We start from the raw sequence: 576,716 nt of genomic DNA, 5'->3' as shown, positions 1-576,716 counted from the left end.
AGCCGATACCCCAGGAGCAACAGTGTCCCTAATTTGCTGGGAAGTGGCGGTGCGGTCCCCTACGGCACTGCGTAGGATCCTACGGTCTTGGCGTGCATCCGTGCGTCGCTGCGGTCCGGTCCCAGGTCGACGGGCACGTGCACCTTCCGCCGACGACTGGCGACAACATCGATGTACCGTGGAGACCTCACGCCCCACGTGTTGAGCAATTCGGTGGTACGTCCACCCGGCCTCCCGCATGCCCACTATACGCCCTTGCTCAAAGTCCGTCAACTGCACATACGGTTCACGTCCACGCTGTCGCGGCATGCTACCAGTGTTAAAGACTGCGATGGAGCTCCGTATGCCACGGCAAACTGGCTGACACTGACGGCGGCGGTGCACAAATACTGCGCAGCTAGCGCCATTCGACGGCCAACACCGCGGTTCCTGGTGTGTCCGCTGTGCCGTGCGTGTGATCATTGCTTGTACAGCCCTCTCGCAGTGTCCGGAGCAAGTATAGTGGGTCTGACACACCGGTGTCAATGTGTTCTTTTTTCCATTTCCTGAAGTGTACATTAAAATCTTCGTTATTCCCCGATGAGTAGCCTTCCGAGAACGCAGTTCTTTGGGAAGTGAGTCTCAGATAGAGATCTCTGTGCCCCGTGAGATGAAACGCAGCTGCATTCTGTTCAAGAATTCTTTTGTTTCTTTGTAAAGGCGATCGGCCGACATTCCACTCGACTCGGCGTGGGGTGAACACCCCCCCCCCCCCCCCTTCGTTCCCCCCGTCCCGTCCGAACTCTTGTAAACGCCTCATTGGTTAACAGCGAGAAAGTAGCAAAAGAGAAGAAGTCAAACAGTCAGTTTCCAATAATTTCAGACGTGCAGACGAGCAGTTCTGTTCACACGCCAACCGAAACTACTGCGCAAACGTCAACACTATCAACAGGTAACACTACATAAACGCCCAATACGTTTCGGAGAGAAAGTCAGATATCTCGGTGTTTGGCTGGACCGGAAACGTACATCGGAGGACCATACGGAATACGATTCCCACAGAGCGCATTCGCGGCTCAAACAACTCTACCCAATGCTCAGCAGGGAAATTACACTGCCTAGGAGGGTGTCGAGGTCCATACACATGACACTGATTAGACCTCTGATAACGTACACAGCTCGTTCCTGGGGATACGCAGCTACTACTCGCCTGCGCCGATTGTAAATCATACAGAACAAAGTGCTACGCATCATTAACAACGATCCATGCTACACATGCTCCATGGATCTTCACGATGAATAGCACCTTGGAACCCTCAAGGAAGTATTCAAAAAACACGCCACACGACTATAGAGGAACTTAAGACACTCCAACAGTCCTTTCATCCTTACTCTGGGAAACTATGATCACAACCATGGGTGGAAGCATAAGCGGCCAAAGACGCTACTAGTTAGGGTATAACGACCTATGGTAAGCTAACACAAACCCACAAAGGACAACGTCGGCAAGCCCCTGACTATCAGCAGCGTTGACTGGATATGCCAGCTGCTATTAAACCCGGCCCATAGGCTGCAGCAGGGAAAGCGACAAGCTCGGACACTGACGCACTAACAAACCGGCAACATTACCTACACTGTGAATCTGATATATGACCTATCGGACACAAAACGATGATGAACCTAACTGTTACAGGTTATCTGACGCTGACCGAGAAATCAACACCGGCATCCAGCGGCAGCCGCCGAGTAACACCACTGCATAACGACAAAGGTATCGACCTGAAATGATACTACTAACAAAGCTTACCCTTGCATGAGCTGTAGCAGGCACCAAGAAAACCGCTACTGCTCTTAACAACCCGACCCAACTATCGCAGAGGTCTTTTTCTCTTGGCTCTTACCTTGGTACTTATTCTCTCTGCCCTTCAATCCGCTATCCTTCGTTCGACCCAGTCTATCTCACACGAGCGCTGTAGTGTTTCCTTTACTCGGGATTCTGCCGCGAAAATATAAAATAGAAAATCTGGTTAGGTTTTGAATTTTGGTGGTTTCAGTTACGGATAAGGCGGACTTCGTATTATTGATTGAGATACTGCTGTAATTTGACCGTGCATGGCAGACCGGGTCGGTAACACTACAAAAAGCGACTGTACGGAAATAGCATGAGAAACTAGTGGAAATTTACCTTATAATCTTGTTAGAAACGCAGTACTAATTACAATATAGTCTTCATGGCTGTCCTCCTAATTCCCTTGTAGGACGACCCGTCTTTCACTTTTCTCCGTCTGTTGAAAACTTCTTCAAGTTGTCACTGCCATGATCAGTTCACAAATTTGGCGATAACCACCTCGAATCACTATTGAAACAACCTCGCTTTGTAATATAATTTTAATTTCCACCCAAAAGCACATTCAACACAGCGCGGAAAAATACACGTCTTTCCAATCAAGACAAGAGAGAGAGAGTAATCAATTAGCTGTTAAAAAGAAAACCTACGCAAAAGTAAAAAAAAATGATCAAAATTATTCATAAAAATCGGTCGTTGGCGCAGCGCTCTTCTGCGTGCGCGATCGTGAATTATATCTTTGTATCGGTGGAGGCGCGGTAGTCAAAGTACAATTACAATGCCTCCTCTACTGACACGCTCCGCAAGCGAGCGTGGCAGTGTAGAAAATTTACATACATACATATATATGAGAAAATAAGAAATTTACATAGTACAAAATATTTCTGAGCACAATTCTCTTTGCATATCAGTCTCTGTATACAGTCTTTTTGGTGTTTATTTTCCTTAGAAGTCGTAACATTAATGTCTTTGAATTGCGGCGTATTATCGTTGCTTAGCACAGCGTTTGAATTCAGTTCACATGATTCGTGTTTACAATGGAATTATTTCGAACAATGAATGTTTCTATTATATTGCTCCAATGTCTTTAAACGTAGTATCGGCTTCTGAGTGTGTGTGTACTGCCTGGCTCTCTTGCGTGTGACTTGAAGAAAATCCAAAGTTTGTTCATTGTGTCAACAGGAAATTGTGATCTCCAGCAGTCGAATTTTGGTGGCGTCCACCGGGGTATAAATGGTCAATGAGGGCGCAGGAAACACCTCACTGCCTACGACAGGTGATGAGCTTGTCCTTTACACCAACCTGAAGACCTGCCGGCTTCCACTACACCATACACTTCAAGGCATATTGACAGTACGTAAATATTTCTTGACCCGTGTTCCATCACGTTGGTTTCTTCTTTGCATTTTCAGTTCCATTTACATGAATCATGTGGTACATGCACAAGTCCTTTGCAGTTTATTAACATCTCCTTAAGATACATTTCTTGATATAATAAGTGCACAAATATATAAATATTTACAATTAATCATTACATGAGATATTTACATTGTTGTCATATAGTACATATGCAGAATTAAATGAAAAATATAGTAAATTTTTACGTTACATTCAATATTATTGTGCTGAAATGTGAATTACATTATATTCAGATTGAAATATACATTTTATTTATTTTGTTAGCTCATTCTTTTTCCTTTCTTTCCATTTTTTTGTTCCTTTCCTTTTCATTACACTTGCAACGTTTTAAGATAATTGTGGCAACTCGCTAGAATATTCAACTTAAAATTCTTCTTGCTTCCTGGAATAAAATTTACACATATTTCAAGCTTCAAGACACCCCTCTGTAGGAGGATAGGTTTATGGGATATTTGCTAACTACTTCATAAATACTAGTAAAGTTATCTCCTACAGTGGATCACACAAAATATAATATGATAGACAAAATACATGTTTACTTAATATAATGTAAAATTTCCTATACCTAATACCATTTCTGAGTGTGGTGTCCCCACTATTGCTGTTTCTAAGAGTGGTACCCCTCTATTACCGTTTCTAAGAGTGGTGCCCCTCTAAATATCTTAGGATCCTACAAGTATGTACATCAGTGTGGTAAGTGTATGTATATATATCTAGTTCAAGTCAATCATGTTCCTATAAAGTTTGTGTAGTTCCTCTCCTTCCTTTCATGAGTATCAAGCAACATAAATAAATGTTTTGCTTAATAAATAAATAAATCTTCTTAGATAATTGCTGCTGCATTGCATGCTGTATATCCATTCTGTATTTACCTTGTGGTACCTATAAAATTCTATTCATAAATAAATATGTGTGTATGTCTCTCCATACTGTCAGATAATCACAAATTATATAAAATCAAATACTTCATCAACATGTATAATTTTTTTTTTTAAAGGTAGGGATGAGAGTGTGAGCCGCAACAGAGGACTGACGTTTTGTTTTCTCCTTATTCTCCATTCTATTTAATGGTGCATTTGTTCAGTACAGTAGATGAGCTTTAATTATGCCATTAGATGACTGCCAAATATGTTCTCTTAAATAAGGCTTCCAATCTGAAGTGTCAAGCCTACATAACTCCAAAAATTTCATTACAAGTTCCCATTAGATTAGGGTTAAAGTGTTATCGATTTAAATCTTCTGGTATATTTTCAACAGTGGCTGCTGTAAATAATTCTTTTCACATAAATCTATACTTTCACCTTTAGTTATAAGAATATATAAGACATCACATAAGTTATTATCTCAGGCATACCAATCTTTCAATAAATAATATTCTTTCACTACTTTCATTCTGTATTCCAAGAGTACATGTGATATAGCGTTCAAATCTAGTTTCTTCCCTCTCAACATATTCTCAATTACTCATAACATTCTCACCTATCCAATATTCATTCTTCACAAAATAACATATACTTAATCCTCAGCATTATATATATTTTTTCCTCTTATTCATCATCACTTACTTTTTACTGCAATAATAATAATAATAATAATAATAATACCCTTTTCTCATCTTATATTCCTTTTGCCTCTCTCCATATTACTATTTGTCCTCTTATTAAACTAAAATTACATTCACTCATCTCATTCAGTCACTCACATCACTCATGTCAACATTACTATTATCACATGCCTCCTAAAGAAAATAATTCTGTTCAGTTCTCTGCCTCCTCTAATGTGTATATGCCTCCTCTAATGTGTATATGCCTCAATAGCAACTCCTCTTATAACCAAATATCTTAGTAGCTATTGGATGGTTCACATTGCTTTTTAGACTTACCTGCATTCATTAGATTGTAAGTATCTGTATAGCTTCAATGTAGGCTCATCATTACTGTATATCATATTAATTATCTTCTTCTCATTAGCTAACATTTTACTGTATATATTTTTTCAAATGTCTGTGTGGATGTAGACCTCTGGGTTTATGTGTTAATGGATATACTAATGAATAACAGCCAGGGTGTGGAATATTTGCAATTCGGTATGGTCCAGAGTATAAGACCTGCCATTTCCTGTTTAAATGTTTCAGTTTTGTGGGTTTAGGATGTGTTCTTAGTAAAACTAACTCATCAGCTTGAAATGTTTGTGCTTTCCTGACACCTCTGTCGTATTTCTGCTTTCTTTCCTTAGCTTTGTCACATAACGCTGTGTAAGCGTGTCTTACCTTTTCTTCTAAACTAACATGATTTGTTGTTGCTGTAAATTTAGGTAGAGGGTCCGTCCATTCATTTCTTTCTGTTTTATCCATAATTAATTCGGTTGGTGTGTATCCAGTAGAAATGTGAGTTAAATTGTTCGCTATTTGTTCAATGGTGCTAAGTATTCTACCCATTTTGTGTGCTTCTATGGTGTGTGTGTTCTCATAAACTGTCCAAATTCTCGAAATGTTCATTCCACCGGGTTTCCTGCCGCGAGAAATCTTGAAATTAAAATATGTTTAACATTCTGTTCTTAAATAAAAGTCTTCCATTTTAAACTAGTAAAATATGCTGCGTTATCCATGATCATAACTTCAGGTTTTCCTATTCTTACAAAATAATCTGTTAATAGACGTCTGGTAATAGCAGTGGTAGAAACTGAACGTAAAGCATATAATTTTAAATACTTTGTGAAAACATCTAACACAGCAAGGATGTATTTCATTCCTCCACGTGCTTGTGGATAGGGTCCTGCAATATCTAGAGAAATTAGCTGTAATGGCCTCTTAGGTATGATTGGATGTAATTCATTCATGCTTGTGTGATTAGAATATTTGGCTTTCTGACATATGATGCATTTCCCAATATTCCTCAATACTCTTCGCCTTAAATTTGGAAAATAGCAATATTGTATAATTTTATCTGTACATTTGGTTACGCCATAGTGTCCCCACGTTCTGTGTGTAAATAAAATAAAATCATCAACATGAGCGTCTGGTAAGCAAACACACCAATGCTGTGATTCAGGGTTTCGTCGGTGAAATAGTACTTCTTTGTGTAATGTGTAGTATTTTTCAAGATGTGGGTCTGTTCCTGCACGTAATTTATTCTTTATCTGGATCCACCTGGGATCATTGTCCTGCAATATGGCAAACTTCTTGCACATGAGTAAAATTTTGAAATCTGATGTTTGTTCTGTCACATCCGAAAATTCTTGTAGGCCTTGTGGCGAACGAGATAGAGCATCGTCTATAATGTTGTATTCTCCTTTTATCTATATAATATCAAAATCATATTCTTGTAGTGATGCACACCAGCCTGCAAGAAGTGAATGTAATAACTTGCATGATAGCAGGAAAGAAAGAGCTTGATCATCAGTATAAAGCTTAGTACGTTTTCCCCATAGAAAGTAGCGAAACTTGCGAAATGCCCATACTATGGCAAGTGTTTCGCGCTCGGTCACTGAATATGACTTTTCGCATTCAGTGAGCGTGCGGCTAGCAAAACTGATAGGTTTGATGGCTGTTCGTTCATTTTCTACATGAATTTGGAATTAAAATGCTCCGAGCCCATATGAACTTGCATCTGTTACTAGGCAAAAGTCTGACGTCATGTCAGGATGACATAACAACGGTGCATTTACTAAAGCATTCTTAATCGCTTCAAAATCTGTCTGACAGAACTCTGTCCATTTCCAAATATTATTTCTTCTGAGTAAAGATAGAAGATGTGGACTGTTAAGGAGATGGTAGGGTACAAATTTCCTGAAGAATGAAGATAGACCAAGAAAGGCTTTGAGTTGTTTACGATTCTGAGGGGATGGAAAATTCTTAATTGTATCAATTTTTCTTGAGTCTGGATAAATGCCTTCAGTTGATATGATGTGACCATGGAATTTGATTTCTCTCCACCCTAAATTAGTCTTTGATAAATTGATAGTGACACCTGCGTCAGAAAATTTAGTCAGAAGTTGCTTCAAAAGATTAACATGTTCTTCCCAAGTAGTGGTGGCAATGACAATGTCATCAACATAAACTGTGATTTGCGATAGCAATTGTGGTCCAAGAACGGCATCTAAGGCTTCAATAAATACTCCAGCACTCACTCGTAGACCAAAGGGTAGAACACAAAATTGATAACTACGTCCCTCACATAGAAATGCAGTGTATTTACGGCTGTTTTTATGGAGGCTCACTTGCCGAAACGAAGAGCGGCGATCGATATTGGTTAAATACTGTACATTATGAAATTTTAAAAGTTGTTCTTCCCAATTTATAGGTCGTGTGTTGATTGGAATTATGACTTTGTTAATTTCTCGTGCGTCCAGCACTAACCTTACACTACCATCCTCTTTATTAACTGCTAGGATCGGACTGCAATATGGTGAATGTGACATTTTAATGATACCCCAAGCTTGCATTCTTTCAATCTCTTTCAAAACTGCGGGTTTCTTTGACCAAGGAATATTATAATATGTTCTACAGTATGTTTTGTGTGTTTTAACATCTATCTCATAAGTATAGCCTCTAATAATTCCAGGTTTCTCCACAAATACCTGAGCAAATTGCTGCAAAACTTCAAGTAATTCAAGTTGTTGTTCCTCCGTCAGATATTCAGATTCTGTGCATTTCTCATATTAATCATTAGGTTTAATTCCCTGAGATACAGCTTCATTAAAAGTTAAATCACATATGTTTGTTGCTGGTGAATACACAAAATGTAACTGTTCAAACTTACCTTGTTTACTGTTTAAGTTTTTACCCTGTGTTAACTCTATTGTCAGTTGTTGTTGGTTTACGGTTAAATGACATTTCCCTTTTCCTAAATCTATGATTGCTTGATATTCATTCAAAAAGTCAATTCCTACTATGCAATGCATAACTAATTTATCTAAAACCAGAAAACTGTAAATGAGTGGTATATTTGAAAATGTGAAGTTAATGAGAGCTTGAAATTTCACGTTCTTTGATTTGTTACCGGTGGCACTTATAATGTGACAATTCTGTACTGGCAATGTTTGTATGTTCATTATTTGTTTGAGTTCATTATATAAAGATATTGAAATGACACTTTCTGCTGCTCCTGTATCTAACATTACTTCCACTTCACAACTACCAATCATAACTCGTGTTATAGCCTGAATAATCTTCTTTATTTTACTGGTACTATTAAAATCTACATCCTGATATAATTCTTTTTCTATTTTCTTACTGTCATCATATCGGAGAAAACAAATCGTCGATTCCGTTGCGCTCTGCTCCCTATCGACCGTAACTCGAGCGTTTAGCTCGGTCGTCGTTCGTTTTCCGGCAAATTCGGTTGTTGCTGCGGGTTGGGGTCATTGTCCAACTCAATAATATTTACATTTCTGTCGCGTGTCACCCAAGTATCAGCTGTTTGGTTGTTGATATTAACTCGCGTCGCATTGGGAGTTCCGTTAGGTAGGAATTGAGAGTTGCTGTATTGCATGTGTCGTGGCGGTGGTCCATTGTGATTTCCCCATACATTATTTCGCCCATGACTGTAACTGGTATTGTCATTACTGTTATTCCTGCAATACATCTTTGGATGTTGTTGTATGTTGTTTCTCTGAAAATATCCTGGATGTTACCTGTTATCCTCTCTTCTTTGATCTCTATGACTTCGGTTCCTTCTTCTGTTGTTGTTATTTTGAATATAACTGTTATTGTTCTGATTGTAATTACTGTTCGGATAACCATTATAGTAATAATTACCGTTTCCCTGCCAATGCTGCGAGTTGTTTCTCCTAATATTGAATGGATTTGTCCCAGTGTAGTGCGAATTGTTTCTTTGGGTGTTTTGTTGTGGTGTCGGAGGCGGATTCCAATAGCCTCTGTCATTTCTGTTGTTGTGCATACGCGAATTTCTTGGATGGATCGGATACAATTGATTGAAATTCCTGATCTCATCTCTGTAAACAACATCTATCTCATCAACATAACTGAAAAAATTCTTTATGTTGTCCTCTGACACTCCTATTAATTTATCACGGTAAGGAAATGGTAAGTGGCTTTTAAGTTTTTCTAATTACGTATGGTAAATCTGCTGGTTTTGTCCAATATAATGTTTTGTCTAGGTAGCGTTAAAAGTGTTGACGTAAAGTCTCTTTCTTCGGGTTGTAAATTTCTGGATTGTATACTTCTCGTTTTAAACTTTGCTGTTCTGTGATGGACCAGAATTCCTCAAGAAATGCTTGTTCAAACTGTTCAAATGTTGAACATCGTCTTTTCATTGCTGCTCCCCACTGAGCTGCTCTTCCACGTAACAAATTTTTAACATATCGAATTCTATCAGCTTCTAGCCAATGTCTCGTGAAAATACCGTTAAAAGAGCGGATGAAAACAATCGGATGCACTTTGTCTTTCTCATCACATGAAAATGTCTGAAAGTATCCATGTCGTACTAATGTTTCATCAGCTACTCCCGATGGTATTATGGGTCCTGCGTTTTGTGTCAAACTGTGCATAGTATGTGGTGATGTCTGATAGTAATTTTGATCTTGTGGTAGCATTGAAAATGGTTCATTGGGATTTGTATCACTCATTGGTAATCCTATTTTTGGCTGTGTGCTGGGTCTAGCATTATTCGGATTCTCATTTGTGTTTTGGTTGCCTGTTATGGGTTTTGGTATCACTGACAAACTTGGTATTACATTTTCTTTAAGTTTACGTACCTCTTTCTGAATATTATCTGTTTCTCTCTTTACTTGTTCCTTTGTCTTATCTAAAATGATCTGTGTCATTGTCTCAAACTTCTCATCTAAATAATCATCATATAATTTGCATTTATGTACAAGTTTCTCTGCTAGAGTTGTGTCATTCTTTAAAGATGCTACATCTGCTCTGTCTTCAAGTGTTTCTAACTTTTCCTGTAAGGATTTCTGCTCCAATGTTACATCATCTCGTCTGTCTGAAAGGTCTGTAATCGTCAGGTCTAAGTGTTCTTGGTTTGTTTTTCGGGAATTGTGTGACTGTCGTAATTCGTCAACTTGGGTATTGGTTTTCTGTTGTTCAGAAACTACTGTTAACAATTTCTCATCACATCGTTGTAAGTCAGTTTTTGTCTGGTCACTGAATTCCATAAATACCTTTTCTTGTCTCGTAACCTTGTCTGATAAGTCAGTAAATTTCCTTCCAAGACTACTGATGGTTTCTGTCAAGTCGGCAATTTGTCTTGATTGTTTTTCAAAATTTTGTTTTATGTCCCGTGTCAGTTCATCGAATTTAGTGTCAAATTTCCTAATGTCACGTTTTAAATTGTCGTCTAAGGCGTCAAATTTTCTGTTTTGGTCACCAAGTAATTTCAGCATCTGGTTGAGCATGTCAGAGAACCTGTGTCTGGAGGTTTGGTCATTTTTTTGTGTCTGATTGATGTCTGGTTCTGTAGTTGACGTAGTCAATGTCGCGTTTTGTCGCGTAGTGCTCACTCTCCATTCGCCTGTATATCTGTTTAAATATAGGGGTTGTTGTCTTAATGGATCCGGTAATATTGTGTCTTGAACATCCTCATTATTAAGTTCAGTATTCATTTGACTGTCAGACATGTTTTGCAATGTGTCACTTTCGCTAAGCTCGTCCGCGGAAACAATTTCTACGCGTCTAGCGTCCATCTTGCGATTTTCGTAATTAACTACAAATAAAATTTTCCAATGGCAAAAATTTTTTTAAATATGATATGTTGAAATCTGAAATTTCCCTTATGGAAATGGATATTTCTATATGATTTTTAATTAGAAATTGATTTATTAAACTGGTACTGAAGTTACCCTCTCACAAATAAATGACTGTGAATATGCTCTTCACTTATCATTTGCAATAATAGTAAATCAATTTTACTACAATTAGGAAAAATAATTTTGAAATAAATGGATCGGAATAAATGAAGTGCAGATGGCTGCTTGAAACTGAAAAAAATGTAAATTTCTGTACTCACCAATTTTTTTTTGTTCTTCAGTCTTATGTTGCAAATGTAGCGTCAGGTATACAGCTTTGAATCCAAAATTTTTGTTTCGCGTCCGTCCAAATTATTTTATGGAACGTTATCCTTTTCCTTTTTTTTAACAAATTAATTTCCTCAGCATGAAAATGAAAATTAACACGAGTTAATAACAGGGAAAACAATATTGTTGTAAATTTCATGCACGTAACGTTACAATTTAAATGAGTGAGACTTAGTCCAAATTCATTTTCTGATGCTATTAAGTGATTAAAATTAGATAAAATGTCCAAAATTTATAATAATTGCACTTGTATTAAATCCGGATATTGTAAGTCCTGTCACCAGGACGCCAATTGTAGTGTTTCCTTTACTTGGGATTCTGCCGTGAAAATATAAAATAGAAAATCTGATTAGGTTTTGAATTTTGGTGGTTTCAGTTACGGATAAGGCGGACTTCGTATTATTGATTGAGATAATGCTGTAATTTGACCGTGCATGGCAGACCGGGTCGGCAACACTACAAAAAGCGACTGTACGGAAATAACATTAGAAACTAGTGGAAATTTACCTTATAATCTTGTTAGAAACGCAGTACTAATTACAATATAGTCTTCATGGCTGTCCTCCTAATTCCCTCGTAAGATGACCCGTCTTTTACTTTTCTCCATCTGTTGAAAACTTCTTCAAGTTGTCACTGTCATGATCAATCCACAAATTTGGCGATAACCACCTCGAATCACTATTGACAAACCTCGCTTTGTAATATAATTTTAATTTCCACCCAAAAGCACATTCAACACAGCGCGGAAAAATACACGTCTTTCGTATCAAGAGAAGAGAGAGAGAGTAATCAATTAGCTGTTAAAAACAAAACCTACGGAAAAGTAAAAAAAAAAAAAACTTAAAAATTATTTATAAAAATCGGTCGTTGGCGCAGCGCTCTTCTGCGTGCGCGATTGTGAATTATATCTTTGTATTGGCGGAGGCGCGGTAGTCAAAGTACCATTACGGCGCGTATTAATCGTTTACCTTAACCAGATGTACACAAACATCGCACTATTCACATCCGGCGAGCCCTCACTTTAGAGAATGCTAACATATGCAGAGATGGCAGCAGACCGTTCGTGTTGGCCATCGAAGCGTATTGGCTCAAGTCAAGTAAACCTAACTGAAAACTGGGAGTTGTAACCGCTCTTTAGAGAGTCGGTATTCAGAAACGAATATTAGATTAAATTCTGTACTATGAAATGACCAAAGAGCCAAAACAAGGTAGTTGTATTTCGAAGTAATAGTCAGTTAAAATTTTACAAAGAGTAGATATTTGAAAAAGGGTAGCTCAAAGTAGTACATAGGGAATCCAAGGAAGACATAACAGAACTGCGTGTTGTTTTGAATATATTGTATAAACCAATGCGCGGCATTGTTAGTTCTCTTGAGTCTTTGTTTTCAATGGTGCAAGTTCGTAGTCTTCCGTGGTAGTCGGAAGTTAGGGATTATAAGTCCAATTAAATATCGTTCGGATAACTGGATGAGACACTGGAGTGGTGGATAACAAATTATTTTGAGATACTGGGACAGAAAGTAGTTGAACCTTATCTTTGCCGATCGTTGTCATGGCGATTCTGTTACTAAACGAGACGTGAGATATAGTGCCTGTGAGAAGACTAAATTTGTGCTGAACAGACATTTAAAGAATTCGAACTTATAATTAATATCGTGTCGTGAGAATTAAGAAGCTTAGACATTGTAAAGCCAGAGCTATATTTATGATTTATCAGATATTAATGGTAAAGGACAGTTTCATGGGAAATCTTTGGTGACAGGAACGCGAAGGAATGTAGTACCGACTGATTATACCGAAACGACACACACTAATATCAACTCCTTCATTGATTCCCCAGTGCCATCTATCATTAATTTAAGAAAGGAAATGTGTCAATGAAACAGAATATATACGAGACCTTCTTCGTGTTTTCTAACTCCCAAAAATCAGCTAGTAGACAGACAATTCTATCAGTGAATATTCAAGGGTTACTGAGAAAAGCTGATCAATCTTTTACAAACAGATAATAGGATTTAACGAAGGCGTATTGAGTACGAAGGTAACTAAATCAAATTATTTGGGGAAAAAAATTAGAGAAAAATAGACTGGAGCCCGATTGCTATGTTATTCCCGAGTAATAAATAAAATCATAGTCTTTGGATCCGTCGTGGTTGTAAGTGTATGACATATCTCTGGAAATAGAAAACGAGATCAATTTTCAACTGCTAGTTCACACAATTAAATTCACAACATGATTCAGAAATGTTTTATGCCCGACCCACACGGTAGGGAATGGTTCTTAACTAGTCGGGACAATATGTACACAAACTTTTGAGATCAGCTCTGCTGCCGGGGGAAAATGGCGAAGCGATATTTGTGCAGTTGCGACGACGGTGGGAGTGTAGCGCAGAACTGTTGAAGAACAACTGCGTACTTCGGAGATGGACGATTGGTTAACACGGCAAAAACTTTTGCCAGGTAGGGAGTTACTCATTTTGTTAAAAAGATTATCGTCGGCCAGCATTTTGCAGAGCTTTTTCTCTGGCGCATGGCAGTTGCGTAGGTTTTGCGGAGACGAAAGAGAACACTTTTCAATGTCAAATATTTTGTCTAGCGATTGTGAGTGAAGCCCTACGCCTGCAGATTTTCAAAGAGGTTAAGAAGAACACTTTGCTTGCAGATGGAGATAACGGACGCTGCCGCAGTCAGCAGCTGATGTGCTGCAGAAATCAGATCATGGCAGTCGCAGCTTTCCGTCCGCCAGTGTGAAGAATAAGGTGAGATATTGCGGTCGTCGTTAAGATCATATGGGTTCCGGGATTCTTACATTTCTCTTCAGTTACTGAAGGACCCTTCATAGCCTGACTGATGATGTTCTGCGCATCTAGAAATTTTTTGTTCTTCTGGCTCAGTCATGCAGTTCCTCTGTGTCCACACAGAATTTATCATTCCATAACTTACTTGTAAGATACCAGTCTTTCCAAAGCACCTAACCTATCCATTCTTCGCCACGTCATTAAGTGTTAGGTGAGAACTATTTCATGTTAGTAATTGTCAGTTTTTGTGTACACTGTATTTTTCAACGTCGGAAAGACTCCCAGATTAATTTTGTTCATATATGTCTTATCAGAGAACTTTAAAATCATTTGGCGTTAATTTGGACTACTATTTCATTTCATCATTCCAAAGCTGCACGATCCGCATTTAATTGTGTCTCATGTTTGCCTGGGATATCCTTTTCCTATAAATCAGTTGTGCTGCAGTTATATTAAAGCAACTGAGCCCATTGGGAACCAACTGACCATCGGGCAGACCCACCGATGCAGGAAATTCAGACACCACCGGGGTTATTTCAAAGGACCAGTTAATACTTCACGTAGAACTGGCGACCCCCGCGCAGGTTTTCAGTCACTCTGGAGATTTTGATCTTCAGTTGTACCTCAAGTATAAAATTGAAAATCCTGTACTTATTCTCTGCCCAAAATTTTTCGGAAATGGTTGAGCTCTTAGTGTCTCTGGTAACAATTCAGTTGGTTAAAATTTTAATAAATCTTTAATTATAACTTCCATAAATACTAGAAATTCGGAAAATCCTAAGTTGTTTGCTCATTTAATTATACCATATATTTGTCTTGCAGCATTTTTCTGGTTTTGTGTTAGTTTGTATTAGGTCCACTTTGGCGTTATGAATGGGATTGTTACCGGTATTGAAAATATTTAGGAGGGTTAATAGATTTAGTTAATTATAGTGGTTACTGAAATGATTTCATGGGTAAGGTAACGGAATTTTTTTGCTTTTGAATTCTTGCTGATCATATGTCAGGTGTGTTTTGCATATCTAAATTTCTAACGATGCTGGGCAATGCCTAAGTTAACACGACTGAGAGTAAAGAACGTACTTAGGATGAGTGTAGTGGAGAAGTAACATTATATTGATCAGCAGGAAAATATTTACAACACGCAGGACGATATTTTGCAGAGCTCAAACCTTGAGGAGAATGCTATGTCGGCTGCGCGAAGCGTGTAGGATAGATTTGGGTCTGATATGCAACTAGAACCGTGAGGAGGTATTCTCAAGAATCTAAGGACCCATACCCACGATATATTAGCGAAAATACGTTTAAATCCGGAGGTACGCACAAAACATTATCCGAAATTGTGCTAAACGAATTTTATGAAAATTATTTCAAGCAGTTAGTTCGTGAGCCCAATCTAAAAGTAAACGGTTGTAAAAGCACCCATGACCTCTTAGCACCAAATTTTCCTGAGGTGATGACTAGCAACAAAACGGATACGGGTATTACTGGACACAGGGTTGCCGTAGTGAGAGTGAGTACTGTAACTCCCAAATTCACCAAAAAAATAAACGAGAAATATATCTGCTAAAAAACAAAAACAGACAATAATTCGCTTGACGCTTTTCTGAGAGACAATCTCTATTTCTTCCAAGTTAACAACGTAACTGTAAACCAAATGCGGCTTGAATTAAAAGAAATAGTATCGGCAGCATTTGAGAGATTTATACCCAATAAATAATTAGACGACAGAGGTGATCCACATCGTACACTAAACAGATCAGAACACTGTTGCAGAAACAACGAAGAAAGCATACCAGATTTAAACGAACGCAAAACCCAAAAGACCTAACTGCATGGTGCGAAAATTGGCAGTCGACCCTAAATAATGGAAAGTCTGAGGTCACCTACGTGGGTGAAGGAATCCCCTAATATTCGGGTACACGATAAATAAGTCAATACTAAAGACCGTGAATTCAACTAAAATCCTAGGAATTACAGTTACGACCAATTACAGATGTAAATAATATATATAAAATGTTGCGGGAAAGGCGGACCAAAGAGTACGTTTAATTAGGTGAACACTTAGAAGATACCACAGATCTATTAAAGAGACTGCCTATATCATGCTCGTCCGCCCTCATTTATGATACTGCTGCGCTGTGTTGGATACTTAACAGGCACATTTAGCGGCGTATAAGGAAAAAGCCGAGAGACATTAAACCAAGTAAGGCAGCAGGTGACGCATGTACCAGGTTGTTATAATTAAAGTGCAGCTACTCGTGGATGTCCAGTATAGCCTCTATTATCGTATATCAGTGAAACTTGGTAGAAATGCTTATGCGTCATGAGAAACCAATTTACGATGGAAAAAATTAACTCCATTTCTGGCCACGGGATAGAAACCTGGCGCTATACACTGTTTGGGACATACGCACTGCCGTTTGACAAGCCGTAACGTGAGTGATCAGCATGGCTATAGAGAAGAGAGACCGTGCGCTGTTATTGAAACTGTTTTATGAGAATGACAGTAATTATAGTACAGAACTGAGAGTAATGCCCACCGAAAGGTCTGAGGAGAGACCTTAGGTCAGTAAATGTTTCAAAGTAGACAAAAATGAAATTCGAAAACACAGTTGACCTCGATGTGGCATATGGAAGAGGAAGGCGTCCCATCCCGGTGAAAGCTATTGACGAGGTGGTTGTTGCTGTAACTGACAATGCAACGCTTGCCGCGTGTAGTGCTAGTATTTCTGCAGTTTCACAAGGACTGTCCATCCAATGGTATACAGTACGGAAAGTTTTGAGGTCTAGTTTACTCTGGTTCCCTTGCAAGATTCAGACGCTGCAGAAACTCAAACCTCATGATTCGTAGCAACGTTCCGAATATGCTCTCCAGTTTCTGGCACGGACAAGAGTTGGTGACATGTGGCCGGACAATATGCTATGAAGTGACGAGGCACATTTTACATCACAGGTTGCTGTGAATAACAGAAATGGCAAATTTGGGGTACTGCTAAACCGCACGAAGAGCCACTGCACGCGCCGTATGCGGCTTTGTGGCATGGATTCCTCTTTCAAAAGCCTACACATAAGCAACCTTACATCGTACCGTGACGTCTTCACGTTTTCAGGGTCTCCTGGTACAGCATGTGATTCGTGCCTTGGAAGAGCGCGACTGTGTGGAAACGACTATTTTCATTCAAGCTGGGGCAACATCTCATGTCGCTCTCACAGGGAAAGATCTGCTTAATGCAACCTTCCACGATCGTATTTTTTCCAGAGGTTTCTCCGATGCATGGCCTGCAATATCACCTCATCGGAATCGATGTGACTTTTGGCTCTTGGGATATTTAAAAGAACGCGTTTACCAGTAACAAACTCCGTTTCTACCTGATCTGAAAGCGAGTATTTAGGAACACTGCTGCGAGAAATTGTTGGTGCCTTCGTTTTACAGATGTAGCATCTCATCACTTCTTTGGTGATCATATCGAATAAATTGTGTAAGCGGTAGTTAATAATAAAGTCAAAAGTATGACTTTCTCTCTTGTTTGACCTTTTCTGCCCATTTCGGTTTTCTAATCCATTACAAATGGAAATATATGTACTTTCCCGTCTAGTTACTCAGAAACATGCGGCGAGTGCTGTTGGCTGCATTCTACAACAGAAGTCCCGCTACCTGGACCAACGCTGACAAACTACGAGTTGCCGATGGGAATCTGTCCCCGGAACAGGCGCTGGGATTATCCGCCAGCGGTCTTTGGAAATCCGCCTATCATCTTGTCCGCTGGGATGCAAACATTAATAATCACGTGCCAAAGACTTTCGTACACATTTGCTGTCATTGTGACGTCTACGTTGGTTCTTCATGAGGAAAATTGTTACTTTCTCTACCCATGAGATGTGATGAACTGTAGCGCTTATTCCCTTTTGAAAGTTTTATGCTGGGCAAGTGTAGAAGCGCCCGCTACCTAAGGAAAGGTTTCTGAGGAAACAAAAATTACTCAAGTGAGGGAGACGTTGATAACTGAGATAGCTGCAATGTAGGAACTTAGCTGTCACCACCTATCATGTGAGGCGACAATTCCTATTACATCTCAGTACGGAGAATGTGCTCTAAGGTACACTTTCGAGCTGAGTGACTGGACTATGTAGAGCTTGAGTTGTTCATGACCATAGGAACATTGTTTGAACGTGTATGTTCTTGGTGGACCAGCTGATAGTATTGATGCTATCAGCGAGTGAAGAGTGTGAACATGCAAATCCAAGATTGATTTTCTTGACTATGGTCTGCTATTGTGGTAGTCTGTAGAGCGCAGACAACGTATTGAAATACTAGATGGTAGTCTCCAATGGAAGTGCACTTGAAAAATTTTTAACTGGACTAAATCTTGTCAAAACTAGTTCTGCCCCACAACGTCCTTCAGATACTGTTGGTAAAATCCACCCCATATCCAAAATCGTAACTGTGTTTCACTTCCTCTTACAAACAAACTGGCGTGCGTGAAACAAGTCTTATGTGACAAGCTACAACTTCGAACTGGTAATTTCTTGTGTGGGATGTTGTGTGTCTTTCACGGACCGACTTTTAATTTAGGAGATTTGTCACTGACGCTTGTAAATGTAGATTTATTATCTTGTCTGTCGAAATTGATGGAAAAATTATCAGGAAGCGACATATTTTTGCCAACTCGACCACTGATATAATTTCAAATTCAACATATTTTTATTGTGTGTAATTTGTGGATTAGATGTACCATTTTCTACTTTATGATACACTCTTTGACATAAAACTTGACCGGCGGCCGGCCGCTGTAGAGGCTAAGTCCGCGCCGATCGCGACAAGGGACAAATAAACTGACCAACGCGCTAATTCTCTAAGTCCGGCTATCTGCACAATCTGGCAACGCTGTAATCTGCGACACTTCTTGGAGGAAGTCTTGTTCCATGTTAGAGACAGGATAGACTGTATATGCCAGTGGTCTAACGGTAACATGCATTGTTACCATGTACAACGTCTCTGGATCGAGACGAGCTAATGCAGAATATTTTTATAGCCTCTTCTGTCGGAATGCTGAGTATATGACTTTAATGGTAGTGCAGATTCAATCTATTTCACTTTCTGACACACCAATAACAAAATTTTATCCAGTTACCATTTTGCGGCAAATTTCTCGCAGACTGTCCTCCTCTGGACGCCGTATGCGGCAAAGCTCCGGGATCCACTTGCTGGCTACCGGCAGTGGCCATGGCGAAAGCAGCGGCGCAGCACTCCCCCGTTCTTTATCGAAAATGCCCGCTGCCGCTCATCGCTTTTGATAATTTAAAACGCTTTATGTTGCTCCACAGAAAATTTCTACGATTTCCATTCACGCTCGAATGCAACGGAGATTACTATATTACATTAATCGCCAAGAGCTGACTATGGCCCGAAATTAGTCTTATAGATTGGGACGAAATTAAACCCCCTCACTACATTCGATAAATTTATAAATGCTTCATACTTCGTTTCTTTTTCTTTCAAAGTCAATTATTTGTGCTACTTTTGGCCAATATTCGGATATTTTCGTCAATGCAGAGTGAGCGTCTGTGGTGTAAAGTGTGTTATAGTTTTTGTTTCATTCCTCACGGTGAGTCTATGCGATGAACTGTGTGAATACCTTGGAATGCATGAGTTCCATGTATGAATTCATCAGGTATTTAACGTTGATCGGAAGTGATAGTTAAAGTCATCAGATTTAAAGCAGAAACAGTTATCGTTTTTGAGGTTTCAGAGAACGGAAAGGAATTGCTAACGCCGGTGTCAGAACACCTATACAGTTAAATGCTATTGCAAAAATTTAGAGGAGAGGAACTATATTAATCAACATATTCACTTCATAAACAACCACCTGACATGTTAGACCTATATGACGAACAAAGCTCAAATTCGTATCGTTGACAGTCGGTTTGAATCTTTTCAGAAACTAGTTTACGGTGAAGCACCTTGGCGTTTGCAAAGCAGACACCTGTGATATTAACATAATTTACTACGTCGAAATTGCCGGAAGATTTGTGTGTAAAGGCATTCTTCCGATTTCGTATAAAGAATTTTTACTAGCAGTTGGCATCTCCATTAATTAAAATGGAAAATAAAACGTATTCAGCGGCTTTCACCGAGATTGGAACCACCATCTCATGTAGCACTAGCATCGCAATGCAAAAGGGAACCGCTGAGCTAACGACACAAAGGCGGCACCAAGAGGACTACAGTTAATGCGATAGTGCCTGATCCCAAAAACGCAACATTAAACACACAAACCGGTGTTATTTATGTGAAGAACGTCGTTCTGGGAGTCCAGAAATTAAATATACTTTCTGTCTCATCTTACAGTGCATTATATCGTATGAGTCTTCGATGTGAAAAACGAATGCCAAGTGAATTTAGCGAGGTAGTGCCGGGCCACACCCGGAAATAGATGCACTATCACAGTGTTGACAAATACTTGCTACGACGCTGCCAATTCTTAGCTTTCTTACCAGACAGCTCTTACGCGAAATGTTTGTCGTCATTGTTCGATACGGTTCTTCAGAGGGGAGACGCGCGCCCACGTTTGGTTTTTATGCGGCGTTCTCTCCTGATAGTTTCTGACGGCGCCTTGTGGGCTGTGTATACATTTGACGCATTCAACTATCATTAATCCAGAATGATACAAGTTTCAGCTTCCGGCGTGGAAGAAGGCTTTTTACGCTGACATTATATCATTTCAACATAGTGAAATCAAAACGGATGATTCACTGTTTCTCATTCACCATAAAGCATGTGAGACAATTTTCCGTAGCGTTCATAATCATCTCCCGAGCAACCGCTACTGTCGCAGGTTCGAATCCTACCTCTGGGATGGATGTGTGTGATGTCCTTAGGTCAGTTAGGCTTAAGTAGTTCTAAGTTCTATGGGACTGATGACCTCAGAAGTTAAGTCGGATAATGCTCAGAGCCATTTGAACCATAATCATCTCAAAGTACAAACGAAGTAAAAATACATCAAAAGCTTATTTGAATTGAATATAATGTGAGATATCAAACGCTTTGTACCCCGATGTTGCATGTGTCCACGTGCAATCTTTTGCAGCAAATATATAGAATGTCATGATTAGCACGAGAATGAAGAAATATGTCGGTAGAGATGGAAGCAAGAAGAGACGCAGTCAGCAAATATTCGATTCCTCATGGCATTCATTTCATTCGAGATTTAAGAAGAGGTAAAGCGGGACATTACTTTCGTTAACTCGAAAGACGCTCCGCACGTAACTATAACGAGGAAGGCTGCGTCTTCACACGTTTCCTCCTTGAAATCTGTATTTTATATCATATACTATGTACCTTGCTCATTGTTTCTGTAATGTTAGCCTCTTATTTGGGCCCTAAATGATGAATAGATTAAAAATGAATGTCTCTGAATGAAAATAGTTGTCCGAACCCTTCCTGCGCTTCTTTTTTTTTTTTTTTTTTTGCACGGAATTCATGAAGCAGACCGCTGTGCCCCCCTCCCCCCCCCCAATCGAGGGTTAGGTAACAAAACTAAACCGTTTTTTATCCACTGGCATAATTTATTCAGACAGAATCAGCACAAGACTATCAAACATAGCGTTCCATTTACAGTTGCAGCACTTTAACCAACAGCTGACCCAAGGGTATTTCACAGTCACGGTCCGAAATTAGCAGCTCTCTGCTACTGTGGCAAACTCCGTACTACATTTTCGATCCCACAGCACCAGTTTATCTGGTAACACTGTGTTAAATCAACAAGAGTAATTGCACAGTTGTGGCAGCGTATCAGTCCTCCCATTGTCAACTTTATGTATCTCATTTCTCCTATAGCGTTGATCACGAGGTGCCGAAGTTAATGGTGTATTCTGCATCACGTAACATTCCGTATTCCCTTCTTTCACAGCCACTCTTCATGTGCATCGACACCAAATAGGGATGTGAAAGCTCTTGCGAATAAGAGAATGATAATAGTAATAGGAACAAGAACAAGCAAATAATGAGTGAAATTTATTGCAATGTAGAACAAGAATGGCTGTGAAAATAAAAACCTATAAAAGTAGGTTGATCATTGAGTTGGCACACTGCAAATATCTTCTTAGCATTTTGTTGCTGAATTTAGTTCTGAATGTCCGCAGAGAAAAAAAGAAATTCGGTACTTCTTTTAGAGTAATATAATGTGTACCAGCAACTACCCTTTCCTTAGTACACGACTCAAGCAGTTTCCCAATTAGCTTCCAAGGCATTGCTGCATTCTGTTGCCTGACATTGCTCTGCTGACGGTTAATGCAGATAGTTCCGATTATGAAAAATACAGAACGTATTGCAGGTTAGTTCCCAGGAACGTAATATTAAATTTGCGATGTGACGACTATCCAGATTACTCGTTTATATAAGAAGATAACATTATTGGAATTGGGCGTGGTCCCACGGCCACTTCCTCTTTTCCACCCTATATAGCCCCTTTCCTGGTACTCTTTCCATCAACGTCTAGCTGTTCTTGCCAGTACTCCACAATTTTCTCCAGCTTCTGATGCCAAGTAGTTGCCATACACAATCAGTGCAACCACACGCACCCTACTCCCTCGATTCCACTGTGACTGAATTGGGACTGTTGCCCTTGTGACGTTACCACGCGTTTTATAAACAGAACCATTTACTTCTCAGTGGAGAAACGAAGACCCACAAAATAAAAGAATATCTTTTTTCAGTTATCTGATCACAAAAATATAAGTTTCGTTAAAATGCTTTGTTAAGAATCATTATTAAGAAAGACATGACAATAACTAGGCAATTTATTAAACGATGCTGTTGTTCATTTTAGTCAGACCACAGATAAGCAATAAAAGTTAAATTAAGGTTTCTGTCCCACTTATAATATTCATATAATCCATTTGACTTGTTACTTGAGTAACATGTTGAAAAAACACTGCGCCCTCTTGACGCGGTCACTCGCAGCATGCGACCTGGTGAGCAGTGTGCCCAGTCGAGTGGTGTTTGTGTTGACGAAACTGGAATGCTGCGGCAGCCAGCGTGTTGTAGAAATAGCAGTCGGTCTTGACCGTAATCACATCACTCGACTACCCAGAAATTGACTCCCATTCTCAAATCCAACGAAACTAGTGAGATCTGTCTTACCCAACTTTTTATCATCAAAGAAACACCCTTCCGATACGCTACCGGACTCGAAGGCATTCATGAAATGACTTTTTCTAAAAGCATATAAATCACTTCTGCATCTTGTGCCGTAAAACATGGGCATTGTTACTGCTCAAAAAAAATGTTAAAATGTGTGTGAAATCTTATGGGACTTAACTGCTAAGGTCATCAGTCCCTAAGCTTACACACTACTTAACCTAAATTATCATAAGGACAAACACACACACCCATGCCCGAGGGAGGACTCGAACCTCCGCCGGGATCAGTCGCACAGTCCATCACTGCAGCGCCTAGACCGCTCAGCTAATCCTACGCAACTGCCCACAGTGTTGTATTCCAGGACTTGCTGTCAGCAGGCCCTTCTTCAGAAGTGGTCTTTTGTATTTTCGAATCGCTGCTCAAATGAGTTGATGCTCTACATGAAGTCAGAGCTTTATGGTTTTCCAACTTACGGTGTGACTAACACACGATATAACGCTTTAGGAAATCTCTGAGGTAGGAATCAATGAGAAAAGTTCGAAAACGTTTCAGTGCGTCATCAAAGAATTTGCTGAAATTAAAATTAGTGATGGCCGCAAGCGAAACGCTACCTAACGTGAGCAGGTATTCTATCAATTACACGTTGGAAGTAGTTCCCATGTGAGTAAACTGATGCGTTTGTATCAAGATCACATTTTGATCTATCAGGAACTAAATTCGACGGAAATTGGTCGAACTTCACGGCACTACATCAAACACTCCCCACGCTCGCTATGGTCAACTTGCACCTCTTCATATTATTTTCTATCATTCGGTCTGGAGTGTGCTGCAAATTGAAAGGCTCGTTCAGCTCTTCTGACCGCTTTTATAAGCACAATTTCCTGATTGAATCACGGTAAACATTACATGTAGATGTTATTTCTCTTTCCTTGGTGTATAGCCTCTAATAAAAGGGTAATGAGCAGTAGTAAGATTAAGTAAGGCTATGCAGAGGGTATTAGGAAATGAAACGATGGTAGTCGTAGGCGGGGTTTCCCATGTGGACAGCAAAATAACTGCTGCGGCAGAAGTAAGAAGGATATGAAATGTTGTCTGGAAATCGAAACAATAGCTTTATTGAAAAAGGAAACCTGCTACATCCGAAAATTAATTCAAATATCAAGGCGTCTACTACTAAAGTATTTCTCTCCTTTCCTTCTGTTATTTGATGATGTAGGTAACGGTCGGTAAGCATGAACAGGGGTAATACATGGGCTTTATCCGTGATACGAGTCACAGACGTGGGAATATTACTCAATGGGTTAACGATTAGGTTTTCTGCTCTTTTTAGACATGTAGGCATACAGCCATATCTGTCATTCGGATTGCATTGTATCCCCATCAGTTCGTGAAGAATTCCTGCTAAGGAAATGCAATCTTCTTGCCACTAACGTAGTCAAGGACTCACAACGTCGTACGCATTATTTGGCAGCTGTGTTGTTATGAGAATGATTTGCGGCTGCGGGATTTTGTTTCATCTGTTACAGCCATTTAATATTTTCTTGTCATCTCGATAAAATACTGTGAATAATTTCCACAGAAGGAGTAGTTTTGAGTTAGGAAACGTATTTCAGTTCAAAATAGTCGCTTCAGGCCAGAGGTGGCCGTACTCTCACGTTTCACGTTGCGAGCTGTATACGTCAGCAACGATTATGGTAAGGGCAGTATTTACTACTGTGCAAACAGAGCACTGCTGCAGTAAAGTGCTCAATTTATGTAACTATAGCTGTTTTTCTTTCACTAGTTCCAGTTCTTCTGCAAAAGCTTTATCTTATCAATTCCTTCCGCTACTGCTCTTTTTTGAGCTCTAATGCCTAAGGGACCACACTGCTAGGGTTATCAGTCCCTAGACGTAGAAACTACTTACACTAACTAACTTATTCTAAGGATAACACACACATCCATGCCCGGGGGAGGACTAGAACCTCCTGCGGAAGCGGCCGCGAAATCAGTGACAGGGCCCCAGACCGCGGGGCCACACAACGCGGCAACTGCTGTTCTAAAGGTCACAACTAAGAGACTATTCTTAAACATCCGTTTCATATGTGTTATGGAAACCTCTCAGGGTTTGCGACAGTAGTAATCTTCGTGAATACCAATTTACATCAACAACATTACAAGACTAAGCCCCTGAAGAGACTAGAATTAACTGTTAGTGACACGAATTTGTGTTGTTTACATCATCTCGGTATCAACAGTTACTGAAGCAATAAACGAGGTTATTATTGATGTATTAACTATGGCAGCTATAAAGATAAACACGTATAAAAATCCACATCAGTCCATTTTCCCATCGTTTCCTTTCTTCTTCAGTAGTCTCACATTACATTTTTCTTTGTGAATCCACCAAATGAGTTCCATAATAACACCTGATATATATAACAAATGTCATATATGACAAATTTCTCTGAGGCTGATCATTATAAGTACACAATTCATTCGTAGGTTTCAGTGGTGTAATGTGCTATAGGGTTGGATTCTGGAAGCTCAGCTCCATTAGGGCTGACACAAACAGGCTGTGGATAGCAGCAAGGCCTTTCTGATCTGTCCAATGCTTTCTTCATATTGCTACTGTCTTTGGTACTTGGCAGACCTTTTGAAAGTGTTTAGCACGTCTGTGGTCATTCACTCTATTTGAGCACTGGTGCCGTGGGACAATGCTCAATTCCCATAAAATTGTCTTTTTATATTGACGAGTAATCTGGATAGTCGTCACGTTCATGTGCCATCTACATCGCAAATTTAATATTACGACCCTAGGAACTAACCTGCAATACGTTTTGTATTTCATAATCGGAACTATCTGCATTAACCTTCATCAGAACAATATCAGGGAACAGATGCAGCAGCGACTTGGTAGCTACTTGGGGACCTGCTTGAGTCGTGTTCTAAGGAAAGGGTAGTTGCTGGTACACATTATATTACACTAAAGGAAGTACCGAATTTTCTTTTTTCTCTGCAAATATCTAGAAGTATATTCAGTAACAAAATGCTAAGAAGATATTTGCATCGTGCCAACTCAATGATCAACCTATTTTTAGAGATTTTTATTTTCACAGCCATTCTAGTTTTGCATTGTAATAAACTTCAGTCATTATTTGCTTGTTCTTGTTACGATTATTAGTGTCATTCTCTCATTCGCAAGAGTTTTCACATCCCTATTTGGTATCGATGCACATGAAGAGTGGCTATGAAAGAAGGGAATACTGAATGATACGTTATGCAGAATACACCATTTACTTCGGCACCTCGTGATCAACGCTACAGAAGAAGTGAGATACATAAAGTTGACAATGGGAAGACAGATACGCTGGCACAACTGTGCAACTACTCCTGTTGATTTAACACAGTGTTACCAGGTAAACTGGTGCTGTGGGATGGAAAATGTAGTACGGAGTTTGCCACAGTACCAGAGAGCTGCTAATTTCGGACCGAGACCGTGAAATACCCTTGGGTCAGCTGTTGGTTAGAGTGTTGCAACTGTAAATGGAACGCCTTGTTTGATAGTCTTGTGCTGATTCTGTCCGAATAAATTATGCCAGTGGATAAAAAACGGTTTAGTTTTGTTACCTAACCCTCGATTGGGGGGAGAGAAGGGGGGGGGGAGACACTACAGTCTGCTTCATGAATCCAAGCAAATAAAAAACACAAAAACAACGCAGGAAGGGTTCGGACAACTACTTTCATTATTAGGCATGCATTTGGAATCTATTCATCGTTTAGGAGCCAATCAAGAGGGTAACATTATGGAAACAATGATCAGGTCACTTTGTATATCATAGAACATACCGATTTCAAGGAGGAAACTTATGAAGACGCAGACTTCCTCGGTATAGTTATGTGCGGCGTTAGAGAGCTGAGAATTGGCAGCGTCTACACTGTGATAGTGCATTTACTTCCGGGTGTAGCCCGGCACTACCTCGCTAAATTCACTTGGCATTGGTTTTTCACATCGAAGGTGAGACAGAAAGTGTATTTAATTTCTGGACACCAAGATCGACGTTCTTCACATAAATAACACCGGTTTGTGTGTTTAATGCTGCGTTTTGAGGATCAGGCACTATCGCATTGACTATAGTCCGCATGGTACCGCCAGTGTGTCGTTAGCTCAGCGGTTCCCTGTTGCATTGCGATGCTAGTGCTATCTGAGATGGCAGTACCAATCTCGGTGAAAGCCACTGAGCCGGCCAGTGTGGCCGAACGGTTCTAGGCGCTTCAGTTTGGAACCGCGCGACCGCTACGGTCGCAGGTTCGAATCCTGCCTTGGGCATGGATGTGTGTGATGTCCTTAGGTTAGTTAGGTTTAATTAGTTCTAAGTTCTAGGGGATTGATGACCTCAGAAGTTAAGTCCCATAGTGCTCTGAGCCATTTGAACCATTTGAAACCCGCTGAAAACAGCGTTTTATTTTCTATTTTAATTAATGGAGTTGCCAACTGCTAGAAAAAATTCCTGATACGAAATCGGAAGAATGCCTTTACACATAGATCTTCGTGCAATTTCGACTTAGTAAATTATGTTAATATCACGGATGTCTGCTTTGTAAATGCCTAGGTGCTCCACTGTAAACTAGTTTCTGAAAACATTCAAACCGACCGTCAACGAAACGAATTTGAGCTTTGTTCGTCATATAGATCTAACGTGTCAGGTGGTTGTTTATGAAGTGAACATGTTGATTAATATAGTTCCTCTCCACTAAATTTTTTTAACTGAATAGGTTTTCTGACACCGGCGTTAGCAATTCCTTTCCGTTCTCTGAAACCTCAAAAACGATAACTTCTTCTGCTTTATATCTGATGACTTTAACTATTACTTACGATCAACGTTAAATACTTCATGAATCCATACATGGAACTCGAAATGGGCAGTGTTCCTGCACTGCTACAGAGCATGCATTGCAAGGTATTCACGCAGTTTGTCGCGTAGACTTACCATAAGGAATGAAACAAAAATTGTAACACACTTTACACCACAGAAGCTCACTCTGCCTTGACGAAAACATCAGAATATTGGCCAAAAGTTGCACAAATAATTGACTTTGAAAGAAAAAGAAACGAAGTAAGAGGCATTTGTAAATTCACCGAATGTAGTGAGGGGGTTTAATTTCGTTCCAATCTATAAAATTAATTTCGGGCTGTAGTCAGCTCTTGGCGATTAATGTAATACAGTAATCTCCGTTGCATTCGAGCGTGAATGGAAATCGTAGAAATTTTCTGTGGAGCAACATAAAGCGTTTTAAATAGTCAAAAGCGATGAGCGGTAGCAGGCGTTTTCGATAAAGAACGGGGGAGTGCAGCGCCGCCTTTGTCGCTACGGCTGCTGCTGGTAGCCAGCAAGTGGATCCCGGAGCTTTGGCGCATACGGAGTCCAGAGGAGGACAGTCTGCGATAAATATGCCGCAAAATGGTTACTGAATAAAATTTTGTTATTGGTGTGTCAAAGTGAAATAGATTGATTCTGCACTACCATTAAAGTCATATCTTCAGCATTCCGACAGAAGAGGCTATAAAAATATTTTGCATTAGCTGGTCTCAATCCAGAGACGTTGTACATGGAAGCAACTCAAGTTACCGCTAGACCACTGGCATACACAATCTATGCTGTTTCTAACATGGGACAAGACTTCCTACAGGAAGTGTCGCAGATTGCAGCGTTGCCAGATTGTGCAGATAGCCGGACTTAGAGAATTAGGGCGTTCGTCAGTTTATTTGTCCCATGTCGCGGACTTAGCCTCTACAGCGGCCGGCCGCCGGTCAAGTTTTATGTCAGAGAATGTACGTCTTGCCTACTTTTGGAGGTCATTTTTTAATTGTTTACAAACTTTCAATTTAGTATCTCTACTTCATTGTTTGCCACTGGGACTTAATTTACATCACATTTTTGTGCACATCAACACATGGCCAATAGTCTTGAACTCAAAAAACACTCTTCTACATTTCTTGGTTAACTTTTAACTAAATCTGTATTTCTGTATGATGATATTTCATTATATTCCTTAGTGGTATTGTGTATGTGTAATTTTATCACGTATATTATGTATTAATATGGAATAAATGAGGTTAAAAGCATATGTTCTCATTTTTATGTAAGGATGATTATTAATTATTCTTCTCTCTTGATTAAAATTCTAGTATTCTGTGTTTCAATAGATGTCTGTTTTATTTGCATTGCCTTGTACAGTCGGAATGTGTGTGAATTATGATAAGAATAGCTGACTAATCAAGTAAATTGTGCTCATGTGAACTGCTATCAATTGCTAGGGCAAAGTGTGAATGTGATTATACCATTGAGCCATCATTAGGATGAAAGAGAATGAGAGTCAGGAAAAATCCAAAATTTGTAAAAACCTCAGTATGGATGAGATACCTATTTAAGGAGTAACTACTATAACCTTTTCCTAAGGAAAATGAATGTGATACGTAAGCTGGTTTTCCCATTATTATATTTTGTGCCCTGAAATTAAGTTTGAAACATGCACGCCATCAGTAGAGAGGCATGGATGTCATGGCTTTAGGAATAAATGATGTGTTAATGGAAATGAAAATGTTTCACTGAAAGAACCGTTTTCTTTTTCCATTCCAAACAAACACTTCAATCAAGATCTGGACCTAACAATAAAAATTGGCTTGATTGCGTTACTCTATTTTTCCTGAGGGCATGCAACTTTACTGTATGGTTAAATGATGATGGCATCCTCTTGGGTAAAATATTCCGGAGGTAAAATAGTCCCTCATTCGGATCTCCGGGCGGGGACTACTCAAGAGGATGTCGTTATCAAGAGAAAGAAACCTGGCATTTTACGGACCGGAGCGTGGAATGTCAGATCCCTTAATCGGGCAGGTAGGTTAGAAAATTTAAAAAGAGAAATGGATAGGTTAAAGTTATATATAGTGGGAATTAGAGAAGTTCGGTGGCAGGAGGAAATAGACTTCTGGTCAGGTGAATACAAAAGTTCTAAATACAAAATCAAATAGGGGTAATGCAGGAGTAGGTTTAATAATGAATAGGAAAATAGGAATGCGGGTAAGCTACTACAAACAGCGTAGTGAACGCATTATTGTGGCAAAGATAGATACGAAGCCCACACCTACTACAGTAGTACAAGTTTATATGCTAACTAGCTCTGCAGATGACGAAGAAATTGAAGAAATGTATGATGAAATAAAAGAAATTATTCAGATAGTAAAGGGAGACGAAAATGTAATAGTCATGGGTGACTGGAATTCGAGTGTAGGAAAAGGGAGAGAAGGAAACACAGTAGGTGAATATGGATTGGGGCTAAGAAATGAAAGAGGAAGCCGCCTGGTAGAATTTTGCACAGAGCACAACATAATCATAACTAACACTTGGTTTAAGAATCATGAAAGAAGATTGTATACATGGAAGAACCCTGGAGATACTAAAAGGTACCAGATAGATTATAAATGGTAAGACAGAGATTTAGGAACCAGGTTTTACATTGTAAGACATTTCCAGGGGCGGATGTGGACTCTGACCACAATCTATTGGTTATGACCTGTAGATTAAAACTGAAGAAACTGCAAAAAGGTGGGAATTTAAGGAGATGGGACCTGGATAAACTGAAAGAACCAGAGGTTGTACAGAGTTTCAGGGAGAGCATAAGGGAACAATTGACAGGAATGGGGGAAAGAAATACAGTAGAAGAAGAATGGGTAGCTTTGAGGGACGAAGTAGCGAAGGCAGCAGAGGATCAAGTAGGTAAAAAGACGAGGGCTAGTAGAAATCCTTGGGTAACAGAAGAAATATTGAATTTAATTGATGAAAGGAGAACATACAAAAACGCAGTAAATGAAGCAGGCAAAAAGGAATACAAACGTCTCAAAAATGAGATCGACAGGAAGTGCAAAATGGCTAAGCAGGGATGGCTAGAGGACAAATGTAAGGATGTAGAGGCCTATCTCACTAGGGGTAAGATAGATACTGCCTACAGGAAAATTAAAGAGACCTTTGGAGATAAGAGAACGACTTGTATGAATATCAAGAGGTCAGATGGAAACCCAGTTCTAAGCAAAGAAGGGAAAGCAGAAAGGTGGAAGGAGTATATAGAGGGTCTATACAAGGGCGATGTACTTGAGGACAATATTATGGAAATGGATGAGGATGTAGATGAAGATGAAATGGAAGATATGATACTGCGTGAAGAGTTAGACAGAGCACTGCAAGACCTGAGTCGAAACAAGGCCCCCGGAGTAGACAACTTTCCATTGGAACTACTGACGGCCTTGGGAGAGCCAGTCCTGACAAAACTCTACCATCTGGTGAGCAAGATGTATGAGACAGGCGAAATACCCTCAGACATCAAGAAGAATATAATAATTCCAATCCCAAAGAAAGCAGGTGTTGACAGATGTGAAAATTACCGAACTATCAGTTTAATAAGTCACAGCTGCAAAATGCTAACACAAATTCTTTACAGAATGGAAAAACTAGTAGAAGCCAACCTCGGGGAAGAGCAGTTTGGATTCCGTAGAAACACTGGAACACGTGAGGCAATACTGACCTTACGACTTATCTTAGAAGAAAGATTAAGGAAAGGCAAACCTACGTTTCTAGCATTTGTAGACTTACAGAAAGCTTTTGACAATGTTGACTGGAATACTCTCTTTCAAATTCTAAAGGTGACAGGTGTAAAATACAGGGAGCGGAAGGCTATTTACAATTTGTACAGAAACCAGATGGCAGTTATAAGAGTCGAGGGACATGAAAGGGAAGCAGTGGTTGGGGAGTAAGACAGGGTTGTAGCCTCTCCCCGATGTTGTTCAATCTGTATATTGAGCAAGCAGTAAAGGAAACAAAAGAAAAATTCGGAGTAGGTATTAAAATTCATGGAGAAGAAATAAAAACTTTGAGGTTCGCCGATGACATTGTAATTCTGTCAGAGACAGCAAAGGACTTGGAAGAGCAGTTGAATGGAATGGACAGTGTCTTGAAAGGAGGTTGTAAGATGAACATCAACAAAAGCAAAACAAGGATAATGGAATGTAGTCTAATTAAGTCGGGTGATGCTGAGGGAATTAGGTTAGGAAATGAGGCACTTAAAGTAGTAAAGGAGTTTTGCTATTTGGGGAGCAAAATAACTGATGATGGTCGAAGTAGAGAGGGTATAAAATGTAGGCTGGCAATGGCAAGGAAAGCGTTTCTGAAGAAGAGAAATTTGTTAACATCCAGTATTGATTTAAATGTCAGGAAGTCATTTCTGAAAGTATTCGTATGGAATGTAGCCATGTATGGAAGTGAAACATGGACGATAAATAGTTTGGACAAGAAGAGAATAGAAGCTTTCGAAATGTGGTGTTACAGGAGAATGCTGAAGATTAGATGGGTAGATCACATAACTAATGAGGAAGTATTGAATAGGATTGGGGAGAAGAGAAGTTTGTGGCACAACTTGACCAGAAGAAGTGATCGGTTGGTTGGACATGTTCTGAGGCATCAAGGGATCACCAATTTAGTATTGGAGGGCAGCGTGGAGGGTAAAAATCGTAGAGGGAGACCAAGAGATGAATACACTAAGCAGATTCAGAAGGATGTAGGTTGCAGTAGGTACTGGGAGATGAAAAAGCTTGCACAGGATAGAGTAGCATGGAGAGCTGCATCAAACCAGTCTCAGGACTGAAGACCACAGCAACAACAATATGACAAGTCTGAGGGAAAGCAACATTTTTCCAGATATTTCGACGTGTTTATGTGTGATGATGCACGTCATTCAGATGCTGGAGCGACACTTCTCATTTCATTTATAACTGATTTAAATCCATCACAATCTAAGTTTTGTACCTGTCAGTTAAAAAATATTTAATGCTGGTAATAAGTATCCTCATTGATTGCAAGTATTAACGTGTCTAGTAGATGCAGATCCCTGTGTGCTGTGACACCACGCAGCTGCATCTTCTTGAGAAATTCTTTTCTGTTTGTAAAAGCGGTGGGCCGCCAGTCTCGCGCTGCTCCGCACCCGAACACTCTTATTTTGCAAAATGTTGTAAGAATGTACCTCAGTGGTTAAACGTAGCAAAAAACGCTGAAGAGAGGAAGGCAAACCGCCAGACTGTGATAAATACAGACGTGGAAATGAGGGTACTGTCTGAGTGAAGAAACTTAATGGCAGAGCAGGAGTGTAACACCGAATTTCTTAAAAACTGCGTACCTGGAAGATAGATCACAGGTTAGCACTGTAAAATAAGTTGCCAGATTTGAAGTTATTAATTTTGTTAACACCGATATCGTTGACCAGAATTTCCCAGTGCCTTTTCATTGAGGCACAGAATTTGTGCAGGCTTCACAGAGGGGAAAAAACACTTGCGAAAAGAACACTTCCTTCTTCCCCCCCCCCCCCCCCCAGATGTAGAGAATGAACGTTGCCGCAATGATCAACAGATGTGTTACAGATAGCAGCAGATTACAGCACTCAAGGCTTTGTTCAAATTTTCAAATGCGTGTGGATTCCTGAGGGACCAAACTGCCGAGGTCATCGGTCCCTAGACGTACACACTACTTAAACTAACTTGTACTAAGAACAACGCACACACCCATGCCCCAAGGAGGACTGGAACCTCTGGCGGGAGCGGCCACCTCAAACCGCGCAGCCACTCCCCGCGTCTTCTCAAAGCTTTCTACTCTCCACTACGCAGAGTATTCGTATGGTGCGAAACTGTAGCAAAGGCAAACGGGATACGAGACTTATCGACCGTTTGTGAGCTGATTGTTGGTATAAAATAGATTCCGGGAATCTTTTACTTTTTTACAGTTGACTGGTGATGATGTTTGCACATAGTAATTTTCCGTTCTTCTGGCAGAATCAATCGGACAATCGTTCCGTGTCTACCGTGAATTCACCTTTCCACACCTGATTTACAAGACACCAGTCTTTCCAATTTACCTAGCCTATTCGGTCTTTCCCAAGTCATTTAAGTGCTAGTTTAGAACTACTTCATATTAGTAATTATCAGCTTTTGTGTTCTCTGTATTTTTCAGTTTCGAACTGATTATAGGATTGTTTCTTGTTCACGTCTGTCTTAGCAGAGAAGTTTATATTCAGTTAAGGTTAATTAGGACCGTTATTTCATTTCAGAGTTACATTAACCGCTTTGTATAACGTATTGCGAGATGCAGCACTCATGTCTCATGTCTGCTGGGACCATCCACTTCCTATCATTAATCCGTTTTAGTACAATTTTATTGAAGCATATGAGCCGTGGGGACAGATAAAGATCATTCTGCCACACACATACACACACACACACACACACACACACACACACACACACACACACACACACACACACACACACGCAAACAAAGACACACACACACGGCTCTGTCAAACGCTCTGCTGATGCCTTACTCAGCAGAGACGTTAGATCAGATAGGGTGGTGTAGTTGGTGGACCAGCACTCCTAGAAGAGAACTGTGGCGAATAAATGGCTTAAACACATCATATGGGTTGTTTTTATAATTATTGTATCACTCTGTACCTGAGTAAGTAATTTGGAAACTTCCAAATAAACAAAACCACGTGTCCGACTGATACTCGAACCTTTCTCGTGCGACACACTTAGCGACTGAACTAAACTTTCTTCCATGAGCCGACGTATGGCAGAGTTTGCAGAAGAGCTGCTGGTAGGTTCAAATGGTTCAAATGGCTGTGAGCACTATGGGACTTAACATCTGAGGTCATCAGTCCCATAGAACTTAGAACTACTCAAACCTAACTAACCTAAGGACATCACACACATCCATGCCCGAGGCAGGATTCAAACCTGCGACCGTAGCTGTCACGCGGTTCCAGACTGAAGTGCCTAGAATCGCACGGCCACAACTGCATCTGCTGGTAGGTCATGTTGTTCGTACCCAAAGATATTGCCATGTTATAATGGGGTCACAGTGTGTCAGATGAAAAAAAAGCGATAAACTCGATATAATGTAAGTTGCGAAGTAATTGTGTGGGAAATTTAGCTCGCTGTTCCTGGGTCCACGGACAATTAGTATAACACCTCTACACTTTTACAATGTGACTTTACACAATGGGAATGCAAATGAAGGCCATATAAAGTGATGAGGGTGTATGAATAATGCCTTGGTACGGCCAAGTGGCAACACTGTAGCACATAGTAACAGGAAGGGATAATATAACACACGTATAAAAGTGTGATTTGATGAAGTGATCTGTCTTCTATCATAACTTCTCTGCTAGTGCGAAACATCATAAATTGATAGTGATTCCTTGTCTGTCGTTTAAATTGGATATCTAAACAGAACAGTTATTTTAAGAAGTAATAAAAATAATTTTAATGTACTGTTCCGTTTGGAATATAATGTATTATTCAGAAATACGCACTACGAAATTTTCCGCTTTTGTGAGGAAGAGAGCAATGTTGGCTTCAAATTAATTACAAACAGCAACGGAAATTAACAGCAGAGGATGAGTAAGAAGAATTATTTCCGTAACTAATAGTATGATGGGAGATGAATTTGAATGCAAATTAATATACAGTCCGCGTAATGGCTGTTCGTTAACTACAGGATCAATTTAAATTCAGCTTATCGGATACGGTGAATGTAGCGAATGTACAATACTCTTCCTACACACAGTTTCTAAAACTCAATTTGTCTTTTCTGAAGTGTTGTTACCCTGAAAATGTAGTGTGGGAAAAATAAGCAAATTGGGACCATATTGAAACAAATATTGGAACACGTGAGGCAATATTGACCCTACGACTTATCTTAGAAGCTAGATTAAGAAAAGGCAAAACCTACATCTAGCATTTGTACACTTAGAGAAAGCTTTTGACAATGTTGACCGGAACCCTCTCTTTCAAATTCTGAAAGTGGCAGGGGTAAAATACAGGGAGCGAAAGGCTATTTACAATTTGTACAGAAACCAGATGGCAGTTATGAGTCGAGGGACAAGAAAGGGAAGCAGTGGTTGGGAATGGAGTGTGACAGGGTTATAGCCTCTCCCCGATGTTATTCAATCTGTATATCGAGCAAGCAATAAAGGAAACAAAAGAAAAACTCGGGGTAGGTATTAAAATGCATGGAGAGAAAATAAAAACTTTAACGTTCGCCGATGACACTGTAATTCTGTTAGAGACAGCAAAGGACTAGGAAGAGCAGTTGAACGGAATGGACAGTGTCTTGAAAGGAGGATATAAGATGAACATCAACAAAAGCAAAACGAGGATAATGGAATGCAGTCTAGTTAACTCGGGTGATGCTGAGGGAATTAGATTAGGGAATGAGACACTTAAAGTAATAAAGGACTTTTGCTATTTGGGGAGCAAAATAACTGATGATGGTCGAAGTAGAGAGGATATAAAATGTAGATTGGCAATGGCAAGGAAAGCATTTCTGAAGAAGAGAAATTTGTTAACATCGAGTATAGATTTAAGTGTCAGGAAGTCCTTTTTGAAAGTATTTGTTTGGAGTGTAGCCATGTATGGAAGTGAAATGTGGACGATAAATAGTTTAGACAAGAAGAGAATAGAAGCTTTCAAAATGTGGTGCTACAGAAGAATGCTGAAGATTAGATGGTTGGATCACACAACTAATGAGGAGGTATTGAATAGAATTGGGGAGAAGTGGAGTTTGTGGCACAACTTGACTAGAAGAAGGTACCGGTTGGTAGGACATGTTCTGAGGCATCAAGGGATCACCAATTTAGTATGGGAGGGTAGCGTGTAGGGTAAAAATGGTAGAGGGAGGCCAAGAGATGAATACACTAAGCAGATTCAGAAGGATGTAGGTTGCAGTAGGTACTGGGAGATAAAGAAGCTTGCACAGGATAGAGTAGCATGGAGAGCTGCATCAAACCAGTCTCAGAACTGAAGACCACAACAACAACAGCAAGTAAATGACTTATTGCCACACTACGTCTCAAGGAGGAACGGATCACTCTATTTATTGTCATGTATATTCAAATGGATCAACACAACTTGTGGAATGAGTTACCGACCTGTGTTATTTGTGCAGAGTACTTTTAGACATCTGCAACGAAAACTAGGGGACGTAGGGAGTGGAGGGGAAGGTGAGAGGAGGTGATAAAAATAAATCAACAAGGTACTCTGAATGCATGTAGCACAGGACGTTGTCACGGAGTTAGGTGAAATGGTGACAAGTAGTCACGTTTCTGGATATGTTCAAAGTATCTCCATGGACACCATAAAGTACGTGTTAACATAGAATTCGAACTTGTCGTCACACTTACAGGGAGTAGAGCAGGCATGGTAATACGTTACGTGTTGTGCTGGAGGGGGTAGCACAGTTCTTGTAAGAGTTGACTACAGACAGAGTCAAATATGTATATTTTGACAATAATTCACGTTGTTGTTGTCTTCAGTCCTGAGACTGGTTTGATGCAGCTCTCCATGCTACTCTATCCTGTGCAAGCTTCTTCATCTCCCAGTACTTACTGCAACCTACATCCTTCTGAATCTGCTTAGTGTATTCATCTCTTGGTCTCCCTCTACGATTTTTACCCTCCACGCTGCCCTCCAATGCTAAATTTGTGATCCCTTGATGCCTCAGAACATGTCCTACCAATCGGTCCCTTCTTCTTGTCAAGTTGTGCCACAAACTCCTCTTCTCCCCAATACTATGCCATACCTCCTCATTAGTTATGTGATCTACCCATCTAATCTTCAGCATTCTTCTGTAGCACCATATTTCGAAAGCCTCTATTCTCTTCTTGTCCAAACTATTTATGGTCCATGTTTCACTTCCATACATGGCTACACTCCATACAAATAATTTCAGAAATGACTTCCTAACACTTAAATCTATACCCGATGTTAACAAATTTCTCTTCTTCAGAAACGCTTTCCTTGAAATTGTCAGTCTACATTTTATATCTTCTCTGCTTCGACCATCATCGGTTATTTTGCTCCACAAATAGCAAAACTCCTTTACTACTTTAATTGTCTCATTTCCTAATCTAATTCCCTCAGCATCACCAGACTGAATTAGACTACATTCCATTATCCTCGTTTTGCTTTTGTTGATGTTCATCTTATATCCTCCTTTCAAGACACTGTCCGTTCCGTTCAACTGCTCTTCCAAGTCCTTTGCTGTCTCTGACAGAATTACTATGTCATCGGCGAACCTCAAAGTTTTTAATTCTTCTCCATGGACTTTAATACCTACTTTGAATTTTTCTTTCGTTTCCTTTACTGCTTGGTCAACATACAGTACCACTGCTTCCCTTTCATGTCCCTCGACTCTTATAACTGCCATCTGGTTTCTGTACGAATTGTAAATAGCCTTTCGCTCCCTGTATTTTACCCCTGCCACCTTTAGAATTTGAAAGAGAGTATTCCAGTCAACATTGTCAAAAGCTTTCTCTAAGTCTACAAATGCTAGAAATGTAGGTTTGCCTTTCCTTAATCTATTTTCTAAGATAAGTCGTAGGGTCAGTATTGCCTCACGTGTTCCAATATTTCTGCGGAATCCAAGCTGATCTTCGCCGAGGTCAGCTTCTACCAGTTTTTCATTCGTCTGTAAAGAATTTGCGTTAGTATTTTGCAACTGTGACTTATTAAACTGATAGTTCGGTAATTTTCACATCTGTCAACAAATGCTTTCTTTGGGATTGGAATTATTACATTCATCTCGAAGTCTGAGGGTATTTCGCCTGTCTCATACATCTTGCTCACCAGATGGTAGAGTTTTGTCAGGACTGGCTCTCCCTAGGCCGTCAGTACTTCCAATGGAATGGTGTCTACTCCTGGGGCCTTGTTTCGACTCAGGTCTTTCAGTGCTCTGTCAAACTCTTCACGCAGTGTCGTATCTCCCAATACATCTTCATCTACATTGTCTTCCATTTCCATAATATTGTCCTCAAGAACATCGCCCTTGTATAGACCCTCTAAATACTCCTTCCACCTTTCTGCTTTCCCTTCTTTGCTTAGAACTGGGTTTCTATCTGAGTTCTTGATATTCATACAAGTGGCTCTCTTTCCTCCAAAGGTCTCTTTAATTGTCCTGCAGGCCGAGTGAGATAATCCTCTACATCCTTACATTTGTCCTCTAGCCATCCCTGCTTAGCCATTTTGCACATCCTGTCGATTCATTTTTTAGACGTTTGTATTCCCTTTTGCCTGCTTCATTTACTGCATTTTTATATTTTCTCGTTTCATCAATTAAATTAAATATTTGTTCTGTTACCCAAGGATTTCTACTAGCCCTCGTCTTTTTACCTATTTGATCCTCTGCTGCCTTCACTACTTCATCCCTCAGAGCTACCCATTCGTCTTCTACTGTATTTCTTTCCCCCATTCCTGTCAATTGTTCCCTTATGCTCTCCCTGAAACTCTCTACAACCTCTGGTTTATTCAGTTTATCCAGGTCGCATCTCCTTAAATTCCCACCTTTTTGCAGTTTCTTCAGTTTTAATCTACAGTTCATAGCCAATAGATTGTGCTCACAGTCCACATGTGCCCCTGGAAATGTCTTACAATTTAAGACCTGGTTCCTAAATCTCTGTCTCACCATTATATAATCTATCTGATTCCTTCTAGTATCTCCAGGATTCTTCCATGTATACAACCTTCATTTATGATTCTTGAACCAAGTGTTAGCTATGATTAAGTTATACTCTGTGCAAAATTCTACCACAAGGCTTCCTCTTTCATTTCTCTCCCCCTATCCATATTCACACACTATATTTCCTTCTCTCCCTTTTCCTACTCTAGAATTCCAGTCACCCATGACTATTAAATTTTCGTCTCCCTTCACTACCGGAATAATTTCTTTTATATCATCATACATTTCATCAATTTCTTCATCATCTGCAGAGCTAGTTGGCATATAAACTTGTGCTACTGTAGTATGCATGGGCTTCGTGTCTATCTTGGCCACAATAAAGCGTTCACTATGCTGTTGGTAGTAGCTTACCCGCACTCCTATTTTTTTATTCATTATTAAACCTACTCCTGCATTACCCCCTATTTGATTTTGTATTTATAACTTTGTATTCACCTGACCAGAAGTCTTTTTCTTCCTACCACCGAACTTCACTAATTCCCACTATATCTAACTTTAACCTATCCATTTCTCTTTTTAAATTTTCTAACCTACCTGCCCGATTAAGCGATCTGACATTCCACGCTCCGATCCGTAAAATGCCAGGTTTCTTTCTCTTGATAACGACGTCCTCTTGAGTAGTCCCCGCCCGGAGGTCCGAATGGGGGACTATTTTACCTCCGGAATATTTTACCCAAGAAGACGCCATCATCATTTAACGATACAGTAGAGCTGTATGCCCTCGGGAAAAATTACGGCTGTAGTTTCCCCTTGCTTTTAGCCGTTCGCATTACCAGCACAGTAAGGCCGTTTTGGTTAGTGTTGCACGGCCAGATCAGTCTATCATCCAGACTGTTGCCCCTGCAACTACTGAAAAGGCTGCTGCCGCTCTTCAGGAGCCACACGTAATAATTCACAGTTACATGAATAATGAAGCTCAGACGATTGAAACACTTCAAAGGCCACTAAAAAAGATTTCAAAAGTGCCTGGATACGAGACAGTTTCTATGGCACTGGGACAGCACGTTCATTCAGTGAAGAACAAGCACACACATAAGTAATCAGAGGACATGTACAAAATGAAGCTGGGATACGACAGTGCTAGTACGGAGTCCCAGGTTTGCTGTTCGTAGCTTCAGATCAGACTTAGTCTTTAAGTGGAATCGCCTATAGCCTTTGCATAGAGAAAAGTGCTTACTACAGTGATTGACAGCGTGGTGCCCAGAACGGACATAGTCTTCGTGACGTATTTAGAATGCACGTCTTGACCGGCTGATTTTTTATTGCATCTGTATGCAAGTACATCCAAAGTGTAGTTGTGCAACGTAAGTATCGCTGCCCAGTAAGGACTGTATTTGTGTGTGGCTAATTTGTTTCTACTGTTACAGTTCCTCTGTCCACCTCGGAGGACCTAAACCTAATACGAAATATGCGAGCCTTTCTAACCAGACGACCGTGGACGCCAATATGATAGTCGCAGCAAGCGGGCAATAAGGTCAGTAACTGTTTTACGACTGACCAGAAATTTCTTATTTATATTTTGATGCTTGTAGTACTTAGTTAAAATGGATCATCATGGCGCCTGAACGAAATGGCCATATAATTAGCAGATTGTATCAAAAAAAGGTCTTAACGGCTAAAGAACTCGTCTCGTAGTGAGGCAGAATTCTCGCTGTGAAGGGTACTAGAAACTTCGAATATCTATAAAGAAGAAGAAAAAAAAACTGGCTGCTGAAAATGATCTGCTGTTCTGTTCCTAGCCAATGTAACTACGTACATGTGCAGTTTTGGACAGACTGGTTAGTTCCGTTAGGACAGCAAATACTTAATAGTTCTAACGCTCTGGGCCGGTTCTCGGTTGCTACTCCAGTTTACTCATGGCGCAAATCACCATCAAACTTAGAACAAAGCGCATCCTTTGAAAGGAAAACGTCTTTGTGAAAGTTACTAATTTCTTAATTAATTACTATTACGACCGGAAAAATAGTGGAAAGACCTTTATATTGGAGCGTCACTAGCGTATATTTGATATAGTTCGTACGCCCTAGGAACACACACAAAATCACGAATCAAATTATAGTCCAAGTTTTTTGGCGTAGTAATAATATTGCTAGTCTCAGAGGTTTATTAATATCTGATTAACCCAATTATGAAGTGGCGATAATAGTTTCTCTTGGCTGTAGAGAGCGGCAGCACGCAAGCCCAACTGTTCTTCGCACAAGCTAAGGAAAAGCACGTCCCACATTTGACAAGGTGCGACCACACGGTGCAGAATAGAGCGGGCACATCTAGATGCTGTGCCATGGTGCCAGACGCCAAATTAGGTGTTCCTGCGTCTTGCGGCCCACACTGGCGCCTTTTATTCCGCATCAAGGCTTTCAAAGCAACTACCCCATATCTTCTGTCTAAACTAATGTTAACTGAAAGACATGTGTAGTGTCACGTTTAATAGGGTCAGAGCAGAAGCAGGGCCCAATTTAGTTAACTGAGTAGCTGTTCTAGCAATGTTTAATAACCAACGTTAATTGACCAATTAATGTTTGGCAGTCGAAGAATAAGTACGTTTATTTAATTCCTGCTCGTGAAGGTGTTACAGTAACGATTCCTTCCTCAATGTAGCAATTTCATAGTAATTTTAATATTTTATTTACATGTTTTTAAAGAGGGGATGACAGCTGCAGCCAAATACGCAAATTTTGGGAGCGAAGTGATAATTTATGTTAGTATTTCCCTTCATTAGCGAATTAACTATTCCTTTATGTCCCTTATGTTAATCATGTTCAGCCATAAATTACTGTTGTTTCCGGTTCCATTCAGTATTTCCCTATTAATTATCACCAAATTTCATCTACTCTCCTCCAGCCTGTACTGCTCATAGTCCAGGCTTCTATTCCATGTTCGGACAGACTCTAAGATCTGCATGTTTAGCATTCACTTGCTATTAGGTAAATTTTGTTTTTAATAAATATGTAACAGTGCCTGCTGTTATCAAACGAGCCAGATAAAAAAATGTTAACTAAACTTGGCTATTCAATTACAGACACACAAGGCTAGTGACCTCTTCTCGCTAAAGGAAGTGACCAAGCCAACACTTCCTTGGATTTGCGTACGACGTATGTTCATAGTTCAACTAGAGAAAACCTATCTCACTGGTTGATATTAAATTATCTTTGCAAAAAGTGATTCTATAGCTATGCATTTAGCACGTTCTTTACATGATGGAATTCATGGTAATGGATTCTACAAACGGCAGTTCAACGTCGCAGGGTCAACTACTGAAAAAGTTAATCACAAAACTGTGTCCATTTGGCATTTTGCTCTTTCATAGTAACTGCGACATCACAACAAATTCAGATAAATTGGAATGTATTGCTCATCGCTGTATGTCTGGTAACAAATGTACAATGTGATCCAAGCAGTTGTAACGGAACTATACCACGTCGAAGTGATCTATAAATAAAAGTGTCTACCACTTTTTGAGAACATCAGATCTTTGTCGATCCTAAATTTTACTGCATGTGAGAACACTCATACGCAATATAGTTCATTTCAGGTTTCTTTTACGGAGGCGTACTCAAAACTAGTGCCTCCGTATTGTTTTTATGTGAAACCGCACTCAGCCCTGTCGGCTTGTTCTATGTTTTTACATCTTCGCCTACTGGGGCGATCCGTGTCTGTCTAGTCGCCGGGTGGCGCTTCCGTCGCCTGTTAGTTTGAAACAGTACAGTATTACACGACATAGAAAAGATTTGCCTCATTGGGTACAGTAATACCCGTTGTATGACAACATACTTCGTTGTCCTTCTCAGAACAGCGGTTTTATGGTAACACAATTTTATTCAGTACACTTGAACCGGATACTGATGTAGAAAATAAGGAAAATTTGTATATTTAATTATTCATAAGTGCCCTTCCTTCAAAAACAGATCCCTATATCCAGTTTTGTGATGTTTGAGAAATGAGTGAATGGTTTGTGGTCTGCTGACCGCAGATAGTGGATGTAGAATATGTAATTATCTTTGAAACAGTCCCCTGGTCACCTTTGGCAGCACCAAAGAAAGGAAGTATTCCAGAGAACTAAAAGGCATAAAAGGCATAGAATGTGGAGCAGCAATATGGCAACAGGATCCTCCCCCACTTCTGAGGAAGCGGGGGATGGCCTGGTGAACGGCCATGGTCCGACAATCTGTTGCTGATTCCTGAAGTTGAAACACCTATTTTCAGTGTGCCCCGTAAAACTAAAGAATATGGGAATCGTATGCATGTGGAATATTTAAGAGTAGCTAGAAGTAATGATTTCCCTTTTCATAATATCGACGAGAACAAAACTTTTTGGTGGAGATTCATGCAAAGGTAGACAGGTAAAACTCATGGGGCACTTAGGACTCTTTGTCAGTGACCAACGGTCACAGTGAAACCATGTGTGGTAATTTTAAGCTGAAATACTTGCGTGCGGTAATTTTAAGCTGAGATACTTGCACTTGTAATTTTAAGCTGACAATATTTAAGAATTGCGTGTGCGGGATTTGAATTAGGGACAAGCACTTCCACATGGTGAGTACTGACTTTGTTTCAATCTGCTTTGCTTGTGCAAACTTCAGTTGGGGATCCGTGTGTAAGATAATTAAGTCATCATGATACCAAAATTACCATTATTAATTACATTCGTGTGAAGCAAGTTAGAAATGTTGATAGTCTGACAGAGAAAAAGGTGAATTAGCTATCTGCCCAGCAACACAATGAGACTTACATTGCAGTGGGAGATGGGCATAAATCCTTAAAAGTATGTGGTAGATCCTTAGGAAAGGTTACGTCTGAAATTTAATCAAAAGGTCTATGACTTGTGAATCTGGGTAGAAATTTTGTTGTACGGAAGCTTTGATACTTTCTGGCTAAAGTAAGTTGTTCTGTTTTATTTTACATGTTTAATCTGTGTAATTCGAATGTTGAAGTGGGACTTTGAATGTCGCCGCGCTGCACTCGTTCCCTCAGACATGAATTAAGCCGTCGCAGCGTTATGAGCGCTCCACGGCAGAGAAAATACTAAAATTGTAACTCTTTTTTGTTTTTCTATGCGTTTCAATTGTCTCTCGACAGCGGAAGCTTAATGCAGACGTGATCTTATTAAGACGAAAAAACTTATTAATGTGTAGACATTGTGGAAGTTGTTATGAAATTCGGAGGATGGAGAGAAGCAACTAAAATAAATTGCATTTAATATCAAGACGGTTTTTGTGTACACTAGAAATTCCTGGACAATGAAACTTATTGCAAGATATCGGAGCAGACTTTTCACGCAGAAATGAAGTAGGAGATTTTTGAAGACCTGGACGCCGCACGAAAGAAGACATGTTAACCTGGTAAAGGATGAAATCTTATCTGCGCCATTTCCCCCTGTCAGTTACGTTTTGTTATTCTCTGTTCTTTTTCAATAATTTTTGTAGTGGAAATTGGTTTAACGTTTCCTCAAAACCGCCACAAGGACCAACCCAACAATAGCTTTTCCGAATCACGAAGTCCGATAGCTTTTCTGTAACATGAAGTCCGATTTGCTTTTCATTCTTTCCCTTTTTCACGGTCACTTACGGTTTCAAAACCCCTTTTTTATTCACCATTCCTTCCCACCATTTTCACCCTTTTATTTTATTTTCTTCTCTTTATCTTTTTCTTTTTTATTAACCAGTACAACTGGCGACCGTGACAGAACGCAATTTTCGGATGTGTCCTTTTTGAGCAAATTTGAAACTTTAATTTGTATTTTTTCCCAACAGAGAATAACCAAAAATCCTGAAGTTTAAATAGTAACTAAAAGACCAACTTTATTGTACCTAAGCGTATGATTATACAACAATATTGTAAAGAATTTTTGTAACTAACTCAATCTGTTTTTCTTTGCATGGCATGTATTGATGCAAAACTGTTATTTTGAGACCTTTTGGTGATTATCCGATGGAGATGTATTAAGAAAATCCATATTTTGACGATTACGATTTACACAGAAGTGATTGACCAGCCGCTGCAGGAAAGAAAATTTAATGGTGAGTCACACAATAATGTTTCATTCAAGCATTCAATAACCAACTGCAGAATCCATTTTTCCCTTTATACACATCCTGTAGTTTTCTTCTAGATTTTTCCAAAATTATGTATCTCTATTGTAGTTTGTGGTAATTATAGTATTGTTGTAGCTGCATATGAAGATCGTGAATTTGACCGGCGAACAGTCATTTGTTACGAAAAATTTTGTCCGCCCTGCTGCATCTTTCTCAATCATTTACATTGACGAGAAAATATTTCAACCTAAATTTGAGTCAAATCTTTATTAATCAGACTTATATTATTCCCTTTTTGACTTACGATTATACATCTTATTACAATGGAACGCGATAAGGTAGAGATAGTTTCGGCAGATGAGTTAAGTGACATAGATTCATCGTTCAACCAACAAGAAAGTCCGCGTTTCCCTTCATGGACGAGTTCAGAGATCAATGCAATAATTTTGCCTCAAACTCGCAACATTTGTGATAATACACAGATGGCGACTTTAAATGACGAAATTTGGAATGGACGCGAGACTAGACCGTCAGCGCCATTGTCAACATCAACGTCAGAACCGAATACGAGACAAATTCAGCAATGTGACACAAATCGGACACAGGATACTGACAAACTGGACCGACTATTAGAGTTATTTGCAGACATGAAACGAGACGTTAGTCAGAAAATTGACGCAAAACTGGACGCACTTGGTCAGGACTTTAAACGAAGGCTAGATAAAAGCGGCAAAAAATTTGACGCATTAAACCGTACTATGACCGATAATTTTGAACGAACGACAAAACAGATGACAGAATTAAATAACACCACTCAAAAGCTCAGCCAGAGATTTGAGGCATTGTCCTACCGAGTCACTAAACAGGAAGAAACTTTGGTTACATTCACACATGAAACAAAAAACAATATCACCCGATGTGAGAATCAGTTAACTCAAATAGTTAATGTGCAGCAGGAAGTGAACACCCGTGTAGAAGAGTTAGCTCAGGCCCACACTTCAGCTAGCTCCACCCAAGAAAAGCTGACTGAAGAAGTGGGAAATATTACCCAACAGCTCACAATGGTAGTTCTTGAACAAACCCACCTCTAAGAAAAGATAGAAAAATTTGAAGATCGATCGGACCTCGCGTCACTAAACAAAGACACCAACATGGCCGAGAGAATTGTACACGAATGTAAATTGTGTGACGACTATCTGGACAAAAAACTTGAAACAATTACACAGGATATACTTTCTAAAGCAAAGACACATGTTAAAGACGAGACAAAACACGTAGAAGACGAAGTGACAAAATTACGAGACAATGTTGTGCCGTGTTTGGTGATTGGCGCAAACGCATCGTCAGGGAACGACAAAACAGCTAAAACAGTGGCTAATGACACAGACAGAAAACCTATTGTGGAATCACCTACTTCCAATCAAAATTACAATGTGCCGCTTTCTTTTCTACCAAACGAGCAATATTACGATACAACACCTAGAATAGCAAGTGACACAAACCACGTCAATACAGTTATGCCAACCGGCATGGCCGATGACACGTTTGTAAGACATGGGTATTTCCAGACATTTTCCAGTGAGAGGAAGCACAAACTCCACCCTATTGTGTTTATTAGATCATTTGACGGTGTTTTTACACGTAGTTGGTCAGAAGTCGATAAAATCGGATACGTCACCAATCTCATGAGAGGACGAGCAGTTAAGTGGGGTACCGCTATGAAATGGCGGTGTCTTACGTTTGAACAGTTCGAACAAGCCTTCTTGGACGAATTCTGGTCCGAGAATGAGCAACAGAGTCTTAGGAGAGAAGTGTGCAACCCCGAGACCTATGACCCTAAAAAAGAGACGTTAAGACAATACTTTGAGAGGTACCTAGACAAGACACTGTACTGGTCCAAACCAGACAACTTGCCAGCGATAATTGACACTTTAAAGAGCCGCTTACCTTCTCCATACCGAGACAGAAAAATAGGAGTACCAGAGAATGATGTTAAGACTTTCTTCAACTTCTTAGATCAAATGGACGTAGTTTACAGGGGCGATTCACGCCATTCAAATTTTACTCATATTAGTAACCGAAATCAGCACCCACCCCAAAGGAACCGCTGTAACGGTGGTTGATGGAACCATCTATCCGCGCCGCGACACAATACGATGCCGCCGTGCGAAACATATTCAATTGTAAACGTGTATGACAGTAGGAACAACCGCAGAAATTCGTGGAATAATAATAACAACAATAATTGTCACCCATATCAAAATGGTAACTACAAGCAAAATAAAAATCACAGACAGTACAACAACAACAACAACAAGAATAGGAGACGTGAGAATAACCGGTACAACCCAGCCTACTTTGACAGGAACATGACATATAACAGACATAATTACCACCAAAACAATAACAATCCCAACAATCACCGACAGAATATGTGGAACACACAAAATTCATGCATGACAAATCATAACCCTCCACGGAATCCACCGCCGTTCCCCAGTACAGTTATGCACTCCCCGCCACGAAGTACCAATAACAATTGCGGCGCGCCATCCGCTGACGCGTGGGCGCCAACCGGCCGGAATGTAAACATAGTGGAGCTGGTCAATGAACCCGGCCAAACACAGCAGACGACGGAAAACAGTCGACGACCGAGCCAAGCGCTCGTGCTTCGGTCGTGAGGTGTTGTAAGAGCGCAACGGCTAAGACGGTTTCTTTCCTCAGATACGATGACAAAATGACAGCAGAACAGGAATTAACCGACGAGATAAACATTAAATCAGACAGTTGTGTTAAAGAATTCATACAAGCTACGGCATGGGTTAAGTTTAACGATTATGATGTACAAATTTTATTCGATACAGGTACTGCTGCAAGTGTGATGTCAACCGCATTCTATAATGAATTGAAACAAATTATAAACATACCTACATTACCTGTACAGAATTGCCACGTGGTTAGTGCCACAGGTACTAAATCTAAGAACATAGGCATGCAAGCCCTTGTTAACTTCACATTTTACAATACACAGTTCAAGTGTAATTTTCTGATTGTAGACAAGCTTATAGTACACTGCATCCTAGGGATTGATTTATTGAATGAACACAAAGCGATCATAGATTTAAGTAATGGCATATGTCAATTAACCGTAAGAGAACAACTAATTAATGTTGAACTTAACAAGACGATTGAACCACGACAAAAACATTACGAAGTAAGTCTATTTCAATTGGAATATCCTACCATAGTTAGTGTATGTAATTTAACACCTGAAGATTGAGACTATCAGGAGACTGAGCAGGATTTATTGTATCAGAAATGTGTCGAATCTGACTATTTAACGAAACAACAGCAAGAAGAATTGTACAAATTATTATGTGATTATGTACAAGTTTTCAGTGAGAGGCCTGGTGTAATCAGAGGTTATAGCTACAAAATGGATGTTAAGCCACATAAGACTTATTGTAGGACACATTATAATATTCCATGGGCGAGAAAACTTGCAGCTTTACGTGAAATCGAGCGTATGTTGACCTGGGGTGTCATAGAAAAATCACATTCCCCTTATTGCAGTTCTATCCTGGAGGTAGGCAAGCAAGATGGCAATGTCAGATTGGTGCTAGACGCACGTGAAATCAACAAAATTATTATACCAGTTAACACAAGACACGTCAACTTGGATGAACAGTTGCTAAAATTTTATAATGTGCAATACCTAACTAATATTGACCTCCGCTTATCGTACTGGCAGGTGTCCCTTCACAATGACAGTCGTAAATACACTGCTTTCCTTTGTGAAGGACGCAGTTATCAGTTTTGTGTGTTGCCTTTTGGTTTGCGCGTAAGCGCGAGCGTGTTCATCGAGGCGCTTGACGCCGTTCTCGGCCCGTGCTTGTTGTCACGCGTCACAGCGTACGTCGATGATATTGTCCCGGCAACAAATACGTGGGAGGAACATATTGATCTGTTACAGCAAATTTTATTTAAATTTTCACAAGCTGGAGTCACAGTAAGTCTTTCAAAGTCCAAAGTAGGAAGGCGTGAAATCAAGTTTTTAGGCCTTATTATCTCGCCGGAAGGCATTCGTCCCGATTCTAAGAAGATTGATGCTATTCGTAATTTCCCTCCTCCACAAAACCGCAAACAGTTGAAAGCATTCTTAGGTTTATCTTCTTTCTTTCGGAAGTTTGTTTCAAAACAGCTTCTGAACAGCTCTCACCTGCTAACTTTACTGAAAAAGAACGCAATTTGGAGATGGACAGAGTTTTGCCAAGCTGAATTTCAGGCTATTAAAGATGCATTGGTGAACGCACCCCTCCTCTGCCACCCTGACATGACGTCCGATTTTTGCCTAGCCACGGATTGGTCATTATACGGCCTTGGAGCTTTTCTATTTCAAATTCAATCCGAATCAAGACAATCTGTCATCAAACCGATAAGTTTTGCGAGCCGCACGCTCACTGAGTGCGAGAGGTCGTACTCGGTGACGGAACGGGAGGCTCTTGCCATTATTTGGGCATTCCGTAAGTTTCGCTACTTTCTTTGGGGTAAACATACTCGCATATACACAGACCACCAAGCCCTTTCTTTCTTGCTATCATGCAAATTACTTCATTCACGGCTCACCCGGTGGTGCCTTTCACTCCAAGAATACAGCTTCTAAATTATTTACATTAAAGGTGGATCAAACGTAGTAGCCGATGCCCTGTCCCGTTTGCCCCAAGGCATACAGGATTTTTCGGAACTTCCCGAGCAAACATCAGACTTTAACATCTTACTTATGTATGATGGTACATACGCCCCATACTACCGCAATATGTGCAAGAACTTTGCTTCACTTCAGGACAGCGACCCTAGGTGGTCAAATATCAAAAAGAAATTACTTACAGATACTTCTTCACATTTACAAAAATATTACACAATACACAAAAATGTACTTTTTCATAGGCGTACCCCAGACTTGCACCATTGGTGTGTTTGTCTACCCGACGCGCATGTTGACGATTTTATTCTGTTCACACACAAAACTTGGGGACACTACGGAGTTACCAAATGCACTGATAAAATAGTGCAGTACTGTTATTTTCCCAATCTGCGTCGGGGAGTGTTGCAAATTGTTCGTAAATGTATCATCTGCCAAAAAGCAAAATTTTTCAACCGATCATCTTTGAATGAATTACATCCTATTGCACCAACCCGACCTTTGGAGTTAGTATCGTTGGATATCGCAGGACCTTATCCCAGAGCTAGTGGAGGTGTGAAATACATCGTTGCTGTACTTGATGTCTTCTCAAAATACTTAAAATTGTATGCTATCCGCACTGTCAACGCATCTGCTATTGCTAGACGTTTGACTAACAGCTACTTTACAAGGTTTGGTAAGCCCCACAGCATTATCACGGATAACGCACCCTATTTTACGGGAAGAAAATGGAAATCTTTTGTTGCCACACATAACATCAAACATATTCTTACATCAGCATTTCACCCAGAAGGGAACCCCGTAGAAAGGATTTTTAGAGAATTTGGTCAATTCATGAGAATACATTCACCTCGCAAACACACCAAGTGGATCGAATTTTTAGCACCCTTTGAGCAGATGGTAAACAACTTGCCTCATGCCTCAACAGGATACCCACCACAGGAAGTATTATTAAACAAATCTGTACAGAACAAGTGGGCTATGCCCATTCCAAAGCTAACCCAATCCACAACACATATACCTTTGGAAGAGAAAGTAAGACAGGCATACACTACGTTGTGCAATATCAGGAAAGAGAAGTATGACAAACGTGTTACAAATACACAAATCTATCAGATTGATGACCTTGTTCTGTTGCGTTCACATCCCAAGTCTACAAAATTAAAACAACTGAACAGAAAATGGCAGCTATTATATTCAGGTCCTTTCAGAGTAACAAGCATACCTCACCCAGGTTGTTACTCCCTAGAATACCCGTTATCTCACAAGCCGAGGGGGCTGCATCCTCACAGACATTTGAAACCCTTTGTGCACTAAAACAACATAATATAATGATAACTAAGTTGAACATGAGCAAGTTGCTGTGAAAACGAGATCATAAATATTTGTATTGAAGACACGAACATTAAGCTGTACAGCCTAAGAACACAAACATTCATTTATGGAAATTATATACTGCAGTTACACATGTACACATAATTATGAAGAGAAGGTAAACCCAGGTGAGTACACTTACTAAATGAGAAAAGATATTCATATAGGAATGAGATCTACACAGGTTACATTTGTTGTTAATTGTAAATTATAAGGTGAATCAACAATTAGTTAGTTATTTCAAGGCACTCTAATGACAGGAGATAATAGCTGTTGAAATCAGTAATGACATAGGTATGTAGCAGAATGAATGAGGATGTAAGAATGAATGATCAGTATGAATGAGTTAATATTTAAGTTAATATAAGAATGTAAGTTACTGTGAAGTAGTTGATGGAGACAGATTATTTGCGGAAAATATTATTGAAGTTTTATGAGAATGGAAGTGCCAAATGGCCTCACGTATGTGATATATTAACGTTTGATGAGGAATATGTTTAATGTATACAGATACATATATTATGATGAATATGTGAGTAAGGAATGAGTGAGAATGTTTTGGTAATATTGTGCTACATAGAGAAGTGAGTAAATAGTCTACATCTTTAAGATTACATAAGAATTTCAGTTTGAAAGAAAACATTTGTGATGAGTTAGAACATGTGAGTACAAGACGTTAATTGTGAATCTATTCACAGTGCCCTTGAAAATGAACGAATGCAAGAAAAGCAGAGTTAACGTAATGATGATTACAGCTGTTGAAAGAAGTGTAATAAGAATGTAACTTGGAAACAAATTAGGTTTAACTCATTTCAGAAGTGTAACTTAGTAACCTTTCGTTAAGTTTTGTTAAGTCATTGTGTGGAAGAAAACATTTATAGTTCATGTTCAGAGAGGAGAATGATATTTTAAGGAATATAGTTTTTACACAGCCCTCATGTGAATACATTTGTATAAAAAAAATTACGAAAGTGAAATGTAGTGTCTTGTTAGCCTTTATTATACTTACACACGACGGAAAATCCTGAGAAAGCAAAAGATAGGAGAGTTATTAAGGCCGTTTTGCGACTCGTACAACACCTCCACTTAAGCAAACAGATGACAATATTATATCTACTTTGAAGACAACATTTGACTTTTCAGGTAATGCAAGGTAAGTGCAAAGGAGCACCACCCGTGCAGCCGACGTTGAGCAACGGACACTGAGAAAGAGACATTTTACTGTCAATTATAATACTATGTTCTTTATTTATGTTTTATAGAAAGAAATGATATATATATATATATATATATATATATATATATATATATATATATATATACACACACAACATACATGATGTTTAACCTTCACTAAAGTAGAAGAAAGTTCATGGTTGAACTCTTGAGAGAAAATTTGATATATTATTATATAATACACATTATTAGAGAGACAATCTCTGTGAGATATATTTTCCATTTGTATAGACGGTATCCACAAGAAGTGGAGATATCGAGGAAGTACTGAGCAGCTATGTGATTTACTCATGCAAGGATTTGTTAATGTATAATCCACTTAGTCATATGAACAGTGAAAACACAAACAGAGAATCTGTCATGAGGTTACACTACACAGACTTGACGTAAGGACACTTACATTTACACATGATTTGGTAAATGGTAAGCACCTCCTTTCACACACCCCTTGAAGGTGACGCAAACGTTATAAGGTATTATGTTCTCTTTTATGTAGTAGCTTTAGGATTTGGTAGTTTATAGGTAGTGAATAGTTTCTTCCATTCTATCTTTTTTTTCTTTCGCCTTTATCCTACCACCTCCTGCAGCTGGGTATTGTTTGTTTATGGAATGTAAGAATATATTGTGTGACAGTAAACTTTCAGGTATGAATAAAAAGACATGAATATTGATGGCATTACAAGCCTGGTCAACCACTAGCCAGGATATGGAATCAAAAGAAAGAAACAAATAATAAATGAAGGGAAGCCCGTGCTTTAAATAATAAGTTTGATATCCCTTGGCACGCCCAAACCTTAATAAAAAAAATCAAAATGACCATAAACCCCAATAAGAGAAAGCCAATTTTCTTGTAAATTTATATGTATTTGTATATGAGTTAAAACTTTCCATATTGTCAACATATTTTGAAATGTGACCACTAAGAATAAGCTTTCATAATTAACGATGTAAACATGCTGGGACACAGTGAACTTTGTTAAAATGTAAATATGGCAAAAAAGTGTTGCAAACAGTGTTAAACTGTGAACGTTATAAACGACGAATTTTGTGTTATTTGTGAAACTTATGGTGCATAAACCAAATAACTGCTTGTAAATCGATATAAACTAAGATTTACTTCGACGATAATGAGGATTTTCACACTGAAAATGAACGTTTGTTGGCAAGTGTAAACAACGTGGTGAAAGACATACCTTTGCGAACATCGACGCCGTTGTTCCTGGCCGGCCTTCAGATGCTTTGGAGACAATAAACTCAGCACCTGTCGTAGGCGATGGGGAGGCTAAAAACTACATCGACCATATATGCCCCGGGAACAACAGTCATGAAAACGCACAAGAACATGGAGTGTTGTGTCGTAACAGAAGACACGGACGTTGCTTCAGATCACGCACACGTTCAATCTTATGGTGTCACCGGACTTAGCATGCCATTTATGCTGGAATAATAACTTGTAATGAAGACTATGTGAAAGTGAATACTGTGCAAGGCTGTCATAACACAGCAATTTTGAAACTGCCGCACGCGAAATTCACTGATGCTATTGCGCATGCGCAAAGACTACATGCTGCCAGAGATGCATTGGGAAACCAACGCTGGAAGCGCACAACATTAACTGCGCTGGCGAGCAGCTTGCTCAAACACACACTATGTAAATATATGTATATTAATTTTGTAAAAGGGATCCAAACTGTAATAATTGTATTTAGTATATAGGTTTAGAAAGTAAGTGTTGGCAAAGATTATCCCCTATGGATGCACGTGGCCTTTCCAATGAAAATATGCATATATTGACTTTTAGGTTTGCTAGGCTGCCACGCTAAATGTTTTAGCGTGACAGTCGAGGGGGCGATGTAGCGGGACTTTGAATTTCGCTGCGCTGCACTCGTTCCCTCAGACATGAATTGTGCCGTCGCAGCGGTATGAGCGCTCGACGGCAGAGAGAATACTAAAATTGTAACTCTTTTTTGCTTTTCTATCCGTTTCAATTGTCTCTCGACAGCGGAAGCTTAATGCAGACGTGATCTTATTAAGACGAAAAAACTTATTAATGTGTAGACATTGTGGAAGTTGTTATGAAATTCGGAGGATGGAGAGAAGCAACTAAAATAAATTGCATTTAACATCAAGACGGTTTTTGTGTACATTAGAAATTCCTGGACAATGAAACTTATTGCAAGATTTCGGAGCAGACTTTTCACGCAGAAATGAAGTAGGAGATTTTTGAAGACCTGGACGCCGCACGAAAGAAGACATGTTAACCTGGTAAAGAATGAAATCTTATCTGCGCCATTTCCCCCTGTCAGTTATTCTCTGTTCTTTTTCAATAATTTTTGTAGTGGAAATTGGTTTAACTTTTGCTCAAAAACGCCACAAGGACCAACCCAACAATAGCTTTTCCGAATTACGAAGTCCGATAGCTTTTCTGCAACACGAAGTCCGATTTGCTTTTCATTCTTTCCCTTTTTCATGGTCATTAACGATTTTAAAAAACCCATTTTCACTTACGATTGTTTCCCACATTTTCAGTCTTTTTCTTTTCTTCTCTCTTATTTTATTTTTTTATTAAACACTACAATGTGATGACTTAATTACAAGTACAGTACCAAAAAGCAAGAATTTTATTTTTAATAGCCTGGCCGCTACTAAATTCTCTAGGTTATTAATTAATGAGCTTAGGAAACTGAAAGATAGAGAGAAGTATTGGACATCCGTACCAAGCCAGAAAGTGCACTATAGTGATAAGGAAAATATTAAGGGACCATACGATATCGGTATGTGTACGTACTATCATGACCACTGGGCAGAGAATTCCTTGTTTTCTTTTATATTTAAATGTATTGGAGGAAATTTTGTTTCAGTGCTGTGGTAGAATCTCAGAAAATAAAAGAGGAGATATGAAAAGAAATGGTGGTCATGCTCATTCAGTAGAGGATACCCATTTTGTTCAGTCATTTTTTGCCATAAGCTCCCTATTAATAGAATTGTCAAGCTCCGATAACAAGAAATGCAATAGAATGGGAATGTGGTCTTGCCAAGGTGGAGTGAGTCGATCGGAAATGTTTACAGACAGTGGCATTTTTAAAATGTATTAGTCTGATGCGTTTAAATCACTTTGCGTTTGGATAATTAAAAAAATTATAGCAAAACAGTTGGGTATAGGGCTTTGCTACCAATGTACAGTGGTTACGATAAGTCAAATCAACATTGCCAGTGCACAAATATTAAAAGCACTAGCTTGGCATGCAACATATCTAGTTGGCCTGACTGCTAGAGGCAACAGGTGGAAGAGTTGCCACCGGAAAAGATAACGATAGTAGCCTCTCAAGTTGAGACTTTGTTTGTAGTTTCTTGTAGCGGTTTGTTGGCCACATGGGCAGGCAGTCGGTCATAATCAGGGAGCTTTCATGGAGCATACGAGAGCACGATTGTCTAAGGGGCCGGTGGTCGGTAGAGTTGTGTTGGTCGGCAGTACTTGGGCCTAATGTGGACGCAGACGGTTTATCCTGTATTGAGCAGGCATACTTGCTGGAGTGCTGTTCATTTTCTGGTGCCGTCTGTTCTGCCATTTGGGGGTAAGGTGATTGTTACTTGGTTGACACGTGTGCTGCCGTGTTAAAGCTCCTCCCACTGCGCTGGGTTGCTTATGGTTCTCCATCACCGTGTCTCAAGTATTAAATTTACCTTTTTATGCCTCTGTTTGGAATTATCCGAGTGCATTATTTGATGTGGTGCAAAATTTCTTTTAATTGTAACTTGTGCACTGTCTGTTTACCTTGTCATTAGGACCTGAAATTGTGTCGTATGTTCTAGGCCACCACGTGTATTAGCGACCACTGAGACAGAAATCGTGTCTTACGAGTCTTAGTACTTCTATCGGACGTTGTTGCTTCCCCGATTGATGTAACGGCAACAAAATTGCCTATGGCCGTGATAAAGCAAAGGCTAGCTGCTCAATGAATCTTGGCTCGTTAGGTAATTAATTTCCGTAACTCTGGCGAAATTTTGACCCTCTGAAAAAATTTAATGTTTATTGTCCTAAATATAATTACTATTGTAGTTGTTTGATTGTTAGCCCTCACGATATGCCTGTTATCTTTTAAAAGTTAATCTCTTTGGGTAGCCCTGTGATTTTTTGGTTATTACATTAACATTTTTGTTATATTTTGTTGTAAGGTTAACCGGTTAATCCTCTAAGTAATTCTTTTCGTAATATTCTTACTGCAATACGTAAGGTTTGGTTGGAGCTTGCGGCCACGCCCACACTGTGTTTCTTGTCTTGATCTGAGAATTTTTAATATGTTTTAAAATAATTATGTACGGATTATATGTCTGCTTGTTTACTCTCGGCTTTCCGAGCTGTTCGTAGCGTCTGAAGGCCCTGTTACTTGCCGGATCATCGGGCGTAGCCGGTCCACGTCGGCTGTGTATGTGGGCGCGTTCGGCGAGCCACTTCCCTTCTCATCGCAGCCTCTGAGACGTTACGGCCTCCTGCCTTTGCTGCGGCATCCCTCTTAAGTCGAGTTTCTATCTCGTAGCAATAAGGCGTTAATTTTACCAGGAGTGTCCGCTATTGTAAACCATCTCACTCAGACCTGGCTGGCCGTCCCTGCCCCTTCCACCTTTACTCCGTTTGAAGTTTGGTTTCAACGTAATAGTTTAAATATTGGTGTAACGCTCAATTTGTTAAATGCTTTTTTATTATTTTTCCACGTCAGTACCCTGATTGTGCCCAAGGGGCTTCTCATATTGATCAAATGTTGGCATATTGGTGTTGAGAATCCTTCCTGTACCCAGTATATAAAATATCAGTACTTAAAGGGCCTCAGCTCGTCACATACCAGACTTGTGTAATTTTATGTTACTACACTTCTTGTAAGTGACATTCGTGTATGTCAAGCACATCTTTGGCCACCAGATGCTGGAATTGTAATCTTTAGCGTCATTGCTGTCATTGTTCGCCCAGCGCTAAGCTTGTGTTTGAGTTATATCTGACTGTACTACTTGCTTGTTAGTCCATCCAAAATTAGTGCATTTTATCGGTATAGATTAAGTAATTTATCATCATTTTGTTTTACTGAAGAAATTTTGGAGAAACATCCTGATTCACTTTTATTTTGTTAGTGTTTTTGGTATCTGTGCAATAAAAGATTGTTGGACTCTTGTGAAGTAACGAATGAGCTGTGATAAATGACCAGCATCTTTCCCTTTGGCCGGTTGACTCTTTCCTTATCTAGGGCGTCCACTGACAATTTCACGAACAAAGATTTTTAATCAAATGTTACTAATGTTCTACATTTTTATTTTTCATTTCTACATATTTATTTGTCAACATACTCCCCCTGTCGAGTAACACATGTCTCCCAACGAGAGACCTGTTCGTTGATACCGTCACTGTACAATGTTAGACATCGTTCACGAGGTCATAGCCTCACCTCTGCTTTGACTGATTCATCACCGTCAAAGTGAAGTCCTCGAAGGTGTTCCTTGCAGATAACAATGATGGGGCAAAATTGGGACTTTAAGGAGGATTATCGATGACAGTGAATCCAAGGGCGTCTGATGGTTGCAGTGTCGCAGCGTTCGCGTGCGGTCCGACACTGTCGTGCTTAAGGATGAGTTCTGCGCCGGCCGCGGTGGCCATGCAGTTCTAGGCACTTCAGTCCGGAACCGCGTGACTGCTACGGTCGCAGGTTCCAATCCTGCCTTGGGCATGGATGTGTGTGATGTCCTTAGGGTACTTAGGTTTAAGTTGTTCTAAATTGTAGGGGACTGATGACCTCAGATGTTGAGTCCCATAGTGCTCGGAGCCATTTGATGAGGTCTGCGAGTTTGAAAGTCGGTTACATCACTGTGTTTCTCACTCACCGACGTAGTTACGCTACACAAGGTCGTATTACGCGCTACAGTTCGGAGCCCTATAGCTGCAGAGGGCTGCAATGTAAGTATGTTGACATGAAGAATAAAATGTAGAACGTTAAGTTTTAGTTTAGTTTTAGTTATGTCATGTTCCGTAGATAATTTTCCCAATAATGTTATCGATATGATGCAAGTCAGATTACAAGATATGTATACACACATGAATACTGCTAATATTAATATTACTGAAATTTATAGTTCTACACATGCAACCACATTTAAAGGTACAATTTTTTTTTACCATTTCTCAAAGAGAACCTTGACCAAGGAGTAGAAGAAGTTGTCCAAAAGAAATGATTTTAAGCTAGATTTCAAATTTGATCTGATACCTGCCAGATATTTTATGTTGTTGGGCAAATGATCAAAGATTTTTGTTGCTGAATAATGTACTCCTTTTTGAGCAGCTGACAACTTCAATAACGGGTAGGAAAGGTAATTTTTCCCTCTAGTGATGTACGTGTGAACATCACTGTTCTTCGCGAACTGAGAAGGATTATTTGCAACGAATTTCATTGGCGAATATATGTACTCTGGTTGTGCAGTTAAAATACCTAACTCCTTGAAAAGGTGCCTACATGACGTCCTTGGTTGAACACCACTAATTATTCTCACTGCTCTCTTTTGTGCAACCAATACTTAATGTCTAAGTGGTTAGTCGCTCCAGAAAACTACTCCATAAGACATTATTGAGTGGAAATATGCAAAGTACGTTAGGAGGCTGATTTGTTTATTACCAAGACTAGCGATTATACGGAGAGCGAGAGAAGTTGAACATAGCTGTTTGAGAAGCTCAGTAATATGCTTCTTCCAGTTCAAGTTGTCATCAATGTAAACACCCAAAAATCTGGAGAAATGTCCCCTGTTAACTGAGCCCTGTTAATATGCTACATCAGTTGCTGGTACGACTCTATTCGGTGTACAGAACTGTATATAGTAAGTTTTTTCAAAATTAAGGGAGAGTTCATTTTCTGAAAACACTTAATAATTCTTTGAAAGACATCCTTATCAATATCTTCAGCTGCTTTTTCTGGAATGGGATTTATTATAACACTCGTGTCATCTGCTTAAAGTACTAGTTGCACTTGCTGAACGTTAAGTGGGAAGTCATCCACATGAATAAGGAACAGTAGAGGTCCTAAAATTGAACCCTGTGGGACCCCCTTTGTGATAACTCCCCATTCACTAAAATTTACCACCCTCCCAACATTACTTATGCTATTCAGCACAACTTCTTGCTTTCTGTTCAAACGAGCTGTGTGTATAGCCTTAAATTCGATAAAACCTTAGTTTTTCTAAAAATGTGACGTGATCCACACAGTCAAATGGATTGGAGAGATCACAAAAATACCAACTGGCGATAATTTGCTATCTAGGGCTTGTACTGTTTGATGGGTAATGTGTAGTTAGCATTCTCAGTAGAGTAACCCTTCCAGAATCCGAACTGTGACATGCTTAGTAAATTAATTTCACTTAAATGTGAGACTACCTTTGAATTCATAACTTTTTTGAATATTTTAGAAAATGAAGTCAGCAATGAGATTGGTCTATAATTATTTAAGTCACTCTTGTCCCTTTTTTTATGAAGATGTTTGACAACTTCGTATTTCGATCTGTCTGGAAAAATTCCCTGTGCCAGTGAAGCATTACATGTATCACTAAGGACGCCACTTATTAAATTAGAACAACTCTTCAAAAATCTGTTAGAGACTCCATTCACACAACATGAGCTCTTGTTTTTCAGAATATTTATAATTCCCTTAATTTCAGTGGAGGATGTTGGTGCTATTTCTAAAGGCCTAATGTCCTGGGTAATGACATGTTTAACATATTTATTTGCTTCTTCAACTGAACCCCTTAAAACTATTTTTGCTGTTACATTCAGAAACTGATTGTTAAAAATACTTGTAACTTGAGAATTATCACTCACAGCATCATCATTTAGCTTTATTGCTATGGTATGCTGTGCGCTGTGAGGCTGCCTCATCTCTTGTTTGACAATATTCCATATAGTTTTAATCTTATTATCAGCACTATTAATTTCTGTCAGAACTCATAAGCTTCTCGACTTCTTAATGACTTTCCTTGAAATATTACAGGATCTCCTGTAGTAAGCAAGTAACGTCGAATCCTGACTTATTCTGCCCTGTCCATATATTTCCCTCTTCCTCTTACACGATATCTTAATTCCTTAGTACTCCATGGCTTGCTTGACTTTTCAATGGCTTTTTTGGATAGCGTTTCAGGAAAGCAACTCTCAGATATTGAGACATATTTACGGTGAAGTAAACTGAATTTGTCATCAGTATCATTTTCTGTGTGTACTTCATCCTATTCTACCTCTTCTAGGCTGCAGTTAAAGCTCTGTATCCTGTTCACATTAAGAAGCCTCCCTGCCTTGTATGGACCTGCCTAAATCCTGTAAGGTGATATATGTGTTATTTACGTATTTCCATTAACTGTGCATCATGATCAAATAGCCCATTAACAACTGGGTACACATTAATTGTTACTACCTGTTATCGATAATTGACCTACTATCCTGCTGCACACGAGTTGTAAAATCTGCTACAGATACTAGATTGAAATAAGCAAACAATGATTCTAGCTCAAATTTTCTATCCGTATCTTTTAATAAATCTACATTAAAATCACTACAAACCATTAACTGCTTCTTTTTGTCTGACAGGTAGGTCAATAATGCCTAAAAATTTTTCATGAGTAGCTGAAAGTTACCTTGAGGGGATCTGTAGATTGTTACAATTACTATAGAAATATATTGCAGTAGCAACTCACAAGCACATGCTTCAAGGATCTGATCTACACAAAAACTGTTTGCTTCAATATGTTTGACTTTGTGTCCAGTTTTTATATAAGTAGCAACTCCTCCTTTTTCCATGTTGATTCTGCATCAATAAGATGCTAATCTGTAATCACTTAAATTTAACTTCTGCATCCCTGCGGTTACATGGTGTTCAGAGAGACACGAAACATCCATACCTTCAGATGCTAATCTGTAATCACTTAAATTTAACTTCTGCATCCCTGCGGTTACATGGTGTTCAGAGAGACACGAAACATCCATACCTTCAGAATTTAACCCATTTTCTAGGCATACAAGAAGCTCATCTAACTTACTTTTGAGTCCTCTAATGTTTTGATGAAACACACAAATTTTATTTCTTTGGATACTGCTATAGACATTATGGCATTGTCCTGTTTTAATCTCTTTCAGTACTCTCTGTCTGTAACCAGACTCTAACCTAAAAAATGTGTCCCTCTGACTCCAGTAATCACAGGTATTTTGTCGTGTGTGTATGTGGCTCCCCTTACATTTTCTGCAAGAATATCAACTAATCTATCTTTCCCACTTCTATTCAGGTGCAGGCCATCACTAGTGTAGCCCCACCTCTCAATTTCATTAACAGGCAGAGCATAGATATGAGATTTAGTTTCTGCCAATAGTACCCCCTCCCCCCCCCCCACTCTCTGTTAACACGGTTGACAGCCGTATTAACCCAGGGCTGGCGGTGTCATGGTGCTACAAAACATCCACAAACCACACACGAGTGTGAGCTGTTACAGCACCTATTACATGCAGGTCACACCTAATACTATAGTTCGAATTGATAGCCAGGCTGTTTCCTATTCCTCCTGCTATTAGAACATGATCCTTGCCATCAAAACCTTTGCACAAGGCCCCTAGGTTTTCTGTAACCAGGCTAAGCTTAGCAATAGGTTTCACAATGCTTGTGACCTGGTACTCGACTCCTAGCCTCTCCTGTAGCAACTGGCCTACACCTCTCCCGTGCCTGCTACCTAACAGCAGGACTCTTTTCTTTCTGCTTGACTTTACTCTAGACCTAGCATTACAATTGTTACTCCAAGTCTGCTGCACCCTACTTTGCTCAAAAACTGTTTGAGAATCTAGTACTTCAGATAATAAATCAAACAGATTGCTCACTGGAATCTGAAAAGTGATTTATGAGGTTTTCTCCTCCTGACTACGACTTCGTACCTGTTCCCAGCTCCCGTTGTCTCTTTCCCTGTTCAACGTGTCTAATTCAAAGTACACCATTTCTAGTTCAGCTTGAAGGGCAGAAATCTTTTTTCCCTGTTCCACGATTTTCTTGTCACGGCTACATAATCTACAACACCACTGGCGAGCCTCATCTGGCACTACAACAGCTTCTCCACTACAATTTCCCCAGTGAAACACCAACGCACAATCCTGATATTTCACTCCCGTGCACACTGAACTACGACAACATCCACATTTGTCGCACATGACGGCAGATTAAACAACACAAATTACGCAACAAAGAAACAACAAAAATACAAACAATACAAATTACACTACAAGCAATTCCTCTGCACCAATTAATAATTAGAAGAGAGTAAATTAGCTTCTAGTGAAATGAGAAGAGAATTTCTGGACGTCAGGCGAATGTAGCAGCAGGAGAATGTAAACAGTGAGAAGTTAATTGCTGGCGTAGGTTATAGTGGTGGAAATCACGAAACGAGTAAGAAACTGAAGAGACTCGATATTTACTAACGACAAATTTGAACAGGTGCTATCACCGAATTATGTATAAATACTTTAATGGAAACATAAACACCACTTGATGATTTCACTGCACAATATGGAAAATTAACTGTAAGGAAGTACAGAAACACAGAAAACACGAACCGAATGCAAACTATACACGTACGATACTTGTGGTGTCACCGCCAGACATCACACTTACCAAGTGTTAGCCTTTAAATCGGCCGCGGTCCGTTAGTATACGTCGGACCCGCGTGTCGCCACTATCAGTGGTTGCAGACCGAGCGGCGCCACATGGCAGGTCTAGTCTAGAGAGACTCCCTAGCACTCGCCCCCAGTTGTTCAGCCGACTTTGCTAGCGAGGGTTCACTGTCTACATACGATCTCATTTGCCGAGACGACAGTTTAGCATAGCCTTCAGCTACGTCATTTGTTACGACCTAGCAAGGCGCCATATTCAATTACTATTCTGAACAGATAATATTGTGAACCATGTACCGTCAAGAGTGACGTTCATCATTAATGGATTAAAGTTAAGTATCAAACTAATTACGTCCGCTTTCTGAATTCCAATTCCTTGTCATGTTCCAGATCTCACGTCAGTATAGTTCTTCCCTCCTCACGCCAGCCTGCGTGAGCTAAAACGCGTGCATTTCGGCCCCGTCTAGTAAAACGGTGTTGGCTCTTCTGCCAACACAACATTGGCGACGAGTGTAAAAACGGTGTTCTTATCTATACTGCCCTGATTTAATTGTGTCATGGCTTCGCCACAATCTCCAGATGAACTGTCTGAATTTTATCGCTTACAGACTCAGCAGACACAGGCCTTACTTGATGCCCTTGGACAGCTCGTCCAGGGTCAACGTGCGATTCAAAACGATGCGGCAGCCGCCACTCCACCGTTAACGCAGCCACAACACGCAGTTGCACCGACATTCAGACCTTTTGATGCTGCACGGGAAAGCTGGATGGAGTGGTCACGCCAATGTGGAATTCATCTCGCCGCCTACAGAATTCAAGGTAACGAGCGCAGCCTTTTCTTTTGTCGTCCGTCGGTGTGCAAACCTACTGTGTGATAGCCAAATTATTTCCCTGACGCGACGTAGCTACTCTGTTTTACGACGAAATTTTGTCTGCATTAGATGCATCTTTCAAACAATCAGTCAATGTAGTTGCGAAACGGTATACCTTCTTTCATAAAAACGTACGGCGGGTCAGACTAATCGGGAGTGGGCGTCAACCTTGGAAGGCCTACTAGGGATTGTGCTTTTGAGTGTCAATGTAAACTCCCATATTCAGATACTATGGTACGTGATGCAATTGCACAGAACGTTTCTGATGTTCGTATATGGGAACAGATTTTGAAACTAGCCAACCCCTCCCTTCAACAAGTGATGGACATATTGGATCTGCAGGACACACTTGACTTTGCTCAGGAATCATTTGAAACTTCGCCAGTGGTGTGTCAGGTTAACCGGCCAGCCGGGCGAGCTGCACGGCACAGTAAACAACCCTTGTGGCCGGTCGCGCCGCTGCCGCCACGCTCTCAGCCACGTGTGCTGCGCCGGCAAGAAAATGCAGTGCTTCAATCATGCCCACGGTGTGCTACTAAACATTCGAGTGAGAATTGCCCGTCACGCTAAGCTATTTGCTTTTACTGTAATAAAAAAGGACATGTTCAGAGATTTTGCCAGAAAAAGCTCAGATCGGAAACTCAACACCATTCCAGGCCCTTTGCTTCGCGCCAGAATCGGAATCGAACCAAGGATACTCAGGCTCGCGAAACTTCGCCCATGGAAATTCATGTTGTTCATTCTACTCCGCCCAGTGCCACTCTCTCTAACAGTGACTGTGATCGTCCCATAAATAGTGTGCGTCGACATCGCCGGAACTCCGGTCAAGTCGCAAGTGATTTTGTACCAGTGTTAGTTCACATTGCACATGACAGTCGCTCTTGTCGTTTGCAGGACAATAAACTTTTTGTGGACTTGGACATTAACGGCAAATTGATATCATTCCAGCTCGATACCGGAGCCGCAATTTCACTGATCAATCACGACACTTACAAACAGCGGGGCACACCTCCGTTGCGTGCCGCAAATGTTACGTTAACTAACTATTCAGGTCAAGAGATCCCTGGGTTAGGACAGTGCAGCCTTCTTACAACATACAGAGGACAAACAAAACTTGTGTCATTTTACGTCCTTCGTTCTTCTTCTACAGTGAACTTGTTTGGTTTCGATTTATTTCAGTTGTTTAACTTATCTATAGTAAATCAGGTCCTATCAGTGAACCAGACTGTGACTTCAGACAGTGTTTCTCGTCTATGTGAAGAATTTGCCGACATTTTTGCACCGGACCTCAGTTGCGCTAAGAACTACAAAGCACATTTGGAAGTGAAAGTAAAAGTGCAACCAAAATTTTTCAGAGCGCGCAACGTTCCCCACGCATTGCGTGAGGAGGTTGCAAAAACATTACACGATTTGGAATCACAAGGTGCAATTGAAAGTGTGCAGGCTTCCCTCTGGGCATCACCCTTAGTAATTTTGCCAAAACCTTCGGGAAAATTGAGACTTCGTGTGGACTTCAAGGCAACAGTGAATCCACAACTAGTGATTGCAACTTTTCCTTTACCACGCCCGGAAGATCTTTTTGACAAACTGTGCCCGGGTAAATATTTTTGGAAGTTGGACCTAGCAGATGCGTACTTGCAAATACTGGTGGACGAAGAATCTCAGCGCGTTTTGATGGTTAACACGCATCTTGGTTTGTATCAACGTGTGCCATTCGGGTCTGCATCCACCCCTGCATTGTTTCAGCAATATCTACAAACTGTTTGTGCGTCGGTCCCTACTGCAGCAAACTATCTAGACGATATTGTGATCTCCGGAAAGACGGAAGAAGAACATTTAGCCAATCTCAGAACATTATGTCAAGTCTTGCGACAAAATGGTCTTCGGAAGGACAAATGTGTGTTTTTTGCTAGTGACTTGCCATTCCTGGGACATGTACTCAAGGCCCAAGGCATACATCCCAGTCCCACGCACCTCCGAGACATACAAGACTTGCCTTCGCCACAGAATTTGAAACAGCTACAGAGTGTGCTGGGAAAAATCAATTATTATTACAGATATGTGCCGCATGCCTCTTCCATTTCAGCTCCGCTTCATCGCTTACGCCGTAAAGATGTTCCTTTCGTCTGGACGACGGAATGCGAAGGCTCCTTTCGCCGGTTGAAATCGGCGTTGCTTTCCAATACTTGCCTTACGCCATTTGATCCCCAGAAGCCCCTTTTGTTGATGGTGGATGCATCGGATTTCGGGATCGGTGCTGTGCTTGCGCACAAAGATGTCTCGCACGACCGCCCTATTGCCTTTGCGTCTAAATTGCTCTCGTCTGCGCAAAGAAATTATTCACAGATCGAGAAAGAAGCATTGGCTCTCGTATTTGGTGTTACAAGGTTTCATGACTTCTTGATGGTCGTCACTTTATCATAATCACAGACCACAAACCTTTGACATCGCTTTTTCATCCGAACAAGCCTGTACCTCCACGTACAGCGCAGAAATTCATTCGCTGGTCTATTTTCCTCTCGCAGTACCGCTACGATATGTTGTATCGATCCACTGCTAAGCACGGAAACGCCGATGCGTTGTCCCGTTTGCCTGTTGCTGAGGATAGGGCATTCGGTTCCTCCGAACTGGCTTCCATGTTCATTGATTCGGAAACCGATGACGTGGTCGAATCGTTTCCGATTGATTTTCGTCGTGTAGCTACAGCTAGAACTGCCGACCCTGTCCTTGCTACCGTTCTGCTTTTTGTTGCTACGCAATGGCCTTTCTCAAAGTCACGGCTCGGGGACCCGTTAGTTCACCAATTTTTTGCTCACAAGGAGAGACTCCTTGGTCGACGTGGTGTTTTGCTGTCGCGTTCTGATAATGATCAGTCCATGGTCGTGGTCCCACTTTCGTTACAGTCCTCTGTCTTAAACCTTTTCCACCAACGACATTGGGGTATTGTGAGAACGAAACAACTTGTTCGTCAGCACTGTACTTGGTTCGGAATCGATGCCGCGATTACGAAAACGTGCTCTTCAAAAAATGGTTCAAATGGCTCTGAGCACTATGGGACTCAACATCTATGGTCATCAGTCCCCTAGAACTTAGAACTACTTAAACCTGACTAACCTAAGGACATCAAACAACACCCAGTCACCACGAGGCAGAGAAAATCCCTGACCCCACCGGGAATCGAACCCGGGCGCGGGAAGCGAGAACGCTACCGCACGACCACGAGCTGCGGACTGTGCTCTTCTTGCATGGTGTGTGCCGAACACCAGCCTGCACCACCGCGTAAATTCTTTGCATGGCCAAAAGCCACATTCCCTTGGCAACGCTTACACATCGATTTTGCTGGTCCATTCTGGAATGCTCGGTGGTTGGTTGTGATAGATTCATTCAGTAATTTTCCTTTGTTGTCCGGATGTCTTCCACGACATCATCTGCCACTATCCAAGCGTTATGTGCTATCTTTTGCATTGAAGGTCTTCCACAGACAATTGTTTCCGACAATGGCCCACAATTCATGTCCGCAGAATTTGTCATTCTGCAAGGGCAATGGTATTCAACATATGACGTCGGCGCCGTTTTCGCCCCAGTCAAACGGTGCCGCTGAACGATTGGTCAGGACTTTCAAGTCACAGATGTTGAAGTTGAAAGAGTCGCATTCTCGGGAGGACGCGTTATTCTCCTCGTATCGCTCTCAGCCCAGAGATGGTCGATCGCCGGCTGAGTTGCTCTAAGGTCGCCATCATCGAACCTTCATGTCTTTGCTACATCCGCCGCATCAGGTTCCTGTGCAGCGGCAGACACCTGCTTTTGCCCCCGGCGACGTTGTCTACTACCGCCACAATCGAGGTTCACGGCGGCGTTGGCTCGAAGGGCGCATTCTTCGCTGCCTCGGACGCGCTATGTATCTGGTTTTGGGGTGCGCCGGAATCTCAATCAGCTGCGCCTCTGTCGTCGCACGGGATCTGCCGCTCGCCGTCTGCTTTCAGCGACGGTGCCGTCCGGTCAGCGCCCCGGGGACCCATCTACTGGCTCGCCTCAGCTCCAGGTGTTACCGACGCTGCCTTCCATTTTGCCCCATGGCGACGCGCCGCCGCCGCCGCCTGTTCTCCCGCCGGTGACGCCCGCAGTGGACGCGTCGCTGCAGCCGCCGGGCGCCCCCCAGGGTCACTCGCCGCCGATCGCTCCCCGGGACCGGCTGTCTTCCGGACCTGCCCGCATCTCGTGGTCGTGCGGTAGCGTTCTCGCTTCCCACGCCCGGGTTCCCGGGTTCGATTCCCGGCGGGGTCAGGGATTTTCTCTGCCTCGTGACGGCTGAGTGTTGTGTGCCGTCCTTAGGTTAGTTAGGTTTAAGTAGTTCTAAGTTCTAGGGGACTGATGACCATAGATGTTTAGTCCTATAGTGCTCAGAGCCATTTTTTTTGTCTTCCGGACCATATGTCGTCTTCGCCTGTCGGATGCCCCGGCCCGATGGAGGTCGACTCTTCCGCCCCTCCACTCTCTTAGGGCGCATACACCCCACGTTGGCGTGCACTCTGGAGTAGGTTTTCAGGCGTTCCCTAGCTCCCCGCGGTCCGAATGGCAGGGTGCGGGTGGCACAGCCTCGCCTGTTGTAGGGTCCTCCCCACGGCGGGCGGAGGCCTTATACCACGACCGTACGCCGATTTGCGGGGGAGGAATGTGGTGTCACCGCCAGACACCACAATTGCTAGGTGGTAGCCTTTAAATCGGCCGCGGTCCGTTAGTATACGTCGGACCCGCTTGTCGCCACTATCAGTGATTGCAGACCGAGCGGCGCCACACGGCAGGTGTAGTCTAGAGAGACTCCCTAGCACTCGCCCCAGTTGTACAGCCGACTTTGCTAGCGAGGGTTCACTGTCTACATACGATCTCATTTGCAGAGACGACAGTTTAGCATAGCCTTCAGCTACCTCATTTGCTACGACCTAGCAAGGTGCCATATTCAGTTACTATTCTGAACAGATAGTATTGTGAATCATGTACCGTCAAGAGCGACGTTCATCATTAATGGATTAAAGTTAAGTATCAAACTAATTACGTCCGCTTTCTGAATTCTAATTCCTTGTCATGTTCCAGACCTCACGTCAGTATAGTTTTTCCCTCCTCGCGCCAGCCTGCGTGAAGTAAAACGCGTGCATTTCGGCCCCGTCTAGTAACACGGTGTTGCCTCATCTGCCAACACAACAATATTCTTCACAATAAAGCTACACAGACATTACCCGGAAATTATTGAATAATCACATAACTTACTGCGGTCAATAACGAAAACAAACCCACACCAAAGGCTTGCACTTTAGAGTAGTTATCTTTCCACGTAAACTATACAATTAAAAGCGAAACCTTCCATATATAGATCACAATAGATACTAATTGACTTATTTAAGCTACAATATTGCCTTAATAAATTGTTTTCTACGAGTAAACACCTATATTTACATTCGCAGTGAGTAACACACACGCCAACGGCTCACCCTTTAGAACAGTTTACTTTTCACGAGAGAGGTTTGTGTTTGAAAAGCTTTTGAGGGTTTTCACATGATAATCGAAGGGATTACTTTTCAGCACATCTTCGTATGCTTAATAAAACAAAATTGTATTGTTTCCTTTGCTGTAAAACCACCAAACATTTATTATTTCATAATTCTTGAAATAAATCTGTTATTCTCATCTGAACAAAACAAAATAGAAATTACATATATTTCAGACGCAGATCAAACTGTTTCCCCACATTCAGAATTACTGTATCTTTAACTTCTGCTGTGATTTTAAGTAGTATTCCTCTTTTTGTCCACATCTAATATTTTATGCTCTCTCATGCGTCTATCTCTGATATAAGTTCAAATGTAAGTTATTCAAATTACAACAGCAATAACAGCCTAATAATTGCGAACAGCTGTTGCACAGCACATTGTCATGTACTGTCTACAATGTTACGTTTTTGTTTTGAGCGAAAAATTATTCATAGTAGTCCCCCTCCACAATCGGAATGGACACTTGATACCCAGATGGCTGCTCACTGTAGTCTAGCTGCTGATCGGTTTTCCAGTGTTAACAAGCACAATTCCATGAGATGGTATAACGTTTCAACGACTCGCAGCAATGATCAAAGAATCCAACTAAAAAGAAATTTCGGTTTCTTTAAATATTTTCTTATTCATATTTTAAACTAATTGACTACGTTCTCCCTACAGTATTCCATTTGTGATATTTTTGTACGTAGCCGGCCGGGGCGGCCGAGCGGTTCTAGGCGCTACGGTCTGGAATCGCGCGACCGCTACGGTCGCAGGTTCGAATCCTGCCTCGAGCATGGATGTGTGTGATGTCCTTCAGATAGTTAAGTTTAATTAGTTCTAAGTTCTAGGGGACTGATGACGTCAGTAGTTAGGTCCCTTAGTTCTCAGAGCCATTTGAACCAATTTTTTTTACGTACTCTCTCTCTCTCTCTCTGTCTGTCTGTCTCTGTTTGTCTCTCTTTGTCTATCTTCCTGTCAAACAGAGTACGTTGTTTTTCATGATCTGGAAAATTTACTTTATTTTAATATTATTGTCAGATGCTCTTCCTGTGTCCTGAAATCAAAACTGGGGACTGGCCCAGCATTTGTCTAAACGAACGTGCAAAACCACCTGTAAAACAGATGCAGAATGTCAATTGTACCACAGCAGTGGTTGTTAGTGGACCGTGCGTATTCTATCTGGACTTGCTCAGCCCCGTACCCCGCAAGGTAGCGTCCATGTAGTCAGCCTATAGGATAAGAGATCTGTTTCGGAAGGTACACCCGCAACTTATTTCCGCAAGAGCAGTGGTAAATTACTACAGATTATACGGGAAAAATCTTGTAAGAGGCATGACAGCGTGTTCCCTGACACAGTAATTCGTCCTTTATCACACCTGAAGAGGTTACCTGGTTTTCATTACAACCGTCACGTCTTTACACGTCACTGACGTAAGACAAAGACTGGGCTTGAAATTAAAAGTGGAAATGGTTCAAAGCTCGTGTGCTTCGTGCCCTCAGAGGACTTCTATCAAACATGTGCGGCCGTGGACGATAAGATATAAAATAGCGGAAGCGGTCGACACAGGATGGGACGCTATCCACACAAGCAGAGAAATACCACCAACTTGACCACATCTTAAGGGGAAAGAAGAACATTAGCTGGCTATCAGTCATAGAAATCGACAGCGGGCGAAGTTTTGGGCTACAGGTTTGATAGTTCGCAGTAATGCGCTTCTGAATGTACAGCCTTTAAACAGTCGCACGTACCGGTTGTTCGTTACTCGCCCCTCTCAACTGCAGCCACCTTTAGCCCGAGCGCAAAGTGCTGTCCAGGGGAGTGGCAACCAGAGCCCTCCTCTTCGCTGGTTCATGTACACTCGTAACCCATAACATTATGACCACTGTGTCCGGTCCCGTTAGCTGAGTGGTCAGTGCGGTGGAACGCTATGCCAAGGGGCCAGGGTTCAATTCCCAGCTGGGGCAAGAGATTTTCTCTGCTCAGGGCCCGGGTGTTGTCCTCTTCATCATTTCATCCCCATCTCCGACGCGCAAGTCACCCATTGTGGCATCGAATGCAGTAAGTACTTGCCCTCGGCGGCCGAACTTTCCCGAATGGAAGACTCCCTGCCCGCAATGCCGCACGCTTATTTCCATGACCACTGTGCACTGCGACGTCGGATGCAGCCTGATGGCGTTGCTGGCATGTGTCGCGGAAACAAGAGTATGTTAGCGGAGCGGAAACGGACGGTGGATCGCAATAGCTAAGATATAGAGTGCAAATGGGGAAATCCATTGAGATGAGCGCCTTTGACAAGGGCCAGATTATTATTACCCGGAACCTTTGAACGAGTAAAGCGAAACCGGCGAAGCTGGTCGAACATTCACGTGCTACTGCCCTAAGCAGTAGGACACTGAAACTACCACTAGGTGCTAAATGATGGGCCGACCACGACTCTTCACAGAACGTGGGGTTCGCAGGCTTGTATGCTCAGTATAGCAGGAGAGATGGTGAACCGTGGCATCTCTATCGAAAGAGCACAATGCTAGTGCACACGCAAGTGATCCGTAGCACATCGTTAATCTAAGTTGTAGAAAATGGAGCATCGCAGCAGACCACCCTAAGTGATCACATGTTGACCCAACGACATTGTCAATTACGGTTTCAGTGTGTACGGGAATATCGGGCTGCAACCGATTTCAACCGAAACGTGTAGGCTCTTCGGGTGATTCACATTTTTGATACACTAGGTCGACGGTCGTCTCAACAAATGCCATCATCGAGGTGAACGGCGGATAGAAACGTGCAGTGCGCCACGGACGCAGGCAGGTGGGAGCACTATTATGCTGTGAGAGACATTCTCACGTGACTGAATGGGACCTTTGATAGTAATCGAATACGCGCTGACAGATTCGAACTATCTGCATCCCTTCATGCTTGATGTCTTCCCGGACGGCGACGTTATCTTTCAGCAGTATAATGGTTCACATGTCGAAGTCACAACCTTACTGCAGTGGTTTGAGTAGCATTACGTTGAACTCAGTCTGATGTCTCGGCGACCAAACGTAAATCTTATAGAACCCCTCTGGGTCGTTATCGGGCACCATCACGCAGTCATCCCGTAAGCAAATCAGCGGCCTGTATTTACCGGAATTACATGACCTACGCATGGACGTTTAACGCCACATACCTCCACAAACCTGTCAAGAAACTGTCGGTTCCCTGATCCGCAGAATTAGTGATGTATTTCTTTCCTAAGACGGACAAGTAAGCTATTATGCAGTTGGTCATAATGGTTTGGCTCATCTATGTACTTCACTTTAACAGTGTCAACTTTTTACGCCTAAGAAAATAAAGCACAAGAGCAGTGTTAACAGCGAAATACTGCTACAGTACCTCTTTGACACTCTCCTTACCTTCATTAATTTACACTGCATTCGCGAATCACAACATGAAAGTGTTCAAAGCAAAGAAATATCTGGCACCAGTTGGAGGAATGAAACCGCGTACATTTTACACAATGAACAAAGCACCGCCGATAATATCAACGTAAGTCTCTCACCACAGCTATGTACACTATTTAGTGTTCAGTCATTAGGGCTCTACAGTAACCCGGAGTGAGAGAGAACCTGTGCACGCAAATGTTTAAAACCGGTATATTTAGAATGAGGTAAATGAGTACTATAAGAATTAAGGCCCGAATTTCTTCGTCCGATAGATTTCTTGTTAGTGTGTTTTTTCTCCTTAATATATGAGTTCAAGTCTGTGATGTTTTTGATATGACAGTTTCTGGTCACTGCCACTATGGACAAAGCAAGAAAGGGAATGCTTTCCGGCCAGACCGAAGATGGGTTGTTTCGTGGCATTCTTTTGTGGGATGATGGGCAGTCTGCTTGATTTGTCGTACACGCACAGCCACAGTTGTTTTGGCGAGATCGCTCCAATATGGCATGTTTTGAGCCACAGAGCAATTTGACTTTTCACCTTTTGCATTTAGGAATGTTCTGTGCTGTGATTTATTGTTTTCACTTTTGCTTCTGAAAACTACGCGGCTTTAAACTGAGTTAATAGTTAAACTCCCATTATTCAGACTATTCATAGATATTCCGTACTGTAAAGCCTCTCCTTAATCTGTCATATGTTATTTAATGGTCCGTGAATTTGCGATCGTGTTTAACATTTGAGTTCTTGTCGAGTTACTTTGCCGGATTCGGGTGGTCTTAGTCTCGAATCCATGGTATCTGCATTACATATACTTACTAGTGACATATTCGTATTATGTTTCTAATACCTGCTCTAAACAATTAGGAAAGGGGAGGGGGCAGACTCTGGAAAGCAGATTTTGTGTGTCCGTGTTTTTTTTTTTTTTCTTCATGTATAATTTGTGAGTGTCTTTCAACCTTGTGGGAAATGATTTCTCACTTACAGTGGATGCGCTTTCTAAGCAAGCATTGTTTGTTTTCACTGTAGGAAGTTGATGGTTCAGTAATTTTGGTGGCTTTGCCAAAATGCAGGTGAACGGGATCTCACGTGCCTTAGTGGCGTTACGATTTCGTAATCAGTGTTTGTTACAACTGTTAATGATTGTTCTTCAATCGAGAAAATTATTTTCTGAGATAACTTGTATAGAAGCTCTGGCACTACTATTGAATGTATTGATGTTATATAAAGTCTGTCGGTGTCAGCAACAGCACTTCCTTTTGACAATCATGATTATCATTCAGCCAAATAGCCTAATCCTTTGTAAGCATTTCAGCTGGTTGAATCCTTGCTTTTTCATTTAACTATCAAGGTTTGAAACTGAATGCTTTTCGAGGCCCTAGTGTTTGTGTTGTTGATACGTAGAACTAATGTGTTCACTGCACATCGCTGAACGAAAACATTTTCACGCCACCGCTCTATCGCTGGGAGAGTGTTGCAGTTGCAATGGTTGCAGGTGACTCGAGTACCTAGAACATATTAAAAATACACAGAAGGCATGTCAGTAGACATGTTTCAGTTATGTAATGCGCTACGTTCATGGAATGAAACATCAATTTTTGTAGGAGTCAGTAATTTCTTCATCATCGTATATAGACGTGTTCTTTCATTTCTTCTATAGACGTGTTCATAATTATCAGATGCGTTCTTCTTTATTACTCTGGATAGTCAAATAGCAACAAGATTTATTTCTTTTGGTCTTAACTATTTTACAAGTGCGATTCGTGATGTAAATGGACTTGAGAGAAGGTTCATCTCAGTAGGCAAATTTCTAGTATTCCGTTGCGTAACATTCATATTGAGATACGTTGTAAGAGTACAGATTTCGATATCAGTTACCACATATCGATTTTTCCCTTACTCATCTCTGCAGACCGCAGCTCACTTGAGGCGGGAGAGCGGCCCGTTATCCGAGATAGTTGAGGTTTATCATACCTGCCAATCTGAGTCACTGTGGTATGGAGGATTTCTCCTGAGCAGGCCGCAGGCGAGCACAAAGTACGAAATCCCATACTGAAGCATGGAAATTAATAATCATTGATTACCGTGTGCTTTCGTATGACCGTACCGAAACTTGAGTCGATGCGTAATTCTAACCTATTTGTGAAATCGTGTTGTACAGTGTCTCCATTAACAATGTGCATAGTGACAGCTTCCAGGTTTTATTAATTAATAACAAAGACTTGACATATTTAATATTTTTTGAAACGAAGGTTATCTGATAAAGAACCCACCGAAATTTTGCTGCTAAAACCATGCACTTAGTGAGATGATTTTAAGTAACCAAGCTCATCGGTTCAAGGAAAGCAGTATAGAATTTGTACAATTATCACACTACAACAAACTGCACTCAAAGCGACTTAATGAAATGCTTCCACAAGATATAAGGTTAAATGTTTAATTTCTGTACGGGTCATTATAACAGATTACATAAGGCAAAAACTCTTGTGATCTGAAAAATAACAAATATTAGCATTCATCAGGCAACGATTACAATTATTATTATAAGAACTTGCATCTGCCTCATTCTGCCAACGGCCTTGTCAAAGAGGGCAGAGAAGCGGACAGAGGTTCAGGGCAATCTATTGTCCTTGGGGAGGGAAACTGCCCCTAAAGGCGGGATAATCAACAATGACCAACGGTATGATGCAGAAGGCAATGGAAACCACTGCATTAGAGACAGGACACGTGGCCTGTAACTGAAAAGTGTCAGGATGATTTCTCCATTACCAAAAGTTTCCGGAATAGCCCTCCATTCGGATATCCGGGAAGGGCTGCCGAGGGGGGGTTACCATGACAAAAAGACTGAATAATCAACGAAAAGATAACGTTCTAAGAGTCGGAGCATGGAATGTCAGAAGCTTGAATGTGGTAGGGAAGCTAGAAAATCTGAAAATGGAAATACAAGGCTCAATCTATATATAGTAGTGTTCAGTGAAGTGAAATGGAAAGAAGACAAGGATTTCTGGTCAGGTGAGTGTGTGGTAATATCAGCAGCAGCAGAAAATAATATAACAGGATTCGTTTTGAATAGAAAGGTAGGGCAAAGGGTGTGTTACAGTGAATAGTTCAGTGATAGGTTTGTTCTTATCACAATCGACGGCAAACCAACACTGACAACGATAGTTTAGGTAGACATGCTGACGTCGCAAGCTGAAGATGAAGAGAGAGAGCAAGTATATGAGGATATTGAAAGGAATACATGAAGGAAGATGAAAATCTCATAGGTATAGGGGACTGTAGTGCAGTTGTAGGGGAAGGAGTAGAAGAAAAGGTTACAGGACAATATGGGCTTGGGACACGGAATGAGAGAGGGGAAAGACTAATTGAATTCTGTAATAAATTTCCGTTAGTAATAGCGAATATTCTGTTCAAGAATCACAAGAGGAAGCGGTATACTTCTAAAGACGGGGTGATATGGGAAGATTTCAGTTAGACAACATCATAGGTAGATAGAGATTCCGTAATCAGATACTGGCTTGAAAGGCGTACCCAGCAGCAGATACAAACTCATATCGCAATGTCGTTGTGATGAAAAGTAGGCTGAAGTTCAACAAATTAGTCAAGAAGAATCACTACACAAAGAAGTGGGATACGCAAGTGCTAAGGGATGACGAGACACGCATGAAGTTCTCTAAGGCTATCGATACAGCACTAAAGAATAGCTCAGTACGGTTGAAGAGGAATGGACATTTCTAAAAATGGCAATCACACAAGTTGGAACGAAAATCATAGGTACTAAGAAGGTAACTGCGAAGAAACCATGGGTAACAGAAGTAGTATTTCAGTTGATCAGTGGAATAAGGAAGTACAAAAAAGTTCAGGAAAATACAGGAATACAGAAATACAAGTCGCTGAGGAATGAAATAAATAGGAAGTGCAGGGAAGCTAAGACGAAATGGCTGCATGAAAAATGCGAGGAAATCGAAAAAGAAATGATTGTCGGAAGGACTGAGTCAGCATACAGGAAAGTCGAAACAGCCTTTGGTGACATTAAGAGCAAGGGTAGTAGCATTAAGAGTGCAACGGGAATTCCATTATTCAATGCAGAGGAGAGAGTGGGTAGGTGGAAAGAGTACATTGAAAGTCTCTGTGAGGGGGAGATTTGTATGACGTGATAGAACAAGTAGCAGGAGTCGATTTAGAAGAGATAGGGGATCCAGTATTTGAATCAGAGTTTAGGAGGATTTAAGGTGAAATAAGGCAGAAGGGATAGATAACATTACATCAGAATTTCTAATATCAATGGAGGAATGGGCAAAAAAACGACTATTCACATTTGTGTGTACAATGTATGAGTCCGGCGATGTACCATCTGACCTCCGGAAAAATATCATCCACACGACCCCGAAGACTGCAGGAGCTGACAAGTGCGAGAATTATCGCACAATCAGCTTAACAGCTCATGCAAGAATGACAAGAATAATGTACAGAAGAATGGAAAAGAAAATTGTGGATGTGCTAGATCACAAGTTCCGCTTTAGAAAAGGTAAAGGCACTCGAAGAGGCAATTCTGACGTTGCGGCTAATAATGGAAGCGAGAATAATGAAAAATCAAGACGCGTTCATTGCTTTTGTCGAGCTGGAAAAAACGTTCGACAATGTAAAATGGAGCAAGATGTTAGAAATTCTGAGAAAAATCGTGGTAAGCTGTAGGGAGGGACGGATAATATCGAATATGTACAAGAGCTAAGAGGGAATAATAAGAATGGACCACCTAGAAACGAAGTGCTAGAATTAAAAAGGTTGCAAGACAGGGATGTAGTCATTCCCCTCTACTGTTCAATCTTAACATGGAAGAAGCAATGATGGAAATAAAAGAAAGATTCAAGAGCGGAATTAAAATTCAAGGAGAAGAGATATCAATGATACGATTTGCTGATGACATGGAACTTAACATCAGGATTGATGGTTACGAAATAGATGAAGTTAAGGAATTCTGCTACCTCGGCAGCAAAATAACCAATGACGGACGGAGGAAGGAGGACATCAAAAGCAGCCTAGCACTGGCAAAAGGGGCTTTCCTGGCCAAGAGAAGTCTAATAGTATCAAAAATAGGCCTTAGTCTGTGTAATAAATTTCTGAGAATGTACGCCTGGAAAACAGATTGTATGGTAGTGAAACATGGACTGTGTGGGAAAACCGGAAGAGAAGAGAATCTAAGCATTTGGGATGTGGTGGTACAGGAGAATATTGAAATTTAGGTCGAGTGATAAGGAGAGGAATGGGGAGGTTCTGTGCACAGTCGGAGAGGAAAGGAATGTTTGGAAAACACTGACAGGAAGAAGGGACAGGATGATAGGACATCTGGTAAGACATCAGATAATGTCTCCCCTGGTGCTAGAGGGGGCTGTATAGGGCAAAAGCTGCAGAGGAAGACAGAGATTCGAATACATCCGACAAATAACTGAGGACGTAGTTTGCAGGTGCTACCTCGGAAATGAAGAGTCTGGCACAGACAGGAATACGTGGCGGGTCTCATCAAACTATTCAGAAGACCGATGACCCAAAAAAAAGTCTATCGTTGTTATATTCCGTCTGACCACGCTACGATACTAGCTATAACAACCCAGTGCCACATTACAGTAAGAAATTGCTAGGAAGTTCCTTAGAACTATTATTACACAGTTTAAGATATGTACCAACTCACACTTGCCAAGTTAAAACTTTATATAATGGAAGATTATATCTCCTGAAGTTACAAATTAAAGGAGTTCCACTTATCTTCTAAAATGTCTCGGGAAAACGATCAATGTAAAACACCTTACAATGTTCAAGATACTAACTATGACAAAAGATTTCTTAAAATACATCACACTAAACATCAAAGCTAAAATTGACGGCTTTTATATTAATGCCAGCTATACATTGTGACAAGATGTTCTTAAATACAAACCTGTATATCTAAACAATTAAATGAGTACAGTAACTCCCAATGTCAAAGCAGAGGCACCGCCTGTGAGCTCTGTATCACTGGCTTGTTTAATCGAACGGTAGATTCGGCAAGCGATTGCTGATACAATTACTGGAATCACGAACTCTGGGAGACAGCACTCGAGTACAGTTAAGCAAATCAAGCACTTCAACTCACAAAGGAATCGTGCCAATAAATTTAATGCTCCGCCTACTGCGAAAGCCTATAAAGAAACAACTTCCCTCCTGGAGGTTGTGTGTGCCGATGTAATCCACAACGGTATCATAGTTAAATCCAATTCAGCCCACACAGGCCAGCAATAAAGTTTAATATAGTACAAATGTTGCTCAACCACCAAGTGCAGCGAACATGTGCAGAGCACAACCGTAGCTCACTTCCTATATCTGTACCTACTAACCTAGACAGCCGTTATGAATTGCTTGGAAACCGTGCTGTTCCTCGGGTCACAACATACTGCCCACTCCTCCCCACTCTGCGAAGACGCCCTCGCACAACCATCTACATAAGATGCCACAGCCGCTATCCAAAGATACCCGTCGCAACCAGAGAGGACGACAATCAGCAGAGTCTGTACATCACTGTCGTGTCAACTTTAGACATCGTTAGCAGTTTTTCTCGAAGCACAAACACGAGGTGTGTTCAGTAAGTAATGCAACACATTTTTTCTGAAACAGAGATATTTTTATTCAGGTTTACAATACACCAGTTATTCCCCAATCTTTTAGCTACAAAACCATAGTTTTCCGTATAATCTCCGTTCAACGCGACGGCCTTAGGCCATCTTGCTGGGACTGCCTCTATACCCACATGCTACCAGTCTACCGGCCGACCTAAGAAGCAATGTCTTGCTACATCAATAACATCCCCGTCACCCACATAGTGCTTCCCATGGAGGGCATCCTTCAGCGAGCCAGACAGATGAAAGTCGGTAGAGGTGAGATCCAGCCTGTAGTGTGGATGTAGGAGAAGAATCAAATGAAGTTTTTTGAGTACCTGTTGATTGCGCAGAGTTGCGTGAGACCTTGCGTTGTAGTTGAGAAGGAGGAGGAGTTTGTTTGCAATTTTGTGGCGACAAACACGCTGAAGTCGTTTCTTCAATTTCTGATGGCTGCACAATACAAACCTCTGAATACCCAAATTTCGGGACGGTGTGTCATCAGTACCGTCAGACTTTCAGTTGAGCAGCGAGGTGTTTGTGAGCCTTCGACCAGTCGAATGAGAGTGTCCACACGTTCGATCATTGCAGAAGTCACATCTCTGTGCAGCCGGCTGGCACGCGGCAGGTCGAACAGGTTCGTGCGATGATGTTGTGATGACAAAACGGCTCACCCAAACACTCGCTGTGCTATTTCAGTGCCAGGTCTCAGTAGACATCCTGCAGGCCCCTGTGAATATCTGCGATGTTCTGCTTTACCGCCAAAAGAAACTCAATGACGGTTCTCTGATTGGAACCCATGTCCGTTACGGATGCCATTTTGAAGGCTTCCTATAATGGCGCCATCTATTGGAACTTCATGAAACCGTCGGTGGGGGGAGTGGAGGGGGAAAAGGGGGAGAGCAGTAATTTTCCACGATGTCCACAACAAATTATGCATTTTTTCAACCTAAATTGGCCGAGAAAAAATGTGTAGCATTACTTATTGCACGCCCCTAGTGCTCGGTGGGGCATTTATAAATGGCCACACGGGGGTATACAATTGGATGTGAATGTATGCCTATAATCTTACATCCAACAGGATGGAGCAACTACCCACACAGCCGGCCGAATCTTGGAGCATGTTTACACACTCTTTACGCCTGAGAGAATTGTTAGCAGAAGTCAGTCTGGTCGTGGTCCCAGCTGGCCACCGAGGTCGCCTGATCTACAATGTCAGATTACTCCTTGTGGGGAGCCCTCAGGTCTGAGATGTATCGCAACAACCCTCATACTGTTCAAGAACTGCAGCAGAGCATTTCGGATGAGACTGCAGTAATTCCAACAGTCCAGCTTCGATCCGGCTTCAGCTACTTGGTGACATGGGCCCAAAAGAGACAAGAGATAAAGGTGGTCACTTTCAACATGTGCTATACTCAGGTTAGTGTAGTATTTCTTTTCCTGTGCTATATTTCTTTGTATCCTTGAATTCTGTTTTCCGGGCCACCATGTATAATAAGTTGTTTGTGATTTAGAGAAACCTTTCTCATCATTTTTATGGATTTACTGACTAGAGACGTGAAAAGGAAGCTAGAAGATCGAAAGAGGACGTATCGCCTAGTCACACATATACGAGGGTGAGTCAGATGAAAACTTTAAATATTTTTTAAATATTATTTGTTGTGTAGAAGTGGTACAAAGCTGTATCACTTTTCAGCATAATCTCCCCCACGCTCAATACAAGTCCTCCAGCGCTTACAAAGTGCATAAATTCCTTTAGAAAGAAATTATTTTGGTAGTCCGCGCAACCAGTCATGCACCGCGTGGCGTACCTCTTCATCAGAACGGAGCTTCTTTCCTCCCATTGCGTCTCTGAGTGGTCCAAACATATGGAAATCACTTGGGGCAAGGTCTGGTGAATACGGTGGATGGGGAAGACCCTCAAAATGCAGGTCTGTGATTGTTGCAACTGTTGTACGGGCAGTGTGGAGCCTTGCATTGTGATGTTGCAAAAGGACACCTGCTGACAGCAGTCCACGTCGCTCTGATTTGATTGCAGGCCGCAGATGATTTTTTAGGAGATCTGTGTGTGATGCACTGGTGGCAGTGGTCCCTCTCGGCATGTCATGCTCCAAAATGACTCCTTTTTCGCCCCAAAAGAGAGTCAGCATAACCTTCCCTGCTGATGGTTCTGTTCGAAACTTCTTTGGTTTTGGTGATGAGGAATGGCGCCATTCCTTGCTGGCTCTCTTCGTTTCTGGTTGGTGGAAGTGAACCTAGGTTTCGTCCCCAGTAACGATTATTTCAAGGAAGCCATCACCTTCTAATTCAAAGCGCCGAAGAAGTTCCCCACAAGCATCAACACCTCGTTCTCTCATTTCAGGAGTCAGCTGTCGTGGCACCCATTTCGCAGACACTTTGTGAAGCTGGAGTACATCATACACAATGTGGTGTGCTGACCCATGGCTAATCTGTAAACATGCTGCAATGTCAGTCAGTGTCAGTCGGCGGTTTTCCTTCACTATGGTTTCAACTGCTGCAATGTTCTGTGGAGTCACAACTCGTTGTGCCTGACCTGGACGAGGAGCATCTTCCACTGAAGCCACACCATTTGCGAACTTCCTACTCCATTCGTAGACGTGGTGCTCTGACAAACATGCATCACCGTACTGAACCTTCATTAGGTTTCACACCTTCACTACGCAAAAGCCGAATAACAGAACGCTGTTCTTCCCTGGTGCTAGTCCCAAGTGGGGCGGCCATCTATATACTAATACTGCAACGGTATGTGTGCATACCGTCGCAGTAGTAGGGGAAGACGGAGCAAGATGGGGAAGCTAACTTTAAACCCTTACAAACAAATTGAAGTAGGTTTTGTTTACTTAACCATTGCATTACAATAGCATGCAAAGAAACCTGCAAGCTTGTTACATTCAGTTAGAAATATCTCGATTTTAAACGTAAACTACCAATTCCCCATCTTGCCCCATGTGCGGGGTAAGATGGGGAACTAGCATAAATTCATCTCTAAAGCTTAAGTAAGGACTGGAATAACGAAATCATGTGACGATAAGGTTTCGAAACATGGTTCTGCGAATTGTAGAATCAGGTATTACGTTTTCTCTAGGCCTCTTACTTTCACATAGTACACACGTGTGGACAGCCTCGTCATCATCACTTTCTGTCCCTGCACAAGTGTCGTGGGCACCCCGACGCTGATACACAGATTTCTGTGGCACGTTGAACTGTCGAGCTGCCCTGAAAGAACCCATATGACCTTCCATAACAGCATTTACAGCACCTTTCATTGACTCCAATGACCAATCTTGCCTAGACGTTTGTCGCCGATACTTGCGAACCATCTGCAATAAAACACATGGAACGTACTATAGAGTCAGATCATTCCTGGTAATCTATATTATACAGTAAATACCATATTTCCAATAGTCAGTCGTTAAAGCGTGGCAAGAATACTGACTTTGCACGTTTTGTGTATTTTTATTCACCATATAGCCTAAGGCATACATTGTAATTAATTACGAAAGTGTTGGAATAACGAATACCATTCTATTTACAAGTGTATTCAACGTATAATGTACGTGTTCAAAACCCGCAGCGAGGTAAACACATGAGACGATAAGAACGTAATGGTTGCCCAAGACGGAGAAGCTCCCCATCTTGCCCCACTCCGTCTTGCCCCCTACCATTCTCTCAGGTTATGTTACGCCTACATGAACACTATGTAGTGAACATTGATTACTGACACAGCAGTTTACTGTTAATAAGACGTACTATTCAGTGCTATATATACAGTCTGGACAAATGTTCACGAAACACATGTTTTAGGACCTCGAAAGGTGTAAAACATTGCAAATCAGTATAACAATTTTACGTATCTTGAAAAGCTCACAGAAACCTCCGCGAAACTAAGGTTCAGCAATGTCAACACACTGGGACCTATGTATTGACGATGTTGACGTAGCTATCCACAGATGGCAATATTCTAACTGTAGCTTATAGCCCTTCCCCGTCTTACCCCACCTTCCCGTCTTGCCCCGCCTACCCTTAAGTTCCCATAGAAAAATATAGCACCCATAAAAATTCAGTATTCAAAACCAACAGTTAATTGAAAATAACAGCTAGGGTGACTCACTCAAATACATTTCAATCTTATGTTTATATATAATGATTTTAAGTAACGAGCCAAGGTTTGGCAAGTTTCAACCTTCCTAGCCATTTTCCATCGATGTTGCCCTTCGGGAATTTGAATTACTGAAGCGTACCTCGCTGGGCAGGAGAGGAAAGGCCATCGGAAAATTGCTCCCGGAGGGACAGAGAAGTGGGAAGAAAGCGACAGGGGCGTGACGCGGCGCGGACAGGCAGCTGCGCGGCTTGGCGCCGACTGCGGACGAATTGCGCGCTACCGTGACAGCAAGACGGATGGCTCCGGCGCCGCCCTGCACCGCCACCGCAGGCGGCGGCACCGGAACTACTGTGCAGGCCGCAGACCGGGGTCGTGTCCCCAGCGCCGGCGAAACTTTGCCCCTCGCAGGTCTCCGTGGACAGCGTCGTTTCACATACAGTGACTTAAGTATACACGGACGGAAACAAAATGGATACACTACAAAATAATTTATTTAGAGCAATGAAATCTCAGTAAGACATTTGTATAGTCAATATATTCAAGTAGAGGGACACTAAAGGGAAGCAGTGGTTGGGAAGGGAGTGAGACAGGGTTGTAGCCTCTCCCCGATGTTATTCAATCTGTATATTCAGCAAGCAGTGCAGGAAACAAAAGAAAAATTCGGAGTAGGTGTTAGAATCCATGGAGAAGAAATAAAACTTTGAGGTTCGCCGATGACATAGTAATTCTGTCAGCGGCAGCAAAGGATTTGGAAGAGCAGTTGAACGGAATGGACAGTGTCTTGGAAGGAGGATATAAGATGAACATCAACAAAAGCAAAACGAGGATAATGGAATGTAGTCGAATTAAGTCGGGTGATGCTGAGGGAATTAGATTAGGAAATGAGCCACTCAAAGTACTAAAGGAGTTTTGCTATTTGGGGAGCAAAATAACTGATGATGGTGAAAGTAGAGGTGACATAAAATGTAGAATGGCAATAGCAAGGAAAGCGTTTCTGAAGAAGAGAAATTAACATCGAGTGTAGATTTAAGTGTCAGGAAGTCGTTTCTGAAAGTAATTGTATGGAGTGTAGCCATGTATGGAAGAGAAACATGGACGGTCAATAGTTTGGACAAGAAGAGAATAAATACTTTCGAAATGTGGTGCTACAGAAGAATGCTGAAGATTAGATGGGTAGATCGCATAACTAATGAGGAGGTATTCAATACTGCTGGGGAGAAGTTTGTGGCACAACTTCACTAGAAGAAGGGATCGGTTGGTAGGACATGTTCTGAGGCATCAAGGGATCACCACTTTAGTATTGGAGGGCAGAGTGGAGGGTAAAAATCGTACAGGGAGACCAAGAGATGAATACACTAAGCAGATTCAGAAGGATGTAGGTTCCGGTAAGTGCTGGGAGATGAAGCTTGCACAGCATAGAGTAGCATGGTGAGCTGCATCAAACCAGTCTCAGGACTGAGGACCACAACAACAATGCATTCCAACATCAGAAGTCAGTGTGAGCGCAAAAGAAGCCATTGCAATTGTGAAAGGCTGGTACACCAGTAACCGTTGTAGCTGCTACAATATGGAATTCAAGCGTACACATGTGCATGCATTGTGTTGTACAGGAGCCGAGTGTCAGTTTGTAGGACGAGTTCCATGCGTGTGCCACGTGGCCGGTCAATACAGGTAAGGTTAATACTGTTTGCGCATGATGCTGTAGTGGTCGATCGATGATCTCCCTCACTTGCTCGACTCGACACAGATCTGCTGGTCTACATCTACATGGTTACTCCGCAAATCACACTTCAGTGCCTGGCAGTGGATTCATCGAACGACGTTCACACTAATTTTCTATTATTCCGATCTCCAACAGCGCACATAAAAAATGAACAACTATATCTTTCCATGCCAACTGTCATTTCCGTTATTTTATGGCGATGATCGTTGCTTCGTGTGTTGATCGACGTCAATCAAATATTTTCGCGTTCAGGAACAAAGCTGGTGATTTAAATTTGGTGAGAAGGTCCTTATACAATGAAAAAGGCGTTTCTTTTAATGATTTCCACTCGAAATCGTGTATCAAATACGCGACCGTCTCTCCGCTATTCCTCCAAGATACGAAACTTGTTGCCCTTCTTTTAACTTTCTCGATGTACTCCGTAAATTCTAACTGTTGAGGAAAGCACATCGTGCAGCAGTACTCCAAAAGACTAGCAAGCGTAGTTTAAGCCGTCTGTTTTTGTATCTTCTAAGTGTTCCGCCAATAAAACGCAGTCCTTGGTTCTTCTTTGCACCAACATTTTCTATTCCAATTTAAGTTGTTCGTAATTGTAATTCCTTGGTATTTAATTGAATTTATGGCTTTTAGTCGCGCGGGGTAGGTACGCGGGGTAGGTAGGCGCCTTGTAACGGTCCGGGTGGCTCCCCCCGTCGGAGGTTCGAGTCGTCCCTCGGGCATGGGTGTGTGTGTTGTCCATAGCGTAAGTTAGTTACAGTTGGTTTAAGTAGTGTGTAGGCTTAGGGACCGATGACCTCAGTAGTTTGGTCCCATATAACATTACCACAATTTAAAAAAAAAAGTACTGCTTTTAGATTTGATTGGTTTATCATGTATGGTGACATATTGATCCTCCGGGTAGCATGTTATGTTACAATAGATGTATGGGCGCGAGCGTTATCCTGTTGGTAAACACCCATTGGAATTCTGTTCGTCAATGGCAGCACAAGAAGTCGAATCACCAGACTGACTGACAAATTCGTACTCAGGGTGCGCCGGATAGCCACGAGAGCGCTCCTGCTGTCATACAAAATCGCACCCCTAAACACACTCCTGTTGTAGGTCCAATGTGTGTGGCACATACAAAGGTTGGTTGCTGGCGCTCAACTTACCTAACCAACATGCTGCCATCACTGGCACCTTCTTTTGCCTAAATAAACAGACCTCCAACCTGCCCTTTAATGAGCTCACACTTGAAACCACTAAAATCGCAAAAGGTTTGGGGTCAATGGAATGCACACTAAAGGGCTTTTTGCTCGGATCTGTCCTTGAAGTAACCGAGTTGTAGCAGTTCGTTGTGTTACTTTCATGCCAGCTGCTGCTCAAGGTGCAGCTGCAGGTGCATGAGATGCTCCAGAGCCATACCTGGTCTTCCCTTTCAGTAGTGCCCCGTGCGTGCCTGGGGGCCGACCTTCTTGCGACCGTACTTTCTCGTTACCACTGCTGCCAACTGCGTTGTACAGTGTCTGTATTCCTGCCAAAACTTTCTACAGTATCACCAAAGGAATATCCAACTTCCCCTAACCCTATTACACGACCTCGAACAAATTCAGTGAGATGTTGATGACGTCTTTGTCGCCTTAAAAGCATTCTTGAGTAACATAAACTAACCGCGATCTGAAAGGTAACGAGCGATCATAGCCGATACTGAGTGTATTTAAAGCAAAGCTGATTCGATTTCTCATAGTGGATCTAATACCGCCAGTCCTGTGGGACTGGCGCGACATTTCAATAGATATCTTCCAGATGTAGAAACACACCTGCCAACTTTCGGTTATCTCGCACAACTACTTCTTGGTGTTGCGAGTTTTGTCCGTCAGTGTATATTTTATTTAGCCCTTATTTACATTGTCTCTACTGGCAGCATGCTGACACTAACCAAATAGCTGCTGTTCCCCCTTCCAGCACACATTTTTAAAGCTTAACCCAAGACAATGTAAGACGTTAAAAGAGGTGATAATATTTCTGACAACATGATGATTATGTGATGCACAGTGTTTTTGTTATGAGGTTGAAGTGAGCCAAACTCTCATTAACTCTCGATAAGGACTGTGATATGGTTGGTATTGGACAGGATGTTATGTAAAAAAGGAAGTAGGACACCTACGTGGACAGGGAATATGACGTACGTTTTAGGAGATGAGTGGGATGCCATATGGACAAGGAACGAGTGGGATGGAGCCTTTGCAGCGTCCGCTGTCTTTATTATACCATGGTTGTGAAGATGAGCTGGTTGTAACAGTGAGATATTTAACATACAGCTGGAATACAAAATGAAGGCGTTCGATACAGTTCCGCACTGTCGCCTGACAAACAAAGTAAGAGCCTACGGAATATCAGACCAGCTGTTGTGGCTGGATTGAAGAGTTTTTAGCAAACAGAACACAGCATGTTGTTCTCAATGGAGAGACGTCTACAAACGTTAAAGGAACCTCTGGCGTACCACAGGGGAGTGTTATGGGACCATTGCTTTTCACAATATATATAAATGACGTAGTACATAGTGTCGGAAGTTCCATGCGGCTTTTCGCGGATGATGCTGTAGTATACAGGGAAGTTGCAGCGTTAGAAAATTGCAGTGAAATGCAGGAAGATCTGCAACGGATAGGCACTTGGTGCAGGGAGTGGCATCTGACACTTAACATAGACAAATGTAATTTATTGCGAATACATAGAAAGAAGGATCCTTTATTCTATGATTATATGATAGCGGAACAAACCCTGGTAGCTGTTACTTCTGTAAAATATCTTGGAGTATGCGTACGGAACGATTTGAAGTGGAATGATCAAAGTTAATTGTTGGTAAGGCGGGTACCAGGTTGAGATTCATTGGGAGAGTCCTTAGAAAATGTAGTTCATCAACAAAGGAGGTGGCTTACAAAACACTCGTTCGACCTATACTTGAGTATTGCTCATCAGTGTGGGATCCGTACCAGGTCGGGTTGGCGGAGGAGATAGAGAAGATCCTAAGAATAGCGGCGCGTTTCGCCACAGGGTTATTTGGTAAGTGTGATAGTGTTACGCAGATGTTTCGCAAACTCAAGTGGCAGACTCTGCAAGAGAGGCGTTCTGCATCGCGGTGTTGCTTGCTGTCCAGGTTTCGAGAGGGTGCGTTTCTGGACGAGGTATCGAATATATTGCTTCCCCCTACTTATACCTCCCGAGGAGATCTCGAATGTTAAATTAGAGAGATTCGAGCGTGCACGGAGGCTTTCCGGCAGTCGTTCTTCCCGCGAACCATACGCGACTAGAACAGGAAAGGGAGGTAATGACAGTGGCACGTATAGTGCCCTCCGCCACACACCGTTGGGTGGCTTGCGGAGTATAAATGTAGATGCAGATGTAGAAATCAGCAGGAGAAAGTGTTGTACCTAGAGGAGAGTGTGCCTAGAAATACACAGGTTTTTGGTTGGTACTTGAGTCTAATGATTGATGTTAGAATCACATGAAGGAATGCAATTTAGAGACCACAACAAACAGCTTCCGATAGTTTCTGCGCTTTTAGTTGTTAGACATTAGATTTGTTTTGCGCAGCAATTGTAATAATACCGCGCTCTATACGTTTAAGGCTGTATAACATATCACAGCTATTTTTAATATATCGTTGAGTCTTCTAGTACAGAATTTTATGGTGGGTGAAGTGCTGTATATTTTTAGAAGTCGTTATGTGCTGTATATTTTTAAGACTATTTATAAAATATTTGGACAGTTAAGCTATACTTCGTCTATCTTTTATCACCTCCACGTTGAACCAATCGACGCTCTTTTAGCATGGAACATGTTACACTTGCAAATGAACTGTGATTCTTTAAAGACTTAATGTTACCTATCTTGAAAAAGGATATTTATATTAACTTCCAATAGCTTCTATTTAAAAACTTATTTAGTAACTGATTTTAATGATAGTTCCACTTACACTGATTTCGCTTACTTATTATTCATCTTTAGTTGAGGTATATCACAGTAGGCTGAATACAATACCTCGATTGTAACACTTAAATTTCAATCTAATATTTGTTCCGAGACAAATCACCATGTTGCACCTTGGAACATACTTTTCCAGAGGAACTTTTGTAAGTTCAAAGAAAATTATTGACTGTAAGAACTGTATGCTACAATTTCTACACAAAATAGGAAAATGTATTAAACATTTGTGAAGTTTAACATTTCCTTGGCGCTGTAAACGTTCGAAAATATTTCGAGGATGCAGTCGGTCGCTGAAATCTTCACACCACGATGTTTCAGCTGGGCATCTGCCAGTCATCTTCAGGTGAGCCAAACGAAGACTGACGAAGACATGAAAACTTCATGGCAGATTAACGCTGTGTGCTGGACCGAGACTCGAACTCGGGACCTTTGCCTTTCACAGGCATACTGATGAAGATTTTTTTCTTTATTTTACTTCAATTCCCACCCAGAGGGGGAGGGGGGAGGGGCAGGCTGGCTGCATCGTAATACGCCGCTCTGCAGCCTGCAGATAAAGTTAAAAAAAACATAATGGAGAGACAACAATAAAAAGATGTGATAAAAGGGTGACTGTTTAAAACTGGTACATGGCGAAAAAGTTGTGAAGAAAACATAAGAAACATGGAGGTCAGTGATGCTGATTAAAACACTAAGGAAATAAGACAGGCACAATTAAAAAAAACAAGGTGACAGTCTGGTTTTTGTTCGCAGCACTTTAAAAAGGGACACTGAACACTCATGGAAAACACTGCACTATAGAGTACAAAGGCATATGGGTATGGGGGGTGGGGAGTACCCGAACGGTTGAGGGGGGGGGGTAATAGGGGGGGATCCGATAGAGGGAGAGGGCACAGAAAAAAGGGGGAACAGGGTGGACCCGACAAAGGAGTGGGAAATACAGTGGAGGGGAAGGAAAATGGACTCGGGGGGAGTAAATGGAGTTAAGGAGTGGGTAGGTGGAGAAAAAACAGGATGGAAGGTGGGAAAGGGAGCCCAGGAAAAGGACAGATGGAGGGAGGGGGAGGTGAGGATCATAGTTGATAGGAGGTATAAATGCAGGGAGAGAGGGCATCATCCGGGAGGAGGAGTTGATGGAAGCCACCTTGGGAAAGGAGATGAAGGGTGTAGAGGTGGAGGGTAGGGGGGACAACGGTGAACGCGCAGCAGTGGGCGGGGGTTGGAGACGAGAGGAGCAACCTGGGGATGAGGGGGATCAAGTGGGCGGGAGGTGTAGAGAACGCAGAAATATTCGAGTAGAAGGAGCAGATGGGGGAAAGAAATCAGGTCGTACAGGATCAACATGCAGGACAGGAGGCATATATGGAATGCGAGGTGGAGTTCATGGCGCTCGAGAACCTGGAGGGATTTAAAGAATTTTTTTGGGGGGGAAATCCAGGCGGGACTGGCATGACAGAGGATGGGACGGATTAAGGATATTTAGGTGGAGAGGATGGTAGAGGGCTGCAGCCCCAATGTCCGGCTAGAGAGGAATTTAAGGAGACAGAGGCAGTTGTGGGCTTTGGATTAGACAGAGCGGAGATGCCAAAGATGTTCTCCGCTTCACCCTATATGGCCCACAGAGTATTGCCGTGCATGCGTCAGAGTCACGGTGACAGATGGACCACATCACTGTACAGCAGTACTGTGGAACTGAAGATCAGCTGTTTTCGAGGTTCGCGCTCGCCACAGCCATTCGTCTGCAGCAAATGTCAGAGGTGCTGGGATTCCACGCATTATCCACCTGGTGGCCACTGTCAAGGTTGATTAGATTTTCCGCGATGCGTATTTCAGAGGATTTTTTATAATGGAGTCCAAAAAGATGTTACAATGGCCCAAATTAATGTTTTACCGTGCTCTATTGAATGTGCGTTGGAGTTAAATTGTTCCGCAATTGCAGACTTGCTGGGATGCAAAAGGCGAGTGCAACATTTACGTTCTGTGCAGCGTTCTTCCACTGTGAATGCCATACCGCACTGGCTAGGTACTTTGTTAATTCTCGCCATCCGCAATAGCAAATTATCGTTCATTTATTCTAGAGGGTCAGAAATCTTGGATGGTGAGCGGAAATTCACTTTCATCAGATAATTACCAACGATTCTAGCTATTCTGAAGGAAATATTTTCAACGAAGGGAAGAAAAGCTAGGGACTATGCTGGTGCGTTCTCTTCTTTATCCACATCGCGGTTCTTATTTTTAGCTGAGAATGCCCTGTTAATATCCCGGGTAGAGTATCCAATGCCTCTGAACTGTGTCTTTAAATGTGCAAGCTCGATAGCAAACTATCTGCATCCGATACCGTATGGGCTCTGTGTACAAGGGTTTTAAGCACACTCAGAGTTTTTGATGGGTGACAGCAACTGGAAGATTATAGCTAAAACTCTGTCAGTGGGATTACCACAAACAGGATGTCCCAGAGAGCCGTCACTCTCCATCTAAGAGTGGAGACAACCATCATTCTCTAACTCCATAGTACATCGAATGTTCACATGGATGGAGTTAAGATTACGTAAAAACTCCATTAACTCATCTTCTCCGTGGGACCATACTATGAAGGTATCACCCACGAATCACCAAAAACCGTTGGTTTAAGAACCGCTGATTCAAGTGCTCTCTCCTCAAAATCTTACATAAAAAAATTTTGCCATCAGGAAAGACAAGGGGGTGCTCATGGCGACGCATTCAATTTGTTCAAAATATTCTTGCTTGAACATAAAATAGGTAGCGGAAAGAGCATGTCGAAACAAAGCAGTAATGGCCGCCTGAAACTGTTTGCCAATTAGTGCCAAGGAGCCAGCAAGAGGTACCCATGCAAATGAGATACTGTATCAAGACTCACTAAAAGTTAAAAACAAATTAGGTGGATAGGTCGCAGTCTGTTGATGAAATCGGCTGAATTCCCTACATGATGTGGTCATTTGCCAACAAATGGTCTCAGGAAGAAAGCAAGACGTTTGGCTAAATCTTGTGGGGACGGGGCGTGTCAGTATTACTCACTACATGTAGTAAATAAAAACCATCTTCGTGCACCTTAGGAAGATCATACAGTACTGGTGGTATGCTGCCATGTGGTCATAACCGTTTTATGGTCTCTGGAGGTAACGAGGAAGAATTCGGGAGTGCACACGTCTTCCGTTGCACGCTTGGTGTAGGTTTGCGATCAATTTCCCTTTACATAGTGTCACTAAGAAGGCCATACATCTTCTCCAAATACTCGACTAATTATAATGACTGGAATGCTTCATTTCCACATTCACGTTATATATTCATCGTTAAAATATGACTACATGTTGATCATTTACAACCTTTCGAACTGGTGTAAGTTAATAATTTATTTCCTTTAGTTCAAAATGGTTCAAATGTCTCTGAGCACTATGGGACTTAACTTCTAAGGTCATCAGTGCCCTAGAACTTAGAACTAGTTAAACCTAACTAACCTAAGGACAGCACACACATCCATGCCCGAGGCAGGATTCGAACCTGCGACCGTAGTGGTCGCGCGGTTCCAGACTGTAGGGCCTAGAACCGCTCGGCCACCCCGGCCGGCTTACTGCATTCAGTAGTGCTCTGTTATTACTAATCGAGTAGTTGTCTATACAGGGTGTTACAAAAAGGTACGGCCAAACTTTCAGGAAACATATCTCACACACAAATAAAGAAAAGATGTTATGTGGACATGTGTCCGGAAACGTTTAATTTCCATGTTAGGGCTCATTTTAGTTTCGTCAGTATGTACTGTACTTGGAGCACGTTATCATGATTTCATACGGGATACTCTAGAACATGTGCCTTAACAAGTACGACACAACATGAGGTTCATGCACGATGGAGCTCCTGCACATTTCAGTCGAAGTGTTCGTACGCTTCTCAACAACAGATTCGGTGACCGATGGATTGGTAGAGGCGGACCAATTCCATGGCCTACACGCTCTCTCGACCTCAACTCTCTTGACTTTCATTTATGGGGGCATTTGAAAGCTCTTGTCTACGCAACCCCGGTACCAAACGTAGAGACTCTTCGTGCTCGTATTGTGGACGGGTGTGATACAATACGCCATTTTCCAGGTCTGCATCAGCGCATCACGGATTCCATGCGACGGAGGGTGGATGCATGTATCCTTGCTAACGCAGGACATTTTGAACATTTCCTGTAACAAAGTGTTTGAAGTCACGCTGGTACGTTCTGTTGCTGTGTGTTTCCATTCCATGATTAATGTGATTTGAAGAGAAGTAATAAAATGAGCTCTAACATGGAAAGTAAGCGTTTCCGGACACATGTCTACATAAAATATTTTCTTTCTTTGTGTGTGAGGAAAGTTTCCTGAAAGTTTGGCCGTACCTTTTTGTAACACCCTGTATATGTTGTTTTTATGATCTGACTAAGTAGTTCTGTATGTGGGAATGTTCTCAGAATTAGTAAGTGGTCTAAATGATTACTAAATATTGCTTCTTTTTTGCGTTTTTGAGTAGGAGAGAAGTTACGTTTCAAATCTTCTTAAGCTCCATCTGAAACGTCTTTGACGTATCCTTGGCGATTAAAAAACACCGTTTCCAGCGAAACAATCTACTGTCTTCTCAGTATAGTGTTATGCAGGTACTACTACTATTGTTGTTTCCATTTTCCATCTTGGTGGTGATTGCATTCTCGATAACGAGCTTTTGGTCCACTGAAATAACTGCATCTCTATCGTTGTTTGTATTACAGATATTATTCGAACGTTTCTCATTTTCTGCTTCGATTACCTTCACAATTGTGTATCCTACATGCCCTGTATCTTTCGTAATTACCTCTTATACGTCTGTTTTCATTTTCGTCGCTGAAATTACTATCTTTTAACGCTGTCCAAATCATACTCTGTTCTCTATTACATTTGACGACCTTTATGAAGCACGGACATTACTGGTTATTAAAATCAATGACTATTTTAGTATGCTTTCATTGAAAGTGAATAATAAAAACTATCGCCCTTCGTTATTCTTCCTTGTTAACCTAATCAGCTTCTTATCCTCATTAGCCCTTATTTCAATTCCTCAGCGAGTGTTTAATGAATGTTAGTTTGGTGGTGTCGCAAGCTACTCTATGTAACACTGCCTTCATACACATGGGCTCTAAAGAATTTTTTTAGTTCTTTTATAGGAGTGTAATGTACGTAATTATCCAAGTTTCTTGCACTTTTCCGAAAACTTCTATGCTCAAATTTAAGACACAAAGCTATAATTTAATATAATCTGGCCTACAGTTAGCCTTTTTTAGTATTTTATGTTTCAGATTCTTGCAAATGCAAATTTAACTAAGTGCTTCGCTTTGCAAATGAACCTGTTTTATCCAAACCTCGATCGCAGCGTGATTGTCATCGCAATTCGGCTCAAACTCACTTGTAGTCTTATTAATTTTAAATTCTGATCACATTAAAACCAACGTGCTTCAGAAGATGAAGCTTCCACACTCAGACACAAACGATCACAAAAATCAATTACGACACTACCTATAAGAGAGAGGAACCACTGTGGTAAAAAAAGGTGGGTAAAAAATCCGATGAACCAAATGTGAAGTGAATATTACACGAGGCTAGTTTATACAACGACGCTAGATTGCGCAACTAGTTTCGTGAAACGAGTTGGACGCAGGTGGTTCCTGTAAATACAGCGACACCTGTGCACCCTTTAGTTTCGACGTTCTGTGATTGCTGAAGTCGTGTCTGAAACGGAAGTTTCGACAACTGCACGAGTTGTTGGAGTGGTAATAATTGTATGCATGAAATCGCTGCGTAAGAAAATAAATGAGAGGCATGTTTGGGTTCCTGATTGGATAGAGAGAAGACATCAGCTAGGTTGTTCAGAAACCTTTTTGAAAGAAATTGTGAAAGAACCGAGATGTTATTTCGGTCATCTGAGACTGTCACTCGAACAGTTCGCATTTCTTCAAAACAAGGAAGGGGGATACTGTAATGCTTGACGCAACGTCGCCACAGATGAAAGGGCAAATCACATTGTGCTTCATGGAGAGTGGGTATTCATATTCATCTCTAAAGTGCATATATGGTGTACGAAAATAAACAATTACGAAATTTTTCTTGTGGACGTGCGCTGTTCCACAGCCACACGATTTATTTTCTTGCATTTTCCGTAATTAACTTTTGCAAATACTCATACCTGAATGAACTCTGCTCTGGATCTCGGATATTGTCAGCCCATTCATGTCCTGCTCGCGTAGCTTGGCCTCAAGCAATAGCTCTCTGACTATTGTTGTAGTCAACATCACTGAAATCCCACAGCCGGCCGAAGTGGCCGAGCGGTTCTAGGTGCTTCAGTCTGGAATCGCGCGGCCGCTACGGTCGCAGGTTCGAATCCTGCCTCGGGCATGGATGACGTGTGTGTTGTCTTTAGGTTAGTTAGGTTTAAGTAGTTCTAAGTTCTAGGGGACTGATGACCTCCGCTGTTAAGTCCCATAGTGCTCAGAGCCAATTTAACCTTTTTTTTTTTTTAAATCCCCTCAAACATCTGCTCCTATCAGATATCTAAGAAGTGAATAATTTTTTTCTGATGCCTACTACATGTTTCATTTTCTTTACGCCTATGGACACATCTGGCCGCAAAACACGTGAAAATAATGTCGCTGAAGCTGGGACAAGCCGAACTTATGAGTATCACCAATGAGTTGCGCAAACGCTAGCCGCGCACGGAAAGTGGCTGACAACGCAGTTGCGGGCAACCTAGTGTTATCGCGTAAACTGGGGGTACGATACAACGAGCATACAGACGTGCTTATACTGAGTAACTTCGCGACATCAGCAGTCGCCACATAACAGGGCAACCACTTGTACGAATTGCTGAAGATTTCGAACTGTTACAGTAAGAGTAATCTATTACACCTGCAGGAAGGACTGGAAATGTTAGTGGACAATATTAAACACGAGCACGTTTGGAAGGAATAGGTAACAAGTGAATCAAGTCATTTTTTTAAAAGCAGTAAACCTTAACGCTGGCAACGGTGTGAGTCAAGATTAACGCCACAGCGGTAGTCACGATCGCTAAATGCAACATTCCTTCAGATTATGGTCTGGTAACAGACAAAGTGGCTAACATCGATATAAAAGGTTACAGTTACCTATGATAAAGTTACTGTGAGAAGGAGAAAAATTCATCAGGTTAGTGTCAGTTGTGTGGAAGGAGGAGGAGAGGAGACAAACTTTTTACAACAGCAAAATTGGCTGAAGTAAGGCAATACACCATCTCCTCTTCTTTTCATTACTGTCGTAGATGAGATAATGGCAGGAGTGGTAGAGCGCGAATAGGAGATAATATGTAAACAATGGGGTTTATAGATAATTTAATACTGTGGGGGAAGTGGAGAAAGAGAGCTTCTAGAAATCCCAGATGTATAGGACGAAGCTATGAGACCGTATGGGTTGAAATTTAATGCAAAGAAGAGTGAAGTGATGGTGAGAACGAGACGTACATGTGATTACGAACGATTATAAAACGATTTAAATGTTAGAGGTCAAGTATTAAAGAAAGTCGTGGGGGAGGGGTCACGTAAATGGGGAAATAACTGAAGACATCGTGGGAAATTATTGGCAGGTTAGTGAAACGAGAAGGCAAGCATATGGATTATTGCAGAGTGCACGAAACCTAGCTTAAAACAAGTATACACCACCAAAAACCAAAAGACTATTAAATCGAGGATATTATGCACTACTACTGCAGCTGAGCAGGAAACAGGCTTGCGAGATAAAAACTGAAAGAAGCAAGATGGAATTAATACTCAGTAATGAACCGTGAGACAAATACTGAAAGAGAAAGCCACGTAATAAACCATAGAAGAGATCAAATTAGGATGTTATCGACATTTCAAAAGGATGGAAGTTGGCAGAGTACCAACAGCTGCTAATGAGATGATGGTAGAAAGTAAGAGATCTAGAGAAAGAAGGAAAGTATGACGAAGAGAGGAAAAGACAGAGAAAGAAGGAATGTGTGATGAAGAGAGGAAAAGACAGGAACTCGGAGGGAAAACGAGGGAAGTTGCAGAGATGTTTCAAGCAGGGCTGGAGAGTGTAGAATATGAAGATGAGGACGATGATGGGAGGTAACTCTTAAGTGTTATCAAATTTATGTCTTTAAAAAGTAGATGCTTCACTGCTTATTTTAAATATTGGTGGCTCAGTTGAACTGCAGATCTGCGTGTGCAGCGTACGCATTAGTCCCAGTATATAAAACGAGCAGTAAACAAGCTGCTGAAAGTGCTGTTAGTGGATGTCGCTGTGTAGTTCAACATTCTGTGCATTCACAAAGGAGGTGGTTCGCGACAAAGTGATTGTCAAGGAAAGTGAACGACGACAGCTGAGATGAAAAATGTTACCATTTCGTACCAACTCATTTGCGCTTTTATACGGTGAAATATGAAGTGAATTTGAAGGTTTAAAAGTGTTCTTCAGATTTAATGTGATCATATTTTCAGGTAGTTAAAATTTTAAATATGATTAAGCTGAATTAGTGCCTTCGATTGTTAGACATAGTTTTTGTTTATAGTTATGTTGTTATAACACTTCTAACATTCACAAACGTAATAGACTTTAAATGGTATGGGATCATGATCAGTGTAGTTAACTAGATATAGACTCACTTCTTCATGATTATTGTAAATTTTTTTTCAAGAAATGATATATTTCTAAAAATAAAGATGTGGCAATATAGTTGGCAATTTTTTGCTTGACAACCATCCATGAAGACGAATATAAACTGCAAAGGTGAGTAGGATTTACAATAGAAACATATCCATAGAAGAGATAAAAATGGCTAGAATAATGAAAGAACTAGTCCAGTGCAAAGTAGTAGTTAGTAAATTGTCAGATCCGTGAAAAAATTTCACGTATCCAGTATCCAGGATGTGTTATAAACAAGTAGCGTAAATATAATAAGCCACTAACGTTATAAATGGCACAAAGCATCGAAATTACAAAACAAAAGTAAACAAAGACGCTGCAATTAAATTTTTCAAGACAGTGACTTAATTTCTTAGTCAAAGACAGTAAAACATTGACTATCTCCAAATGATCAATCAAGGAGATCATCCGAGATGAGACTTTCGTGAAATGTTCCCGTAGTTTCTGGCTTGGATAATGTCTGAAACAAACAAGGTCCTGACTGGTTGTTCCAAAGTGAGATCTATAGACCTAAGCACAGGAAAAACTGGAAATTATACTGACATGAAGGAAAATGATAATATACCTCAAGCGAATACAACTATTGAGGTGTGCCAGGAAGAAAGGTCAGGAACGCCAGTGGAATAGATGGAGTTATCAGTAGCTGAAATAAGACGACGAAGAAGGAAGTTTTCCTTTCCCAGATGAGGAGAATGATAAGAAGAAAGTATCGTCACTTCGGGAATGAGCACACTGAATTTCTGTTGAAGATAAAATTCATTTTAATTGTTATTTTGAATAAACAAGTCAACTGTTGAATTTAGTCACTGTTCAGTGTTTTCATAACAACTCTGATCTGAACTACAGAGAACGTACTTTTCTCACAAATTGGTCCGTTGAAACCGTTACACCAAGATCCCCATTGGAATGAGGCAATAAGCGGCTGGAATGTAGTCCGTCCTATTCTCACAGTGCTACACTTACAATTTATTCCCATTCATACGTTTCAGCAGCTTCTGTAAACTTAAATTTCGTGGCCAATGGATTCCTTCGTCCTCATCGTTTAAGGATTCGAATGACATCTTTGTGTCTGAGGTTATCCCTGACCCTAAAGTAGTAACAGAGTGTTACTTCAAATTATTTCTCATAACTCATAAAGAAAAGCCACTTTCTTTCGTATAGCTTTTTGCAGGTTGGGTTGAATATCTAAGTGTTATACTAAGTGTGGTCCTATTATAGACCGTTTAAGATCTGTTAGGAGACTAGGCAAAGTTTTATCTGCGTGAGCTCATAGTTTCTACGTTTCATTTTGCCCAAGAACCGCTAAAAAGTTACACTGCCGGAAAAAAAATTCACGTGGAAAGAAGACGTCGATCTTCATCCAATGATTGAATATACCACCTGGAGAAAAGGGTTTCAACTTCGTCCGCCAACAAATAGAAGAGTGTCATGGCAACCAAAGCACCATCGGCGTCTACTCCTTAATAGACAATACTCAGTTAGCTGCAAACGTGTGAAGCACGCAGGCCATCATGCCACAGAGAAGCACTCTTGTTTTCTACAGCCAAATGAGCGAGTTTGATAGAGGTCAAATTATGGTCTTCTGAGTGACAGGATGGTCTTGTCGGAGAACTGCCAGACAAGTAGGACGTGCTGCTTCAATTGTGCAAATATGCTGGTATCAGTGCTCGGGTGAACATTCTTATGTCCGTAGACGTGGTTGTGGACATTAACGCAGCACAACTTCCTGCCAGGACTGTTGCACTGTAAAGTCAGCAGTGGCAGATCTTACAGCTACCATAACACTAATAAGAGGGATTTTGAGCACCAACGTATCAGTACGAAACTGTTAACGGACCAATTATCCGCAGTGGGACTACCGGCATGCACAACTCTATCCCGTCATCCACTCACGCCACAGTATCGATGTGCGCTGCTCGTCTGGTGCCGTTTGAGGATCGCTTTGAAGATGGAATGGCGCGACGTGGTCTTCAGGGATGAAAGCAGATTCTGCCTACATGCAAGTTATTGCTGTTCGCCCTTATGACGTAGACTTGATGAGCGCTGTCTCGCAGAGTGCATTCTCCCAAGACACACTGACTCTACGTCACGCCTTATAGTACGGGTGCGATAAGTTGCTACATATAGGGTGTTTCAGCATAGGTCGGTACCTGGTACTCAGAGCTGTTTAACGATATTGATGTGAAAATGTGATCATTTCATGTACTCTATATGCACTGTGGCAACGGCCCTGCCGCAGTGGATACACCGGTTCCCGTGAGATCACCGAAGTTAAGCGCTGTCGGGCATGGCCGGCACTTGGATGGGTCACCATCCAGCCGCTATGCGCTGTTGACATTTTTCGGGGTGCACTCAGCTTCGTGATGCCAATAGGAGTAACTCGACCGAATACTAGAGGCTCCGGCCAAAGAAAACCATCATAACGACCGGGAGTGCGGTGTGCTGACCACACGCCCCTCCTATCCGCATCCTCCACTGAGGATGACACGGCGGTCGGATGGTCCCGATGGGCCACTTGTGGCCTGAAGACGGAGTGCTTATTTGCACTGTGGCAACAATAAATCTTGAGCGAATTTGAAACCTCTAAAGGTGTGTACAGATTTTTTCCGTCAGTGTATATGTTTTGATTGTATTAAAGTTTACTGTGTGCAGAAGTCGATTAACTGCATTCAGTATTCACATTACTTGAAAGTGGAGGAAAAATAAGGAGGAAAAAGAAAGCCTGACTCGGCCTAAAAAGAGTATGGTTGTTTGAATTTGGATACTTGGACCTGTGTGTAAACGGGTAATATCAATAACAAAAGTTACTAGCGGCCATCAGAAACATACCATAGTAATGTTATTGGCGCTGGAAGAAAATCTTACACATCAGTTCGGTGCAAAAGTAATTTAATTTTTGGATAAAACTTTTTGTTAAGGAGCACTTGGAGTTATAACAAAAATAACAATATGTAATATTTGTTCCTATTTCTAGAGAATTTCTAACTGCATATACTTGGTCAACACAGCAGTCTTATTTTGTTTGCGTGAACAATATTTCGAAGTAATGACGCAGCTTGACATACTTAATACATACAAATAATTATAAGCGTTGGAAGAAGCTCTATGTCGCGTAAACGAATCGCTGCACCGACTGAAGATGAGACACGGATCCTTTCAATTTATTTTCTGACACTTAAGTCACCTACGGAGCTGGTATGCGTTCACGTTCCAAATTCTCAAACAATTTTGGCATTGACGCTGACTTGCCCTTTTTAAGTGATTACGACAATGTATAATATAAAAAGATTTAAATTGGAAGCCACGCGGGAGGATCCACATTTGATTGCTTAGAAGGATTTTACTTTGATTATTTGACGCCCTAGGAAGTTTCATCGTTGTACAGAAGGACTACAGGGGACAGTATTCGCAAGAACTGTCTTCCTTTCGACGTATCCAACAATTATGGCGAGGCCCAGGAACTTTTAGTCTCCAGTGAGGAATAAAATTTTATTTGAAAATAATAGAGAATTGCCTCGCTCTATGTGCATTTTTCTGTGGAAGTACTGTTCGATGCAGGCGACGCTCATTTCCCGTACTTCATGTGTGTACTTGTGTATCGTGTACCGTGTACCGTGTATCGTGTATCTTGTATCGTATTGTGTATAGATACTGTACCGAGGGAACGTGTATGCTACATCAGATTTTCGGCATTCTCCAATGTCGAGCAGTATTTCCATACCGTGCTACCCTATAGAAAGGTTGCGTCAGAAAAGGATCGGCTGTCGACGCCGGTCAATGACGTATATCTCTATTCCCAGAACAGACCGAAATAGAGTTTCTGAATTTACATGCACAGGAATTCACAGAAAATGAATGCAGAGAGAAAGCTTCTGATATGTGTGTGCTCCCGTTGAAAACCACGAACAGTAGACGCCCGTGGACATAATGCACTAAGAGCTCGGGACGTATTAGTACTGAACTAAATCTACGAAACGCTCTCCCGGCCATGACTGACCTTGAATATTCAGCCACATTTGATACTCATCATTTCGGAGTAATTCAGTAACACTGAATATTAAAATTCATCCGACTAATATTCAAGACTGCGTCTGACTAAGGTTGAAGTTTTCTAAGCGTAACGGAAATCATCCTTGCCTACTAAATGATTAATCACTAAGGCCCATAAAACTGCGCAGTAGACAGAATCATGGCTTGTGACAGAATCCTTCTGCTAAAACACACATCAAATTACGATTTTGACAACAAACTCTGCTAACCAAACTATCTGTTCTAATATTCTGTGCCTCAACTCATTTAAAACATCCTAACAAATAATTCTGTGGGGTTAGACGAAAATTTTCGACCTCCCTGTAATCTTTCTCTATACTGCCTTACACTGGAACACAAAGAGCAAAGAAAAGTTATGTTATGCTATGTATATCCAAGTTCTCGAGCAATGCATTAGATTATTCCTGAACAACGTGGATTCTAACATTTAGTATCCTTCAGATCGGATAGCCTATGTAGAAATCAGTTTTACGTCATGTTCGGTAAGATTTACGTTTGTCGTGCAAAAATAGTGACACTTTTTATGTAACTGGTGGAGTGCCCCTTGCTCCTCAGAACGCTTTGCAGGTGTTGCATTTCGCGTCTGAGGCGCTGCGGCTCACATATTCGTCTTGTTCGTGTTGCGAACGTATTAATCATGCCTCTTCCCTGGGGAGTGATTTGACAGGCTGTGCAAGTATCGATCCATGTGTGTAGGTTTTCGATACACGCTGTGTCCCAGGTTATCACCCTCTCTTGTGACCAGTAGATATAGAATGAGTAGTTGTTTGTCATTTTCTATCTCCATGGTACATTTTATTTTAGTATGGAGGTTATTAAAGTGTCGTAGCAAGACAACGAGTTGTTCCACACCATCGCTCCACACAACGAAGGTATCATAGACGTCTCAGTACCACGACTTAGGTTTACTAGGTGCCAAGTCCAATGCCTGTGCTTCGAATTGTTCATAGTTCTCCAAAAATGTGTGTGATTTCCTAATGGAGCAAACTGCGGAGGTCATCGGTCCCTAGACTTACATAATACTTAACCTAACTTTAACTTCTGCTAAGAAAAACACACACACCCATGCCGGAGGGAGGACTCGAACGTCCGGCGGGAGGGGCCGCGCAATCTGCGACATGGCACCTCAAACTACGCGGCCACTTCGCGCGGCTGTTCCATAGAGAATTTTGCCACCACTGTACTAAGGGGACTACCCTTGGCGACGCCTTCCAACTTTTCATAGAAGTTGCCATTTCACATGAAATAGCTCGTGGTGAGACATACGTTATAGTGCTTGGTGATATCCTGCGGGAAAATGTAACCGATATGCTCCAGACAGTCACTGAGTGGCACTTTGAACAAAGGTACAACATCAAAGCTGACTAGGATATAGTTTCGTCCTAGTTTTAGTTTGTTCAGCTTCTTAATGTAATGTCCTGAGTACTTTATGCAGTGTCAGTCTTTCCCATATGCGGCTGCTGGCTAAGTGTTCCGGCAGGTTATACGTCGGTGAGACATGAGCGCTAACAGTCAGTCTTAAGGGGACACGCTCGTGAAAATGACCAAAAACTTGAAAAAAAGTTCTTGATCTATAGAAAACAGCATTTCATGCTGATTTAAAAAGTGTATAGTTTATGAGCATTATCTTGCTCCGTTCGTTCTAAAATTGAGGTTGAACACGTGATGTTGCACGGGGGCCATGTGTCAGTTTGAAGTGCGTCAGAATACGTGATGCATTATTTTGTTCTTCCGTTTTTCCCGTCGTTAGTGAACTAGACGTAAACTTTCGGTTTCTGAATGTAACAAGAATATGCCTAGTAGTACTGTGAGCAGCAGTAACGACAGAAATGTTATTGTGAACCTAAATATGCTGTCAAGACTTCTGAAAGAGTGTTGTGGAAATGGAAATAGAGCGTTTGGCGTCATTGGTCGGGAGGCCCCTTGCGGGGCAGGTCCGGCCGCCTTGGTGCAGGTCTTATTACATTCGACGTTACATTGGGCGACCTGCGCTCCGGATGCGGATGAAATGATGATGAAGACAACACAACATCCAGTCCCTGAGCGAAGAAAATCCCCGACCCAGCAGAGAATCGAACCCGGCCCCGTAGGACGGCAATTCGTCACGCTGACCATTCAGCAATCGGGACGGACAAAGAGTGCTGTGAAACGTAACTACTGCAGTTGTGAAGACATTTTTGACATTTCTGAGGATATTTCAGCAGGGAAGGGTCTCTAAAGTCGATTTGTGATTGTCTGTAACTCGTGTAAGATGCACAGTGATATTATGACGTCGCCAGTAACTTAAAGTGAACATTACCGTGGAAATATTGAGTTTGCTTATGCAATGCGATGTATTGGAAGGGGAAGGAGAGCTACCCAGACTTTTTGTGCAGTGTTGGGTTTGGCTGCACATCCAATGAGGTTTAACAGACACAATAAATTAATACATAATGCTTTATGTGGTGTAAGTGAACATTCAATGAAAAGATCAGCAGAAGAAGCAGTAGCCTTGTCTGAGAATACACATGTCGCAGCAGCATTTAATGGATCTCAGCAGAAGAGAGTTCATACTTCTCAGAATGGGGTTGTAACTGCCACATTTATTGAAACTAGTAAGCTACTAGATTATGAACATCTGACAAAGCACTGCCAGGGTTTTTCAAGTAAATTTATTCACACCCATGTTTGTATAAAGAATTTTGATGGCCCAAGTGGAAACATGGAAACGAAAGGAATTCAAAACGGTTTTAGAAGCTCAGAGGTCAGTCGTGGTGTGAGGTATGTAGGCTACCTTGGGGATGGAGACAGTAAAGGACACACTACTGCTGTTAGTGACACACCATATGGTGACACTCTGATAGAAAAGCTTGAATGTGTTGGTCATGTACAAAAAAGAATGGGAGCTCGGCTGAGAAAATTATGTAAAGACTTCAGTGGAAAAAAAACTGTCAGACGGAAAACACATAGGTGGTCCATGTCGTCTTACAAAAAGTGAAACTGATTATTTGATTCAATATTATGGACTAGCAATAAGGAGCAATGTAGGAGATTTGGAGAACATGAGACGAGCTGCTTGGGCAACATGGTTTCACAGTTTGTCAACAGATGAAACCCCACGGCATGGTTTGCGTCCAAAAGCGAAAGATTCGTGGTGGAAGTACTGCTCGAGCAGTGCTACAGCCATACAATATACCCACAAGCAAATCTTACCATTTGCTGTAATGGAGTCAATTAGGCCGATATATACTGATCTGGCAAATAGAAATCTTATTAGGAAATGTATGCATGGTCTCTCTCAGAACGCAGATGAAAGCTTCAACAGCTGTATATGGGAGAGGATACCCAAAACTGTATTTGTTGGGCTGACAGTGCTGAAGATTGGTGTAATGGATGCAATAACAACATTCAATGATGGTGCAATTTCAAGGATCAATGTTATGAAGAAATTTAACATCCAGTCTGGAAGGAATATGACTTAAGTTCTAACTGCTATTGAGAAGCGGCGGGTAGCCGAGGCAGAGACATCTGCGGAAGCTGCTACCAAGGAGTAAAGGGTAAAGAAAAGAATGAAGAGAAAGAGTCCAAAGGATAAGGATACCGGAGGACAGCTGGAATATGCAGCTGGAATGTTCTAAACGAGCATAGTGATAAGTTAATAAATCTGTAAATCTTCTTCTGCGATTTACCGAAAACTTGAATTTTCATCACTCAGGTACACTTTTCTCGTAATGACTGAAGTTAGCCGGCCGAAGTGGCCGTGCGGTTAAAGGCGCTGCAGTCTGGAACCGCAAGACCGCTGCGGTCGCAGGTTCGAATCCTGCCTCGGGCATGGATGTTTGTGATGTCCTTAGGTTAGTTAGGTTTAACTAGTTCTAAGTTCTAGGGGACTAATGACCTTAGCAGTTGAGTCCCATAGTGCTCAGAGCCATTTGACTGAAGTTAAACTCATAAAAATTGGTACATGTATTTAGAATGACCTCCTCTACTTCCCTTGTGTACTATTTTCTCGGCCGGCCGTTGTGGCTGAGCGGTTCTAGGCGCTTCAGTCTGGAACCGCGTGACCGCTACGGTCCCAGGTTGGAATCCTGCCTTGGGCATGGATGTGTGTGATGTCATTAGGTTAGTTAGGTTTAAGTAGTTCTAAGTTCTAGGGGACTGATGACCTCAGAAGTTAAGTCCCATAGTGCTCAGAGCCATTTGAACCTTAATGAAACATTATTCTTATGGACATTTGGTAATACATACAGCCAAGGTTGTAGCGATTGTGTGTTGCGCCGTTTTCTCTGTATGTCTGCCGACAGAGAAGACGCCTTGACTAACTGATTCGTATTCTGTGTGATCCTGTGCATCGTTGGATCTAATAGGTCCCGGATCTTCTGCTTATAGTCTTCGGTCTTGCATTACGACAATCGCATTTCTCTCTTGTCGGCGTTAAGACCCTTGCTAGGTTGTAATTCTTCTTTCTTCAGACTAAGCGAAAGAAATGTCGGGTACGACTTTTCTGCCAAATATTTCCAGAGTAATGGACAGAATCGGCGATATATTAGGCAAACACGGCGTAGAGACGGCCTAAAGACTATTTGCAAACCGACAAAGAAGATCAAAGAGTGTTTCAGATAGTCAGAGGAGAGAAGACGCCCACTTGCAATGTCGGGAATATACTGCATACCATGTATATGCGAAAAAGTCTATGCTCGAAAGCTTGGACGATCAATCAGCACCAGCATACTGAACCTAAGCGGCACTGCAGGTTGGGGTAGGTGGCGAAATCGGCAGTGGCAGAGGAGGTTCTGTGTGAGACCGATCTCATAGTGAAGTTCTCCGACGCTCAAGTATAGAAGAGCTGTCACACACGCTTGTTCAGGAAGGTACAGAAGCGAACATGACAATAGCTTCAGCAAGAAAGAAGAAAGCCGAAAGATGAATGGATGATGGATTCACGAGTTGCAGCGAACGACCGTTGCAGATAGCAGTGGTAAACCACACCCTAAGTGACACGGAAAAGCCTTCGGACGTTGGCGCGCCATGTACATTTAATCTGCGGCCGGGAGATCGACTCCAGTCCACCATCAGCAATGTGGGGAAAAGTTATGACGATACCAGCCACTCTTGCTGACGAAAAGTCAGAAAAATAAGTAAAGAAACGTCGCCCGAAGAATCCTAGGGAAAAGTCAACAGGCAGTTTGTCAAGATGGATATCGCTTTCAAGCTCCGGGTATAGGTTCAAATTACGTTTAGAAAAGTGCACACATATTCGTCACACATCACATGTAACAGGCGTCATGACAAAACCATTCAAAGACAAATGAATTTCATACTATTAACAAAAGTCACAAGAAAACTATTTTCGTTTGAAGAACAATACGTATTCACAAACGGTACTAATAACACTAGAAACAACACGTATGAGGTACATACAGATAATTAATTCAATGAAGTTCTAACAGCCCCAGTCAAGTTGTATGTATATGAGTTCCAAATGATACGAGGTGAAACAGATGAAAAATTGAGCCAGACACAGTCAAGTAGATATACTTACGCAGTGTGACAGAGCAATCTTTTTCCGTAAAATACAGACGTATTCGGGCCTAATTTACAGCCTTGTAAGACAGAAGTGCTCAGAAGCTCTAACACCCAAATGGTAAACCGGCTCTGGAATATATATAGACATATTTCTCTCGAAGATGTTATGGGCGTGTCACAGAATACAAGGCGACCGGTTTATGATATGTAGCAGTGATGCAATGCAAGAGAGAAAAACCCTCCTATTGTAGGTTTAGCGTACTAGTTTACAAAGTATTATGCATACAGAAATCATCAACAATGAAATATCCCAGAGCTAGTATTAATATGATGAATAAGCAAAATAATATAACTAACCAGTCGGCTGAAGGCCGTAAGAGCAAGGATCAAACATCACTAAAAAAATTACTCTAGTTACTAATTTCACGAATCAGTTGGCAAAATGTAATTCAAATGGTTATACTGTGAGAAGATCAATAATAGTAGAAGTGGTGAAAAATTAGTTCTCTTTCTCACAAACGTAGCGTGATATGGCGGATATCTCGCGACTGTTGTTGAATAGCGGAAGCATGACTGCATCCAGTGGCGTCTGCTCCAAGAGTGTGTCACAGCTGGGTGATACTTCGTTCACTGTTTTCGGCGAAAGTCCTTATACATGTGGGACTGAGATGAAACGCTTCTCCCTGGTCATGGAATTCGCTCAGTTTGACTTTCTTATGTCTTACAGGATGACAGAGGCCCCTACAAAAGTACCAATTAATCGGCCGAGGGACCAACCAGTTTCGTGGCAGACTATAGTTCAATTCTTTTATCTTGGCCGTTCGCGCATGCCCGCTCAGACGTGGGAGATTGCTGCGTTGCCACTTGCAAACGACGCACGCGCCAAGAGAAGCAGCGCCATAGTATAGTAAGTTGGCAAACTTATGTTTAGGGGGGAGCGCGCAGTTAATGAAGTAAAGCCACCACGGCTGCATTAACCCTTCCACTGCTACAGAGACGTGGTCCCCGCATTCCGCGCTGTGCCCGATTTTGTCATCACTGCACTGCTCGCCTGTGCGGACACATGGTGTTCCGACTGCTTTGACACACTTATCGTTCGACTATTTGGCTCAAAAATTTGATTTTTACACATCTTCTTGACTGATACCTCCTCCCCGTAAATGACTTAATTTTGTTTCGATGTTCAACGAAGTTATTTTGTAGCATTAAATGTAGCAAACCATTGCACGAAATTTTGAAAAGTTTGCAGAGGTAAAAGTCCATAACGTATACTTTCCATATGGTCGATTTTAGTTGCCACAATGTTGAGAACGAAATGTGGACAATATACCTAAATTTCATATAAAATTTACTGTATAACAATATCTCATTCGAGTACCAGGTAGGTGTCGTATGTAATATTGAGAAATATTCCATCTTTCGCGACTGTAATAAAAGTTGTATTCATACCAGAGTCATTTCGCTTTTTTCTAAAAAGTTCTGATTAAAACAAAGTTGGCGAAGTACACAAAACTGAATTGTGGACGTAATAAAACATAGAAACTAAAATATATTGTCAGTGAGGCGCATGGCGCAAACAATTTGTGTTTGTCACAACGGACGGCAAATTCTTGCCAAAACATAGATCAGTCGACGAAAACACTGAATATGGTGTTGTTGTCAAAACAGCGAAGCAAAGAATTGCGTCAGACAATCAAGTAGTTCGGCAACGTAAGAGCCGAAATTCTGCTCTAAATAATACTTTTAATACTGTCTCAAAAGAATATATCTCAATATGAATAGTAAAACAGCGACTGTGGAAGAGAAGATATACAAACAAATCAGATAACATGAATATTGTATGTGTGCCTTGTCATTGTTTTTAATTGCTGTGAAAAGAAATATTGCGGGACAAAATGAGAAAAACCGAGAACTTATTATGATTATAATGAAGAGACAAAGCACTAGAAATTAAAAAAAAATTACATTCAAAAGAATAAAATTCATGAAGACACTTCGTTATTGTTTTTAAATAAAGAAAATATTTAGCACCAAACAAGGTTTGAATTCAGAACCTTCCACTTACCAGCCAAACACCTTCACCATTACGCTGTCAGGGTTTATTGTTCAAAAGAACTCCTGGAAGACTCTACCATATCACGCAAAATATCGACAAACACTGTTGGTATCACTATGAAATACTCACGTTTCGTCGAAGTACAATGGGAAATAAACAATTACCACTGTTCTTTATTGCGGAAAAACAGTTTGTGAGAATGAAACAAACACCTTCCCTTGCTATCGCCTGAATTAGGAAGCTTATTGCTAGTTTGGTTTCATTAATTAATAGATTATGAAGCAATTGGTATAAAGAATTCTTTTCCAATCTTTCTACAAAAGAAAGTCTGCTATCAAGACATTGCTTTTGTTCAATTACTTTATTTATGACTGAACGTTTCTAAAACTGAAGACAGTCGTCTCTGCTCTGCACTGAAGTCGAGCTCTGGGAACGTCGCTCTCTGTTCATTGGCTGACTGTGTTTTGTGAGATCAAATGCGCAGAACGAACCTAAACTCGCCCGCCGTCGTAAATGACGCGCACTTTAACTATGTCGTTTGGTTTCACACAGAAAAAAAGGCGCTTTGCCTTGGCTGTTTCCTTTTCCCTTTTTATTTTAAAGGAAAAGGAAGCTGACAGAAAACTGTGGGCAAGTAAGTGGCCAATGAGCCCACGTTCTTTTACTTACGCAGCTGGAAGACGATTATTTTCGTAATTATGAAGAATGAATGAACCTTGCATTTCGGAGATTCTGAAGATCATCAAACCATTCTTAGAAAAAAAAGAATAAAGTCATAGCAGAGACTGTAAGCTTTAAGGAGGGACTGCTAGTTTAATTAAGATTGCTAGCCACGAGGACCTTAGATTCACTGCTGTTGTATCCCTACAGTTATTAAATAAACGATTCCTGACATCTGCATCATGGTTTATAGTTGGCTGAAGAAATTCTTCATGGTAAAGCAAAATAAATAAATCAAAAAAGGTTCATGAAAACATTATTAACTTCTGTATGGATGTATCATAAAAGATGACCTCGGCGTTTAGGAAACTCATTTCAGATTCGACGAAGGAAGACCAGACATAGTGATATCATCTAACACATGCAACAACAGATACTTAAGAGATGAATCATTTAGGAACTATTACAATTGTAAAAAAATCCCACACTTCGCTCTTCATAGCAGAGAGCTTGGGTATAGATTAGACTTTTTCAACACTTATAATAATGAAGCAAGTACAGTTTATGAACATGCAGTGAATAGTGATATGGTGACATCTCGGATTTTAGATTTCATTTCCAATTAGTATTGGAAATAAAACCTAAAAACAGAAATACAGAAACTGACGAACTTTTATTATCTCTGTGTGACACACGAAATCATTATGGATTCGTTAAAAAAGTGAAGCGTGTGCTTTATTTCTCGCATCTCTGTGGCTGTACTACTCGCACGACGGGGCCCACAAATATCTGCAGTTTTTAAAGTTCTCCAGTAACTCTGTCTCGAAGTCTTATCAGCCTCGCACCCTGTCAAGCAAATTAGAACAGTATATAAGCCCCCAGGCAATGAGAAAAGGCTGTTGTCGGGCGTTTGCACGAGAGCGCTACACACGGCAAAATTTGTTGGGGGAGTGGGGGTGAAGGTGCGGGGGAGGGGGGCGGGGCTGATCGGCTATTGGGTGGCACTACCCGCCCGACATCCCGACAAAGAAAGTTCACTGGTCAGTCGATCAAAACGTTAACACACTTCCAATTTGTCGGTCAATCGATCGGTTGGTCGTTTGGTGCGTGTGTAGGGTCCTTCAAAGCGACGTCTTCGACCAACACGATAAATAGAATGTCCGCGTGGAATGAATAATTCTTTTCGAGATAGGGAAGGTTTTTTCTCTGATCGTGATGCCGAATGCACGTGCACCACAATATGACTAATTACGGGAGTTGTCAAGCATATTAACACGAATCATAAAAATCTTTCGTTGGATGCGATTTTAAGCGACTCTATTACTATAGAAACCTTCCACTGGATTGGCTACAGTGTATTTTAACGTAGCGGGAGAGGCAGACATTGAATGTATCTGTATATACAAGTTAACAGAATATACTTTCAATCTTTAACCGAGGATAGGCCGCAATAAATATTTGTGAAAAGTAAAATCATTATTCTGCACTTGGACTTTAAACTGGACACGTGTCTTTCGCTATAAGTTCCTCCCTAGTCCTTCAACAATCACGCAGCATCATGAAGTCTGAAGAACTAACTTAAAGATTCACACAGCAAGTACGCCCATGGTGAGAGAAGGTGTAATGAAAATTGTCTGTAGACAGTACGAATGTTTGATGGGTTCAGAAACGATGATGTTCGTTAATATTCCTGGATGCATTACCTGTTCTCAGCTCTCGCCGTATGATAGTACGTCCCGCATAGTCGAACTTGATCGTTTTGTGGTCCAGGTATTTAGTTGTTGGGAAGCATAATGTAGCATGGGCGCGTTGACTTCCAAATCTTTAAACACAGTATAGTCACCAGTCAACGTTATTGCTACGCTGTAATCGTTCCCCATCTGCGGTTTTTCAATAGTGCATTAAATCCTGACTTTATTTTTAGTGTTCCGTACCACGGTCGGTACAATCGAATCACTTTTTTGTCTGTTTGCCTGCCTGTCTTTCTGTTCCCTCTTCTCACGAACGGTTGAAGGGTATCCAGTTGAAATTAATGTCACCTACTGAAGTATAAGGTCATTTGGCTGTGTAAGAATATTAAACTTCTAAGCCAATGTAATCAAAAGGTATTGCAATTAATGTCGCATGTTTTGATACTCTCAAACTGACTAATCAAAACCCACTTGGTACTTTCTGTTGACCTAGAATCACAAAATGTACCAAGAAGCCAAGTTTCATAGTACAAGTAAAGTAAAAAGTGGAAAATTGTTAATTTGAAATTATTTCAGATAAAATAACATTTTTTGCCATGCCTGTGTCTGCTCGTCGGTTAATACCCATTTTGCTCAGGACTGGGTAAAGGTATCAAGTCTAAGTTTGTCATAAATACTAACGTCTACAGTACCCTGACTGTGCAAGAATTTGAGCTTGTAAGTGAAAGCAATCTAAAGATACCGCTGTCTGTAAAAACCAGTCTTTCTGAGAAACGTCCTGATGTATCAGGTTGAAATACTAAGGTCTGCCGTTCACTTGCGGTGTAAATAACTTACGCTTTCAAGTCAACGCAGACGAGAGATACAGCCATGTATGTCACATATTTCGTTCCTCACAAACTCGCTCATCAAAACCTGTAGGTTACTTCCTGTTTGCCTCAAATCATAAAATTTGGTAAGATGAAAGATTTTGCAGTACAAGGAAAGAAAAAGGCCGAAAATTGTAACTTTGTAGATATGTCAGATAAAACAATATTTTATTCGCTTGTTTTCTGTCTCTTCATCCGCCTTCATCATGACCCATTTTTCTTAGGAACGGTTAGAGGCGAAACTGAAATTTCCGTAAAAAACTGACATCTACGGCTCATTGGCGGTGTAAATAATTTAAGATTCTAAGTGACTCCAGTCAAAAGTACGGCCAGATATGTCTCATTCTGATACTCGCAAACTCAGTCATTGAAACCTGTAGCTGTACTATCTATGTACACGTCGTGCTTGATAGTATAGTGGTAAAGCGATTCTTTATATTATCTCGGTCGTACCACTGATTTTCAGCCTTAGTTTTAACCTAGTCTTCAGCTCTGAACAGTGTGACGAGTTGCCATAAGTAACATGTTGTTCAGGTTCCACGTTAAACTGCAAGTCCCAATGGAATGTTTATTGGTGGCTGATGACTGCTGTATTGAGCTAGTGTGGCGATATTTTGACTGCTTGAGCAACGTCTGTTCTATACCTGTTAATGCATGGAGCTACACATAACAACGCCGCGTTAACAATTCCTTATTAGACTGGTGCAGATATTCAGCCTTGTAAGTCTTGTGATTGACCTCACGGTCCAGCTAAGCTGTGTCCTTTTCTTCCTCGACATTGAACTTCTTTATCCCGTGCAGACGTCTGTAAGTGAAGTTCCTATAGAAAATACCACTGCTTCTCTACTTAAATAAAGTGCGGATTGATTTCAATTAACGCTGTATATCATCACTAACATTCTCAAAATGTTTCATGGGAACCGACTCATATTAATGTCTCAAATAGTTCTCTTTAACATTCTATGAATAGTGTATAGTAACAATCGCTTAAATAAATCATATTCGTCTTTCTTGGTGCTGGAGATCTTTTATGGTGCCAGAACTCCTTTATTTCTGCTTGCTTCATGGAGCTTACAAATGCTCTCTAGCAGGTAGACTCGACATCTGCTGAGTAATACCTTCCCACAGTATGTGGCCCGGTGTTTAGAACCTAACTGCGACAAGCCCATCTTCACTCTGAGCTCAATATTTGACGTACGTGATACATGCTCTCCCATGAATGGCATGGATCACTCCATCTTTACCCCAGTTGGATAACTGAGCTAGGTTAGGGAAACGCAAGTCAGTAAGTGGTGTGTAATAGACGCCATTGAGCCATATGAAACTATTATTATAATCATCATCATCATCTGATGATCCTCCATGGTACACAAAACGGGTTACAACACTGTTGCAGAAACAACGAAACAAACATGCCAAATCTAAAAAAAAACGCAAAAATCCCCAAGATTGGCGATATTTTACAGTAGCTCGAAATTAAGCGTGGACTTCACTGCGACTTACGTATAACGGTTTCCACAAAGAAACTTTGTCTCGAAACCTGGCAGAAAATCCAAAGAGATTCTGGTCATAGTTAAGTATGTTGGCGGCAAGAAACAATCAATGCCTTCTCTGCGCGATAGCAATGGAGATTCTATCGAAGACAGTGCTGCCAAAGCTGAGTTACTAAACACAGCCTTCCGAAATGCCTTCATAAAAGAAGACGAAGTAAAAATTCCGGAAATCTAATCGAAAACAGCTGGCAACATGAGTAACGTAGAAGTAAATATCCTCTGAGTAGTGAAGCAACTTAAATCACTTAATAAAATTAAGTCTTTTGGTCCAGACTGTATACCAATTACGTTTCTTTCGGAGTATGCAGGTGCATTAGCTCCATACTTAACAATCAATACAACCGTCCGCTCGACCAAAGATCCGTACCCAAAGACTGGGAAGTTACACAGGTTACACTAATATTCAAGAAAGGTAATAGGAGTAATCCACTAACTTACAGGCCGATATCGTTAACGTCGATATGCAGCAGGATTTTAGAACATACACTCCTGGAAATGGAAAAAAGAACACATTGACACCGGTGTGTCAGACCCACCATACTTGCTCCGGACACTGCGAGAGGGCTGTACAAGCAATGATCACACGCACGGCACAGCGGACACACAAGGAACCGCGGTGTTGGCCGTCGAATGGCGCTAGCTGCGCAGCATTTGTGCACCGCCGCCGTCAGTGTCAGCCAGTTTGCCGTGGCATACGGAGCTCCATCGCAGTCTTTAACACTGGTAGCATGCCGCGACAGCGTGGACGTGAACTGTATGTGCAGTTGACGGACTTTGAGCGAGGGCGTATAGTGGGCATGCGGGAGGCCGGGTGGACGTACCGCCGAATTGCTCAACACGTGGGGCGTGAGGTCTCCACAGTACATCGATGTTGTCGCCAGTGGTCGGCGGAAGGTGCACGTGCCCGTCGACCTGGGACCGGACCGTAGCGACGCACGGATGCACGCCAAGACCGTAGGATCCTACGCAGTGCCGTAGGGGACCGCACCGCCACTTCCCAGCAAATTAGGGACACTGTTACTCCTGGGGTATCGGCGAGGACCATTCGCAACCGTCTCCATGAAGCTGGGCTACGGTCGCGCACACCGTTAGGCCGTCTTCTGCTCACGCCCCAACATCGTGCAGCCCGCCTCCAGTGGTGTCGCGACAGGCGTGAATGGAGGGACGAATGGAGACGTGTCGTCTTCAGCGATGAGAGTCGCTTCTGCCTTGGTGCCAATGATGGTCGTATGCGTGTTTGGCGCCGTGCAGGTGAGCGCCACAATCAGGACTGCATACGACCGAGGCACACAGGGCCAACACCCGGCATCATGGTGTGGGGAGCGATCTCCTACACTGGCCGTACACCACTTGTGATCGTCGAGGGGACACTGAATAGTGCACGGTACATCCAAACCGTCATCGAACCCATCGTTCTACCATTCCTAGACCGGATAGGGAACTTGCTGTTCCAACAGGACAATGCACGTCCGCATGTATCCCGTGCCACCCAACGTGCTCTAGAAGGGGTAAGTCAACTACCCTGGCCAGCAAGATCTCCGGATCTGTCCCCCATTGAGCATGTTTGGGACTGGATGAAGCGTCGTCTCACGCGGTCTGCACGTCCAGCACGAACGCTGGTCCAACTGAGGCGCCAGGTGGAAATGGCATGGCAAGCCGTTCCACAGGACTACATCCAGCATCTCTACGATCGTCTCCATGGGAGAATAGCAGCCTGCATTGCTGCGAAAGGTGGATATACACTGTACTAGTGCCGACATTGTGCATGCTCTGTTGCCTGTGTCTATGTGCCTGTGGTTCTGTCAGTGTGATCATGTGATGTATCTGACCCCAGGAATGTGTCAATAAAGTTTCCCCTTCCTGGGACAATGAATTCACGGTGTTCTTATTTCAATTTCCAGGAGTGTATATTGTGTTCGAACATTATGAATTACCTCGAAGAAAACGGTCTATTGACACACAGTCAACATGGGTTTAGAAAACATAGTTCTTGTGAAACACAACTAGCTCTTTATTTACATGAAGTGTTGAGTGCCATTGACAAGGGATTTCAGATCGATTCCATATATCTGGATTTCCGGAAGGCTTTTGACACTGTACCACACAAGCGGTTCGTAGTGAAATTGCGTGCTTATAGAATATCGTCTCAGTTATGTGACTGGATTTGTGATTTCCTGTCACAGAGGTCACAGTTCGTAGTAATTGACGGAAAGTCACCGAGTAAAATAGAATTGATTTCTGCCGTTCTACAAGGCAGTGTCATAGGCCCTTCGCTGTTCCTTATCTACATAATCGATATTGGTGACAATCTGATCAGCTGTCTTCGGTTCTTTTGCAGATGACACTGTCATTACTCTACAAGTAAAGTCATCAGAAGATCAAAACAAACTCCAAAACGATTTAGAAAAGATATCTGATTGGTGCGTAAAGTGGCTGTTGACCCTAAATAACGAAAAGTGTGGTCATCCACATGAATGCTAAAAGAAACTCGTTAAACTTCGGTTTCAAGATAAATCAGTCTAATCTAAAAGCCGTAAATTCAGCTAAATACCAAGGTATTACAATTACAAACAACTTAAATTGGAAGGAACACATAGAAAATGTTGTGGGGAAGGCTAATCAAAGACTGCGTTTTATTTGCAAGACACTTAGAAAATGTAACAGACCTACTAAGGAGACTGCTTACATTACACTTGACCGTCCTCTTTTAGAATACTGCTGCGCGTTGTAGGGTCCTTACCAGATAGGACTGACCGAGTACATCGGAAAAGTTCAAAGAAAGGTAGCACGTTTTGTATTATCGCGAAATATGCGAGAGAGTGTCACAGAAATGATACAGGATCTGAGACGGAATCTTCTCACGACATTCCAATCACCAACTTTCTCCTCCGAATGCGAAAATATTTTGTTGACACCGACCTGCATTGGGAGGAACGATCACCATGATAAAATAAGGGAAATCAGAGCTCGTACGGAAAGATATCAGTGTTCATTCTTTCCGCAAACTATATGAGATTGGAATAATAGAGAATTGTGAAGGTTGTTCGATGAACCCTCTGCCAGGCCCTTGAATGTGATTTGCCGAGTGTCCATGTAGATGTACACGTGCTTTTGTTTATACGGAACAACGAGAGCACAAGTCGTGCTCGCACTTGTCCGGTTTTTATGGATGACAATATGCTACCGCATGGAACTGTGCTACAAGAAGATATTCAGCGAATGGACTGGTCTGCCTTTCCACGACGCACGTCCCATCAGCACGTGTGGGATGTGTTGCTAAGACGTACTGCAGCACGTCCACATGTACCAACGTCCTTCCATCTCAGTTTATAAACCTCCCACAGAAGCCTTCATTTTTCAAGAAACACCTAATTTCCATAGCCAGGCAGCTAAGTGAGTAATAGCAGACTTTAACAACCGTAGAACCAGTTGGGATTGTAGTGAAGATGACGACAATAAGGATGCAGTACTAAACTGGGCGTATTCTGGGTCTGTGACACTTACTCACGATAGTAAGCTGCCACCATCTTTCAACTGTGCCTGATGGAAGCGAGTATACAATCCTGACCTCATATTTGCCAGCGACATCATCACATAGCTTTGCAGAAAGACAGTAAGCTCGCCGATCCCTAAATCTTAACACAGACCAATCATGTTTCAGATCTTGCCTGCAATGCATCCACAGTCTGTTCCATTTCACCACAGGTATAATTTAAAAAAGCAAACTGGAAGAAGTTTACAACTCATCTTGATCAAGAGGTAACGCGTATCAGCCCATACCCTGAGCAATACGATCGTTTAGTAAGAGCTGTGAATAACTGTTCTAGAATGTCCATCCCTCGGGGTGTCGAACTAAATACGTGCAAGGACTGTTCCCTGAGATAGCATCTGATCTTGATCGCTACTACACAGCATTTAAGGAAGACCCTTTTGGCGAAGAAACAGTATCTCGTGGATTGCAATTACTTCAATCAATATCAGCAAGCCAAGTTGGATCAGTGGAGCAAACTTATGGAGGAAACTGACTTCAGCAAGAATAGCCACAAAGCCTGGAAACTTCTCAGACGCCTTTATAATGACCCTGCTAGCACTACCCTCCATGCAAACATAACAGCCAACGATATTGCCCATCAGCTATTATTAAATGGGAAATCGGATAACCGAAACATCAAGCCAAAGTCTAATAACTTGCTTACTTCTGTTACCGACCTGTCTAGACCTATCTGCTCGGAAGAGCTGCAGAGGGCGATTAGTAAGTGTAAAACAGGAAAGCTGCTGTGCTGGATAATCTTGGGAATGAGCAAATAAAACGTTTTGGTCCTGCAACAGTATAATGGATTCTAGATCTTTTTAACAACTGCTTATGTTCTGGTAGGTTCCCCAAAGTGTGGTGGATAGCTCATGTCATCGCTATCCTTAAACCCGGTAAAGAGAACAATGACCCTTGGAACAACCGTCCCATATACCTTCTTTGCCATTTATATAAAATCTTGGAGAGAATGATTCTCAACCGCTTGACGTAAGCAACAGACTCTGCGCTCATACCTCAATAGGCTGGCTTTAGACCGGATAAAAGCTGCTCATCACAGATTCTCAGACTCACCCAGTACACCGAAGACTGCTTTGAATCACATATGATAACGGGTGTGGCCTTTGTTGACATGTCTGCGAACGACATTGTGAACCATAAACTATTCCTGAAAAAAATTTTATGATATCACTAATGACTCTACTTGAACCACCTTAATAGCCAACTTCCTTAGTAACAGGAGACTTTTTGTATAATTTCATGGACAGCGCAGTAGATGGAGACTACAGAGGATAGGGCTACCCCATAGCAGTGTTCTGTCCCCTGTACTGTTCAATATATGTAGAAATGATCAACCACGCCCGCTCTACACCAGGAGTTTTCTGTATGTGGATGATCTCGCATTGGCCACCCAGGGAAAGGATTTCCATGACGTTGAAAATAAGCTGTCTCAAACACTGGAATAACTAGGACGGTTTTACAGAAATAATAACTTAAGGCCTAACGCTGCGAAATCGCAAGTCTGCGCTTTCCACATAAAAAACAGTCAGGCCAACCAACAACTAAATATTTCATGGAATGGCACTCAACTTGAACATTAATTTTGCCCACAGTATCTTGGGGTGACCTTAGATCGTACCCTAACGTTAAAAATTCATTGTCAAAACACAAGAATGAAAGTTTCCGCAAGGAATATTTTCATACGAAAACTAAGGTGACTTCGGACTTCGACTTTGGTGTTGTGCTACTCTGTGGGCGAATATGCAGAGCCTGTCTGGCATAACTCCTGCCATGCTAGGCACGTGGACACCGCTCTGAATGAGACGCGCCGCATAATCACTGAGTGTGAGGCCAACTAAAGTGGAGATGCTGTACCATCTAACAGGTACAGCTCCGCCCGACACCAGGAATGAAGCAGCTGCTCAAGCAGAAGGACGTAGAGCCTTGACATCTGACACTCACCCATTATTTGGCCATTCGCCAGCACCGTCTCGCTTGAAGTGCAGAAAAAGTTTTGCATGAGTCTATGTAAACAACAACAACGTAAACGAAAGCCTAGACATGTGGAGAAAAAGAGTAGAGACTGCTCCTCTAGGCTGGAGACAACCTAAACAAGAATTACCTCCCGGTGATAATAACAGCTGGTGTACCTGGAGATCCCTCAACAGACTACGAAGTGGTTTTGGAGGGTGTAAAGAAACTCTGGAAAAATGGGTATATGTTAGAGGACCCTCAACTTGTGAGTGTGGAGAGGAGCAGACAATATATCACCTGCGCAGCTGCCGTCTGTGTAACAGACCGATCAATCTGGAAGGCAATCGTGCTTGCTCAATCGGCTGCAGCCAACGGCTTTGCGGCAGTGGTAGCTTCGGCTCCCGTCGGGTCACCGAAGTTAAGCTCTGTCGGGCTTGGCTAGCTCGTGGATGGGTTACCCCCGGATCCACCGAGGGCTATTGACAAGCGGGGTGCACTCCGTCCTTGTGAGACCAATTGAGGAGATACTTCACTGAGATATAGCGGCTCTGATCACGAAAACTGCCAACTTCCGAGAGAGTGGTGTGCTGACCACTTGCCTCTCTGTATCAGCATCCGGTGACGCCTGAGGGCTGAGAATGACACGGCGGCCGGTCGGTACCGTTGGGCATACAAGGCCTCCTCTGACGCTGTCATTTTTCAGTGGCTGAAAGGCCCGGTCAACCCAGACACACGGCCGACCAATTTTACCAAATAGAGACAGAAGTACAAATATCATATGCCCACTGAGGCACTCAGTGGCCAATGTGCAAATTTTGATTAGGCAGAACCAGCGAAATGAAACGCGACGAATGCAAATACAGGTTTTACAGCTACCATCGACAGTGGCACTGGAACGACATTTCGTGCATAATTCTTACGGCCGAGCTAACAAGGATGTGGAACAAATCGGCGAAAGTTCAAGTGTGTCGTCAATTTAAGGGGATTTGTATGTCCTATGCCGCCAATGTGAAATTATCAAATTTTGTGATCCATTATCTTAGAAATTTATTTAAGACACCAACATACAATTTTCCATAGTTATTGAATGCACCTTTCTAGACACACTGAACTAGAATTGTTAATAAAATTGCATTGTGGGGCATGTTATCTTTTCTTTTTCAAACACTCAAATTTTTGACAGAAGTTGGTAAATAAATAAACGTAAAAACAAAGCAACTAAGGATATTTTAATTATTCTAGTTCCATATGTGTTGAATCTCACACTTGGCATGCTGTGAAAGTTTAATGACTTTACCATCAGTGCTTTTTTAGAAAACGGGTCATTTATTGCAAAAGATATAGTTCAGAGATATTGAGGTTTAAAACAATTTTTATTACAAATTCTTATACAGAGTTACATTTCTGCATCTTTTATGCACTAGAATTGCTCTGGCTCATAGTCTCTGTCTTCTTGAGTGTCACAACAGCCCAGTGCTTGCCTCCTCATTTCCTTTCTTGCTTCTTTTGTCATTTGCTAAGCAGCTAACTCTGCTTCACGTACACGAAGCTCATCCTTTAGCTGTATTCTGTCCAAATCTTACCATTGACTTATCCAGAACCTTAAATCTTTCATAGTTCCCACCATTAAAAGGTACTACACTGTAAACTTTAGAGAGATAAGGCCAACAAATAAATTTTTAGGCACACGACACAACACAACGTTATTGAAGGACTCATTTACATTCTGGGTGTTCCCATGTAAACACTTCTTTAGTAGCTCAGGATTTTCCAAATCTCTGTAAATATGTTTAATTGCCTCCATTACTGCCAAAGGAAGAGAATGTTTATGCGTAAATTCATGCAGGGTGTCAGAAAATTCAGTTTGCCTATATTTTCACGAGGTGTTTGGCGGAAATGGACACAAAGCAAGTCATTGTTTGATATTCGATGGAAGAAAGTGCTCCACACAGCTCTTTTCATCTTCTCTAAATTGTCGCAGTATCTCTAAAGACCTTCACATAACATTCCTGTAATTCATTAATTACTTTGGCCGTTAGTCTTCCAGCACATTTTATTGTCTTGCCCATCAGACAGTTCTGCGTTATTTTGAAAAAAAACGACGTTTTGTTAATGGAGTGAGTGATTGAATCTTTTGTAAAAATTATTTCTTTATTTATAGACGCAATCACATTCTCATGACACAGTCATAACCGGTTTCGGCCATACAATGACCATCTTCAAATTCTAAAGGCGACATACACTGAACACAGGTTCAGAGTTTGACAACGCATGAACCTGTTTTCGGTGTATGTCGCCTGTAGAATTTGAAGATGGTCATTGTATGGCCAAAACCTGTTATGACTGTGTCATAAGAATGTGATTGCGTCTATAAATATACAAAAAAATTTACATTTCTGCTTTACCCACCCAACTTGGTTTCTAGGTTACACAGACTACGCAGTCTAGAAGGCTGTTAGCTGTCGAGATGGACTTCTGGAGATGGATTTGTGGATTTTCCAAACTTGATATTACTGCTCAACTGTGGCAATATATGCGTAGCCGCGAAATTTGACAATCATACGTCAACATTCAAAATATTATTTGAAGGTCTCACAGTTGTCTGATTTTAATGTATTATATGAAATTGTTCAGGAAAGTCCTAAGTAAATTAAGGAGTAGGAAACAGAAAATGTCAAGTTTCAACGAATTTCACGCACAACGTTCCCTTAAGAACTGTAGTTGGATTTTCCTATTAATCAACAGAAAACAACAGTATATCTTAAACATTTTTCGCACGTAGTGCACAGAAGAGCATAATTGACAGCTGCAAATAAGTACTTTCTTAGCAATTAGGAATTAAAAGCAGGTTCATAAAGGCTTAGAACTACAAACAGCTCAGAGTGCTGGGGGGGGGGGGGCTTACATAACAGATTTAAATGCAAATGGTTCAAATGGCTCTGAGCACTATGGGACTTAACTTCTGGGGTCATCAGTCTCCTAGAACTTAGAACTACCTAAACCTAACTAACCTAAGGACATCACACACATCCATGCCCGAGGCAGGATTCGAACCTGCGACAGTAGCGGTCACGCGGTTCCAAACTGAAGCGCTTAGAACCGCACGGCCACACCGGCCGGCCAGATTTAAATTTATTAACTTTTAAATACTCTGAGGAGTAGCAAACGTGCCTCTAGCTTACAGTTTGCCCAGCTTCCGCCGGCACACAGATAGGCAAAATAGCACTGCCAGAACATCAACCAACACAACCGCACCATGACGCAGTACACACTTAGTCTTACCTGAGCTCCGTAATCAACACTAAATCACTCTGAAATGCAACATTAGGCAGGCGAGACCGTGTAATTTACATTCAGTATGACAAGAAGAGGTTCCTTAAGTAGATCAAAATTCCTTTTAGATGTCGATCAAGCTGCTCACATGCGAGCCTTAAGAAGCAACAATAAAAAAGCTGATATTTACAAATTCATCGTGGCGCAAGCCCCTCACAGCAGTTCAGAGGTCACTCTCTCATACAACCCGAAAATCACTATTCATGCAGAAGCGACCACAATGGATGGAGTCAGAGCATGACAACGTATACTTTTCCGGCATACAAATAGTAAAAATCTTCATCTTCAAGTCTGCCCAGAAACCACCTTCGGGGAAGCTGAAAAGAAACCAAGGGATATGCGTGTGAGGCGACGTTCGACAAAACCACTACAGCAGGATAAATCCCAATCCACTGCCAGCCCCGCAGCGCAGCACGGCTGAAATCGCTGAGCCGCCTTTTCCGGGCTTGACTCCACTCCGCCGACTGCCGCCTACTTCCTTCTGCGTTACCCAGCTCACCCCGCTTCGGCCGAGCGCCACATAGGTTCCGAGTCCGGCACACCACCAAAGATTATCCTTTACGCGGAAATCGACTCGGAGCGAGCTGCTTAGCTGCAATTCAGTAAAATAATAGCTCGAGATAGAGAATGTTACAAATTCTTTTCTTTTTAGTGATGTCCTTGTTTATGAATTTAACAATTATCATTGATGAGTGATGTGTCTTCCTGCTGTCATGTTTTCTAATCATTTTCTTCACCTACTTCTCGTTGTACGAGACGTTGATGAACCAGCTTGTGTGTTAAGTTTCTGCAATTTTGGGTGACTAAAGTAATTCTGCAGGGCGTTTAGTTGGTTTCTCAAAAAAATCTGTTTTTCTTTTCTGTTTGTTGTATTGTATTAGGAAGGTTGTCCAATAAGTAATGCCCTACAGCTTTTTTCTCAGAATATATTTAATGTGAAGAGTCAGAATTTAGTGACAGTTTACATCAACACGTCTTGTCCTGTTTTTCTACGTAGTCTCCATCACGTCCTATGGCCCTATGCCAACGTTGTGGAAGAGCATGTAATCCCTGTTGGTAAAAGTTCTGGTCTTGTAGTGGTAGCCATGTTTACACTGCATCTACATCTACATCTAGATCTACATTTATACTCCGCAAGCCACCCAACGGTGTGTGGTGGAGGGCACTTTACGTGCCACTGTTATTACCTCCCTTTCCTGTTCCAGTCGCGTATGGTTCGCGGGAAGAACGACTGCCGGAAAGCCTACGTGCGCTCTCGAATATCTGTAATTTTACATTCGTGATCTCCTCGGGAGGTATAAGTAGGGGGAAGCAATATATTCGATACCTCATCCAGAAACGCACCCTCTCGAAATCTGGACAGCAAGCTGCACCGCGATGCACAGCGCCTATCTTGCAGAGTCGGCCACCTGTGTTTGCTAAACATCTCCGTAACGCTATCACGCTTACCAAATAACCCTGTAACGAAACGCGCCGCTCTTCTTTGGATCTTTTCTATCTTCTCTGTCAACCCGACCGGGTACGGATCCCACACTGATGAGCAATACTCAAGTATAGGTCGAACGAGTGTTTTGTAAGCCACCTCCTTTGTTGATGAACCACATTCTCTACAGACTATCTCAATGAATCTCAACCTGGCACCCGCCTTACCAACAATTAATTTTATATGATCATTTCAATTCAAATCGTTCCGTACGCATACTCCCAGATATTTTACAGAAGTAACTGCTACCAGTGTTTGTTCTGCTTCATATAATCATAGAATAAAGGATCCTTCTTTCTATGTATTCGCAATACATTACATTTGTCTATGTTAAGGGTCAGTTGCCACTCACTGCACCAAGTGCCTATCCGCTGCAGATCATCCTGCATTTCGCTGCAATTTTCTAATGCTGAAACTTCTCTTTATATTACAGCATCATCCGCGAAAAGCCGCATGGAACTTCCAACACTATCTACTACGTCATTTATATATATTGTGAAAAGCAATGATCCCACAACACTCCCCTGTTGCACGCCAGAGGTTACTTTAACGTCTGTAGACGTCTCTCTATTGAGAACAACATGCCGTGTTCTGTTTGCTAAAAACTCTGCAATCCAGCCACACAGCTGGTCTGATATTCCGTAGGCTCTTACTCTGTTTATCAGGCGACAGTGCGGAACTGTATCGAATGCCTTCCGGAAGTCAAGGAAAATAGCATCTACCTTTGAGGCTGTATCTAATATTTTCTGGGTCTCATGAACAAATAAAGCGAGTTGCGTCTCACACGATCGCTGATTCCGGAATGAATGTTAATTCCTGCATAGTAGATTCTGGGTTTCCAGAAATGACATGAAACGCGAGCAAAAAACATGTTCTAAAATTCTACAACAGATCGATGTCAGAGATATAAGCCTATAATTTTGCGCATCTGCTCGACGACACTTCTTGAAAACTGGAATTACCTGAGCTCTTTTCCAATCATTCGGAACCTTCCGTTGCTCTAAAGACTTGCTGTACACGGCTGTTAGAAGGGGGGAAAGTTCTATCGCGTAGTTTGTGTAGAATCGAATTCACTCTCTCTTCATTTCAAAGTTTGTTCCCTGTACAGAATCTTGAAGCTTCTCTCTCGTGATTTGCTGTCCTCAAACGAAAATCACGCACGAATGTTAAACAAATGCAGTCCTGTAACCTGATAACGACAGTAAAAAAATATTTTATTCAAGCATAATTGTTTCGAAAATGAGAGAATTTCTATAATTGTGTACGGAACTGGAAAAAACTTCGAGATACAAATAATATTCCTTAAGCTTTCATCCAGATGAGGCAAATTGGGCACTGAAAGATCACAGTCACAAAGCGTCTATAGCTGGAATAGGGAAAACGGAATCGTTAAACGTTATATTTTGTTACAGATTTTCTTAAAGCGTTCTCTTTACCTTCATCGAAATATTAGCTGCAGTGAAACTGGCAACGTAGCGCTTGGAGAAGCGGAGGCTTCAAAGCGTCTTCCATAGTCACCTGTTTCTACCGGGACAAGCAATTAAAAGGTGCTAGTTCAAAGGCCCTTCCGTTACGCCGCGTCGTAATTGGAGGAGAGGACAAAAGACGTCCCAAGGCGGAATTCTTCGCTTAAAAGTTATTACGCTTTCCTCCACGTTTACCACTCACGAAAGCTCTACGTAATTCGAATGTTTGTCGCAGAAGGACACAGGCGTATCAAATCATCTCGCAATAAGGATGGAGTTGTGTGCAGGTGCATATACCAGGAAGCTTCCATAATGAAATTCTCTCCGCTCAGAAACTTACTCTCGTACAATGGATGTCAGTTAGACGTTTGCTGAAATCTTAGAATCTGTTATCTATGCCGTAAAAGAGTTATGGAATATTTCCTACGGCTTAAATAGAGGTAATAGTACTGCCTATTCGTAGAGTAAGCAGTACTTGGCCAAGCCGGTTGGCCGTGCGGTCTAACGCACGGCTTTGCGGGCGGGAAGTAGCGCCTGGTCCCCGGCACGAATCCGCCCGCCGGATTTGTGTCGAGGTCCGGTGAACCGGTCAGTCTGTGGATGGTTTTTAGGCAGTTTTCCATCTGCCTCGGCGATTGCGGGCTGTTTCCCCTTATTCCGCCTCAGTTACACTATGTCGGCGATTGTTGCGCAAACAAGTTCTCCGCGTACGCGTACACCACCATTACTCTACCACGCAAACATAGGGGTTACACTCGTCTGGTGTGAGACGTTCCCTGGGGGGGTCCACTGGAGGCCGAGCCGCACAGTAACCCTGGGTTCGGTGTGGCGTGGCGAACGGGTGAAGTGGACTGCGGTAGTCGTCGTGGGGTTGTGGACCACTGCGGCTGCGGCAGGGACGGAGCATGTCCGTCGTTTCTATGTCCACGATTAACATACAATACATACAAGTAGTACTTGAGGTATACAGGCTGGTCAGAAACAGTTTGAAAAGTTTGCGAGAGACTCTTAGGGTATGTAGTACTGAAAAATAATACTGGAGAAAAAATTTGACGCATTGTGCCTTCTCCAAGTTCATTTAACCTTGGTGTTAGTCAATCAGGCCCTTGTGCAAGCAATTTAAGCTGTCCACCAGAGACAGTGTCGCCAAACGTGTTCTTCATTTGATTTCCTAAAACCCAGCAAAAGAGCCATGGACATGGGACCGTAGTAAGGGGCATACCATACTAACTGTATGTCGCGAGCCGCTTGGATTTACGTACACAACAGTCTGACTGGCTTACTGGAATGTTAATTAAATGGGAAACGACACGAAGTATCGATTTTTTCCTTAACAATTATTTCGCTACGCATCCTGCGTTACAACACCACTACAAACTCTTAGACTAATTATAACCACACTGTAGTGTAGAGGTGAGATTTGCTCTGTAACGGTATTACATGAACGATGTAATTATATGTATTTCTGCGAACTCACATTACAGGCTCTACGAGTAAGGTGCAACGCTATGAGCACCAGCATAAATTTTGCATTTGCTACACCTAATGTTCTGCAACACACCGTTCATAGAAGCAGAGGACCATCAGCATGTTTTGCTTGACTGGATGAACTGAAAACGGTTGATGTCTTGCAAACCCTATTGTGTAACTGAAAACGGTAGGGAGATGGGTATGCGAGTTGCCTACGAAATCCTGCTTACTCTCGTACTGCTGGCACATAGCAGTGAAAGAATTTAGTTCGGCAGAGTGGTGGACTGAATTTCCACATGCCATGGAAGAACACCGCACTGCCATGATCACCTACGTTTATCCGAAGTGAGGCATTTCCACGGCACAGGTGGGTAACGTGGGACTTTCAACTGCACGCTGACGCTGTCTCCATGCCAGCCGACGGTCCTGTTGTGGGTCAAGCAGCTTCTACCTCATCCAGAAGCATCAGCTAGCCAATGGCTCATAGTCGCCGCCAGACCTACTGGTCATGACTGCTGCCAAGGGAAGACATCCTCTAGAGGTCTTTAGTCTGCGTATCGAAAGGTTGGCACCAAATATACGCCCTCCGAGTTGCTGCTCACGGCCATTGTGGTTATAATGAAATATTAAACAAATTAAGTAATAACATTTTAAATTTTTTTCTGTGCAGCTGTAGATCGATTAATATCGTTTGTTTGAAATGTACACTACTGGCCATTAAAATTACTACACCACGACGATAACTTGCTACAGACGAGAAATTTAACCGAAAGGTGATATGCAAATGATTAGCTTTTCAGAGAATTCACACAAGGTTGGCGCCGGTGGTGACACCTACAACGTGCTGACATGAGGAAAGTTTCCAACCGATTTCTCATACACAAACAGTAGTTGACCGGCGTCGCCTGGTGAAACGTTGTTGTGATGCCTTGTGTAAGGAGGAGAAATGCGTACCATCACGTTTCCAACTTTGATAAAAGTCGGACTGTAGCCTATCGCGATTGCGGTTTATCGTATCGCGACATTGCTACTCGCGTTGGTCGAGATCCAATTACTGTTAGCAGAGTATGGAATCGGTGGGTTCAGGAGGGAAATACAGAACGCCGTGTTGGATACCAACGGCCTCGTGTCACCAGCAGTCGAGATGACAGGCATCTCATCCGCATGGCTGTAACGGATCGTGCAGCCACGTCTCGATCCCTGAGTCAACAGATGGGGACGTTTGCAAGACAACAACCTTCTGCACGAACAGTTCGGCGACGTTTGCAGCAACATGGACTATCAGCTTGGAGACCATGCCTGCGGTTACCCTTGACGCTGCATCACAGACAGGAGCGCCTGCGATGGTGTACTCAACGACGAACCTGGGTGCACGAATGGCAAAACCTCATTTTTTCGGATTAATCCTGGTTCTGTTTACAGGATCATGATGGTCGCATCCGTGTTTGGCGACATAGCGGTGAACGCACATTGGAAGCGTATATTCGTCATCGCCATACTGGCGTATCATCCGGCGTGATGGTATGGGGTGCCATTGGTTACACGTCTCGGTCACCTCTTGTTCGCAATGGCGACACTTTGAACAGTAGACGTTACATTTCAGATGTGTTACGACCCGTGGCTCTACCCTTCATTTGATCCCTGGGAAACCCTACATTGCAGCAGGATAACGCACGACCGCATGTTGCAGGTCTTGTATGGACCTTTCTGGATACAGAAAATGTTCGACCTCTGCCCTTGCCAGCACATTCCCCAGATCTCTCACTGATTGGAAACGTCTGGTCAGTGGTGACCGAGCAACTTGTTCGTCACTATACGTCGGGCACTATTCTTGACGAACTGTGGTATCGTGTTGAAGCTGCATGGGCTGCTGTATCTGTACACACCATCCAAGCTCTGTTTGACTCAATGCCCAGGTGTATCAAGGCCGTTATTACGGCCAGAGGTGGTTGTTCTGGGTACTGATTTCTCAGGATCTATGCACCTGAATTGCGTGAAAATTTAATCACATGTCAGTTCTAGTATTATATATTTGTCCAATGAATACCCGTTTATCATCTGCATTTGTTCTTGGTGTAGCAATATTAATGGCCAGTAGTGTATGTGTTTTTGTACATACGTTGCCACGAGAGTCAAGGATCCTGATTTGACGGTTGCCCTCGCCACTTTTGATGGTAGCGTGCCAACACTAGCGAGAAGAAGAGGGTAGCAGGATTCTGAAGTGCGCGTAAGCGTAGTCAGCCGCTGTAGACATAAAAATCAGTACTGCAGTTATTTGCACGTCGGAGCATTTATTAAGTGGTGTGGCGCTTATTTGTGGACTATCAAGTCATCTCCGAAATTCTGAAGTGGCGGAAGTTTTCGGGATTTTCAGGCGATAAAGTTGTTTGAGCCATATATGGCAGTGGTACAATGGCTCTGGAAAGCGTCACGTTGAAATATTTCGTGAGAGACGTGAGGAAGCAGTGTAAGATTGTTGGCTACTACTTTTCCGATCGTGCAAATAAGACACGACAAGTGTGTTATACTGTTAGTAGAAGTAATAACGTAGCGGAATTACCGTCCTAACAGTAAAAATGTTAAACTGGATATAGTCTGAACGTTACAGGTCATTATTCAATTTAACTTGAATTTAATTTAACCTACATACAATTAGGGGCGTAATTCCCGTGTCATGTATTGTGATTAATTTTTTTTAAATGTTGTTTTATGAATTAATGAAATCCTACTTATTTAAAATGTGGAAATTCATTATCGGTTCCTTTGATTAAAATGGATATCCGAAGTACAGGCATTGGTCGGTGGATCCATATCTTCAGTACACGTTCTGGCAAACTTTCAAGTAGATGAATTTTAATAAATTTTAAGTAAACGATCAGTTCTGAGCTTGTGTAATAGGGAATGTGCTGGCACAAGAAATGTTTAACTACTTTTTAAAAATAACTTATTTATTATATTAAACACCAATGACCATGGGTTTTAGAGTTATAACTTCCTACAGCCTCTTGTAATTTAGGCAATTCTTTCTCTAACATTCACTAAAAAAACATTGACAGTTTAATTAACCTTTTTAAATTTACGTAAAACTTCGCAGTGAATCAAAATATCGAGAGTTTTCCTAACTTTAAAATTCTTTAAGTAAAACCTTACCATAAATTTAAAAAAAAGGAACACCAAGACATTACAAAATTGGAAAGAATAAATTATTTAAAAGATAAGCCATGAAATTTAAAAACCAGGCTAACCACTTTGACAGTCAGTGAAAGGAATGTGCCTCTTATCCCAGATCAAGCCATTTACTTTGAAGCATTAACACCAGATTGAGCCCCTGCTCACTTCACTCATACATGCCACCTCTACAGTTGCCATTTTGGTCTTAGGTCAGTTTAATAGTAGAAAGTCCAGCCAATAGCAATAGCTTCTGCAACAAAAAAGGTGTTAACCACTTACAATAACAAAGAAACCTCAATGAGCTCGTAAATTTGCGTTTTGCACCCTGCACCACGCAAGTAACGAGCAGCCCTTAGTGGCTCGCCATCACAGTTTTCTTTACCTTAAATATCTTTGTGACTAATGCTCTTTTGACATATTTACTATTTTATAAATGAGTTATAAGTACGATAATTCCGTACGTATACTCTATCATAAGTTTGTAGTCATAATTAGGTGACCCTGTTACAGAATATAGACCATACTTTGATTTAAATTGTGAGGAAGACACTCCTAGCAGTGTTGAAACCCGGTTAATTCGTTTAAATATAGTGACTGAGGGCTGTTTTTCTTTCAATTGCAAAATCTCGACATTAGAAATGGATGTTCCTATGCTTCATTTACACCAATTACCAGCTCGTGCTCCGAATGTTTTATGTGAAAACTGTTAGAGCTTTTTAAATAAAACGTACTCTGTTAACATTCTACAACTTCATTGTTCATGTAATGTTGGTAACGGCACTGCAGAATGTTTGACCTAATTGACGGGGCCACAAACTCACCTCTGCTTGCACACCTTGATCATTGTCAATGTGAGGTCCTCGAAGGTGTTCTTTAAGTATTCGAAAGAGCTGGAAATCGGATGGGGCCAAGTCGGGACTGTGTAGAGGACGGCCACACACAGCGAACCCAAGGCGTCGGATTGTCGCAGATTTCGCAGCGCTCGTGTGTGGTCTGGCATGTTCATGCTAAAGGAGAGGGTGCTCCATGTGTGGAAGAACTCATCAAATTCGAAACTCGATTACAGCATGCAGTGTCTCACACGCCCACTTTGTTACGTTACACACCAACGTATTACACGCTAAAATTCGGAGACCTGTAGCGGCGGAAGACTGATAATTTGTAGGAATGAAGAATAAAGTTGTAGAATGTCAATAGCGTTTGTTTTATTTAAAAATCTTCGAGAGTTTTCACATAAGAAATTCGGAGGCATTACTTTTCAGCATATCTTGGCGTTTCTTTTCCACACTCATAATAAACAAGTTCCTTCTGAAGACAAATGTGAACTACTTAATTCCTCAGTAATGCTGATTTCATCGTTAACTCACTGAAAAACGTTTTATGGAGAGGTCAAAAAGTTGTCATATACTCCTTGTAAACAAAACACACCAATTTCCTGTCAGTTTCCTTCCTACCGGCAATTCCCATGCAAGTAATTCACTTGCGAAAGCGAGTAAGTACTTTCCCAGTAACTTAGCCAGCAAATGGATTTCAGTGGTAGAGTGTCTATAACATATTGAAAATTAAACAACTCTCTAAAATGGTCCATATGTCACTTAGGAATGGGAAATCATAACGTAAATTTATTATTGTAAATACTTGTTTTCTTAGAAATCATTCTCCAAACTAATAATCATCTTTCTGTAAAAAAAAGTATCACTATGTACTGTTAAAGATGAGTGGCGTTAAATGAACTGTTAACTCCATAACCAGTTTGGATTTCTTACTCGGCACGCACACGGCTCGAAGAGAGCAGTAAGTCGAAGGGTACACTGTATTACAGAAATCTGTCGTATACTTCACCATGAGCGATAATTCCGATTGTGTCCCCCCTTTGCTTTTCAGACGGTTTCAGATCTGCTGGGGACACTTTTCAGTGAGTTGTCTGAATGACTGTGGAGGAATGGTAACCCATTCTTCGTCGAGTGGAAACCAGGGAATATAGTGATGTTGGATGCTGGGGTATGGACTGAAGTCGGCGTTCTAACGCACGCCATAGGTGGTACACTGGGCTTAGGTCGGGAACCTGGGAGTCACGAATGACGATTTACGAGAAGGGTCATTCTACATCTACATCTACATCCATACTCCGCAAGCCACCTGACGGTGTGTGGCAGAGGGTACCTTGAGCACTATTCCAGTCTCGTATTGTTCGTGGAAAGAAAGATTGCCGGTATGCCTCTGTGTGGGCTCTAATCTCTCTCATTTTTTCCTCATGGTCTCCTCGCGAGATGTACGTAGGAGGGAGCAATATACTGCTTGATTCCTCGCTGAACGTATGTTCTCGAAACATCAGCAAAAGCCCGTACCGAGCTACTGAGCGTCTCTCTTGCAGAGTCTTCCACTGGAGTTTATCTGTTATCTCCGTAACGATTTCGCGATTACTAAATTATCCTGTAACGAAGCGCGCTGCTATCCGTTGGATCTTCTCTATCTCTTCTATCAACCCTATCTGGTACGGATCGCTTACCGGTGAGCAGTATTCAAGCAGTGGGCGAACAAATGTACTGTAACCTACTTCCTTTGTTTTCGGACTGCATGTCCTTAGGATTCTTCCAATGAATCTCAGTCTGGAATCTGCTTTACCGACGATTAATTTTATACGGTCATTCCATTTTAAATCTCTCCTAATGCCTACTCCTAGATAATTTATGGAATTAACTGCTTCCAGTTGCTGACCTGCTATATTGTAGCAAAATGATAGAGGATCTTTCTTTCTATGTACTCGCAGGACGTTACAGTTGTCGAAATTGAGATTCAACTGCCATTCCCTGCAGCATGCATCAATTCGTTGCAGATCCTCCTTCATTTCAGTACAGTTTTCCATTGTTACAACCTCTCGAAATACTACAGCATCATCGGCAAAAAGCCTCAGTGAACTTCCGATGTTATCGACAAGGTCATTTATATATTCTGTAAATAGCAACGGTGCTACGGCACTCCCCTGTGGCACACCTGAAATCACTCTTACTTCGGAAGACTTCTCTCCATTGAGAATGACATGCTGCCTTCTGTTATCTAAGAACTCTTCAATCCAATGACACAATTGGTATCATGCTGATACAAACAATCTCATCTCTGTGATTCATCACTCTCATTCACTCACCCACTGATCAATCGTGTCACTCCTTACGCCACCTCAGGCGTCGCTTATATTGTACCCCACTGCTTGGCATTCCACTGGCGCCACTAACTACTGAAGCTGCCGATATCTGTTCGTGTATCGCGAGCTGTGGTCTTTGGTCGAGGTGTGTGTTGTTGGTTTGACGGGGCCTGGAGCGTCAGGTAGCTGGAGGGCACTTGGATGACAAGTTGTTGCTTTGGGGGCTCCGGCTGGCCGGTACGGGTCTCGAAAAGACACGATAGGTTAAATTGGTCGGAGGCAAGCCTTGTCGGCTCGTTTAAGGATTGGTAGCGGCGGGCTGTGGGAAGTCCTACGGACGTTGCGTGCAACCTGGTCGGCACGTTTCCAGCCTACAGCGCAAGCTCAAAATTTTACGGCACTTCGACGGCCGCCTGTAACGATTGGAGGCAATAGCATCCAGGTTGGAGTCCTGAAAGTCACGACTTCTTCTCACCTGAGTGGAGTTAAATGTTGTTTTTTATTTTTTTGAGTGCATGATACTGTAAGACAATGTATGTCTTATATAAAATTGGACCTGTTATATTAAGACATTAGTGCATTATCATCGGTCAGTGTTACTAATCGCAATTTGTGTTGCAGACCGTATGTCGTACAAGAGTACGAGTATCCCCTGTTATAAGTTGCATGAAGGAAATTAAACCGTGTGGGAGGTAAAGCAGTCTGGGTACATGTGTACTTGAGTTATTGCATCATCAGGCACTAATATTTTCGCTGAATAATAGTGATTTTAAGGCATCGGCCACGTTGATTTGGAGGAGGACATGGTCCCCACAGTTTTCGAGCGATCTCCTGAAGCTGTACTTTAAGGTGCTGGGCTCACCAACATCTCATCCAGAGTGCTGTCTTCGTGCTGCGCGTCCTTCAGAGTCTTCTGGCGTATGACGAAACAGCGCCCGATGCCCAGGGTCGGTGTTGGGTAGAGTGCTAGTCTTCTGTCCCTAACTCCTCCGGATTATCACAGAAGCAATACCGGTCTTTATTCCAGTGTCTTTTATTTCTTTATTGTAATTTTATTTTTTATTTATTTATTCTGAGTTTTTCTAGAATATTTGATGTGTGTCGCCCCATGTAAACTCCCACTGCTGTGGGGGGTACTGAAAAAGTAGGGTGGTCGATTAATAGTGACCGGGCCAAATATCTCACGAAATAAGCATCAAATGAAAAAAACTACAAAGAACGAAACTCGTCTAGCTTGAAGGGGAAAACCAGATGGTTGGTCCGCTAGATGGTGCTGCATAGGTCAAAGGGATATCAAGTGCGATTATTTTCTTTTTAATAGGAACCCCCTAACCTCCATTTTTTGTTACATATTCGTGTAGTACGTGAAAAAATATGAATGTTTTAGTTGGACCACTTTTTTCGCTTTGTGATAGATGGCGCTGTAATAGTCACTGATGTGTCGGCAGCTGGGCCAACACCTTGTAGATCGAGATGGCTGAAAATACACGCTAGACTAACGCAGACGGGCGTGAAGTACTGGAACAGGCTACGTAATTAATGCTATGAAGAAAAGTACGTAGCTGGATTAATACTTATATTTAATCAATCATTGTGGTACATCTCTCTTGACTATACACAGGAGACTTTAATTACAATCACTGTAAGGCTAATGGCGCCTTGCTAGTTCGTAGCCATTAACTTAGCTGAAGGCTATTCTGTCTCTCGGCTAATGAGAGGGAAAGGCTTCGTACATCTAGTCGCTAGCTAGGTCGTCCGTACAACTGGGGCGAGTGCTTGTTCGTATCACGAGACCTGCCTTGTGGTGGCGCTAGGTCTGCGATCACACAGTGGCGACACGCGGGTCCGACATGTACTAAATGGACCGCGGCCGATTTAATCTACCACCTAGAAAGTGTGGTGTCTGGCGGTGACACCACATTCCTCCCCCGCAAATCGGCGAACGGACGTAAGATAAGGCTTCCGCCCGCCGTGGGGAGGACCCCATGTTGACGTATGCGATGAGATGGGGAGCCTAACAACAGGCGAGGCTGTGCCACCCGCACCCGGCCATTCGGTCCGAGGGGAGCTAGGAAACGCCTGAAAACCTAGTCCAGGGTGCACGTCAACATGCGGTGTATGCGCCCGTAAAGAAACAGGAGGGGCCGAAGGGTCGACCTCCATTGCGTCGGGGTAGCCGACGCGCGATGACGTCATGTGGTCCGGAGCGGGCGGGAGTTCCATGGCGGAGGACAGCTGGTCACGGGAAGCGATCGGCGGCGCGTGACCCTGGGAGGCGCTTGGCGGCTGCAGCGAAGCGCCGAATGCGGGCTGCGCCGGCCGGAGGACCGGCGGCTGCGGCGGCGGCGGCGGCGGCGGCGGCGGCTGCCGCGGCCCGTCGCCATGGGGCAAAATGGAAGGCATCGTCGGTAACACCTGGGGATGAGGCGAGCCAGTAGATGGGTCCCCAGGGCGCTGACCGGACGGCACCGTCGCTGAAAGCAGACGGGGAGCGGCAGAACCCGTGCGACGACAGAGGCGCAGCTGATTGAGATGCCGACGCACCTCACCAGAGGCCCCCAAAACCAAATACATCGCGCGGCCGAGGCAGCGAAGAATGCGCCCTGCGAGCCAACGCCGTGAACCTCGATAGTTGCGATAAAATACAACGTCGCCTGGAGCAAAAGCAGGAGTCCGCCGCTGCACAGGAACCTGATGCGGCGGATGCAGCAAAGACATCAAGGTGCGATGAGGACGACCATGGAGCAACTCAGCCGGCGAGCGACCATCTCGGGGCTGAGAGCGATACGAGGACAAAAAGAGCAACAATGCGTCCTCCCGAGAATGCGACTCTTTCAACTTTAACATCTGTGACTTGAAAGTCCGGACCAATCGTTCAGCGGCACCGTTTGACTGAGGCGAAAACGGCGCGGATGTCAGATGTTGAATACCATTGGCCTGGCAGAATGACTGAAATTCTGCGGACATGCATTGTGGGCCATTGTCGGAAACAATAGTCTGCGCAAGACCTTCAATGCAAAAGATAGCAGACAACGCTTGGATGGTGGCGGAGGACGTCATGGAAGACATCCGGACAACAAAAGGAAAATTACTGAAGGCGTCGACCAGAACCAACCATCGAGCATTCCAGAATGGACCAGCAAAATCAATGTGCAAGCGTTGCCAAGGGGAAGTGGCTTTCGGCCATGCAAAGACTTTCCGCGGCGGTGCGGATTGTTGTTCGGCACACGCCATGCAAGAAGAACACATAGTCGTAATTGCAGCATCGATTCCGAACCAAGTACAGTGCTGACGAGCAAGTTGTTTCGTTCGCACTATACCCCAATGTCCTTGGTGAAGAAGCCGTAAAACAGAGGACTGTAACGAACGTGGGACCACGACTCTGGACTGATCATTATCAGAACGCAACAACAAAACACCACGTCGAACAAAAAGTCTCTCCCTGTGAGCAAAAAATCGGCGAACCAACGGATCCTCGATCCGAGACTTCGACAAAGGCCATTGCGTAGCAACAAAACGTAAAACAGTAGCAAGGACAGGATCAGCAGCTGTGGCTGTAGCTACACGACGAAAATCGATCGGAAACGATTCGACCACTTCATCTGTTTCCGAATCAATGAACATGCAAGCTAGTTCGGAAGAATCGAATGCTTTATCCTCAGCAACAGGCAAACGGGACAACGCATCAGCGTTGCCGTGCTTAGCAGTGGACCGATACAAGATATCGTAGCGGTACTGCGAGAGGAAAATAGACCAGCGAATGAATTTCTGCGCTGTACGCGGAGGTACAGGCTTGTTCGGATGAAAAAGCGACGTCAAAGGTTTGTGGTCTGTGATGATGGTAAATTGACCACCATACACGAAATCATGGAACTTAGTAACACCAAACACGAGAGCCAAAGCTTCTTTCTCTATCTGGGAATAATTTCTTTGCGCAGACGAGAGCAATTTGGACGCAAAGCCAATAGGGCGATCATGCGAGCCAACTTTGTGCGCAAGCACAGCACCGATCCCGAAATCCGATGCATCTACCATCAACAAAATGGGTTTCTGGGGATCGAAAGGCGTGAGGCTGGTATTAGAAAGCAACGCCGTTTTCAACTGGCGAAAGGCGCGTTCGCATTCCGTCGTCCAGACGAACGGAACACCTTTACGGCGTAAGCGATGAAGCGGAGCGGAAATGGAAGAGGCATTGCGCACATTCACTCACACCTTGTGATTCTACATTGTTCAATGTTCTTGCGACCTCATGACGCAATGCGTGAGGAACATTGCGCGCTCTGAAAAATTTCGGTTGCACGTTGACCTTCAATTCCAAATGTGCTTCATAGTTTTGAGCGCAACCTAAGCCCGATGCAATAATGTCTGCAAATTCTTCACATACACTAGAAACACTGTCCGTAGGCACAATTTGATTCACTGATAAGACCTGATTTACAATATACATGTTAAACAACTAAAATAAATCTAAACCAAACAAGTTCACTGCAGAAGAAGAACGAAGAACGTAAAATGACACAAGTTTTGTATGTCCCTTGTATGTGGCAAGAAGGCTGCACTGTCCTAACATAGGAATTTTCTGTCCGGAATATGTGGTTAGCTTAACATTTGCGGCACGCAACGGAGGGGCGCCCAGTTGTTTGTACGTGTCGTGATTGAGCAATGAAACTGTAGCTCCGGTATCGAGCTGGAATGGTATCACTTTGCCGTCAAAGTCTAAGTCCACAAAAAGTTTATTGTCCTGCTGACGACAAGAGCGACTGTTTCGTGCAATTTGAATAGACACTGGTACAGAATCACTTGCTAATTGACGTGATTTCCGGCGACGTCGACGCACAGTTTTTGTGGGACGAACACAGTCACTGTTAGAGAAAGTGTCACTGGACGAAGTGGAATTAACGACACGAATGTCCATGGGCGAAGGTCCACGATCCTGAGTGTCCTTGGTTCGATTCCGGCGCGAAGCAAAGGGCCTGGAATTATTATGATTGTCTGATCTGAGCTTTTTCTGGCAAACACTTTGAACATGTCCTTTCCTATTACAGAAAAAGCAAATAGCTTGGCGTGACGGGCAATGTTCACGCGAATGTCTAGTAGCACACCGCGGGCATGATTTCACTGCATTTGTGTGCTGGCGCGGCACACCTGGTTTACAGCGCGGCGGCAGCTGAGTCGAATTGCGCGAGGCCCGGTTACCGGGCCGCGCAGCGCGTCCAGCGGGCCGGTTAATGTTACACACGGCTGGCGAAGTTTCAAAAGATTCCTGAGCACAGTCAAGTGTGTCTTGTCTATCCAATATGTCTATCACTTGTGGAAGGGAGGGATTAACTAGTTTCAATATTTGCTCCCGTATGCGAACATCAGAAACGTTCTGTGCAATTGCATCACGCACCATTGTATCTGAATAAGAAAGGTCACAGTCACAGTCAAAGGCACAGTCCCTAGTAAGTCCTTGCAATGTTGCTACCCACTCCCTATTAGTTTGACGGCTGTACGTTTTGTACGAAAAAACGTATACCGTTTTGCTACCACATTAACTGTTTCTTTGAAATAGGCATCTAAAGCAGACAAAATTTCCTCGTAGGACAGAGTTGCTACGTCGCGTCGGGGAAACAATTTCACTATCACACGGTAGGTGGACACACCAACACAAGAAAGCAAAAACGGCTGCCGCTCATTACCTTGAATTCTGTAGGCGGCGAGGTGAAACGCAAACTGGCGGGACCATTCCCGCCAAGTCTCGCGGGTGTCATCAAAGGGTCGGAATTGAGGTGCAACAGCATGTTGTGGCTGCGGTAGCGATGAAGCGGCGGCGGCCGCATCGGTTTGAATGGCACATTAACCCTGGACGAGCTGTCCAAGGGCATCCAATAACGCCTGCGTCTGCTGATTCTGCAAGCGATAAAATTCGGACAGTACATCTGGAGAAGCCATGACACAAGTAAATGTAAGCAAACAGAAAAAACCTCTTTAAATCGTCGCCATGTGATGTGTCGGCAGCTGGGCCAACACCTTGTAGATCGAGATGGCTGAAAATGCACGCTAGACTAACGCAGACGGGCGTGAAGTACTGGAACAGGCTACGTAATTAATGCTATGAAGAAAAGTACGTAGCTGGATTAATACTTATATTTAATCAATCATTGTGGTACATCTCTCTTGACTATACACAGGAGACTTTAATTACAATCACTGTAAGGCTAATGGCGCCTTGCTAGTTCGTAGCCATTAACTTAGCTGAAGGCTATTCTGTCTCTCGGCTAATGAGAGGGAAAGGCTTCGTACATCTAGTCGCTAGCTAGGTCGTCCGTACAACTGGGGCGAGTGCTTGTTCGTATCACGAGACCTGCCTTGTGGTGGCGCTAGGTCTGCGATCACACAGTGGCGACACGCGGGTCCGACATGTACTAAATGGACCGTGGCCGATTTAATCTACCACCTAGCAAATGTGGTGTCTGGCGGTGACACCACAGTCACAAACGTATAATTACTTGGTATCACGTAACATTCCACCAGTGCGGACGGTATTTGCTTCGTGATACATTACCCGTGTTAAAATGGACCGTTTACCAATTGTGGAAAAGGTCGATATGGTGTTGATGTTGTGGTGTCACCGCCAGACACCGTAATTGCTAGGTGATTAGTGGGCATCAGGTTCCTGTGCAGCGGCAGACGCCTGCTTTTGCTCCAGGCGACGTTGTCTACTATCTTAACTATCGAGGTACACGGCGTTGGCTCGAAGGGCACATTCTTCGCTGCCTCGGCCGCGCTATGTATCTGGTTTTGGGGGCCTCTGGTGAGGTGCGTCGGCATCTCAATCAGCTGCGCCTCTGTCGTCGCACGGGTTTTGCCGCTCCCCGTCTGCTTTCAGCGACGGTGCCGTCCGGTCAGCGCCCTGGGGACCCATCTACAGGCTCGGCTCAGCCCCAGGTGTTACCGACGCTGCCTTCCATTTTGCCCCATGGCGACGCGCCGTCGCCGCCGCCTGTTCTCCCGCCGGTGACGCCCGCAGTGGACGCTTCGCTGCAGCCGCCGGGCGCCTCCCTGGGTCACGCGCCGCCGATCGCTTCCCGTGACCAGTTGTCCTCCGACATGGACCTCTTGCCCGCTCCGAACCACATGTCGTCTTCGCCCGTCGGGTGCCCCTGCCCGATGGAGGTCGATCCTTTGGCCCCTCCTGTCTCACTACGGACGCATACACCGCATGTTGGCGTGCACCCTGGAGTAGATTCTCAGGCGTTTCCTAGCTCCCCTCGGACCGAATGGCAGGGTGCGGGTGGGACAGCCTCTCCTGTTGTTAGGCTCCCCACCTCGTCGCATACGTCGCATACGTCCCCACGGCGGGCGGAAGCCTTATAACACAACCGTGCGCCGATTTGGGGGGGAGGAATGTGGTGTCACTGCCAGACACCACACTTGCTAGGTGGTAGCCGCGGTCCGGTAGTATACGTCGGACCCGCGTGTCGCCACTATCAGTGATTGCAGACCGAGCGCCGCCACACGGCAGTTCTAGAGAGACTTCCTAGCACTCGCCCCAGTTGTACAGCCGACTTTGCTAGCGATGGTTCACTGACACATTACGCTCTCATTTGCCGAGACGATAGTTAGCATAGCCTTCAGCTACGTCATTTGCTACGACCTAGCAAGGCGCCTTTATCATTTGCTGTTTATCTTGTGATGCATGTACCGTCAAGAGCGATGTTCACCAATTATGGATTAAAGTTAAGTATTCCAGAAGCTACGTACCGTATTTGCTAGTCTCAAGACATTGTCCTGTTCCAGACCTCACGCCAGCCTGCGTGAGCTTAACGCGTGCCTTTCGGCTACCGATCATAGTGGATTGGCTGTCTGGCCAGTCCACAACAGATTTATGGCTATTGTGATCAAAATGCCCAACGGGCGTGTGCTATGTATGCTGCTCGGTATCCTGAACGACATCATCCAAGTGACCGGACCGTTCGCCGGATAGTTACGTTATTTAAGGGAACAGGAAGTGTTCAGCCACATGTGAAACGTTAACCACGACCTGCAACAAATGGTGATGCCCAAGTAGGCGTTTTAGCTGCTGTCGTGGGTAATCTGCACATCAGTAGCAGGCAAATTGGCCGAGAATCGGGAATCTCAAAAACGTCGGTGTTGAGAGTACATCGATTGTACCCATACCATATTTCTATGCACCAGAAATTACATGGCGACGACTTTGAACGTCGTGTACAGTTCTGCCACTGGGCACAAGAGAAATTACGGGACGATGACAGATTCTTTGCATGCGTTCTGTTTAGCGACGAAGCGTCATTCACCAACAGCGGTATCGTAAACCGGCATAATATGCACTGTTGGGCAACGGAAAATCCACAATGGCTGCGACAAGTGGAACATCAGCGACTCCGACTGATTGGCCCCAATTTTATCGATGGCAATCTAAATGGTGCAATGTATGCTGATTTCCTACTCAATGTTCTACCGATGGTACTACAAGGTGTTTTAATGCATGATAGAATGGCGATGTACTTCCAACATGTTGGATGTCCGGCACATAGCTCGAGTGCGGTTGAAGCGGTATTGAATAACATATTTCATGACAGGTGGATTTGTCGTCGAAGCACCGAACAATGGCCCGCACGTTCAACGGATCTGACGTCCCCGGATTTCTTTCGGTAGGGAAAGTTGAAGGATATTTGCTATCGTGATCCACCGACAACGCCTGACAATATTCGTCAGCGCATTGTCAATGCATGTGCGAACATTACGGAAGACGAACTACTCGCTGTTGAGAGGAATGTTGTTACACGTACTGCCAAATTCACTGAGGTTGACGGAGATAATTTTGAGCATTTATTGCATTAATGTGGTTTTTACAGGTAATCACGCTGTAACAGCATGCTTCTCAGAAATGATAAGTACACAAAGGTACATGTATCACATTGGAACAACCGAAATAAGATGTTCAAACGTACCTGAGTTCTGTATTTTACTTTAAAAAACCTACCTGTTACCAACTGTTCGTCTAAAATTGTGAGCCATATGATTGTGACTATTACAGCGCCGTCTATCTCAAAGCGGAAAAAAGTGGTCCAACTAAAACATTCGTATTTCTTTACGCACTACACGAATATGTAATAAAAAATGCGGGTTCCTATTTAAAAAACACAGTTGATATGCGTTTGACCTATGGCAGTGCCATCTAATGGTCCAACCGTAGCACCAACTGGTTTCCCCCTTCAAGCTAGACAAGTTTTGTTCTTTGTAGTTTTTTCGTTTGACGCTTATTTCGTGAGATATTTGGCCCGGTCATGATCAGTGGACCACCCTGTATACGAGGTTGAATCAAATGAAATCCTTAAATTTGTAATAACAAATCGAAATTTCTCGCCGTTACCCTGTAAGTTGGTAAGCGTGCTACAAATAGCGTGCAAATGGCCTGTAGGTGGCAGCATAGTGATGATGCGCACATACTGTCGCAGTATCAGTATAAAGATGGCCGCCCAACTTGCGACTTGCACCAGGAAAGAACAGCGTTCTGTTATTCGGTTTCTGCGTAGTGAAGGTGTAAAACCTCATTCATCGACGACTGAAGGTTCAGTACAGTGATGCAAGTTTGTCACAGCATCAAGTCTATGAATGGAGTAGGAAGTTCGCAAAATGGTGTGACTTCAGTGGAAGATGCTCCTCGTCCAGGTCAGGCAAAACGCCTCCACAGAAAATTGCAGCAGTTGAAGCCATAGTGAAGGAAAACCGCCGAGTGACACTGAATGACATTGCAGCATGTTTACAGATTAGTCATGGGTTAGCACACCACATTGTGCATGATGTACTCAAGTTTCACAAAGTGTCTGCAAGATGGGTGCCACGGCAGCTGACACCTGAAATGAGAGAACGACGTGTTGATGCTCGTGAAGAACGAGAAGGTGATGGCTTTCTTACAATAATCGTTACTGGGGACGAAGCCTGGGTTCACTTCCACCAACCGGAAACGAAGAGAGCGAGCAAGGAATGGCGCCATTCCTCATCACCAAAACCAGAGAAATTTCGAACAGAACCACCAGCAGGGAAGGTTATGCTAACTCTCTTTTGGGACGGAAAAGGGGTGATTCTGGAGCATTACATGCCTAGAGGGACCATTGTCACAAGTGCATCATACACAGATCTCCTAAAAAATTATCTGCGGCCTGCAATCAATCAAATCGACGTGGATTGCTGTCAGCATGTGTCCTTTTGCAACATGACAATGCAAGGCCCCGCACTGCCCTTACAACAGCTGCAACAATCGCAGACCTGCATTTTGAGTGTCTTCCTCATCCACCATACTCACCAGACCTTGTCCCAAGTGATTTCCATATATTTGGACCACTCAAAGACTCAATGGGGAGAAAGACGTTCCGTTCTGATGAAGAGGTACGCCACGACGTGCATGAGTGATTGCGCGGACTACCAAAAGAATTTTTTTCTATAGGAATTTATGCACTTTGTAAGCGCTGGAGGACTTGCATTGAGCGTGGGGGAGATTATGTTTAAAAAGTGATACAGCCTTGCAACAATAAATAATATTTTTAAAAAATTTAAGGTTTTCATTTGACTTACCCTCGTATATATAGACGTATCTCATGTGTGTATGTGCTTGAGTTATTGTATCATCAAGCGTTGATATTTTCGCTGATGAATAATACTAATTTTAAGGAGTGCTAAACTTGTAATCTGTATCGGTAGCCGCTTGTTCCATTAGTTCACATTTTCTACTCCTTAGTCTTTCTTGTGTGTAGCCTTATTCGCGCAGATTACTATTCACTTTGATGTGTTCTGGTAGGATAGCTTTGGCAGGTGTTTCTGTTCCCTCGCCCCAGAGGAGAGGTGCGTTTACTTTATGCCGTGGCTGGACTTCCGATGTCACGGGGCGTGTGGCTTGGGCGGAAATCTAGTGCCCCTACCAGTCTCGTAGTGGTGTCTCAAGTTAAGTAAAGTTGATAGTTTCATGCGAGGCATGGCATAGTATCGCTGAGTAAGCAGGAACTAGTACTTTGCTGTATTTGGGGAATTTAATATGTTCAGGAGGTTTAAGGTCTGTTTGCATTGTCCAAGGTTTCTCCACATTATACCTGTTTAAGTACTCGTTAAACCTTGCACTCTTATTACTACTTCTCAGTGCTGAAGACTTGTTACTTATCGGTATTAACTGTCTAACCTTACCTTGCTCCACAGTCATTGGCTAACCCAACTTATTGGCTTATTCGTTGTTGGCTGTGATGGCTGTCTGCTGTAGCTCTCAGCTGATTTAAATTTTGGACAACTGTATAAAAATTAAAGGTTATTGTCAATGTTTCTGATAGTTTGTACCATTTCAATTGCACGGACTCCCAACTTATTTTGAATGTTTGAAAATTCTATATCTATTAATGGTAATTACCTATGTTTGGTTGGGATTTATATTTAAATGTAATACCTTCTCAGTTTGTCTGTGTTGAGGGATTGTATATTTTATCGCTTAAGGGATATTTTATTAAGGCTTATATACATTCTACATTTACATCTACAAACATACTCCGCAATCCACCATACGGTGCGTGGCGGAGGGTACCTCATACCACAACTAGCATCTTCTCTCCCTTTTCCACTCCCAAACAGAACGAGGGAAAAATGACTGCCTATATGCCTCTGTACGAGCCCTAATCTCTCTTATCTTATCTTTGTGGTCTTTCTGCGAAATGTAAGTTGGCGGCAGTAAAATTGTACTGCAGTCAGCCTCAAATGCTGGTTCTCTAAATTTCCTCAGTAGCGATTCACGAAAAGAACGTCTCCTTTCCTCTAGAGACTCCCACCCGAGTTCCTGAAGCATTTCCGTAACACTCGCGTGATGATCAAACCTACCAGTAACAAATCTAGCAGCCCGCTTCAGAATTGCTTCTATGTCCTGCCTCAATCCGACCTGACAGGGATCCCAAACGCTCGAGCAGTACTCAAGAATAGGTCGTATTAGTGTTTTATAAGCGGTCTCCTTTACAGATGAACCACATCTTCCCAAAATTCTACCAATGAACGGAAGACGATTATCCGCCTCCCACACAACTGCCATTACATGCTTGTCCCACTTCATATCGCTCTGCAATGTTACGCCCAAATATTTAATCGATGTGACTGTGTCAAGCGCTACACTACTAATGGAGTATTCAAATATTACAGAATTCTTTTTCCTATTCATCTGCATTAATTTACATTTATCTATATTTATAGTTAGCTGCCATTCTTTACACCAATCACAAATCCTGTCCAACTGATCTTTATCTTCCTACAGTCACTCAACAACGACACCTTCCCGTACACCACAGCATCATCAGCAAATAGCTGCACATTGCTATCCACCCTATCCAAAAGATCATTTATGTAGATAGAAAACAACAGCGGACCTACCACACTACCCTGGGGCACTCCAGATGATACCCTCACCTCCGATGAACACTAACCATCGAGGACAACGTACTGGGCTCTGTTACATAAGAAGTCTTCGAGCCACTCACATACTTGGGAACCAATCCCATATGCTCTTACCTTAGTTAGGAGTCTGCAGTGGGGCACCGAGTCAAACGCTCTCCGGAAGTCGAGGATTATGGCATCGGTCTGATACCTTTCATCCATGGTTCGCAAGATATCATGTGAAAAAAGGGCGAGTTGCGTTTCGCAGGAGCGATGCTTTCTAAAGCCGTGCTGATACATGGACAGAAACTACTCTGTCACAAGGAAATTCATTACATTCGAACTGAGAATATGTTCGAGAAACCTGTAACAAACCGATGTTAAGGATATTGGTCTGTAGCTTTGAGGATCCGTCCTTCTACCATTCTTATATACAGGCGTCACCTGGTAGGCAACCTTCCAACAAATGCCATCAATGGCGTGACTTGTGATCATTCCTGTATTTGGATGAATGCTAGCCAACTGTGTAACGGTTATTTAAGCTGGGAAATTGTTAGAACATTTAATGGCTGCCGTTGTAATTCATTTGGTTGATAAAATCGTTTGTTGAACCTGCTTGCAGCCACGCTCAGTTGGTGTGACCTTTTCTTGTTTTGGCAACTGTATACTTCCGGTTCCAAGCCTTGTTCTTAATGGTGTAATTGTTAAAATTTGTATTTAATGAATTGTGCTAGTTCAAGTTTCGATTGTGACAATTCTGTTTCATTAAATAAGTCTTTTTAAATTGTAATGACACTATTGTTGTTAAGTAATGAAAAGTATTAGATGAAACAACAAATGACGAAACATGTCAGTCCACCTCCCACGCGCTTTCCTTAAAGATATCCGAACCCTAGTTTTGAGATACATCTGAAATTTAAGAGTTATTTGAGTCGCTGACCTCATTCGATCCTTACAGACGTCCTCTGCCCTCGACGGTCCCTGTCAGTTCTGCCTGGTCTTGGTTTGTCTATGGTTATTCCTTCGCACTTCCTCTTCACAATCACGTCACCAACTGTCGACTTATGCAGCTTTAGAAGGTCTTAAATTTCACAAATGTTTTACTCAGGTACGATCCAATGACCAGTACACGTTCCACTCACTGAACTGCCCTGACCGACCCATTCTGCTGTTAATGCTTCCGCACTGACAACACAGTACTCAAAAGTGGTTGAAATGGCTCTGTGCACTATCGGACTTAACTGCTGAGGTCATCAGCCCATAGAACTTAGAACTACTTAAACCTAACTAACCTAAGGACATCACACACAGCCATGTCCGAGGCACGATTTGAAGCTGGGACCGTAGCGGTCGCGCCATTCCAGACTGTAGCGCATAGAACCACTCGGCCACTCCGGTCGGTAACACAGTACTCCCCGACACCTCTTACACCAGTTGGTCCGCCTCCTGTGACTAATCGTGGTCAATTCCACGTTACATAGGGGTTTCCGCATAGTTTTGATCAGGTAGCGCATATCTCTGCGAGAGGCTGGCCGAATATGTACGCTGCGATCGATAATCACTACATGTAAGGGAAAAAAACCGATCAGTGCTGGAAGAAAGGGCTGCGTGTAAACGACTGCTGAAATCCTTTGCAGGGCAGCTATGAATTCAAAGGCTCGGTCGAAAATGGAGAAAAAAAAAGCTCAGTGTACTCATTTTTGCTGACACTTCACACCGCAACTGACATTCAAGGTGACAGTTAGCGATTCTCCACCGTAAGAGAGAAGAGTGTGGCAGTGTGTGGAATGTGCATGTCTCGGTTCGAATAGAACTTGCAATACCCCGCGGTGTGTGAGACCGCGAAACATATAACAGTAATGGACCTACTCAGCCTCTATCACACTCCTCTTACGACACCATCTTAACCGTAAACTGTGCAGCGGAATCGTTGTCTCGAACTGCCCTAACAAAGAATCATGAAGTTGGAAATTGCAATAATCCTATTGTTTAACTATCCGTTCAGTCAATAGAATGAATTAATAAATAAACTATGTGCTCCTTCGAATAAAAACGGCAAATAAAACGTTAACTGATTATTTATTATATTAACCAATTACAAACTACTGGCATCAACATTCTACGAAAAAACAAAATGAACTGCTGATGATAGCTAACAAGGCTATTGTATCCTAGCTACATATTAAATCATTAATCCAGTACAACCCAACGCTTAAGTTAGAAACTCCACTGTTCGATTGAATACCACATCAAACGATACTATGGCACGAAATTGGTTGAGCGGAGCAGTGGCTACAGTACGCTTCCTACCTATCATTAACCCCGATTTAGTGACCTGTGCTGCTGTATGCTCTCACCAATCTGGTAAGTTGGTGAACCATGGTCGTAGCGGGAAATCAGAGTCTCCCTCGTCAGGACTCGAACAGCTCCAAGCGCCATGACGTCTCGAAACAGGGACCTGTCTCTATCCACCATCAAACCAAAAGTATCCCTTCCTTTTCCGCCAGTTCGCGACTCTGCAGTTCGCGCCAACCTGGTCGCAAACGCCAATCATGGAAAATGTTGTTCTTTTCTACCAGTAGCGTGTCAGTGCCACGTTTCACAAGTCCCCACCGCGGAATATCGTCAGTCACGGTTCGTTAAGAGCACATCTTCGCTAGTTTGTCCTAGAAATTCCCGTCTGACCTCAGCCGGCGATGGGCGAATCAGAGCATAGTTTATCACTTCTGAATTTTCTGGAGGCCAAAGCACATTCTCACACTTGTACTTTTCCGTCATAAATTGCGAGTCGTGCCTCAGGCCGCTAACCCCAACTTAGTGAAAAGGACCGGCACGTTCCGTGATCTATCGTCTATGGCCAGCACAAAGCTTTGAGTGTCCACGACACACGTGCTGTATTCAGAGCAGTGTGCGGTCTGTGCATATCTCACGTCTTCACAGACTGAAACTATTAGCTCCTTTACCGACGGACACTGAAATTTTATAAATTACATTTCCTGGTAATAAACCAACGAAATGCGACTTAGAGTAGATGCAACTAAATTGTACTGTCTATCGCCAGTCCTGAAAAGGAGAAGATAAATTTAGTGCAAGTGGAATAAGGCAAGCCAGACGTCTTCTAACCTACCAAACTCGAATTGGTTTCTATTATTGCATGAAGGTCTTTCCTCTTTGGTATAGGTGTATGATTTAATGACTACAAAGCCTCTCATAATTGATATACAGGGTGGTCAGAAAATGTGTAAAATGCTTGTAGGGATGTTACAGGGCAGGTTGTACTGAGACATAAATGTAAAGAAAGAAATTCGATACGTAGCGCATAGAAGTTAGCCAATCGGGGCGACGCGCGCTCGCATTCAAGCGGCCTGCCAGGGGCGGTGTTGCCCAGCGAGTGCTTTGACTCGTTAGCTGAAACTTGAATTTACGCGCGCGACGATCTGATTGGCTAACTTCAATGCTAAATAACTCGGAAACGGTGCAACGTATCGAATTTTTTTTTGTAACATTCATATCTCAGTACAACCAGCCCTGCAACACCCCTACAAGCATTTCAGACATTTTCTGACCACACTGTATATTCACACTTATTAAAACATATCGGCTGATTTGCCGAGCTCGAACTCAAAGTTTAGTGCCGGTTTTCTGGAGAACGTCTTCAAATTGGCTTGTATTTCTATGAAGGTCCGATTGACTCCTTGGTCTGCTACTGACGATAGCTGGAGTATGAATCGGATGTTTACAGAAGCTGCCATCCAAACTGATGATGTTCTTCGCTGATGGTAACTAAACGATGCGTTTCTCTAACAGTGAGAAATTGATCTGACGTCCACAATATTGCCCGAAATGGCTTAACGACTTTGAAATTCCCGATAGTTTATTTATTTATTTATTTATATATTGTTCGTGGGACCAAATTAAGGAGAAGTCTCCATGGTCATGGAACGAGTCAATACATGAAATTATAACACGATATTAGAAACAGATAAAATGAAATATAAAAAAACATTTTCAGGTGACAAGTCGTAAGTTTAAATAAAGAAAATCAACAATGTAACACTGGAATTTGCTTAATTTTTTAGCTCTTCCAGGAGCTCCTCGACAGAATTGAATTAGTGAGCCATGAGGAAACTCTTCAGTTTAGACTTAAAAGTGTTTGGGCTACTGCTAAGATTTTTGAGTTCCTGTGGTAGCTTATTGAAACTGGATGCAGCAGAATACTGCACTCCTTTCTGCACAAGAGTCAAGGAAGTGCGTTCTACATGCAGACTTGATTTCTGCCTAGTATTAACTGAGTGAAAGCTGCTAACTCTTGGGAATAGGCTAATATTGCTAACAACAAACGACATTAGAGAAAATATATACTGTGAGGGCAATCTCAGAATTCCCAGATTTTTGAATAGGGGTCGACAAGAGGTTCTCGTACTTACACCACATATAGCTCGAACAGCCCGTTTTTGAGCCAAAAATACCCTTTTTGAATCAGAAGAATTACCCCAAAAAATAATACCATACGACATAAGCGTAAGATAATATGCGAAGTAGACTACTTTTCGTGTTGAAGTGTCACTTATTTCAGATACTGTTTTAATGGTAAATAAAGCAGCATTTAGCTTTTGAACAAGATCCTGGACATGGGCTTTCCACAACAGCGTACTATTTATCCGAACGCCTAGGAACTTGATCTGTTTTGTCTCGCTTATAATATGCCTATTCTGTCTGATCAAAATATCAGTTCTTGTTGAATTGTGAGTTAGAAACTGGAAAAACTGAGTCTTACTGTGATTTAGCATCAAATTATTTCCCACAAGCCACGAACTTATTTCATGAACTACATTATTTGTTACTGTTTTAATATTACACACAAGATCCTTCACTATCAAGCTGGTGTCACCAGCAAACAGAAATATTTTTGAATCACCTGTAATACTAGAAAGCATATCATTTATATAAATAAGAAACAGCAGTAGCCCCAGCACCGACCCTTGGGGAACGCCCCACTTAACAGTGCCCCATTGGGACTGAACATCACTACCACTCTCAATATTGCGGAGAATTACCCTCTGCTTTCTGTTCTTAAAGTAAGAGGCGAACCAGTTGTAAGCTACTCCCCTTACTCCATAATGGTCCAACTTCTGCAGTAATATTTTGTGGTTAACACAGTCAAAAGCCTTCGTTAAATCAAAGAAAACACTTAGCGTTCGCAACCTTTTATTTAATCCGTCCAAAACCTCACAGAGAAAAGAGAATATAGCATTTTCCGTTGTTAAACCATTTCTAAAACCAAACTGAACATTTGACAGCAAATTATGTGAATTTAAATGCTCCAGTAACATTGTATATACAACCTTCTCGATAACCTTAGCAAACACCGATGGCATAGAAATAGGTCTAAAATTGTCAACATTATCAATGTCTCCCTTTTTATAAAGTGGCTTCACTACCGAGTACTTTAATTGGTCAGGAAACTGACCACTCCTAAAGGAAAAGTTACAGATATGGCTGAGAACTGGGCTAACATACATAGAACGATACTTCAGTATTCTGCTAGATACCCCGTCATATCCACGAAAGTTCTTGGTCTTTCGTGATTTAATTATTACCTCAATCTCCCTCTTGTCAGTATCATGGAGGAGCATTTCAGGTAACAGTCCCAGAACACTTTTTTCTAAGAGCGCTATATGATTCCCTGTTGGGACTAGGTTTCTATTTAGTTCACCTGCTATATTCAGAAAGTGATTATTAAATAGTGTACATATATGCGACTTATCAGTAACACGAACATTCCCACTACGCACTGATTCTATATCCTCGACCTGTCTCTGCAGACCAGCAACTTCCTTTACGACTGACCATATGGTTTTAATTTTATCCTGAGACTTAGCTATTCTATCTTCATACCACATACTTTTTGCCTTCCTAATAACATTTTAAACACCTTACAATACTGTTTGTAATGGGCTGCTGACTTTAGATTTTGACTGTTTCTAACGTTTTGATATAATTGCCACTTTGTTCCACAAGATATTCTTATCCCTCTAGTCAGCCACCCAGGCTGCCTGTTTGTGCTAGTACCCTGTTTTAAACGTTCTAACGGAAAGCAACTTTCAAAGAGCACGAGAAAAGTCTTGAGAAAAGCATTATATTTATCGTCTAGTGTATCAGTGCTATAAACATCTTGCCACTCTTGTTCCTTTATAAGGTTTACAAAGGTCTCTACAGCAACTGGATCAGCTTTCCTGAACAGCTGATGACTATATTTAACACGTGTTGCAGCACAAAAATCTTTTAAAGTTAAAATTTGTGCATCATGATCTGAAAGGCCATTCACCTTTTTGCTAACAGAATGCCCTTCTAGTAATGAGGAATGAACAAAAATGTTGTCTATGGTTGTTCCCTTGCACTCTCGTTGGAAAGAACACGGTTTGCATAAGATTATATGAATGAAAGAGGTCTACCAGCATCCTCTTCCTTGCACAATCACTTTTACAATTAATATTGAATTCACCACATATAACTAAGTTTTTGTATTTCCTATAAAGTGAACCAAGAACCTCCTCTAGCTTTAGCAAAAATGTTGTGAAATCGGAGTCTGGGGATCTATAAATAACAACAGTTAGAAGTTTAGCTCCGTTAAATTTAACCACACCTGCACAACATTCAAACACCTTTTCAGTGCAGTTCTTTGAAATATCAATTGACTCAAATGGGATGCCGTTTTCACATACATGGCTACTCCCCCACACCGCAAAGAGCTCCTCGAAAAGCTGCCAGCCAACCTGTATCCTGATAAAGGAAGCCACTGAATTATTTCCTTATTTAAGAAGTGTTCAGATATACCAATAATTTCAGAGTCAACATCTATAAGCAGTTCACTAACTTTATCTCTAATACCTTGTACATTTTGATGAAATATACTAATTCCCTCATTACTCGGATACCTAAGCTTTGTCAAAAGTGATTCCCTTGTTAGAGAGACTTCCCTTAAGCAGGAATACCTATCAGCTGACTTCAATCTAAAAAAAAGTTTACATTTTGCAATCTGTTGTAGGTTTAGAGTGTTAAGTATGGGTCCTCACCTGCTCATAACTATTGCACCCCACACCCTTTTTAACCTGTGTACTGTATTCCTGCCTTGCTCTGATACTATAATTTTTACTTCCACCCTACCCGTCTAGTTCTTACATTCGATGATCTATGAGTTGCCGTCTGTCAGCCGGTGGTGTCACTTTGGCATCACCACTGATCCTGCCTTCTAGGGAACAAGCTGTGTATTATTTAACCTCTCTCAGAGGCTTGAACGACCTCTTGTCGGCCCTCTTGCCTTGAGGAGGTCGATTTAGCTATGTTGCGTATCGGGCACTGTCCTTTAACCATCGCCATTTGTTAAGTGGTGCTTCCCCACCACCTTGTGGTCATTGCCTTCAACCTTTGACGGTCGGCCAATTCCAGGCGGAATGTCCTTTTTCTACTCACTTAAATTCTCATTTGTGTTTGCCGTCTGAGTTATCGGCCGTTTTAGCGAACGACGCGTGGGCTGTTGACCGCGTTTTACGTTTTATCTCTCTTAACAATATAGTGAAGGACATTTCATCTTTAGTTCAGGACCTCCGTTTCTCTATGGCGTATTTTATAGATCTTTCTCCACGTCCCTGTTTTTAGGTGTCTTCTCTTCCGTCGATTGAGATCAACATGTAGTCCTTTTCAACTCGTCTCTTTGTCTTCCTGATCTACAGTTTGACATGGGCGCGTATAACACTAGTTGTTTTTGTGCCCTAAAACCAAAACAAACATAACCTACCCGTCTAAACTTCAAAATTATTCTGCAGCATTACATTAAAAAATATTCTTCTGGATAGATAGTTTCAAAAAATGCATCCTAACACTTGCATCAATATTAGATATAAACGTATCTACAATTTTCACAGAAGTTTACCTGTACATACATCCGAATATTTCATTCTCGCCGCTTCTCGAATCTTACAGTAATTTTGCTAACCAAATAGCAAAATTGTTCTGCTACCCTGGATGGCTCTTTCCCCAAATCCCTAGGCTTCACCTGACTGAACTTGACTACATTTCATTACCTTTATTCACGTTTCCTTGCTATCTTATCAAGATACTATCAGTTCTGTTCAACTGACCTTCCATGTCTTTTGCCGTATGTGTTAGAATTGCATTGTCTTCGGCAAAATAATTTATCTCTTCTCCATAAACCTTCAATCCCTTTCAAAATTTCTCCTTGGTCTCTTTCGCTGTTTTTTCAACGTGCAGAATAAATAGGTTGGTGAATAGGCTCCATTTTCAGTTCCTGCCACCCTTGCATGTCCTTCAGGTGTTATAACTGCAGGCTGGTTACTGGACAAGTTGCAAAATTTACACTCACTGTATTTTATCCCAGTTACCTTCAGATTTTTTAAAAGTATATCTAGTCAATATTGTAAAATAGCTTTTCTTAATCTACTAATGCTGTAAATTTAAGTTTACCCTCATTAAATCTATTTTCGATCATAAATCTTAGGATAAGTTCTGACATTTCCACAGTTCGGCATCTAACAGATGTTTCATCCTTCTGCAGATAATTTGTGTATTATTTTGCAAGCATGCCTTACGAGTAGTAAACTGATTGTTCGTGACACTCGTAATTGGCAGCGCTTGCTTTCTTTGGAATTGCAGCTGTTACATACAGTTTGAAGTTCGCAGAATAGTTTTATCATGGGTGCTTCGCCGCCCCCCCCCCTCCCCCTGCCCCTCAAGCCTCCCAGCACGAAGGTCTTAACTTTTCTGAGGGAATGTCCTTTAACTCAGCAGCCTTCTTGGGAGGTTTTTATTTCAGTGCTACGTCAAAAACTTCTCGCAGTATCTAATTTCTCTTCTCATTCTTTTTTTATTATCTCTTCCTTTTTCACAATATTATCTCAAATTAATTTCGTGTATCTAACCCTTATGTACATTTCCTTCATAGCCCAGCCTTCCCCTCTATGCGTAGTACTGGTTTTTCATATGAGCTGTAAGTATTATGCAGCTAGATTTCTTGTCTAGCATCATTTACCCTGCCCTCTCTTGCTTTTCTTTCTGAATGTCAATCTCAATTTTTAGTCGTCTCCACAAAGTTTTATATCTTCATCAACTGCTTCATTATTATGTTCCATCCTTTTGTCGATTAAATTCAATATATCTTGTTCTATGCATAGATTTCTATTGGACCTTGTCACTTTGCTATTAAATCTTCTGCTACCTCCTTCACTATTTTATCTCTCGTAGTTACCCTTTCGTCATTTGTTGTGTTCCGTTTCTTCTGTGTCAGTCAATCGTTGCCGCACGCTCCCGTTGAAACTGTGGGTCTTTCAGTCTATCTCGGTCCAACCTTCTTAATTTCCTGCCCTTTTGCAATTCCTTCAGTTTTGACCTGCAGTTCATTTAGCTCAGAGTACATATCTACTGCTGGATAAGTTTTACAGTTTAAAATCTGATTTATGAATAATTACTTTACTACCGTATAATTAGTCTGGACTTTTCCAATATTTCCAGGTATACAACCTGTGACAGTCCCCGAACCACGGGTGTGCAGGGTTCAAATGTTGGTTCGTGCAAAATTCTAACAGTCCTACTCTTACTATTCCTCCTACTGAATGACTGTCCTCCAAATCAATAACCTATTTGTCTCTTTATCTGATGACACACTTTTTCTTCAATATGCTCAGTACGTTCAGATATAGTAAGCATGCACTGCTGAGTCAAGCCGGAAAGTAAAAAGAAAACCAAGAGATGAATGGCAACTGGTGAAAAAGTTACGGCACGAAACGACACCTAAACAACCACTGCTCTCACCACAGAGCCAGTCAGTGGATCCTCTGTGCAAATCAGAGTCCTTTGCGACGTCATTTGAGGAAGAATCGTCACTAGACCAGGGACAGCTGTCCAGCTGGAAAGGGAATGTGAACACACGACAAATGAAATAACGGAACGTATTCGCTACGAGGCAATGCTTAGACCTTCACGTCTTGTGAGCGGAAGATTGTAAAAGTACCTTTTATATTGACATTAAAGATTTAATATATTTGTCTTAGATTTTCTCCACATTTCTTGTGTTTTCCCTGGTCCCTATGCCGACCAGAAGTACACGTTGTCTTTGGGAAGCTCTGGGGCGTATAATTAAGTAAATCGTTCAGAATTCGTACAAAAAGTCAGTGCTCTAATATTTTATACGCATTTCGAGGAATGATTGAATAAATTGTAATAAGATCTATAGTCAATGCGTAAGCTTTTTATGATACATCGCTGATCGGGCAAATAGCTAAGAGTTTCTCAACAACCAAAGGTGGTCAGTAACGACGAGCACTTGACTTTACATAAAAGTTTAGTCTCTGCGTTAAATTGTCGAAAACTTCAAAAAATGCGGAAAGTAACTCGAAACAGCACTTTACTTAACAGATTAGAACCAATTTATACTTTCAACCAGGTCCGTTTCGTGTCTCCTGTCTCGCAATAATTTGTCTCAGTTTCTCTCACTTCACACGTAGTTTTAGATAACTAGAGATTACTTTCTGTTTAGATAATCTTTCAGAAATTTATCTTGAAATTGATTCTTTATCCTGCAGTCATGCTCCAATCACAGAAAAGCCGATGTTGGAATAGATTTCACTTTTTTGATTCTTACGATAAATATCAGTAGCAACTACCATGTTACTTGCAGTACATTTGTACAGTTTTGTTCTTCACAGATGGGATAAATCTTCAAGCACTTCGTAAATCATATGCAGATTTCTGATTAAACACAACTTTAGTCGACAATAACTAGAACAGTCCAATAAATCTGTGTTTACATATCAGATCTCAGCATGGACTCATAGACTGAATTTCCTTTTTTGTAACGTACAATACGGTACATCACATTTTATTCTCACATTTACTCCTTGATTTTTAAAAAATCTATTGACTCAGCAAGTAAAATACAATTTTTCGGTATCTTTTCTTTTCAACGGCTTTCGGCTGTTAGGCTAATGTTATCGGCGACGCCGCGTAATTCCAGTACTGCCGCGACGGCGAAGGCATACCGTTTGGAAGAAGGACCTGTTCGGGAAAGTTCAGGGTATCACCAATGTTTAGGACTGTTATAATCATTTAGTTGGCTACTTCCCCCACGACTGATGTTTTCCTGTGCCCGACAAAGAGAAACGTTCCGAAGTCAAAACTCGAAGTTCCGGCCTACCCCATGAACCAATGTTGTCCCCTGTTTTAGTCAGAATATGTATGAAGGACATTATCAGCATCCCACAGGAGCTAATCACTGAATTGCCGAAAGATACGGCATATTGCATCACCTAGTGGAGACACTGACAAACTTCGCAGTCTCGAACGCCTATTAGATCATTCCAGCGAATGCTACCGAAAGTACAATGTCAAACCGAACGCTGAGAAGTCAACTACAGTCTACTTCAGCAAGAAAAGGCCTGCATTATGTGACACGGTACCGCTGGTAAACGGGAGCATCATCCGGTATCTGGAGTTAAAACTAGACACGCATTTGTTCTACCACAAGAGTTCTAAAGTGCGTATTATGTTCCCATTTAAGATTGAGAAAAGCTGAGTTTTCATTATTTTTATTTTACAAACCTAATGAGAACAGTAAGAAACGTTAAATATGAGACTCCATTAAAACTGGTGCAAAACTCTGTATTCATTATTTCGTGAAGCGGCAAGACCCAGGTCTTAAGTGTTCCAAAGGTACGAGTTACCAAAGTATGACGTGGTTGAACAAGTGATCTGCTTCGTGCAAATCTAAATGAGGAGAGAAGCTTTCCACACGACAGAAAATATTCGCAAGCCGATTTTTAGTTTGGACATGGAAGAGACGCACACAGGTATGTACTATGGCACTGACGTCATTCTTTTGTAGAACATAAGGAACCAGTTCCTGATCGTGCTATGATGTCTCTGGGGATCGCACATTGCCTCTGTAATGAAGCAGTACGAATTTCACAACTACGGTTTTGTGAATTTCCCCTCTCTCTGCTCGTCCATGCATGAAGTATACACGAGATGTCAGGTTAATGGCGTCATCCTCAACTTCCGGAAGGCGTTCAATATAACTCCGCACTATCGTCTAATGAAAAAATACAAGCGTACAGAATTTTAGACCAGCATTTCGAGAAGACCGAAAAGTTATTAGAAAACAGAACACAATCTGTTATTCTTATCATACAAAAGACCTTCAGACGCAAAAATATCTTTGGTTGTACGCCAACTGAGTGTTGTAGGACCATTATGTTCGCAAAACGTATGACTTACTAAATGCTTAACGACGAAAACTCCATGAGGCTGTTTGCGGATGATGCTGTTGTGTATAGAGAAGCCAAACTGCTAGATAATTGTGACGAAATGTAGAAGTACTTGAAGGGGCTCGTAGTTTCGTGCAAGGACTGACGGTAGACCCTCAACATAAACAAATGCAACGTACTGCAGATAAATAGGCGGAAAGACCCGTTATTTATTGAATACAGTGCTAATAAATAATTCATTGAAAACATTCATATCCATAAATTAACAGGGCCGGCAGTGAGGTCGATACAGTGCTTGAAATTTAATGTGCCCAATCCCTGAAAATGACATAATGAAGGTGGCCGCCATCTTCCTTCACGCACATTTCGCGTCATTTAACTTCCACTTGACTTTGATCCTTCAGTTCCTGGGTAGTATGTGGTGGATCCTCAAAGGAAGAAATCAAACACTGGAAGTTCAGGGAATCTTGGAGGCCAGGAAATGTCGCCTTTGTTCACCAGTCCATCGCGCTAACTCTATTGAAAATCGGTATCAGGTTTATCGTCCATAGGCCGCGCGGAGTGGCCGCGCGGTTTGAGGCGTCATGTCACGGACTGCACGGCCCCTCCCAACGGAGTGCCGGCCGGAGTGGCCGTGCGGCTCTAGGCGCTTCAGTCTGGAACCGCGTGACCGCTGCGGTCGCAGGTTCGAATCCTGCCTCGGGCATGGATGCGTGTGATGTCCTTAGGTTAGTTAGGTTTAAGTAGTTCTAAGTTCTAGGGGACTGATGGCCACATATGTTAAGTTCCATAGTGCTCAGAGTCATTTGAACCAACCTCCTAACGGAGATTCGAGTCCTCCCTCGGGCATGGGTGTGTGTGTTGTTCTTAGTATAGGTTAGTTTAAGTAGTGCGAAAGTTTAGGGACCGATGACCTAAGCACTTTGGTTCCTCAGGAATTCATACATTTGAACATTCTTGTCCATATCACACCACTCCCGTTTTCTGATTCCTAACGTAGCGTGCTATTTCGAGTTGCCAAATCGCCCGTTTCACTGCCGCATGCTATGTGGGAGTAATGGAAACCAATAATGGATTTAGAAAATGAATTGGAGTTCAGGGATGAGAAATAAATTTGCATATTATTTTGGTTAGTTATCAATAGGAACTCATTTTGTTTCTTCTCTAACCATACCCTAGGTGAGAAATTACATTCTAAAAAGGACGTGGGATTTTATAATATCTGATGGCTTTCAACAGAAGCTAGACTATTTCCAATATGCCACACAGCTATAGCGTCTGTGTTAATAAGCGACTCTGTCTCGCTTAAATAGACAAATTTGCGTTCGTTGCTAACAACGTCAGCGCAACAACAGAGGCTAGCAATTGTTAGTAGCTTATCTTCACCGGCTCTCAGAATCAAAGTGCGACAGTACAGTAATGAGACTGATTTTCTTTGCAAGATGTGCAACCCTGCAGGCTTGCGAAGGCACTATATCTTTGACCATGGTCTATAAGCTTATTCTAGTCCAAGCGGCACATCAATGCAACTGCTCAGTCGTGAGTTGTGCTGTAATAAGTTAACACGTGTTTGTGTCTCTCGTCACGGAAATGGAACCGCATAATAATGCGCAAGGGTATGCTATTTATTTTTGCGTTAAATCGGGTGAATACGCGACGACAACTTACTGTAGGCTTCAGAGTGATTTTGGAGAGGAGGTTATGTCAAGAGCTTAAGTTTTTCGTTGGCATAAAATGTTTAGTGAAGGCAGAACGAATGTTGAAGATGAAGACCGCAGTGGAGGACCAGCAACCTCACGAGCGGATGTCAACTTGGCCAGAGTGCGTGAACTCGTACGATCTGATCGAAGATTATCCATGAAAATGATAGCAGAAGTACTGAACATCAATCGAGAAACGGTTCGTCTAATAATAACTGAAGATCTTGGTATGAGAAAGATTTGTGCAAAAATGGTCCTAAAAAATCTCACACCGCAAGAGCGAGAAACACGGAAAAATGTGGCAGCCGATCTGTTTGAACAAACTGAAATAAATCCAGAATTGTTGAGCCGTTTTATCACTGGTGATAAAAGTTTGTTTTTTCAGTACTATCCAGAGACATAATGCCAAAATTCGCAATGGTGCTCAAAGGGATCACCCAGAGAGAAAACAAAAAAAAAAAAAAACAAAAAACGCATGTCAAAGTCAAAAGTGAAATGCATGGTTGTGTGATTCATAAAGAGTGGGTGTCTCCTGGACAAACAGTTAAACAATATTACTACAAAGAAATTTAGAAACACTTCGTAAAAAAGTTCTTCATGTCCGTGCCAACATTGCTGATAATTGGATTCTTCTTCACGACAATTTTTAACCTCAAATCAAATTTCAGTACTACCACCGCCACGTTATTTACCAGATATCCCTCCGTGCGACTTTTTCCTATTTCGAAGAGTCAAAACGGCGGTGAAGTTACACCATTTTTAAACAACACAAGATGTCCAAAAAATGTGACGAGGGTCTTAGAAGAAATTACAGAAGATGAGTTCCAGAAATGTTACCATCAATGGCAGAAGCGCTGGAAAAGTGTGTGCAATCAGAAGTGAACTACTTTGAAGGAGGCATAGTAAACTTGACTAAAATGGTAAGCAAATTTTTTTTCAGACCAGTCTCATTACTTTATTGTCGCACCTCCTTGTTCATGGCGTGCCCCACAAAGAGATAACTACCACGATTATAATGTATCACATGCATTAATCATTAATAGCCCTCTCATGCACAAATTATCAACCCGACATTGAAAAAAAATTCTAATACATTATTTGGTTCCTTAAGACCTATCTTTCACGGAATTCATCATAAGATATCTAAAAAAATAGTTTCATAGACCAATAGAGAGATTTCCTCGTATGACGACAAAGAGCACGAAAACTATTATATTTTACAAAGAAGATTTATTAGTAACATCAAAGAATACAAAAAGAATGTACACTGTTAGTACATTTATCGGTAATATCAAAGAATACATGAAGAGTGTGCACTATTTTGTATTTAGTCTACAATGAAATTGTTTCATACACTCAGGGCAAACAGAAATTTCACACTTTTCACAAATGTAATGGGTTTTCCGACGACAGTCCCGATCGTGACACCTGTTGGCATTGGAACCACCTGACTTGGCTGGACCGTATGATCCGCCACCGAAACGTCATTCGTTGGGTACCGCATGACAGGCTCTCTTTTTTGATTGTACAGACAGCAATGGGCTTTCGTCTGAAGGCTTGCCTCTACTCTTTCTTGTAATCTCTTCTTTTACTTTGTATATTAGCCTAGTGGCGACTCTACTTTTGAATGGTAACAAATCGATATTTTCTTTTTCACTCATCCTCCAGAGTATCCATGCATTTACTACAGTCACATTTAGCATATGGTAGAACATCCTCATGTACCACCTAAGATTTCTGGTGTCATTTCTATAGAAGGCCACCAAAGAATCCATTAGGTCTGCTACTCCAATTTTCTTATTATAAATTCCAATACAGTGGGGTCTTTTGATCTCTATAAACTTCTTTTCCTTTCGACAAAATCTGGTAGCAACATCTTCAGGTTCTCTTCCAGTATATGAAGATACAACGGTTACAGGTGAATTGTGAATCCATCTCGTGACAGTAACGCCTTCTGGTGATGTCACTACTGAAGAACTGCCACCTCCCTTCTTCTGTAATTCTTTTGCCGACTTCAGTTTTTTATGCCAATGTAACCAACATACTATATGTTCAGCTCTTTCAGTTTTAGCACCAAGGGAATGCTACTGAAGAGATTGTCAGCATAGACTTTGTAGTTCTTTCCATGAATGTCGTGACACAGATGGAGCACATCATCTCCTGCTGCCCCACATTCAAACATATTACTGCGTCCTCCACCAGCGTCTTGAACCAGTTCGAAGCAATACACATAACCAAACACACCTGCACGCACCCTTATTTTGTAGCCCAATTTCTTGGGGTTTTTGGGAAGGTACTGCTTCAATAATGATCTCCCTTTGAACGGAATCACCATCTGATCAACACTGTGAAATTCTTCAGGTTCGAGAGCCTTGTGATAGTTATCATGAAGGGCTTCCTAAATTGGTCGTAATCTGATAGTTTTGTCAGTATTGTCCGGAGGAATTGTAGAAACATCTTTGAAATTTAGCAAACGGAGCAGTTCTTCATATCTCTTGCACGACGTAGCATCAGCAATCAAGTTCATGCGCAAGCCTGTTTCCTCAGACCATGTTCTCGTATTCTCGGATATCTCAAGTAAGACATTACGAGTGTTATTCCATAATATATCACATTACAGAAACAGAAGAAGAGAAATATTCATTTTTTTCTGATGCGCATGTAAATTGGTCTGCTCAACCATTTCATCTATGAGTTTCTCTGGAAACAGCACCATAAAGAACTCAAGGTGACTTTCTCCAGTAATGCACACTTTTGCTTTTCCCGTAAATTGTGGCACAATAACTGAGTTGTCCAATACACTCAACCGAATCACATTCCTTTTAGGACATTTTGTTGATATTCCTGGTTCATGAGGATCTCTTAGAATTTCACTTTCAACCTCAGTATGATCTGTTGCAATTTTCTCATTGTTGGGAACATTTTCATTGTCAGTGTAACTTGTTTCTGAAGATATATTACAAGTATCAGTGATGAGGTCTACTTCAAATTATGGGTCGTTGTCAGAGTCATCACTCCAACCCAAACCATTTTCTGAATCAGCTTCCAAAATTTGTAGAATTTCTCACCACTTACAATCTGGCTAAAGTTCTTACTTCGTTCTTTATTTGAACAAATTCTATCGTCTTCGAATATCTTGGCTCATGAATTCGGCCTGTCTGTTATAAAGGAATAATATAGATTTACTCAATTTTTCGAAAATAACTATAAATTCGTGTGTGCAAATCGAACTAATTTTCTGATGTTTGGCTACAGTTAATATCTACGTTAGTATATATCAAACTAATTTTCTGATGCTTGGCTACAGCCAATATCTACGTTGGTATATATCAAAACTGACCAAATGACCGAGTGCTACATACAGTAAAGTATGGTACTATAAAACAACAGAGGAGAAGAAAGTCAATTTTCTATATGTGCTGAAGACAGTAGTGTAAAGTCATCTTGACGAATAAAGTCCTCAAATGAGGACAGAGGTAATTTTTATGAAAATAAACATTTATACCATTCAGATATATGCAGAAAGTATCAAATAATCTGTAATAAATATTAACAAACTTATTATAACACATACCTCTCCAGAGACAGCAGTACTTTCCTCACAGAACATGTCAAACATTCGCAATACAGCTCCGTGGCTATATCAAGATTGGAGTGACGAATCTAAGGTTCTAGCGCGCCAAACACCAACACTGTCATCTAGGAGATAATCTTGTATCAATTATTATTCCTCATATGAGTTACCTGAGCTTTTACGGTCACCTCAGACTCCAAAGTGGTCAGAAATGAGCCAAAATTTAAGTGTCCTAATTTGAGGACACCAATCATGAGAGGGGTAGCTTCAGGACGTTCTGTATGTCGTAAGTTATATACACTGAAAACAGATTTTTGTATATATTTGTCGTCAGGATACGAGGAGAAATAGTTTCTTGATAAATGTTCGACACTGTAAGAAGTGTATTTCCCATTCGCAGTCACTAAACAAACATTTATCCCTGTACACTTCTGGGTTTATAGGAACCTCTGTTCCACATCAGTCCGTTCGATAACGTTATACGCCTTTCACATAAACAACTGCAAAATTTGTAGTTGAAACAATGTCCTCAACGAAAGATTATGCTCCATAAATAAATAAGTAACTTTCCAATCCCCCGTTTCAATCAAGGTTTTTCGGAGGTGTCCTTCAGTCCATTCTGAAAACCGACCTCCACACACGCACATACAAATATACGCAAACACTAGATTTTAAAATTTGTCTCGAAAAAATGTTAAGCCTGTTTCTGACATAAAATAAAAATAATTTCATTTCAAGATTTCGACCAAGGTTTTCAGGAGGTTTCCCTTGCTAACCAGGCGAGTGCAGCAACTGGATATCCCCTTCCAGGTATTCCAGTTTGGGATCCGCTCTGCCCCAGCACCACCTCGCCAGATACTTGGTTGTGGGGTTCCTGACTCTCCGTTGTTTGATTATTCGGGTAGTCCGAGCCACCTTGAGGGGAGGGAAAGAAAGCTATTAAAAACCAAAGTCAGGCACTTGTAATCAGAGTTGGTACAAAAAAGAGTGGCATGGAATCATTTCGACTAGCAGCTGGATTTATGGCGTCTACATAAGGATTATTTTATTACTTGCATGACCATCATTCATAAGTCTCAGCCGATCCAAATCTAAATGATCTGGAATATGTTGCCTGACTCAAAAACTGAAGCATTCTGAAGATGTAGTAGGAAGTCAACGTAACTTCGTAAATGTGCACACTAACGCCAGGTAGGTAAATAACTAGAGTTAAAACTACACTATGTGATCAAAAGTATCCGGACACCTCCCAAAACATACGTTTGTAATATTAGGTGCATTGTGCTGCCACTTACTGCCAGTTACTCCTTATCAGCGACTTCAGTAGTCATTAGACATCGTGAGAGAGCAGAATGGGGCGCTCCGCGGAACCTACAGACTTCGAATGTTGTCAGGTGATTGAGTGTTATTTATGTCATAAGTCTGTAGGCGAGATTTCCACATTTCTAAAAATCCATAGGTCCTCTGTTTCCGATGTGATAGTGTAGTGGAAACGTGAAGGAACACGTACAGCACAGAAGCGTACAGGCATAACTCGTCTGTGGATCGACAGAGATCGCCGACCGTTGAATAGGGTAGTAATTGTTGTGGTTGGCAGGAGAGCCAACACCGTGTTACTAGAGGAGGCCGAAATGCACGCGTTTTAGTTCACGCAGGCTGGCGTGAGGTCTGGAACAGGACAAGGGAATCAGAATTTATAAAAACGCACGTACCTTCTGGAATACTTAACTTTAATCCATTAATGATGAACGTCGTTCTTGATGGTACATGATTCACAATATCAATAGTAACTGATAATGGCGCCTTGCTACGTCGTAGCAAATGACGTAGCTAAAGGCTATGCTAAACTATCGTCTCGGCAAATGAGAACGTAAGTAGGCAGTGAACCATCGCTAGCAAGGTCGGCTGTACAACTGGGGCGAGTGCTAGGAAGTCTCTCTAAACCTGCCGTGTGGCGGCGCTCGGTCTGCAATCACTGATAGTGGCGACACGCGGGTCCGACGTATTCTAACGGACCGCGGCCGATTTAAAGGCTACCAACTAGCAAGTGTGGTGTCTGACGGTGACACCACAGCATTGTGTAACAGACAGGCATCTATCCAGACCATCACACAGGAATTCCATACTGCATAAGGATCAACTGGAAGTACTATGATAATTAGGTGGGAGGTGAGGAAACTTGTATTTCATGGTCGAGTGGTTGCTCATAAACCACACGTCACACCGGTAAATGCCAAACTACGCCCCGCTTGGTGTAAGGAGCGTAAACATTGAATGATTGGACAGTGGAAAAACCTTGTGCGGAGTGACGAATCACGGTACACAATGTGGCGATCCGATGGCAGGGTGTGGGTATGGCGAATGCCCCGTGAACGTTATCTGCCAACGTGTGTAGTGCCAACAGAAAAATTCGGAGGCGGTGGTGTTATGGTGTGGTCGTGTTTTCCATGAATGGGGCTTGCACCCCTTGTTGTTTTGCGTGACACTATCATAGCACGGGCCTACATTGATGTTTTAAGCACCTTGTTGCTTCCTATTGTTGAAGAGCAATTCGAGGATGGCGATTGCGTCTTTCAACACGATCGAGCACCTGTTCATAATGCACGGCCTGTGGCGGAGTGGGTTCAGGACATTAGCATCCCTGTAATGGACTGGCCTGCGTAGAGTCCTGATCTGAATCCTATAGAACACCCTTGGGATGTTTTGGAACGCCGACTTCGTGCCAGGCCTCACCGAGCGACATCGAAATCTCTCCTCAGTGCAGCATTCCCTGAAGAATGGGCTACTATTATCCAAGAAACCTTCCAGCACCTCATTGAACGTATGCTTGAGAGAGTGGAAGCTGTCATCAAGGTTAAGGGTTGGCCAACACCATATTGAATTCCAGCATTGCCGGGGGGGGGGGGGGGGGAGGGGGGTTGCCATGAACTTATAAGTCATCTTGAGCCTGGTGTCCGGATGTTTTTGATCAGATAGTGTATATGTGACAAGAGGAACGGCTAGCAGAGTGCATTAGTGGTCGTGTGTTTATTGTTGTTACAATGCCTGGTAGAATATATATGTAGGATTGCGAAAAACGTCAGATGTTGAGTGATCACTGTGAAGGATACTGACATAGTGTGTACTCATCTGAGACATCGTTATCAGCATCTGACAGAGTTTAAAAGTTTCCTCATATTGATCGGGCTGATCGAATCGTGCAATATCTACACACATCATAAAAAAGTTTTGCATCACCTCGGTTCCGAGGGTTGCGTAACTAGTACAGAAAATGGGAATAGAGTTCAGTAGAAACCTCATTTCCGCCCTTTTTATTGCTCATGCAATCCACACATTGCATGTTGTACCAGCATACAGCGAGACCTTCAGTATTGGTGGTCAGATTTCTGTACACGCCAGTACCTCTCATACCCAGTAACATGTCCTCTTGTATTGATGTATGCCTGTATTCGTCGCGACATATTATCCAAAAGTTCATCAAGGCACTGTTGGTCCAGATTGTCCCACTCATCAACGGCGATTTGGCGTAGATCCGTCAGAGTGGTTGGTGGGGCACGTCGTCCAAAGACAGTCCTTTTGAATCTATACGAGGCATGTTCGATAGAGTCCATGTCTGGAGAACATGCTGGGCACTCTAGTCGAGCGATGTCGCTATTCTGAAGGAAGTCATTCACAAGCTGTACACGATGCGGGCGCGAATTGTCGTCCATGAAGACGATTTCTTCGCCAAGTTGCTGCCGATATGGTTGCGCTATCGGTCCAAGGATGGCATTCATGTATCGTACAGCCGTTACTGCGCCTTCCATAACCACCAATGGCGTATGTCGGCCCCACATAGTGCCACTCCAAAACAGCAGGGACGTTCAGCCTGACAGGATTGCCTCCAAACACTTCTCCGACGATAGTCTGGTTGAAGGCATATGCGACACTCATCGGTGAAGAGACCGTGATGCCAATCCTGAGCGGTCCATTCGCCATGTTGTTTGGTCCATCTATACCGCGCTGCATGCTGTCGTGGTTGCAAAGGTGGACCTTGCCAGGGACGTCGGGAGTGAAGTTGTGCATCATGCAGCCTATTGCGCACAGTTTGAGTCGTAACACGACGTTCTGTGGGTGCACGAAAAGCATCATTCAACAAGGTGGCGTTGCTGTCAGGCTTCATCCTAGTCATAACCCGTAGGTAGCGGTTATCCACTGCAGTAGTAGCACTTTGGCGGCCTGAGCGAGGCATGTCATCGACAGGTCCTGTCTCTCTGTAACTCCTCCATGTCCGAACAACATGGCTTTGGTTCATCTGAGACTCCTGGTCACTTCCCTTGTTAAGAGCCCTTCCTGGCACAAAGTAATAACGTGGACGCCATCGAACTGCGGTAGAGACCGTCTAGGCATGGTTGAACTATAGACAACACGAGCCGTGTATCTCCTTCCTGGTGGAATGACTGGAACTAATCGGCTGTCGGACCCCCTCCGTGTAATAGGCGCTGTTCATGCATGTCTGTTTACATCATTGGGTGGGTTTGACGAACAGTTAAAGGGACTGTGTCTGCGGTACAACATCCACAGTCAACGTCTCTCTTCAGGAGTTCTGGGAACCGAGGTGATATGTACATATTTCAGAGTTTCTCGCCTGAAAGCGCCCCTGTATTGGATTACACGGGAGCGTGGTAGCAGTTATACTCCTCGCCAATATATTTACACATCTGAACACCACAAGGTAGGCTCTTTCCCAATTTTGCACTAAGCCTTTCACATCATTACCTACAGTCCATGAACCTGTAGTAGTCTTCTTACAATATTTTCTATTGTGCGGCAACATATCTCGGAGAATAGCAACAGCTGGACGGTTGAAGTACCGTCCCATGACGTTTGGGGTAGTGGTATTACCGGGAGCCATGACCGCTGTTGAATGGAATCTCACTCTATTAAGCGATGAATCGCTAATGATAATCGTCAGCGAGTGTGGTGGCGAACTGATGAGAGAACTCTATTTTCCTAAATTTTTGGCAATGTACAGCGGTGTTATTCACGGTACCGTGCTGTGGGGAGAAATCGAATATGGCTTCAGGTAACGGCTGGTACTGTTGAGGGAACTCTGATAATACATCAGACTGTCACAGTCCTAACGTGTAAACATGAGACAGCATTGTGTTTTCATTGCTCAACAGGCCAATGGTCGCCAGCACATGACATGCCTCTCTATGAATTGAGTGAATGATGTTGGCATAGTCTTGCGTGCAACTACATCCCCAGATCTGTCCCAAACAGAACATTTGTGAAAGCAGCTTGGACGTGAGCTGCGTTCCAGAGCGAATACCCAGAATATGAAAGAACAATTACAACAGTAAAGTGCCATCTTTTCTCAGGAGAGAATACAACATCTATACGAGGCCCTTCCAAACTGAATCAGTGCATGCATCCAGGTGAGAGCGGGTGCGACGTCACACTGTACAGCGGGCTAATTGACAAGTTTCTTTTTTTTTATAAATTTGACTCGATTTTGTAATCATTGAAACAACATTAGGTGCTTTGTCGTATGCACAGTCGATTTTATCCGCGTCCAGAGATTACGATCGTCATGTCACGCGGACAAGGTGGGTCATTTGGTGGACGTAATCGCCCCTGTGGTCGAGCTGGGGAAATGAGTAGAAGGCGACGGACAGGCGGCTGCAGCGACTGCAACTAACAACCTATCTTGAAAGACATCGCCGTGTACATGGTCGGTGCCCGAGCTCATCGGCAGTCGACACGGATGGCTGTGGCGTAACCAAGTGGGTAGCAGCTCGGGCTGTGCTAGGAGATGGACAGCGAAGGAAGTCTCAGGCTGTACAGCGTGCGAGCTGGAAGAGCCAGTGTCGTGGTCAGTTGCTGCAGTGGCATGCAGCAGCGAGTCGTAGGCCATCAAGAGCGAGGTCCCTGAAGAAGAGAGGTGTGCAGGATGGTTACTGAGGGATGCGGCGGACTGCACGGATAGGAGTGCCGTGTGAACATCGAGCTGGAGGGAGCGTTTGTGTCTACACCTGGCACAATGCACAGTAACGCCAGAGTAGGCAATGGAACGGTTTCTGCTAGTCTTAAGAAGCACTAACGGAGTACTCATGCTGTTTTGTGACTGGAGTTGTGGATCGTGTTTTGTGTTTTGAGTGTTGCCTGTTGTAAAACCATTTCCTGAACGGAAGTCTGTGAATGGTGTGTAACGGCTTGTATGTATTTACGGCACCCGCGGTTTGTGGTAGAACGTGTTCTAACACATAGTGGGCACAAATTTTTAGTACACGCAATGTACGTGATTAACCAAACTACACCGAAGTTAATTTTGTTCGCCACGAGTGTGAATCACATGTTTAATCATTGGGTTTTAAGAATTCATTTCGTATTGAATTATTGGTATGCAAACTGTTATTCACTCCTATGTATTAATATTTTATTTTATTATTGATTATGTGAATTAATTGTTGTATACGTATTGTACAAGAAAATGTTATGTGTAATGAAACCGTTCAGTTTGTACAGAGATTCCGATTGCCGACATTTGTGAATACATGCTATGTATGTTCCTGGACGCAAAGCTTTTACGTGGCATATGTTGTATTTTGTGGCAGAAATAAATCAGCTTTAATCTGTTCTGCCGATAAAATGTATTACTGGTGTTTGGAAACGTTGAACATAGCATTCAGAGGCTTTATTTTCATTTGTGCTGTCATGAGTATTAAAATGGATATTGATCATTTAGAAACAAAAAAGTGGTTGGAAAAGTGAATTTTACGGAATGTGCTGACTACTAATATCTGTGATAGCCCGCCTGGTTATCAGTGTGGTCTAACGCACGGCTTTCCGGATTGGGAAGGAGCGCCTGGTCCGCGGCACGAATGCGCCCGGCGCACTTGTGTCGAGGTCCGGTGAACCGGCCAGTCTGTTGATGGTTTTTAGGGGGTTTTCCATCTGCCTCGGCGAATGCAGGCTGGTTCGACTTATTCCGCCTCAGCTATACTATGTCGGCGACTGCTGCGCAACAAGTTCTCCACGTACGCGTTCACCACCATTACTCTACCACGCAAACTTAGGGATTACACTCGACTGGTGTGAGACGTTCGCTGGGGTGGAGGTCCACCGGGGGCCGAACCGCACATACCTCCAAGTCATTAAATACGTTACTGTTCCGAAATAGAAGGTAGTACCACTCGTAAAAAATGATGAGATTGAATTTGCCGATATTTCAGCTTATTATCTTGTTCTTTTATAGAATATTTTCCGCTCGGTTACTTTAGCCCTAGTGATGTTCCATCGAGCTATTGAAAATTATATTTATCTTATAGTTAGTGAACCGAATTTTTGATGCTATATACAACAACTGGAAGACTGAGCCCAAAGACTGCATAGCCCCAACCACTTTACATAAACCCAACGCTGCAATCCACGAAGTTTCGGTTTCTCCTTCCGAGTGTTTTTTATTAGGTGGTGTATGTCTAGCGTAGGAAGTCTATGTCTACTGTATCTGTGTAGTAGCTGTGTATACGACGGATTATCCCGAACGATGCAGCTGCTAACTGTTTACGTATGATGAGTAACTATAGTTATCACGCTAGTGAAAACGGCATTAACCCCACCGCAATTTTTAGAGTAGTTGTACCTTCTTACCGGTGTTGTTACTTTTCCAACTGGAATCAGATGTCAGTCACTGCCTTCTCCTTTCCATTGAGTAAAACAACTCGCACAGTGTTAATGCATTCATTTCGGGATACCACCCAAGTAAAACAGAAATATGAATAACAGCGTAGGGGAGAGGTTCTTAGTTGTTACATTTTTCCAGAAGATATCAGCTGAATATACTTTTCCATGTCTGGCAGCATACCGTTACGTTCCTTCTCTGCCATTGCCGAAAAATTGAACACGAAAACCAGTTTAATGGGCTGATAGCTTGTGGCGGAAGATGACAAGTAAGAGACTCGCCGATTCGACGCAACACATCTACCAGTTTAATCGGCTGATATCCCAAGAAGAATTCATCAATATTTGTCTAGAAAATCGACATTTAAATTTACAGCACATTTTCAGAGCTTTGAGTGGTATTATTTGGCTTCTGAGACGAAAAAATGGTCAGCTGAAATGGCTGTGTTCTTTAAGGTTCTTCTGCTATTTAGTAATTATTTTTGCCAACTCCGTCTTCATCGACCCTCTGTGATATTAATCGTGCCACAACAAGTTTCCAGTCTTTCATTAATAATTTGGAGTGAGTACCTTCCTGTCAAATATCTTTTGAACTGTTAGAGCCGTTGATTATATATTTAACATTGATAGTTACTAGGATTTCGTAGAATAACGTATTCAAGACACACCGTAATTTGAAAAGTTACTGAGGTGTAGAAAGATCGTTGAAGTAATATTCCTTTGTTGTGTAGAAGAAAGCATCCCACGGTATCTAGACGAAATACGTTAGTGAAATTACTGAAAACTTAAATTGGAACAGTTTTCGGAGAAATGTGCTCCATTACTACCAACAGCGACGTGGGGGTTTTAATAAAGGGCGTCGGGCCGTTTGGTTCCGAGGAGACGGGATTTTGAGGATTCCAGTCAATCAACTATCTGCAGTGGATAAGAATGGTGTAGTGAGTAGCCTCCATCAGACTCGTAATGGCATGAACGTCAGTTGTATGGACTGCCTTATCACCTAGATGCATGATGTCTCCCAGAATTTGATAGGTAACACAGCAGTTGCCTCAGAACTGGTCCATAGCTTAGGCCTACTGTTTCATGGTAATGACGCTTGTAGCATAGGCCTATTGTTTCATGATAATGACGCTTGTCCCAAAAAATTGACTTTTTCATCTTGAAGAATTTCTGTGTATCTGCCAGTTTAGTACCAGCAACTCAAGTTCACGGTGCACCTTAATGGTACGGCTGAATGAGTCGTGGCTACAGATGGGAAGTGAATGAGAGTATCTGATATCGGTTTTTCGAGTGCAAGTATGACTAAGAAGACAATAACCGAAACATATTTTGTTTAACAGGAAGTACTCTTCAAAAATTTCACAAAATCGAGCTTTTTGGCTACAAGTAGCCCTTTGGAAGCCTACTTTATTGTACAATTCATTCCAAGTTCGCCAGAAAATCCATTATCAAGTAACAAGGCGACTTGTGAAAAAGAGTCTCCGAAAGCCATTCACAGCGGAAAGAAAATAGTTGACATCGCGGCAAGGTGTGCCTAACAGTTATTAGGGAAATCATGAACACACTCGAACGTCAGCTCGGACCAGCATACTAAAACTTGGGCACAAAAGCGGATGGAAAGCTTATCTAGGGAGCAGCACAGCGGATGACCGAAGCTCCCCAAGACGCTCGCAGAACCACCATTGCCTCAAAGAATGTGGAGGAGGACTTCCTTTTGGATCTGGAAGGATTACTGTATGGTCCAGTGATCACTTAATACAATGACAAAGCAGCAAGAAAAAAATGTAGCACAAAACTTTAAAGGCGCTTTTATCGAAACCGTACTTGATCGGTGGGAAATGTAACTTGAGAACAGCACATATTATCTTGATCGGAAATGGATACCGGCATTCTAAAGTGAATTATCTATCAGCGTAATAATTAGTTTAGCGATATCTTCAATTGCGATTTCTTCAATTGTTCTATCTTTGCTAATAGAAAATGTGTAGAAAACTATGCATAAAAAATTGTTTTCCTAGAAATCCAGTAGGAAGGTTTCGGGAATTCCCGCCGAAGACCAAAGTTCCGGCTGCTAGGTGTCCTCCAACCCAGTGCGGCTCTTACTGGAATTGTCCGATGTAGACAAAAATGATTTCTGAAAGACAAAAGTATAAGGAATAGTACGAAATCATCAAATTTCGTAGTAATTATTATTTTACTTGGAAAAAATCGCGAAATTCACGAATGTTTCATGTATTCAAAAAAGGCTACCCCTTTAAGAAAAAGTTAAAGCACATAATTAAGTATCTTGAAAGACATCATGTTTTACCATCATGTCTATTTTCCGACGTCCGATAGCTAACCTTGCCTCTCGCAGATATTCTCAAAATATCTTTGGCATCCATCGCTGGACAGGCATTCCCTCTAAGAAGCGCAAAAATGTTTTATTATTTTGTCATCAGCGAACAACATAAGCTAGACATTTCGTAGGAGCATAAAGTAAATGAAGACAAAAACCACAAAACCACAAAAAGAGAGGTTTATTTATTTTATTTATTACTTATGTAGTCTGACCAGATTAGAGCCTTAAGGCTCTTCTTGCGTCTGAGCAGGAACAACAGTACAAAAAAATTACATAAGAATCACAAAAATAGTGATTTGAATTAATAATAAAAATAATAACAACAAAAACAATAGTAGTAATAATAATGGAAAATGATATAATAATAAACGAATTAAGGATATTAACTAGTTATTACATAATAAACTCAATAATAATAACTGGATTGTTAATAAAAGGTAATGATTTGCAATAATAATAGTAGGCCAATAATAATAAATTAATGGAGGCATTAAGAATGATATTGATTCCTTTAACATATTTGACGGCTTGTTTGGTATTGGAAGAAGTGAAAATGATGGTGAAAGAGGACATGTTTAAAATAAAAGTGACAATGGCTGACAGGAAAATAAAAAATTTCAAAAGAGAAATGTGTAGACAAGGAGAGGGAAAGTGGTGGGGCCAATAACTGACAAGAGTGAGCTGCAAGAAAAGATAGCTGTTGTGATGCCAGGTGGGCCATTAGCTGTCTTTTGAAGTTTGAAGGGATTTTAATTTACAAAATTGTTAAGGCTTTCGTGGCCACTTGTTGACAAACTGCCGGCGGACCTACAGAGAAACCTGCGCAACACAGAAGCCCTACCACCTCGGCTGTGTGGATTACCCAAGATCCATAAGAACAACGTTCCACTGAGACCGATCGTTAGCGCTCCTGGATCACCGACATATAAACTGGCAAAACACTTGGCCTCTCTGCTCCAGCCACACGTGGGGAAGACCGACACATACATTAAGGACTCAGGACATTTCATTGAGAAGCTGAAGAAACTGAAACTTGCACCAAACGACATCTTGGTCAGCTTTGATGTTGTTTCGTTATTTACGAAAGTGCCACTCAGTGACGCTCTGGAGCACATCGGTTCCATTTTTCCGCAGGACATCAGAAAGCTCTTCCATGCATGTCTCACCACGAGCTATTTCACGTGGAATGGAGATTTCTACGAACAGCTGGAAGGTGTGGCCATGGGTAGTCCTCTCAGTCCAGTGGTGGCCAACTTCTTCATGGAACAATTCGAAGCACAGGCACTGGACTCGGCGACTTGCAAACCTAAGGTGTGGTACAGGTACGTCGATCATACTTTCGTGGTGTGGAGCCATGGTGAAGAACAGCTCGGTGACTTCCTAAGGCACTTGAACAGCCTCCATGCCAACATAACATTTACCATGGAAGTAGAAAAGGACAAGAAACTGCCATTTCTAGATGTGCTGGTCACAAGGGACGGCGAAAAACCTGGGACACAGAGTGTATCGAAAACCGACACAAACGGACCGATACCTGCGCAAACTGTCAAACCACCACCCGAGCCAGAAAAGAGGCATGATTAGTACGCTCGTAACGAGAGCAGGACGAATATGCGAGCCGCAACACCTCAAACGAGAAATGCAACACCTGGAAACTGTCCTGAGGAGCAATGGGTACTCCAAAAATTATATTAGAAGTGGAACAGAGCCAAACACTCGGCGAAGTAAGGAACCAGAAAAAGAAATGTCGGGTACGGCCTTTCTGCCATACGTTCCCAGAGTGACGGACAGGATCGGCCGTATATTGCGCAAACATGGCGTAAAGACGATTTTCAAACTGACAAGGAAGATCAAAGAGTGTCTTAGATCGGCGAAGGAGAAAAGAGGCCCACTTGCAATGTCGGGAATATACCGTATACCATGCACATGCGGAAAAGTTTATGTCGGAATGACTGGACGATCCATCAACACCAGGATCAACGAGCATAAGCGACATTGTAGGTTGGAGCAGGTGGAGAAATCGGCCGTGGCAGAGCACGCACTCAATGAGACCGACCACGTAATAAAATTCGCCGACACGGAAGTTCTGGCTGTAGAGAAGCACTATCACTCGCGCTTGTTCAGAGAAGCTGTAGAAATACAAAAACACGCGAACAGTTTGAACAAGAAAGAGGAAAGCTTTAAGGTCAACGGATCCTGGCTTCCCGTACTGCAGCGAACGACCGTCGCAGGTGGCAAGAGGAGAACCGCACCGGAAACGACCGCGGAGAAGCCCTCGGACGTTGGCGCGCCAGGTACATATAGTCTGCGCCCGCGGGCTCGGCTCCAGTTCACCACCGGCAATGGAGGGTGAAGCTTTGACAATGCCAACCACTCGTGCTGGCGAAACGTCAGAAAAATCATTAGATGAACGTCAGCCGAAGAACCCGAGACATAAGCCAATAGGCAGTTTGTCGGATTTTAATTTCTCTGATATTTTGAGAAAGGTTTTTACAAAGTCAGGTTCCTGGTACAAAAAAAGATTTAGAGAACATTGCAATGTTATGTAGTGGTACAGAGGGGATTTTACTTTGTTGATGAACAGTGCCGGCTTTCCTCCTACAGATTCTCCTCCAGAGATCGTACCTTTCGGCGCTCGTGCTGCGATCGCGAGGTGGCGCGCACGAGAGACGATCGGCCGAGGAAACGTGCGGAGTGAGAGGCAATGGGTTAGTGTGTGTTTTGGTATTGGACACTTTGGATGCTTTGGCGGCGAAGACTGAAGCCATGGAAACGTCTATTCGGGTCGGCACCGGCTGTATTGGGCGCGTTTTGGGATGAACTGCATAGCGAAGTAGTCTGGTGATCGTTAGCCGATTATATGTTGTTTGGGGTCCTGACTCGTGGCCTGCGTTTCCGATGCCGTTGGACACGTACTTCAACTGACTTAATAAGGTGATATCATTGCATATACACTCCTGGAAATGGAAAAAAGAACACATTGACACCGGTGTGTCAGACCCACCATACTTGCTCCGGACACTGCGAGAGGGCTGTACAAGCAATGATCACACGCACGGCACAGCGGACACACCAGGAACCGCGGTGTTGGCCGTCGAATGGCGCTAGCTGCGCAGCATTTGTGCACCGCCGCCGTCAGTGTCAGCCAGTTTGCCGTGGCATACGGAGCTCCATCGCAGTCTTTAACACTGGTAGCATGCCGCGACAGCGTGGACGTGAACCGTATGTGCAGTTGACGGACTTTGAGCGAGGGCGTATAGTGGGCATGCGGGAGGCCGGGTGGACGTACCGCCGAATTGCTCAACACGTGGGGCGTGAGGTCTCCACAGTACATCGATGTTGTCGGCAGTGGTCGGCGGAAGGTGCACGTGCCCGTCGACCTGGGACCGGACCGCAGCGACGCACGGATGCACGCCAAGACCGTAGGATCCTACGCAGTGCCGTAGGGGACCGCACCGCCACTTCCCAGCAAATTAGGGACACTGTTGCTCCTGGGGAATCGGCGAGGACCATTCGCAAACGTCTCCATGAAGCTGGGCTACGGTCCCGCACACCGTTAGGCCGTCTTCCGCTCACGCCCCAACATCGTGCAGCCCGCCTCCAGTGGTGTCGCGACAGACGTGAATGGAGGGACGAATGGAGACGTGTCGTCTTCAGCGATGAGAGTCGCTTCTGCCTTGGTGCCAATGATGGTCGTATGCGTGTTTGGCGCCGTGCAGGTGAGCGCCACAATCAGGACTGCATACGACCGAGGCACACAGGGCCAACACCCGGCATCGTGGTGTGGGGAGCGATCTCCTACACTGGCCGTACACCACTGGTGGTCGTCGAGGGGACACTGAATAGTGCACGGTACATCCAAACCGTCATCGAACCCATCGTTCTACCATTCCTAGACCGGCAAGGGAACTTGCTGTTCCAACAGGACAATGCACGTCCGCATGTATCCCGTGCCACCCAACGTGCTCTAGAAGGTGTAAGTCAACTACCCTGGCCAGCAAGATCTCCGGATCTGTCCCCCATTGAGCATGATTGGGACTGGATGAAGCGTCGTCTCACGCGGTCTGCACGTCCAGCACGAACGCTGGTCCAACTGAGGCGCCAGGTGGAAATGGCATGGCAAGCCGTTCCACAGGACTACATCCAGCATCTCTACGATCGTCTCCATGGGAGAATAGCAGCCTGCATTGCTGCGAAAGGTGGATATACACTGTACTAGTGCCGACATTGTGCATGCTCTGTTGCCTGTGTCTATGTGCCTGTGGTTCTGTCAGTGTGATCATGTGATGTATCTGACCCCAGGAATGTGTCAATAAAGTTTCCCCTTCCTGTGACAATGAATTCACGGTGTTCTTATTTCAATTTCCAGGAGTGTACGTCATTCGTTGGTGACACATTTTCTGCCCTCCGTGTTGCTAGTGTCATGAACCTGAAACAGATTACTGGTTGATTCTCAATCACGAAACTTTGTGCACGGTTATCTGATGGTTCGGCCCTACGAAACTTGTGGCCGTATTCCGTTTTATCATTTAAAACTTGGGGCTTCCGTTTATTATTTCTTAATCTTAGTCTTTAGTTTGTATCATCGAGCAGACCGATGCAACAATGTATGTTCATTCCACCAGATCTTTCTGCGGAGTCATGAATGTTTAGATCCATCAAGGACATATAATTCTTGTAAGGCTAATTTATCATTTTATACCGTTCTTTGAGGTAACCTTATATTAGTGTGATCTGAGGTGCTTGTTTAAAGTACCTGGGGTTTGAGTGTAATTTGGTTACTTCTTGGAGTTCATGACAATTCGTTTAACGTGCTTTGGTACTTTTTTTGATGTTGTGTTATGTAATCTTGTTCTAATTGCTGTGCGTTGGGTTTATTAGGATGGGCTTATTTATTTAAGGAGTTTAAGTTGTAGCGTGTTAGTTATCGCATTGGGACACTCGATTTGTTAGATCATAATTTCTTACGATCTGTTGTAGATTCTAACTTTAAGTTTAACACTGTAACGGCTGCTTGTTTTGAAGTTAACACTGTTTGAGGGAGTATATGTCAGATAAAGTTCGCCTGAGACTTGTATATCTCACACGACTGGTCGGGACGACGATTGGTGGTCGAGCGGGAGAACTGGCCGTTGTCCATGCTGACAGCTGTGTACGTCGTTCGCGTCTGTACCTGGTTGGTGCCTGGAGCTCAGATATATTCATGTGTCGTTGACTGGTTCAAGGTTCACAAACTCAAAAAAATATCTGTGTATGTAACTAATGCCTGTGCTCTCCAGGCAGTAGCTAAGTTGTGTTATAGTTGCTTATTCTAATTATTTAGTTACGAATGCATTTGCCAAGCCTGTCGTTATTGTCTGTAAGTCAGTTATGTCACTGTTCAGTTCGTCTTCAATCTAGTACGGGAGATGCTTAACATCGGAAGCATTTCATTTTAATCACATTTCTACAATCCCATGAAATTTGTGTAATGTAAATTAGCTTCTGCCGTTTGATCTGAAACGATTGATCCCTATTATTCTACTTTTAATCGTGGTACAATAATCCCACAAATTTTGCATTAGGGTAAAATGGCTGCTCCCGTCTGATGTATAACAAGTTATCACTGTAAAGACAAGTTGTTCAGAGCATTATTTAATACTAGTTTGTATGCTTTACTGATTGTATCTATATCAGAATTATTGTCTCAAGGGCAAACTTTTGCCCGTTTAGCTATCTGGTAACCACTCATTTGGCAAAGTTTTTCATTATGATTGGTATTTGAATTAATTGTTTACGTGAATAAAACCTTATGTGCAATAAAAGGTGTGGTGTCACCGCCAGACACCACACTTGCTAGGTGGTAGCCTTTAAAGCGGCCGCGGTCAGTTAGTATATGTCGGACCCGCGTGGCGCCACTATCAGTGATTGCAGACCGAGCGCCGCCACACGGCAGGTCTAGTCTAGAGAGACTTCCTAGCACTCGCCCCAGTTGTACAGCCGACTTTGCTAGCGATGGTTCACTGACTACTTTCGCTCTCATTTGCAGAGACGACAGTTTAGCATAGCCTTCAGCTACGTCATTTGCTACGACCTAGCAAGGCGCCATATTCAGTTACTATGTATCCTGGACAGATAATATTGTGAATCACGTACCGTCAAGAGCGACGTTCATCATTAATGGATTAAAGTTAAGTATCAAAGTAATTACGTCCGCTTTCTGAATTCTCATTCCTTGTCATGTTCCAGACCTCACGTCAGTATAGTTCTTCCCTCTTTACGCCAGCCTCCGTCAGCTAAAACGCGTGCATTTCGGCCTCCATTCGTAACACGGTGTTGGCTCTTCTGCCAACACAACAAAAGGTGAATGAAGTTCTCCCTCCCCCAAGATCCAGTCCGTTGACTCAGTCTTTTATGGGTGTTTTATCAGGTGCCGATGTATCGTCTTACCAAATTGTCTCAGAGCATTGTTGCTCTGGTTTAGCAGGTGGGGGCAGGTATTCCTTTACCAGCTAGTTACCTTGAGTCACCCTCTATTGTTTTATGAGTGGTCTTTGGCTATTTTATATGAATTTACTAATATTTTTAGAGTTTCAGGTCCATAACTTGCAATAATGGAGGCCAGGCTGTGTCCGGGAACATCCTTTCTGAGCCGAGAACATTTGCTGCGTGAACTGAGGATACGTCAGCAGTAGAGTGAATTAAGCATGGCTGACGTGGCAGATCAGCTACATCTTGTTCTTCATCAAGCACTCTGTCTCACATCGGACAGCATAGGTGAGGTACGTCCAAATATCAGTTTAATTCTTTCAGTATTCTTGAGTTTAGTCAGACGTGGATGCCCTTCAAAATAATTAGCCCACCCGCAAACAGTTACACCATGTGCAGGCTCAGCTTACGCAGTGGAGTAATCGTCTTAAGGACTTGAGGCAATTGCAATTAACGAACATACTGGTGTGATGGGCCGTTAAACCTATCAGGTCAATGAGTTATAGGTGAGCGTAGCTATTCTCGGATTAGATCAGGACGAGGGAAGAAGTGAAGTATCAGTCGCGTCTGTTAGTTAACGCAGGGCGCAAATTCTATAGCAGAAAAGAGAGAGAGATGTGTGCTAGTTGAAAACTTTGCCAGATTGTCTAATCCCATAGTTCATTTATTGAAAGAAATTACTGTACTTGAAAACTTTGCTCAAGTTGAAAATTTCCGGTGGTCTACAGTCCGTTTCCAACATCACGCTGACCCATAAGGTGTTTCACAGCAGGCTACTATTCAATTACTATACCCTTTAACTGAGGAACTGAGTAGAGATTTTTCCAAGTTGGCCGGCCGAAGTGGCCGTGCGGTTAAAGGCGCTGCAGTCTGGAACCACAAGACCGCTACGGTCGCAGGTTCGAATCCTGCCTCGGGCATGGATGTTTGTGATGTCCTTAGGTTAGTTAGGTTTAATTAGTTCTAAGTTGTAGGGGACTAATGACCTCAGAAGTTGAGTCCCATAGTGCTGAGAGCCATTTGAGCCATTTTTTTCGAAGTTGCACGATTTGAGGAACCGAGTGATCCAACTTAAATTGCCACCGCATGTTAAAAGGGAGCTAGAACAGAAGCACTTTTGACGTGTGCAGTCGTCCCAGGAAAGTTTAGCTGATCACATCGAAAGAGTCCGCGAAGCTACTGTTGTCTTGGAACTTCGGGTCACTGAAAATGATATCGTGGAGAATATCTTGGAGTATCTGAAACCTGAGGACCGCTCCCGGGTGATGTTTTGTATTAGACGTACGTCTTTTGCGGAAGTAGATGATTCGGTGGCTGCCACTGAGGGGTTGCGGTTCGCTGACGAGAGTCGTAGTAAACTTAGTGAGCCAGGTTCTCGCGCTAGTGCAAGCTCCGAAGGGTGTGGTAACCTTTGGCCCGTTCAGTCCAAAGCCAGACCGCATTACCGATGCAGTAATGTTATGCATTTAGTGCGGGACTGTCCAGTTAAGCGGAGGCTCGTCCGAACAGCTGACGCAAGGGGAACCGGGTGGTACCCAGCCGGCCAAGGCCGCCCAAGCTTTGTGACCATATAAGTTCAGTTATAGGATAGAACCTACCTTATGTTTGTGCGAAAGTGAACCAGGGGCCCGTGTGTGCCTTGCTCCAATCAGGTAAGGTATGGTACACTGAATTTAGAGCGATTTGTCGAATACCTCCCTTGCGTGCATCATCTCAGAGATGGACAGAAGTTGCCTCTTGTAGGGAAAATGCGGGATAAATTAAGCATTCTGGGGTCCTCGTGGGCCATTAAACTTATCAATCGGTTAATTTATTGTTAGGTTGTGATTTCAGACCAGAAACAGGGCTTGTTATGAATTTCGCGTGACATCGTTCTCTTTAAATTTGGTTATAGTGTCAGGATCGCGTTATGTTCTTTCCAAAGGTTTCCCAGAGTTAATGTCGTTCAGACCAAACGATCCGATTTTGACTTCCTTCATATCAGGATGCTGCCCAGTGCAGAAAATTGTTATGAGCGTTTTCTTGATGTCTTAACTAATAAACTGCGTGTCGCCAACAAAATAAAGTTCTTTTGGGAGAGGTTGTACTTGTGATGCAATCACCATATAAGCTCACGCCCACCAAAATGAAATTCTTAAGGGGGTTGATTAATGACACGATATGAGGTGGGGTAATTAGCCCCTCTACGTCTCCTTAAGCCTCTCCAATTCTGCCGGCTCCTAAGAAGCAGGGGGAAGATACCGTCCTGTCGTTGAATATAAAAGAGTGTTGAATGGGAGGGTTATCTTGGAGTCCGTCCCTTTGCCAGATCTTCACAGCTATTTTATGTGGTTTTCTGGTGCGCGTTTCTTTACGGTTCTGGATTTAAATGAAGCACGTTACCAGATCCCCTTAACTACACTGTTGGAATTAAGATAAATTTAATAGTCATTTTCAGGCTAACGACTGGAGCCACTGTGTCTGTTCTTTCGGACACGTGGCATTCATATAATCTGATAAGCCTAGCTGGGCATTGGATTCACAATCTTTATTGCGGATGCAGAAACACTTCCGACCTCTTGCGGGAATCTCAGAGAGCGCACATGGAGGAAATGGGCAGGGACTGCGAATAGGTGGCGCACAATGGAAATGTGAATCGGCTGTGAGACGTCCCGAGATAGACCACGCACATGCGATAATTCTGTGTCCCGGATGGTGTCATGCCAGGAGATACTGGGTTTGAATCCCGTATTTTGACACTTTGCTGCGCTATACCGCGTAATGGCCCAATGCAGCTGACAGCAATGATCCCATCGATCCCCTCCCTTTCCTTTTCTTTCTTCCCCTCTCCACCTTCACATTGCATATAAAGTATAGTGAAAGTAGTGTATGCAGAAACCTGATGCCTTCCTAAATGGCAACAAGGGTAGGTAAGGCACACGAATGGGAAGTGTTGATCATTCTGTGCAGCTAGCTTGAGGTCACTTATCGAGAAAAAAATCTCTTCAGACGATTATGTATATAGCACCCGCCGTCCTGATCAGACAGGCCAGTTGGGACTGAGTGAATGACATGTACCCTCTGCCAATGGCGTCATTTGGATGAAGTGTGGAGGAGCGGGGGTCAGGACCCCACACTCTTGATCGTTCTTGGTGCAGCACGCTTGGGTTGCCGCTATTATTTGGTCAAGCAGCTCTGAAATTGGCATCAGGAGGCTAATTGCGCACCGCTCCACTCGTCTCACCAAGGAAAAATCCTTGGTAGTAACGGGGATCATACCCAGCTCTCCCTTATAACAGCCACGCTAACAACTCAGTTACGGAATCGAGCTGAGGAGGCTTAATAAAGTGGCTAGTAGGTTACACATGCAGCAAGTGCAAGAATACGAGCGAGATGAAAATATTCCTCATCACTTCGATCTGGGTATTTATGACGAAACGCACTGGTGCTAGCATAGAATGCTATTTCCTTATGGAGGTATGTGTCCTGGAGACACTGTTCGGAAGCTAAAACGATCCATCAGTTGTGCCCGTCCATGTACTATGTAAAGTATATGCACCTGGTTTCGATTGAATTATTATTATTTATCACTCGATTTCCCTTAAAATCACGTTTCCACGATTCTACACACGGAGTGGAAGATCCTGGTAGCATCTGTGTTGCTGCAATTCAGCCTAATATAATTTGAAACTGAAGTAAATTTGTGCAATTTAAAATGAAGAAAGTATTAAAAAGGAGAGATAATTTTCTATTGATGATTCTATACCTAAATATGACGATGATTATACACAAATTAATGCCGAAAGTAACTTTCGCATGATGTCACTGCCAAATAAAACAGCTCGATGAAACCTGGACCATACAAAGAAAGAATTTCTCCAGAATGGTACAGAAAGTTTCTGAAATCTTCAATGAGATGAACATCACGAGATTTTTATCCAAAGACAAAATTTCACTGATGTTACCGCATATGATGATGGTGCCCCGGACATAACAGGACCTGACATGGAGGTGTCATGAGAGAGGACGGCAATGCGCACTTTACAATTGCTCTCAAGCTGGCCCCAAGATTAGTACTAATTTACTGTGGTACGGTTTCCCATTTCTCCAGCAGCGCAGTTGACAACTTCTTGATGGTCATTAGTGCATCTAGACGTACTACAATACATCTCTCCAATGGAACACACGAGTGCTCCATTAGGTCTAAGTCACGGGAACGGGCAGGCCAGTCCATTCACGGATTAACCTCTCGTTCCAAAGAGCTCCTTCACCTGTGAACTTGCAGCTACTATTTGGCGATGTGTGATAGTGTGGCATTATGATATGGATTCCATCCCCATCTATTTATGGTCTGACTTGTTGTTGTTCTGGTCTTCAGTCCTGAGACTGGTTTGATGCTGCTGTTGATGCTACTCAATCCTGTGCAAGCTTCTTCATCTCCTAGTACCTACTGCAACAAAAAAAAATGGTTCAAATGGCTCTGAGCACTATGGGACTTAACATCTATGGTCATCAGTCCCCTAGAACTTAGAACTAATTAAACCTAACTAACCTAAGGACATCACACAACACCCAGCCATCACGAGGCAGAGAAAATCCCTGACCCTACTGCAACATACATCCTTCTGAAACTGTTTAGTGTATTCATCTCTTGATCTCCCTCTACGATTTTTACCCTCCACCCTGCCCTCCAGTACTAAATTGGTGATCCCTTGATGTCTCAGAACATGTCCTACCAACCGATCCCTTCTTCTAGTCAAGTTGTGCCACAAACTCCTCCCCAGTTCCACTCAATACCTCCTCATTCGTTATGTGATCTACCCATCTAATCTTCTGCATTCTTCTGTAGAACCATATTTCGAAAGCTTCAATTCTTTTCTTATCCAAACTATTTATCGTCCATGTTTCACTTCCATACATGGCTACACTCCATACAAATACTTTCATAAAATACCTCCTTACACTTAAATCTGTACTCGAAGTTCTCTTCTTCAGAATCACTTTCCTTGCCATTGCCAGTCTACATTTTATATCCTCTCTACTTAGAGTATCATCAGTTATTTTGCTCCCCAAATAGCAAAACTCCTTTATTACTTTAAGTGTCTCATTTCCTAATCTAATACCCTCAGCGTCACCCGATTTAATTCGACTACATTCCATTATCCTCGTTTTGCTTTTGTTGATGTTATCTTATATCCTCCTTTCAAGACACTGTCCATTCAGTTCAACTGCTCTTCCAAGTCCGTTGCCGTCTCTGACAGAATTACAATCTCATCGGTGAACTTCAAGCTTTTATTTCTTCTCCATGGATTTTAACAACTACTCCGAATTTTTCTTTTGTTTCCATCACTGCTTGCTCAATATACAGATTGAATAACATCGGGGAGAGGCTACAACACTGTCTCACTCCCTTCCCAACCACTGCTGCCCTTTCATGCCCCTAGACTCTTATAACTGCCATCTGGTTTCTGTACAAATTGCAAATAGCCTTTCGCTCCCTATATTTTACCCATGGCACCTTAAGATGACTTATAGCTCTCTATGTGTTCGCTTATAGCTTTATATATGTTACATGTATCCAACATTTACACAGTTTAAGACGCAATGTACATAAGTTGATGCTACTCATGTGCTTGAAAATGATACAATGTTCAAACGAGCTAATCATACAAATTAAATAAATATCATTAGTATACAGCATACAGTGGACTGTGCTTTCATTTGCAACGTACTGTGAAATTTCCGCTTCAACAAAAAAATTGAATTAGCATGCGGACGAACTGCAAGAGGAAATTCTCGCTATGGACATCACTGCATTCATCCCAAATATCGTCGAAAGTATCTAGCTACCACTAGACTGCAGAGTGCTCTAAGTACGGTATTATCTCTCGCATTGACGGCTCTTATCCCTAATAACTTCGACACCCTGTAGAATTAACTTATTTAGTAAACATGCTCGTGACCGCATTTGAGTTGTTAATGTTCCAGATATGCTGTAGGACTGTCAGGTGATGTTCCTGCAGATAGGTTCTCACCCTAAGTTTGTTCTTCACGGCACTCCTTAATAGCCATCTGACTAACTCAATATCAGCTATACGAATGTCTGGTGACTGTTCTCTTCGACATGTCCGAAAGAACCGACACCACACTGAAACCGCAGCTGTAGTACATACTACGTAAATTGAAAGTAAAGAAAGGAAAGTAAATGGAATGAACTTTCGCTGCCGCATCGGAACTTTACATGGAAACAGCGACGACGATTGAAAATGAGTGCCGGACAGGATCACCAGCATACAGGGCAGTTGCATTAACTACTGCACCACCTGGGCATAGTGTTCACCACAAATGCACAGGTTATGTTGGCATGCTTTTCGGCCCATTCACATTCCCACCTGGCGCCACCACATATCCACATGTCCTCCATGCTCACTGATCTTAGATTCGTACTGCAGGTCGAACGTAATTGTCCATTTGCACTGATCGTTGTGCATTGATAACCCATTGAGGTGTACAAATTACATGAATGCGAGGTGGCTTTAGTCTGAAAGAGCAGATACCACGCGTTCACATAACTGATACGCCTTGATGGGCTATGAATCCACAATCATCAGTTCAGATGCACAGTTATGTTCGACGTCCAGTGGCAATCAAAGATAGCGAACATGGAGGACGTGGAAAGCAACTGTTGATAAACGGTCGCGCTAGGTGGGAATGTGAGTTGGTCAGTGAACGTACCATTACTATTATTTCCGAGTGGTGCAGTGGGTAATGCGACAGCCTAGTAAGCAGGAGATCTCGGGTTCGAGTCTCTGTCTTGTACACATTTTCTCTCGTCGCTTGTGATTCCGCATATAGTCCCTCCCTTTCGCTCCTCTCGACCTTCGATTTATATAATTACTGAGTATCGCTTGGAGACATCTTGTATATCAGCACAAGTACACGCAATAGGAGACAATATTCAGTTTGGAACCGTGTGACCGCTACGGACGCAGGTTCGAATCCTGCCTCGCTCGGGCATGGATGTGTGTGATGTCCTTAGGTTAGTTAGGTTTAAGTAGTTCTAAGTTCTAGAGGACTGATGACCTCAGTAGTTAAGTCCCATAGTGCTCAGAGCCATTTGAACCATTTTGAGACAATAAGGTCTGTGATCTTTGATGTCAGGAATTGTTTAGGACATATGATGCTTCAGAATTTAAGGACAGAATACAGTTAATCCGATGGCATAATATTTGAACTGGAGAAGAGACCCTTATAGCGACGACGAAATATAATGCACAGTATTCTAGTCATAGAAGCTCTCGATATAGAAACAAGTTAATGCGGATGAGTAGGAAAAATAAACCCGTACTGTTTGGATACTGCATTAGTACGATCCTGATTGACACTGTCACATCGTTTAAGTATCTGGGCAGAACACTGTAAAGCGATATGAAATGGAGCGAGCATATGAGGATTGTGACAGGTGAGGCAAATGGTCGACTTCGGTTTATTGGGAGAATTCTAAGGGAGTGTGCTTCATCCGTAAAGGATACCGCACATAGGAGGCTAGTGCAACATATTGTTGAGCACTGCATGATTATTTGGGATACGTACCAGATCGGATTAAAGGAAGACGTTAAAGCAATCCAGAGGCTGGCTGCTAGATTTGTTACCGATAGGTTCGAAAAACACGCAAGCTGCCGGAACTCAAATGGGAATCGCTGAAGGGAAGGCGACATTCTTTTCGAGGAACACGATAAAATTCAGAGAACGGGAATCGGAAGCCTTCTTCACAACGATTCTGCTGTCTCAAGGATACATTACACGTAAGCACCATGAAGATAAAGTACGAGAAATTATAGCTCATACAGAGGCATATAGACGATAGCTTTTCGCTCGCTCTATTTACGAGTAGAACAAGAAAAGAAATGTCTGTGGTGTCACCGCCAGACACCACACTTGCTAGGTGGTAGCCTTTAAATCGGCCGCAGTCCGTTAGTGTAAGTCGGACCCGCGTGTCGCCACTATCAGTGATTGCAGACCGAGTGCCGTCCGTAGCACTCGCCCCAGTTGTACAGCCGACTTTGCTAGCGATGGTTCACTGTCTACAGACGCTCTCATTTGCAGAGACGACAGTTTAGCATAGCCTTCAGCTACGTCATTTACTACGACCTAGAAAGGCACCATATTCAGTTACTATAATTACTATCTTCAAGAATGTATGCTGAACAGATAATATTGTGAATCATGTACCGTCAAGAGCGACGTTCATCATTAATGGATTAAAGTTAAGTATCAAACTAATTACGTCCGCTTTCTAAATTCTCACTCCTCGTCGTGTTCCAGACCTCAAGTCAGTATAGTTCATCCCTCCCCACGCCAGCCTCCGTCAGCTAAAACGCGTGCATTTCGGCCTCCAGTTGTAACATAATGTTGGCTCTTCTGCTAACACAAAAATGTCTGTTAGTGGTACGGGGTACCGTCCGCCACACACCAGTGGACTGCTGAGTATGCTGAGAATCTGTGCAGATGTAGAACGTGTAAGGATTTCAGACTAGACCTAGTGCTACTACCAAAAGTATTACTTTTCTTTTGAGGACACGGTGATGGACGTGCATGTGGCCAGCAAAAGGGCTCTTTGGTATTGTGTTTCTATTGCTCTCTCATTTTTAGGCACGAGCTATGAGGGAAGGGCCGCATTGTTGAGCCCGGCAGAGCGGTTTCGGGCCAGCAGGGCTAAAATCGCGTGCACGGCCGCCGGGATTGGGGCGCAGTGACAGCACCGACGCTGACGCGGCACGCGGTCCGCACCCGTAAAGCGCCGAACCCGCACAATGCGCCTCTGCCGCTCAATACCTGTCGACTCTTTGTCCACTAATGCACAGTGCGGCCGTCGGCCGGCATTAACAACGCGCCGGCAAAACCATCAAAGGGAATACAGTAGCCAGTGGTGGCGCGCCGCGCCGCCAGGCGGCAGCACGCGCGCGCTCCCCGCCCCCTCTCGTTAAATTATTTATTCCTCCTCGCTCCCTCTGCCCCGATTCGTTAGTGGAAACCACATCGCTTCACAACATCATTTATCAAAATATTTAGCCGTCAGCTCGGCAGAGGTTAATTGTGTTCTCCATCTGTCTGACGTAGCTGTGGCGTTAAGCAAAAGCAGTCCGCGTTTAAACAGAAACCAGGGCAGTGCACAGGAAGGAATATGGACATCGTCATGACAGTCTGCCATTGGCACTGGTATAAAAGCAACACGTCAAATGTACTTCATTTTGTGACATTTAACTGAAGAAAATTTTTACAGTTGGTGTGAAAAATAGGAGCACACACGGAGCTTGCTACACTAGCAGCCATGGGCGTACCCAGCGAGGGCAGGGGTCGGGGGGGGGGGGGGCAGCTGCTTCTCCCCCCCCCCCCCCTCCTATAAGATATTGGGACTCGTTCTCGCAGATCCGGGAGTAATTTTTTCGTATTCGGCAAGTTACTGTCGGCAAATCCTAGAAGATTATTACTGAATTAAAAAGTTATATTTTTAAACAAGTGCATTCTTATATTTAAAATGTTTATTGAAAGCAGTTTTTCACTAGTTTGCTGTTTTATTTAATAAGAAGTGCTGTATGTTGTCTCGAGTCCTTGTTTCCTGAGACTAGTATGACCTGCCCCCCCGCCCCCCTTAGTTCAGATCCTGGGTACGCCCATGCTAGCAGCCAAGTAGAGAAAAGGTTATGCACACAGTCTTAATCCGCGTTGAAGCCCTTTGGAAACAGTGCACTTTCCCTCACCATGAAATTGCATATTCGGTAAATGAGGTCATTTTTATTTTTGGAGAAGAGCAAACAAAACTAAATACCACAAACGGACTAGGCCTTATTCGAGTAGCCTGCCTATGCCTATAAGGCAGTACGAAGAGAGGTCTATGTTCCTGGAGCATGTGGTGAGAACATCGCCAATCCCTCCAAACTTTGGGGTCAGCAGGTAATGCCGTCGCCAGCCAGCTGGCTACTGGGGGTGGGAGCAGGGGGGGTAGGGGGGGTGGGGGAATGGTAGGACGAGAAATGGAATGAGTGTAGCAAGGCATGCTGGTATAATGACTAAAGTAGGAAAATAATTAAATGACAAGAAAATTTATAAATAATTGAAATTAATTTTACAAAGTCAAATTTAACGAACTTTAGCTAAATCACAACTATGTAAGAGTACCAAAGTATAGAAAAGTTTAAATGCTTAAGGTCGATAATAACTGAAGATATTACTACTGCAGCAGAAATTCAAGAAACGATAACAAGACGAAATCGATATCATTATTCCTTGCAGAATGTATTCAAGTCCAGAAATGTTAGTAGAGAACACAAAAATTCTAAGATGAATAGCAATGCATACATCGGAAGGCTGGGGGATGACCACAAAGAAGGAAGGCTGCTCATTGAAATGGGAAAGGAGGATTTTTGAGAAAGATATTTGGGATGGTGGGAGGCAGGAGGCTGGAAGATGAGGACAAATATGGAACAACAAGCGCTTTTTGGTGGGATGAATACTGTAGTCAAAATCAAGAAGGGAAGAATGAGATGGGCTGGACACGTGTAGGAAATGCCAGAAACTCGAAGTGTTAAGAAAGTGTTTATAAGGAAGCGCAAAGGAGGAGATGGGAAAGACCTAGGAAAAGGTGGCTTCAAAACACGGGGCGGGATCTCAGAGCAATGGGGGTCAAGAATTGGAGAAGGATAGCTATGGACAGAGAAGAATGGAGGCAGGTGACAAAGAAGTTCAAGGCTTTACAAGGAATGTAGCACCCATCAGTAAGTAGGTATACTCTCTTCGGATGTTTTGCAAATTCTACAACAATTTACTAAGAAAATCCTCTTTCTTGTCAAGAATACGTTTCCTGCGAATACTCATCATTGCTAAATCACCGAAGAGGCTTTCTGACATTGTGCTCCTGGACCAGCATTTTATTCTTCTTTAACTGCTTAAAGATCATTCCGCAGAACATGTTGTACATGGGATAGAAATCAAAGTTTTTAGTACTTTTTTACGTTGCTGCGAATAAGTTCTCCGTTTCTTCCAGGGTATCAAGAATGGTTATTTCCTTTTGGTTCTGCGTGTACTGCTACGCTTTTCGCGGAAGTTCAGTCTCACTTTTTACGTCCGATATATCATAAAATTTGGCGAAGGTTTTACAAGATTCCATTAAATGATCTTTCGATCGGTTATTATTTGTACAGGATGTAACTGAGATAAAGCAAATACTGGGGCGGTTTCTTCAGGAAAATCTACTTCAAGAGAGTTAATAATGTATTCTAAATACGGTATTATTAATGGCCGCCTCCAGAATTCTGTCACTTTCTTCTGAGATTTTGCCTCAATGTTGCTATCTCCGAAAATGGTTTTTATATCCTCCAAACATTGTTCTTAGCAATGACAGTGGCATTCTTTTTAATTTCGTACGAGTTTTTCATGATTATCATTATGAGATTTTAACAGTTGAAAAATTTATGTATTGTGCTGTGAGGCGTTGATTGCCTCCAATTTAATTGACTGCAGAATATTTATTCCGTCGAAGCTAAATCTGGATGTTAACATTAAGCTAAGAACAAGTGGATAGCCAGAAGCAGCCGCGTGAATTTGGAAAAAAAAGAAATCTTGTCGAATCGTTTCTTTTGTGTGATAAGGTTTCTAAGGCTTCCAGTATAGCGGGAAAATTATCATTAAAAATTTTGACGTTTTTGTATATCTCACTTCACCTTGTTTTACACAGTTTCGAAATGTTAGGATCAACTTCCATTTCAATATTGATTCTAGGAAAAATTAATTGATGTACCCACAGTGTACCGAATCCCAGGAAGACTGCCAATTTCATAGATGACAAAATTTAATATGTGCGAAGATCAGAGAAACAATAGTCATTCTGTACTTTTTGTGCGATATTGCCTGAACACCAGTGTCTTTTCTGGCCATCGCCGAAAAACCATCAATCCTAAAACAACGCATTTCCTGGGTCAAGATTTTCTTTCTCACAAAAATCATGGATGGTTTTTGCTATCGATTTAGCGTTTGGAGCCTTCGGCTCGATATGTCCAACAAACGTTTCTTCGACTCTGTTGGACTCCTGACGGAAGTATTGAAGCCCAATCGATAATTGTTCACATCCACGAATATCAGCTGTTTCATTTGGTAATACAGGATTAGATTCTGTCTTTTTCACTTATATTTAAGTATCCGCTTTAAGCACATATCCAAAAATATTGATAACGTCACTTTGGTTATAGACAGATCTTTAGCTTACATTCTTTTTCTCATGCTCTATCCTTCTTCATACCTATGCCTCCTGCTTCAATTCGTTGCTCTTGTAACCCCTGCACATTTCCTCTCAGAGATAAAGCTAAGCCGTAATCTTTCCAAAACTCAATACAAGAAATAATGGCTTTAACAATTTCCCCGTACCATTCTTATTTTTTGAATATTTATAAACTTGTGCATCCACTGTAAGATTCGCGAGAAATGCCCTAGCAGCTTCCACTGCCGCTGCATGGAATTGGGTCTCTTCTTGCACAGCTCGTAAACGTCTTTGAACTTGCGGAATGGCCTTACTATCAAAGATCCCAGTAGGCCCTCAACGGAATTGAGCTTCGGTGGAAACAATGTACAGCATAGACAAAAAGCCTTCTTCTTCTTTTGTGTTTTTTTAGAAAGAAGTCTTTCGCGCCGGCACTGTTGTATAAAACAACTTCTTGTTGTGTCAATTCAGGCTAAAACCTCGAGCTTTCGACAGTTACCTCCATATTCCTCGTTAGAAGCAAATGACTGTCAAAACTGCTGCTGTGGCAGCCATACATAGCCCAAAGACGGCTTATGATTGGTCGGTAGTTACGTCATCATGTTGCAGATGGTGCCAACGTCTGCGCTGGTGGCGCTGCCGCTTCTGTCGCAACTAAAACATTGCGAAAAGTTTCTGGCTCTTCTATGCATCTAGAACTCCCTTCCATGCACTCCTAAGATTATATCCACTGTCACGCTTGAAGATTTTCTCACGCTTTGTTATATATACTGCCTCTTTAATTTCAGAATACCTATGTAGGAGTCTGGGACAAAACGTTTCTTTCGTCAAACAATGTTTTATGTTTGTTGGTGTGCCTGTGCTCAGCAACTGAAAATTTCTCCAGTTCCCGATTTGTAATATGCCGTTGATACTCGGCACAATGGTCGGACACGGTGCGGATAGACTGACCGATGTAATTGCCTTCGCGCTCAAAAGGGGTACTGTAAATCCCAGGCCGGCCGAAGTGGCCGTCCGGTCAAAGGCGCTGCAGTCTGGAACCGCAAGACCGCTACGGTCGCAGGTTCGAATCCTGCCTCGGGCATGGATGTTTGTGATGTCCTTAGGTTAGTTAGGTTTAACTAGTTCTAAGTTCTAGGGGACTAATGACCTCAGCAGTTGAGTCCCATAGTGCTCAGAGCCATTTGAACCATTTTTGTAAATCCCAGGGATCCTGAGGCACAGACTGTCCTTAATACGCCGCAGCATCTACTTTATCTTCTTAGGAGATCGGATAATAGATCTGATACCTCGCCTTCTCAGGACTCTGCCTCTTTTGCTGGATGTAGCGCCGCAGAAAGGGAAGAATACAATAGGTTGTAACCTCCCCACAAAATTCCTTCTGATTTAGTGTAACCTCAAAACAGAAAAATTTCTAAACTTCTCAACAGTAAAAAATATAATTATGTCGTTCACATTCAGTGTAACGTCCCAACAAAATAAATTCAGTGACCTGGTAATAATAGAATGTAATTATCCTCTCAATTAAATTGTCGCTCACTTATATCTTTTCAATAATTGACTGTGAATTTAATCTGGTAAATTTTGGACGTCAGCAGTGCTGCGTCATGGCCCTGAAAGATCATTCTGAATAAAAAAGAAAGATTCTTACCTCAATGAAGTCGCCGGATAACGCATATATATCTGCTCATACAATAAATTTTTCTGGCACAGCCGTGTGCAATGCTGATTTTTCTTTTGCAATAATCGGGATGATCATGGATTGGAGAAGTTAGTAAATTCTTTAAATTGAAATAAATGGTTGTTAAAAGTTATTTTTTATGAGAAAGATTATTATTAGGACATTTTTAAAACATTTACATGGGACTTGAGATAACAATACTACATATGCGCGAGGCTGCTTTTTACCTCCGGCTCCGGCATCGCTGCACCACGACCGGCCCAGCCAACACGATACACCAGACCAGACTGCTCGCTAGCAACAACTAACTGCTACAGCTACACAGTTCCTACTGGAGTCAACACTGCTCTCTGGTCTGAGATTCTCTTGTACCTTACATATCGCAGGCAGCGCGTGAGCAATACATCAAATTACATCTGCTCGGACCTCTTACAAGGTGGCTTGTCACATGAATGTTTAACATCTTCACGTTTCCTTTTTCTTGGACAATGCTGACCATATTACATGACTCGTAGCCGTTTCTTCGCATCACATATTTTAGGTAATTTATTTCGGTATCCAAGTGGTTCTCGTCAGAAACTGTTTTTGCTCTGTGTACCAGCGTATTTAAGGCTGCTCTCTTCTGGACTGGATGATGAAAACTGTAGACATCAAGATATAAATCAGTGTGCGTCGGCTTGCGGTACACTGAATGGCCGAGCCACCCAGCCTACTTCCGCTGTACCAAAACATTTAAAAATGGCAGCCTTCCCTCTTTCTCTGTCTCGACACTGAAGTGGTCGTTTCGATGCATGCTGTTTATTCGTTCATTGGAGTGCTGAAGAGCCTCTACGCCGTGTAGTCACACTATAAACGTGTCGTCAGCATAACAATAAAATGAAGGGGGACGAAGGAGAGCCAAATTTAATGCACGTTCATCAAAATGTTCCATAAATTAGTTCACTATTGATGGAGACAACGGAGAACCCATAGCCATTCCCTCCGTCTTTCACAAAGTGTACTGTCGTACAAGAATTAGGTGGTCGTCATAACATTTAGTAACAATTTTATAGTTTCAGAAGGAAAATTCCTTCCAACAGTTTCAGTGTGTCCTCCACATGAACTTTTGTAAATAGTGAGACGACATCCAGGCTGACTAAAAAATCTTTTGCGCAAGTTCTAATCTATTTAATTTTCTTAATGAACATACGAGTTTTTGATGTGATGTTCACAGCGACCAACTGTCGGAGTCATCAACTTAGTTAAATATTTCGCCAGCCTGTGACTAGAAGAACCAGTAGCGCTAACAATTGGTCTCAACGGAATACATTCCATGTGGACTTCAGGTAATACGTACAGCCTAGGAGGTCTAGGAGCTCTTGCTCTAAGATTTTTGATGACATCCTTTGGTAGACCAGAATTCTTCAGGTGCTCCACCGTTTTTCTGTTGCATGGCAGAGTTAGGCCCCGTTGTAGGCCTTTGTACTTGCCATCTTCTGACAACGATGCCACTTTGCTGTGATGTTCGGTGACATTTCCCTTTTCAGCCGAAGTACCACAAATCTTTATCTCCGCAAGGCATGACGCCTGTTTTTCTTTTCTCTGCTGATGTTAAATCTTGGCGTTTTGCCTGAGGCTAAAATGTGACTTGCGTTAAGTGCTACGCTGTCAGCGTGGTCTTGTGAGAGATGCCGCATCGCCAGTTCCACTCCACTAATGAACACGATACGCACAGTGCGTGGTGTAGAAGCGAAATTCACTCCTTTGTTAAGGGCTGAGATGGCTTCTTCGTCCGCATTCCTGTTAGACAGGTTTATGTCAGTGCTTGCCGTTCCATGACGTGACACCTATCGTTGTGCGGTTTCAAGTCGCCTCAGATTTCATTATTAAACCGTTGTATTGCTATGATGAGCTCTTTGAAGAACTGCCGTCGACATATCGACCCACTCCCAGTCGAGAGATGAGAGAACTGTAGAGAACAACAGATGGCAGTTATATAAATGGCGTGCATTAGAGTCGAGTTCGTACCTTGTGTGTCGTATCCTTTCTTTGAGAATGGTCAGGCATTAGTTTGTCGCTCTAAATGCATTCTTTCACAAAGTTATTAGACATTGGAGGGGTCCAGCAACTTCCCAGCAACTCTTGGTCCAGTTCGGTTGATAAAACTGGCTTTCAATCAACATATCGACCAATATCATTTTCGTATCTAAACCTACATGGATACTCTGCAAATCACATTTAAGTGCCTGACAGAGAGTTCATCGAGCCAACTTTACAAATCTCTATTATTCCAACCTCGTATAGCGCGTGGAATGAACGAACACATATACCTTTCCGTACCAGCTCTGATTTCGCTTCTTTTATCGTGGCAATCGTTTCTCCATTTGTAGGTTGGTGTCAACAAATTATTTTGGCATTCGGAGGAGAAAGTCTGGAATTTCATGAGAAGATTCCGCCTTTCTTTTAATGGCGTGCAGCCCAACTTCTGTATCATTTCAGTGAGACTGTCTCCCATATTTCGCGGTAATACAAAACCTGCTGCCATTCATTGAACTTTTTCCATGTACTCAGTCAGTCCTATCTAGTAAGGATCCCACACTGTGCAGCAGTATTCTAAAATAAGGTGGACAAGCGTAGTGTAGGCAGTTTCCTTAGTAGATCTGTCACATTTTCTAAGCGTCCTGCCAATAAAACGCAGTCTATGGTTAGCCTTGCCCATAACGTTTTCTATGAACTCCTTCCAATTTAAGTTGTTCGAAATTGCAATTCCTAGGTATTTGGTTGAATTTACGATCTTTATATTCGACTGATTTATCGTGTAACCAAAGTTTAACGAATTCCTTTTAGCACTCATGTAGATGACCTCACAATTTTTGTTATTTAGGGTCAACCGCCAATCTTTTCTAAATCTTTTCGCAATGATGATTTTGTTAGTCGATAAACGACAGCTTCGTCTGCAATCAACCTCTGACGGCTGCTCAAATTGTCTCCCAAATCGTTTATATAGATAAGGAACAGCAAAGGTCCTATAACACTACCTTGGGGAACGCCTGTAATCACTTCCGTTTTACTGGATGACTTCGCGTCAGTTATTACGAACTGTGACCTCTCGGACAGGAAGTGACAAATCCAGTCACATAACTCAGACGATATTCCGTAAGCACGCAATTTCACTACAAGCCTCTTATGTGGTACAGCGTCAAAAGCCTTCCGGAAATCCAGAAATAAGGAATCCATCTGAAATCCCTTGTCAGTAGCACTCAGCACTTCACGCGAATGAAGAGCTAGTTGTGTTTCACAAGAACGATGTTTTCTAAGCCCATGTTGGTTGTGTGTCAATAGACAGTCGAGGAATCTGCAGCCTACACGTTCGCAGAACCGTCTGAGCCTCTGACTCAGATCCACCACTCAGCTCTGTACCAGAGGTCCACAATCGGTCCTGTCGACTATGCCGCAAATGGTCAGTTATACAGTCAAGATTGGCAGTCCTTACCACTTCTGTTAGCAGCTCGAAAGCAGAGAGAATCTCTTCTGATACAAAGGGACACACATCATTGGTACCGACGTGAGCAACCACCTGCAGTTGGCTGCACCCTGTGCTCTTCATGGCATCCGGTAGGATCCGTTCCACATCTGGAATGACTCCACCCCGTATGCACACGGAGTGCACATTGGTTTTCTTCCTTTCTTGGCAGCCATGTTCCTAAGGGGCCTCAGAACGCGCCTAACGTTGGCTCCCAACCATCAACATTCTCACCCTCTGTGATTGTCCAGATCTTGCAAGCTGAGCAGTAGTCTCCCAGTGTAGAAAACATATCTCGGTCCAGTTCTAACTCTGTAAAATAATAGCTACATTACGGATCGCTATGGCTGGAACAGGAATGGTACTAACGGCTAATTCTTAAAAAATAGCAATGAAGGCTAATTCTGACATGAACATCAGAAACCCTGTTTAACAGAAACTCGCTATCAGATCATGCGAAAATTGGGAGTCAGTGACTGCCATGTTTTCTCCCAAAACCTATCACAAACACACCTTCTGAAGTACTAGATTGTGAAGGTCCAATCACATAATCTTTAAGAGATCGAGAGCCAGCACTAGTGTTTTCAGTTGATTTTCGAGATAGAGAAACCCCTGTAGTGAAATCCATGTCTTTCCCGTTCTCTGCATCTTCATTCTCCTTCTCGCTTTCAGTTATTCCTTTTTCTGTTTTAATTTTCATTAAATGTACTGAAAAATACTTATTAAAGAATTGATATGTTACTGTATTGACTTCAAGTTAAATTCTTTATCCACATCACCAACCGGTCTGCTTCCTACCATTTTAACACGTGCTCGTAACTATTTCTTCCTTTTTCTGCAGCACTTACTAAAACCATTAATTATAAATTTTAATATTTACTAATCTTACCAAAATGAATTAATTGTCCGATTAGATATTATGATAACTTCCTAGTAGCGATTTAAAAACATAGCAGCAGCTCAGTGTGTACGGGTGTGGATGGCGATTCACATGGTCGTGATCTTCACTTAGATTGAGGGGATTTACGTTTTAGATTAAAAAGTACCACAGGGGTATAGAAACAATTCTATCTTATCCCTAAGATCTCACCCTTTCGCTCTTACTGTGCTACGAACAACTGCACCAGATACCAGTCAGCTACTGTGGTAGAAATGTAAAAATGTTATACGTATATAATGACTTTTCGTGAAAGTGCGCTTTAGGAACATTCATGTTCAAATTTGTTAGTCTATTTATTAGTAGTAATGAATAGGAAATTAAGCTTGCCGTGATACAATTGAATGAGTTAGACTGGCAACGCAACAATTTTTTAAGAGCTCACCTCGAACGGAGTTGAGGGGGAAGGGGCAATAGAGTTTACATCATTTCGAGAGGTGCTGACAACATAGATACGTGAAGACCTCCCGTACTGCAGTGGAGTGTCTATTCTGTGACAAACATTCTTGTATCACAAGCGGTAGCAGGAATGAGAAAAGGCAGGAGAAGAAATTTGGAGGGGTAAGTTCATATTGAATATGTTTGAGAGGCAGCTATGATCACGGAACTGCTAGCTCATTAATTTTTAACAGCATTGAAAATAAATGTCACAGTTATGAAGCATACTGAACCGAAGTGTACAGAATACAGATGTAACTCGATCAGCAATAGAGGGAAAACTCCTGCTCTAAGCGCATAGCCTATATTTGTGCGTTTTTTTCCTCGTAGTCCTTGCTTAAAACTCTTTAACTTAAATTCTCCCATGAATTATTGTTGTTGCTACGTTTAAGAATACAAATACAATTGTATAAATCCAGCAGTATTTCTTTCTTTAAAAATACATGTGAGAAATTATTACTTTATGTCTCAAAACCGCCAGAATCAGTCATCTTTCAGAACATAGCGTAGTACGGGATACAGAAAATGGTTTCATCTCGTTTAATATTCAATTGGCGTGGCAGTAGATGTATGACAATTCGGCTTAATAATCGTAAAATAAATCTATACAAAAGTCGAATGCTGTGACTTACCAAACAAAGCTTTCTAAAAACTTTTATGATATCCTGGCCGTACAGTTGGAGATTTGTTTGTATTGATGAAACTTGTAAACTGATCACTTAACCCACCACATGCGTAAACAAGAATTACGTAATTGATCTGAATTCTTTGTTAGCCACAGTAATAACTGCTTCACTGCACTATTATTGAATCATTTTCATTACAGCTTTTTCATAAACTCATGTACGATTTTTTACCTTTCATTGCAGGAAACTGACTCTTTAGCCGCACGTGAAGAAAGATTGTCATGTGTAACATGTATTTTTTCACTATCCCGTGTGGTGCTTGTGGCGTGCTGATCACGGTGCACCAGCGGACTGCAGTGGATTTGCCGGGGGGTCTGCAATCTATTTTATGCAATGATCAAACGAATGTGATACGCTTTTTAAAGTTTTGTGAATTGTCCCACGTTTTAACAAGGTTTTGGGGAGATGTTTTTAATGTGTCAACAAGGGCGGTTGGCTCACCAAAGTTTTTCGGAAGTGGTCAGCCAGTCACATTTCCCTGTGCTGTTCCTTTAGTTCTTCTGTGTTTTGTTTTCCCCCTGTTTTAATTTCTTGATTAACTATATTGCCTCCTCATTGGTTTTAGTGCATGTGGGAGTGCCTGTGCGATAGAGTAATTGTGTGCTCATTTCGTGTGCATGCGTGTTCGACACATTCGTTTATTTTGATCATTGTTAAGGCGCAGATAACCTCGCCGTTGGGCGCCCATAAGATCCCCAAATCACACATACATACAGCTACCGAATTAAACGGGGTTTTTAAATTGTAATTATTTGCTGCACTCCGAAAACTGATGATTGTCTACAACTAAGATTTATTTTAAACAGTGACGCTCAGGTTCATAGTATTTGATGGTATGCCGTACGCTATGAAATCCGGCATCTAGTTTTCATGTCCATCTGAGCAATAGATCGCCGTCCACAAAGAACTCTCAACGGAGGAGATTAGTGCGCTGGCACTTAATTAGGAAGCTTCAATACATTTAGTGGGTGTGTACCAAATAACTTGAGGTAACTGATCTTGAAAATCAAAATTATACATTTAAATGTGCCATACCTTAATCTTTCAGCCAGGAATCAGATGACACTGTGATGACGTCATGTCATCAATGTCCCTATTAGATATTTTACGAAGTAAATTGGCATGTCTGCACACTGTCAAAGTACATTACTTGGAAAGTTACTTGCAAGGCAGTTTCAATGAATGAGACACGTGAATTGCACGTCTTGGTATGTGTAGGTTCAGTTAGCGAAATCAATTCTATTATGTAAAGCCAGTTCTCTTTTGCTGGCATTGGTTGAGCAATGAAGCAGAAGAAGCCGTCCCACAATGCTGGCCACTCAAGGGATTGCCGCTCCGTACTGCTACGGAGTTTTAAATCGCACACTTTGACAATATTTGCAAGTGCTACGAAAATCTTCGAATTCTGAACGATAGGCGCAGAGAAAAATATGCTTATAGCTCCATTTTCGAATTACCGTTGGTATGGCTGAGAGAGTGCTAGAACTCGGACTCCAGAACTGCAGCGAATATATCGACTTTCTTTATATTTTCCCCTCTTATTTTCTTTTTCCTTCCTTCTATTTTATTTTTATAGGGGCTTCTACAGTTTCCGTTGCTATATTTTAGGAAGTATTCAACAAAGGTGAAAAGTATTTTTTCTGGTAGTAATAAAACATGTGTGCAATAATAAACAGAAATTGAAATTAATTCAAAATGTTCTCTGTTACGGTATCTTGGTTATTAAACAGAATCTAAAATAAAATAGTTTAAACAGTGTGATTGCTTAGTTCCTCCCGATGAATTTGTTGGCCAAGAGGCTATGGGTGTACAGCCGGTTCTTAGTCCAGCGGGCCCGTTCCGCGCTTATGAACCATCAGTTCGATTAACTTAAGTTGAGGTTCGTGCTATTCAAATCCACTTTCTTGTGCGTTGAATAAAATGTTTTCAAACTAAATACAATTCTTGTGGACGTTGCACGTATGTGTAGCAGGTAAAATATCTTTTTGCTTATTCGAGGCATGCTGCCACAAGATGAGAGGTCCGCAGCTGTTCAGTACTGAGGAAACTCGATAATTGTTTATTTCGTCCTTATCAGTTGCATTGATGTAAAATTCAAGTGCAGGGGTTACCGATTTCGGCCCGACACATCCATTCTCAAACCCCACCCATCGTTATCAACCGTAACTATTCATATAATAAAGAGCCGAAATTTTTCATTATGTCACCTATTAATACGCCTACATTAACCAAAAGAAGTCTTTTTGTTCTTTAGTGAAAAGCGTAAAAATACACAAGAGAAACGCGAAAATAACATTCTTAGGCTTGAAATACCTGTACCTTGATACGGTTGACTATTACTATTAATTGTACCACTCGGCTATGCAGGCGGCTCATCTGCATGGGATCGAACCGCGTGAAACCTTAACGACTCTCCACCTCGCATTCAGATGCGTGACAGGTAGCGCTGGTCTGTTGTTGATGTAACAATAGCCGGCCGCTGTGGCCGAGTGGTTCTAGGCGCTGCAGTCCGGAACCGCGCTGCTGCTACGGTCGCAGGCTCGAATCCTGCCTCGGGCATGATGTGTATGATGTGCATAGGTTAGTTAGGTTTAAGTAGTTGTAAGTCTAGGGCACTGATGACCTCAGATGTTAAGTCCCATAGCGCTTAGAGCCATTTGAACCATTTGTAATAATAAAACAGTGCCTACGTCGGACGAAATGTGTCTCTCCTCCGAAGGTGTCTGAAAAGCAGCTATGCTAAAAGGTTGCTTTACTCCTTCACACCAGTATAGGTGGTAATACGTTTTACAGTTTATAGAATGCTTATGATTCATAAGAGAGAACTGCCTGTCACGTCGACAGTATTGCTGCCTGATCTTTTATTAATCAGTGAACGGATAGATGCCATCTTTACGCACGCTCTGTGACCATAATGGCATCGAAACGGAGGATGACACACCGATGGACAAAATACTAAACGCCATTTTCCAAATCTTTTTCTCTGACGAAGCTCGCACCGTATTTTCTCCTTTAATCCGCCGGTGAACGTAATAATGAGATACATCAACATGAACGACCATGAGACAGAAGATCAAGTGAAATATCTCAACAGAGGAAAGACCACTGCACCGTGACAGAATACCAATACGATTCTACACACAATATACAAAAGAACTTCCTAACATTCAAACGTACCTACATTCTGTATTTTAATTTAAAAAACCTACCTGTTGCCAATTGTTCGTCTAAAATTGTGAGCCATATATTTGTGACTATTGCAGCGCCATCTATCACAAAGCGAAAAAAGTGGTCCAACTAAAACATTCATAAGCTCAAAGACACCTCTCTGTTCGGAACGGACCTCCGTTATACAGGGTGGTCCATTGATAGTGACAGAGCCAAATATCTCATGATATAAGCATCAAACGAAAAAACTACAAAGAACGAAACTCGTCTTTCTTGAAGGAGGAAACCAGATGGTGCTATGGTTGGCCCGCTAGATGGCGCTGCCATAGATCAAACGGATATCGACTCCGTTCTTTTTTAAATAGCAACCCCCATTTTTTAGTAGATATTCATTAGTACGTAAATAAATATGAATATTTCACGTAAAATTCCGGTAGTGCGGACGGTATTTGCTTCTTGATACATTACCCGTGTTAAAATGTACCATTTACCAATTGCGGAAAAGGTCGATGTCGTGTTGATGAATGGCTATTGTGATCAAAATGCCCAACGGGCATGTGCTATGTTTGCTGCCTGGTATCCTGGACGACATCATCCAAGTGTCCGGACCGTTTGCCGGATAGTTACGTTATTTAAGGAAACAGGAAGTGTTCAGCCACAAGTGAAACGTGAACCACCACCTGCAACAAATGATGGTGCCTACGTAGGTGTTCTAGCTGCTGTCGCGGCTAATCCGCACCTCAGAAGCAGAAAAATTGCCGAAGACTCGGGAATCTCAAAAACGTCGGTGTTGAGAATGCTACATCAACATCGATTGGACCCGTACCATATTTCTATGCTCCAGGAATCGCATGGTGACGACTTTGGACGTCGTGTACAGTTCTGCCACTGGGCACAAGTGAAATTATGGGACGATGACAAATTTTTTGCACGCGTTCTATTTAGCGACGAAGCGTCATTCACCAACAACGGTAACGTAAATCGGCAAAATATGCACTATTGGGCTACGGAAAATCCACAATGGCCGCGACAAGTGGAACATCAGCGACCTTGGCGGGTTAATGTATGGTGCGGCATTATGGGAGGAAGGATAATTGGTCCCCATTTTATCGATGACAATCTAAATGGTGCAATGTATGCTGATTTCCTACGTAATGTTCTACCGATGTTACTAGAAGATGTTTCACTGCATGACAGAATGGCGATGTACTTTCCAACATGATGGATGTACGGTACATAACTCGCGTGCGGCTGAAGCGGTTTTGAATAGCATATTTCATGACAGGTGGATTGGTGTCGAAGCACCATACCAAGGTTACCAAGGTCCGCACGTTCACCGGATCTGACGTCCCCGGATTTGTTTCTGTGAGGAAATTTGAAGAATATTTGCTATCGTGATCCACCGACAACGGCTGACAACATGAGTCAGCGCATTGTCAATGCATGTGCGAACATTACGGAAGACGAACTACTCGCTGTTGAGAGGAGTTTTGTTACACGTACTGCCAAATGCACTGAGGATGACGGACATCATTTGGAGTATTTATTGCATTAATGTGGTATTTATAGGTAATCACGCTGTAACAGCATGTGTTTTTAGAAATGATAAGTTCACAAAGGTACATGTACCACATTGGAACAACCGAAATAAAATGTTCAAACGTACCTGCGTTCTGTATTTTAATTTAAAAAACTTACCTGTTTTCAACTGTTCGTCTAAAATTGTGAGCCATATGTTTGTGACTATTACAGCGCCATCTATCACAAAGCGAAAAAAGTGGTCATACTAAAACATTCATATTTCTTTACGTTCTGTACGAATATGTAATAAAAATGGGGGTTCCTATTTGAAAAAAGCGCAGTTGATATCCGTTTGACATATGGCACCGCCATCTAGCGAGCCAACCTTCAAGCTAGACGAGCTTCATTCTTTGTAGTTTTTTCGTTTGACGCTTATTTCGTGAGATATTTGGCCCGGTCACGATCAGTGGACCACCCTCTGGACACCGTTGGAGGCTACGTATAGCGCCGTCATCTATTAGAATGATAGAACCTTTAGATGCTAAAGCAAGAATATTGTACGATGTTTGACAGCAAATTCCGAATTTTTTCAAGCGAAATAGCCCGAGAAAAAAATTTATTGCATTGGTTATTGAGGCCCCTCATATTTGCTCAAATGAACTTCGCACGAACTCGTGACATGTTACCGGTGTTATTGGCTCATGTATGAAAGGAACCTTAAGGTGAGCGTCCCGGGTGCGACAGACACGGCGATCGATCGATCGGAGAAATGTAAACGTCGGCAGGACGCAGCGAGACAGGCAGACAGTAATTAGCTCTGGGCAGCCCGGGTGGCGAAGTCGGCAGGCGGCGACTCGCTGAAGGCAGGAAGGTCTACTCTCCGTGAGTGACGCAGGGGCTTCATTATTGGGCTACGGGTGCCAGGGTGGGAGCCGGAGGCAAAGGGGGGATGGGGTGTCGAGGGGACGTTGGCACGGCGGATCAGAGCGGCCGCTGCCTTCTAACGAGGGGGACGCATCACGGCGGGGGAGTGAGAGCACTACCGGCACTTGTTACACACCAGTGCTCACACACCAAACGTTTCAGAGTGGATCGATACCGCCTATGCAGTGAAACGAAAAATCAATGCCTGATGTGTGGACTCTGTGCCAAAATTTATATCAGCACGTGTATTTGTGTTCCGTTCGCCACCTTTAGGAACTGACGGAGTATACAGACTGTGCCACCCTAGATATATCCAAAATGAGGTGATAAGTAGAAGTGTGGTTTCCGCATATTTATAGCGGATAATGTGACGAATTTTTTAAAAGCAGCATGTAATTTTTAACGTCTATAGCTGGCAAATTAAATGGAAAAAAATACTGTTCTTGTGGTACTGAATAGAGATCCGAAAGATATCTTTAACGACATACCAGGAGTGGAACTTGGCCACATAGTATCAAGATGACAGTACTGCAAACCAATGTCCCACCGTGAGGAGAAGAGAGCCCACAAAGTTCTACAGTGGTGTACGAAATGTATGGAAACATTTAACTGACGTATGGTTGGTATGTTTGGAATTCTTATTCTTCTTCTTATTATTATTCTCATCATCATTTTTACTTTTATTGTTATTATTACTAGTTATACTCTCGTGTTTCGCAACAGATGATGAAGTTGGGCCTTTGCGTATCGTCACTTTTTAAAGTTCCATACCTCAGCCAGTTAAAATGGAACCTCTATGGGATTACTTTATCAGTAAAATCCTTTATCCTAGCCAAGAAGTCAAATGCAAACGAAATTTACCGAAAGAAACAAAAGAGTTTTGTTAAGTTTATAATACACAAAGCAAGATCAATAACTCCGTATACCTAGCCAAGTAAATTCAATGTTTGTTAGTTTTTGTAAAGATAAGACCCTGGCGCTTAATTGTGTCACCGACGTAAATTGGCGAAAATTCTACTGCCACTCAAGTTAAAAATTTAACAGTGCCATCTGTTGGTTTTTTGGTACACAACGCCGTCACTCAAGTAAATATCCGAACTACTAAGCCGAGGACACTCCCGAAGTTTTAAATCACGATTTTTTTCGTAGTACAATTTCAATGAAATAAAGCCTTTATGTAGTTCCAAACTATGCTTAGGTTACCAAAACTGTATGAATGTATGTTCTGTAGATTTAGAAATCAGCAGCGTGTTCAAACAGCCAGGCAGACAGTCACGAACATTTTAGATAAAACTTTAAATACTGATACTTTTTTTCCTTTCTTCTTTTTCTTTCGTGGTCCGATTTTTATAGAATGAAGCCGGTAGTTACCACACGCTACGCTATAGGTCCATGTGAAAAACTCATGAAAACTCTTCTAGCACATTTGGAGATAAGCGTGTTCCAAGAGAGACAGACACGATGGTTACAGATAAATTTTAATCACCATATGTTTTTCTTTCCTGGTGCAATTTTGATGAAATGAAGTCTGTATGTTGCCCCAAGCTATGTTCAAGTTACCTATGAAACCCCAGGATAGTCCTGTAGTAGTTTCGGAGACCAAGCAGCCAAACAGACAAAGGTGACAGTTATATAATTCTATTATCACTGTGTATTACTGCCCTATCTGGTGCTCGAAACGTGGGACTTGAGTACGGATACATGCTATAAAGCGATTACGGACAAGCAATACTGCATGTTGAAATCATATGGACTCACCATCTGTGTCTACATTCGTGTGTATCGTATTGCGTACCATTTATTTCTATTAGTCTTCTCATATTTCTGTTTATGAATTTGTGTGTACTGTAGTGTCTGTATTGGTCGTGAAGTTCTGTTGTGCTAGGTAGCAGCAGCAGCAGTAGTAGTACTAGCAATACTAGTTTTATTCATTTAAAATTCAGTTTTACAACGATAACGGACATGTCTTTGTATTACATCGTGAGAAGAGCAGGAACAGGGAAATTTATATATTCAAACATTTCCATACTGAAGGATCTAGTTTGTCAAGGATTGGTCGTGATCTTACACTAGAAAACATCCCAGTATTTGCCTGATCTTTTTCAGAGAATCCTAAATCAGGATCGCTGGATGGAAACTAAAGCTGCAACCCTCCCAAATACCGGGATTGTCAGTTTTATACAATATACCTCTGACTTAGCTCTGATGTACTAACCAGTTTTACAAAAAAGATATTTAATAATGTAAGAGGCTAGTGGTACAATGGTCTTTCATTTCTCTCTCTGTCAATGCACACACTACAGAACCAATACACCATGAATTGTAGACGAATACAAACATTATGTCCCTCGCTAGTTTTCATTTATTTTAGCTGTGTTTTGATTTTATTATTGATTCTGTGTATTATGAGGGTGTTACATCTATGACTATGATTATGATCTGTATTGTTTCAAAATCTTTTTTATAGTCTACTCTGCAGAGTGCGATGTCATACAGATTAGGTATCGTCTATAGAGCTGATAGTTTTTGAATGTGTGGGTGATTTTCTGTGGCATATATTTTTCTGCTGTTGCTGTTGGTTTGTATAAATATCAAACATGTCGGTATTATTCTTTCTTTAATGTTTTGTCCAAGAATTGTATTGGTATTAAGTTTATTTTTTCATAGTGAATTCAATATTTCATATATGCTGTTTATGTCTGCGTGAATTTTATTTATTTCCCCTATTTATACAACTGACATATATATAATAACATCCACAAACCTGTAGCACGTATCATTATATACCCTTTTCTTAAGATTATCATACCAATGAATGCCTTTTATATGTACTTAATGTATTTATTTGCCAATGTTCCCGATATTTTTGGTGCTTCACCATTTTGTAAGTAGCATATCTTCGAAAATGGGGAGTACTTTTGAGATATGATTAGACTAAGGTTTACTTCATTTCTCTAATGCTACCTGTAGACAGATAAGTAAGCTCACATGCACCATCTGAAGATGAGCCTGAAAAGACTCGAACATCGCTTTATAAAATAAAAAGCTACTTCAAAAATGTGATTCATTGCAGTTTTCTGTGTTTATATTCAGTCACTGGTTCTTAAATATTCGTAATGGATAAACTTAATCTGCTGCTTCATATGAATTTCCAAAATAGAAACTTAAACTAATGAAAACCATCTTTAGAAAATATTTATCGGAAAGTGTCTGCCAGAAAACTTGATTTCACAATATCTATGAATAAAAATAACAAGTCGTAGCATGTAAGCCCAGATAAGAAAAACAGAAAGTGAAATTATTGGTTAAAAACTGAAATCAAATCTCTGTGAAAAGAAAGACCTCCATTCACAGCTGTAAGATATGCAAGAGAGCTAAGTCATAATCTCACTGCAGATGTATTCATGCTTTCCAAGACCTTGACGATACATATTAACAAAGAATGCAATATGATCTCACTTACACATGTGGAAAAGATAAGTGCCATGATCACAAAGAATGCAGGAAAGTCCCTCAACAGCGCACAACAGCATGAAAAGTGAGATCACAACCGAAGATCCATGAACCAGAGTATCTGATACATCCCCTTGTGAACGCCATTAATAGGCCAAACTCTACAGGTAACTTAATGACGTTATCTGCAAGGCATATGTATTTGAAAATAACTTCTTCATCAAAACCAGTAATGAGTTCATCAGAAGCATACCACACATCAGCATCCCACCAGTTGCTAGATTTGTATCTCTTGACATAGTCAACTTATATAGAAACACATATGTTAAGGAAACAGTCAGTAAAATATGAAATAACTTACTCAGACTTCGAACAATGGATAAAGCTGAAATCCATACCTATGGAGATCCTGAAGCTTATGACACAACTACCTACTGTCCAACAACCAGTTCCACACTCATGAAGATGGTTGGCAAAGGGTAGTAGTCTTGCAGGATTCCTAGCAGACATATATATTGAAAACAACTCTTTTAGAAAATAGTTCAATCTGAAAGGTAAGCTACTTTATAATAAACACTATACTGATGACGCTCTCATTCTGTTCAATGGAGCAACAAATAAAATAGATAATCTAGCCAAAAAACGTAATAAACAACACAACAAAATTCAGTTCACTGTAACATGGGATACACCAGAAGCTATTAACTATTTTGATTCAAAAATCTCAAATAAAAATCAAAAGTATAACATCCAAAATTGCAGGAAGTCAGCAATCAGAAATATAGTCATAGATAACTCTTATCGCTATTCGTACCAACACAAAAACCGTTCTACAGTATAATCGTTAACTGCATGCCTAAAATTCCAATAGACGCAAGGGAGAGGAAAAAAGGAATAGAAATTATTAAATAAGTTGTCTCCAGCAGTGGGTACAATCCTGCTACAATTGATAGACTAAACTTTACAACAAAATTAAACTCATCAATTGCTGAACAACCACATCACGATTAAGAAGACCACGTCTGCAAGCCTGCATCTGCTGGGGAAGATTTCTCACCAAATTACCAACGCATTTGAGACATACAACATCAAATAAGCTTCTCCACCAACAATAAAATACAGAATAAAATCTTACACAGTGCTAAACCGCTATACAGCACCATCAAAAGTCAGATGTATACAGACTGATTTGTAATTCATGTCCATGCTTCAACATGGGAAAAACTGGTAAAAGTATCACAAGAAAGAGCGCATGAGTGGACTCAATCTTAACAACTTGAACATATCCAGCCCTGCACCTCATCTTCCCAGTCACAAGCATTCCGCAAATAGTGTAGAACAGAACCTCCAAATATTTCTGCCTTCCAACAAAGGCATGGTAGTTCACTATCTTCAAGAAATCGAAATTCTCATATGTACAAATACAGCACCTGACTACCTACTCAATAACTAGACTGAACTGAGAAATAAATTTTTCCTTTAGAATTTCGAAGACCTACTGGCTCAAAACAGGTATTCAGCCAATTAACTCTGCTCTTGATAACCACCCCTCCCCCCTCCCTCTATCCCTCTGCTTATATCCCAACTACAATAATGTCAGCATAAACATCCTACTAGAGAATTAAGCCTGTGATACATTTTTTAATGGTAAGGTCCTTTAGTGGTAGAAGAGATACTTTTACACATATTTCCTTCAGCTGAAATAAACAGAATCTGCCTTCATTAATATTCCAAAACATGTTAATACAAGATCAGAAATAAATCAGCTGTTTATTGGAAGTTTTGTTCTTGTTGTTTCTTGAATATAAAGATCGTGGTCATACAGATAACTGCAATTCCTTGCAAATGTTATATTTGAGTGCATCCCTGTTAATGCCAGTTTTGATTAAAGTATTTGCCCGTAAACTGACTGTATTGTATGTCAGCATAAGATACCAACTCAGTTGAAATTTATTCTTGTAGTATTTCTTCCTTTATTTATTTTTGGACATTCGTGTTAACATGAGTTTCAATTAAAGTGTTTGTCCATACATGGTTTTTAATGCATTCATACAGAAAAGTAATATCTCTGAGCCAAGTAGGCCTATGTTATATCTTCATATGAAGAGCTCTGAAACAAGCAACAGTTGCACAACATATGCTGCATACTACAAAGTTTCGTTACTATCTACATCTACACCTACAGGGATATTCTGTAAATCACATTTAAGTGCCTGGCAGACGGTTCATCGAACCACTTTTGAACGAACACCTATATGTTCCCGTCCGAGCTTTGATTTCCCTTATTTTATCATGGTGATTGTTTTTCCCTATGTGGGTTGACGTCAAAAAAATATTTTCGCATGCGGAGGAGAAAGTTGGTGATTGGAATTTGGTGAGAAGATTCCTCCGCAACGGAAAACGCCTTTGTCTTAATGATGTCCATCGCAAATCCCGTATCATTTCAGTGACACTCTCCCCCTTATTTTGCAATAACACAAAACGTGCTGCGCTTCTCTGAACCTTTTCGATATACTCCTTCAATCCTATCTGCTAAGGATCCCACACTACGCAGCACTACTCTAGGAGAGGACAGACAGGTGTATAGTAGACGGTCTCATTAGTAGATCTGTTACATTTTGTAAGTGTCCTGCCAATAGAACGCAGTCTTTAGTTAATTTTCCCCACAGCATTTTCTGTGTGCCCTTCGAATTTAAGTTGTTCATAATTGTGATTCCTAGGTATTTAGTTGAATTTGCGGCCTTTATATTTGAATGATTTCTGCGTAACCGAAGTTTAACGGATTCCTTTTGGCACTCATGTGGATGGCTCACACTTTTCGTTATTTAGGGTTAATTGTCAATTTTCGCACCATTCAGATATGTTTTCTAAATAATATTGAATTTGTTTTGATGTTATGATGACTTTACTAGTCGATAAACGACAGCGTCATCTGCAAAGAACCTAAGATGGCTCCTCAGATGCTCTCCCAAATCGTTTATGCAGATAAGGAACAGTAAACGTCCTATAACACTACCTTGGGGAACGCCAAAAATCACTTCTGTTTTACTCGATGACCTTCCATCAATTGCAACTAACTGTAACCTCTGACAGGAAACCACGAATCCAGTCTTATAACTGAGACGATATTCCATAAGCACGCAGTTTATCTACAAGCCGCTTGTGCGGTACAGTGTCAAAAGCCTTCCGGACATCCAGAAACACGGAATCAATTTGAAATTCCTTGTCAAAAGCACTCAACAATGTTGTATATACATAAATTTTCTCTAAAGGTGAATGATGTGTAGCCAACCGTTCATCGCAATGGAAGCATACAGATGGATATTAACAAAAAAGCCGCATTTACTGTCACAGAAAGTACAAAATTCAATTTTGGATACAAATCAGCAAGTAGACAATACTCATGGGTGTATATTAAAGCATGTTCCCTCTTTTTGTCACGGTCAGCAATACGCTTTTAAACAGCTATGTAACCTCCTGTGCACCAGCTGAGAATGAGCTTGGAAAGATTTGAAAACCGGTTCATGGGGTAAATAAATATTTCAAAAAGATACTGATCGCAGTTTTTTGTGTTCATGTCTATAGATAGTTTGTTTCACGCCAATAACTTCTTTTCAATCAGTTTTAGTATGTCAGCAGTTGGTACTGTAGTGTACAGTGATGTTCTGTATATTGAAGTAAATAAATGAAGCTGTTTGTGGAATGCGTATGCTTTTTCAGTTATGTCATAAGTTCGTTTTTGTTTTGCACTGTTGTGCTGGTTCTCCCATAATAGTTTATATGAAGCTAGTGTTGTTGCAATGTGAGTACCATTTGTTGTTGCAAATAACGCTTAGTGAATTGTGAATAGTAAAAAGAAAACTATTATTTCCTGTCCTTTCTTATTGAAAATATAAAAGTAATGATACCATTCATCAACGACAATTTTATATTGTATTGTGTCCTGCTAAATATAGGATTCTGTTGCACGTTCCTTTATTCGAACTCTAGACTTCTTTGAGGTTATGCTACTGTGTGGCTGATCCCGGCGGAAGTTCGAGTACTCCCTCGGTCATGGGTGTGTGTGTGTGTTTGTCCTTAGGATAATTTAGGTTATGTAGTGTGTAAGCTTAGGGACTGATAACCTTAGCAGTTAAGTCCCGTAAGATTTCACACACATTTGAACATTTTTGAGGGTATGTTCCACAAGCGTCCGACACAGCACATGCCACAACAAATCACTGACAAAGCCACAAACCTATTAGATTTCCAGTACATGATACACTAACTGAATGGAACTAAACTCAGGAGGGAAAACTATGAAATTGATTTAGAAACTATACCGCTCACAGTAAAAAAGAACGGACATAGTTTTAATAGTACATAACCTCAATAACAAGGTCGAAACACAGAGAATGAAAAAAGGAAACGAGAGGATGACGATGTACGACAAAACTTGACAGTGTAACGCTAAGCGCAAATTGAGAGGCGTATAGCGCGTGTGAAGCTGCGCGCTTTTTTGTAACTTCAAACGTTCAAATGGGACCGCGCAGATTGCTACGCGACGCGACTGGGACGCGACAAGCGCCTGCGTCACGTCTCGCGGCGCTTTGGTTGTGGCACAGTTTCTCGCGCCACACGCCACGCGAGCACTGCAGAAGGGGTGAGGTGGGGAGCGGAAAGACAGTCCTGCCACATGTACAGTTCGACATGACGCATATGGGCAGCGGAAGTATTGTCCATCCGAAAAGTACAGCCTTGCAGTGCACAGAATTATATTGTCATGAGTATTGTTTCGTTTTTCGCCGTTTAAGCGCTCCATCTCTTGTCGTTAGTACATAATAATTCCCAGTTACCCATAGCTGTACACTTTTTCGTTTTGTTTAGTCTTTCGTCAAGAACAATGCAGAGTTCAGTAACTGGTGATCCATTAGCCACTGGGATCATATCTTCTGCCTCCACAATGTTTTCGGATCGCAAGAAGGGACAGGCAACTCGTCGTGAGGGTATTGAATAATGAAGTGAGGAATATTATGAAATCATGTGATGTAGAAGCAAGGCAGGATAGTTAGATAATGTTATCTACACTACTAGCCATTAAAATAGCTACACCACGAAGATGACGTGCCACAGACGCGAAATTTAACCGGCGCGAAGAAGATGCTGTGATATGCAAATGATTGGCTTTTCAGAGCATTCACACAACGTTGGCGCCGGTGGCGACACCTACAACGCGCTGACATGAGGAAAGTTTGCAACCGATTTCTCATACACAAACAACAGTTGACCGGCGTTGCCTGGTGAAACGTAGTTTATCGCGATTGCGGTTTATCGTATCGTGACATTACTGCTTGCGTTGTTCGAGATCCAATGACTGTTAGCAGAAAATGGAATCGATGGGTTCAGGAGGCTAATACGGAACGCCGTGCTGGATCCCAACGTCCTCGTATCACTAGCAGTCGAGATGACAGGCATCTTATCCGCATGGCTATAACGGATCGTACAGCCAAGTCTCGATCCCTGAGTGAACAGATGGGGACGTTTGCAAGACAACAACTATCTGCACGAACAGTTCGACGACGTTTGCAGCAGCATGGACTATCAGCTCGGAGCCCATGGCTGCGGTTACCCTTGACGCTGCATCACAGACAGGAGCGCGTGCGATGATGTACTCAACGACGAACCTGGGTGCTCGAATGGCAAAACGACGTTTTTTCGGATGAATCCAGATTCTGTTTACAGCATCATGATGGTCGCATCCGTGTTTGGCGACATCGTAGTGAACGCACATTGGAAGCGCGTATTCGTCATCACCATACTGGCGTATCACGCAGCGTGATGGTATGGGGTGCCATTGATTACACGTCTCGGCCACCTCTTGTTCGCATTGACGTTACATTTGAGATGCGTTACGACCCGTGGATCTACCCTTCATTCGATCCCAGGGAATCCCTACATTTCAGCAGGATAATACACGATCGCATCTTGCAGGTCCGGTACGGGCCTTTCTGGATACAGAAATTGTTCGACTGCTGCCCTGGCCAGCGCATTCTCCAGATCTCTCACCAACTGAAAACGTCTGGTGAATGGCCGAGCAACTGGCCGAGCAACTGGCTCGTCACAGTACGCCAGTCACTACTCTTGATGAACTGTGGTATCGTGTTGAAGCTGCATGGGCAGCTGTACCTGAACACGGCATCCAACCTTTGTTTGACTCAATGCCCAGGCGCATCAAGGCCGTTATTACGGCCAGAGGTGGTTGTTCTGGGTACTGATTTCTCAGGACCTATGCCCCAAAATGCGTGAAAACGTAATCACATGTCAGTTCTAGTATAATATATTTGTCTAATGAATAACCGTTTATCGTCTGCATTTCTCCTTGGTGTTGCAATTTTAATGGCCAGTAGTGTACTTGCTGCCTATTATGCAGACTTATCTGTATGATGTGTTACAAAAGGCTTAATTTCCACAGGTATTACACCTTTGTGCTCCTGGCAAAAAGCTTCCAAGATTCACTGTCATTGCTTGGACATGGATGTAATAAGAGACGTTATACTACGCACATGTGGCCATCACATTTCCACACCAAGCTAGAAACAGTCGAGAAGCCCTCACGAGTAACAATGTTTTAATCGGCTCGTAGCGTCGAGAAAAAGCATTTCATTGGTTGCTTACACATTATCTGCATTAATAAACTAATCATACAACAGGCCACAAAAATGAAGTACTGGTCGGTATTATTACGAATGTATGAGTATCATGGAAGAGTGTGGTGATTTCATATACTTAATTTCTTGAAATGTAGTCCACACAAACGCAGATCTATTTTCATGAGAATGTTTCTTGAACGACGTGAACTCTTCCTCTCACAAAGCACATTCCTGTCGTAATCTCAATGTGTCTGTTTGCGGTAACATAAGAGAAGAAGTTTAATGTTTATTTTCATACTAGGAAACTCCTGCTTCACACGCTGTCGATAACTCTTGAAAAATTGCAGTTACTGGAGTGCAAGTACAACTTATGATATATCGCCATAGATAAGGAAGTTCAACTTGTTTCCGAACTGGCAAAATACTCTCCTTCTTGTGTGTCATCATCCGCCAAAATCTCGTTCCGATGTCTCGAGCCTTTTAGGAGATATGTGGGATGTTGTGAATGTTTTGTGTTTTGTTCTCGCGGGCGTGAGACCGGCAGTGAACGCGCTACATAGGATCTATTTTCTCGAGATCGGAGACAGATATACCTCCTCCCTAGCCTAAGAAAAAATCAGCACATTAGTTAAATTTCATACGGAGCAACATATGGTGTAATACGCAGCAAACGCAAAGTCATAGCGACCCCAATTTTTCATTGCAAACCTCTCGAAGTTTTAACAGCGTCTTAATAAAATGTGTATATAACAAATTGTATGACCATTAGCGAGATATTGGGCACGCCGCCATGAAGCTGACATATAACGCTACACGGAAGGCAAAAATCTAATATTTTTTAGTGAATAGTTTCTGTAAAATCGTTTGAGAAAGAATACAGGATGCGCAGAGCGTCGCCAATCGGAGCAGGCGAAGTATACCTACGCGTCTCAATATTCGCTGGACCCGTACGGTATGTGCGAAACGTGCGCGTTGCGCTGTGGTATCGTGTCATCTCACACGTGCTATACCTGTTTCAATTTGCGCTTAGCCTAGGCGCAACAGCACAAACATACACACAGACAGGAAACACTCTTGACGTGACTCACAAAAGCATAAGGTCAACATAACATACACACATAAATAAACTGAGACAGTAGCTAGTATAGTGGAGAAACAAGGGTTACACAGAGCGTACAGAACAAGAAAATCACTGCAGTCACATTTACACACACTAATACTAGAACCAGAGAAATCCATAGGGCCAGTATATATCAGTAGAAAGCCAAGATTTAAAATCAATATAACTGGGGACAACACAGAGACATTTAAAAATTACCTACAAGGAACATGTAACGAGCTGCAAATATGACAATAGCCATTATACCTTTGCTGAATTTCTAATAACACATAGGAATGACCAACGTAACATGGAACAGGCTAGGGAAATTGTTAGTGTGCAGAACACTTCAGAAAACTAGGAAATGTTTCACAAATAAACAGCCACTGCAATGTACCAGAAAGTCATAGCTAACCAAATTAATAAGAACAACAGTTTAATCATCATGGTAGCCACAAAAACAGCAACAAGCAGAGACGTAGGATGTAACCAACATAAACAGTAGCTTGCTCGTCTACCCATCACTTACATTTCCATTAAAAATAACACACACCCACACCGAAATATCAAACAAATTAATACTAAATTCAGACACCAGAATGAAAAGAAAACCCAACCGAAAAACACACAACCACAGTTAGTAGTACTATAAACAATAAATGCACACAGTGAACACCCTATAAATATAAATCGTTTTGGTGAAATGTATTCGGAAACGTCGAAAATCAGATATCCTGGTATATGCAGGATAGTGTGGTAGTCTAAAAAACTAATTTAACTAACCATATAACAATAACGAAGTACCTGCTGCATATCAGTAAACACAATTATTATATGCGTAGGTGAGAGATTGTTAAAAATTTCTGATAGTCTCTAAGGATTCGTTACATGATGAAAATTCATCCTTTGTACCCATCGTTCATTGAACATTATTTACTAAAACACTTACTGATCCAAACCACAGAAAACACTCCCATGATAGTTTAGGACATTTTATTTGAAGTAGTTAGTAGACAGCGCAAATATGCAACAAATACTGAATAAAGAACTGTTTTACATTTCCTATAAAACACCGGAACCTCACGTTCAAATACAGTGACACTTTCAACAATCAAAATTATATTCTACCTATTTAGCATGGCAAGTGACGGTAACTTCAAATATTTTTTCTCAAAACCGTCAAAAAATGAAATAAACCCAACTAGAGCATTATTCTACAACCAGTCGCAGAAACCCATAAGATCAGTACCTATATTTAGGGAGACAATGCTCACAATAGCGATAACTGAAACATATTAGCTAGCAAATTACGCCAGGTACGTCCTCTCGAAACCGCTCATAGCCTGATGATTGACATTTTTATGGTTCAAAATCCAAACCAACAAATGGGGAATAATAACCAGTATTTTTGCCCTTAACAATTGATATTACAGGCTTTTAGTTGTAGAACACTACAATAGTAACTTCCTCCTTAAAGTAGTTGTTGGTGAAATGAATCATTACTGACAAACTTCTAAACGGCGAAGAAAGTTTGATTTTTGTACCACCAGTGGAATGTAGTCTCAAGCAATCCGAAGACCTGAAGTAATGAAAGTAGAATAAGAACCTAATTAGAAGGATTCCATACAAATCGTTCATTTCTGTTGTAAGTAATAATAATATTACGTACATACATACATACACACTAAAGAGCCAAATAAACTGCTACACCTGCGTAATATCGTGTAGGGCCCCTACGAGAATTGACACCATGAATCCTGCAGCGCTGTCTATAAATCCGTAAGAGACGAGGGGGTGGAGATCTCTTCTGAACAGCGCGTTGCAAGGCATCCTAAATATGCTAAGTAATGTTCATGTATTGGAAGTTTGGTGGGTAGCGGAAGTGTTCGAACTCAGAAGAGTGTTCCTAGAGCAACTTTGTAGCCATTCTGGACGTGGAGTGTCACATTGTCCTGTTGGTAATGCCTAAGTCCGTCGGAATGCACAATGGACATGAATGGATGCAGGTGACCAGACAGGTTTCTTACGAACGTGTCACCTGTCAGAGGCGCATCTAGACGTGTCAGGGGTCCCATATCACTCCAACTGCACACGTCCCCCACCAGTACAAGCCTCCATCACCTTCAACAGTCCCTTGCTGACGTGCTGGGTCCATGAATTCATGAAATTTTCTCCATATCCGTACACGGCCATCTGATCGATACAATCTGAAATGAGACTCGTCCATCCAGGCGACAAGTTTCCACTCAACAACAGTCGAGTGTCGCTGTTGACGGGAACAGGCAAGGCGTAGAGCATTGTGTCGTGCAATCATGAAGAGTACACGAGTGCACCGTTGGCTCCGAAAGACCATGTCGATGATGTTTCGTTGAATGGTTCGCACACTGGCTCTTGTTGAAGGCCCAGCATTGAAATCTGCATCAATATGTGGAGGAATTGCACTTCTGTCACGTTGAACGATTCTCTTCAGTCGTCGTTGGTCTCGCTGTTGCAGGATCGTTTTCGGCCTCAGCGATGCCCGAGATGTGATGTTTTACCGGATACCTGATATTCACGCTACACTCGTGAAATGGTCGCATGGGAAAATCCCTACATTATTGATACCTCGGAGATTCTGTGTCCCATAGTACGTGCGCCGACTATAATACCACGTTCAAACTCGCTTAAATCTTGATAACCTGTCATTGTAGCAGCAGTAGCCGATCCAACAACTGCGACAGATACTTGTTGTCTTACATAGGCTTTGCCGACCGCAGCGCCGTATTCTGCCTGTTTACATAGCTCTGTATTTGAATACACTTGCTTATACCAGTTTCCTTGGCGCTTCAGTGTTTGTTGGTACTTACTAGCTAGATCAGCAGAGACTATTGGTGTTTCTCTTGTTTAAGGTTGTTACCAGGCTTGGTAACAGGCTTAGATACTTTGGGAACACGGAAAGTCACGGAGATGCCACATATTAGTGTAAAATGGCGTTACAGCACTTGAGTTTCAATGGAATGTCATAGTTTATCTCCATTTGGCTGGCTGTTCGAATCCGCAATATCTTGATTTGTGGGGCATCCAGATGTGAGAGTGGGAAAGTGAGGGCAGGTATACTCGTCCTGAGGATTTCAGCCGACCATGATGGACCACCACAACTAAGGATTGCAGTACTGTGCACAAGGCAGATTGTAACCTTTCCACATCTACACCTGCTATTCAAGAGCAAGTAGAGGATTCCTTGCAACGTCCTCAGCTCGTCGTCTAGTGGCTAGCGTTGCTGTCTCTGGATTATGGTGTCCTGGGTTCGATCCCCAGACTGGTCGGGATTTTTTTTTCGGCAGGGAACAGGGTTTTTATGTTGTCCTCATCATCTCATCATCATTCGGGAAGTACCGTGACCGGAAATGGATTGATTTGGAACTTGTACGTGCGCTTATGACCACGATGTTGAGCACCCCACAAACCAACATCACCATCATCTCCTTGCAACATTTGCACTATCGGTAGGAGACTAAGAACAACAGCACTAGGGAATTATCGTCACCTCTGTAGGCTGCCGATAACTCCACGATACAAACTTCTGCGTGTTTTTCAGTAGTGAAGCAATCTGGGAAACGTGGATTGCTGATGAGTGACGTCATATTGTGTTTATTGAGGTAGCGTGGTTCTGAACTACCCGGGATGACGATTATCGCGCAGAGATGGTGGCGACTTGGACTAGGATTCCATTCTTCTAGTGTTTTGAAGTGTTACCTGTCGCCGTGATGGGGTAAGCTATCGATTACGATGCCACGTAACGAGGGAACTCTGGTAGTGCACCGGTACGTTATGGACATCTTGCATCCTCATGCGCTGTGCTCATGTGACAGAATCACGGTGGTATGTGTTTAAATGAACTGACTGCATTATGTTGAAGTATTACTGTGCCATGCAAGATCCACAGATCTGTCCCTGATAGAACTTGTGTGGGACTAGCACAGAGGTAAACTCTGACACAGTGCCAATATCCAGGATATCAAAACCAGTTAAAACACCTGTGAGTCATTATCCTTTACGAGAAAATACAATGGCTTTAAGAAATTCTTCCCAAATAAATAATAATATCCATTCAGCCAAATGTGGTGCATCTTACTGAAAACTGGGCTCATACTACCAAGTTCAGCTTAAATTTGACTTGATTTTGCAATCACTGCAATAACTTCATGTACCCCATCTCTCTGTAAACTGTAATTTTGTTTCTTCCACACCTCTACTGGTGCTTCACATTTTTCCTCAGGCGGTTAGTTATGGAAAGTTGAGTTTCCATATTATGTCATAACTAAATACTGAGCAGTGTAAGCCAGCCGGTGTGGCCGTGCGGTTAAAGGCGCTTCAGTCCGGAACCGCGTGACCGCTACGGTCGCAGGTTCGAATCCTGCCTCGGGCATGGATGTGTGTGAAGTCCTTAGGTTAGTTAGGTTTAATTAGTTCTATGTTCTAGGCGACTGATGACCTCAGAAGTTAAGTCGCATAGTGCTCAGAGCCATTTCAACCATTTGAGCAGTGTAATTACTTAAGGTAAAGCCACTGTTTTCGTTCTCTTCGACTGACCTATTTCTAAGACATTGAATATAAATAGGAGACGGGAAGGTGAAGAGAAGCGGTGTGAATTATGAAGCGGGTGTGGCTTAAGAATCCAAATTAGTTTAGGAGAGCGGTCGACCATAACGACGTAACGCATTTGGTGCTGCTCTGCCGTAGAATGTAGGTAAATAGAAGGTCAAGGAGACATTTCATCGAAAGAGCACATTTATTTCCTGCCAAAAATTATTGCAGTGTAGTTGTGAGCCCTCACTTAATGGTTGCTACTAGCATGTACTGAAATAAAATATTTATGTGGTGACTGTTTAGGTCGTAAAAAATTCTAGTTGAAACTTAACTGTAAGATTCTTTTTAAAGTTTATGTGTTTTTATTTGCCAATGAATGTGCAGTGCATAACGTTTGTCTTACCTAAATTTACTGTGTGACGTATTGTTGAGCAAAACACTTAATTTGCAAAACCAATACGCAATTTTCACAATGAGATCAATTCCTCTGAAATTTACTCAGTCTCGTGAGCACTGAGTTCTATGGCCCTGTGCAATAAACTGATAACATTCCCTATGCAAATAAACAATGAAATAAATTTTCTTTAGCTCTAGAGTGGCAACGGATGTAATCTCGGAATTCTGTACTCTCCACACTAGACATAGAAAATATACAACCTTGGCACGGTGAAATGCAATGCCGGTCGTAAAATAACTTCATACAAATAATGTCAGTAGATTGCCTGAGAAATGAAGAACCTTGCAAATGTTCTGTGAATGTACTCGATATCGGCTCAGCACTGTGCAATGCTGCCCGCAGTGAAACTATTAGAAACATTAATACTTACCTGGTTCTGGCACGTTAATGGTTGGTGTGTAATACACATTCCAACTATATTTTAATGAAGTTATGCCATTAATATTCTGCAGTCAAACTTATAAACAAAAAGATGCATCCAAGCTACCTATACCAGTTGACAGATGTCCTGGGCCAAAGACATATGCATGTAGATCATACATTCACTCCATATCTTCAATAGTATGCAACAGTTTCACTGGGGGTGGAAGATTTTATTCACCCGAATATACATATGTTAACGCTGTGATATAATAAAATTGTTCAGAGATAAGTAATCGCTATGGGAGCGGTTAATGAACACCAGCCGGCCGGAGTAGCCGAGCGGTTCTAGGCGCTACAGTCTGGAGCCGCGCGACCGCTACGGTCGCAGGTTCGAATCCTACCTCGGGCATGGATGTGTGTGTTGTCCTTAGGTTAGTTAGATTTAAGTAGTTCTAAGTTCTTGGGGACTGATGACCTCAGCAGTTAAGTCCCATAGTGCTCAGAGCCATTTGAACCAACCATATTAACACCATTCAGGCTTACATAACATCAGGTGATGGTCCACTCAAGAGCTAAGTCACCATCACCACCCACACATCTAGAACAGCTGGGTGTGATATATTCGTCAGCATGTCACAAGTATGCCCGCACCACCTCTTAGGCAATCGTGAGACATAAAAATCAGGGTCGCTCTCACACACACCAGTCTACTTCACCCTTTTGTTACTACCCAATTTGTCTGAGCCTCATCAGTTGTTTGCTGTTCGCCACAGTGAAAGGATCCCTACCAGCAAGGTTATACTCCTTGAAAATGGTAGTAAATATTACTATAATGAAAACAGAGAGAGACTTGGAAATTACTGTGCAAGACTGGGGTACGGCAAAACAGCTATAATTTAATGACATCATGGCACATTCTGCAAAATGGTGGGATTTATTAACGTGATTTTAGATGCAAGATAACCTGACATTACAATGTGAGCCTTTGGTGTGGCTTATTTATTGTCAATTATTAATGGCATATGACTTTTCTTTAAGCACTCCAACCTCTAAGCACTTCCACTGACATTTATTACTTTTGAACGATTTTCTACAAATACATTTCAAACATGTATGTAAATGAGTGATTCTAAAATTCTGACAGTTAGTGCAGTAACATACTCAAAACAAATACATTGCGATACAAGGTTAAATAACTAGCACACTGAAATATTTAAACAAATACATCGATAGTCTAGATTAAATAATCTTCAAAATTCGATGTTTAAACAAGTACACCGATATCACACATTAAATAAACAGCACCCAATAACAAATTCATGCTAACTGTATGAGCAACTCACCTGCTTCCTGAATGTGTCAAGAATGGTGTTGGTAAAATATGTTTTCCATCTTTAGTTGGAATCTACATTAACAATTTCAACATTGTTTACAACTATCGGCAGATTCAAATATTGAAATGTGTGTGAATTCCTAAGCGACCAAACTGCTGAGGTCATCGGTACCTAGACATACACACTACTTACACTAACTTTAACTAACTTATGCTAAGAACAGCACACACACACACTCACACACACACACACACACACACACACACACACACACACACACACATGTCCGAGGGAGGACTTGAAATTCCGGTGGGAGAAGCCGCGCAAACCGTGACATGGCGCCTTAAACTGTTCGGCCATTCCGTGCGGCTTATCGGTAGATTGTTCATGATTTATAACCTCTGGTCATGATGGTCTACAACACCTGTGTACTTCTGAGTGTTCTCATTACTGAAAACTGACAGCTCTCAAATGCATGTGCTTTATACTCGAAACCTTTAATATGTTTAATAAATCTGCTTGACACATTAGTTCATTTACGTATTATTCGTCTGAGTGTAGCATTTTGATGCATGATCTATCTCTTGGAAAGAGTCCTGGATTGAGAACCTAATATGTTTCGTCAGTTTTAATTTAATTCCTTTGTCATCTCTGTTGGAGTCTGTATTATGAGTGACATAGACTACTCTACTCTTGTCAGCTCTCTTTTTTTAGTACAGTATCCAAGTTGCATTTTACACTACTGCCAGTCCCATTCTTTAGGCGGAGTGTTTCTGTGTTTGGCAGTGCGTCCATCCATTAACAAATATTCCATTAACACCAGAATTTTACACAGTACATTTAGCCCGTCGTGATTTTGAAATGCAGTTTTATAGAGAGTAGCCAATTCTTCGGTGGCACAAAGGACTCGGATGCATAGATTTCCACCAAGATGCCTGGCAGTCTATTTTCGCAGTGGAGTATTCCTTTGTGGTTCTGTCTCTCGCCATTACCGAATGTTACACGAAAAATACAGCTGTTTGCGGCTTATAAGAGCACTCCAGGTTTTCATATTGTATTTACGTAGAAAGAACAGCCATTAGTCCAACAGATCAATACAATCAGATGTCTGGAATCGACTTTCACTAAGTTAGCAGGCAAATAATTAAAACTGCAGGTGGGCACAGCTTAATTTATAGCCTTCTCTTTCGGTTCTGATTGCCTGGAAGTTGTACTTCTACGCCAGCCAAAATTTGAGTGTACGTACTACTGCAGTAGACAAATGCCATAATGCCAAAATTGCTACTTATATGTTTCTTATACACGAAAGTATAAAGTGAAACCGAAAAAAAATTGTCTAAAACAATGATAACTGAACAATAGTATTAGTGGTTCAAAATGGCTCTGAGCACTATGGGACTCAACATCTGTGGTCATAAGTCCCCTAGAACTTAGAACTACTTAAACCTAACTAACTTAAGGACATCACACACATCCATGCCCGAGGCAGGATTCGATCCTGCGACCGTAGCAGTCGCGCGGTTCCTGACTGAGCGCCTAGAACCGCTAGACCACCGCGGCCGGCCATTAGCTAAATAAAGTCATTGGAATGAATTTAGACAAAAAATGTACTGTTACTAGAACTCAGCCATGTAGGAGATGGTAACCTAAATTTTTGTACGAATTAATTTGAATCTGATGCCATCAGTTGCGGTATTGTAATGTAGGTAACATATATTTTGCTTTATAGTCTAGCGCCCTACCAGCTGAGCTATAACTACAGCAAATCAGTATTTTTTATGTTTATATTTCATCCATCCATAGATTGTTAGTGGCTTAAAAGAGAAGTGATTATAATGTTATTAGCATGAAGTTTCTTTGTTCATTCATCAACCATATTTCCCACATTTCCTGTTTTTTTAAACTTTTTCCAAATTTTATATATTTTCCGTATTTTCTATGTATTTTGCACTTTCTGTGTGTAAATGCAAAAGAATATTGGTGCTCTTAATGCTTTTCTCTAGCAGTCTCCACTTATTTGGAATGCTCCATCAAACCAGAGAGATCTACAGTCTGGAACATCATGTGTTCCTCTTCATCCACATGACAGCTCAAAGAAAAGTCTGCCAACCTACCATGCTTACTGCCAAAACCACATTTTCGTCTGGTACACCAATGTGAGACAACTATGCATTAGTATTAGTAGTTAATGCAAATATTTTGTTTCCTGACCCATCTTTCATATCTAACATTCCCAAAGTATCATGAAAACTAGAGTGCGTATGACTGTATGTCGGTGTTATATCCTGATTTAATACTAGAATTTTCCTAGTTCCAACACCAGCGACCACAGGTCTGCTTTCCCGTAGTGGTTGGGACTTGATAGTGGCTGCGTCCCATATAACCAGTGTTCTTTGAGGTGGAGATACAGGACTTTCAGGATTCAGCTCCCGAGTTGGCACCCAGCCTCTCACCCCAGATCCACCTTCACATCTGACACGAGTCTGGCATGAAGTGTGGTGATTCCATCCCAGTGCGTCATCTGCATGCAGGAGGGATGCACTAACAGACTCTGACAGCAATATGGAACTACCACAATGTCGGAGATCGATCTCTATCTCCAGCATACACCACCAGTAGCGCTGCAGTCTACAAGCTGTCTCCACAAGTTGCACTCTCGCAAGAGGCCATGCCCTGGAGCACATGTCTCCTTACCTGGTGGGATATTGTGACTGGCAACCAGGTATAACTGTGTGCCAGCTACATAGAGCAGGCGTTCTATTTTTTGGTTTGTTGATGGAACTTACACTTCACTTGACACTGTCTGATGACGACATTTGCTTTGATTCCAGACTACACGTGGACTTTAATATGGTTAGCTATCTTCTATGTGTGCAATAACAAACTCACAAGTTATTACATTAACCGTATGCCTCTACCTTGTCAGTGTATTTTAACCAAATGGTTCAAATGGCTCTGAGCACTATGGGACTTAACATCTATGGTCATCAGTCCCCTAGAACTTAGAACTACTTAAACCTAACTAACCTAAGGACATCACACAACACCCAGTCATGAAGAGGCAGAGAAAACCCCTGACCCCGCCGGGAATCGAACCCGGGCGTGAGAAGCGAGAACGCTACCGCACGACCACGAGCTGCGGACGTATTTTAACCAATTAACTATGCTCACAACTGCACACTTAGAGGAAAATGACCACACACATAATGACCATAGTCATCTTCACAACAGGGATTACAGACCAATACTATTATCCAGCGCTTATTTAATTTTAAGTCAGTTATCATAATATTTTGTTATTTATTTTGATTGTACAATATGTACATTAATTTACGTGCCACTTCATATATATGGGGCATGGAAGATGGGCTGGTTCTGGATATCCTGCATAGTTTACATTGCATTGGAGATTCAGATTTGCAGTTCGTCGGAGATAGCCATACCGTGCCAATAATAACTTCACCTGGGAGAATGGTCAGAGCTTCTACTACATCGATCACGTCACTCACACCAGGATGGCAAGGATAACTGACAGCCTTTCTACTTCCCAGTATTCAACATTAGTGCAGTGTGTAAAGGGTCCACGATACATAACCCAGGGATTGACGCAGTTTTGCCTCACACAGCTCGATGGCAGGCAAAATCGATTGTAAGGAGACGCTAGCGTTATGTGAGTAAAGTGATAGTTGAGTTCGAGTTTGGAGCCTGTTGACTACAGTCGGAGGCATGAGCTATGTATTGTGTCGCACCAGCTCAATGAGAGCCTACCACCGTGGGTTGACTTTCAGCAAAACATTACCGATTGATGAGATATGATATTCCTGACAAATGTTTTACAGAGGTTTTCCATGTGCTGTGTATTAGCGTTCCCGTCGACTGTGCTTGCCAGTTCTTGTATTACAATGAGCATTGTGTATGCTGACCATTGTTACTGAATGTGATGCCATACTAAAATTTCTGGCCTATGGTGAGATTGACATTAATTAGAAATGTGAGAAGAAAGTGGCATCAGCCTGATATTGTGTCTAAACAGAAAATATAAGACAAACATTGTAAATAGTTTGGCTTTACTTATTTGAAAAACGTTTATTACTGCGTGAACATTATTGAACAGGCGCATGCTGATTAGAAACGATTAGCATTTATCTATTACGCCACGGTCTCATCCAAATTAAAATTAGGCTACTATTTCTGAAAATAAACATCAACATCACATAGATTAGTGGTATTTCAAGTTCATTATGTAACCGAAAAATAAAGTTCTGTTACAAATTGTAAAAAGCTGACATTAATGAAATGAGTATTTTAATGGATCGATTGCTTGGACCAGCAACGCAAGGGCTGCTTTGTGTATAAAAAACATACATATACAGCACCACTGTCATTCTGTAGTTTGCCTACTACAGTAATAAGGACATTCGAATTGTTGCGTGATGTGGAAGTACAGCTTTCTGAAAATTAAAAAAAAACAAGAGAGATTATAAACTATGCTCTGTCCATATGCATATTTAATCATTTGTCTGGAAACATAGTTAAAATCTATGTTACGCATCCAGTTCCATTCATCTAAGGGTTGTGTATAGCTCAAAAGACTCTATTTTTCATGTGACATTCAGTAACAGCATGAGACAGCACCACAAAACAATAGTACACTCACAAAAAGAAGGCTGAAAAGGTTGTTTTGGACTATCTCTTGGTGGTAATCTATCTGATGCATCCGATTCCTTTGCACTGCGAGAGTGCTAGTTGTTCGTCATAAGCAAATAGCATTTCAAAATTAGGATGGGATAGAGGGTAGTTTTTTATTAATAGGCTAAAAAAGTAGTTCTCGAGGGATATGTACTTCGACCAGCGATTCTCCAGCTTCTTCATGCCACTGGAAAAGTGGGCTCTGTTAAAATCTGCACAGTATCTGTTGACTGCAACTATCACTTTCTCAACTCACGAAAATTTCTTCGTGGCATGCCAGAGTTTTAAGTTAGGAAGAAGTCACTTGGTGCTATGTTTGGTGAACAGCATGGATGAAGATAGGATTTAAAGCCCAGTTCATGCGCTTTCGCCATTGTTATCTCTGATGTGTGAGATGGTGCATTGTCTTGGTGAAAGAGCAAATTTTTACATACCGGCCTTGGTCTTTTTTCAGCCAACGTAAGTTTCAAACTATCAAATAAAAAATTATAATAGGGTCCAGTTTCCGAAGTAATCTAAGAGGCTTATTTCTTGAGAACCACAAATAACAGTGACCATCATCTTATAGCTGACAAGATGGCCTTTGTCTTCTTTGATGCACTTTCATTAGCCTATGTCCATCGTTTTGGATGTCGTTTTGGCTCCTGTATTTATTGATGTATTCAGGTTCCATCAACAGTTACATATCGGAGCAAAAAGTCGGCAGACATTGTATTAAAACTTTGCGCCGTATATGCTTTTGGCCGACGTTGAGCAACTGCGACACCCACACACAGCTTCTTCATAGCCAATTCTCCGTCCGGAACATCATCCATTCACTCAGTTGAGATGCGCACTGTCTCAGCTACTCACGAATTTCGTTTCGGTGGTCCTGCATTACCTAATCACGGATTTTGTCAATGGTTTCCTTTGTGACAGTTTCAATTGGACAGCCAGGACGCGTTTTGCCTGTGGTGTTTTTACAATAATGCTCAGATTCATTAATCAAAAAGTAAATTGTCTTCATTGTTGGTGCAGAGTCCGCGTGAACTTAACCGAGTTCTGCTTTCATTTCTGCAGCAGTCCTACCCTTCAAATGTAAATGTTTAATAACATCACGAAGCTAGGTTTTCTCCATTTTCAATCGCAGTCGACACACTGGCCAAATCGGACAATGTCAATAATGAACTGTACAATGTACATTGTTGAATTCCTGTCTGTGATCCTTGGAGCAATCAAGCCTACCAACCATGAAGGCGTACGGAAATTTAGTGGACTTATCATCAAACCACCCTTGCATACCGTGAAAGATTCTAGTTTTTAATGGAACATTCGTTAAAGGCTGGTGGCAGTGCCACACACATCAATACCCAATTAAAAATAAAAGCTGACCGACAGCTGGATATAATTAAAGATGGTTCAAATGGCTCTGAGAAGTATGGGACTTAACTTCTGACGTCATCAGTCCCCTAGAACTTAGAACTACTTAAACCTAACTAACCTAAGGACATCACACACATCCATGCCCGAGGTAGAATGTAGCGCCTAGAACCAACCGGGCACTCCGGCCGGCGGATATAGTTAAACTTGTTGGATGCACAACTGTACTACGGCTTTTGTTGATACGAGCTCTAACAATGACGACATAGGTATTTTAGTACAGATGGGGAAACATATTCTTTTCTCAAACCAGGATCTTTTTAAAATGACTTACCACGAATTGAAATTCCATACTGAGATGGGTTTAAAATGAAATGTCGTGTGGCTAGGGCCTTCCGTCGGGCAGTTCGGTCGCCTGGTGCAATTCCTTTTTAATTGACGTCACTGAGGCGACTTGCGTGTCGATATATTTACATAAATAATACCTCAACGAACCAATGTGTCAAGAGACTTAAACAATTCGTTATTAGACAGTTCGAGGATAAACCACGTATGTGGTACAACTGTCATTCTGCAGTTACGAAAATACTCAAAATCTGGCTGGTGCTGAAGCACACTCTCCGACCAATCATAACCACGGAAACATTATAAACTACTATCTCCGTGCCAACATTTGCATGTAAACAATGTGGAGATTTTTATTGCTCAGTCCAACGAAAACGATATACACTGAAGCACGAAAGAAACTTGTATCGGCATGCGTATTCAAATAGAGAGATATGTAAACAGGCAAAATGCGGCCGTGCGGTCGGCAACGTCTACATAAGACAAGTATCGGGAGCAGTTCTTAGATCGGTTTCTGCAGCTACAATGGCAGGTTATCAAGACTTAAGTGATTCTGAACGTGGTGTTATAGTCGGCGCAAGAGCGCTGGGACACAGCGTCTCTGAAGTAGCGATGAAGTGGAGATTTTCCAGTACGACAACTTCATGAGTCTACCGTGAATATCAGAAATCCGGTAAAACATCAAATCTCCAACATCAATGCGGCCAGAAGAAGATCCTGCAAGAACGGGACCAACACCGGCTGAAGAGAATAGTTCGAAGTGACAGAAGTCCAATACTTCCACAAATTGCTGCAGATTTCCATGGTGGGCCATCGGCAAGAGTCAGAGTGCGAAATATTAAACGCTACATCATCGATATGGGCTTTCGGAGCCGAATGCCCACTCATGCACCCTTGATGACTGCACGACACACAGCTTTATGCCTCACCAGGGCTCTTCAACAGCGATATAGGACGATTGATTACTGGGAACATGTTTCCTGGTCGGACGAGTCTCGTTTCAAATTGTATCGAATGGGTGGACGTGTATGGGTATGGAGACAACCTCATAAAAGGAAGGACCCTGCAGGGGGCTGTTCAGGCTGGTGGAGGCTCTGTAATGGTGTGGGTGTGTGTGTATGAGGGAGGGGGGGGGGGGGGACAGATGGAGAGGTATGGAACCCTGATATGTCTAGATACGACTCTGAGAGATGACACGTACGTAAGCGTCCTGTCTGGTCACCTGCATCCATTCATGTCCATTGTGCATTCCGACGGACTTGGGCAATTCCAGCAGAACAATGCGAGCCCCTTTACACGTCCAGAACTGGTACAGTGTGTCTCCAGGAACACTCTTCTGAGTTTAAACACTTCCACTGGCCACCAACCTCTCCAGATGTGATTATTGAACACAGCTAGGATGCCTTCCGTCATGCTGTTCAGAAGGGATCTCCACCCCTCGTACTCTTACGGATTTATGGACAGCCCTGCAGGATTCATGGCGTTAGTTCCCTCCAGTACTGCTTCAGCTATTATTCGAGTCCATGCCACGTCGTTTTGTGGAACTTCTGTGTGCTCGCAGGTGCCCTACGCGATATTAGGCAGAGCTATCAGTTTCTTTGGCTCTTAGGTGCAGATTTTATGCATATGCGTTATATTAAAGATGGAGAAAAATATTTTTTCAGTCAGGGACATTCTTCTTCACAGTACAGCCAAATACGTACTCAAGGTTTGTTTCTCATTTTAGGCGACACAATTAAGCTGTAGGTAAATTCAGTACAGCTCGATTCACCAGCATAAAATACTGCAACAGGAAATTACTTTAGGAAAGCATGGGGATGCCAATACCTGCTGGCACGTTGTGACTGTGTCGTAGAATCACTGGAGGAGAACTATGTCTTGGAACTATGTCTTGAATACACCACGATATTTTATACACAGAACTATTGTAAGTGTACAGTATATAGAGGGTGATAGCTTGGTTCCCACTAGTATGGGTAATTTCCATGATGATGGGATAGATTTGGTTAAGGGATTCCTAGGCGCTACTTCAGCCAACATAGACAGGCGAAGTATGGACTATAGACTGAATCAAAATCGTCTGTACAGATTCAACACGTTACCCCCTCTCACATATATTTTGTCACATAGCCACAATGGGAAAATCTGGAAAACTGGAGGTAATTTGTAGGTTTTCTGGAGTTCACTCTTTATTTTCGCTGCTGGTATTTTATCCCTATGTGCAGGAACTAATCGGTATTTGTGGAGATTTTTTTGTGTAAACATTGTATAAACAGGTACATGATGTCACGTAAGGGAGTGCACGCGTGGATTACACGGGTTTACGTTTCTCTAAGCAGCTATCTTAATGCTTCACCAATTAGTCAATAACTGCTGTGGCGGATAATAATGGTAAAAACTTTATTGATAAATTGGGGATTTGTGGTATGCATCCCTTTACTGCGTGACAATGCAATACACGTGTCAAACTACGATACAAATGTCCCTTTAATACATTACAAATGTCTAAATTTCCTCATTAAGTTTTGGATGGTATACCCCGGAGAGGTTCACTGTTGTAAAAATAGAGGCAATATGTTGCAGGTAAAATAATTATTCCTACCACATCTGTCTTACGAAACGACCACAATGAGAAATTAAAGATTTCTCCCAGTAGACATTCCTTCCACATAAATGGAGCAGGATGGGAGTTAATGTACTTTCCACCACACACCGTAAGTTGACGTATGGGTTTTCTGAGCCTGATTTCTCAGTACAGTCCCCAAACAGACTATAGGATCGTCGCAAAAAGCAGCTGTATCTCGAACGGAGTTTAAGATTCTAAAACACGTGTAGATCACACAGTGTACTATCAAGCAACCGAACAGTATGAGTTTTCACCATGGCTGTATGGAAGGAGGAGGGTATACTGTCATATAGTCGAAACTTGTTATCAAGCAGATACTCAACTATCACAGTGTAAATAAAGATGTAGTAGCCAGGTTTCTCTGGAGAACTTTAAATCTACCTCTGCCTAAATTCTCACAATTTGTGTTCAAGACATAAAGAAAATTGCTTCTTCCTTATGTTAAATGCAGTTACTTTATTGTGATCAGCAGTTCTATTTTTACAACCGTCGAAACACTATTCAGCAATCACACAATAGGACCAGGATTTTCCGTCGGTAATACACTCCTGGAAATTGAAATAAGAACACCGTGAATTCATTGTACCAGGAAGGGGAAACTTTATTGACACATTCCTGGGGTCAGATACATCACATGATCACACTGACAGAACCACAGGCACATAGACACAGGCAACAGAGCATGCACAATGTCGGCACTAGTACAGTGTATATCCACCTTTCGCAGCAATGCAGGCTGCTATTCTCCCATGGAGACGATCGTAGAGATGCTGGATGTAGTCCTGTGGAACGGCTTGCCATGCCATTTCCACCTGCCGCCTCAGTTGGACCAGCGTTCGTGCTGGACGTGCAGACCGCGTGAGACGACGCTTTATCCAGTCCCAAACATGCTCAATGGGGGACAGATCCGGAGATCTTGCTGGCCAGGGTAGTTGACTTACACCTTCTAGAGCACGTTGGGTGGCACGGGATACATGCGGACGTGCATTGTCCTGTTGGAACAGCACGTTCCCTTGCCGGTCTAGGAATGGTAGAACGATGGGTTCGATGACGGTTTGGATGTACCGTGCACTATTCAGTGTCCCCTCGACGATCACCAGTGGTGTACGGCCAGTGTAGGAGATCGCTCCCCACACCATGATGCCGGGTGTTGGCCCTGTGTGCCTTGGTCGTATGCAGTCCTGATTGTGGCGCTCACCTGCACGGCGCCAAACACGCATACGACCATCATTGGCACCAAGGCAGAAGCGACTCTCATCGCTGAAGACGACACGTCTCCATTCGTCCCTCCATTCACGCCTGTCGCGACACCACTGGAGGCGGGCTGCACGATGTTGGGGCGTGAGCGGAAGACGGCCTAACGGTGTGCGGGACCGTAGCCCAGCTTCGTGGAGACGGTTGCGAATGGTCCTCGCCGATACCCCAGGAGCAACAGTGTCCCTAATTTGCTGGGAAGTGGCGGTGCGGTCCCCTACAGCACTGCGTAGGATCCTACGGTCTTGGCGTGCATCCGTGCGTCGCTGCGGTCCGGTCCCAGGTCGACGGGCACGTGCACCTTCCGCCGACCACTGGCGACAACATCGATGTACTGTGGAGACCTCACGCCCCACGTGTTGAGCAATTCGGCGGTACGTCCACCCGGCCTCCCGCATGCCCACTATACGCCCTCGCTCAAAGTCCGTCAACTGCACATACGGTTCACGTCCACGCTGTCGCGGCATGCTACCAGTGTTAAAGACTGCGATGGAGCTCCGTATGCCACGGCAAACTGGCTGACACTGACGGCGGCGGTGCACAAATGCTGCGCAGCTAGCGCCATTCGACGGCCAACACCGCGGTTCCTGGTGTGTCCGCTGTGCCGTGCGTGTGATCATTGCTTGTACAGCCCTCTCGCAGTGTCCGGAGCAAGTATGGTGGGTCTGACACACCGGTGTCAATGTGTTCTTTTTTTCATTTCCAGGAGTGTATTATGGAACACCCACTTGAATACTCTTAAAGAGGATAGTAGCATCGTATCTAAATGTGCATCTTATTATTGCATTGGCGTTATCTGTAGCGATGTATCGAATGGCCTTTGTCCTACCACTATTAAAGCGATTACTTTGAGGCTATTGCAACAGGTGGAAGAGATGTAACCTACTCCACTGTAACCCCAATACCATAGTCATTTCACTCTCGAATAGCATATGGGAAAAAATAAAAATTCCGCTTAATCTTTAGATTTCCCAGGTAATATTGTTAAGCGATGCAGACTTCGAAACGGATTTCCATATCTTAATTTCACTCCACCTGTGTCGCCTATCACATTCCTATTGCTTCTTTGGGTGATATGAGGAGGCCGGTTTAGAATTGTTATGCAGCCTATCTCTAATGTATATTTCCTAAAATCAACCAACAGTCTTTCACAAGAATTTTGTTTTCACTACTGCATGGGCCCCCATAAATCCTGCACTTATGTCCCCAGCATTATCAGTCATGATTTCCTTTTTTTTAATACAGATTGTGTGTCGATTGGAATACATTTTCAATAGTATTGTCCAATGTTAGGTGTTCAGATATTAATGATGGTCATTATGATATGTTATACCAAGAATTTTGAGCCTACATATGAAGAATGCGTGTATGGGGGTGCTGTATAAGGAGGATAAAGTCGAGGTGCTGATATCTGAAAATTAGAGCATTTCTATGTGATGGGTCTGGCTAGTCCTTAAGTTTTTGAATGTCCCTATTAATGAACAGCATTTAAACAAGTAATGAACTAGAATAATTTGGGACTGCTGTATCAAAATACCAAATAAAATTCCACTTTAAAATAATTTTGTCCATTTTTTATTTATTTGTTTTTTTATAGAGAACTATTTTAGGTAATGTGATCTTCCAATACATCATAAGAAGCAACGTTAGACACATGTTGCACACTAGCATGTAATACATGAGCAGTAGGTTATGACTGAACAGCACATTGGATACACCGATAATAGTACACTAGTGCATATATAAATAAACTAAGACTCTATCATGATTCCATAGCTGTGGAATGTAATTTAGAACAATAATGAAGCAATACTACACTGACACACAATTAACCACCTGTGACATAAAGAATTTAATATTGACTTATCGCAGGAAATATTATCAGTGGTTAGAGACATGCAGTTAAAGCTTTAATCGTTTTTCTAAGAATGGCTGTATTCTTCATTGCTGCTGACTGGTTTTGATAGTATGCTGATCTTCATAAGAGTACGTAAGATGCTTTTCTGTTGTGGCCCATGAGATAGACAAAAAGACTGTTCTTCATCTTCCTGTCATTTATCACTCCAGTTGCTAACAGTTAAGGCTCGTTGTGTCATTTAAGTTGCAAATACCTACGTGGGCTGTGACTGGCGTGTGTGGTGGTATTTACCCAGCCTACAGACTGTGGTATGACAATTGGCTGCACCTGGCAGCATTTGGCCATGATACCAGCAGTAACCCCTGAGATATCACACTCAGATGTGCTGTGGTAAGATTCATGTGGAGATGGTTACAGTGGGTCTTCTCCTAATAATTTTTTTTAGTTTGGATTTTAAATATAGTTCTTGTCTATTCTACTCCCCTGGGATGATGGGAGTGAATGTAATGATTTAACAATTAATTTAGTGATGTGATCTGTGTGGATTTCTTATGTGATAATTTAAAAGTATGTTATAAGCGTAGAGTGTTATAGTCTGCAAAGGCATACTTAACGCCAATGAAGCAGGGGCGAATTCCTCATACACTTGTTACAAATGTGTAGTAGTGTGCTATTTGTTTAATATGGGATAAGGTTGTATATGTTAAAATATGACAATGATCTAATTGTTTAATATGTATTTCCAGTGTATTTGTTTAAATATGATACATGGCTAATTGATTAATGTAGGTTATCGTTATATTTGTTTAAATCTTGCACTGTGCTAGTTATTTAACATGGGATATCGATGTATTTGTTTCCAGTATCACATTATGGTAATTAATAAAAATTTAAACTCACTTACTTTCATTTATGTTAGAACAGAAACGTTAAAATTTGTAGAAAATCGCTCAGAACTAGTATATATCACTGCTAGATGTTCATATGCAGGAGTTCCTACATAAAATGTAATTAATTTAAAGTTAATTCACCCACACTTCAGTCACACACTATGCTGTCAAGGTATCTTACATCACAAATTTTGTTAATACTTCGTCCTGATTCGTAGAATACACCAAGACGACATTATTGTAAATCATCCAACGCAATGACTCAGTGTAACATTAAAACATCCGTCATAAATTGCTTTAATGTTTCCCACGATTGATCATGACTTGATAATAGCTTAGAAATCAAGTCTCCTGAGAACAGATCTAAATTTTGTTTCCTAAATAAACGTTCTAAATACGTACTCAAGATGCATAGCAGTGATTTGAAGAATCCCTGATAGTCATCTAAATTTCCATGACATGGAAGCTACTGACCTATCGCTCAATCTACAAAAATTCTTTTTGTAAAATACTGATTTATAACGAGTCGGTTGTGAGCTCTGCAACATCCATGTACTAATTTATATTTACGTGAAAAACCCTATTCTTAGGGCTATATTTTAATTTTGACAAATGGATAAATGTCGACATTTGTAAAAACGGCGATGATACATCCGCCCATAATAATGTAAAATCGCCACCTTCTGAAGAAGACAAATTTAAATTTGTTGAAACCTAGGTAAATAATTCTTTATCCATTGCAACTGGTCGGCTGTTTATAATTTTATTCTATATTAAATGATATTTAACGAAGAGTTTATCCGCTTTTCGCCACAGGGCGCACACTCTCGAATCTTCACCACGCTGATGACTATAGAAAGCAGTTACAGTTATCTTTGAAAAATGAAAATACAGGTGACGTTCATTGTGAAAGGACTAAGACTTCTAGTCAACAGCAGTGTGGTAAAAGATTTTCAGCAATTTCTAAACGAACAAACATTGTAGGAAAAAGTTTACTGAATATAGTGAAATTGTAGTTTTCTTACACTCATTGTAATTTTTGGCTATAAAATTTATATTATAATGATTTGATATTCAATATTTAACTGTCGTAACACAGAAAATTACATTTTAAGTCGAAAGGTTACAAAATGTAAGATATACTCCTAAATTTAAAGTATTTATTTCGATGAACACCAAGAGATTGCAATTACTTATCCAGCAGTATATCCCGTTGTTTTACTTTTCATGACCTCCATTGCCTTCTGACCGTCGATGATGTATTAGCTGCCCGACGTAGTTCAATTTCTTGTTACAATTTCGACAGAATGGTCAGCTCCATTAAAGCCTCTATATTTAAGGCTAATGGGTCTTTGGGCGTATGGTGCGTAAGTGTTACTACTGGTCTAGTCTGGTCTCTGTAAAACGCTAAAATACATTCCATCCGAAAAGTCAATGTAAAGTGAAAGTAGAAATCAAATCTGATTCGTTTTAAATGCAGTTCCTCATCAGCTTATTAAACACACAATCGATAGAGAAAATACGAAATATTTTTTTAAAAAAGAAGAAAACAGGCAAAACAAAAAGATTTAAAGAAAGAAAGACAGAACCGTTTAGTGAGATATGTCATGAGCCTTTCAACAGCGTAATCCAGAAACTGAGGGGATCACCTGTAACGTCAGTCAACGTTTTGAACACGTGAAATAGTGTGATAAAGTAAGCCTGAACGGCTATTGCATAAGAATGTCGTGAGAAATTATTGGGAATGCTGAAAGAATGCACGGATATCTGCAGAATGCTATCGTGTTCCTCTGCCATTCCGGAAACAATGGCATGCAAAGAACGCTCATCCAGAGAATACGAAGCGTCTCGAGTTAAGCTTCTGCGAAATTCACTATTCGCTGGCGCACCACCGAAGATCGTCAGGTCTTTGGAGCTGAATATTAAATACACATTTTATCCTTATATACGGCTCATAGCATTTTGCTGCTTACTGAAAAGGACAGTCCACGTCTGACAGTCAGTTCAAACGCACAGTAACTTAATACATGGTTCAATTGTTTTCGTCTTTATTGCACCAAAAGCTTCAAAGTATTTATAAAAACTCACGATTTCCACTTGACGACAGTTCTGATGGTATTCTTACTGAAATTTTGTAATCGATTTTGACGTAACAGTGATCGCTCGTGCGGAACTCGAGCGAAAATCAGCTTGCCCTTTCCTCATAAGATATAATGACAACTATGGATGAAGGGCAACAGGCAAATTCGATCTTTCCAGATTTCCGGAAAGCATTTGACACGGTGCCCCATTGCAGCCTGTTAACGAAGGTACAGACATATGAATAGGCTCGCAAGTATGTGAGTGGTTCGAAGACTTCTTAAAGAACCCAGTACGTTGCCCTCGATAGCGAGTGTTCATCAAAGACAATGGTATCGTCAGGAGTGCCCCAGTGGATTGTGACAGGACCGCTGTTATTTTCTACATACATAAATGATGTGTCTGAATGGATGGGCAGTAATCTGCTGTTGTTTGCTGATGATGCCATGGTGTACTGGAAGGTGTTGAAGATGCGTGACTGTACGAATATACAAGACAACTGAGACAAACTTTTCGGTTGGTGTGATGAATGACAGCTAGTCATAGATACGGGGAAACGTAAGTTAATGCTGATGAGTAAGAAGATTACCAGCGTCGTGCCTGACACAGTGAAGTCGTTTAAATATCCCGGCATAACGTTGCAAGGTGATACGATGTGGAACGAGCATCTGAGAACTGTAATAAGGAAGACGAATGGTCTACTTTCGTTTATTGTGAGAATTTTAGGAAAGAATGGTTCATCTGTAAAGGAGACCGCATATAGGACTCTGGTGCGACCTATTCTTTAGTACTGCTCGGGTGTTTGGGATCTGCACATAGTCGGATTGAAGGAAGACATCAATTCAGAGATGGACTGTAAGATATGTTCCCATTAGGTACGAACAACATGTAAGTGTTATGGAGATGCTTCAGGAACTCAAATGGGAATCTCTGGATGGAAGGCGACGTTCTTTACGAGAAAGACTAATGCGAAATTTAGAGAACCTTCATTTTAAGCTGTCTGACGAACGAGTATAGTACCGCCAACTTACATTGCGCATACGGATGAAGATACGATACGAGAATTTAGAGCTCATATGGAGGCATATAGGCTATCGTCTTTCCCTCGCTATATCTGCGAATAGAACAGGAAAGGAAATGACAAGAAGTGGGCAGGGTAACCTTTTCTCCACACTGTATGGTGGCTTTCAGAGTATCTATGTAGATGTAGATGTGGATTTTACGTTGTTTTGAAGTGCTTGAGCACCTGACGTGATCTTACCTTGGATGGGGAGGAGGAGATCAGTGTTAACATCCCGTCTACAACGAGATCATTAGAGACGGAGCACAAACTCGGATTATAGAAGGACTGGGATGGAAATTGACCGTGCCCTGTCAAAGAAACCATTCCGTTACCTGACTGAAGCCATGAAGGGAAATTAAGGAAAACCTAAATTAGTATGTACAGGCTTTGATTTGAACCGTCTTCTTCCAGAAAGGGAGTCCATTGAGCTAACCACTGGGTCACTTCACTCAGCCTTGACTTGCTTCTGATGTGGTTGTACTTAAAACAAAGACATGAGATAATTTAAAACGGCGAAAACATTGTCATTTCAAATGTGGTCAGCATATGCAATAAGGACATCCAGGCAAATCTGCCACGTCTATGCAGTACATTAATACGATACGTGATAGAGGAAGTGAGGACTACGTCTTTACCGTCGTCATTAATATCGAGCACGTTCCCATTCGCAAAGACTTTCTGTGGTCAATGTTACCGCATTCTCGGAATGTGAGGGATTTTGCACGTAACGCTAGACTTTAGATGATATTGAAATCAATGGATTACAGTTTGTGCTCAATATTGCACAACTTTAAAACTAAAACCGATCAATATGTCCGAAAATTTTGGACACGATCGAGATTCCGGAAAGCAAAGCCCAGTACAACCTAAGGGCCGTGTATTTAAAGTCTTCCAAATGATCTATTTTTATGTTGCTGGCCAGTTGTAGCGGCAGTCTTGGCTCTTACTCTCATCGCCTGAAGAATGCTTTTGTCTTTGACTACCTGGTGAAGCCATGTCTAAGCGGTATGCTTTGAAGGGATAGCTGACTGAACAATCGGGCGTCAGTGCGTGAGAGTTTCTCGGAACTGTGCCAATGCGGACAGCTGGGACAAAGGTATACTCTTGCTTTATTCGGTAGTTGGACGCTCTGCATTTTCATTGTTTTGCTGTAGGTATTCAGACTGGTCTGCTCTCGCCCTATTCAGTGATTCCATGTTCTGTATTGTTCGATTCTACATGCTGTTATATGGGTATCTTCAATCTGGAATCAGTCGGACAGCACCTATCGCGAGGACACTGCCTGTCCTCATAAGACGAATGTACGATTTAACTGTTCGATGGCCCTTTGTACGGTGCGACATTTCTGAGTTTACGGTGACACCACAACTTGCAAGCGCAGCTTAGCGTCATATTACGTTGCAGAGTTTTTAACTTCGTCCTTGTACCTTGCTTTGGACACAGAGAATTAGACTTTGTTCCGCGTTCAAGGCTCAACAACAGTATTTCACTTATTCATCCGTGTGTGAAAGCCATGTCGGAAGCTACACTTCCACTTATTTAACATTATTGCGAGAAATGCTCATTGTGTGGGGTTCACTTTATGCACTGATTTTGAATGACATTGCTATGCGACCGGACGAAGTCACAAGTAGGGGATTTACCCGTAGCTAATTCATTTTAAAAAATGTTGTAGCAAATGATAATTGTAACGACACCACGCAGTATCCAGAAGAGCTAGGAAACGGAGTACCTGGCCAGCACTGCGTGTGAAGCGACAGTGGAGCTATAATGCTCTGCCATCCATGGAGGGTCATCAGGCTACTCTGCTCCTGCTAGCGACATATTAATAGAAAATGATGTACCAGTCAGCGGTTTTTCTGTATATGTGAATAATTGACGTAACGTTATATGTTGCACCAGTTTCATTACACCGAATACTGAATACAAATGCAGGTCCAGGTGGGCAATGCCGTCCACCCCTCAATGGCAGCTTCAGCGAGGTCCTGAAGAATGTTAGGTCGGTTCGGACTCTGTGCAATGGCCATATTTAACAGGTTCCATGCATGCTAATATGTATTCAGGTCTGGTAACTGTTCCGGCCAAAGCATTTGGTTGATGTTACATCTTTAAAGATACCGAGACACTGCTATAGTACGGTACAATTTGCATTGTCATCGAGTCCTCACCGACTTTACGACTGTAGGGCCTTCCAGTCTTCTGTAGGACGTCTTGAAGAAATCAGGACCAGTCAAATTGCCGTAGATGGGATTTAGAGGGATCCACCGTCCCATCATTATTGCCGTCCAGGACGTTACACTTCCACTTGCAAACGGATGGACTTCCTCAACGTATCGGCGTTCCTGGTGTCATCTATCACTTCATTAGACTCTTATAGGTGTAGTGTTCGATCGCAAACTAATACTGGTCTCCCCAGCAAACTTGATATTACTCCATACTAGAACCGTAATATGTTGATGTACAAGAGCCCAGATCCTTCGATTGGGTCCGTTCCGTCGGTTAAGTGCAGAATCTTTCATTGGACTTCGTGAATGAAGACCACTCTGATGAAATCTTCTTCGCCATGTTTGGTCTGAGATACGAATCCCTGTTGCCGCAGAGAAGTCATTTCCAATATTTCTGGCAGGTTCTGTTGGGAGCCTGCGAGCCGACAGTTGGAGGAAACGATTCCTGCATTGGAGTTGTCATACGAGGACGACCATAGCGAGATCTATCGTTGAGAGATCCCATCTCTCCGTATTTTCTCCGCACCTACGACACACCACTTTGTTGACTTGTAACCTAATGGCAACATGTTTCTGTTTATGACCTACTGAAAGTAAAGCCGCTATTCCCTCTCTAGCAAAGTGTTGTATGCCTCTACGTGTCATGTTACTGCAGTGCTGAAAGTTAACTGAAGGAAGCTGTTGTTGATAATGGACTGCTCGCGTTGTGCCGCTGGGAGGCGGCATGTTTACATGATTGGGAAACGACCACAAAGCGTATATGAACCCTAAATGGGTAATGCATGAATTGCTTAGTTCAATGAGACCTCTAGTACCGTAGACTTCATTTTACAACAGTATTCCAAACTTTCGTTGAACAGTGTATGAACGGTAGCATAGGTTGATGTTGGTTAATCGCTATGTTCCAGTTAATGCAGTAATCCTTCATCTGAACAAAGAGTATCTCATACTCAGTCTCTCCATGACGCAAAGGCTTCACTGACGTCGAACGGAAGTATCTAAATAGGTCAGTAGACACATGTCACTAATGTCGATCAGAAGTACCTGAATAGGTCAGTCGGCACATTAACGATTCCTTATAATGGTTTAGTATGAGTCTGTCCACAGTTCTGCGAACATTTGGTAACCACACAACAATCCGAAGTGCCAAACTCCTTAACGAGGTTCTCGCATTCTTTTCAGACCACTATTAACTGCTATTAGGCTACCATACTAAAGAATCAAGTAGACTACATACAGAGGCGTCCAGAAAATTGTACACACCCTGATTGTTAAAAATCTTTGGAAGAAACTGACATATCGTTGCAATTTTGCGCGGTAGCGTAGTCCATTGTTTTCTCATCACATCTTGGCGCGCGTTTTCCGACAGGTGACACTGCAGCAATGGATGAAATAAGATCGTCGTTTGAGCAAAGCAAGGTCATATTGAAGTGATACTGGACGTACGAATAAATGATGGAGATACAACGGTAATGGCGTAACGTGTACGGAACTCAGACACCAATACGTACAACGATTTATCGTATTCGGGGATGAATTTGAAGTCGTCGGTACTGTTCAGCGTGAGCATGAGGAAAGGTCTGGTTGATCAAACGCATCAAGAATTCCAGCTCTGCAAATGGTTGCATCATTTTACTAGGTCATTTCAAAAATCCATGAAGCAGGGTGGAAGTGAAAGCGGGGTAAACCGACCAAGCGTACGACGAACTCTGAAGACTGCAAAATGGAAAGTGTACATTCCAAGATCGCTACACGCTATAAATGAGGACGACCAGGATCGAAGAATGGAGTACCGGAAATGGTTTGACGGCAAGTTTCCAGAGGATGAGCGGTCCGCAGGGATGATTATCTGATCTGACGAGGCACCTTTTAAACTGAATGGTATTGTAAACCGCCACAACTACGTGTACTGATCCACTGATAATTCTCACGTTTACGTGGACAAACATGTTGATCTACCGGGTATTGAGGTATGGAGTGATCTGTCATCGCGCGATGGACTGATTCAATCTTGCCGGCACGGTAGCTCAGTGCGTTCGGTCAGAGGGTTAGCTGTCCTCTGTAAAAAAAAAAAAAAAAAAAAAAAAAAAAAAAAAAAAAAAAAAAAAAAAAAAAACTCAGTTAATGCATCAACGTTAAACTTAAACGAATGTCTTACGACGTCCGCCCCGAGCAGATGAAGCGAACAAACTGAGATAAAAAAAAAACTTCTCTGAAGGTACCGTGAATGGTGATTTGTATCTTCATAGGCAGCGAAATCGATTTACCCTCCATCCGAGAGGTGTTTGGAAATGAAACATTTTACCCTAGCCTTACTACCACAGAAGTGTCAGATCCTACATTGATGAAAATCTACCTGAACGCTGGAGAGGTGGAGGTGGAGCTGTTGAGTACCCATCACGGTCTCCAGACCATACACCTCTTGACTTTTGCCTATCAATAAAAGTCAGCTACACTGAACTAGCGCCGGCCTCTGTCACCGAGCGGTTTTAGGCGCTTCAGTCTGGAGCCGCGCTGCTGCTCCTGTCGCAGGTTCGAATCATATCTCGGGCATGGATGTGTGTGATGTCCTTAGATGAGTTAGGTTTGTTCTAAGTCTAGGGGACTCATGACCTCAGATGTTAAGTCCCATAGTCCTTACAGCCACTGAAAGAGCTTTGAGAAACTATAGAGGCGTCCTGTGTGGCTGTCACACCAGCAGCAGTGACAGCCGTAGTTCGCTGAACAGTTCAGAGGCGTCGACGTTGTTTCGCTGCTAATGGGCGTCACTTTGAACACGTAAAACAACCTTCTCCCGAGCAAGAATTGTAACGGTATGAAATTTTGTTCCATTAATGTTGTGAAAGAGTGTCTACTTTTTCTGGACCCATCTGCATTAGATTAAATGTTTTTATCCCTTGTAACATTTCGCACTTGATGATAGCAGTCTTCCTTGAATGTTGCGATAAGTTAGGAGACACCTGAACGACGGATTTACAGAAACTTTCGTCATCTGTATGCATTTCCATACCCCCTCTAGTCTTCCAAAAGTTATAAATTATGTGATAACAGATAAGGCTTCTCAATTTTACCATCAATGTGGATAATTAATCCGGATTTACACTATCTGACAAAAAGGGGAGGTACCCAGAAGAGATGGAGGAAACGAAATGAAACTTTATTGTGCGAGACAGTATGTATTATTTCAGTGATTACACAATCGAATTAATTTTACAAAGAATATAACAATATCAGCCCACTTACCAGTAGGTAGCATGACGTGGCGTCCGTCGAGGTCTGGAAGCATGTAATCATTCGGTTGGGAAAGATGTCATAAAGTTATCAAATCACCATCTGAAGCAAGCTGGCCCACAGCTGTGATAACTGGTCCTCGATGTCCTGGATACTGCCACTGAGGCGTAGATGACGTCTGAAATGTTCCCACTCACGTTTTATCTGTGACTGATCTAGGTATCTCGCTAACCACGTGAGCACTTCAACGGCACGCAGACAAACCATAGAGATACGTGTCACGTGCGAACGAGAATTACCCTGTTGAAAAATGACGTCATGCTACTGGTGCATGTGAGGTAACGCGTGAAGGCGCAGCATGTCCGTGACGCTTCACTGTGCCATTGAGTTCCATCAGTCACTATCCGTCGTGACCTGAATTTACATCCGATGGCTCTCCACACCATGAAGCCAGTCGTAAGAATGCTGCACCTCTCCAAAATGTTGGAAGAATAAGACCTCTCCCCAGGTCGCCACCTTAGTCACTGACAGTCATCTGGAGAAGAGAACAGCAATGATTCATGAGTGAACACGACGTCACGCCGTTCATTAGCAGTACATGCACAACAGCAAACGCAGACGTTTATGTTGATGTCTTAACCGCAGCCTCCACATGGGGCGATAAATGCACTGAAGAGCTAAAGAAACCGGTACACTCGCCTAATATCGTGTAGGGTTCCCACGAACACGCAGAAGTGCCGCAACACGACGTGGTATGGACTCCACTAACGTATGATGTGGTGCTGGAGGGAAATTACACCAAGAATCCGGCCGGGATGTCCGTAAATAGGAAAGCGTACGAGGGGGCAGAGATCTCTTCTGAACATTACGTTGCAAGGCATCCCAAGTATGCTCCATAATGTTCATGTCTGGGGAGTTTGATGAGCAGTGGAAGTGTTTAAACTCAGAAGAGTGTATTCGGAGCCACTCTGTAGCACGTCTGGACGTGTGAGGTGTTCCATTGTCCTGATGGAATTGGCCAAGTCCATCGGAGTGCGTAATGGACTTGAATTGATGCAGGTGATATGGCAGGATGCTTACGTAGGTGTCATCTGTCCGAGTCGTATCTAGACGCATCAGGGGTCCCATATCACTCCATCTGCACACGCCGCACACCCTTACAGAGCTCCACCGCTTGAACATTCCAATGCTGACATGCAGCGCCCACGGATTCACGAGGCTGTCTCCATACCAGTACACGTCCATCCGCCCGATACTGTTTGAAACGAGACTGATCCGACCAGGAAATATGTTTCCAGTCATCAACGGTCCTATGTCAGTATTGATGGGCCCAGGCGAGGAGTAAAGCCTTGTGCCGTGCAGTCATCAAGAGTACACGAGTGGGCCTTCGGCTCCGAAAGCCCATATCGATGACGTTTTGTTGAATGGTTTGCACGCTGACAACTGTTGACGGCCCAGCATTGAAATCTGCAGCAATTTGCGGAAGGGCTGCATTCACTTCAGTCGTCGTTGATCCCGTTCGTGCAGGATCTTTCCCTGGCCACAGCGATGTCGGAGATTTGATGTTTCACCGGATTCCTGATATTCTCTTTACACTCGTGAAATCGGGAAAATGGGGACATCATCGCTACCTCGGAGATATTGTGTCCCACCGCTCGTACGCCGACTGTAACACCACGTTCAAACTCACTTAAATCTTGATAATCTGCCATTATAGCAACAGGACCCATCTGACAACTGCTCCAGACACTTGCTGTCTTGTATAGGCGTTGCCGACCGCAGCGCCGAATTCTGCTTGCTTATATCTCTACCTGAATACGCATGCGTATACCAGTTTCTTTGGCGCTTCAGTGTAACTTGCTGTTATGTGTGCCACTGGATCCATCCAATGGTTAGGATGGCGCACAGTGTAGCAGGGAGTCCATTACCTGTTCTCTGGTGGCAGAAACAGCTGTGAAGGGGTTAAGGTGTGGAGAAAATGTCGTAACTCCCCCCGGCCTCTGTCTTACAATCACGGCTGCTACTAGATTAGTGAAGACGTTGCACAAGTTTTAATCACGAAAATTAGAGCCATAATCCAGTAAACTTTTTGGTGTAATTATTTAACGTTGATGAAGTCGGTACACTATACTGATAGCAATACTATGATCACTGTGTGGCACTTTAATGCACAATGTATCCATTTCCTCTTATGACTGAGTGATTTACATATCTTATAAATATTTAATACTGATACATACATACATGGCAACGGTCTTGCCGTAGTGATAACAGCGGTTCCCGTCAGATAATCGAAGTTCAGCGCTCTCGGGCTTGGTTAGCACTTGGATGGGTCACCGTCCTGGTCTACCGAGGGCTGTTGGCAAGTGGACTGCCCTCAGCCCTAAAGAGGCCAATTAAGGAGCTATTTGAGTGAGAAGTAGTAGTACTAGTCACGAAAACTGACAACAGCCGCGAGAGCAGTGTGTTGACCATATGTCCCTTCGGCATCTGGTGATGCCTATTGGTTGAGAATGACACGGCGGCCAGTCGGTATCGTTGGGCCCTTAAGGCCTGTTCGGACGGTGTTGGTTTGCATATACATAGATATAAATATACGTACACCAGAAGGTCTGTTGTAATGATGATTACTGAGAAGCTAGGTGTTAATTATTGAAAAATACTAAGTTGTGGAGTACATCAGCTACGACTGTGTAGTATTATGCAAGGAGCAAGTGAACATTTATGCGCTTGTATTAGCTGTTCGGTGTTGCGTAAGACATTCAGATCGATTCGTAGTAACAACATGTTCACTGCTGTAAGTGTCAGTTATGCGAAGCTTAATAAGAAATTGATTCTAGGGGAATACAGTGTCACTTAATGCTTTTAATAATGAACACTTACGAACAAAATCTAAGTCTAGACTTGCTGTCAATTTAATGTTGTAGCCGCTTAAGGCCTGTCTTTAATCTCATATGTTTAGCAAAATTACTGTCGCACCGTTTCTTTTACGAATCTCTCGAATATATGTATTACAATTAATACAACAGCTTAAATATTTTACTTTTACTCTTCTGAGGTGCGTGCTGTGCGAAATCTGACCATTAAAGAGTCGCAGTTCTACTTAACCAATTGTCACGCAAGGTGATACTGGGACAAATGAGGAACCTCATTTGGTAAATAATTGAGTGAACTTACCATTCCTGGTAATAGGAGAACGTCCTGCTTTGGTAACATAATCCTACTACAATATGAAAGTAGTGTATGTGTAATGCACGTATATGTTGCATGAGTGCACATGTGAAACTGATTAAACGGAATTGAGCCTCCAGAGTTACGCAGTTACAGATATATCGTACGATTTCCAAATCTTAATTGTACGAGAGAGTACCGTGCTGCTAATGTGGTAGACAGAATATAAGGCTCTGTTAATAATTTGTCATAAGGATTGTCAACATTACTCTTCCGGTGTAGTCTGTTCACATCTACATCTATATAACTTTCCGCAAGCCAATGGTGTGCGGTGGAGGGTTACTTCGGTACCACTATCTGATCCCTCCAACCCTGTTCCACTCGCGAATAGTGAGTGGGAAGAATGATTGTCGGTAAGCCTCTGTATTGGCTCCAATTTCTCGAATTTTCTCCACGTGACCAATACTCAAGATGTATGTGGGGTGGGAGGGAATATATTGTCCGACTCCTCCTGAAAAGCACAGTCCCGAAATTTCAATAGTAAATCTCTCCGTGATTCACAACGTCTCTCTTGTAACGTCCACCAGTGGAGTTTGTTTAACATCTCCGTAACGCTCTCTCTCGGCAGCTAAACGATCCCGTGACGAAACGTGCAGCTCTTCGCTGGATCTTCTCTATCTCAAATGGTTCAAATGGCTCTGAGCACTATGGGACTTAACATCTGTGGTCATCAGTCCCCTAGAACTTAGAACTACTTAAACATAACTAACCTAAGGACATCACACACATCCATGCCCGAGGCAGGATTCGAACCTGCGACCGTAGCAGTCCCGCGGTTCCGGACTGAGCGCCTAGAACCGCTCGACCACCGCGGCCGGCTTCTCTATCGCCTCTATCGGTCCTACCTGATACTGATCCCAGATGGGTGAACGATACTCAAGAATCGGGGAACAAGCGCCTTATAAGCCACTTCTTTCGTGGACGAGTTACATTTCCTTAAGATTCTTCCCATCCAATCTGAGTCGTTTGTCTGCTTTTCCAAGTATCTGTTTCATTGGTCGTTCGACTTAAGGTCAAGTTACGCCTGGATTTTTTACGACAGAGGCTGTCTCCGGCCGTTTGTCATCAGTATTGTAACTGTATGGTAATGGATTTCTTTTTCTATGTATCCGCAATATGTTACTTTTATTTACGTTCAGGCTCCACTGCCAGTGCCTGCACCATTCATCAATCCTCTTTAGGTAGTTCTGCAAATTCTTATTATTTTATGGCGTTGCTACTGTGGTAGAGACAACTGCATCGTCTGTTTGTATTATAGAGAGGCTGCTCGACTGAGAATTCTGTTTATAGCCGGCCGTTGTGGCCGAGCGGTTCTAGGCGCTTCAGTCTGGAACCGCGCTGTTGCTACGGTCGCATGTTCGAATCCTGCCTCGGGCATGGATGTATGTGATGTCCTTAGGTTAGTTAGGTTTAAGTAGTTCTAAGTCTAGGGGACTGATGACCTCAGATGTTAAGTCCCATAGTGCTCAGAGCCATTTGAACCAATTCTGTTTATACATTCGCTCATCAAATAGTACAAGCCTTAAATATTAATATACACTCCTGGAAATTGAAATAAGAACACCGTGAATTCATTGTCCCAGGAAGGGGAAACTTTATTGACACATTCCTGGGGTCAGATACATCACATGATCACACTGACAGGACCACAGGCACATAGACACAGGCAACAGAGCATGCACAATGTCGGCACTAGTACAGTGTATATCCACCTTTCGCAGCAATGCAGGCTGCTATTCTCCCATGGAGACGATCGTAGAGATGCTGGATGTAGTCCTGTGGAACGGCTTGCCATGCCATTTCCACCTGGCGCCTCAGTTGGACCAGCGTTCGTGCTAGACGTGCAGACCGCGTGAGACGACGCTTCATCCAGTCCCAAAGATGCTCAATGGGGGACAGATCCGGAGATCTTGCTGGCCAGGGTAGTTGACTTACACCTTCTAGAGCACGTTGGGTGGCACGGGATACATGCGGACGTGCATTGTCCTGTTGGAACAGCAAGTTCCCTTGCCGGTCTAGGAATGGTAGAACGATGGGTTCGATGACGGTTTGGATGTACCGTGCACTATTCAGTGTCCCCTCGACGATCACCAGTGGTGTACGGCCAGTGTAGGAGATCGCTCCCCACACCATGATGCCGGGTGTTGGCCCTGTGTGCCTCGGTCGTATGCAGTCCTGATTGTGGCGCTCACCTGCACGGCGCCAAACACGCATACGACCATCATTGGCACCAAGGCAGAAGCGACTCTCATCGCTGAAGACGACACGTCTCCATTCGTCCCTCCATTCACGCCTGTCGCGACACCACTGGAGGCGGGCTGCACGATGTTGGGGCGTGAGCGGAAGACGGCCTAACGGTGTGCGGGACCGTAGCCCAGCTTCATGGAGACGGTTGCGAATGGTCCTCGCCGATACCCCAGGAGCAACAGTGTCCTTAATTTGCTGGGAAGTGGCGGTGCGGTCCCCTACGGCACTGCGTAGGATCCTACGGTCTTGGCGTGCATCCGTGCGTCGCTGCGGTCCGGTCCCAGGTCGACGGGCACGTGCACCTTCCGCCGACCACTGGCGACAACATCGATGTACTGTGGAGACCTCACGCCCCACGTGTTGAGCAATTCGGCGGTACGTCCACCCGACCTCCCGCATGCCCACTATACGCCCTCGCTCAAAGTCCGTCAACTGCACATACGGTTCACGTCCACGCTGTCGCGGCATGCTACCAGTGTTAAAGACTGCGATGGAGCTCCGTATGCCATGGCAAACTGGCTGACACTGACGGCGGCGGTGCACAAATGCTGCGCAGCTAGCGCCATTCGACGGCCAACACCGCGGTTCCTGGTGTGTCCGCTGTGCCGTGCGTGTGGTCATTGCTTGTACAGCCCTCTCGCAGTGTCCGGAGCAAGTATGGTAGGTCTGACACACCGGTGTCAATGTGTTCTTTTTTCCATTTCCAGGAGTGTAGTACCGCTCTATATTTTTTGTGATCAGTCCAAAGCCTTCAGATCATGTGTAGATCATGTTACTCGCTTAGAAAAACCAAGTCTTCACACAGCTGGTTTGAGTCATACTTGACAAACTGAATGCAAACGTCTGTGCTGATTAATTCAAACAATGTCGCAAAGGTAGAAAAATTCAGTGACTGTTGTAAAAATCACAAAGGGAGTCCAACAGGATTCAAACACTACATTTAGTTCTGTACAAGAAATGGGATCATATCAACAACTGATACAGATCCTGAGCAGGAGTCAGTAAGTAAGGCAGAACAAATTTTTTGGTATACATATTGATGAAAACTTGACCAGGAAAATCATATGTCTGAACTTCTCTGACAATTAAATTCAATTACTTCTGCTCCTGACATTTTTTGCATAGTTTCACTCAGTAATGACATACGGAATAATTTTCTGTGGTACCTCATCACGTAAGAAGAAAGTGTTGATTGTACAAAACGAGCAGTAGGAATAATATGTGGTGTTTACCCACGTTCTTCACGTAGATACCTATTCAAGTAGCTATGCATTTAACTACGCAGACAAAATGCCTATCTTCGCTAGTGAAATTCGTCATAAATAATTCATCACAATTTGAGAAGAACTGTGATGTACATACGTACAGCACTAGAGCGAGAAAGGACCTTTATTACAGTAGGTCGAAGAGGTGTTCAGTATGCAGCAATAAAGATTTTTAACTATTTTCCAAATACCATAAAATGTCTAACAAGCAGTGAAACAAGTTTTAAACCAAATAATTTATCCTGGGTGACGAATTTCTACTTAAGAAGTGGTAGTCAGAAAAAATGGTTTTCAATTTAGTTTCAAGAGTAGGAATAAAATGGCAATGTGTTCATTGATGTAAACGCTAATCATGTACACATGTACACATATCCTGCAAACTGACACGTTCCAGGTCATTTCCATAAAAGAATCGTTCAAATGATTAATGAAACATGTAACTAACTAATTAACTGAATGGATTCAATGCTGTATAAAGAGGGAATTGAAGCCGTTTTTCATGTGGTAGTGTTTAAATTGGGGATCAGAAATTAGAACTCTGCTGGTGCCTAGATACGGCGATTTCATCACGTAATGCGTTGCGCACCGCAAGGATTCTGTAACTGTGCTCTATACTGAAGAGCCAAAGAAACTGATACACCTGTCTAATATAGTGTAGGGTCCCCGCGAGCATACAGAAGTCCGGAACAAAACGTGGCATGGACTCGACTAATGTCTGAAGTAGTGCTGGACGGAATTGACACCATGAATCCCGCAGGGTTGTCCACAAATCCGTAAAAGTACGTGGCGGTGGAGATCTCTTCTGAGCTGCACGTTCCAAGGCATCCCAGATACGCTCAATAATGTTCATAACTTGGGAATTTGTTGGCCAGTGGAAGGGTTTAAGACCCGAAGAGTGGACTCACACTGTACCAGTTCTGGACGCGTGGAGTGTCGCAATGTCCTGCTGGAATTGCCCAAGTCCGTCGGAATGCACAATGGACGTGAATGGTTGCAGGTGACCAGACAGGACGCTTACGTACGTATCCAAATGTACGTATCCAAACGAATCAGGGGTCCCATATCACTCCAACTACACACGCCCCACACCATTACAGAGCCCATACCAGCTTGAGTAGCACCCTGCTAAGATGCGTGGTCCATGGATTCATGAGGCTGTCTCCATTCCTGTACACGTCCATCTGTTCGATGTGATTTGAAACGAGACTCGTCCGACCAGGGAGCATGTTTCCAGTCATCAACCGTCCAGTGTCGGTGTTGGCGGGCCAAGGCGACGTGTAAGGCTTTATGTCGTGCAGTCACCAAGTGTACGTGAGAGGGCCTTCGGCTCCGAAAGCCCATATCGATGACGTTTCGTTGAATGGTTCGCACGCTGACACCTGTTGAAGGCCCGACATTGAAATCTGTTGCAATTTGCGCAAGGGTTTCTCTTCAGTCATGTTGAACGATTCTCTTCCGTCGTCGTTGGTTCCATTCTTGCAGGATCTTTTTCCGGCCGCAGTTATGTCGGAGATTTGATGTTTTAACGGATTCGTGACACCGTAAAATGGCTGTACGTGAGAAACCCCACTTATCGCTATCTCGAGGTGCTATATCCCACGTTCTCGCTTCCCGCGCCCGGGTTCCCGGGTTCGATTCCCGGCGGGGTCAGGGATTTTCTCTGCCTCGTGATGACTGGGTGTTGTGTGATGTCCTTAGTTTAGTCAGGTTTAAGTAGTTCTAAGTTCTAGGGGACTGAAGACCGTAGATATTAAGTCCCATAGTGCTCAGAGCCATTTGAACCATTTTTTTGATATATCCCACCGCTCGTGAGCCTACTATGACACCCTGTTCAAACTCATATAAATCTTCATAACCCACCATTGTAGTAGGAGTAACCGATCTACCAACTGTGTCAGACTCTTGTCTTACGTAGGCGTTGACGACGGCAGCGCCGTATTCTGCATGTCTACATATCTCTGTATTTGAATACGCATGCCTGTACCACTTCCTTTGGCGCTTCAGTGTATCTACACTGCGCAACACAATGAAAGAGTCACTTTTTCGAAACCCCGTAATTGTGTCCCACTGCGACGCAGTAGTTCGAAACTTGGCTCCAACCGTCATCTTTAATGATGCAGAAGCGTGGAGCCCTGAGACGTCAACCCCCGGCTCGGAAACGCTTCAAACAGCAACGAATCGATACATGCGAAAAAAGGGCCCGAACTCAGTAGTTCACTTGAGGTATAAGGTAGTTCAATGACGTCACATTCCCACCAACTGTCATCAGAAATCTCCCCAACAGCATCGTAGACGTGTCATACTACGGGACGGACGCCACAAGCACACTAATTCGTATTTCATCCCTTTTTAAAAGCCTCTGCGATGGAAATCACACAGTTTTCTTACGGGTGGTTGAAAAAAATATATATAGACACACTCCCGCTCGATATGAAAACAGCTGAGAGAGTGACTTGTAGGGCATCAATGAAACTATCACTTTCCCTTGGGGCGTTGATTCCCACAAATTTTGCTGTCGAGAACAACAGTTCACAGTGCAGTGAGCAACAGTAGAAAGTCTTTTACAACCTTTGACACTACTGACACCCCCCGGACGGTTCAGCCATTTTCCAAGTAAATTATGGTCCTGTAACCGGAAACAACGTAATAGCTACGCTTTGGAGTGCAGTGCTCTGGTATACGGGATGGATACACTACGGACCCTTCAAAACCATTCGCCGAAGTTCGAACACGGTCCGAAGAATTAGAGTGTGGTTATGCTTTTTCAGTGTTATCAAGGAGGGAGGGGGAGGGGGTGGCACTGACACAAACGTGAAACAAAACCAAAGCGTCCTTCTAAAATCGCCCAGTTTGGCAAAACCCTCGATGCCACCAGCATTTTAAAAATTTACCTGTACAGTGACAGTCATTGAGTACGACGCACCAGTGTGACACGCATCGCTTGCGACACCTTTTATGTTTCGCAAAGAGCCAGGCAGCGCTAGTTCAGCGTCAAAGCGCCATTTAGCTCAGGCTTGTTAAAAAGGCTGCCTTCAACACCGGCTGTAGGCTGGCAATTCAGAAATGATCTCTGAACAACCAGCCACAATGACAAGGCTGAATCCTACCTAAGACTAGGTCGAACTACGGGAATTAACGCAATATGAACGCGGAATAGTAAATTGAGTTAAACGCATGCCACATTACAATTTGGAAATCGTTAGGAAGTTCAATATTTCGAGACCCAAAGAATGAAGAGGGTGCCGTGAATACCTCCCACCAGGACAACGCAGTTACCAACTGTTTTTACTTAACGACCTAGAGCAGCGACATCTGCGCAGAGTTGTCAGCGCTAACAGACAAGCAAGACTGCGTAAAACAGCCGTTTGGACAGTGCGGCGAAATGTGGCGTTAATGGGTTATGGTAACAGACGATCGACACGTTCGCTAACAGTACGATACCGCCTGCATCCCTCTCCTGGCCTTGTGACCATATCGTTTGGATCTTGGACTACTGGAAAACCGTGGGCTGGTAAGATGAGTCCTCATTTTGTCGGTAAGAGCTGATGGTAGCGTTCCAGTGTGGCGCAGACCTCACGAAGCCACGGACCCAAAGTTGTCAAGAACGCACTGTGTAAGCTAGCGGTGGCTCCACAACGGTGTGGTCTTTATTTAAATGGAAGTGAGTGAGTCCTCTGGTTTAGCTGAACCGATCATTCACTAGAAATGGTTACGTCCGGCAGCTTGGAGACCATATTTAGCCATTCATAGACTTCATGTTCCCAAAAAATGATCGAATTTTTATGGATGACAATGCCTTGTGTCACTGGGCCACAATTTTTCATCATTGGTTTTAAGAGGTAACCAAAATCCTACACCGGAACACTTTCGCATTTAGGGACAGCTAGAGAAGCACTATTTCTCAATATTTCTGTAGGTGACTTCCTAAGACTTACCGAGTCCGTTCCACGCCGAGGTACTGAATTAAGCCGGGGAAGAGGGGAGAGAGAAGGTCCGACACGATATTATGACGAATCCCATGACATTTTTCACCTCAGTCTAAATGACACTGGCGGTGTCGGTTTGTTCTAGAGCTTTTATTGGGATTTCCATCTGGGCCTCCGGCACGGGTGGTAGTTACCTGAGTGGTACAGCTTTGCTGGTTTTTGAGTATGCATTTCTTCAGATGGTTTATCTACGCTACCAGAGATGACGGCAGTCCTGCAAGAGGCTCTACATAGATCTGGCCTAGAATTTTTTGGCAGTGCATCAAGATATGTAGCCGCTTCGGCGCTTAGGACGTAAACGTCTTCGGCTATTACTGTGACACTATCCAAATAGTGTCATAAACAGCATTTCGCGAATGCTAAGGAAGGGGGCATGGAAGGAACACACTCGCGCTTCCACTTGTTGGGCTAGTGTATTGTGGGGTTAATGGTTACATTACAAAGTATAGGCATGCACCCGCACCGTTAACCCTTGGATACGTAACGACCACAGGATATCTTCAATTTTATCAATAAATTGTCTTTTAAATGTCTAATTTGCAAATCTGCGTAGTCCTTGGAGATACAGGCGATTTTCTATAGTAAAAACATAACTTGGCGCGAGTAAGATTAATTACTTTTCGTTTTTAATTTTATAATCTTACTCATTGAATGCATTGAAGGCAGCCATTTTTCAAATCGTTTTGTTTATCTGTGGTCTGAATGGTACATTATTTTGGGAAGATTACTGATAACATTTATAGTTTTGTACCTCTACAAAAAGGCGGAAGAACTACAAAACCGGCGTGAGAGAGTTCTTTCTGAAAATAAGTATATTGCTTTAGCCAAAATAGTTTCAGTAAGCATAAGTTTAGTTTCGAGTGCAGAATAATTATATAAGGTACTTCTACGATTAACTTACTGCGAGGGTTTTATATTAACGTTTAGCAGCGAAATAACTTTAGATGGTAATAGCACAAGAGTTTGCAATTTTGAATCAACAATTCCTGAATGGCTGGAAGATGACACTCCCAGTAAGGTGACAGTTATTCAGGTACTGACGGTACCCAGGATTACAGGTGATGACGGATTACAGAAGTGCTGATTTCTTTATTTGTTGTTAAGGAACTCAGTAAATTTATACGCTGGAGCCAACAGCTAGCGTAACTGTCTCTCTAAGAATATATGAGACTATTTTATCTCGAAAGGATGTTAAAGGGGTTTGGGTGTCGTATTAATTTAAAAAGTTCGCTCATTGCTTGTAATGAAAAGAAAACTTCAGAATTTTACTTCTGAAGAAATGAAGACAAAACAAGGTGGCGTTATTTCTACTACAGTAGAGACATCAGCAAACACATTGAGACGAACCTCAAAAAATTACAATGAACACTTTATTCTCAAGAGCTCTGTTAGTTGAAGAGCTGCTCCCGGAAAAGGTTATGGCAATGAGAACTTTGAGCCAAAAGAACGTACCTCGACCAGATATGAAGACGTCCAATCCAAAGAAGTTTTACCTTCTTCGTAAGGTTTTGAAGTCAATTTTAAGACAGTCGGCTACAGCCCAAAAAGGAAAAACAAAGTTTTATACTGCTCAGTTTTCTCCACCATGGTGTTGCAGTAGATAAAGAACGTAAAAGATAAAACAAATATTTTTATTCAACAACAAAGCTAAATCAGGATTTGATCCTCTTGACCACAAGGCAGGTAATGCAAACGCAAGAGACAGTCAAGAAACATGTACAACTGTAACTTATGCTGCAGTAATAAACACTCTGTGTTTATTCTTCACAGCAACATGCCAGCTACTAGGAAAGCAGATTTGATAAATGTGGTATTTCTTCAGGGAATTACGGAAAGAAACGAAACATCTTCATGTTGAATACACTATCTCCAAAACAACGTTCTTCCATAGCCATGTCATGTTCTTACTAGCGAACAGTCGAGGTTAGCACGAACTGGGAGATCACCAAAAAGAAAACGTTCATTGTGTCCACACAGGTAATACAGACATAGTGATCAAACGCGTAGCAAATGAAGAAAAAATATTTGCAAAAATATACTGTAATAATTTGTAAAGTGGGCATTTGTCACTAGCAGTAGTGAAATCGAATGTTTTTCAGGCCCAGAAAAATTATAATGAAAATTATGACACCGTATTTCATGTGTTAAAACATTAACCCTTTCGGTCATGGCGTCCTCATATAAGGACATTCGAAATAAATGCTTATTATATTAAAATTCTTTAAAAGTGACCATTTGTGATTGCTGTACTCATATTGTCACAAGCAGAGAGTTTATTTCAGAACACTGTCTACATCTCCTGTCAATCTGTGGTACCACAAAACAAAACTGAATGCGCACAGGCACATGAGCGCTCCCCAGTAATCTTTGTACCTTCCATCAGCCAGTTATTATCTTCTGCGTTTAGGTAAAACTATTTATTTGTGCGTAGAAAGGTGCATTCTTGAAGGTGAAAACTAAAGGTGTCTTTCAGAAAGAAAGGTAAGTGACATATTTATAGCTCTCAAAATAAGGACACTGTGATTGAAAGGTTGTAGTAAAATAGAAATTTAGGACATTCTTTCGCTGTCGTTTTAGTCACCTTACGGTGATTTCACAGCGCTCCCAGCCTAAGATAGATGAAGGCCACTTCAGAAGAAGAAGTTATAGAACTCATTAATTCATCTGAAACTGGCGGTCTATCCGATAATCCTGGCGATAATTTTGAACTAGAAGACAATGACGGAGGTAATGCTGGGCGTTTTATACCATACTGTATATTGTGAACTGAGTAGCCTGGACGCAACGCCCGCTAATTGCATAAGTGACGCTGAGGTAGCCACGGAACACTGGTCCCATCCAAACGACAATGCACTGGCAGCGAGAATGTTTTTGTTGCGTACGAATTTGTTACAGCGCAGCCACCCTAAAGCTGAATAAATAAGATACCCATTCTAATCGTAAAGGACTGAAAAGTAGCTTTGAATGTCCAGATTGGTAAGTCTGATGTCTGTTCACGTGCTTTGCGACCGGTCATGGCAAGGTGACAGCCACGTCTATTGGGCATTTAGCGGGCTTTGCACCCAAGGCAACATGCAGTTAGCTGCTTTTGAAACCGAACACGCATTTCGACAGCCATATTTGTTCATGCAATTGATACTGCATGTCTAAATGCATAGACTGAGTTCAAGAAATGAGCATCAGAATTAGGTGTTCCTAAATATAAGATACTCGATTTGCTTCACTTTAGGACAACTATGGTCAAAGTACTGACAAAAATAGATAAGTCAGCCGCCAGGAAAATGGGGCGTCCCACTAGTGAGAGTCCAATGCAATCTTCAAGTACTTCAAAACGAGTCAATGCGGGAGTTCGTCCAGAAGCTGATGTTCGTTTGGACAACGTTGGGCATCTTCCAGTGGTCAGTGACAAAAAAAAAATCGTTTGAATGGTGCAAGAAACCGGCTTGCAAAGACAAAACAAAATTTATTATGTAAAATGTAACATACATTTATGTCTGAATAGAAAAAAAATTGTTTATTTGATTATCATTCTGCACAAGTGTAAAACCATAGTTTATTAATGTAATCATTAAGTAAGCTTTGTGTAATTATGTATTTTGATGAAATAAAATCAAATAGAATACTTAGAGTTTTCGACTTACACTGCACGCACCTAAACACAATGTCCTCACTTGGGGACACGTTGTATCCCCCCTTTTGGGGAACTTCAGAATATTTCGTACATCTGAAAAATCATCATTTAATTCGAAGAACTGTATAGAAATGCCATGATTTTTTTTTCGGGAAAAAAATAATTCGTTACCGAAATGGTTAAATTTTAGAATATTCCGTCTTACATCTTTTGTTTAATCCACTTGCCTCATTTCACTAGTTATTTTACCAGTCATATTAATTTGTTAGCTCCATAAACTTGTTCATGTCTATATTATTATATTTTTATCTAAAATCAAGCCAAAAGCGTCTCAGAACCACACATTCTCATTTTTCGTTTTCAACTATTTTAAAATTTAGCTTGTATCGTGTTTTAATTTGTTACATTTCTTCACTGTAACAACTTATACACTTTATGAGTGCACTATAGGTTTTACCTACTATATTCTTCAGTTTATTGGAGTTCGTAAAATAATAAAAATAACCTACTGAATAAGCCTATTGTAGCAACGTCTAACGTGCCTGTGACCCATACATATTTCCTAGATTCTGTACTTAAGTTTATTTTGAATAGTGGCACTGTTAACACAATGACTGCTGGGACTGTGACCTAATTTAGATTATATTTTAAATACATGCGACAAAGTTAAGCTGATTTTGTGTGATTTCTTGACGATCCACTGTGGCTTCACTATACTAGGACGTGTTGTAAAACAAGTATGCTTCGACTTATATTAAGCGCATGATTCGACGTATATGAATACCTTTCAGTAGAGATATTTTATTATTTTAAGATGTGAGCTATCTACTAGTTGTTTTTTTTTTCATGTTTTTCTGCTGAACATGGAAATCTGAACGAAAATGGCAGTCTAAAGACCAAAAACTTGACGGAAATAAAAGAAATATATTCTTCACGTCTGGCTCACTGTTTTAATGCAGGACAATCTATCTATCGCTTGCGCCTTTGTCCCGCACTGTACGCGGGGTTGGCGTGGTTAATCCGGATTTCGCATGTTAATTTGAAGGGGTGGTCGGATGCCCTTCCTGCCGCCACCCCATATCCCCAGGGACAGAATCAGAGTACCCCATCTGCCTGCGTCAAGTGTAAATCATGGATAAGTGAGGATGTGTTTCAAATGTCTGTGAGGCATGAAACTGAGGCGGGACGTGGGGACCAGCCCGGTATACACGTAGGGGGATGTAGAAAACCGCCTAAAAATAACATCCAGGCTGGCCAGCACACAGGCCTTTGTCGTTAATCCGGTGGGCGGATTCGATACGGGGCCGGCGCGCCTACCCGAGTCGACTATGCCGAAATTAAAGCAACCAGAAATAAATGTTCCTATTTATTGAAGAAAAACTGAGCAGCTATGAGTAGGACTGTTGCCTACGTCAAGCCCCGAAATATGCGCGAGCATCTGGCTTTAAGAAAGAGGTTCTCCTTGTGCCCCTTCCTTGTCTTAAAACGTGACGTAAGCGACCTCCTTCCACGTGCCACGGGCCGGTAGCTCAGACGGCGCTGGGGAGCTCAGCTGCGGCGGGGATGAACAGTGTTTAATTCCGGCGAGTTGCCTAACGACGCCGCGCGCCGCCCCTTCTCCCCTTCTCCCACCACCGCCTGCCGCTGTCAAGTTCGTTCCAATTTTCCGCCGCCCACGTAGCGCCCCTCGAGAGTAGGCAGCCCCGCAGCGCGACGTCCCAGTGTCAATCTGGCAGGCGGGTGGAATTCTACTCGGGCAGATTTTGTTCCTGAGGAGGGCGGATTCAGAGGCGGCAGAAACGACGACCGCGCAGTTGTCAGAACTGCGCCTCGGGAGACCGCTGGCGTTAATTCGCGTTTTCGAAAAGACTTCCGGGAATATCGTGGCGGACCACTCTGTGCAGATTCGCTTCCACCCACCTTGTTCTTCGTCAGTGACTCACTTTCCTCATTTTCAGCTTTGTTAGTAGAAGTGGGGAGGTGAATGACTCGCTGGGATAAGATAGGGATGAGCATCTGTGTCTCACTACACCTGTTGGATGAATTAGACTTTCGTCTGAGAGTTAATGAAACACACAGAAGAAGCCTCTTGTGATAGTTTGTGACGTTCCATTATCACTCTCACGATGAAATTTTTGCGTCATTTTAATTACAACACACAATTTAGGATTAATATTTGTGTCTTCTGTAGAGATGGGCGCTACGGTATTACTTCTTACTTTTATATCAACTCATCATCACACACGAAGGATAACGCCTTGTAGATGCAGCAACTCTTCTCTGTCCTACACCTTGCCACTCGGTATCAGCTCATTTCAGTGGTAACGTATTGGAATAAGATTTTTCTGGATTGCCTCTTGATTTGTATCTGTTGATTTTTCTATCCAAAATTCCATTAAGAATTATCTGTATAGACAATTTAGATTTTCCTCTTTTTAACATGGATAACAATGTCCTTTCCGCTTTAAAATCTTTCTGTATTTGTTGATAAGATTCTCTTTCAGTCCAGGATATTACTGAAGCTCTCTTCCAAATACACATTTCTTTAGTTTCCAATATTTTCTATTTACAGAATGTGTCGAATTATCAGTAGCAAGATGTAATACAATATTAGCACATGTATTTGGCGTGGTACGGTAACCATAAAAAACAAAGCAACTCTCTTCCTCCAACGTCAGTTCACAGATCCTAACCATTGTCAGCTTGTAAAAAGACGCACTTGTAGTATTTAGTACTGATCTGTTGTAACAAGTAGAAAAGTTTCCAACCTAGCATATACCCAACTAGGAAATTAGTGCATAGGTCTAGGATTGTCTCAAGCATTCAATTTCATTAACAATGGCAACCTTTATTTGCAAATAATATTACCAGAAATTCCTCTGCACGATATGTGGGAACATAAGCAATGGTGGAAGAGCTGGAACATTTCAAAGAGGTCATTATTGATCTTTATAGACGCTTTAGTATCTTATGTGTTGAACGTAGAATGATTCGTTTCACATAAAATGGGAAAATATATCAGTTTTCTCATATAGTTCTAAATATGAAGCTTACGGCCGATGATTGAATGGAAATAAACGTAACGTCAGTGACCTAGCCCATGAAGTGCAAAAATCTGAGGAAGAAAGTAGACCATGTCCTTCTCGCTGCGACAATCTCGTCATTCACCATAACATCTACAGTTCGTGGAAAGCTTAACTCTTAATTTCTGAACTGAAGTTTGAACTTACATAGGGAATCCAGTGTTCTTACCACTCCACCAACTTTCTAGGTTAACAAAAAGATATGGAGAACTACTCTAGTTGTTTATCACAGTTTATATTCAACCAACATGCATAAACAATCCTATTTTCCGAATAGAACAGTTTTATTCCTTGACGGCATTGAAGAAGACTTAGAAGTACCGAAGAAATGTGCTAAATATATGACTGAAAGCAGAGTACACAAATTAGGTTCACCTGATCAAAGCGTCACATCAACACTTTACAGAAATAAAATTTGAGACTTATTCTTTTGCGAAATCTTACACTTACATTGTATTAATTGTTGTATTGCAGTACTCTCATTCAAACAGCTCTCGAATGTTCTTAGTAAAAGTATCACTTGAAAACTTATCGAAGTCATCAATAGGAATGGTATGAAGTAGCCAGTATTTTTTACACAATGTGTCGGCGAATTGATAAATTTTAAAAGACAAACTTGAAAAATGAATGGGAAGTGTTCGATTAAGTAAGAGCTTATGCTGTATCATCAGTTGTAATATCATTAATCTAACATATAACAAATACACACATGATCTTAATAAATATTAACATTGATCTTATAGAAGTTAATTGGAGAGTTATTATACTTCAGCACCAAGAATTAAAGTTATTAAGTGATGCACTTACTTCACCAGACAAGGTTCTGGCCTTCAGTCCCTCGCTCACTTGAAAATAGTGGTAATAATAACAATAAAACGTGACAGCATTACGAAAAGAAAGAATTTGACACGATATTATTGAATGGACAGAGGACGAGCTAGAAATAATAGGGTAAGATGAGCAGGTTAGATGGGAGGAAGAAATCACAATTAGAAAGGGATAAAAAAAACGTGGATAGTTTAGAGTGTGACACTGGTTCCCTGCTGGAAAGAATCAAAACAGTGGGCGTTTGCCGAGAGGGACACTACGCCGGTCATAACGTATGAAGCTTTAATCTCCTCTTGAATCCAGAACAATTTAGGCTAAGACACTGGAAACAGAGATATTTGTTCCACAGTTGTATGGCTGAAATTTGGAAGGAATTGAAAAAAGCTTTATTGTTATGCAGTTGTATACCAGGATCTGCGGCGTATCCAATCTGGTACTGCAGCTATGTAATAATGACAGGTGTCTTATATACACTGGTGTCCAAAATTGAAGCAATAAACCGTCATTTCCCCGTCATGTGTCTAACTCACGATATAATCATACAAACTTTCAACCAGATATTCGTACAGTCTTGCTCTGCATGGAAGATGGCATTCTGGTAAACTTACAATCATGCCAACCACGAAGTCAGGGCACCTCTGAAACGAGGTAGTGTTGGCCTGGCAGTCCCACATCACTATCGCTGTGTATATAGTCACAGACGGTGCAGTATGCCACAGAGAAGATGCGTACCAGACTCGCTGCGGTGGCGGTCCATAGAAAGAACAAAAGCAGGAGAGACGCAAAGTGATGTGGGCTGATGGCATGGTGTGAATCGTTCTCTTGTTTGTCGGATGTGGTGACAGTTTATATAGACTGAAACTGTGTCCCAAAGAATAGGGCAAGGCCGACCACGTGTGACTTCAGAAGGGAGTACCGCCATTTGGCTGTATGGACACGACATTACCGCCTTGTTACTGCACGGCAGCTGGCATGTGAGCTCCCAGCATCCACTGGACGTGTTGTGTCGAGGGAAACGGTGTACAGAAGGCTTCGGCAGAATGCGCTTTATTGTTGGAGATCTGCTGTATGTCTACGTCTTACACGTCTTCACAAAAGCGAATGTCTAAGGTGCAGTCGTCCAAATGCCATTTGGATGGTCGAATAGTGAGCCAATGTTCTTTTCACAGATGAGTCCCGATTTAGTCTGGAGAGAGATTCTCGATGGATTCGCATCTGGAGGGAACGTGGGACACGATTTCGGGACCCAAACACTGTGGAAAGAGACCCGATATCGAGGAGGATCCCTAATGGTGTGGGCAGGGATTATTTTTACCACTCGAACCACTCTTCACGAAATTTTACAAGATAATCGGCAAGTTTCAACTGCTGTCAGGGAATTCGTTTTCGGCTTTTGTGATGTGGTATGGGCCCAGACTTCTATGTTGACGGACGATAATGCTCGACCTCATGAGCACGGGCGGTTGATGTTTCCTTGGGAACGGAAGATATTGCACACATGAAAGGGTCTGCTCGCTCTCCCGATTTGAATCCCATAGAGCATGTCTGGGATGCACTACGGAGATGGCTGGCATCATTTCAGCATTCACTAACCACACTCCAAGACTACGAGCAGGTCTGCAGAAAGAATGGTCGTTATGCCTCAACATGAGATTGATGTCATCATACACAGCATGCCCCATAGTTGTTGGGCTTGTATTGTTGTCAGAGGGGTTCACACCCCATACTGAGCACATCAACAATTATCGGAATGTGTGTGCAAATCCGTTAAGTTGGAGTTAACGAAGAAGATTTTTCTCTGCCGTTACGCATGTTGCAGTTGTTAACGTTCTGAATTCTTTGCATTGTTTCTACTTAACTATGACCTTTTTGTACTGTTTTAGACAAAATAAAAGCAACCTTGCAAAATTTCTGTTTTGGACACTAGTGTACAAGTGGGTAATAGGGGACAACAGTTAATTGGAAACTGATAATGTAAACAGACATCCATCAGTTCGAATATTGCCTAACTGGATAAAGGAACGACTAGAGTGATCAAGCGGAAGAATGTTACACATATATTACGAAAACATCGTAGATAGCTCCTGTCGTAAGGAGTTTTCTCTTTTTTGGCCTGTATGTACTGCGTTACAGTAGTGAAAATCTGCCAAGACTGAATGACGGACTCACTTTAGTTTAATCTGAGGTGGAGAGATTTTTCCAAATTTTTAGATTGCGTATTGACAGTACAGAGATTTCCTGTATACCGTAAAAATATGTTCTTCTCAACGTAGAAACTCATCCCAGACTAAGTCTAAGGCTTTTGTTGTATGTCGACACGATAACTGAATACTGTTAAATAGTATTTGAGGAAATGTTTCACGAAAAAGGGCGCTCATCAACGTTCGATGTGATATGAGTATCACTTGTGACTTTTTATAGATTACTCTGAGATCTAGGTTTTTTGCCCATCGTGATACTGAACGGGGATCACAATTCGTACCTAATATGGCAGCAGTAATCGACTTGGTGGTCAGCTTTAGGGGTGGATGGAAATATAAAACGGCCCTGCAACGTTTTCAGTAACTTAGCAAGACTTTTGTGTGCAACTAGTTTCCGCTTGTCGTGGTAAATGGGCTGTCAATAAGAAAAACAATTAAAAATTGAAAAATCAAAACTGCGGTCAGCAACAGAAATATGCATCCAGTCAGAGGAAGAAAAAGTGAAACAATTGCTTCAAGGAACAACTAGGAGAGTTTCCCTGGACGTGGTGTAGCCTTTGCTACGTTTCGTCCCGTCTTTACAAACAAAGATGTCCGAATTATTTAATTGATTTAAAATATATACAAAGAGCGTAAAAAGGAGGAGTTACGACTGCAGTGGCAGTGATTACAGGTAGATTACGTGCATATTAAATGAGTTGAAAAAACTAATATTAAATTTTTGTCATATAGAATTAACTTTGTCCATAAATTGGTATGCAGGATAAGTTACTGAAGTTTACAACCATCGGTTGATAAAGTCAGAATAATTTCGATACTAGCCAAGCGTGTTGTAAAAAAAAATTCTATGGTGACGGCAGTTGAAGGAAAAACAGCAGTTTAATTGAAATTGGCTTTGTGGCCAGCCTGTTACTAAGGACTACTGGGTAATGTGGACTCATGCAATAACAATACGTAAAAATTGCCTGACTTTCGTTTCATTGTTATGGATTATTTAACACAAATATCATTTGATTTTCTACCTCTCTGTTATTTCCTTCTGGCCTTTTCACGACTGAAACACTTGTTGTAGATTCCGGTCTCCGATGCCGCCGTGATCCAGGAGTGAGAAAGATCTATCAAGTGAACTATTATTTGTCTGGAGAAAGGAGGAAGATGTTACAGTTCTGGCAGCAGGTCCTATAGACACCATCAACTGTATTCTACCATTTCATTTTGGTACCTCTTTGACATGATTTTATTAACACTAACGAACGTACACTTCGCTTGATTCTCGCCTTTCAAATTGCAAAATCAGTGGCGAACCACTTACAAACTGCCCAAGGTTAAACAGATATCTAAAAACAAATCAGCCACAAGATGAATACGAACATACGACGGTAATTATGAGGAAATGACGGTGTGGTGGACATGCATCCAGGTCAATGTATGGTAAATGAGCCAAAGAAGTACTGTGCTCCATTTCGTCAGGAACTAAGACATAAATTTATTATTTGCTAGCTACACTCTGTTACTCCCAGATGCCAACGTGTTAAATATATGTAAATGTCCTAGCAGATGACTTCGGAAGTTACGTGAGGTCTTGCGTTGATGATGCGGTTGAATAGGGACAAGTCGCAACACTAGAGAACTACAACGAAGTGCAGCATAGAGTGCAGAGGATCAACGTTTGTTGCAGAGAGTAGCAGTTGACCCTCAACATAAACAAAAGTATCGTGTAACGAATACACAGAGAGGAAACCCCTTTATTGTATGATTATGAGATTATAGAACAATCACTGCAAGCATTTACTTCCATAAAATACCTCAGGTGATGCGTGCGGATGAATTTAAATTGGAGCGAGTCAATAAATTAATTTCAGGTGAAGTTGGTGCCAAACAGATTCCTTGCAACAACACTCAACAAAGGAGATAGCCTACAAAATTGTCGTTGGACCAGTACTTGAATGTTACTCCGTAGCTTGGAATTGGTACTAAGTAGGATCGACAGAGAAAACAGAGAAGATCTAAAGAAGAGCAGAACGGTTCGCTACAGGTTCATTTAATAAGTGCGAAAGTGTTACGGAGGTGCTCAGCCTACTGTTGAGCAATCAATGAAAGAGAGGCGTTCTGCATCACGATATGGAATACTATTAAAATTGCGAGATCGTGTGTTTCGTGAAGATTCAGCCAATATATTGATTCCTGCTACGTAGATCTTGTGAACAAGCACACGGAGAGGCACACTTGCAATTCTTCTTCCCGCGAACTATTCGGGATTGGAAGTTAGGAAGTGACACTGGTGATTAAAATACCCTCTGCCACGAACAGTAACGTGGCTTCCGGAGTAGAAACGCGGAAACAGATGTTGGCGTGAACGGTGTAGGTGACTCCGGGATGCGACAGGATGATTCAGCTGCCAGTATCAATGTTGTTATATGCAACCTGCAATTCCATATGTGGCCTTCAAAAACCACGTGATTTTCCACATTTACTCGCTCGCCACGCTCAAACTTTGAGTCCTACAGAAAAACTAATAGGACCTTTCAGCTAATTCTCAGCATAAAATAAATAATTACATCATTCTATTAGAGCACTTGCCAGCGAAAGGCAAAGCTCCCGAGCTCGAGTCTCCGCCCGGCAGACAGTTTTAATCTGCCAGGATGTTTCATATCAGCACACTCTCCGCTGCTGGGTGAAAATCTCATTCTGGAATTAGTCTTTTAGTTAAGGTTTTGAATATGAAACTACTACTGTGCTTGTAAGTGTTAAGTTTGGATCAAATTGTCAACCTAATTAGTTTTAGAGTAACATTTTAAAAAGTCGTTTTTCTGTCATTAATTAACAAAAACGTTTAAATTAGTAACGTTCACGAAATAGCCAAATATGCTGGTGGCTTAATAGTCCAATCAATAGAGACCAATAAAGGTCAAATATCGGGAATAGTTCATGTAGTTCAGAAATTTTTGTACAATGGTAATAGGGAGGTCCACGAACAATATATTAGAACTCCTGGCTGCTTAAGGGCGAATGTGGGGATTAAGACGCGTTTGAAAGACTCTTCTGTTCATTTTTCTTGAGAAACTCACCCCAAAACCGTGTCTTCCAGTGAAAACATGTGTCAATGCAAAATTTCACTACATTAAAATTCCTATAAAAAGGTCCTGTTCACTTTTCCTGTAGCGAGTAGCGAGTGACAGAATATAAAAATCTTGCACCTTGTTTAAGAGACCCAGATATACGCTTCTGGCCATTAAAATTGCTACACCACTAAGATGACGTGCTACAGACGCGAAATTTTAACCGACCGGAAGAAGATGCTGTGATATGCAAATGATTACTTTTCAGAGCATTCACACAGGATTGGCGCCGGTGGTGACTCCTACAACTTGCTGACATGAGGAAAGTTTCCAAGCGATTTCTCATACACAAACAACAGTTGTTGTGATGCCTCGTGTAAGGAGGAGAAATGCGTACCATCACGTTTCCGACTTTGATAAAGGTCAGATTGTAGACTATGGCAATTGCGGTTTATCGTATCGCAACATTGCTGCTCGCGCTGGTCGAGATACAATGACTGTTAGCAGAATATGGAATCGGTGGGTTCAGGAGGACATCGCGGTGAACGCACATTAGAAGCGTGTATTCGTCATCACCATACTGGTGCATCACCCGGAGTGATGGTACGGGGTGCCATTAGTAACACATCTCGGTCCCCTCTTGTTCGCATTGACAGCACTTTGAACAGTGGACGTTACATTTCAGATGTGTTACTACACGTGGCTCTACCCTTCATTCTGTCCCTGAGAAACCCTGCATTTCAGCAGGAAAATGCACGACCGCATGTTGCAGGTCCTGTTCGGGCCTTTCTCGATACAGAAAATGTTCGACTGGTGCCCTGGCCAGCACATTCTCCATATCTCTCAACAACGGAAATCGTCTGATCAATGGTGGCCGAGTAACTGGCTCGTCACAATACGCCAGTGACTACTCTTGATGAACTGTGGTATCGTGTTGAAGCTGCATGGGCAGCTGTACCTGTACACGCCATCCAACTTCTGTTTGACTCAACGCCCAGGCGTATCAAGGCCGTTATTACGGCCAGAGGTGGTTGCTCTGGGTACTGATTCATCAGGATCTATGCACCCAAATTGCGTGAAAATGTAATCACATGTCATTTCTGGTATAATATATTTGTCCAAGGAATACCCGTTTATCATCTGCATTTTCTCTTGGTGTAGGAATTTTAACGGCCAGTAGTGTAAATTTGCGGGTTGCTTAAACGACGTCCGTAGGAGCAACTGAATCACCCTGAGTGTAGCCAGTAATATGTCATGGCATGGATGAAGACTTCCTGAAAGCTTTCCTCGAGACAGCTGATGAAGGTCGTAGAAACATTGTTTAGGAATCCAGAAGTGAGCTGAGATTTCGCGCTGGTTCAGTATGAAGGACTAACTTTCAAAATGAATACCCTTCTAATTGTGACCTATTGCAATAACTTCTCTGCCACCGATGTCAGAGTGGTTTACCGCCTTTGCTTTGTGGGAACTGTTGCCTGTGGCCGAGGGTGAAGTGGAACAGCATCAGGTAGTGCAGAGTCTCACTCTTAGTCTGCAACACACTGTAGGCCGGACTGCACTGGGGGGAAGCGATCCTATCAACGGAATCACTGAGGTGCGACCACTGGGCCAAGTCGACATTGCCGAGCCTATAGCAGCTGCTGCAGGCCTTCTCTCTGTTGTCTAATCGCTGCTGCGTATGGGGTATAGCGTCCGGATGGATGGTGCACAGATACAGACAGCAAATGCAGGCTGTATGTCTGCCTTTGTTCACAGCCGCGTACTGAATATGGTGCCTGAAAAATGCTACGCAATTACAGGCAATGAGTGCAGGCTCTCTGCCTGTTTTCTCCTCGCTGTTAGATACGAAATATGGAGCTCCGGCTCATCCGTTGCTTGTCACGCTGGCATGCCTGCGAAAGTGATGGGAGCCATTGGTATGTTTGGCCACTGTGCTTGCGAAAGGACAAGCAGTCACCACGACATTGATCAGTGGGATGCACTCATTTCATGGTCCGTCTGTTGTCGTTCATCGAGCATCTGGTGTGATACTCTGTTTTCAACCTTACTGCTGCTTGCTGGTAGAGCAGTGTGATGCTCATCTAGAGCGTGGGCTAACAGTGTTTAAGCGATGTTGTGTTCAGTCAACTTATCTTGTTTTGAGCGTTACTTGGGAAGCATTGTGATTCGTCGGTGTGTGAGTGACGATTTTTCCATTTGTCTTATCATCTGTTACGGCGTTGTTCTTGTCAGTGGTGCTCTTATGGGCTTCTTGTTTCTTGTACTGCGTTGCGTTAATGTTTTACTATGAATCTGTCGTTTCTTCAAGTTATATATGAAGGGCTTATTTCAATAGTGGTACAAACCTATTACCTCCACTTTTCTGTCTGTTCTGCTTCTGAAATTAATGGTCGAAACAAACAGAAAGAAAGCTTCATCTCTAGCAAGAAGCGATATGCCTGAATATTTCAGGTATCTGAACTGCAGATTATTTCAGCGCTCATTTAACTTTAGGACCCTGTATCTCAGAATGAACAAAAATGGACTTGTACCACTATTGAAATAAGCCCTTCATATGTAGGTGTAACAATTTTTACTGCAAGTAAGAGTTTGTTTACGATGACAATATACACTGATGAGCAAAAAAATTTTGACCACTTGCTGGATAGCCAGCCGGAGTGGCCGTGCGGTTCTAGGCGCTACACTGTGGAACCGCGCGACAGCTACGGTCGCAGGTTCGAATCCTGCCCCGGGCATGGATATGTGAGATGTCCTTAGGTTAGTTAGGTTTAAGTAGTTCTAAGTTCTAGGGGACTGACGACCTCAGATGTTAAGTCCCGTAGTGCTCAGAGCCATTTTAACGTGCTTCATTGCTTGTTTTTCGTCTTGGGAACAAAATATATCACTGACGTTTGCGCGTCAGGGACCTGACAGCTAGTTGGTATGTTTGTGGAAGTATGTGACATTAGATGTCTACGCACAGATCATGTACTTCGCGTAAATAATGTTCCACTCTTTTGTGTACGCGATGATACCTCCCGATAGCGACTCAGACGGGGTCCACAGTATTTACATCAGGTGAAATTTATAGCCGAGACATCAACCTGAATTCTCTATAATGCTCCTCAAAACAATATAGCTCGGTTCTGGCTCCGAGACACGGACATTTATACTGCTGAAAGATGAGACAGTGGTCGGGAAGCCTTTGTGCGTGAAGGGATGCAGGTGGTTCACAACTCTCAGGGTGTCTTCGATTATTACCACAGGTCCCATGCAAGCGCAGGAGAATATCTCCTACAGCATAATACTGTTCCCACCAGCCCGTTTCCGTGGCGAGCTGCACGTTTCGAGCCGTCTTTTGCCTCGATGACGGCGTCTGTGGAGACGACCAGCAGTCTAGTGGGAAAAAAATGTGGTTTACCCGATGAGTTGAAACGTTTCTATTGATTGACAGCCGAATCCCGATGGTTCCTTGCACACTGTCCACATAACTGGCGAAGTCATTGGGTCAGCATATGAACATATCGGGGTGGTCTGCTACGGTACTCCATGTTCAACAATGTACGATGAACGGAGTGCCCCAAAACACTTGTGCGTGCACCAGCATTGTGCCCTTCCGACAGAGATGCCACAGATTACTTTCTGTCCTACTTTACAGAGCAGACAACCCCCCGAACCCCACGTCCTGTGAAGAGTCGTGGACGTCTAACCATTTAGCGCCTAGTGATAGTTTGACTGTCCTTCTTCTTCTTTCCGTAGATGCTCACGACAGTAGAATGTAGACATATTACTAGTGAGCCGTGTCACGGCTCAGCTCATTTCATTAACCAGCGAGATTATTTCACTTGTTTTCGCCGCAGCGATTGGAGACGTGATCGCTGAGCGCTGTTGGCGCTGGTGCGCGAAGTAAGAGTTTTGGAGGACGGCCCGGTCGGTATGGGGCGACAGGACGGAAGCGGCGGGGAGTCAGCTGGTGCCTGCCGATTAAGGACTGCGATGAGTATGGCTGTTTGCGAGCATGTGGGGACGACCGAATGCTCGCTTGCTTAGCGTGGTTCTCCATGACCAACCAGCTGTTGTTTGTTGGGCCTAGCACTCGAGTGTAACAGGAAACTGCATTGGTGTGGTTCTCGTCACCTGGCTAAGGCCGAAATTTTCATATACTTTTGATATATCTAATGATCATTACGTTATTATGTGGTTCGTATTTGTAGCCAACATTTTGTGATTTGAAATACTTCAGATGTGCCAGGTGTCTACTGTGAATAATTCTTAATTTGTTTCATAGCGTATGGCACGGTATCCACTATCATCGATCATTTTATGAAAGTTCTGTCCAAATTATTATTACATTAGACTTTGTTAAAATTGTTGCGTTTAAATCTGCAAATCTACTAAAATTTCTTGGTGTAGACCCATCTATTTCTTGATATTGCCATATTTGTGTATTAAGTTATGTTTCTTCTCGAGACTGACTGAATTGATTTTGGAACACGTGGGGCGAGTATTTAAATGAAAATTTGCTAGATAACGCAACCGTCGTGAAATTGAAAACTTGACAGTGTTTACTAATGTCACCCGTCGTTAATGTTATTTCTGTCTTGTAGGTTACTTAACTGATATAAAATAATTTAGAAATTTGGTGTATTTTTCACAAAAGGTGAACTGGTGTCACATGAGAGAAAAATAAGTGACATTTGTGTAGGGTTTCCATAAGCTTAAGTGAAATCAGGAGGGAAAAAAAAGATTATCATTGCCACATTTTTTTTTAGCAGCCAGTAGGGAATTTGTTGCACTCTTGCCAAATTGGATTTTTTTAAGGTTTGATTTACATGTAGTACAAATCACAAGTTCAATATTTTCTGGTGTAATTGTTAATATTTGTACATGTTGCACTATTGTAGGATGTAATATACCCTCTACTAACATTACCTTTATGTAATGTTTCAGAGTGGGGCTGCATGTTCTTCTAGAGTGTGTTTTTTTTTTAAAAAATTATTTCTAAAATTTCCTTTTAAACTTTTAATTGTATTAACTTGGATGTACAACCAATTATTGTTAAATAATAAATTTTTGTCAACAAGGCTTGGACCAAATAAATGTGCCTACACCCTCCCCATCCTGGCTCTGCTACCGTCTGTACATCACAACTATCTTCGCCGATTTCGAGATACTCGTTCATAGCTCTGCGTAATAGCAATCTATCCTCTGTCAAAATCGCTTTTCTCAATGAATTTCCCCATCTGCAGCCCTTGTCATCTCTAGGATGATCCCCTTTCCGTGTCTGCTCCGCTTACATAATTCTGGTATCGCGTCACGTGCCCGTAACTCGATCAGGTGGCATCCAACGTCGAGATAGGCAGTGCTCTTAATGTTTTGGCAGTTCAGTGTACTTCCTCGTCCTCCCCATTTTAATTAATATTGAATTGCCTTCACTCTTGCACATTATGTATGTTTTAAGTGATGATGTTTCGTTAGTTATGGAAGGAACTCCCGTTTGTTTCACTAAAAACGTCTTTTGCGCTATTAGAGCCGAGAGCGTGTACAGGTGGTGCCATGCATATTAGTGACGTATCACGATTAAAAGTATAATTTGATGGCCACCAGGTGATCGTTTTCGTAACCGTTCGACTGTGTTAAAGTTTAGAGTTCTTGATACGCAAGGGCTATGTGATGCATTTGAGTTAGTTATGTATGTTTCAATATGCTGTCGAAGAGTTTTTAAGACATGGAGAACATAGTTGTAATTTTTTTGTGATTGGCCAGGTCAAAGATTTATTTACCCTATTGTTCATTGGGCCCAATATAAATGACTATTAAGTTGGGTCGTGACTGATGTTTATAAAACACTTCTTGCAGCTAAGTATAAATGGTGATACTATGTTTTTCACTAAATGATAATCTGGAACCATATTCAGTAAAACTCAATGTGCCTTCTACTCCTTACTGCCCACTCTCCTACCTTTCTCACTGATAGGTTCACCTCCTTTGCTATTTCGGGTTCTGTTCTGTCTTTGCTGCACCGTCTACCCCAATCCCATAGTTCTCTAACGCCAGATATACTTAATACTGTTCTACCGGTAAGTCAGTGTTTCATATACAACCATTTGCTACTTGAATGAAATGTTCTGTCTGCTGCTGAGTGTGCGCTCCTATGAAACGTCCTGGCAGGTTAAAACTGTGTGCCGGACCGAGACTCGAACTCGGGACATTTGCCTTTCGGGGGCAAGTGCTCTACCAACTGAGCTACCCAAGCATTACTCACGCCCCGTTCTCACAGCTTTACTTCTGCCAGTATCTCGTCTCCCACCTTCAAAACTTTACAGAAGCTCCCTGCGAACATTTCAGAACTAGCACTCCTGAAAGAAAGGATATTGCGGAGACATGGCTTAGCAACAGTCTTGGAAACATCCCCCAAGGCTGTGGCTAAGCCATGTCTCCGCAATATCCTTTCTTTCAGGAGTGCTAGTTCTGCAAGGTTCACAGGAGTTCGAGTCTCGATCTGGCACACAGTTTTAATCTGTCAGGAAGTTTCAAGGAGATTTTTATTTGCCCTGGTCTAATCTGAATGCTGTTTCCGTTCCTCTGTTTTTTTTTCAGCTGCATTATCAATTTTTGGTTTAGATCCTCACCTAGGTACTTGAACGTCTGTGTTCTTGTGGTATCCCCATAGAGTGTCCTTACTGCTCAACTCAGTTCTTTTCTTTTTCTGTTGGTGTACTATGTCCCTTGTAAATAAGTTCAGAGTCCTGCCCTTCTACTGTTACATTCAGGCTGTTACATTAGGCTAGCAAATCCGCTAGACCTTCTGGAAAAGAGTGATATTCCAATTTAAGCCCTGTCTTTTGTCAGCCTAATCCTGTTCGATTTCTGATATGTTGCCGTCCCATTTATTTCTTCCATTCGCACAATTCCAGCTTGAAGATTCAATTGAGCATACTTGTGGAGAAGCTATTATCTTCACCTACTCTTGTTTCGGTGTTAAATGCTTTTGAAGACTCTCCTAGGAAGTCAACATTTGTGCACTCCTTTTGTTGTTGTGTACGTATTGCTTTCTTACAACAAGTCCCTAAACGACCATATTGTGAATGACGTTAATGAACTGAGGTACGCGTCATGTGTTGTAACTGTGGTATTACAATTTTGCAATACTGTGTCTCCCCAAATCAGCCCACAGGCAGTAAAATACTTTTACACGCGAGAGTTCGGAAAGCTACCATTCGCGTGGCAAGAAGGAAAATACGACAGCAGTCGTTAGGCGGTGGCGGGCGGAGGTTCCGAGTGTAGCCCTCGATCGTTGGGCCGAAGGGCGGCGCGGTTGACACGGTCCGGCCTCGTCCCCGGCCCTAATGACACGGTGGCGCCCGTAACGACGCCCCTAATGACGCGGACGTGGACGGCCACCGGCCAGTGTGCGCAGGGCGCCCCTTATGAGTGTCGCGTATGCGGCCCGCCGTTCTCATGCCTCCGCCGCAGGTGTCTGGGTTATGCCGGGTGTTAGGACTACACACTGCTATTACGATAGTCAGGCTTGCTCTGGAATAGTTGACTACAGAGTTTAAGCTACAAGCAGAAGAATAAAAAATAAAGTTAGTGCAGGGACGAGAGGAAAATTTCGAAGTGAAGTGGTGATGTAAAGAAAATATTATGGAACTTTGTGTAACAGGGTAATATAACGGCTGTGAATTCTACATCTTTTCATCCATGCCGCAGAACCAACATAATGGCTTATGTTACGAAGCCAGGTCAGGCTATCACGTACACTGTAGCCTCAGAGATAACTGAAACGTTTATTCCCCCTTTTCTGGGGACATACGTTAGCCTGCCCTCTTCACAAATATCCGTCCAGCAATGTGGCACCTACGGTATGGTTATCTTATCACTGAGGCACAACAGCCTCCCCAATATGGGCAGGTACGTACTTCTTTTTGTGATGGGAAGTTGGTTATTCAGTTTGTTCCCTTGTTGCTAGCATATACATTCAGTTTATTACAAATGCTTTTATTTATAGTAGGGTATCTTCATCTACGGCTCTTCAATCCAACAATCTCATTTCAGCTGCTTGTATCTCGTTGACATTTTTCTTTTTAATCGTACAACTCTTGCTTCCAAACACTTTTACAAAATTTCTGTTTTATGCCTTCTCGAGTTACGTAGTTTGTTGTAATTATCATGTCACGTATTGCTTGAAACTTTCGCAGATTTATATATATCTCATTATCGTTAACTCTCTTGTCACATCCGAAAATTAAAAATAACGTTTGTTTCATTATTTCGTTGCTAATTATTGCTTTCGGCCACATTGAATATTTGTATTTAAGGGCCATAACTTTCGTCTTATGAATTCAGATTTCTGGCGTTTATTCTTTACATACAAGGGATACTCAAATGAAAACGAGACAAATGGAAAAAGTGAGTAAAGTATTTACTATTTATGGTCATTACGTTTGAAGCAATGGGCAGTTCATTTACTTTTCCCATCTATCTAGGTTACATTTGACTGCTCCTCGTAGTTAATTTAGCAGATGTGCTGCAGTTTCCCAGTACGTAAAAAATAACAATCGGATGTCTCACAGCCTCGTCTTGTTTCGCCTTGTTATGAATATGTCAGCTTACGTTGAGGAATGCCAACAAGTGTAGTGGTAACATGAGAGTGAGGCTAAACGCTCGCTCTGTAGTAATAACTGTGCGGTATTAAACAGTGTGGCATTAGCTAAGATTTAAACGCTCGTCAGGACGAACACCCTGGCACACGGTGCAGTGTTTAACCGTAAAGATTTCTTCGAGATATAAAATCCTAAGGATCTCTTAAAGGACGTAAGCTGGCATCCAAGGTGAGCCATGAAGGTAAGGCGTATGCATCCTCAGCAGCAGTTCTTAATACGGGAAACAGGAGTACCATCGTTTCTGTGGGAACTGCCTGAGAGAGACTGGTTACCGGGACTCAACAGTTGGTAGGTCTGGCCACCTAGTTCTTTTTTTTAATACTTTGAAGGATTTCATTTCCGCCATTCTTGAGTTTCAATTGAAAGTTGGCAATAGCATTCGATCTTTGGCAATAACATTCGACAGTCGGAATAGCAAACTAAAACATACATAAAAACAAGTGTTCAGTTCCTAGTGCTGTGAAATGTGGAAAACAAAAAACCCAAGTGGCAATTGTAAGAAGAGAAACAGCACCAGAAATGGAACAGAAACGTAATAAGTAGAAAGTCGTCCACGCAATCCGTAAGCAGAATTTAAAATTTTACTATATCATAGGCAAAATCAACCACCAGAACTGTTTGTAACCTATAGGTACATTGCCCAAAAATTATAACTAAATAGTAAAAATATGTACATATTCCACGCTACTGAAGGTGCATTGCAGAGCATAAAGGCGAAACGCGTATGGCACGAAAATAGTATTTCATTCAGTTGTAGTTATATGGTGGAAAAGTAAAAATTATCACTATACCGTGATATTAAACGGAACTGAGGAAGACAGGACTACAGAAGTCTAAATCATTAATAAACTCATTAAGATGTTTAATATTACGTTACAGGTCAAGCATAAATGTAAGAAACTGTATATCCTTCTTCAGGAAGTGAAATTCGTTTGCACGAAGTACCTAGACCATACACATCCAGTATTTGACGATGCGAGCACTTGATCACCTTCAAAAATCGTTTCACATAATATCAAAACTTGAACTCTTCTAGCAGGAGATCCCTCTCCCCATAAAATAATGTTATGGGAAAACTGAGGACCAGACATGACGTTTGAATTTATGCTTCTATGCTATTAAATCTGTTCAGAACTTACTTTGCAGACAGTATCCATATACACCACAGTGTGCACCCATAAAATTGTACAACACATAGTTCAGGTGATATGACATTTCATACGTAGTAATTGGATTTTTTTTTAAAGATCTGGGTGCTGGGGAGTTTCTGGGGTTATACTAACAGTAATTTGTTCTCCTGTTTCTACGTTACACAGAATCTCCTTCAGGAGACGTACCTCGATGCTGTCACGTTTCATCAACAAAAAAAGCGTTTCAAGTTCAAAATCTCTCTCTCTCTCTCTCCCTCTCCTTCTCACACACACACGTACAAACAAACACATGCACACAGTGAGAGAGAGAGAGAGAGCGAGAGAGAGCGAGAGAGAGAGAGAGAGAGAGACTGCAGCCAGTAGCAGATATTACAATGTGCAATCGTATCTGATTTGATCAGTCGATGCAGTACCGTTCCTTTGTACGGTTTCAGAGTGAATGCGATCAGAGCTCTGCCGAATGGATGGTACTAGTACACCACTTTTGTGTGATAGATGGTACTACGATTATCTCAGGCTTCGTTCAAAGGTCCCTCCTAACAAGGCTTATTTGCTCTACGGTAAATCCAGTCCGCTACCCCCCACACTTTCTGAGCAAATAGCCATTGCGTCGTGCTGTGGTTTGGACTGCCAACGGGGGCGAATTTTCCCCTGTGTCATACGTGACACATCTTGTACTACAGGTAGTGAACAATGGGACGTGGAATACGGTGGCCGCTACTCGTTCGTACCTCAGTTCAGATACACTTGAAATCTGGTTTCGCAGAACGGAGCGGATTAGGTTGTGGAAAGGGGCCCAAATCAGTTGCTGTTAATTGCACAAACAAACAAACTTAATTTTGGTAAAAGGCTTAAGCACACATGCCCTTAAAAAAATTCAGTAACAATACGGCTGAAGGCCAGAACTCAAGTTATTAAAATTGCCTTAAGGAATTCACACAGCTGAAGGCCTGGATTACAAGAATTTCAGTAAGAAAATTTTGAAGGTTTTAAACAAATGACCTTTCAGATTTTAATTGAAGACGGCTGAAGGTCTTATCTTAGAATGTTTCACATAAAGTTCGCCTGAAGACCGTATTCTGAACATAGAACACCTCAAGACATAATGCCTGGATAATAAAATTAAGATAGAAACGGAAATTCTCAAATTTCCAAATGATTTTTCAAATTTTAATTTAATTCGGCTGAAGGTCACATCTTTTAATATTTCACATAGAAGTTCGGTTGAAGGCCACGTACTGAACATTAAAACAAACTAAATTAATACACGGCTGAAGGCCTTGCACAGCACTTGAGACCAAAAGAAAATCACAATCCAAAACAACAGAACAGTGGTGCCCAGAAGTGTTCCAAGGCTCGGCCTGTGGAGGAAAATCTAACATACATTTAGGTGAGACAGGCAGCCAAGCGTAATACTAATTAATCGGATGGCAGCACGACCTAGGGACGATTGAAGAACCAGCCAACAACCTAATCAATTCCCTTCCACCCGACCAACGGCACGGCAACCGAAAATTTCTGCGAGGAGTAAGATACCAGCGGCACTATGTCTTGACAATTGGTGTCTAAATACAGTCAAGGCGCAATAACCACGCAACAAAGAAAATGAGCAACACCAAGGCTGTCGAACTACACGCCGTGCCAGACAGCATCAACAGTGCGAGAAAAACGTACTGCCGGAAAACTATGCTAACGACCAGGGCAGGTACCCGGAACGTTGACAGCCATAAGGCAGAAGATACCGCTGATGTACTTCACTAATAAGCTACAATCACTTCAATAACTAAACTCCTTACAGGAAGACGGCTGCGAAATTTTGCCGATTCTAGCATACCATACGTCGCTGCTTGCGGGAACGGCCCAGGAAGCAAGAAAAAATGGCTCTGAGCTCTATGGGACTTAACTTCTGAGCTCATCAGTCCCCTAGAACTTAGAACTACTTAAACCTAACTAACCTAAGGATATCACGCACATCCATGCCCGAGGCAGAATTCGAACCTGCGACCGCAGCGGTCGCTCGGTTCCTGACTTTAGCGCCTAGAACCGCTCGGCCACTCCAGCCGGCCAGGAAGCAACAACCGGCAATGAATGAAGATATGTCACAGCAGTTGTAGTCTCAAACAGGTTAACTGATTACTCAACTCCAGTATCCAGGTTCAGTGGGCGACGAAATTCGCAGCTCTCGCAGGTAATGCCTCACAAGTCCGACCACGCATGCACACCGCCAGTGGCCCCGGCCTGACCTCCAGCCACAGAGACTTCCTCACTGCTCTGTTGCAACCGACTGACTAACAACTCCAGTGCGCAGGCAGTATTAACATAACTGCTGAATCGAAATCACACAAGCTAGACACAGTTGCATGAAAACACTTCCACAAGAACTCAAACAATCCTAAAAGCAATTGCTATGGAACAACAAGGACTAATCACAAATCGAGACACACAGAGAACCCATAAGCGGTCGGCGACGAAATACACGTGGTCCGATGAGAGGACCGACCGAACGACCAACCAAGGTGGTCACCAGTCAAGACATGTGTTCGCCAATGTCCGGGAATGTCTTGGCTGTCTGGACCTCACTGCAGCTCCATCCCGCCTCCTTGATGTCCGTTCGGAAGACGGAGACATGACGACCCGGACACACTGGGTCAGACCCAACCATGCAGAGGGAACACTAGCCCATTGGCCGCCTGACATCTCTGCACAAGGGAGGAACCAACCCACGCCTAGCAAGATGACCAGCTGACGATGCCCAGAAATGGTTAAAAGACCAAATATACATCGCCTGATAAGACGACCGACCGAACGACCAACCAACGGTCGTTCCCGCTTCAGTCTCCTTCCGTCGGATAATGCCAGTGGTCGGTGATACTGGTTGTCCGGACCTCACTGCCTTAGGACGCGCGACAAACTGGAGACACTGACGGGCCCAACCATGCAGAGGTAACAGATTACCATTGGCCCTCCGACATCTCTGTACAAAGAAGGAACCGACCCAAGTCCCGCAAGACGATCAATTGGAGGGGCCCAGAAGCGATCGGCAGACCAAATACACGTCGCCCGATGAGACGACCGCCCGAACGACCAACCAACAGTCGTCGCCGCTCAAGTCTTCTTCCGTCGGACAGTGCATGTGCGTGTGTCCTCAGCGGTCGGGCGAGTAATGGTTGTCCAGACCTCACTGACGCTGCGTCCCGCCTGAACTCGCGACACTCGACGACTCGGAAATACTGGCGGTCGCTACAAAGATATGAAACGTCCCCTTTTTGAACAATTATACAAGACTGTGCTTAAACTGACACACAATATTTTTAGCGTAACGCAATCTGACTTTCAATAATCCCTACAAAAGAATGGCCCTGATTAACATTAACCTATACCTTTCACAAATCACTTACCTCACAAAAATCTTCGTTACTCGAACTACTGCAATACAGCGAGCGCCACTACTGCCAGCTAAATAAAAGATTCAAACTACGGAAGGCACTAACTACTGATAGGCATAGTTAGCAAATGAAAGATTTTGATAGAGAACAATCAATGTATTTACCTCAATAGTGTTCAAAAGTCATAATGTATATAGCAGTTCATCATATCCAGTGTTACAAATTCCAAAACTCCGCCATCTCTCTCCCCACATCCACCACTGCTGGCGGCTCACCTCCAACTGCGCAACGCTACGCGCTGTTCACATCCAGCTGCCCAACACTACAATGGCAGACAACAATGCAAACTGACCACAGACTGCACACAGCACAGCCAGTGATTTTCATACAGAGCGCTACGTAACGTTACCAATAAGAAAACATAAACAGCCTACTTACAGATAGTACGACAGTGCTCTTATCGATAGCGCTGCTGCTGCCACTCACGGGCACGCAGGTCAGCTTCTTAGTGATGCCAGTAAATCGAATAAGAAACGGGACGGTAACACCGCAAAGGCAAGATGTCAAGTAATAAACGGCACGAACACGAGTCGCACACGACTCACACTTACTTCTTATACAAGGAAGCGCCAAAGAAACTGGTATACTTATGCGTATTCCAATACAGAAATATGTATACAGGCAAAATACGATACAGCGGTCGGCAACGCCTATATAAGGCAACAAGTGTCTGGCGTAGTTATTAGATCGGTTACTTCTGCTACAATGACATATTAGCAAGATTTAAGTGAGATTTAGCGTGGTGTTATAGTCGGAACACGGACGATAGGACACAGCATCTCCGAGGTTGCGACGAAGCGATGATTTTTCCGTACAACAAGATCACGAGTGTACCGTGAGTATCAGGAGTCCCGTAAAATATCAAATCTTCGGTATAGCTGCGGCCGGAAAAAGATCCTCCAAGAACGGATCTACGACGGCTGAACAGGTTCGGTCAGTGTGATAGAAGTTAAACCCTTCCACAAATTGCTGCAGATTTCAAGCTGGGCCATCAACAAATGTCAGCGTGCGCACCATTCGAACATCATCAATGTGGGATTTCGACCAAAAGTCCACTCATTTACCCTTGACTGCACGACATAAAGCCTTAAGCCTCGCCTGGGATCGTCGACAACGACATTGGACTGTTGATGACAGGAAACATATTGCATGGTCGGACGAGTCTCGTTTCAAGTTGTATCGAGTGAATGGACTTGTACGATATGGCGACTACTTCGTGAATCCATGGACGCTGCATGTCAGCAGGGGACTGTTCAAGCTGGTGGAGGCTCTGTGATGGTGTGGGGCGTGTGTAGTTGGAGTGATTTAGGACCCCTGATACGTCTAGATACCATTCTGACAGGTGACCCTTTCGTAAGCATCCTGATCGCTTGCGTCCATTCATGTCCATTGCGTATCCTAACGGACTTGGGGATTTACAGCAGGACAACGCGACGCCCTACACTTCCAAAATTGTTGCAGAGTGTCTCCAGGAACACCCTTCTCAGTTTAAACACTTCCGCTGGCCACCAAATTCCAGATATGAAATTACTGAGCATATCTGTGATGCCTTAAACGTGCTGTTCAGAAGAGATCTCCACGTCCTCGTATTCTTACGGATTTATGTACAGCCTTGCAGGATTCCTGGTGTTAATTCCCTTCATCACTACTTCAGACATAAGTCGAGTCCATGCCACCTCATGTTGCCGCACTTTTACTTGCTCGCGGGGGCCCTACACGATATTAGGCGGGTGTACCAGTTTCTTTAGCTCTTCAGTGTATAATGTGGTCGGTACTGTTTGCTGGGTGGTGCCTGAAAAGTTTTCATGCGAAGCTGCCGATACCGGCGCATCCGTGTTTACTGTGAAGTGAGTCTGAGAAGGTTTTGCGCAAGTTGTGTGACATCCTGGCGTGGTTCCCTGAACCTGCTTGGGGTTGTTTGAAGCTGTCGTTTCTAGGAGCAAATTCCTGACTTGCGGTGTAAACAGTGCCTCATTCCCCAAGTTCGCACTTGAGAGGTAGCAAATAACAATTGTACATGTATGTCAACTAGGATCCTGATTTCCATACCTGTGAAAGCTCCGCCTCAACAGTATTTCCGTTTGGTCAGCCTTGTGTATTGCGTCCTTTCTGTAGACATTGTGGTCGCTAAGTCCTCTCTACCCTCCTCTACGACGGAGCACAAGAATTTAGAGCAATGTTATGCCACCAAATTTTGTGTTAAACTTGGGGAATACGGGAGTGTGACTTATCAGAAGTTGAATCAAGGATATGGGTAACATTCCTTATCAAGTGCAAGTTTTTTGCTTTGAAGGCAGACAATACGTTGAAGGTGAACCTCACTTGGGGATATCATCAACTTCAAAAACGGACGAAAACTTCGAAATTGTGCGCGTGCTCTTGTGAGATCAGCCTGTCGTTTAACACTTTCACCGTACATCAAATTCTGATCGACGTTTTGCACATGCGAATGATCTGTGCCAACATGGCGGCGAAAAACCTCAGAGATGAGCAGAAGGACAAATGGTTCAAATGGCTCTGAGCACTATGGGACTTAACATCTGAGGTTATCAGTCCCCTAGAACTTAGAACTACTTAAACCTAACTAACCTAAGGACATCACGCACATCCATGCCCGAGGCAGGATTCGAATCTGCGACCGTAGCGGTCGCGCGGTTCCAGACTGTAGCGCCTAGAACCGCTCGGCCACACAGGCTGGCGCAGAAGGACACTCAAAGAAACGTGTATGTTGGTCTTCCTGGAAGGACTGCCATTGACCATGAATGGTTCAACCTTGTAATCACAGGTGGTGAATCCTGTACTTTTGAGTTGATCTTGAGACGAAGCAGTAAAATGAGGAGTGGCACACTTGGACATCTCTTCAATCGAAAAGATCTTCAACCAGGAAATCAAAGATCAAAACAATGCTGATTCGCTTTTTAGCCAGTTAGGGTATAATGCATAGGGAATTTGTTCCTCCACGACAAACCGTCAATCAGTGCTTCACGAAGATTTCCTTGAATGACTCAGGAAAAGTGAGAATCGAGTGAGAATGGACAATACAGACAAGTGGATGCTGTATCATGACCAGGCCTCATGTCACAGGGCCACCTCCATCACGGAATTTTTTACCTCAAAAACCGTTGCTATTGTTTTACAGCCCCTCCTATTCACCTGACGTGAGTCGCTGTGATATTCTTCTTTTCTCGAAACTGAAAAATATTTTACAAGTCTTCATTTTAGGTGTCTGGAGAACATTTCAAAAGAATGTACCGGAAATGTTGAAGGCCCTACCAGTTGAAGCCCTTTAGCGTTACTATCAAGGTGGGGGACAACTACTCCGTTGGTGTACAGCTGCCGAAGGGAGCGACTTTGAAGGGGACAAATACGGTTGTTGGAAAAGAATGAAACTTTCGTAGAGAAAACAACTGTCTCATTACATTTCTCACACGCATCGTACATGCTGTCCACAACATATCTGACACGATTCCTGTATCCACTATTGGATCCTATCATTTAATGGCAGTTAAGAGGAACCAAAGGCAGAAGGATGAAGAAGACTGAGTTTCCCGAATATATTTGCTTCTACATCTACATCAATATTCATCAAGCCACCTGACAGTGTGTAGCGGAGGGTACTTCTTCTAACACAAACCGATCCCCCCTTCCCTGTTTCACTCACTAATGGTGCGTGGGAAGAATGATTGTCGGTAAGCCTATGTACTAACTCCACTTTCAGGAATTTTTGATCGTGCTTTTATCGTGATATATACATGGAGAGTAGAATATGTTGTCCGACTCTTCCCAGAAAGTACTCACACGAAATTTCGCTATAAAACCTTTTCGTGATGCACAGCCCCTCTCTGTAGCGACTACTACTGGACATTGCAGAGCATCACTGCTACTCTCTCCCACCAAGTGGACGATGCCATGACAAAATGGACCGCTCTTTTTTGGATCTTCTCTCTCTCTTCTAACAGCCCTCCTTGGTAAAAGTTCCACACTGATGAACAATGCTCAAGAAATTGTCGAAAAAGCGCCTTGCAAGCAACTTAAGAGGCTACCCTTGAATCTCAGTATGGTGTCTGCTTTTTACTATTTGTTTTATATGGTCATTCCATTTTAAGTGTCTCTGGATAATTCCTCTTAGGTATTTTAATGTAGATACTCTCTCTACCAGTTTGTCGTCAGTAGTGTATTTACGCAGTGGTAGATTTGTTTACCTATTATGCGCATTATGTCACATTCATTTACGTCCTGGGTTACCTTGCACAGACTGTACCATTCAGCATTCTTCTGTAGATCATTTTGCAACTCGATACTGTCTTCTGGGGTTGACACTTCCTTGTAGACATCAGTATCATCTGCGAACAATGCTAAGGAGCTTCCTAATCTTTCTACTTGGTCATTTATTTACAATACAAACAGTAGCATTTCTGTCGCACTTCCTTGGGAAGCTCTGGAAGGTCTCTCTTTGCGAAATTACAATGAAATGGACACCCTTAGCTGCTTACAGGAGTTGACGTCAACGAGTAGAGATGAAAATGTGTGCCCCGACCGGGACCCGAACCCGGGATTTCCTGCTCACATGGCAGACGCTCTATCCATCTGAGCCACCTAGGACACAGAGGATAGCGCGACTGCAGGGATTTATCTCTGGCACGCCTCCCGCGAAACCCACATTCTCAAAGTATTGTACCGCACTACATTCATAGTGCCCCCGCTCATTATACTCATTACTCGCGGCGTGTTGCCGATTCCTGTAAGAGTTCGGGCACTGTTTGTGCGTTCGCACAGAAGAAGAAGATAGTTAAGTGGCCGGTGAGCCTTCATTTTATATATATATATATATATACTAAGATGGTATCTGTTCTCTCGGACTTGTCCGAAAGAACAGATACCATCTTAGTATATACTCTGTTTGCGAAATTCACGTTGATTTTCACAGACGACATTTTTGTTCTCCAAAAAGTCATAATTCTCGAACATAGAACATGCTGCATAATTGTACAACAGCCTGACGTCAGCGATATAGGCCTATAACTATCAGTATCCGTACTACGACTCTTCTTGAAAACGTGAATGATCATCGCATTTTTCCGCTAGGTATCCTTAGTCATCTCGTCGAATTACGGTAAAGTTCTGCTAGAGGCGGAGGACGTTCTTTCACTTTTGTTTGACTCCCGGGTTTTTACTTATCCCGAATCTGTGATGAAGATGGTAACGACAGAAATATGTAATATTCACATCATTTATAAGCTCACACAACCGTAAAGTCCAGACCTCAGGTAACAGTCTTAGAGCTAAGTGAAATACTCACTATGGTGAGTCAATACTTCTGATATAAATCACGAAGTTGTAAATGTGCTAAAATTTTTTTCTTGAAATTACTACATAACGAATGTCCATCCCAAATTTTTGACAAATGTTTTTCAGCTGTTTTATTTATCATATTGCAATTTCTTGGAAGTTGTGCTGGTGTGATGTACCAAAAACTGCTGTAAAAAATTACATAAATCATTTTAAACTATAATAGTGGAGTACTGATTATCTTTTTCAATCACAAACATTTGTGACATATCAGTACTAAAGGTGGTGGCTAGTTATGTTTGAAAAGGGACAGATGCAACAAAATAACCACTTACATGCTTCCCGCAAGAGATCCCGTTAGATTGATTGAACGTGCCTTACACGATAGCAAATCCCAGTAGCAACGAAGCACTTGCATCACTGTATTTTCTCTAGCCACACCCAGGGCATGGGTGGTAGACTGCACAACTTGTCAGTGCGACTGAACAGCGGTGCGTGATTTAAATCACCTAATCTTTTCAAGCGAGTGGTACTGCGATCAGAAAGTGACGTTGTGTAACAGACTAAAAACACTAAAAGAAAACCTTTCCATTTAAATCACAATTTTCCTCTCTGCACCCGACATCTTACAGAGAAATAAAGAAAATTTTAAGAGATAGTATCTTGCACACGTAATTTTGTGTTTGTTCCTAGGGAGCACATTCTGCTATACAACTGAATGTCTCTGTTGGTGGTCTCTATCACATTTAAGTAATGAATTATTGGAAAACGTACAAACACTTACGACAACATGCAGGCAAGTAGGCGATATGTAGGTTTGAAGCTGTCAAACAGCTGTATATCAATTAAACATCTAAAGTGCTACATGGCGCATTTTTCCTATGTTTTGGAGAGAAAAGACTTATTTTTGTGCAGGTTTGCTTCAGAATGATGTTGTTAAAAGTGACTTGCTTCAATGCAGCCCCAAACACACATGCACCTAGTTACAAAATAAAAATTAGAATTTTCCAAACTCCCCTCTGAAACTTTGGAGCGCGTTTTCCTTTGACTAGCTGAGTATTTGGCGTTTCACAGCCATATGTTTATGATAATCTTGTACTAGTGCATCCCCTCTTGTCCTTCTATCTGTCCTGTCACTTCATCTCCTGCTACACCGCTCTCTATCTGTTCTTGCCCTCACTCTGTGTCTACCTGTGCCTTCCCCTCTCTCAGTCAATTTCCTCCTCATCCATCTTCCCGCCGCGCTGGGTAGCCGTGCGGTCTGAGGCGTCTAGTCACCGCTCGCGCTGCTGTCCCCGTCGGAATCTCGGGTCCTCTCTCGTTCATGGGTCTGTGTGTTGTCCTTAGCGTAAGGTAGTTTAAGTTAGATTAAGTAGTCTGTAAGCCTAGGGATCGATGACCTCAGCAGTTTGGTCCCATAGTCCTTACCACAAATTTCTATCTCCTCCTCTCCCCTCTCTCTGCCCATCTATTTCTCTTTAGATTTACTCCTCCCCTTCTGTTTGTCCACTTCGTCCTTTTCCCTCTCTCTGTCCATCTCCTTCACCACACTATCAGTCCATCTCCTCTTTCCCTTCTTGTTGTCAATCTCCTCCTCCCTGCTCTCGCTTTTCATCTCCTCATCCCGCTTTCCTCTGTCCATCTCCTCGTCTCTCTCTCTCTCTCTCTCTCTCTCTCTCTCTCTGATATACGACCCTCTCACTCTCTCTGCCAACCTCTTCCTCCTCTTCCCCCTTTCTACCCATATCCTCCTTCCTCCTACTTGTCTATCTATATCCTCTTTGTCCCCTCTTTGTCTGACAATACCCTTCTCCCACCTTCTCACGCCACGTCATTCCTGTTCATACCCTCATGGTATTTCTTTCCATATTGCAACTACTGTATGTACCAGGTAAGGTTTGAAATCATTCCAGGGGCTTACGTTGCGCGTTTCACTCATGGCCTTGCCTTCATACGCATATGTCTCATATATTTTACGTATATGACACACACTTCATAAGGATTTTTATGCGTATTTCAACTGCACCTCTAGCGAATCTCCTTGCATTCATTTGCAGCCGGGTCAATGTTTATAACATTGTATTTTTCAAGTTTGTGTCATATAGTGGTTACTGAATGGTGGACACTGTCTGCGAAATCTGTTGCAAATTCAGTTAGCAGCAAACAAGTAATAAATTAAACGTCATGCATAATGCAGCAGTTTTTCACGCCTCTCATTGTTTGCAACGTCATATCCCATGAAACGAGTGTCTTAGAATGACGTTATTTTGTTCGTATATTCAGTGTAATATGTAATTAGAGAGTACAAAATGTGTCGCGAATAGAATTAGTAATAAAGAAATAATAAATGCAGAATGCTTCAAGCTAAAGTTTTACTGTATGAATAGTGAAAATGCAGTAAGAAATAACATTTTCCTTTACACCTTTTTACGGGCGTTGTCAGTGAGAAACAGTTTCGTATAGGTTTGAAATTATGTCTAAATTAGGTTCCAAGATTATTAGTGATTTCATTCTCAAATACTGCATCATTAAAATTAAATAAGGATATTCACCCGCCATATGGTACACTGAGTTGTCACGATAGCCACCACCCTTTGGTAGGTAGCAGGTTCTTAGCCACGCAGCGATTCTGCGGAGAGAGTAAGTTATATATGTACCAGGTTTGTTTCAAGTCTGTCTGCCTGTTTAGGAGGAGACTGAGTATACACACACACACACACACACACACACACACACACACACACACACACACACATATATATATATATATATATATATATATATATATATATATATATATATTAATTATCAAGTATTGTTTATGGTTTTGTTATCATGAAACTGTAGCTGGCATAGATATTAGGAATGTTTGTAGTATTTGCTTTACGGTAAATGTTGTTTATGTATTCCAACAAAATCGTTCATCCTCTAGCTAAAGAATTACTTAGGGATCACTGTACTCACTGTAATGGAAACAATTTTCTATTTTCTGTTGGAAAACATATTCGTATAGTTGTGCAGTTCAAACATCTATTAAATAGATTCAAACTACCATCACTTTTTCATTAAATAAATTAATCGTTCGGAGCCTTACTGTTTTCTGATATTTCTATGACCTGGCTTTAAACTCGAGTCTTTTGAGATCCTTGAGGTGTTACGGAAATTTAGAAACAACTCACAGTTAAAAAAAGTGTATGTCTCTTTTGAGCTGTAAGTTTATTGCAGTTTATATTTTAAGTGCAGAGATTAAGGAAAATGATATTATAAAAAGATCTGACTAGCAACGACTTTCAGGTTTCAACAAATAATGTGCAACTTGGAACCATAGAACGCGGTTGGCTTCCCAGGGGTACACTGAAAGGGTAAGTTGCATCATTTTTCTACTTTGATGTAGGACACTAACGATATGTTGTGCCATACATTCATAGCTGAGAACTATATCCATGAGGGTGCACTTGATTCAGAAGCTAATAGACAGTGGAAGAAATGTTCATCGTAAGTACTTGGCAAAAAGAGGAGGATACATTGGGACAGTTCGTTGCGAGCACACACTGAATGAGTTGCTACTGTAGCAACACAGTAGACTTGCAGTCACGTGGACTGGATTTGGATGTCTAGTCATCCGGATCCCAAAACAGCAAATGCTAAAGACGGAATGATTTGTGTGAAAACTGGACAGCCTCTTTCCTTTCATACCTTTCTCCAGTCCGGACTAGTAGCTATATTGACATCGTCGTCGATTGGGTGTTACACTCTACTATCACTTCATTTTTCGTGATCACTGTCATTACCAGGTGATGAACTACGACAACTCTACCAAAAATCTTTTTCTTAACATTCTAAACCCAAATATCTGAAAGTCACGAACAGAATGCGACGCCTGAATACAACTAACTTCAGTCGCATCCTAGTGTACGAATGATCAACTTTTCCTTAATATAAAAATATGCTAAACTGTGTTGGCATCATAGAAATTTGAGTAATATCTTATTTTATAATCATTTAGCAAAATTAACTTGAAAATACAGTGTCTCTAATTTTCTTATTACCACGCCAACAACAGGAGCCGTCTCTAGAAGATGTCACGTTAAAACATAGTAAAAGCTGCCAAACCTTCATAACATCATCAGTTCCGTGAGGAAGGGAATCCAAATGATTGTCGTACCATATCCAGCTGAAGCCATTCGCTCATTAGATCCATAGACGTACAAAGTCGCGGGGATGATGATCGCTCCATTTCGCCCGCAGTTCCTAGTAGTGTCAGACATTTTCCGTGTGATGAAGGTCGGGTGATTTACCAGCCCAGTCTAGGTGAGTTGGGGTGTCTGAACGTTCATCACACCAGGAATATATCCCTGGGCATGGCTGTCGTCATCTTAGAGGGCGATTGTGTTCACAGCACACTCATCATGAGGCTGTAGAAGAAAGACTGTTCACGTAAACATACGGGCTCTTGTCCTCGGAGACCTGAAGGAGGCACAACAGTTTATAGTACGGTAGCCATAAACAAAATATTACGAAACTCAACACATCGCTACTTGAACGCCTCAGTATTATGGCTATGCCGAATCTAGTACACAGTTCAATTTTCTACATAAGTCGGCGCTGCAATCACGGGCAACACAAAAAAATCATCCACCGTTTACCATTCATTCCTTTATTACCGCGTTACTACTCCCTGACCCTCCCCAATGAAATGTTGGTGGCTTTTACTCGAGTAGTATTTATTTCAAGAAAGTAAGTAGAACATGAACCAAATTTGGTTGTAATCTATACAGAGGCTCACCCGAATATGGTGAAGACGACCATATGTGCCACATATTGCACACATATACTTCCGATTCTCTGTTGTCTTACACCATACGAACCCCGAGAAGCTGTAAAATTTATCAGTGGTATTCAGCGGTGTAGCTTTGTCTTAGGTACCTAAATACCCTGACAAAATAACTGGCTAACTGCAGAGTTCATTTTTGCGATATCGTTGTCTTAATTTACAGTACAAATATAAGACGAATTGTACTGCACACTTTTAGAAGCATTCCATGTCAGCTGAAGAGAGGAAAGAAACACCAACAGGTCGTTTACGGAAATTTTTACACCGCCCCTTCTCATCCACGCCCTCATGACTAGTAACAGTGGGGAAACTTACACCTCAGTATTTTTATGCAAATAATTAGCCATGTGTCTAACAAACTTGGTGTGAAACTGCTCAAGGTGTTCTTGAGTATTACTTCAATGGCATTCGCTTTCATGCCCACTACTATGGTAAATTGTGTTTGTTAACCTCACAGAGCTTCTTTCCACCCTGTAAGTAAGCTGTCAGCGCCTGATTCATTACAAAATCGAGCTGCACTGCATAAAACAGCTTCAATCCTCTGAATACGTATTAAATTCTTAACTTTAAACATATAAGCCAGAAAAATTTTAGAACATTTTTGAAATTATGTTTCACGTTTGCTGGAAGTCACTGATTGCTCTCCATATCAAACACAGGATGAATATGGTCTGCTTAATTTGCGTTCCGTTTTAGGAAGACCTAATTAATCACTCATCTCAGTGATAATGACGTCATATCTCCTGGAAAACATGTCGAATAATTTTAAAATACTGCAGTGATACATGTACATTCAATAGTATATGTCGAAACTGTCAACGAAATGTGTTGTGAACAGAGTTAGTAGTAAATAAGTTATAATTTCAAACGTCATGCCTGACTCGGCATTTTCCACGCATTTAAGTGATTATGACATTATATCCTGAACCTTGCGTCGTACAACGACATAGTTTTTCAGGTATGTTCAATGATTTATATGAATACCACCTGCAAAATTGTTACGAAACTTTTACTACTGAAGAAGCAATAAATTTAAACGTCGTGCCAAAGGCAGCAGTTTTCATATATCTCAGTGCTAATGACGCCATATCTCCTGAGCTAAGAGTCGTAAAGGTGTATTATTTTGCAGGTACATTCAGTGGTATATCTGGATAATACGTCAGTACTATTTTGCGAATAGAGTCAGTAGTAAAGAAATAATAAAGTAAATTGTCAAGAATCACACAGCATTTTTTCTGCATTGACAGCGAAAATGTAGTCTGCAATAGACATTTTTCTTTTTCTTATATGGTGAGGGGTGTCAGTAAGAGAAACTTCGCAAATGTTAGGAATTATGTGTAAAGTTTCTTGCAAGTCACTATGTGCTCTCACTGTCAAATACTGGGTGGATACACAAGCTGCGTTTATGCTCTCAGTTGACATACCTGCATACATCTTTTATAATACATATATGGATGAAGACATTTAGAATTTTAGAATAATAGTACCAACTGAGATTGCCTGACTATGAGTGGCTATCAACAATATTCCTTTTCGTATCAAAACCTGCACTTTTATAGAACAGAAATTGTAGTATTATTAAATCAACAGTATTCATGACCAGACGTCATTTGCAAAGATGGCTGCAGCTTGTTTGATTAAGGAGCTTGTAACGCCATTGTGAGTCACAAAACGCACGTGTTACTATACGCACAATGTTATATGTATGTGTTGTTGGATACTTTCTTAAGCTATGCACAGATTGACAAGCATTTATTAAGGAGCAGGACGGTCATAAGCAATTGTTGTGTGTTGGAATAGTTGCAGCATGTCAGATCGACCCCGTTTAATGAAGTGAAAATACCTCTGTGTAAAAGAAATAAAGAAATGCTTATAGTGACCTATTGCTTGCCCGTAACAACTCTGTAACTAAAATGACGACAGAGCGAAGCAGTAAAAGCAGCTTGCTTCAGAACGTAAATGAAACAAGTTTGACGTATCTAACACAGATTCGGAAGAACGGCTGGGATAATTCAAAATATTAAATGCTTTGTTATTGTTTATGGGTAGAAATTAGTCAATATTTCTACTAGAAAGCTATACGGCCTATTTCTCGTTTACTTTTTTCTCAATGCTGGAAAGCTGTCTGCTGACGGAGGTCGTGTAATGCTGAAAGAAGGAAGATGATATTTCCATGGCATAGCTTTCCGTTCATTTCAAGTCAATGAATTTACTACTTGGCCAAACATGAATTAGATGTACTAAAGAAAAAGATATTCCTTTGCTACCACAATGAAACCTTCGATTTATTAAGAAAGAGAAAAATTATTGTTTGATTAAATGTCAGTTACGCAAGAGTATTCATTTCGCAATCTAGAATGAGAAGATATTTTGTACGCCCTGCACCCAATACACTTCATACATGTATATTACTTTACACAGATAAATGGCTCAAACGAAAAATAGTTACTTCTTTTCGTTACATCTGCACTCCAGAAATGATACTTCCTTAACAATACAATCAACAAGCTTACGTTTTGTTACACAATCATTTACAATACCCTTGAGTGACACATTCTTTTACATTAATTTACATGTAGAGCTGCTTTTCCGACGTCTTTTGTTCTTCTTTGGCATAGAATGATAACAGAAAGATTTTTTCGTCGCAGTAATGGCACTTCCACTACTCTCTGGTGGCTGATTGGATGCACTTATTGCAGTATAGTTTATAATGTTAATTCACCCACCACCCGTAACGCCTCAGTCAATTTTCATCGATTTGTAGCTCGTCTTGAAAGCCATAAGAAACATTCAGTATCTTAGTTACAGTATTTTCACATTTTACTGTTGTGGCCTTCAGTCCGAGGTTTGATTCGATGCAGGTCTCCATGATAATCGAATCTGTAATAGTATCTTCAGTAATTACGGCAACCTATATCCATGTGGACCTGTTTAATGTGTCCTATGAACCAATCCCTTCTTTTATTCCGTTGCGCTACAAATTTCTTTTTTCCGAATTCGATTCGCAACTCCTCCTAATTTATTCGATCTATCCAAAGATCTTACTCATTCCGTTGTATCACCATATTTGTAAAGCTTCTAATGTCTTCTTATCTGAGCTGTTTATTTTGTGTGTTTCACTGCGTACAAGGTTACATGTCACACAAATTTCTTCAGAAAAGAGTTCTTAATATTTAAATTTAAGTTCGGCATAAAAAATTTAAATTTGTCATAAACCTCTTTCTTGCTATTGGCAGTCAGCATTTTATATCCTCGCTACTTCTGGAACTGACAGTTACTTTTACACCCAAATAGTAGTTTTAGTGCCTCATTTCACAATCTAATTCTCTCAGCATCGCCTGATTTAATGCGACTGCGTCCTGTTACCCTTGTTTCACCTTGTGTTGATGTTAATCCTATAATCACTTTTCGAGACACAAATCCTTCCGTTCGCTTGCTTTTCCAAGTCCATTACCGTGTCTGACAGCTTTTCAGAATCATTATTTAATTTTTCTCAATTTAAATTCCTGTTTCAAATATCTCCTTGGTATCCATTAGTGTTTTTTACCATTGAGTAATATTTTTTTTTCAAAATTACGTTATCATACAATTTACTGTTATCATCAAGTGCAATGGCAATAACTTATTCAAGTTGAATATATATATCTGGCTACACGTGATTGGTTTTTCTCCTGATAAAAAATGCGATACATATCAGGTTTTTGCCTGAGAAGATCTAATAAATTGCAATACTAGGGCTGCTTCGACTACAGCTAGTAGCACTACCATTACTACATTTGGTAACAATAATAATAGTAATGATAAATGTCATATTTGTTTCAGGACGAAAGACATAAGACACAGTGGGTTGGGGGAGGTAGAAATTTAGATGCCTGAGCAACTATGCAACTGAGACGTGAGAGGGATCTGGTGGAAAATGAGAGCGCTTGGTTATAACAGAGTAAGGTGTTCGAACAAAGGATATAGCAGACGCTAGAGTTGTTTTAATAAACAGGTTATTATGTTTAATTCAAATCATAAAGGAGGCTTCATGCTTACATCTGCATGAGGTAAGTAGGTAATATCAAAATTAGGCTCACGCCACCAAAAAATAGTTACAGAAGACAGCAGTGTAATGGGATGGCAGAAAAAACATTGTCAGATGAATCTTTATGGTTTTCAAATCTCAAATGTCTGTGCTCATTATACGCAGACTGAAGCGACGAGTGAAAATATGTACTAAGTCTGTGATCCGCACCAAGGTCTCGTGTAGGAGAGCCGGTTAGAATCCTGCAGAAGGCCTGGGTTTGAATCCCGCCTTTGGTACAAATTTTCAATCGTCATATATATATATATATATATATATATATATAGAGAGAGAGAGAGAGAGAGATATATATATATAGAGAGAGAGAGATAGAGAGAGAGAGAGAGAGAGAGAGAGAGAGAGAGAGAGAGAGAGAGAGAGAGACAGAGAGAGAGAGAGAGAGAGAGAGAAACAATATTGTCCTATGATGGTAATAAGTGTCTCTGTTGTGTTATTCTGAAAAGGACAGAAACTTCTTGGATAGATATTAGAGACTGTGAACATTCACCAGACTGTGAAGGGAACGGAGTGTGTGTGTAATTCTTCATGCTTCCCCGGCGATCTGTTGATATCTTGGATATTCGGGAATCCAGCCGGATGTTCGCGTCGTTCTCACACGATATTTCAACAGCGTACCTCGCTGTCTTCTTCAGGTGCTACCTACAGTCTCAGGTAGCACCTGAAGAAGACAGCGAGGCACGCTGTTGAAATATAGTGCGAGAACGACGCGAACATCCGGCTGGATTCCCGAATATCAAAGGAGTGTGTGTGTTTGATCGTAATTGCGTAACATAGTGAAATACCATCACTTACTTTCATATAGTAATGGGCCAGGAAGCTTCAACCATTGTGACTAGAGGTGTAATTCCTTCCAACACACACTGCTCTCAGCCTGTTGACATCTTGGATATTCGGGAATCCAGCCGGATGTTCGCGTCGTTCTCACACGATATTTCAACAGCGTACCTCGCTGTCTTCTTCAGGTGCTACCTACAGTCTCAGGTAGCACCTGAAGAAGACAGCGAGGCACGCTGTTGAAATATCGTGCGAGAACGACGCGAACATCCGGCTGGATTCCCGAATATCAAAGGAGTGTGTGTGTTTGATCGTAATTGCGTAACATAGTGAAATACCATCACTTACTTTCATATAGTAATGGGCCAGGAAGCTTCAACCATTGTTACTAGAGGTGTAATTCCTTCCAACACACAGCTCTCAGCCTGCACAGTACTGATTACATATGCTTCTTGTTCAAAGCTGCAACAAGAAAACCGTGAAAGCGTAACTGTAATGAGCTTCGGTACGAGATGACAACGCTGAATATGCAACAGACAATGTATGTTTCGAAGGCTGGATCTGAACTATAGAAGAATCTACATGGACATTCAATTTAGTCGCCGCGTGCCCAGATGCCCAGCATAGCCGGAAGCGCCTCTCTTGCACAGCAGAGCGGACACGTAAGTATGCAAATTGGGCGCCTTGTGTCCGTCTCGCTGCCCACACTCTACTGTCCGGCAGAATAGCTCGCTGATGTCCGCATTCAGAGTCGGCCGCTTTGTTAGCCACACCTTCCCTCGGTTTCCTTTGAGGGCGTCCACTGTGTTTGTGTCCGAGCTGCCACAACGGGCACACGCTGGACTCCCGCGGGCCCTGCGAGGGGGGCCGCTAATTCCACGACTGCACCGGTCCAGTTTGTTTGTGGGCGTCGCCGTGGCGACGCGGTAGCGGCGCCAGCAACGGCGGTCTGGAATTCGATTGGTCGACTCAGTTTTCGCACTGACAGGTCGGAGAGCTGATCATAATACCTGCGCCGCTCGCCTTTGATCAGTGAAGACCTGTCCGGCAACGTGGATAGCTGAGGAGTCTGACCGGTTGCAATGATGGCTGCAGCTTCACTTGCTAGGGTATGCACGCTTTGATTCTTCTACATCACACACAAACTGTAGATTGCACAAATGTGTGTACTTAGTCACATGTGTACACGTTTAATTACATGCACTGTAATTTACTTCCGAAATTAGCTATGTACATGTTTATATCTGTATAACCTCCAAAGATTCTATGTAGCTAAACAGTACCACAGAAAACATGCAACGGAAAATTTCAAATGGTTCAAATGGCTCTGACCACTATGGGGCTTAATGTCTGAGGTCATTAGTCTCCTAGAACTTAGAACTACTTAAACCTAACTAACCTAAGGACATCACACACATCCATGCCCGACGCAGGATTCGAACCTGCGACCGTAGCAGTCGCGCGGTTCCGGATTGAAGCGCCTAGAATGCTCGCCTACCACGGCCGGCAGAAAATTTCAAGTCTGTCTTTAGTATTAATAACTGATATCGGAGCACCCCATGTTTCTCTGTGGAAACGAATAACTTCACGTTGTCAAGACGTCTATGAAACGGTTCCTACCCCTTCTTGACACATTAACTAATTAGGATGAGATTTGAGACGTTTCTGTCGTGACACATTACTGGGTTTGACATGCTAACAGTGCAAGTCGTCCTTCGTGAATTGTTACATGTCGAAGGCTACTTTGGTCGACTCGCAACGAATAGATCCAGCACACTTTCTGTAAGTTCCATACCTCAACAGGAGGAGGTTCAGTAATTTCTTCACGTACGAGTCCACAGCCTCGATGTACTGTTTAAATGATGGAGACATTTTGGCCATATTAGGCTGTCCTATTCTCATAATGTACCATGAAAATAAATTACATTACTGTTATCATATGGCAGATATTTCATAATGGTCTAAGGCCGAAGCTGACCAGTATCATAACTTTTATACACGGTGCATTAAAGGAATAAAATTGACAGTCCACAAAACGTGGTAGAAATGGTTTTACCACTAATGAGGAGCTTCTTTTACCTCATGTACTGTAAAGCTGTTTCGTATCCCCATTATCTTTCTTCTCCACCGGTTGTAGACTACAACAGGTTTACAGTCATATATGAATGACTGAATTGCTGGTGGAACAGTCTCAACGCCACTGGAATGAAAGTTTCTAGATAAAAGGTTGTTTCATTAATAATTAGAGGACAAGTATCTTTAAGAGGCATGCTAACAGAAAGATTTGAATATATAAGGATCAGTTCAATGAAAGGGGGACAGATGGGAAAAGATGTGATTAAATTTTTCATTAGTTAAAAGGCAATCGTCGAAATAGTTAATACGCTTATTGCTCTGCAGGTTTCCACGAAAGTTTTTCCTCGAAGGGGTTGACCATCTTCGCTCACAATGGGATAAATTTACTAATAGTGATGACCATTGCTTTTGTAATAATAAGGGAATACTTGCCTTATTTCCATCTGTCTCGTTTTCATTTGGTTGCTTCTTATTTTGCTGATCCTGATCTTCAACTATCGAGCACCATAGCAGTCTCACTAAAATCTCTACACGACTTTAATTCCCATACGAGAGCACACACAAGGGAGATCACACATAAAAGATTTCCGAGGTCGAATAATGTTTTCTTTTAATGTGAACCTGCAGACTGAAGCGACGAATGAATGTTGGTAACAAAGCAAGGATTCCAATCTGGGTCTCCTGTTCACTAGACAGATGCGCTAAACACTATTTCACCAACCACTGTGTCACGCTAGTATAGTGGTTTTACACAACTTCACGGACCATCCTAGCATTGCCCCCTCCTCGTTCAAAATTCCCATTCATACCTCAGCCCACTTGGCATTATCTCGAAACTCTAACACCATTGCAGAGGCTCCCCAACTATCTTGGACCAGCACAGCAGCATTCATAGCTTCAGTCTGCAATATGCATTACAGATGTTTGAGACTAGAAAATCTCTCTGGAACCATATAGTTTACTTAAAGACTCAATGGCTTCGTTTGAGGTAGTATCAGCCACTTCGTTCGACGCTGAGGTGCTATCCAAATACAGTTACCCTCCGCGAAACTGTTCGAATTTAGAGGAAGTACCCAGCGGGTTGAAATGTGAATAGGAATTTAGATTGAGGAGAGAGGCTTCCGAAGGTAGTCTGTAGAGGTGTGAAAGCCACTGTGTCAGGGTGGCGTAGTGAGCATGAGACCCGGCCATGGTAAGCATTTTCCTTAGTCGCTTTAGGCTGCATATAAACATCACATGCAGTTTCATTAGTCTTTCACTGAAGCTGGCTTACACAAAACGTTCGTTCGCAGTAAATCCTTGATATCGATATGACTGTTGGCTCTAGAATGCCTGAATGTTTATCTTAGGCTGTGTTTGTGGTAGCTTCAGCGTTTCGTGCCTGGCTGCAGAAGGCGCGTTTCTGATTGGTCAGTTTAGTGCGCCAGTGATTTACAAAACTACATAAAATCATAAATAAAATTTGGAATTGAGCTCGGTGTTGGTAAAACCATGTTTAGGGAGCTGCCAGCGTGAACAATGTCGACAGCCTATCCAGAGACGCATATGTACATCGAAACAGTTGATATTAATAAACAAAATTATACACTGTACACCAAGATTTGCAGTGTGAATCACCACATTACCTATACTCTCGAATACAATACAGCTTCTTCTCATATCTTCGTTCTCACGCGTTCTAACCATCTGTCCATTTGTGGGATGACAGGTGTTACAACTTTAATTGCTCACTGGCTCGCAGAAGCGTGAACTTTTCTATACCTTAAAACGAGAAACGTAACCGAAGGTGAATTTGCATGGGGCACAAATGCCACAGTCGTCTCCAGAATCCTGTTAGGCTTCATTGTCTTAGTTCCCACTTATTTCACTGAGTTGATTGAAACATCATTTTGCCTTGATCCCCATAACATTTATTTTTATTTTCTTCCAAAAATAATTTCTAAAAAACGTCACAAAATATGAAATGGCACACACAATACAGTGTTCACTTTACAGACAAAAAATATACTCCCAGCCTCAGACTAAGACCCACCTTCATATGCTTCACAAATATTTATAAATTATTTTTCCTCACACGAATGTTATAGAAACTAATACTCTTACAATGAAATCAGTATCCATAAACTGTACGTTTCCATAAACATAAAAATTAGGGCAACAGAATTGTAGCAGCGTATTTTTGAAAAAAAAGCTCATTTCCGTCTTATAATTGTTTGAAACATCGAAACTATGCATATCAATAAGTTTTTAAAAATAAAACTTTTGCCAAAAAGAAGCTAATGGGAGCTTACAAATAATTTTGTTAGACAATTAATTTTAATACATTTTATGTTTCATAAAATATTACTTAATGCGACTTGTTTACATTACAAATTTTTGGGGATTTTCTTTTGATGTTATATTTTTTAAGAGAGTAATTACGCTCGTCTTGCCACGTATCACATGCCAAATTCTTTAATAATATATCCTACTCCTTATCAACTTACGTAAGGGTTTCATAATGTAGTACGTTTACATATCTTTCAATATACATTCAGTGCATTTAATAACAGAAAATTGTAGTGTTTAAACAAATATTCGCTTCCAAAACTATCTCCCCATTTATTCTCTTCTGTTTCAAAAATGTTGTAATAATGAGATAAAAAACTAGCTTGCGGAATGTGATATACTTACGTAATGTGCAGAAAAACGTCTAGAAGGGATAATTACGTTAGTTACTACCTGTTCTAAATGATTTGCTTGCTTTGTGTAGGCAAATTATCATGTGATACTAGTAATCTGTATTAGATGGTGAACTTAACGCCTGGTATCAAACACTTGAAAATCGGAATTTTGCGCATTCCCTGATAGTTTGCAGCATCTTTATAAATACCACACTTAATGAATCATAAGCAAATGCAGCGGTAACAACCCACTCGGAATGCGAATAATATATAGACGGCCAATATAGTGCAAAGTAGAAAATATTAAGCCAGTACATCTGGAATGCACCAAGGTTTCAATAAAGGTAAGATGCTCGGTATGGGGTGTAGTACTTAGATAAACGATTCTGACGTTGCCCTTACAAGGAAGGTTATACCTACTGGATTATCGATCTTGCTGATCTTTTCACACGGTTCTAGTACACACATAAAAAAAAAGTTTTACATCACCTCGGTTCCGAGGGTTTCGGAACCTGTACTGAAAAGTGGAATGGAGATCAACATAATCATTTCGGCCCTTTTTATTGCTCACGAAAACCACACATTGCATGTTGTACCACCATACAGCGAGACCTTCGGAGGTGGTGGTCCAGATTTCTGTACCCACCGGTACCTCTAATAACCAGAAGCATGTCCTCTTGCATTGATACATGCCGGCATTCGTCGAGGCATGCTATTCACAAGTTCATCAAGGCGCTGTTGGTCCAGATCACAGGCACTGACTCCATGGGGCTTGTGGGGGCCCGAGCCTATGAAAAATTCGTTTGGTGGGGGAGGGAGGGGGGTCGGAGCTCCCCCAGTAATTTAAGAAAGTTTTGTAAAATCACAAAATTATGTTGGAGTTTTTTATTGTCCTTGTTTGACGATAGTTACCTTTTAAAATACATTCAGCAGTGATTTAAAACTAACTGAAAACGAGTGGTGTGAATCATGATAGTGTTACGGTGCTGGGGGCACACTTAGAAATTGTACCAGTGCGCGAACCTTCAAGTAAAGTCTGGCGCCGGCGGGCCAGCGTTGCGGCCACGGCTACATCAAAAGGACTGGAGCAGAAGCGCCTGGAAACCTCCGCCTCGAGTCGCCTTGACACCGCGGTTATATAAAGCCCAACCTGCTGTCGCAGTCATTCAGTGTGGATAGTTTCGTTCAGTGCAGGATGCAGACGTGTTTAGCGTTCCGACTTTAGTGTCTAGTGGACTATTTTATTTGACTATACTTTATTCTTTTACTTTAGTCTGTTAGTGTATTGTGAATTAAGTTTGCAATGGTTAAATTTGTTACCAAAGATACTGTGTCGTCAGTTGCTTCGTCGTCTTCAGGTGAGAACCATTCACAGCCAAAATCTGGACAAACTGGTAAGGTAAGATGACTTCAGAAGTCTTGGTTGATCAGATATACACGGCAAGAATATGAAGCATCTACATAAAAAGTTTTTTACAAAACCTGCAAAGAGGTAGATGCTAAATATCTATTAAAATTTTCTAAAAAAATGAAAAAGGAGATGCATTTACATCCGTAGGATTTTCTAACTGGAATAAAGGCTTTGGAAAAATTCCGTCTTCATGAAAATACGCTTACGCATAAAGAAGATGTTCTGAAACTAAATTCTGTCACTAACCAAAATGTGACCTACCAGTTGAATGAACAGTTGGACAATGACATGAAGAAAGGCCGTTTAGCTCTTGAGACAATTTTTACTACCGGGCAATTTCTATGCCAAAAAGGACTATCAATGAGAGGGCATGTAGATGTAAAATAAATTTTTCTTCAATTGTTGGAATTCCGAAAGAATACCTGAATTTAAAGATTGGTTAGGGCGTTCGGGGTATAAGTGGACGTCCCACGATATTCGAAACGAGATCATTGATCTACTAGGAAAGTCTGTGTTGAGAAAGGAATTGGCTTCAGTCAAGAAGACTGAACATTTTTTCATTACGGTTGACGAAACAAATGGTTCTTCGATTCACGAACAAGTGTCATTTTGTATTCATAGTGTCGATGATTCCTTAATGACATGTCTGAATTTAAAGACTGGTTAGGGCGTTCGGCGTATAAAGTGGACGTCCCACGATATTCGAAACGAGATCATTGATCTACTCGGAAAGTCTGTGTTGAAAAAGGTATTGGCTTCAATCAAGAAGACTGAACATTTTTGTATTACGGTTGACGAAACAAGTGGTTCTTCGATTCACGAACAAGTGTCATTTTGTATTCGTAGCGTCGATAATTCCTTAATCATCAGCGAGGACTTTAATGGATTATATGAGACTCCCCCCAACACTGAATCACAAACTTTGTTTAGTATTTTAAAAGGCGTTTTTGTTCGTCTTGATTTGGCGATGGATAACTTAACAGGACAGTGGTATGGTGGTGCCTTGTACATGAGAGGTAGGTTCAAAGGACTAAGAAAAGTTAGTTTTCGATATACAACCAAAAGCACTTTATGTGCACTGCACTGCTCGCAGTTTAGACTTGGTAGATGTAGACAGTCTCCCTCACCTTACGTCTATGAGGGATGTTATGGCTTTAGCCAAGGTCTTACTAAACACTGTAAGGGAAACTAATAAAAGGATGGGACTTTTCGGAAGCATACACTGCGAGAGCGCCAACGACCAAACTGGTCTAGGACCCTTTTGCCCGACTCGATGGACCATGCGAGCTCCCAGTATCTTGACAATACTGAAAAACTTTGATGAAATTCTAGAATTTTTTGAAAATTTCTCTGCAGAGGTCAAAACAAAGGCAGCTTACAAATGTGTAGGCAACCTTGAGTCCATGTTACAATTCGAGGCGTGTTTCTTTTTACGTCTTTTTTTGGCATGCAATGAACCCAATAGAGGATGCAATGAAAAAATTCAATGCTCTCATCTAAGTGTTTCTGATCTGGAAAAAAATATATGAGGGCTTTATTTGTATATTGAATAGAATGCTTGATAGTTTTGAACATTTTTGGGAACTGTGTTTAAAAGAAAAACCTTCACAAGTTCGTGATCATTCGCTTCCTCGGACTCGAAGTATGCTAAAGACAATAATGCCGGCATATAGTAAACACAGGTGACACAAATTTGGAAAATCAACTGAGTTTTTCCAAAATGAGCTAGACATTGAGAGCCTGCGCTTACACTTGAATATGTTAACCGATATCGCTAGTAAGAAACAACTGGTCTCTAAAAAAACATGCGTGGTATAAGAAAGCACATTACACAGGAGCCTGCAGTTGGTGAAATATTATGTGAAGTAGTGAAGGGCATTAAGCTTCCCCAAGTAATTCCAATCACGATAGCAACACCAGAATGGGCATTCAGAGCCCTTAGACGTCTGAAGTCATATCTACGATCAACAACGGAACAGAGGCGATTGAACAGCTTCGCTGTTCGTCATGCCCACCGAATTGTTTTGGATGAATTGGATATCCGACCAGTCATCAACGACTCCATATTCAGTAATCCAGTCAGACGGTCGACACTGGCACCTTCCTAAAGACTCTCTAGCCCTAATAATGGCTTTTAGAGCAATACTAAAAATCTTTATAAAATAGAGAATTAATTACATACATAATGTTAAATTTCCAGTTTCAAAATATTAGTGCCAGTTTAGTACTGTATTACTATAATACTGTAGTACTGTATTAGTTATATTCAAATACTTAAATAATTTAAAGGTGTAAGACCCAATTAAAACCCGCTGTTTATACACTTTTTGGATGAAAGTATCAGTCATACTATGTTAAAGCATTAGCTTTGAAATATTTATTTTATTTAATGAACCCTGAGACGATATTCCTCAAGCATGCAATATGATTACAAGCCGCTTGTGAGGTATGGTGTCAAAACCCTTCTGGAAATCTAGAAATAGGAAATAAATTTGAAATACCTTGTCAATGGCGCTCAGCACTTAGTGTGAGTAAAGCGCTAGTTATGTTTCATAAGAAGGATGTTTTCTAAATCCATGCTGGCTGTGTGTCAGAGACTGTTCTTTTCGAAATAATTCATAATGATTGAACAAATTATATGTTCCTAAATCCTGCTGCATATAACGTCAATTATGTGGGCCTGTAATTTAGTGGATTACTCCTATTGCCCATCTGTTCGTCTCCTGCCGTCTAATCCTTAGTTGAATGTGAAGCCTTGTCAGCCAATTACGTTACTTTGCATGGGGTTTCATGTTAAGCTGGGCTGCATGGATTGCCGTGTATTTTGTTCTGCTCTTCCCCTTCGCTTGGTCTGGATTGGACGCTCCTTAGTCCACACTGCCTACTGGCGATTTATTAACTTCAGACTTTTGTCTTAGGAATTGCCTGACTTGGGTATCACGAAGCTGCAGCGTCTAGACTGCTCATTTTTCCCTACATTGGCCTAATTCCAGATAAGATGACTTTTCAATTTGTGCTGTGGGACGTGTATTTGCAATGGTATATCCACGTAAGAAAGATAAGATATTTGTTCACATCAGCTTTTAATTTCACACTCTGTAAATGGTATTATTCATAACAACTGAAGATATTTTAAAGTTCTGGGTTAATTATTTTCCTCGAGGGGCTACTTTCTAAGACTAGGAATAAGATAGCCATTGGCACATGTGCTCACTTATCCTTTATTCATATGAGTAACAGGTGTGAGCACAATGTATTTAAAATGATCTACCTTCAGAAGAATTAATATACCGATAAAATTCCTTTACATGACACAACAGTTTTCTGTTCCGTATGTAATTATTGGCGAAACAAGGGAAGTGCGAGCAGCAGACAGTTTCCAAGCAATGATGATACTTTTCGTTTCACTGGATCATTTTCTTGTCGTTAAGCATGAGGACATTCGAAGTGCAGTAACGTGTTAAAGGCATGCATCTTCCCTACAATGAGAGACGCTACATACTGATAGATTACATTATGACGGTTGAAGATCTTGGTTGCAGTTTACCTTCTTTTAATTTCTGTTAAGGAAACCATTTTCCGTTGCACTATGTGAGTTTGCTTACCGGCTGACATTTCTCCAGCTGCAGCCATATCAGTTTGTTGTTCGTTGATACGTCGAGTTTGATAGCAAGGGAAAATATTTTCTAGGCATTAGTATTAGAATAATACTTGCGGTGCGCTCATGTTACTTTATAGCATGTAGGAGTGGCTTTCAAAACGTATGCTTTTCCTCATTCAAGTCGTTCTGTACTCACCCCCTCACACCTCCTCTCCACCGCCCACGATTTCCTTCCAAAAATAACGAAGTAAAAGTATTTATGATACGCTCTATGTAAGCACAAAACATATTTCTCAGCAATTTTAAATACTATTTGAATTATACGGCACAGTAATCCCCTTAGTACATGACCACGGTAGTGTCTCCGATACCTCAAACGAGCGCACATAATACGAAGCTGCGTCGGACGACAAAGAAGATGACCCTCCGCTGCTGTCGTTTAGCGGGGAGCACGTGAAGCGAATGAGATGGGAAACCACCACAGCCCAGTCCGGACCTCCGTCCCTTCCGAGAACGGCACCGCACGGACCACTGGCCTTTGTGGCGCGCGTCAGAAATTCTTTTATCTCCGACGTGCAGGCGGCGCCCTTTGGGCTCAAATTCTCAAACGGCCCCTTTACTCACCCGCAGTGGTCTCCGCTTGTGATGTCCGTCGTCGTACGGCCACGTTACACCTTGTTATCTGCGCGTTGGAGGGCTACTGGGTGAGACCGTACACTGCGAATCTCAACGACGTCATTCTGACGTTTACTACAGTGCTGCTGCACATAAAAAGAAGCTAGCGTGGACGTTATTGCGTTTTCGGATAGCCAAATAATCGTCGGATATCTACTGACTACGACGGAACCAGAGCATATTTCCTTTAAAAAACGGCGTGGGCATCGTTGAAACGCCCGCTACACCCGCTGGACAGAACAGGTGATTAGGACTGTGGAAAGGGCCAGATAAGGTTGGGGTTAGTTTCACTTCAAAATTCTAATTTTTTGTAACACCTTGAAACCAAAACGGCACATAGCCGAACCTTTACAACTACGAGTTTCAGAAAAGCAATTCTTTCACGGCTGAAGGCCTCCTAACAACAAATCTTAAAAGCTACAAGATAAATCTCAAGTGGTACGAACATGCAGTTAAAATTGGAAATAAAATAATTAATATATATATATATATATATATATATATATATATATATATATATATATATGGCAGCTAGGCGGAATGCCTCAGGGCAGAAGTGGATAGAGCAACTTACTTACACTTACATTAACCTGTGATCTTGCAAAGTCAATCACTTACATATGTTACTTAGCCAAACATATTCTCAAAATTTCATTACTATAAATAAATTATATCTTTGGTGTCACGAAATTTTTCGTCTATTTATTTTCAAATGGTTCAGATGGCTCTGAGCGCTATGGGACTTAACTTCTAAGGTCATCAGTCCCCTAGAACTTAGAACTACTTAAACCTAACTAACCTAAGGACGTCACACATATCCATGCCCGAGGCAGGATTCGAACCTGCGACCGTAGCGGTCGCGCGTTTCCAGACTGTAGCGCCTAGAACCGCTCAGCCGCTCCGGCCGGCGTCTATTTATTTTCAGGACGTTGTGCCCCAAAGCTCTTAATTATCTGAAAAATGTCATATTCCCACATTGAGCTGTTGGTAAGATACACAACCGGTTTCAGTTGTCTGACCAACAGGTTCATAGAAGTAATCACAGCATCATGTTAGGCATTATACAAAATTATTATGATCAGGTGATGGAACCATGAATTATACACTGTTATCATATCATAACATCAATTGTATCGTCAGTCTATGTATACTCTGCTAGCTAGTGTAGTCATTCATGTTACAACTGTAATCAGTGTTATCATTGTGAACAAGCCAACATGTAGTTAATGGAAAAATATGTTACAGGGGAACTGAAACCGTAACAAACATCATGTACAATTCATTTGCACGTCAACATCTGCACTAACTCAAACACCAATCGATCTGACGATCAACATTCTTCTCGGTGTGATACTGTGCCACTGAATAAAATTCTTTAATTGTAAACTGTAAAACCAACGTTTCTAGAGTTTCTAGAGGCCTCTGTTAGGGAGAAACTGGTTTTGGTGGTGGAAAGCTGCCGCTATTTATTGCAGGCGATCGGCGTCAAAATGTCGTATTTGTAAAATTTTATTGGCCCTGAATATAATACGCTAGTTGTGAATGGTTGAGAAAGAAAGTGTTCGTTATCTAGTGGCCTGTCAGCTGGCGATAGTCTGCAAATCAGTGCTTGGTTCCTGGTGGGCATGATTTCTTCCTAGAGAGAGCGGAAATACGCTGACAGTTCCCCTCTAATTGTTTGTTTAGGCTGTTGCGTTCTTCCCTGGTGAGGCTTCTGACTAGTGACTGGTCACAGCCCGTTGAATAGGTGTAGTCGGCAGGCAGGCCGCCGGAAGTTTGTAGTCATCCTCTCTGTTGATGTTGTCAGGCTGCTTAACAATTTAAATCACCCATAGTATTTTGCATTGGCGCGTCCACAACTCTTCATCGGCAAACGAGCTTCCTGGAACAAGACAGTCTGCCCACATACATGGTGGTGTTACACTATCAACTCTTTACTATGCTGTGCTCATCACACCCAAGAGTTCATGATTTACTACTCATATGTTGCCTAGCCTCCTTGTCTCATCTATGTAGATGGCTTTGCACTCACAACGCTGTTCATGTACTACTGAGGTACTTACTTTGTTGACTGCATCCTTAGTGGAACCAATGTAGCGGATCCTGTGGCTGCTGCAGTCAATGGGTTTGAAACCCTATCAGTGGAGGATTTAGCCTAACTGTTCACTGACGCCCTTCGCATTTGGTAAGTGCACTATGGTGAGGTTCTCTTGCTTTTCTTCTGGTCTTGTTTTATTTTGGCTGGGCTTGGTCCCGTTTCTTATTATGTTGTCGTCATTTTTGTTGGCGCGAAGTGTATTGTGTAGCTCCCTGCATTCTTCTTTGATGTTGAAAATGTCACTTATCTGGTGGGCACGGGTAGTGAGTATGTACAGTACTGAATACATCTGAGTTGTGTGATGGTCGCTGATCATACGCAGTTACCGATTTCTGTGGGTTTGCTTCCATTGCACTTTGTGTCCCAGTGTACCATCCGCATTTCTATATATGTCCATGTCCAAAATAGTAACGCTCCGTTGCTTTCTGTATGTGAATTCTACATTCCTATGCTGATTATTTGAATGCTGAAGGAAGATAATCAACTTCATCTTCCCATGTGGCCAAATAACAATTATGTCATATACAACTACAGGTCATAGCAGCAATGGGCGCATAATGGTGCAGAAGCCAGGGCCATTTGTCAAAAACTTCCATGAAGATGAGCGCAATGACTGGGAAGAGGGGGAAGCCCATTGCCACTGCATCTAATTGCTCATAATATTTTATACAGTGCCATGATACTACATCCAGAAGAATTATAAGTGTCGTGATACTGGTCACTGAAGCCTGTGTAGTTATGTCGCCAAAATGATGTAGTTACAGCTCCATTTGGTAATAATAACTTTTAATGAGAATGAAACTGTCTGGCTTGCTCTAGTATGATGTGCATCAAGAGGAAACGGGGACTAACAACAACAGATGAAGAAGGATACATATATATATATACTATACACACACACACACACACACACACATACATACACCCTAGTGTGTAGTTGTGTGCACAGTAAACACAGTACATCTACACAAACACAATAAGCTGTCAATCCATATATGCATACACACATCTGTGACAAACGATTCAACCAGCTGTTTCACATAAACCTGTGCACACATCCAGTATTTATAAATAAACACATATTCACACACTCTGCAACTCACGTAAATAGTGTAAGAATGGAGGGTTTGTATCCCATCATCACCTGTGAACCGATTATTGTCATGACGTCACATGCCGATTATCAGCTGCAGTGCATTGTATACTTCATGGCCTATAGATTCGCACCACATGCAGAGACTCGCCAATGCACTCAAGCACGCAGTTCCTGCAATCACCATTCGTGAGAGCCTTTGAGCCGCACGATGCATGCTCTTAGACATCTTTGGGTGGCATCCAAATTTCATGGTGTGCATACATTTCAGATCTGAGCCCTATTACCTTTATAGTCCACAGTAAGTCTGCTTCATCAGGCCAATAACTTCCTTGTTTTATGTGTTATGCTGTATGCATTATCAACCGCATTTCCAGATGTGTCGATTTCCTCGGGACCATAACTAATTACTTCAAATGTACTGCAGCCTTTCACCCAGTAGATGTAAGTCTGTATCCGTAAAAAGCAATTAGAAATCAGCGAAGTTAGGCTTCACAAAATCATAGGGGCATTGGCAAATGTGAATATTAGGGAGCTTCAGAATACACATACCAATATAGGCAGGCTTCGTGACTGCACTGAAACCTTATCCATCTCCGCAGCAACTAGCCCTTCGTTCAAGTTTGTGGACCTCTTAAAATATGGCTTGACAATGTAACGTCTTCCACCATTACGCCCCTCCCAACTGTGAACTATGTGAATTTCATGATGATTTCTAAAATTCCCATCGTTTTGCAGAAAACAGAGGTATTGGTTAACTGAAAACTATTCTTCTCAAAGTCACATTTCCAAGCGCCCCCATTTCGGTATATACATAAATATGCTCCTCCAACAACATGACTGCCTCAAGGAGATATCACAGGCCACACTAATAGGTTTCCAGAACGGAGTGGCAGATTGAAAATGTGTGCCACATCAAGACTCGAACTCTCGACTTTTGCATGAGCAAGTGGATCACTCTGCTTTTTGTATTCAGTTTGGTCGTCATTGTTCTTGGAATCTGGTCTGCGTGGACATCACATGACAACTCTTCAAGTTAATTTTTTAATAAATGACTCAGTTTTTTAATTCCAGAGGGCAACAATACCTCTGATCAAACAATCTGAGTTACCATGCCGGCCTGTTTGAGTTACGCAAGCATGACTCACCAACCGTCCCCACAATTGTACTTCCGGCTAGTACCTAATATCCTACCTTAAAGACTTCAAAGAAGTTCTACTGCAAAACTTTCACTCCCGGAAGAAAAGATAGTGCCGAGACATGGCTTAACCACATGCTGGCGGATGTTTGTAGAACAAAGTTTCACTCTGTAGCGGACTGTACGCGGATATGGAACTTCCTGACAGTTTAAAATTGTGTACCGGTCCGAGATTCGAACCTGAGACCCTTTTGTTTTGTGGGCTAGTATTCTAACACTTGCCAGTAAATGGCAACGACTCGAGTTCGGCTCTGTGTCTGGACGCTGATGTAATCTGCCAGAATGTTTCTAAGTTTCTTTACCAAACAGAGTCTAGCAGGAGTTTTCAATAGTGTGGTATAGTACGGTACAGTATAGTATAGCACATTAGGATACCTTTCGGAAATTTATGTTGATGAAATTGATCTATTTGCAAGTTATCGTGCGTGATTAATACGATTTGTGGTGTTTCAAAAGAAATAAAAAGTAAATTAATTAATTAAAATGGTTCAAATGGCTTTAAGCACTATTGGACTTGACATCTCAGGTCATCAGTCCCCTAGACTTAGAACTACTTAAACTTAACTAACCTAAGAACATCACACACATCCATGCCCGAGGCAGGATTCGAACCTGTGACCGTAGCTGCAGCGCGGTTCCGGACTGAAGCGCCTAGAACCGCTCGGCCACTACGGCCAGTTGTGGTTTTTCATCTACAAGTTAATGTGCTCTTGGAAGTGTATTCTGTGATGGAGTGGGACCGAGGCTTTTACACAGTAAGCAGGTATAAAAAGATGTGTACTGTTATTAACAATTCAAACTAAAAAGAAATACTTCAGATTTATTATAATTGTAATATATGTATGAGAAATGAGGGTCGTAGCCTCTTTGTACACTTTCCCGGTCACAAGAACGCATTTCCTACAACTCATCTATTGAGGGTTCAATATTGAAGGCTTAAATCCGTTGCCGATAAGAGCAAATCTTCTAATCCAGATCAGAGGCCAGTTAGGTTGGTGATGAAATACGTAGAAATTTAATAATCGTATACAACCGCTCGCTCAGCGAAAGATCAATAACTGAGAATATAAAGTTGTTCCGCACACGTCGGTGCACAAGAACGCCGAACAATATCACTGACATAAATTTTCAGTAAGATTTCGTAACATGTGTTACGTTCGATCATTGTGAAATAAATACTTCTTGATAATATTATTTGAAATCAAGCGAGCTATGTCGAAATTTAGAAGAAATCTTACAAAAAATCGTTTGGTCACCGTGATGGCAACTGCTACTCAGCTTGCCGCCTCTGATGCGTTTCGATGCGCCGAACAGGTGGCCTTCCCTCTCGGTAGTGCCACATGGCCGTCCTGAACGCATGAACACCTCTGCCAGCTATCACGTACATCGGCTAAATTCCTGCCAAGTCTTTCTGCAATATCATAGAAGCAACATCCAGCTTCACGTAGCCCTGTTACACGAAGTCGTTCATTCTCAGTGAGGTGTTAATAATAGAGACACTTTCGCCTTAAAGGTGTTCTTGACTAACATCAGCTACCCTCGTGCAATCTCAAGGTAACTAACGCTCACGATTATTACAGCGATTATTTAAAGCAAACGTAATTTGCCTCCTCGTTGTTGCGCTACTAGCACCATTCTTTTGAGACAGGCACTAAAGTAGAATAGATGGCGTATCTGAGATGTAAAAACATGCCTATCAACTTTCTTTTATTTCAAGCAGATTTGCTTTGGTGCTGCGATTTTTCTTTCCATCATTGTTGTTGAAGCTCCACCAATCACATGCTGAATGACCACGGAAGGAGCCAATAAGTCAAGTCATACGAAGGTAACGTAGGCATGAGGTTTCGAGTCACCAGTCTGTGTGTATTACAAAAGAAATCAGACGCTGAGAACGTTAGTGAGACTTGTAAAGGAATTTGATTAAATGCGCAGCGAACTCCAATAAAAATCGATTGGAAGTATCATGACTGTCATCTATGATCAGTGTGGTGTCACCGCCAGACACCACACTTGCTAGGTGGTAGATTAAATCGGCCGCGGTCCATTTAGTACATGTCGGACCCGCGTGTCGCCACTGTGTGATCGCAGACCTAGCGCCACCACAAGGCAGGTCTCGTGATACGAACAAGCACTCGCCCCAGTTGTACGGACGACCTCGCTAGCGACTAGATGTACAAAGCCTTTCTCTCTCATTAGCCGAGAGACAGAATAGCCTTCAGCTAAGTTAATGGCTACGAACTAGCAAGGTGCCATTAGCCTTACAGTGATTGTAATTAAATTCCCCTGTGTATCGTCAAGAGCGATGTACCACAATGATTGATTAAAGATAAGTATTAATCCAGCTACGTACTTTTCTTCATAGCATTAATTACGTAGCCTGTTCCAGTACTTCACGCCCGTCTGCGTTAGTCTAGCGTGCATTTTCAGCCATCTCGATCTACAAGGTGTTGGCCCAGCTGCCGACACATCAATCAGTATGTGGACAACAAGTCCTTGCATGATGATCGATGCAAAGATGAATACAAACTATGGCATCAGTTGATATGGAGACGGGCGGCGTGGAGCGTATCGATAAAGTCCATCTGTGATGAGGCAGACTGCTAGCCACCAGATATGTACTGGTAACCGGCAACAGGCACTGGTCTGCTCAACTATATGTCTATCTCCAACGTGAACGACAACGTCCTATGCCGGTACATATGTGGCTCATCGACTTTCGTGTCTCCATGGTGACCGACAGCGGCCGTTACCGGTACATTTCTAGCTTCTCGTCTGCCTTGCCGCAGACGCGTTTTGTCGATACGCTCCACGCCGCGCATCCTCACGACAACTGATTGCGTCTTCCACATACACGTTTGCATTGATCACGATGCTACGATTTCGTTATTACATCCACAAATTCACAGGGATGACAATTATGATTCTTATAAACGCTTTTTACTGGTGCTCAATTCACTTCAATAATATTTTTGTACGGATTTAACTAACGTTCTTGGGGGGGCTACCTTTGGCGTATTTCATGCTGTTATTTTATATATTTTCTTTATTAATGCACCCATATTGATTATGTAAAACTATTCCATACCTTATCTTCCTATGACCTGCCTTATTAGCTTCTTCGGTGGTCATGCTGTAGACAATGGGCGGAGCTTCGCCTACTTAACGCATGGCATTTTTATGCTATTCAGCATTCGAGGAATGTGTCGGTTGGCATGTTTTCGTGCTCTCTGCACACCACCTATGAGCATAAATCTTTCTATACCCTATTGTAACTTTGATAGATGTTGTTATCCCTTACCTTCCTCTTTACCTGACTCGTGGCAAAGAAACTGTTATATTTAACAGATATATAGTCATGTGATTATAGCCGTCACGATTGAAATGGGTTGCCATTAAAATGAAATCTTAAAAGGAATATTTTTGCAATCAGGACTCATGGTTTTGTTAATTTATGAAGTACCCTGAAGGAAATGAAACATTGAAATGATTAATAAGATATTGTTCTTGTGACCTTTCATTCATATGAAGTAATGAGTGCTATTGACGGGAGAAGTAATGGGGATTTCATGGTATTCTCGAGTCTACATGTCGAAGAGATATTTCAAAGTACCTTTATTGTAGGGAAAGCCCGGCACAGTTGTACCACTTTTTTCTTCAGCATAAAATTTATATGTTTTCAAGTGTTTTTCCCCCTTCTGTCAGCATATTCGTAAAGACACCCATATAAAGTTAAGTACAGTTTATTCCTGAAGCACTGCCACTCAAAATACAAGAGATATGATGAACGTGATATATATGTCAGTGGTCCACTCACCCCATCGCTGTATGGGTGATATGGGCCAGAGTACTGGGAAAGATGGACCAAAAAGGGCTATACTTCAAAAAAAGTATCAATGAAAATTTCATACTTTTAGTGGGAATACGTTAGTACGTAAATACGTTAGTCCAAAGCAATTTTATAAATTCATTACAAATCGTGATTGAACATTGGCTCTCGAAATGAGTTGATGGTTTCCTTGAAGTTTTCTCTCACCATAGCAATTACACTTGTTACCGAATATTAAACAAATTCGTGTGACTATCGTGAACAGGATACACACAGAATCCAATCGTCATATTTATTAGTTTCGTAACAGATTCCACAACACCCAACACATTCATCCCCATCTGATTCATCGCAGTTATTTTCGAAATTCTCTGCAATATCTGCATCTATTGAACAAGGTGAGAAGTATCTATTTTAGCTTCTTCAGTCTGTTTTTCTCCTTCACAAGTAATCCCCGTTTGTGATTTTTTATGTCTTTTTCTGTTTCTTTTCGCTTATATTCCACTTTTCCTTTAGTTTCAATATTTTCAGCGGATTGTATCCCTTAGGATGTCTTTCTCTTAAAATTCATTGTTTTATCAACAGAAGGAACAGCTGATATTTCTTCCGAAAATTGTGCCTGTGTTGGCTTAGGAGCGTTCAGTTGTAAGGCGGTACTCTTCAAAATTTTGAGTAATTCCGAAGTTGTGTCAGTGAATGAATTTGACTTCTGCAGATAGCTCTGCTCTTTTGAAGTGATTGGGATCAGCAGTTTTCCGATGACCTTTAAGGTACTTGGTTGACCTGTGTGTGAGATTCTGCTCTTTCACTTGTTGGCACTGACATATTTGCTGACAAATAAGCGTAGTCTGAGACTGTAACCATCTTCAGCGGGTTTATTTCGCATACCTTCAAACGAAACTTTATTGCGCTCTATCTCTCACATATTTCCCAAATAACACAGGTCCCTCTTTTTCAGTCGTCTGGGACAGATTGATCACGCCAACTTATATCTGAAGGCAGTGAACTCGGAGGTCATTTTAGATTCTTTTTATACCTATAGATTTGTCAAGCTCTAAGTACGAAAACTGTGTAAATGTTGTGCAAACTAAGCCTTAACTAAAATTACCTGACCACAGGATAAAACGTTTCCGCTTGCCAGAAGAGAGAACGTGTTTATTTTCTTCATATCGAACTTGAAAATGACAGCAACACTTCTGCACCACATTTGTTCACAAAGGAGCTTCCTCGGGGAGTATCGAGAGCTACGTCACTGGTCCGTCTCACCCTGTGATCCAGCTATGTGAATCTGAAAGTGATGAATTTTATTTCAGCGATGAAACCTATAACATACAGTCAAATGAAACCGAGACGGATGAAACAAGTGATGAACTCTTAATGTATATGAGTCACAATGGGACAAGACGGCCAATCCCTTCGGAGCATAATGTTTGTGGTTGTCTGTACTCTAGGTAATCGTGATTGTACCCAGGCATGTTCTTCTTCTTCGACAGATCGACGGCCAAAAATGCCTCTCTTCGGGGCTGCAAAAATATGGAAATGTCATGAGAAGAGATCAAGACTGGACGGAGGATGTAAAAGGGCCTCCCAGCAAAACTTCTGCAGTGTAATCAAAACAACAGGCTCGCCAGTTCCGGGAAAGTCATGATCCCCTGTTTCTCTTTCACTCCTTGGGACCGATGCTCATTCAATTTCTAGAGCACGAAGACATAGTTAACGCACAACCCTACGTGGATCCTATGATTAAACTGAAACGTACTACCAAGTTCCAACGCCCAAGAACGTTGACAAACAGCGTAATTTTGCTGCACTATATTGTCCGCTCTCTTGTTGCCGAGGTTGTTTCGACTGAGATGCAGAAGTCTCGTTTGGAAGGTTTTATACATCCTCCGTACGGTTCCGAGCACTCCCTACGCCATTTCCATATTATTGGAGCCCTGAAGAAAGATATTCGTGGTCGTCGATTTTCTTCGATTGCAGTCGTCTTTCAGTAGGCAATTACATCCACTTCTCCATGAAGGCGTTAACCGTATTATATCACAGTGGAATTATCGTAACAACATTTGTGCCGATTACTTTTGAAATATTTAACAGTTTACTTACTTTTTCCTTCTAACTCTTTTCCATTTGACTGCCCCTAATAGTGAGGTGTATAGTCTTTGCGTCATCTTGTCAGTGGACCATGAGCTAAAAACCAGTGTTCCCTTGCTTAATGAGGTAGTAAGAATTTATGTGACACGCAGAAGGTACATTCTCCAGATACCTGTCTTTTTAATTTGTCACGTCTCACCATACGACACATTCTGCCGCTATTCTAAAAAGGACAGTTATCAGCGTATACCTCAACTAACGTGCAGTGCTACCACAAAGAAGCTACACAGCAGCAATGTCTCGTTAAACGTTCCTTCTATTGGATCTGTTCTGCAATTTAGTTTGGGATTTCTTAGATAAAATAAACAATCGTTTCAATATCATAAACATGTCGCAAAAAATTTTCGATCCAATAAGCAAATTGGACTTCGTGGAGATAAGGGATAATCGTTGGTATTAGCTTGTTGGGCTGGTTACTATGAAACAAGAAATTACTAATTGTATGTGATATTATTTGTAGCAAGTGTAGATAGATGTAGTGCGTAACTGCTGTTTGTATCTGTACTTGTTAACGATGGCAAGTTGTCGAAGTCATCGATGTCTATGCAAGTGTAGATTATAAATGGTGGAGCAGATACACGTTACCAGTGACATACTCTGGTGTAGGAAAAAATCGCAAAATCGTGAAGGGGTTATGCGACATAAACGAAAGTTGGTAAGCGTGTTTCTACATGTGAAAGTTTAAATATCTTCAAATACAGCACCAGTCGATTCAGAGTGGCACTAATAGCTCCACTATGAGGATGCAAGTCAGGTTTGCTTTAAACACACTCTGTGACGGTCGTGAGCGTTAGTTATGTTTGAGATTCGACTTGGTGAGTTGATATTAATGACGAATGCCTTTCAGACGACTGTGACGCCATTACCAACACCTCACTGGGTTTGAAAGAGGTCATGTAATAGAGTTACGGGAACCTGGACGTTCATTCTGCGGTACTGCAGAAAGACTTAGCAGGAATGTAACCACTGTACGTGATTCCTGGCAGCGGTGGTTGAGAAAATCTACAGTCGCAAGAAGACCAGGCTCTGGACGGTCACATGGCACTACCGAGAGGGAAGACTGCCTATTCGGCGTACGGCTGTTGCATATCGTAGTGCATCTGCAGCAGAAATTTGAACAGCAATTGACACCACAGTGGAACAATGGTTATGGATCGGATTTCCAAGGACAGCTCCGAGCCAGAACCAGAGACTCCAAACGACCGCCATATGCGGCTTCAGTGGTGTCAAGCGAGAGCTCATTAGAGGGCAGGGTGTAGGACTGTAGCGCCTTCGGCCTCGGTCCTAGTGATGACCGTGTGTTGTTAGAAGGTGGCCACTGGAGGACCTGTAACCAACTTGTCGGCGTGGTAGACACGTTGGGCCTGCACCAGGAGTTATTGCCCGGAGTGCTCTTTCGTATGGCTCTAGGATCATTCTCGCAGTTATCTCGCTCACCATGACTGCAAATTTAAACGTCAGTCTGGTGATTCGGCCTGTCGTGCTGTCATTCATCAACAGCATTCCAGGAGGTGTTTATAAACAGAATAACTCCTGCATACGTACCGCTGTTGTAACCGAAAATGTTATACAATGTGTCGACATGTAGCCTTGTTCTGCTAGGCCACCAGATCTGTCTCCAATCGAGCACATATTGGACACAATCGGAAGACAACTCCAGCATCATCCACTAACAGCATTTACCGTCCCTATATTAACCTATCAATTCCAAAAGGCATGTAACTTCCGCCTACAAAATGAAATCTGGGTCCTGTACAACACAATGCATGCACGTTTGGATGCTTTCCTTAAACAGTCTGACTGTTACATTGGTGGTAACAAACCGAATAACTTCTTGAAAATACGTAAAAGACAGCTCTTTACCGTTCTAACAATGACACAATCCGCTAGAAGTAAGTTAATCTGATACCATATTTGCAATGACAGTGACACCCACCCTGGATAGTGAGCTCTTCCCTAGAATTAACACCTCTTAGCGGGAGACAAGCACTGTTGCTTGCTGTCGGTTATCAAATGCACTCCATCCAGCACAGTCTTCCTGCACTAGGCGAAATCCAGAGAAACAGCTGAACTTACTTGCCAAGAACACAGCAGTCACACTGCTTGCAGACCAAAGCACAAGTCCTTTTCACTGATCCTAGAACACTGTCGCCAGAAAGTGTTACTCACACATGTGCATCCTTTTACCCCACGACTTTTTTTTTAATTCATTAACTTTCGGGTCGTGGCCTTACAGCCGTCTCAACAGTGGAATGTCAATTATGAAAATACGAACATAAAGACTACACAACACCTAGTTCTTGAGCTGAGAAAATCTCCAGCCTGGGCCATTTTGGTTAGCAATCCATCACGCTGACTGCACAAGTACCCAGGCGGACATATCCTAGATTTTGATCCCGCCCATTTGTGACAACCACCGAAGATCCACCTAACGATCAGCAGCAACTATTTCTTATTGCCACAAGCTGATTTGAAAAATTACGTGGCACCTCTCACTTGCCTATAACATTTCTTTGTACATCAAGTATTATATATACGTTTTTAAATGACTTCTGTGTGTGAGAGGAAGATGTTATTCGCTATCCATTTTATACCTAAAAACAGGTTATGATTATTACCTTGAAGTAGTGGTACTGAGTATTCTAGTAAGTCACGAAGACTGCCTGGGGCTGCAGCTGCTGTTGTGGTGACAAAGGCAACTGTGCGTCGAACATTTTGTGACTTGCAAGTCTGCATCAGGAGTGTGTTGCACTGATGGAAAAAATAACGAAACGTAAATATAAAGTTATATATTAATTAGTGATTAATAATAATATGCAGAGGTGTCAAAAGTCATCAGATACCGTCCAATACCTTCATTGAGTTGCTTTTTTTTTTGGTGTAGCGCTGCAACTCGATATCGCATCGACTCAACAAGTCATTGTAATTCCTCTGAAGATGTATTGAGCCATACTGCCTCTGTAGCTGCCCTAATTGCGCAAGTGTTGCCAGTGCAGGATTTTGTGCATGAACTGAACTCTCGATTATGTCCAATAAATTTTCGAGAGGATTCAAATCGAGTGATCTGGGAGGTCTGTTCATTTGCATGAATCGTCCAGAATGTTCTTCAGACTAGTCGTGAACCGTTGTGGCCCGGTGATATGGTGCTATGTCATCCATGTTTGGGAACATGAAGATCATGAATGGGTGCAAATGATCTCCAGTTAGCTGAACATAACCATTTCCAGTCAATGATCGGTTCCGTTGGACAAGAGGACACAGTCTATTCCACGTAAACACAGCCCACACTATTATGAACCCACCACAAGTTTCCAAACTGCCTTGTTTACAACTTGGGTCGATGGTTTCGTGGGGTATCCAAGAGAAGTGCGGCCCTGTTGCACAACTGAGTGGGGCACCTGAACGCACTTGGTAGATAAAAAAATCTAAGTATTTTTTTCGTTGATGCTTGTTTCTTACTTCTTACTTTCACCCTCCGCGTTTTTTCTGGTTCTGCTGATGTGCCTCTCTTTTGTTATGACGTTGCCGCTGTCCTTTGTCTTCTGCTTGTGGATTGTTTGACTGTCTGATTGGCAGCCACATATTCTCTAAGATCGCATCATCGCAAGTGATTTAGCAGGGGCCAGCTGAACTATTAGCTAAAGCACCAGCTTTGCCTATACAGTCTAACAAAACCCGCTTACCAATCATACATATAGTTGGTATTTCATGGAGACGTTTTCATCGATTTACTTCGAATGAATAAACGTGATTTTATTTACATAATTGCTTTTTTCAGAAGAGATAAATTAATGGCAACATGTAAATACGAAAGTGAATAATCAAATTAAGATTACAAAAATATTTACATAAAGAATGAAGTATATTCCTGTACGATTTTGGTTGGGGACCAACTCAGCACCATCTACGAAAGAAGCTATCCACAGCTGTGTGAATGAAACACACACTGAGCAAGTGAAGTGGAAATAAGAAGGTGGAATGAATCAGAAGGCATGCTATATTAGTTGCGCTCACTTAGTTCATCAGCTATAGAGGAAGTATGGCCCCATGTTTCGTTCAGGGGCGATCTATATACTGCAACACCACTTCTGAGCTCCAGAATATATCGATTTTTGTTTATTTCTCGCCAAATTTTAACCGACTTTGAAAATGCAAATTTCATTCATCTACCTTCTTTTGCAAAGGAAATATAATTAAAAATTGTCACTCAAAAATTCTATGCTGAGCATCATATGTCACATTTATTTTTCCATACAGGATTATGTAAGCAAGAGTTTCATTCAGAATACACCACTGAGATGCGATTATATGCCACATTCAATGGTGTATGTGGCATTCAGTTGTATCTCTATATCTTCAGATAATAGTTAGGTGGATCCAGCTTCCATATTTCTTGAAGATGAACTAAGATTCTTTACAAGGATTTTCTGTAGTTTGATGTGATCGAAAAGGAAAGAGTCAACCCTGTGACTTTTTTTCAGTTACTTTGAAAATACGGTATATCAAATTCAGAAAAGTTAGAGTAACTGGTGATATCTAGCTCTTTCCATTCAATCCTGTAATCTCTATGGCTTGTGGTTCATAGAGATATTTGGGAATCTTCAGATTTTTTGGTGTTCCTTATTTTAGCCCAAGTGAATATTCTGGTCCATATATAACCAGAGGAACACGGATTTCCATGGATTGTGCAAGTATTTTGAGTTCAACACTAGTATGGTTATGGTCAACCCATCGAATAATAGCATCATTTGCAGTATGGCCATAAATAAAAATTGTAGTAATGTCACATTTCCTAATCACTTCTTTTTAGCCTTTAAATATCCCATAAAGCAAGTCCAATGGAAAAAGTATTTATGTTTCTTACTTCCTATCTGTCTGTTATTAACGATATGACCTTCCATGATTACGTCATTGGCTAGAGATGAAGTCAGTCACATAAGAACAAATGAAGAAATAAACGTTTGTTCAATTTTGGACAAAATGTTTTTTTTCCTTTCTTTATGGTGATAATCTCACATATTTTTGTCACATAATTATTGCTTAACTTATATATTCAGTTCCCACTATATGTTGGATAATCTGGACCCTCAGCTACAATAATACTGAAGCTCATGTAAAATTGAACATTATTAGGATGAACCCGACCAATTCCAATATTTCTATTAATCTATGTATCTTTGCTGAGAAGATTTAGGTTATTTTCAGTCTGCTCATTCACTGAAATGAGCAAGATTGACAGATTTCAGTTTTGTTCATGTAAAAATGATAATATGGCTCATCAATCAGTGGTAACAAAATTCAGCAAAGGCTTGAAGGAAGCAATAATATTAGCTTCTCAACGAAAGCTATCAATATGCCTTAATATATTCCAACAACCAAATAAGGATTTATGTTGATTAAAATGAATGAAATAATATTTGTAACATCTTCAGCAGCTATCATTTCAGCAATAATAGTCTGAGCACTCAATCCAAGGTCACTACCAATACTATCCTTTATGTCTATATGTCACTTTACTTTACTCACAATAATAACGATGTTCAAAATTTCGTCTAGCTTAATGTGAATATTTGGATTTTTTGAGTGAATAAATTTTCCAAGCTCTTTGATCCATATTGACAAACAGGAATTTCTATTCTTTCCTCATCACAAAACAATTGGTAATTTTTTGATGTAATAATTGAAGTCAAAAATGTTGTATTAAAAACCAATGAAGGCAATATTACTCTAGCTGTCTAAGGTACAATCAATCTTTTTTTCAAAACAGATGCCTCACCATTCAATTGAAGTAACCCACCATTTACTATTAATTACAATATTGTTAATTACATGAAAACTGATTGGCAATCCTAAATACAGAGTCCAGAGAAGCAGTTTAAAAAAATTAACATGGTAAGCATTTAGCAAAATCTAATCTATTTGCTACAATAGGTCTTAATGGATGTGGAAAATCTGCATTACTTATTTATAATTATAGTTTAGCTCCAGGACAGCTAAACTGGAATAAAATCAGTCAGATGTAAGTTTGTTCTAAAAGTCTTGATCAAGTGAAATATAAGAAACTTATAAAAATGAATAAAAAAGAGGAAGATAGAAATAATGTGAATAATGAAGAAATTATACCATTAGTTAAATATCAAGATAATTTGCTTGTAGTACTCATTGATTTTATTCTTGAAAAACAGTGTGTAGTTAGAAAACAAAGGGGCTGCTTGTTTTCACTTAGCACACGCATCTTCAAAGATACCAAAGCAACTAGTGACAGACAGCTTCCAAATACTTTTTCACAAGAAAAGAAAAAAAATTAAGTCAAATCAGAAATTAATTTGCTGGTGGGCATTTCAGTTGTAATAATTTTAGGGAATATTGTAGTAAATGCTGGAATTAGGACCAGTCTGTTGTTTTTGCAAAAACTAATGACTAAGAAACTTAACAAAAGTAAGTGGAGGGATAGAATTAATAACTTTACAAGAATATGAGTACGGAAAATCGCTACTCTTATTTTCTGAGAACATGGACATATCTATTAATTTCGACCCTGAAGATTCATTGAGTCATTCTTGATGAATATCAAGGTAATGCGCATGTACTAGTCCTGATTTCGTTCTTCAAATCATGATGTAGTCAGAGAACAAACGAACTGACTTTTTTTATTTAGCACAAACATCCTTGAAGATACTTTATTAATCTACCAATTTTTTCCACTTGGGATCACTGTATTCTAAAGAAGTTTTAACAGACTCAAGTAAAGGAGTCAATACACTTACTTGATAAGGTAGATTCTTCGGTAGCTCATTGGGTAGCTAAGTGGGTAGAGCACTTGCCCGCGAAAGGCAAAGGTCCAGAGTTAGAGTCTCGGTCCGGCACACAGTTTTAATCTGCCAGGAAGTTTAATATCAGCGCACACTCCACTGCAGAGTGAAAATTTCATTCTGGATTGTTGTTGACTTTCTTCCAAGCCTGAGGCAAAGAAATCTAGATGATTCACTGCAAAAGGGCGATGAGAGACTAGGTGCATATTTATTAAAAATATATAGATAAGCAGTTGAATGTGTTTGGTTGAATGATATGTGAAGTTCATTGGCAGATTAGTGGTAATTCATGGAGACAAATTAACTGGAAATAAAAACTATTTATCTTAATGAAGAAGTAGGGACAACAGAAATGTTATCTCAGAAATTTTGTTATTTCATTTTAGTTAATCCAAAAGGAGTACCACACTTGATTTGATTTCACAACAATCGTACTCGCGCATTTTGGTAAAGCAGAAAATAGGAAAGGTTTAGTGAACCAGGTTTTAAATAATTTGCCGATGCCAGAGGTGCAGTTATCAGGAGTTTCCTACTATGAATATCTTGGTAATCTAGAAGAAAGTTTAGCACATGGTGGTAAAGTTATAGATCCATTAAATGGAGCATGTAAGCAACATGATATTGTGTACAGTAACAATAAAGATTATGAAAAAAGACATGGAACTGATAAACAACTTCAACTAGGAGCAAATGAAAGATTGCATGCTTCTTACACATAACTTGGAGCAATATTAGCAGCATCAACAGTTAGAGGTATTATGTTTAGAAAGTAAAATATTAGGAATTATTAGATGTTCATAATAAAGGACAGGGACTTAAAAATTATTCATCCTTATAAATTTTTTATTCGTGTAAATGAACGACTTCACCACTGATTACAAAATGCTTCCTAGTGGTAGAACTAAACCAAAAGCAGTTAAAATTAAACTCACTAATGAAAAGTTGAATAGTATAGATAATTCTTTGGCTTCTAATGGCTCTGAGCACTATGGGACTTACCTTCTGAGGTCATCAGTTCCCCAATAACTTAGAACTACTTGAACCTAACAAACCCAAGGACATCACAGACATCTATGCCCAGGGCAGGATTCGAACCTGTGACTGTAGCAGTCGCACGGTTCCAGACTGTAACACCTAGAGCCGCTCGGCCACTCCAGCCACCAGAATGCTCAAAAAAGAAAGCGAGATACAAGTTGCAAGAACCCATCAGGAATATGAAACAAGTCACAGAAATTTGATCCTAGTATTACGCATATTCGTTGTGTAAAATGTCGAATATCTACGAATAAGAAAGAAGCCTCTGGAGTAACACAACAGGAAGGAAGATTTCTTCCATTAATTTGGCTGTATTACCGTATTTAGTGAACATTATTTCATTAGCTCGCAGAGCAGCTGCTATTGCAAATGCAGTCCCAAATTAAAAGGATGGCAATGAAGGACTGGAAGAACGAAAAAGTGATAATCAAGCAATATATAAGTAAGCACATGGACTGAGAAAAGTAATCAAAAAATTGCAAATATACTCAAAAATTTATTAAACTTTTATCAGAATTTTATCTAGAAACATTACCTAAGCAACAAAAAATCAATCATTTCCATTGTCTCTTCATGATTTATCAATTGTATAATAAACCAAAAATTTCAATCAAGAATAGTTATTTTAGTTATTTCTGATAAAGTTGGAACTCTCTGGATATGCTGCTATAAGAATAATGTTAAAAAATTTTAGTTTTATTCGTTTTGATGAAATATTCCAAAAGAACTGGTTAAACATCTTGGTTCAAGTGAGTTGCTCTACAACAGATAGCAAATATAAAATTGAAAAAAAAACCCAGAAATTCTGTTATTTTATTAAAAGTTATTTGAGGTACAACATGTTGTAATAGTATATCTATTCCTGTGTGTGTTTCACTTGCAAAGTTTGTAGCATTATTAACTATTCCATGTTGGTTTCATATGTTATATTCTCTAATTTTATTAAAATTTTCTGAGTGAGTTATTGGGCCCTAATACGTTTGTTTCACTTCATTTTTAATCTTGTACTCATCTTGTTTCTGTCCTAATGGCAATACTTCAAGTTTAACCCATTGTGTAAACTTCTTCCTTCTTTAACTTCAAAAAGAGTAAATATAAAACACTTTTGTATCGGCATATGGGTTTTTTGTGAATTTAAAAGGAGGGTCAGGCAGCCCACCATTAAATTTTCTAAATTTTTGCATTGCATAATTCAACAATTTTGATAATAGCTTTCCTGGTTTCATTGTACTCAAGGACGTCAGCAGTAGCTTTTGCATTAAACCATAGGTTGTTCTAATCAGTTGTTATAAATTCATGTTTACCATTTTATGTAAGCTTGATGGTGACAAGATTTGTGATTGATGCCATTTATATTTAGAATATTTTTAGCTTATTAGAGATTTTAATATAGTATATAAGTTGCTGTTGCGTAGGTGATTCATGCATTAACTAGATTTTTGTAATGTCTATATAACTCTTAACACTACTATTCATTATTTGTTTATTTCACATCTGTAGTGAATTATTTTAATGAACAAATGATTTAAAATGAAAGATATATAGTGTTATCTAAATTAAATGAATTCAAATACCTGCAGTTAGTACATGATGATTGATTCTAATTTTTAAGCCTGAATATTTTTTATTTGACTATCTTGTAAATTTTTTAATTGTCAGCGTGTTGCTTGAGTTACTACATATCTAATCGAATCACAGAAAGATTAACCATTATGAAGATAATTATCATTTTCTTTTTCCCATAATTTAAGCTGTTTTTGTGTAGTTCAAGTTATCTTGGTTATTATTGTTGTCTAGGGTATTAATTACATAATAAGTTATTTAAAAATAGACAATTGTCTCAATAAATGGAAGCAATTAAATCCAACAAGTGTAAAAATGACGATTAGGAAAAGACAGTTTATAATTTTTCACTCACATAAGTACAAAAATGATAAGTATTCACATATGTATAAAGAATGTGATAGAAACTGACAAAAAATAGTTACAGTAAAGTGTTTTGTGCATGTGGAAAAGTATATTACATCAGAAGATTAGATGGAACATTTAAAACGAATAGTAATATACACTATTAGCAATGAAAAATGATGTTTAGGCCATATCAAATATATTGGTTGTCAATAAATTTCATTTGAAATGGAAGACCTATATAATCAATGTTAAATAAGTGTTCATTAATTTCAGGCAGCAGAATTATTATATGTTTTTTCTGTATACTCTAAAATGTAACATCTCAAAAAAAATATTTCTATACAAACAAAAACAAAAGTTTTTCTTTAATAAACGATTCTAATATTGTGTGATTCACAGTGGCTCAACTTTGTGTAGTTTTCAGGAGAATCAGTTTAAGGGGATGTAGTATACTAAGAAAGATTGGTTTAATTAATTTAGTTTCATGACACAATATATATCCCCATAAATGGAAATAATATAAATACCATGAATGTAGCTGATCTTACAAATTTGGAAATTTTAATAAATTAAAGAAATTAGAATTAGTTAATTCAGTTATGTTACAGTGTTCTCTTTTCGAAATGAATTATTTAAAAGACTAAATTAAGACCAAAACCTGCACCTATTATAAATTATTTTCACAGAATTGATGAAGAAATTTTTGGAAAGATGCAACCTGAAAGAAAGGATATATTTCCATTTATTAGTAACTACCTGGGCAAGAAAAAGAGAGTGGACCATGGACAAATGAGTTATTTGAGATCAAAGAAAGAAGATCTCAATTTAATAAAAAATTTAAAGCTTGGTCTGTTGACGGTACTAATGTTTGTAAACCAATACCATTGACAAAAAAGAAGCAGATTACGTAATCAAAGCATGTTGTTCTGTGGTACAAGTAGTTCAAAGGAGAACTAAGTTCAGAAAAGGGGGTTATCTGAATATATAAACCACAAATGCGAAACTGTTTTATTTAATTTCTAAAAGATATAAAAAATCAGATAACAGTGTACAATCTGTAAAAGTTTTATAAATTAAAATTAGCGAGATTTTATCATTAGACAAGTCTGTTGATATAGCAGAGACCATATTTAATTTTCAGATGCTAGAAACACCTAGCTGCAGTAAATGTAACAAAATAATAAATTTAACTGTTGATAAAGACTAAAGGATGTATCCCAAGAATTAATAAGAATGATAAGTTGTGTTGGCCTTGTGTTATAATAGTATCATGCAAACATTATCTTGTGTAAAGAAATAACTACAGGTGAGATTAAGAAAAGTAAAGAAAGACATAAATACTTAATTTGTTTGTTTGTGTGGCCATCATCTGTAGCAGCTGTAAACCTCTGTTATTATAAGTTATGTGTCTTGAGCTGACTACAAAGTCAGTCAGCTCAGAACAGATAACCCATAATAACATACCTCAATACAAACTACAAAAGAGTTAACCCACATACCATGTAACCAATTAGACAAATTAAATGAAGAACGATTTATTCTAAACGAGATTAAAAGTGTGGAGCACTATTAGATATCTGAGTTAATGTTATATCAGTTGATAATTTCAATTCAGTTGTCTATAGGGGTCCTGAGAAACCAATGGAGATATATTTGTATGAAAATCACATCCTCCTCAATGTGATTAACACTATGGTAGCTTTCTTAGGGTCATTATAATACTGTGATAAATTAACAAGACATATAACAACAAGAACAGACATAGCTGCAAAGTAGAAATAAAACTCTGCATATCACTGCAAAATTGAGCAACACAATACTGAGGAAAATAAGACATATTGTGAAAAGTTCAGTATCTGTGTTATTAAAATAAAGAATGCTTTAATGGTCACCTAGAAGTTTGTGCTACAGTTCACAATTGTGACGAGTGCTAGAGTATTTATTTTAGTTCTGAATGGAATAACTGAGGCCCTGAAAAATGTGGAACTGTAATCCAGTGATACAGACTGAGAATCATCGGTGTCACATGCAATATACAATGCAAAATGATGGTATATGTGAAAGAAAGTTTACTGAGGAATGAGTCATCAAAGGATACTAAAACTGTATTGAAGGCAGTTGTTATATTAATGGGGAATGCCAGTCATGATTATTTGCTTTAAAAATGGTGGAAACGTAAAAAAAATATTTACAGATAAACATTGAAATGTAGACAAAAGAGAGTACCAATAATAATTCAATGTACGTATACTCAGAAATACACGTGGTTTGGTTATGAAGCTCAACAAGAAACTGGTATACATATTCCAAGTCTAGTAACAGTTCACATGTTTAATGGTAATGCTCTTTATAAATGTAGAACAAATTATGAATTTTATAGGTGGATGATGTGTCATAAACATCTGAATTATATATTTATAGTTCTTTATGCCAAAGTTTATGATTCACAATTCATTTCCGAGTATTGTGTCAAACATAGATAAAACTATATACCATCTACACAAACTGATGTTACCGGAGATAAAGAACCTAGAACTAAAAATTGTAGATAGCAGGAGTTTTGTACAAGGCCCACTTAGAAGCTTCTAAAAAGTGTTTCATTTGAAGAACTGAAGGAAGGTTGCTTCCCATATTTGTTCAATACTGAAGAATATTATAAGTATGTGGGACCTAACCCTGATCTCAAATATTATTGTGTTGAAACTATGAAACCAAAAGAATGACAACTATTTCTCAAATGGCAAAGTCAAACATTTAAAGAAAATTATGAATTCAATATGAGGATATAAATTAACGAAAACTGTATTTCTAATGTAGGGATATAGAAAAGAGGATATTTAGAATTAAGAAAACAGCTAATACAGATCCATTCTGTTATGTAACAACTGCTGGAATTTGTGTGACTGTATACAAATACAAGTATTTGACTAATGGAACAACTGCTATATTGTATCTAGAGCAGAAAGAAAAGTATAGTAAAGTATAGTAAAGTCTATTGCTTGGTTAATTCTTTGCTGATACTATTCAACATCATCTTAAACATGGTGTAGTAAGTATATCTGTAGAGAAAGTGGATGGTTTTGAGAATGAAAGCAATACTGTTTATCAGTATCATGGCTATTTCTGGCATGGTTGTAATACATATTTTAAAAATGAAATGATTATCAATGAAAATAAAGAATCGATTAGTGATATGCATCAAAACATTAATAGGCAGCACAAAAATACGAAATTCCAGATATAATTTAGTAGAGATATGAGAATGTGACAGGATTAACTTAGTAGAATATACAAAACTTATGAAACTAAAACATTTACCTGCAGTTATTGAACCTTTTGCATTTTACAGTGGTCAAACTAATACAATAAATCGAAGTGGTATAGAAGATGGCTTCATCACTAAAATAAAATATACTGATGTCATGTAGTCTTTATGAAACTGTACAACATTGTGTTTGTTATCCTGAGTGACATGCTCGACCAAGATAATATATTAAAAAGTTGTATAGATTCAAAAATGTGAAGTATCAGCACCTAGAGGATTGAGTCTTCCTTTTTGTCGGTAAGGATAAAGATCAATAAAGATGAAAAAATGTTTTGTTCCTTTTCTGCATCAAATCTGCAGAAGCAAAATTAAATAAAGGTAATCACAATAAGGACAAAAGAAGTTTTATTGGAACATGGGCAACTGATGGAGAAAATAAAGCTACAGAAAAGGACATAAAATTTTATTTATCTATGAAGTGTGGGATTTTAGAAATAAAAGCAACATGTTTAAAATTTTGTAAAAGACTTTATGAAAATTAAATTAGAAAACAGCACTCATGATTTTGAATCCAATGAGTTGTATTCAAAAAAGTGAAAGAAAAGTTTGAATATTGAATCAAATTGTATTACAACAAAAGGAAACCTAGGAAATTATAATGTTGCTAATATATGTCTAAATAACTTGTGAGGAATATGTGGACAATTACAAAATATTACTATAACTGAGAATGTTACAAATTTACAACAATTCTGTGAGATGCTCCTGGATATTCGATTATGTAATACAGATATAAATTTTATTAATGGCAGCATAGTACAGGCGAAGTACAATTATAAGTGTTATTTGGAAAACAACAGATCTACAAACAGTTTTATAGTATCACTGACTGTATCAAATGAAGGGCTTAGATTGTATGATATGTTAGGTAAGCTACGAGAATCAGTTTTATGTTATGATACAGTTAGCAAACAGGGTTATTTTTTCCCACCATTAACAAGTTCTAGGTATTGATCAATGAGAGGATACAGAACAACAAAGGTCTAATGAACTTATGTCAGGAAATGCGTGGTTTCTAAGCTACAGACTATTGATTCAATCATGCTTTGTTACACAATCTGCAGTCCACGTGCCTTACTATGTAACCACAGCATTATTACGTGTGGATTCCTCCTAGAGGGTGGTACTGTTCCTTAAACTTAATGCCCTAGCACCCTCTTCTGCCATTGTAATTGATAATGTTGTGTTCCATTCATTCTCCTGCTGACTCACCTTGTAGTGGATACACACGGAGTTGTTCACACTGGTTCTATATTCGAATGAAGAGCTTGCTGCGATGGTATTTACTTATGGAAAGGCAAATGGAGATGGGCAGCGGCAGCAAGGTTGTATTAGGAGACCTATCCCCACCAACAACAACCATGGCAGTCAATCGTTGCATCAATGTTTCGCCGTTTGTCTGAGACAGGGTCGTTTCAGGAAGCAAGAAATCATGGAGGATGTACCTGAAATGTTAGGATACTAGACCGAAACAAAAATATGATTGGCCCTGTAGAATGTGAGCGCCTTGTCAGTAACAGGCAGTTAGCCTACTACTACAAGTTAAGCCAGACGACAATGTGGAACATTCTCCATGACAGTTGTTACTAGTCTTATCATGTACAGCGTGTGCAGGCTTACTAACGACAGACTTTCCTCATTGGGGGCAGTTTTGTCACTGGTGTCTTCGCTAGGCAACAACCTTTCCAGGATTTATGTCATCCATCCAATTCACAGATGAGACCACCTTTGCACAGAGTGGTATCTTCAACTTTTGTAACATTCATACCTCTATGGTATGGTGACAGTGAATCATTAGCATTAGTGCAGCCCTAATCTATGGGCTGTGATAACTGGCGACCATATTTTTGACCAGTCTTCCACAGCACCTAAAAGGTCGGAACTATCAGGATTTCTTGCGGTTGACTTTGCCTCTTCTGCTGGAAGAAGTGCCACTAACGATTCGAAGGGCTATACAGCTGCTACATAATGGTACTCTAGCCTACTCCACAGTTAACATTTAGACACATCTCAATTGTGTCTTCCCTGGTCGATGGATCAGTTGGGAGGCTTGCTTGTCCACCTGATCTCAACCCATGTGATTTCTGGTTATAGGGCCCTCTCAAAACTATTGTGTATGCAGAGCCTGTTCCAGATGTAGAGTCGAAGGAGCGGAATATTCATACCTCCATTGATACAATTCAAATGCAGCCTGGGCGATGTGAATGTGTGGGACTACACATGTTGTGGTGCAAATATGCATGCACTAAAGCACATGGAAACCATTTTCAACACATGATTTATGGCTGTATGGTACAAAGCATATTAGACTGCCATCTCTGTAACGATGTATTATTGAAGAAATGGTCTCTAGCATGGAAACCATGCATTTCCAGACATAAGTTCATTAGATTTTCTTTGCTTCTGTAACCTCTCATTGATCGATCCCTAGGCTTTGTACATGGCTGAAAAGCACCCTGTAGTATATACTGATGATGTTAAAAATATTGTACAAACAGGTTTTATGCTGAGAGAATGATCTGAAGAGTTAGGAAACAATTTGATCAAAAACTGGTCATCAACTGCACCTAAAAATTACCGTTTTGCGAAAAATGATTAAAATGCTGTGACGAAAACAAAGGGGATTTACTTTAAACTATAAGAATATTCAAATGTTGAATGGTGAACCACTGTCCAGATTACTTGAGAAAGAAGTTACGATTGGAGTACAGCCAGGTGACTGCAGATACTTTCACAAAAAATTTAATCAGCAAGGAAGTTAAGAGAGAATTCTTATTTCAGTATGAAAAGAGTAGTTCTAAAAAATTATGATAGATTGCCATATGGCTAGCAAAATGAAAAGAAGTTTTCTTTGTCTTGTAATGTAAAAATAAAATACTTGTCAGGACTAACTGCTTCATTCGCTGTATTCTGATTCTATTTCCTCTCTAGTGTTCTTCTCTAATTCATTATTGTGAGAATCACTAAAAATATCAAAATCAAGAGCAAAAAGTAAGAAATATGATAAATATGTTTTAATATACCACACTTTATTAAATATATGTGATGCTCTCTTTCTTCTTTATCCAATATTTTTTGAACAAAATTATAATTATTACATGAATATTCATATTTTGTTGCAGTGACATTGTTTGGTTATTCTTAAATTTTTTACTAATTCCTTTAAGAGATTTTCTTGTTCCTGATGAGAATAAGAACATTTTCTGTATCTCTTTCTTCCATCAGAGTTTCACAGAATAATTCCTTTTTTTAGCAATTTGTAGTAGCAAATATTTAATTTTTTTCATTTAACTCTGCTGTTCAGTTCAGGTCTGTTTGACCCAAAATGGTTAAGAATTTCGTTTCTTATTATTAAAATATCAAAGCAGCTTTACAAAATATGGGGAATTTCTCTGAAAATGTAAAGGCGGTATGTCGTTAAAAAGGTTTTTAAATATTTTAAGTTATTTGGTTATAAAATTGAAGAGTTCATACATAATTTTCGAGTTTGTGTGACCTGACATTAATATGGTTACTTTACAGTCAATTAATATCTCTTGTCTCATATTTATTAGTAGTAATGACTTTCATTGTTCATATGTACTCTCAAGTTCAACAACTCAACAAAGGCACTACGTTTACAACAATGAACTTGTCATTAAAACCTGTCAGCTGTTCGAAATATCCATTCTTTCTGCTCAGTTTATGTTCTCTATCGTTTGTGATCACTTTGAATGGTGACATCACTGTGGTTTCATCATTGACTGACACTGAGTTGAATGAATTAGCTAATGGCTCAGCACATGAAGGATCACATTCCGAGTAAGAAGATCATGTCAGATGTCAGTACTGCATCTGAAAGCGAGTTGACTACAGTCCACAGCTGTTCAAAGTTGTATATAAACTTCTATTTCTAAAACCGTGAACAAAGAATCGCAGTTGCAACCATCAGCACAATGCGGCCTCCTATCTGCTTCAAACGTCATCAGGAGCACCCCAAGAAGCATGCAAGCAGCAGAATAACTGATGTAAAAAGTTCAATTTTAATATAATTTTTTGCAACACTTCAGAATGAAATAATAGAGAAGTCAAATATTGAACGAAAATTCATCTTATGGTAAACAATGGACAAAGACTGATGATTCTCTTTTTCACATACTTAGGACTCCTTTTCCTTGCACTTGTATGTATCTCACATTGGGAATCTCCAAAAAGTTTGTGAGATTGAGGTACTGGGCCGAGCATTTCGAGCAACTATGTCCCTTGAAACAATCTGTAGAGTATGGCATGTCTTGCGATTTGATAAGAAGTCCACTTGAGTGGAAAGAAAACGTACTGATGAACTTTCTGCAGTTCCCAGTAACTGGAAGAAGTTATCAGAATCCCTTCCTAAACTGGATGCTGCATGGGAAAATAATACCCTTGACGAGCAGCTGGTAGCATTTAGAGGCCGCTGTACATTCAAATAATACATCCCAAGCACACTGGCTACAAATGGGATGAACATGCGGACTCTGTGAGACAAAAATTTTTCAGCTGTACTGAAAGTCCAAATTTATACAGGATAGGAGAGTGGAGCGGTTCCAGAAAAAAACAGCAGGGAATGAGAATAGTTGCTGATCTTACGATGATTTGCGAGGTCAGAATGTAACATGTGACCATACAATTTGGCACAGCTGCTCCTGAAAAGGAAACTGACAATGTTATGAACCATACGTGAAAATAAGCCAAGGCTTCCACAAAACATGACCAACAAAGAGGATCATAGCTCTTCATTTTACTTCACAAATGACGTTACTTTGGCCCATAATAGTTTTCTACAATATTCTTGATGTTTATTGGTGCTTATAATGCATGTATTTTAGACTTCGTCTGACCCAAACTTGAATGCAAGAAAATTGTCTTGAGGAGAGTATTTTTGGAGGGACTTCGAAAGTCATTGGTTGCAGAGCACATTGCATCAAGAAAGCATTTTTCAAGAGCAGAAGATGCTTAGGGAATAGTCAGGAGCATCCAAGGCTCTGAAGGAGTGGCAAGTATGGCTAAATCAGTAACAAGAAACTCTACTAAACGTGCATGCTGTAAGTTCCATCCTTCAAGAAGTGACAGTAACGCAGACATGTTGTGTGGAGAGTGTAATAAAAGTGTATGCGAAACACACGTCACCTGCTCGTGTCCCAATTATTACTATTATTATTATCGTTACGAACATTAGTAACATACAGTAATATAACAACAATGTCGATGGTTTACAACTATGATATTTTTTTCAGCATTTTATTTTATTATATCGGGTCATATTGACCTGAGCAGTACATTGGTATAATAAAAGTGAACAGAATAGCATGTTTAATTAATTTTGTTCCTTTGTAAAAAATGTATAAGACTTAATCAAATCGATAGCTTGAATAACACTGTTTTCACTATCACTATTATCCATTTACAAAATACAATTTTTCAATCTTAATTACAATTATCACTACATAAATGGAGTGTCAACATCCATTCTAATTAGTTTAAAAGATTTGCGAGCGACGATTAAGTGTTTTATATAAGATTTTAATGCTAGATATGGTGAAAAAATTTGTGTGGAGCTTAATAATTATTTCAAAATTATTTTGGCAAACGGTTATTACAAATCAATTACTGTTTGGGATATTCAGTTTTTTCTAAGATGAATATATTAAGCTGCGATACAAAAAATTGCGACAGTGAATTTCATGTTCTAGAATTTCTAGTTTAATTACTATTACACCATTCATTCGACAGTGAGCCGCCGCCGCCACTGGTTAATTTTCTCTAATATTTCTTTTCCTTGAAATTATGGCTACATCTGTAGCTGAAAAGGTTGTGTTAAAAAAATTGACTTTGATTTTCTACCGCCCAAGGTCGCTCAAGTGCCCCACTTAGTAGTTGTGGCTATTGGCCACAGGTATGATGACATCGACGGAACGTAATTGTCCTAGAGAAAGCGGGGGTTTGGTGGTAGTGGTGGATTAGGTGACTGACTTTGAATAAAATAAGAACAATTTCCTCAGCTGTAAGCTGACACCAGAAATGCAGTTCATGGAACGCTGCACCTCAGAAAAGTGATGATGACTGTGCTCATCGAGAATGCCTGGTGCCCTCCTATTCATGTGTTGCTGTTGATGGTGATCCGTCTGTCGGATGGGAGCTTTAAGTTGGGCGGCCGCCTTGGTGCTGCCCGGGAGGTGGAGGCTGTGTAATGGTTCCACGTTTCCTTAACTCCCTTCTCTCATCATTATTAACACCCCTAGTACACGCCATACACACATCTACTACAGTGACCTACGCTCAGAAGATACTCTTAAGACGCAACTCTTTGACACTACGAGGAAAGAGCGAACCATACGCGGAGGAAGAGAATACTTTCCTGCACTCACATATCTCCATATCCGATGCAATACGCCCCTTTCTCTTATTTCAGTTCTTGGATTGTTCTACATTTGTATGGTACTTTGATGGTTGTATGGATATTTTCCCAGTCAGACAATATTTCTTCAGAAGCAAAAATATTATACTCTTTACCAAAAACAACCGATTTTTGTAGATTTCATTCAGGAGCTAGCATAGTTCTTCCTCCAGCGCAAGAGCGCCGACAGTGATGTAAGATACTGACTAGGTTGCAAACATTCCAATTCGGTATCGAGACAACTTAGGTCAGCACACTGCTCTCCTTAGTTGGCATCAAGAGGTAGAGTGAAACTTGTTCCACCATACTAGCAACGAATATTCTTAGACATTGGTTCAAATGTCTCTAAGCACTATGGGACTTAACGTCTGAGGTCATCAGCCCCATAGAAGTACTTAAACCTAATTAACCTAAGGACATCACACATACATGCCCGAGGCAGGATTCCAACCTGCGACCGTAGCAGCAGGGCGGTTCCGGACTAAAGCGATTAGAACTGCTCGGCCACAACGGCCGGCTCTCAGACGTTATTGGGAACTCAACCCGAGTCCTCTACATGGAAGACACCCTGAACACTCCGCTAAGGACAAGAGTAGCGAAATAACGTACATTGTCTTAAATGAACGGCCTAGAAGCGTCGGCTAACCACTCCTCTGTTAGGAAGGTATCTTTAAAAAAATGTTCACGTACGTCTTTTTCGCTGGAATTACATTTTATAGGCACTGGACTGCCATTTTTCTCTGTTACGCTGGGACTACTGTCGAACGTGAGATATATTCCTAAATCATTTACACTCCAGCACACAAGAGGAAAAATAAAATTAGCGATGAAATGGGCAACGATTCCTCTTGCGTTTGCTGCTGTGTGACCAGATACGGTTTAATTTTGCTGATATTTTACAGATATTGATACAAACTAACTTATTATCGCCAATAACGAATCCTAACGTGAACTTTTAACTGTTAGAGTGAGTGCCATTTTGGAAAAAAATGCAAAACCTTTAGCTGAATGAGAAGATAAAAAATAAAAACACAACAACATACAAAAAAATTGGTGAGTATCTGTGGTAGTGCCGAATTGCGTTACAATATCCAGCACACATAGCGAGTTCACATTCGCACCTTGTCCCACTACAATACTTGAAATTATTTGAGAGGTATCAACTCCAGTGATTAGATCTGCGGGTGCCCAAAATCTGGGATTTGAGTTTCCATACCGAAATACGTGATTGCAGGTGTTTAAATATACAAACAGTTCTCCCTCTCACTCTTACATAAACACACACACACACACACACACACACACGCACACACACACATGGTCTGTTTCTCTCGCCCACAAACAATTATATCTTAACCATTAGTTAAGGCACAATGAGAAGAAATGTGTATAGAGTAAGCATAATGAGATAAGTGGAAGTGCGTCCCTGATCGCAAACCTGTGCCTGAATGATCTATACACACGAATCTCTTATTTCAGTCTCGTGTAGAGACCAGGCAGTACAAGAAACCTTTGGAGTCCTAGAACCCTCGTCTCTTTTTCGTGCTCAAATATGGGGCGGGCTTATCGTTAATCTTACAACATTCTACCTCAGCCCAGAATGCAGAACTCTACTCTTAAAACGGATACTAACAAAAATAGTGCAGGTGTGTTCTAGAACAATATTTGGCGGAAGCGGTGCTCTAATTCAGGGACTTGTCAGCAACACTTTGTCCATCCTTTGTGGCCAGACAAAGAAATGTCACAGGAAGACTACCATGGTACTATCACTAATCGTAGCATATTGTCCGTCAGAAGCAGTCGCTCTACATCCCACGAGCAGATTGATGGCGATACAGCGAGGCAACGCCTCTTAGGTGAATCGTACATTTTACCATAGCGAGCTTCCAGCAACCTTCCAAAAGACGTTTCCTTGTCTTTATTGACTGTTACAACATTCCCAGTTCAATTGTACTTCCATCCCCTGTATTTATGAAAGCATAATGAAATGTACATATACCTTTTCCTTTTTCTACGTGTATATGTTGAATCCTTTGGCACTGAGAGAAAAGAGCCAGGGATCACACGTAATTTAAGCCTGTGCATCCAGGATTGCATACAGTTCACTGTCGGGTTAAATTAAATTGATTATATGGACTGTGATACAACCGACGATACTGCTTCAATTTTATAGGTTGTTTCAGACAAACATTCCCAGTTGTTAGTTTGCGATTCTCTTGTACGCTCCAATTTGTCGTTTATATTGGCTGCTACATGAATAACTGGAGTACAACGAATAATGCTGAACTCAGTCGTTCGGAAGCCATGGTGTCTGATGATGAATAAAGTGTACGGTTTCTTCAATGAGCGTAAGGTAATGCTATTGTAAAGTGACGACTGGTACCTTATTCTCGTGTGTAATAACTCAGTGATGCCAAAAAGAAGTACTGGCTGTCATCCATAACAGAGGAAAGAATTTGCATACCTATCGAGTTTTTTACTGTATGACTGTAAAAACGTCAATAAGGATTGTTTCACGGTGGGAGGGACGTAGAACGATGAAGCGATTATTGAGGAAAAGGCTTGAAGTAGATATTGTTTATAGTGTGTATCTTTATAGTTGACTAGGAGCAAGAAATCTTCACTGTTACGTATTGTTACCTAGACTTGGCACAGTATTTCTTTACTACATCACTTGTACTCACGAGGAGAGCAGGCCAATTGCCATCAACCGATTTCCAGGAACTTTGCTTAGTGGAATAGGAGTCAAAGTAAGCGAACAATTGTCTCGGCTTTTGCATGGATATTCCGCCGTTTCTGAGAAAAGGGTATTTTCGGAGTACTTTATCTGCCCTATTAGCGCGCCATATACTCAAACGAAATGGTGGCTTCGTGGTCTGCGTCACGATTTCGTAATTTTGCGCCCCCTGTTCGTAACTTGATTATTGTATTTATTTACTTTATTTTAATTCATTTTACTTTTATTGTGTTCATTTTCGTACAAGGTTAGAACACGAATGTTTGTTATCAAATTAGTGGATACAAAGGTGTTACATTAATTGTAAAATTAGAACTAGAATTTGGATTTCACAATATGTGACATAGAATTATTATGCACTTGTGGGCTACAGTTGAGAGGTTACAGTCTTTTTATATCCTGATTTTTCATTCTCGTGTCCCTTCTTACATTAAATGTTATGTTTCATTCCTATGTTTGTTCTTCAGTAAGACTCCCTTAAATGATAACGAGCGTGGCAACTTTCGAAACACAGATAATTCGAGCACCGCGAGCATTGCGCAACGGCAAGTTTGACACAGTGACGTTTCCTCGTATCAGTCTTCTTCAGAAAAGAAACGTCGTTAACACCGCTGAAAATTTCTTGCGTTGGCAATATTTTCGCGATAAACTATGCATAACGGGTCACTTTTCCAAACACGGGCGCTTACAAATGATTATAAATGAAGATAACACTGTAGAAATTTCACCAAAAACATTTTCAAACAATATTTTAGTTTTTCTTTAAGTTCTTCATCTGTCTTGTAATAAGGAAGAATAAGGATAATGCTATATCAGAATACAATGGGGAACATTCGTGCAGTAATCTTCTGCAGGTATGTGCACGGTATATGAACGAAGAACAAAACTAAAAGTAATAACCGGATTTCGAACACACGGTATAAAATTAAGAGGCGGTGACGCTAATAACGGTGCCACCATTTCTGTTAAGAGGCACATGAAGTACCCCAAAATAGATCGAAAACTTTGACCGTAGTTTTTTCAGAAACGGTTGACTATCCATTGATAAGCAGAGACACGTGTTAGCTGGCTATGACTCCTCTTCCACTGAGCAAATTTTCTGAGAAATCCGATTATGACACTTGCCATGTTCTCGTCAGTATGTTTTTAATACCGCTTCTAATGTGGTACACAGGTATGAAGATTACTTGGAATGTTTATGTACTATACAAATATCAGTCGTAAGTAGTGTTCTTCTTGGCAGTGTCTGACATAGTAACATGCATACCGCGTTGGGAACTGACTCGAGAAATCTACCTTTCGCAGACTTAGTGTTACCGACTAAGACATTCAGGCATGACTCACGATCCATTACCACAGTTTTACAACCACTAGTACCTCTCGTTGTTTCGAACATCGTCTCGCACACGTTAGAAATATTTAAGGGGTTTCAAGCACGGTATTTTAACATACTACAGTACATTATCACTTATAGAAATAATATTTCATACTTTTTTGATCTTTACTCTTTTTGGTCCATTTTTGTGTAACGCGAATAAAATGTCATTTATATCAAATTAACCAAACTGCTAGGCAGTCGTAACTACACTATCTGATCGAAAGGATAACGTCAACACTCATGACTGATTCAAACTTGACTGGGACACTTTGAACGCACTGCCTGAAGGTATGTGGAAGAACAGCAGCCCGGTATTCCTGAACAGCCGAAACCAAAGATGGTTGTGATACTGGACGCTTGGGGCTGAAGGTTTTCCATTGGGTTCAGATCTGGACTCTGTGCTCGATAGTCCATTTCAGGATTATTATTGTTCGCATATCATTCCCCACATACGCTGTGTAGTGATCTGGGGTGTACGGCCTATATGGTGTCATGGTTCGATTGCGACAGTGGGTCATTGTAATGATTTTCGTCGTCGGTAACACTAAGTCAAACGTTTGATTGAGACCAAGCTACAACACTCCTAGCACTGCTTGGCGGCGACGACGCCTCCTTTGGCGTGTGGAGAGACAACGCACGGTTGCGTGGAACTGGATTCCAGACGATAGCTGTGACGTAAGCGACTGGGGGAATTCTGCCACCCGGAGTCCGTGTAGAGATGTGTGCACCGGCCGTGCATGGCAAGGTTGCGTACATTGAAGAGCGCCAACGCCATAGAACCCGCTGTAATTCTTGTCGGATATGTCAGCCCTCAGAAATGGAAGTCGCTTTTGCGAGTGAAGGCGTGTGTCAACTCGAGGCTCGCATCAGATTAGGCGGAGCAACTGCACCGCCTGGAACTCGAACGGTTTCCCCTCATGGCGGAAGTCTGCTGTGTCTGGAATGAGTTGGAAGGTGGCTCAAGAGTGGTGGCCCCCAAGTCCAAGGAGGGGGCTTACAGCCTTCAGTCGGAATGATAGTGGTGTAGGTCAATATTCGTGGTGGTTTCTTGCAGAACCATGTCACCCCGTCCTCTGGCGTAGCCCGCTCCTCGTGGTTGGTGCAGCAACAATGAAATAACTTTGGCTCGAAATGACTGTTCTTTATACCGATTACATGCTCAATTTTTATGCCGATGTATTGCTTTTATTAACGTTCGGTATAACATGCCAACTATTCGAAGGTGTGCGAGGGCCAGACGGTCCCGCGGTCCCGTAATAGCTCTGTCCTTTTGCAGTGTCGTTGGGTTTCAATGTTCAGCCCGGCCAGTACCCAGAACTGCCATGATGGTATTCTATTTCCCGCCGTCTTCTACGACTCCTCGAAACTGCTTTGAAAGATTGATTGTTTTCATAGTAGTAGCCAAAAAAAAAAAAATAGTCGATGCGCTACGTCTGTTTTATGACAGGGCGCAGTGTGATGCCGATACAAACAATCGTCTTTTGGGAAGAGTTACTCAATTGTATGCAGAAGAGAATGCTGTAAAATATTTTATATCCGTCAGCATTTACCATTTCTTAAGCGGAGTATGGGACCGCAACCCTACTACGAAAGAAAAACGTTACTCACCAGTCTTGTTTACAATCATTCATTGTCTAGTGGCGTTGTTATTTACACCACTTTAAGCACTGAGAGGCCTGACCACTGAACTAAGTGGGTCATGAGCTGTTCAACCATTGAACCCCACTCTTGTTACTCCCTACGTGAAGTCATTTAGCTATTATCACTTTGAAACATGCGAGCGATTCCTTCTGCTAATATCAAGTGATGTCTTACCATTAACATCTGCGCTGCTCGACGGTCCCTCTTCGTCCGTAAGTTACGTCAAGCTGGTCTTGGGTTAAATGTGGTTGTACCTTCGCGTTTACACTTGACAATCACCACAGTCGACATGGACTTCTGTACGACATATTAAATACAGTTGGTGGTGGAGTATTTATTGCTGTCAGAAGTTGTTTGCCTTGTAGTTAAACTGATGTAGATAGTTCCTGCGAAATAGTTTGGGCAGGGGTTATACTTGACAATAGGACTAAACTATTAATTAATAAGTGATGGTACCGATGCCCCATGGTACACAAAACGTGTCAGATCGCTGGTGCAGGAGAAACGAAAGAAGCATATCTAATTTAAAGAACGCCAAATCCTAAATATCGGCAGAGTTTTGTGGACATTCGAAATATAGCGCGTGCTTCAATGGGAAATGCTTTTAATAATTTCCACAACGAAACTCTGTCTTGGAATCTTTCAGAAAACCCAAAGAGATATGATCATATATAAAGCACACCAGTGGCAAGACACAGTCAATACCTTCACTGCGCGATAACAATGGTGACGTTTCCGATGACAGTGGCACGAAAACAGAGTTATTAAACAAGGTTTTCTGAAACTCCTTCACCAAAGAAGACGAAGTGAATATTCCCGAATTCCAATCAAGAACAACTGCGAAGACGAAAAACATAGAAGTAGTTATCCTCGGTGTAGCAAACCAGCTTAAATCACTTAATAAAGGCACGGCTTCTGGTCCAGATGGTATACCAGTCAAGTTTGTTTCAGAGTATGCTGATGCAATAGCTCCATATTTAGCAATTATATACAACCGCTCGCTCACAGAAAGTTCCGTATCTACAAACTGGAAAGTTTCTCAAGTCTCATCAGTACCCAAAAAGGGAAATAGGAGTAATCCACTGAATTACAGGCCCATATCACTAACGTCGATTTGCAGTACGGTTTTGGAACATATACTGTATTCCAACAGTATGAAGTACCTCGAAGAAAACGTTTTACTGACTCATAGTCAGCATGGATTCAGAAAATATCATCTTGCGGAACACAACTGGCTCTATATATTTATGAAGTAATGAGTGCTATGGACAGGGGATGTCAAATTTACTCCATATTTTTAGATTTTCAGAAGGCTTTCGACACCGTTCTTCACAAGCGTCTTCTAATTAAACCGTTTGCTATGGAATATCGCCTCAATTGTGCGAGTGGATTTCTGATTTCCAGTTAGGAAGGTAACAGTTCCTTGTGATAGATGGAAAGTCATCGAGAAATACAGAAGTGATATCCGACATTCCCCAAAGAAGTGTTATAGGCCCTCTATTTTCCCTGGTCTATATTAACGACATAGGAGACAATCTAAGCAGGCCTCTAACCTCTTTTGCAGACGAAGCTGTCATTTATCGCCTGGTAAAGTCATCAGGTCACCAAAACTAATTGCAAAATGATTTAGATAAGATATCTGTCAGGTTGGAAAAGTGGCAGTTGACCCTGAATAAAGAAAAATTGAGAAGTTATTAACATGAGTACTAAAAGTAGTCCGGTAAATTTCGATTACGCGATGAGGCACGCATATCTGAAGGCTGTAAACTAAATACTTAGGTATTATAATTGAAAATAACCTAAATTGGAACCATCACATAGATAATGCTTTGGGTAGAGCAAACCAAAGAGTGCGACTCATTGGTCAAACACTTAGAAGAGGCAACAGATCTTCTGAAGAGACTGCTTACACTACACTTGTCCATCCTATTCTGGAGTATTGCTGTGCGGTGTCAGATCCGTATCAGGTGGGACTGACGGATAATATCGGAAAAGTTCAAAGAAGGGTGGCTCGTTTTGTTTTATCGTGAAATAGCGGAGATAGTGCCACAGACGTGATACGTGAATTGGAGTGGCAATCTTTATAACAAAGGCGTTTTTCGTTGCGACGGGATCTTCGCATTAAATTTCACTCACGTTTACTCCTCCGATTGCGAAAACATTCTGTTGGGACCCACCTACATAGGGAGGAATGATCATCACGATAAAATAAGAGAAATCAGGACTCGCACAGAAAAATTTAAGTGCTCTCTTTTCCCACGCGTCGTTCGAGAGTGGAACGGTAGAGAGACTGCTTGAAGGTGGTTCATTGAACCCTCTGCCAAGCTTCTATTGACCTTGTTTCTTTGTATTCAGTTCAAAATTTGCGTTCTTTTAAAATCAACCATCTGCGAAATACAACTTAGTTCTTTTTGTCTACCCAGACGTGTTTCAAAACCTATGTGGCATCTTCTGCGGATAAAAGTTATTTCTGCATCGTGGAATAAAAGTTTATGGTCATTTACGTATTTTAGACCTAAAAATTGTTCCATATGTATATTTCTGATTCGAAAGGATTGCGCACCTGGAAAAGAATCCGCTGTAGTCTGATATAACGTCACTAATTTTCCAAACTCATAGTTTACTGTAAAATAACAGTATGCTCCTCTGATCCGACGAACTCAACACAGTTAACACTAAAAAATTGCTGACAGCCTGAAGGCCTATGTTTCAACACCTCAAAGTCTCATACTTCGTCGAGTTTTCCACAAACTAAAATCTGCTGCTGTTCTCGGAGACCAAGTCCACAAGAGTTTACTTTTATTACGCACACACTATTATAGATCCTTAGGGAAACAGAATGCAGTCAACGTTCTGCCAAAGTTTGTGAACCAGTTTACGGCATTCTATCACGGAGGCTGGTCCTCCGGTGGAGCTGCCAGGCGGGATCCGCAACTGGTCGGCAGCACATAGCGGCGTCATAGGGGAGCGAATGTCCGTCTGTAGCTCTGGCTCGATTTGAACTGGCTGTAGACGACGGTACGCGGGCCTAAATACCGCCGCGCAACAGCACGTAGCAGGAAATATTTAAGGTCACGTTGGTAGCGGCCCCCTGATGACGCTGCTAGGGCCGCCTAGTGAAACTGGTGGAAAACTCTTTTCTGGTGCAGAGCGGTTGCGTGCCATTTAGGCAACCCGCGACGCTGTGGTGCCTGATGGATTGCAGGCCGCACAGGCAGAACGCCGCAAATTGCCACCAGAAAATTAAATTTATACTGTAAATGGTTTTTTAAAGATAGGATTTTTGTAAACCTTTCTTGTCGTTTTATCAGCGTGTCATCTGAAAGATAGTCATAAAGAAATGTGTGTTTTTGAATGCGTACGGAGACATAAATGTCGGCTCAGATAAATTTTTAAAAAAAAAATACGTGGTGAAAAAAAAAAGGTTATAGTGAAAGGAGTAACATATGTAACTACTAACTGCGAAAAAATATTTCAAAAACATCCAAAATTTCTTCATGACAGTTTTACAGATGACGTACTGTCAAAACGACAAAAAAGGCACAAAAAACAGATCTGCAGGCATTTGCACTAGCAATGTAATTTTCAGGTGAGCAATAGAAAAACCCAAACTAAATACACGTGTACCAGATTTGAATCCTAAAATAGATAAGTATCTACGAACCTTGAATTAAATAGTTTTTAAAGAAGTATGGAGTTTTTTATGCCTACTACTGTGCTGCTCACCGCCAAACACCAAAAATAATGAGGTAAATTAGAAAATGAGTAGTTTATTCAGACGAGCGCCATAACAGGCAACTGAGTGGTTCTAACACGCAATAAGGAAGTTAATAGAAGTTGATTCTTGCAAAGTAGAAAACAGCTATCAACTTCTGTCACTGATACGTCTATTTACACAAGTAGCACCTTTCGAACACACAGGTTTGTCTTCATTCGTCACGACTGGTCACGGTTATATTGCTGTACATTTGTAACTGGTTTCTTTAGGCGCTTTGACCTACAGCTGATGTAAACGACAAATGGTGTCAAATGAGCTTCTAGGTTGTAAACAGATATCGCAACTATACGCGTAAGTAAATAGCATTATTAACAGTAGCCGGTAGGTGCTCTCTACTTCGTAAGTATCAGCCTGTGTTCCATATAGAGCCTCAGTCACAGAAATGCGTAGTCTTCAACAAAATAGCGTCATTAATATTCAAGCATTACGTCTTATCTGTGATAATTAAATTACAGGAAAACAGAATTCCTTTTTTTTAACAAGTCTATGATATTTAGTGATATACCACTTCTCTTGCATTTGAAATTTGGAACCCCCAGAGAGAATAACGGTTTGCCACAAAGATCGTGCGCCATCTGCTAACTCATGTCTGCAAGGCTTTCTTCCTTGACTTAATACCTACATGAAGTCTAGGGAAACGCAAGAATACTAAGAAAATACACTTAAGACGGATTTTGTGAATAGATATCACTTAGAATGTTTCAGATTTCCACTCTTCAATTAAATATACAGTTGGGGGTTAACAGCTCTCTCTGAACGTGTAGAAACTGATAAACTAAACGACGACCGTCGAATATTTGTTGAAAGTAGCAGCTTGCTAATCACTAGTGACACGTAAATACACCTTGGGGTTGTGTTGTACATTGTATAGAAATACATCTGACCCACAGTAGATGGGTATCGAGATGTTTTTGAATAGATCAAAAGAACTAAATTTTGTTATACTCAATGTATTTGCAATTGCGAAATGAACAGCCATCAGATGTAGAATGGAATGACGACAGTGATAATTTGTGGCGGGCCGGGACTCGAAAGGGGATTTTCTACTTATCGTGAGCAGACGCCTTAACATTTGGCTATGCGTGCACGACTCATGGCCAGGCCCTTGCATGCATGTGCAAAGGAACTTTACATCGTGTTCAGAATAACACAAGCACGCCAGTATCATACGAAATCATGAATATGGTCATTAAAGGTCCAGATAAACATTGCTTTTTATTTAGATGTCCTTGTACCAGTAACAGTGCATAGTTTGTTTCTCCTGCCTCCGTCTCTCTCCTGTCCGGGAGTGAATGTGGCGAACTGCTGTTGCGATAGAAAGCTCAGTTTGTCTCGTCGCAGAAGCCTCTTGCTATAGGCAGCGCCGCCCCCCCCCCCCCCCCCCCAGTGTTGATTCGCAGCCCGGCCTGCAGCGAAGTAGGTCAGCTGGCTTCGCGACAGCCGAGCCGGGCGAATCCCCTCGAACTGCGGCGAAATTGTTTCGCCGGCGCCGGCGGACGCGGCGTCGCGGCGCGACTCGCGGCATTGGAACGCCGCGTCGGCGGAGATCCCGCGTGGCGCTTTATCCCGGGGAGCGGGGGGAGCCGCACTCCGGCTATCCGGCCAGCCACTCGCACAAGTGACGAACCCAATTTGCCGGCGTCGGCGGCGGCGGCTGCGATAGTGGCCGCTGACAGCGGAAGACGGAACCCAATTTGCCGGCAGCTTAGGGCTCCGGCTGCAGGTGGCGCGTCGTCTGTCGGCCACAAAGCTCACTCCACACCACCCCGCGGCGCCAGCAGCCACACCTCTGCTGCATTCCAGCCGTTAGTTCTCCCATCTGAATGGCCCGCGCACATAAACCGTTAGGATGGGACTAGTTTCCAGGGACAACTGACAAGTGTAATGGAGTACGAGGTATGTCAGTCTGTGTATTCCATGAACAATGTAAAAGAGCATTAGTGAAGGCCGTTCCAGTTTTCCGATATGAACTCTTTTTAAATCCTCTACCGGTTTCAGCGTTCTCGAGCAGGCAGTTCGCATGTGGATCAGAAAACAGTGCTGCGTGAAGCCACGTCCCGGACTTACCGGGTGATCAAAAAGTCAGTATATATTTCAAAACCCAATAAATCACGGAATAATGTAGATAGAGAGGTACAAATTGACACACATGCTTGGAATGACATGGGGTTTCATTAGAACCAAAATAATACAAAAGTTTAAAAAATGCCCGACAGATGGCGCTTCATATGATCAGAATAGCAATAATTAGCATAACAATGTAAGACAAAGCAAAGATGAAACTTCCTGGCAGATTAAAACTGAGTGCCGGGCCGAGACTCGAACTCGGTAACCCGAGTTAGAGCTTCGGTCCTGCACACAGTTTTAATCTGCCAGGAAGTTTCATATCAGCGCACAGTCCGCTGCTGAGTGAAAATCTCATTCTGATAAGATGATGTTCTTCACAGGAAATGCTCAATATGTCCACCATCATTCCTCAACAATAGCGGTAGTCGAGGAATAATGTTGTGCACAGCACTGTAAGGCATGTCCGGAGTTATGGTGAGGCATTGGCGTCGGCTGTTGTCTTTCTGCATCCCTAGAGATGTCGGTCGATAACGATACACTTGTGACTTCAGGTAACCCCAAAGCCAATAATCGCACGGACTGAGGTCTGGGGACCTGGGAGGCCAAGCATGAGGAAAGTGGCGGCTGAGCACACGATCATCAACAAATGACGCGCGCAAGAGATCTTTCACCCGTCTAGCAATATGGAGTGATTCTAATAAAACCCCATGTCATTCCAAGCATGTGTGTCAATTTTTACCTCTCTATCTATATTATTCCGTGGTTTATTAACTTTTCAAATTTATACTGACTTTTTGACCACCCGGTAAATACAGTGCATATCAGCGAGTAGAGATATCGTTCATTAAATAAATTGAGAAAGTGGTAAACATTCAAAGAAGGAGACGTTGAAACTTGACGATAAAAAGTAAAAGAACCTGGCAATGTCGTACAGAGTGAAAGGCTGCCTATTAACATTGTATGCAATGGAAATTAACAATTGGGGTTACTATACTAAAGTGATGATTTACTTGAGGGGGCAAACAAGATTTAGTTTAGTGACAACATTTCATTTCCAAACACTCGAAAACAAAAGAAACGGAGGCAGGTCTAAGTAAACCTAAGCAGATTATTTTTGAATACCTTAAACTACTAACAGGTGCTTTAAGAATGGTTCAGATGGCTCTAAGCACTATCAGACTTAACATCTGAGGTCATCAGTCCCCTAGACGAAGAACTACTTAAACCTAACTAACCTAAGGACAGCACACACAAACATGCCCGTGGCAGGATTCGAACCCAAGACCACAACAGCCACTCGCGGCTCCGGACTGAAGCGCCTAGAACCGCCAACCAACAGCGGCTGGCGTGGTTTAAGACCACAATGGACAAGGATCCTGGGTGGTAAAGGTGAGTTAAATACACTGCCCCTAAAAATTAATGCTCTCGGTGTTAATCTGACGCTGAGCAGACTTTGACTTGTTCAGTCTGCCTTAGGCTATGTGGGTGCAGCTGACAGCAAGTGGCAATTGGGGTTTTTACGCCTAGACAAGGCCGGAGCAGCAGTAGTGTACCCTTTTTGCTTCGCGCAGCGATGTAACTTGCAGCTGATGAATCGTCTGTGGCAGTGGCGGCACCTGTGAGTCGATCGCACCCACGAAAGAAATGAAAAATCCCACGAGCTCGCGATCAAGCAGACGGATCACAATGTACTCCCTACTAGAGCCCTGAAATCACGGAAGATTTCAGTGTGTGACACACCCGTTCGCTGGTCGTACCAAGGGGCAATTCGGCTCACTTATACAGCAGAGCGCGCAAGGATGCCAAACGTCGATACTGGTAAACCAAATCGAATAAGTGTGCCCTAGGCAAGCGAGTAGTCCGAGACGTTTGAACTCACACTGTCGGCACAGTGAAAACTTCACCACAAGCTCTCCAATCTAACTTCTCGCAAGTTGAGTCAGTCTTAGGACGGGTCCCAAGTACAAACCACACCTGCCAGAGCTTCGATCAGAAGTTGCTTCCAGACCAAAGTCCAGAGCCAGAGTCCCTCACACACCGAAGCCCCTAGCCAGAGAGCCTCGCACCTCCTCATACAGAAACATTCCCCTTTTCTCGGCACAGTATACGAACGACAACCGTCCATTTCGACTTCAGCCAACCACAGAGCTTTAGAGGCGCTAAATCCCCCCCCCCCCCTTCCCCTATACGCCAGCACAGACTCACGACGAACCGGCGCAAGAGTTAAGAGACCTGCGTTTCTGGAAAAAAAGAAACCGCCAATTACAGCCATTTTTAGGATTGGCGGTGGGAGCAGATGTTTTTCGCCGAAGTAGTGTCGCTTCAAAAAAATGGTTCAAATGGCTCTGAGCACTATGGGACTTTTTTGTCATAAGTGGTCATAAGTCCCCTATAACTTAGAACTACTTAAACCTAACTAACCTAAGGACATCACAGACATCCATGACCGAGGCAGGATTCGAACCTGCGACCGTATCAGTCGCGCTGTTCCAGACTGAGTGCCTAGAACCGCGAGACCACTGCGGCCGGCAGTGTCGCTTCCCACAGCAGCAAGCGACCAGATACAATCTTACAGATCTTAATTGCCTGTGCCTTGGAGAAAGTTAGTCCTAACTACGTGGTGTAATAAAGATTCTATCTCTAAACGTTTCCTAGACGCCAGCGTTTCATTTACGACCAAGGCGGCCGATGAAAGTGGGTCCCTGGCCCATTTGAAGTTTTCGGCGAACACGATAACTTGTAAATTTTTATTAGGCGTAGCGAAGTCCACAATGCCCTGTTTACAACCCCAGTGTGTAAACGCGTCCCTTCAGTCCATCGCCCCCAGCCCAGCTTTAGGCTGGCACCAATGCAGGTAAACCGAACATTGTCCTGCTGGAAACCCGTCTCGACTAGGGGGTACTCTGTCGTCACCTTTGCGACTGTGGGACAGTCCGGCATGGTCAACTAAGGGGTGGCTTGCACTAAACTTGCACTAAACTTGAAACATACCGTTTCTAAGAACCAATAACGATAAACATTCCTCATGCTTCTGCCTCCATCAACATCCGCTCGGGCTGTTAACCTTTGGGGTCTCGCACCGGTTGTGAAACGTTGGAACGAGTGTTTTGGATAGTCCCTGGACTAGCAATTATTTGTAAACCAAATAGAATGATCGTTTAACTGTCACTATCCTACATTACAAGATCAAAATACGAGTGTTATATATTTCCTCCTGCTCAGGCAATTTGAGCAAAAACGGTTGGCTCTTTGTGCATGTCAGATAGTCTACTGTGAAATCGATGGGACTTCAGGAGGCACCATTAGTTCATGGGCGGTCCCTCAGTAAACCCCAGCCAAAAACGTCTGTTTATTATATTTTCCCCGTCACTAGCGGACTAAAAACCAGCCGAGGATTCCAAGACGGCTCTGCACAGCAAATAGCTGAAATTTTTCCAATATATTGCTAAGATCCTAATCTCAAATAGCTTTAGAATTTTCTTGATCCTTTATTCAGTTCCAAGAAATGGAGATTCAAAGTTACAGTACTTCCACAAGTAAAATCCAGCATGAGTCGAAATTCGAATAATAAGTAACCGCAGCAAATTACTCAAATTTTACTGATATGTTCTCTAGGCCCGTATGTGGTAGAGCCATCCCCCTTTTTCGAAAGCCCCTTTCTGTTCTCAAGAAACACCGTAAAAAGTTGTTTCATTCAGCACCAAAACCCAGTCACGGATCCCTAGACGGCTGTAATTTGGACGATGTGTTCCGATGATTCCGATCTCTAACAACCTTAAAAATTTTCCTCATATTTTTATTCCTCTCCAAGACACAAAAGTTCAACATTAACCTACATTTACATGTAAAAATCCGGTGTGAGACGAAAACGTAGTTGATAAAGTGATGTAGCATGGACATATATACTGTGAGGTGTCTCCGTTATTATTTGGGAACACCATTTTGTAGATCTGATGTACATGCTAAATTTTATTTCACATAAAATTCGTTCTGAGATGTGAAAACAGTTTAGTGTTATTTCATTTTCACATAAGTAAACTGTCTACATTTACCTGAGCAGTACCTTTGTTTACACGTGAGTTAAATGCCCTGCCGTAGCATGGAAAGCAAGGGAACCAGCGGAAAAAGGTCCTATCACAGCACAAAAATGCGAATATGATCCTGTTTAAATTCTACCCTTGAAATCAAGGGTGCCAGCTGCTTCATTCTACTTTGATCAGCACTTTTAAAAACTTTCCCAAAAATTATGGCATGCTTGAAGAGAAGGATACAATCGCTTTGGCAAGGAGATGAAAAAGAAATAAATACTGTAAGATAGTAGACAGTAGTTGCGTTAAAGGAAGAGCGAAAGAGACAATAGCAGTTTGAGAAAACATAGTTGACAGTAACAGAACAGTGCTAGGAAAAAGAGTGAAGGAGACAGTGCCAGGCCAAGAAGAATAAAGAGGAAGTGCAACTGGGTGAGAGTCAGTGATAACTGGGACGGAGTATATGGCAGTGACGACCAGGAAGAGATGGGTAGTGGTAATTAGAAGAGACGACAGCTTTAAGAAGGAAGCAATGAGGTATTAGTAGTAGGAGAGAGCAGAATGGAGACAGTGACTGTGAAGGGAGACTGTAGTAGTTGTAGTAGTAGTAGTACAGGATGAAGGGGACAATGGCTGTGTCAAGGAGGCACTAACAAAGAAATACAAAGAGATAATGACAATTAGTTGGGCTGAGTGTCTGAGTGAGTAAGAGCAGCTGGCAGTGGGTGAGTGTGAGCGACTTGCTGAGATGGATTAGTGGGTATGAGCGAGTTAGAGTTAGGGAAGATAGTGGGAGACTGAGGGGAGTGTTTAAAAAAAAGCGCTTGCCAAAAATTTGGGGATATTTTTAAAGGTGCTACGTAAGATAGTATGGGGCAGCTGACACCCCACTTTTTAGTCAGTCATTTAAAGAAACAGGAACTTATTCGAATTTTTTGTGTTCCAATAGGAGCAATTTTCCGCTGGTGACCTTATGAACGAGCAGCTTTTAATCGAAGCTGCGCCGGCTCTTTGTTACTCGTCCAATCCCGCTGTAGCCGCCTGATGTACGAGCGTGAAGTGCTGTACAGAAGAGTGGGTAAGAGGTTCGTTTTCATAATGTCGATGAACAAACAAACGATAGTTTTTCGTTGATTGTGTCAAAGCGCACCGTTCCAAGCCCGTAGTTGCTACCACAGGTCCCTTTGCTTTCAAGACGTTTATGCTGCGATTCACAAATGCGGAGTAAATTATTGAAAAATTTTGGTGTGTCATTAAAGAAGTAGCATAGAGCTATTCACATCTTAAGTTAACTTTTGTACATGATTTTCTTTGGACAGTACAGCTGGCACTGTAGAAAATGAAGGACTTTAGCAGGAGTGGGACTATAATCAAAGCGATTGACATGAGTAAACTGTAAACCGAAAATCGTTACATGTATTGCATAATAATTCTCCAGTTGCTTAAGTTCTTTAACTTTGATTTTCAGGCAATATTGAACACAGGTGTGAGTGAGGTTGAAGTATTAGGTTTCCCTTTTGCGTAAAATCACGTGTTATCCAACAACATTCCGCAGCACGCTTGACAGGAATGACACCCGCCCCTCTTACTCCCTCGCCGTCAATATCCCGTGTATAGGAGGGCTCTGATCGTCACTTCGCTGTACAGCACTTCCACCTAGGGCGTTTGGCGACTGCAGTGGGGTAGAGCGGTTGACAAACAACCGCTACATGCGAAGTTTAAAAGCTGTACATTCAGAAGGTCATAACTGCGTACTACCAGAATTATGGCGCAAATTTTCAAGGGTGATTGATAGCTCGAGGTTTCTTGCAAGTGTGCTTCCTTATTATTAAAATATCTTGTCGAGTTGTTGATATTTCCTCGTAAGTGACAAATCTGACATTGGTAAGGGGAACGAAAAAGTAATGTATCTGTGTTTTTACATAACTGGTTTGTATCAAAAAAACTATTTTGTGTACCATAGGAGACAGAATACAGAGGGATGAGAAGGTTACAAAACAAAAAATCACGCCACCGATTTTGACAAGTTATACGTGTACTTGCTTATCAATCGTTAATCTTTCAATCTACAGGTACTCGATGTATACTTGTGCGGTTAATGGCTGACACTACAGCTCAAATAATATTATACACTCATCTCCCTTACAAAACTGAATTCCATATCAGTACCACTACCTCTAATAAACACAGATAAGGGATCATCTTTAGAAAATTTATATATTCTTCGTGTCCTAACACACATATCTTTATCACAACGAACTGGCGGCAGATGTATCACTTCTAGTACGAGCCCATGAATGAATAAACATAAAAACCCTGTACGGAATCGCCCTACTTGGTGGAAAATTCTCAAGGAGAGCGAAGAGCAGAATAAACACGAACAATGGCAGCTGTAAGCCAGGCATTACTAACTGAAACAGCAACATTAGTCAAAGCAAAATCAAGTCGACCATCACGAAAAACTGATGCCCCGTACAAAGCATCAATCACCTTGGCTACATCAACATTCATATTATAGTCAGTCTTGGCATCCAAAACAGTCCTGTAGATATTTGTATGATACATACGATAGCAAGGCATCTCGGCGAATGAGTAACGGCGCAAGAAGGCATACTTGAATAGCAAATCGAATATAGGACGACGTCATACAACGTAATGCAATTAGCCAATTTCGAAAATGAATGCTTTATTTAGTAGATTGCCATACAAGTAAACTGACTTGTTGTAAGAACCAAAAGAAAGTTGGTAAAAGTTGATTCTTGAAAGGTAGGAAACAGATACTCGAGAGTGCCAGTGATGTTATTTATAAACGCAAATAGTGCCTATATCAGTTTCGAACAGTCAGATTTGTCTCCATAGGACGTTAAAGATTGTATTACATGTGTTACTGTTTACATTAGTTGTTGACTGTTTTGGTCCTGAAGAAGAACCTTTCGGTTCTAAACCGATAACGGCGCTATTTGTGTGAATAAATAGCATTATTAACAGTGGCCGGTAGTGGTTTTCTTGTTTGTGAGACTCAGCTTGTATTTTCTTCACACTTACAGTCTCAAAAATATTTTTTTCCGACAAAATAGCGGATGAAAGTATTTGTTCCACGAGCCATTAATATTACGACACTGCATTTTACTTACGAAAACAAAATTACAGAAAAAGAGCATTACATTTTTAACTAGCAGAACTGTAGTCAACCATAAAACACTTCTTGCCAATTTTAAATTTACGATTCCACGGGGGGTCGTAGCTTGACACAAAGACCATGAATTTCCTGCAAAGTCATATTTGAAAGATTTTCCCCATGAATTGGCACATACATCACGTCTAGAAACATGTAGCAAGAGTACTGAGAACACAGTAGCACAGAAAATGATTTTTGTGAGACAATGTGACATAGAATGTATTTGATTTCCACACTTCAGTTGAAGATAGAGTTGTTAGATAACAACACTCTCTAAACATGGAGAAACTAATAAACTGAACGATGACGATTCTGTATTTGGCCATATCTAGTAGTTTGGTAGTTATTAGTCAACAGTAAGTAAACCTTAGCGCTGTGAAGTCACGCTAATGGACACGTTAGCATCCTGTGTGAGAATGGTGCTCCAGTAGCGTCAGAAGTACAATAAAAAGCATCGTATCTCTCAGAAGGAGTTTTATCGTAACATGCACTAATATTTAACAAAATATTCAATTAATATTTCTTAATAATGTTGGCACATCGTTATATTCAGATTATATCCTCTTCTGTATAATGTACACCTCATGTATACCACCATCTGTCATATTCTACTCTCAATAGACTGGTCATTACATAAAACAGGTGATGTAACCATTCCCCATTTCCACAGTGGCTAGTCACGTTATTATAAATCTTGTTATTCCTGTCCTACTGCACTGAATTTGAAGCCCACTCATGAACCTTTCTTTGATAACCTTCATTGTTCCTTCGATACACAACAGTTAGGAGACACAAACCTATGCTGTTCTTAGTGTCAGAGCGTTCCTCTTAGTATTCCACTTTTGTGGTTCCTACTTGGTTCTTGGATATATATGATACTAGTGAACCCTGCAATGTTTCGCAGTAGCTAAATAGTGTGAGAATTAGATGTACATCCTAATCTCACTCTCTCGCCTCTCTGCCCATCTTTTCCTTTCCTTCTTTTTGTCCATTTCATCCTCTTCGCCCCTTCTCTCAGTCGATTACCTCCTTCCCCCTTTTCCTGTAAATCTCCTGTTCAACCTCCCTCCCTCTGTCTATTCCACCATCCTCTCTCTCTGTCAATATCCTCATTTTCCCCGCTATATGTCCAATTTCTTCCACCCCAATCTCTGTCCACCTCCTCACCGGTCTCCGCCCTTGAGCGCTGTTTACTGGTGTTGCAAACGGAACCTTGAATTGACAACTGAAGTCGCTTATAAAGTACGGGTTAATCGGGTGGGTCATTGTACACGGGATATGCGAGAGGCGCCTCTAGCTGCTGGATTTGTGAGGAGAGTAGCTTCTATGACAGTATTTCACATAGTTTTAATCTGTAAATAGGTGGAATTACAACATTTTGGACAATTCAGATCCGTTAGTGGTATTCTAAACATAAGCCGATAAGCCTTAAATACAACTTTGCTATTTTCTGTTAAGACTGATTGCGAGGAAGAAAATAATACAGCACATTGCTGTGTATACGATTTTTTAAAAAATGTGTGTGACAAGAGAAAGAACACGCACGGGAGAAAAAAAAATTGTCTAAATGTTGAAATGCCGTATTATCATTTTTCCTCGTATTCGGGCTTCACGAAAAATGTGTACATTTTTGTTTAAAATAGGCTCTGTGTACATATGAAATAAATCGTCAAAAACTATTTGAGATTTTTGCTAACAAGTGTTACTCTTTATACAGGGTCGTCCATTGATCGTGACCGTGCCAAATATCTCCCAAAATAAGCGTCAAACGAAAAAACTACAAAGAACAAAACATGTTTAGCTTGAAGGGGGAAACCAGATGGCGCTATGGTTGGCCCGCTAGATGGCGCTGCCACAGGTCAAACGGATATCAACTGCGGTTTTTTAAATAGGAACCCTCATTTTTTATTACATATTCATGCAGTACGTAAAGAAATACGAATGTTTCAGTTGGACCACTTTTTTCGCTTCGTGATAGATAGCGCTGTAATAGTCACAAACGTATAAGTACGTGGTATCACGTAACATTCCACCAGTGCGGACGGTATTTGCTTCGTGATACATTGCCCGTGTTAAAATGGACCGTTTACCAATTGCTGAAAAGGTCGATATCGTGTTGATGTATGGCAATTGTGTTAAAAATGCCCAATGTGCGTGTGCTGTGTATGCTGAAGTGTTGGCAGAAGAGCCAACACCGTGTTGCTAGAGGAGGCCGAAATGCACGCTTTTAGCTCACGCAGATTGGCGTGAGGTCTGGAACAAGGTAAAGTAATTATCCTATAAAGAAAAGAACGTAGTTCTTGGAATACTTAACTTTAATCCACAATTGTCGAACATCGCTCTTGATTGTACATGCTTCACAAGATAAATATCAAATGCTATGGCGCCTTGCTAGGTCGTAGCAAATGACGTAGCTGAAGGCTATGCTAACTATCGTCTCGGCAAATGAGAGCGTATTTGTCAGTGTAGCTTCGCTAGCAAAGTCTGCTGTACAACTGGGGCGAGTACCAGGACGTCTCTCTAGACCTGCCGTGTGGTGGCGCTCGGTCTGCAATCACTGACAGTGGCGACACGCGGGTCCGACGTATACTAACGGACCGCGGCCGATTTAAAGGCTACCACCTAGCAAGTGTGGTGTCTGGCGGTGACACCACATAAGCTGCTCGGTATTGTGGACATCATCCAAGTGTCCGGACCGTTCGCCGGATCGTTACGTTATTTAAGGAAACAGGAAGTGTTCAGCCACATGTGAAACGTCAACCACGACCTGCAACAAATGATGATGCTCAGGTAGGTGTTTTATCTGCTGTCGCGGCTATTCCGCACATAAGTAGCATACAAATTGCGCGAGAATCGGGAATCTCAAAAACGTCGGTGTTGAGAAAGCTACATCAACATCGATTGCACCCGTACCATATTTCTATGCACCAGGAATTGCTTGGCGACGACTTTGAACGTCGTATACCGTTCTGACACTGGGCACAAGAGAAATTACGGGAAAATGATAGATTTTTTGCATACGTTCTATTTAGCGACGAATTATTCACTAAAAGCAGTAACGTAAACCGGCATAATATGGACTATTGTGCAACGGAAAATGGACGATGGCTGCGACAAGTGGAACATCAGCGACCTTGGTGGGTTAATGTACGGTGCTGCATTATGGGAGGAAGGATAATTGGCTCCCATATTATAGATGGCAATCTAAATGGTGCAATGTATGCTGACTTCCTACGTAATGTTCTACCCATGTTACTACAAGATGTTTCACTGCATGACAGAATTGGAGAAGAACTTCCAACATGATGGATGTCCGGCATATAGATCGCGTGCGGTTGAAGCGGTATTGAATAGCATAATTCATGACCGGTGGGTTGGTCGTCGAAACACCATACCATGGCCCGCACGTTCACCGGATCTGACGTCCCCGGATTTCTTTCGGTGGGGAAAGTTGAAGGATATTTGTCATCGTGATCCACCGACAACGCCTAACATCATGCGTCAGCGCACTGTCAATGCAAGTGCGAACATTACGGAAGGAGGACTAATCGCTGTTGAGAGGAATGTCGTTACACGTATTGTCAAATGCATTGAGGTTGACGGACATCATTTTGAGCATTTATTGCATTAATGTGGTATTTACAGGTTATCACGCTGTAACAGGATGCGTTCTCAGAAGTGCTAAGCTCACAAAGGTACATGTATCATTGTGTCCCATGTTCGATGGGGTTCATGTTGGGAAATCAGGGTGGCCAAATTATTTGCTCGAATTGTCCAGAATGTTCTTCAAACCAGTCGCGAACACTTGTCGCACGGTGACGTGACGCGTTCTCATCCGTAAAAATTCCATCGGTTTTTGGGAACATAAAGCCCTTGAATGGCAGCAATGGTCTCCAGATAGTCGAACATAACCATTTCCAGTCAATCACTGGTTCAGTTGGACCAGAAAACCCAGTCCATTCCACACATTCCACACAAAAAGCATCGAAAGTACGTTGTTGTCTACTTGGGTGCATGGCTTCATGTGGTCTGCGCCACACTCTAACGCTACCATCAGTTCATACAAACTGAAATCGGGACTCATCTGACGAGGCCACGGTTTTCCAGTCGTCTCGAGTCCGGCCGATATATGCAAGAACTAAGGAGAGACGCTGCCAAAGCACATTAACGCCAAATTTCGCTGATCTGCCTAAAGGAACCGTTCACCGTACGTCCGAAATTGAATTCTGCGGTTATTTCTATTGTCTAGCAGTGACAACTCTATGCGCAAGCCGCTGCTGTCGGTCGTTAAGTGGAGGACGTCGGCCACAGCATTGTCCGTGGTGAGAGATAATACCTGCAATTGGATATTCTCGGCACACTCATGACACGGTGGAACTCGAAATATTGACTACCCTAACGTTTCCGAAATGGAATGTGCCATGCCTGTAGCTACAATTACTCTTTCGCATTCAAAGTCTCTTAATTCCCGTCGCGGGGCCACAATCACGTCGAAACCTGAATATCTAAGGAGAAATGTCAGCTCCGCCATTGTGCTGCCCTTTTATAGCTTGCGTACGTGTGTATATTGCTGTCCCACGACTTATATCACCTCAGTATATTAGAGCATCGTGTGAAATTACTTATTGAGATTTTACTGAAGTTTTCCAGAAGCTTGCACACTTCACGTTGCGGACTGATCTCTTCTAGGTCGGTAACTCATATGAATGTGCCTTGATTCTCCTTTGGTCTTGCTTTCATTTTTATCTTCGTAATGTCGTTAATGAATTATTCAAATATTGGTGACTGACACGAGGAATGGCTACGTCAAGCAAGAGAGGTGTCGTTAATGAATTATTCAAATATTGGTGACTGACACGAGGAATGGCTACGTCAAGCAAGAGAGGGAGTATTTGGGTTATTCCGTAATTGTGTATTATTACTTGAAGAATTTCGAAGTCTCTGATGGGTGATGTATATATTTCGTGACGAAATCTGTAGGGACTTTGTGAACGTAGACTTGTTCACAGCCGGCCGGAGTGGCCGAGCGGTTCTAGGCGCTTCAGTCTGAAACCGCCCGACCGCTACGGTCGCAGGTTCGAATCCTGCCTCGGGCATGGGTGCGTGTGATGTCCTTAGGTTAGTTAGGTTTAAGTAGTTCTAAGTTCTAGGGGCTGATGACCTCAGATGTTAAGTTCCATAGTGCTCAGAGCCATTTGAACCATTTTTGAACTTGTTCACAGCTGTAAATGTCTCCAAGAAACTTAGGGAGGGAGTGACCGTAGTATCTTTAGCATGGGAGTATGGCCACAACAGAAGTTAAAAGCACCATCGTGTGGCAATTGTTAATGGCAGTGAATGAACGTGTGTGTGTGTGTGTGTGTGTGTGTGTGTGTGTGTGTGTGTGTGTGTGTGTGCTTGTGTACATGCGACACTTAAGTGGTGAGCCACATCATCATCTGGTAATTATTTAGAGGAATGAAGGAACATGTGTGTGTATGTGTGTGTGTGTGTGTGTGTGTGTGTGTGCGTGTGTGTGTGTGTGTGTGTGAGTGTGAGTGTGAGTGTGCGACACGGAAGTGGTGAGCCACGTTTACTGCCCGGTGCTGAGCTGCAGGTCGTAAAAGCGTTGGCAGCGGCAGCCACGCTAAACACGGACGAAGGCGGCCCCACCGCTTTTGTGGCTTTGCACGTGGCAGCGTACGACGCAGCTGGTCTGCCCTGATCGCAGTAACCGCAGCTGGCTACCAACTTCGGTATCACAACATCTACGGTGAGCAGTTAATACCAAGAAAAACCGGTCGTGGCGCAAAGACACTATCTTATGAAGGGAACTCTCTGAAATAGAGAACCAATTCCACTTGTGACGGAATGTTCCCGACGTGTTTAATTATAATATTTCTTTTCTTCTTTAATTAATTTCGCCTATGTTATACGGCCTATGTAAACTAAATTGTAGCCTAACGTTAATGTCTATTTTCTAATATACACTCCTGGAAATTGAAATAAGAACACCGTGAATTCATTGTCCCAGGAATGGGAAACTTTATTGACACATTCCTGGGGTCAGATACATCACATGATCACACTGACAGAACCACAGGCACATAGACACAGGCAACAGAGCATGCACAATGTCGGCACTAGTACAGTGTATATCCACCTTTCGCAGCAATGCAGGCTGCTATTCTCCCATGGAGACGATCGTAGAGATGCTGGATGTAGTCCTGTGGAACGGCTTGCCATGCCATTTCCACCTGGCGCCTCAGTTGGACCAGCGTTCGTGCTGGACGTGCAGACCGCGTGAGACGACGCTTCATCCAGTCCCAAACATGCTCAATGGGGGACAGATCCGGAGATCTTGCTGGCCAGGGTAGTTGACTTACATCTTCTAGAGCACGTTGGGTGGCACGGGATACATGCGGACGTGCATTGTCCTGTTGGAACAGCAAGTTCCCTTGCCGGTCTAGGAATGGTAGAACGATGGGTTCGATGACGGTTTGGATGTACCGTGCACTATTCAGTGTCCCCTCGACGATCACCAGTGGTGTACGGCCAGTGTAGGAGATCGCTCCCCACACCATGATGCCGGGTGTTGGCCCTGTGTGCCTCGGTCGTATGCAGTCCTGATTGTGGCGCTCACCTGCACGGCGCCAAACACGCATACGACCATCATTGGCACCAAGGCAGAAGCGACTCTCATCGCTGAAGACGACACGTCTCCATTCGTCCCTCCATTCACGCCTGTCGCGACACCACTGGAGGCGGGCTGCACGATGTTGGGGCGTGAGCGGAAGACGGCCTAACGGTGTGCGGGACCGTTGCCCAGCTTCATGGAGACGGTTGCGAATGGTCCTCGCCGATACCCCAGGAGCAACAGTGTCCCTAATTTGCTGGGAAGTGGCGGTGCGGTCCCCTACGGCACTGCGTAGGATCCTACGGTCTTGGCGTGCATCCGTGCGTCGCTGCGGTCCGGTCCCAGGTCGACGGGCACGTGCACCTTCCGCCGACCACTGGCGACAACATCGATGTACTGTGGAGACCTCACGCCCCACGTGTTGAGCAATTCGGCTGTACGTCCACCCGGCCTCCCGCATGCCCACTATACGCCCTCGCTCAAAGTCCGTCAACTGCACATACGGTTCACATCCACGCTGTCGCGGCATGCTACCAGTGTTAAAGACTGCGATGGAGCTCCGTATGCCACGGCAAACTGGCTGACACTGACGTTGGCGGTGCACAAATGCTGCGCAGCTAGCGCCATTCGACGGCCAACACCGCGGTTCCTGGTGTGTCCGCTGTGCCGTGCGTGTAATCATTGCTTGTACAGCCCTCTCGCAGTGTCCGGAGCAAGTATGGTGGGTCTGACACACCGGTGTCAATGTGTTCTTTTTTCCATTTCCAGGAGTGTACATGTCTAAAGCCCATAGATAAATTTCTTTGTAAGATGAGAGTAATACACAGTTTAAGAAAATTACTAATAGTAAGAAACTGCAGAAAGTTTGGCCAAAGAAACTGTAAGTCGCCTCGTCTCTTTTGTTTCCATTCGGATTACATACAAATATGTAACCTGAAACACTGAGTAGAAAGCACTCCCCTGGTCCCAGAAATGTTATGATAATATTATCTGACTGCGAAGTTTGATCTGTCCAGTTACGTTAAGGTGACCGACCACCTGCCAAAAGCCCGAGTAACCACCTTCTGTATCGCGAACAATTGGTTCCGGAATAGTGTTTACCAAACTTTTCCGCGTAAGGGCCAATACAAACATTATGGGGTGGCTATTCTTGCCATTGCCAGAATTCATTTTGCATCCGTTCTACCTTGGTCATTATCAGTTACTGTGTTTTACCGTCGAAGTAGCAAAATTCGCCTACTACTTCTAGTGTCTTGTATCCTAATCTAACTTTTTCTGTGGTATGACATACCACTACAGAAACATGGGACTTAGGGAAAGGCAGGATTCGGTGTGGACGGGGCCTTACGCAGTTCCCATTGGTTACTCAGTTTCTTTTTAAATCACGTACACTTTATTTGGAACCAATTGCATATAAGTTTGACAATAAGGAACAATTATCAAATTTGACTGTTGAGACAATATGTAACTAAAAGCTCTTTAGACAAACTGCATTCGCAGCTGAAGGCCTTATTGACCAGAAATTCAAATTATTTGTCAGCTGAAGGCCACAATAGTAATAACTGAAAAACAATTTGACAGCTGAAGGCCTAGATAACAAATTATTACCAAAATATTATAAAAAGGGACAATCGTATAAAGAGACAATATCTAATTACAATTGTTTAGACAAACTGCATTCACAGATGAAGGCCTTATTGACAAGAAATTCACATTACTTGTCTGCTGAAGGCCCCAACAGTAATTACTCAAAAACAATTCTATGGCTGAAGGCCTAGATAGCATATGCTTACTCTAGTACCTTCCGCGGCGGAAGCCGAACACGCGCCAGAACAAATGGACGTGGTCAGCCCATAGAGGGCTCCGCCTCCGCGGCGCCTATTCCGCGCAGCTAGCGGCTCTCGCGCAGCGAGGGCGCCACCGCTACGCCACGTGCAGACAGCGGCCAATAGCCGCTCCCTCCGAATTCGTATATAGGGACCTGCTCTGCCCAAGTCCAGTCCACCTCCATGATTTCTACCTCACGATTTATGGCCGTCCTATCCACCACACTCCTACCCTCAAATACCTTGGCCTCACTCTCGACCGCCACCTCACCTGGACTCCCCATCTCCTTACCATCCAAAACAAAGCTCACAACCGCCTCCGCCTCCTGAAACTCCTGTCCGGCCGGACGTGGGGTCTGCATCCTTCCACCATCCTTCACACCCGCAAATTCTTGATCCGCCCCATCCTCTGTTATTCCAGCATCGCTTGGATTTCCGCCCCTCCCTGGTTCTATAAAGCCCTCCAACTCCTCGAACACCATGCGCTCCGCCTCACCTTCCGCATCCGCCTTCCGTCCCCCATGTGCATCCTCTATGACCTCATCCCCATACCCCACCTTCTCCTTTTCCTTGAACACATCGCACACTATACATTGTCCTCCGCCTTGATCCCCCTCACCCCCTTGTGTCTCCCTTCCTCTCCACCCCCAACCAGTTACCGCGCCTTTACCGTTGTGTCTCACCCTCTCTCCATCTCCACGCCCTCCATCTCCACGCCCTCCATCTCCTTTCCCAATACAACTTCCACCGTCTAACCCTCCCGGACGATGAGCTTCGCCCTGACATCTATCCTTCCTACCAACTCTAACCCCATCTTCCTGCCTCCTCCTCAGGGCTCCCTCTCCTCCCCCTCCCTCCTCCTGAGCGACTTCCCCCTCCTACTCCCCGTCCCCCTCTTGTGCCCCCTTTCAGTGTCTCTGCTCCCCCTCCTGCCCTGTCTTCCCTCTTCCTCTCCTACCCCGTGTGCCTCCTGCCTCTTCGTGAACCCACTGATGCCCCTCCTCTCTTCATCCCGCCGCTTCCCCAGCTGCCCCATGCTCTCCCCTCCTTCTCCATTCTCTCTGACGTTTCCCTCGGCAGGTCCCACCTGGCAGTTTTATTCTTCGTCATGTGTGCTCCAGGTGGGTTTTAAGTGTGTTGTTCCGGAGTGTTTTTAATACTGTGGTCGACTTTTAACCTGTGCATGCGCATTCAGTGTCTTCTCTGTGTTTTCAGAATCGCCAACTGTGTTTTTTAACTTTCTGGTGACTTTTTTAACTGTCCCCCATGAATGTCTCCATGTCAGTGTATTTTACCTCCATTTTCTCCCCTTACTCTGTTTTATGTTCCCTTTTTATATCTCCTTATGTGAGTATCATTTTATTCTTGTTTTGGTTGTCGTGTCACTCGGCTGAAGAGCGGCGGATTGTGCTGCTGACAGCCCTACCCTGCCCATATGGGGCAGGGGAATGAAATCGCAATAAAGAAAATAAAGAACCTAGTCCAGTCAGTCTGGTATTCTCTCTGGATTTCGTTTCTGTCTCGGCGGTACTGCATTCTGGTCGTTGCTCGTTGTTGACATTTGCTTGGCTCTGGTTCTGAGTGGATTTACGTGTGGTGTTTGGTGTTGTGGTTTCCACAAGCCTCCGTTGTTTATCTCTTCCTTGTTGTGTTGCTCATAGTCGGTCGTGGTCGGCTGTTGTCAGTTGTCGTTGGTCTGTCGCCGACTCGTCCTGTGTTTACCCAGTGGTGCGTGCTCCACCGCCGGCCGCTTCCCCGCCTGGCGGCTCCGATCCGCAGCTCAAGGCGTTCCCGCAGTTGGTTTTGGCTGCTGCACTTACTAAAATATTATTTGAAAAAGGACAATCCTATTAAGAGACAATAAGAGACAATATCTGATTAAAAATTCTTAACATAAAATGCATTCGCAGCTGAAGGCCTTACTGACGATCATCACAATCTGACCAGCCGAAAGAGAAGTGGGCCTCAGAAAGTGCTCCAAGGATCGATCTGGGAAAGTCTCTCAACTTCGTAAACGATGAGACAGGCCGCCAAGGCTTGTATTCACTTAACTGGATGGCAACTCAAACTAGTGAGATGATGAGACAGGCCGCCAAGGCTTGTATTCACTTAACTGGATGGCAACTCAAACTAGTGAGATGATGAGACAGGCCGCCAAGGCTTGTATTCACTTAACTGGATGGCAACTCAAACTAGTGAGATGATGAGACAGGCAGCCAAGGCTTGTATTCACTTAACTGGATGGCATCTCAAACTAGTGAGATGATGAGACAGGCAGCCAAGGCTTGTATTCACTTAACTGGATGGCAACTCAAACTAGTGAGATGATGAGACAGGCAGCCAAGGCTTGTATTCACTTAACTGGATGGCAACTCAAACTAGTGAGATGATGAGACAGGCCGACAAGGCTTGTATTCACTTAACTGGATGGCAACTCAAACTAGTGAGATGATGAGACAGGCAGCCAAGGCTTGTATTCACTTAACTGGATGGCAACTCAAACTAGTGAGATGATGAGACAGGCCGCCAAGGCTTGTATTCACTTAACTGGATGGCAACTCAAACTAGTGAGATGATGAGACAGGCAGCCAAGGCTTGTATTCACTTAACTGGATGGCATCTCAAACTAGTGAGATGATGAGACAGGCAGCCAAGGCTTGTATTCACTTAACTGGATGGCAACTCAAACTAGTGAGATGATGAGACAGGCCGCCAAGGCTTGTATTCACTTAACTGGATGGCAACTCAAACTAGTGAGATGATGAGACAGGCAGCCAAGGCTTGTATTCACTTAACTGGATGGCAACTAAAACTAGTGAGATGGTGAGACAGGCAGCCAAGGCTTGTATTCACTTAACTGGATGGCAACTCAAACTAGTGAGATGATGAGACAGGCAGCCAAGGCTTGTATTCACTTAACTGGATGGCATCTCAAACTAGTGAGATGATGAGACAGGCAGCCAAGGCTTGTATTCACTTAACTGGATGGCAACTCAAACTAGTGAGATGATGAGACAGGCCGCCAAGGCTTGTATTCACTTAACTGGATGGCAACTCAAACTAGTGAGATGATGAGACAGGCCGACAAGGCTTGTATTCACTTAACTGGATGGCAACTCAAACTAGTGAGATGATGAGGCAGGCAGCCAAGGCTTGTATTCACTTAACTGGATGGCAACTCAAACTAGTGAGATGATGAGACAGGCAGCCAAGGCTTGTATTCACTTAACTGGATGGCAACTCAAACTAGTGAGATGATGAGACAGGCCGACAAGGCTTGTATTCACTTAACTGGATGGCAACTCAAACTAGTGAGATGATGAGACAGGCCGCCAAGGCTTGTATTCACTTAACTGGATGGCAACTCAAACTAGTGAGATGATGAGACAGGCCGCCAAGGCTTGTATTCACTTAACTGGATGGCAACTCAAACTAGTGAGATGATGAGACAGGCAGCCAAGGCTTGTATTCACTTAACTGGATGGCAACTAAAACTAGTGAGATGATGAGACAGGCAGCCAAGGCTTGTATTCACTTAACTGGATGGCATCTCAAACTAGTGACAGCTTAAACGCCGGCTAGCAGTCTTGCAACATGTACATAATGTCTCATAACCAACACAACGATAGAATAACCCAGGCAGGCGGAACTGGCGGACAGCACTGCGTCTTCTGAATCTGGTGTTTAGAACATTCAGAACCACAAGTACCCACTACGACCAAAGTATTCCGAAAGAAACAAATATCCGAACCACAATCAAGGAGGCTGTCGAACTGCACACCTCACCGGACAGCAGCGGCAAGTTGAGGAAAGGTACACTGCCGAGAAAATACGCTAACCTCTGGGGCAGGTAACTGAGGTGTTAGGGGCCACTAGGCAGAAAAATACCGCTGGTTGAACTTCACCAATAATAACACAAGGAATTCAATGATTAATATTAAGAGGTCGAGGCTGGCTAATTAATTTCGCCAACTCCAAACACTCCACTCGTTGCTCTTCGTCTTAGCGACCCTGCGAGCAGCAACACGTGAACAAACGGCGTAATCTCAAAGTAGTGGAGGTTTCACCACTGGGTTAATGTTCACTCAACTCAAACGTCCTGGGTCCGGTGGAGAACGAAGCTGTCACTCTCACCACTACAGCCTCCCGATCCTGCAGTGCCTGAGCGCCGCCACCAGTCCCAGCATGTCTACTCATAGTCGGACCTCACTGTTGCTCCGTTCCAAGTGAACTACCGACACACCCCACCGTAAAACACTTGACGTCGTTCCAAGCATAGTACCACAGTACTAGATATCGGTAAATGTTGCTGCTGCAACTTGCGGACAGACAATGCCAGCAATGTAGTGGCGCCAGTAAACACAAGAAGAAAACGAGACGCCACTATCCCTATTACACGATGCCAACCTACCAACAGCACCAACGCGAGCCGCTCATGGCTCAACTACCATCCCATAGTGTGTCAACGTTGGCAACGGAACGACATATTTCCATCTGATGCAGACAGCGGTCGTGTGAGATATGGCGGACTCAATAGTGTTCTCTCTCTGAGCTACACCTCAGAAGCTATGTATTATGAGCGCCGTCTGCCGCCGCAATATAGGCCAGCCTGTGGCAATTAGTCAGCCTACTGTCAACAGTTTTGTTTGAGCCTAACTGTTGTTTAAATGGTGATAGCGGGACTCTGTTTCTTGCTGCTTTACTTGTATTGAATCTACTGTTTGTTGTGTCAACTTACTCGCTAACCATCTCTGTTCCCATCCTGATTTCCTACGACGAGAGCAATTTGAAGGGCACCTCTTCTTACCATAGTGAACAAAGTCATACATAACACTCTCAGCATGGCCTGATTTCGTTGGACTACATTCCATTACTTTCGTTTTTCTTTTGTTGGTATCATATATCCTCCTTTCACGACGTTTACCATTCCATTCAATTGTTCTTCCAAATCCTTTGCTGTCTCTGAAAGAGCTACAATGTCATTGTCGAACCTCGAAATTTTATTCTTTCTCCTTGAACTTTAATTCCTTCTCATATGAATCTGTAACCCATATACATTAATATGTCATGAACACCTGATAGACTAGCAATGGTAAGGGCGCTATCAGCTGGTCATTGGGCACCAGGTTCTGAATGTTAAATGTCGGTTCCATCAGGAAGTCTTCATCTACATCTACATGGATACTTTTGCAAATCACACTTAAGTACCTGGCAGAGGGTTCACCGAACCACCTTCACAATTCTCTATTATTCCAACCTCTTATAGAGCACAGAAAGAATGAACACCTATATCTTTCCGTACGAGCTCTGATTTCCCTTATTTTATCGTGGTAATCGTTTCTCCCTATGTAAGTCGGTGTCAACAAAATATTTTCGCATTCGGAGGAGAAAGCTGGTGATTGGAATTTCGTGAGAAGATTCCGTCGCAACGAAAACCGCTTTTCTTTTAATGATTTCCGCCCTAAATTCTGTATAATTTCTGTGACACTCTCTCCCATATTTCGCGATAATACAAAACGTTCTGCCTTTCTTTGAACTTTTTCGATGTACTCCGTCAGTCCTATCTGGTAAGGATCCCACACCCCGCAGCAGTATTCTAAAAGAGGATGGACAAGCGTAGTGTAAGCAGTCTCCTTAGTAGGTCTGTTACATTTTCTAAGTGTCCTGCCAATAAAACGCAGTGTTTGGTTAGCCCTCCCCACAACATTTTCTATGTGTTCCTTCCAATTTAAGTTGTTCGTAATTGTAATACCTATCTATTTAGCTGAATATACGGCTCTTAGATTTGACTGATTTGTTTTGCAACCGAAGCTTAACGAGTTCCTTTTAGCATTTATGTAGATGACCTCACACTTTTCGTTATTTAGGGTCAACGGCCACTTTTGCACCATTCAGATTTTTTTGTAAATCGTTTTGCAGTTTGTTTTGGTCTTCTGACGACTTTATTAGTCGATAAACGACAGCGTCGTCTGCAAACAACCGAAGACGGCTGCTCACATTGTCTCCCCAATCGTTTATATAGATAAGGAACAGCAAAAGGCCTATAACATTACCTTGGGAACTCCAGATATCACTTCTGTTTTACTCGATGACTTTCCGTCAGTTGCTACGAACTGTGACCTCTCGGACAGGAAATCACAAATCCAGTCACATAACTGAGAGGATATTCCATAAGCACGTGATTTCACTACGAGCCGCTTGTGCTGTACAGTGTCAAAAGCCTTCTGGAAATCCAAAAATACGGAATCGATATGAAATCCCTTGTCAAAAGCACTCAACACTTAATGTGAATAAAGGGCTAGTTGTGTTTCTCAGGAACGATGTTTTCTAAACTCATGTTGACTGTGTGTCAATAGACCGTTTTCTTCGAGGTACTTCATAATGTTCGAACACAATATGTGTTCTAAAATCCTGCTGCATATCGACGTTAACGATATGGGCCTGTGATTTAGTGGATTACTCCTACTACCTTTCTTGAATATTGGTGCGACCTGTGCCACTTTCCAGTCTTTGGGTACCGATCTTTCGTCGAGCGAACGGTTGTATACGATTGTTAAGTATGGAGCTAATGCGTCAGCATACTCCGAAAGGAACCTAATCGGTATACAGTCTGGACCAGAAGACTTGCTTTTCTTAAGTGATTTAAGTTGCTTCACTACTCGGAGGATATTTACTTCTACGTTACCCATGTTGGCAATTGTTCTGAATTCAAATTCTGGAATATTTACTTCGTCTTTTGTGAAGGCATTTCGGAAGGCTGTGTTTAGTAACTCTGCTTTCACAGCGCTGTATTCCATAGTATCTCCATTGCTATCGCGCAGAAAAGGCATTGATTGTTTCTTGCCGCGAACATACTTCACTTACGACCGGAATCTCTTTGGATTTTTTGCCATGTTTCGAGACAAACTTTCGTTGTGGAAACTGTTATAATCATCTCGCATTGAAGTCTGCGTTAATTTCGAGGTTCTGTAAAAATTGCCAATCTTGGGGATTTTGTGTCTGTTTAAATTTGGCGTCTTTGTTTCGTTGTTTCTGCAACAGTGTTCTAACCCGTTTTGTCTACCAATGAGGATCAGCTGCGTCTTTTGTTAATTTATTTGGTATAAATCTCTCAATTGGTACCGATACTGTTTCTTTGAATTTAAGGCTTATCTGGTCTACACTCATATTATTAATTAGGAATGAGTGGAGATTGTCTCTCAGGATGGCGCCATGTGAATTTTTATCTGCTTTTGTGAATAGGTATATTTTTCGCTTATTTTTCGTGGATTTGGGGATTACAATATTCAATCTGGCTACGACAACCCTGTGTTCACTAATTCCTGAATCTGTTTTGATGCTCGTTATTAACTCAAGATTATTTGTTGCTAAGAGGTCAAGTATGCATGCACAGCCGTTTACTATTTGCAGTTTACTAACTACTCGAAATAATTTTCAGAGAATGCGTTTGGCACAATATCGGATGATATTTTATTCGTAGCTCCGGGATTAAACATGTATTTTCGCCAACATATCAAGAGTAAATTAAAGTCACCACCAACTATTATCGTATGAGTCAGGTACGTTGTTTGAAATCAAACTCAAGTTTTCTTTGAACCTTTCAGCAACTGCATCATCTGAATTGGGAGGTCGGTAAAAGGAGCCAATTATTAATGTATTCCGGTTGACAACAATGACCACTGCCAATAATAACTCACAGGAAGTATCTACTTCAATTTCGCAACAAGTTAAACTACTTCTGACAGCAACAAACACGCCACAGCCAACCGTGAGTAGTCTAGCCTTTCGGAACACCGTTTGGTGCTTCGCAAAAATTTTGGCTGAGCTTATATCCGGCTTTAGCCAGCTTTCAGTGCCTATAACGATTTGAGCATCAGTGCTTTCTATTAGCACTTGGAGCTCTGGTACTTTCCCAAGACAGCTACGACAATTTACAACTGTTATACCAATGGTTCCTGCATCTACGTTCTTCCTGTGTTCAGCCGGCACCCTTTGTGACTGAAGCCCTTCTTGTGTTTTCCCGAGACACTCTAACTTAAAAAACCGCCCAATCCACGCCACACAGCCCCTGCTATCCGTGTAGACGCCTCCTGCGTATAGTGGACACCTCACCTATTCAGCGGAACCCGAAACCCAACCACCCTTTGGCGGCTGTCGAGGAATCTGCAGGCTAAAAGGTCGCAGATCCGTCTGAGCATATTTGACCCAGTCTCTTAGCCTGGTAGCTCCCTTTATTAACATGAAATTGAAAGAAGCAAAGCAGTCACGTCATATATAAGGTGGTGAACTACCATCTGCTGACTAACATGCAAAGAAAATAGACGACACTTATTGCTTACTGCAGTTGTTAGAAACATATATGCCATGGGTTCCCAAGCTATTCCTCTGACGCAAAACTTTGAAAATCTTGCTAATTTTAAAGGACATCTAGTTAATTTTAATGGTTAATAAAATTTTAAAATTTGAAAACCTTGTCTTAATCCAGTGAATATTTATTTTTAAATTATAGCTAATAATGCAGATTATAATAAAATTTAGAAAAATAGTTTGTATCGTCAAAATGCCGAAAAAGAGAACGCCATGTTATTAATAGTTTTACCCGGAGTAGTCGGGAATCCCTGATACATGAAAATTGCAGTAATGGCTCAGGGAAATTGATAACTCTACTGAAGGCAGACAGTCTACAACATTATCTGAGATACCAGCATGGCAACTGCAAAGTGCATACTCAGCCGTAAAGATAACAGAATTTATAAAGGAGTGGCAAAGGGTCACGAATAAGCTTCAGCGTCGGCCAAAATGATAACAGGTAAATGCGTTTAAAGCGTAATTGTGTCAATCGTGTCATTCACAACATCCGTGAGTAAATCACAGGTTGCAATGAATCACTCGAAGTGAAAAATTTAACAAAAAATTCTGAACAGTAGTTCTCTTTTGAAATCCAATTTATTTGTCAAAATCGCTATCTTATCACAATTACTGGACTTTTAGTTTTGGGTCTCTGTATTGCCATAATAAGATCTAGAAAACTCGATAGTGGTAGTTAATAATACAACGATTACACCACTCTGCAGCAAGAGGACCATAAAATATGCGTAAATTTATATATTGCAGTAACTAGTAATTCAGTAATTATGCTAACATAGCGATCTTGGCAAAGAAATTATGTTTCAAAAGAAGACTAAAGTACAAAATTACAGATTCTCTCCTGCACTGATGGATCAAGTTAGTTAACCATAAAAGGGATTATATATATTCATCAAAAACTATTGCAAAAATCTCAGTACACGGGTGTGTGATGAATTACTTGCTTACTTTTACTGTAGCAGAGGTTTCCACTTATCAACTGTTGCCGATTCTCAGGTGCCACATACTTTATCCTACAAATCTCCTTCCGATAGACTTCTTGTTTCTGTGGTTTTCGCTATAGTTCCTCTCCATGTTCTCCACGTTGCCCTTGGCCTCTCTTTCGGCTCTTTCTTCCTGGTGGATGATGGTGATGTTTGGTTTGTGGGGCGATCAACTGCGTGGTCGTCAGCGCCCGTACACAGTCTCATTTTTTTACCCTCCAATTTTTTTACCCAGTCCAATCTAGCCACTGTTACGAATGATGATGATGAAATGGTGAGGACAACACAAACGCCCAGTCCATGGGCAGCGAAAATCCCCAACTTGGCTGCGAATCCAACTCGGGGCCCCAGAGGCAGCACCGCTAGCCACTAGACCACAAGCTGCGGGCATCTTAGTGGAAACCCGTTGAGGGAACACAGTGGCCATGGTAGTCCCTCCATTCTTCTGAACATGCCTGTAGCATCTCAGTGCTTGAGCGTCGGTCTTATCTGTGACTAAATCCACCGCATCAGTCTCCATTCTTATGTATTCATTCCTCAGTCGATCCAACCGGGTTGCTGTCGCGCTGCTCAGTAACACGTCCATTTCGACAGCGTCAGTTCCTCCCCTTTGTCTCTTGATTGGTGTCCAAAACGCTGTGGGATATGTCCACATCACGCTTGATGGTCTTACTGAGTAGTGAATCTAGATATCTTAATACCTCCGCATTTCGTATCTGGGGAAGCTCAAAATGCAAATCGTCATGTTGCCCAATTCTAACTCCTGCATTATCCATATTGGCTGGTAGTTCCTATTGATTGTAAACAAAAACTAACTGGCTTATCTGATACATCTCATTACCTTTATCCAGAGTCGTAAGTACTTGATTGTTGGAAAGTAACTAAGAGCAGCTTCTAAATACAACATACATAATATTGATGACATACAACATCCTTGTCTCAATCCTTTACTTGGTCTAAAACTTTCACAGAACTTACCGTTAACCTTCATAGGTGCCTTGCATTGGAAGTACATCCTTTACACCAATTCCATTAATGCACCATCTACAGAATCAAGCTGATCTAATATTCGGATTTGTAACAAAATGAAACGCCTTCAGCCGTCCTTATGATGTCAGTTGTTGTGTAGCTACCGGTTTCGCTGCTTCAGAGCACCATGTCCAGGGCTTAGTTGATGCTGAAGGGATTATCACGATTCATATACATGAGGCATCAGTGGCCAACAACTGTTTCACGTAGACTAGCTGTAACTGTGGTGTCTCTCCAATCATCAACTGTCAACTGAATTGACTGTACAGTTGGTGGTAGGAGGGATGACATTAGAGTTACAGGTAGTCTGCGTAAATCAATTGCTGGTCACTGCTGCATCGCATACATGGATGGTGATAACCCCTTCAGCATCAACTAAGCCCTGGAGATGGTGCACTGAAGCGCCGAAACTGGTGGCTACACAGTAAATGATATCATTAGGGCAGCTGTAGGCACTTCATTTTCTTACAGTAGTGAATAGCCGTAGTCCCAGGCACCCAGGCACAACGATGGACAAAAAAATCTTATTACTCGGGTGTACCGTGCTTTGAGGGTTATTCGTCTCACCAAAAATGGACATATAGACTCACCATAGGTGAGGAGTAAATGCTTGGTAACCATATACAGCTCTGCCTGAAGTGTCTACTTCTACGTGACAGACAGCTAAGAATGAGAGAACAGTTTGGCCCTTATCTGAAAAGGTATTGGGTGCCGAACATATCACTATAGGCGATTCACTTCCAGCTTTGACGAGTAGTATTTCAGGCAGAAATATATACACTTTACAAACCTCTTCAATTTTTGTATGCATAGTTACAAACTGGTCTACGCTTAGCGTCTTTGATTACTAATTACATCGTAATCGGTCCCGAATACGATCCCAACCACAGCTTACATTTTGAATAAAAATCATCAGCAATGGCGGCTGAAGACCCTCGGCATAAGAAGTCGATCTCATTTTGCCAACGACCTTATCAAAGAGCGTGGAAGGACGGACAGAGGTATACGGCACTCATTTGCCCTTGGAATGGGAAACTGCCCCAAAATGTTTGAAGAATCAGCAATGACCAACGGCATGAAGATGCAGAAGCTATTGAAACCACTGAATTAAAGACACATCATGCTTACCCCCAGAACATTTGGCCTGTAACCGAAAAAGTGTCATAATGATCTCTCCGCTGGCAAAAGATTCCGGATTATTTCCCATTCGGATCTCCGCAGTTGGGAATGCCAAATCGGAGTTGACCATGAGAAAATGATGGTACAACCAACCAAGAGATAACGTTGTGCGTATCGGGGCATCGAATGTCAGATGTTTGAACGTAGTAAGAATACATTTCTTAAAAAATCTGGAAAGGGAAATACAAAGGCTCAATCTGGATATAATGGTGGTCAGTAAAGTGAAATGGAAAGAAGATAAAGATTTCTGGTGAGACGAATTTAGGGTAATATCAACTGCAGCAGAAAATGGCGTAACGGTAGCAGATTCCATTACGAACGGGATGTAGGGTGGAGAGTAAGTTACTGTCTTGATGTTCATGTTAGCTATTGAAACTCTGCCTTCGTTATTCTAAAGTGCCACATATGCTTGTACATTGAGAGTTAAGATTCGACTGTGCTTTTATTTTTATTTTAGCACTGGTGATTATCACTCTGTGATTAAAATCGATATGCAATAATAATAATAATGAGAAAAAAGGGTTCAATTTTATACGACCAAAGCTGGAGTTTTCCTCGTTTGCACTACTGTGAACACTTCACTGCTGGGGCTGTTCTCGTCAGATTCGACAGTAAATCAACGCCGACATCGGTAGTTCAGGTATCATGGCGATGTTTCAGGCAGAAGATGAAGAAATAGAGAAAGTATGTAATGATACTGAACGGATAATTTAACAGCTAAGGTGAGATAAAAACCTACCGATAATCTGGGACTGGAACGTGGGTGTAGCAGAATGTACAGAGCAAAGAGTTACGACAGAGAACAAGGACTATTTGAGTTCTGCAATAAATTTATGGTGGCAACGGCGAATACTCCGTTCAAGAATCACATGAGGACGAGGTATACTTGGAAGACACCTGGAGGCACGGGAAGATTCCGGGTGGATTACATCGGGGGCAGACAGAGGCTCCAAATTTAGACATTGAATAGTAAGGCGCAAACAGGGCCACGTATACACTGAGATCATAAATTAGTAAAGATGAAGAGAAGAGAGCAGCTTAAGAATATCTTACTGAAAAACAAGTGTGGAAAGGAGTGCCACACTGAAGTACTAAGGAATGATGGGGCGCGTTTGAAGTTCGCGAAGAATGGGGATATTGCGATAAGGAATGTCACAGCGGGCTGTATAGCCCAAGGTGAGTGTACACCCCTGGAAAGGGCAGTCATGGGTGTCGGACACTCAGACGTAGGTAAAGCAAGGTAACAGAAAAAATATTTTTCATGCTTTATATGGTCGACTTAAGAAAAGACGTACAGAAATGTCAGGGAACGACAGGACTACAGTAATATATTTCACTTAGGAAGGAAATAAATGGAAAGTACAAGACAGCCAAGGCGAAATGGCTTCAGGAAAAATGTGAAGAAATTAAAAAAGAAATGATCGTTGGAAGGATTGACTTAGCGCATAGAACAGTCAAAACAACCTCCCTGAAACTAAAAGCTGGGTTGGTACGATTTAGAGTGCAATGAGAGCTCCACTGCTGAACGCAGAGGAAATTGTAGATCGGTGGAAAGAGTAGACTGAATGCCGCTATGAGGGAGAGGACTCGCTGATAACGAGAAGAAACTGCACTTTATGAGTAAGACATAAGGACTCCAGTATTGGAATCAGAATTTGAATCTGTTATGAACAGGAAGAAGGTCGGAGTGTGAGTTACTGCCTTGATGTTCATGTTACTTGTAAAACTCAACGATCGTTATTGTAAAATCAAACGAAGCAGAAAGGATGGATAACATCTCGTCGCCACTTCTAACATCAATGGGGTCAATGACAACCAAACGACTATTAAAGTGGGTGTATTTTATCTATGAGATCGGCGACGTTCCATCAGAGTCTGAAAAATATCATCCACATAATTCAAGATAGTAAGAGCAGATACTTGCGAAATTTATCGCACAATCGATTTAACGTCTCATGGGTGTAACCTACTGGGGAGACTAATATACACTAGAACCAAAAAGTAAGTATCTGTCAGATTACGATGAGTTTAGCTTTACGAAAGGCAAAGGCATCAGGCGGGCAGGTGACTTTGTGCTTGATAACGGAAACAAGGCTGAAGAAAAATCAATATACACTCAAAGGATTTGTCGATCTAGAAAAAGCACTGAGAACGGTGCAGTCTTTCGCCCCTACAGTTCAATCTGTGATCGAAGAAGCAATGACACAAATAAAAGAATGGGATAGATTTCCAGGATGGATGGACATCAATGATAAGAGACGCTGATGGCAGTTCTTCCCTCAATGAAAGTGAAGCAGAAGGAACAGTCCAATGAGTACAGATTATGAATTTTAGAATAAACAGGAAAATGACGAAGTTGATGAGCAATATCAGATAGCAGCAAGAGAAACAAAATAACCCATGGTAGACAATGCAATGATTCATAGAAGCAGATCAGCTCAGACAAAGGGAGTATTTCTGTCTCAGACGTCTACTGATGTCAAACGTAGGCCTTAACTTGAGGAAGAAATTTCTCCATTTTATTTTCATTCATCATAATCAAAACTATTAGAAGGCCTGCAACTGTGTCATTCACAATTTTAATTATGAAGAACTGCTCCTGTTACTTATTTTTTCATACTTACAACAAGGTGTTTCGAGTGCATTTGGTTACTGCATATTGCGGTAGTGGATAGTGGACCTTGGGAAAACCGGAAAGAAAAGAAATGAAGATTTTGTGGTGCTACAGAAGAATGTTGAAAATCAGGTGGACTGGAAATAAGCAATAAAGAGGTTCTCAGTAGAATCGGCAAAGGTAGGAACATACAGAAAACAATGAGAAGAAGAAAAATTCTCGCAAATATTAAAGTTTTGTGGCTTCTCCAGTGAATTTAGTTCCATAAATTAAGGTAGATTTTTTTTCGACAAGTGGTGTTGCTCTTTGGTAAAGAACCCGTCTGTCACGTGGGTAGTCTGAATTAAGCTCCTAGAACATGCAAATTCGTAAAGAAAAGTGCGTATTCGACGAGTACTTTCGTAAAACATAAATTGAACAAAGATGGAATGATGTGAGTTGTGCTAGAGACTGGTAGTCGCTGGTTCAGTCTCGTGTCGGTCACCTTTTTTTCATTTCTTAATTCAATTCAGTTAAAATATAAAATGCTTAAATGTATGTTAATTTACACATATGCAACTGTCATTTTGTTAAGATTAAGATCTTATTTTTAATTACATATCACACATAACAGTCCAGTTTACACTGCAAAAGTAAATTCTTAGTCACAGGTCTTTTATAAAAGACTGTTACTGAAGTTTCGCTTCTCAACTGAGGAAAAACATTACTTTGCTGACATCTATGTGGGAGAGAAATCATATACGAGGTGTGATCAAAAATTAAACGGAATTTTTTAGTTTCACGGACTTTATACATCAGATTTTGAAAAAGTTTTTTCATCTTGTTGGTACTAATGTTCTTGATATATCTTTGGATTTTCAGTTATTTTGAATCTGATGACAGTCTGAAAGTTTATACGTGTTTCCAAGCACTCGAAAACACGAGTGCTCGGCCAGTTTTTACCTTCGAGGAAGATGGAAAAGAGAATTTGCATTAAATTTTGCTTGAAAAGTAGAATAAAGTGCAGCACCGAATTCTAAATTTTGACTGTGGTTTTAGGCGAATCTACAATGAGTAAGAAAACAGGTAACAGTTAGTGGCTGGTTAAATGTTGCGAAGAGGGTGAAGAAGAATTTGAAGAAGGCGACCGCTCTGGACGCTCTAGCACATCAGTTACTGACGACAGTTTGGAAGAGATAAAGGAAACTAGCCTGTAAAATCGCGGAATCATCATCAGAGAGGTTGCTGATGATGTTAGTGTGTTCTCTGGCTCGCGCTAAGTAATTTTTTGATATGTTTTTGGCATGAAACATGAAATAGCAGAGTTTGTTCCGACACTGCTGAATTTCTACGAAAAACGACGTCGCATAGACATCGCTGAGGAATCGCTGAATGAAATCGAGAACGGTCCAGAACTATTAAAGAACGTCATAAAAGGTGACGAAACACAGGTATACGGGTATGACTTTGAAGCCAAGGCCCAATCGACCCAATGGAAAGTTTCTGAAGAGACAAGACCGAAAAAAAATCGACAAGTTCGATCACATGTAAAAATTGTTGTCACTTTTGCTTCGATTACAATGGGCAATGGAAAAAAAAAAAACACCGTTATGTGCCTCAGCCACCGTGTTCGACGTCTTTCTACTCTTTAATACAAACTTATATATGTACTTACATACAATACTTATAAATGTACAAAAGTGTAAAGAATAATACTCCACAAGAGTTTATTTTTTATTTTAACTGGGAAGAAGTTGATATTATTCAATAAATATAAATTATTTAACAAAAACGAAAATTCCTATTACCTTTTGATCATACCTCGTGTGTTGAACATATAGTAGCTTTGGAATGTAGGAGCTACAGTTTTGCTAGTTGAGTGCGAGTCTTTCACAGTCAGGTTTTAAAGGTAAGCAAATTAAATAGCGTATATATTTTTTAACACCTACCGCCATATAACAGTTATGCCTGATATCATAGGAATTACTATCACTAACGCCACGAACAGGCAAGATTGTTTACCCTGTAGCACGTCGAACTCCCTAAGTCAGTGTAGTTACTGATAGCGTTATAGATCCGAGTTCGACGGGACAAGATACTATCTACTAATTTTAACCTTCCTGAGAGTCACTGCGTTGTTGCAATGTATATACCTCAATATATTGTCTTATACAGTGTATTTGTATCACAGATCTGATGATAGGTTTGTCACGAAACATGTCATGACATGGCAGACTAAGACAAGTGTATTACCATTTCAAATTTCCATAACATCAACGAAATAAAAAAACTCTTGTGTGCAGTTATCGAGCAAATACACTACAGATTTTTTTCTGTTGTCTGACGGTGATTTGCTGAGACCAACGGGAAAATCTATGGATGAGCCTGTTAGGTACGGAGTGGATGCAGTGGGGCGCAGAGAGGTGATTTTAGAGGAAATTGGTGTAAGTCGGGAGACACGAACCGTTACTGACAGCGCTTTAGGAGAAAATACCTCCAGCTTAGCTGTCAGCCGCTTGTTTAAAATACATGCAGAAATGGCCGTGAGTAATTCGTTTGCCAGCGCGAGCTTCCCTGAGGACTGGCGGCAGCTTCTCCCCGCTGATGCAATTTTCGCCGTAAAAATGTTGCTCTCACTTAGCAGGCAGGGGGTGTCGGCTGAATGAGATGTTAATGAGAGCTGGCGAGAAACGGGATTCTCTCGCAGACTGCCGGCAGATGGCTGCACCGATAATGAGTTTTAAATGGGGGACGGCCATCCCAGCGGCATCCGCTGAGTTAAAGCCTCTAGCCGCCACGTGGCGCATCTGCCTGTTTCTACCTGTCAAATCGTGAGCGAAAGCGTTTAATGCGGGAAAGTGGAGTGAGGTCTGTCGCAGCGGGACTCTCATCAAATTTGAGCGTAGATAGAATGTTGAATTTGCTTTCGCTGTGGTAATGGTGTTTAATTTCTTGACCAGCATGTGGAGCATCATGATGCACTTTCCGCAAGTATGGTATTGGTTTTGAATTAAAAAAAAACCCACACCAATTGCACTTTCCTGTTTACGAGGTGCGTTGAACAAATAATGCGACACTTTTTTTTTTTTAAAGCAAGTTGGTTTCATTCAAGATTCCAGTAAGTCGAATTACTACCCAGTCTTTTGGGTACAAGACTTCAGTCTTCAACAAAACCTCCGTTCAGTGCGATGGCCTTACGCCACCTCACTGGGAGGGCATGTGTGCCCACACGGTACCACTACTGGTCGATGTCGGATCCAATGTCTTGCCGCATCAGTAAACTCCAACATCCACGTACTGCTGCCCGCTGACTGCATCCTTCGTTGGATGGAAGTTGGATGCTGCGAGATGTGGGATTTAGGGTGGATGAGGAAGAACAAGTCAATCAAGTTTCGTGAGTATCTCTAGGGTACGTAGACTTGTGTGAGTCCTCGCGTTGTCATGGAGAAGTTCGTTTACATTTCTGTGCTTATGAACACGTTGAAGCCTTTTGTTCAGTTTCCTCAGCGTAAAATACACTTGCACAATGAGGGAGGACATGAAACAGAAGAACCCCTTCAGAGTCTCTGGAAACCGTCCCAATGACCTTGCCAGCTGAGGGTGTGGCTTTGAACTTTTTCTTCGGAGGAGAGGTGGTGTGGCGCCACTTCATGGCTTGCCATTTTGTCTCCGGTTTGAAATGATGAATCCATGTTTCATCGCCTGTGACGATGTTCGATAAAAAAATTGTCACGATCAGCTTCGTGACGAACAAACAGTTACGCACAAATGATCCTTCGTTGCTGTTTATACGAGGGCTATCCACAAAGTACATTACGTTTTGGAATTAAAAATAAATGAAGTATTGGAAATTTTTTTTATTATATGCAGATGAAAGCCACAGTTAAATACTACTTTTCTACATAGTTGCCATTTAAATTAAGGCACTTATCGTAGTGATGGACGAGCTTGGAAATTCCTTCGTCGTAAAATTCGGCCGCCTGCGCCTTCAACCACGTGGTTACCTCTTCTTTTGGGACAGAAAAGGTGTGATTTTTGTGGATTTCCTGGAAAGAGGAACTACAATAAACTCTCAAAGGTATTGCCAAACTCTGCACAACCTGAGAAGAGCAATATACACTCCTGGAAATGGAAAAAAGAACACATTGACACCGGTGTGTCAGACCCACCATACTTGCTCCGGACACTGCGAGAGGGCTGTACAAGCAATGATCACACGCACGGCACAGCGGACACACCAGGAACCGCGGTGTTGGCCGTCGAATGGCGCTAGCTGCGCAGCATTTGTGCACCGCCGCCGTCAGTGTCAGCCAGTTTGCCGTGGCATACGGAGCTCCATCGCAGTCTTTAACACTGGTAGCATGCCGCGACAGCGTGGACGTGAACCGTATGTGCAGTTGACGGACTTTGAGCGAGGGCGTGTAGTGGGCATGCGGGACGCCGGGTGGACGTACCGCCGAATTGCTCAACATGTGGGGCGTGAGGTCTCCACAGTACACCGATGTTGTCGGCAGTGGTCGGCGGAAGGTGCACGTGCCCGTCGACCTGGGACCGGACCGCAGCGACGCACGGATGCACGCCAAGACCGTAGGATCCTACGCAGTGCCGTAGGGGACCGCACCGCCACTTCCCAGCAAATTAGGGACACTGTTGCTCCTGGGGTATCGGCGAGGACCATTCGCAACCGTCTCCATGAAGCTGGGCTACGGTCCCGCACACCGTTAGGCCGTCTTCCGCTCACGCCCCAACATCGTGCAGCCCGCCTCCAGTGGTGTCGCGACAGGCGTGAATGGAGGGACGAATGGAGACGTGTCGTCGTCAGCGATGAGAGTCGCTTCTGCCTTGGTGCCAATGATGGTCGTATGCGTGTTTGGCGCCGTGCAGGTGAGCGCCACAATCAGGACTGCATACGACCGAGGCACACAGGGCCAACACCCGGCATCATGGTGTGGGGAGCGATCTCCTACACTGGCCGTACACCACTGGTGATCGTCGAGGGGACACTGAATAGTGCACGGTACATCCAAACCGTCATCGAACCCATCGTTCTACCATTCCTAGACCGGCAAGGGAACTTGCTGTTCCAACAGGACAATGCACGTCCGCATGTATCCCGTGCCACCCAACGTGCTCTAGAAGGTGTACGTCAACTACCCTGGCCAGCAAGATCTCCGGATCTGTCCGCCAATGAGCATGTTTGGGACTGGATGAAGCGTCGTCTCACGCGGTCTGCACGTCCAGCACGAACGCTGGTCCAACTGAGGCGCCAGGTGGAAATGGCATGGCAAGCCGTTCCACAGGACTACATCCAGCATCTCTACGATTGTCTCCATGGGAGAGTAGCAGCCTGCATTGCTGCGAAAGGTGGATTTACACTGTACTAGTGCCGACATTGTGCATGCTCTGTTGCCTGTGTCTATGTGCCTGTGGTTCTGTCAGTGTGATCATGTGATGTATCTGACCCCAGGAATGTGTCAATAAAGTTTCCCCTTCCTGGGACAATGAATTCACGGTGTTCTTATTTCAATTTCCAGGAGTGTAAAACAAGCGCAGGGGAAAGTTGGGCTCAAAGATCTTGCTGATTCACGACAAAGCCCGGGCCCACACGACAAATGCCACTCGTGAAGTTCTCGAATCATTTAAGTGGGAGTTGTTTCCTCATCCGCCGTACAGTCCCGACCTGGCACCGAGTGACTTCCACTTATTCCCAGCAATGAAGAAGTGGTTGGCTATGCAGCGTTTTGATGACGACGCAGAGCTTCAAGAATAGGTAACCACGTGGTTGAAGGCGCAGGCGGCCCAATTTTACTACGAAGGAATTTCCAAGCTCGTCCATCGCTACGATAAGTGCCTTAATTTAAATGGCAACTGTGTAGAAAAGTAGTATTTAAGTGTGGCTTTCATCTGTATATAATAAAAAAAAATTCCAATACTTTATTTATTTTTAATCCCAAAACGTAATGTACTTTGTGGATAGCCCTCGTAGTTATTTGTTGAGTGGCGAGGATCTCATTGGACATACACCTTTCAATATCCCAACTGGTGGACGAGCGTGTCAGCGCTGCCAACAAGAAAGTCGAGATGAGCAGCGAGGTCTTCGATTGTGATCCACCAGTCAAATCAAATGAGTCTGTCCACACGTTCCAACATTACGGATGTCACAGCTGTGTTCAGCCAGCCGTCGTGCGGGAAATCGGACAGGTTTGCGCAACCTTGTAGCGATGGTGACAGACGCCACGCCTTAAGGCTCACTGTGCTTTTGTTCGCTACCAGGTCTCCGTAGGCACTCTGGAAGATCCTACGAATATCTGTGATGCTCTCTGGTTGGAACACACCTCCGTACATACGCCAGTTAGAACGCTACGTACAGCGCCGTCACCCGTCGAAACTTCATGAAACAGTAGGGTCTAAAGCGTAAATATTTCTCCAAGACCCGTAACAAATTTTGCATTTCTTCATCTAAAATGTATCGCATTATTTATTGAACGCCCCTTGTACCTTAAAAACTACAATCGGCTTCGGCAACAGAATTTGTTAAATACTATGATGTAACAATCATCAGTAGCAAGCGTATTTCGGGAATGTTGCAGAACAACTCGTCATGCGTAACAAAATAAAAATAAGTACTATGATCTCGTCTGCTATTGAAAATAAAACTATGTAAACAAAAAGATACTGAAAAACGACTTGTCAGCAAACGTCATAAAACATCAGAATAGCATAAGTATTCTATGATGTTTTCAATGTACAAGAAATCGGCATATAACATATGAATTCACGTGTAAGTTATCCTGAGACAATGCACAACGGCTGCTGAGACATGCAATGAGTGGTAATTAAATATGGAAGATGCAATGGACAGGGAGGTGCTGTAGGGGGTAGGTAGCCAAGTAGCGAGAGGCATGTGATTAGATATAAGCTTAAAAAATTCTGTAAAATCAAAATAATATGCGGAACCATATAATATTTAAAAGACATACATGGATGAATGAGAGAAAGACACGCAAATAAGAGTTATTACGAAAAGAGAAAGGACAACAGACGACACTCAGACTCTACGACGAACGAAATTTCGATATAGTGAACAAGCCACGGAACACAAGCGGAAGCAGCAACAGTATCACAGCATACAAATACGATGTTTGTACGACACGCAGCCATGTGGCACCGGCTGTTTCCCGTACTATGCGGAGAAACGAAACAGCGATGAAAGTAAGTACTTTATAATACTTCGAACACACATGACAATCATTCAGGAAAACAAGGTAGTTAGGTATTTTTGTTAGTTAGCAGTATCGTTCGTAATAATGGCCACATATCTGTAAATTTCAGCTTCCACAGAGGTACGTTTCTCCGTGTACGCTAAATTTTGAAGCAACTAGCAGCATTTTTCTCTCCGTGTACTTTTGACATTAAGTGAGAAGCAGAGGTTGGTCTGTGTTATGTAATATTCCTTCCTGCTTCTTTTGTTCTTGGAGCCTAGTTTTAAGGTTTCTGCCTGTTTGACCAACGTAAAACGCTCTGCAATTAGTGCAGCTGATTTTATATACGCGTGCCTATCAAAATTTGTTGTTTGTAGTTTTAATATCGTGTACAAACAGCTAACCACGTGTATCAACGGTTCTGGAGGTAATGCAAACATTAAATCTGCGGAAAAAATATTTTGAGTTCATAATAAACGTTCCTATAAAAGGGAAACCATATTAACCTTAAACATTATGCAGTATCGTCATTAAATTTGTCGCATCTATTCTGCAGGATCTCGGGTTTAGAATCAGGCTGTAAATATTATTAAGAATTTTTTTCGAGGCAGTAAGACGTAGTATATTTAGTTCTTTGTTAGTTTTTGCATTATTAACGCGTAAATTAAGTAATGAGCTTGGAAGAATGCTTGTATCTGCTGCACTGGGTGGCAAGAGATCTGTTAGTGCATACTTACGATTAATGACAGACGAATGAATTTGATTGACGTTAAAAATGCATTTATCCAGGAAATTTAGGGATATATTTTGCTCATGTTCTAGAGTAAAGTGAATATTAGGATGATCAACAGATCAATGTCATCCATAGATCATTAATAAAGCAACAAGTATCATCAACGTATCTTTTGTAATGTATTTTCTGAGAGACTGGTTTTCGAGATAATTGATGAACATTTCGGAAATGGTGCCAGCAAATGGAGAGCCCATGCTTCGTTCCTCTTTCTTCATAAAAATTTTATTGTTGATGCGAAAGTAGCTATAATGAAGTATCAGCGTTAATAGATCAATAAATTGGGCTTTTTCACCCTGCCATAATGTTTTGTGGCTGAGGAGACTATTTTTAATTACGTCAGTGGTTTCCTCCTCGGGAGTGTCGGTATTAAGATATTTAATATCAAACGAATCAAAGACAGCTGCTTTTCAAAAGGATGTAGGTCTACTTGACTTAGCCATCTTGTAGCCATTTTTATCAAGCAGTTTTTCTGACGAATGTAATGCGTTTGCATCTGCGTTATTTATGCTTTTAATAAAAATATTTACGTACCTTAAATTAAGCCCTAGATCTTGGTGTCAATGGATTCGTGATTCTTAGGGAACTTCGTTCACAGTACGTAAAAGATTAGAATTGGAAATGTAGTCATAGGAGTGGGCGTCATCTCAGCGATGTGATTGTAAGCGAAAACGTTGAGTGTCTTTAAAATACATTCCGTTTAACTGCTCTAGAAACAATATAACCAGACACGCTCAACCTTTCTCAGTAAACAGCTTCACGGTATTGGGATCTGCTTCTGTCAATAAATTTCAGATACGACGGTTTCACTGTGAGTTATATGACTGAGATAAAGTCCGCTCCTACATTTCAAACGTACAGACCCTCCATGTAGCTAGCCTCCCCACTATTTAAGTGCCATCTCCTGGCACATCTGAGCGGTCTTTCTATTTTCTCTCAGGACCTGAAATGTGATTACATATGACATATATCGATTTCTTAGACTATATACAACTTCATACAATATTTGTTATTATGGTGTTTTATGACATTTGTTAATAAATTGTTTATCAACGTTATTTAGTTTATGTAGCATACAAGGTCATTAACTGCCCCTTCCCATGGGTTATATGCAACCTTCAATGTCTGCAAATTCCAAGAGCAATATTTTCATATTCCTTATTCGCTGTGCACAGACTATTTATTAGTCTACAGAAAGAAAGAACTGGATGTAGGGAAGTTAATGTAGCTAAATTTTGTACTGGGATACGTCTCTGCTGTAGGCTGTAGTTTTTGAATTAATCAACAATTACATGCAAAAATTACATTCAACACTTTTTTTACACTTCGAAAATCGTGGCCTCTAGCGAAGAGGCTTCTCATTACGAAATTGAACCACATTAAATTTCCTTCGAAAAGATCTCTTTCATTTTTTCTGTAGTACTAATAGTTTGTGCATAACATGCGAGCAGATGTGAAAATCTAGTGTGGGCTTTCTGAAGGTGTTGCAGGTTGCACAGAATCTGTTGGTAGGGGCAACTGACTCACCGTGTATGCTTAATTTTAATAGTACACAACTTCACATTATATTATTTTATATGGCTTTTATGATTCCTGCAGACGAGTTATTTGTAACTTTTAGGTACTAAGTTTGTTACTTAGGTGCCTATTGCTACAGTCCTCCCTGTTTGATGACTTCAGTTGTACTTTGTTCTTCAGTACTACCTAGACATCACTGCATAATGGCCTTGGGATACATTTTAAAATGAACAGGAAAGTGCTACTAGGTTTTAACATTTTATTCTAAATGTTAGTGTAATTTCCCATAAGTGTAAGTGACAATACACGTCCAAAGGAAAAGTTCCATGAGGAAGAGCAGCGAAACACAATTTAGATACTGTTCAGTCGTATTGTTACCACTTGGTAACTACATATACAATGAAGGTATAGACAGTTACATAACGGAAGTAGTGTAGCATGATGCGTAGAAACCAATTAAAAGATGTAAATAAGGAGTGATGCCAAGAGACGATAATGTTTCAACAGAAATGGGAGCGCTGGATTCAAAGTATAACATAACACACCAGCAAAATTGTTTGCAAAATATCTGCTGAGAAAGAAATTTTCTAGACCCTAGTATGGCTATCATAAGATTTCTACCTCACAAGAAAGGGGATTGACAGGATCTCATAAAAAAAAGAGTCATCTGGCAAATTTCTGTAATGCACCATATATTCAATGGAAGTATCACCAACCATATACTAAATACAAGTTAAGATGTCAGTGAGCCGAAGGTAACATACTATCTATTGAAGTGGCTACAGTGCTTGGAAAATATCTGTCTCACGAAAGAAAATATAGAACGAATCAATAGGATTAAAGAGTTTTCAGCCAGAGAAAGCATTGTGCTCCCGTTTCCGCGGCTTCTGTAGAAACCGTCATTCAGCAAAGTAGTATAGCTATGTACTTTCTAGCCCATATAGAATCCTTACAGTTCCACTTCCTGACCTGCAGTTCAGCCTTACTGACGTTTTTTCAAGGTCACTCTAGACGTAGTTGATGACTTTCAACTCATTGTGTCGTCATATTTATCAATAAGAAGCCTCCTCCTTATTTCAAGCCATCATACTTCAGTATCAGAAGTCCGAGATGGCGGAAATAGTCCTGCTGTGCTAGAGAAAAATTTAAAAACCCCTCCCCTTTTCAATCCATAACAGTGCCAGCCAAACATAATGCAGTATTAAAAATTCTAAAAACTCGGTAATAGCTCAATTGTGTCAGTGGAAATAGTAAAAAACCTTCCCTCCCCTCTATCACCAACCATTTTCAAAGTTCACTACCCATTATTGCCAGTCGATCATACTGTGTAAAAATCCAGGATGGGGAAAACAGCGACAGGAGTTTAAATCTGTCCTCTCATTATAAGCAAACAGATTAACTTCACAGAAATACTGAAGTTAAATGATGCTTTTTCTTGTGAAATGTGTAGCACAATTGAACGTTTGAAATTATTAAAGTCTTCTCACTGTGCTTCTGAGTGATACCAATATAGAGTTCAGAGCTGGAATACAGTGCCTACGGTGCACAGGTTTCGGAGACGACGGATTATCACTGCAGCACTTAGCTTCGGCAAAACTGGAGACGTACACGATGCAGTCAAGAGAACTGAACGCTGTAGCTCAGTGCTCCGGTATGCAACGAGGCATTAATAAATAGCTACATTACTGGCCATTGAAATTGCTACACCACGAAGATGACGTGCTACAGACGCGAAATTTAACCGACAGGAAGAAGATGCGGTGACATGCAAATGATTAGCTTTTCAGAGCATTCCCATAAGGCTGGCGCCGTTGGCGACACCAACAACGTGCTGACATGAGAAAAGATTCCAACGGATTTCTCATACACAAACAGCAGTTGACCGGCGTAGCCTGCTAAAACTTTGTTGTGATGCCTCGTGTAAGGAGGAGAAATGCGTACCATCACGTTTCCGACTTTGATAAAGGTCGGATTGTAGCCTATCGCGATCCAATGACTGTTAGCAGAATATGGAATCAGTGGGTTCAGGAGGGTAACACGGAACGCAGCGCTGGATCCCAACGGCCTCGTATCACTAGCAGTCGAGATGACAGGCATCTTATCCGCATGGCTGTAACGGATCGTGCAGCCACGTCTAGATCCTTGAGTCAACAGATGGGACGTTTGCAAGACAACAACCACCTGCACGAATAGTTCGACGACGTTCACAGCAGCATGGACTATCAGCTCGGAGACCATGGCTACAGTTAGCCTTGACGCTGCATCACAGTCAGGAGTGCCTGCGATGGTGTACTCAACGACGAACCTGGGTGCACGAATGGCAAAACGTGATTTTTCCGGATGAATCCAGGTACTGTTTACAGCATCATGATGGTCGCATCTGTGTTTGGCGACATCGCGGTGAAGGCACACCGGAAGCGTGTATTCGTCATCGCCATACTGGCGTATCATTCAGCGTGATCGTATGGGGTGTCATTGGTTACACGTCTCGGTCACCTTTTGTTCGCATTGACGGCACTTTGAACAGTGGACGTTATATTTCATATGTGTTACAACCTGTGGCTCTTCCCTTCATTCGATCCATGCGAAAGCCTACATTTTAGCAGGATAATGCACGACAGCATGTTGCAGGTCCTGTACGGGCCTTGCTGGATACAGAAAATGTTCGACTGCTACCCTGGCCAGCACATTCTCCATATCTCTCACCAATTGAAAACGTCTGGTTAATGGTGGCCGAGCAACTGGCCCGTCACAATACGCCAGTCTCTACTCTTGACGAACTGTGGTATCGTGTTGAAGCTGCATGGGCAGCTGTACCTGCACACGCCATCCAAGCTCTGATGCAATGCCCAGGCGTATCAAGACCTTTATTACGGTCAGAGGTGGTTGTTCTGGGTACTGATTTCTCAGGATCTATGCACCCAAACTGCGTGAAAATGTAATCAAATGTCAGTTCTAGTATAATGTATTTGTCCAATGAATACCCGTTTATCATCTGCATTTATTTTTGGTGTAGCACTTTAAATGGCCAGTAATGTATCAACACAAGTGATGCCCATGGGTTGGCAGCTGTGACCCCTAGCGAACCTCGTTACAGTTCATACTGCAACCCATACAGCTGCTGGCTATGAGTGTTTTAAGCATGGCTTATCGATTGAGGTGTAGTACTCTATGAAGCTGTGAGTACTGTCGTGACACTTCCTCTTCAGAGTCTAGAATTACAAATACTCCAGGAAATTAAAAACGTTTCACCTCCCGCGACTCATCCCTATCGCCATCCAATCACAGTACAAACTAGAAAGTTGGGAACAGACCAGTTGCGTGGTTGGTTCACTACTCACTGTCTACATCCAACCAATCAAAATACAGTACCAAAATGATGCACTGTATGGTGTCGAATTCCATTATTTCAGTCGTACACATCAAGTCACACCACCTGCCCTTCCTTAGCTGCAGCAAATCATAGAGCTATATGAAAAATATATGGAAACAGACTAACTGTATGCTTTTTAACACCCTCCCCATTCCTCTTTCCAAGAAATCAGTGCACATTTTTTAGTAGATCTGTAAAGTGTAGCAGACACGTAGAAAAAAATTATGTAACGTCCACTTGAATATCAGAGATACTAATTATTACTGTGCAAATCATTCAGTCTCATTATTTTTTAGAAGGTCAAAGACATTCATTACATTTAGTATAAATGGCATAAAACTGGTGCCAAGTTACACAACCTCACCCTCTATTCAGTGCAGCATTAAATATCCAAATTGGTGGTAATAAACCAACTGTGTGTATTATACCCCAGACTCCCCTCCAGTAAACGCTAATGGTAAATGCTTAACGCTAAATGACAAATCTGTTATCTGTAAATGTTAAATGGTCAGTGGAAAATGGTAAACACTAAGTGGTAAAAGCTAAATGATAAATGGTAATATGTAAATGCTAAATTGTAAACACAAAATGGTAAGCTCTAAACGTTTAACGGTAAATGCTTAACAGTGAACACTAAATGTTCACTGGAAAATGGTAAACACTAAATTGCAAACGCGTAACAGTAGACGCTCAGCAGTGAAAAGAAATGGTTAATAGTAATCCCTTAATGTTAAACACTATATGCTAAAAGCTAAATACTAAAGGTTAAACGATAAATGGTAACGGTAAATGGTAGATGTTAGATGCTAGACGCTACTTCAGTATGCAAATATAATTTCAGGGGTCTATGAAAATGTATGATGCATAAAAAATTGGTTTCATGTTGGTATACACACACTTCGATATCAAAATTATCTTACTATTTTATTATATTACTAAGGAATAAAAATATAAAACAACCAAAAATGTGATGTGGTGATGAAAACAAATTAACTGTGTGCTTTTTAACACCCTCCCCACTCCTTTTTTTTCAAGATTCAATATATAAAAATTTAACCATAAAATAATTTTCAGAGTAAAGTACTTCATCTCATACAGTGAAAATATGCGGATTTAATGAATACTCTACAACACTTTTTACAGCATCATCTACTGCAATAGTTTTTTGCCCCTTGAGTAAGTATTTGAAACAAATCCATTACGAAATCAAAAATTCACTGCTGCATAGGCCCTCATGAAGTCGAAATTGCAATGAATAGCATCTTGAGGGGCCAACTGTGTGCATTATGTATAATATGTCTATCATATACCAATATGTGAGCACAGCAATATAAACGTTTCTGTGTTAAATAAACTCGTACCTATCATATACTTTAAAAAACAAATAGTGCTTGGATTTCGCAAAGCACTCTTTCTGATGTGGTTACATTATACATTTATTGACTTTGGTAAAAGCTTTTAAATTAGTAATGACTTTACATTTGCTAGCTATACACTTTTGTAAATAAAACAATGAGTCAAAACACTCTTGTTTTACACACCTAACATCAAAGTATCTTATTCTTTCACTGTATGACAATGCCTGAAGAGAAACTGACATCTTTATACACACAAACTACATGTTACATTCAATATTCGCAACATGGAAAGCATCTTTTTATTCCCTCTACCACAATGTATTATGCGTACTATACCGCCATTGACAAGTTCAAAGGATGTATCTTCCAGTCCTTTATATCCACAAAGTGCCATGTAATGGATGAATAATAAATGATAATATTAGATCTCTGAAAGAAAACTATTGTCTCTCATCGTCTTATTTGCAATAGTGCTGAGCTCTCATACATCAAGTCACTGGGGATCTAACGATTTTCAGAAGTCACATGGCTAATAGTCCAATAGCTTCAGGGTGAGAACCTTACTGATTCATAACAGTATGTTGTTTTTTAAGGATGTGGTAGTTATGAGTGTATTTACTAAACAGAACTGATTCTGCTCCCGTATAAGAATCTGGTTGATTGATATATTAATGATGTATTTCCATAATGTACACAGTTTGCTTGCAAAATGCTATTCAGTGCCATTTACATATCATTAACGCCAATTCAGCAGAGAAAGTACCGTTTGTAAAATGTGTGCAGAAAGATTAATAATAAGCACCAATTTCGTAAATTTCCACATTATAAAACATAATAGTTCCCTCTGAAAATTTCATATAGTAAAATTATTATGAAGTGTTTTCTTCCTTTCATTCCCCAGTAATATATGGAATAAATAAAGTAATTCTGATACAATTGTGAGTGTGTGTGTGTGTGTGTGTGAGTGAGTGTGTGTGTGTGTGTGTGTGTGTAAGAGAGAGAGACAAGAAATGATTACAGCACAATCCAGATGTGTACAGTATTTTTGGTGTAAGAAATACAAAGATAAGTGGGTAAATGATGTATATCTTTGCCCTTGGAAGTATTTTCTACACGAGGTATGCTTATGTAAACATTCACTTTTGATTTTCACATAAATGAACTCGATAACCAATGATTATGTATCACAAATTTTCTTAGAGATCTCTAAGTATACTTGCATGTCGAGACAGCGTTTACCGTTTACCACTTAACAATTTCATTTTAGCGTATATCATTTACGATTTACGTTTAAAAGCTTACCATTCACCATTTACCATTTATCTTTTCCTAAGTGTTTAGTGTTCACCGTGCAATATCTACCTTTAAGCGTTTACCGCTAAGTGCTTGGCGTTTACTGTTATGCATTTTGTGTTTATCACTAGCATTTACCATTAAGTGTTAACCAGGATTTTGCATTTACCAGTTATCACGTATCGTATACTATTTAATATTTAGTGTTTACCATTTGGCGAGTACTGCTGTTTCCTGGATAAAGTTTACTATTTACTATATACCGTTAAGAGTTTACCGTTTCACATTTATCGTTTAGTGTGTACCATTTATCGTCCACCATTTACCATTTAACGTTTAGCTTGTACCATTTACCGTTTTGTGTTTAATGTTTAGCATTTAACATTTGACTTTGGTATTTACAAGGCAAGAGTTTCTTGTTATTATTGATAAATGCGAAAGTTATTCATGAATATTTGGAACACGTTTGACATAAGTTCGACGAGGCATTGAAGCGATGTTTCAGATAATTTTCTTTTGTGGGCTGTATTTGTTAACTTTTCGTTAAGGTAATTGCGTTTTTGAGGGCTATGCGATAAAGCTGTACTGTTTTCTTGATTTATAGTACACCATCCCTCTGTTTCAGGCTACAGTTCAATAATTTTCGATTAAAACCTAAATTAAACAATGACGCTTTCGATTTTGCTGTAAATACTGATTACTTTTAACTTACAGACAGGAAAATAACCACGCACAACAAAAATTTTCGGTAAGTTTCCCAGTCCTTTATATATCCTCACTCAGTTTCTAGGCGTTCACGTCTCCAGGATTTTAGGGAAATCCAATAAGACACCGATCGCATACGCAAGGGAACGATCTTTATGAGGCAACGTCCGTTAGGTGTACAACGCACCTAACACACATGTAGCGAGGGACCAACATTAACAGACTAAAATCTGTCTAGGGCGCCCTGCACGGTCAGCGCGGCTCCCCCCGTCGGAGGTTCAAGTCCTCCCGCGGCCATGAGTGCGTGTGTTGTCCATAGCGTAAGTCAGTTTAAGTTAGATTAAGTAGTGTGTAATCTTAGGGAATGATGACCTAAGCACTTTGGCCCATAATATCTTACCACAAATTTACAAATTTTGGGCATTCCTGGCCAAGAGATTTCTGCTAGTGTCAAACATCGACGTTAATCGGAGGAACAAACTTTATAAGAAAATATGTTTGGAGCACAGCAATGTGGCCAAACTGGAAAGGGAAATAATCGATGCGCTTCAGATGTGGTGCTATGGAACATGGAATATCAAAGTTTTCCTGTGACGGAGCACTGAGAATCCTTGTACTTTGCTGGAACACCTCTTTCCTTTTAGGGTTAACAAAGTTTTAGAACATGTGTTTACGTGATTACTTCAATTTTAAATCATAGCTAACACAGAAGTCGTAATAACAAAATGATAAATATCGTCAAAATATCGAGACAAAAAACTGCCAGGTTACTAATAGTTTTTCGCGGACCACTCATTCACTTCCTCCGAAATATAAATATTGAGCGGAAAACAATCTGAATAACCTGCTAAAGGAGGATGTTAAAAGCTAGATGGACTGATAAGATAAGAACTGAGGAAATTTATGCAGAATAAATCAACGTACGGGGAGTGCTGACAAGAAGAGGGGACCGAATGGTGAGACGTATTTTATATCGGGGAATAATACTACGCTATTAGGGAAAGCTATAGAGGGTGAAGACCGTAGGGAAGACAGCAATACGACCAACAAATGACTGAGGACCTAGGCTACGAATTATACTCTCTCTAAGATGAGAGAGTTATTCATGGCGCACCGCATCGACGTCCCATAATAAAAAGAAAGAAGAAAGACAAACGCGTGGAAAGCTACAAAGTAGACCTGCGTTCCGTGTGTAATTCAAAAAAGCTAGGCTGTTCATTGAAATATATTTTGTCACCTAACAAGGGGAGGCCGCCAATTGTGAAATTCAGATTTAATTCATACTGCGCATGATAAAAGCTCATGGCCAGAGGTGTAATGTGGCAAAGCACCAAGATGCACTTCTCAGCCGTTGTCGAGAAAATCGACAGTTAAAGCAAACCGTTGCGGAGAAATACTCTCAACGATTAACAATTATCGACAGCGTCGTGGCGCAGCGGTAAGCGCTCGTGTTCGTAATCCGAAGGTCGCCGGATCGAATCTCGCGCCATGCAATTTTTTTTTTTTTAGTACTTGTTTTTGTTATTCAAATGTGTCTATACACACACACACACATATATATATATATATATATATATATATATATATATATATATATATATATATATATTAGTTTTTCGTAATCGGAAGGTCGCCGGATCGAATCTCACGTCGTGCAACTTTTTTTTTATTATTAGTTTTTCGTAATTCAAATATATATATTACGAAAAACTAATAATACAAAAAAATGTTGCATGGCGTGAGATTCGATCCGGCGACCTTCCATCTACAAACCCGAGCGCTTACCGCTGCGCCACGACGCTGTATAAAATTGTTAACCGTAGAGGGCATTTCACCGCAATGGTTGCATTTCTCGACAACGGCTGAGAAGTGCATCTTGGTGCTTTGCCACATTACACCTCTGGCCATGAGCTCTTATTATGTGTAGTATGAATCGAATCTGAATCTCACAATTGGCGGCCTCCCCTTGTAAGATTCGATGCCGTCGTCCACCTACATGTAATGAAAATCTGCTTCATTTCATAAAGTACCACTCTGAAAGCGTTAGTGGTGTGCTAACTCATTCATAAAGGAATTTACTGCGCATGATGTGTCACTGTAGGTGTTACTCATTTAGTTGCCCATGCTCACATGCATTCGGACAATATCCGTTAAGAATGATAAAAAAGTCAATTACTTAACTATGACTTATATCTACGAGCCAAACACTTTGTCGCATATCTGGAAGGTAGATTGTGTTTTAGTGAGTCGATAAACGCAAATTACACTTGCATAATGGATTATCATGATCGGAAGAACTACTGAAAATGCGTCGCTGAGCCACAAATCCAGAATCACTTTCATTAGAGCAGTATTGAGGTATTTACACTCAAGTGCCAAATAAACTGGTATAGGCATGCGTACTCAAATACAGAGATATGTAAACAGGCAGAATACGGGGCTGCGGTGGTCAACGCCTATGTAATACGACAGGTGTGTGGCGCAGTTGTTAGATCGGATACTGCTGCTACAACGGCACGTTATCAAGATATCAGTGAGTTTCAACGGGGTGTTATAGTCGGTGCACGAGTGATGGGACACAGCATCACCGAGGCTGCGATGAAGTGGAGATTTTCCCGTACGACCTTTTCACGAGTGTACCGTGAATATCAGGTATCCGATAAAACATCGCTGCGGAGGCAACAAGATCCTGGAAGAAGGGACCAATGACGACTGAAGAGAATCGACAGAAATGAAACCCTTCCGAAAATTACTGTGTGAGTAGGCTGTTAAGGTTTTCATGTTGGTAACGCCACGTAGCGCTCTGTACGAAAATCACTGGCTGTTGTGTGTGCAGTCTGTGGCTGGTTTTCATTGTTGTTTGCTATTGTAGTGTTGGGCATTGGCTGTTAACAGCGCGTAGCGTTGCGCAGTTGGAGGTGAGCCGCCAACAGTGGTGGATGTGGGGAGAGAGATGGCGGAGTTTTGAGAGCGGATGACCTGGACGTGTGTCCATCGGAGACGGTAAATTTGTAAGACTGGATGTCATGAACTGATATATATTTTATGACTTTTACACACTATAAAGGAAAATATATTGTTTTCTATCAAAATCTTTAATTTGCTAACTATGCCTATAAGTAGTTAGTGCCTTCAATAGTTAGAATCTTTTATTAAGCTGGCAGTAGTGGTGCTCGCTGTATTGCATTAGTTAGAGTAACGAAGATTTTTGTGAGGTAAGTGATTTGTGACAGGTATAGGTTAATGTTACTCAGGGCCATTCTTTTGTAGGGATTATTGAAAGTCAGATTGAGTTGCGCTAAAAATACTGTGTGTCAGTTTAGTGTTCACCAGAATAGGTAAAGAGCGAAATGTCTGAGTACGTTCAGTTCTGCTCAGCTGTTTGAAAATCAAATAATGTAAGAGGTTTATCAGCACAGTAATTCATTAATTTTTTAAGGGGACGGTTCAACTGTTGACTTGAATGCTGGGCCATCAACGAGTGTCAGTATCATCGAGATGGTCTTCCAGAGGCGAAGGCCCCGTCATGTAACCTTGATGACTGTACGACACTAAGCTCTTCACTTCTTATGGACCCGTCAACACCGACATGACAGTGTGCGGACGAGTCTCGATTCAAATTGTATCGAGTGACTTGACGTATACGGGTATGGAGCAGCGTCATAAATCAATGGACCCTGCGTGTCAGCAGGGGACTGTTCGAGCTGGTGGAGGCTCTGTAATGGTTTGGGGCGTGTGCAGTTGGAGTGGTATGGGACACCTGATACGTCTATATACGACTCTGACTGGTGACACATACCTAAGCATCCTGTCTGACCACCTGCATCCATCCATGTCCATTGTGCATTCCGGCTGACTTGGGCAATTCCAGCAAGCCAATGCGAGGCACCTCCACGTCTAGAATTGTTACGTAGTGGCTCCAGGAACACTCTTGTGAGTTTAAACACTCCCACTGGCCACCAAACTCCCCACATATGAACATTATTGAGCATGCCTTGCAATGTGCCTTTCAGCAGAGACTTCCACCCCCTCGTACGCTTATGGATTTATGGAAAGCCCTGAAGTATTCATGGTGTTAGTTCTCTCCAGCACTACTTCAGACATTAGTCGAGTCCATGCCACGTCGTGTTGCGGCACTTCCGCGTGCTCGCGAGGAACCTACACGATATCAGGCAGGTGTACCAGATTGTACGGCTCTTCAGTGTATAAGCAACGTAATAAGTATATGATTTCCCAGCCTGATACTATCGTTTCCTCTATCGGGTTTATGATCATTCGTACCGACTACATCTCCCGTGCTTCTTGAGTCGCTACCTCCTGAATCGGATATCAAGGAGTCGAGACGCACCTAAGCCGTCGACGTGAAATTTTAAATACAGTATAAGTTCTGTCCTGTAATTTTATAAATGTTTTTATATTAGGTTTAAGTTGTCGACCGTTAGAAATTGCGTAAGGCACATCCGACTAATTTCGGAGCATGTGACCTATCAGAGCCCGTGTGGCGCTTTTATTGGTAATACGTAATTTTTATGTGTCGTAAAACCCTGTATTTTTAGTGGCTTCAATATAACTAACACGACTAAAGTAATGTGATAAACTTGATAAATGGAAGTTAGTTTACGTATTAGTTTTTGTTTCAGCACAAACCACACAGATCATTGTTACCTGTCATCCATTTAGGAGAATAACGAGATAATCGCCGCACGAAAAATTGCTATCTTTAGATGTGTAGTTGTGTGTCTAAGCTATAATTAATTCACCTCTTCCTTAATATTTTACAACAACAATGTCTCGTTAGCGATCCCATCCACAGTTTAACTATTACCGATAAACGCAAATGTCACCGGAAAATAATTTAATCAGTATAAATAGTATACTCAAAAAACTTTTAAAACGTATCATTTACAGCAAACACATCAGTGTTCTAAAACAAACAGCATGCTCCTTAACTCTTTCTTCTGTGTCCACGATACAAGTATAATTTGCCGCTTGTTATTGTTGCCCACTGGTTAATTGTACGCCGAAATGAACAAAGGTCTCCCCCTGTCCGAGTCCTCTTAACGTGGAAGATGCTGTACTGTTACAGTGTTTATATCCTGAGTACATCTACATCAACATCTACATCTACATGATTACTCTTCAATTCACATTTAAGTGCTTGGCAGAGGGTTCATCGAATCACAATCATACTATCTCCCTACCATTCCACTCCCGAACAGCGCGCGGGAAAAACGAACACCTAAACCTTTCTGTTCGAGCTCTGATTTTTCTTATTTTATTTTGATGATCATTCCTACCTATGTAGGTTGGGCTCAACAAAATATTTTCGCATTCGGAAGAGAAAGTTGGGGACTGAAATATCGTAAATAGATCTCGCCGCGACGAAAAACGTCTTTGCTTTAATGACTTCCATCCCAACTCGCGTATCATATCTGCCACACTTTCTCCCCTATTACGTGATAATTCAAAACGAGCTGCCCTTTTTTGCAACCTTTCGATGTCCTCCATGAGTCCCACCTGGTAAGGATCCCACACCGCGCAGCAATATTCTAACAGAGGACGAACGAGTGTAGTGTAAGCTGTCTCTTTAGTGGACTTGTTGCATCTTCTAAGTGTTCTGCCAATGAAACGCAACCTTTGGCTCGCCTTCCCCACAATATTATCTATGTGGTCTTTCCAACTGAAGTTGTTCGTAATTTTTACACCCAGGTACTTAGTTGAATTGACAGCCTTGAGAATTGTACTATTTATCGAGTAATCGAATTCCAACGGATTTCTTTTGGAACACATGTGGAATGCCTCACACTTTTCGTTATTTAGCGTCAACTGCCACCTGCCACACCATACAGCAATCTTTTCTAAATCGCATTGCAGCTGATACTGGTCTTCGGATTGACTTAATAGAAGGTAAATTACAGCATCATCTGCGAACAACGTCAGAAAACTGCTCAGATTATCACCCGGGTCTTTTATATAGATCAGGAACGGCAGAGGTCCCAGGACGCCTCCATGGGGAACACCTGATATCACTTCAGTTTTACTCGATGATTTGTCGTCTATTACTACGAACTGCGACCTCCCTGACAGGAAATAACGAATCCAGTCGCGCAACTGAGACGATACCCCATAGTCCCGCATTTTGATTAGAAGTCGCTTGTGAGGAACGGTGTCAAAAGCTTTCCGGAAATATAGAAATACGGAATCAACTTGAGATCCCCTGTCGATAGCGGCCATTACTTCGTGCGAATAAAGAGCTAGCTGCGTTGCACAAGAAGGATGTTTTCTGAAACCATGCTGATTACGTATAAATAGATCGTTCCCTTCGAGGTGATTCATAATGTTTGAATACAGTATATGCTCCAAAACCCTACTGCTAACCGACGTCAATGATATAGGTCTGTAGTTCGATGGTTCAATATAATTCGTAATGTACGTTAGCTGGGAATTACAAATGAGATACAAAAAGCAGATGAAACCAAAGAGGAAATGACTGTGAAAAATGAACATAATATTTGTGATCACAGCAGATATGTGGTGGTGTATCGTAGCTAACCAGCTGGCTGGAAAGTTTCAGTAAATTGAGGCATGTTGATTAATAAATAAATAAAACAGACTGTGCTGAACTCACGAAGGATGATCGATTCGAGAGGCGCCCACCCTGAGCTTCACAGGTTGCCACATGTACTAGCAGCGGCAGATAAGCCTCAGCTAGAATGGCCGAGTTTCAGGTCGTCAGAAATCCTCCTGGAAGCCTTTTCCGTTATCCGCGCTCAAAGGGAAAACGTCGCTCCAGCCGCTAAGCGGCTTTCACCTGCATGAGCGTAGAGTAGGACTCGCTAGCAGAGAAGCTAAGGCCAAATGTGTTTCTTAATGTTTTACTGCACTAAACGTCTTTGTCAACGGATCTAGTCACTAGTGACCGCACCTAAAAGAATACTGCTTCGCTTTGAAGAAGAAAATAGAAATGTGGCAGAACTAAGAGAAAAATGATCAAAAACGCTGGCCGCTTATTAAAGAACATTAATCTGCCGCGTGTCCACACTAAGGCTTTACGACGAACTAAACTCTGTTGCGGAACTTTCAATCAAATGTCTGAGTGTGTGGAGAATGGCACCCCATTCTTGATCAAGAGCTGAAATGAGAGGAGGTGCCGGCCGAAGTGGCCGTGCGGTTAAAGGCGCTGCAGTCTGGAACCGCAAGACCGCTACGGTCGCAGGTTCGAATCCTGCCTCGGGCATGGATGATTGTGATGTCCTTAGGTTAGTTAGGTTTAACTAGTTCTAAGTTCTAGGGGACTAATGACCTCAGCAGTTGAGTCCCATAGTGCTCAGAGCCATTTGAACCATTTTTTGAGAGGAGGTGCAGATTTAGGACGCTGAGGTTTTGAACGAAGTCGATCTAACTCATACTGCAGGAAAGGGATCAGGCCGAAACTCTGGGCGGGCTAGTCCATCTCGGGTCGCCAAATTTCCTGTCAATTGTGGACAGGGTGCACTATCATGCTGATGCAACAGTCTTCAAAAAATAGTTCAAAAGGCTCTGAGCACTGTGGGACTTAACATCTGAGGTCATCAGTCCCCTAGAACTTAGAACTACTTAAACCGAACTAACCTAAGGACATCACAGACACCCGTGCCCGAGGCAGGATTCGAACCTGCGACCGTAGCGGTCGCGCGGTTCCAGAGTGAAGCAACCGTCTTCGTCTCGGAACTGATCCTCTACTGTGCAGAGTACAAATTGCTATAAAATCTCTCTATATTATTAGCCATTTAACTTTTCCTTAAGGGCAATAAGGACACTACACCATGCCCGTGAATAACATCCAGTATCGTAACAGCATCTCCCCCATATTTCACAGTCTGCCCCACACGTGATGTTAGATAACATTCTCCAGGCATTCACAGAAATCAAATCCTGCTATTGGATTGCCACAGGGTATAATGTGGTTCATTACCCCCACTCACTCGATCACCATCATTTACTGCCCAGTGGCGTCGCTCTTTGCATCACCTCAGGCGTCGCTTAGGATTTACAGAAACGTATCGCTTGTGAGAAGCCTCCCAAGCACTGTACTCCACTATTTTAGTTTCCCTACAAGCAGTCGTTGCACTAGGTGTACTTCTGACAGCACTCTGGAAGTCACTAGTAAATCTTTTCGTTAATTTCATGCAATGTCCTACAACTACCCTCACCAACGTTTGAACTCCGTGTCCGGAATTTATGGGATGTGCCTGGTTCTGGTTTAGCTGTTGTACTATGCTGCCTCAATAATCAAGCACGAATTACGAAGTGCTACGTATAAGACTGTGCTGCCAGGTACTTGAATACAGGTTCTATAACACAATTGCAATGATGTACAAATAAGCACAACTGAAATTAATCCATCTGACTGTCTTGCTATCAGAAAGTATTCTACATTCTTAAAGAATGCACATATGTATACATAAATATAAAGGTATATGATAACAGTGTACGGAAGTACACACACATCGCTGGAATGTTTCAAAAAAGTAGTTAAACGCCATTACCTACATAGTAATGTGATCCCTAGCTCGATAGAATTAACTGTATCGATGTACAAAAGGCAATTTAAATCCTATCGCACTACGAATTGTCCATCGTATATTTGTATTAATAATTCATGCTATATATAGAGATTAATGCCCTTCAAAATTAATATTGGATTATAAATAAAACCTTTTACCTTCTGATAATGCGTCGGTTTCAATACGAGAATACGTATGTGATGTAATTTATCACTTATACTGGCTTCTTTTTATTTTTCTGTAGCGATCATGAAGTCTATTTCCACTTTTGTGTATATTTGGCTTTAAGAAAACTGTCCAAATGACATGAGGATGGAGGTTGTCTGCAATGTCGTAGATGCCAGGACTAGCGTCTTATTTAATAGACATATAAGGGTTTATTGATAACTGCCTTGTGCTCACAAAGTAAGGCCTGAGCCTCAAGACATTAATAACATCCAAAAGAACATAATCATGAATGACTGTGAACGTAGAAGGCCCCAAAATGACTGTAATAACTTTTAAGAGAATTTTCTTGAATTGAGAGTTATATATTACTTTTACAACCTTAGCAGTGATTTATCAGGTTAAATACTTATGAGTGGTTATCGTTAACTTGAACTGTGGAATAAAACAGCAGCAAATGACCAAAACAACTCTTAATAACATTTTCCCTGGGGCAGTATAAATAATACGAGTACTTCAGCAATCTCGGCACTGACTTTTCAGCTCAAATACTAACTAACAGTCACCGTTAAATTAAATTGTGGAGCCGCACAGGATTAGCCAAACGGCCTGAGGCGCTGCAGTCATGGACTGTGCGGCTGGTCCCAGCGGAAGTTCGAGTCGTCCCTCGGGCATGGGTGTGTGTGTTTGTCCTTAGGACAATTTAGGTTAAGTAGTGTGTAAGCTTAGGGACTGATGACCTTAGCAGTTGAGTCCCATAAGATATCACACACATTTGAATTTTTTAAACTGTGTAATGTGAGATAGCTTCATAATGACAAAATAACAGTGTGTCTTTCCAGTCTTAAGATTTTTAACTACCAAACCCATCGGACTGGGCATCTCAGGAATCTGAAACGGACCTACGAAGCACGGCAGTGACTTGGCTGAGATATCCCGGACTCCTCTGCTGTGCTTCCATAGGCTCTTAACAAAAATACCGTCACTTAATTGTAACGCAAGTAGCAGCCACTCCTGGTTGTATCTCCGAATATCCCGCCATTGTATTGATACAATATTATTAATATCCCATTTGGATAGGCCAAAGGTTGGAAGGAGGTGAATTTACACAATATGTAGAAGTATGTTATGCTGGCGTTGTTTCGTGATACTCATGGACAGTGGAATTAAAGGCTAATTTCAACCATTCTATGGAGTTATTCCAAACCGCATGAGCCATATTATGATAAATGGTAATGGCTGATTTCAGGTTTCTGTTCAATCATTCAGCAAAGGAGGGCTGAGGTTAGTGACAGATGGCAATCGCAAAGTGAACTCACTAAGCTATTGTGATGTAAAAATTGCTTCATTGTCACTGACTAAAACTCTAGGTGGTTCAAAATAGGAAAAGATTCTGCTCAGATGGAAAATAAACTAATTACCATATCTCGGCCAGGTATCAACCGCGTAAACGCGTCATCCACTAAAAAGGCATATCTAGTTCCGCGTTTGCTTTTTGGGAGTAGCCCCAAATAATCGACAAATAATTATTTCATATGCCTCTCTTCTGTGTTTCACTGGAGAAACTCACGGTGACTGTTGCGATTGGGTATTGTAGGACACTGATGGCACTATCCTACTCATTTCCTAACTTCCGAATTTGAGCAGCGCCACATGGGATGTTGCTTAACCTTCGTAACAGTGTTGAAGATTACCAAATGCCCACGACACGGGAAGAAATGAAAATAATGAAATACAGAGGGGATCAGTCCATGAGGAGGACAAATTTTCAGAGGTCCATCACATTTGGTGTGACAACATACTATCCCTCTGCTTAAACAATAACGAGAAACGTTCAGTTCCTGACGCAGTTGTTCCTTAATGTGAGAAAACCTGTCACCGTGATGCTGTTTCATCCCCAGATCTTGGAACAAAGCTGGTACCTCAGTCGACAAGGAATTTATAAACACAGGCACACCCTCTGCCTGCAACGACTCTTCTTCCTCGTGCGCCCACTCAAAAACCCGCCTTAAGGCACCTGGTACCCGATTCTCAGTTCCCTTTATGTGCTTAACCGAGAAGCGAAAGGCTGAAACTCGGTTATGAGGATGACCCAACAGCCAGCTTAGGGCTTCATTATTAGTTTTTAGTTGAAAGCTACGCTTTTACAGATAAAATTTAAATTTTTCAAGGAATAGAAGAGCCAAAGTCTCGAGTTCATATGGAGCTGTATTTCACCTCGACAACTAGATGGAGCTCTTGAAGCATAAGCCACTGGCCTACGGTTTGCTCTTGTAACACAATGCAGCAAGCTCAGAAATGGAAGTAAAATAACTGTAAACTGAAAATCGGGAATAGCGAGAACAAGAGTATTACTCATGGCGCTTTATAGGGCGTCGAAGGCAGTGTGTTGACTATGTCACCAAACGTGGGGTTCCCCTCCATGCCTTAGCTGATTAAGAGGGCATCTGGGAAGAGCCTGAAATAAATTAACTGAAGAAATTTACCATCCGAATAAGTCTTGATAAAGCTTTCTTATTACTGGGACGAGGAAAATCAGTACGAGCATGATCGATCTTAATTCGTCCCACTGAAACAAAACGATTCAAGAAGGATATTTCAACCTATGCCAGATTGACCTTACAATGTTGAACATTACGTCCTGCCTCCAAAAAGCCACCCAGAACCTGACGAAGATGTTCCAAATGCTGGGTAAGTAACTACATCGTCTCAATATTTACATACACTTTTGTACTTGAGTTCGCCGCGACATTATCAAGTAAAGGAGACGAAACGACAGCATCAACTAACAACCCGAATGCTACCCCATTATTTTCAAACAAATTATAATCTTTACAGAAGGCAGTCAGGTGTTTAGATTTTTCTCTTGAAGATGTGTGATACTATGCGTGGTTCAAGTCGAGAAATGTAAAATAGCGGGCCTCAGAAAACCATGTGAAACATGTATGGACGTCAGGCATGAGTACAGAGCTGCAACACTATATTTTGACTGAGAGATCGGAAGTCAGCTACTGGCCTATAACCCCCTCACTTGCCATTGGGAACTAAAAAAATCGGGGGGAAAATAGCGATACAGATTTCCTGATGAAGCCATCAGCAAGCAATGATTCCTCGCCAGGTGACGCTGCTATCACCTGGATGGATTAATGTAGATAGTAGATCGGTGGTATTAATGTCCCGGCTGATCAATATAAATTAGCTTTCTTCTGGCTCACACTCATTTCATCCTCAGAGTTTAAGTGCCGCCCTCGAGCAATGGCGCTTTGGTAGTAGTCTTCTGATCAAATCATCATTTGTGGACTTTATATCGAATTGATTCAGTTTTCTGGACATCTTTCATATAGGTGTTCGTCACGGGATGGAGTCCCATGGCTTCTGTTGAGGTGGAACGTTAATTCTTTTTGAACTGCAAATTCCTTAAGGTTTACTATAAAGTGAGTGGAAGGACTTGACCCATACAGTGGCCATTTCATTTCAACATACACTCCTGGAAATGGAAAAAAGAACACATTGACACCGGTGTGTCAGACCCACCATACTTGCTCCGGACACTGCGAGAGGGCTGTACAAGCAATGATCACACGCACGGCACAGCGGACACACCAGGAACCGCGGTGTTGGCCGTCGAATGGCGCTAGCTGTGCAGCATTTGTGCACCGCCGCCGTCAGTGTCAGCCAGTTTGCCGTGGCATACGGAGCTCCATCGCAGTCTTTAACACTGGTAGCATGCCGCGACAGCGTGGACGTGAACCGTATGTGCAGTTGACGGACTTTGAGCGAGGGCGTATAGTGGGCATGCGGGAGGCCGGGTGGACGTACCGCCGAATTGCTCAACACGTGGGGCGTGAGGTCTCCACAGTACATCGATGTTGTCGCCAGTGGTCGGCGGAAGGTGCACGTGCCCGTCGACCTGGGACCGGACCGCAGCGACGCACGGATGCACGCCAAGACCGTAGGATCCTACGCAGTGCCGTAGGGGACCGCACCGCCACTTCCCAGCAAATTAGGGACACTGTTGCTCCTGGGGTATCGGCGAGGACCATTCGCAACCGTCTCCATGAAGCTGGGCTACGGTCCCGCACACCGTTAGGCCGTCTTCCGCTCACGCCCCAACATCGTGCAGCCCGCCTCCAGTGGTGTCGCGACAGGCGTGAATGGAGGGACGAATGGAGACGTGTCGTCTTCAGCGATGAGAGTCACTTCTGCCTTGGTGCCAATGATGGTCGTATGCGTGTTTGGCGCCGTGCAGGTGAGCGCCACAATCAGGACTGCATACGACCGAGGCACACAGGGCCAACACCCGGCATCATGGTGTGGGGAGCGATCTCCTACACTGGCCGTACACCACTGGTGATCGTCGAGGGGACACTGAGTAGTGCACGGTACATCCAAACCGTCATCGAACCCATCGTTCTACCATTCCTAGACCGGCAAGGGAACTTGCTGTTCCAACAGGACAATGCACGTCCGCATGTATCCCGTGCCACGCAACGTGCTCTAGAAGGTGTAAGTCAACTACCCTGGCCAGCAAGATCTCCGGATCTGTCCCCCATTGAGCATGTTTGGGACTGGATGAAGCGTCGTCTCACGCGGTCTGCACGTCCAGCACGAACGCTGGTCCAACTGAGGCGCCAGGTGGAAATGGCATGGCAAGCCGTTCCACAGGACTACATCCAGCATCTCTACGATCGTCTCCATGGGAGAATAGCAGCCTGCATTGCTGCGAAAGGTGGATATACACTGTACTAGTGCCGACATTGTGCATGCTCTGTTGCCTGTGGCTATGTGCCTGTGGTTCTGCCAGTGTGATCATGTGATGTATCTGACCACAGGAATGTGTCAATAAAGTTTCCCCTTCCTGGGACAATGAATTCACGGTGTTCTTATTTCAATTTCCAGGAGTGTATTTATTTGCATCATAGATAAATCATTAAGAGAATTACAATCAAATATCAGATAAAAATTTCTTTAACAAACGCCACTCAGACAAACTTTACAAACTGATTGTTATAAAACCACAAATGAATTAATTTCTTTGAAAACATTTAGGAACCCACCACTCAGGCAAATTTTACAAACTGCTTGTTATATGAAACCACAAGCGAATTTATCTCTTTGTAAAAATTAAAAAAAAACCGCCTCTCGGGCCAAGTAAATCAGTTAAAATAAATTTTACATCAAATAACCAGGCAATCAATTACTATTTTCACATAGTTTGAAAAGCCCCCCCCCCCCCCCCCGGGCCAGATATTACGAAACAACTGTACAACGTTATAGACAGTTTGATCAGTAACAACCCAATTATTTTCCCATCAAAATTGACATACGCCACTAAGGCTGAATTGCACCACAATTTTTTAAAAAAACGGTTTCAATTAAGACACTTTTTCTAGAAAGCCCCCCACCAAAAGCTTTAAAAAACTGCAGCTTGTACAATAACTGAGGCCCGAGATTGTGAGGGCACAGCTTGGCCACGAACGGTGGAGGCGACTGAGTATTTATCTGAGAATTTTGATGAGGACTACGTTTGTACTTCCACCCAGTTCAGAACGCCGAAATCGGAACCAAACAGCACACCCGAGCTCAGGCGTAGTCCACCGCCCGTACGCCCGCTAGTAATTTAAAAGGGGAGGCTCTGAACTTCGGTTGCCCACTGCTTCCGATCTCTGAAACATAAATCAGAAGCGACAACAGGGAACCAAACTAACCTTCTTTCACCTTAATACTCAAACTTATATAGAAAACTACTTCGATAAAATTGACAATCACAAAACTAATTTCATTCCTTTAAGCAGAACTACGTACACTAATGATGCAAACTAAACTGGCTCATCACATGGAACACCTTACGTGGGCCTGTAAGGTACCACACAGCAATCTTTACATTCGCTCGGTAAGGCTGCGTACACGTTTTTTTTTTTTTTATTTATTGTATTTCAATTCCCCATCGGGGCAGGCTGGCAGCAGCATATGCGCTGGTCTTCAGCCGAAAGACAGAGAACAAAACAATAGAAGACATTTAAAAACAGCAAAGGAGAGAATAAGGTGAACATAGATATAAAAAAGGGGGAACATCATGGAAGGCAATAGACAAAAAACGGGGTGACGGTAAAATGGAGATAAAAAACTGTTTAAAAGTAGCACACACAAAAAGCCACACACTGCGACGATTAAAAGAACACAAGGCACAGTATGACTGGAGCATAAAGGTGTTGACGGATGGCATAGCACACAACGTAACAATGACGGCGAACCTCAAGGCAGTACACAATTAAAATCACACCTCTTGACGCACACGAGAAACAGCACTAAACACAACACTGATGTGGCACACTGATGATGATCAATACAGAGGATCCGCCAGGTTCTAGGAGATGAGGGAGACCTGAAGAAGGGAGGGAGGGGAAGAGATGGGGAGGGGAGCGGGGGGCGCGCGGAAGAGGGCCAGGTAGGGAGAGATGTGGGAAGGAGAGAGGCAAGTATGGGGTGCAGGGTCTCAGGGGAGGGGGGGACGGAGGTAAATCCGCTCTGGGAGAAGGAGGAAAGAGGAGAAGGGGGCCCTGGGGAGGGGGGGGGGGAACATGCGTACACGTATCTTTTTTTTTTTTTGTTTTGTTTTTGACACTAGTCAGCTGAAGTAAGAACAATACTATTAAGGAGCGAAGCACACACTTAATAAGAGGCATGAATTATCACATCACAGTCCTTGCAACGCTTTGCTGCCTCAAGAGCAATCATCATTATATTTCACTAATCGTTGGTAGGACTTGAGTTACTTAACTTGATGCCAGCTGCTGGATCGATGTGGCGAAGACGCCAGACGTTGCTTAGTCCGATAGTGACAGCGTGTTCCTTCACGGAAACGAGCACATGCATAGCTTCACGAGGTTGCCAAGAAGCCACAGCGCCGGCCCGCTGTTACTGACCCCAGTACGATCAAGCGCTAACTGCCGCCCGTACTCAGGCTCACCGTGCTCGCTGTCGTCTCTCCAACGTCTCGCTAATACGCCCACTTCCGCGTGCCGTGCCCAAAATTGTTCTCCCCTATCCACTCGGTACTGCCCGCTATATCCTGAGCCGGCCCAGGCTCCTAAGACAAACTTCTGACAGAGGGAATCGATAGTGCCTAAGTCAAAGATATCCCTGGCGCCAGTCCCGCCACGGTTCAAAGGTTTTGAGGTTGTTCTTGTTAGACTAGTCAGTGGGTAAATTAGAAGAGCTATATACTCAGCGCATTTCGTATATGATCACTGAAAGCACAAATAATAAAAACAATAGCACTGAAGTCAAAATTTCCAATATGAAAGCTGTGTTACATTACTATGTGTCAAATTAAAATTTTTACAATTCCCTACGCAAACCTGAAATAAAATTAAATTTTTGTCTAGAATTCACGTATGAAGCAACAAAGCGCCTGGAAATCCTCATTTGATGGGTTTAGTAAGTAACAAATAACGAAATGAAATTAATGGCCATTATGTGATACATAAGCAAGCAGTACACTGCGTGACTCCTCTTAGACCATATTCTATCTGAATTTTAATAGTAACCGTCGAAAGATACACATATTGGGAGAAATGATCATGAAAGATATACATATCATGTGAAATGATTGTTTCTTTTGTACATTTGAGAGTTTACTTGGAATTTTTACCACAATGAGCATTTTTCCATGCCTGAACACATGGGTGATACCACAGCCTAACACGTACAGTCTTAACAATCTCTGGTACAAAAGTTGTTACCGTTTGCAATCTAGAGCGACACTAGCGCTTCAAGCGGTGAGAAAGCACTCACAATCCCGGAAGGGATTTTGTTTGTTTTCAGTTATTTTCCTACTTAATTGCGAAATAGTAGATATTTTATTGCGTTCATGAGAATTAAATTACCAAGACGTGTATTATCGTGAAATAAATGTAAAAAAGCCGAACGTCGCTCAATCAGTGACATAGGCTACAACTTGTTCTTGAAGAAACACTTACGAACATGTGTATAACTGCTTCTTACTTTGCTGATAACAAGAGAATATAAACACATGTTTCATGAATGAAGAGGATACATTGCTGTTGTTGTCTGCTCTTATTATGATATGCACTCTCCTTGATACGTAAAATTTTTGTGGAATGTACTGATTCGCCCATTCTTAGACCTCACTCGACTTTCTAATACACGAATATATTGCAGTTATAATTACCTTCTCCTGAGAATCTCCTTGCTGTTTGTGACTCAAAAGCGGCAAGGGCGGACATATAATAGTTTGTAGGGGTGGAGGCCTAGACCTGAAGTACAATATATTTCTGATGTTTTGGAAAACTAATGGAGGCTTGTATTTTCAGATCCGATCAGTGTAATATTGATATATTGATTTTTAATCGTTTTCTTGAAAGTTTAATGTCTGACTATACCGTATTTTTTTTCCTTTCCTGTGAGTTTGAAAGGGGGGGGGGGGGCGAGAGAAGAAGAGGACAAGTAGTAGGAATTGTGTAAGGGTGCCAGAATGAGCGGCTGTCAGTCACATTCCAAACATAATACTTTAGTTGTCCAAACATAACAGAGAAACTTTTAAGCTTCACTATCGACAGAGAACGTCTTTAATTCTAAAATATAACTGCAATATTTTTTTTTTAGACAGAAGGCTCTAGGCTTTAACCTTAAAACTAGTCAGATAGATTAAATTCTTTAAAAAGCGTCTGGAGGTCAATAAATATAAAACAACACACCTTTCATCAGGCAAAAGGCCCAAGCTTTATGACCAATAGGAAACCTTACTCCAAAACGGCTGAAGGCCTTTGTTAAAAAAAACTGCAACGAATTTTCCAAGGCAGGAGGCCCAAAGCTTTTAACCTGAAATAATATTTAAGCTCAAGTGATGTATGACTTGATAAGCAGGAATCCAAAATTTTAAAGCGGCTGAAGGTCCATCATTTTAAGAACAATTCAACTATGACAAATATTCAACAGGCAGAAGGCCCACAGCTTTATCTTGAAAGAAGGTAATACTTGATAAGTAGGATCTTTAAAACTTAAAGCGGTTGAAGGTCGGTGCTTTTATAAACAATGCACTACAATTAATTTTCAATAGGCAGAAAGCCCACAGCTTTATGTTCCGAAAGGTAATACTTGATAAGTAAGATCCTTAAAACCTAAAGCGGCTGAAGCCTGATGCCTTAAAACAATTCAATAAATTTTCAACAGATAGAAGGCTCAAGTTTTATCTTCAGACAATGTAAGACTTGCCGAATTTATAAAAACCTTACTTTTAAAACGGCTGAAGGTCTATGATTTTAAAAACACAACTACAAGCAAACAAATTCAAACCATTGGCTATGAGTCATTAAAAACAGACAATTAAACGCCAACAAGAAAGGCAGTATAGGCAACAGGGATAAGAAGTTTCCAGGGGGCTCGGTCTGCCCTTGCAATCTTAACTTTCGCTTAGGTGAGACAAGAAGTCGGCCCAACTATACTCGCTCCGCTAGCAACCCAAGCAAGAGACAGTCAGGGACCCACCGACGACCTGCTAACCACCGACCAGTATACGAGAATTCCAAAGCCAAAACGTTACGGAAATAGCCGCCCACAATCAAAAATACATTAAGCCGTCAAAAACTGCGTACCATGTTAGACAGCGACAACAGGTGAGGAAAGGACACTGCCTGAATATACGTCAGCGACCAGGTAACTGGAACACTAACGGCCACAATGCACTGGTGTAATTGAATTTCAAAAAGACAAATACAGTTAGTTCCACCACACAGTGGCTCAATCTTCACCAACTCGAACACTCGCTGTTACTCCCAGGAATTCCTCCAACAGCAAACCTCCAACCAAGGGGGCAACGTGAACAGACGTGGCTTCGGTAATTAAATCACCACTCAGCTTTCATGTCCTGGGTCGGTGAGCCCCGAATCTCGTAGCATTCGGAACAGCCCCCACACACTCTGACACTGCATAGAGACCGCCAGCGGGCCTGTCTGACTACACTGCTGAGACTTGCTTGCTGATCCGGTGCAACCGACCGACTGGCTGCACACCGCCAAGCCGCAACCATAAACACCAGACCAAAGATGGTATACATAGCAAATATAGATACAAAACGTTGCTGCCACACGTAAAAAGAGGAAAAACCATGGCTTAACCGCAATAAACTCGAGAAACCAAACGCAGAGTAACAGCCAAGTCTTGAAGCAACGCATAAGCTGGGGCAGCATGACTCACACATAAAATAGATTGTGGGAAAAGCAGACACTAGACCCAAATTCATCGGAAGAATCTTAAGGAAATGTAGCTCAGCCACGAAAGACGTGGCTTATAAGGCGCTTGTTCGCCGAATTCTTCGCTATTGTTCATCTATCTGGGATCCCTATCAGGTAGGACTGATAGAGGAGATAGAGAAGACTATCATGGGATCGGTTAGCTGGCGAAAGAGCGTTACGGAGATGCTAAGCAAACACCACTGGCAGACGTTACAAGAGAGCCATTGTGCATCACAGAGAGATTTACTATTGAAATTTCGGGACAGCAATTTTCAGGAGGAGTCAGACATCATATTACATCTCCCCACACAAATCTCGCGTATTGACCACAAGGAGAAAATTAAAAAAATTACAGCCAATACAGAGGCTTACCGACAATCATTATTCGCGAGTGGAACAAGGTCGGAGGGATTAGACAGTGGTACCGAAAGTACCCTCCGCATCACACCATTAGGTGACTTGCGGTGTATGATGTAGATGTAGATTCACGTCCAACGCGGCGCTTCCACCAGCCGCTCAGTGGGCACCGCTTCGCAGTATTCGTTGTGACTGCCCTCATGCTCATCCCCTAATGACACCATGCCCTTACCAGTAGACCACCTACGTGCTCTCAGTCTCATAGGACCGTGTAATCACAGCACCTGCTGGTCGTCAGGAGACTGCCTACGACTTACAGGCCTCCTGGAACCGTTTCGTTGTTAATCTTCCCTGCTGCTCAATCCATTGCTGTTCTCAGGTTTCGTAGACGTTATTCTCAGATGATGTACTTAGCATAGTTCTTGTAATAAACAGTTGTTACAGCATAGTGTATGTCTCACTTCAACGACTCTCGCTCCTCTAGAAAAGGATAGAGCAGCTTAAGGATTTCAGCATATCTAACAATATCTGAATGTAGGGTGAATTATCAATCACGTTTTCACTATTCTAACTAATTTCCTACCACCATCGTCAGTTAATAGTGTTTCACGTAAAAGGCAGAGAATAATTTTTCTAAATTTATATATTTTGTGTGAAAGTAAACTTATACTATATGACAATGCTTAGAAAAGGATATTATTTGTGTTAGATTGAGCCGCTTTTGTGCCATTAACAGAATTAAATACAAATGCAGAATAATTTCCTAGCCGTTTCATGAAGCGTATCCGAATTATCAGATGAAAATTAACTGTAGTATAACGTGGAATGTCAAGCCTTGCTCTTTTGTGTGGACATTGCATAATATTTTCGGAAAGACAAGAAAAGTTTGACTCTCTAATCAGCCTTTGAAAATAGATAGGGTGAGGTACCTTGCTTCACAGTGATTTATTTCAGGAACATACAGTTTAGCACTTCACACTGTAAGAGTTGGAAGACAGATCACAGCGGGTTATCCGTTGCAGATTAAGAAACAATTGTAGGGCCTAGAAGAGAAATTATTAGCAATATTTCATACAAATTCGGTAGATGCGTTTTTTTTACAGGGCATATTTTCATCACGTAGCGGTTAGCCTTTTGTTTGTGATACTTTCATGAGAAAGCCGTTTCGTATATTGTTGATTTGTATTCTTGATATCTTGTTTCATTTGCAGATAGATACAGTTTAGATTAATTAGTGTCACACACATCAAAAGTAATTTGTACCAGTTTGTTCGCGTTCAAAACTACAGTAGCCAAGGTGATTGTAGATCACCATACATGAGCGACACTGCAATTAGTATTGAAATCACGTGGTTTCTTAGTATAGGCGTAATAGCTGCATGAAGTCAATTCAGTTATAACAGAGAAACAGTGTACTTGGAAAGTTTCAACGACTCTGCGAAGCACAATGTCGCTCTTGTTATCCTGTTACTGGAGTTTAACAAGTGTCTCCACTAAGTACTAAACGAACCCGTGAAGAAACATGTAACTGTCCATCGAATCTTATGCATAACCTCTATGAATCATACCCTTCAATGGTCCCAGATTGACGAGGAATAGTGTAAACTGGTGGACACAGGATCTGTAAGCTGTAGGAGGTCAAGGAGATTTGTGACTCAGATTCATAAAGTAGGCATCAGCACCTCTGGAATTGTAACATCAGCATCAGCTAACCCCAGAATTCCCACTCCCTCCCCCATTTTCCAGAGGGAAATTGCTTTGGGGCCCTGAGGCAGCTACATGGAAATTCAGTCCTTCGAGCAATTTTAATTTTTATAATTTGGTTGCATCGCCGTGTAACAGTACACATGTGGCTATCGCCATCATTTTATTATAATCAGTTCCGTTTCGTGAGGTGGCAAGGCATGTATTTAGTGTGGATTATCTGTATAAATGACAACGCCGCTACAGCCATTGGTTTTGTGTAAGCCTGTGAAATCTAGCTGCAGTAGTGCAAATTAAGGAAGATTAATGTAGCATGACATAATACAGTATGCATGGTTCAGTCATCTAGCACGATAGATGTGGAGAAGTTAAATGTATTCTTTATTGTGTTTCGCGTTAAATGTTTTAACTTTTAAATGGTGTAATACTAATATTATGTCATATTTAAAACAAACTACTAATTAATATTGTCAAAATTTTTACGAATTTTATGAGAGAGCAACGGCCATAATTTAGTTCTGCTGCCACTTTAGGGGAAGTAACAAAAGACAAAGGATGCTATGTGGTCACTCCTTTTTCTTCAGCCATTCTTCGACATTCGTAGAAAGAAGTTGCACTGGAGGATGCAAGTGAGCGTATTTTAATGTGCCTTGGATAACCGTATAAAAATGCTGCTTCTGGGACATGTGGATATATAAAAACTGGCTCTCATTGAAGTGAAGTAGTTTGACTCAGTTTCTGCAAGTCAATAGTTGCTGGTATTGCAGCGGTAAAACGGACATCGAAATGTATCTTGTGAATGGTAATTGGTAGTTTCTACAAAGCGTTAAGTAGGTTGTACATATTATAAGGTACTTTCTGGAGCCAAATGTTTACCTGATTGAGCTATGTGGAGTTACGTAACATTTACAACAGAAGAAGATTTAATGTTCATTGAAGCAATTGAAGATATAAGTATTTTTATTATGAATGTTGTAAAAATTTGTGAACACACTGTAAGGCAACCGTTAGAGAAAGTTTCTAAAGCAAGGTGTTTCAGTCTAAAAGCAATGAGTTCTAACACATAAAATGCTATGTAATTGTACGTATAATGATTTAGCATATGATACCAAATATATCATGTGGCTACCAACCACACATCAAAGTTGACTTGTAATGGTAACATTTCCTTCTTGCTATTAAATAGCATAGCCACTGTGGGTGAATAAAGTCTGTGAAAACTTCATGTTACTTACATGTGACGAAACTGAAGTTTGTTTAAAGTACAAACACTGTCCCTTAAAATTACGTTCAGTTAGGTTCAAATGGTTCAAATGGCTCTGAGCACTATGGGACTCAACTGCTGTGGTCATAAGTCCCCTAGAACTTAGAACTACTTAAACCTAACTAACCCAAGGACATCACACACATCCATGCCCGAGGCAGGATTCGAACCTGCGACCGTAGCGGTCGTGCGGTTCCAGACTGTAGCGCCTTTAACAGCTCGGCCACTCCGGCCGGCGTTTAGTTAGGTAACAGGTTTCATATGAGTACCAAAAAGTGCATTTTTACCAACTTTTGTCTGCCGGAATATATCAGAAGGAAATGTGTATGAACCTTCTATTTAAAGCATCAGTCACCAAAGTGCACCCTGGTATTAAACCCAATACAGGTTAAATAGATACTTAGCTTTTGAATATTAGTGTTTCTGTACCGTGAATTTTGATATGTTTTACAGATTTACATACTGTGTGACCATAAATGTATGCAGATTTAAGGGTTTCTGCTAAGGCGTTCCATGGGTTGTAGAATCAGTAAATCTATATGTCTGGGGCATTGAAAAGCTGCTTTGTCAAAGTGTCTGGGTCCTACTACTTTGTGATTTGAATCTCCTGACTTGCATTGTATCCATCTAAAGCCTAACTTTGGATGTGAACTCAGTAATAAGGGTACTGTCTCAGGAATTTTGTTAGGTCTCGAACTATGATGGGGAATAAGAGACCTTCAAATTTATAATGCTCATCAATGTTAGTTGTTTCACATGTATCTGTATGACATGCCTGTTTTGGGTAATTTACATTTCAAGTCAGAGCGTCCAACAAATTAGTATTCATCTCCCTCATCTAGGTTCAGGTTATTTCTACATGCTGTTTTATCATCAATATCTTCTGAAAGAGTGATGTAACCGGACCATCCCCATTATCTGAATCCAAAACACAGCATCCTTCCCCAAAATTCTGACATTATTTTCCTCTATTGCGTTACTTTCTTGCTTGAGAGATGGGAGGGGGGGTTCATCAGCTCACAGTGCTGAACAGTTTTGCACCTAATGATGGGATATCACAGGTCGCTGATGATTTCAGGGAGATCCGTTTCCAAACTGCCCAACAAGCATAAAAACGTAGCAGAACCTCGATATCCTGCTTTAATGCCTTAGTGTAATCAATGTAGAATTGTGAGATTTAATCCCCAAAAGCACCAGCAACCACAGAGTAGTCCAGCGCAGCTGCATGATTCACTTGGTGATCTGTAAGTGTACTAGACGCAGAAGGCTGCTGTGGTAGTTTGTGTGCTACTGCACGAAAGTCATCATTTCATAGTCCAATGCCCCCCCCTCCCCCAGTCAGATGAATATCATGCCACATTAGGTAAGGACTAATTAGAAAATGGATCAGTAGGAATGAAACAGCCACTATTTGTCATCTGGACTTTGTAACGATATGACAAATGCGAAACGCCACCAACGGCAGTGATCACTTAGTAAGAAGAAGATTATCAGCAAGGATTTTGCCTACTGATTTCTGTTCACTTTTACTATATGTATGTCATAATGCTTATGTAGTACGAGGTGCATTCAAGTTCTAAGGCCTCCGATTTTTTTCCTCCGGACTGGAAAGAGATAGAAACATGCGCATTGTTTTAAAATGAGGCCGTGTTCATTGTCAATACGTCCCAGAGATGGCAGCACCGTACGGCAGATGGAATTTTACCGCCAGCGGCGAGAATGAGAACTGTTTTAAATTCTTAAAATGGCGACGTTTTCCTTACTTGAACAGCGTGCAATCATTCGTTTTCTGAATTTGCGTGGTGTGAAAACAACTGAAATTCATCGACAGTTGAAGGAGACATGTGGTGATGGTCTTATGGATGTGTCGAAAGTGCGTTCGTGGGTGCGACAGTTTAATGAAGGCAGAACATCGTGTGACAACAAACCGAAACAACCTCGGGCTCGCACAAGCCGGTCTGAAGACACGATCGAGAAAGTGGAGAGAATTGTTTTGGGGGATCGCCGAATGGCTGTTGAACAGATCGCCTCCAGAGTTGGCATTTCTGTGGGTTCTGTGCACACAATCCTGCATGACGACCTGAAAATGCCAAAAGTGTCATCCAGGTGGGTGCCAAGAATGCTGACGGACGACCACTGGCTGCCCGTGTGGCATGTTGCCAAGCAATGTTGACGCGCAATGACAGCATGAATGGGACTCTCTTTTCGTCGGTTGTGACAATGAATGAGACGTGGATGCCATTTTTCAATCCAGAAACAAAGCGCCAGTCAGCTCAATGGAAGCACACAGATTCACCGTCACCAAAAAAATTTCGGGTAACTGCCAGTGCTGAAAAAATGATGGTGTCCATGTTCTGGGACAGCGAGGGCGTAATCCTTACCCATTGCGTTCCAAAGGGCACTACGGTAACAGGTGCATCCTACGAAAATGTCTTGAAGAACAAATTCCTTCCTGCCCTGCAACAAAAACGTCCGGGAAGGGCTGCGCGTGTGCTGTTTCACCAAGACAATGCACCCGCACATCGAGCTAACGTTACGCAACAGTTTCTTCGTGATAACATCTTCCTCATGCTCCCTACTCACCTGACCTGGCTCCTAGTGACTTTTGGCTTTTTCCAACAATGAAAGACACTCTCCGTGGCCGCACATTCACCAGCCGTGCTCCTATTGCCTCAGCGATTTTCCAGTGGTCAAAACAGACTCCTAAAGAAGCCTTCGCCGCTGCCATGGAATCATGGCGTCAGCGTTGTGAAAAATGTGTACGTCTGCAGGGCGATTACGTCGAGAAGTAACGCCAGTTTCCTCGATTTCGGGTGAGTAGTTAATTAGAAAAAAAGTCGGAGGCCTTAGAACTTGAATGCACCTCGTATTGTTACTGTTATAGACAAGGATGTGCAGGCATTGTGCGACACACTACTGCCTCAACAGCAGCAGTCTCACACTGTACAATGTCTTCCCAATCTTTGCTAGTGTTTGTGGCTGTGTCAGTGGGGTCACAAGTGGTGAATACAGTAAACGTGATTATCCAGGCTGCAGCGATGAGGCTACCCCACAAAGTGTTCGTTGCCACCATGTTGACAATCCAGGGTGGGGTAAACACGATGAGCACATCATTGACAAAGACTGATGTGACCAATCTGCATGCTGTGATTGCCGCTACTGTAACAACTTGGGATGGGGTGATGGGCCTACTGCACATGGTGTTGGCAGCCTCCAGTTTGATGATACTGGTGGGGCGATGATGAGCTCATCATTATCGTTGTGTTGGTAGGTGGTGTGGTGTGCCTATTCCTGATAGCTCCTACACTCCTTCAAAGGCAGAAATGGGATTGATAAATGTGGCACACATGCATCTAGTCGAAATAGAGATAAACAAACAATAATAATTTGTGATGTTACATTGGGGTAATGTAAGGCATGAGAAGGTTCTCCACAGAATCAGTGAGGAGAGAAATGTATGGGAAACACTGACAAGAAGAAGGCACAGGACGGTAGGGTATCTGTCAAGCCATCAGGAAATAGCTTCCATGATGCTAGAGAGAGCTTTAGGGAATAGTAACTGTAGAGGGGAAGACACAGATTGGAACATAGCCAGCAAACAATTGAGTATGTAGGCTGCAATTGCTACCCTGAGATGGAAAGGTTGGCTTTGGAGAGGAAGTCGTTATGTAGAGCAAATAACCAGTCACAAGGCTGATGATTCAAAATAAAGTGTTGGGGTTCACCAATGTCAATAAATGGTTTCATCTATTTGTCATATCAAAATGGCTCTGAGCACTATGGGACTCAACTTCAGAGGTCATCAGTCCCCTAGAACTTAGAACTACTTAAATCTAACTATCCTCACATCCATGCCCGAGGCAGGATTCGAACCTGCGACGGTAGCGGTCGCGCGGGTCCAGACTGTAGCGCCTAGAACCGCTCGGCCACCACGGCCGGCTATTTGTCATATCCGTCAATAGTCCTATTACATATATATTCTGCTATTTTTTCGCTCAATAAGGCACTCACATCTGTGGCTGTTCTCTTCAAGCGGATCTGAAAAATTAGAGGAACCCCTCATAAGCACTCTATGTAAGGGAAACTAGGTTCACTCATCCACAATCAGGCTGAAGCCCTACAGGCTTCATGATGACATTGCCATGGCAGCTGGACTCTTTAGTACCAATAGAGACAGAAAACAGGAAGAGAATTCAGATTACCTAGAGAAAAATGTGTGTTAGGAGCGTTGTATATGGTATATAAAACAAATATGCTTAACTCATAAATACACACTACTGGCCATTAATATTCCTACATCAAGAAGAAATGCAGATGATAAACGGGTATTCATTGGACAAATATGTTACACTAGGACTGACATGTGATTACATTTTCAAGCAATTTTGGTGCATAGATCCTGAGAAATTAGTACCCAGAACAACCACCTCTGACCGTAATAACGGCCTTGATACGCCTAGACATTGAGTTAAGCAGAGCTTGGATGGCGTGTACTGGTACAGCTGCCCACGCAGCTTCAACACGATACTACAGTTCATCAAGACTAGTGACTGGCGTATTGTGACGAGACAGTTGATCGGCCACCATTGACCAGACGTTTTCAGTTGGTGAAAGATCTGGAGAATGTGCTGGCCAGGGCAGCAGTCGAACATTTTCTGTATCAAGAAAGGCCCGTACAGGACCTGCAACATGCGGTCATGCATTATCCTGCTAAAATGAAGCGTTTTGCAGGGATCGAATGAAGGGTAGAGCCACGGGTCGTAACTCATCTGAAATGTAACGTCCACTGTTCAAAGTGCCGTCAATGCGAACAAGAGGCGACCGAGACGTGTAACCAACCAATGGCACCCCATACGGGTAATACGCCAGTATGGCGATGACGAATACACGCTTCCAATGTGTGTTCACCGCGATGTCGCCAAACACGAATGCGACCATCATGATGCTATAAACAGAACCTGGATTCATCCAAAAAAATTACGTTTTGCCATTCGTGCGCCCAGGTTCGTCGTTGAGAACAACATCACAGGTGCTCCTGTCTGTGATGCAGCGTCAAGGGTAAACGCAACCATGGTCACTGAGCTGATAGTCCATGCTGCTGCAAACCTCGTCCAACTTTTCGTGCAGATGGTTGTTGTCTTGCAAACGTCCATATCTGTTGACTCAGGGATCGAGACGTGGCTGCATGATCCGCTACAGCCATGTCAATAAGATGCCTGTCTTCTCGACTGTTAGTGATACGAGGCCGTTGGGATCCAGCCGGCGTTCCGTATTACCCACCTGAACCCACGGATTCCATATTCTGCTAACAGTCATTGGATCTCGACCAATGCGAGCAGAAATGTCGCGATACGATAAACCGCAATCGCGATAGGCTACAATCCGACCTTTATCAAAGTCGGAAACGTGATGGTACGCATTTCTCCTCCTTACACGAGGCATCACAATAACGTTTCACCAGGCAACGCCGGTCAACTGCTGTTTGTGTATGAGAAATCGGTTCGAAACTTTCCTCATGTCTGCAGATTGTAGGTGTCTCCACCCGCGCCAGCCTTGTGTGAATGCTCTGAAAAGCTAATGATTTGCACATCAGAGAATCTTCTTCCTGTCGGTTAAATTTTGCATCTGTAGCACGTCATCTTCGTGGTGTAGCAATTTTAATGGCCAGTAGTGTACAGACATTGATTCCTGCGAATGGAAGCCTTTCTTTGATTATCAAAGAGCAATGACCTGACGACCAAGGACACTTATCCACAACATCACTCTTAGCATTGTTGGAGTAATGCTTCACATTCACAGTGTAGTCGTCAATTGTAATTGATTGAAGTGAAGAAGAGCTACTCAGATCGTCTTATTTATACCGAGCACAGGTACATGTCTCCTAAGTCGCTCATGCTGATGATGCAGTTGTCAGCTTCTACACAGCTTCTACATATTGCTGACGTCCCGCTCTCTCTCTCTCTCTCTCTCTCTCTCTCTCTCTCTCTCTCTGTGTGTGTGTGTGTGTGTGTGTGTGTGTGTGTATCTTTTCCACTTCCATATTTCATAATCCCAGCCAGACCTGATAGGCTTGTTCTGCAAAAAGTATGACTTCATTTACATTCGTCATTTTTCACGACTCAGAAATAGACAGCCAGATGTAAGTGTGCATACATATAACGTTGGGAAATTGAATAGCGCTGTGACATTTGTGCACATGTGTTTGCACAGCATACACAGTATCACGCAAAACTGAGGCTGCTCATACACTGGGCATTTTTTCCGTGTTACACAGCAATCAGGCATCAGAATTTGAGCTGAATACATTAAGTGCTCTTGTGCCTGCCAGCACAGGCAGAGAGGCTAGTAAAAGACACTTTCTGCATGAGATGTGTCATCAACTGACTTATTAAATTATTGGGATTTTGCTGTTTACAGAAAGGGGCCTGCAAATAGAATATGCCAGCAGGCTGCCATTGGCCACTTCTGCTTCCAGCGTCATATAGATAAAGCATCAAAAATTACTTTTCCAGTGACTCATGGGCAGCATAGGAAATTAATGTAAAATATTGACCTGAAGCCTCAAAGTGGGGTCGTGGAAATAGGAAAATAAATGAATAAAAAGTTATAGAAAGTTATTTACTGACAACTGAACTTAAAAGTCGATGTACATATACTAAGTCCACCATATAACTGCTGTAGTCGCTGTCACCATACCTTTGCTCTAGTGTTTGAGTTGATGGGCATCAGTACTGATCAATATTTCTTATTATTGCACTACTGAGGATATCATGCACCCATGACACTTTTTACAGCCTTTTACATGAAGTGTACTACATCTGTAATTATAAAGTCTGACTGATGTCACCATACATTAGTAAAACAGTCCCTGATCATCTCACCATTTTCTGTGATGGTAGTGAGTAAGCCATGCAATGGTTTGATGAGTCTCATCACAGAGTACTGTGCTCAATGGTTTTGATGAAGCAACATTTTTTCCACACTCCGTTAACACATGCTCACTGTTGGAGAATGGAATGATTACAACAACTATAAACAAAAGTTGTCTATTGTGATATTATTGGATTTCAGACATTTTGCATATGAGAAAAGGATAGCCACCGAGCTGTAGTTTGTAATGATACTAAGCATGACAACGCCAGAGTAAAGGAATGAAATCCGTTTATAACGTGCGCCTATACCAAGACGCGCGGCCAGCGTTTAAAAGGTACACTATGACTCGCTGGGCGCAGATATTTAAAATCATTGCCGCAGCGCTTGATAGCAAGAAGCTGCGAAACAGAAGAAAGAACAATTCATCATTTGTTAGGAAAATTCTAGAGTCTTTATAGTTTGTTGTACTTCTGGTCGCCGATATGTTAACATGTACTTCATTACCTTTGATGTTTGGTCGCCGACTTGTTAAGACGTGTTGTGTAGCACCGCTACAAGTTATATTTCATTTAGTGTGAAAAACCACGTTACCATCAAGAAAGAAGACGCTTTTGTAAACCTTGTGACGATAAAAAATACTTACGCACACGCCAGGACATCTAATTTTTACAAAATATCACAGATACAAAAGCATCGATTGTTGGACTGTTCCATGTATGAGAAAAACATAAAAATGTAAGTTTTGTATTCATTGTAAATTTTTTAATGTTTGTAGTTTAACGCCTTTGTTCTTTAAGAATATATTGATGCTTCACTTTACAGAAAATCAATGCTTATTCTTTTCTTTAAATGATCCGCAAATAATGTTTATGTTTAAATGAACTTTGTTACAGGTTCGCTCTTTATCGCGGTGTCTAGATTGTATTTGGGAGACCATTAATGTGTTCAATTTCCGATCTGACAACTTTTTTTTCAACATTTCACTGTTTTGCATTCATTTCCAATTTTTTATTATTATTCAAATAGGTCCCTTAGGTAATTTCATTGAAGAGTCTGATTGCGTGAAAGCAATCCGGGTTAAGAGGTCATTTGAGAAACTATTTTCACGCAGTCAATCTGTACGTCTCCTGAACACAATCGAGAACCGACGCATCGTCGATCATTCATTAATGTTTCTCTCTTTCCAAGTCGTACCAAAAACGGCCAAGGAGAACTGCCGTGAGTACGCAATCTAGTGTTAAAGGTTGCATTCTTTATCTTGTCGGCAAACATTGCCATAAATTATCATCATCATTGTTATATTTGGTTAAAATACGAAAAGCAGAAAAGAAAACCTTTTAACGCTAGATGTGGTGCCCGAACAGGGACTCGACTAAAAAAAAAAAAAAAAAAACTAATTTGTTCTTTCTATTTTCATGCTACCATCTGGAGAAAATTGGAAGCCAAAACCGGTGATAAAAAAGAAGGACGCATATGCAGAAAATCGCAGTAAGAAGCCACAACAGCAATAAATAGCAGCGCGCAAGACAACTAATGTGAGTACGATTTTTCATTACGTTTGAAGCTTTGCGTACCGAGCTTTCAGTCGGCTCGTGACATTCACTCTCTACGCTTTTTTCCTTTTCCTCAAGCAATTTAATTTCCAAATTTCTGTTTCCTTTTGCTATTAGATCCGCCTCTATCACATCATTTCGCCTATAATAGTTAGAAATAGTTAGCAAGAATTTCCATTGTTGTGTATTTTAGTGAATCACAATGGCCACTATCTGTGCCAGTTTCAGTGCTCTATAAGTGTTTTTCATTTATTTTATCACTGCCGTTGCCATATTGGCATTTTCGTGTGTCAGAGCTTCAATTGTTTATAACGCGCAAGGAATATCTGTGAAATCAGGACGCGAAATCCTTGGCGCACCTGAATTTTCTAGCTCGTGTAGTGTAACTACTTTAAATTTACGATGGTTGATGAGCAACCAAGGCAACTTAGACCGCGCGCGGGTGTAAACAAACCTGAATCTCGTAGTGAGGGAACAACAGGCGACGAAGCGACACGTGAGCTGTCGGCGCGACAGACCGCGTCGCAGTCACGTGAATGCTCGCTGTCAGATATACTAAAATTGTTTGCTGATATGAAAACCAGTTTTGAAGCAAACATGGCACAGTTAACAAATCAAAGTGGCAATATTGAAACGCAAATCAGTCAGTTAACAAACCAAAGTGACAATATTGAAACGCAAATCAGTCAGCTAACAAACCAAAGTGACAATCTTGGAACGCAAATCAGTCAGTTAGCAAATCAAAGTGACAACAGGTTCAGCAGTTTAGAATCAAGGATAGAGGACATCCAAGCACAAATCAAAATTTCGAATGACACCATGGAGGAAAAAATTAAAGCCATTACCACTGCTTACGCAAGCGAGCTAAACGCAAGCGTACACGCAAAAATTGATAGTGTTCTTTCGATGGTGGAATCCGCCCAGACCAATATTGGTAGCAAGTTCATAGATATGCAGGCCCAAATAGATTTGTGTAAATCAACTGTGAGTGATGTTTCAAAGAGAGTAAGCCAATTGACAGAAGGTGTCAACCACATTGGCGAGCGAGTTGAAGACCTTGCTCAGCAAATATCCGATGTCAATATTGACAAAAAGATCGCAGATGTCAACACCGGTATAAGCAATACACTTAATAGGGAATTTGAAGAGTGGATGCAATCCAAAGAACAGTACATTGTCAGCAAGGTACACGGTGAACTAAAGGGTACGGTTAAATCTGCTACAGCAGAAATCTTAACCGCCCCCGGTACTTCTGGTGACACTTTAACCAGTGAATTAGGTGAAATCAGACGAGCATTTAGCCACGATCTTCCGGAATGGAAACGTCAGCTAAGCAATGATATAGATCAACTGAAACGACAAGTTACGGAATTGCAAGGTGACAATCAAAGTGAGTATTCGCTATCGCCAGAACACGATAATCGTCAATATCCCGAGTGTCAGGTACAATTCTCACCAACAGTAAATAATACGCGTGGCGAAACTTCTACGTCACGTAGTCATGCCGATCAACTAACACTCGTTGAACTAATGCGAGACGAGGGTGTGCTAAAACACAGAGTTTTTCAGCCTTTTATACCTGAAAAACGAAATATACATCTAATGGTATTCCTAAAATCATTCACAGGCGCTTTTCCAGAATCATGGAACGACAGGCAGCGGATACAGTTCATCTTAGGCTATATACACGGTGAAGGATCAATTTGGGGTACAGAAATTATAGACAAATGTCACACCTATGCAGATTTTGAAAAGCATTTTTTGAATAAATTCTGGAGTTCAGGCATACAACAAAGACTCCGAAAGGAGGTTTACAACGCCGAACCTTTCAACACCAAAGGAGGAGGTTTGAGACGCTATTTTGAAAAATATCTACGTAAAATTCAGTATTGGGACACGCCCATTTCAACCAAAGATGTAATCATGATCTTAAAGTCAAAACTTCCTGTGTCAGTAAGAGAAAAACTAGTTAATGTGAGTGAAGAAGACCTAGAAGCCTTTCTTTCTGTTCTTGACAATTTGGATATGATCTATGAGGATGTGCGTGCGAGCGCGCGGAATAATTATAATAATGGACCGCCCGCTCCGCAGCAGCACATAACAAATTGCGTCAATGGAATGTCGTACCAACATAACACGGGACAACCAAACGCTCAGCCTTACGGCAATCATAACAGTTTCAACCGCCGTAATGGAAAACAATATAACAAATATCCACACCAGAATAGATACAATCCGATTTATCAAAACACACAACAGCAATACGGTAATTCACCGATAAATCACAACGGTAATTACCAGTACCAGAACAACAAGACGAATAATGGAAATCGTCACCAGGGAAAGAAATGGAACAATTATAACAGACCACAACAGTACAGTCAGCCGAGTCACTTCACTCCCTCTCACCAAATGAATTTTTCACAGCCGAAAAATGCATTTTCTTACCAACCCAACCAACAGTTCAGGAACGATAGTCAGGACAATTCGTCGCATGCTTTTCCTGACACCGCCGGTCATAATAGCCAAGGAAATCCGACAATTTTTTACACACAGGCGAACCAAGCACCAAACGCGATGTCAAATAACACGCAATCAAGTGATGCACAAGTCGTATGGGATACGAAGGCGAATTTTCGACCTGGTTGGTCTCAAAATACTAGTCAAGTAAAAATAACTGACATTTCAGCTCCACCCCAGTCGGAAAACCATTAGCAGCTTCTTTAGGCCTCCACGGGGAAGCTGCGGAACCAATGGGGGGCAACTTCATTAAAAGATATATAAACGTAATTAGATACGAAGACGACAGAGACTTACGGGACGAACTATTAGACGAAAAGAACACCTACGAAAACAACGACCTTTGGGAAAACCAAGTACAAGCGTCAACTCTGATTCACATTTATGATATACCAATCATTGCCATCATCGACTTAAGTGCAAATATTAATGCTATGTCTATGTGTGTATATAAAAAGGTATGCTCCGTAACAAAAATTCCTTCACTTCCTGTACAAGGATGTACTGTATCCGGAGCAGTAGGCTCCCTAGTACAGAAGGTTAGCTTGCAAGTACAAGCAACAATACAATTTAAATCCGACGGTATACCGTGCACATTTTTAGTAGTAAAGAACCTGTCAGTGCCATGCTTGTTAGGAATGGACTTTCTACGAAGAAATCGTGCCATCATTGATTTAGCTGAAGGTAAGTGCACGTTAAGACTAGATGATAGGACACTGGTCATTCATCTAATGAGAACCAAAGTCAGGATAACCAACCTGGAACGTAAAGTGAAAATACGTAGACGTTCTGACAGGCAACATTACCACCGAGCGGTTGACGAGTTCAGTGACGTCAACAATGACCCTGACTTATTACCAACTGCCGACGAGTTACGCATAAAAATTGTGGAAACAGACGGACTCGACGACAGACAGAAGTATGAACTACACGACCTATTAGCAACATTTGTGAACATTTTTTCCAGAAAACCAGGTATCATAGCAGACTATGAATTTAACATGAGAGTGAAACCCCATGATACTTTTTGCAAAACAACCTATTCAGTTCCGCAGTCCCGTAAAGAAGCCGTCAAACAAGAAATACGTATAATGCTTAAGTGGAAAATCATAGAACAGTCCGATTCTCCCTACAGTAGCCCGTTGTTACCTGTTTTCAAAAACGATGGAAGCGTCAGACTTGTCTTGGACGCAAGGAATATTAATAAAATCATCATTCCAGTATGCACAAGACCAGAACCACTGGAGGAACAACTACAAAAATTCCATAGTGTGAGGTTCTTATCCTCAACAGACCTCCGAAATAGCTATTGGCAGGTGAAACTATCATCAGATCCTATCATTTTCGTGCAGTACCTTTCGGTCTCAACATTAGTTCTGGTGTTTGTATTGCAGCACTTGATTATGTGCTAGGACCAGAGTTACTTGACCAAGTCAACGTCTATGTTGATGATTTACTGATCGCAACGACTTCCTGGGAAGAACATTTAACTCTCCAACAAAAGATCTTTCAAAGATTCTCTGATTTTGGTGTTACCGCAAATTTACAAAAATCCAAATTTGCCAAGAAAGAAGTCAAGTTTTTAGGACATATAATTTCTTCGGAAGGAATCTCACCTGATCCCAGCAAGTTAACATCACTAGAAAATTTCCCTGTGCCTTGCACTAAAAGGCAACTAAAAGGTTTCATTGGATTAGCTTCATTCTTCCGTCGCTTTATTCCGAATCAATCAATGAACAATCCCGCATTGTTAAATTTGCTCAAGAAAAACGTCCACTGCATGTGGGCTTCTGAATGCCAAAAAGCCTTTGACAAGATCAAAGAAGCTCTTCTAAAGAGTAACATTTTAAGTCATCCAAACATGAGTTTAGATTTCTGCATTTCTTGCGATGCATCGTTTCAAGGATTAGGTGCATGTTTATTTCAAACAGACAAAACTGATGGGCAGGAGGAAGTCAAAATAATCAGCTTTGCCAGTCGGGTCTTAACCGAATGTGAGAGATCATATTCGGTAACCGAATTAGAGGGATTAGCCGTTGTGTGGGCTTTTCGCCGCTTTAATTACTATGTTTATGGTCATAAAATCAGAGTATACTCAGATCATCAAGCACTGAGCTTCTTACTCTCTTGCAAACTGTATCATCCTCGGCTTACTGGATGGTGTTTATTTCTACAAGAGTATGATTTTGAAATTATTTACGTAAAGGGCAAGAATAACATCACTGCTGATGCATTGTCACGTATGCCGGAAGGATTGCCGGAGCCTACTGAATTAATAGAACAGATTTCTAATCACAAAATTCTTCTTATGAAAGATCCTCTACATCGGAGTTACTTTCTGCGTCTTTGCCGTCAAATGAATACTCTTCAAGACACAGATCGCAATTGGCTAGAAATTAAACAGCTTCTTCAAAACAACCCTGATCACTCGTTGTCAATATTTTATAAAGTACACAATGGAGTTTTGTTTCACCGAACTTCTCTGCTGACAGGAAGGTGGTGTGTCTGTATTCCTAAAGATTATGTTGGACATCTCATTTGGTACACTCACCTCTCCTGGGGTCACTATGGCCCAGAAAAATGCAAACGCAAGATTTCAACATACTGCTATGTACCTAATCTTCACAAGAAGGTGCACCAATTATTAAGAAATTGTTCCATTTGCCAAATGGCGAAACCTTTCAACTTGTCAAATGCCTTACCTTTAAACCCGATACGTACAGAAAGACCAAACCAAATCGTCAGTTTGGATTATGCAGGTCCACTTCCTCAGGGAAGAGGAGGTGTGAAGTATCTGGTCGTATTGTTAGATCTTTTTACCAAACACGTGAGACTCTATGCAATGAAGTCATCTAATATACTTCCACTAATTAGACGTACTGAGAAAGACTATTTTCCTCGCTTTGGCAAACCTGAAGCCATGTTATCTGATAACGCATCAACTTTCGTGGGGAAACGATGGAGAAATTTCCTTGCAACCAACGACATCAGACAAATTTTGATATCCCGGTATCGACCGCAAAGTAATCCCACAGAAAGAGGATTCAAAGAGTTCAATCGTTTCATACGAACGTATATTCCAAACCAGCAGACACGGTGGATTGATTTCGTCACACCCTTTGAAGAGATTGTTAATAACTTACCTCACGCATCAACTGGTTTCACATCATCAGAACATTCACAAAGCTTCCCAATTCCCCTAATGGTAGTTTGAATACGAACTGTTCATCACGAAGCCACACTGACTATGTCTTCAAGCTAACGACGTAATAGAGAGAAAGTAAAAGAGCTGAACTTGAGAAAAGAGTAACTATTGTAAAAAGAAAAGAATAACAAGATTTCGAACAAAGTGTAAACCTAAAGTGCCTTGGAAGCACAAACTACGAACAAGAGACACGCTTTTCGTCAGGCCTTGTAGTCACAGAGATTAAATATTTCTTTGTAAATAATTTTTAGACATGGTGTGTATACTAAATGTTAACTGTACTTTGTAGTAATAATGCAGTCAGTAATAAATGGACACGTATATGCTGCTGCGTGTGAACCAACAATACACAAGTAATTAATGGACATGTTTAAAAGTGGTGTGTGTGAACCTTAACATGACGACCAAATAAATGTGAACACGAATTAACAATAACGTGTGAACTGAAAAGGTGATAACTCCAAGGACACGTGTGAAATACCGCGTGTGAAGTAATGTTATAAGTACTTGTACCACGAAGTAGAAAGCCGAAGAGTGAAAATGAATAAGTGTTGTACTTACCACAAACGGTACTGTACGCCTTTCCACGGACACATTCTTCGAAACAGCTGCAGGAGTCGCCGCATCTGGCTGCTTCCGTAATCCAGAGTAGATGAAAAACTGTGTAAAAACTCACACCACGGCTAGTAGACACCAAACGCTCTGCTTCTCGCAGAATACTGCTGCTAGCGTTGTGGAACTGTCAAGTTATTATCACGTGATTGTGACCACCGGACGTAACACTGTGTACGCTGAGCACTCAACAATCAATTTTTCTTTGCACAACGAGCGCGGATGCCAAGTGTGTTTGAAATGCATTCAAAATAAAATGTGATAAAGCAATGAATTAAGCACTCATGTAGCTTGTGAAATTATAAAGACACCAATCGGAAGAGTCTTAAGCTCGATTTTGACAATTGCTGCCGAATTTACTGACCAGGCCGAGTAATGAGGAAAACGCATCGAACCAAATAAAACCAGAAAAATAGATAAATATGAGAACTGAGCATTCCTAAGAGAATGAGACCTTATGTACATAAACAATTGTTATCCTTACCTAATCCAATTTTCTTTTAGACTAAGTTATTAGTAAGTAAGCACATTCTAATACAGATTTTTTTCTGTATTTTTCAAGTACGAAAACATAAATGGAAGCACGGACATATATCAAGTGAAATAGAGACCGCCACCATACGGCTCAACATGTTGCAGAACCAATCTTCCAGTTCCTGACCCACGACGTATCTCCAGCGCAACATCACACCCCGACAACTACTCCAACTTCCACAGTGAAAGTGATGCCCTACTTTTCCTCCATTGTGAAAGTGTAATCAATTTCCCCACTCAAGTGCAATGGTATCATTTATACCCGAAGTTCTACCACTCCCAGTACAACTCATACCTACCCAAGTGTAGTGAAACATTTTTTTTGCAGGTCATGAAAGCCACAAATACGTAAAGTGCTACGTATTTACTGCAAGAAATCTTCGACGAAACAACAACAAAAATATTCCTGTAATATGTCATTGTAAAACAAGAATGTCAATTTCTTTTACATTATTTTTCCACGAGTGCACACAGCACCCAGACTTCCTGCGAAGTCAAGTAATTTACTTCATTGTTTTTTTTTATATTTATTATGCCATGTATAGTTATGTATGTGTATCTTTATCTTAATTTCATTATCTTTTACCGAGAAATGAACATTTGTTATCCGTGTACAATACATTAGAAAGAGCACAGTTCAATTGTCATGTAGTTACCCTATGGACAAATTACTATCAATTTCAGTAGTACGAATATACTTACCTGATACTCTGTATGTTAACCACTTTGCCTGATGTAGTGTGTAAAATCTATTGTAAAGAATTTTTGCAAGTAATAGTAACTTGTTTCACGAAAGCAATAATATCACGACTACGCGTGAGTCGCGATGATCCTGACGGAGTCATCGCTCCTCACGCGGGAAGCAATGTCATATTATTGGATTTGAGACATATTGCATATGAGAAAAGGATAGCCACCGAGCTGTAGTTTGTAATGATACTAAGCATGACAACGCGAGGGTGAAGGAATGAAATCCGTTTATAACGTGCGCCTATACCAAGACGCGCGGCCAGCGTTTAAAAGGTACACTATGACTCGCTGGGCGCAGATATTTAAAATCATTGCCGCAGCGCTTGATAGCAAGAAGCTGCGAAACAGAAGAAAGAACAATTTATCATTTGTTAGGAAAATTCTAGAGTCTTTATAGTTTGTTGTACTTCTGGTCGCCGATATGTTAACATGTACTTCATTACCTTTGATGTTTGGTCGCCGACATGTTAAGACGTGTTGTGTAGCACCGCTACAATTTATATTTCATTTATTGTGAAAAACCACGTTACCATCAAGAAAGAAAACGCTTTTGTAAACCTTGTGACGATAAAAAATACTTACGCGCACGCCAGGACATCTGATTTTTACAAAATATCACAGATACAAAAGCATCGATTGTTGGACTGTTCCATGTATGAGAAAAACATAAAAAAGTAAGTTTTGTATTCATTGCAAATTTGTTAATGTTTGTAGTTTAACGCCTTTGTTCTTTGAGAATATATTGATGCTTAACTGTACAGAAAATCTATGCTTATTCTTTTCTTTAAATGAACCGCAAATAATGTTTATGTTTAAATGAACTTTGTTACAGGTTCGCTCTTTATCGCGGTGTCTAGATTGTATTTGGGAGACCATTAATGTGTTCAATTTCCGATCTGACAACTTTTTTTACAACATTTCACTGTTTTGCATTCATTTCCAATTTTTTATTATTATTCAAATAGGTCCCTTAGGTAATTTCATTGAAGAGTCTGATTGCGTGAAAGCAATCCGGGTTAAGAGGTCATTTGAGAAACTATTTTCACGCAGTCAATCTGTACGTCTCCTGAACACAATCGAGAACCGACGCATCGTCGATCATTCATTAATGTTTCTCTCTTTCCAAGTCGTACCAAAAACGGCCAAGGAGAACTGCCGTGAGAACGCAATCTAGTGTTAAAGGTTGCATTCTTTATCTTGTCGGCAAACATTGCCATAAATTATCATCATCATTGTTATATTTGGTTAAAATACGAAAAGCAAAAAAAAAAAAACCTTTTAACGCTAGACTATGTACTTAGTAAAACTGGTCCATAATATTTGCACTCTGAGTCATTGTTGTGGGATATTGTCCAAGCACCGCAACACCTCTGCATTTGCACCAACATTGAATGGTTCATGTGAAAACTGAGTAATTTACAATACGTTTGTGTAGCAATAATGGATATGATGCAGTGCCTATGATGATTCAACTCAATTCACACATTTACATTTCCAGTTTTGATAGCCTTGTTTCGACCTGAGCAATCAGTCACCAATATGGGTGACAAATCTATGAACTTCTTTGGACTGAGGATACATCCAAATTCGTCACCCTCATAAGGAAAAGAGTGAAATCTTGTATACATACAGTATAGTAGACTGACATTTGTTATTGATCCAGTGAAGCTAATGTAACCATCCGGAAAATGGAATTTGGATAAACTATAGGATTGATTATTTTAGAGTTGTCAAGTACACTTGAAGCATTTAATAAATTCCCCCTCCTGCATATTTGCTTTTCTAGGATAATAAGTGGAGTCTTTTTAGTTGAACAGAATTATTAATCGTTCATTCCTACTGGATATCACTGGAATGGGTAGACACTAATAGTTCCCATGAATAGGAAATTAATGGTTCTTGACTGCTAGTAAAAGTTTTGTATGCTCTTCATCTGGTATTGACATGTGGTACTTCCTTACAAGTTCGTCCAACACAGTTTAATTTCCTTCTTCTGGCACTATGTGACTGTATGAGTTATTATGCTTAGGACATCGAACTGGAACAGTTACTACATAGCGTTAATAATGATGCATCTACAGTCGTCAAAGAATCCCATTAACATATTGAGTGAGAGGCAGGCCTAAAACATCCACCTGTCGATTCAGCTATGACCGATGTTGCATTTTCCAATGCATTCAGGTCTTAAGTTGAAACGAAAACTGATGTTTCGAGATCTGTTAAGATTCTTACATTTCTTGTGCAGCTGGACTCCACACCAATAGATTCAGATCTTATTTCTTGAATCAGAAAGGTGAATTCATTAAGTGTGATTTGTGGTAGTGCTGTTGGCAGCAGGCTTCCATCCTTCTTTGTTGCTGTAAGTTATCCTTACGAATATAGCAAACGGCTGCTTGGAGTTGTCAACTGATGTTTATGCTGAATAAGAATTCTTAGCTCATTGTTATTGTAAAGGTTGTTGAAAAAGGTTTGTGGAAGAAATATTACTTATAATGATCCAGTAATCAGTGGAGCTGGATTTCTTATATCGAATTACTTCATTGCAACCTTCCATTATATTGATTTAAAAAAACTCATAATTCTCTAAGGTTATCATGTTCTGGTTCCACATAGGTCCTCATTACCGTGTGCTCTATATTTATAGTTTAAATCCGTGTTGCCGCTTCAAATGAAGATGTTATATAATTTCCTCACCACAAAACTCTACTGGATTCCCGTTCTGATATATGGCATTCAACTCGAGATTGTCTACTGTGTAAACAGTCACTGGCAACTACACAGTTTTGTAACCTGGACCCATTGTGGGAGTATATACATGAAGAGTGAGAATTGAACTGTCTCTAAGGTATGAGTTTCTTGCAGTATTGCATTCAACACAAACTGTGCTAACAGGTAGAATATTCAATTGTTGATTCGACTCACAAATTTCATGAATATTTGCCACAAGCAGTTGGCTCCTGGAAAAACCTAGTAGTGATGCTGTTGAACCATTGTGGCTAAAGTCTGTTGTTTGTTCTGTTGTTTTTATATATGTTTTAATTACGTTAACATTTGTATGTACCTCAAACCCTTGTTAAGTTGGCTTTATATATGATTGCAAATCATCAACATCAGTGAGACAGGAGGTAATACCACTACTTTACCACTTTCTAGATGGTATTTTATTACTCACTTCTGTGGCGGTAGCTATGCTGTTGTGTGTTTCCATACTGATCAATGCGATATTCGATTTCCTCCTTGCTTGGATCTGTTGATGTAAGTCGTATACCCTTAATATGGATGAGTGCTCTTTTAATGTAACAGTATACAACATCATTTCTAAACCTCATCTGATCTAATGATGTGCATACTGCCTGTTGTTATGCACTCGTCAGGAGAAACATGAGACAGAAATGGCTACAGTGATATAAATTAAAGTCTTGGCGAAGTCGAAAATTGTAGGACACCTGGTTCTTGTTGGTAAAATATCGGTGAAATTCTTCTGGTGGTCCTAGGTCGCTAATGAGCCAAAGCAATTTATGATATTTAAGTTTTTCATGACACACGCAACCCAGCGAGTGCAATATCCTCCTGCAACCTCTGAACTGACAATCCCACATTCACTGTATTTCCACATCCTCTTTGGCATTAACACTCCACAAAATATTTGGATTTCATGTTTTTTCATAAAATTAAGCAGATCTGTATTGGTAAGTGGTCTGTCCAACAGTACAGTTAGGAGCCTTTTTTCTTTTTACAAACAGTTCAAGCATTTCTTGCATCGTTTTAACATATACCCCTCTATGGATACTGATGCCATCCATTATCCTTTTAAGTCCTTTAGATTCCTACTATTGCACTTCTCATTATGCGCGTTTTTACTGTTAACACTATGCCAGCAGCTCCTCTGACCAGAGAACTGACTGCTGACAATCCAGCCAGTGCTAGAATTAGAAACAGAATGACTCCACCAGACGTCTTAGCTATTAGTAGAACCACAGGCACTTTACACCCAGAATTTTTTCGTACTTCCTGCGTCAAAGAACCCTTAGCAGCTGCCACCGCTGGCTAAATACTATTCTTTTAACCACTGGCTGAATAAAAGTTTTTAAGCACCTCACAGGGTTTTTCTTTAGTTGAAAATGGACTGCATTCACTATTTGTTTAAAATTTGTTCCGGCACCCAATTTATCTTCCCCCCATGAACCATGGACCTTGCCGTTGGTGGGGAGGATTGTGTGCCTCAGCGATACGGATAGCTGTACCGTAGGTGCAACCACAACGGAGGGGTAACTGTTGAGAGGCCAGACAAACATGTGGTTCCTGAAGAGGGGCAGCAGCTTTTTCAGTAGTTGCAGGGGCAACAGTCTGGATGACTGACTGATCTGGCCTTGTAACACTAACCAAAACGGCCTCACTGTGCTGGTACTGCGAACGGTTGAAAGCAAGGGGAAACTACAGCCGTAATTTTTCCCGAGGGCATACAGCTTTACTGTATGGTTATTGATGATGGCGTCCTCTTGGGTAAAATATTCCGGAGGTAAAATAGTCCCCCATTTGGATCTCCGGGCGGGGACTACTCAAGAGGACGTCGTTATCAGGAGAAAGATAACTGGCGTTCTACGGATCGGAGCGTGGAATGTCAGGTCCCTTAATCGGGCAGGTAGGTTAGGAAATTTAAAAAGGGAAAACGATAGGTTAAAGTTAGATATAGTGGGAATTACTGAAGTTCGGTGGCAGGAGGGACAAGACTCATGGTCAGGCGAATGCAGGGCTATTAATACAAAGTCAAATAGGGGTAACGCAGGAGTAGGTTTAATAATGAATAAAAAAAATAGGGATGTGGGTAAGCTACTACAAACAGCATAGTGAACGCATTATTGTGGCCAGGATAGACACGAAGCCCACGCCTACTACAATAATACAAGTTTATATGCCAACTAGCTCTGCAGATGACGAAGAAATTGAAGAAATGTATGATGAAATAAAAGAAATTATTCAGATAGTGAAGGGAGACGAAAATTTAATAGTCATGGGTGACTGGAATTCGGTAGTAGGAAAAGGGAGAGAAGGAAACGTCGTAGGTGAATATGGATTGGGAGTAAGAAATGAAAGAGGAAGCCGCCTGGTAGAATTTTGTGCAGAGCATAACTTAATCATAGCTAATACTTGGTTCAAGAATCATGAAAGAAGGTTGTATACACGGAAGAACCCTGGAGATACTAAAAGGAATCAGATAGATTATATAATGGTAAGACATAGATTTAGGAACCAGGTTTTAAATTTTAAGACATTTCCAGGGGCAGATGTGGACTCTGACCACAATCTATTGGTTATGAACTGTAGATTAAAACTGAAGAAACTGCAAAAAGGTGGGAATTTAAGGAGATGGGACCTGGATAAACTGACTAAACCAGAGGGTGTACAGAGTTTCAGGGAGAGCGTAAGGGCACAATGGCAGGAATGGGGGAAAGAAATACAGTAGAAGAAGAACGGGTAGCTGTGAGGGATGGAGTAGTGAAGGCAGCAGAGGATCAAGTAGGTAAAAAGACGAGGGGTAGTAGTAATCCTTGGGTAAGAGAAGAAATATTGAATTTAATTGATGAAAGGAGAAAATATAAGAATGCAGTAAATGAAGCAGGCAAAAAGAATTACAAACGTCTCAAAAATGAGATCGACAGGAAGTGCAAAATGGCTAAGCAGGGATATCTAGAGGATAAATGTAAGGATATAGAGGCTTATCTCACTACGGATAAGATAGATACTGCCTACAGGAAAATTAAGGAGACCTTTGGAGAAAAGAGAGCCACTTGTATGGATATCAAGAGCTCAAATTGAAACCCAGTTCTAAGCAAAGAAGGGAGAGCAGAAAGGTGGAGGGTCTATACAAGAGCGATGTACTTGAGGACAATATTATGGAAATGGAAGAGGATGTAGATGAAGATGAAATGGGAGATATGATACTGCGTGAAGAGTTTGACAGTGCACTGAAAGACCTGAGTCGAAACAAGGCCTCCGGAGTAGACAACATTCCATTAGAACTACTGGCGGCCTCGGGAGAGCCAGTCCTGACAAAACTCTTCCATCTGGTGAGCAAGATGTATGAGACAGGCGAAATACCCTCAGAATTCAAGAAGAATATAATAATCCCAATCCCAAAGAAAGCAGGTGTTGACAGATGTGAAAATTACCGAACTATCAGTTTAATAAGTCACGGCTGCAAAATACTTACGCGAATTCAATACAGACGAATGGAAAAACTAGCAGAAGCCGACCTTGGGGAAGATCAGTTTGGATTCCAAAGAAATATTGGAACACGTAAGGTAATACTGACCCTACGGCTTATCTTAGAAGCTATATTAAGGAAAGGCAAACCTACGTTTCTAGCATTTGTAGACTTAGAGAAAGCTTTTGACAATATTGACTGGAATACTCTCTTTCAAATTCTGAAGGTGGCAGGGGTAAAATATAGGGAGCGAAAGGCTATGTACAATTTGTATAGAAACCAAATTGCAGCTTTAAGAGTTGAGGGGCATGAAAGGGAAGCAGTGGTTGGGAAGGGAGTGAGGCAGGGTTGTAGCCTCTCCCCGATGTTATTCAATCTGTATATTGAGCAAGCAGTGAAGGAAACAAAAGAAAAATTCGGTTTAGGTATTAAAATCCATGGAGAAGAAATAAAAACATTGAGCTTCGCCATTGACATTGTAATTCTGTCAGAGACTGGAAAGGACTTGGAAGAGCAGTTGAACAGAATGGATGGTGTCTTGAAGGGAGGATATAAGACGAACATCAACAAAAGCAAAACGAGGATCATGGAATGTAGTCGAATTAAGTCGGGTGATGTTGAGGGTATTAGATTAGGAAATGAGACACTTAAAGTAGTGTAGGAGTTTTGCTATTTGGGGAGCAAAATAACTGATGATGGTCGAAGTAGAGAGGATATAAAATGTAGACTGGCAATGGCAAGGAAAGCGTTTCTGAAGAAGAGAAATTTGTTAACTTCGAGTATTTATTTAAGTGTTAGGAAGTCGTTTCTGAAAGTATTTGTATGGAGTGTAGCCATGCATGGAAGTGAAACATGGACAATAAATAGTTTAGACAAGAAGAGAATAGAAGCTTTCGAAATGTGGTGCCACATAACTAATAAGGAGGTGTTGAATAGGATTGGGGAGAAGAGAAGTTTGTGGCACAACTTGACTAGAAGAAAGGATCGGTTGGTAGTACATGTTCTGAGGCATCAAGGGATCACCAATTTAGTATTGGAGGGCAGCGTGGAGGGTAAAAATCGTAGAGGGAGACCAAGAGATGAATGCACCAAGCAAATTCGGAAGGATGCAGGTTGCAGTAGGTACTGGGAGACGAAGAAGCTTGCACAGGATAGAGTAGCATGGAGGGCTGCATCAAACCAGTCTCAGGACTGAAGACCACAACAACTACAGCAACAACCCAATTTATGTTTGGGATACATTGCCTTATCGGCTATGAGTACTGCAATAAAAATGGTTCAAATGGCTCTGAGCACTATGGGACTTAACATCTTAGGTCATCAGTCCCCTAGAACTTAGAACTACTTAAACCTAACTAACCCAAGGACATCACAAACATCCATGCCCGTGGCAGGATTTGAACCTGCGACCATAGCAGTCCCGCGGTTCCGGACTGTAGCGCCTAGAACCGCATGGCCACCTCGGCCGACAGTACTGCAATACATTGTCCAATGCGTTTGTCCTTGTCCATTTATTTGCTTACTTCTATCAGCTAGTTATTGATCTGTAGTGCAGCGACTGTTATCTCTATCGTAAACAATGTCAATGCCTAGTATATTTACACCCTCATCACCATGAGACAGGCTTTTTTCCAGCTTTGTTCAGGTCCAATGTCGTTATATCAAGGGATATGAATTTCAAGCGGTAACTTATCGAGAATACTACCACCACCACCTTTGTGATACTTCCTAGCACTCATGTCACGCTACTGTGTGATTTGAGGTTTCTGTTTCCTGTTAATATACGATTTGGTGAACGTTACTCCAATTGCATTGCTTTGTCAGAAAGTCGAACTAGTTAAGTAAGGCCCTGTTACTTCTATGTCTTATAACATACCCAGAAGAAACCCATATGGCTCTGATCTATTCTGTAATTTCTCTGTGTAAAAGCTTCTGGTATACGTTTACTGTGCATTCTCGCGTTTATGGGTTGTACTTTGGAATGTATGAATATCCCCAAGACCAGTTTGCCAAGTAACACTTCTCAAATGCAGTTTCATTAATTAATAGAACTGGAAAATCTTATCAAGGCAGTAGCTACAAAAGGTGACACGTTGACAGAGAACTGAAGAAGTCAGTGCAGTACTAATGCATGACCTTAGTTTTATTTGGGCAATAGATATGAAATACTCTCAGAAAACATGTAAGTTTCATCCCATCACAAAAGTGGCTTAGTATACAAAAGAATGTCGACAACAAGGTGTATAGATATTGAAGTGCAGACAGCTATATGATGGAAGCTACTACTGCTATAATTAGGACAGTTGTAACACAGTCTTTCTCAGAGCCACTGAAACAAGTAACAGAAGTTAGAAAAGGCTCTCACAAACAACAGATGGAGGCAGATGGTATCTACTACTCTTTACTTGTTTTCATGAGTATAATCGCTAATAATGGTTTCCTCTTGTTTATCCTCCTCTTCTTATTTGTCAGCACTGAAAACTCCACTTGTTGTTTGTCAGAGTCTTATTTCTGTTACTGGGTCAAATGAAATACTGTTCTCGTTTCAGCTGTCCTAATTTCAGCAGTCGTAATTTCCATCAAGTAGCTCCCAGCAGTTCAATAATTTTTCCCTTCATTATCGACATTCTGTTCCATACTAGGCTAGTTTTGTGATGGCATAACACCGACATATACTCTGAGAGTACTGTATATCTATTTCCCTAATTAAACTAAGTGAACACATTAGTACTGTACTGACTTCTTCAATTCTGTCGTTGACTGTCTCTCCTTTTCTAGCTACTCGATAAAATTTTCCATTTCCATAAATTTTGCGTTGATTTCCTCCACTTCTCATTCAACGTATGGATGCACCTTACACTTGCAGAACATGTGAGACACATGCAGATTTTTCCACATCCCACCCAATGTATACTGATACAGTTGTTTATTTGTAGATGACCTTTTAAGCAGAAACTTCTGGAAGTTTTGTTAGTGTTCACCACCATTTAATATCCTTCTCTTCTAAATCACCAGAAAGCCATACTGTCTCCGATTACAGCATTCCCCACATTGCTAACAAATTCATTCAATTTCATAGTGTTTGCTAAATATGTTTTAAATTCACATCAGCTTTCATCTGACACCACAGACAGAAATATTTTCTTATCAGAGCCTGGTTTTCCATCAGTATATCATCAAATATGAATGGATTGTTTAGTTTTACCTTCTCAGTTTGTGGAATACCAGTGCTTTGGTAAGTTATACCATCCAATGCTCTTGTAGATTATTCCATCAATACTGTGCAAACTATTCTTTCATAGTTGCTATTTGGACTGCTATACGATTTTTGAAAATACGTATACCTTCTTCAAGCGAATCCTATCATGATTTGTTAAGAGTGACAAAACAAGATTAGTCTTGCCACAATCAGAGCATGTACATTATCCACAAGTACCGAACTATTCCAAATCTCTGTTTCTGTTACTGCTAGGAGATCAGTCATTTACTTCAATGCTCCTGTGATGGGAGTATTTCAGCCAAATATGTATGATATGTGTATGGTGTATGTATGGCATATATGTGGTGTATATGAGGTGTATGTGCATATATGTGGCTCATATACAGTGTTTGTATGTCATAGGTGTGTCATTATGATGACGTTGCATAACATTGTAGTTAAATGCAAAATGTCTATTGTGGAAATACATACTTAGTAAATAGAGATGCACTAACTTCTCCAAACCACACTGGTCAGAGCAGCCACAGTATCCTGACTGTCAGACATGCTGTATTGTTTGTGCTCACATGATGAACGTCGGATAATTAGTATGTATACCACATCAATTCTCTGCTGATAAGTACAGGTTTATAAATTTTTTTATGTCTATTTGCTTCATATATTGATGTACGCTGATCAACTGCAAGAAAAATGATTTTGGCACTGTGTGCATTTGATGTGTATGATGGTGGGTATGTCCTGTGTCAGTGTGGTGTGGATAACAGCTACAAGACTCTCTTATGGCAAGTTCAGTTGATAGCACTTTACAAAACGCAACTGTGTGTGTCCTGTTGTTAATTGATAGAGTTTAAAATATATATAAACCAGTTTTGTAGAACATATTTGTTTTGAACCGAGGATTGCAGTAAGAACCACTTTTGGTCATGCTATTTTCCTCATGATTGCTTCGGAGTCCAAATGAACTTAATGTAGAAGACTGCAGCACTGGATCACAGTGGTTCAGACAACACTGTTTCTGCTATCACTGTAATAATAACCATTTGCTGAGTATAACAATATACACACATAACAATACAAGTAATAACTACAGGTAGTGAACTTCTACTGACAAACATTTCCACCACAGTTTACTACCATTTCCTGCATGGCAGGAGATTGGATGGACGCCTTAAGAAGTGTACACAGCTCCAGTGGATGCCACACATGTTGGCAGAGCCAGTCAGATAATACATCTTCCTGCCATGTCATTATTTGTTGAGTAATATTCATTTTATTTGTAGTCATACACTTCTTCTACACCAAGCCTTCCCTGGCTTGATGTAGAAAGCTGCGAATACTTTTTTATGACATATGCATACAACAAACAGCCTTGTTGAAGTCTTCTTTGCTCAACTAAAACATCTTGTACATTGAAACATATGAGGCCTAGTTGCATGTGCAGACAGTGAATAAATGATGACCCTCTCCCAATAAAATTATAAAAATTAAACTTGCTTGAGTCATTCTGGGCTGAACTTCCATGCACTGACTGAAACGTTGGTACCCCAGGACCCCAACACAAATGGCTGAAAGCATGATGTCATCAGTGCATCAGTGTGATACTTCTGGCTACAGGGGGTATGAGTGTGGAGGGGTGGGAAGCGAATTCCCTTAAAATCGACAATGGGAAGGAAATTCTTGGAATGCTGATGACACGAAAGGTTCCAGGAACACTGACGCTGACAACATCGACTTGTGCCAGAAACCTCATTGCACTCCTACTTTAAGCAAAGTAGTTCTTTGTTACTGAGGACTCTTTCGATGAATCTCAGTGTAAGATATGGTTTCTTGTAGATAATTTTGTGTGATGCTCAATCTTTCGTCGCTCCTGACTTCATTTTGTCTCATTAGGTAAGGGCTGCATATTTTTGAGTGTTTGACTTACAACAAATCAAATGGATTTTCGCCTGTTTACAAGCAGTGTGCTAGTTTGTAACGTCGAGGTACGTCTACTGGTGTTGTTTAAAATTCTCTCCTAATCACCAAAGCATTGTATCGGTCTCACAGAATTAAACTCTAGTCAGACGGCATGGAAATTTTTGCCTAATTACTCATACAAATCACGAACAGCAGTAATAACAGAACACCTCCATCAGGAACATGTGAAATATAATGTAACACGTCTGTGTCGTCCAAATACTGTAAATGACTTTCAAACCAAAAACAATATTTCAGAATAAAATATTCGCTTTTAGCAGTAACGTAAAAAATTTTGCATATCTTCGAAAAGTAGACTAGAGCATTGCGGTAAAGCAATCTTGCTGATACCAACAACAGTGGGGCTCGTTCCGTAATCCTGCGATCAAATCAGAGTGCGCACAGTGGAGAGGTATTAGGTATCCTGTAAATGCGCTATTACCGGCCCTGCGAGGGCGCAACAGTTCCCCCAGTGCTGCTTAGGGCAGGGTGCCGGCGCCGTGTACGTCCGCGCAGCTACAAGCGGATAATTACAATCCATTAGGGAGGAAACCCCAGTATTATGCGCACTACGCAGCGGCAGCGGCCATCACCGGTACTCTAGTTAAGCGGACGTAACGCGCCCCGGAATAGTCCGCTATCTGGTTATGATACGAGAAGATGAAACACCGGAAATGGAAGTGGGGCTGTAATGTCGAGAGAAGTGACGAGCCCCTACCGCATTTTTCTTTCGCTAATACAGCGGTAATGTGCGTACTTTGCAGCTAGAGGTGCAAATAGAAAGGTATCAAGGATGATATCAAAATTAATACTACAAAGGATCAGTAAAAGTAGCAACGACTGACGTAGTTATGGGGAAGTCGTAATAGCTGAAAAAGTAGTACTAATTTTTTATTTCACTACACATTGAGTGCAGCAGATCGTACTCTACTGTATATCTGATACTTATTCCAGATTAGATCTAGCACAATATTTGAATCTTCTGAATGGAAAACAAAGAGAATCTCAGCGAAAGAACGCAACAATTTTGCGACCTATATTCGAGAAAATAAGCAATATAATTCTCTTGAATTAACCAATCTCACCTCGCCGTCAGCAACCACTATCGATATCTCAAGGACTGCACATGACTGAAGGCTCTTCGGTTCTCTAACCTCAATTTTCACATAGTCAAAGTCGGCTCTGATGTAATATTTAGGAGCTCTATTGTTAACAACGCAAGACAGACTGAGATTTCTTGTTTCTTTTGATACTGAAGAAGCACTCCGTCATCAGGCCACGAGAGGCCTACCGGGACCATCCGATCGCCGTGTCAACCTCAGCGGACGATGCGGTTAGGAGGGGCGTGGGGTCAGCACACAGCTCTCCAGGTCGTTATGATGGTATTCTTGACCGAAGCCGCTACTATTCGGTCGAGAAGCTCCTCAACTGGCATCATGAGGCTGAGTGCACCCCGAAAAATGGCAACAACGCATGGCGGCCCGGATGGTCGCCCATCCAAGTACCGACCAGGCCTGACAGCGCTTAATTTCAGTGATCTCACGGGAACCGGTGTAGCCACTCTTCAAGGCCGTTGCCTCTTTTGATACTAATCCTTTTAAATTACGCTGTTCTCATATGAATCATACACTTGCTTTTCATTTTCTTCTTATAAACTGTTCCTACCGGTGGTAATTTTTTTCGCTACCAGATCCACCACATTCACTGCCGGGAAAATTTAGTACACCCGGAGACTCCTTCGATTTTGATCCGTGGCGGTGTATGCCACCTCGAGAATAGGAGATGTAGTGATAATGGTTTCAACGTCGTCCACCAACAGATAGCCTAGTGACGGCTACCAGAGCGCCATCTTTGTCTACCGTTTAATAGGGAGTGTTCATAACCAGAGACGTAGTGCGGTGCAGACGTGTGAAGGAAGCAGGCAACCATGCCACAGAGATGCAATCGTGCTTCATACAGAAAACTGAATGGGTTTCAAATGGCTTTAATTCTGTGTACGTAGCGCAGGATGGTCCTTTCAGACCGCCACACAATTAGGACTTGCTGCGTCAGGTGTGCAACTACGCTGGTATCAGTGGTCACGTGAACATACACCTGTAGAGGAGGTTCCGGATTCCGCAGCTCGTGGTCGTGCGGTAGCGTTCTCGCTTCCCGCGCCCAGGTTCCCGGGTTCGATTCCCGGCGGGGTCAGGGATTTTCTCTGCCTCGTGATGACTGGGTGTTGTGTGATGTCCTTAGGTTATTTAGGTTTAAGTAGTTCTAAGCCCTAGGGGACTGATGACCATAGATGTTAAGTCCCATAGTGCTCAGAACCATTTGACCCGTTTTTTTGAGTTCCGGACGTCCACGCAACACAGATACCCGCCAGGATCGTCGTTTTGTACGGGCAGCAGCGGTACATCTTACAGCCACAACAACACGGAAAAGAAGGTATGTGAGCTCAGACGTGTCATGACGAAGTGTTGCGAACTGTTTACTAACTGTGGGATTCCGGGGCCGTTTTACACATACACCACAGCATCGACGTGCACGGCTGGACTGGTGCCATCACAGGTTCATTTCGAAGATGCAATGGCACGCCGTGGTCATCAGCGATGAACGTAGATTCTGCCTGCACGCAAATGATGGTGGTTTGCACGTAGGACTCGGACCTAGAGAGTGCGGTCTCGTAGAGTACATTCATTCATTCAAGACACAGTGGCCGCACCACACGCCTTATGATCTGCGATGCGATAAGGTACAGCTCTAGTTCACCTGTGGTGTTTCTGTAGGGGGGTGCCAACTAACGAAGAGTACCTGCAGAACATAGTTAGACGCATTCTTTTGCTGTTATTGCAACAGGAAAGTGATGTGTTGTTCCGACAGCATAATGCTTAACCGCACCCTACCCGCAATACTCAACACGCGCTACAAGAGGAGCAACAACTTTCCTAGCTAGTAATATCTCCAGAATTGTCTCCAATCGAGTACGTGTGCAATATGATGGCACGAGAAGTGGCTTGTGCGACTCGTTAACAGGAACTCTTACAGAACAACGCGAACAGTTCGAGCAGGCTTGGAATAACGTATCCCAAGACAGTATTCACCATCTGTACCATGGACAGGATGGCAGAGTCACTGCCTGCAGTACGCTCCATGGAGGCTACACCACGTGGAACCGCTTGCCCTATTGATCTGTAAAGGTAATCATTTCATCCACCAATATGCACTGTTGCATTAATAAATCTTCAGTCTATTGGAAACCTCGAAATGAATGTACTGATTTTTTCTGGCTGTGTGTGCAGTGGGTGATGGATCTTTATGGGGGACAGATTCCAGGACAATTCACCAGTCTGTTTCTCTAAGAAGGCGATATTTTAATTGGTACAATTTAATTAAAGTATCAGTACGAAAATAATGATTACATTTCCACCATTCGTCTCGGCAAATTAAAATTCCAGATTATTCCATATACCGTAACAATGATGGTGTTTGATAGATAAGACTAGCATTCCATTCAGTTGTTTGCAGTGTTATGGTAAATTTCTTTTGTTGATATTTCTAGCATTTCCATTTTCATGTCAACTTGGCTCAATCAACATACTGAGAACATGAATTGCACCATTATTAAACAGAGATATCGAGAGCGAATTTCTTTTGTAATCTGAGACACTGAAAGAGTAAAGTGAAATTCATCTTATATGAACTTTATATCACGTAATATTTAGTTAAGAATCAGGTTGTCGTTATGATGTATATTTCAACTGCCGTTCTCACTCTGATATCATGATGTTGATGCTCGAAGAAGGTATCATAGTTGATAGTGGGCAGCGTCAGTGAAGGACAGGTCTGTGCCATTGACGTCACGTGATTGGACAAAAAATGACTTGAAACAGGATTTTAATGTGTCAAATGACATTTGAAAGCCTGTGTTGACTAAAAACTATTAGCGGTAATACTAGTGATCCAGTAGTGACACTGGTAGAAACAACATGTTTACAGAAGAGAAAGTTTATAAATCGTCGAGTTCTAAGGAAGAGAGATGTAGATGTATTTCAGTAAATAGGGGTGTGAAGAAATGAACGTCTGGTAGGAGAGATGGCTGTTTAGTTGTTATGAGCCAAGGCGTCCGTGCTGCACAGAGGCCCAGACTGCCATGCTGGTCAATGTAAGATCTGGTAAGCACGAAGAGAAGCAAGAGAAACTGTCAGCAAAATGAAATGGCTCCTTCGAGTCCACCCTCGGGCATGGGTATGTGTGTAGTCCTCAGCATAAGTTAGTTTACGTAGTGTGTAAGTCTAGGGACCAATGATCTCAGCAGTTTGGTCCCTTAGGAATTCACACACATTTGAACAATTTTGAAATGGCTATCAATTCTGATTGTCAGTCCGTATGGTTAGTGACAGTCAGGTTGGTAACTCACTGTTGTCCCGGGCGTCTCCAGACATGCCGTCACTGGTCAGCAGGGCTCAGTTCGACGCGGGATTCATCACTGACGACAGTTCTACTCCAGTCCATGAGATTCCAGGCCCAGATGACCTGCGAGAGCCGGCCGCGGTGGTCTAGCGGTTCTAGGCGCTCAGTCCGGAGCCGCGCGACTGCTACGGTCGCAGGCTCGAATCCTGCCTCGGGCATGGATGTCTCTGATGTCCTTAGGTTAGTTAGGTTTAAGTAGTTCTAAGTTCTAGGGGACTGATGACCACAGATGTTAAGTCCCATAGTGATCAGAGCCATTTGAACCATTTAACCTGCGAGGACGTGTCTGGAGATGCCCCACACAGTGGTGAGATGCCAACCATGCTGTCACCCACTACGCGGCTCGACAACCAGGAGTGATGGCGAGGGGTGCCACTTCATTTCATAGCAGTACTCTTCGGATTTCACCTGCGGTATTCTTACAGTGCGGGACGATATCCTAACGGCCCATATCACAGCTGGTATTGATCTACCGAAAGTATAGTTATATAAACTTTTCTTCTAGTTTTGCGCAACTCGAGCTCCTGTGGAAATATTTCAAATCTGTTTTAAATACCCGGTATTTATATGAGAAAGAGATTGCGTCCGTGGCATATGCAGAGGAAAGAGATGTGTAAGCACGGAGAGAAAGACAGAGAGAGAGAGATGGAGAGAGAGGGAGGGTGGCAGAGAGAGAGAGAGAGAGAGAGAGAGAGAGAGGGGGGGGGGGGGCAGACCGCGTTCGGACACGCAACGGCTGCGTAAACCAGAAGGGCACAACGGGACAGGACGCGGCGCGGCGCCACACTTGGATGGCCTCGCTGGGTGCTGCAGAGGGAGCGATGTGCGGAAGCGGGCGACCTGCTGCGTTAGCGGCTGCCCGCAACACGGCGCATAAAACGCCCCCACTCCCGGTCCACCCCCGCCCCCGCACCATATCTGCACACCCCCAACCGCCTCACCACATGCTCTACCTGCTACCGCTTCTGCACTGGGGCAACTAGCCGCTGCGAGGGACCCCGGGCACAGGTTTTATTGCGCTGCCTGGAAGCGTCGGGCGTTCCGCTGCATCGCCGAGGTTACACCTCATTTTATATCTACCGCCATCACAGCGACCGCTACAGTTACATAAATTTGCATTTTATGTTTTACTGCTTCTGACCTGGCGAATTCGAATGGTGGAGCAAGGAAAGAGGATTTACAGAAACGTGGTGGATGGAGGAGTGTAACGACAGGTAATGGAGGCCCAGATGAATTGTTTTCAAGTTAGTGAGCACAATAATGTTGGCGACCGATACAATTTCTGAGAACAAAAATTAATAATGGTGGCTGCTGTTACAAGACACCCAGTCACAACTAGACAGCACAAAGGCAATAATCTCGAGCATGTTGAGAAACACGGCTGAAACTAATGTTAATGATTAATGAAACCCACTTGCAACACATTAAATGTGTAATAATACATCAGTCAGTTTCATTTATGATTAACACCGTATATAGTGTCCGCAGCTCCTGGTCTTTCGGTAGCGTTCTCGATTCCCGCGCACGGTGTCCCGGCTTCGACTCTCGGTGGGATCAGGGATTTTCTCTGCTTCGAGATGACTGGCTGTTGTGTGTCTATCATCATCATTTTATCATCATTGACTCGCAAGCCGCCGCAGTGGCGTCAGCTAAAAAGGACCTGCACTACGGCGGCCGAACACCCCGCATGGGGTCTCCCGGCCAACAATGCCGAACGCTCATTTCATTTCATACCGTAAATAGTCGAAAAAGGAGCTGTGCTAAAATATAAAGCTAAAATACGAACTTCTAACTATAGAGATAAAAATAACGATGTTCTACCAGGATCTGTGAAGGAGTACCGCTAACTATATGAGGGGACATAATAACAAGAAAATAATTTAAACCATCGGCGGATAGCATGTGTGGTATTAGGGGAAACAAGAAGTTGTCAAAACTCTACAGGAAGGTTGGTTGGGTGGTTGTTTGGGGAAAGAGACCAGACAGCGTGGTCATCGGTCTCATCGGATTAGGGAAGGATGGGGAAGGAAGTCGGCCGTGCCCTTTCAGAGGAACCATCCCGGCATTTGCCTGGAGCGATTTAGGGAAATCACGGAAAACCTAAATCAGGATGGCCGGACGCGGGACGGAACCGTCGTCCTCCCGAATGCGAGTCCAGTGTCTAACCACTGCGCCACCTCGCTCGGTACAGGAAGGCAAATACTAGAATACAGAGGTCAAGTAATAAAGGACGATAGGTGTGCCTGGAAACAATGTTGTTACATAACTAATCTGTTCACTGGTAAGTGAATGTAGTCCTTCTACACAGGCTTTAATGTTCGCTCCACAGTACTGAAACATGGTGCATGAGAAGCCAAAACGAAACGACGCTGCCCATTGATATACACTATGTCATCAAAATTATCCGGACACCTGGCTGAAATTTGCGTACAAGTTCGTGGCAATCTCCCTCGGTAATGCTGGAATTCGGTATGGTGTTAGCCCACCCTTAGCCTTGATGACAGCTACGACTCTCGCAAGCATACCTTCAAACAGGTTCTGAAAGGTTTCTTGGGGAATGGCAGTCCGTTCTTCACGGAATTCTGCACTGAGGAGGTGTATTACACATTACGACCCTCTTCAACTCTCAGTGGTCTCTGTCAGTCAATAGACGAGGTCAGCCTGTACGCTTTTGTGCTGTACGTGTCCCTTCACTTTTCCACTTCACTATCACATTAGAAAAAGTGGACCTAGGGATGCTTAGGAGCGCTGAAATCTCGCGTACAGACGTATAACACAAGTGACACCCAATCATCTGACAATGTTCGAAGTCTGTGATTTCCGCGGAGTGCCCCATTTTGCTCTCTCAAGATGTCTAATGACTACTGAGGTGACTAGCCGGCCAGTGTGGCCGAGCGGTTCTAGACGCTTCAGTCTGGAACCGCGACACCGCTACGGTCGCAGGTTCGAATCCTGCCTCGGGCATGGATATGTGTGATGTCCTTAGGTCAGTTAGGTTTAGGTAGTTCTAAGTTCTAGGGGACTGATGGCCTCAGATGTTAAGTCCCTTAGTGCTCAGAGCCATTTGAACCATTTACTGAGGTCAATAATATGGAGTACCTACCAGTTGATGGCAGCACGACGCGCCTACGTATGTTTTTGGGGTGTCCGTACACTTTTGATCACATAGTGTAGTTGAGTATCGTACAGTAATTAATTTTGCGGAATTGAAGAGAACTACGCCGCAACAGTTCGTGTTGAGTAGGTGAAGAACAAGTACACAACTACAATGGAGCATCATATAAGACAATAATTAGACGGAGCAGATTATTCTAGCGTGGTCAGACAAGTCTGAATGGCATGTACGTATTAGCAGACCATCTGTGTTTGAAGAACCGATATCTGCAAGAGAACTTTAGGCACCGGTGCTTTAAGACTGGTGTATAAAAGTCCAAGATAAGCGAGAGTGCACCCGAAATCTGGCAGCTGTGTCTGGACAGTTCAGAGGACGATGTAACATTAGGAGATGGAGAAAGGAAAGAAAAGATGTGAAATATGTGGATTCACCGCAGTCGAAAAAGGCAAAGCGCGAAGCATTATAGCGCGTAGAATACAGACCATGGTCTAGGGGTGCAGTCCACAATAGTCATCGATGATGCACGCACACGTCGTTTTGGTCTCACCTGTTGTGCTCCTTGCAATCGAACGTTTGTTTACTGCGTCGCAGCGTCTTGTCTTAAGAGTCCGACTTCATCGACTATCATGGCGTTTTTCTACTGTCAGTCCACAATTAAATTAACCTTGTCTTTGGAAAGTATGGAGTAGAACGGTTTACGCAGGGCGAAATGCTCCTCCCGCCGCAAGATGTTTTCGGATTTCATTTTTCGACCCTCAGTAGTTCTGTGTACTTAAAGCTAGCGAATGAACAGCCGTGGACCGACGTTGTGCGGTGCTACGATTATTCCTTTTCTCTGACGGCCGTATAGGACTGTCGTAGTTGATCATGCTGGTTTCGGCCTTAGAACATTGTGGTTTTCGAACACCCTTTTGAGCTGCCATCGGAAGTTGTTATTTTTGTATGTCCATCTTTTTAACGGCAGGTCTCTGGGACGACAGCCGTTTACTATGGTGAGAAAAAATATGAACACCTACAGCCGTCCTCATGATTTTATTTTATTTTGTTGTTACCGGTTTCAACGCTTCATTGCATCATCTTCAGGCTGTTTCCGATGTGGTCCAGGTTGATACGATCCCCGTGCATAACCCATTAGTTGCCAACATTACTGGATACGCATATAGTGTGTCAGCACTCCAACCATCAACTGCCGCTTCGTTCCCGTAAATTCGGGGAAGGGCGGTGAAGAGCTCTGACGCCACATACAATCACATCACAGATGTGTTCGATCGGTTTCAGTCTGGCGATCTTGGGGCCTGCACGTCAATTGGAGCTTACCACTGCGTTCCTCGAACCACTCAATCACACTCCTGGTCTTGTGACATGGCATATTCTCTTGCTGGGAAATGCCAATGGCGTCGGGAATGATCGTCATGAAGGAGTGCACGAGGTGTGCAACCAGTGTACTATAGACTTTGGCTGTCATGGCGCCTAGCGCGGCCGGCTCTGAGTCCATGGATTCCAAAGGGAATTTTCCCAGAACATTATGAAGCCGCCGCCAGTTTCTCTTCGTCCAGCTGTACAGGTGTCAAAAAATTGTTCTCCTAGATGACGACGGACTCGCTCCCTCTCATCAGCATGATGCAGAAGGTATCGGGATTCATTTGTCTATACAACGCTCTTCCATTGCACCAACGTCCACTGCCGACGGTCACGTGTCCATTTCAGTCAAAAGTTGCCGATGTCGTGGTGTTAACATTCTCACATGGATCGTTGGCTGCGGAAGCCCACCGTCAACGGTGATCGGTGCACTGTGTGTTCAGAGCCACTTGTACTTTGTTCAGCATTAAAGTTTGTTCCGACACAGTTTCTATTTTACAAACCTGGTAATTCTAGGACGTCAGACATCTGTAATGAGGGGAGGCTGCCGAAGCCTATGCCACCTGGAGGTGCCGTGAGCTTCCCCTTGGTTTCGCCACCTAATCACTCCTCGAACGGCCGACAAGTCTTGCAGCTCCCGAAATGCTCGTGCCGAGCCCCCGGTCTATTACAATTTGTCCTTAGCAACACTCAGATAGGTCTCATGCTTACCCCGTTCTACACACGAAAAGCACGCCCTCTGACACTAGATGCACCCTGCATATCATACGTCTGACTAGCAGTCTTTCCTCGCCAGGAGACGCTGCTGTCGTCTGGACGGTTTTATATCGATAGTAGGTCGCTGAACACAATGTCCTGGCTGATCATTGTACTTCCGACATGTTGGAGTACGTGTCTGAAGAGCAGATACCTCTGAACGAATCGCGAATGCTATCTTGAACAATTACGGAACTCCACCTTGCGAGAGCAAACTAGTGGTCTTACCGCGGATTTTTCAGTGACTGGAACACCAATGTGCGCTAAGATTATGTGCTGTAAGGACTCTGGACGCTGGTCTGCAGTTTCATCAAGCTGCTACACATATTTGAGTGAGATGGATACATGCTCTTGATTTAAACCACACTTTAACACGTGCTTCATTTAGGTCCCTTTTACGACTTGTTGGCTTCCGAATCATGTTCAAATGACATAAAATTTCCCATCACACGTTTATTTAAATTAAAACGGGAATCAGCATTCCTTTGTGATAAGATCGGACACATAGGCTCATGTGGGTACACATCCAAGTCTACAACAAGCGTTCGTGGCAACCGATCTCTTTTTTCCTCAATAATTTTTAACCAGACTTCGTTAGTTGTGCTATTTTTGCGTATAATGCACAACTATGTATTTCATAGCATTTGCACAATACCTGAGATGGTTTTCAGTCACGAAAGTACCATTATTCGTCTATTAATTATTAAAATTCCATTGTGTGTTCATGAAGCCACGTGGTTCTGCACATTCACCACTAGGTTTGGCGTCTCAAGACTCTTTGTTCGATTTTTCGACAAAAGCAATGCCCTGGTTTGGTACCACCACGCCGCACGGCAAGCACTGGTGTTACAGTTTCTGGCTGAACGCTTTTCCGCGGATACATCTTCAGAACACTTCTTTGTCGATAATCGTTAAGTTCAAAATCTCATTTCCTTGGATTGTTAGTTTCAGTTCGTAAAGATGGCAAATACATCTGCGTTACACGAGTGTTCGTCTTCACGATGGGACTCATTCAACTAAACATTCGTTAGCTTCACAGAATTCTTTGGCAATATTTTCGAAAGAAGTTTACATTGCCCTTTCGAAATTGTATCCCTTACCAAAGCTTAGAAGCGGGTAGTGGTATCACTGGTTCTTGACTGGAAAGATCATAACGCAGTGTAAAAGGTGTTTAACAATTTTAGTTGAATTTAAGCTTAAGTTACAAGACAGCAGTTGGCTTTCAAACTGATCTTCACTTTTGCTTATTTTCATAATGATGCGTGGCTGCATTTATTGCGGTGAGTGAAATTAACAACAATCACCAGTAACAGCAACAGCTTCTGTATGTTGGAAGACGGGCGTGTGGAAATGTGTGACCTGATACTTCTGACACACGAGTCTGCACTGTTAAAGAATGCAAAGAATGATTCAAAAAGCTCATCAGCTGCATACTCGATTACGTTATTAGTGGTCGAAACACATTCGCCAACCTGCTCTCTCTAACCAGAGCGTCACGAGGTGAGTGCAGACTGCTTCAGAGGTTATTGCTTCCCAGAAAACGCTGGACGCTCGGTTTGCGTCTTACGTGAAACACCATGTATTTGTGAGTCGCGTTCACATCACTGTAGAACATCGAATGGTGTGGAGACGGTGGATCGTGGTTTCGATTGCCACAGGTCAAGATATCCGTGGATTCTGTATTGAAAACGCTGCAATTCCCATTCCGTTTTTGTCATTGCGTTGCCAGTTTCACTACTTACATTCTGTTTGTGAAGGAATTACAGACGTAACTCAGGATTCCATTTGTGCATGCACTACATTTTATCTTTGTATCACGTGGCTGTTATACGCAGCTAGTACTCCTTTTCTATAAAAATACCACAAGAAATATTTGTGACGGCTGTCTTGGCAGCTGTATGCATTGATCCCTCTTTCTTTTATCCATTCTAGTCGTGTTCTGATTACATTTAACTGTTTTGCAATAGCATAGTAGTCAGCTACCACTATCGACGCGTAAAAGTTACATTTATGCTGGCAGATTTTTGAGAATTCCGCTGCTGGAAAATCAAGTTCCATAAAACGACCATGGTATCGGCCTGAATTTGGTCTTTTCCCTTGGAAGCGTTCTGGATACAGTGACCGCAATCTGCAAATTCAATCATCCAGTAATTCCTTTCCCTGGGGCCTGTTCACATAAATATTTACGGACTTTGTACAGCCAACCACGCTGCATGTAGTTCGGAGCACACTGAGGAATTCCAGCGTTTAATAAAATGCATTATTCATCCGTAATTAAAATATAAACGTTGTGTCCACTCGCATCTGATGACACTGTTGAAACAGCGGCTCGTTTTATTTACCGATAACTTGGCAACAGCGACCCCGCTACTGGTCAATAAGCAATTACACATTGTGCTTTACAGACTCGGAATATTTCGAGTGAATTTGTTCGTCTTTTCGTAACCGAACTGAAAATCTTTTCAGGCTTTCCTATAAAAACTGTTCACAGTTTACTAAGAGTGTGTGTTAATCCTCGTGGCTTTTCTACATTGGACTTCTTACATGCTGGAGGACTCCTCTAATGTGAATTTATTTCACTATGTTGATAATTATCAGTTTGGGACTGCCTAATCACAAGTGAATAAAACATAATTTTTGTACCATACGCCTTCTTGCTTTTGTTGTTTACGAGGCTTCTTCAGTGACCTGAAATACGTATATATTTCTGTTTATATTATTTAGTTTAGATTTAGGACATTGTATCTACTGGTTATAAACAATAGGTCACTTTTTCATTTTTTTAAATGATTTGGTGTCCATTTAAAGTTCTACTTATAGATTTCATGGATGCTGGCTTTGCAAACTGTCGAATGTTGCGCGAAGATTCGGGATTGTAGCCGGATAACGTCGATTTCCTGTCACGACATTTCGGTTGATAACCATTCAACCATCTTCAGGTCAGTCTTTTTCGCTCAAGATTGGTAGTTCACATTGCTCCCTTCATAACAAAACCTAGCACGAAGACTTATGAGCAAACCCAGCTGCTACATGGGTGACATCTGTCAAATTATATTGTTAACTACTATGTGTCTGTGTGTCTTGTGTGCGCGAGCGTGCGTACATGTGTGTGTTTCTTTTTTCTTTCTTTTTTTTAGCGTTAGTGTAAAGTAACTCGTAACTAAAGTTCATTCTTCCGGTTCTATGATGAGGACAGCATACTGTTTCAGGTTTAATTACGCGAATTTATCGAACAAAAATTCGTGTCATCTAGCCAGAGATGATATCTTTCAATGACATAATAGTTTCTTTGCTGAATAATAAATTTATTTAATATTAATTTTGTAATTGGAGATATTTCCTTGTCCGCCTTTGCTTCACAATGAAGAGATGTGGTTCTGAATTGAGCAAATACAAATTTTCTTCTTTCACTATCCATTCAGGTTTCGGAGAAGTTTCTCCATCATTACATATAGTTGTTCACAAGTCTGTTTGGTTATCTGCAGCACTGCTGTACTTACTGCCTCCAGTACGTCACTTTTTGTATAACTCGTGTTTTCGTGCTCCACAGAGTGCTTGGGTGGAATTTCCTAACACACACTCTTTCAGTATTTATGTGCTATTTAATTATTCTCTAGAAATATCCAATCAAAACCCCGTAGAGCACGAGAACGAGAGAGCTACAAAAAAATGATGAAATTGAAGGCAATAAGTTTAGCAATGATGCAAATACGAAACTGAAACTTCCTGGAAGATTAAAACTGTGTGCCGGACCGAGACTCGACCTCGGGACCTTTGACTTTCGCGGGAAAATGCTCTACCAACTGAGCTACTCAAGCACGACACACGCCCGTCCTCACAGCTTTACTTCTGCCAGTACCTCGTCTACTACCTTCCAAATTTTACAGAAGCTCTCCTGCGAACCTAGTTCTGCACGAAAACTATAAGACATGTAGGAATGTGATACGTATCAGTGGATGGAGCACCTCTCTTTCGATTCGTATTACGAACCTGGCGTAGTTGCTGAGTGCACCGAAAAGGGGTTGGAATATGGGATCGTGTTGAATAATCCGGAATGGATTTTCACTTTGCAGCGGAGTGTATATGGATACTAAATTTCCTGAGAAATTAAAACCGTTTCCTGGACCCAGACTCGAGCCAGAGAACATTCCTTTCGTTGGAAACTCCCCGGCCAATTGGTTTTCCCAAGCTCCACTCACGATCCGTCCTCGCAGAGTAAGAGTCGTCACTTGTGCTTGGGAACTTCAGCTGGTGGTGCACCTGCACGCTAAAGGTAATGATCCCGGGTTCGATTACGACTCAACACACGGCTTTAGTTGGCGATGTAGTTTCATGTAGACAAATCATCCGCTCCTTATTGTCTCATCGAATCAGTTCGCGCCTGCAAATAGGCAAGCCAGTGAACAGATTTTCTAAATCGGCGAGTGTCTTTGGATCTTACCAGGCAAATAATGAATTGCAATCACCAACTCTTCTTGCCGTATTAGATATGCCGCATCACAGCACCAGCAGTGTGAGTTACGAACTTGGAAAGATGGTCCATCCGCTGCTAGGTGTCTGTTATCTGTGTGTCTTGTAGTTCACAAACAGTCATCTTCTGAATCCTCACTGGTACTTACAGGTATGACCGACTATATACATCTATGCTAATGATAAAACTGTAAAACAGTCGTGTCCGTCTGTTTGTCTGATTGAATACGCCTACCTCCAAACTACTGGAAGAATTTCCTGTAGGTTATTTTCCGTCTTTAGAAGCTGTAATAAATATCTTACTAAGTCCAGACGCTTTTCGCTTTATTATAAAGCATCTTCAGTGATCACTGTACCAATATGGGTTTTTCTTTTACAATTCTGTTTGTCATCCTTTAAAATAAGCGAAACCTGTCTGGTCTTAATAAGACTTTTGTTACATTTGCTAAAGATGGCAATTAATCTATAAAACTTGGATATGTGCAGCTGCGGAAAAAAGAGGTGTAAATACAACGAAGACAGCTACTAGAAGAATTTCCATGGGCTTTTCATTCGTAACTTTAACGTAGCTTGGTGCAGTATACAGGTTTATCTCATTAAAATCAGAACACGAAAAAAGAAGGTAATGTAATTTAAAGATTTACCCAGAAACATCTCTTCAGCTAAGTAAATATCATGGATAATCATCAGAGCATAGCACACCAAATACCGCTGTTAGTATTTTAGTGCCCAAGAGATCCATAGTAGTCGCTGTCGGTTCATATAACCCAGCAACAGATGTATTTTCGGGAGTTTACGTCGGTGACGGAAGTAAGCTCCGCAATCTTTTCTTTATGAATAAAAACTAATAGAGTATTTATTTGGCTAGGAATTGGGGGATATATTGATTTCGCTTTGTGTATAAAAACTGGACATTGGTTTCTTCTTTCGATAGCTTTTATTTACACTTAAGAGCCAAAGAAAGTGGTACATCTGCACAATATCGTGTAGGGCCAAAGCGAGCACGCGGAAGTGCCGGAGCACGACGTGGGATGGACTCGTCTAATGTCTGAGGTAATGATTGAGGGAACTTACACCATGGATCGTGCAGGGCTGTCCATAAATCCGTAAGAGTACGAGGCGGTGAAGATCTCTTCTGAACAGCTCGTTGCAAGGCATCCCAGATACGCTCAACAATGTTCATGTCTGGGGTGTTTGGTGGCCAGCGCTAGTGTTTAAACTCAGAAGAGTGTTTCTGGAGCCACTCTATTGGAATTCTGGATATGTGGGGTGTCGCGTTGTCCTCCTGGAATTTTCCAGGTCCGCCGGAATGCACAATGGGCATGAATGGATGCATTGATCATGCAGCATGCTTACGTACGTGTCACCTGTCAGAGTAGTATATAGACGTATAAGGGTCCCATATCACTCCAACTACAGACGCCCTACACCATTACAGAACCTCCATCAGCTTGAAATGTCCACTGCTGACATGCTAGGTCCATGGATTCATCAGGTTATCTCCATACTCGTGCACGTCTATCCACGCGATACAACTTGAAACGAGACTCGTGGGACCAGGCAACATGTTTCCAGTCATCAACAGACCAATGTCGGTGTTGATGAGCCCAGGTGACGCGTACAGCTTCGTGTTGTGCAGTCATCAAGGGTATATGAGTGGGCCTTAGGCTCCAAAAGCCCATATCGATGATGTGTCGTTGAATGGTTGGTGCACTGACACTTGTTGATGGCCTAGCATTGAAAACAGCAGCAATTTGGTAAAGGGTTGCACTTCTGTGAAGTTTAACTGTTTTTTTTCTGTCGTCGTTGGTCCCGTTCTTGCAGGATCTTTTTCCGGCCAAAGCGATACCGGAATTATGATGTTTTACTGGATTCCTGATATTCACAATAAACTCGTGAAAACATCGTACAGGAAAATCCCCACTTCATCGCTACCACGGAGATGCTGTGCCCCATCGCACGTGCGCCGACTTTAAAACCTCGTTGAGACTCAAATCTTGATAAACTGCCAATGTAGCAGCAGTAAGCGATCTAAAAACTGCGCCCGACGCTTGTCTTATATAGTCGTTGCCGATCGCAGTGCCGTATTCTGCCTGTTTACATATCTCTGCATTTGAATACGCATGCCCATACCAGTATCCCTGGCACTTCAGTGTATATTCTTTGCGAAGAAAATTGAATTTATTTAGTTCGTTGTGTGATTTGTGTACCTACTCAATATATTTAGATTTCATTTTATTTAGGAATAAAATGCCTAAAAATGGTAGAATCGTTGTTAAGGCATCAGAATGGGTAAAAGACTAAGACTATGTGGTCTCGAGAATACATCAAGATCGAGGGGCATTTAACTCACTATTTGGAAACTCCTTCTGAAAGCAAGGCTCGACGTACCACTGATCGATACCGTCATGCGTTATTTCGCCCTTCATAAACCTTCACTCACAGAGGCTTAAAGTTACTTCTCTCCAACGTAACACAAAAAATCGCCAATTTTGAAGGGAAGTGGCACAGGGGAGCGAGTTTTTATATATAGAATCTCACTTATTCCTAACAATTTACCATTTCACATTAGAAGTGTACATTTCACGGCTAGCTTATGTTATTCCACGTCTATAAACAGAACACAAGACCTAACGCTGCGCTTTGCATGCGTCGACCTTGTTGGTGTCAGCTGATTTTCGCACGGCCAGCTCGACATGGCTCGGCCCCGTGTTACCGAAACAAACAAGGTCTCCGTTCGTGTCCCCAACCATACTACTTCAGACACTGTAGAGAAAGAAGATTTGTAAGTTAAAAATACGTTGCACGTGAATGTAGTCACAGGAACAGGTAGAAATATCTGGGCAACGCCGGATTTATACGCTAGTACACACTAAAAACTGTCTTTCCTAATATTCTTTTGCCCAATAAAAGTTTTTGTTTTACATTTTATTGAATGTCGATTACACATATAGAGTTTACTCTGACTATGCGCTAATGCTCACACAGTACAATTTCTACGTACATTGTCCATCGTCCACTGCGAACGAAATATTTGCGTTACATCAGTTATAGATGCAATTACAACATTTTTAGTTTTTTTCATTATTACAAGAATGCACAACTAGACTCTTGAAAATGTGGATCTCACCATCTTGTAGTCGCTGCATGTAAGCTACAGCTTCGTGTTGAATATCAGACTCAAAAGTGCGAGGTAATGGGCGCGCTAGTGCTTTTGCTCATTAATTTAGGGAGTGTTTGTTAAGATACTATATGCAAAATGGTCACTGAAAATGCACTTTATGCTGAGAATAATTAGTTTCTAGCAGACTTCGTGCTACTTAAAACAGGACATATATCCTCCATTTAAAGAAATTTAACGAGCGAAAGTTAGACTGTGGACAGATTTGTTATTCAGACTTTGCTGCCACAAAAACTTCATGAAGACTCAAATTAACTTTAAAGCGATTATTAAATTCCACAAATGTATTGCCAAAATTTTGCTTGTGAGTATTTATACTCAATAAAAATTAATGTTTAAAGCAGCTGACAATTATCAAGGTAAATTCACTCGTTTAGTGCTGTTAGTTATTCTCATTCTCATATACATGTAAAATAAAATAGTCGTATGCTGTTAAATAGTGATGCACATGAACTATGAAATGTCTCTCTTCTCCAAATTTGGTATCAAGTGTGTTAGGCAGAAGCTCACTGTTAGAAACTTAAATAAACCTCATGTAATGTCTCGGGGCTAAGTGGTAAATCGGCAATCTGCGAATCTTCAGGTCAGGGGTTCGATGCCCTGCGAGTTCTGGGAATTTTATCTCTCACTTAACACTTCTTTCCCCTCTGGATATGTTTGTTAACGTGAAAAATGTTGAGATGAACATCGGTTAAGAGTTAAATTGTTGGCCTCCCTGTAAGTAGCTGACCGCGTTAGATCAAAGGTTAAAGGAAGGCAAGGGAATAACACCTCCAACAGGACCATGCTTAGACAAACAGCGTAGTGTTGAAAACAAGCTTCAAGTTCATGAAAGCATTACCTTTATAATAAATACTAAATACTACGTAAGAGTAGTTACATAGTGTCGCCCATGACATCCCAGTGTTCTGTTGTGAAGTTATTAGCTTTAATTATTATAAGTGTATTTGAGTAAAACTAAAATTACTTACACTCGCAGTCACATTAAAATTTGATGTTTCAACCATGTACAACTGTACAAAACGACCAGCTTCAGTTGAACATTCTGCACTAAACGCCTCGTTCAGCATCAAGTATTTTTATTGAGGGAGCGGTCAGAGCGTCTGGCTGCCCCGCGTATAATCCCAGTTCCATTTGTCGTCAGTGCTAGGAATATTTCCACTGTGGGAGAACTGGAAGGTCAAGCACTCAGCGTCGATAAGTTAACTGGAGAGCGACTTGTCATTCAAGTAGCGGCACCAAGATCTAGAGAGCTCACACGGCCGAGAGAGTAGTGTGCTGACCACATGCTGTTCCATACCGGAATCAAACGAAGCGTTTTAGTTGAGCATGGCACGGCGATAATTCAGCATATCGTGGTCCTCTGGATCTAGCGGAGTTACTTGTTTTTCGCCACTATGACGTCAGTAACGCATATTGATCTGAAGACGGTAGCTTGATACGGATGAAACCCCCACATGACGTGTGACTAATAAGCGTCGTGGTGTGTGGAATAAAATGAAGCTGAAAAGAAAGAAATGTTGTACCCGAGGTCGGTGTTGGTGACATGTTTCTGGAAATTATGAACCTCGAAAGATAACGTAGTGGAAGTCCAAATTTATATGCCTAGAGAAGTATTTGAGCCGTGTTATACCCGGATGAGAATCCTACGCGTAATTTTGGAGTAGTAAAGGACTAAAAATACAAGTACCAGGCAGCAAATCTCTCTTAATTGGAGAAGTAAGGACACAAGTCGTATTATCCTTATACTCGACTGTTTAGGACGTATTATCTGGAGAGGAACAGACCATATCTCCAGCGTCTTTGTGATATAGGCAGTTAACATCGACCAACGTCGTTGCTGCATCCAGAAACATCTACACCACTATCTAATGGCTACGCCTTCTCACTGCAACCACTCTTCTCTGCTTTCTGATGCCCTCTTCGTATCACGATTTCTTACTTGAATGGTTGTAATGAGATTCCTCTGTTCAATGATCCCTTTCATAACATTCTGCACTGATTATTTCGTCCAGCTGATCTTCGTTAGCTTTCTTAAAGCAACATTTCCACCGATTCTAAGAACTTTGAATCTGCCTTCAGTATACGTACATTTGAGTGGCTAACGACACCCTAAAGATGAAAGCCCTGACGATTCCCTTTTATAATTTACTAACGACTTGTTCCATAATAATCCTCTTGTTTCACTGAAAGCATGTTCAGCAGTTCCAATTTCTTTTGTGATACGCGTGCTGTATATGTTACGTGATTAAAATACTAAATTAACAAAACGTATCACGTTCTTTCCTCATTGTATTTCTATACTGAAGTCTGGTGCAACTCTCAGTTTTAGTTTGCATACCATAGTTTTAGTTTATTGGCCAATAACTTTCGCATACAGAGTTTTTACCAATTTCAAGCAAAACTCAGATCTGATGCGTTGACCTTCCAAGTTCTAGTACTGTTGGTGGTAAGAGGTGAAGCAATTAGGGAAAGTGAGGGCTTTATCAAACACCAGCTGTAGTTACCTACTTGTTTGGGGTGGTTTGCAATCGGAATGACGACCTATTTCACGATTTGGACCCGATAAATGGAAATTAGGCATCAAGTCAGCTTTCGATATTCCCTATCATCCAACACCCATTTAGCGTCCGAGATTTCCTCCGCTGAAAGCACGTTGTTTTGGAAGTAAAATCCAAGTGCTAGGTCATCTAATTCCGCGTAATGCAGACACCGATTTGCCATCGTCAGTTCGACCGTGAACGCATTAAGGCCTCGCAACGACATTACCGATGCATTTCACGTGCGCTGGCCGCCTGCATAAACATTTGTGGGTTTAGTACAATTGGCGGGCAGCGCACGCCATTTGCATTGCTGCTAAGTTTCTATTTACGCTGCGGTCACGCCGGTATTCCAATCTAGGCGCGCCGCGTCCTGGACAGCGCGCGTTATTTAGGCGCGAGACGCAAATTTTGCCGGACGCCGGAACACCGGAGTAATTAATGGGTGCCATTACCATTATAACGCACTTCAAATTATCATCCTGGAGCGGCGACGTTTACACAAGGAGGGGCTTTCGGGCGACACACGTGTGCTCCAGGCCCGTGCGCCAGCCCGGCTAATGAAGGGCGCCGAGCGCACCGAGGGCCTTCATTAATGGCACCCGCCAGCTTATTGAGGGCTCTGAGGATGGCACTTAGGCCGAAACGCCTTATCAGGCTTCGATGCGAACCTTTAAACTATAAGAAGACACTTGTATTTGTGATGTTTTAAGTAAATTTTATGCAGTGGTGTCCTTCATATTTCACGTAACACTTTTAGCAGAGTAATATCCGTTAAATCAAATCAAATCAAAGTTAATTTTGTAAAGAAAAACTACTTACGGGGAACTATTTTCATACAGACTTAGAGAGGTGGAAACAATCGGTCAACCAGTAGCAAATTGAGGTTTACTGGGACCATTGGCTCTGGTTTTGAGTCATAAATGTATCTTCTTCGGAAGGTATAATGGACCTTATTACTTCACATTTTGATGAACTACATTTAATTAGAAATGCTACGTTGTCACATTGCTGAGCTACTGCATGTGATTGTCTCATTCTTATGATAAATGTCTCACAAGGCAAGAGCCGTTTGGCTTTATTCAATGTACTGTTATGTGTATTACACAGTAAAAGTTTTCTAAAGGCATCTTTTGAAAGTAGTTGGCCGATTTTTTTTCAATCTCTCCTGGTTTACTGTCATACAATTGCTGAATTACTGCCGCGCCGAAGATTTTTATGTAATTTTATACGCGACATAGTAAAAGAAACTGTCTCTTCCTCTCTATTGTGATGTACGATTTAGTACACTGCACTATCACAGACCCTAAACAATTAATTTTAGTTAATAATAAATCGGTAGTAATGAAAACATGAGTATGTAAACAAAATTTAAGAACGAAAATATAACTAGCTGTTCAAGTGGCAAGGAACATAAGTCTACCCGGTGTCGAAAATGCCCGGATCTGCTATATTCTGTTCTACGATTGCCTTTTGGTACGCAAGGCATACATCCATTTGTTAGTGCTCTGATAATTTTCTAGTGCTTTTACTGAGTAGTTTGCATTTACTTTTAAAATTTTACGATTACATCAAAAATTAATTTATTACTCTAATGAAACGAATTTTGCTCGTATACATACACCCAACTTACTATAAAAGCCTTCATACCCCTTGGTTATTCAATCACATTCGCAGCAAAGATTCTTTCGTACGTGTGTATGGTGAAGACATTTGGTAGACGATGGATCAATGAGTATGGAAATGACGCTCCATTTCGCTTTATTTGTGTGGAACCAGGGCTTCGCGAAAATTTTCGATTGTAGTTCCCGTATCATTTCCCTTCACTTCGTTTCTGTACTTGATATTCGTCTTCCCTCTCGCGTCTTCCTTTTCTACATCATGTGAACTTCAAATCTGATGGCAGTAGTTCAATGTCTTTAAATGTGTCCCTGTGCCAGTAGAACACTAGCTGCATCACATAATTACTGTAAGCCGCGACGTCTCAGATTATTGGTAGATCTGTTTTTCAGTGCTGTCTGTCGCTAAAATTAAGTTGAAGCACGTTATTTCTGAAACTGTGATATCGATAGTAATTCCTTCTCCTTAAGTTATTATGTCTATTTTCGTTGGGGTTAAGTGAATTTTATGTTTTATAAGCATCAGATGTACTGTAATCAATAGACGTGTACAAAACAATATTTCACGAGAAATTAAGTTGTATTTACAATGAAGTAACTTCTCTAATCAATTAAAAGTTTTACAATAAACTCTCAACACGACTTTGTATCAGTTCATATGTTCTCTGAATGTGAGACATAAGTGATGTGTCAGCACTGCATGGAATTCAACTTTTACACAAGCTTAGCACAAAAGGGTGTGGGGTGGTACGACTGGACCAAGTGACAAATCAGCCAATCACCATCGACAGTTGTACTGAACATTTATTTTACACATTTAAACAAGACAAATAACAAACAAAATCCTCAACATATTTTTTTAAAATTAAAAAGTACCATTTAAGTGAGAGCAAGTTACTTCTAAATTTAAACTTTCATGGCCTATCACACGTTTAGTAAAATGAGTTAAACATTATTTGCTCAAAAACTATGATCAACCTGAAGAACAGTTTACAAAAATTTAAAAAGGAAATGTAGTCTTTCGTTAATGCAGTGATTGGTAATACCAAAGTAATTCATAGCACAGGCAACAGCAAATCAGGTACCATGGCACACAACCACGTTACTTAAGTGGCAGGCGCCCTACAATGCAGGATATAAAATATAAAATTTTATGTTACTAAGTAACCTCATGGGATTCAACAAACTACGACCAGAAGTGGACGCCCATCGACTTAGCTGTTTACAATACAGGCTCGGCGTGCACTTCCTAACGGGAGCAGCAACGGTCACGAATTGGGCATGAAAAATCCCAGAACTAGTGGGTATCTACAACAGACTGACATCTGGCTTAAGTAACTAGAAACACAGTAATTCGTTACAGCATCTGTAGAATTAATCAACCTATTAATGACCATCAGCTAATCAATACAAATCTATTATCTTATGTGCGTAAGGCCAATTATAAATTAAGCCGCGAGCGGACTACATACACGGCAAGCCGGCACGCGTGGGCAAAGGGGGCGGAAAATACACAACAGCACAAGCAATACGCAACCCAGGACCCCGTAGCCGCTACCAAAACAGACAGCAGAAGTCCCGATAAAACTAAATTACCATATCCACATACTGTCATTGACGGATGTCTTGTACTTTCATTAATTGAATCAGTTCCAAACTAATGTAAACACACTATGACAACCGGCCTCACAGTAAGTTGTAAGAATTTTTGAAGCTACTAATTTAGAGTTAGACAAGTGTCCCTCGGACAAACTATCACTTCAGATAGACACGTAACTGTAATATTATTGCAGTTCACAGCAAAATATATCCATGGAAAATTTTATCCATGTATATCTGCAGCAATTGGCCAGCTTAACTCCGTCGTGTGATATAAATACAATAACCAGGCGGCACTTAGACAAGAACCAACCAGACTGTTTCCAATGGCAGTTAACGCTGACAGTAGCAATTTACAAACCGAATGTATCAGCACTCCAGGCCCTAGTAAATGTTAATCATCACATCACATACAGCTCTCACTAGAACCTTGCGTGCTAAGAAAGTTGAAATTAACACATTGGAGGACAGACTTAGTATGAGTAGTAAAGCCGGCCAAGAAAGTGAAGTCAACAGCGCTGAACCCAGTAGTCGATTCCGGCCACAGTTTACAGCACAAGCAAGGCCCTTACCCTCTTGCTTGTTCGACGAAGCCAGCCGCCGCAGACCCCGGTGACAGGAGACATGCAGGAAGCGAAATACACCAACGGCTTCACTGAAACGTGACTGCTTCCACGTCGGCGATATTTGCTACGGTGCCGTCACCCGGGTAATCAGCCCCTTTTAGATGTGCTCCTCCTGCTGCCTCACACGGCGCCTGTACTGTCCGCCAGACCTCCCAAACGACGTTACTGCTTGGCGATCCAAAGCAAAATCGCCGCTAGTTGCTAGAGCTTACTCCTTGCTCCCCGATCGGTCCTGTAGGTTTCGCCACAGCACGCTCTGCGCACACCAACGGAAAGATGACCCATACCACCGGCGGAAATACCGCTGATCGAGCCACATGGCTCAATAATCTGTGTAATATGAACAGGTCGTGTGATTACCATACATCGAGCAAAGTCTGTGGAGTCAATTTTCGGCGACATGTGATGGCAGCACTATACGTCCAATCTGATTTAACCTGAATTCCACAACTGAAACATGAAAGTGGATGAGTGTCAGATATGCCCTGAGCAGAGTGTCTAGACGACATCAAGACCGCAAATTTTTCTGAGAAGTATTATTCTATTTACACTCTAGCCTAACAGACCTTTCCCTGTTGTCTTTAAAATAAGTTCACCGGGTGACTTTATCACTTACTACAAGAATGAGTTTATCAAACCTCCATAAACGTTACATTAAACATATAGAAATTATATTTTTGTATTATCTTTACTAGAGGCAGAAATATCCCTTCTGTTGCAGTTCTCGACTAAATTACTTGCAGGCATAAGCGATTTGATAGCTTCGTCAATTTCCGTTACCCACCATGACTTCCTTTTTCCATCAGAAATAGTAATACATTTTCTTTTCTTCTGCTGAGTGATATTGCCAACATATTGGGTTGGTGTGTAAATTCGTGCCTTTTTTGTCTTACATGTTGATATTCCGGTTGTTATGGGTTTATTTATCGATCATCATTTTTTTATTTGTAGTTCACTGTTACTACTTTAGTTTACATAGTGTCATTTCTGGGTCGTGAGTGGAGCTGTGGGCGTTGGAAAATGAAATACCAAGTAAGAAATTGAAACATTTCGGTCATATTCTTCTGTTTGAGTTCAACAGAGAAGTGACAGCAGCGGAGGCAACCAAAAGCTTTAGCACCGTGTATGGGGAAAATGTCATTCGATAGAGCACGGAAAGAAACTAGTTTTCTCTTTTCAAGGAGAATCATTTTGTCATTAGTGACTTTCCACGTTCACAAATACCTTCGGAGATTGAAGAACATATACACTTGGTTGTAGTCGAGAACTGGAAAATGTGATGAACTGTGATCATTCCACCATTGTGCGACATCTGCATGCAGTGGGGAAGGTTCAGACAACGGATGTACGGGTACAGCGTGCTCTAAGTCAACATCACAAAAATCAACAGGTCATATGTGCGTCACTGCTTCCCCGTCATCAATTGGCTAGTGAACAACACAGACCATTCCTACGCTGTATCGTTACTGGTGACGAGATATGGTATCATTATGACAGTATAAGGAAAAGAAAGGTATGGTTGAGCCTAAACAAAGCAGCAGTTCTCCGTACAAAGAAGACCAGCGTGCATCCACAAAAGATAATGATTTGCATCTGGTGAAACAGCGACGGTGTGGTATACTACGAAATGCTTTCCCGCGGCGTGACCACTATTGCTCCCATTTATTTTCACAACTGGGACGTCTTGTAGACGCAGTCGAAGAACGACAACCAGAAAGGTTGCGTGAAGTGATGCTATTGCACGTTATCGCCAGCCCGCGTCCTGATAAATTATTTACCACCTTCATACGTAATCAGAAAGGGCAAGAATTATCCCACACAGAACTGCCTTATCGCATGTTGCAAAAAGCAAGCATTGCAGCAAAATACGTGCAGTTTCTCAGAAAAAAAACGCTGGGAACTGTTCACTTTAAAATTATATATCTTGTAAGTTATTTTTTGGCTGTTAATGAAATTGTCATAGGCTAAAAGAACATAATGGTAGTGTAAATCTCAAGTCACAGAGTTTTGCATTCACAAATAAAAAAATGTTATTCTCATTTTCCTAAAATAACTATTTCTCAGTCCAGGAAAAACTTAAAACAGAAAACTTGGATAAGTTTTGAAGCTCTCTTTGGTGGTTATTATATAATACAACAACCATGCGTGACCATATAGGGTAATACTGTATTACTGAAGAGTGGTTCCAAGCACGCAGAAATGTGTGATAATCTTGCATTGGGTTTAGCATGCATCCGTCGTCGGACTGTATCCCCCACTCCCCGGCAAGGAGGACAATAGTTAGCTGGTGGGACAGGCAGTATGATCGGCCCTAGCTATTGTGAATGAGTTAAAGTGAAGTGCAAATGACGCAACCTACAGGCAACAAGGTAACAAAGATTTTTGATATGTGGGGCCACGTAACAATTTCGAAGATAAAATGGTTGGGTCGTGTTAATGAATAGTTGCTTTGGAAGGAACTGTGGAGGTAAAAAGGGTATAGTGAGACGAAGTCTTGATTGTGGCTGAAAGGTAAGTTGCAGTTGAGAGCTGAAGAGATCCACACTACATACACTGACTGAGAAAGCTGCATCACATTATTAATCAGATTGAAAATTACAGGAAGAACAACACAGAGACCTACAGAGAATCATTTATCCCTCATTGTATTTGCAAGTGCGAAAGGAAAGGGAACAACCAGCGATAAAATACACAATGCCAAGTACTGAGGAATGGCTTGCGCAGTATGTATGTAGATATAAGTGTGTCTTCCACACACCTCATCATATGAAAATTTGCTACAAATATTTGTCTGTCATTCAGAGTAGTTGTATGTGAAAAGAGTTGGATCCACATTCAGTAAAAATTTCCTGCTGCCCCACTAGAATTTAAAAATACAGACATCGAATAAATCACCTTGACATGATTTTTTGTTATAATTAAAATTGTAGAGTATTCATTTGAACCATTGTACGCCGTCATGTATTACTGGAAAATTGTTTTGACGAACGTTTGGTCACAAGTGGTGTACATCTTGATCGTTTCCCGGTCAATTCTTACGTTGATTGATCTATGAATTTAGTACAACAAGGGTTTACAACGGTACATCATTCATTCGAGTAATATTTTAAATTCACATCATGGAAATCAACAAAAAAGGAACACTATCTTCCTATCTGAGAAAGTGGTCTTCTCATTGTTGGACGAGCTCCCAAAAACTCTGTACTGTAGATAGTGAGACTCTACTTTTAGTTCAGGTTTACGAATCCGGCTAACTACAAACCTTACGACAGTCTGTATTTAAATGTTAGTACACACTTTATTTCGATCAAATATTAACAGTTGAGAACACGCGGGATTTCAATATGTTTGTGTTAAAACAGTAAATGCTGACAATATCGATTACATTCAGACATTCAACTTGTGCATTTTCGTTAACTCTTCGGTCGTTTCCTGTTTCAGACCTCAGTATTGCCACAGGAGAGAGCTTACATTTCTGCAACTTTGCTACGAACTTTAAATGTGCTAACTGAGAAATAAGAAAATCCACCATAGAGAATGCAGCCGATAGCTACATGTCGACCGACTGCTTGATGCTAGCAAGTAAATTTATGTGTAACTGCTGATTTAATTGAGCTCACGTGAATTTAATTTTTAACAGGCAGCTACTGTTCCCCTCTTCAGTTAGGAGCCACTTTTGAGTTTTACTACAGCAAGATGGATACCACCGGAAGAGCTGCGTGAAGGTGAAGTACCTTAACAATTCAGAATCATTAGCATCGTGATTAAGTAACGGACGTCTCATCGCAGGAGATGCTTTTCTGGGATACAAACTGAGTACGATTTGTATCATCACAGCAAGAGATGCCGTGACCAGTAAGCTGAGCTAACGACTAAATGGTGGCCTGGAGATGGTAATCCCGAGATTACACGTCAATAGTCTGGATTATATACCAAACAGCTACAGCGCGTCAAGAAGCCATGTCACAAGGCAGTATTGACGTTTTATTCCATACTGCAAAGTTCAAATGTTTTCGCAAAATAGCTAATTAAAGGTAATTAGTTTGCAGGCGATTTTGCTACAGTCTTCTAGGTACTCGTACCACAGATTAGGGACCTAAGCTTGCCTCCTCTGTTAATACTATACGAATGTAGTACGCTGTATGCCTGCCATCAATGAAACGAATGCGGCCTTATACACAGCGATAGTACCCTTCTTCCGGTCTTTGACTGAGATGACTTAAGTACCCATTGCTCACTGATTCCTTCGACCGTCTCTGACGGTATCTCTAGTTGAAATAATTTAACAAAAATGGACGCCGTATTGGTGTTACTGAACGATGCCTTTGGATGAGTAAGCCCTGTAGGGTTGGCGTGTTGTGCGTGTAGTACAGTACATCAGTAGTGTGTGGTAGAAGTTGAGAATTTGGGTCTGACGGGAGGCGTGCTAGGGTATTCCTTGCCGTGGCAATGATGACTGTGCTCATTGCGTAATGGTCAGCGCATCTGCCTGGTAAGGAGCACACCCGGATATGAATCCCGGTTCACTACAAATTTTCAACTTGGCACATTGACGTAAATCAGTGCCCACCGGCAGCTAATGTCTTTAATTCCTTTGTGTCCTTACATGCGACACTATCTTTTCTGCTGGCACGACGCAGTTTTTTTCTGGGGCTTCTTTCGCAGATCTTACGAATATTTTTCACCCTTCATTGTCAACGGATGGCCGCCCAGTGGTTCTTTCCTTGCATATGCGTCCTTTCTCCTCGAATTGCTCTGTCATCTAGGAATGTTGGTGCGGTGGCACATTACCAAGCTCTACCCGAAAATGTCTCTGAACACAGATAATTGATAATGCTTGCGTTATTTCTATGACACAAAATGCCGTTTCTATCGTGGATGCCTCCATACTGAATACTCGCATATTTGTATAGTTTCACTGTTGGCTACCTAATCTGTGATGATTACCTTACAGTCTACGTGTGCATTTCTGAAATAAAGTCATACTGTGGTCGCAGGAATATCCCGGTTCACTACGAATTTTTATTTGTGCTGATTTTGTCCATCTTTCACCGCTATTGGCTATCAGTGACGTAAAAGTGGATACGGTGGATGGAGCTCTCGCTATTTCTACGACGGCAATCGCACGACTTGGGACAGCTGATCTTCACGTATTCGTATATCAGTTCCTTCTCCGCGCCACGATCTCCACGAATTATCATCATTATTTCTCCCACTTTTGTTACATTGCATTTTGCTGTGTAGTCCGAATAATGTTTTGAGGGAAAGAAAAATTGTAAAAGTTGTCCAGAAAAATTTTAAAATTCAGAAATACTTTAACGTACTTTTGTCTATGAGATATTTGTATGTGCTAAAGACGATAACTGACCGTTCTGACGATGCATTAGCTTAGATTTTTGTTCGTTATGATCCTAGAAAAGTTCCCATGAAAAAACTCTGGAGAGTTACAAAAGAAAGTCGTATATTCGTAGAATGTGCTAAATAATAAGTTCTGTACGCCCTTTCGATCATAACTGATGACAGGAAGGACATATTTGTTTTATTCTTTTTTGTTTTGTCCGTTATTCCTCTGGGATGGAAAAAATAGTTTTCAATTGATAAAAATCTGTAACATCTGGAGCAAATACCTGAAACAACCGATTCCACCCTAAATTAAAAGAAAGTTACTTTCGTTTCTATTTTATGTTGTTTCGTGATCTGTCCAACAAATTGTTTCTATTACAATTCCAATTTATTTATAGCAACGAGAGCAAATGTTTAATAGCTGATTGTCAAATTGTAAATCAAGCCAATCACTTATACCGTGACGAAAAATTGATTAAGTTGTTGACTTTGAGGTAAATTGTGGTTTTCTTGTAAGATTATCGCAATAGTTACACGAAATAAATTAGGTTTCATAGTTTTGTCTGGAAATGATTTACAGATTTACTTACGAAATACTATGAGTTTTAAAAAGACAAATAGTTATACAGCAACAAGAATGTAATTCAATAGCTGATCTTCAGTTGAGCTATGAGTTTCGAACAGCACAATGTATCGTAATTCAAATAGTTGACCAGAAACGACACAATAAAGTGGCACTGCAATGCCGCCAATATGACAGATCAGTATAGGTTACAGAGCAAGCAGTACCACAAACAAAACGAAATTCCGATCTAATCGAATAGCAGACCAAGGCGAAGAACGAAAGGCAACTGAACGGAATCGACCATGACCAACACGTTGAGCACGTACGCAAGAAGAGAGAGAGAGTAGACAGAAAAATGTTACCTGGCTCAACTGAGACATCATCGACCAGTAGAAACCTATGGCGCAGCAGCGAATTTGCCTGCTAGAAAACGAATGAATATTGCGTTGAATAACCATCGACTTTCAAAGTGTTACAACGTGACAATTGATCACAGTGCAGACCACTGCTGTTGTGCGCTCACATTTTAAGGCATTGTAATAGAGCGACGGAGCCCCTGTACTGTGTGCAGTTGGCCTTTCCATCGAACTGTCACAGCAAGCCAATCGAAATAAAGTGTTCCTTCGTTTTGATTGTTTACTAGAACTTACAATCGAAATTGAAAAGTAAAAGACTTTGACATTCAATTAGGTTTCAAATTTAATGGAAAAAATTGTTGTTGTTGTAGTCTTCAGTCCTGAGACTGGTTTGATGCAGCTGCCCATGCTACTATATCCTGTGCAAGCTTCTTCATCACCCAGTACCTACTGCACCGTACATCCTTCTGTATCTGTTTAACGTATTCATCTCTTGGTCTCCCTCTACGATTTTTACCCTCCACGTTGCCCTCCAATACTAAATTGATGCCTCAGAACATGTCCTACAAACCGATCCCTTCTTCTAGTCAAGTTGTGCCACAAACTTCTCTTCTCCCCAATCCTATTCAGTACCTTCTCATTAGTTATATGATCTACCCATCTAATCTTCAGCATTCTTCTGTAGCACCACATTTCGAAAGCTTCTATTCTCTTCTTGTCTGAACTAGTTATCGTCCATGTTTCACTTCCATACATGGCTACACTCCATACAAATACTTTCAGAAACGACTTCCTGACACATAAATCTATACACGATGTTAACAAATTTCTCTTCTTCAGAAACGCTTTCCTTGCCATTGCCAGTCTAAATTTATATCCTCTCTACTTCGACCATCATCAGTTATTTTGCTCCCCAAACAGCAAAACTCCGTTACTACATTGTCTCATTTCCTAATCTAATTCCCTCAGCATCACCCAACTTAATTCGACTCCATTCCATGATCCTCGTTTTGCTTTTGTTGATGTTCATCTTATATCCTCCTTTCAAGACACTGTCCACTGTCCGGCCGCGGTGGCCGAGCGATTCTAGGCGCTTCAGTCCGGAACTGCGCTGCTGCTACCGTCGCAGGTTCGAATCCTGCCTGGTGCATGGATGTGTGTGATGTCCTTTGATTAGTTAGGTTTAAATAGTTCTAAGTCCAGGGGACTGATAACCTCAGATGTTAAGTCCCATAGTGTGTAGAGTCATTTTTGAACCAAGGTTGTTTAATGATGTCACATTGACATCAGACTTCACCAAAATTCTGACTGACGCTTACATGTAAGTGACACACGATTGGAAGGAAGTAAAGTCTTCGACTGTGAAATGTGTGGGAATCAACGCACCAAGGCAAGGGATATTTTCATTGACGCCCTTTATGATGCCTCCTGAGGGATTTTCGCGCCGATTCAGAGTGGCAGTATGTCTGAAATGTTTTCGTCGACCATCCACAAGAAAGTCGCGTGATTCCAACGCTGCAAGTCACGGTACTGACCTCCATACCAAAGGTTTCAAAAGAAGGGGTGAAATGTGGTTGAGAGGAAGCGTTGGGCAGAAATGTGGTGAAATTTGTGTCAATGTGATATAATTAACCCAACTTACACCTAACATCTGAGCTGTGCCTTTTTTCCCCGCATGTTTCGAAAACTTCTAAGCGTCACCGAACCGAGGGTGAGGTTGCAGGGCGCCACGCTTTTGCATCATTATAGAGGAATGCCGTAGGCAACTTTGATTAAACTTGTGTCGGAATGGGAGACACAGGGTTTCGCAAAAATGACCACTTATCTTAGTTGCGTATTACACCTTTTAGTCCGACTTGAAAATGTATTATATTCGAATTTATTTTGTTGTAAATAATAATTTTTCACTGCTACACGACTGGATTACGAGGACATGAGGACCGTAGTGACGTCACAAGACGAGGACCGGACACAGCCTGCTATTCACGGTTACGAGCTGTGCGAGGGTGGGGCTGTAGGCCGCAGCTCGAGAAGTTCCTGGAACGCCAGAGAGGCTACTAATGCCCACAGCTGAGTACCCGTGGAGGGGAGGGGGAGGCTACTTGTGTGCGGGAGGTCGGAGGTCGCAGCCAGTGGAGTAATTCACGGGAGCGCGGCTAATCCGGGCCGGCCAGCGGCCAGGTGCCACTTGATGAAGCGGAAGCCCCAGCCTCTCCAGCCAGCAGTACAGGGCAGGGCTTCCTCAACAGGCCCTAAGCTCCACAGCGTCCGCCGCCGGACAGTACGGAGTTCGGCAGGAGACGGGGGGGAGGCCATCTGCTGCTGCGGCTCTACAGGAAGTGGCCGGGTATGGTATCACGCCCTTTTGACATCCATTTTTTTTAAAAGTAGAATTAGCCCGGCTATTCAATGTTCCGGTAACTGCTACAGCATACATAAATTGTAGGGAAGTTAAAGATAGTGTTGTTGTTGTTGTTGTGCTCTTCAGTCCTGAGACTGGTTTGATGCAGCTCTCCATGCTACTATATCCTGTGCAAGCTTCTTCATCTCCCAGTACCTACTGCAACTTACATCCTTCTGAATCGTGTATTCATCTCTTGGTCTCCCTCTACGATTTTTACCCTCGACGCTGCCCTCCAATACTAAATTGATGATCCCTCAATGTCTCAGAACATGTCCTACCAACCGATCCCTTCTTCTGGTCAAGTTGTGGCACAAACTTCTCTTCTCCCCAATTCTATTGAATACCTCCTCATCAGTTATGTGATATACCCATCTAATCTTCAGCATTCTTCTGTAGCAACACATTTCGAAAGCTTCTATTCTCTTCTTGTCTGAACTTTATTGTCCAAGTTTCACTTCCATACATGGATACACTCCATACAAATACTTTCAGAAATGACTTCCTGACACATAAATCTATACTCGATGTTAACAAATTTCTCTTCTTCAGAAACGATTTCCTTTCCATTGCCATTCTACATTTTATATCCTCTCTACTTCGACCATCATCAGTTGTTTTGCTCCCGAAATAACAAAACTCCTTTACTACTTTAAGTGTCTCATTTCCTAAACTAATTCTCTCAGCGTCACCCGACTTAATTCGACTACATTCCATTATCCTCATTTTGCTTTTGTTGATGTTCATCTTATACCCTCCTTTTTAGACACTGTCCATTCCGTTCAACTGCTCTACCAAGTCCTTTGTTGTCTCTGACAGAATTACAATGTCATCGGTGAGCCTCGAAGTTTTTATTTGTTCTCCATGATTTTTAATACCTACTCCGAACTTTTCTTTTGTTTCCTTTATTGCTTGCTCAATATACAGATTGAATGCCATCGGGGATAGGCTACAACCCTGTGTCACTCCATTCCCAACCACTGCTTCCCATTCATACCCCTCGACTCTTATAACTGCCATCTCCTTTCTGTACAAATTGTAAATAGCCTTTCGCTCCCTGTATTTTATCCCTGCAAGCTTCAGAATTTTTAAAGAGAGTATTCCAGTCAACATTGTCAAAACCTTTCTCTAAGTCTACAAATGCTAGAAACGTAGGTATGCCTTTCCTTAATCTTTCTTCTAAGATTAGTTGTAGGGTCAGTATTGCCTCACGTGTTCCAACATTTCTACGGAATCCAAACTGATCTTCCCCGAGGTCGGCTTCTATCAGCTTTTCCATCCGTCTGTAAAGAATTCGCGTTAGTATTTTGCAGCAGTGACTTATTAAACTGATAGTTCGGTAATTTTGACATCTGTCAACACCTTCTTTCTTTGGGATTGGAATTATTATATTCTTCTTGAAGTCTGAGGGTATTTCGCCTGTACTAAGCAAATAAACAAGAATGCCTAAATAGAAAACCGAGCGAGATGGTGCAGTGGTTAGCACTCAGGACTCGCATTCGGGAGTTCGACGGTTCAATCCCGGGTCCGGCCATCTTGATTTAGGTTTCTCGTGATTTCCCTAAATCGCTCCAAGCTAATGCCGGGATGGTTCCTTTCAAAGCGGACGGCCGACTTCCTTCCGTGTCCTTCCCTAATCCGATGAGACCGATGGTCTCCCTCCTTGGTCTCTTCCCCAAATCAAACAAACCCAACCCCCTAAACAGAAACATTTGCGATGATGACAGACGCTGAAGAAAAGAAGTGAAAGCCGGCAGTTGGACCCCGGTCTCCTAGTTACTATGCAGACGTGTTGACCACTGCACATCACCATAGCAGCACTGCTGACACGTGTGCACGGACCAATATATTCTAATGTCCTGCATAACACAAACTTCATTTCACGCCTTCTGCCCATTTTCCCCATTCATAAATCGTCAGCTGAAAGCGGGAAGCCAGCAGTTGTGGCCAAGCTGTTCTAGGCGCTTCAGTCCGGAACCGCGCTGCTGCTACGGTCGAAGGTTCGAATCCTGCCTCGGGCATGCATGTGTGTGATGTCCTTAGGTTAGTTAGGTTTAAGTAGTTCTAGGGGACTGATGACCTCAGATGTTATGTCCCATAGTGGTTAGAACTATTTTTTTTTAAAGCAGGAATTGAAATTTTCGTTACGCAGCTTATTGCACTAAAGTAGACCGTGCAGGTGTGCTATGGTGGTGTAATGGACAACACACTGCCTCGTAAGTGGGACACCTGCGTTCTAGTCTCAGATGTCACTCGAATTTTAATTAATTTCTTCGGCATCTATTGTTACTGACGATTAGATTGAGCCTCGTATGTCTCAAAAAAATGTAATTCCATGAGACCAATAGAATCATTTGCACTCTTGAATGGCACATTACAGCCTGCAACTACACTCATGCTCATAAATTAAGGATAACTGCAGACTGTGGTGCCACACAACGTGGCACTACACAAAACTGGCTTCAATAGCATAGGCACATAGGGAAAACACACGACACAGATCTGTAAGTCCACGGTATTGGTGATAAGTTGAGAAAACCGTCCCGAAACACATGTGCTACAAACGCTACTCTGTTCCTGTACCCCGACATCAGTATGGGATATGATCACCATGCACACGTACACAGGCCATACAACGCGTTGGCCTACTCTGGATCAGGTGGTCGAGCAGCTGCTGGGTTATAGCCTACCAATCTTGCACCAGCGCCTGTCGGAACCCCTGAAGTGTCCTAGGAGTGTGAAGACGTGCAGCGCTACGTCGACCGAGAGAATCCCAGACGTGCTCGATGGGGTTTAGGTCTGGAGAACAGGCAGGTCACTCCATTTGCCTGATATCTTCTGTTTCAAGGTACACGATGACAGCTCGTTGGGACCGTGATTTTTCATCCTTCAGGTGGAATGTGGGACCCACTGCACCCCTGAAAAGGGGGACATACTGTTGCAAAATGACGTCCCGATTCACCTGACCTGTTACAGTTCCTCTGTCAAAGACATGCAGGGGTGTACGTGCACCAATCATAATCCCACCCCACACCATCCAACCACAACTTCCATACAGGTCCCTTTCAAGGACATTAAGAGGTGGTATCTGGTTCCTGGTTCAAGCCAGATGAAAACCCAGCGAGAATCACTGTTCAGACTATATCTGAACTCGTCGATGAACATACCCTGCGACCACTGTTCCAATGACCATGTGCTGTGTTCTTGAAATCAGGCTTTACGGGCTCTCCTGTGACCAGGGGTTAGTGGAATGCACCTTGCAGGTCTCTGGGCGAATAAACTGATGTGTTGGCAAATGTGCCAACACCTTGTAGATAGAGGAGGCTGAAATGCACGCTATCTAACGCAGACGGGCGTGAATTCTGGAACAGGATAAGTAGTGAATTCTAATAAGAAAAGTATGCAGCTCCTCGAATACTTAACTTTAATCTATCCTTGCTGTATACATCGTTCTTCTTGAGACATTTATACGATAACTATCAAACTATGTAAGGCTAATGGCGCCTTGCTAGGTCGTAGCCATGGACTTAGCTGAAGGCTATTCTAACAGTCTCTCAGCAAATGAGAGGAAGGCTTCGTCAGTGTAGTCGCTAGCAAAGTCGTCGTACAACTGGGGCGAGTGCTCGTCCGTATCTCGAGACCTGCCTTGTGGTGGCGCTTGGTCTGCGATCACACAGTGGCGACACGCGGGTCCGACATGTACTAAATGGACCGCGGCCGATTTAAACTACCACCTAGCAAGTGTGGTGTCTGGCGGTGACACCACATAAACCGTGCCTGTTCAGTCGTCTGTAGACTGTGTGTCTGAGACAACTGTTCGGTCGCTGCAGTAAGTTCCCATGCAAAGCTACCTGCAGTACTCCATGGCCGTCTGCGGGCACTGATGGTGAGATAACGGTTTTTTTGTGGTGTTGTACACTGTGGACGTCCCTTACTGTAGCGCCCAGACACATTTCCTGTCTGCTGGAATCGTTGCCATAATCTTGAGATCACACTTTGTGGCACATGGAGGGCCCGTGGTACGACCTGCTGTGTTTGATCAGCCTCCAGTGTTCTACCCCTCATAACGTCATCAATATGTGTTCCTTCAGCCATTTTCAACACACAGTCACCATTAGCACGTCTGAAAACCTGAAAGCGTCTGCAAACTTACTCGCTGCACCGTAGTCTGACCTGCACCAACACACCTTTGTGTATGTGGACTGCTGCCAGCGCCACCGTGCGACTACCGCCGGTCATATGCACCGCATGGTCATACCCCGAGGTGATTTAAACCCGCCAACGGCCCACCAGAGTTTTGTTTCACCATGTATCAGCATTATCCTTAATTTATGAGCATGGCTGTACTAATTTTACTCTTGGAAAAACAGTAAAAGTAGTATTCCACGCGGTAAAGTGTCATTAAAATATGCAAATGATTCTGTTTTGGCACTCTGATGTATTTGATTAGTTCACCACCTTCAACTTCGTTACAGTCTACGCGCGCGGTAGCAGTTATCATGTTAGTGAGTAATTCGTCTAAGACTAAATTTAAATAAAAACTGTGGCCAAAGGAGCGCGGTAGCATAGACGATGTAGTACCCGGCCGCTGCCAGCAGGGCGATGGAAATCGAGTTTTGGAGACGAAGTTGCGATGTAAGAAGAAGAGAGAAAGTAGGTGCTACGAGAACGGATGGGAGCTACAAAAGATACTCTAGACACAGGTGAAGATCAACGGCTAACATGGTATGGACATCTTAGAGGAATGCTATTGGAAAGATGGCCCTCTAAAATATGGCACCGGAGGCCTCCAAGAAACATAAAAAGGGGAAGATCCAGGCTGCATTGGAAAGATGTAGTGAGGCGTGCGATGCGGAACAGTGCCTTACAAGAACTGGCAGGATAGAAGGAGATGGAAATTTGGATGCGAGAGACGCCACATAATGTAGAAAATTTGCAGAAAGAATGAGAAAATAATTACCAATTTTTTTTTCAGTTTCATTAAATCGTACAGTCTCAGCCTTAGATTACTTATAAACGCCACTTTAAAAAAATTATACAAATTCTGATAACTAGTAATCGTTTGGGGTCTGACATTTCTAAGACGTTTGTGTCAAGCACTGATTTACTGTCACAGGTAATGAGACAAAGCCCTCATCTGTGAAACTAAGGATTGCAACGGTTGGACAAAAACACGAGAACACCGCGAGAAATGAATGCATGACAAAAATGCAGCTCCTAGCTAAGACAGTAGATTGCCCTGTTGTCTCCAATAGCGAACTGCAACTGTGCAATAACCTTAGTACGTTGCAAGTGCCAGTCGTCATCAGAACAGCTTTCTGTGTAGCTGTGAATGCATTGTGTCGGAGCTAAATGAAGTCTAACGTGGGAAAATTGTAGGAGTTTGTATGGTCAGTGGTCCGAGTCGGGGCTTACAACCCGAACCACACACCACTGTTAAGCACTAATGAAGGACTTGGTCCCTTACTTCGACTGCACATTATTCATTAAGATCAATCCAACACATTTATTTCAAATAACGTAAATGAAGCTACAGTTGAATCTGACATTAAACAGGAATAAAGAAATGCCGGCCGAAGTGGCCGTGCGGTTAAAGGCGCTGCAGTCTGGAACCGCAAGACCGGTACGGGCGCAGGTTCGAATCCTGCCTCGGGCATGGATGTTTGTGATGTCCTTAGGTTAGTTAGGTTTAACTAGTTCTAAGTTCTAGGGGACTAATAACCTCAGCAGTTGAGTCCCATAGTGCTCAGAGCCATTTGAACCAATAAAGAAACAATTTCAATATCAGCTGATTTAGTGCCTGAAGCGCGAGTTAAGCCAATAACCAGATAAACTAAACAATTCTTCGTAGTTCAAAGAAAGAGAAAAACAAAATTTAATCAATACACCCCCACTGACAAATATCCAAAAACCCTACAATACTACTCAAAAGAATACGCTGAAGTGGGGAGCAGTCCTTCATCCGACAGAACACTTCAAAATGAGATCAATAACGCATCTGCGAGCCCCAGAAAACTACAAGACATTAAATACACTTTACATACAATTAACATTACGCCGCCTCTGTTTGAACTGCAGTGTACCAAATAAACAGGCGCTTATTCTTTCCCCTTTCTAGGTGGAGGCTGAGCCAGAAACACAGATTGCCACAAAAACACAGTTTTTCTGTGAAATCTTACAGGACACGCGGAAGCAGTTACAGACAAGGGGTCGGCACCCACAGATAACACAGGCTAAGAGTCAGGCTGGGAGCACATCCTACGAGAACTTGTTCACACTATGCTCACCACAGACTGTAGACATTCCGACCGAACATCCGCTTGCGGTGGCTGCCAGAAGGACGAAGCAAGCAACAAGCCCACGCCGTGCTTCTCACATAGGCACCCCACTTGTACGAACATCTAGGCCAACACCAACTCCGGACTCCCCTCTCACTGCGAGGCATGGCACAGTTTATATTAAATGCCTTCCAGGCAACCAGTAACCGCCGCAGGAGATTCACGATTAGCAAACAGACCCAGCATAACAGGTATCACACATGTGCTTACGCCCGAGCCACCACTCCGCCAGTCTCACAGGCCGCCCCAAACCGACTGCCTCTCGCCGTCCCTCGCGCTCCAGCCGAAAACACAAAGATGCTCATGCCCGCGGACGCGCCAAAGATAACAAGCCGATCGCTGATGCTCGACCAGCGATCTGGCTCAGTCGGTGCTTTCGTAACCAAGCTACCCGAAGTTTATTGTGTTTCACGAGGCATCTTATCGAAGATTTTTACGACGTGCAGGGATATTGGAAAAGTATCATCCATTGAGTTACATCTCGGAGACAGTGTGAGTTGAGTAATCGAGACGGACGATCATTGAAGAGGGTTGTGCACGAAAAACAAGCAGACGACAGTCGCAAAAGTCAACAAAGAACTCAATATCGCATTAGCGAACCCCTGTCAGCACCAAAACAACATGGAATGACCTCCAGAAGCTGGTAACTGCAGTCAAGCTGAAATCCAAAACCACTCATCGGCGATGCAAATGCCCATAACAGGAAAACTTGGTACCGTAGTCATAAAACCTATACCATGGAGTAGCGTCAGAAAGTCATTTGGTCGATGAAATTTGTTTGTCTCCAACTTGTGGCCGAGTTAACGTCCGAAGGGGGTAACAATGCGGGGGCGTTCCATGATGACTTAGGCAGCCAAATCGTAGTATGCCATGGGCCCAATGGTTACTCTACGATCTCAGATTGTTCTGAAGGATTATGTGACCATTTTGACTGATCAGTTCCGTTTCATGGTACAATGTTCGTTTCGTATGGTGATGCCGTGTTCCAGGACTATAAGGCACCTGTTTACATAGTTCGCATCGTCAGGGTTAATTTTGTGAGTACGGGAAGGAGCTGTCGAACCTCCCATATCCACCACACTCACCAGCTCTCAGTGTTATTGAGCTTTTAAGATCAAATTTGCAGAGAAGGGTGATCGTTCGCTATTCACCACCTTCATCATTACGTGAAATGGCGAATATTTTGCAGAATTAAAACTATAAGATTCCCCTGAAAACCATACAGGTCCAGTATTTATCCATTCCAAGGCGATTGGAAGCTCTTTGAATGTCAACAGTTTTCCTACATCATCTAACGTGTTGTAAAGCTTTGTGTTTGTGGATTTTCCATGTTTTTGCCCAAGGTCTGTTAGAGAACATCAAACAGTCGGTAAATACTCATAAAATGGTACCAAATTTGTGTCATACGAAAGTGTTCATCTTCTAACCAGACGCAGTGTAATAAGAATGGTTCCTCCATACTGTAATTGCGAAATTTAGATTCGAAAATTTATCACTGAAATGCCTCAGCAAATCAACATAATCATAACGTAGTCTAAGGACTTTATCTGCACGTAGAAACAGGCAAGGCATCACTACCAAGTACTACACAAGATGCCCCGTTACATGAACATACAGCCTATAAAATCTGCAACAGCAATCCGCATTCATGACACGGCATCCAAACGTATCTCTTTGTAAATAAATCATGCACTGAACGGCATATCTATCAGAAATTATGTGGAAAAGCAATGTGATACTGATCCGTCCTCTTATTCCTTCTGTGGTTAACTAATGAAAAGACAGCTGGGATCTCGGCAATAGGTGACGACAAGGTGGCTTCACAACACGCTACGATCTATCTTACTTTTTTAAGAATATAATAATCTTCGTTATTACTACTTTTTATCATTTATGTGCATGTATAAATTTTACAGCGATTGATCTTCATTTCGATCGTCTGGCTGCTTCACCGACATACTGCGTTGGTGTCAACAGATATTTCTCAGCAAACTCTCCTGTTTCCGAGAGTGCAGGGTCTAGTTTTTAAGAATATGATTTCTTTTTCTCCTCCCATTTCAGAGAATCGCTGCTCGTAACTACCGGTGCTCCTGGGTATGCGATGAAAACACATTAACTTACGAAAGTGACCAGCCACCTCAAATACTACGTTCCTTTACCCTTAAAAAATGAGTGTAAATACTGCATCGATAAGCAAGGGAGAGATCGTTTGACTCATCGGAGGAGACCACCAATAGCAGCCAACCAGACGAAAACTGCAGTATCGGGATTCTTATTTCTATCTGTTATTCTTTATTTTCCATCTCATACACTTTAAAAAAATAAAAATAAAATAACGAAGGAATTATCCAGAGGAACGGAAATGTACATGTATATGTAAAGACAAAAAATGAATTTCAGGAACGATATATAATTTATTCAAGATTAAGAGCTTCACAAATTGAGCAAGTCAATAATTCATTGGTCCTCTTCTGTCCCTCATGCAAGCAGTAATTCAGTTTGATATTGATTAACATATTTGCTGGACGTCCTTCTGATTATTATCGTGCCAAATTCTGTCCAATTGTTGCACTAGATCTACAAAATACCGAGATGGCTGGAGGACCCTAGCGTAATACCCACAACGTTCTCAGTTAAGGGGATAGACACGGCGACCTTACTGGCAAACGTGGGGTATGGAAAACACGAAAACAGGCAGTAAGAACCCCCGGCGTGTGCGGGCTTGCATTATCTTTCTGAATTGCAAAACCAGGTTGGCTTAACATGGAAGGCAAAGAAACTGGGCGTAGAATATCATCGACGTATCGTTGTAATGTTAGGATGCCACCGATGACAAGACAATAAATGACACTACGTACCACCCCAGGCCATCACGCCTGACTGCCGGGCCTTATGGTGGACGCCAGTCAATTGCGTATCCTACCGCTTGCTGGGACATCTCCAGACCGTCTTTGGGCTGGAATCTCATTGATAGAAGTAGAATTCTCTTCAGTGATGAGTCCTGCTTGAAACTGAGCCGCGATGATCAGCGACATACTATTTGACATACATACTACTGTAAAGCATGCCTGCGTGAGAATTTGTTCACATATGACTGCCGGCCGTACTGTGATTAACAGAGCACAGCTGCGCCGCTCCCTTGTGATCTACACTACTGGCCATTAAAATTGCTACACCAAGAAGAAATGCAGATGATAAACAGGTATTCATTGGACAAATTTATTATACTAGAACTGACAAATGATTACATTTTCACGCAATTTGGGTACTTAGAACCTGAGATATCAGTACCCGGAACAACCACCTCTGGCCGTAATAATTGCCTTGATACGCCTGGTCATTGAGTGAAACAGAGCTTGGATGGCGTGTACAGGTACAGCTGCCCATGCAGCTTCAACACGATACCACAGTTCAACAAGAGTAGTGACTGGCGAATTGTGACGAGCCAGTTGCTCGGCCACCATTGACCAGGCGTTTTCAGTTGGTGAGAGGTCTGGAGAATCTGCTGGCCGGGGCAGCAGTCGAACATTTTCTGTATCCACAAATGCCCGTACAGGGACTGCAACATGCGATCGTGCATTATCCTGCTGAATTGTAGGGTTTCACTGGGATCGAATGAAGGCTAGAGCCACGGGTCGTAACACATCTGAAATGTAACGTCCACTGTTCAAAGTACCATCAATGCGAATAATAGGTGACCGAGAGGTGTAACCAATGGCATCCCATACCATCTCGCCGGGTGATACGCCAGTATGGCGATGACGAATACACACTTGCAATGTACGTTCACCGCGATGTCGCCAAACACGGATCATGTGGCTGTAAACAGAATCTGGATTCATCCGAAAAAATGACTTTTGCCATTCGTGCACCCAGGTTCGTCGTTGAGTACACCATCGCTGACGCTCCTGTCTGTGATGCAGCGTCAAGGGTAACCGCAACCATGGTCTCCGAGCTGATAGTTCGTGCTCCTGCAAACGTCGTCGAACTGTTCGTGCAGATGGTTGTTGTCTTGCAAACGTCCCCATCTGTTGACTCAGGGATCGAGACGTGGCTGCTCGATCCGTTACAGCCATGCGGATGAGATGCCTGTCATCTCGACTGCTAGTGATACGAGGCCGCTGGGATCCAGCACGGCGTTCCGTATTACCCTCTTGAACCCACCGATTCCATATTTTGCTAACAGTCATTGGATCTCGACCAACGCGAGCAGCAATGTCGCGATACGATAAACCGCAATCGCGATAGGCTACAATCCGACCTTTATCATAGTCGGAAACATGATGGTACGCATTCCTCCTCCTTACACGAGGCATTACAACAAAGTATCACCAGGCAACGCCGGTCAACTGCCGTTTTTGTATGAGAAATCGGCTGGAAACTTTCCTCATGTCAGCACGTTGAAGGTGTGGCCACCGGCGCCAACCTTGTGTGAATGCTCTGAAAAGCTGATCATTTGCATATCACAGCATCTTCTTCCTGTCGGTTAAATTTCGCATCCGTGGCACGTCATCATCGTGGCGTAGCAGTTTTAGTGGCCAGTAGCGTGTATTTCACCACTTTTCCCTCTTTCTAACCCGTTTAGATTTGTCCCAATCACCTAGCGACACAGTTGTCGCATATCCGCTGCCCCCCCCCCCCTCCCACCAGGACCAACACTTTGTATACCGTACTGTCCAAGAATACACCCGTAAATATATTCGCGTTTTCACTGTTTTTAAATCTTTTATTTCGGCTGCTTCCTTCCGACACAATGGTTTCACTTATATCCAGTACACTACAGCCATTGTTTTCTGGACTCAAGAATATCAGAGTGCGTACAGCTTCTAACTTAAAAACATACTTTACACTTTAAATTAATGTTTTTTTTCAGCAGGTGTCCTACATAACTACAACAATCTTCAGAGAGCTTGGCGGATTGAACGGTCATCAGGCCTACCTCAAAAATGTACCTCGAACGTACTGAAAATCTGTATACTTCGCAAAATTGCTAGTAAGCAGACAATTTGCCACAGCTAACCCATAATACACGGAAACGTCAGACCAAGTGCGTATTTAGTTGATGTTGATCCGTGTTTACATCTGAGTTGCTAGGCAGACACATGCGTTAAGTACACTTTAAGAGTACCCAGTGAAACTGTAGTTCAGTAAAGGAAAATCAATTTAAGCAATAAGACCATTTCTTCTGTAGTTCAACCAACAATCTAGCCTCTGGAGGAAATTTAAGGTGCAGTGCACACCAGCGATCGTAAGGCGTCCGTTGCAAAAACGTGACATTACGAATATTATTTTCCAAAACAATTACCACCTTACTAGAAAATTTCGTAGTAACAATGTGTTTCTCTCTTATTCCTCTAACTTTACAATGTCCTATTGTGGGTGAATATGCAAATATATTAGGTGGAACATCGAATTATTAGTCCCTGTGTCTGTCTCTGTCATGCCATCCTATTATATATATTACTTATACTGCACAGAACCTTGAATGAACTTCATTGCTCCACAATTGTATTAACGTTTCGTTGCAGTATGAACGTAACCGTCATATTGAGAACCTGCGATTATCTGTCGTTAATTTCTGGAAATTAATGCTACATCGAACAAGAATGGCTTATCTCTTTTCGAGGAGGCACTGATTTGCAGACGAACATAATGCTATTTTCAGATTCATTGTGATGATTAAGATATCAGAAATTGAGTCAATGATTTTGTGAACAATTATACACCGGTCCACAGTCGCACAGAAATTTAAATAAAAGGGTGAAACGCGATCTACAGCTCCTGACGAGGTACGAAGCCTGCGAGTGCATGAATGCAATGGGAGATGACGACTATGAAGATATCAATTTCCAGCTCCAGGGGGTGTCATAAGACACATGCATCAGATGTGAATCAACAGGTATATAAGCAGTAATGCAACAATAATGAACACAATAATTATTTTGCAACGTCTAGTAACGTCCCAAACTACAATCAGAGCACAGTCTCGCCATCCTCAGCTGCATAAACCTAAAACAGTAAGTTGGGTGTTCATTCTTATCGATACTATGCTTCTGTTGTATCTTCATAAAATCGGTAGTGCATATGAATAAAATATATAGAAATAATTAAGACTGATGTAATAAATAAAAACTGCACAGACGTAGTGAATCAGCAAAACGTATTGAAGCATAAAGGATACATAATGTGTATATTTTTATGCAGGAGCTTTACTGATACTTGGTAAAGCTCCATATTTTACAATGTTCAGACGACGTGTAATTAATATTCACATTTTCAACAAGACTGGCATTTATGAAACCTGCCACCATTATGTATTGCACATGTCACGCGTAACATATATGCGAGTGAAAATAATATAAATATTTCTATATATTTCAAATGAAAGTAATACATTCTTTAAAGATGTGAAAAGGAAGTGAGGGGAGAAGGCATTTAAATGTGAGTTTTCAATATTCTAATTATGAACATGCAGTACCTTCCAAAGGTACCTGGCTGCTTGTTTAGTTATTAACCGTGGATGTTCCATGGTTCATTAACGCGATACGATTATTTACAGATGCTTTCAGATAACTTACGTTTGAAAATGTCCATTTGCTGACTACATATATTTGTAGATGAGAGATGCCTAAACTGAAACACTTTTAGATATTATTTATTGTGCCATAAACAAGAAGCAAAATTATTTAAACAACGACATCACTAACTGCACGATTTGGTTTTTAGTATGTGATTTGTAGCATGAATATTCTGTTAAAAATACACTCCTGGAAATTGAAATAAGAACACCGTGAATTCATTGTCCCAGGAAGGGGAAACTATATTGACACATTCCTGGGGTCAGATACATCACATGATCACACTGACAGAACCACAGGCACATAGACACAGGCAACAGAGCATGCACAATGTCGGCACTTGTACAGTGTATATCCACCTTTCGCAGCAATGCAGGCTGCTATTCTCCCATGGAGACGATCGTAGAGATGCTGGATGTAGTCCTGTGGAACGGCTTGCCATGCCATTTCCACCTGGCGCCTCAGTTGGACCACCGTTCGTGCTGGACGTGCAGACCGCGTGAGACGACGCTTCATCCAGTCCCAAACATGCTCAATGGGGGACAGATCCGGAGATCTTGCTGGCCAGGGTAGTTGACTTACACCTTCTAGAGCACGTTGGGTGGCACGGGATACATGCGGACGTGCATTGTCCTGTTGGAACAGCAAGTTCCCTTGCCGGTCTAGGAATGGTAGAACGATGGGTTCGATGACGGTTTGGATGTACCTTGCACTATTCAGTGTCCCCTCGACGATCACCAGTGGTGTACGGCCAGTGTAGGAGATCGCTCCCCACACCATGATGCCGGGTGTTGGCCCTGTGTGCCTCGGTCGTATGCAGTCCTGATTGTGGCGCTCACCTGCACGGCGCCAAACACGCATACGACCATCATTGGCACCAAGGCAGAAGCGACTCTCATCGCTGAAGACGACACGTCTCCATTCGTCCCTCCATTCACGCCTGTCGCTACACCACTGGAGGCGGGCTGCACGATGTTGGGGCGTGAGCGGAAGACGGCCTAACGGTGTGCGGGACCGTAGCCCAGCTTCATGGAGACGGTTGCGAATGGTCCTCGCCGATACCCCAGGAGCAACAGTGTCCCTAATTTGCTGGGAAGTGGCGGTGCGGTCCCCTACGGCACTGCGTAGGATCCTACGGTCTTGGCGTGCATCCATGCGTCGCTGCGGTCCGGTCCCAGGTCGACGGGCACGTGCACCTTCCGCCGACCACTGGCGACAACATCGATGTACTATGGAGACCTCACGCCCCACGTGTTGAGCAATTCGGCGGTACGTCCACCCGGCCTCCCGCATGCCCACTATACGCCCTCCCTCAAAGTCCGTCAACTGCACATACGGTTCACGTCCACGCTGTCGCGGCATGCTACCAGTGTTAAAGACTGCGATGGAGCTCCGTATGCCACGGCAAACTGGCTGACACTGACGGCGGCGGTGCACAAATGCTACGCAGCTAGCGCCATTCGACGGCCAACACCGCGGTTCCTGGTGTGTCCGCTGTGCCGTGCGTGTGATCATTGCTTGTACAGCCCTCTCGCAGTGTCCGGAGCAAGTATGGTGGGTCTGACACACCGGTGTCAATGTGTTCTTTTTTCCATTTCCAGGAGTGTAGATACACTGAACTTTCTAAACATCTGCAAGAGATGTAAATTGGGAAACTGGTTTCGTAGCAGTGAGTGTGTAAACGGTGTCACCCATAAATTGTGTCCCTGTGCTTAAAAATATATGCTAGTTAAAGTAAAAGAAATGTTAAGTACTTCTGTTCTTACGTTAAAGGATGACTTCTACTCCTTTCCCCTACCCTGAATGCTTCTCTGATTCTTGCCATCGACGTTGCCTTTGGGGGTCTGTTCGATAATCTGCATTTTGATTCTGCATAAATGCGTAGAATCACTTTTTGCTTGCCATTGCTTTTTCGGCATTGAAATTACTGGGTGATTTGCAGTAACGAAAACAAGTTTTCTTACGGCCGACATGTTTAAATCCTGCATTATCTCTTCAGATCCAAGAACATGCTCTTCCAATTCGTTTTCAATTCCGTTGGGAAACACAAAAATTTTTATATCTCAGTATACTTTTTTGTTCTTATTTTCAGCGTGGCTCTTAATCGTTGTCTTAGGCAAATTGAATATGTGGGGATATTAGTTTAACCCATGATCCAAATTTAGATATGGTGTTACATCTAATTACATCTCATTGATGATTCTCTTTTCATAACGACTTTCTGTTGTAATTCTGTAATATAAAATAATTATTTAAATTGTAACTTCGAATAAAGACTGCACTAGAATATTCACTACATTATTTATAAACATTATGTTGCACTAATAACTCTAAATAGGCCTTTTAAAGCGCGCCATACGAGAAAGGTCCTAAATTTTTCAAACGCAATATCGTAAACGTAGAGCGGTGCGCTGCAGGCAATGTCGCCATATACTCCTTGTCATTTCCACAGACTTACAAAAAGTTACTAGACGATTTAATGCCTCCAGCGTAACTTTCCAATATCGAAGCAGCCCTCTGCAGCGCTACAGTGTGCATACAGTAGTAAATGAGGATAAATATCTGATAAATCCTTGCATATACCATGGCTTAACACATGTAAAAAAAGTTCATGAACTGTCTGTATCCCAGTTAGAAGCAAGTGTGAATCCACAATGACTAGCTGAAAGTATATTGGACATTACAAAAAGTCCAAGACCACATTAAATAAATTATGTACTGAAAAATTATCGCGAAAGTCAGACACAGAAGATGAGGCAAGAAATATTAAACAAGAACCGAAAGTGAAAAACGTAATAAATGATAAAATAATACGTCTGCTACTTCGTAACCCCCACGAAGGGTCTTGGATAGTAACTTGCGGCATTTCGCTCCTCCTTGTAAGAGACGAACCACCCCGCCAGTTTTTGGTAAATGCGCAGTCTTCTGACTAGTCTGATGCGGCCCGCCACGAATTCCTCTGCTTTGCCAACCTCCTCTTCTTAGAGTAGCACTTACAACCTAAGTCCTCATTTATTTGCTGGATGTATTCCAGTCTGACCTGTGCCCTTTACAGCTTCTTCTAGAGGCATGGAAGTCATTCCCTGATGTTTAAACAGATGTCCTGTCATCTAGTCCCTTCTCCTTGTCGATGTATTCCACATATTTCTTTCCTCAACGATCCTGCGCAGAACCTCATTCCTTAGCTTATCAGTACACTTAATTTTCAACATTCATCTGTGGCACCGCACCTCAAATGCTTCGATTCCCTTCTATTTCGGTTTTTCCGTTGTCCATGTTTCACTACCATAGAATGCTGTTCTCCAAACGTATATTCTCAGAAATTTCTTCCAGAAATTAAGACCTTTGTTCGTCACTGCCCTTACAGCTTTTGCTGTCCTCCTTGCTCTGTCTGCCATTGATTATTTTGCCGCATAGGTAGCAGAACTCGGCTGGTCCCGGCGTAGGTTCGTGTCCTCCCGTGTCCTCCCTCGGGCATGGGTGTGTGAGTTTGTCCTTAGGATAATTTAGGTTAAGTAGTGTGTAAGCTTAGGGACTGATGACCTTTGCAGTTAAGTCCCATAAGATTTCCCTCACATTTGAACTTTTTTTTTTTTTTTTTTTTTTTTTTTTTTTTTTTTTTTTTTTTTTTTTTTTAGCAGATCTCCTTAACTGAATCTACTTCGTGACTATCAATCCTGATGTTAAATTTCTATCTGTTCTCATGCCTGTTACTTCTCATTATTTTCTTATTTGTTCGATTTACCCTCTTCTTCCACAAATTAAAGCCTATGTTTGTCACTGGTCTTGCCAATAACGCCATTTTTGCCAGTGTAGTCTGCTTTTGATATCCTCCTTGCTCTGTCTGTCATTGGTATTCTGCTGCATAGGTAGCAGAATTCCTTAACTGAATCTACTTCGTGACTATCAATCCAAATGTTAAATTTCTCGCTGTTCTCATGCCTGCTACTTCTCATTACTTTCTTATTTCTTCGATTTAACCTTAGTCCATTCTTTTATTTCCAGTATTTCTTCTTCTATGTGCAGATTAAACAGTAGAGGCGAAATACTACTTCCATGTATTTCGATCTTTTCACTCCGAGCACTTCGTTCTCGGCCGTCCACTCTTATTATTCCTTCTTGGCTCTTGTACATATTGTATATTACCCGTCGCTCCCTCTAGGTTATCCCTATTTCTCTTAGAATGTAGAATATCTTGCATCATTTTTCATTGTCGAACTCTTTTTCCAGGTCGAAAAATCCTATGAACTTCATTGATTTTCCTTTAGTCTTGCTTCCATTATCAACCGCAACGTCAGAATTGCCTTTCGGGTGCGTTTACTTTTTCTAGAGCCAAACTGGTTGACATCCAAACCATCCTCTATTTTCGTTTCCATTCTTCTGTATATTATTCTTGTCTGTAGCTTGGAGGCATGAAGTGTTGAGCTGATTGTGCGATAATTCTCGCACTTCTCAGCTCTTGCAGTCTTCGGAATAGTGTGGATGATATTTTTCCGAAAGTCAGATGGTATGTCGCAAGACTCACACATTCTATACACCAATGTAAATAGTATTTTTGTTGCCACTTCCCCTAACGCTTTTAGAAATTCTGATGGAATGTTATCTATCTCTTTTGCCTTATTGCATTTTAAGTCCTCCAAATTTCTCTTAAATTTTTATTCTAATTCTGGATCCCCTATCTCCTCTAAATCTGCTCCTGTTTCTTCTTCTATCCCATCAGACAAATCTCCCTCCGTCTATCTATTCTCGTTACACTCTCAATGTTACCACCCATGCCTTTAAATTCACCGAAGGTTGTTTTGACTTTCCAGTATGTTTAGTTAGTCCTTCCTACAATCATTTCCTTTTCTATTTCTTCACGTTTCTCATGCAGCCATTTCGTCTTAGCTTTTCTGCACTTTCTGATTATTTCACTCCTCAGCGACTTGTATTTCCCTGAACATTTTTGTTCTTCATCCTTTCAAATGAAGCATTTCCTTTATTCCCAACGTCTCTTTGCAGTTATCTTCATTGTACTCCTGCCTAAGTCTTTCTTTTCAACTTCTGTGATTGACCATTTTAGAGATGTCCATTCCTCTAGAACTGTATTGTCTACTGAGCTTTTCCTTATTGCTGTATCTAAACCCTTAGAGAATTTGAAGCGTACCTCGTCATTCCCTAGTATTTCCGTATCCCACTTCTCTGAGGATTGATTCTTGCTTGAACTTCAGCCTAGTCTTCATCACGCCTATATTGTGATCTCAGTCTATATCTGCTACCGGGTACGCATTACAATCCAGTATTTGATTTCGGAATCCCTGCCTGTCCAAGATGTAATCTAACTGAAATCTTATCACCCGACTTTTTCCAAGTACACCTCCTTCTCTTGTGATTCTTGAACAAATTATTCCCCATTACAAGACGAAATTCATTACAGAATTCAATTAGTCTTTCTCCTCTCTCATTCCTTGTCTCAAGCCTATATTCTCCTCTAACAGTTTCTTCTACTCCTTCTCCTACAACACCATTCCAGACCTCTGTTAGATTTACATCTTCTTTTACATACCGTGTTACCCTTCCAATATATACTTTCTGTCTCCTCATCTTCAGCTTACGATGTCGGCACTTATACCTGGACTATCGTTGCCGGTGTTGGTCTGCTGTCGATTCTGATAAGAACAACCCGACCTTTGAACAGTCTGCAATAACGCACTCTCTGCTCCATCTTCCTATTCACAACGAATCTTACTCTCTCTATAACATTTGCTACAGCTGTTTATATTACCTTATACTCATCTGACCTGGAATTCTTGTCTTCTTTCCGTTTCACTTCACTTACTCCTACCATATGTAGGCCGAGCCTTTGCATTTCCTTTTTCTGATTTTCTAGCTTCTCTACCACGTTAAAGCTTCGACAATCCATACCCCCACTCGTAAAACTTTATCCTTTCGTTGGTTATTTAATCTTTTTCCCACGGTCACCTCCCCATTGACAGTCCCCTCCCGGAGTTCCGAATGGTACATTATTCCGGAATCTTTTGGCAGTGGAGAAATCAACGTGACACTTTTCCTATTAGAGGCCACATGTCATGTGGGTACACGTGATGTGTCTTTAATGCAGTGGTTTCCATTGCCTTCTGTATCTTCATGCCATTGATCATTGCTGACGTTTACGCCTTTACGGGTAGTTTCCCACCCCAAGGACAAGAGAGTGCCCTGAAGCTCTTTCCACTCCACCGCCCTGTTTTACAAGGCCGTTGGCAGAATGGAGTTGACTTCTTATGCCAGAAGTCTTCGACCGCCAGTACTGATTATTAATCAAAACTTAAGAGGTGGCGGGTTTAGAACACGAGACCTAGGCGTTTTGATTACTAATCAGAGACGCTATCCCTAGACCCTACAATCTTGAAAAGTTATCTGTACCTTTCCGTCCTTTGATGTAGGTCTGAAATAGGAAAACGGGAAATCATCATTTCAGAGAGACTTGATTACTCGATTGGAGTTGTGAAGTACAGTTTTCTTTCTTGTTCTTCGGTTCCTGCTGTTGTCCATCTTACTCTTCAAGTCACTAGACCCGTATTCATATCCATCCCTGCAAATGTTTGCTTCAATTCGGAAACAGCAACTACACTTCTCCGTATGAAGTGGTAGCTGGTTGCTTAGTTCCTACAGAGGGAACCACAGGAATTCATTCATGACCGCCTAAAAACTAAGGTTTTTTCTTTTGTATTCAGCCGTAAATAAATCATTATTTTCCGTCTTCTGATACAACAGAAATTACTTTCATCACGTACACAAAATATAGAAGAAAACTCCAACAAAATTAACACTACCTTCAAATGAACACAGGCTCCTTACTGACAGGACTGCTTCAAGAACTACCTACTTCACACTGACACCACTAAGTATCGGTTAGTATGTGACAGTCACAGCATTACATCTGCATCTACATTACATTTGCATCTGCATTATATCTACATTTACATTACACCTGTATCTACATTACATCTGCTTCTACGTTATATTTGTATCTACATTACACCTACATCTACATGCCAAGACGCAGCGTGGTGATCGGCCTACCGTACTCTCTGCCTCTACTAGTCATTTCTCTTGCTCAACCACTCGCAAATAGAGTGAGGGAAAACGACCACCTATATGACCCCGTACGAAATCTAATTTCTCTTATCTTCATGGCCCTTACGAGAAATGTACGCTGGCAGCAGCAGAATCGTTGTGCAGTCAACTTCAAAAGCGGATTCTCTAAATTTTCTCATAAGTATTCTTCGAAACGAATTTCGCCTTCCATTTAGCGTGTCTCATTTGAGTTCTACAAGCGTCTCCGTTATACTTGGATAATGTTCGAGTCTATTGGTAACAATTCTAGTTGACAGCCTCTGAAATCTTCCTTCAATCCGACCTGGTGCGAATCCAAAACACTACAGAATGATTCAAGAATGGGTCGCATTAGTGTGCAATATGCGGTCTCCTTTATAGATGAACTACCAAGTCGATCATTAGCATCCCCTACTACGAACCTAATATGCTTGTTTCGTTCCATATCCCTTTGCAACGTTACGCCTAGAAATTTAATCTACGTGACTGTTACAAGGAGCACATTACTAATGCTATATCCGAATATGACGGGTTTGTTTTTCGTTCGCACCAGCGATAACTTATAATTTTCTACATTTAGAGCTAGCAGATATTCAACAAATCAAACAGAAAATCATCTCATTTCCTCCTAAGGACACTCAGAGGCGCAGATTTTTGCTCACTCTGTCCATCAGATCATTTATATATGTAGAAGATGCTTCCCTGGAGCACTCCTAACGATAAACTTGTCTATGATTAGCACTAGCTGTCGCCGACCACGTCCAAGGTTCTGTTACTTACAAAGTCTTAGAGCAACTCACGTATCTGAAATGCTCATACATTCGTTAGCATTGTGTAGTGGGGCACCGTGTCAAATGCTCTTCGGAAATCTAGGAATATACAGTCTGCCCGTTACCCTTCATCCGTGGCTCGCAAGATATGTGAGGAAAGGACAAGCTGTGTTTCGCATGAGTAATGGTTTCTAAAACCATGCTAGTTCGCGGGCAGAAGCTTTTCCTCCTGAAGGTAATTTATTATATTTGAGCAGAGAATATTTTCAAGGATTCAGCAGACAACCAAGGATAAGGATATTGGTCACTAACTTCGTGGTTCCGATCTTTTACCCCTCTTGTATACGGGAGCCACCTCCACTTTTTTACAGTCGCTTGTAACTTTTCACTGTACGAGAGATTCACGATAAATGCTAGTTGTGTAATGGGTCAATGTCACAGGGTACTCTTCATGAAACCGGATCGGGATTCCATTCGGACCTGGTGACTTAGATGCTTTCAGCTCTTTCAGTCGTTTCTCTACGGCAGGAATAGTCGTTACTATGTTCCCACAAGGGAGCCACTGCGTTGGCCAAATGACGGTATGTTTGTACGAGTCTCATGAGTGAACGAGTTCTTAAGCGCGAAACGTGAAACTTTAGCTTTGCTTTTGCTATCCTCTACAGCCACACCGGACTAATCAATGAGTAATTGGACAGGAGCTCTGGGGTGTTACGTATAACCAGAATTTACCGGGTTCTCTGCAAGATTAGAGCCTGGTCTCATAGAGGAAACTGTCCACTTATGATATCTTAGAGGTGGACAATGAACATGGATTTGGAATTACTTATGGCTCAAAAATGGCTCTGAGCACTATGGGACTTAACATCTATGGTCATCAGTCCCCTAGAACTTAGAACTACTTAAACCTAACTAACCTAAGGACAGCACACAACACCCAGCCATCACGAGGCAGAGAAAATCCCTGACCCCGCCGGGAATCGAACCCGGGAACCCGGGCGTGGGAAGCGAGAACGCTACCGCACGACCACGAGATGCGGGCGAATTACTTATGATAATCACTATTAATGAGAAAACTTTTACTTAGTTGGAACCTAGTGTTTATTACCAGCTTTTTAAAGAGGTATAGGCGTCAATGCCACGGCTTCAGTGTCATTTCTCACAATAGTTGGAAATTTTAAAACGAATAAGGAGCCAAGCAAGGTAATTTCCTCTAACTTTTCAATAATTGGTTCTCTATGAATTTTCCCTTAACGGATAGTGTTGAAGAAAATCCGCTGCCAACTACTTTTGAGGAGCATTGTATTTGCAAGGAAGGTAGTGGCGGTATTTCAGATAAATCGCCTTCATAGTGATTTTTAGCATGTTTCACCCAACAATATTCTTTAAAGGAGATTTAGTATCACCACATTTACCGTCAGCAACTCTAAAGCAGATTTTCAGACCTATAAACTCGGAAATGCTTGAAGGTATATTTGAACTACGTTCATTTAGGTGAAGAAGCTGTTCTATCCACCTCCGATGTACACAAATTTCCACAGCGGACAGAAGAGCTTAACAGGACAAGTTTGAGAGTAGACCTACACGTTAATTGTAATAAGACAGAAATAGTGTACATTCAACAGGTCTAATAGCAAAAAGAAATATCTATTAACAAGTGATATGAATAGTTGCTGTGTTTCTGAATTTAGAACGTTTGAAATTACTACTGCATCATCAGAAAACTATTAACCTGAAGATTGGCAGAGTTTTTCGAACTGAGAGAAAGTATTCCGTCTGGGGTTTCAAGAAATAAACAAAATGACCTATAAAAGTCGTATTGAGTGACTGGTAGTTGACATTAAAAGCATGTAGGACTGCCTCAGGGAGGGTTATAATACGTAAAAACGTGCATATTTGCTGTCTTTCACTTAGCAGTGCACATCAAATTATTGATGATGAGGATAATGAAAATGCGTTAACTATTATAATTCATTCACCCTCAAATCTCTAGCAGCGTATCATGAGCCTACCAGTCTTAATGAAAAGAGTTGTAGAACTACCGTAAGTTAATGTCTTAAGCATAGGCTACAGTAGTTTTCTTTCAGCTTTCGCCAGTTAAAACTGTGAACACGTCACCTGTATGTTAAGTGTGTTGCATACCTGTCAGGCGTTACGTCATTTCGATCACATTATTTGCGTCTTCCATCAGTGTCTTACTAGATTCCCCTAGAAACCGGAAGCGATAAACCATCTAGAAATGCAGTGTGCATATATAAATGGCCGTGTAACCTATGGAAAGTTTTTGATCTACGTAATTATTCTTCTGTCTGTTACTTAATAATAAACAGTATTTATAACAAAACTGAAACTGTCAGCGTTCAATCCTAGTTTCATTTGTTGATTTGTAATGAGAACAGAGGAAGGTTCTGGTAAAAAAATTAAAAATGTGCAGATTTATCATTTACCGCTCGAAAACGAAATTCCCTGAGAAAAAGGTGAGATAGAAAAAAAACGCAAAACAAAACCATATCAAACTTCGCCTCAATATTTAATGGAGTTTACATGGACATGTTTCCTCTGCACATTAATAAAAAAATTTCGCGAATCCTGCCTTTGATCATGAAGCAGAACGATCTGTTGAGTACAAAATAACATCAACAATTATACAATTTTTTTTTAAATTTTTGTGGACGTAAACTGTAACTGCACAAAAACCAACTGCGTTGGTGGCTTGAAGTGCAGAAGCCAGGTGACCAACTAATTTTTTCTACTAATAAAATACAGTTTATATTTTATAAGGATTTAAACACACAATGGATTAACATTAAAGGAAGTGCCTCTCTAATTATGTCAAAAAAAATTAAAAAAAATAAATAAAACGAAAAGAAGCCAACTGCTCACATTTTCTCTCACACACATTAATTTATGTTTCTTTCCTTACAAATGCTACCAGTACTATCGCTAATCCTGCCATTCACTGCGTCATTTATGTACTGTTCCAAAACAAGGGAACCATAGTTGTGGTACAGCGCATATCTGTTAATGATAAATGTTTCGACTTTTTTCATAACCTTCATAGAATTCAACTATACTCCAGAATCCATTAGTAAATTTATGATGATAGTTCTGCAGCATTCTTCGAAAACATCGCATTGCTTTAAAAAATATGACGGCAAAACATACACTAGACTTAAAGAGAAAACGTGGCACATACACATTTTCCAATAATATTTTCCATATTTTTTATCTAATTATCTGCAAAAAATCACTTTGCGGGGAACGTATTCCAAATATTCAAAAAAAAAAAAAAAAGGTAATAAAACTCTTGTCTTTTCCCAAATTAAAAGAAATCAACATTTATACCCTTCTGCTGAAGTTTCTTCCAGAATCTTCTGATAACTTTTATTTCAGGGAAACAAATAACTGTGTTTGAAAATCAGTTTCATCTTAAAAGTCACTGGCAGTTATACTTTCATTCATTCTAGCGTTAGTCCCTGTCCTCAGATTATTTGTTTATGTTGTTACAAAATTTTCTGCAAAAATTTTTAATTTTCATACTCACTCCTGCTATACTGTATAATCTTCTGTAAATTGTTCCTACACGTTTATGAGTGCTCTTTCTCCGCTTTGGTGGGCCAAATTTAACAGGCGTTGGATAATTCACATTCCAGTCGTTTAACCGGATAATAACAATGTAAAATTATGTAGTCTCAGAGATCTTTACCAGCTAAAAGCGGTGAGAGCGTTATGAAAAGTGTGGCAGTTTTCACTCATGAGTGTTCAAGTTATACAAAAACCGGTGCTAATGTTACCGATTTTCAAGTGTCCTACGATTAAGGAAATAATAAGTCTCATTAGAGAGTGCGAATTAACATAAAAGCGTAACGAAAAGTCCCTTGATCGAGACTTTGCTACTGCGTCTTAGGTAATTGCTATAACAGATGTTTTAATTTGTTGATATGCGAAGTGGGTGAATGTTTCCCATCTATGCTCCTTTCAAATCTACTTTCGTCCAGTATGTGATAGATACAAAAGTCAGTTGAAACTACGAACAAGGTCTAAATATCGAACACAGGCCGCGAAACATGTTCTCCAAAAACACTGCACGGATTCAGGAAAGATCATTTGTATAAAGCGCAGCTTGTTTATTTATTTACAGCATCTCTCAAATACCTAGGAGAAGTAAAAGGAACTGACAGATTCGGTTTTCTCAGAACTATGAAAGACGTTTGACACTTTACCAAAATGGCCAATTACAAACCAAGATACGACCACATGGAGTTATACATACAGACACATATATACGATTGTCTCGCTTAATATTACAGTGTACTATATGGTGAATGTTTAAGAGGAAAGAAAGCAACAGTGAGTGTGCCCCAAGGAAACTTTATAGCCCCTTAAATGTAATTAACGAGTCTTCGCTAAAGGTGTCCTTATCTACAGCAAAGTGTCAGCGTGAAAGGTCGTAAGGAAATGGAGAAAGACGTAGAAAAAATTTCTTGTTGGTGTAAATATAGGTGCCAACCTTAAGTTTTCGGTAATTGCATGATAATACATGTAAAAGAGAGAGAGCCCGAAAGTCTCGGAACATTCATGGTAACTATCCTGAGCACGTCGAATCGATTAAATATTTCTGGGTAATACTAAGAAGCGATAAAAAATGAGACGAATACGTAAAGTGAACATTAGAGATGGCGAATGTAATACTTAGTTCTGTTAAAAGGGTTCTGCGAAAGGGCAGTGTATGTAACGGATATAATGTACAAGGCGCCAGTGGAAGAAAATCTAGAGTATTATTGTACATTGAATACGGTGACGTGCTGCTACGATCGCAACAGGACGTGCTGTAGCCCATATAATAGTTTAGCAGAGATGGCCGAGAGATATGTCTATTCCTGCAAGATGGATGCCATATTTCTTGCGGAATATTATCGGCAAATTTATAGTGCGATCGCTAAGCAGCCACCACTGTATTTTTCGAGTACCGCTTATAGGAATGAATTAATAGATATAAGGGCACGTACAGATGTTTAGAGTCGTTTTTCCCTGTCACAGTATCCTAATGGAGAAGGATAGAGAGCTGCTAATACTGGTTTGACGTAGCCTTCACACATCACTGCATATTGACTTGCAAAATACTTTCACGTGGAGAAAAAACACCTTGAAGGAGTAGAGACACATCGCTGATATTCACAGGACACTTAGATTAGTATGTTCAGCAGCAAAGATTAGCATTTCAGTTACCTTGGCTGAGGAAGTGTCCTGTTGCCTAGAAGGTACAGGGACCGCCATGGGTCCAGATAACTTATTACACGCTTTACGACATCGACGCGTATAATGCGCTAATGGCGTCCTGTGGTACTGCTATCCATGCCGCATTCATCCAGTTCCAAAGTTCATCTGTGTTTGTTGGCACCGGGTCACAGCTCTGCACCAATCGTTTCACCATATCCCACCCATTTCCGATTGGCGACAAGTCTGGTGATTTGGTACGCAAGGGCAAAAAGCTGAAGTCCTGCGACACCAAGAAGGCACGCGCTCATGCAGCAACAAGTGGTAATGCATTGTCTTATTGAAAAATGGCGCCTGGGGTGCTGTGCAGAAGGGGTATTTCTACTGATGGCAGCATGTCATTCACGTAGATCACACTGGTCACAGTGCCCTGGTCAAGTACCAGATGTGATTTGTGGGTTTACCCAATACCACACACCACCATGAGGCCTTGAGTTGGCGCTGTATGTCCCGTGGGAATGCAGTCACTCTGATTGCGCTCCCCCAGTCTGCGGTGAACCAAAATGCGGCCATCGTTTTCAAACAAATAGACCCTTTCTGATGCCATTCCCGTACCCAGTGACGTCGTTCCATACACCATTGCCATCCAGCATGTTTCTGCACATTCGTCAACGGTAGGCAGAGTAGAGGACGCCACGCACGTAATCCAAGCCGTAATAAACGGCGAGGGACTGTCACCGCTGACAGTGTAGGATACTGTTTCGCCAGAGCCGAGGAGGATGCAGATCTGTGCTGCAATGCCATTCGGATGAGATGTCGATCTCCTCAGGGGTGGTCTGAGTGGTGAAACTTGACGTGCGTGTTCTACGATCTTCCGTGAACCATTCTGCGTACACCTGTTGCACAGCTAAAACACTCTGTCAAACTCTCTCATTTGACGGAACGGTTCGTGCATAAGATCGTGAGGCTATTTGCACGTCTGCTGAAGTCACGCTGATCTATTACCTTCGGTTTACAGCGACAACGAGAGTCGCAGGCACGTTTTATCGTAAGTGGTGTTGCGCCGCGATATCGATTTTGACCTTGAATACGCTGTCGATGTGGTTCAATGGTAATCATTTTTACACTACATACTAATGTATATCTCCTGTGAGTATTAACGTCCTATCTCTAGTCGTCCAAAGTAATCTTTTTTTTTTGAACATGGGTGTCTACAAGGATATGCGGACGTACACTGTTGTGCAAAACTTACGAAGGGAAGTAACTTTCGCATGATGTGTCACTTGCCAAGTAACATTACTTGATGAAACTTGAAATAACGCGAACATAATTGCACAGAAGAAAACAAAAAAAAAATACGCAATGAGACAAACAGAAATGACACTTATATTGAAAGAAAATAATGTCACGGAAGTCACCGCGATTTACGCCGTCCGCTGAACTTTACAAATGACGAGACTTGATACCTAATAGGGTGTTTGGTCGACACAGACGGCAGTGCATGAATGTGATGCCATACTGGCCACAAAGTTCGTGAGGAAGAACATTCCCTTCCTCTATGAGCGAGTTTGACAACCGTAGGATGGTCCCTAATGCACGCGGACGTGCTGCCCAACCGCAGAACATCCTGTCGTTTCCATAGCTCCTCCGCCTGCGCTCTCGATCATGTTGCGATCTGTCATCTATGAAAATGAAGTCAGGGTCCAATGCTTCTCTGAAAAGACGCACATGGAGAAACTGCACAGTGTCACACCAAAGAGAACCTATGAGTGTACAGTGTTCAACGATTGGGAGATTAGTCCGCCAATGGAACATTATGCCTACCCATACCATAAAATTTTGAATACGAAATCGATTTTGTTCGACCATGTTCCTAGGTGCATTACCTGTCACCACCTATAGTCATTCGAGGGTACGTAACCCATTAAGGAAAACTGTCGAATATGATCGGTTTGAAGGTCCTTGCGATATTGTATATGGAGACACAATGTTGCATGGATGTACTGATCTCGAAACGTTTGAACATGATACACTGACCATTCAACGTTATTGTGACATTTTGCTCCTTCCGCTAGTGCGTGTCTTCAGGGGTTAATTCGGCTCGAACTTGGTTTTTACGTACATCTAGGCGTGACCGCATCAAACAAAGCACTTGGAGGAGCTCTTGGAACAAGAGGATTTTGGGCAAATGCACTGGCCTGCCGTTCTCCCGACCTATATCCCATTGAGAACGTGTGGATGCGTTGGATGCGTATTGCATCACGTCCACATGTGCCAACACCCTCCGGCAGTTGTCAACCGCGCTTGTAGAGGAGTGGAAGGACTTATCAAACGTATAGCCAGAGTGTAGTACACATTTCAAAAAGTGCTCAAATGGCTCTGAGCACTATGGGACTTAACTTCTGAGGTCATCAGTCCCCTAGAACGTAGAACTACTTAAACCTAACTAACCTAAGGACAACACACACACCCATGCCCGAGGCAGGATTCGAACCTGCGACCGTAGCAGTCGCGCGGTTCCAGACTGTAGCGCCTAGAACCGCTCGGCCACTCCGGCCGGCTATACATCACGTTTCAGTCCGCGATGATAACACTCTCTTTAAATAACCACAAGCCGCCCTTTGTAATGTTCAGAGATCCATCATAAACACGGTGACCTCACTATAACTATTGACTTCCAATAGAAGTGTCATTTCCGTTTGCCTCTTTGTGCAAAACATTTGATCAGGTGAACCTCAGCAACTGAGGAACATATTTATAGAATAAAAATCCTCTTAGTTGCCAATTGTTTATTAATTTATTGCACAACAGGTTTCGAAGCATGAAGCTTCATCTTCAGGTGCCATCAAATAATTATGGAAACGTTATGCTTCGAAACCGGTAGTGCAATAAATTAAGAAATCACTGGCAACTGAAGCGAATTTTTATTCTATATACAGTCTATCAAAGTAGGGAAGATATAAAATGTAGACTGGGTATGGCTAGGAAAGCGTATCTGAAGAAGAGAAATTTGTTAACATCGCGTATAGATTTAAGCATCAGGAAGTCTTTTCTGAAAGTATTTTTATGAAGTGTAGTCATTTATGGAAGTGAAACATGGACAATAGCTAGTTATACAAGGAGAGAACAGAGGTTTTCGAAATGTGGTGCTATAGAAGAATGCTGAAGATTAGCTGAGTGTGTCACGAAGCTAATGAAGAGGTACTGAATAGATGTGGGGAGAAGAGGAATTCGTGGCGCAACTTGACTAGAAGAAGAAATCGGTTGGTAGGACACGTTCTGAGGCGTCAAGGCATCACCACTTTAGTATTAGAGGGAAACGTAGAGGGCACAATCGAAGAGGGAGACCAAGAGATGAATACGCTAAGCAGATTCAGAAGGACGTAGGTTGCAGTAGTTATTAGGAGATGAAGAGGCTGAGGCTTGCACAGGATAGAGTGGCATGAAGAGCTGCATCAAACCAGTCTCTGGGCTGATACATTTCATTGTGAATTTGTTTCAGTTCCTTTTGGAACTACCCTGTAGGAGTTCATTCTATTTATGGCCCAAGTTTCATCGAGCTATGATACTTGGCAGTGGCACATCAAGTGAGTACTACTTCGTCATAAAATTTTGCACACAAGTATTTACGCGGTATGTAAATGAAATGGGATAATATGTACGATGTGGTCAGGTCCACAAAGTACAGGTAAGACAACAGTGCCTACGACGAGACTGCAGTACCTGCGCTTGCTGCTGGATTTCCTGGCTCGCAGACGCTGTGCCAACAGAAAACCCGGCTCGCAGCTGTCCCAGCAGACCGCAATATAGCGCAACACATTCCGCGCCTGGGGTCAAATGAATTAATTAAACCGGGCCGCATCCCTCACTGCATCCCTCGGTCCGCCCTCCCGGGCCTTTTTTCCATCTCGCTGTCGACCCAACGGGCGGCTGCGCGCGCCTCCTCGCGCTGATGTATGTTCCGTGAGTGATAAACGCCGTTATGCTCTAGTAGTTGTCAGCCCATAGATCTGCTGCCGTGTGAGTAAATTATGGCCGCGGCTGTTAATGAATTCCTGGCAGCCGGCGAGCAGCGCCACAAACTCTCCACTCTGTGGCATCTGCCGGCCGGGTTCACTACAGTGCACTGCCCTTTACGCCGTGCTACACATGCAGTACTGTCCACTGTCTTTTAGAGACTTCGTGTATTGTGGCCTCGTATTAAAACGGCACAGCATTCGAGCGGTCTAGGTGGTCTCACGCACTTACATTGCCTGACTCTGGGCCGCGACTCTTACTGTACGTGTAGGTGCAAATGAAACCCGACTCGTAGGCTGGTGAGTAACCGAGAGCGAAGAGAAGAACACAGAAACCCATTAACACACGACACCATTAACAACATACTGCGTAATGAAGGCGCACGGAATTCACGTAAAGGGGGTAGCACATGAAACGGGCCGACTTGGAGCAGGAGAGGCACCACAGGACATTTTAATTTGCACTGTCTATACTTTTACAAATAAATTCATAAAACTTTGTCAGCATGACCAGGAAAGATTCAGGATTCACACTCATAGCAGTGGAAGTTCAAAAACATGAAAAAATAATATTTCTTAAATGTGAAATTTCATGTGTTTTTTCATTTACTGTTGGCTGCATTTGTTGCTATAGGTAAACTTTTCTTAATAAGTAAGAGAGATTCTTCGATGACTTTTGCACAGCATACAAATCATACTCACAGGTGTATGAAACTCAAGAATGTTCCAAATCTGTTAAAAACTGTGGTACAAATTGAGATAATTAACTATAAAATTCGAGTTTTCTTTAAACACGAAGTTTGAAACGTAACAGCCCATTCATTGTTCCATAGATTAAATAAACTCTAGAGTTTCATACACCTTTAAGTATGGCTTGTAAGCTGTGCAAAATTCATCGAAGAATCTCTCTTACTTATGAAGAAAAGTGTACCTATAGCAACAAATGCTGCCAACAGTAAATGAAAAAAATCATGAAATTTCACATTTAAGAAATATTATTTTTTCGTGTTTTTGAACTTCCACTGCTATGAGTGTGAATCCTGAATCTTTCCTGGTCATGCTGACAAAGTTTTATGAATTTATTAGTAAAAGTATAGACAGTGCAAATTAAAACGTCCTGTGGTGCCTCTCCTACTCGAAGTTGGTCCGGTTGATGTCCTACCCCCCCCCCCCCCCCCCTTAAGTTATTAGCAGACTTATTTTCTACAGAAGTATACAGTGAGTTACCTGAATATACAACCACACTGTTTACAGCAAATTATGTAACGTTAAGACAAGTTCCACAGGGTAAAAGGACACTAACTATAGACGAATAAGCAAGAGTGAGGTTGTGCGCGACACGAGATTCACGCAAGTGAAATCCATATCCATAGCCAAATAAATATTAGCATATATGTATGTATATATGTTCCATATCTCCTCCTAAGCCACTGGACCGATACAATAAGGTTTAGTACACATATTGCTTACTGTCCGGACGGTTTCGGTGAGAGGGTAATAACCGCCCATCTATTAATCAGGTAGGTAGTGTAGCCCACAACGCGAGAATACCCAAACTTTAGTTATCCAATATTTGCGAATGAGAGCGCTTACAGACTTGCAACAAATTATATACGCGTATAATTTTAAGCCATTACGAAACTTTTTCTCACCAATGACCCCCGCAAAATAGTGGAAGGAAAACAGGCGTATCTCTTACTAATTTTCTGCTGTTCATGCAGTAAAGCTACCACACGAACCATGACATTTTCATTTATTACTTCTTTACTGTAAACTGTATTGCTGACAAATTTTGCAGACAGGGTTCACATATACCACTAAATGTACTAGAAAAATTACATCATTGTAGGATACTTAGTTCAGAAGATGCGACGTCATCAACACAGAAAGCATGCAGATCTACCGCATCATGCAAAACAACTTATTACTTCATTGCTAGCAATTCTATTTGCAACAATTTTCACCTACAGTATCCTTAGTTTCCGCTGAATATACCTGCAAAAATATGTCATTGCAAGACACACAATTCAGATATGACGTCAAACTCTGAGATGCGAGAAAATACTGCTGCATCATGGAGACGTTTTAACGTATTACTTCTTTACTGCTAACTCCATTCGCATCACATTTTGTAGATAGTATCTGCATGTTCCACTTCATGCACCAAGAGACATGTCATTTTACGACCCATGGTTCTAGAGATATTGTCGTGTTGGCTGAAGAGCCAACACCGTGAAACTGGAAGAGGCCGAAATGCACGCGTTTTAGCTCACGCAGACTGGCGTGAGGAGGGAAGAACTATACTGACGTGAGGTCTGGAACATGACAAGGAATTAGAATTCAGAAAGCGCACGTAATTATTTTGATACTTAACTTTAATCCATTAATGATGAATGTCGCTCTTGACGGTACATGACTCACAATAGTATCTGTTCAGAAGACATAGTAACTGAATATGGCGCCTTGTTAGGTCGTAGCCAATGACGTAGCTGAAGGGTATGGTAAACTGTCGCCTCTGCAAATGAGAGCGTACGTAGTCAGTGAACCATCACTAACAAAGTCGGCTGTACAACTGTGGCGAGTGCTAGGGTGTCTCTCTAGACTAGACCTGCCATGTGGCGGCGCTCGGTCTGCAATCACTGATAGTGGCGACACGTGAGTCCGGCCTATACTAACGGACCGCTGCCGATTTAAAGGCTGCCACCTAGCAAGTGCGGTGTCTGGCGGTGACACCACAGATATGACATAAGTACAGAAATGCTTGAGAAACTGTTGGATGAAGCAAAACATTGTAATTGATTACTTTTTACTACTGACTCTATTCGGAAAACTTTTCGCAGGCAGTAGTCAGATATAACACTCGATGTACCTGCGATATCATATCATTTTACGGCATGTAGTTCTAGAGATATGACGTCGTAAACATTGAGCTGGCTGGAAATGAAACTGCAGGCCGAGGTTCGCTTGAGATACAGGCGAAATACACTGAAGCCCCAAAGGAACTGGTATAAGCATGCTTATTCAAATACAGAGGTATGTAAACAAGCCGAATACGGCGCAGCGGTCGGCAACGCCTCTATAAGACAACAGGTATCTGGCGCATGGGTGGTGCTTCCAAGCAACAAAAACGTACAGCGCCGCATTGGTGGACCTTAGCAGAAGCAATATATCGCTACAGAAATTTGCTACCACAAACTTCTGGCGACTGTTTCACAAATAATGCGAGACAAAGCATAGTTCTGCGTTCTTTCCAAGAGATACAAATCCGGACAGACTGATTGGCGTGTCTTCCTCTGCAAACGGGGTCGTTGGATGGGGTACGAAGGGGCATGGGGTTAGAACATTGCTCTCCCGCCCGTTATCGGTTTTCTTGAACTTCGAACCGCTACCTCTTGCTGAAGTAGGTCCTCCAATGGTATCACGAGGCTTCGTGCTTCCCAATCCAGTTCTCCCAGAGTGGAAAAGTCCTCGAAAATATGGAGAATCGAACCCAGGTCCTCTACATAATAGTCGGACACGAAGCCACTGAGGTACGGGTGCAGACCATTGCATCGCGATGCATATTAAATTTGGTTTCTGCGTCTTCCTTAGCTGAAGGCAAATATCTGTATACGTAACCTACATCATTATGTACTCGCCTGTCGTGAGGTAGCAGTTGTTACATAGCGTCGGAGAATGAAAACGGTCCCGGAATACATTCATAAGACTGGCGCCTAATTTACTCTTGCTAATGAACAGGATTACTGTGAATCACAGAAAACGTCGAAAACCGAGCTTTCGATGCACCAATAGATCGCTGACACATGTCAGCACATGCATATCTCCGCATGCTTTGTCCCGAGTATCCTGCTGTGCCTTTACGTTTGAGTGAGAGGAGCAGGCAATTTTAGTGACGAATTGAATATAACAAAGGAATGTGAGACGGAAAGTGGAAAGGAACCTCTTCTCGGAGAAGTAAAATTTTCACTACAATCAAAAAGGCTTGATACTGTATAAAACATACATTTCCGTCTTTCTTTTCGGAAATTATAATTTAATTCATTCTTTACACCCTAGTATCGATTTAAAAGTTGTTCAGATCCAACAGGAGCTAATATTATCATTAAAAGCAATCGATATCAGTCTTCTGAGAAAAGATCTCTTGTCGTAATAGGGAAAAGAAGCCCCTTTTGTCTAAATCTGCACATGCCCACAGATGTTATCGTATTGCATCCGTCCATGACAATGCAACAAGAGATAGACACAACTTATATTTACCAAGAAAAAATAAAAGTAAAACTAAAAACCAGCATTTTCTACCAAGGATAAAACTGTACAATAAACTAGCAAAAGACAATAAAGCAACTGCAAAAATACAGTTATTTAAAAAGGCAGCTAAAAAGTACCTGTTATGCAACATATTTTATACATTGTAGGATTACTTAGATAAAACAGTATAGGGTTTGATAAAAATTGTTACAGAAATGAATAATAATAATAATAATAATCCAGAATGAGATTTCCACTCGGCAGCGGAGTGTGCGCTCATATGAAACTTCCTGGCAGATTAAAACCGTGTGCCCGACCGAGACTCGAACTCGGGACCTTTGCCTTTCGCGGGCAGGTGCTCTACCATCTGAGCAACCGAAGCACGACTCTCGCCCGGTACTCACAGCTTTACTTCTGCCAGTATCTCGTCTCCTACCTTCCAAACTTTACAGAAGCTCTTCTGCGAAACTTGCAGAACTAGCACTCTTGGAAGAAAGGATATAGCGGAGACATGGCTTAGCCACAGCCTGGGGGATGTTTCCAGAATGAGTTTTCACTCTGCAGCGGAGTGTGCGCTGATATGAAACTTCCTGGCAGATTAAAACCTTGTGCCCGACCGAGACTCGAACTCGGGACCTTTGCCTTTCGCGGACAGGTGCTCTACCATCTGAGCTACCGAAGCACGACTCTCGCCCGGTACTCACAGCTTTACTTCTGCCAGTATCTCGTCTCTTACTTTCCAAACTTTACAGAAGCTCTTCTGCGAAACTTGCAGAACTAGCACTCCTAGTTCGAGTCTCGGTCGGGCACACGGTTTTAATCTGCCAGGAAGTTTCAATAATAATAATGATTACAAAACACCCACCATTCCACATAACACCTTAACTTTATGTTTTTTCCTTCTTTTTTCCTTTCTTGAAATACTTACCCACATGTTATGCATAGCACAATACTAACACCTCTTCCTCTTTCTGAGCTCAACATCTCACTCATTGTGGAGGGATACTCACTCATGCTCACTCATGGAAAGCCAAAGAATCTGGTACACATACCTAATATCGTGTACGGCCCCAACGAGCATGCAGGAGTGCTGCGACAGGGACTCGAATAATGTCTGAAGAAGTGCTGTAAGGAACTGACACCACGCTTCCTGCGCGACTGTCCATAAATCACTAAGAGAAACGAGATGTGGAGATCTCTTCTGAACAGCACGCTGCAAGACATCCAAGATATGTTCAATAATGTTCATGTCTCGGGAGTTTGGTGGTCAGCGGAAGTGTTTAAACTCAGACGAGTGTTTCTGGAGCCAATCTGTAGCTATTTTGGACGTGTAGAGTGTCGCATTGTCCTGCTGTAACTGCCTAAGTCGGTCGGAACGAACAATGGATATGAATCGACGCAGGTGATCAGACAGGATGCTCACGTTCGTGTCACATGTCAGAGTCGTATCTAGACGTATCAGGGGTCCCATATCACTCAAACTGCACACGCACCACACAATTACGGAGCTTCCACTACCTTGAACAGTCCCCTACTGACATACAGGGTCCATTGATTCATGAGGTTGTCTCCATACCCGTACACGTCCATCCGTTCGATACATTTTGAAACGAGACTCGTCCGACCAAGTAAAAAAGTTTCCAGCCATCAATAGACCAATGTTGGTGTTGACGGGGCCAGCCGAGGCGTATAGCTTTGTGTCGTGCAGTCAACAAGGGTACATGAGTTACACGAGTGGACCTTCGGCTCCGAAAACCCATATCGATGATGTTTCTTTGAATGGTTCGCACGCTGACACTTGTTGATAGCTTAGCTTTGAAATCAGCAGTAATTTGCAGGAGGGCTGCACTTCTGTCACGTTGAATGATTCCATTCAGTCGTCGTCGATCCCGTTCTAGGAAGATTGTTTTCCGGCCGCAGCGATGTCGGAGATTTGATGTTTCACCGGATTCCTGATACTCAAGGTACACTCGTGAAATTGCCGTACGGGAAGTCTCCACTTCATTGCTACCACGGAGATGCTGTGTCCCATCGCTCGTGCGCCGACTATAACACCACGTTCAAATTCACTTAAATCTTGATAACGTACCATTGTAGCAGCAGTAACCAGTCTAACAAATGCGCCAGACACTTGTTGTCTTATATGGACGACCGCAGCGCCGTATTCTGACTGTATTCATGTCTCTGTATTTGAATACGCATGCCTTTACCAGTTTCTTTGGCGTTTCAGTATAGAAGAAGTCACCTAGTAATATGGTCGCATCACTATTTAAAAAATAGCGTCTGCCGCCTTAAACCCATTATCCTTCTCTTCCCCATCCCCCCACAGTAGACAGTCACCACATCCCAAAAAAATGCACATACGGTACCAAATGATAAAATTTACAAGTACAATATAGTTATGTGAAGATGAGGACCCCAGGAAAACTCATGACTAAACTGAGGTCCACAATAACTTGATAAAAAAAAAAGTTGTATGTCATAAATCAAAAGTATAAACACTTTAAATTTCACAGTATCTGGAAGACTATTCACGATCCACTATTACTCACTGATCTACATCTACATTTATATCTACGTGATTACTCTGCTATTTACAATAAAGTGCCTGGCAGAGGGTTCAATGAACTACCTTCAAGCTGTCTCTCTGCCGTTCCACACCCGAACGCCACGCGGGGAAAACAACACTTACATTTTTATGTGGGAGCCCTGATTTCTCTTATTTTATCGTGATGATCATTTCTCCCTATGCAGGAGGGTGCCAACAAAAAGTTACCGCAATGGCAGGAAAAAACAGGTGATTGCAATTTTATAAGAAGATACCGTCGCAATGATTGCCACTCCAATTCGAGTATCATGTCTGTGGCACTATCTCCCCTTTTTCGCGATAATACAAAACGAGACACGTAACGTGTATCCACAGGACATGAGGCCTGTAATTGAAGAAGTGTCATGATGATCTCTCCATTGGCAAAAGATTCCGGAATAGTCCCCCATTCGGATCTCCGCGAGGGGACTGCCAAGGGGGAGGTTACCATGAGAAAAAGATTGAATAATCAATGAAAGGATAACGTCCTACGAGTCGGGGCGTGGAATGTCAGAAGCTTGAACCTGGTAGGGAAACTAGAAAATCTGAAAAGGGAAATGCAAAGACTCAATCTAGATATAGTAGGGGTCAGTGAAGTGAAGTGGAAGGAAGACAAGGATTTCTGGTCAGATGAGTATCGGGTAATATCAACAACAGCAGAAAATGGTATAACAGGTGTAGGATCCGTTATGAATAGGAAGGTAGGGCAGATAGCGTGTTACCGTGAACTGTTCAGTGACCGGGTTGTTCTAATCAGAATCGACAGCAGACCAACACTGACAACGATAGTTCAGGTATACATACCGACGTCACAGGCTGAAGATGAACAGATAGAGAAAGTGTATGAGGATATTGAAAGGGTAATGCAGTATGTAAAGGGGGACGAAAATCTAATAGTCATGGGTGACTGGAATGCCGTTATAGGGGAAGGAGTAGAAGAAAAGGTTACAGGAGAATATGGGCTTGGGACAAGGAATGAAAGAGGAGAAAGACTAATTGAGTTCTGTAACAAGTTTCAGCTAGTAATAGCGAATACCCTGTTCAAGAATCTCAAGAGGAGGAGGTACACATGGAAAATGCCGGGAGATACGGGAAGATTTCAATTAGATTGCACCATGGTCAGACAGAGATTCCGAAATCAGATACTGGATTGTAAGGCGTACCCAGGAGCAGATATAGACTCAGATCACAATATAGTAGTGATGAAGAGTAGGATGAAGTTCAAGACATTAGTCAGGAAGAATCAATACGCAAAGAAGTAGGATACGGAAGAACTAAGGAATGACGAGATACGTTTGAAGTTCTCTAACGCTATAGATACAGCAATAAGGAATAGCGCAGTAGGCAGTACAGTTGAATAGGAATGGACATCTCTAAAATAAGGCAGAAGGGTTAGATAACATTCCATCAGAATTTCTAAAATCATTTGGGGAAGTGGCAACAAAACGACTATTCACGTTGGTGTGTAGAATATATGGGCCTGGCGACATACCATCTGACTTTCGGAAAAGCATCATCCAAACAATTCCGAAGACGGCAAGAGCTGACAAGTGCGAGAATTATCGCACAATCAGCTTAACAGCTCACGCATCGAAGCTGCTTACAAGAATAATATAGAGAAGAATGGAAAAGAAAATTGAGAATGCGCTAGGTGACGATCAGTTTGGCTTTAGGAAAAGTAAAGGGACGAGAGAGGCAATTCTGACGTTACGGCTAATAATGGAAGCAAGGCTAAAGAAAAATTAGGACACTTTCGTAGGATTTGTCGACCTGGAAAAAGCGTTCGACAATATAAAATGGTCCAAGCTGTTCGAGATTCTGGAAAAAGTAGGGGTAAGCTATAGGGAGAGACGGGTCATATACAATATGTACAACAACCAAGAGGGAATAATAAGAGTGGACGATCAAGAACGAAGTGCTCGTATTAAGAAGAATGTAAGACAAGGCTGTAGCCTTTCACCCCTACTCTTCAATCTGTACATCGAGGAAGCAATGATGGAAATAAAAGAAAGGTTCAGGAGTGGAATTAAAATACAAGGTGAAAGGATATCAATGATACGAGTCGCTGAAGACATTGCTATCCTGAGTGAATGTGAAGAAGAATTAAATGATCTGCTGAACGGAATGAACAGTCTAATGAGTACAAAGTATGGTTTGAGAGCAAATCGGAGAAAGACGAAGGTAATGAGAAGTAGTAGAAAAGAGAACAGCGAGAAACTTAACATCGGGATTGATGGTCACGAAGTCAATGAAGTTAAGGAATTCTGCTACCTAGGCAGTAAAATAACCAATGATGGACGGAGCAAGGAGGACATCAAAGGCAGACTTGCTATGGAAAAAAAGGCATTTCTGGCCAAGAGAAGTCTACTAATACCAAATACCGGCCTTAATTTGAGGAAGAAATTTCTGAGGATGTACGTCTGGAGTACAGCATTTTATGGTAGTGAAACATGGACTGTGGGAAAACCGGAACAGAAGAGAATCGAAGCATTTGAGATGTGGTTCTATAGACGAATGTTGAAAATTAGGTGGACTGATAAGGTAAGGAATGAGGAGGTTCTACGCAGAATCGGAGAGGAAAGGAATATGCGGAAAACACTGATAAGGAGAAGGGACAGGATGATAGGACATCTGCTAAGACATGAGGGAATGACTTCCATGGTACTAGAGGGAGCTGTAGAGGGCAAAAACTGTAGAGGAAGACAGAGATTGGAATACCTCAAGCAAATAATTGAAGACGTAGGTTGCAAGTGCTACTCTGAGATGAAGAGGTTAGCGCAGGAAAGGAATTCGTGGCGGGCCGCATCAAACCAGTCAGCAGACTGATGACCAAAGAAAAAAAAAAAAAACAAGCTGCCGTTCTTTGTACTTTTTCGATGTCATCCGTCAGTCCCACCTGTGCGCATCCCGCACCGAACAGCAATACTTCAGAATAGGGTGAATGGGCACTTTCTTTATTAGATCTGTTGCACCTGCCAATGTATTTGGTTTGCTCTAGCCACAACATTATCGTTCAAATTTAAGTTATTTGTAATTGTAATCACTAAGTATTTAGTTAAATTTACGGCCTTTAGGTATGTGTGACTTACCACGTAATCGAAATTTAACGGATTTCCTTTAGTACTCATGTGAATAACTACACACTTTTCTTTATTAAGGGTCAATTGCCACTTTCCGCACAATACAGATATCTTACCTAAATCATTTGGCAGCTCGTTTTGGTCATCTGATGACTTTACAATATGGAAAATGACAGCATTAACTGCAAACAATCTGAGGTCCACTCAGATTGTCTCCTATGGTGTTAATATAGATCAGGAACAATAGAGGGCCTATAACACTTCCTTGGGGGACGTCGGACACTACTTCTGCGTTACTCGATGACTTTCCGTCTGTTACTAGAAATCGTGACCTTTCTGACAGGAAATCACGAACCCAGTCTCACAACTGAGGCGATTTTCTATAGGCTCGCAGTTTGGTTAGAAGAGGCTTGTGAGGAACGGTGTCGAAAGCCTTCTGGAAATCTAAAAATATGGAATCAATTTGACATCCCCTGTCGATATAACTCATTACTTCATGAGTATAAAGAGCTAGTTTTGTTTCACCAGAACGATATTTTCTGAATCCAAGCTGACTATGCGTCAATAAATCGTTTTCCTCGAGGTAATTCATAATGTTCGAACACAGTGATATGGGCTGTAGTTCAGCGAATTACTCCTATTTCCCTTTTTGGGTATGATGTTACTTGAGCAATTTTCCAGTCTCATTCCATGAGCGAGTGATTGTATAGAATTGCTAAATATGGAGCTATTGTATCAGCATACTCTGAAAGGAACCAGACTGGTATACAATCTGGACCGGAGGCCTTGCCTTTGCTAAGTGATTTATGGCTGCTTTGCTGCACCGAGGATATCTACTTCTATATTTCTCATCTTGGCAGTTGTTCTTGATTCTATCTCAGGAATATTTACTTCGACGTCTTTGGTGAAGGAGTTTTGGAAAACCGTGTTTAATAACTCTGCTTTAGTGGCACTGTCAACAGTGACTTCACCGTTGTTATCGCGCAGTGAAGGTACTGATTGCGTCTCGCATTGAAGTGCGCTCTATATTTCTAACTTTTGCCAAACTTCGCCAATTTTGGGGATTTTACGTTCTTTTAAATTTGGTATGCTTTTTTCGTTGCTTCTGCAACAGAGATCTGACCCGTTTGGTGTTTCGTGGGCGAGCAGTATCATCGCTTATTAATTTATGTGGTACATATCTCTCAATTGCCATCGATACAACTTTTTGAAATGATTCCAAATCTTTTCTACGCTTACATGATCAGATCGGAAGAAGTGAAGGCCTGTTTCTGAAAAAGACATTAAGAGCAATTTTATCAGCTTTTTTTTTAAATAGATGTACTTTGCGTTTCTTTTTGATGGTTGTGGGTGGAAAGGTATCCAGCATAGCAACAACTGCCTTGTGGTCGCTAATCCCTATAACCGTCATGATTATTTGTTGCTAAGAGGTCAAGTATGCTTTCGCAACCATTTTCGCTTCGAGTGGTCTCATAAACTAATTGTTCAAAATAATTATCTGAGAAAGCATTCAGTACAATTTGGGATGATGTTTTATGCCTGCCGTCGGCTTTAAACTTATCATTTTTTCAGCATATCGAGGGTAGATTGATGTCACCACCGACCATAAGTGTATGAGCGGGATAACTATTTGAAATGAGACTAAAGTTTTATTTGAACTATTCAGCAACTATATCTTCTAAAACGGGGGGTCGGTAAAGCTAATGTAAGGACAATATGACATTACGTTGTCAAAACAGAAATTTTCCAACAAACTCAAGCCTGCATTCTATTCAACTGTCGTAGCGGATTTTTACAATATTCAAGAGCACTTTATCATGGATAACCTCTTTATCGATTATGGTGGTCCCCTTCCGCATACTCATAACGGCAATCGGTACTTCAGGTCGTGGTTAATGCCTCCTCCCGCTTTATGTTGTTTGTACCCAGTAGTGGGGTGACCGCTGGGTTAACTATTCGTCATATTCTGGGGATATTTTCCATATTTGGCCCTCCCTGTACCATTGTCAGTGGTAACTCTCCTGCCTTTCTCTCGCGACAGTTTAAACGAGTCTGCTTCGACAATGCGATAACTCACTTCATGACTATACCACACTGTCCGCAGCATCCAGTTGCGGAGAGAGTGAACAGCAATCTGAAGTCAGCCTTCATAATTTCCCATTCTCATTCATGCCACAAGTGGGACTCTCCTGAATCATGGCTTAATTTGGCTTTTAATTCTGCCTACAATGAAGCCCTTAAAACCACCACTGCTCTTTCGATGTTTCGTTTCAACTCCCTCTTGGCCAGCCTGTGGTCAGTTAATGATCTGCTCCTTGAGAAAGTGACATGTGTCCTGATTCGGGAGGACTGGAACGTGACGAAATGTAATATCGCACTTAGAGGCAGGCGTGCCGTTACAATGGGACGGCGAAGAGAGTTTAAGCTGCGGATTGGTGATAAGGTTTTCGCCCGAAATTTTGCTGCCTGGTGTCAAGGTAAGGCCCCAGTTTATGATAAATTGGCACCCCGCTTTGTAGGATCTTGTGAGGTTACCCAGGTGATTAAACCAGTCCACTGGTACATAATTTTGGTACTGGAAAGGTTTCAAGAGTACTTGTTTCCCGGGTCAAGGGAGGGAGTTAAATTTTCCATTCCTTGTTTGACAAAATCTGGATGTGGTGTTGAGTTTTTGGTGGGGGAGGTTGAGAAGCATACGCTCTATTCGAGGTGGTTCACTATCAGTGCATACAGAATTGGCTGGCTGGCTGAGCAAAGTCTGAGAGGGGGCACGAGTGGTACATCGGCAGTAAATGACACCACGGGTTATAGAGGGCGCGCTCCTATGTGAAAAGGAGAGGCTGTCAGAAGCTTGAGCGGGATGTGGCGGCTCGCGTGAGGGGAGCCGAGTAGAGTGTCCGGGCTCTGTTCGGTCGGGCTGCCGCCTTCGTGGTGGTATCTGTGGTGTTTGGACGCCGATATCACCGCTGGTGACAGCGACAACCTTCAGGTGCTGATTTCCATTCAGGACTTCTCAGCAACCCATGTGGCTATCTCCAGATTATGAATGTGGTGAGAAATTTCGTCTGATAATTACACGTTTATACGTATGTAAAACATTCTTCGTTTCTTTGACGTTCTAGTGCAGCTTATGGACAAGAATTCTACCATTTTTTGATATGTAAAAAGCTGCCACTTAAGGCAGCCAGTGTTCGGAAGCATTATAATATCTGATACTCGAAATGTTATATAGTCGTGAATGTATGACAGATTGCTGTGACCTTATAAACCTAATATTCTAACTTGAGTTTGGTGGCCGTTATTGATGTTCTGGGAACAATATCAATTCCGTGACTTGTGGTTGAGTTGTTAGTTTTTTTTAGCTGAAAGTCAAAGTCGCTGCCAATTTGTATAGACCCTGCTTGTGCGGTCCAAGGTAGGAACGTCACTCTCACATCTCTTAAGTGGAGTTGGTTCGTTTTCCTTTTGTAATTGTTCATCGTAGTGCTTAACGATTTGTTAACTTGGTATTTAAGTCTGGTGCTGCTCTGCCCATCCATCGGTCTGTGCCATCTCCTCAGGTAACAGGCGAGAGCTTAGGACAGGTTTCAGCTGCCCTGATGGGCCACGAGTCTGACGCTACTCTCTAAACTACCAGGGACCGACGTGCCTGTGTTAGGCCGAGCCATCTCATGTCGGTCTGCTGAGGGTTTGAGGCCGGAGCTGTAAAACAATAACAACCTTATTGTATGTCCTTTACATTCCTGAACACATCTGGCTGATTCTGCTGGCTGTTAACATTTAATTTTTCCTGTTCATATTTAATTAATCATTTGTTGAGCGCGGTAGCGCGTTTGACCTTAAATAACTTTCACCCTGAACTGCTATCAGTTAAAGATCTAATGAGCGCGGATTGCGCATATTTCACAATTACAACTATTAATTAGAAGGTTATTAACAGATTTTGAAGGCACCAGGCGTGCATTTTTCTGAAATTGCAGATATCATAGAATTTTTTTAAAAAGAGAAGTTGTTATTTTCTGATGATTTAGTAATCGCCAGGTGAGCATATTTATAAAATTTCAAATTTTTCTTAAATTGTTTTGGAAAGATAGTTTAGTAAGTTTTAGGTGCATATTTTCTTAAATCTAGAATTTACTGAAATTCTTACGAACATGTGCTTTACTGAGTGCTGGGGCGTAGTTGTCTCAACTACAATTTTTTTTTCTGTGTAATCAGCATTTCATTCGAATATTTAATACAGGAAGAAATTTGTAAAATGTGCCCATGCGGTCACTATTAAAACTTGTACAAATAAATTATCACCATGCAACCCGTGAATGATGTTGCTGTTGCTGGGCAAACCCTCCCACTCCACAGCCTTGTGTTCTGATCCTTGTGGTCTGTCCCTATGGCCGTCATCTCAGTGATCATGTGAAGCTTTTAAACGTTAGTTAAATTTTTGGAACAGTATAAGAGATAAAAGTGAAACTGATCTTTTAATTTTGAGAGGTGTCATACTCCTCACATCTGTGCTCGAAAATAGATATAATGTTGTTGAAGTTCCATGTTCTCACAGAGACACGGACCTTCTAATAGACTGACATATCTAGCCCCTTACATGTGTATCTTAGACGCTGAATGCTACAACTATGAATAGCTAACAAAAATAACTATTAAAGCTGGAAACTGTCCTATTTACTACTTTTCGTTTCTGCTTCTCCAACTAGCACGGCTGTTACTGATTTGGTTAAGACAGTTGTACTGAAGTTTGTAGAGCTTTTAAATTGTTGATGTGCTCTGCCATAGCTCAGACTGTAGTTAACAAGTGTCAGTGAAATTAGTATTTACCCCACGCTGTATATAATACTCTATTAATATGAGTTCAGTATAAAATCACCGATATTAAATATCTTACTATACACGACGTGACCTCCACTACACCTTGCTGAAGAGAATAAACGTGGAATCTCTCTTTGACAGAAAATTCTTAAAAACCAACTACATGAATCGTCTGGCAGTTACCCTCTCTTTATGCCTGACTAAGATACGAGATAACGCATTCACGCATTTGCATTCATTCTTACAAAATAATGAATACAAATAAACATATCTGCATACAAATACACACATTTTTAGCAAGGTCTTCTGAATTTATGACTGCTGAGAAGCTAGTTAGTGCAAATGAGTGTATGGACAAGTATCTCAATTGTATTTTTCTGTGACTGTGTAGAGTGAGTGAACAGAATTTTTTTCCCTGGTGTGCGTTAACTATTGTAAATGTTTGTTGCATACAATGGTGTGAATTATGGCCAGAGATAATTTGTTGTACTATAGATTAGCGTTTAAATGCAAAGAATGAAACTGTCACTTTTATTTGAAATCCAAATTCATGCAGCTATCAACTATACGCAAGCTTCGTTTATATTTTTCAACAAATCCTAGCTATAATTTCACGTGTTACAGGATAGGTCACAGTCACTTTAACCTCTTTAAAAATTGCTTGAAAGTATTTAACAAAATTACTATAGTAATGACAATCTGTGGTAGAAGAAAGGAAGAAGATGATTTTCCACGCACCAACTCTTGTGTTAACACAGCTCAATTTTGTTATTTGATTGCGAAATTCTCACGGTTATAGGGATCTATGTGCTGGTAATCTGAATGATAATCGAAGTAACACTGTTAGTTATTATTCTTTCTTCGCAGGAGGTCACATAGTTCTTTTAGTTTAGTACAGATTAACGGAACTGCTAGTAAGTATTTGATTCCCATTATAAAACAAGGATAGTTGTCAGCTTCAAGTCACTGATAAAGGTCCGTGTCTCACCTGGTGTCGCTATTGCCATGAAGGACGTTCTCTGGAGCCGGTGCTCTGTCGTCTTCAATACCGCTGGTCTGCGCAAAGATGGCAATGTTTTTCTTGTTAGTAAAACAAATTAATCATCAAAACTGAAAAAAAACTTTATGGCTGCTCCGGTGCCATTTATTAGCAAAATACACTGTAAATAAAACCTTTTTTATTAGAATGAGGATGGGTCTCATCGAGTGAGTAAATTTTGCAAAGAATTTTCACTTACAACAGTGGCTGCTTTGTGACTCAGTCGACCTGGCAAATCGTCCGTTTATTAATCCACTCAAAACCAAACAGTCAAAAGTTTCGGCCCTCACACTGTTTATTGTAACTTTTGAAAACAGTTCATAGTTTTTGATCCACAGAACACATGTGGCCGCTTCCACTAGTGGATTTGTAGTATAGTAAAACGTAAAGTATCTGTCTTTTCTTAACTATCTCAGAGCATAGGCTGGTTTGCTGCTCGAATAAATCATGATGTAAGAGCGCGTTGATAGTGTGATTGCTTCAGATATTGACTGTTTCGTGTACTTTCACTTGTTCTTCTCTCCTCTACTGTTCCTAGTTCTACTCACCTCTCCTTGTAAGTTTACAGCGTCCTCCTTCTCACGCTACTGTCCCTGACATATTCCAAAAATTCTCCTCTTTCCTCTACATACCGTTCTTCTTACCAGTAATTAGTTCGCAAATTTACTCAGTGCTTGCTCCCTATCCTCTTAATTCTTCCGAGTTCTGCAGTTACACTGAATAGCACTTTGACCCTCATTACGTCTCTCACAATCTTTTGTTACAGAGGTAAAATAATCCCTATAGAGCTGAAGCTCCCAGATATACACTGAGGATATGTTGTTGTTGTTGTGGTCTTCAGTCCAGAGACTAGTCTAATGCAGCTCTCCATGCTACCCTATCCTGTGCAAGCTTCTTCATTTTCCAGTACCTACCGTAATTTACGCCCTTCTGAATCTGCTCAGTGTATTCACAGAGGATATAGTGAAAATAATATTACTAATTTTCATAGAAATTTCTCGTTGTCAGTTTGCGCACATAAAACCTTAAGAAAAATAGAGCAAATCTAAGTGGAAGAAGGAAGACAAAGAGTAGAAGCAGTTTTAAAAGCATGTCTGTGGAATATTAAATTGCTAGGGTGGCAGATGCTTAATTATTGCAGGGGCCGAAATGTGCCCGTCACATCCCCGTAAAGGAAGAACTAGCAGTAATTAACAGCATGCGGAACTGTGTGGCACTGCTACTGCTTTAAAGACACAAGACTGAAAAAGTGAAATGGTGATCAATCCACTGGGAAACAATGTCAGTTTAATCACCTGTTCGAAGATCTTTCCTTAACACTACTTCTCTATTGGCAGGAATAACAATGGAAGATGGTATACGCAGATATCGCTAAGTTCCTGTACCTATTCGCACAGGAGATGAAATCTATTCTAGCCACGTATTTTTTCGTAGAAGTTTGGCTAAAGAAACTAAAAAAGACTGTTATCTGCTGAAACATTCTTCACCCTGTTTCCTAACTAGTGTTCTGCATTGTGCAGGCAACTAAAATACTCCATCAGTACGGTGTTGCAACAGTATCTGCTGGCAACAGTAGTTGTGGAGTATTACTAGAGAGAAAATTAACTTCGACGTTGATTTATTCGGTACTACTGCCCCAACCATAATTCGGAAAACTAATATGACACAGACACTCGTGCTCTATCACAAAATCGAATGCCCCGGATTAATTTCTGCGAACTGTTACCCAATCATTCCCGCACCAGATCAACTAGCAACGAAGTTACATTTACGGGTTTCCATTCTGTCGTTTTACTGAACGGTAGTCCGCTTTTACAGTTGCACACGCAAACTGAAATTGTACTCTGTAAATGAATGTGGGAAACACTCATTCGCATGGCAAGCGATACTGAAATAGAAACAGTTCAATCAGGAGCTACAATACACGTTTAGTGATAGCAATTGTACCAGTTTCTATCATGGAATAGTTTTTTTTAAAGACGAAAATTTTAACTTCTAAATTTAGAGAACAAACCAACCGACAGGTGCTAATAATTAAAACTGGATCTGGTTGACGTATCGAGTTAAAATTTATCTCTGATATGAACGCCTTGGATCCCTTCCAGCTTCTAAGACACTTCAGTGAACAGATACGGCCAATTTTGGTAGTCGAAAACTCACTCATCAAAATCTACAGGAATACTTCTCTTGACGTAAAATCACGAAATTTGCCAAGAAGCAAGTTTTCACGGTACATGTAAAGGAAAAATCTGAAAATGGCTAATCTGTAATTATATCCTACGAAAAAACTTTTTTAATTTTTTTAATTCATCTTTCTCTCCTTTTTCTCTGGAACAGGTTGGTATACCAAATTCAAATTTATGCCACATGGTACAGCCTTTGGTCCCTCGGCGGCGTGAAAAAATTTAAGTTTCTAAGTCAGTGCAGCCAAAAGATTCGGTCATTTATGTCACATATTAAAATACTCGCAAACTTACTCATCACAATCCGTAGGATGCTCTCCGTTGATCCAGAAACTCGAAATTCGGCAAGAAGCAAAAGTTTCACAGAAAAAGTAAAGTAAAATATCTGAAACTTGTTGAATCATAATAGTATAGCATATAAAATATCTTTTGCAGTTTGAACATACATTGCATTCGTCATCCGCCAAAAGCGTAACACGAGAACATTACTGCTCGCAAACATAAAATTGCTTTAGTAAGCATAAAAAAGTTTCAGTACGTAATCTCTTTCTACATATATAACATGAAGTCCATTGTTTGCTTCTTTTTGTATGTTCGAGCTAGTCTGAGGAACAACTGTAGAAATTTTGATATGGTCTGGGAATTTTTGGGACCAACATCTTTCCACAATCGTTAATGATATCAGATCAAAATTGTTGAGATTCACGATTCCCAAGATGGGCGAACCGTATTATTACATTCGTATGGACCCATCAGTGCGCGAGTCATACTCATATTTACCAGAATTTTTTCGTAATCAATCTTTAGTTTCATCTGGCTCCGCACAAATGCCTAACATATGCTATGTCCTCCAATTAAGAGTACTTCTTTCACCCTACGTCATCTGTTATATGTAGGATACTGAATAATATCTGTATTTCCCCTCCCCCCTGCGGCTTGCTCAATATCACACTATCTTAACGCATGTCCTATTTTTCTGTGGCTTCTTCTGGTCAATATTTCGAGATGTTCATTTTCTCGCCAGTGCAGCGTTTGGTGTCCTCAATTCCTAACAGCGCACTAAATTTTCAGTATCTTTCTGCGACACCGTTACAATAGTTCATGGTACAGCTTACTTTTGACTCATGATACACTTCCATACAATATGGTGCACCAGACGTACATTCTCAAATATTTCCTCCTCAAATTGTGGCCAATGTTTAGTTTTATTAGCGAGGAATACACTCCTAGCCTGCTCTAGTCCGTTTCTGCCTTGGCCGTCTCGTCGAAATTGGCATCCAAGCTTGCCGAATTCCTTCTGATCGTCCACCATGTTTCCTTCAGTTATGATGTCAGGTTTTTCGCTAATCATCTTGTTGCTACTCCTAACGAGTTTTGTCTTACTGCATGTTAATCCCAGTCCATATTATGTGCTCATTAGACCATTTCACTCAACAGGCCAGCAGCTATTCGTCGATTTCACTGACAGAACTACATTATTGTTATTTTATTTTGAATTTAAATCTAATGCTGTACTTCACTTTTATTTCCGCGATTGCTTCTTTAATAAACAGGTTGAACAGTAAAAGAGAAAGACTGCATCGATTTTTAGTGCCAATTATATACCGAGCACTTCTCTATTGGTCTTGTAACCATGTTGTTCCTTCTTGGTCGTTACATCGTTTTCGTTGTAGTCTTCTGTCAGAACACTGGTTAGATGCGACACTCCAAGCTGTTTTGTCCTATGCAAGTTTCTTTATTTATGCATCATTATCGCAACCTACATCCATTTTATTACTTTAGGTAATCTGAGAACATGCTAGGCACTAATAAGTTACTCTTGTCTTTCTTTTTTTCTTTTACTTTTTACTTCTTATGAAGCGTTTCCTTCTCAGCAACATCAGATCTTAACCTTATCAATTCCACCACAATTTCCATAATACGCTTTACAAGGAGGGGGGGGGGGGGGTGAAGTACTTAGTGCCCACGTTTAAAAATTGATAAAGAAAATTAGTTATCTGTTGTTGAGTTATATCAACAACATACTGTTTAAAGAAATATTGATGTGTTATTTGGTTTCGGAGCATGAAAATATCTTTTAGCACCTCCTTAGTAATTTCAACATTTTTTCAACAACGTGTTCTATCAGGTAGGGAGGGGCAACGTTATGCCAACACTAAAAAAAATTGAAAATGAAAAATTCATTACTTGTTGTAACATTTTTGTCACAACATGCCTTTCATGTTATATGGATGCGTAAGTGAGGTCCTGAACCGAAAAATATTGAATCTGACATCTGGGGAAAGTAATGTCTTACTAGGACTTAAATTTTTGGTTAAGTTTATTTGAAAAATGTAGAACATTTATGGAATCTGGTAGAAAAATTCATTAAAACAGTAAATTTTTTTTCAAAATTTAAAAAAATAAAGTAAGTGACTATATTGCAATATTTTCAAAAGGTGGTCATAAAGTTCTCTAGTCTCCTTGGTATTTCGGGGGTTGATGGATGTACAAAATTTGGTCAATGTCAAATATTCTTTGTTAGCATCAGTGGCCAGTGTGTTAGGGCATCGATGGTTAAGGATCTGTCAAATTCTTCTCGCAATATCAAATCTTCCATGTCATCTTTACCTACTTCCTTTTCCATAACATTGTCTTCATTTACCTTGTAGTGTTCCTCTTTACCCCGTCAGTCCAATAAGTTTCCAGATTAGATTAATAAAAGGCAAAAAAGTATTAATATAATGGTTATATTGCTTTGGCTGTCCTTCATAGTCTTCACCCCCTTCAGTGTGACACAAATAATGATCGCAGAAGTATGTTAAAGTGTCACAATCGTCCTTCTTTGAGATATCGTTCAACTCATGCGTCATATTGGCTACAGTATCGGTTGGTTCGTGAAGGTGTTAAGCCTCCATGTGAATTTCTGCAGTTTGTCGTTTTATGGTACGTTCGTATTGAGAACACCGTCTTCTCAATCGTGATAATTTTTCCAGGAAGGAATTGTCTGCGTTCTGCATTTCAATCAAGTCGTGATAGGCATTCATGCATCGCTGTTTTTGTTGGGAGTCCAGGTGTGCGTGACAGAGCTCGCTGACACTAAATTCTCTTCTTCTCCAAGACATTCTCGAGAGTGTGTTGAACACTTCTTCTGGAGACATTGATCCATTGCGAAGTGTTACTCAACATCGTTGACGTACTACTGCCCCACGTCCACAACGCAACACTGCGTTCTCACTACTACTCGCCTAATGCAATTCTGTTCTTTATCCTTGTTAGGTTGTCACCTCGCTGACGTCGATTACATGACAGAATTAAAATAATTCCGGGAAGTTATTGGGCAGACAGTGTGTATTCCTTTCAAGTCTCTGGTTTTCCTTCTTCTCTTAGCATTAGCTTCTAACTAAGCTCTTGAGGTTCATACAGTTACCTCTCTTTTTCACACTGGTCTCTTCAATATTCCTGTATTCAGTATTTGTCTTTCTCTTAGCTTTACATGTTTCTACAATCCTGCATTTATCCTCTAGCCGTTCCCGCTTAGCAAATTTTGAACCTTCTGCGAATCTAATTTTTTAGAGGTCTACATTCCTTTCGCCTTCGCCATTTGCTGCGTTTTTGTATTTTCTGATTTTTCTATTACATTTTAAATCTCGTTTTATTTCAGATAGACCTTGTCTTCTTACCTGTACGATCCCGAGCAGTTTCTGCTGCATTCATTCTCGTGTTTCAGTCGATTGTCACCTCATGCTCCATCGGAATCTATCAACAACCTTTGGTTCCGTCAATTTATCCACGTCCCATCCCCTTAATAACCCGTTTTTCTGCAATTTATTCAGTTTTTATCTGTAGTTTGTAGCCAATAAATCATGGTCACATTACGTTGTGCCATTGGAAATATTTTACAGTTAAACATCTGGTTTCGAAATCTGTGTCTTGCCATTATGTAATCAAGTTGAAACTTTCCAGTGTCTGAAGCCTCTTCCACGTTTACATCTTCCTCTCATACTTCTTAAACTAACTAATAGACATGATTATATTAATTGTTTCTTCCTATATACTCTGCATATCTTCTTTTGTTGTTATTTGACGTCTTCAATGAGGAGTTGTATGACCTGTTGATTTAAAACAAGTATAGATAAAAGTCCTATGTCGAGATCGCAAACTTTCTTTACTGATTATCGATTTCTGCTCGTTGACCAGCCACCCTCAGATCAATCTGCAATGTCGTTCATTGTGTGACAATCATTACACATCGTCGTATTCTGAGAGTCAGTTTACATAACCAACTACGATCTTCCATTTTAGGGCGACTTAGGTGTGAGATTACGACAATGTTTACTGATTGTCATACACTGAACAACATTTTAAACTGATCTGAGAATAGCTCGACAAACCGATAATAAATAAAGAAAACTCGCAAGCTTGATGTAGGATTTTTATCGACACGTATTACAAGTTATATTATTGCCACATGCATTCTTCAAATCTCTTCTTCATTTGCTGAGCTAGTTGATGTACAAACTTTTACCCCTGTTGTGGGTGTTGCAATCGTGCCTGTCTTGGCACTGGTTAGGCCGACTCCTGAAATATTCTTGTTTCATTTTATGCTGAACCGTGTGTTAACCTGACCAGAGGTCAGGATTCCCACTGTATCTTACTTCAGCCTATTCATTACTCTTTTTGGAATTCTGTGGCATATCTTTCAGATTAAGGCTTGTAACATTCCTCTCCCCGACCCTTTGAATGCCAGTTTTATTGTTTATGGTGACATCTTCCTTAGCAGTCCCCACCCGAAGATCCGTTTTGGAGACTAAAATGCATCCGGAATGTATCACCAAAGACGATGCCTTTATCAATAAGCCATACAATAGGGCATCTTGGTTCGGGATGACAATAACGGTTGCAGTTTGCTTTGAGACACTTCCAGTACCAGTACAGCAAGGCGACGTTGACTGATGGTACAAGGCCAAGCCAGTCAATCATCCAGACTGTTGCCCCCGTAACTATTCAAAAGGTTTCTGCCGTTCTTCAGGAGTCACATGTTTATCTGGCCTCAACACAGATGTCCCTCTGTTGTGATTCCACTTACAGTATGGCTATCTACACAACTGAATGTTTCTCCCCCCCCCCCCCCCCCCCCCTCAGCAAGGTCCATAGTGGATGGAGGCATAGGAGGAGTTTTATTCTTATACACACTGCTTGTTATCCACATTTCCCTACGACTGATACCTACATTTCTGTCCATTTAGAACATTTTGTTCCATTTTATGTTGTTGAATACTTATTATATGTCATCAGATCTTACGTAGTTTAGTCGTAACACCTCCCTCCATTATGAAACCCGATGTCAGAATTGCCTCTTTGATGCGTTTACGTATTTTAAAATCAAAATGATCGCATGTAGCGTCTCAATCAAAAATATTTAAAATATGGTGCTTTACAAGGGAGTACATTACCCCTCTGGTGTAGTAGTGTTCGCTTGCTGCACCGGAGACGCAGGGCATGTAACTTAAATCTCTAGTGTTGAGGAAGAAGATGAAAAGTAACATAATTGTCCTTTGAACCATTATACCGAAAGGATGGGAATATTTTCTGTTGTGTGAGTCGTCAGCTTCTGAATAGTTTGCTGCAGCTCGCCACGAATTCCTCTCCTGATCCAAGCTATTGATCTCAGAGTATCACTGGCAACCTATCTCCTCAATTATTTGCGGTACGTATTTTAATCTCTGTTTTCCTCTACAGTTTTTTATCCTCTATAGTTCGCCCTAATACCTCGAAAGTTATTCACTGATGTCTTTAGATGTACTGTCATCCGTCCCTTCTCCCTCTCAATGGTTTCCATGTATTCCTTTCCTCGCTGATTCTTCGAAGCACTTTCTTATTCCTTATTTCAACAAACTTCTGCAACCTACTTATCAAATACTTAGACTCTTTTCCTTCCCGGTTTTTCCAATGTTCGTGTTTAACTACCAAACAGTGCTGCGCTTCATACGTACAGTCTCAGAAATTTCTTCCTCAAATTAGGTCTATCTTTGACACTTCGCCAGGAAAGCCTTTTACCCGGTGATAGTCTCTAATGTGTCTTTTACGTCCTCCTTGCTCTGTCCCTCGTAGTTATTTTGCTGCCTAGATAGAGGACTTCCTTAACTTCATGTAGTTCGTGATTAGCAATCGTTATGTCAAGTTTCTAGCTGTTCTCATTTCTGCTACATCTCATTACTCTCTCGTTTCTTCGATTTACTCTCAATCCATATTCTGTACTGATTAGACTATTCATACCATTCAGCATATTCTGTAATTCTTCCTCACTTCAGTATTACACGTAAATCCTTTCTCCTTGAATTTTAATTACTGTGGAACCTTCCTTTTATTTCCGTCATTGCTTCTTCGATGTATAGGTTGAACAGTAGGGCCCAAAGACTGCATCCCTGTCTTACACCCCTTTTAATCCAAGCACTGCATTCTTGGCTTTCTGCTCTTGTTGTTCACTTCTGGTTCTTGTACTTATTTGTCCTCAGAGTCTTTAGAGTGTGCCAATAAAATCTTCTCGGTTTTCATGCCGCGTCAAAGCTCGAGCTTTTGATGGCTTCCGCCGCCATTGTCGTCCGGAGTAAAATTACTGACTGCCCGGGCTGTCACGGTTTTCCGTTTATATACCCACGATTACAGCCGCTGACACCAGTGAGAGAGGCCTGAAACGTCGCGTGCGCGGAAGGAGAGTTGGGCAGTCCATAGCAGCACCGGCCTGCCGCTGGACCCATTGGCGTAAAGTGGCGTGAGGGGCCAAAGCCTGGTTTGAAACTGGGGCTCCCGACTCCCTACAAATTAAAGCATCCGTCGTTGCTTGCTTTCAACATACAAATCCCACCTCCACGCTATACTCAGTGTGAACCCCTGGTATTTGTTAAAATTGTTGCTGTTCATTGTAATCCCAGCCGCCTCTTTTTCAGTGGAATCCCAGTTTGTTGACGCATGAGCCAAGAATCTCGTATTCTCAAAGTGTATTTTGTGTCTGTTTTCAAGGAAATGCTCAGCTTTGGCCGTCTTGTCGAGCTCCCTTTGTTTAATGTGTTCTTGTGCTAGGTGCAACGCTCTGCAACTGTGCGAATTGTCTGACCCGAGTAGATGCTGCCACACTCGCAAGGAACACCATACGCACTGGGTACTCGAAGAGCGATGTCGTCTTTAAAAGGGCGCAACTTACCTCGTATCTTGGGACGGGCCGGAACACTAGTCTCAGTCCAAGTCTCTGCAATACACGTAATAACTTACTGCTCGTAGCCTCACAGTAGGGCAGAAAAGCCGCCGCCTTAGCTCCTTCTGCTGATTCACAAAGCGTCCCTCTTCGGTGACACCAGGAAGCGTTAGCAGTGTCTATTTTGCTATAACCATTCTCTCTAAAGACGTGTCCCAAGTGCTGAAATTCAGACCGAAGGTGGTCGCCGCCGGAAATAACTTTACATCTGTGTATTAACATGTTCAGGACCGCTTTCTTACGTACAGGGTGGTGAAAACTATCGGCGTTCAAATATGATCAGTGTACAGGAATTCGAGCACACTGATCGGTATTTTTACGGTCCTGAATACGTTAGCACACTGGGCCAATGTTATTTCTGACGACAGCTGTTATACTGAAATACTATTCACCTCATCTCATAATTTGCGGACAGATGGACAGTTTCTGCTACACCTGTCTGTATTTGAATAATTTTAGAAACAAGACCTGATATTTCAGTCTGTGCTGGCGCCATTTCGCCTATGCAAGTAAGGACCGTACTCACTAACCAGGTGAAAAGACCTGGTGTGTTGAATATTTCCCCCATCGGATAGACCATTTTGTTTATTTCATAGAACGATTCTTCTGCTTCCACATCGTGGTCAACATTATTTGGTTCCTTTCACCCTTGGGTGCTTGATGTCCTTGCCATACAATATGAAATAAAGTAAAAAATATTGCCTTTTATTCACTAAATAAACTAATTAGTCTCTCACAATTATTCTAGTTTGTTTCCAAAAATACATACGTAATGGCGTCTACTGTAGAGAAACACCGAACAGCATTTTGCAACCTCGAACATTCTGTAGCGCAAGAGGAACATCTTTTCTCTAAAAAATTAATAATGACTACATGTAAACTACCGAGCAAAATGAAAAATATTACTATATTAACCTTGAACACTAAGACTACTAGAGCAGAACTGGGTGCAAGCTCAATGCAGAGCAGTAATAGACTGAAGATCCAGATAATGGTACACCTGTCTAATATCATGCAGAGCCTCTGCGAGCATGCAGAAGTGCCGCAACAGGACGTGACATGGACTCGTCTAATGTCTGAAGTAATGCTAGAGGGACTGACACCATGAATCCTGTAGGGCTGTCCATAAATCGGTAAGAGGGGGTGGAGATCTGAACAGCACGTTGCAAGGCATCCCAGATATGCTCAATAATGTTCATGCCTCGGGGGTTTGGTGGCCAGCGGCCACTCTACAGCCATTCTGGACGTGTGGGATGTCGCATCGTCCTTCTGGAATTGCCCAAGTCCGTCCGAATGCACAATGGACATCAATGGATGCAGGTGATCAGACAGAATGTTTACGTACGTGTCACCTGTCAGAGTCGTATCTAGACTTATCGGGGGTCCAATATCACCCCAACGGCACGCGCCTCACACCATTACAGAGCCTCCACCAGCTTTAACAGTCCCTTGCTGACATGCATGGTCCATGGATTCATCAGGCTGTCACCATATACGTACAGGTCCGTTCGCTCGATACAACTTGAAACGAGACTCGTCTGACCAGGCAGCACGTTTCCAGTCATCACCAGTGCAATTTCGGTGTTGAGGGGCCCATTCAAAGCGTAAAACCTTGTATCGAGCAGTCATCAAGGGTACACGATCGGGTCTCCGGCTTCGAAAGTCCATGTCGATGATATTTCATTGAATGTTTCGCAGGCTGACACTTGTTAATGGCCCAGCATTGAAATCTGCAGCAATTTGTGGAAGGGCTTCACATCTGTCACGCTCAATGATTCTCTTCAGTCGACGTTAGTCTTGTTCCTGCAGGAGCTTTGTCCTGCAGCATAAGCGAAAATCTCCCCTTCATACCTACATCTGAGGTCTTGTGTCCTATTGCTCGTGTGCCGACTATAACACCACGTTGAAACTCACTTAATCCTTGTTGTCTTATACAGGCGTTTCCAACCGCAGCACTATATTCTGCCTGTTTACATATCTCTGTATTTCAATACGCATGGCTATACCAGTTCCTTATGCGCTTCAGTCTATGATAAGTAAATACACAAACTTGATTAAGCTAACTCCAAAGATGCAGATCTTGTATTACAACTTATATATCAGGATCCTGCATTGACCACGCTTACCAACACCTCATGTGGGCCTGTCAACACCGTGTGATCCTCTGCCATATCCGTCATGCTCTACCCCTCCTCGGCACGGAGCACCATCTCATCCTGGACCAACGGTCCATGAAATGTTTTTCTTTTTGTGTCTTCCAGTAATTCAGATTTTTTATGCAACAAAGAACTGGTAACATTTGGAATTGCAAGAAAATCATAAATTATTACGACGATTGCGTTACAAGATACTTTTCTGAAAAATTTAGAATAGTGTTTGTTCCTGGTTTGGTGGTTGAAATGAGAAAGGAGAAACACTAATTGAGTTCTACGATAAATTTTAGCAAGCAATAGCGAATACTCTGTTCAAGAATCACAAGAGGATGAAGTATACTAGTAAACGCCGGGAGAAACGAGAAGGGAGAGAATCAGAAATCAGATATTGGATTGTGAGGCGTATCCAAGATCAGATGTAGACTCAGATCATAAATTATTAGTGATGCAGAGTAGACTGAATTTTAAGAAACTAATGACGAAGAATCAGTTCCCAAATAATTGGAACACGTAAGTACTAACGAATGACGAGTTCTCTGAGGCTATATATTCTGCGATAATGAATAGCTCAGTAGGGAGGTCAGTTGAAACGGAATGGAGAATCTCTAGAGAGGGCGATCACAGAAGATGGAAAGGCAAACATAGGTACATCTACATCTACATCTACATGATTACTCTGCAATTCACATTTAAGTGCTTGGCAGAGGGTTCATCGAACCACAATCATACTACCTCTCTACCATTTCACTCCCGAACAGCGCGCGGGAATAACGAACACCTAAACCTTTCTGTTCGAGCTCTGATTTCTCTTATTTTATTCTGATGATCATTCCTACCTATGTAGGTTGGGCTCAACAAAATATTTTCGCATTCGGAAGAGAAAGTTGGTGACTGAAATTTCGTAAATATATCTCGCCGCGACGAGAAACGTCTTTGCTTTAATGACTTCCATCCCAACTCGCGTATCATATCTGCCACACTCTCTCCCCTGTTACGTGATAATACAAAACGAGCTGCCCTTTTATGCACCCTTTCGATGTCCTCCGTCAATCCCACCTGGTAAAGATTCCACACCGCGCAGCAATATTCTAACAGAGGACGAACGAGTGTAGTGTAAGCTGTCTCTTTAGTGGACTTGTTGCATCTTCTAAGTGTCCTGCCAATGAAACGCAACCTTTGGATCGCCTTGCCCACAATATTATCTATGTGGTCTTTCCAACTGAAGTTGTTCGTTATTTTAACACCCAGGTACTTGGACTGACAGCCTTGAGAATTGTAGTATTTACCGAGTAATCGAATTCCAATGTATTTCTTTCGGAACTCATGTGGATCACCTGACACTATTCGTTATTTAGCGTCAACTGCCACCTGCCATACCATACAGCAATCTTTTCTAAATCGCTTTGCAACTGATACTGGTCTTCGGATGACCTTACTAGACGGTAAATTACAGCATCACCTGCGAACAACCTAAGAGAACTGCTCAGATTGTCACCCAGGTCCTTTTCATAGATCAGGAATAGCAGAGGTCCCAGGACGCTTCCTTGTAGAACACCTGATATCACTTCAGTTTTACTCGATGATTTGCCGTCTATTACTACGAACTGCGACTTTCCTGACAGGAAATCACAAATTCAGTCGCACAACTGAGACGATACCTCATAGGCCCGCAGCTTGATTAGAAGTCGCTTGTGAGGAACGGTGTCAAAAGCTTTCCGGAAATCTAGAAATACGGAATCAACTTGAGATCCCCTGTCGATAGCGGCCATTACTTCGTGCGAACAAAGAGCTAGCTGCGTTGCACAAGAAGGATGTTTTCTGAAACCATGCTGATTACGTATCAATAGATCGTTCCCTTAGAGGTGATTCATAATGTTTGAATACAGTATATGCTCCAAAACCCTACTACAAACCGACGTCAATGATATAGGTCTGTAGTTCGATGGATTACTCCTACTACCCTTCTTAAACACTGGTGCGACCTGCCCAATTTTCCAATCTCTACGTACAGATCTATCGGTAAGCGAGCGGTTGTATATGATTACTAAGTAAGGAGCTATTGTATCAACGTAATCTGAAAGGAACCTAATCGGTATACACTCTGGACCTGAAGACTTGCCCGTATCAAGCGGTTTGAGTTGCTTCGCAACCCCTAAGGTATCTACTTCTAAGAAACTCATGCTAGCAGCTGTTCGTGTTTCAAATTCTGGAATATTCCATTCGTCTTCCCTGGTGAAGGAATTTCGGAAAACTGCGTTCAATAACTCCGCTTTAGTGGCACAGTCGTCGGTAACAGTACCATCGGCACTGCGCAGCGAAGGTATTGACTGCGTCTTGCCGCTCGTGTGCTTTACGTACGACCAGAATTTCTTCGGATTTTCTACCAAATTTCGAGACAATGTTTCGTTGTGGAACCTATTAAAGGCATCTCGCATTGAAGTCCGTGCCAAATTTCGCGCGTCTGTAAATTTTAGCCAATTTTCGGGATTTCGCTTTCTTCTGGACTTCGCATGCCTTTTCTGTTGCCTCTGCAACAGCGTTCGGACCTGTTTTGTGTACCATGGGGGATCATTTCCATCTCTTACCAGTTTATGAGGTATGAATCTCTCAATTGCTGTTGCTACTATATCTTTGAATTTGAGTCACATCTCGTCTACATTTGCATAGTCAGTTCAGAAGGAATGGAGATTGTCTCTTAGGAAGGCTTCTAGAGACACTTTATCCGCTTTTTTTAAATAAAATTATTTTGCGTTTGTTTCTGGTGGATTTGAAAGAAACGGTATTGAGCCTAGCTACAACGACCTTGTGATCACTAATCCCTGTATCAGTCATGATGCTTTCTATTAGCTCCGGATTGTTTGTGGCTATGAGGTCTAGTGTGTTTTCGCAACCATTTACAATTCACGTGGGTTCGTGGACTAATTGCTCGAAATAATTTTCGGAGAAAGCATTTAGGACAATCTCGGAAGGTGTTTTCTGCCTACCACCGGTTTTGAACAAGTATTTTTGCCAACATATCGAGGGAAGGCTGAAATCCCCACCAACTATAACCGTATGTGTGGGGTATTTATTTGTTACGAGACTCAAAATTTCTCTGAACTGTTTATCAAATGATTCGAATGGCTCTGAGCACTATGGGACTTAACACCGGAGGTCATCAGGCCCCTAGAACTTAGAACTACTTAAACCTAACTAACTTAAGGACATCACACACATTCATGCCCGAGGCAGGATTCGAACCTGAGACCGTAGCAGTTCCGGACTGAAGCGCCTAGAAGAACAGTTTAGCAACTATATCATCGGAGTCTGGAGGTCGGTAGGAGGATCCAATTATTAACTTGGTTCGGCTGTTAAGTATAACCTCCACCCACACCAATTCGCACGGAGTATCTACTTCGACTTCACTACACGATAAACCACTACTGAGAGACACAAGCACTCCACCACCAATTGTGCCTAACCTATCTTTCCTGAACACCGTCTGAGACTTCGTAAAAATTTCTGCAGAACTTATTACAGGCTTTAGCCAGCTTTCTGTACCTATAACGATTTCAGTTTCTGTGCTTTCTATTAGCGCTTGAAGTTCAGGGACTTTCCCAGCACAACTACAACAATTTACAACTACAGTTCCGACTGTTACTTGGTCCAAGTAAGTCCTGTATTTGCCATGCACCCTTTGAGATTTGCAGCCCACCCCGTACTTTCCCGAGGCCTTCTAACCTAAAAAACCGCCCAGTCCTCGCCACACAGCCTCCGCTACCCGTGTAGCCGCCAGCTGAGCGTAGTGAAATCCTGACCTATTCAGCGGAACCCGAAACCCCACCATCCTATGGCGCAAGTCAAGGAATCTGCAGCCAACACGGTCGCAAAACCGTCTGAGCCTCCGATTCAGACCCTCCAACCGGCTCTGCACCAAAGGTCCGCAGTCGGTTCTGTCAACGATGCTGCAGATGGTGAGCTCTGCCTTCATCTCGTAAGCAAGACCGGCAGCCTTCACCAAATCAGATAGCCGCTGGAATCCAGAGAGAATTTCCTCAGATCCAAAGCGACACACTTCATTAGTGCCGACATGTGCCACCACCTGCAGCTGGTTGCACCCTGTGCTCTTCATGGCATACCCATTACGCGCCTGACGTTGGAGCTCCCAACTACCAATAAGCCCACCCTCTGCGTTTGCCCGGACCTTGAGGGCTGAGAATCATCATCTGAAGCTGGGCAGGCAGCTGCATCTGGCTCAGCCAGAGACAGTACCTGAAACTGTATAAAAAAGTAACAGTGAAGAAATCACCGATAACAGAGGAAATACTTGATCGATGAGAGAAGGAAGTACAAATTGTTTAGTGAAATTCAGGAACACAGAAATACAAATGACTTAGGAATGGAAGAAACAGGATGAATAGGAAATGCAGGGAAGCTAAGGAGAAATGGCTGCATGAAAAGTGTGATGAAATCGAAAAACAAACGATTGTCGGAAGGACTGACTCAGTATATAGAAACTTCGAAAAGCTTCAATCAAATTAAAAGCAAGAATGATAACATTAGGAGTCCAATGGGAATTCCACTGTTAAATGCAGAGGAGAGTGTTGACAAGTGGAAAGAGTACATTGAAGGCCTCCATGATTGGAAAGACATGATAGAAGAAAGAGGAGTCGCTATAGAAGGAACAGGGGTTCCAGTATTAGAATCAGAATTTAAGTGAGCTTTGGAAAACTTAAGATTGAAGGAAGTAGAATGTCTAGATGACGTGCCACCAGAATTTCTAAAATCATTTGAGGAAGTGGCTAAAAAGTGACGATTCACGGTGATGTGTAGAACGTATGAGTCTTGGGGCATACTGTCCAACTTTTGGAAAAACTTCATCCACACAACTCCGAAGACTGCAGGAGCTGACAAGTGCGCGAATAAAAGCACAATCAGCTTGACAGGTCTTGTATCCAAGTAGCTGACAACAGTAATATACAGAAGAATGGAAAAGAAAACTCATGATCTGTTAGATGACAATTTGGTTTACTTTACTAAGGGTAAAGGCACCAGAGAGGCAATCCTGAAGTTTCGGTAGATAAAGGAAGCAAAACTAATGAAAAGGAGGTCATAGGATTTGTCGACCTGGAAAAAGCGTTCGTCAATGTAATATGGTGTAAGATGTTCGAAATTTTGAGGGAACTATGGGTGAGCGATAGCAAAAGACGGGTAATACACAATATGTACAAGTCTGAATAAAAGCTTCTCGGTTTTCAAGTCAGTTCGAATAAAATACTCGTGCTTTCGATGGCTCAGTGTTGACTGCTTTAATATAGCTGTGTATTGATCATAGACATCAAATGGCTCAGGAATCCTCTAAATGGACTTCTGAGAAAAACTAATATACTGGCGAAACAGCGAATACCAAATTTAATGAATGTGAGGAAAAGACTAGCAAACTAGTTAAGTAATATAAAGTAGATACTGAAAAAATTAAGGAAGAAACGTCTTGAAGGAAGTGCAGTGAGAAGAAGAGGCCATCTGTTACAAATCCAGATGGAACTTAAAGGATTAAGAGAAAGTGTTGCTGTAGATGTTGGCTAATGGTGAAATACTGTTACGGAAGAGTTAAACTGGATAGAAAAGGAAATTACTGAGAGCTGGGAAAACGTGTGGGATGCAGAAGCACTTGCACATAACAGATATGTGATGTACTAGATGGCTGCGACTTAACTGAAACAAATAATTTGTTTCCTTCGAACACATATATGAGAATGGCATGAGGGGCTGTACCAACACTAAGGACTGTTTTACTACAAAGAAGTCTAATATGACCGATTAAATTCCCAATATTTCTACTTGATAAGCACGTTATAAATGTGATCATATTTATAAGCTGGCTTCAGAGTGTTCTGCCACATTCATGAATTGAAAGCATAAGTTTAGATTAGTTAGTAGGTACAACAAAGGTGAAGCTACTCTTAGTATCATCGAGACAGTTTAATATTGGGATGGTTATGAAGATACTAAATGTACTTTTATTCTGTAGTGCTGGTCCAGAAATTATCAGGAGAGACTTTGAAGACATGGATTTCATCCAGAGCTGTTCAATCTACAGCAAGACAATCTCAGGTTGTACTTGAAAAAATATGTTAATAAAACCAAACATTGCCGTTATCGAATCTGAAACACTGATTTTCACAAATATCCAATGTGAATCTGCCTACTGCTTTAAGAGGAAAACTGATCATTGAACAAGAAACCAGTCTGGAGGAGTTTACGTCAATTGACATTATACAAGCAAATACGAATGTGAATACAAGCAATGTGCATCATGATCAGAACAAGCTGCTATATTCAACTTATAGACCGCCCAGTACTAAAAATGGACTGGCTGATGATTGTGGCAATGGCTACCAAGAGTTCCTTCATAAAACATGAATTTGCCCCTTGAGCTGCTCTGATGTAGTCTGCCTAGACCGCCAAACACTGCCAGAATGAAGTAGAGACAACGTTCATGAGAATTCAAAAGGATGGAAAAGTAATAAGCAGGAGCAGACACAAAATCAGAACTCGAGAAGTTGGGGTCTGGAGAATAGGGTAGAAAAGATTAATAACATTTCTACCACTTCTGAACGACAAAACGAATGACCACATGAGGGAGCTGAATCCTGGTCGCAGGCTGGCGCGGGTACTATGAAAGTATTACAAATACACTATAACGATAACCACCAGGAATTACATTAGGAACTATTTAATGAAACCCCCAGTGAGCCCGTAACAGTATATAAGTCAGTCAGAAAATTTTATGTCTGATATTTCCTTATTGTTACAATGAGCTCGCTAAACAAACCGCAAAACACAGTTCCACTTGAAAACGGTTGAAACTGATACACACAATTTTTGATCATCAGTTGCCCTCCTATTTTATATATCAGTAAAACTAGATGAACCGTGTTTTATTTTCAAAGAATATTCTTAAGAATTTATTTTATTTACTAGCGATTCATCAAGAATATTAGTTGCCAGGGAGTAACTGATGAAATCAAAATCAAATTCCTTTTAACAAATGGGAATTTTATTCACTTTAATAGCGCCTAAAAGCATTTTTTAAAAGAAACAGATTTAAAATTATAATCAGAAAGCACCCTCTAAATATCAAGTTACAATTTATTCAGAGGCAGAGAACCTTGCCGCTCCCTTTTGACACGGCAGTAGTTACGACCGCCCACCATAGCCTATGAGAGACTACACTGGTGCAAATCTGCAACACACCATATTACTTTAAACTAAAAGTTTTAACAATTTACACAATCATGCAAACTATGCACCCCCGTAAGAGGGATGGAAATGGTACAAAACACTAAAAATTAAAATATTAACTTGGCCACTGAAGGTGCAACTTCTAAGAAAAGTCTTACGGTTAAAGGGTGGCAACTTTATATACTAAAATGATCATTTAAATAAAAGCCCATAAAATACAATCATATATGAAATTCTACAAAATTGGCCAAACAAGTTAAGATGCTCTACAGTACACAAATACCGCCTCTCAAGATGATAGGCAAGACCAAAACACATTTCAGGTATTAGGTCGTTATACTCCAAGAGATTAATTCGTTAACACATCAAATCCGACAAACATGACAGAGGCAGCTCCGAACGAGAGACAGACACTAACTGCCTAACAAATGTGGACGAGAGACAGACGAGCAAGCTGGGGACGAGAGACTGACCAAGAAAACAAGTAGAATTTAACAAGAGTAAATCACACAACATATCACCAACCACTTAACTTCTAATTAACTGCTATTTCTTGAGAAGACCTGGCGCAGCACCCCCAAATCGCTCTCCCGAACCGTCCACTGCCAGCCGCTTCAACGGACGCAGGAAGGCGCGCCGATCTCCCGTCTCACGGCGTCGCAGCTCGCACCGGGCAGACCGATGTCGTGGGTTGACTCCTGTTGCTCTCGTGTCGACAGCGAAGCCACTAACCCTCGCTATACAGTGCGGCCCACTGGACTCACGTGGCTACCTCACATGCCCCGACGCTCCAGCGGACAAGTCATCTTGTGTGTCTGTGCGCGACCGATCAACCGATCGATTGCCTGAGCAAACTCGAGCAGACTGTCGGCCTAACGCGCAGACACAGATGCAGGAACTAAGCCCCGACTGGTGACCACTGGCTGAGTTCTCTTACTGGCGGGGCGGAATAACTCTCATATTGCCGACATCAAAGGTTGATCCGAACGATAGACATACTAGCACTCCGAACGACAGACAGCCACTAACTGCCTAACAAATTCGGACGAGTGAAAGACTAGCAAGCTGGGGACGAGAGCCCCTTGCGAGCTCATAGCGCCTCTTAAATACACGTGAACAGGCAACCTTTCCCCTTTCCCGCCAGAGGGAGACACCAAAGCTGCGATTGCCACAGCGGTGCCACCGCCAGAAACGGAGGGCGACTGCTTCACACTACGCACTGCGGCGCGCTCTTCAAAACAGCAAATTTTTTACCACGGCTCACTAAACATTCGGCAAATAGTCATTGACTCCTCATGGACACTGCAGTCAAACAAAAACACTAAAGAAATGCTGCACTCTCCATACCTCACGCTGTCGAATCTGCAACCCTGCAGTAGTCAATCCATCTTTCCAGGAATGGCACCAGTTGGCGCGGTTCCAAAGCCACAGGAGTCTTGAGGTGACAGCAAATTCAAACACCAGTGTTGCTGTGTCAGAGTATCAGACCATTACTTCCTGAAGCCAATATTGTGACCCACTTCCTGGCACCATAGTTGCGACCCGACTGCTGAGATACGGTTGTGAAGAAGAGTTCGAGATTAGAGCGACGCTCCAGTGAATAACACAGTCGTATCTTCAATGATATTCGTTTATCTCTGAGTGTATGAGCGCGTTTGTCCTCAGTTATCGGGACATCAGAGTTCCTTGGCTCGCTGTGGTACTTACGCAGTTGTCCTGGGGTCGCCTGCATTTGATTTTGTAATGGCTCTCAGGCGGTGAAGTTACTTTGTGTGTCCTTAAAGTGCCTTTTTACGTAGCGCAGCAACGCTAGCATTTCTGCCGGCCTAGCTCTGTGGTCTGTTACATTGGCAGAACATCTTTGTGACATACCGACTGGCACACCAGCCTGGCACTGACCTACTGCACTCAGAGCACGACTGGAAGACCATTTAAAAATTTAAATATTATTTATTGTGCTGAAGTGGTATAAAGCTGTATCACTATTCAACATAATTTCCCCCACGCTCAATGCAAGTCCTCCAGATCTTACAAAGTGCATAAATTCCTTTAGAAAAAAATTGTTTTGGTAGTCCGCGCAACCAATCATGCACCACGTGGCGTACCTCTTCATCAGAACGTAACTTCTTTCCTCCCATTGCGTCTTTGAGTGGTCCAAACGTATGGAAATCACTTGGGGTTAGGTCTGGTGAGTATGCTGGATGAGGAAGACACTCAAATTGGAGGTCTGTGATTGTTGCAACTGTTGCACGGGCAGTGTGAGGCCTTTCATTGTCATGTTGCAAAAGGACACCTGCTGACAGCCATCCACGTCGCTTTGATTTGATTGCAGGTCGCAGATGATTTTTTTAGGAGATCTGTGTATGATGCAGTGGTGACAGTGGTCCCTCTAGGCATATAATGCTCCAAAATGGCGCCTTTTTCGTCCCAAAAGGGAGTCAGGATAGCCTTCCCTGCTGATGGTTCTGTTCGAAACTACTTTAGTTTTGGCTTAGAGGAATGACGCCATTCCTTGTTCGCTCTCTTCGTTACCGGTAGGTGGAAGTGAACCCAGGTTTCGTCCTCGTAACGATTCTTGCAAGGAAACCATCACCTTCTCGTTCAAAGCGCCGAAGAAGTTCTTCACAAGCATTAACACTTCGTTCTCTCATTTTAGGAGTCAGGTGCCGTGGCACCCACCTTGCAGACACTTTGTGAAACTGGATCACATCATGCACAATGCAGTGTGCTGACACATGACTAATCTATAAACATGCTGCAATGTCATTCAGTGTCACTCGGCGGTTTTCCTTCACTATGGCTTCAACTGCTGCAATGTTCTGTGGAGTCACAACTCGTTGTGCCTGACGTGGACGAGGAACATCTTCCACTGAAGTCATGCCATTTGCCAACTTCCTACTTGATTCGTAGACTTGCTGCTGTGACAAACATGCATCACCGTACTGAACATTCATTAGTGGATGCATTTCAATACGTTTAACACCTTCACTACGCAAAAACTGAATAACAGAACGCAGTTCTTCCCTGGTGCAAGTTGCAATTCGGATGGCCATCTTTATACTGATCCTGCGACGGTATGCGTGCATCCGCACTATGCTGCCACGTACAGGCCATTCTGCGCGCTGTTTATAGCACTTACTCGATAACGGCGCGAAATTTCGATTTGTTATTACAAATTACAGCTTATCATTTGACTCAACCTCAGATAAGACAAAATTATTCTGCTGCACAAAAATTTGATGCCGTTGGTACAGTTTTCCATTTTGTTATTTACCTTTTACTATTTTTTACAGTACAGTTACAATTATGGAAGGTTAAAATTTTGTAAAGGAACTTTGTAAGGACAAAAATATTATTTAGATATTTCTTCAATGAAGACTGTAATTAGGAACTGTGGTGCACTATATGTTGCAATAAGATTCTCTGCGTGTGGACACATAATGAATATGTAACAGTAGAATGCTATTGCAAACATAGACTGCATGCACGAATACGTGATGAGCAATTAGTGGCTTCTATCCAGTCTGTAATCACATTTATATTAATGAGTTTCAGTGTAAGCTAGTACTGGAAGTATAGTTTCTGTGTTATGGTCCTACCACATTTTTTATGTGGTTTTGTATCATGTAGACTTCACGTAAGAGTGTAATGGAAATATCTCTAACAAAAAATGAAACCCAGATATGTCTTATTGTTTATTTCGATTACATCGTGCTGTGCAAATGGCATATTGATAACTGTTGCAATAATTTGGATTCTTTGTCTTTAATAAATTTGTAGCTGCTATGAATAATGGCCTGAGAATAAATGTTGGCGTTCGAAACCAGTTACCAGCAAGAAATTGTACGCAAGTGTGATACAAACTTCAATAAATAAGAATCAAGCTAAAGCTGCTGGTCCTTTTGCGAACAAAATGTTGGGATTCTATAAACCTTATAGTCTGATGATCATGAAAAAGATATTGGCCTTGTCCCTGTTTTGTTCCTGATATTATTACTCTTCAATACTTACGTTATTTTAAAATCTTTGCTATTGGTTTCAATGAATACGGAAGGCAGGTCCATAAGGAAATACCTATGATCTAGTATGCTACCTCTATTGATGTACGTCTTTGTGAGTGTTAAGATTTACTTAATGACATTTTACGTTTATTTTGTCAAGGATAAAATATCACTTTTCCAATGCATTATGTGTTCAGGCAACACGAGGGCTTTTCAGAAAGTAAGATCAGAGCAGTCGTTAAATGGAAAGCACTGTGAAAATCAAAAATGTTTTCAGAATGAGATTTTCACTCTGCAGCGGAGTGGGCGCTGATATGAAACTTCCTGGCTGATTAAAACTGTATGCCAGACCGAGACTCGAACTCGGGACCTTTGCCTTTCGCGGGCAAGTGCTCCACCTTGCCCGCGAAAGGTAAAGGTCCCGAGTTCGAGTCTCGGTCCGGCACACAGTTTTAATCTGCCAGGAAAATTTCAAAAATGTTTTATTTGTAACAGTTCCAGATATTTCTCTATATTGTCGCCGCTACGACCTAGACACGCCGTAACCTTGTAACAAATTTCCATTAACCCTTGTCATAGAAGGCAGCCGCCTGTGCTTCCCGCAATTCTCTACGCTTGTGTACAGCTCTTAATCAGCATCAAAATGCTGTCTTCATAGCTGGCGATTAATGTGGGCAGAGATGAAACTCAGGGGGGCCAGTTAAGGGTCGCATTGCAGGTAACCAGACACTTCCCATTGAAAACGCTGCTGGAGTATCTTCATTGCCCCTGCAGAGGGTGGCCGAGAGTTTTCATGAAGAGGGAACCTCTTGACTGTTAGGTTACGTGGGCTGCATGACATCAAGCGAAATCCCTCATCAGGCCATCATGCTTCGTGGGAGACACTATCGTTCCAGCCATCTTTACGTGCTCACTGCGCGCTCAGAACCGGAAAGAACCTCGTGACGCAGTCGAAGAGCTTACTAGGGACACTGGCCAATATAACCGTGCAAAGCTTCTTCGGAATTTTCACTGCGATTTTGTAGCACACCGCCCCGTTTATCTGCAGTCGTCGACTTCTCTGACGTAAGATATTGATGTTTTTATCTACTGCCCGACTTTTTGCTATCGCTACACATCAGATGGAGCAGCCACAAACATTTTTACTGTAACGGTGACTAAATTTCGGGTTTTCATAGTAATAATTAACGTTGACTTTTTGCACAGTCCATCACCCTTCATTTATTGCTGCTTTACCGAAGACAAGATAGTTAATAACGTCTTTTGGTGTTAGTTATTATTTAAATTTCCTATTTCCCACGTTACTATGTATTCGCACTGCTTCTGATTTTGTATTATTTCTGTCCGGTTAGAAATGAAATGTTAAATAGCTTAAAGTCACAATTTACGCTTCGTAATATTTCATAATCGAAGCTTCCGTCATCCAGAGATACAGTTTGCAGCTTCCCTATGATTATCGTTGACTAATATACACACCATTGTGGAAATCACTTTAGTTTTTTATTAACAACATTTAATAATAATTAAATGATAGTGAATGACTGCGTTTTGTATACATGGAAAAGTTGGGTTGAACCTACAATCAGTGTCAGCAATTACGACAGCTAAAATGTCTGTGATTTTTATAGTTCGTCACTCAAACATGTTACAGCAAGGACTATGGTCCATTACTATACTTCGATACAGTCATTCAATCTTCGGACGCTTTCACGTTCGCAAAGCTAAGTGCGTAATTCCGTTCTTATATTCAGTTTAACGTCCCTTACTATAGTCCACAGATCCTGTTATTTGTTATTCGGCATGTAATAGAGTTTAATATTGAGCGCTACTTTCTGACACGAACACAATTCCTCAGATATTCTTAGTCCGTGGCCTTACGGCAAGGATGTACCCAGACCTCAGTAAATTTGAACGTACGTCTCTCCCGTGTAAGTTAACTATATTCTCTTTTCTTGCAGTTTAACAGCAGTGCCCTGATCAGTTCCATAGCATATCACACGGAATCGCCAGCCATATCGCACGCCGCAGTTACGTAGAATTATTCAGGGCGCAGGAAACAAGACGAGAGAACTAACAATACCCGCGCATGGTATATACAGTAAAATTTAGAAACAAATGTAGCCGATTTGAATCCTTTTAGATTTCCCTGAGGTGTTACTTTGCTGTAGGCGTTATTCTTGTGAGAGATTGTGTATCGATAATTTTGATCAAAACTTTTTCAATGCTATTATTTATTTCCGATATTATTAATCACCTCTCCCCTATATGAGAATAAGCCTGATAATGTTGTTCTCAGTTAAAAGAGCGGTTATAGTTTCCATTTCGCGCGCAGTCAGACAATACTTTTCGAGTAGCCATCTTAGTAACATATAAAGAGACAGCACTATTATTCATCACCTAACAGGTCACTCCTTTTCTTCTCCAATCATCTGTCTTGTTGGCAGTAGCTTCGGTGCATGGACAGTTAAGCTAGTACAAGAATTCTCGCACTTATTTGGTTTTAATATTTTCGGGGTTGTGGGAGTGAAATTTCCTTCAAATGCCGGCCGCGGTGGTCTAGCGGTTCTAGGCGCTCAGTCCGGAACCGCGCGACTGCTACGGTCGCTGGTTCGAATCCTGCCTCGGGAATGGATGTATGTGATGTCCTTAGGTTAGTTAGGTTTAAGTAGTTCTAAGTTCTAGGGGACTGATGACCTCAGCAGTTAAGTCCCATAGTGCTCAGAGCCATTTGAACCATTTTTCCTTCAAATGTCGGGTAATACTTTTCCCTCACTGAGTGAAAATGACTTCCTGTTATTGGTTTTGATTACGATGGTGATGGGGAAGCAGTTGTGCGTGAGATAGGTACATTCTTTCTGTTAATCAGTCTTAACATGTTAGCGTTTTGATCTACTGATTAAAGTAAGGAGAATGTGATAAATCAAAATCGATGCGCTAATAAGTTACAGATGATCTATTGTTCACTTTTGATAATATTGGTAATGCACCGTTTTTGTACCGCTGGGTATCTACAGCAACGTGACCGTAGTTTTCCAGTTAGAGCTGTCCAATCATTGTGCGCGGTGGCGAAATAAATAGTTGATCCGCGTCACCGCCACCGGAACTCAATGTCCGTCCTGGCAGTGCCCATAAAAGCAGACGCCGGATGGCATTTTCCCTTGTACAAACAAAAAACTATCGCCTGTACGGCAGGCCGGAACACACGATGAACAGGTCGTTGGGCGGCGTGCGGCTGGGACCCGACAAGCGTCCCAGGGATCGTTAATTTTTCGCGCAATTCCCTTCCTCTCCCCTTTCACCTCCACAAACAATCCCTGCCAGTCCATCGTCCTTGCAATTCCCGGTGGCCATGCACGGCGCTTCATTTTCCAGGCGACAGCAAAAATCGCTGCCGGCGTCGCCTTTGCCGTCGTCGACACGCTGCGGCGCCAGTAACTCCAACAGCCGCCACTGTCCTCGTGGTGCGCTGTCCACTGCGTTAAGTGTTTGGCTTTCGCAGCAATGCAGCTCGTTTGTCGCAAAAAGAAAAAAAATTGGCGAACGTAATGGCGAGCGGGTTACTCGCATAATAGAACAGCGCTCTATCGCCTGTAGGGGAAGTATTATGTGTAGTCGCGATGGCAGCACTGACTGTTGCTTGCTTCATTACGCACCTCGCAAATGATTAGTATCAATCGCTATGGGCTGTCGCTGTTCTTTAAAAACAGAATACTTCGACACTTGTCGGCATAACCTGTAATTAAAATTTCCTTTGGCATTTGTACATGATGATCGTGTTAGTCAACGTAATATTTGGACACCAGATCAGCTGAAAGTTTTATACACGTTTCCATTATTTTCAGGACTCAGAAAATGTAGTTTTTAAAATCAATGGTACTTTCAAAAAATCAAGTAAATAGTTAATCAGGTGCTAATTTTTATTCATATTTTGACGTGACCCAGATTTTGTTACCACTAACAAGGGGAGGCCGCCAATTGTGAAATTCAGATTCGATTCATACTGCGCATAATAAAAGCTCATGGCCAGAGGTGTAATGTGGCAAAGCACCAAAATGCACTTCTCAGCCGTTGTCGAGAAAATCGATAGTTAAAAGAAACCGTTGCGGTGAAATACTCTGTACGATTATTAGTTTTCTACAGCGTCGTGGCGCAGCGGTAAGCGCTCTGGTTCGTAATCCGAAGGTCGCCGGATCGGATCGTGCGCCATGCAACTGTTTTTTATTATTTGTGTTTTTGTAATTTATATTATATATATATATATATATATATATATATATATATATATATATATATAATTCCCAGCAATCAGTTGCAACAATTATGCATATAATAAGTTGTTGAAAGTCGTTTGTCGTGGAAAAATAAAACTTGAAATAAAACACAATATCACAAATAATATTCAAGTGGATACAACTTACTGATAAGTTCGGTATACACTCGCACATAATTGACAATTAGTGACCAGAGGTAGCTGGAATATCGCACCAACCAGAGTGATAGTTATCATAGAAACATGGAAAGCAGAAAGCAGCACGACACCGAGCACATCTGATAAACGATGCGTTTTTACAAGAAGAAATGTTTTTTAAATTATCTGTTGGGAAACACACCTGATTGACATTCTGAAAAAATTGTTCTATCGTTCATCAGGTTTGGTGCATACCACGCGTATCGTATCATATCGGCAAAAATTGGAGAAGAGAATTGGTGGTGGACGATGGATTGGATTTATTTCAAGTGTGTGTGCATATATATATATATATACACTTAATATTTTTTTTGTAACATATATATATATATATATATATATATATATATATATATATATATATATATGTGTGTGTGTGTGTGTGTGTGTGTTTGTATACATTTGAACTACAAAAAAAAAGTTGCTTTGCGCGAGAATCGATCCGGCGACCTTCGGATTACGAACCAGAGCGCTTACCGCTGCGCCACGACGCTGTAGAAAGCTTATAATCGTAGAGAGTATTTCACCGCAACGGTTTCTTTTAACTGTCGATTTTCTCGACAAGGGCTGAGAAGTGCATCTAGGTGCTTTGCCACATTACACCTCTGGCCATGAGCTTTTATTATGCACAGTATGAATCGAATCTGAATTTCACAATTGGCGGCCTCCCCTTGTAAGCGTAGCTTCTTCAGAAAACAAGGCATTACCTAAATTTAACTTAACAACGACAATTTGTATCTTGCTCCCTGCTGTAAATATAAAGTGATTAAAATTGCTAAATGGAGAATAATAAATATTGTTTATTTGAATTACATTACGTAAACATAACAAGTCCATCACGAGCATCACGAGCAATAGCATTCAAGTCAGACACAGACATTATGACAAAAACCCATTAAAATTTTAACTTAGAAACAGTTGAGGCTATTGAACACAAACGTCAGACTAAGCACATAGCAACTAGCTACAGTTCTTATGTAAAATAGCATAGAGAGCACCACATGTCAGGGACTGATGCCGTGATATGCGCTCTATTACAAAATACTTTTCCTGCTACGACATACCGTCGTAACATACAAAACAGTAAGAGTAACATAAGTTGCTACCAAAATAAAATAACAGGTATGGAGTAAATAAAATAAAATTAGGAGAAGTAGAAAGAGTATTGTACAATATAATTGGATAATCTCCACATTTTTATCGTCGTATAAGACGAGATAGAAACTGTATTAACGTGAGGGCATAAATAGCTTGTTTCTCTAGACAAAATCTCTGAAAAATATAACATTTGGTCTGAAAACGAGGTTAAAGGAAGTAATTAACAGTGCCCTCTTGAGATAAACTAGAAAATAAAAAAAAGAGTGCCATCAAGTGAGAATAAATGGAAGTGTTACAAGATAGAGGTGAGGAAAACAACGCTTCCAAAGAGGAGATGATAATACACAAAGTAACGAGGCAAGATATATCATGGTCGCGAGAATCTGGTTCAAACTGTCAAAGAAAGCTCTGTTTCTTGACTTCAACTGTTTGTTTAAGAGGAGACCATCTTTCCTTATCGCATGGCTGAAAATCTTTAGTTCCCCCAATACATCCCACCTGCACCATTTCTTTTCTTCATGCACAATCACGATTTGTGATACTCAGTTCGGATTATGGCCTGATGTTGACGAATGTTCTGCGAACGTGGAATTACGGATAATGTACCTTTCTTCCCCGACAAATGTTCCTCATACCTACATAACACTGAAATGCGGGCCCGTTTGTCTGCTATAAAATACTGGTCAAGCATCGTATTTAGCTTTGCAGATACCTGAACTGTGTTGCGCTCGTTTGAGGATTTAATATTATAGATCTTCTGTAGGCTGTAGTCGACAGAGAATGGTACTTTGAAACAGCAAACTTCTAATGCTCTTGAGCCGTGTATTGACTCGTGCTACACCTTGTGTTTAGATTGCATTGGTTTTCCTTTTCTTCCCCTGACATGTTTGTTTGATATGTTGTCTGTCATTAAGTGGCTGCTTGGTTGTCATTTCCCTCTGCTATCGATATCTGCGTTTTTGCTTCCGGGAAACTGCTTTGGAGGAATTGAGATCTTTGACTTGTTGTAACCTTGTGTGGTGGCGCGGAAGTAGGGGCGTTGTGCGCAGAGAGTGTGGTAGACACGAGAGGGCAGTGTGGCTCTCCACCGCGAAGCAGGCATGGTCGGTTGTACCGAGTCGCCACGTGATGTATGTCGGTTGTGTGTAACGAGCGGGTCGAGCTGACGGAAGAGCTCTCCGCGTGTTGGTTGTATACAGAATCGCCCCACGAGTAGTTGCTGTTCATTTCGCCTTGGTGGGACGTTAACAAGCTTCTTTAAATTCTCCGTTTCAACACTGAACTTTAAAAGGAGACACCTAACATGAAGGAGCGGTCACTACCCGTCTACGTTGCAGAGAAGACGTGAACTCCGGTGACAGAGCGTGTTGTCGTGTGACCGTGCCGTGGTGGGTACGCTGGCGACGCGTGCGCGGTCGGATGTGTGGATCCTTGCCATCGGAGGTCGTGTACTGCCTGTTCGAGCATAATTGCAAGTTAAGTTCGTGGAAGGTTTAATCATTATGTAATAATTTTGTGTAACCAGCGTCACTTTTGCCTTGTGGCCTCCGGTGACCCGGTTTCCTGTCCCTGGCACCGGTGTAATTGAAGACAGTGATGTTTCCTCCTCCTCTTGTTACTGTCCGATGGGGGGGTGTAGTTTTGGCAATTGAATTGTTTCACTATTTTGTCGTGGGTTATGAGTAAATTCATGCTTCTTGTTGGTTGATCATGTGGTCTCTCATTCAGAACTGTGTGGTGTAATGTGTCCTTGCACGACGTTAGCTCTAATTCTGTCAGCAAGTTAAGCCATCTTATAACATGTTTTCCGTGTCTAAAAGTCGGTGCAGTGACCAGCCTGAGAGTGGCAATTGCGTTTACAGCCGTATTTAAATTGGTCAGTATTCTGTCTAGCCTGAGCATCCCTGAGTGGGTGATTTGTGGCCGCCTTACACAGGTCCGTCATATCTGTTATGTTCTAATGATATTCCAGGGCACTTTTGTTTAAAAATTTTTTAAACTTTTCCAAGTTTGGAAATTCCTTTTATTGCCATTAATCGTGTGTTTGCTGAGACCTGTTTAATTATTTTAAATGGCGGTGTTGGTAGCTTCACTACCTCACCGTACTTCATTAACAAAGTTCTGAATTTACTTTAGTAGCCTGTTTACTAATATTCTTTAAATTTTTATTAAATTGTTCTATTGCTATAAATTACTTGATTGGCGTTAGCGGCGTGTTTTAAAAGGTTGTTTATTGCCGTAATGCTAGCGTCTGCGTTTTTAAAAAAACATTTTTTTAATTGTTATATTGCTATAAATTACTTGATTGCCGTTAGCGGCGTGTTTAAAAGGCTGTTTATTGCCGTACTGCTAGTTTCTGTAAGATAAGAATAAAACATTTGTGAAAATATCAACTCGACAGTATACTACTAGAAATTTGTCCCCGTTTCCCAAATTGTGGTATGGCTTGTAGTAACCGTAACCACTGTGTGTGTCAGCTCTCTATACGTAACTGGCAACTGACTGGCTGTTACTGACTGAAACCTTACTCATTGTTGCTGCTAACAGGCATATTCAAGATTGTTTGGTGAATGGCACATGATCTATAAATATTTCGTCCATATCACTGCATAACAAATTTCACATTAAAATAAACAAAGAACACTCAGGCAGAAAACATTACATTGCGTCTCGGGCGTTCCCCTGAATAACGAGTTGAAAGTATGAGACGGGAAATTCTGACGATAGAAATTGTTGTAATATGTAATATATACAAGAGACAAGAAAGAACTACAAGGAAAGAATGCTAAGGGCCATGTGCTTGTGTCGAAAAGGCCACAAAGCAGGGATCCTCTACTGTACTTAAGAGAAGGAGTGAACGAAATAAAGGAAAACCTGGGTATATGGGATAAAAATTCAGCTTGAAATGATATCAGTGATAAAACTCGGCTATAACGTGTCTGTTCTCTCTGAAATGGAGGAAAAATAGCAGGATCTGTGCAAAGGGTGACAAGCCTCCTTACTACAGAATGTGGATTGACAGGAAACTAAAAAGAATCCGAAATTATTCAGAAGGGCCTAAATGCCATTAGTGACATACTTACAAATCGTAAAATACGAAGCAGACGAAGTGAAGGAACTGTTCTGCCTACGAAACAAACAAAGCATGACCGTGGAAGCAGAAAGAATAAAAGAAACTAAGTGACTCAGTATAAGAGATCAATTCGCAGTAAAATAAGTCAAACAGGCCTCAATTTCAGATAATAATTTTTCTGAGAATATACTTCTGGAGTACAGCTTCGTGTGTAGAGTACGATGGACTTTTGGGAAATTAGAAGAGTATCGCAACGCCTGAGATGTGACGTTAACAAGAGGGTGAAGAAAATTACCTGGTCTGGTGACTTTACGATGAGGAGAAGACAGAGATTAGAACAATAAGCCTCTCGTCTTGACAAGCATGTATGATATTTCTGTAACACTTATGCATTTCAGCATTAAGCCATTTTTGAAGGAACTACACTAAAAACGAAAATATTCAACAAGAAATATATCGGAAATACCCAAAAGTAGAATCATGAGCTGCGAGCTGGATTTTCAAAGCCACGAAAATAAATATTACCACGAAAGAAAATGAATTTATTTCCCAAGACCAGAATTCCTCTAACAGATTGAAGTTTATTAATTACTTGCCAAAAGTCTTACAATAAAACTACAACGAGAAGACAAATTTCTTGTCAAACAGACGCAAACTGTTTTTACACAGATTGAACTCAAAACACCCGATTAAGAGCAGGCCCTTGTCACCCGAACTCGACGTACATTCCACCGACTATCTTCGCTAATTTCATGGAGTAACTCATTGCAAATTAGCAATAACAAACGTCAGCAATGGGATACACAGGGTAAAGTTTTTCATGACCATTTACATTCCAGATGTAACTGACCTCTGAAAATTTTAAAACATTACCAAGACCATTACCCTTCACGATACAGAACGGAGATTATTAACATTAATAACACTATCAGTCTTTACTAAATATATAAATTACGTTATTAAGCCGCGGGAAACGGAAAGCAGAGATTAATTTAGTTAGACCTACAAACCTTAGAAAGTATGAGGTGCATTATTAAGTTTGGTAAGCTTCAAAATCACAGGACTGGCTTCAGTCAAACCGGAGACCAAAATACCTCCATTATGACCAGAAAGGAAATGAGTGACCGCGCTGTACACCTCATACAACATCAGAAACTGTACTGATCCTAGATCGTATTGCCTAATCGTTACAGAAGCTGATGAAACTTGGTAACCAAACGACACTACCCAAGATTAGTCTCATCAAAATACCAGGCGCTATTCGCGGAACATGAAAACGTTCCAAGCGAATGTTCGGGAACATTCAATCACTTTAATTCCGTGATAATGGCAGTCGGCATTTGAGACGGAGTCGGCACCGCCAAGTACCATAGTCTGTACGGCCTCTGCTGCTACTAGCCCGTGATCTGGGGCTCCCATGTGTCCTTGCCGAAAGTAGTGTGACCAGGGGATCACATTCCACTTACTAGTCTGTGTTGCCTGTGTCACCTCGCTCTTCCCGTCTTCAGTCCGAGTTTCAAAACAGAACGAACGACAGCCTCGGTGATGAGCTGTGTAAAACACTTCAGGCGGACATGTTGCGCACTCTGATCGGACACGACTGCAACAGTTGCTTGGTAACTGCCACAGTTAACAGAGGTCAGCCTCTAACGATATTAACCGGCATAACTCATCTGCTAATTGAATACATGATGAACACACCAGAACTTGCATCTACCAACATGCTATTGATTCATTCAGGTCAAAGTTAATCACATGAAGCGTAAGTGCAAAGGGCTGTGGCTGTGGAATTGCAACGAAAACTGCTCCACCAGATCGCGCTAACATACAGAATATGGAATTTTCTTGCAATTTTTTTAAATTTTTTTTGTTTGCACTAAAAAATTAGGATGTCATCTAAGCGCGTCAGGGAATATTTGTACGTTTCATGTCATACTTATGAAGTATAAAGATATTGCTTGAAGTAAACATGTTGTACCACTACCCTCTGGGTGAGTTACATAAAAACAGCTATAAGCAACGCCGAAGCAATCTATTTCAACGTTAACTTGGTTCAAATGTTTCAAATGGCTCTGGGCGCTATGGGACTTAACATCTGTGGTCATCAGTCCCCTAGAACTTAGAACTACTTAAACCTAACTAACCTAAGGACATCACACACATCCATGCCCGAGGCAGGATTCGAACCTGCGACCGTAGCGATCACGCGGTTCCAGACTGAAGCGCCTAGAACCGCCCGGCCACATCGGCCGGCTCAACGTTAACTGATAGGCACAATGTCTGTTTATAGTATAACACTTTGCATATCAGTGCGTCCTTTCTTGCACTACGAAAGCTCACACACATCCCAACAACAGTTAAAATGGCGCAAGGTAATCCCTAAAAATGAAGATAAGAGGTAAAAACAAAATCTGAGGTTAGATGTCGCTATTTAAAGTCACCCCGTCATAGTATTACAGTCAAAATTATCATTTTGTCTCCGTCTCCCTGATGAGGTGAAACATCCAGTGTCTCCTAACTAAGCGTGTTGCCCTACAGCCGGAGATTAACGTAGCAAGTGCGATCACCCGCCACAGCATTTATGCCCTGTGACTCCTGCGTGGAAGCACGGCAGTAAAGTACAAAGGGAGAGGCAAAGATACACAGCGATGGACATGTAATTGTACTAGAAAACCAGGATTATAAAAGTTATTTGTACAGCGCCACACTATGTCACACTGCTATGCCACACTAAGCTTCACAAGAGCATTTAAAGATGTTCGATGAAGAGATAAAAAATCCAGTCTTTGGTGTAATCCAGTTGGTCGTTCTGCCTATAATCTTTACACCCGTGGTCACAAATTTCCAATTCTTTGAGAATATTTAAAAAATGCCCTTTAGGTTCGGTATTTGAAAGTTGAAGAAAATGATGAAAAGCTCGGTCAGTGTGGCGTAGTGTTGTTCATTATCTCATGTGGGCCGCCAGTATCCTTTTCTAAACGTTCTCCTAGTATGTCTTACACTGAGATCACAAAAGCCCTGGGACTGCGATATGAACATATACAGGTGGCGCTAGTATCGCGTACACAATGAATAAAAGGGCAGTGCACTGGCGAAGATGTAATTTGCACTCAGGTGATTCGCGCGAAAGGGTTTCCAACGTGATTATGGTCGCAAGACGGGAATTAACAGGCAGTGAACTTGGAATGGTAGTTGGAGCTAGACGCATGGGACATTCCACGTTAGGAAATTCAATATTTCGAGATCCAGAATGTGAAGTATGATGTATATGCGATAGCGGAATAGAAATACGGAAAACACAAGTCCGAAAATAATTTATTGGACTCACCAAAGCGAACCAGTAATACAATATCCAAAAGATATTCTGCGCTGGCAGAACAGAAATGCGGAAAACACAAGTGCGAAAACATTTATTGGACTCACCAAAACGAAACAATAATACAATATCCAAAAGAACAACCGACTCGATCCCGACTGCGGATCGACACAATCATAAAATAACAAATAAAAATAACAATAGAAAAAGGACCATCTTTGCACGGGGAGTGAACACAAACAGCTCTACAACGTCCAGTGGTTCGTCAATTATACCAAGAGATCGGCCAGCTAGAAGAGGCGTCAGGCTGTGGCTGCCGGAGCGGCAGCTCTGTATCCTTCTGACCAGTGCGTCGAATTGCCTTTTCTCCTGTTGGTGGCTGTATCTGCCGGAACTATTTGAGATTACGTGCCTGGCCTAGCTAAGTAGTCCCTAGGTTACGTGAGATCTCTGGCGAAGCTGTTCCGCCGGCTCCGCGAACGGGTAGCGGTCCCTAGCGGCCATTGGTGGAGACCTGATAGTGTCTTGTGTTGTGGCCGCCGGTAAATATTTGTTCAGAAGACACAGACGACGTAGGTTTTCCCGGTGAGTATACACCCTGTGATGCAGGCATCCCATGATGGTTGGACATAAAGTGGGATGCCAATGATTTAGGTGCAACGATCTCCGAAGTGTGCGGCCACAGCAAAGTGTGTGGCGAGAATACCACATTTCAGGCATTACCTTGCTCCACGCACAAAGCAGTGGCAGACGGCCTGCACTTTACCACCGAGGGCAACGGCGTTTGCGTAGAGTTGTCGGTGCTAACAAGTAAGCAATTCTGCGTGAAATAACAGCAGAAATCAATGTGGGACGTACGACGAACGTATCTGTTGGGACTGTTTGGTGAAATGCGGGGTTTCACTGTGTTCTTTATCATATGATAAACCCCCCCCCCCCATTAGCTTTGGCACTGCTTCTTTCGATATTCAATGAAACGTAAGAAACAGGCATAATTACGGGGGATCTGACTACAAAGATTATATTACACCTCTATTGAAACCCATAGAAGGGTAGTACAGACCAGTTTTATTGTCCTCTTGTGAAGGGAGAACTTTTGACCTGCCAATGAATGTCTTGAGCCATGTCTGGAAACTAATGAATTAATAGCCTGTGTAGTGTAACGACGTATTATGTTTTCGTTTGAAATATGTATGACCATGTGCAGACTTCGTCACCTACGTCAGTTACAACCCACTTCAAAAATGATTCATATTCTTTTTAAATTGTCATAGGATGGTTCTTGAACGAAACTGTAAAACATCAGTTGAGTCGTGTGCAGAGAATTACATCACTTGGGCCAACTGGTTTTCGTAACTTTTTCGAATTTAAAGTTCGTTTGTTTCTCCTCAGACAATTATATCGACACACGTTATCTTGATCTAATCGATATCAGAATCACACATTAAATAAACTTTTTAGATTCAAAGTTTCGGCCAACGCTGTCTGAATCAATAATCTTGTCAAATATATTATTAATCCGTTCACATAACTCTTCATAAATAAATCTTCAAGACACGTGTTTCACCTTTAGTAACATACACTATTTTATTAGCTTCCTACACATACAGATGTGAACTTGAGCGTTGACAGACAGTGACTGACTTCTCAATAAGATTAAGCTCTATTTTTTTTTCATTGTTGTACAAAAAGAGTATAAAAATTCATTTTTAATTTTTAGAAACACGACGCAACAACTCGGTTCCAGGATCTTCTGTTGCTCCTTGGCTGTCGACCCGCGACGTATAGCGGCCAGCAATTTCCTCTCTGGTCGCGGCAACGAAGATGCTGTCCCCGTTCGTTGCGCCGATCTCTCCGTACATGAAACACATAAAAAAATACAAAACTTTTAGATAATTCACATCTATTATAAATAATAAGAAAACACATAAACAAAACTAAATTAAACTTATAGTCACCTGCAAACTGGGCTGACTTTGGTGGATGGGTGACGCTTAATTTCGTCCCACTACACCTGGTCCAACTTTGCCATTGTTAAAAGCCTAGGCATGATCGACAGCATGAAAGTCCTATGCTCTGATGTTTGCTAACCTTTCCACAAAATTAAATTCGTAATAACATTATTCTCAGACATGCTATCAGCTTACGATAATGTCCAAATCTCCATTCAGTTAGAAATATTGAGGGGAACTGTATTCCAATTAGCTTGGCGTATGTATTGCTACTGTCTTCTAGAAGAGAGAGATACAAATCAAATATTTGAACCAACTTATAAGGTCATTAGTCCTATCCAGGAACTTACATTGTGGCGATATCCGTAGTCCATTGTTAATGTAGGGATCGCGAAGAAATGATTACTCACAACGTTGAAATATAGGGGTATGTTTGTACTAACTCATCTGGTTCCTCAGGGGATCCTCAGTCGGCAAACAGAGGCAGTAATAAATTTGGACAACTGGTCGTGCACAAACGACCTTGAACCCAATTCAGATAAGTCTTACACTATAATTTTTCCTATGTTTCCGATAATGAAATACTCGCAAGACATTAATAACTCCATATCAAGCCGTAGGCCTTATGCTTGGGCATGTGGTTGCAATCAAGGCTCAGCTGGATTCCTCACACTGAGCCTATTATTAATACTTGTCTCCCAGTCGTGAACATCGTAGCACCATTGAAGAGTCAGATGTGAAGCCAACAACAAGGTTTTGGTGAATATGAAGGGGAAATCAATTACAACCAGGATCGAATGCGGTTGTATTATGTACAGAAATACTAGATTAGAATGTATTTGCAAGTTAGATACTTTAGAAACTAACTGAGTCTTTTGTCTTGGCCCGATGAGGCAGACCCATACAGCAACGTTGTTAGTAGAGCAATGGTAAAACATCTTAAGTTTAGGCGGCAAAGGATTGCCACCAATTATACACTATATGATTGAAAGTAGCCACATTACCCTATGTAAAGTGAAATTGACCCCTAGCTATCAGCAGAGGCGGAACTACAAGTACAACAGGAGGTGGGGAGCTTTGTATTGCTGCTATATAAGCGGTAACAGCAGAATGGGAAGATCAGAAGACTCAGTGATTGCGAACCTAGGCTCTTCATTGGACGTAACGTGAACATCACATCACTCAGGAACATTGCAATCCTTCTAACGCTGTCAAAGTTGACTGTAGGTCATGTGAATGTGAATTGGAAACGCTTAGGAACAACCACAGTTAAATCTTGACCAGGTAGAGCTTATGTACCGACAGACAGGGAAAGTCGAGTATCGTGTGGGATGTTTGTAAAGTAGCACGAAGTTAGTGGAAGGAAACACTCGTGAGTACGGAAGTTCCACGAGCAGTGCATCTAGCTAAATAACTGTACTCACGCAGTTAAAGGTAACGGGATACAATGGTCAAGTAGCGCACATTACTGTAGTTAATGCTAATTCATACAAAAGGACGAATATGAACTGCTACTGGAAGAAGAAAAAGATATTGCAGTTGGAAAAGAGAGGTTTACATACTGGTCTGAGTACAGTGTGTGGCAAAATCTGGCTGTAACTGAAGAATACAAAATATCTGCATTTACTGTTAAAAGCAATAGTAATAGACTATATGTAGGGGTCCTGGCGAAAACTGATGGATTAGAGCATGTTCACTACGTTAAAGGAAAAAAAAAGATCTCTTTATAAAGCTCCATTCTCACCTGGATCTGCTTAAAAGGGATTGTTATATCGTATCTAAGTGTACTGGACTGGGTGTTGTGTACCTAGCAACGGAACAAACGTTTGCAGAGCTTACAGCCGACGGAATGACAACATTTAATGTTAATTCGTTTGAAGAAGTTGAAAACTTAAAATTCTGTACGGAAATTCCACAGGAATGTACAGCAGAAAAGATAGCAATGCACACCAAGGAAGACATGGAGTGTTACAACCATAGTGTAATGCAAGAAATTAAAACCACCGAATGCTCTCGTCTAGAAGTGCTGGGGGGAACAGAGCTAAACGTTAAAGCCATAAAAGGGATAGTTTATAGAATGAATTTTAGATATGTAGTTGAAAGTGAGAGCATAGCTTCTTCACACCTGATATATTACTGGATGGAGAAAGAATTAGAAGATTCCAATGTAGATTTAAATTATAAGATACAAATTAAGCTGGATGTTATTAAAACTACACCAAACAAGAATAAAGAAAGGATTGTATTCTGTGTGTAAATATGTATTTAAAAATTAGTACTGTTTTTGTACAAACATATTTTCTCGTCTTATTCTCTTACCTAACAAAAGTCTAAAAAAAAAAAACATCCCTCCCACTTACGATGATCTATGTGTATAGGTTGTGCGAAGTGGAATGACCTTGAAAAGTAGCCAAAACTAGATAGCTGAACTAACGGCAACCCTCATTTCCTACCTATTGCGGACTTACTTTTGCACTTCTTCTGTCATGCGGGGACAGACGAGGATCTCAGCTGCTGTTGCCACTTCTTGGTGCTTCCAACCACTGACTGTGACTGGGCGTGCTTCCCTCTTATATCATGATCGGATGCAGCGTTCCTGTGCTCCTGTTGGCTGCCAAAAATTTTCAGGTGGGTGAGGGAGTGAATGTTGTGCTCGTATTGGTTCCCAATGGAGGTGGTGGGGGAGAAAAAGAAACCTGTTTCCATCAACCCTTGTGGCAGTTTTGTAAAGTAGCTCAGTCGAGGTCCAGCGACATTACCTCCTGAACTGTACATTGACCAGTAATTTAAAAAAAATCAAGAACAGCTCCAGCTCAGGCAGTAGTCTCTATGAGTAGTGAAATGCATCTTCAACCTATCACGCTGCATCATCATTATTTCCCGAAAAGTATATAATGAAATATTCAGCAGCCAGATGCGTAATAGAAATTTTATTTCTTATACCAGTTTCGGAAAATTAGTGCTCTTCTTCAGAAGGTTATACTTGTTGTTGTTGTGGTCTTCAGTCCTGAGACTGGTTTGATGCAGCTCTCCATGCTACTCTATCCTGTGCAAGCTTCTTCATCTCCCAGTACTTACTGCAACCTACATCCTTCTGAATCTGCTAAGTGTATTCATCTCTTGGTCTCCCTCTACGATTTTTACCCTCCACGCTGCCCTCCAATGCTAAATTTGTGATACCTTGATGCCTCAAAACATGTCCTACCAACCGATCCCATCTTCTAGTCAAGTTGTGCCACAAACTTCTCTTCTCCCCATTACTATTCAATACCTCCTCATTAATTACGTGATCTACCCACCTTATCTTCAGCATTCTTCTGTAGCACCACATTTCGAAAGCTTCTATTCTCTTCTTGTCCAAACTATTTATCGTCCATGTTTCACTTCCATACATCGCCACACTCCATACAAAGACTTTCAGAAAGGACTTCCTGACACTTAAATCTATACTCGATGTTAACAAATTTCTCTTCTTCAGAAACGATTTCCATGCCATTGCCAGTCTATATTTTATATCCTCTCTACTTCGACCATCATCAGTTATTTTGCTCCCCAAATAGCAAAACTCCTTTACTACTTTGTCTCATTTCCTAATCTAATTCCCTTAGGATCACCCGATTTAAATTGACTACATTCCATTATCCTCGTTTTGCTTTTGTTGATGTTCATCTTATATCCTCCTTTCAAGACACTATCCATTCCGTTCAACTGCTCTTCCGAGTCCTTTGCTGTCTCTGACAGAATTACAATGTCATCGGCGAGACTCAAAGTTTTTACTTCTTCTCCATGAATTTTAATACCTATTCCGAATTTTTCTTTTGTTTCCTTTACTGCTTGCTCAATATACAGATTTAATAACATCGGGGAGAGGCTACAACACTGTCTCACTCCTTTCCCAACCACTGCTTCCCTTTCATGCCCCTCGCCTCTTATAACTGCCATCAGGTTTCTGTACAAATTGTAAATAGCCTTTCGCTCCCTGTATTTTATCCCTACCACCTTCAGAATTTGAAAGAGAGTATTCCAGTTAATATTGTCAAAAGCTTTCTCTAAGTCTACAAATGCTAGAAACGTAGGTTTGCCTTTTCTTAATCTTTCTTCTAAGATAATTCGTAAGGTTAGTATTGCCTCACGTGTTCCAACATTTCTACGGAATCAAAACTGATCTTCCCCGAGGTCTGCTTCCACCAGTTTTTCCATTCGTCTGTACAGAATTCGCGTTAGTATTTTGCAGCTGTGACTTTTTAAACTGATAGTTCGGTAATTTTCACATCTGTCAACACCTGCTTTCTTTGGGATTGGAAATATTATATACTTCTTGAAGTCTGAGGGTGTTTCGCCTGTCTCATCCAACTTGCTCACCAGATGGTAGAGTTTTGTCATGACAGGCTCTCCCAAGGCCGTCAGTAGTTCTAATGGAATGTTGTCTACTCCCGGGGCCTTGTTTCGACTCAGGTCTTTCAGTGCTCTATCAAACTCTTCACGCAGTATCTTATCTCCCATTTCGTCTTCATCTACATCCTTTTCCATTTCCATAATATTGTCCTCAAGTACATCGCCCTTGTATAAACCCTCTCTATACTCCTTCCACCTTTCAGCCTTCCCTTCTTTGCTTAGAACTGGGTTGCCATTTGAGCTCTTGATATTCATACAAGTGGTTCTCTTCTCTCCAAAGGTCTCTTTAATATTCCTGTAGGCAGTATCTATCTTACCCCTAGTGAGACAAGCATCTACATCCTTACATTTGTCCTCTATCCATCCCTGCTTAGCCATTTTGCACTTCCTGTCGATCTCATTTTTGAGTTGTTTGTTTTCCTTTTTGCCTGCTTCATTTACTGCATTTTTATATTTTCTCCTTTCATCAGTTAAATTCAAATTTCTTCTGTTAACCAAGGATTTCTATTAACCCTCGTCTTTTTACCTACTTGATCGTCTGCTGCCTTCACTACTTCATCCCTCAGAGCTACCCACTCTTCTTCTACTGTATTTCTTTCCCCCAATCCTGTCAATTGTTCCCTTACGCTCTCCCTGAAACTCTCTACAACCTCTGGTTCTTTCAGCTTATCCAGGTCCCATCTCCTTAAATTCCCACCTTTTTCCAGTTTCTTCAGTTTCAATCTGTAGTTCATAACCAATAGATTGTGGTCAGAATCCACATCTGCCCCTGGAAATGTCTTACAATTTAGAACCTGATTCCTAAATCTCTGTCTTACCATTATATAATCTATCTAATACCTTTTAGTATCTCCAGGATTCTTCCAGGTATACAACCTTCTTTTATGATTCTTGAACCAAGTGTTAGCTATGATTAAGTTATGCTCTGTGCAAAATTCTACAAGACAGCTTCCTCTGTCATTCCTTCCCCCCAATCCATATTCACCTACTATGTTTCCTTCTCTCCCTTTTCCTACTGACGAATTCCAGTCACCCATGACTATTAAATTTTCGTCTCCCTTCACTACCTGAATAATTTTTTTTATCCCGTCATAAATTTCATCAATTTATTCATCATCTGCAGAGCTAGTTGGCATGTAAACTTGTACTACTGTAGTTGGCATGGGCTTTGTGTCTATCTTGGCCACAATAATGCGTTCACTATGCTGTTGGTAGTAGCTTACCCGTACTCATTCATTATTAAACCTACTCCTGCATTACCTCTATTTGATTTTGTATTTATAACCCTGTATTCACCTGATCAAAAGTCTTGTTCCTCCTGCCACCGAACTTCACTAATTCCCACTATATCTAACTTTAACCTATCCATTTCCCTTTTTAAAGTTTCTAACCTACCTGCCCGATTAAGGGATCTGTCATTCCACGCTCCGATCCGTAGAACGCCAGTTTTCTTTCTCCTGATAACGACGTCCTCTTGAGTAGTCCCCGCCCGGAGATCCGAATGGGGGACTATTTTACCTCCGGAATATCTTACCCAAGAGGACGCCATCATCATTTAATCGTATAGTAAAGCTGCATGTCCTCGGGATAAATTACGGCTGTAGTTTCCCCTTGCTTTCAGCCGTTCGCAGTACCAGCACAGCAAGGCAGTTTTGGTTAATGGTACAAGGCCAGATCAGTCAGTCATCCAGACTGTTGCCCTGCAACTACTGAAAAGACTGCTGCCCCTCTTCAGGAACCACATGTTTGTCTGGCCTCTCAACAGATACCCCTCCATTGTGGTTGCACCTACGGTACGGCCATCTGTATCGCTGAGGCACGCAAGCCTCCCCACCAACGGCAAGGTCCATGGTTCATGGGGGGGAGGTTATACTTGTCGCATTATTTTCGCGTGTCAAAATGACCACGTCATTTTGCTATATGCACCTTACTGCTGACACTTGCAAATATTGTGATATATTTAACCCGACGATTGGGAGCACTTAGTTCATGAGGATGGTAAAACTACTAAATTTTCTGAAAGGTATTCACCCATTATCACCTCCTTCCATTCGTCATGTAGGAGGTATGGAAGCAGTACTCAGCTGAGGAGCAGGTAATACGCTTATTAAATTCCTCTCTGTCCAAGACCAACATTTCCTCAACACACATTATGACAGTACCTTATCAGGAGGACGGTACATGCTAAGACACTGCAGTAACATGGTTCCAAATGAGCTAAAATATAAAAATGCATAATCAAAACGCATACTGTACCACCAGACCTCTCTTTTTTTTCAGTACGTGAAAGTTCAACACAAACTGAATAGTTTACAGGTGGGAGTCACATGGAATGCTTTTGCCATCTGATGGTGATGAATAAAACTAGAGCGTCAGAGGAGACCTGACCTCTGGGTGTGCGAATGCATGTACTCAGTTCCTGGGCAATAGACAAACATGTAGGTGATCAAAAATCTAATATAGTGTGTTTCACTTCATTTCATTCCTTGGTGCTTACATTTGTTACACCATGGGAAGTGCTGCCAGTTGTGAGCTCCACTTAGATGGCAGAGCTCTGTCTCCTAAAAACTGATTAAATAAATAATATGCTCCCATACATTGTTGATAATGATTTGACTTTCTTGTCATGACATCCTTCCTCTCCAGCAGAGATTTAGTCTTTTTCTCATCAATTTCCAGATTGGTGAGGGAATGGGGAGTGGGCAAGGGGAGGTAAGGTTGTGGCATTTCCCAGAGGGAGCAGCGTTTGTTAATTGATCAATGTAATTAGTCGATTAATTTAGCATCTAAAGTGCTCACATACTGACAAGGGCTAGGAGGATGTTGAGTATTTTCTAGAGGGGATGGGGAGGAGAATGGGAAAGGGGAGAATTAGAGGGTTCTCTGAAGACGGGATTATCTCCACGGAGTCATGAATCAAGCCTCATGGGGTCATAAATCAGTAGGTTAAGGGGAGGTGGATGGGCTTAATTTGTGCCTGAATGTATGCTTGCTGCCGGATGTAGGCAACCGCCACAAAATGGCATAGCACAGGCTCTGCCTTACTACAGAGACCATATAAAAATGTACATCTCGTTCATTGATATGGTTCAAGAAATGATGGAGCAGTGAAATGTACAGTGTTGTTGTGATACACTGGGTGATCCATGAGAGTTTGAAGAATACATCTACCTTTCTGAGAAAAGGGGTCTTACCACATAGCCATGTCTTTCGATAGCATGGGCTCGCAAGTTTAAATTTTTTACGCTGTGAATGGATCACAGATGTTAGCACCTGACATAGATTTCAAATTGATATCTCCAACCTTTCCTGAGAAATATGGTTGGACTGACAGACAAAGAGAAAACAAAGTGATCCTATAAGGGTTTAATTTTTGCCAATTAAGGTACATTCTCAAAAACTTATTGTAGGGTCTCTCTACTTTGAATCTATCCTTCCAACAGCTATTCTCTTTTCTGTGTCTTGACCTTCTTCATACATCCATTTCGTTTTAATTCCTTTGCTGCACCAACTGATTTCATTCAAATCACTTAATTGCTTCTATTTTTCTCTACACCTAGATTTTTTGGTATCTTTGTCTTGTGTCAATCAATTTAACTATCTTCCAGTTACTCAATATATCTTCTCAGTTACGTTTATTATATGTCTATTTATCTAGCCTACCTCTATGATATCTTGTTTTAGATATTTCCATTCCAGCTCTGCTGAACTAATGTTATTGTATTCACTACTGCAACATCTACAGACACATGTAATCTAGATCACATATTATCATGCCCTAAATGTCCTTATCCCACTAGTCAGTCACCCAGGCTGTCTGTTACTGCTAGTACCGCGTTTAGAACGTTAAAATGGAAAACAACTCTCAAAGAGCATGAGAAATGTGTTACGGAAAGCATTGTATTTATCATCTATGTTATCGGCACTATAAACATCCTTCCACTCTTGTTCCTTGACAAGGTTTAGAAAACTCTCTACTACTTTCCTACATAGTTTGTAATTGAATGTGACATTGGTTTGAGTATAAAAGCCTTCTTGTGTTAAAATTTGTACAGCACAGTCTGAAAGGCCATTCACACTTTTACTAACAGAACAGCCATCTAGTAATGAAGAATGAATAAAAATATTATCTATGGCTGTGCTACTGTTTCCTTGCACCCTAGTTGGAAAAAACACAGTCTGCATCAGATCATATGAGTTTAGCAGATCATCCAACATCCTTTTTCTAGCACAATCACATACAAAATTAGTATTGAAGTCACAACATATAACTAATTTCTGGTACTTCCTACAAAGTCAATCAAGAACCCCCTATATCTTGAGTCAGAGTTAGTGGACATATAAACAACAATTAGAAGTTTAGTTTCACTAAATTTAACTGCCCCCACACAACATTCAAATATCTGTTCAGTGCGGTGTCCTGATACGTCTATGGACTCAACTGGAATTCCGGTTTTTACATACATAGGCACTCCCCCACCCGGCAAGGAACTCCTTGAGAAACAGCCATCTAATCTGTATCCTGGTAAATGAAGCTTCTGAATTGTCAAATTATTTAAGTAGTACCCTGATATACCAATAATTTCAGAGTCAACATCCATAAGCAGTTCACAAACTTTATCTCTTCACTAACTTTATCCTCATGAATTGAAACTAGGGAAGGTAGTGATGTTGGAGGCTGCGAACTAGCAGGAAATCGACGTTTAATCTAAATGTGTTTCACTGGGTTCAGGTCGGGATCCTGGGTAGACCAGTACATTTAAGGAATGTCAATGTACAAAAACGATTGCCACACAGATATTGGTTTATAACAAGATGCACTATCATGCTGATAAAAATAATCATTGTATAAATTGTGTGTCCTCTGTGAAAGTCAGATCTGGAAGCTAGAGAGATCTGGAGAGATTGAATAAGAGTCCCTAACAGCTCTTTCCACCAACCTGCGTCTTCTAAAATTATCTCCCCAGAACAGAAGACAGCTCGTCGGTCTTGGGATATTCTTCGGCGGAGGCTGCTACACTGTTAACTTGAACCTGTGATTGTGCTTTTTATGTGGTGACAATTGCAATGTTTGTCTCTGTATCTACAGAGTGCAAGATCCGTAGTACTGACAATGAATGGTAGGCGACACCTGTCATTAATATTTCCTGTTTGTTTATCTTTTAAATAATCACACATCTTACGCTGTCTTGTACAACACTCGACTTATCTTTCTTAATTCTACAGTAGCTGTTCCATCCAGTTTCGAGTACACAGTATATGACCAGCCCTGAAGAACGACCGGAACATATTTACGCATACGTCCTTCTAGAACGCCCGAAATAGAGTTACTTGTCCGGCTTTGAAGAATGCCCAAAACAGTCTGATTAGAGCAGCCGAAGTACTTCGTCTTCCAGGCGCGCCAAAGTGACCCGAAGATGTCCGAAGCCCTTCGGTTGCAATATCCTTATTCTTAAGTTTCTTAAAGCTAGTGAAATTTAATAACCATGAGAGATTGTCATACTAAAAACTGGGTTAAATACAATGAAAAGTATATAAATAATTGATAAGAGTGGTCAGACGTTCTGGCTTCCAGCACCCGAATATGCCGACCAATCGGAAGCAAGTTCAGTACAACTGGCGGATTCCCCCATGTGACTGGTACATACTGTACCGTCTGTCGCTTGTGTCTCACTCCAGTTTTGTATCGGAAGCAAGTTCAGTACAACTGGCGGATTCCCCCATGTGACTGGTACATACTGTACCGTCTGTCGCTTGTGTCTCACTCCAGTTTTGTATCGGAAGCAAGTTCAGTACAACTGGCGGATTCCCCCATGTGACTGGTACATACTGTACCGTCTGTCGCTTGTGTCTCACTCCAGTTTTGTATCATATGCTACTTCAGGTGTATCAAGCTGCATCAAGGCGAGCTTCTAGCAAAATAGAATACTAGCGGAAACAGCCAGGAATATCACACATCTCCCTCATTTGATTTCCAAAATTGGCCGGTTCACGAAGACAACTAACAAGTCTGGAAATTAGAATATTTTGCCAAAAATTGTAAGAAAAACTTGAAGTTTCCATTCTGTTAGTAGCTCCCCTACTCTCTTATTCATGGAAATTCTTTTAAAAAACTAGGAAATTAATGTTCCTAAAATATCATCACAATTAAACAAAACCATTGACTTACTAATGCTAAACATATACATTCAGATCTTAATTCTATCAAAAAACCTTATCTTAGCACACATTAATCATGAACTTGTTACTACAAAATATCATTTATGATTTTTAGCACATAGCTGTCATTTCAATTTTCTGTAGTCCTGTTATTCAACAATAAACATGGGTACCTGGGCCTTTAAATCTCCTCATAAATACTCACTACACTTATTAATGTTTATGTATGACACGAACTACACAATGTATGTTGTCAGGGCAATGCCGTCCATCTTTACACAGTACATATTTATCATCTAATATCAGTGCAGTGCCATCCACTTTTACCTAATAACCCTCACATTTTTTTTACTTATGCCAGCACTAGGCCGTCCACCTATACTGTGTACTATCACATAGCTCAGAAATACTCTAACTTATATCAGCATATACGTGTCCTTACATAAAATTCGTACATAGTAGGTGTTACATAATTTTGCAATATACACAATGTTGCATTGAACATAATTTAAAAATATTTACAAAGTCTGGGTTACTGCTATGGTGACTAAAGGGCTTTCATTTGAATTGTCTACTCGCATGGCTAATGTTTTGATTTCCTAACCTTGAATAATCGGTCGGTGCACTCTCGCACCACCATTAATACGAGGGCTACTCCAAAAGAAATGCACACTATTTTTGTAAAAATACAGTTTTCAGTCTGCATGTGTGAAAGTTTGATAGTGTGTAGATACATCCTTGCTGCTTGTTTTCAAGCTTAGTTCAACTTGTTCCCGTGAGTGACGCTGTCACAGCATGTCTTCAACGTGGCTTCTACACTTGCCGTTCGTCAGAAGCAACGTGCTGTCATAGGACTGCTGTGCCGTGAAAACTAGACAGTGGGAAATATCCAGAAGAGGTCGAAAAAGGTGCATGGAGTTGCTGCTGTCGATCGGAGTACAGTTAGTTGGTGGGCAAGCAGGTTACGTGATGAAAGTGGGCACGGCAATATTGAGGATTGTCCTCGCAGCGGCAGGCCTCGTACTGCACACATTCCAGACAATGTGCAGAGAGTTAACGAATTGATGACTGCTGACAGAAGCATCACAGTGAACGAATCATAACGCTACGTTGGGATAGGGGAAGGAAGTGCTTACAGAATACTGAAAGTGTTGGCGTTAAAAAAGCATTGTCCCATGTGGCTTCCCAGCATGCTGACAGTGACTTACAAAGAAACAAGAGAAACGGTATGCAGCGAACTTTTGGAACAGTATGAGAATGGTGGATTTGAATTTCTTGGAAGAATTGTGACAGGTAATGAAATATGGCTCCATTATTTTTCACCAGAGACGAAAAGGCAATCAATGGTGACATCACGCAAATTCACCCAAGAGAAAAAAATTCTAAACCACACCTTCTGCAAGAAAAGTTATGGCTACGGTGATTTTCGATTCCGAAGGACTCTCGCTTGTGGACATCATGCCATTTGGAACCACTATAATTTCTGATGCATATGTGACGACACTGAGGAAACTTCAAGCTCGACTGAGTCGTGTTCGACAACATCGGCAAAAGCAGAATGTTTTGCTGTTGCACCTCAATACACGGCACATGTCGTTAACAAAACCATGGAAGCGATCACAAAACTCGGATGGACAACACTGAACCACCCGCCTTACAGTCATGACCTGGCTCCATGTGACTATCATCTCTTTGGAAAACTGAAAGACTCTCTTCGTGGAACAAGGTTTGAAGATGATGACTCCCTTGTGCACGCTGCCAAACAGAGGCTCCAACAGGTTGGTCCAGAATTTTACCGTGCGGGTATACAGGCGCTGGTTCCAAGATGGCGTAAGGCAGATGAGAGGGATGGATATTATGTGAAGAAATGAAAATATTGTTGATAAAGTGTTTATCTACACACTGTAAAACTTTCAAGCATGTAGAATAAAAGATGGATTTAAAAAAAATAGTGTGCATTTCTTTTGGAGCGTCCCTCGTATTTTGCCGTTACACATAAGGCGTGACTCATCCAGTCAACGCTCAAGATCATACCGGCGCTAGAGGCACCGCTACGTCTGCGTATTGAAAATGCAAATGATATGAGAATAGGTCTTATTTAATATTTCAGTTTTTTTTTCGTTTTATTCGATAACTTAACTAGGCATTCGAACAAGATTCGCAGGTCTTTTGAGAGAACGGAAGATACACTAGATAGTGATGACAGAGGAAAATAGCGAAACAAATGCTTTTGGTTTAATTCCATTGTAGCTTATTATGGACTTTGCTGCCGAAACATGTGAACACTATGAATATAACAAACATTTCTCATGCGCTTTATGCATTTGTACTTCAGTACCAACTATTGTGTGTGTCCTATGTGACAATCATTTTTTGCATTCATTAGCTGGTGCGGGTAACATTTCTCCGCCGTGATACATGTTTCAGCGGAAATACCTCGCCTACTGATCCCTAAATGTCTAGCCGGCTCTCACATCCCCTATTACCTTCTTATCGTCATATGCGTGTGCTCGACTTCTGTGGTCGATCCAAAACTCTTTCATTATCATACACTCCTGGAAATGGAAAAAAGAACACATTGACACCGGTGTGTCAGACCCACCATACTTGCTTCGGACACTGCGAGAGGGCTGTACAAGCAATGATCACACACACGGCACAGCGGACACACCAGGAACCGCGGTGTTGGCCGTCGAATGGCGCTAGCTGCGCAGCATTTGTGCACCGCCGCCGTCAGTGTCAGCCAGTTTGCCGTGGCATACGGAGCTCCATCGCAGTCTTTAACACTGGTAGCATGCCGCGACAGCGTGGACGTGAACCGTATGTGCAGTTGACGGACTTTGAGCGAGGGCGTATAGTGGGCATGCGGGAGGCCGGGTGGACGTACCGCCGAATTGCTCAACACGTGGGGCGTGAGGTCTCCACAGTACATCGATGTTGTCGCCAGTGGTCGGCGGAAGGTGCACGTGCCCGTCGACCTGGGACCGGACCGCAGCGACGCACGGATGCACGCCAAGACCGTAGGATCCTACGCAGTGCCGTAGGAGACCGCACCGCCACTTCCCAGCAAATTAGGGACACTGTTGCTCCTGGGGTATCGGCGAGGACCATTCGCAACCGTCTCCATGAAGCTGGGCTACGGTCCCGCACACCGTTAGGCCGTCTTCCGCTCACGCCCCAACATCGTGCACCCCCCCTCCAGTGGTGTCGCGGCAGGCGTGAATGGAGGGACGAATGGAGACGTGTCGTCTTCAGCGATGAGTGTCGCTTCTGCCTTGGTGCCAATGATGGTCGTATGCGTGTTTGGCGCCGTGCAGGTGAGCGCCACAATCAGGACTGCATACGACCGAGGCACACAGGGCCAACACCCGGCATCATGGTGTGGGGAGCGATCTCCTACACTGGCCGTACACCACTGGTGATCGTCGAGGGGACACTGAATAGTGCACGGTACATCCAAACCGTCATCGAACCCATCGTTCTACCATTCCTAGACCGGCAAGGGAACTTGCTGTTCCAACAGGACAATGCACGTCCGCATGTATCCCGTGCCACCCAACATGCTCTAGAAGGTGTAAGTCAACTACCCTGGCCAGCAAGATCTCCGGATCTGTCCCCCATTGAGCATGTTTGGGACTGGATGAAGCGTCGTCTCACGCGGTCTGCACGTCCAGCACGAACGCTGGTCCAACTGAGGCGCCAGGTGGAAATGGCATGGCAAGCCGTTCCACAAGACTACATCCAGCATCTCTACGATCGTCTCCATGGGAGAATAGCAGCCTGCATTGCTGCGAAAGGTGGATATACACTGTACTAGTGCCGACATTGTGCATGCTCTGTTGCCTGTGTCTATGTGCCTGTGGTTCTGTCAGTGTGATCATGTGATGTATCTGACCCCAGGAATGTGTCAATAAAGTTTCCCCTTCCTGGGACAATGAAGTCACAGTGTTCTTATTTCAATTTCCAGGAGTGTATATATATGAGTGGTTGACTCCTCTGGTCGATCCAAAACTCATGCATCACTTTAACTGTGGCTCGAATCATCCTAGCCTAAATATATACGTATTGCTGTCGAAACGTCATCACTGCTTGTAATCACTCACAAACCATCTACCCATTGTCTGGCCATCCTGATTTAGGTTTTCTGTGATATCCCTTAATCGCTCCAGGCAAATGCCGGGAAGGTTCCTTTGAAAGGGCACGGCCGACTTCCTTCCCATCCTTACGTAATCAGATGAGACCGATGACCTCGCCAGCAACCCAACCCAACCCATCTACTCATTGCTGCTTATAAAGTTTAATGTGATCGTCTCAGGACCATTGTGTATTGTCTGTTCTAATTGTGTCCACTTACTTGATTTGGCGTTGTCCTCTTCCTCTACATCAGCTGCAAGCTAGCTAAATAGAGAAATTTAGGAGATTGTCTTCTCTATATATGTGCATATTTCATTCCGTTGTGCTTCATAACATATATAAAATGTTTCTGTATGCAGTTTGTAGGGTATCCTCCTGCCAGTATGGACGACGATTTTAGGTCTTATAGCCTAGTTTCTGTGCTTGCTTTGTAAAATTTACACTTCATGTCATCTTTTGTTATACATAAGTATTGTCTATTATCGGTTGCTTAACTATTCTATTAGTACATCTTCTGTTTCAATTGACACCTTTTTTGTCTTTTTTTGTTTTTATCTTTATATCTTTAATAGAGAAGAAGAACAGATGACAGATTTTAGTTCAGAATGATGAAGAGGGAAGAACCTACAGAGTGAAAAGAAAGGAAATAAACTGTTATTTAACTCGGGTACGTGGTAGGCGTCAGCTGCCTAGCAATGCAAAGAGTCCTATTGCTCCCTGAGGTTTCTCTGTTTCTGATGAAACTTTTTGACATCAACGATGTTATGCAATCCTTTGCTGTGTCCTGTCTTTGGGTTGGCCACCTCCACACCACTAGGGTAAGCCAATCTAATTTCCCATACAGACCCTCATATGTTTCATGGAACCTCTTGGTTTCCGAACTGATTTTTGAGGATTTTGGTCCTAACTTAATTAGCACCAATTCATCAGCTTGGTACGATACCTGTCTGATTTGCCAATCATGTTTACTCTTACTTTTAGCTGCCTTTTCCTTTATCCTCTTTGATGCCAGGTCTCTTTTTTCTTGAGCAGATAATTCATCTCTTGGCGGAAAGCTAATTATTTGCTCAATATTACTGAGCACCGTTTCTCCCCTCATCAATTCCTGTGGAGGTAGTTCTGTGGTCAAGTGAGGGAACTCATTGATTATTCTTTCAAACTCTTCCACATATCCTTTTCATGTATAATGTTTCACAGCATAGTAGGTTCTAAATAATCTATTGAGCTCCCTCACCACTCTCATGCTCTTGTAGGCTTGAGGGTGGTACTTTGAAATGTAAATGGGTTTTATATCTAAGTCATTCAACATTCGATTCCAGTATAATGAAGTGAATTGCTTTCTGTTATCACTAATGATTCTCTCAGGTTCCCCTGCCTTAGTAACACAGACAGTCTTTATTTTGCTGTTACCGACTTACTAGTGGCCATTCTTAATGGATACAATTTTGTATGATTTGACAACATATCCAACACCACAAATAGATATTCATATTCACCTCGTGAAGTTGAAAGGGAGCTATATAAGTCCATGCAGACTCTTTCCCGTACTTTGCTCAGCATCATGTTATGTATTTCCTTTTCATTACTAGAATTGGACACCTTGGACTTCTGAAATTTAATGCACGTTTTCATTACTGCCCTGACCTTTTCGATATTGCTGATTAGCAGCCTCCTTTATCTTATCTACGCATTTTTCCCCACCAAAGTGTGCATATGTGTAGGTAGTGTATAAACAAAATTAGGTTACTGATACACTGTTTCTCCCAATAGACCTTACATTGCTTTTCTCAAGATCTGCTCTTCTATACAAGATATCTTTCTATATGATACAATATTTCCTAATTTTAGTGATGGTATTGAAAGTTGTTCTGGCAGAGTCCCCATAATGAAAGTTATCCTGGCCAGGTCATACACAGTGAAAGTTAATTCTTTCGGGGTGACTATATAAAAGTGAAGATTTG

This window comes from Schistocerca serialis, chromosome 5 (genome assembly GCF_023864345.2).
Source record: "Schistocerca serialis cubense isolate TAMUIC-IGC-003099 chromosome 5, iqSchSeri2.2, whole genome shotgun sequence".
Classification (NCBI taxonomy): Eukaryota; Metazoa; Arthropoda; class Insecta; order Orthoptera; family Acrididae; genus Schistocerca; species Schistocerca serialis.
This window is presented reverse-complemented; position numbering follows the sequence as displayed.